The following is a 562,044-nucleotide window of genomic DNA, read 5'->3' as shown; positions in this document are numbered from 1 at the left end:
AGGCTGTTACCTTTCATCCTATCACTGGCACCTGGGAGAAGAAGTGGGCTTCTGAAGTGTTGGCTGATGATTTCTTCGCTATCAGCCTGATGATAGTTTTGGTGAGCTTCAAATAACCAGAAAGTGCACAGCAACAGCTAGTTGCTGTACTGCCTATAAACTCCTGGATAACACAGATTACAATATTACAAACTGTTGCAGTTTGAAGAACAAGCCCCATTCCCAGTACAGTCAAGGGGTAAAAATTGCATAGAACTCGTTACAAATTTCTTTTGGTCCTGTTCATGTAGGTTACATTGTTAGTAGAGGGTCGTATTTTAAACAAACCTACAGGAGACAGCACCACGGCTTCCAAACTCAGTAACTTTAACTTAAAAGATGCAGAAATAGATGCCTTAGGAAACCGAACTGGCAAGGAAATACTTCAGAGCACACTAATGCAATATTATTCACTGAAATCCTACACTGCCTCTTTCTAGAAGACTCTAATACGTGTTAGAGAATGTTTTTTTAGTGTTTCAGGGTGGCAGTATGAGTGGGTTACAACTAGGAACACTTGGTTCAGTATGGGTTCGAAATGAACTTGATTTGGTAGCAGTCCAAAACCTACAAAAATTCCTTTTTCTTCGTTATTTCTTTAGTTTTTAGCTTTATTCTATTTTTTTTTCTTTTTCCTTTTGAGTACATCAACATTAATGAACTACAGATTAAATTTAGGGAATTGGATGTTATACAGTGGCATGAACTGCTTAGAGCCATCAAGAATCATACTCACAGAAACATGCAGATTGGAAAACTTCCCTAAGATCACCGAGTCCAACCATCAACCCACCACTCACACACCCACTAAACAACCGCTTTATATTCCAAAAACAGATGGAAATTGATGGAAATGCAGGAGCTGGGTGTTAGCACTGCAGGCTGTTGGGTTCAGTAGTTACAATGAGGTTCTATGCCACTGTGAAGCTACAGAAATGGAACAGAGCCTTTCACAGATGATATAAGTGGAAACCAGTCTATCCAAAGGTGGGTCCTCAAACTCTAACTGCTTTCATGTCTCAAAGATTTTTGGTGAGAATGGAGAAAGAAAATACTGGTTTCTTTTCTCTCCTTTCAGATGTCTGCTAAATCACTAACAGAAGATATCTGCCAGGCAACTAACTCAGAACCTGAGAACTGCTGTCTCAGGAACCCAGAGATCCTCCTTGAGAAGCGCAACTGGGTACCTGAGAAAGTAAGTCATCCTGAGTACATATCAAGTGCAAAACAAAGGAACTGTGATAACTTATCAGCCTGGGAAAGCAGAAATCAGTCCAGCTATTAGTTGTTGCATGTGGGAAAAGAGAAGTTGCCTGGCTTTCTCACAATAAAAGGGAGTTGGAGCTGCAATGGCTCTGAAGCAACTTAGTTTTCACTTTTCATTTTTCCCTGGACAGCATGTGCTAAAAGAAAACTGTACGCTCATTCTGCACAAGCCCTATAATCTATAATTCCCATTCTCCTATTTGCAAGCTTCTGGAGCAGTGATAAAATAGTGTAGTGGAAATATCCTATGCATAATCCTTTCCATTTACAGTGCTGTCTGTTATCAAGAACTGGATCAGATTTACAACCGTAAAGATATGAGGAGCATGAACTTGAGAATATGGAGCTTCAGATTGTGCCTTGCTTTTGCAGAGCTCACATTTGAACCAGAACAAACCAGATGCTTTAAGATATCATTTCTGTTCCTCTCAGTCAAGAATCAAACAGCTGGGGATTACAGGTTGGTAATGCTATTCCTCCTTTCTAGCTTCTAGACACATATTTGCATTCTAAAGATTTTACTCTTACTTGTGTGGCTGGTCTACCGAATCAGTAATATAAAAGGATACGCTTCTGCCAATTATCATTCACCAATTTTAATGCTTGAAAAGTATTATTATTATTATTATTTTAATAAATGATGGCATTAAAAAAAAAAAAGTAAAATAAAATCTGAAGTTCATCCACAGCCTTCTGGCATCAAAATTCTCACATAGTGCTCTACAGAAATGGCATTTTCTGTGTTCCTAATGTCCTTCAAGAAGCAACAGGAGTCATCTCCATATGAGAAAACCAAGGCATTTAAGGTTATTATGTTTATCCCTAGCCAGCATTTCAGAGTTATAATTTCAGCACTTAAAAGATTTTAGTATGCATTTTCTGGTACTTCAAAACTATACTAAATTTGGCACTGGAAGTAAGAATGAAATCATAACCTAAACAGAGTGAAAGTATTATGGAAAGTGCATTAGAAAATATTATGGAAAAGAATTGTTTTAGTGACTTTATCAAGTCAACTTGGGCCTTGCACTTGGGGTGTTGTTTCTTGCTGATGTTTTTCAGTTATAGATGTAAAAAGCAATTTTAACCAAACTATTATAACTAATGCTATTTAACATTGAACCCGTTACAACTCCCTGTTCTGTCTCTCCTGTAGCAGTCTGTAAAATGCATCTTTATAACAATACAACAGTCGCTTGTCTAAATGTATTGTGTGACCTCAACAATAGCAATCAAATTATGTAAAATGCTACAAGAACATATTCAAGGGAAACAGCTAGCGATTTTGTTACATAGGACATCACTACCATTAACTCTGGCAGAGAACATATCTTGATTTTGCTCTAGGCAAAATTAGATTGACATTACAGAGCACCAAAGTCACCCTGAGGTGAATAGAGGGACAATGGGCAGCTACGTCTCTGAATCCTATGACCATGGGTATCACGGGACAAATAAGACTAATTACTAATTAATATCCCATAAAAGTCCCCAGAGCTGACAGCTGGAGGATCACGCCAATAAAAATCTTCACTGTGAATAAAGCAGCATAGTATGCCAGGTTATGACCAGGGCTTTACAGGGTGGTACCTTAAAGAAAGATAAATGTGAACTGCAGAAATAAAAGAATGGGGAGCAAGAACTGGAGGTAGGCTTGTGCATGACAAAGGAGATATAGGGGTCCAAGGTAGAGTTTAACACTGGACCTAGAAACCTGGGGAGCACAGTGCTCAGCTGTCCCAGTGCCTGATCTTGCACAGGTTATGCTTTCTACGGGTCCAGGCACGTCACAGAGCTAGGTTCTGTCATCGTGGATCATTATCTGCTTCCTCACACACCCCGCCACTGAAACAGGGAATCTCCAGGACATCCTTGCCCTGTGCCATCCTAGCCAGAGGAGATCGTAGAGTCATAGTGTCATTCAGGAGCAAAAAGACCACTAAGATCATTTAATCCAACCATTAACCCATCCCTACTGCCCAGTAACCAGAGTGGTAGTGAGCATCTCCATGGTTCTTGAATACCTCCAGAAACAGCAACTCTACCACCTCCCTGGGCAGTCTGCTCCAATGCCTCACCACTCTTTCTGAGAATAAATGTTTCCTATTATCCAACCTGAACTTTCCCTGGCACAACTTATGGCTCATTACGTCTCGTCCTATCACCATCTTCCATCTACCAGGTTAAATCACTCCTAAGGTGGATGGAAAACATGCCGCTGCCACATCCTAACACTAGGCTGGAGCTGGAGATGTGCTCCTTTTCCCCCCCCACTCTCCACAGAAAATAAAATCATCAGTTCTGCATTAGTGGTGGTGGAAACATAGCCCTGGGCATTGAAATGAGAGCTCGGCAAGAGAAGTCTGAATATCATCCCTGTCTAAAGGGTGGCTGGGACTGGCGATGAGCTCTTGCAGGTCTTTTTGCATTCCCCCTTCTTCTTGGTTGTCCTTTCATTTTCCCAGCTGCTTTTCTCATGGCATCTTTGTTTTCTGTGCAATGCAGACATCTAGTGGTTGGGCTGGTGACAGCAGCTGAAAAATTAGAAAAAGAGGGGAGGAAGAGGGAGAGGAGAGAGAAGGAAGGGACCTTCAAAGGTCATAGCATCCAAGTGCCTGACCATTTCACAGCTAACCAAAAGATAAAGCACATGATTAAAGGTATTATTAAGACCCCAAGCAAAAGCTCACATGAACGTTCTGACAATGTACTCATGTTTTTCTGTAAAAGAATTACAGAGTTACGGAGTTCAAAGAATCTTCACAGTTACCTCAGTCAGGACATTCTCTGTAACATACTTCTTGAAGTTCTAGATAACCACAATATAGTATTCTCAATTATCTAAAAGTTATCTTTAAAAAAAATTGTTAGAATAGACTCCAAAGTAGGAATAGTTAAGGAATTTGCCAGAAAATGACTATTCTCATAGGACTTACTACGATTTTGGGAGGTTAGAGATTTTTGGAATTTGGGGGGTTGGAGATTCATGATCCTTGAGGTCCTTTCCAACCTGGCCATTCTGTGATTCTGTGATTTTCTGTTTCTTTTCCACTGAGATTTTTCTTAGCAACCTCCCACGTTTTGTTTTACTAAATATGACTGTTGTTTTCAAAAGATTTCTGGAAGTAAATTTGATCTTTGATAAAGGAAGCGGTTAACATAATTGTGGTTACAAGAAGCAAAATATCAAGTCAGCTACCATAGTATATGGACAGAGAAGTCTAGAGCCAAGAAGGACAGCTGCTTCTTTAGAAGACAATTTTCTTAGCACACATTAATCAGAATGCATCTCAGCTGCAATTAATTTCACTGTTAATATCTTACTTAAAGATGTCTGAGGACAGCACCATAAAAAATGCCTTACGGAAGTTAATATGAAACCACGTCAGCAAAGAGCTCTGTTCCCTGTTACAGAAATTATTAGTGTCAGTTCCAAACTTTGTAATCAAACACAGTTCTTGGAATTTTCACACAAGAGAGGCAAACTGCGGTGTACCTTCTCACTGCTGAGCAATATTCACTTACGTTACTTCACATAAAGTTAACTTATGTGGAGAGGATGGCTGAGCAGTCCCAGAAAATAAAACACTCTCCTACTCCTTAAAAAAAGCTAAACAGAGCCAAAACTATGTGGATCTACCTAGAATTTTTTTCCCACATGTAAGGGATGAATTATCTTTCCTGGTTTCAGCTCTTAAGTTTTTTCTTGATGTTACACTCATCTTTTTTCAGTAAACTTACCACATAAATGTCACAACAGATCGTTCTGTGTGATTGATTTCAGTTAGTTGTACCTAAATTATCTGCTTCTTTATTGACAAATTGCTGCTGAGTAATAACTGTGCTGAGAAATGGCCCCAGTGGCATTAAGTAGATCAGTTACTAGATGGGGATAAGAGAGAAAGCCTTTCTGCACAGTTTTGATCATCTGTGCGAGATACGAAGATGATAAATAGAGCCATATTTCAGAACAAAGTTAGAGAACCTTCAACTTCATATACTGTTGTGCCTATCCTCTTCTCATCTCAAACATTCACAACACAGAATATTTCTATGGAAACGGGATTTTATCAGAGCTGCAGTCAGACCTCACTGGACTTTCATACAGCAATAACACCCTTCCCTTTCCCTGATTAGAGCAGTGTGCTGCTCTGGGCCAGTGACAGTCCTGTTTTCCTTTGTCCAGCTTCAGAAAAGCCATTTCTCCAGTTCTTTCCACCACTGCAGCCTAGTTTGCAGCTGGGAAGAACAGGGCAGACAGTATAAGGCAAAAATGTGACTGTCTCTGACTAATATGGAAAAATGAAAGCTGTGTCAACTTCGGAAAATACAAGGGCTTCCACTTGGTGATCTCATTTGCCTCAGAAGATATCTGTGCTGCTCTTAAAATCCAAGTTTCCACTCCAAGTTTCTGACACTTTTCATTCTCTTCATATTTCATTCTTTTTCTCCACTAATGTAATCTATCCTATCCAGGCTCTCTAAGCAGCAAGATTCTCAGGGATAAGTAAATACAGTAGAATCAGGAATAATTGATCAGAACTAGAATAAATTCCTACATAATTTATGTCTAGGAAGCCTAGTGTAACATACGTTGTCTCAAATTAGCTCTGCCTGTTTTGAGGCTGCAGTGCCTGCCATGGGAACCAAGGACCTAAGCATGCATCCTCCTCATCAGGCACACATTTTCATCGAGCGTCACATTGTTCCTCAAATCTCACACTGCTAAACTGCTTTTTGACAGTGGATGACAGCTCAGTGAAATTATTTAGCTCTCAGTATGGAATTATCTGGATTAGAGACATGCTAGGCAGGAGTACTTTCAGCAATTCCAAATGCTTGTATAAAAACTGATAGAAGATTCCAAATTGTTATTACTATTATCATCTGATTTTTTTTTTTTAACTGTTGTATTATCGGGTCACTTTTACTAGAATTTCACATGCTGTTATTATGTCCTTTCAATCAATAGATCACTCTGCTTATTCCCATGTATGAGCATAGGTTCTGTGTCAGCAGCACATACATGTCAAACAACTAACTTTACTTGCGTGCATTTCTTTTCAATACTACTTACGCTAATTATCTCAGGAAAGGGACGCTAACCAATCTCCTATCATATCCTCTTTTCTCTTATTCCATGACTTGTCCTTATGTTCTTCTTTTTCTCTTATTTCTCTAACTCATTTGACAGAAAATGAAAACCAGAGCCAGCTGGGGAGGAGGTGTAAGTGAAATGAGGGACATGTTCTCAGCCGTAATTATTTCTGTCTTTCTACCAACCTCTCCTAAAAGCAGTTCTCTTAAACTAAAACACGGCAAATGAAAATATGCATGTTTTCATACTTTCACTCAATTTTGAGAAAGACGGCAGAAATAAAATGTGGGAGATAGCCCAGTTCTGAAAGACATCGCCAAGAGAAGATCAGCGTTCCCTGAGAAACAGTAAGGTCCTGATGCAGCTGCAATTTTAGCAATTGATAGATCATTTCCTGCAAGTGGAACCAATCTCTTTATTTGACAACAATATGTGCTTCTTTGGACTTTCTTGCCCACATCATTCACTGTTCTCAGCCATCTGCCTTCAGGTTTCAACCACAGCTCTTTCTGATCGTCCCTTGTATGCATTTTCTCTCAGGAAAAAAAAACAATAAAAAGCAGTGAAGCACTCAGCATCTAAATGCTATTGTTATCACTTAAGAATAACATCTCCTTCCAACCTTTGGACTTCATAGAACAGGGGAGAGTAGTAGTACTGAAGCAGAAATCTTGCAGGGTATGCACTTGTCCTGTAAAGAAACATCCTTAAGGGTCACGTTACAGCTGAAATTTTCTATTAGAGACAACATAAACTTATTCCAGAAGGACTTAACACAGCATGGTAGAATCGTGGCAAAGTGGTCTGTTGGGGCCAACAATGCACTTTCTGGCAAACTCACACTTCACATCTGGCAGTTTGGAGTCTGTAACGTGTTAAGTAGAAGGTTAACAATAGCAGCATGGTAAATAGGCTGGTTCCCTTGAAAATCCTTATCAGCCATGTTTTCAAGCTGAAAAGTAGCTGGTGACACAAGACCCAGAGACCATAAAATACAGTGTAGGGTATGGCTTCTTGGTAGAAGTCAGCCATCTGGACCTGGCTGATGACTAAAACACTTCTCAGCAGAAATACCACCAGATGCCCACCAGAGGTCCCGCTGCACACTAATACAAAATTACCACTGTAAGCACCAGGGACCAGTACTCAATACAAAAAGTGTCTTGGAAGATGAACAACAGCTTGCCTACTGCTATTTGACAGAAAATGCTTTTTAGAAAGACTGCATACAAACTCCCCTCCCCCCCTTCTCCCACACAAAGAAATCACTTGGATATAGAACTTCTTGCTTGCTGTGTTGGAGGTAATGTCTTTAAGCAGGCTTTGGCATGTTATTGCATACAACTGAAAATTCTTTTTATGATTTTGCCATGGAGCCGTACCTAAGTCGGAGAAATGGGAAATATTTGAGTAACAGGAACAGGCATTGCTCTTGTGGGCACAGCTAGATACCTTGACTCTTTTGAATAGATGGTTTAAACAGATCTTAAGAACCCCAGTTTCTGTCTCTTTTTGCACTATGGAAAGAAAGAAATCCAGGTCATTTCTGAGTCATTTGAGAGGGCAGACTTTGATTTTTCTGTCCCTGTTAAGTACTGAGCATCTATCAGCACTGTACAGGGATTTTAAATACTGACTGAACACTCAATCCATAGGGTTAATGAGTCATTTTAACATCTCATTTCTGAGAGTTTGCAGCATTGTTTCCTTTAGAAGCTGGATATCTACACAAAGGTCATTTTCTCTCTCATTTGCTGCAGATAAGTGCTATTGCCTGTTTCCAAATCAATGGTTCAAAAACATAACAGAATCTTGGGATGTTCAAAACTGAAGAATAATAGAACAGAGGCTGCACAGACCCTATCCCAAAATACAACACACAGAGCCCATGCTCTAGTGGATGCTGCTTAATGCTATTTCTCCTTTAGGGTTGTAGAGAGAAAGGCTGGATAGCCCTCACCTGATGAAAGCTGGGGTACAAATGTGTGAACTGAAGAAGCAGACTTCTTTCAAAAAGTTGGCCTCTTCTTCCTCCTCCACCCTAACGCACCAAATAGGAGGGCACTTCCATAGCTGGTGCTTACAGAACATGCAGTTTATCAATTTCCAGCACCTTGTACTAGCAGACAGACAGTAGGTAAGGTCAGTATGCATTCCTGCTGATGAAGACTACTACAGCACATTCTTAAAGAATTCAGAAGTTAATACCTGCCTGAAAAGGGATAGACAGAATACTGACTTAAACATCAGCCTTACCTGAAAACAGATGCAGTGCAACAAATAGATATCTTTATTCTTTTTCTTAATAACAGTGGTAGGATAATTGCAAATACCTGTTTTGCCAAGTACTGCTTATACTTAGTGATTTCGCATCCAGGGTGATCTACAGCTACAATTTCTTTCCCCCCCTTGGTTTTTCCTAGCATAAATAGAGTGGCTACGTATTCAGAGCTACTACAAACTTATTAGGTGTGTAACACAGTGAATTACTTCACAGAACAGTAACCCATAAAGCAAACAAGACTGCTTTGTTCACAGATGTACTTGGGAAGAAGCCTTGTTGGTTTTTTTGTTTCTTCTTTTTTTTTTGCATCTTGCTAACTCCATCAAATTGGATTCCATTGTTATCCTTCCAAAAAATGCAATTATAAAAATGACTTAAAAACATACTTTCATATGTCAACATAGTTTGTACATCTGTTTCTCAGAGACCATTCTAGAAAAGTCAGATTGTTCGACCTAATATAAGAAGGCCAAATATGGAAAATTAGAGTAACAAATCTGTATAGTAAAAACAAGAATGTCTGTAGCATGTAGTGGTTAGTTGTAAACAACTGAAAGAAAGAAAAAACCTCTCTGTAAGTTGTAAAATAGTCCACGCTACATAGCTACTGCATTTTTTTAGCAGGTGTTTGTTCTACCACAGTCTTAATTTTTAATACTTAACATATTTTTTAATAACTTATGATGAGTTTGCCTGCCAGCAGCCAACTCAAAAACATAATGGAAAAAGAAAATAGCCACCGTTACAGTGGTGGAGAGAAACTTTCCCCAGCAGCCAATTTGTTGTGTCCAGTCCTTTCCCTTGTTGGCAGTCCTGACCAGAGTTCCTGGCTATCTTCAGCTTATCAGGAAGTCAATGCGGACCTGGGTTTCCACTGTAAGTACAGTGATTTTTTTTTCTCTTCTATAACATCATATCAGCTCTGCAGAGTCCCCGTAGCAGCTAGTTCCAGCATGAAGAAGGGAAAAAATATTCCATCCAGGTGTGGAATGATTCACGGGCGGCATCTGAGCTCTTCAAAGGTTTCTGTCAGTGCTGTCCTCAATCAATACTGAAGTTGAGAGTGGGCTGTGATTTAATCTCATCTGTCTGGTACGAGAAGCTGCCTGTTTGTTCTTGAGTTAACTTGTTTCATCTTTGTTGACAAGTTATCTCAACTGACTGCACAGTTTTCATTCATCACATTGAATGCCACTCGGTGCACAAAAACATAAACTACACCATGCCCCTTGGTGAGAACAGCATTAGAAGCAGCAGCCATCCCATGCATTAGACTCTGCCCAGAAGCGTTGATCTGAAAAGAAGAGGGAAACGTGAACAAAACAGCCATTAGAATGATGTAAATCTCCTCAGATAGTTTCAGAGTGCCTCAGATAAGGATCCTGTGAAACTGAGGTTGACGTTATTACAGATCTGCTAGCCCACAGACTTTCTCTGTCCACCTCGCCTCTGTGTGGAATGCACACACTATTTAATTCTATGTCTCTACCTATGCACGTGATCAGTTTTCTCTGCTTCCAGGAGTAAACCCCCAAAAAAAAAAAAAAAAGCCAATTGACAAAGAAGAAGCTAAAACAGTGCCATAACAGTTCTCGTACCTTTCTGAAATTAGTAAAATGAGAGAGTTGACTCATCTATGTTCAGCCAGCAGTGGAAGGAAAGCTAGTAGTTGATTCAACTTATTTTTCCCAGACTAGACTCTAAATCATTACCTGGTTTTGTGAATACATTTGACTCAGGATCATCTTTGTGATCTCTGAAAAACTAGGTGCAGAAAGGGATACAGTATCTCCAGAAAGGGCTGCCTGAAAACCAGAATTCTCTAAGCTCAGAAAGTACTTTTTCTACACTGAGTAGTGTAAGAAATTAAGATACTCAGTTTCTTCTCTTGATTCCCATCCTCTTAAGGGAAAGAAGCTTTGAGAAGGCTACAGATGAAAACTGTGCTCATTTTTCCAAGAGTTCCGGAGCGAAAGGGTGATTTTATGCTGATGCTGAGACCCATCTGTTCAAACGCATAGTGTGCCATTTGGTTTTAACTGTTAGATGCTAGCTCCAGATCCTATTCTCTTTATTTATTGATGTGAGTAACCTTTGACACAAACCTCAGAGTCTTCCATCTGTCCTTCTCAACGTGATTCTCAGGACTTTCACTCTCATAGGAAGCCAAGTAAAGTGCTGCAATCACAAGCAAATACAATACATTAAGTCTACTGGCATTTAAAAATCTGCTCGCCCTGGAAAATGGATAGAAGTTGGAAGTTAAATGAAGCAGGCTTACATTACCCATCCCTCAGATTAGGGCTACAGAATCCCATCATAAAGTACAACATTGCTTATAATTACATCCAGACAATACTAACAAAAAGTGTAGAACAAAGACTGCCCTGAAGGGGAAAAAAAAAAAAAACAAAAACAAAAACAACAACCCAAAAAGCCAGTCTGAACTGAAAAGCATGAGAGGAAGAAAACATTCAAAAGGCAAAATTGAGCCTAGGGCCATGGTGCTTCATAAGAAACCATCCAAGTTCCAATTTCCTTTCTCAAGCAGCACCCTTTTAAGTGTCCTGAAAGTCCATATAAATAAAGTTCAAATGATATTTACAGAGTCTGTATATCAAATCAAGTATTTTCATTCCATTTCAAAGAAAAGGTCACAGTCAATTTTCACAGACCATGTGTACTTAAAAAGAAAAACCTTATTTTCTCTCTTATTTGTAAGGGAGAAGCATTTTTTAAACTTTCCAGACAGAGATGTTTCAGGTCAAATTCTTTCTAAGAGGAAGCAATGGCCTAACAAGGATAGAGACAAAACAATAGCCTGTGACACTGGATCTGTAGGAATTCCAGGGCTCCTTACCATCATCACTGAAGACTGGGACAGTGAGCAAATACTGCAGAATCTTCCGATCCCTTTCAAATGGACACTCCACTTGCTTCCATGACATAAATTCACTGACTTGTTTTGCCAATTCCCAAAACTTCTGCCAGAGTAGAACAGGATATGAAGATGTCATATACAGGAGGGTATTATTTACCTGAACATATTTTAAAGAGTGAAGAGATCCCAGTTTCAAGTCCAAGGCTTGGGAGCTTGCTAAATTTTATACATGACTTAACCGAACAACTCTTGTGTTTCTATTTCAACCTGGAATGACTTCCCAATTCTCAGCTCTGGTGAAATTGTTGTTGTTTATGAATATAAATAGCACATCATGATCTGCACTCAATTTCCTTTCACATAGCTGATAACTTCTACACTCAACTTCCACATTTGATGATACTCATTGTTTGCCTGTTGCACAGTGAAGTATTTAGTAATTTTCACATCAAGTGCTTCACACTGACATTTGGAAATCCAGATGTTCCATTTCAAGTTAATCAACATGAAACACTCCATTTTCTTGTTGCAAATCGATGCCAAAAATAAAAATTCTCCAGTGGTGCGTTGATGTCACTCACTGATAAGCTCTTTCAATTAAGGTTTAGCATGCCTCAAGGGTATTTATACTATGTGAAAAAAGACATTCCAGACCACCAAGCCATCTAACTTTAGAACCAGGCTAATTGAGGCTGACTACAAGAAGTGAAATCAGTGTAATTTTGTGTGAGTGACCCAGGCGTCTTTAGAACAGATAGCACTAGGAAAAAAACAAATCATGGGAGAATCCACAGATAAGAAATATGAAAGTAAAGACAAAAGAATTACTGAAATGGACTAAAAACTCCTTCATTGCTCTTATATCACACAGTTCTGTGACTCACACATAAAAACACCACATGTGTATCTTACAAGGATGAACTTGCCTTTTACTTTGGAGTTCTAAAAAAGACCAAAAATACTAATTTCTAAGATTATTGGTTGACCATAAACAAATGTATGAGTTGAAATATTTAGATAAATTTGAGTACTGGACAGAAGTTCTGAGTTTTCTAACTAAAAACCTATGACTACTGAATTGGTTTCTATAAATATTCAAACTCCACCATAACTGCACTTTCCTCACTCCCGTGAGAAGAAACAGATGTACTCCAATTATACACTAGAATCCAGTGGAAGCTGAATCAAGATCTGCCTTGAGTTTGCCGCTGAAGTGGTTGATGGTATACAAAAACCCCACTCGGTGCCACAGTGGTCTACTTACTTCAAAATTGACATGACCATTTGGAAGACGATTGGCACAACCCTCGTTGAGGAAGTAAATATCTTTGATCAAGAGGCTGAAGAATGGTATCACGATCTAAGGAAAGAACAAAATTACTCCCAGACCGGTGCTGACTAGAAATATACTGCTCTGCAGAGAACATTCAAAAGAAGTCAGGTGGTACAAAAGCTAAGCAAAATACCATAAAATAAGATCTGCACTATTTCTCTCTCCTTTCACTGAACAAAAATTCTGCATGCGCTACATTTTATAATGCGTAAAGTTCTTCTATGAAGAAAGTTCTCCCTTGGATGGTAAGCTAGACCATGTAGTGTCCTTTCCAGCTTTGTGTCAAACTACTTCTTCCATTATCTTCAAGTTTTCTTGGCATGTGGTTCTCTCAAGGTCAGAACCAAAGCACTTGTTGGCACTCGATTGTTTGCTCACTGCAGCTATGAGGTGTGCTTAGAAAAACAGTAAATGACTTTTGAACTACAATTCCCTAAGTTCAAGCAAGTCTTGGCACCGACTGGCTCAAGCACAGACCACAACTGAACAAACCAAACTATTTGTCTCTGGAGAACATTGTAACATTCTTACGTCCTTCAAATGACTGTATTTTAATTTGCACACAAAAATTTGCATAGCTGTACATCCTTACAGCAACTGGAAGTAAAACAAATGTCACCGTATCTACCTCCAAGCAAGACTTTGCTGCAACATTTCATGATGTGTGAGCTTTCTCTGAAGTCTTAAAACTCATCTTACTCTCAAAAAAAGTATCTGATGAACAAAACTGCTTCTATGGGTGGCAGCTAAGAATGGGTGGCTCCTTTTCACAAGAGCTACAAACGCAATTCTGGATTCATGTGCAATGAAATCCACTTTACTTATCAAAAGCTAATTTATTTTGAAGAACAAAGAAACAAAGCCACCCCTGTTAATGCATAATTTGCAGCAAATCCAAAAATCAGTGAGGGGGCATTTTAACTCGCTGTTTCCCACTAATAACCGATTCAGTTCACCTTCTCGAGTAAGAAACTCTAGAGTTTATTTAATGCTCATCTAACACTGTACAGGAAAGGGACTCCAAGGAATCTAGATTGAAGATTTGTCTATATTTCAGTTATTGAATGTCTTTCTTTCCTTAGTAGATTGTAAAGCAATTTAAAACCGAAAGATGCCCAGTTGTGTCTCTTTGAAACCACTGGTTATTCTTCCTGTGTCTAGTTTGTCCTCATCAGCACTTCTCCTTATCCTTCCTTCAGCAATTATCAGCACCTCTGAACATCAGAATCCGCAGAGAAAAGCTTACCATGCAACTTAACGAGCTTATTTAATCTCTGCCCATTGTCAAGTCATTTGTGAACATACCTTCTCTCTGTTGCTATGAGCTGTCAAAGATCTTTGGGTGGCTCCACGCAGAGCAGTCCGGTAATTATAAAAATTGCTAGAAGGGTCCATCTGATGCTACAAAGCATGAAGAAATGTAAATAATGAGCTTCAGAGAGCCAGTGTCATCACCAGACACAACATCTTTTCACTTGAGCAACTGTTTCAAAAAGCGAGAGCTTTTAAAGAAGTGGGGCATCTCTTCATTTGTTCCTTCAATCAGAAGAGAAGCATGATTTAAAAAAAAAAAAAAACATTCACTCAGCACAAGAAGGGATTGAATACAAGTTGGCAGCAAGGAAACAAAGGCAGGCATCATAGACCTTTTATTTTCTTCTCCACCAAGAAGTTGGCTCATCTTTAACTCAAAAGCCAAAGTTGTGAACTAATATAACAGCGGGTCTTAGCAGTAATATTCTGCTTTTCCTAAGTATGCAGATTTCTCAGAGCTGACTCAGCTGCAATGGCAGAGGAAGATCAGGTAGCTAAACCTGATAGTGGTCAGGATGACTGTACAGATCACAAAGCATGTTCTTAACCAGCAGAACCCAGCCCGCGTAATATGTTTGAATGAAGTAGGACTGTGACAATAAGAGCTGATTAAGAGCTTTGACACAAAAAAGGCCATCTCCCACCCAAGGATGCAGGAAGTAAGAGTGCTTCCCGTGAAGTTTTAATCCATTGTCAGAGCACAAGTCAAATCTCTTGATACTAATAAACACCTCGTGCTTGTGTCATGAACATTACACTGCCTCTGTATCACTTATAGAGTGAGTTAAACAATTGCTATATAGACCAAGCTAATTAACCTGTAAATTATTTCCTGAGTATGTCACAAATTCATATATTGCTGGCCCTACACAATCTTTGCCAAAGGTCTCTACTACCTGAAATTAATTGGCAATCAATCAAGATCAATTTCTCTGAATGGACAAAGCAGCTGTCTGACAGCTAAACTTCATTTTCAGAGAAAGTGCATTAGGTGAATCAACGCCAACCTTCCCTTATATATTTGCCTTTCAAGAGTTTATCTATTTTAATTATGAAACTGCCATTTAGAAGGTGGGTTTTGGAAGTAGATAGACAATTACTTCCTTTTACTCTTTTCATGTTGAAAAAGCACAGGACAGCTGAGAGATTCTTATTACACTCTCTGGAATTTCCATTAATCATAGAATCACAGAATCGTTAAGGTTGGAAAAGATCTCAAAGATTATCTAATCCTACCACCAACGTTGCCCACTAAACCAAGTTCCTTAGACCACATCAACACATTTCTTAAGCAACTCTAGTGAAGATGACTCCAACAACGCCCTGGGCAGCCTTTCGAGCCTGATCACCCTTTTGGAGAGGGTGATTTTTTCCTAATATTCAACCTGAGCCTCCCCTGATGCAACTTCAGGCCATTTGTCCTATCACTAGTTAACCCAGAAGAGGCTGACCCCAACCTCATCACAACCTCCCTTCAGGTAGTTCGTAGAGGGTGATAAGGTCTCTCCTGAGTCTTCAGACTAAACAATTCCAGTTTCCTCAGCCACTCTTCATAAGACTTGTGCTCCAGATCCCTCAGCAACTTCACTGCCCTCCTCTGGACACACTTCAGAGCCTCCATGTCTTTCTTGGACTAAGGGCCCAAAACTGAACACATTTCTCAAGATGCGATCTCACCAGAGCTGAGTACAGCAGGATAGTCATCTCCCTGCTCCTGTTGCTTACACTATTGTGAACAAATATATACTAAATCAGACTTGTCAAAAAGCAGCCAAACTTTCACTTCAGAGCAGTTGAAAGTAGCATGCTAACAACAGCCACGCGTCCAAGTATTGGCTGAACTTACCTCAAGAATATCAAATTTGGCAGTCTTCACTTTTGCCCATGTTTTCTTTAATCGAGAGACAGGACTCATGTTCATGCCAGCTGGATGTAAGAAAAATTGTTTGAACATTTTAAAATCTTGGAGATTATTTAAGACTGTTAAGTATTTCTAATATAGAGGAGCTATTAACAATAATACATATTTTTAGAAGTCAGATTATTTTGTTAAAAGTCCAGAGATAAAAGCACATCGTAAACAAAGATCAGCATATTTTGCAGAAAAAAAGGTCTAACAAAATATTATGACGCTATTTCACATGGTCTTGTTAAACATGAATATGCAGTAAAAAGCCAAATTGTCTCAACTCTACCTTTTACAAATTTAATGGAAAATTCCATGTACCTGGGAAGTTTTCCCATTTCAACAAATACTCCCAATAGCTTCCTATCAGATATAAAGGTCTGTAATTTTCAAACCACTTGGAGATTGTGGTGCTGTAGAAACTATGGAAGACATCAATATTCCATATTACAGGAGTTTCTATTTCAACTTAGCATTAAAGTCTGGTTCAAAAAGTGGAGATCTAAGAGTTACGATGAAAACTACTCTGTGATATACACTAAAAAGTAAATAATTTCTTACAGAGGTAATACTACAATACCATTTAGCAGTTCGCTGCCACTTCCCCTCCCAACTGCATGCTAAGTAGCAGACTTCTGTAGAAAGTATCACACTTCATTTACTCAGATTGAAACAGGGACAACATGTCTGAGGATGCATACTTACAAATAATAGCCATTAAGGAGTTAAAGTTCCCAATGTTAAAACATTCCCGTGCCACATCAATGAAATACTCTATCACTCTTGCTCTGTGCTTCTTTTTCACAGGCTGCAAGAAACGCATGTGCTTGTGATTCTTTAGCAGGAAACAGCACTAACACAGCCCCAAAAGAAACAACACCCATTCCCATCCCAAGAAGACATCACCACAGCAAAAAAGACTCCACAGTTCTGATGATTAAACAAAACATTTTAGCAGAAGTCCTTGCTCACCATACAGATTTCTGTTGCAACCAGGTAACTGAGTCTGTTAAACCATTCCACATATGCTTCCAGGTTACGGCTCTTCTTTCGATCTCCGTAGCAGCTCTGAAGAGGAAAAACATCAGTTTTTACTACAATACTCACCAAGAGGGACCTTTCAGCTTTTTGTCTTGCCATCTTAAGACAAAACTTAGAGGGAAAGCAGAATTGACAGTATCACTTCTCAAGTATGATACATACTTCTGAGTATGTATCACTTCTCAAGCTGTTGACCCAGTGAGGCACTCAAGGGTACTCCCACCAGCATGCTTTGAGGTATCAGGATAGACATAAGCAAACAATGATAAGTATCTGTTTAATATTAAATTAAATAAATTAAAGTAACTTTGAGATACCATCTCACAGAAAAACAAAATATAAGCTTGAGTCATAGAATTTTATAACAGTTTGGGTTGGAAGGGACATGTAAGATCATCTAGTTCCAACCCCCTGCTATAGGCATGGACACCTTCCTCTAGACCAGGTTGCTCAAAGCCCCATCCAGCCTGGCCTTGAATGCTTCCAGGGAGGGGGCATTCACAGCATTGTTGGGCAACCTGTTCCAATGAGTCATCCTATTCTGTTGGTGAATTTTAGGCTGGATGGTAATTCTAGCATTAGCTGACTCCCTTTTGTACAATTGAAGGAGCATAAATAATCTTGATGACAGTACCCAAAGAGATAAAACTAGCAGTTACCTAAAAATATTCATCTTTGTTCTTCATCTTATTCTGACCTAAAGCTCCCCGCTTGCTTTTTTCAATGGCTGCTCTACCTTCAGTTTAGTAAAAGGAAGAGCAGGTGTTCAAAGTGAGTAATGTAAAAGCTAAAGTTAAACTCAGCTTTGTGCTGTAGAACACAAAGGTCTCTGGAAGAAAACATTCACAGGATTAAGTTTTCCCTTAGTCTAAATAAACAAACAAACAAACAAACAAAAAAACAGCGAATGAGTTAGACTGATGCAATTTGTGTGCTGGGTTCTGGAGCGCCTGGAGATGTGCTCCAGGAAGAAAAAACATTGATGAAACAAAATTGTTAAGACAAATACTAAAGCATTTTTGTTTTAAAGCCTGCTTCTGTTTGTCCTCACTTGCAGTTCACAAGGCATTTCAATTTAGGATGTTAAATGTCACATTTCAGAGCTGCTCCAGATCTCCAAATTACCTTGTCATTATCCAAAGGATCCTTTTGCACAAACGCCTGGACAAATTCTTCTGGTCCAATATAATTAAGTCTCTCCTAAATAAAGCACATAAGCAATAAGTCAGATCCTCCGTTAACTTGTATTTCAAAAGGAGAAGGATAAAACCACACTGGAAAAAAATAAAACTCACAAGCTCTATGTGTGTCAGCTGCTGAGCTAATGTGTAGGGATCATTGCAGACAGTGATTATGTCCCTCTGGATGGACTGTGGCTTGGTCTTTAAGACTGTGAGGCGATCTGTGGACGTTGCATTGATTTTTGCAAGTACTTCCTCATACTGGCTAACAGTCGCGAGCTTTCGAAGCAAGTTCTGGAGGAGCTGCTGGACGTTCTTCCGATACATCTGTGACATGAAACAATCGAAAGACGTTCTCAAGACAGAAGAGGACAGTATTAAAGTCTGCATGACACCAAAGCAGATTGATGCTCTGTAACAGACCCCCAGTGGCCCCTCTTCCAAATTCCAGACACCAGCCTACAGCTACTGATGGAAAATATAAGTAGTTGAAAAAATGAGCATCCAAAACCTACTAGCAGCAAAATACTGTGTGATCAAACACATGAACTTCTCTCATATTCTAATGAATTCAACCTTCTCTCCAAAGCTGCTATAAGTATTTCCAAATTTAACCAAATAAGCAGCACTATTTTGGGTCAAATTCATTCTTGAGGTCAGTGGTATTCAACCAAGGTTGAATTTGGATTGTACTGTGGTAAATAATTGCATTCTGGTGTCTATGTGTTTTGATTTTCTATAGACAAATGTGCCTCACTGGCCTTTTTCCTTTCCCATTTTTTTGAAGCATGATCTAAGAGAACTTTATGAAGTGTGTTCTTGTTCAACTGGTAAGTGACTGAGACCAAAAATGCATCTGAAACTCTTCAGATGAACATTGGCTTGTTGTGGAAACCACCTAACAATCAGTGGGTTAATCTTCAAATGAAATCAATAAACCTAATATGAATTTTGTGGTTTATGCCAACCCAGAACTGATAACCAAACTAGGGAGACAACTGGTGAATTTCTGAAGCTGAACTACCTGAATTCTTGTGTGGCGTGACCACACAAAAACAAGGCAACTTGAAGTCTTAGCCTGCAGTATCCTGTTCCTTAAACTCGTAATTGAACCCAAAACATTACACACTCCTCTTTCCTGGTAGATGATACTTAAACAAGTTTACCTTGCAGTTTATTTGGACACCTTCTGACTAACTTGTCTCTTAGCTCCTACAGTGATGCAGCAACAAGAGTTGTGAAATTAGGAAGATTTAATGATGATAATCCTAAACTCAAGTCTATTTTATTTTATTTAAATTTAAGTTCTTTTTTTAAAAGAACACCACTTTCCATTTGCACCATACCTAACAAGTCTTGTACCTGCTAATAAAAGGAACAACGCTGATATTTAGTTATATTTTAAAACTTCTGAGAACTGAAAAGCACAGGAGTGGCTTTGATGTGGCTTTGCATCTACCTATCAAGTGTTTTTACAGAAAAAGACACTGAGCAGCATTTTCATGGAACTGATCAGGCAACTGGAGGCAATGGTTGATGTGAAAAGCTCCGTAAGGCCTAACTTGAAAAAAAGGTCAGTTAAGCAATGAAAGGGACTAAAACAATATCTGGAAATATTTCATGTGCATGACCACTCAGGACAGTGAGAGGAAATGTGGCAGGAATGGCAAGAAATATAGAGATTTAAAAAGACATATTAAGAAATCAATAATAATGTTTCAATATCCTATAGATTTTCTTGGTGGAGCAATATCTTCATATGGTGAATGGTTTTAGCTGGATTCTCGGTGATAGCTCTTAGCACTGGAGCACAATAATTCAGAAGTGGAATAGGAGGCTACAAAGTAGGTGAACTGGAACAGGCTGTTTCAAATTAATAACTCCCAAAACTAAATCCAAGCAATCTGCAGAAAAGCAGGACCAAGGAAGTTGCTGTTTGCAACTTGTGAACATGCAGTTCACAATAATGCAAGTCAATTTACTGCAACGCTTGTTTTCCCTTTATTGTTCTAAGGGAAAACTTGAAGACACATGGATGTGCAGCATGGAAGGTAGGCAAAGTTGTAGCTCCTTGTCAGAGTAAGACTGCTGCCCACAGATCATTTTCTAATAGCTTGTCCGGCTTCTGCCTTTCTTTTCAGTAGATGATTTTCCATCTTACTGCTTCTCCTCAATCTGAACATCAGTTCCTTATCTTCCTATTAAAAGAATATCAACAAACAAAGCAACACTATGGGAAAGGTACCTCCATGGCAAAAGCAAACCTGCTCTGTCCACAGTCCAAAGTCCCCTTTAGAGATATCTAAAGCAACTCTAAACTTGTGTTTGCTCTTTTTCATTTATACTCCATACTGCATCTCAGTCCCCTTACCTCTCTTCTTTGTTCCTCCTCTCCTTCACATATGGAATTTCAGATACAGAAATGTATCTCAGCTTCCAAATAACTTTACGTTTGTTCTTTTCCATCCTTAGTGGAAGTCTCTCAAGGTCTTTTCAGGCTTTGGCAGCATTCACAACTCCTCCCAGTAGAGCTTACCTATTGAAGCTTGTTAACAGGCTGTTTGCTGCTTGTCCATATCATTATTTAACAGCTTATGTATGTAACATTAAGCTGAGGAAGGCTAGAAACATGATGCCATTTAGCAATTGCTCTTTGTGTTTATAGCTCTTCCAAATGCCACTCCAATGTCTTTTGCAATCTTGAAGTTGTGCCAGCTACAAGAGATGCTTGTCGAAACCTTGTTAACTGCCTTTCCACTAAGTGAAAATAAGCCTTGAATTTAGTTGAGTTTATTTCAGTACTTAAAAGACAAGTATCAATTAAACGACAGAGCATTGCATAAGACCTCCATGAAACTACTTTGGCCTGAGAACCAGCACTTAGTAAAAGATGAAGTGATTTTCTCATGTGCTGCTTTCAGAAGAAGGAATACAACAGACTGAATCCAGATCCAATCCTTTAAACACGAGATGATTCTTTTTGATCCAGTTTTTCTTTTAAAACTTTTTCCCAAGCCTGCAATAACTATTCCACTGACATAAAGATCAGAGGCCTGATTCCAGCAAATGTTACTCGCACCACACAGGTAGGGATTTCCCAACGTCCAAAAATTCCCAATACTCTATCTGGCTTCTTCCAAGCAAAATAATTAAAAATGAAAAATATAAACCTCCACAAAATTGTGCTTGTCTGCACACTGTGTGATTGTTTCACGGTTTTAGGGATGGGGAGAACCCTGTCTCTGCTTTGAAGAGGATCTGCTTTTGTTATAAAGTTTCTTCTTAGACTAGGTACGGGAAAGCACTTTTTGCCTTCAAGAACCATCATAACAAGTTAGCTTAATCTCCCAGAGCCATACCATGTTATTAACAATAACAAATGCACAGTATCAAAGCATTTTATCCAATAACTCTGTTCACAGGCAACTTACCTCATCACCACTGGTTATTCTTTGTGCCAACTCCTTTAAGTTTCTCATCATTCTTTCATCTCGAAAATCATAAGGAAATGTCTCTGTCCATTCCGTCAAGAGCTGCAGGATTTTGGGAGCAATTTTTCGTATTCGGTTCTAGTTGAAAATACAAAGGAGAAGCATTATGAGAAAGAACAATACACAACACAGCTAACCCAAAAGAAATAGAATTCCTTTCTGCAGAATACAACGGAGCGTAAGGGTATGAAGGTCAGTTAATTTTTTAAGCTTAACTTAAATCTTCATTGAATTACAGGCCAGAGTCAATACCCATTAAGGCCAATGAAAAGCTTAAGTGGGCTGGAAATTATGTCCCAGGTAACTAGAAAATCTTAGAATATCTATATCCATATGCTTTCCCTTCATTATTAGAATGAACACAGAAAAAGACGTACATTAGTGGTTCCGTAATTTATGACTATCAACTATCAAAGTGGTAAGCATCATTCACCACTTATGTATGTATGTACAGTACATCGCAGGGAAAAACTGGGGCAAGGATTCAAGTATCTTAATTTGTGTTATTTTCTGCTGGCAAGGCTCTATTACAACATCCACATTCTGTTTCCTTTTCAATATATATTGTATGAATGCACAGGGAAAAAAAAAAAAAGCAGTCCCACGTAAGTGGCCAGCAAGATAAGTCACTCCACAAAGACTGAAACAAGAATGCACACATCAGTGAAACGTTTCCAACATTTTGACATTACACATTAATACATTAGGAACACTGAAACACAGAAGCAAACATTGCAGAATGTGCCATTAATAACCATCACTTTTATTTCTGTCCCTCGTATTGGTAAAATGAAAACTGTAGCAGCAGCAATGCACACTGTGGACACTTCTCACAAATGTTAGTGACTAAAGGTCAGATTCTCAGAGTGAGTGATTATTACCTTGTCCTGGCCAGGCTCGCTCAGTCTCTGTTGCTCAATGCACAGATGGCAAACTTTGGCCATAAGTTCATAGGGATGCATGAACAAGCGTGAACTGAGAAGGAAGGTGAAGATGTACGTCCTCTGCAAAAAAGAGAAAGACAGACCAAGGGGTAAGTCACCACCATTTTATATTTTCTCTAAATCTGCTCCTGACAAATCATTTTAGTATCTGCAGAACAAAACTGCATTTGGCTGTAAGGAGTGCTATTACTACAGCAATAATCACTTAATTGAACACTTGTCATTGCTCCTACTCAGTGCTGTACCATCATGCTTGAGCCAAATTAGGCAAGATTAAACCAAAACAAGGCAGGACTGGGCTGGTTTAACTCTGCTTTTATACACTAGTAAGTGTTCTTACAAGACTAGTACTTGAAATTACCCAGAATCTCAGCTCATCTCCCTTGCTCTACAGTACATCTCTGCAAGAGCCAGTGCCCTATGGCATAACTCTTTCTAGCCCAACAAGAGAATAAGATTAATGCTGCCAGTCCAATCTACGTTGACTATCAACACAGATATTCTTTGTTCCCATGCTTCTCTAGATAAAGCAATCAGTCCTCACACAAAGTTTAATTTTACAGAACAAATAGTAACTCATTCTGGGACTAAAAGAAAAGGTTCCTTATTTTGCCTCAGCTTTCTACATATAATTACTTGAACTCACTGTGAGACGTATATTCGAATTATTCAATCCACTCCCATGACATCTACCACAAAATCTACAATGTTCCAGTTCTCAGAGCTTGAAACATACAGTGTTCGACTAATCAGTACATAAATAGCTTCGTTTTTAAATTTTACACTGAGCATTAGTAGATAACCAAGAGCTTAAGGACAGTTCTGTCTTGGAGCTGTAAGGGTCCTGTCTCAGAATTGTAAATTCATCTATGAAATCAAGCAGAGTTATGTCTTCAGCCAGAGATTTTCAACAAAAAGTGACATAGTTCATCCCTTAGCCATCCTGTCCCCAAGACTTTTTGGTATCATTCTTCTTTTCTAAAAGATATATTAAAAAACCTCAAGGCACACATGCCTCTGGACAGGCCAAAGACTCTCAAATGACAGTTGTTCTCATGTCCAGTTTCTGCTGATTCTGAACAATGTGGTGCCAGTGCAACATCTCATACTTACATCAGGATAATAATCTACACTGGGCACTAAGTGCTGGATCAGAGCTTCCAGAGACCCTGATAAGAGGTTGTTATCGTGGTAGTAGAGTCCTCCACAGCCATCCTCTTTTGACTGATACAGGTTCCTGTTGTAGCCGCTGCTGTCAAACATTGCTGCAAAGGGAGGCGTCTGTGGCATCCTTTCCTGGAGAGAGACGCACACGGAAGAGAGAATTATTAGAAGGTGTGTTAGTGTTCTACACTCAAAAGATGGGATCATTCTAAAAAAAATAAAATAAAAAAAAAAAAGGGGAAACAAAACAAAAAACAGAATCACATCCTGGGTCAATTGCACACAGAAGTAGAGATAATTCCTACAGAGTGCGTCTGAGAAAAGCTGTAGTGCCCCTAAGCCACCATTGTGAGTGCAGATGCTGTTGCTTTTCTCTCCATTGTACCAAATCCTATTTGTGGAAAAGGTTCTCTAAAGCTGCAGACCTCAGCAAACCTCACTCTGTAAAGGCACCCAATTCTGAGAATAACCCCAATGTGACAGCCTGAAGATAAGCAGCACTCTGCCATCTGTGCGCTCCCAGCTTACAACAAAGCACTTTGCAGAGAGAGCTGGGTAGGGACGAGAAGCTATTAAGTTATTAGCTGGATTCCTGGAGACCTGAGAGCCAAAGCTTCCCTGCTGCTGGCAGCGTGGCTGCACAACTGAGGCATTCAAAACAGCACAAGACCAAGGGATTCGCTGAGTAAACAATAAGGGAAAGCCAAACTCTGCTGCAAGGACAGAGAGAGGGATGGGAGCAGAGCTCCTGCCCTGCATGACCCATACTAATCCCCTTCGCAAGATGCCAACAGAGATTTGCATCAAAATCGGAGAGTGTGTCTGAAAAGTCACATTAGTCACTGTGTGCAGCTGTTCAGCCAGGGAATTCAGTTCCTGCCAGCCTGATGAACTGGGGAGAAGTAAATCATAGGAAGGAAATATAAAGGAAATACACATGCTACAGTGTAAGAGTGCAAGGTGCAGGACTGACCAGGAAAGGGACTCTTCAGAAGGGTTTGCTGTGATGAGACAAGGGGAAATAGTTTCAAACTAGAAGAGGAGAGATTTAGATTGGATATAAGGAAGAAACAGTGGCGAGGCACTGAAACTGTCTGCCCAGAGATGTGGTCGAAGCCCCATCCCTAGAGGCACTCAAGGTCAGGCTGGATGGGCTCTGAGCACCTGATGGAGCTGTAGGAGTCCCTGTCCATTGCAGGGGAGATGGGCTAGGTGGTCTTTAAGAGTCCCTTCCAACTCAAACGATTCTGTGGTTGTATGATTTTATATAACCATCACCAACATGCATAGAGTTTGGTAGTATCTGACTTCATCAAAGGCTGAGGTGATAAAGCGGTTGGGGAAAAGCCCCCATTTCCGCCATATCACTAATTTCCACCATGATAAAAACCCAAACAAGTGAGAATCACAGAAATGTCTTCTCTAACTTTTTGTCTACATGTACAGTATATATGACTCCTCATTAAAATACCAGGTTTTCTGCATAAAATCAGTAGGCAGTGCCTAATTCTAATAACTAACTCCAGAAGGGATGAGATCTTTTTGAAGCTTGCAGTCCTCTAGCTCTTAGTACAACAATTACTCCCAGAACCATACAGATCTTTATCTTTTTTCCAGATAAAACTACCCTGCACATACAGGCACAGAGAGCCTCCCAGTGCCTGAATCAAGAGAAAAGAAAAATATCCTTACGTCATTTATAGATATCCTGATTCATAACACTAAAATAAAATTCCAAAAAGATGGCCCTGCAAGGCACTTATTAGCTTACTTGTTTGCTGTCTATTTCTGGAAGCTGCTGGATGGAGACAGTTCAGTTCTGTTTCAGTGAGATGCCAGGCTGCACAAGGGAAGAGATGTTCTGTATGTCCCAGGTTTGGACTCTGAGCATTTCACTTGTAAGTGAACAAGAGCCAGGATACGTTCTCCATGTGATGAAAAGGGATGATATCAAAGTGTGACAGAAACAAATATAGCACAGCCAACGGGATGATTCATACAACACATGTGGTTGTCCGGCAGGGTTCCTCAAGTACCCAGACCCTTTTGCTGTCTCTCAAAGGGAGGTGAAAATACAAAGCAGCATTGCTTAATTCTAAGAAGATCAGGAGCTAAATCCATAGCACCAACTCTGCCCTCAGAGTAGTTTGTATGGAATTGAAATAGCAGTCAGGGCACAGAATCTGGTCCAGAAAGTCTTGGTGTATACAGCAGATATATCTTAGTACCTGAAAAGATTAGTAAACCACAACAGTACACTATTTGACAATCAGAAAGAAAAGATGATTTGAATGAAAAACATCTTGAGAGTTAAAACGGGAACTTCTTACCAGAGATAGCATTTGGCTACGCAAAACACTTATTTTTCACCTCTCTTTTTAAAAAGGAAAGAAGTGTTGTTTTTTAAAGTTATTATTAAATTCCAATTTGATCTAACTTGAAGGAAAGAACAGTGGAATAATTTCCTGGCTAAGCAATGCTCTTCTGTGACAGAGAGCAGTCAGTAACCATGCACTGTGGAAAGAGAAATAAAACTTTTGTTTCCACAGCTGATATCATAACAGAGAACTTGAGATCTTGGGCATTAAGGAAAGTCAAGATCGCTCTGACTTCAAACAGCATTTGTAATGTGATTGAAGCACACCTCCTTATACACGCAGTGCTAACCTCAAACGTGCAATCACATCCCCACAGAGCAGCTTTGTCGTACACGTCAGAAACCCCAAACCACACATACAGAAGGATTACACTCCCCCAACTGTTCATAAAGGAGGCCGTTATAAACTTGGTCTACGGCAAAGGATGATGAATCTTAACAGTCTGCACTAAGATGGGAAAGCACGAGCAAGAAGCAATGTCCCTTGGTGCAAGATATAGGAATGAAGTACGGTTTAGGAGTTCAGCAATAACACTCAGTCTTAAGTATTTCTACAATGTTAGTGAAAATTGCACTGCTTTTTATGCACTGACTCCAGGATCCCCAGAACAAAGCATACCACACACAGAGGCTAACCTTTGCATTCCACAGATCCTGGGTGTGTTTGCTCTGTTTACAAAGCATATGAAAGGTGAAGTGAAATCCTACAGCTCAAACTGTTACAAAGATAAGAACTCTGAAAACTCCTCGATCAGCGTTTCATACACCTTACTCACAGAAACCACCATAGAATGGTTCTTGCTCAAACTTTGTTTCCTGCAATTCTTCCCTGACGTATCTTTGGTTTGTTGTACAATTCTGACTTCAACTTACAGTTCCTTCATTGTTTTTCTCTCAACAAATATTTCAGAAACACTTCTGATTAGCTTTATCTTGTATGCAGAGAGGATGGCAGAAGAAACCAGGTTGAGCTTTGAGCCCCTTATTCATCTTCACTGGAACTGCAGAGGGCGAACAATTTCGTAAAGCTCTCAAAATAACTGCCCAGGCAACAGTAGGCTGCAAATGAAAAACGTCAGTAAGCAAGAAAACAGACCAGGAAGTGGATTGCAATAAAAGGCATTTTCCTCCTGAATGCGGAAAGGAATGCTTTCTTCATTCTTTTTAAAAATAGAGCCAGCTGATATGTGGGAAGGTCAGATGCACTGCTGCTGACTGATAGCTCATGTATGAGAACTTTGGCACAGTAACCAGCCAGAGCCTGAATCACTCGAAACTGAAGTTCCAGGATCCTAGGAGCATTAAGCCTTCTTTGAATTTCTCAGTCTGCAAGGACAGGAAATGGAAGATAACCAAGAAGCTCATCCTGATACTGATGTGCTGAAGATCCACACCTCAAGGACCAGCCCCTCTTCCACCCTTTACCTGTGCTCTGCTTTCATAGGGCAGAAAAATCAATGTGAGCCCTTTTAACATTTTTCTTCAATTTTAGCTCATGACAAAACAGATCCTTCCATTAATGTGCTTGTTTCAATCTGTAAATCCCTTTGATAACCCCACATTCTGCTTTTTTTCCTATGTCAGAGGAGAGATTTAAAACACGAGCCACCCAAGTACCTGTTATCAGCATTACGATGGATTTGCACAGCAGAAACTATAAGTCACAAGCCTCTAAAGAGTCTAGAAAAGTTCAGTCTGCTGCACACTCCATGGTTATTCTGCACAGCTCAAGTGATTCACAGAGTGAATTAAATGGAAAAGCACGTGCAAAGGCATCAGACCAGCCAAAGCATGCAGTGAAATACCACCCATCTTTAGCAACAGACAACACACGAAGCTACTCCTTCCTATCCAAATTTATGAGCAAACAGCTGGACTTAAAGCAAAGAAGTTTCAGTACACAACCAATGCTGGGATCATGTTATTAAAAAAAAAAACACTTTTTTTTTTTTTTAATGTCCTAGGATGTATTTCCTTCAGAAAAAATCATTAATGGACTTTGCTCCAAGCACTTTCTTTAAAACCAAACCAACGCACAAGCTGAGTATGCCTCAGTCCTAAGAGTTATATTTAATTCAGTCACATATCATCAAGCAAAACAGACAGTTTATTGGCTGTCCAACAGAGAGCATTAAGAAATCAGCTGGAAATGCTGATGGCAAAATTCAGAGCTTTGAAATAAGAGCACAAGCATACTTAATGCAAAGAAAACGCAAGCATGCTACTCCTGCTTTCTTGTACTTGCTGAAACTGAGTGAGGTTTTCAGAGGCGCATTAATTGCACCCAGAGACATACAGAAGAGCATTGCCATATGTTCTATTTAGACTCTTGTAAAGCTCTAAACACCAAGGAGAAGAAGCTCACCCATGAATCCCACCTCTGCATGCAGGCAGCTGCACACCAGCTCCGTCAAGCTCCCTCCACCAGCTCCCTACAGCTCTATGGGTTGGAGCAGCTATCCATCAGCTGAGCTGCTCCCCATCAGCTGATGAACTCGTGCAGCTTGCAGTCAGGAGTTTTAAGGCGAACCAACAGCAGCGATGATTTCCTTCAAAACATCACGTTGGAAACAGTGATTCAGCAGGTGATTCACAGTGTCTCAGCTGTCAAGGAACGGAGAAGTGGGGTGGGGTGGCCAGCTGAGAGCTGATGCCATCCGTGCTATGCCATCCCCACCAGTGAATCAGAGCTCCAACTCTCCATCATTTCCATACCACGCTTTGTGCCTCCCACAAGCTTCCAACTCAGACTCTGCTCTGTTCCTCATGTAAGTGAAGAAACAGAAAATTGATGCTGTTGATGGAGTTGGGAGTGGCTTTCCCAACAGCCTTGAAAGATACAATCCATTTTATGCAATGAGCACATGAGCCTCCATAAGCTTAACCCACCTCAGATGACCGAGGCCAAAAAACCAGACTTTTATCTGCAAAGATCAGTGGTTAAGAGTGGACCTGAACCAGCTGACAGTGATAATGAGCTTCCTAACTGTTTACACGTGTCCACAGTCAACCACAAAAAGCATCATTTCAATGCCCAGACCTGGCAGCTGAGAGTCTGGATCTCCTGACTCTGCTAAAAACCCCTCACGTGGCTTTACTAGAGTCCCTCAGTTTCTCATTACCACATTCCTCTCCTTGACAGGGAGGGATTAGTGTGGGGTTACCTCCTTTAATTAAGTTTCAAGATCTTTTTTCAAAAGGGCACAGAAGGTGCATCACACCACTTTAATGCCAGGAGCATAGTTCTATCCATGAGCATGAAGCTCTCTTGACATGGTTCCTTCTTCAACCTCATCAAAACATCACAGAATCATGGAATCATTAAGGTTTGAAAAGACTACTAAGATCATCTAGTCAAACCCATTACCACGACATATTTTGAATTCAAAAGCTGTTTGCAGACATCCAGGCTTAGTCTTATGGCAAAACCTACAGCATGCCTAAGAAGAGAACATCATCCCTTTTCATAATTGTAACAGACAGACAGATTGTAATTTACAACAAGCTCTAATCATGTTAAATAACAGTACACATTAGTTTATTTAACTGGTTCTACCTAAAACCTCATCATCAAACATCGCTTTTCCATTTGGATGCTGGTTTGAGGCAAGAGATTCAAGTAATCTCTGGTTTTGCATTTAATGAAAACTGGTGTTTCCATGAATGGTACAGAATTTTTACCAGCAGTAACAGATCTACAGTTGGTTGAAGCAATCTGCGTAGAGTTTCTGCAGGTTACAAAGACAAACAAGCGAACTAAACGTAGGCTTAAGATAAAAAGGGCTAGTCCTATTCTGGCAGTTAAGGGCAAACACAGTTGTTCATCAAGCCAGTGGTACTTGCCTGATACCTCTGTATCTTAGCTGGATATCAATCAGATTTCTAAAGCAGAGATGAGTCACAGTGGAAGGAGGACCCTTGGGCTCTGCAACCAATCTGCTGCCTTGCCTTTGAAAGGTCTGCACCTTTCAGGTCAACACACAACAGATACGGCATTTAGCAAACACACACCAGCTTATGTTGTGAAAGGATGCTCGTAAACACTGGTAAAGAGCATTTCAATCTCTGAAGGATGTATAAGGGAAGATCAACTCACAGCCCCCTTATGGGCAGGTACCATCAGGTCAGCTTATTGCTTTCAAGCAGAAAGCACCTGGCCTGGTACCTGGTGAGAGCAATTATCTCCAGAAATATTCCACTCCCCAACCTGATTCAAGCATATTTATCCTCTGTCTTATTGGTTATGAATCTCAACACCTCAATGCAGAGAATTACGCCAACTCATAGCAACCTGGGCTCCTCTCTCCATTGGTGTGCGACCTGGTATTTCTGGCCCTATTGTCAAATGTGACAAGGTATAAGCAGAACACCTAGCCACATGGGAGGGGCAGGTGACACAGGGAACATTTTACTCTGGAGAGAAGATGTGTTTCAATGAATCAAAACCAAAGTATTCTGAGCACGTGGATCTGAGTCATGTTCTGCTATTTTAGGGCCACCTAGGGAAACTGAGCTCTATTGTTTCTGTGAGTCTATCAGCACATCAAGTGCAACCTACACGTGTTTCTAAAAGTAGGGATTTGGACTCTTTAATGCTTTTTCTCACAGCAGCTGTAATAGAGGAGAAATTAACGTTAGCTTTTGGCTGGAGACAGTCGTGGCCTCCTGATTGTCAATCACAGAATCATTAAGAGTGGAAAAGACCTCTAAGATCATCCACTCCAACCACCAACCCATCCCCACTATGCCCACTAGCCATGTCATGTCCCTCTGTGCCACGTCTCCAGGCTTTTGAACATCTCCACGGACAGTGACTCCGCGGCCTCCCTGGGCAGCCTGTGCCAATACTTTACCACACTTTTGGAAAAGAAACACTTCCTCATTCAGAGATTCCCAGAATCATTAAGGTAGGAAAAGACCTCCAAGATCATTTAGTCCAACTGTCAACCCATCATCACCATGCCCACCAAATCACAGATTTTCTCATGCAGCTGCAAAATGCACTCCGGAACTTCTGCTAGCAAGGTCTTTTTGCAGCCAAGTGTTTTTTAGGTGCTGTGGCTCAGTCCCACAAAACCACACCAAGCAAAGAATGCACGTCAGTGCACGCAGAGTACACCTGCATACCCGCCAACATTTTGGAAAGAATTCTGAAGTAGGAGCAAATGAAAGTTCTGTCTCTGTCATTGAAACACATCTGCTCCGTTACAGCAGAGAACATTTTTTGTGTACTGTCCATATGAACAGCAAAAAAAACAGTAGAGTGAAGAAAATAGAAACATGCTGAGTTAGACAGAATTAGTTTTTCATTTAAGAACACTGCATGAAGATACAAATAAACAGCTTAGATCATCTTTACCTCCAAAAGCCAATGGCTGTCTTGTCAAGATTGTACTTTAAACTAAATCTCCTCTGACAGCTCAGAGCTGAAGCTCTGACACTAATCTCTCCAAATGGGTGAGAAGGATCACAACAAATGAAAGGAGCTCTACAAAATGAACAAGGATGCAGTGGGAAGAACACACCCACGCTAAGACTGTGCCACCACAAACTTGCCTGTTTGTAAGTCACTGCACAGAACTCCTACCACATTTCATACCCGTGATGACTCTGTTAAAATCAGAACAGCTCAAAGGAACACTGCTCCAGCATTGCAGCACAAACTGACTGCAAACTCATGATGGTTCGGCGGTTGGACTAAATGATCTTGCAAAGGCCCTTTTCAACCATAATGACTCTATGATCCTAAAGAAAGAAGAAAACTTCAAAGCCCTTCAATTCAGAAAGGAAAAGCTCTGCAGCACGAACCATGCTTCTTATGCCTCTCCTCTCTGCGACACCTAGCGCTCGGTGCTCAGGAAAGCTGAGAGCCACAAAGCTTCCCTGCTATCAGCAGAGACGAGCATCTTCAGCCCCGAATGCCACAGAACTCTTTCACAGCTGATCAGAGGGCACCAGTTCTACTGAGTTTTAAGCATGAAGCCTGGTAGCAACTTTTCCAAATGGAACATCAAAACCGAAGAGCCCAGGTAGTAAAACGCAGCTGGAAGGACCCACCTGCTTGATACCGTCAGCTCTAAAATCGTAAGATGACACACAGCATAAACTGACAACGTAATCCATGCGCAACTCCTTCCTGCCTTCACCACCAGTTAAACAAGCACGTGAAAAGAAACTTCCAGGTTTTCAGCACACATTTCTCTCTGATGGGACTCCAGCCCCTGATCCATCAACACTTTCTATTTGTTTTCACAAAGATCTGGGTCTCACCTCCAGCCCTCACCTACCGCAGCACCGTGTCCCACCCGTACCACAACGGCACACATACACGCAGCCCCCAGACCCACCTGCAGCCGTCCGCCGGCACTCCGGCCGCACTGCGCCGCTGCCTCTGGCAGACACCGCTCTCCAGCGGCAGCGGGGCCGGCGGGAGGCGGAGCGCCGGAGGCGGAGCGGCGCAGACCTCGCCCCGGCGTCTCCGGGCGGAGCGCAGTCCGGCGGTGCGGAGGGAGGGCCGAGGGGGAGCGATGCTGCAGCGCCTTGGCTGCCGCGCTGGACGCTGCCCTGATCCTCCCGCTGTCCCCACGGCCTGAGCGGATTGGGCTTGCCCAGCATCTTCCAGGCGAGTAGCATAAGCTGGATCGAGCTGACCGTTTACGTGTGAAACTACGTACGAGCATCAAATCCCTCATTAATTGAAGAAAAACTGTCCCAAGGAGTTAAATGCTTGCAGACAGGTGCCTCTGGCTGCTATTTCTGTACGCAATAGCATCATCCAGAGCTCCTTCAGCCAGGTCTGTGTTGAAGGCAGTCACGCAGCCCTGTCTCCTGTACCTTCTTTTCTTTAGAATCGTAGAATGATTAAGGTTGGAAAAGACATCTAAGATCTAGTCCAACCACCAACCCATCCCCACTCGTACCCTATGACCACATCCCTCAGTGCCACATCCCTCCACAGCTCTTGAACACCTCCAGGAACACTCCACCACCTCTCTGGGCAGCCTATGCAAACACCTCACCACTCTGAGAATAAATTTTTTCCTAATATCCAACTTGAACCTCCTCTGGTGCAACTTAAAGCTGTTACCCCTTTTCCAGTGGTCCCACCAGCAGTCCAGCCCCTCTCGGAAGATGTTTAATTACAACCACGTTCTCAGGTTTGTTAAATGTAGCAAATAGAGTACACTTCCACTTCTGGTAAATTTATTCTCTAGAAGGAAATACTTTAAAAGTCAGTTTTTAAAATAATTGAGCTGGCAAGCTAACGGATAGTAAAGGGACCCTGTACCAATCTCCTTTTGAGACTGGGTCTTGGCAGATATGCTTGCAGCTTCCCAGAGCATTCAAGAAATGACGTGCACATCCTGAACTTCAGGATTTGCACCAACACCCATCCTGACCCTCTGCTCAACATCACCATGTGATACAACAAAATGACAGTAGAGGGTAATTTCTGCAGAAGATGACACAAGGCCAAGTCAGAGGCCCCAGCAGTCACACACACAGCTTTGTCCTTTTCCCAGTTTGACAAATGTTAGAGGATGGCGCCACATATCCTCACTGGGCTAGAGCAGAACCCAGTAATGGTCCCAGCTCCATTCCCTGTCTGTAACAAGCTTCCCAATGCAGTGCACTATTTAATCTTCTTGCTTCAGAAATCTCTTCACCAGCCAGCACTTATTAGCACACATACAAGAAATTTCTGAGAAAAAAGATCTAGATTTTACACAGATAAAGGATTTCCCATTTCTCGTTTTTGCCTCATCCATAAACGACACATTGATTTTCTCCTCCCCTCTTCTCCTTTTTAAGACACAACCTTTGATTTTAAGCAGAAATACTCTTCTGAGGTAGAGTATGGGCTTGCCAGTAGAGAAGGCTGCCCAAGTGGAGGTGTAAGGAGCCAATGCAGTGCCAATGAACCAATACTGCTGCAAAATTGGCAAATGCTACAGCGTTGGGCAAGCAAGGTAGTTTGTTTGCTGGCCTCACTGCAGCAGTGCTGGCAGTTATGAATAACTTGGCAAGAGTTCAGAGGAGGTCACAAATTGCAGGAGGTGAGAGAAACACAATTACGAGTCAACATGCCAAGCACAGGACATGCCCAGTCTGGATTGCTCTAATGCTGTACTTATTTATGCTTACTATTTTTATAGGGTTTTATAAGGTACTGGTCACAGTGGCAAGGCATTAAGGAAATCAATCTCAAACAAAAACTAAAAAAAAAAAAACCCTAAATGGGAGCGAATTAAATTAGATCAATGCACGCTAAATACAATTACTGTGCAATGTTTTCCTGCAACACAGACTTGAGTCCACAGTTGGATCTGCAGGCATCAAAGCTGGCATTTATACTGGGCTCTAATGTAGACTCTTCCACTGTTGTGGAAATACACCACAAAATCAAATTGCAAATCCAGCCTCTTCTTTGTGCATGGGCTTATGAAGGACCCAATCCAAAATCTCGTCTTATATCACTGTTAGTATTACTGTAAAAATATATTTTTCAAGGAAATGTGACGACTGTATGTGAAAAGTGAATCTTTTGCTTCAAAACTACTGCCATTTTAGGAGAGAAGAAATTCTTGTATCGAATAGCCATTGGTAATCCCTGAGACAACAAATGCATGCAAAACTTCCATTCAGGCCAATGATAACCAGGCTCCTGCTCCATTCCAGAAAGTGGGTTGAACCACCATTGCTGATAACAACTGCTGAAGAAGGTGGAGTCTAACTCCCAAAATTTCAGCGCTTGCATAGAACGGAAATGTGTTTTTTCAAGATAATTTAGCTTACTTTTCTGATGACTGGCAGTTCAGCTGATAAGCCTCATATCAACTTATTCTGTGAAACTATCTAGTGTTTCTTCAAGGCATAAGAATTAAACAGCACAGAGAACAGGGGAAAAAAAAATGAATAAAATCTAATAGTAATTTCATGATATTGTATGATGTGAGGAAATGAAACTTCAGAAAAATCACCATGCCTGGAAACATGATAGTAAATACTGAGGTGTTCTAAATCTATGCAATTTCTGTTGTAGACTAACTTCCACTGTGTGCACGATCAGCTCAGCTAGCTGCTGGCTGCCTGCTTCAGCTCCAAGGGAACCATCAAAGAATGAAGAGAAAATAGTTGATGTCCATTCTTTTTCTATTTTAAAGCTTGCTGTTGTGTAAATCTCTCAATCTCTGCCCTGTGGTTTGCAGCACTTCCCTGCATGAAGCAGGAAGACATCAGGTTTCATTTAAGCCATGTGTTTACTCATATTGAACTTGAACTAGGATCATATTAAAAACAGATTACCAATCATTTAATAGCTATTAACACTTGCCAAAACTAACCTGTGGTTTTAAATGAGAGGAAGGTCAAAGTAAATGAAAAGTAGCATTTAACTCACTGCAGAGAAGCCAGTGCATAATATACATTTGACAATTTAAAAATACTCAGCAGAATCCCATACACAGCATATTCTTGATTCAGACTGATGAAAAGATTTAGAGTTTGAATTCATTTATCTCAAATTCAAAAGTAAGCACCAATCTGGCAATATCAGCACATGCATTTAAATCTGTGCACAGAACTCCTGCTGAAGGAGTTAAGATATCTGTACCAGTGGAAAGCATTTGCAGAATCTGATACCAAACCTCTCATTTTGATTTACAAAAAACTGCTTTAGGTTTAAGGTGTACATTTTTGCCTTGGGGGGGAGGAGACTAAGCTCAGCTGATCACTTAAACCTTGCCTTCAAAACTGAAATTAAGCATATGCTTCAATGGTATGACAAAGGAGGATTCAAACAGTGCCTTACCTGCTAGTTCTATGCCCTCTTTTTTATGATTTAAAGAAAAATATATTTTTTAAAATTTCTTAAGTATGTACATTAACTATATTATATATTTCATGACAACAGGCTTCAGGAGCCAAGTTGGACCAGGTAGATTCTCAAACCTATCATTAATGAATCTCCATGCTGCTTGGAAAGGCTCTGCCTGGATGACAAAAGCAGAGCACAAACATATTGAATTCTGTGCTATGTTGGATGTTAGTACAGTGAGAAGCCACTAGTTGCTATGAAAAACGAGAAGAGTTAACTCATTTTTAAAATATAGGAGGAGAAAATGGCTCAATCTTCTTTCAAGTGAGCATAACTCTGTCAGGACTGTTAGGGGTGCTTGACAAGTCTGAAACCATCAAAAAGAGTACAGCACAATGCAGGATATTTCATAAGTTCCTGATATCCTCTGTACGTTGGGAAACAGGAGGCAGGTAAAGGTGATCCCAGCTTTGTCTGGCTTAGAAATGATTTGTTACCTCCTAAGCAAGTTGTTGATTCACTGCTGCCACTTGCATTATTTATGGCTTGCATTTGACTGAACCCAAGTGAATAAATGGTCCAGAGCAAATTAGATTTCCTGTTTATTTGGATAAAACTTCCCCAAAGTCTTACAAATAAGTCTTTTCCTCTAGCTGCAAATTTGACTGGTATTCTACTTTGTCTGAAAGATCAAGAAACTTTTTCTAAGAGCAATTATTAGATTTTTAAGCCTTGGGAAATAGCTCTTCTCTAGGACATTATCTGATGGTACACAGATGAAGTAAGAATACAGAAGAAGCTGGAATACAAATGTGATCTGAATCCAGCCCTTGATGGATAACTACAAATGATTTTTTGTCACTGTCACACACCTTGGTTTTGAAAGCCCTAAGCCCTTCCTTTACTAGCATTGTTTCAAAGCTGGATGTTAGGATCTTTTTTTTTGTTTAGTACTGATTTAGGGTTGCTGTTGCTGGAGGCTTTCCTTGACTCACCAGACAAGGAGCATTTCCATCCTCACCCTCTCTTGCCTCCACCCCTTTCTTCTTTCAGCTGCCATCCTCTCCATCCCACCTGACAGCCTGCAGCCATCACCCTGTGAATAGTAAGTCATTTCCTCACTGACAGCCTCCCATTTACTCTGACATCTGTCAGCCCTCCCTGACACTTGAATAAGCATCAAGACATTAACAGTCTGGCACAGGTTTAGGGTTAGAATAATAATAAACCATCCCTTCTTCTGCATTTTTCTAACGTTCATAAACCCTGCCTGGAATGGTGAGCTGGAGTAGAGCCTCATGCTGCAAATGGAGTGGGAACAAAACAGTATCGATTTTAAAGGATTATCAGAATGAGGAAATGATCCAGCCTCGTTTATTTAAAGCACATGGTCTCCTGTGCGTTGATTTCTCTGCTATTCAGATTCTGACTGACGCAGCAGTGTCCCCCAGCTCAAAAGTCGCTCTCTTCCATTGCTTCCAACCACACCAAACGTGCCAGACTCCCTTGCACAGGGAATTGGTCCTTTTAGCCTGCAGCAGAGTGGCTCTCAGACAGACCTCAAAGCACGACTTCTGAGCAGCTTCTGCACCAGATGACTTCCAGGAAAGCTGATGTGCGTTGCAGATGTTCAGTAAACATGACAGTGCCCTCTACATGTCTTTGGATGGAGTTCAGACATCTCTACCCACAATCAGCGCACGCAAAGGATTCAAAGGCTTCCCACGCCACAACTTTTGTTTTCAAGTAGGATTAAAACACACACTTGCATTTCCCTCTGCTTGCTATTTTGTGAAGAGAGCTAGAATGTTTTTTTTTTTTAACCACTGTAGGCTTACAGTTTAGCAGAAAAGAGAAATTAAATGATGTCAAAAAAAACTAAGAAAGCATTACTAGTACTTTTAAGGTGTTACTTCAATTATATCAGTGAGGAAAAAGAAAAAAGGAAGATTTATTACAGATGAAAGCAGCTTGATAGCCTGTGTTAAAGGCATTCAGTGAGTGACTTCTGCCAAGTTCCAGGGAACACATCCGCATTTTTATAACTGTCACCACGGAATCCAGCAGCTGCAAGGGGAATAGCTTTCCTAACACATGATTGTTTGTAGGAAACTGAAAATCCCTGAAAAGTTTATTTTTTTTTTTTCCTCTAAAGACTACACTTTCTTCTCTTAGCAGTTCCCTCATTTGTAAATTTGCCTGGGCAAGACAGAAAGCAGTCATTGGCACATTTCCCCCCATCTCCACTGAACTGAAAGCTGCCTGCTGTGTCTCCAGCTGTCCCCTGCAGCTTCCAGGGGTGAGGAGAATCACAAAGCCCTGCAGAATAAAACTGTCCAGGAGCTGCCTCCCCTTCCCCCAGCACAAACAACAGCAAAAAGCAAGATGGCAAACTGGCTTTCAGTCTCCAACCCCCTTTGTAGCATGGTCTCTGTATCCCTTACCTGATGTAAGCATAAGCTTGTCATCCATTTAACTCCTTACTGTTTTGTTTTATTAAATAATGTTCATTTGAAAACAGTTTAAATGTCAATTACCAGAGAAAAAATGAATTCAAACCAGTAACTCTTGCAATGCAAGGAAGAGTGCATGCTCAAAAAGCTTGTCTAAATATGGCTTAGCAGGCGTATTTTTACACTCACGATAGGCTGCAGCTCGTCTGCTGTGTCAGTTCACCAGCTTTCAATGGCAGCTTGCTTCTTTTTTACCCCCTTATACATAGTATACTAAAACCTACAGGCACTTTGCCAGAAACCAAGATTCAAATTCTGCAGGCTGCTATGCACACGCTTACATTAACAGGAACTGACCCGGGAGAGACTCATTAAACATTTACACACTTCAGTCTGAGCACACGAATGTAGGTATGTAGGGCAAGACTGAAAGGAAGGGGATTTGCACTGAAGGGTGGTGTCCTCCTTCTGTTCACAGTGAGGTTTAAAATTCATCACTGTATTGCTGTCACTGACCTAGGACAGATGTACTATTCTATCATAGACAATACATACATTTTTTTAATAGTAATTTTAATTTCACATTTCAAACTAAGTACAATATTTTCCACAGAATAACTTAATTTCACTTCCAGCTACAGAATTTCATCAGAAAACTGTTTTTGTTTTTTTTTTAACCATTAGTCAAGTAGTTACCTGCTATCTTTGCTCTATTTACTTCTGAGGAATAAGCATCAACTGCTGTACTAAGAGCTTGTTCTGCACCTTCCTTTATCCATCCAGGGGAGAACTCAGCTAAATCCAGATTAAGAAATAAAAACAGACTGCTTGGGATAATTGATGTAAGAGAATTTTCTACTGCAAAATTAATAACTATTCTTTGAGAAATGCCAGATGAGCAGGTGCATCCTATGTAGTCACACAGAAGTTTCAGCTTCTTTCAGCACACAAAAGCACGCAATGGAAGCCCAAAAGGGTTTTTGCTTTTGCTGTCAGTCGATGCTGACTTCCACGATCTCCTTCAGTTCTCTTTCTCTGCCTCATCTCACATTATTTGCTTATACAGATCAATGTTATCCTTAAATGTATTCTCCTGCAACAAAAAGCTTTAAGTAGTATTACACTTTGGAATAAACAAGAATGGACTAGATAAAATGAACTTCAGCCTCAAAAGCAACAACAGAACTGCAGACTGCAGTGGATAATTAGGGGGGGGCTGCAGCTCCTAAGAAGAAATCAGAGGTCATTACGTGCAGTTTTCACTAATCCATTTCATTACTGTTTAAGCTCTATACAGCTGGGCTGCAATCACACGATAAAAACCAGCAAGAAACACTGAAAATACATCTAGAGCTGCGTGTGTTCACAAAAATAGAGCCAGAAATACAAAATACACCCCCAATCCAGTTTTCAGCAGTTAGCAATGTTTATGAGCACCACTTATAATTGCAAACCCCAAGACTACAGAGCAACAGGCCAAGCTATACCAGGACACAGCCTCTTGAAAAAAAATAGTGATAACAAGGAGAAGTGAAGGTAATACCACCAGGAGGTGATCATTCGATCATTCCTCAATTTTATTATATAACCTGATTGGAGAAGGACCCTCTCTGGATTCTGATGTTCTAGAAGTCCATAAAGTTTGTGGTGAACACTCGAAATGTTATGGAGAAGACTTTGCTGAACTCATCTGCACTACGTAACTTGTAGCTTTCCCTTCATGAGTCTTGAAGGTGCACAGATGAAGTATTGCCTCAATGAATTCACGTGGGCTCACAAGGCATATAAATATCAGATAATTGCTGGTCCAACTCCTGAGACAGTCCTTCCTCCAAGAACTCTTGCTGATGCTCACTTCAGAGAAGCCATGTACGTGAAGAATTCAGATAGCCCCAAATCCAGAACCAATAACAGGTTGGAGAGGAATTCAACTGATGTTAAAACTAGCATTACAAACTGAGTCCTGGGAAATGAAAGAACATCCCTTCTTCTCCTCCTTTCAATATTTCTTCTACTTACTATTATCACCCTGAGTGGAAGAGAAACTGCAAATGAGGAAACATTGACAATCAAAAGAGCTTTTTGTTGTTGGGACCAGTAGCTTTAAATTGCAGCCTCTGCTACAACAAATCACTCATTTGAGTCCATATTATAAAAATTACTTCAGAGAGCAGACGGAGACTAAAGGCATTGTTTAATATGGCTGCCAGAAAGCCCTTCATAAAAATTCATGACTGCAGCAGCTGGTTTTAGTTACTCTGAGACTTCTTGTGTGTTCTTCTATGAAAAGCAGAGAAACCATGTTTTGTGTTTATCAGAAGAGCTGCACTTGATTTCACTGTGGTGCACAGGGCAAGGCTCTCATTACCAACTATTTCAGGGCTGGCTTTTCTATCAGCAGTGGCTTAGGAACATCATTCTAGTCTGTTTTTCTGACCTTGTTTCCTTTCTTGTTGAAGCCCTTCAACAATTCCTTTCCACATACCTCCCTAAGAAGCAACACAAAGATCTGCTTCAAACAGGAGATGAAAATATCAGTGTGAAGCAGAGGACTACTGCTTCCCAAAGCACACTACTCAAAAAAGGGAAATAGGTAATGAAGATGAATTCAATTGGTCCCAGACCACACACACTACCCAGCCCATCTCTACAAACACTCTTTGGAAATGAACACCAACTATTAACTCAGTCAGAAATTTATCATGGGGGAATGAATCCTGCAGCTCCCACGTTCTTCCTGGGGCCTAACTAAAAATGAAGGCTATGAGTTTCTATACCACCTGGTAATAGATAGCATATTGCCTACAAGAGATAGACAGAAGCTCCTGGTAATTTTATTTCTTCAAGCATTTATGTGCATTTCCAGATCTGGTCTGCATCCAGAAAGCAAGTTCACCATGCTGCCTTAGATAACCTGATTCTCTCAACATCCTTCCCCAGATTCCTTCATTCTTTCCTAAACATACATTGTTACATCTACAGATGTGTTAAACTTCCTGACATTCTCTTTTTTTTTTCCAATTGGAAAACATGGCTGACGCAGGAAGAAAAATGAGGCAACAACATTCATAAATTCAGTGGTTGGCAAGCCAAAATATTGGTTTAGATCAGTCATGGTTTCCTAGCTGAGAGCAGGTCAGAAAGACCAAAATGGCTCAGTTTTGCCCTCTTAAGTTACCTTTTTTTTTTAATTTATTCTCATGTGCCCTTTTAATAGGGGAGATTTGTAACCCATGAAGAACAATTTACTTCTGTTTATGCCAGCATTAAAATTCAAATAGGCAGATCTTTTCAGAAGAAGTTTGCTATAATTATGAGATTGCTTTCTCCCACCTCTAGTTTGTGGCATTGCTGTAACAATGGCTATTCCTCCGAATACTGGGAAACTGGAAATTTCTCATCTCTTAAAGTGCTTTCAACTGATGTAACACTAATTTAAAGAATTTACCATACTGGGACTCAGGAAACAACACTGAAAAATAAAGCGTACTTTAAAAAAAAAAGAAAAACATTTTGCCTGTTAAGCCTAAGATAGCTATACTGCTGAGAGATCCAGCTTAATATTAACGATTATTATTCTACTGACATCACGGTGTTTCTTATTTTTAGGACATTAGTGGTTGTTGAGCTACTATTTCAGAAACAAGAGAAATCTCGTTATTTTCCAGAAAATATACAGAACTACATGGGATGGACTTCCTCTAGAGTTATTTGCATTTAAACATTATATCTAATTCACAGGTGATTTCTTAAAAATAATTTGTTCACAGGTATTTTTCAAAGCTTGACTGAATTTGGTCTATTTATAAGCATTTCCATTCATAGTAATTGTTTTTTGTGAAAAATAATGAAATATCAAGTCACATGGATATTTCTGACTTTAAAAGTAATAAATTTTACAAGCTGCCCAAGACCATTCCTCTTCACTCAGTGCAGTCCAGGGAAACCCAAATGTTGGACACCAATGGAAGGACCATATGAAGGCAGAGTAGCATCTCCCAGGGAGATGAAGATAATTCCCATTCTGAGATGAAGCTCTGTGATCATACACACTGCATCCCCCGGTGCTGCAGCTCAATCTGCTCATATTTGAGCTGGTTATGTCTTTCCCTCATGCTTTGTTGTGACATGTGGATCCAATCAACATCCTAATCCCTTCTGGATATCACATAGTTGCCTTGCTCAGGTTTTACCACCCCACTGCACACTTCCTTTTCATTACTGACTTCCTTTGGTTTAATAACTCCCTCCTCTCTGTCTGCATTTGGGGCACAAAGGGAAAGTTTTATGTCTGCAACTCAGACTGAGCAGTGCATGCTCTTCAAAGCTGCACATTTGGCTCCTAGGATGTGAGCTGTGGTGGAGCTCCAAAAGTTGTCCTTAATGCTTTCAGTACCATAGGCATCAGCCTCAGGCATGAATTCTTCAGCTAATGCTAGTTTGTTCTGCAGTGCCAAAGGGCTGATCTGGACATGCGGGAAAAAGAACATGATGTGGAGATGGATATGCTTCTGTAGAAATAATGCCTCAGAGCTGTTCTGCTCTATCTCAGCCCTGCTTGGTGCAGGACATGAAAACTGCTTTTCTAATGACAGTGCACATAAACTGTATCTCTGAGCAGCTCAATTTTTCTCCAGTCTCCGATCACCAGTTGTCCCCAGAATCACCCGGGAAAGTCCCATGTCATCTGCCCTCACCACAATAACTGCTGCAGCTATTCATGATACAAAGAGGCACCAATGAAATAACAGATGGGTTATGAAATAGATTTGGTCCATTGAAAGACAAAAAAATTTGCTAGACAGCACAGAAGCAGCTTTCAAAATTTTCCCTGACAAAGCACATTGCTGCCCAACATCCTCATTTTCCTCCACGTTTAAAGATCCAGCTGCCAAAATACAAGCTGGATACAGATCAACAGATGTAAGCTTAAGGTACACTCAGAAATCTTAATCCTATCTTTGCATCAAGAACTATAGACTCACTGAAGTTGGACAAAACCTGTAAGATCAACTAGCCGAACCACAACCCATCGCTACCATGCCCACTGACTGTGTTTCTCTGTGCTACATTTCCACAGTTCTTGAACACCTCCAGGGATGGTGACTCCACCACATCCCTGGGCACCTTGTTCCAATGCATCATGACCCTCTCAGAGAAGAAATTCAGAAATCTTCCAAGGTATTGATTCAAAATAGGAAATGCCAACCCAAAGAGTGAAACTCATATCTACAGATCATCTGATCCTGTCAGATCCACCTGACTCACAAGCATGTGAATCCAAACCAAAGTTACCTAGCCTGGATAGCATATTCTTTTAGTTTTCACTCTTACTACACTTAGTGGTTCCCTGGATCTTTGCATTTCATTGCATTACTACTATAATCACAGAACTTTTCTATCTACACAGTCCCTTGCTGCTCATATTTTTCTGCCAGTGTAGGTCCAGATCTCTCCAAGCATCAGCAGGTTTACCAGAGTTCACCCCTGGACTTTCAACTGCAGAAGCCCTGGATGAGTCTCCTAAGCTGGAAACCATTCTTCATTTTACATCATCTGTGGTGTATTCTATTGAGCAATCATGTAAAAGGCAATACTGAAGAACCATTATTTCATATCACCAGTTACAAACTGGGAGTAAAATGTATTACTCGTAAGGTCAAAAGGCATGTAAGCAACAAGAACTTCCCAAGAAAAGAGTCACCATGGGCTGTGTTCATGTTACTTGCACTCATATTACCTGCATGGTCTCATCTGCTGAAATTCCAGTAAGCAATAGGAGACTAATAAACTTCTACCACAGCATCTTCAAGAGCACTTACTAGTGGCCCATCTTCATATAGACAAAGCCAGTGAGAGCATAACTATAGGAAAGATAACAAACCGCCCTTTGCGGTTTGCAACTTCCTTTCTATATAAATCCAAATGTGAAGTAGTTTCATATAATCCATCACTTCTTCCAATCTTTGTCCCCATGTAGCTGAACTGGGAGTCAGAACAGCTGGAAGACATGGAGAGGAGGGTGTCAGTGAAGTTACTCTGACTACTTTACACTGTAAATAGATATGGAGACAAAAAAAATGAATGCATGTCAAACTGCTTGCAATTCTGACATTGAAAACTAACAAAGACAACAATTTGAGGAAGTCCTAGAGAAGATTAGCACATGAAAAAGCAGATGTTCTCCTTTACTTCTCTTTGAATTTGGTTTATGTTGCAAGTCACTTTCCTCCATAACCACTAGGCTCAATGCTGATAGCAGGGAAATCTCTTCACATTTTTAGAACTCTGGAAATGGTTTATTCACAGTTCTGACACTTAAACACCAAGAGAAGTTACCTTGCTGATTTAATGATAGTTTTCTCTTTTAGTGCACTACCCACTTAGAATCCCTCACAGGACTATCAGAATACTCACTACTAATTTTTTTTAATAACTTTTTTTATCATCTTGTCCAAGCACATACATCGGCAGGCACCTCTGCACTGGTTGGAATGAGTAAGTGCATCTCAACAGTACCCATGCTTCCACACATTTGCCTCTGAGCTTTTATGGACTGGGGCCACGATACAAACTCCTACTTCTGCATTTCAAAGGAAAGCTAACTGCTTACTAGAAAGTTCAAATCAGTTTAAAATTTGATATAATCCAAGACAGAATAGCTACAAATAAAGAGATACTACCAATCTTCTGATTTAGAAAACAAAACAGTTTCTCAGGGAAAATGAGACTTCTTTTTTTAAAAAATTTTTAGGGAGCTTCTTCCATGGGCACTTTTAGATGATTAATCACATCTTTTTAAAGCTGATAATAAGAACTGTTGTGGACAAAATGAAGTCTGCTAATGGATTACACAATCATTTGTTGAAGGATAACATTGGTGAAAACCAGCAGGAAGAAAGCTCTCAGCACAAAGGCAACAACTGAGCCCATTTTCCTTCTCAATAATTTTCCAAAATACAGTTTAAGTGGAAATAATTCCTGCTGCTCCAAAGCAACACTTTGTTTTTGAAAGAAGAAATTGGGAGAGCAAAGGAGAATATTTATCAAAATACAAATATCTATTGGGAAAAAACACCCACCATTTTATCTTCTGTCCAAATGATAAGAAAAGCAGTACTGAGGCTGGAGGATGAGACAGATCAATGAAATAAATTTCTTGCAATAAACTTTTCTGATAAAGGAAAGTTATACAGCAGCGTATGCTTCCTAACAAATTTTAACTAGTTATTTCATATCTGCTTTTCTCTGCAAAGAGAATTTGGTAAAACACTTTGATTTTGAGCTTGAAATTATACCATCACTAGGAACTTGGCTAGGGCACCTGAGATTTGCTAGAGACTGGGCTTAGAGAACCCTGTTACTGATGGTTGATAAAAGGAACAAGAGGAAGTTATCTGGTATTTCAGGAAGAAATACAACTCATAAGGTTGCTTTTAGCTGTGAACTACACATACTTAACCAGCATTCAGAGAGGGATGACCTGCACAGAACCATGCTCAATCAATTTGACAACTACTAAATACACCTGCACTTAAAGTTAAGTTACAAACTGCAATTTGCTTTTCCATCACAGATAACAATTTCACAACTTAATCAGTTTCTGATTAGCACTAGTAAGAAAAGCTTGACCTATAGAAATATGAAATGTTCAAAGATGTAGTGAAGGTTTTTTCCAAGGCTGGCAATGTTTAGCACCATCTACTTTCAAAACACAGTAGAAATATTCTTGCAGGAGAACTGTCAAGAAGAGCAGTCATTGTGAGGTCTAAATTTGTTGAAAAATGACAACTCCCCTGCAGCTCATGTTCTGTCTTAATTTAGCTCAGCAGCAAAAAGTTTCTAAAATGGATGTCAAGCTGCACCAGCATCCACTATACCACAAGCAACACTGTCTTGCTGCAAAGACAAAACCCGTCATTTCAGATGCATTGATACAACTATTGAACCAAACACTGACTCATTCTGAATTTTTACTACAGCAACTTTCTAAATATACAACAGATTGATTTACAACAGCTACTTCCAGCATTTGGTGTCTTAGCTAAGTGAAGTCAAGTTTCGTTTTTCAGCTGTTGAGCCAAATCTTCAGGTACATGGAAGTCAATAGAATGATGCTGGTTACTATACCATAGATGAGAATTACCAAACTGCAAGCTACTCAGCAAGTTTATTCATAAATCAAACCATGACTACTTGCACCCTTCACCTTGCATCTCAGCTTTCCCAGCAATCTCTCACCGCCTTCTCCCCCGGCCACAAACACACACTTGGCTCTCAGCTTCTCCAGATGCTTTGGAAAGAGAAGTCTTTCAGTAAGTTTCCTAATTATTTCCGCAAAGCAACTATGCATGTCTTCTGAGAAATCAGCAAGGAATTGGGAGAAATGAAAACTGAAAGGAAGAGCAGAGCATCACATGATGAAACTTGTGAGACTCTGTCTGTGAAAAAACAATGCCAGTTCTTGAGAGAGAGAGAGAGAGAGAGAGAGAGAGAGACAGAGAGACAGAGAGAGAGAGAGAGAGAGAACTAAAACCAGCTGAAGTGTTCCTCACTACAAGAAAGCTAAGAATCAAACAACTCCACCATTAGACAGCTTCCCAGGATGTGGAAACCAGAGCCCAGTGGAAAACCACCTCTTTTTTCCTTACTAGTCTAGTCACCTTTGTGATTTGGAAGCCTTGCAGCTAATACTATGGGGTGTTATCATATCTTTCAGCAGTGCTCTCAGGAAGAGAAGTGCTCCATGCCCCAGCCCATTGCTCTGCTCTGGTGTCAGAACAAACACATAGTATGAAGTTACTACTGATTATAACATCAGAATCAACACATAGCATCATAAAAAGGAACCAGGCAAGACTCTTACTGAGACTTTTCTTGCCTGGCCTCAGGTACGCAAAGCTCACACAAAGGTAAACTCACACCACATGATAGAGGACTTATGTGACACCACCACCAGAACATGGACAGGAGGGTGTCAGCTAACAGGAACTAACACAGAACTGCACCCACTTTAAGCCCCATGGCCTTGCTCTGAATCAACCCAGGCACTGTTAACTTGTCAGCTTTCAGTAACCGTGTGTGGGTGTTGGGGAAAAATATCACACACTGCTTTTATCCAGAAAACACAGTGTATAAACATTCTGAGAGTGGGAAAATGCACATCTCTGCTCCATATCCTTCTCTCCTTAATTTCACCAATAAAAGCTGTCTTTCTTCTTGGCAGGCAAATTGTTTTTATGCTTTGAAGTCTGTCTTTGTTTCAAAGGCAAGGATTTTCTTCAACAACATGCAAGAGATGCAAACAGACTGACAAAACAGAGGGCTCACTAGGGCTGATGCTGAAATAACCTTTCAAATGAACTTCTTAGTGTTGCTTTACCCTCTGAAGCAGGAAATTTAATTCTATTTCTCATACAACGTGTTTTTGGGCCACAAAACAAATCCTGATTCCTTAGTGTAATTGCACTAATTTTAACCACAAGCAGCTTGCAGTCATTGCAATACCTTCTGCCTACGACTATTAGAGCACTTGACAGTGATGCACTGAGTGATGAGGTGCATCATTAGTGGGAGATGTTCCACCTCATCACCATTAAATCTTCCTGACAGTCAATGTCACATTTCCTACGGCTGTTTGATCACTCACTCACACCAGGCCAAATCTGTACTAATTCACTTGAGGTCAGCAGGAGTCCTTCAGCATCAAAATGCTGCAGACAATGTAAGAAGCAACCTTCAAGCTGTGCATGTGCAGAAGATCCAGTGAAAACTTGCCTCAAAACTCAATGAAAGGAGCCAGGAACCTTGCTTCTCTGACACGGTACCTCATTAAATTCCCCCTGCATACAAGGCACTTAACTCCAGCAGCACAAGGATTTTCCTCCCAGAAGTATGACCTGTAGCATGAAGAACTGCTAAGTTTGTTATTACCAGGAAGAAAGTATGATTTGAGAAACTTTCCACGTCATGATTTGCTTTGAGGAAATAGCACAGTCAAGAAGTCTTTACAGGCAACTGCACTGCATGTGCTCTCTCAGGATGTGACACTTAGGAACATGGTTTAGCAGGCATGGCGGTGATGGGTTGATAGTTGGATTAGATATCCTAGTGGTCTTTCCCAACCTTAGTGACTGTGTGATTCTATGGCAGGCACAGTGATTCCTCAAGGAGAGGATTCAAGGCTGTTATCAACAGGTAGATGAAACATTCTGTTCATTTGTGCCCAGGGGAACTTTCAGATGTATGCACCAACTACCCCCTACAAGTTTTCTTCAGAAGTAATATGATAGCAGAAGCATGCATGTGACAGTAAACTGAAGGCACATTTGGGTCATATGAGCCTGATGTGAAGAGGGAAGCAGCAATGAGACAAGAGAAAGCATCCCTGAGCTATGTTTTACAGGATGCTGAGAAGATCAGTATAAACAGGACAGCCTTGACTGGCAGATCTTCTTTCTCTTCCCCAGTGTATATAAATAAAATGAACCAAAGTTTTATTCTCAAGTCAAGCAGCATTCAAGCTTCAACGCAGCCAAGGATATCCTTCTAACCCAAGAGTACAGTATCTGTCTGTAATGAAGTCTCTTGGGTGTTTTGTGCATTCCTGCAGTGTTTTGACAGATGGAGGCCAGAAAGCATCCAGCAGGACTGATCCTAACACAACCACTCCCAAGCTATCTCTCATTTTGCCTGCCCAGATGCATGAGCCTCTACAGCTTCATTAAGACCACCATACGCAGCAAAAAGTTAATTTATCCCATTCATTAACTCCTTGGGATAGCATCCTACAAGGGATTCTGAACAGTGTCAAACACCAGATAATTAAAATGCAGAACTACAGCACATTTTATGTCACAGAAACTTCCCCCTATAGTCAGAGAACAGCACAGCACCAGAGAAGAGAGGGCAGAAAAAAAAATACAGCATTTGTTACATGTCCTTGAGGAGCAAGGTTTTGATTTGCCCTTGGCTTCCCTTAGCTCAAGCTGATAGCACTATAATGACATTTCACTATTTCCTAGCACAGAAATCCTGGATGTCAAGTTCAATACCAAGGAGGTAGACGGGGAATTAACCAAAGCAGGTGTTTTCTAATAGTTACTGTAGTTCAGTTGTAACCTTGGAAGTCACTGTAGATCCCATGAAATCAAAATTCAAACATGATTCCAAATGTTTACTGAGTTTCAGATGAATTTCAGATTATTACTTTTGGCTGGAAATCATGGGAAATGTTAACTTCTCATAATCAGACCACAAAATGGAAAATGAGAAGTTTAATCTGTACTTTGTTTTGAAAGGTTTGATTTAATTCAAACTCAAAGCAAAGCCCAGCTTCTAGGAGTTCCCATCATGCAAAATCAGAAATAAACATAAACAAAGTTCTTGAGAAATGAAACCATGGTACTGTACCCTGAACTCCTACTTCCCTTTACATAATGAGTGAAAATTACACTTTTCCCCACTGGTTTCCATGCTTTTTTCCCAAGTTTGTGTTAAGACCCAGATTCATTCAAACACGTCTCACTGAGATCATGATATGCAAGCACTGGTTTGGCAATTATTTAATTCTTGCCTTCTTCTCCCCCCCCCCCCCCCCTTATATCTGGAAGAAAAAAAAGAGAAAAGAAACACCAGAGTTTGCTTCGCAATCAAGGGATGGGTTTGGCAAATTCTGTTAAAAATTGAACATGGAGGACCACATCATTCTGGTCTTCTTGTAACCAATATTTGTGATCATACTGAAGACAGAAAACAGTCTGTTTCCCAGCAGTTTTGTCTATAAGACAAGAAAAGCACATGGATGCCCACAATGCAAACAACACTACACTCGTGATATGCCAGAGCCACAATGAAAGGAGCTAATGATAGATCTACGAGCTTGAAAGAGCCCTCCAAAACAGACTATGCAGAGTGGCCCTTGCCCCCAAGTATGCCCTAACGCTTAGTTATTAGCGCATTAGACTGCATTCCAGTCCCAAAGAGCTACATGAATTAATTCTTGCTTTTAGATGTTTGCAGCTGGTTTTATAGGTGATATAAATATTGATACAAACGCAAAGATCAGTTCAAGACATGCTGTTTGTGTGTTCCCAAGAGAAGGTGTGAGGGGTGAAAGATAGGGGAGAGAGGGCTTTGTATTTTTTATGCTTTGAATAAATAACTTCTATTTTATCTAGTTTGACTTAAAATTTACTGCGAGGTCACTGATAACATCAACACATTACTTGAAGGCAAGGCCTTGAAGCACATTGCTGTGAGTTTGACTGGCTGAAAGCACTTCCATAGTACGCTACAGAACAACAGAAAATAGCAGGCAGTGGCACTGTGCCACGTTCTGAGCCCTGTGGGTAGCTAGTATTACTGAAGATGAGCTACAAGGAAACACTTTCACAGTGGACCTGGAAAGCAGGAGAGATCTCTGGAAAGTAACACAGGCTTCAGGGTGTGTTTACATCCCAAGAACAAAAGGAATTTTTGACAGTGTATCATCTGCTGTATGGAAAGTGCCTCTGGAGCTAAGCATGTCCTTTACTAGGATTCCAATGACTTGGACTCCTCCCTGCTTGCAAGCATGTCAAATGTTTCCTCAAAAATCATGTGATGGTAGTGTCTACAGAAGAGATCAGCTTAAATCACAGATGCCAAGCATGTTTCAGACCTGCTGTAAATTCCTACACAGACCCAGAGGTCTCCAGGACCTATTTCTGTAAGAAAGAAAAAAAACAACACTCAGAATATTATGGGTTCCTCTAAAAGATTAGAGGAGAAAGAATGCATCTTCAGTCACTGCCATGCGCTTGTGCAGTGTCTTTGAGATCCTGTTTTGGGGGGGCAGGGGGGTGAATGACAAAGCACTCTCACATCACAAGTTTCAAATGCACAACCATTAAAGTTCTACCCACTGTTTCCTTTTGTAATGAACGCACTTGGCTCTGCAAATACTCAGTGCCCAGAAATAACCTCTGGCTAATAATAAACCAACTGATACAGGCAGTGCACCAATAGACACAGGAACAGCGTGATGTTTGGAGAAATATACAAACCCTATACCGGTTACACTCATGCTTCCAGCTTCAGAATTGCTGCCGTGTGTGATCCTTCACTCAGCAGCCTCTGGGGATACTACAAACACAGCTTGTCAGAAAGACCCTTGCCCCTTCTGCTCCTCAAGGAATTATTTACAGATCCACTATGCTTCAGCTCTCCAGGTCAGAATGTACAAAGATCTTTCAGACAGAATAACACATGATAGAACTCAATTTAAATGGTGCTACTGAAATGGGAGGGGTGGAAAGGCCGTTCTGACATTTAATAATTTTTAAAACACTCAAGAGACTTCCAGCTCATTCTGTGTCATTATGTGCCTTCATTTCTGAACTAGGAAAGACCTCAGGAAGCTCAATTCTCTGGGGTATTATTACTGGTCAACTTGCTGTATATTTACCATAAACCAGCTCTCCTCACCAGAAAGCTCCCAGGCGGGTTGCTGTGTGCACACTGATAGTCCCTCAGTGGTCTGCTGGTGTAGGGCCCTATTCAAATCACAAAAGAACTTTTTACAACAACCTGAAATATTGGAGCTGGCACTTATCTCTTCTGCCTCAACAGACATGCTACACATTGCAACTCTATGCCAAAGGCCTTTGGATCATGGTGATTTAAGAGCTCCTTTAAAAAAAAGTTTTTTTTTTTTTTTGAGGCAGCTAATCATATGGCAGCCTCGTTTCTCCCATTCTAAAACAACAGATCTTACTGATAGTGGAGTGGCATTAACAGACTTCTCTGAAGGGTCTTCAGTTATTTTAGGCTGGTTTGCTTGCAGTGGATTGGAGGAGATCCAGGGAAGGAGAACCATATTTAGTTGAATAAGTGACTTTGTTGCAGATAGATCTTTTTACTGAAAAAAAGTGGGTCTCAATAGGCTTTTTCTCCCACCTCTGCTGAGTGGTTTTTCTGTTAATCAGTTCATCTCAGAGATCACAATATTCACGTGTAGGCTTCCATCCTACCACTCAAGACTTGCAGCTTTGCTTCTGACACCTCAGCAGTTGCTTTGGGCTGCAGCTTTTGCTTTTTGAGGATAGCAGCCTTCTCTCTGAAGACCAGATGCGTACCCTGACTTTTCAGGTCAGCTTTCTTACATGTAACTGCAACTGCACCACTACAGACCTGACGGGTAAGTATAGTCTGTCAAGCTGAACTAAATCTCTTTCTTATTCATTTCCATTTAGGTTCCTCTTTATGGTCACCATTCAGCATTCCTGCCACATGCAGCAGAAGCTCCTAATTTGTATGCCACAAATGCTGCCCCATTTCCACATCCTTCTCTATCACAATAAGCTGTGACAAATCTGTTATCATGCAGCTCCTTCCCACTTACAAAAACCCAAAGCTTGTTCCATTTTTCAGGCTGCAAATCCATTGGGCTGAGATACTTGCCTCCCAGTAATATGCTCTGTGGCAAGCAATCTACTCCATCAGGACGGTACAATTAAACTGCTACATAGCAGAGAACAAACTCCCTCCTGCTCTTCAGAATTATTCAGGTTATCATTAAAATTCAGTAAAAATGGCTCTGCTGGTATCACTGAGAATTCTGTTACTGATCTCCATAGGTAAAGGATCTCACTCAGGCTTTTTGTCTGAAGAGCTACAGCTGAGACACGGAATGGCATTTAAAGTCTCCCTCCTATGTGTGGGCCTGCAACTTAAGACTTTGAAGTGAATCCTCACTCAAGCTGCTCTCTTTCCACACCTGGGCAGTGCAACCTCCCTGTAGAACTATTACTTCTACAAAAGCTGTCCACGGTCCAGACAGATGCTTGGCATATGCTACGTTGTAAAACTAAGCTGTTGCATTCCTAGATGATGACTATCATGCATTCATTGTATGGCTCTAACAGCACAAGCTTAATCATGTACCAAAGATAAAGCGTGAAAGCACAAAACCAGTTAAACCAAAATATTTTTACTCTGATTTTAGGAGAATCATAGAATCATAACTAAATTGTTGAGTTGGAAGGGACCTTAAAGCCAACTTCCAGTTCCAACTTCCTGCCCTGGGCTTGTGTCCCCTCACCAGCTCAGGCTGCTCAGGGCCCTGATTGATAGCCCTTGAACACATCCAGGGATGAGGCATCCACAGCCTCTCTGGGCAGCAGTGTCAGGGCCTCACTGCCCTGTCAGTGAAAAATTATCCCCTAACACCTAACCTGGTTCCCAGGATCATGGCTTTTACAATTGCTGTTACACAAACTTATCCTTACTTCCCACTCTAGACAGTGTGGCTAACCAACAGGTAAAATGGAATTTCAAATTGACCTTTTTTTTTTGTTTTCTTGAAATATAGATGACTCATAGCCAGTTATCTCTTTCTGCCAGGATGCACATTCCTGCTAGGAAGGGAATGTAATAGTGAGGAAGCAGCTGCTGCATCTTTCCTTTCTACTACAACGTGATTGACAGTCACATGCCCAGTTTCTTCTACAAGTTTGACCAGACCCACAGAGAACACCGGATTTCCTTCTGATTCAGAGTCATAAATGTTGGAAACGATCTCTAAAATCACCAAGTCCAACCACAGACCCATCCCCACCATGTCCACTGACCATGTTTCTTACTGCCACATATCCACAGTTCTTAAACACCTCCAGGGATGGTGACTTTGCTACCTCCCTGGGCAGCCAATGCCTCGCCACTCTGAGAAGAAATACTTTCTAATATCCAACCTGAACTTCCCCTGGAGCAACTTGATCCTGTGGTTTTAATCACTTGACTCACCCTGATATAGGAGGGCTATGAGGTACATCTGGTCCTTTGTGCAAAACTGCTTTCTTTTAACTAAGTTCTCAGTCACACTCTTATCTACCTTAGTTATCCATCCTATTAGCAACTTACAGGTGAGAACAGAAAAAGACTAAGGCATATAATCAGCACTGTATTAGTAATAAAAGTTCACTTGCCTAAAAGCATTTCAGCATAAACAGAAGCATTCATCAGTTAATGTAAAAGCAGAATTTTAACTCTCCTGCTATTGAAAACCAAACCATATTGACCACACCCTGACAACAAGGTACATTCTGAGATTCTTTGTAGCAAAGATACTTTTATAGCATTCATCTGCAGGCAGCAGATGCTTCTTAGACTTGTTTACAGGGATGGTCCCTCCTTGCTCTTCGTACTCACCATTCTTCTCTATCTGGACAAGGTTACTCACCCATGCTTGCATAAACAGTCCTATTAAAAACAACAGGTACACTGTCAATGCATTGTGCATAAGCATCAAAAGATGGAGGACTCATTAACTTCTACTACATGAAGCATCTGGGACAGCATCATAGAAGCAGACATGCAGCCCAAAACTGTCAAAATAGGAATATTTGTCTTATCCCAGACTCTGTAATTTGAGCAAGTGACATCTAAGCTGCACCACCAAACTACTGAAAGGATTAGACTGTGCTTGGTTAACTACGTTCAGGAATTTTCCTGTAAGTTGCATTGTGCAGAAATCACAGCAGGTAAATTGACACAATTTGCATAACACCATAAGAAAAGAATCAAGTTGCTACTATTCACAGCCTAAAATAAAAATCGTTAAGGACAAATTGCTGCTGGCTACTTCAGTATCTTCTGCAGTTTTAACTATATTTTGCTTCTGAACATTCAGTAGAATGCAGTAACATATATGTTGTAACAGATGACCACATCCATCCCTTTCCTAACACAAGTGAAAACCAGCTATACAGCACTTGACTCTTTGATATTGTTCCAATAATGATATTTTAAAGCACAGTATGCAAGAAGTTTTTTTAAAAAAAAAAACAAAGCAAAAATTACAACATCCAAAAACTGAGTGTGCTTTTATTTGGCAGTTTTCCAGCGATGAAACATTTGTTCTGCAATTGGAAAATATTTCTCCGCTGACAACTCCTGCAAAATCCTACATGTCTGCACACAGTGTGGACACAGACCTCCCTCGCAGAACAGGCACATGCTCACCCAACATGGTAACGCAGTAGTGTGCAATACATGAACAAAGACACAAATCATACAACTCTATTCTTAGCCTCTGCTGCAGGCCAAGCAAATGGCCTTTTCCCCCCACCTCTTCTGGGATTCCATTTAATTATTTATCACAATCTTCCTCTGAAAGACATTTCTGTAGCATTTTTTTGAAAGCTCACTCCATATACCATTCAAGCCTCTGCTGCTTTTTCAGCTGGATTTCCTTTTATTGGATCCTTTGTATACCAAGATAAATTAAAGACAAAAAACATCTGCTGCAACATGAGCAGTATTTTCTTCTCCCTTGCTCTCTCAAAAAATTTCCAGATCCAGCTTACTCCTTTCCTCCATTAAGAGGACAGTGTTTTTCCTTTCACAGCGTGACTTATTACTTTAACTTTTGAAGTGTGTGCTAGCAGCACACTGATTTTCTAGGGTTTAATGCAGTCGTCTTGTGCTAATAATACATCTTCTCTACCACTCTGAATGACAGACAATGAAGCAAACAACAAAACATTATTATAATCATCTGAAAGTACAGAAATTCTCAAATGCCACTACCACATTCACCATTCCTCCCACACTGCCTTTTCTGTTCAGAATTAGCTAGTTAATTAAGGCAACCCATAGTATGGAATTCCATCTGTCTTGCCTATTTACAGCATTCCTTGCTAAGATTTTCAGAAGTAATCCTTAGCTTTTGAAAGTTGTTGCGTGGCATACCCCAAAAGATGGCCAGAAAGCACCTTCACCTCCATAAACACAAAACATGATCATTTGTCATCAAGCAGTTGCCTCAAGCCTCGAGAGAGCAGCCACAGCTTCAGCTTATATTTGGCCCAAAACACTACATTAAAAGACAAAAGTGATTTTTCATCAGAGCACAGCATACTCAAATCGCATAGCATTGTACTACACAATTACCTCTGAGAAAGCTACTCCTTAAAACTCAACTTTCCTAGGGGAAATGAAGTTTCCTGAATTACATGCCCTTTTTGTCGGTTTTAAGCAAGCTTACTCATCAAGAGCATAGTCTAGGCTTTTAAAAGTTAGAAGGACCCTGCTCTGAAATGAATGTTTAATTTATACTTCCATCATCAGATTTATAGCTGTCAGAACTGTTATCTTGGAGAGCTGAGTCATAAATGTTGTAGGAAGCTTTTAGTTACTTCCTTACTGACCACCTTTTTCTCTTGCTGATTAATATCCCTCATAAGCCGGAGTTTCAAAACAGAAGATCAGTAAAAGAAAGCTTCTGAAATCAGAAAAATCTCAAACCATGATAAACCGTGATTCTGCATCTTAAGATCATGTTAAAATCATAGAATCAAGGTTGGAAAAGTCGTCTAAGATCACCTAAGTCCAACCATCAACTCATCCCACCATGCCCACTAACCGCATCCCTCAGTGCCACACCTCCACAGTTTGTGAACACCTCCAAGAATGGTGACTGCACCACCTCCCTGGGCAGCCTGCATCACCGCTCTTTCTGAGAAGAAATTTCCCCTATTATTCACCCTGAACCTCCCCGACACTACTTGAGGCCATTCCTTCCCTCTCATCCCTTTCATATAGTGCCAGTAGGAAAAAAGCAACAGGATTCCTCCCACCTAAAAATAGACGCAGGCAATAAAATGTTTCAAACTGATCTTTGAAAGTCCCCCTGGCAGTCCAAGGAAACAAACAAACACTTCAGATGTGAATCACTTCCTTTGAAGGCAAACTTCTAAAATAGATCAGAGCGCACCTTGTAAGTGCCTGTTCACCAAACACTGAGGCAGTCTAGACACTAAGGTACAGATTGCTCCATTGTAGACACGTGATATAGGTAAAGTGATTTCCTGCCAAGCTGCTCCAGCATAAAATCAACAGTAATTGGTGCAACATTACTCACTTAAGACCCTGAACCTGTTTTGAGAAGTTCTTACAATTTTGATGAAGAAAGGGAACAAGGAGTCTCCAGTCCAGTCCCACAGAGATGGATTTTAGAAACTAATTCCTTAGGGAAAATTTTAATTCATTTTCTTAAACAAAACTTAAGTAAGTTTTTCAAACAAACTTGCCTTTCCTTTTCCGAATGCTTTTATTTATTCCCAGCCTGATACTTTCCTCTCTCCTCCTCCCTGCTCATCTGTTTCTTTCTCTTCAGCTACTTGCATTCTCCCTTTACACAAGTTCCAGCATTGGCTTACATTTATGTAGGAGAAATGGACATTGGTTTTCATCAGTATATTTGGAATAAGCATGTACACCCAGCTAATTTGCCAGCAAAAGTTTTGTTTGTATGCTGCCTCTTTCACATTCAATATTCAAATGATGTTTGTAAATTAGTGACCAACATCAGGAAACATCTTCAATGGGCATGCTCAAGAGCAACATGCATGATTCTTCCTGAAAATGCAGATTAAAAGCAGGAGTACAATTTTGGCAAAGAGAACTACATGGGAAATACTGGCTGTAGCTTTTTTTGGTATGGAGGAATGTGGTTCTTGTTGCCCTTGCTTTCTTATTCTGGAAAAAGAAAATAAAAAGAGTTTAAATGAAATCTAACAGAAATAGAAAGATCAAGCAATTTCTCACAGGGATCTACTGTTGAAACGCTGCTGAACCTATGCCAGAGAACGGCAAACAAAGGTTTCACGATAAATCTGATCCATAACATTCATATCCCACATTCCCTCTCAGCAGACACAGCTATGTACTACAACAGAAGGGAACAACCATAGCTGGGAGTGCTACACGCACACCTCATGTGGTGACTTCAGTACCAAGCATCTCATCAGAGAACCGTTAAGAACTATCACTGCACCCAATATATTCAAAGAAAAACAGGTCTGAAGAGTCCCATTGATGGTTGGACTAGACGATTTTTTCCAACCTTAATGATTCTATGATTCTTAGACCGTAGCACTGCAAGAATATGCCACCAGGAAAAGAGAGCTATATTTAGAATCCTTCTGTAAACAAAACCACAGATGGTGAAAATTGTTTTCTTGCTGAAGAGGCTGCCAGCACATTGTGTGCCCTTGGAAGGGCACAGTTCTTGACGCACACCAGCTCCAGCTGATCTGCTGCCCACACCACTCCATTTAAGCACTGCAAAGCACAGAGGAACAATGCCAAGGCATTGTCTGCCATTGCACATGGGGCACGCCAACAGCTCAATCACAGGACGAGAAGTTTAAAGAATAACCCAACCATGACTAGCAGATAGTTCTTTATATTTTAATTGTGAATGTCAATACATCTGGAGTAATGCCAAAAGCAAACCTTTAGAGAGATGCACTGACAGCATAAGCCAGTTTCAATCTGAGCTTTTTCAAGGTTTCAGGATTTTCAGAATCAAATTTAAACCCTCAGCCAGAATATATACTCAGAGGCAATAATCATGACAGCTTACAAAGCCTAACCCTTGAAATAGATGGATTGCCCCTTTGGGTTGGCAGAGTGCTGTCAAGCTCCTTTCCTACGTTGAGAGGAAACAGCAGAGAAAAAGCTCGAGCCATTTTGGAGTATACAGATACAAGCCAGCTACATAGCTATTAATACAATTCAAATACAAAACAAGGCCCTAAAATAAACCTGTACACCAGCCATCTAATTCACTTTAAAGATTTGTCTTGCTTTGTTCATCCCTCCACTGAAGAAACAGAAGACTAGTTACATTATACACTTATTTTCCTTGCAGGTTTTGGTGGATCTCCACAGCCAAGTTCTCTGCAACTGGATGAATACTGGAAAAGCAGATGGATATGGGTTTGGGAAGGGAAAAATTCCTTCTGTGACTTTCATTAAGCATCTTGTTATAAGATGATGCATTGCAGCATGTTTGTTTTAAATTGTTCGAAGCCTTTGGGTAAATTTAGACTACATAAAGCACCCATTAAGATTGTTTATTTATTTGTTGTAATCTGTTTACACTCAGGAAAAAAATATTTTCTCTATCAGATGGTTAACAAGAGAATGAGAGTCACACTCAGCAGGAAAACAGAAAATTCAAAGCTGTTCTTTAAAATAGAAACGCCTTTCTCTTTTGTCCAAAGCTTTCTTGGCATTCTAGCAAGCAGCAACAAGAAGAAATTACTGTAACTAATAGGCATAATAATCCTGAAAACAACCTAAAAAAGACAAGAAACTACAGATACTCATTCTGACAAAATAGAAGAACAGGAGCAATTTCACCATCCCACTTGAAATTAAACAATATAGATAAGACTTAAGCTGTTTTTGGAAAAATGCCACAAAGTGACTCCAGTGCAGATTAAAAACCACAAAGTGCTATCACGAAACGAATTGTTCCTGATCTGAATGTGTCAAGCATGTGTGCAGCTAAAAATGATCTGCCTTTCCCCCCTTCCATCTGTTGAGCACAGTTTGCTCTCACTAGACAATCCAGAAAACCAAACACTTTGAATCACTAAAACTTTGTCCTTCATTGCTATTACTACAGCTTTTAGCATCCAAGTTTAATTATTTTAACCACAAGTTTACCTGAAACTCACACCTACTGTGTTCCACGAGTGACAGTATTTCCATGCTGCAAGCATCTCTTTACTATTCCCCATCGTTCATGTACTCATACTACAGGGACAGTCATGCAGACTCGTTAGTTTTCATTTTGGTTGTTCAAAAAGAAAGAACACAAGTTAATTCTAGACTCTAATGGACAATGAAAAGCCATATGCAAGATGATTTAATGAATATGGGAAGTTGCTTCTGAGGAAGAAAACATGCTAACCAAAAGCTGGCTACCAAGAAGAACATGCTTTTATATGGTTAAGAATAACTTGGCTGGTCAGGGCTTGGCTTTGAAGTTAGCAGCAGTCCAAGTATTCATGAGTCAATGGGACCTTCCTTCAGAGCCAAGCTTGCCTGCTGACAGCTGAACAGAACAAAATAACTACAAAATCAATGACTAAACAACATTCAGCACAGTTGGAATTTCTAACTACAGTCAAACTGAACACAAGTTACTTAGAACCATGGAATCACAGAATGGTTTGGGCTGGAAGGGATCTTAAAGGTCTTCTCATTCCATCCTTCCTCCATAGGCAAGAACACCTCTCACAACATCAGGTTGTCCAAACCAACTTCTTTGTAAAAGTATCCATCAAATGATGATGCTTACTTATACAAGTTATTTGACCAAATAAAGCTACAGCCAGCCTGGATGTGGAATTAGCCCCTGTGATTTTCAGGTCCAAATCAAAAGAAACAGAATAAATACTAAGTGCAGAACAGTAATTATTATTTTTTTCCTTTATATTCTAAATTGGTGCCATCAGTAAGAAAATCATTTTGATTTAAGCCTTAGGGATGCTTGAAATATCTTTAACCCTGTTTTGATTTACTCTAGTTTGTTAAAAAAAAAAAACAACACCTTTCAGCAGCACAGTACTCCCCTATAAACACCTGCTGTAACTTCCTGTATACTTTTTAGTTGTGCTAGAGCTGCTTGCATGTTTCTTGTGCTGGCTTTAGTAGCTTGCAAATTTCTCCTTTGCTTTTCTGTAGCTCTGGTGAAAATCTCCCAACAGCAGAGTTGTAGAGAAATTACTATGCCTATGATCAGTAGTGTTCAGAACTGTTAAAAATAAACTACACCCTGCTCACCAGGAACATTTAAAAAAGCCAACTGAATTCAGCAGCTGTTAAGCGCATTTTATATCCCAACAAAAAACCCTTTGGTCTCTGCCCTTCCTCCTCCTGCTGTCACTGCTTCAGCTCTTCTTTTTTTTCCCTACCCTCATTAAACCAAACTGAGGTTTTTCGTCATTGTGGAGCATTTCAAGACTATCCCATGGTGCAGGCACTATTGTATTTGGGCAGGCAGTGAGCTAACGTTTACTATGTTGCAGACAGGTTTCTGCTTTCATTTCTCTGAGCAGAACCAACCCCTTGGTTCTTTTTTCTCTAAGCAATTCAAAAGAGCTAGCTTTATTTAGCTCTTTCTTCAGAGCAAAAGCAGAAAGAGCAGAAACTCTTTGTTTTCACTGACAACTTTGGGTCCCCTCATGCATCCTATGACAACACACACAGTCATCTTTGAATGTCATTTGCTCTTAAACTTCACAGTTATGTTCATCTGTCCAGTAAAAAGGAGTTTCAGGTCCCAGACACATTCAGTGACTGATTATAGGTCCAGCATAAGTCTGTGGCAGGTTTAGAAACTAAACCCATGTCTTTTCTACTCGTGTCTGTAAAAAACACCAAAAGAAAAACACAGAATTGGACAGTAGCTATGGAATGTATAATACACAAAGAAGCTTAGTTTTTAATTAAGATGAAAGCATTGGTCAGTACTTCTCTAGGGCAAAAACTTCTGGAAAGTTCCTTTTCACTACTGCTGAATCATCAATATTCCATATATACACAGCTTCACTATATCCAGTGTTTACAGGGAGGAACAGTGCCACGAGTGATCCACAGGAGAGGTTTGCATGCCCAAGAAGTGGTGAACAAATCCCTTCATACCACAGTTCACTTGGTGTGATAGAATCATTAATGTTTGAAAAGATTTCTAAGGTCATTAAATCCAACATTCAATCCATTCCCACCATGTCAGACAGGCCTTTCTTCTGCTGCCCAGTAAAAGCCAGATACCAATACCCACCAAGTACCTTCTGCTAAATTTAGTACAAATCTTCAGTGTTTTCAGGATTTAGCTCCAAGTTTAACTATTTTTGATTACTCCTGAGCATATGAACTTTCTTTCACGCCAGCAATATTTTTCATTAGGACAAGTCTAGAGCTAATGCTGTTTGTTCTAGAAATAGGGGTTACTTATTCTTTTTGGAATTTCAAACTATATTTATTCTACTAGAAAATGGAGCTCTCACCTACTCTGAGTCCAGCAATCTATCCAAGGTGACTGTCACCTGGAAAATCATAGAGTTTTTTTTTCAGCAGACAAAGGTCAGCATTTGTCTTTGTGTCTGGGTCAACTGCTGAAGTTCCATATCCTTGAAGCTCACTTTATCTCTTCTGGGGCCTGTTCCCAGAATGGAATATAAACAATTCAATGTGTCCCAGACAAACTGCTATGAGGAATCATTAAAAACCATCTCTACTGTAGTATCTACTGTGGACTGTAGTAAAATGTTATAACTTGATTTCTTGATGAGATTCATGGCGATTAGTATGTTCCACGCAGACTAAAAAGATTAAATTACACATGCTGTGATTTTTCTATGCATTTTCACACCTGTGAGAGCAATCCCACCAAAGGCAACAGAAGTAACAGATTATGCTCTTATATAATCAAAACTACAATATAAGATAAATCTCATACCTGTCACCTATGGACTATAATCAGTGGGATTTGCCCTTCAGAAATTTGAAATCTGTATATCATCCCACGCTGATCACAGCCTCAGTCTCAGAGATAACGCTCTGGCAGACCCTGCTGCAGTCCCTCTTTTTGACTGCAGATGTACACAGGCCTTGATCTCTTTCCCGAGTGCCTTGTGAAGAAGAAAACACATTCAGGAAGCACGCTTGAGAAAACAGAACAACTCCTCTCTCCTTTTACCTTGTTCCAGGGAGGTTCTGACCCATTTAACCACCACATTTCACTATGTGACACACAGTGACCCGTGTCCCACACTGCCAAGAAATCTGGGAATTATCATCCAGTTTTTATTTATGAATCTTAGGAAGAAGAAAAGAGCTCCAGCAGCAGCCAGCTGAGACAGTGGGGAACAGCAGCCTCTTTCCATATGATCCACCCCACCCACGCTCTCATTTAAGTGGCAGCATATCAGTTACAACATAAATTAACTGTCAGTGTGGGTTAGCAGATTATTAAGAACTGAGAAGCAGTCTAGCCTATAAAGTCAAGAGTAAAACCCAGAAGAAAAGGAGGAGAGAGAGCTGGGGCTGAGTTTACAATGTAACCCCTTGCATTGCCTGGGGGACACCTTCCTGCCTGGACCCACCAGGAAGCTGAGTCCTGCTGAACGGTGTTGCCCAGAAGTCACCAGGGCATAGTGAGGATGTGGTACAGTGATCAGGGAAACATCCGCACCAGCTGAGACAAAAAGCTACAAAAATACATGTCTGCTGCTCCTCTTGTATTCAAATGAGACTTGCTCTTGAGTCTAAAACAAGGATCAGTCCAAAAACAAGCTGCTGAGATACATGGCGAAGTCACCATCCCTGGAGATGTGGCACTGAGGGACATGGTCAGTGGGCATGGTGGAGATGGGTTAATGGTTAGAGCTGGTGATCTTAGAGGCCTTTTCCAACCTTAATGGTTCCACAGTTCTATGATATTTTTAGAACTCACTTGCAGTTATTGTACCTAGAAGTGATATTCTGTCTTACACCACTTCCAGTCACACCCTTAAGCTTCTAGCACAAGTTAAATTATTTTCATCTTAAGAGAGATTACAAAAGCCTACTGAATGTTGTGTCTACACACTAAGCCAAATTCAACTATAAAGTTTATCAGACAGACCAGTTAAAGACATCTCGACCCTGCAATAAGTGTCTCAGCTTGGTCCATTGTAACCCACATGTCTACAGCAAATGTAAGCACAGTTCAACTGAAACCAGTTCCAAGTAAGTTCCTGAGAATCTTATTACACAAAATTATCATGGAAGAAGGCACATCTGAAAAAATACGAAGTATAAAATTTGGAAAAGACATTTCAATTGTGATTTAATCCATAATGAAAAGTAGTAACAAGTCAGCAGAAGGTTCTCAACTGGTAAAAATCACCACATGCTTGAAAATAGTGGTTGAGGTAGGCTTCAAAAAAATACACCTTTGAAATATAATTCTTCATTAATTTTGTTCAACTTAAAGGATTAACTGCTTTTATGTTGGTTTAAAGTCTCTGTGTCTGGCTATTTCTCCAAAAGGCACCGAGATTTAACTGAACAAAGAGAATGAATGATCCCTCAAAAGATAACCGAAGTAAAGAAAACTTTTAGCATTGTTTGGAAGACAATAAAGTCAGAAACTTAATTCCCTAAAATCTTGGGAAGAGTGGAAGTTCAAGTACAATGTGTATAAGATCAATCAGACTCACAGGGCTCTAAATCTTGGCAGAAAGCATGAGCACGTACATCTCTGGAGAAAAGCAAGGCTATAACTAGGGATTAAGGCTGGCACTTAATGAAGGAAATAGAAACTGAGCAAATTTTCCATCATTCATACCCTCCTCTTGAATTCTGGCCCAGTCATTCAGCACATTCTTAAAAAATCTACAGAAAGATTTTATGAAAAAGACAAAGCAGAGACCCAGCAGGAAACTTCCTAGTGAACCAATAAAAGGAGTTCATATGGAAAAGATGGAGAAATCTTTAACTTAGAGCATCCATAAGCTCCAAGAGTAGTCATGTGGCCTGATGGCACTCCTACAGTTTTGCTGTTTTGATTCCACAACACAATTCTGCAGTGTGATGTAAACACTGACTGGGTCACAAAGTGCATGTATTTATGTTTCCTCCACACCTCCCAGCAAACTAAAGTGACATGTGGTAAGGCATGTTTACTCCAGCATGTACCATTAATTATACAGGGCTGCTAGCATCACATACTTAGGATTCAAGAATGCAGCAGGGATCAGAGAAAGAAATGAGATTTTTGGTCAATTCCTTCATAACGAACGTAGAATGAGGCTAAAACAGAAGGGAAGGCAGAACAAAGTTGTAACATTGTTTCCAATAAGAGCACATGCGTAAGTGTACATATGCATGCCTGGATCACAACCAATTAGTCTGTATTTCAGAACTTTCAGTTTCCAGGAAATGCTAAACTGAAAAATGTATTTTTGTAGACGCCCCATCCCTGGAGGCATTCAAGGCCAGGCTGGATGTGGGTCTGGGCAGCCTGGTCTGGGTTGGCAACTCTGCACATACAGAGGGGTTGCAACTAGATGATCACTGTCATCCTTTTCAACCCAGGCCGTTCTACGATTGTGATTTATTTTTCATTCAATCTGAGAACAGAATACTACTGAAAGCCGCTGAGGAACATCATTCATTCACTGACCCTGCACAAAATAAACAGATTTAAGCTCTTTTCCCTAGTAACTTAGTTCAGATGTCTTGAGATGTTCAAGCAAAATTCAAGGCATAAAGAATTGGTTAAAATTAATGGCAATTCCATAGAAAATGGGAGCAAATATAGCATCTTAGCAGGCACAACTGTCTCTGGGAACAGAGACTTCAGACATTGGAAACAATGTATTAAGAAGTTGCTGTCCTGAGAAGACTGATATTTATACAGCCCATTAAAGAGATCTGAGCACTGGGAAGTTTCCTTTCATGTCAATGGCAGCTGCCAGATGCACTGCACTTCTGAAAACAAGTCAGCACAATGCTTTGACCTCTGGCCATCTTCTCGAGTGGTCTGCTCTGTTAAAAACTGCTATTTCAGAGAGGGGGCCTTGCAGCTAAACAGCTCTTCAGGTTTTTAGGAGGATTTTGCAGACGAGACTATTGGCCAAGGAAGAAAAAGCAATTCATTTGTCAGGAACTACTGGGGCTATAGTAAGAAAAGTAGGACTACAGCAGTATAGGACTACAGCAGTACAGTGGGTGCCTGGATTTTTGAGCAACAGATGTACTTGGATTTTCTCCACAAAACTATGCGTTTCTTGATGTTGATGCATTCTTTTAACTTCTTTTTATCAACCTTCCAAGAGGTTATTTCCTCAAGTAGTAACAGTATCAGTGCTCCCCTACCTCTCTCCTTGGGACTAAAGCCCTCTGACTGAGGTTCAAACCAAAAATTTCACAGGAGAGGAACTCACCCACAGCTGAGGTAGAGCCATATAGAAGGAATATTTCCAAGACAGGGAAGTAGTATCACTTAAGCATGCTGTTGTTACCGCTCTCTAGGTGTTGACATATGGGGACTGTGTATTTGCTAATAAACTACAGCCATCTTGGGTCTGTGGACTTCCCCTATCTACCAAGAGATAGAATCAGATACCATGTTCTTCTTAACTGTTATTGAGTAGCTCTTTCCTATGCTTCCTTACAGCCAATACAGATTTACATAGGACAGAAGTCTGTGCTGGACAAATGCAAACGCACCAAATTACTCATAGAAGGGCTGTGGCAAGGTGTCACTACAAAGCACATGGTGACTAAGCCAGAGAAAGGCTATGATGATGTGTTGTCAAGTAGTGGGTTACACAAACAAAGCAAAACTTCAGAGCACAGTTTGCTCGTGTTCCCAAGAACAGAAATGTCATCTTGAAAGGCAATTTTCATGGTTCATGAATTGCCTGGTGGGCTGCCTCCTGCAGCACAACAGCTGTTCTTTTGCTTATGTGGAGAATGGGTAGGTGTGCCATAGTCTTTCCTAGCGATAACTGTTCAGGAAGGAGATTCTTTTCACAGTCTACACAGTGAGAGGGAGAAATAAACAGAGCTCACTGCCACAGAATAAGCAAATAAACAATTCCAGGTAGCTTGCCTTGGCTAAAGTCAAGGTACATTTACACAACACGTTTAAATATAATCACCCAACTTCCTATTTAACACAAAAATATGAAGTCAGGACATCTTGAGGAAAGAAAGGAGGGAAGAGTGCCTGAGGAATTAAGGAAGTGATGTTCCTTGCACGAATGAAAGACATCACGTATTAGGAGCCATAATATATTTGTTAAGGTAAGATTTGAGTACTGTGTTTACATTTTAATCTGAACTATATTCGTTCCCCTTGCTTATGCATTCAAATGGCTACAGCAAAAGCAAACATCCAAGGTTGCAACAGAGCATAACTCCAGCAGCTGATGCAGCTATCTGCCAAAAGGGAGCTGGAAAGTTCATTCTGAATGCAAAGTGGAAACCTGTACTGCATCGCTGTAAATCTTAACACACAATTTTGATTTTAAAAGTTCACAGTTGAAAAACAAATCCTCCAATAATTGATACAACAGCTGAAGTCAACATAGCAGGAACAAATATAACTTCCTCCCAACAGAGCTATACCACAGCAATGTGAAGCTTCTCAAGGGAAATAGATCAGACAGCAGCAAAACACCACGGCTTGGCAACGCAGATTCCCAAGCAAGCTGGGACTGCTCTTTAACCAATCTGCCTGCAGGGGAATGCATCAAAACAGTAAGATAAATCAGCAAGCACCTGACAACTCAGGACATCAGGAAGCTTCTTTCAGTCAAAGCTGCCTGTCTTTGAGAGGCTGCCAGCTAATAAAACCAGATGAATGGCACCCCAGGACATTAAGGTTTAACTGGAAATGCATTGTTTAGTAAAGACAACCAAATTGAATCCCCTTCAATGCAACTTTCTCATCTAATTCATCTCCTACCTCCACTTACAGAACAAAAAGCACTACAATTTCTCTGCTCTGAGTGTCATAAATATATTCCAAGACCACTCCTCTTGGGAAGTTCCATAACAATTTCATCCAGTGCAGAAAAATTTCAAAGAGATGCAGGTGTTTTAGAGAAATTATGAATCCAAAGCCACTGAGCTGCTGCTTACTGTCATGACTAGAAGGAAAAGTTGAAAATCAAATCAACAAGCCAGGCCAGCAACAGAAATTAGGATTCCCTCTCTTTCCTTTATCTCAGCCTTGCCCAGATCCTGGCTTACGTTATAATGTTGTTCCAATATTTAAATCTACACAGCTGTTTGAGGTCCTGCCAATGGAATGCAAACTTTTCTAGTTTTTGTTAACATGTTATTACGTGCCACTTGCAAATTCTGCCTTCTTGCTTTCTGTTCAATATAGTAACAGATAAACTCAGCAACTATTATTTATCTTCTGTATCTTAGGTCATACAAAGCCACTTTGAATTCAGATTTGCACCCTACTGCAACAGAACACAAGATAAACAGGAAAAACGTAGCACAGGCAGGAGCTCTGCCTTTCAATATTCAAATACTTAACGCTGAACAATTAAAGCAGTTTTTCCCCAAGCCAGCGCTCAGCTGACACGTTCTCATAGAGGTGGGTTTGAAAGAACCAAGAGCACGCTGTAATTAACACAGGGAAATGCAAAACAGCACTGCTTATAGGCATGAAATTGATGACCACCCAGAGCTTTCTCCTATTCAAGTCAACATTAGGCAGATTTATCCAAGACCATGCCAGTTAAGGTATTTTTCTTTATTAAAGTATTTGTAGTACTATTCCAGTACTATTTGGCCAAGCATTGGAACAAGCTGCCTGGGGAAGCGATAAGTGCCTCCACAGGCGGGGACTCTAAGAGATGTGTGAATATGGCACTAAGGGATATGGTTCACCCTTGGTAAGTCAGGTTGATAGTTGGACTATAGCTCAGAGGTGGTTCTATGATTCCTGGCTTAAAGAAAGCTCAAACTGCATTTTTTGTGTTGTCAGAATTAACCTAGATATCTCAAGTGATTCCGATAGAAAACACTTAAAGGCTACATGAGTGAAATCAAGAAACACATTTCACTGCTTTCAGAGGAGTCTCCCACTACTTTCTCAGAATGAGCTGTTAGAACATAGCAATCTATCTCCTCTGTTACTCACTCAAAAATCATTCTCTAAAGGTATGCCCTTTTAAAAAAAATCAGTAATAGCAGCATAAGCTCCGTCTGACTGTAGCAATTACCTGCATTTCTTCCCAGAAATGTAGAGTCATCTAGGAGGGAACGGGCTTCAGATAATATCTAAATCAGTTGGACCAGGGAAAAGCTTAACCTAAGCTACAGACTCAATAGATAATATTGAGAGCAATACCCTTTTGTTGTTGTTGTTCCTTCTACGGTGACTTATGTCTGCATTCCCCCTGTGGTAGTTTTGATCATCTGTTACAGTTAGCAGATCCGGAATTATGTATCCCGCTGTGCAGAGCTATATATAACCTGTAGGCCAGCTGCCAATGCTTCCTCCAAATGTGATCCAAACAGGATGTATACATAAACTGTTGGGCACAGTTTAAAGTCAGGTGATGAGTCTGCAATGGGCAGATTACCATGCTGGATACAAATCCTCAAGTCCAGACTTGTCAACACATTCATGCTTCTGCTCTATGGACTGAAATTTACTTAAATAATCACAGGACTTGCTCTCAAGACTGAAAAACAGTAGAACTAATAATGAAAGCAAGATTTTATACAACTTCAGCCAGAGCAAAACTAAACAGCATTATAATGTGTGCTACAATACCCATTTGCTGTGCAGTTAACATGATTAAAGCCTTCATTTTTTAAGAGCCTTTATTCTAAAAGATTTACAAGCTCAGACATTCCACAGTTTTCTGGTATACCATATGTCCCTTCAATACTGTTCTGTTACCAAAGACAAACAAGAGGTGACAACACAAATCCTATAAACAATAAAGTTAATAATATAATGCAGTCAGTACAGGTAACAACAGCTTCAGCAGTGTATCCCATTTTCTTAATTCAAACATGTTATACCAGCACACTGTCTTTCTTGAAAAGATAAAGATCTTTAAACATTCAGACTTTGAAGAGTTTTAGACAAGCAGTACTCTTTCTCCATACCAGAAAAAGCTTTTTATGATATATTTTTAAATTCTAATCTTCGTCTTACAGACACTGATTCAGAAGTCAATTTAACATGTATCACCATGAGCATGCCTTCCACAGATGTGGAAAGCAGATATTTTCTGCTACAGTCCTTCAGATACATGGCAGACAAACTTCTCCAGTGAGTCACATTTTCACAAGCATCAAATTCTTCTGTTGTGCTTGGAAATGAGGCAAAACAGTGGTGACCCCTGGCAGACTTCTCACTCCCACCCACACCCCATGAGCAATCCAGGGAGATGCAGCCAACCCAGGAGACAAGCTGTTTATTTACATGTGTCACAGCTGTATTTCATGCCCTGCCTTCTCTTACAACAAAACTTCATTCCCTCCAGAAAAGATTCTCTCTTCCATCTCAATTTCCCACCTGACAAGTGAAAAAAAAGTAATTCAAATTCACAGGCCTAAGGTCAGAGGAGCCCCAAGGTATCCAGAGCACTCTTTTTATATACTGCTACTTTGATCTGGTGACTTCACTGTTCATGAAGGGGTTTGATTTATTTTGAGCCATGAGCCTCAGAACCTTTGGAAAAGTACCTTGCATTGGACCAAGCCACATTTTCCTTTTAATACTTTGCTTCCAGTAACATCGAGTGGGAAGATTAGAAACAAAGAGCAGAGTATTAAAACACCAAGCGCTTAGAAAGTAGTTTATCCCCAGAGAGGCCCTGAAATTTACAGGATTCTCATCCAGCCTCAAATTGACTGTTTATGCTTTTTAACACCTATTGCACTAATACCACAAATCTCCCCACAAGTTAGTGACATAGAACGTCTTAGGTTAGAAGGGATCTTAAAGATCATCAAGCTCAAACACATTAATTTAGAAATTCTAACAATGACAGTCAGATACAACAGCATCTTGAGAAAACCTGTCCTTGTCTGGACACTTCAAAAGGAGGGTCTTAAGAGGTTAAACTGAATACTTTCATTAGCACTGTACTATACTACATCTTGAAAGTACAAACAAGACATTATTTTACCTGATTTTTTTTTTTATCATTTGCAACATTTTTCTTAAACATTTCCCCAGAAGTTGAAGCTTGGAGGTTCACTGTTATTTTCCTTGTTCATATACAGTTGGTACTGTGGATTTAAGAAAGTAATGAACTCTGTCCACAGAGCTAATGCCAACAAGAGGTAACTAAACTTTCAGAAGGGCAGATGCAGCACAGCTTCACTTGCTTTTTAACCATTTGACATAAACCTGAATTTCCAAGACTCTCAGAGGAAGATTTCTGGAAAATAAAGCTTTAGAAATACCTCAGGATTTCATAGCATATTTCCTCTGCAAGGGGGGAAAAATTTCATATACTGCATTAAAATATATTCTGATGCTTCCATTATTGGAGGCTAATTTGAAAGTACTATAACAAAGCTGATATTCAGCTGCTAACACAGAAGGGGAAAAAACCCACAAGCATCACAGAAACCTCTGTTCTTCCCAAATAAGATGAAACTCATTTGTCTTTCCATTCCAGAAAACTTAGTCAGTTCTTCCTGGAGTGGCTCCTTCTGGATAAGTGAAAGAAATGTCAGTGTCCACTGCTCTGCTCTACAGAACTGATATTTACAGTTTGCTTTACAGTTTTCTCTAGCCCAGATTTTAATGGCTCAAAACACTGAGGCTTCTACTTCTGTTCTCAAGAAATTACTCCACGCTTTTCTCCATCATGGGAACAAGTTACTCCTCTTGCTCAGTCTCATCCTGTTTTAACTCTTCCTATCAACAGGAGAATTCTTAGCTGTCTCTGCTCTTTGTGAAAACTGCACTATGCACTTCCCCATACAGGTACGTTATCTGATGGAATCATCACAGAATGGTTTGGGTTGGAAGAGAACTTAAAGCCCACCTGGCTTCAACCCCCAAGGGGCTGGTTGTCCCCACATCAGGGTACCTAGGACTCCACCCAACCTGGCCTCAAGAATCTCCAGAGATGGGGCACCCACAGCTTCTTTGGGCAGCCTGTGCCAGTGCCCCACAGCCCTTTAATTATGCTTAGCGTAAGACTGAGTGCTAAAATCATAATTCCAAACAAAGTCACCACTCCACACTGGCAGAAAAGACACTGTGAAACTTCGGTAAATTCATGAAATCATCTTTTCTTAGTTCAATGTCTAAAGTCTTGTTTAAAAGTACAACAAAAGTCAGAGTCTCAAACAAATCCTGTTTTTCCGTAAGTGAAGTTGACTGTCAGCACAGAGTGACACTGACAATTACTCACATCCCCCAGAATACAGCACTGTTAGCAATGTTGTGATCAGACAATTGACTTGGGAAAGGTACTAACAATCACTTGTTTAATGGAATCAACCCCTTATGCATTCCACCAGCTGAATTTTATCTTCTGCTTCCCACTGAGCAGGGTTGCTTTGTTTTGCTTTTTTTTTGTCTATGCTAGCCAAAGAAATACAAGAGCTCTAGGCTAAAATATGTCAACTCAACAAGCTGAATGGGGCTCAGACAGTAATTGCCAGCCCCTTGTGTCCTCCCCCTTCAGACCAGGAATATCTTATTTCCTCAGTCACAAAATTACACGTCACCAAACAGAAGGGGTAACATTGACAGGAATAGCCCATAGAAGGTGAGCTGGAATATAGCACCAGTTGGAAGTTCCTATTTGGTAGGTTGGAAAGCTCAACAAGATACTATCAAGCTGTAAGTAACAGCTTTGGAAAAGCATGTTGTTTCTATAGTTGAAAACACCAATTTCAGGATCTGGTAAAAAATTCTCTATGTCTTTGTTGCTCTGATGTCACTACTATAAAACATTAGGAAAAAGCTCCCTAACTTTGAGCTGGTGGGTCTCCTGGGTAACCAATAACCTCAGCACAGACTGCCCAAAACAAGAGGAGTGCATTCAGTTCCTGTGCTTTGCAATTGCACTGTCTGCAGACAAAAGCATTGAATGAATCCTCACTATTCGGTTCAGATCCTAAGGGTGCAATCTGTTGTCCAACACATGGTAATTCTGTAGCACAGCTGGCAAAATCTTAGGAGAAGTAGGAACCCATACCAACTCCAGCTCAAAATTCCTCCTCACCCACAGTGTCACCTTATGAACCTGTTCAGTAACAATGCTATAGCACCAATTTTCATTTTATTTCATATTTTTACCACCTTGGAGAAGTCCACAATGTATTTCTTCTGAAGGAGATTAAGGGCTCAAATATAAACTACTTCTTACAAGTATCTAAAGCTAATCTAGGATAACACCTGAGGCCAGTCTAACCATCTTTCCAGGTCTTCCAAGTTGCTCATACTTCAATTTCTGTCCCAACAGTACCTCAACAGCATCTTCAAGGTTATAATTTCATGCTTTCTATCAAGTGTAAACCCCCTGCTCTGCAAAGGCCAGTAAATGCAGGCTTAGTTTAATTTAGCTGAATAGTCCCACTGAGATTAATATGAAAAGGGAGCATATAGAATTAAATGCTTTGCTGAATTGAGGGCAAAGCCTCCCAAACCATTTTAACCACTGCAGACAAACAAGAGTCTCAAGCTTTTGCACTTTAGATTTACATCATATTACAGAGTCCACTGCTTCCAGACCCCTTCTTCTGAACTGGAGCCAAAAAGCAGATACAGGCTCACCCAGAAAACAAAGTTTACAACTTGTCCACGGTTTTCTCACTTCTTGTGCCATTTCATATCTCCTTTCCTTTTATCTATGTTCTACACCACTTCCTTATTGGAAAAAAAAATTAGGAAATCAACACCCTCCACCAGCATCAGCAACTCCCTCTACAACCAGACTTCCACATCAAGCTCAAGCCAACTGTAAATACTTTATCATTTTCTTCAGAGAAGCAATAGTCTGTAACATCAGTAATAGATTACCATTAGTTCCTCTAGAAACTCTGGATGGCACTCAGCCCCTTGGGTGTGCAGTCCACACCCCTTGGTATGGTATGGCAGCTCAGTGTCATACACAAACTTTTTGAAGGTGCACTCAGTCTCACTATTGATGTCATTGATGAAGACATTAAAGGACACTAGTCCCAGTTCTGACCCCACTGAGGGACACCATTTGTCACTGATCTCCATCGTGACATTGAACCATAAGGTAAGGAAAGATTCCCTCCAGTCATCATTTTAAGTGCTGGAATGAGCCACCTGAAACATGCTCAGCTTGCCTGAATTCATGAGCAGAGTTTGTTGCATAGCCTGGATGAGGTATTTAGGCAGGATGAGCACCACTATCTGAAATACTGCTGATCCCATGACTGACATTTATCTTCCAATCTGGGGAGCTGGGAGGAAACTGGAAGATTAATTAGAGCATAAGACAAGCAGGAATGGAGAACAAGACAAGACAAACAATGAGAACTTGACTCCTTTTTTGCTCATCTGTGGTTCAAATATGTTGCCCAAGAGAAGGGAAAGATATCTGAAGAGTTAATCCAATGAAGCAACAGATCCACTCCTATTTGAGTTCAGGATCACATCCCTGAAAATGAAGGCCCTTTTACAGTAACAGGTGAGGTTTATTATTTAAACCTTCTTACACAGAATTGAAAATACCTCTCTGGTGTCTTCACTGTGAAATCATGAAGTAGCAACATACTTTGTGCAACTCACATAGAAAGGAATAGGAGTAATCTCAGCCTCTTCAATTAATTCATCTTTGTACAACCTTTACAAAATGGAAAGTTCTGAAAGGCTGAATAGGAAATCCATCCCTAGGAATTTAAACTAATCTCTGGGATGCTGAAGTAGTATTATCTGTGTTAATTAACACTGATTTTTAAACTAATGCAAAAGGAGTTTAACAATTGTGAACTGTTAAGCTTATCTAACTTGGAGAATAATTTCATATTGATGCAAGTTCACTTTCTATTTCCCCACAACTTCTTACAGTGAGGAACCTCTCATAGCTGTTAACTCTCAGCAGACCATCACTGAAGTGCATAGAACAACTCAGCATCTGATAAGAGACCCTGAGATATCGCTTAGGTGCTATACAGAAATACTTACAAACTACAGTAAGTTAAGAACAAAGCCGCAAAGAGAAAGGCAAGCAAATCTGGACCTTTTCTGGTAACATTTAGAACTGAGTTTATTCTAAACTTATCTTTGAGTCTTACAATCTCATTGTGTCTTTCCTGCTGATTGTCATTCCTTATCTCTTTTGTTAGTCAATAACGCTCTTTGAAAGCACCACACTGATATGAGCAATCTATTTTCCAAACAAGAAAATGTGAACATCACAAGGACTTCAGATTTACTTCCTATATTCCTTTTTGTGGTGTAACATGTTTACAGTTCTTGATGCAGGTTGAGGAAAATACCATTATCTAGAGGTACACTACATCAACAAATTCCCCTGGGCAGACCTGCAATACTAGTTACTCATAGCAGTAAAAAAAGCTGAGCAATTGTTTTATTAAAAGATAGAGTAGTTACAGCAAAATAGTCATTAAAAACAGAGCCACATATTTTACTCTTCATAAATTTAAGCACCCAAGCCCTCACACTTGAGCCAGGAGATCAAAGATGTTCCTCAATTTGCCCAAGCTACTCATGTCCAAGTTTTGTCACTACTAATTTTATTTCTGAACTACAACATGCAAATCCCTGGGCCTAGACTTCACTAAATGTAAAATAGCACATCTTCAAAGTAAAGAAAGTTAGCTTTAACTAATAATTAGCTGGCACTCTAGCCCACTACTTTAATGGCTTCAGTCACTGAAGGGTTGAATTTGTCTCTACCTGCTGTGCTACATATGAGCACCAATAAAAAGAATAGCACTGACCGGATGCCCTGTAACAGGGTCTCAAAGTTTCCATGCCCCCTGCACCTGTGCAGCTCAGCCTCAGCATTAAGCACAAAACAAACTCCATTATTCTTCAGATATTTTCTCTCAAGCTATAGGAAGGACACTATTCTCCACACTAAAAAAAAAAATCAAGGTGGCATCATGATGGCTAACATCTAAAAGCTCAGAGAAAACATTTAATACAAACTAGAAAGGAAATATTCATTTATATCCAATTATTCTGATGAGTTTGAAATGCAAATTGTTGAAGTTCTTGGTGTAGGCATTGGTGCATATTCTATCCTGAACTAACAACCTGATACCTAGGAAAGAGTGTGACTGCATCTCCCAACATCTTTAGGCTAATCCTCTGCAAGGCAGGAGTTTCCTCACGTCTCATGCTCCAATCTATGATTGCAGTTTCCTCACATCTTTTTTTCCAGCTCTTCCATCTCTTGTCCAGAGCTACCACATAAACCCTTGGAGGGGAAGGATTTGCTAAGAGATGCCTCAGAACCAGGCAGGCTGATCATTTGCTTTTAACTGTCTCTTCCTCTCCTCCCAGCTTCAGTTTTTCCATTTTGCCTTTTAGGCTTGTCACATGTGAGCTTCGGGGATCATTGGCCAGCTTGAGACTCTAGCTTTGAAACCAGCAAAGCTAGTTCAGGAACTGGACCTACATGCAGTCAAGTCTGTCCTGTAATTAGCTTTAAATAAAGGTCCCTTCAACAGGAAATTAAATACCATGAGTCTTCAGTGATAATTAGTGCAGCAGACACGGTTTTCACTCTTGCCTCCAACACGGTCTCACAAAGCACAACACAAGCAGGATATTAAAGAACTATAAAAATGAACAAATTTACAAAAGCGTCCTCTTTAGTCTCTTAAAGATGCCATTTAAGAATGACACAACACACTTCCTCACGAATCAATTATTCCCAGGTGGAAAGCTGCATTAATTCTCCGCAGTCACAGCCGCAGACCAGAGAAAGCCATTAGCAACCCAACCACATGACAAAGCCTGAGGCACCCCAGCCCCCACACTCAGATCACTTTTCAGATGGATCGGGAGGCCAGATGCTGCTGCTGGCTGAGGGCTGCTCAGCTAGGCTCCCAGAGCAACAGGAGAGATGAAAGCAGACTAAATGCATTGCTCCCATTGCATCTACAGGGCATGAAGCAGCAGGAACCCCCAGGTCAAGCACCAACTCCACTTCCACCGGGGCTCACAAAAAGAGAGAGAGGCCTACTGCAGCTTCTTGACCTTTACAAGAAACTGAACCAATGAATTTTTTTCCATTCTATCGTTTCTGGGAATCACTGAAATGGATGGGAAGATTTCACTCACCTAGAAGAAAATTAGTATTCACAGAAAGCAAGGAAAAAAGTTTAAGCTTGTTTTCTTCAGAAGCTACCTATCCCAATGATGCTAAAAGAACCTCAAAATGCAGGCTGTCATTTCTGTGTATGTAGCTTAACAATTAGCTGAAGGTAATACAGCTTCTCCCTGCAATGAATCCCTCAGTTCATGTCTGTGTACTGAAATTTTCAGAGGCAAGAGTGCCACATTTTCCTCCAAAAAAAAAAAACCAACAAAAAACACACATACACACTTCTGGGTTTCATTTACCTCTGCCTTACAGCCTGAGAAAGTTGGAGCTAAAGCTGGCTCACTGCCTTCAGTCCCTGTTTTGGCATAGAGCTGAAAAATCAAAGCAAAGTCCCTAGTTGTCTATTGGAAAGAAAAATAGACAGGTCAGTCCATCCAATTTTGCTTCACTATACACTTGGAAAAAGAGTATTACCAAAGCACTTCTTAAACCTGATGGTCTCAGCTATACAAAGTTATGTTTGATGTGCCGCTCTTTGCAAGACACGCCACCACCATGACAAGCAATACTCAGAACAAACTGGAAAGTTACGAGCAAAGTTAAAAGAACTGAAAATTTTCATCAGTTTTTCTGTTGCTGCCTATAAGTAATCCGGATTCTGTTCCTGGCAATCCATAAGGAATTCTGTGCTGTGAGACTGATGGGGAAGTGGAGAGTACAACAGATGGAGCTGAAGACTTGGTGAGATTTAATACTTATTTGCAAGTGGGATTACAGATTGAAATAGACCACACTTTTCTCCTTCCCTCCTATAGCTGAGCTTACCAATGGCATTTCAAAACAGCACTGCAGTTTGTGCCTGAAAAGTATACATAGTAGAGTAATATTGCACAGCTGTATTCTACCCTTTTGACTTCAAGTTTACATATTTACACAGGTCATTGATAAAGAAATTATATCTGCAAAGATGCCTCATTAGGAAATGTATTTGGATTAAACAGTTTTGTGACCAGGCTGACTCCCAGAACTGTGACTGGAGATCTGCAGTCTCACAATTAACTATTTGCTTGTTTACTTTTGCAGACTACTTAGAAGACTAAGCAGCAGGTGTTCATAGGTACAGGACTAGATCTGCTTACAAGGTCAGTGTTTGAGGTAGAGCAGTGGTGCATTGTAACATGCTGCTAGCAGAGTTTGCTGTGCAGAATGCTGTCCAAACAAACAGTGCAAACACTACAGCTCATAAAAGCAAATGAAGGAAATTTCACAGCCATAAGGGCAGGGAGAATAAAAGAAGGCCATGTTCAACTTGGCTGACTTAATAGCTCAGAGTATCTGTAATCACTGACCTAAGCAGAACATCTACCATGAGACATTGCCACCCTCCCAGAACACCTCCATTGAGATGCAGATCTCACATTTCCAATATGGCTCTCTCAAGTTGCCACAACTGAATTAGCAGTTTCAACACCAATTTCAACTCCGTCAGTACCAGAATCCCACATGAATGCTTCCAAACTCTTTTTAAACAGTCATCTACTTGGTCAGTCAGGAAATCACTGACACCAGTGAGGCTGTGAGGGTCACTCAACCCCTGACCTTGCAAGTTAAAAGTAAATTGGGAGTTTTGAGCAACTCAGCATTTCCCCAACACTGCTGTGAAATGACAGGCAGTGACTAGAATCAGCATAGAATTTGGCCTACAGCATTGTTGCACCCTTGCAAAGTGAGGGAATTATATCCTGTCAGCCTCTTTTATCTGCAGGAGACAGCAGCAGCATGGTACTGAGAGCTGAGTCAGTCCATAAATGTAGAGCAGCGACGGAAATAGAACCCAGATATCCCGACTCTCTCTTCCACGCTTTCACCACAAAAACCACCCTAATGACAGCCACACTCTGATGACGGATGATCTGCAGTTCATTCTTCCTCTTTAAGAGCCCCCTCATTATCATTCTGAAAACCTGAAATAGCTCCAAGACCCATCATTCCAGGCTTCAATTTCATCTTGCTGTGCTCTTCTGTTTCCACCCCAAATCTAATAGATTAGATCTGCTAGACAGCTATCAAGTGCTATTCTAGTGTATGCCTTTCACTCAAAAGAACCTTCACTCTCAGCTCCGAAGCTATTAAGTTCACTTTCTGCCCCCTGTCCTGCATTCCTATGTCTGTAAACACAACTCTTGTTACATCCCTCTAGCTTTCTCCTTAATTTCAGGAGAATGTAAAAGACATTGTTCCTCGACCCTCCAGCCATGTTTCTCCCTTTCTGAAGATCCTTATTTCCTCATTTCAGTTTCTCCTCTCTTCAGTGGCCTGTCCTATCATGTCACTGGCTATTACACTGTGATGTGGGTATTACAACATGTGATGTGGTATTTCTTTAAATGGGTTGAAACATGAAGTGTTATACGATGCAGTAAGAGCAAGAATCAACTCCAGGATAAGCTCTCTCCACTTTAGGCATTTACTTAGGAATAACCTTCACTGTCTGTTATAGAACTGCACTAACTCTAAAGGGACCAAGACATTTGGCCAGAGCTTACACACCTGCAAGAGAACACCTTGATTAATGATTTATACTGTCACTTTTGGCAGTTGCACACCTCTCAGCCTCCTCACTATTCCACAACCAAGCTCTGTGCCACTGCACTGAACTGATCTGGTCAGAAATTTGATTTTACTTATGTCACTGAACTGCACAAATGAACCATCTTTGACTTACTGAAGGTCTTCCAATGGTAACAATTGCAATTCAATTTCTTTTAGAGCTGGGCATTCACTGTGACTTTTATGCCCAACGAAGAATTCTGGAAAGCTTATACAAGAGAGGAAGCATAACACGATTCAAACAGACAGAACATCAAATCAGAGCAAGTTATCTTCACTAAAAAGTGAAGGAGAAGTTCATGTAATTCAGAAAATGAAATATTTCAACATTGATTCAGTACTAAGCCTGAGTTTTTTCAGAATGTCTCATCAAAACTATGAAGTACAGGCTCATATCTCAAAGCAAGTCTCTCCACTTCATAATGCAAAACACTGAGCTCCATTGGGGGAGCCAAATACTACAGAATTGCATTCTGTTTTTTGCATTATTCTGCAAGTAGCAAAGGCTAGCAACTTTTCAATTATGTATCTAGCTTTCTAATATGCCTACAGCAGGACAAGCTGCAGAACACTTTGACAGCAAATATACAGTCTTAGGGATAGGATTTCTGATGTGCATCAGCATTTTCTTCGGCTTTAATTTCTCCAGAACAGCGAGTAAGCCTCAGAAATATTTTAGTATTTTCAACTTCAATTCCCCAGTTTTCTTTGGCAATACAAGCCAACACATTACAGCAACACATTCCAAGTCTTCAGGAAGCAAAGACCTTGCCTCCTTCACCCCGCTTTAATGCTTCTTTTCTTGAAGCTTCTTAAGGAAAACAGACTTGAATTATGGTTAGAAGTACAAGTCTCAAACTTTTCAGTATCAAATACTTGACAGTCAGATTTCATCATATATTGAGTACAAACCTTCAGAAGTTATTATTCTAAGAATATTTCTGCATCTTGTGTAGAACACCAATTAAAATAGTGTATATTATGTATTTATGTTGTGTATGACATTTATCAAAGGACAAGCTATCTTCACTCTAAAACAGTTTTTAGTTATGCCTAATTCAGATGTAATGTTAACACCACAAAACCAGAAAATATATTATCAGAACACAGAGAAAGCTTCAAGGAGTCATTTAGACTCATCCCCAGCCCATTTTCAGATTTTAGGCATCTCAATATAGTAATCTATCAATACTGTTTTCAGTTTCCCAGACTTTGCACACATAGCGCATATCTGTGATATATACGTATCTGAAGTCCTCCATCTCCCCCTCCTTTTTATGCCTTTTATGCCTTGCTTCATTTAACAACAGAACTGAGTAAGACAAAGTACTTGCTAAGTTTCAGGTAGGTAGAAACAGCACCAAAATCTAAGGTACTAACAATTGTTATACCTAGAAAAAAAGCACTCAGCTTGCTTTTGATTCACCAAGTTTCTTTTCTTCTGGACAGTTCAGCCTTAGAAAAATTCAGGTAACTGAATGCCACTTCCAAAATGCAGTGCTCAGAAAGATAAGTCCACATTATAGGCAACATGTTACTGTACAGACCACAAGATAGACTTATATACAGCTTAGTGGCATGATTGTGTTGGGTTGATGTTTGGAATTGATGGCCTTAGTGGTTTTTCCCAACCTGAAGAAAGAGCATCTTCAGACTAGGTGCAGACAGTTGCATTATTTGTGATAGCAAGATTAGTTCTGAACTATTATTTATATAATAGTTTTCATTGATCGAGAAAAGATAAGAAGTTATTGCTAACCAGACATTTTCCAGAATTCTTAGTTAAAAAAACCTGTGAAATATAGATATGCTTTAAGGCATTTTTCAGCTGGTAATCATCTCCACCTATGGAAATTGTGCAACCCTAATTTCACAGATTCAAGAGAAATTGTAGCTAGAGCTCAGATTAAGCAGCAAAGCTTTGGACTAAGGAGCATCAGGAAAGCATCTCTCCCCTAAAACATGGGGTGTTGTTGTATGAGAAAAATGCAGTAGTCTTTCCACAGCTGTTCCTTGCAGGGAAGCAGGAAAAATAAGAGAAGAAATCAATCATAGCTCCTTCAAAGAAATTTTCAAAGCCTTTTTCAAAGACTTTTCCAACACAACCCTTTTTCCAGCCTGCAGATTAAAAGTCAGTGATACTGTCAAAAGCAAACCTCCCACATTCAGTGACTAGGAGCATATGTAATGCAATCAACCAGTAAAGCTGGTCCTCCAAAATACGATGTTTTGTACTCTCAAATAGCAGCTCAGACTGATCTCAGAGTTCAGCAGTCACCTCTGGAAAAAAGCAAAGGAATCCCTTAATGCTACATATTACAGTGCACTGAGGAGTACCTAGTATAGTTCTTTCCTCTAGGTGACCTCATATACTTTCCCATTCAAAGAGGCTACTCTGATCACTGTCAGGCAGGAAGCTCTTGAAATCTTTATGTCAATGTTTGTGCTGTAATAAAATCAACTCCAGGAGGAATTAAACAAGAAAATCACCTTCAAGTGAATCGTAAGTTCATTAAGGTTGGAAAAGACCTCCAAGATCATGAAGTCCAGCTCCAACCTATCCCTGCTAAAGCATGCCCCTCAGTGCCATATTTCCACAGTTCTGAAGACCTCCAAGGATAGCGACTCCACCACCTCCCTGGGCAGCCTGTTCCAAGGCCTCACCACTCTTTTGAAGAAATTTTCCTTAACACCCAGTCTGAACCTCCCCAACAGCAACTTACGGCCATCACCTCTTGTCCTATTATGGTTACCCAGGAGAAAATGAAAATTCTAACTCACCATCCTTCGTTATCAACACAAGGCAACACTAGAAAGCAGAATTTGCCTTTTCGTGCCTCCATTCCCAGTGTCACAGATTTTAATAGCCACAGTTTTGTATATTCCCAGAAAAAACAAAATTGCATTTTTGATTTAATATTAATCTGATGTTGACGGCACGGCCTAACTTCACCTTCAAAGCATGTAAAATCATGAGTAGTAAATTGTACAAACGCAGTGTACAACAATCTTAAAAACACTTAAACTATTTTCTTTTAAAGAACTGGCATTATTTCCTCATTAGGTATGCTTTCAGAACTACCTGGAAATCTACAAAACCTGAACTTAAGTGTCCAAAAACAATCCCACCTCTTATACTAAACAACCAGCCTTAAGAAAAGGATCAAGGGGAAGAATTAAAACAGTATTCCCAGCACATGAACAGTTCCAGTCCTACTCCATCAGAGGCTACTGGTAAAATTCCCATTATATTTGATACTAAAATGCCTAAAGAAAATCTGGATTATGTTATTTGGGTGCAACACCATAATCTAAGGATATTCAAGAAATATAAATAGTGGGGGGAACTTTTAATTTTATAATTAGATTATTTCCTCAGCACTTGTTGATATTTGGGCAAATGTTATGCATTTCTACAAGTGCAATGACATGATAATGATGCCACAGATTTTGAGGGGGTCTGATGTTCACCCTGAAAGCAAGTTCCCAAACAGGAAGTATTTCATCTAGTGAGATTTCTTTTATCTTTTATCAAATATCCCTGGTTGTATTTTCTTCTATCTCCCTACCTCCTGTTCTACACATAAAGGGCCATGCCATGCTGCAACTATTCTCCATGCTAAATGCCTGCTGCATTTACAAAGCCTATTTCATCCTTCTACCACCCGAAGAACACAAAAATGATTTTCAAAATTATTTTAAAATATAGAAATTCCAGTGATCATAGAATCTCAGCTCTAAATTTTTTGGAAGCAGATGAAGAAAGCAAGGTTTTAATCATAACTAAATCCAAGTTATATCACAAGGAAGTGTTATAAGTTATATAAACTTGTGTACATGTCACAAGAAAATTACAACAACCAAGCCCTTGAGAAGGACAGAAACAAATAGCAATAAAATATTTATGATACCAGCTAATATGAGAACCTGAACAGTCTTTCAGAAGTAATTAGTACCTTGTGTATCAGTGAACCAGTAATTATGCTTTTGTTTGAAAAGCTGTATAAACTGAGACATGCACCCAAACAATGAAACACCCTGTGCTTTCCCCTCTGGTTAAGGCCAAGGTTGACATTTTGAGTAAAGGAAACGTGCATGGAAAGACATGCTGTTTTTGACATTCAGTGCTGAACCACTGACTAATATGGAAGTGGAAGGTTACTTGCATCTAGGATGGCTCCAGCTGTTGTTGTTGCTGTGCTAGGATAACAAATGCTCTTCCAAAGACAATGTTTTTCATGCTTATGAGGTTCCCTTCTCACAGAAGGCTTTAAAGTAATACTAATCAAAAAAGCAGAGTGAAATCCTGAAGCAGGCTTCATGGAACAGCAGCTCCTCTGCTCTCGGTACAATCAGAAATAGCAAGTTGTTTTTCACGTGCATGTAATAAAGATTTTTAAATAGAATCCTCCTCAACATGTTCCACTGAAGTTGCAGAAGACTGTCAGTTCTTGATAATCATATGGAGCCTCTCACCCCTATGAATTATCCACTTAAGATCCTTTAAAGACTAACGCCTGCTGGAAAAGGCTGATGATTCCATGAGCAAGCCTACCTATTGCTGATTAAATTAGAACACAGGGCATTTGCACAAAAGGTTGCCAGGTGACTTTTGAAAGGTAACTAGTCCTCTTCACTTGAGTCATCCCTCTGGTTTGTGACCTTTTCCCCGTCTCTAAATGTACTGCAAAGTGCTGGAACTCGCTACAGTCGTCTTGACATCAGAGAAGAGCCTTTGATTTCACACTGGTGGCACCAAAAGCTGAGGTTGACAAGCCACAATGCCTGCATATGCAGGTACGGCTATTTATATAGTACTCAAGTAATCTTCTCTAAAGAGTGCCATTTAACAGTTAACCACAACTGACAATTTCTCATTTTTAGAACACAAGAAGCCATTTCCACATTAAAAGCCTGAAGCTTTTCACAAGGATGTTAGTACTTTAGGACATAACATCTCAGCATAGATTCACTAACTTACAACAGAAAAAGGATGAAGAACCAGCCATTCAAATAACACTGTTGCGTCATTATTCATTATAAAATATTCGTTATAAAACCTTGCTAGTGGCTGACCACCAGCCTGTTGTAATCCAGTTGACTATAGTCCTTTGGGCCCCATCTATCAGCCGAGAACCTCAGGCCTACAGCATGATAAGAGGGAAATTTCTTGCACTTCAATCTCTAAATTGAGTACTCTGAAGAACTTAGCTGAGGTGTTGAAGATTTGCCTGATGTTATTGCCACCTGTGCAACCCAAGGAGAAAACAAGCAACACTCAGATGAAAGTGACATGCTATAATAGAAGCTCATCCTCTCAGCACAGACCACAGTATGTATGAAGGGCAGGGGAAGGAAAGGAGAAACTGCATACACTGAGCTGTTCCTTGTAGCAACAACTGGCCACATATAATACTGTGCTTCTGTTGCTACAGGAACAACTCCCTCTGGCAAGAGCAGAGAGGAGGGGATAGCATTGCTTTATACAATCAGCCACATTTGCTAGAAACAGCAAGTCATACTGCAGTTTTCTTCAGCAAAATACTAGAATTTAATATCATTAGTGATGCTGTCCCATTCCCTTTGCAAACACACATTCAGGTCAGCATACATTAATAGGAAAAGAGCAATATCCAAGCCTCCAGAAAACAGGTCCATTATTTAATGTACTGAGTAGACCATATTCAAAGACACTGTGACCTTTAGCCTATTTTGAAAGGCAGCATAACATTAACATTTCAGTGGCATCCAACTTGGAATTTCTTCCCTTACATAGCATATCCTATACTTTGCATGTCTATCTGCTTGACAAAGTGAACTGCAATAGCAGAGAAACACCTTTCACAGGAAGCTTAAAGGGAAGAGAATGTTGTTCTGAGAAATACAAGTCCTTTACCAGCAGAAGAGTTCTGACAGGATTAGCTATTGGAGCCAGTTTCCCTTATCAGCTTAGCTGTAAGGAGAAGCAGTCAGGGTCACTCTGCTTTTTTCAGTAATTTTTAGGTACTTAATGCACACAAAGGTCGGTGGTCACTGTGAAACATCAAAACACATTTCTATTGGTTGAAGCCAGCTATACCCGTTGAGCTAGGGCAGCAGTTGAGATGAGTAAACACGAAGTTCAGGAAAGTGAGGGACCAGATATGTATTCCAAACTTGTAAAAAAAAGTGAAAGCCAAGTGTTACAGCTGATTTCAGAGCATTGGAAATTAAAGACTACAAACTCCAATGTTTGTTTTTTTTTTTCTCCTCATCACCAAGGTCCTTTTGCCTCAAAAAAAACAAACTGGCACAACTGGTGGAGAAGCATTAAGGAAGCAAAATCTTGGAAAGGGGTATGATTTGAACAAGCCCTGAGCTGTCATTATGCCAAACATCAGCTCTGTTTCCAGTAAATAAAATATCAACAGATATTCAAAACTGCCATCTTCCCAAGGAAAACTTGGCAGGCACTTCTATTCTACTGCCCTCGTGGTACTGCTGCCCAAATAAGCTGGCCACCAACCAAGTTATGAGCTGAAATCAGCTGAAACGGCTGCAGTAGTTTCAAACTAAGCCCAGGCTGTCTGCAAACAGCCTGTTTTCTTTACTCAGAAGTACACTACCAGGTCACAGCTTCAGGTGTGTTTTACTATTAATTGTACATCTTAAGATGATTTGAAAAGTAAAGTAGTTGGTGAAACCTCTGTGCTAGCCAAGATATTGCTGAAGATATCCTGATAGGACATTTTCATTAAAGGAATGAGAATGTGCATAACAACTTATTTACCATTTAGCAGCCACACAGTGAGATTTTATTTAAGGCAAACCGATTCATTTCACTTCCTCTTCCAGAAATGTGACTGACCTAACAGTATTTTCTTCATGAAAACGCTGCTATAAGGGATGTGACAATTACCTAAAAGGCGTCAATCCCATACACTTAACATCGAGCATAAGCAGCAAAATAGCAAAACACAATTTTCACACACGAAACTCAATTAGCAGTAAAAGCAGAAACCTATTGTAGATAAATCAGTTTCAAGAACTCTTTCCAATCCAACACAAGATGGAAGAAAAGATGATATCATACGAGCACAAATGTCAAGCAAAGATATAGGATGCTGCAGAGACTGCACAGAACACCTTCATCCCTGTGTCCCAAAAAGTCTTGTGAGGAAGGCTCTCCTCGCTTTGAGAAAAAAAATCATCTGTTTTCTCTACCATAGCCCGTTAGCAATTTCCTCCTGTGAACAAAATTCAGGTTATCTGTATTTCTGCCAGGTTCATGCAGAAGTAGCTTGCAGTCCTCGTCCTGGCAGCAATCCCACTGTGGGACATTGCCACCTTGTGGGTTCTGCTAGTATGAAATAGGAAGATGAAGAACGAAGAAAGAATTCTCTAACAGTCCAGGAATAATGGTGAATCCCAATTCAGAAGCTTTCGTTCATGTTTAAATCAAATAGTATTTCTCTAAGAGAAATGAGTAAGACACAGACAAGATCAAAGAAAAAAAGAAAACGAAAACTTTCAAATGGAGCACTCACAAATTCTAGCAAAAAGTGACCCAGAACCTCCACTCCTGGGCCAGCTTCCGAAACAGAATGCAATAGTTGATCTTCCAAATCACCTAGTTGACACTCAGACCAAAACTCTCCTAATGTTCCGCAATAGTTTTTCTCCTGAACAAGTACCTGCAAGCATGTGGTTAAGTGGGAACTTAGCAGTTATTATGGGTGGAGAAAGTAGCATTTCACTTGCTAATATATAAATATACTGGGTTAATTGCCCTTCTACGCTTCAAGCATCAGCATCATTAGCACCTAATTTCACAGTCAAGTAGACTTGGCAAGACAAAAGCATTCTTCAAAGAAGCTTTAGATTTGTGTTTCTTGTCCTGTTAGGATTTCATTCTCATCAGGGAATTAAGTTACATTCACTTTAATGAAAGGCACAAGCAATTTAGTAGTCCTTTTCACAAAGGATGAGTTTGCCCTTATTTACCTTCAAGAAGGGAAGATATCTCAAACGCACTCCAAGCTGTGCTCATTTGCTTTTAATAATTTAGCAGAAATGACAAGTGTCATCTCATCTTTTTGCTAACAGGCCCATTCAAGGACACTAAGTGTGGTCAGTTTGAATGGCAGATGCATTTAATCAAAGCCATTACCCTCACTGATCACTAGAGCCAAGAACACAGGTTAAGGAAAGCTTAGAGAACTAAAATTCTTAGAGAACTAAAATTAGAACTGATGCAGTTTTAAGAACTTTAAAATTATCTTACCATTTCTGTCATGCAGAATTTAGTCCCATCATTATGAAGCTGTCATTACCTTCACTAATCTGCTAGTCTCTGAACACCCTCCAAGTGCACAAACCTGAGCAGCATCTCTATGATACAGAAATGATACTGTGCTACCCTGATTTCCTCCTGCAATTAATTTGGATTTCTAAAAACTGTCAGGAAACATTAATGGTATTTTACTGACTAAAAACAGCAGCCCTATTAGACTAAGGGCAAATCAAAAGCAGAACCAAGCCTCTTTCTCTTGCCATTAAAAAGCAGCACTACCTCAAATCCATAGGTACATCAGGACACCCACATTCCTCTTGTATTCAGGATACAAAAGAATAAGTGTTTACATGGAAATAATTCTTTTTTTTACTTTCATAATATTCCCAATTAAAACAATAAGAGTGTGATCTGAGCACACTATCCAGTTCTCTACTCCTAAGTCACAGAAGACTAGCAATGGCCAACAGCATGTTTTTCCCATATCTGTATGTTCCTTGTCTTGGGATTGACTTGACTGCACAGAGTCAGAAATTCCTTTTCCCCAGAGCTTGCACGAGCAGTGCCTATAACAAAAGAGCTAATAGTACAAGCTGCTCTTCATACAGAGCAGCAATTCTACACTGAGAAAACTGCCAGCAACATTTTGTACAACAGCACCATCTGGATACTCCTACCAGAAACCAGTCTTAGTAATTCTGTTGTTAATCTTTCAAGTGTGGATGGATTGTACAGTCATCATTGTGCTAAATACTCAGCATGAGTTGTGTCACTTTTAGTTCACAAGGTTGAATGATGAGGCAGATCACGATTTTCCTACTGCTTGCGCATCTCACTGAGAAAACAATGACAACTCAGGATCTTCCCCCCTCTCAAACATCCAAGGTGCTGTGCCTCCTACATCTTTTGTCTCTACCACCCAATAATTCAAATGGTTCAGTGGAAGAATGTAGCAACCTCCTATTATAGACCTACAATCTATAAGCATACTCATTTCAGTGGTGTCCACAAATACACCACGTTAACTTCATTATTAAGTGATCCTATTTCTGGGCCTGGCTTCCCATCTGTTCTTTGGCACAAGTAGGCCTGTAACACCCAGCTCAGGGCAACACCAATGGAAGAGCAACACTCCAACTCAAAGCCATCTGCACGATTGTAGCAAACATTTAAAATTACGTGGTCAAAGACAGGGTCCTGCAGCAATGCCATTTTGCTATAATGCATTGATACTGATCTTAAGCAGCTAGGAGAGAGAAGAAGAGGTAAGTCATGGCAATCTGTACAGTTCTGGTAATATAGTGATTTGGAGTTGCTGTAAGGACAACGTTTAAACATTTGGCCATAAAAATTTGTACTATAAATCACCGCAGATGCAAAATCAACCCTTGCTGGATCAGGCACATGGCTTAGTGGGCATGATGATGATGGGTCAACAGTTAGACTTGATGGTAGAGATCTTTTCCAACTTTAGTGAGTCTATAATTCTACAAAAGGTGGCTTGTTTTAATTTCTGATTATTAACAAGGACAGTCTTTATATTGTTACCACAAAAGCAGATGCATCATTTGTATTCACTCCACTCCCCCTTCCCTCTCCCAGTGTATTCAAGGAGACAGCTGATGAGTAGCCAAGGGCTGGCAGTACCAATGAAATATTAACACAGCCTTGCAGCAGCATCAGTGACAGCTACCTCCAGTTTCATGCCAACAGCAGCAGGTTGTGGAGCAGGGAGAGCCCGACACTATTCATTTTCTTCAAAGCCTGCCAGGCTTATCTTAAGTTGCAATGGAAAGTTGCAGAATCAAGAGGAAGAAAGGATTAATAAAGTAAGTCTACCACGACAATTTTAGTCTGGAGAGGTCTCCAGCATGTTTAGTATATTAAGCAGGTTCTTTTGAAAGAACACATCCACATAGGAAACTAAGCTGTAGTCAGGATGGCTAGAGCTATGCAGACACACAGATGGGATGCCTCTGAAGCCAGCTACATGCACAGAAGACTAAAACCTTCTCTTTTTCAGGATACTAACTCTGTATCACATATTATCCATTGTGAGATCGATGTAATCTTTCCCAATTAACATTTACAATAAGGCCTTTCCTGCAAGAAGCACAACTGCGGGTAGATTGGGAGACCACAGAAAACAGGCAAAACATCACAGAGCCCATCCCTTCTAGGTCACTGGTCCCAATTCACAGCAGATTAGAAGGGCACAAAGCATTACCATCTGCTCTGTCTCTGGCACATCACATAGAATGAGCTGAGTGATCTTAGTCCAGCTCCCAGTAAACAAGCATTCACAAAGACACTAGCATTAATTACATACTAACCAGTACATGACAGAGGTCTTCAGTGTTGCTGTCAAGTCCCACACTGGCAACAAAAGCAGGTGGCACTTACTCCTTCTGGTGGCTGCCTCTCAAGGTGGGCTCGGGAGCAGACAGGTCACATCAGCAGGCCTACAGACCTGCCTTATCTGAATTGACTACTACACTGCAATTCTAGATTAAATTGCCAGCACAAAGTAGTCAGAAAGGTGGTGTGTGCCAGATCATTTATCTCTGTTGCTTTCTTGTATTTCTCATAGAATCATCAAGGTTAGAAGAGACCACTAACATCACAAAGTTCAGCCATCAACCCATTCCCATCATACCTACTAACCACATCCCTCAGTGCCACACCGCACCTCTGCAGCTCTTGGAACACAAGATAAAGAACAAGCAGCCAAGAGCCCGGCTCGACCCTAGTGGAATTTGGTGGCTGTAAATAGTAGACAGCAGATGAACAGGGAAGGTTTATGCTGCAGTGAGAGGCACAGGCAAGAATGCTGATGTTTTAATATTGCAAGTAGAAAGACAACTGGGATATCTGGAATGTAGCTGAAGAAAACACATTTAGCCCTGATTATTAGTTACCACTGCAACCAGTAATGACCAAAACCTTAGAGAACTCCAATCTGCAAGCAAGTTAAAAAAAAAATATATATATATATATATTTTAGCTCATATGGCCAGTGAAAGTCTGCGGTTTCTTAAAAATATGTAGTATATCCTATCACTCAATCAGTGAAGATAATGAACAAACTTCTATCAGTAGAATATATAAAAGTTTATTTCTTGTAACTGACTGTTGTAATGTGAGCATCCAGAAGTTATGTACAAGTGAAGCATTTCTGACAGCCAAACATAAGAAATAGATGAGAAGCAGACAACCTCATTCTAAACTATAATTACCAGTGACACAGTGAATAGCATATTTTTTTAATGCCATTCTAAGGCAAAGACACTTATTAAGACAGACAATTTGTCCTGGAGTTTAACTAACACCATGCAGCAGAAAAAGAAAGCAAAGCTAGGAAAATCTCATCCAAACACCGGGGGAAAACAAAAACAGAAAAAACACCACCAGAAACAGCCGGAGGCCCTCTACAGTAAGTGCCAGAGGATTAAAAGGGAACTTGATTGGAGAAAGATGTAGCTGTATTTAAATGGAAGCACTCACCACTGCAGCAGGCTTTAGTATAGCACTAAATTCAGAAATAATTTGGTAGTTAAGCAACTGATCAACTCTAATTTAGCTATTTCACATTTAAACAGTGATTCTTTTATGTGTACACCTTAAAGTGGGTACCAAACAGTGAGCCCTATGCCCAGCACCTTCATTTTTTCATGCCGCACACACAGTATGACTCTTTGGGATGAAATACAGTTCCTTTCATAAAAATGTATGAACAGAAAACAACATATTTCAGTTAGACTGAATTATGGCCTAAGCTATTTCTTGTTTGAAAGACAGGATGGCTGCTTGTTCCCTCTAACATTTATTCTGGCTTTCACATTACCATATATGTGATTTAGAGCTTTGACACAGTTTAACCACACAACAACTCATGGAATGTTCCCTGGTCACTATGCCATATCAGAATAACTATATCATTTGTTGAAGTTAACAATTCAATAGACAAGGTTGCATAATTTTTCCATGCCCCATCCGCCTTTAAACCCCCCTCAACACAAAGCTTTCCTCAAGTGTTTATTTCACCAGCTCATTTGGTTAGAGATCCTTCAACTCCACTGGTGCTGCACATCCAAATCAATACATCAACTTTTCACTTCAACACAGGTCAGCTGCTGCTGTACCGTATATATGTGGCTTGCTGCTTCAAGACTTGAGCATGGTCAGCAGGCAGTGGGCAGACAGTAAGCTTAACAAGCTAAGAACAGACGATACAAAAATCCAAGTGAACAAGCTTCCCACCTTTCCCCACCAAAAAATCAAATCAAAAGAAAGTCAATTTCCATTTAATTCCAATAGTGCATGTACTACCAATATTGCCAATTGAGATTACCACTTCTAGAAACAAGGAATAAAACTTTTGAGGCACTGAGTGACATAGGTAGCAGGTATGATTGTGTTGGGTTGACAGTTGGACTCAACTGTAGATGATCTCAGTGGTGATCATATAGATTCTCATCTGAGAAGTCATGAAATTTGATCATTTCCCCAATTTTGACCCATTTTTACTGTATTAAGTTACACAGAGCCCTTATTAATATTAATTTTTACACTGGAAAGTATCTTCAATCTAAAAAACAGATAAGTTACAAAAGAAACCATTATTGACTAAAAAAAATAGAGTGCCAAGTAATTATGGTAACAATGGATAGTATTTTTAATAACAATGAAGTTTCTAACTGTTCAAGGTGAAATGAAACTGAAGTTACTTCAATCATAACTCAAGCTGCTTGTTTCTGCAAGAAGAATGCCATGGGATATTTGCTATTACTGTGCTCTATCAGCCTGAAAGACACGAAGTAGAACACAGAGGCAAAGAGTCTGCTGAACTTAGCCATAGTTAAACAAGCTACTTGCAGATCCAGTGATGGATTTGAGTTTGTACAGAAACTAAAAATTGAAACAAAATTTAAAGCAACAAGAAGGGGGACTATCAGTTCTAACAAGTGTATCTTCAAGACTGACTAACATTCAAAGGCGTTCTGCTCACGAAGATGTAAAATTGCTTCTGACAGATTCTTGGCAGTACCAGGCAAAGCATTCACAGGTAGGTCAAAGTCATATGCAGAAAGAGGTGTTGAACTCACCCAACCAATGAAGGGGCTCTCTGGCTATGCAGCACTCCTTTGCAGGAAGCAGCCTAAGTCCAAGAGAAATCATCCCTTTAGTGGCTGGCCCTTATATGAGCCCAGGGTGGATCCACACTGGGTCCAACCCATCTGGTCACATGGGGAGCACAGGTGCAAACTATTTGCTCACATTCCCTAGGCCAGCCAAACCCCTTCACCAGGTGATCCATCATCAGTTCAAGCCATGACCTAACAGTTCCCCTACAAAGGTTATCACTTAACATAAGTTTCAGTATGCTTTGAAAGAGACTAAGGATGAAAAAAGGAAGCTTAACCATGAGTGCTAAGACCTTGGGCTACTAGCCAGCAAATACTCAAATATGAATAGAAAAGCCAAGGAATTCCAACAGGATTAGGGAATTCCAACACAACTCCTCCACCAGAAAAACCTTCACTAAGTGCTGTTCCATGGAAGTTGCATCTGAAGACTTCACCTAGATTGCAGAGCTGCGAGCATTTACACCCCATGGAACTGCAGAACCAGTTTGGCCAACACTATGTACATCTCCCTAAGCTGTATTTGTTTTCAGAGCATTCATCTTAATCACATTTGAACCATATGATTATCTGCTTTGTTTATGGGCCTCCAGCAGAGTGCTGCAAAATAGACTTTCACATTGGAGGTGGCACATCATAGAACACTGGCAAACCTCAGATCTTCAAGCTTCTTCAGAAGTCTGAATTACAGACCACTCCAGAAAACTAGACAACCCTTTTGACAATCAGAGGCAATCCTGCACTGTAACTATTCCTAATGCAACCTTCAGGTTTTATTTTTTTATTTTTATTTTTTTGTGTGCCATTGTTTTGGAAGTCAAAGGATACACAAATATCACTTTCAGTATTTTTGGAAGTAACCTTAGAGTAAAACAAATGTTTATTTCTTTGCTGACCCTGCAAAGTTGCTTAAAATGTATCAGTTATATTTAAGATGATACATTCTAGCTAGATCTCAAGTTTCATCCTGATTGTGTTACTTCTGCTGTACTCAAAGTTTAATTGTTTGTCTTAAAAGGTAAAATGCTTAAAAGCAAGCTCATACAATCTCTTTTATAGACCTATGTAAAAACACTACACAACAGGTCTCTAGGAATAGGGCTCATTTGGTTTGTAGTATCCCACCAGCTGATTCAGAAATGTAACAAAAAAACTTGGCAGCATGTGATTTTACGACAGTTTTAAGACAGATTGACTAGGATCTGAAGAAGCGTTAGCTAAAGAAAGCTGGATTAATGCTTAATTTAACATCTCAATGACATCCATTCCAAATGGATCTATGTTCTGTTTCAGCACTTTTCCAGTTGAACAGTACTTTCTTGGAGATTAAAATGGCCTCGTGCAGGCACCAACTTCAACATTACACATAATGTAAATCCAGCAAAGGAAATGAATCCAATATTCTCTTTATTTTAACAAAAGCTTTGAGAAGGGAAGCAGCTGGCAACATGCCTATTATTTAGTACTAAATTAGATCAGTTGATAAACATCACACCACTCAATATCTTCGAGTGAAAGACAAACCTAAGCCTAGTAAATATTGATCAGCTAAATATTTCTGCATTTAATACTTGGAGAAGTTCCTTCTCCTGGGCAGTTATCCTTCTAACTCTCTCCTGTGCAAATAGATCCTCAATTTCTTGATCCTATGGTAGTAGTTTCTGAGCACACTGTGGGAACTGGGGTGAATCGCAACCCTTGGAACATGGCTATACCAAAAGCAGGCTCAAAATAAAGTATTTTGAAAAATCCAAGATTTGGAAAGCAATCAGGACTCGGAGCGCTCAAATAGGATCAAGTCCTACCTGTGCTGGTGGCCCCTCCTCTCTCCTGTAGCCCATTGCAAAAGAACTCACCTCTCATCCATGCCTCCACCAAAAGGCAGCTAAGAACCAAGCCCTGCCTTTGGTGTGGCAGTAGGTCTAACACACTTGACTCAAATTTCCGTTTGGAATATGCTACAGAAAAGCCTAACTGCAGAGCAGAGAGGGTTAAGGTTGAAAGAAGAATTTCAATCTCAAAGGAATTTTAAGCACTCTCATGAAAACAGTGTTGACAAAGGGTGATTATTAAAGAACTCAAGTCACAAGAATAGGAAACAAAAGGTTTCCCTCTGCATATTTTCAAAACATGCAAGGGCTGAATTAAACGGTAATTACAGTCTCATGACAGAAAATAAGCCTCTGCAGCATGTACCAGAACTTTCTAAAAAGAATAAGCCAAGGGCTTTATGTTGTGTAATACTCCTGCCATAGACTTCTAAACATTTCTTGCAGCACAATTTTGCTCCAACTCCAAACACTTTCTTAAATCAAGTACATCCTCCAATTTTCTTAATCATAATGAACTCAAAATGTATTCTGGAGACTGTAAGTTCAGAATAACTCAGAATTATGAATGGCTTTATCCTACAAGATGGCTGTCATTAAAAACAAGATTTAAAACAAGATTTTTACCCCACAAAGTGGACAAACTTCAGAAACAATTGTTGTACCTTTTTTTTGTTTTAATCTTAGCACTGAAGCCTGGGAATTTTTATACTTTTACTTATGTGTAAGATAGTCCTTTCCATTTTATATCATCATTAGTCACTCAAAAGCTGTGTGAAATCTGAAAATACATTACACATTAGGAAACTGTAGCATCTTCAAGTCTACGTGCTAGGATACAGATGATACCTCCTGGCTACACTGATCTAAGAGGAAAATGAAGTATTATCTGTAATCATGTTGTAAGTTCAATTTTACTGGTCATCATCAGTAGCAGAAATTAGCCTTATTGGTATTATTAAAATTGAAGATAGCATGTCATAGGGTAAAAAGCAAAAGTGAAAACTAGATTTGTGGAAATAAGAATTGATAACACATCCCTTCTCCTTGGTCCCCAGGAAATAACACATTACAACACAGTTCATCACAGACAGCCCTCTGGGGATTCTGTTTACTGAACTACAAAGCACTAAGATGAACTCCTGTACTTCAAGGTTCACCTCCATAGAAGTAAACATGACATTAAATATGGGCATAAGCAACACAAGTGCATGTCAGGGGAGACAAACCACTTAAGTTCCTTAGAGGCACACACAAATCACTGCTTTTTGCTGTCATCCCAAGCCAACCTGCACGTGCCAGTGCTGTGGCTCTATACATCTGTCAGAAAAGATGATCAGTTCTTTCAAATAGGGATCAAAGTGAATGTATTTTTGTCCTTTGCTGCTTCCACTGGAAATATGCTTAAGCAAAAATATGTACATGATGTAATCGTATTAGAATTTCTACATTATTTTTGGTCCTAAAAATGCCAACACAAATTCATACCTTTCCCACATCCACTTTTCCTGCCTGCTCCATTCTGACATTAGTTTGCCTTTTATAAGCACCACTATCAACCCTGGGCTTGAAAAACAGCTTCTATTCAGATTTAATATGTCTGCCAATCCCTATCTCCCCTTCCACCAATGTCTATACATAAAGATCTTATTAAAAGGGTGAAAGAGGAATTTTACATACCATACTCAGAACACATTGTTAAGTTTTATCTATCAAGTACAAAATTCACAAAATTTGCATGCCTCACCATAAAATAGAAGATTTTATACTAGCACATCCCTTCCCCTTTCTCTTTTTCACTCCGCTACTTCTTCCTGAGAGAGAGTTCTGGTTGGAAACAGAATTGACAACTGCTGTGAAAAGAGTTTAAGTGCAACAAGCGGACACACTGCCTCCAATGTGCATTCACAGCCTTTGAATTCATATTCTAAAGAGAATAAGCTGTGCTTACAGAACTACATTTTGTCCCATTAAAGCAAGACCCCAAGCGTGAGGGATCTCTCAACACTTTTCTAACTCAGGCTGTATCATCTGACAAAGCTTCCCAGCTTACTGATTTGCTCCTGAGATGCTCCAGCTTAGTCATCTCCTAATTGCACTTAAGGTTTCTGGATACAGCCTGTCCAGTTCAGACCTGTGTTTCTACTGCCTTTAGGCACCATGACTCATGATTTCATAACAGCTTCCACTCACATTCAAACAACACATTACAAAGATGATCTGAAATTAAGATAGCAGCAGCAGAAAATCACTGTTTGGAAACTTCAAGTTTCCAATGCACACATCAAAACAGTAAAGACTTTTCACATCCTAAGCCACAGCTAAGATACTAACCTGTATAAATGCACTTCCTGAATTGTGTTTGGTCACTTCTATCTCAGTTCAACAATAAATGGATAATAGTATATACATACAATACGTAAGCCACTCATATCACAATAACAAGACAAATCAGCTGGTTTTACATCAGTGAACTTATATTACTCTTTTAGCAATTTCAAAAGAGTATGCTTATAGCCCCCTCCCTCAACATTCCTCTGCCATTGTAATTAGAAACTCATTTCACACCTCAACTTTGATCTAACTTAGGTTATTATTCATCTTGAAGCACTCAACATTTTTATCTCACATTTCACCGTTTTTAATAAAATAATATCTACTGCTTCTAAATGATCTTGTTTGTCCAACTTATACTGCAGAACAATTAGCTGGACAAAACACCAAGGACCTTAAGTTATCATGAAGTCAAGAACCTGGGTACTGGTTTCATATGGGGATATGTGGTCTACTCAAATGACTGACACAAATATTGCTACCCAACTGAAAGGTTGATAACTAGGTCCAATTTTGAATAAATTCTGATTCAGTGTTGGATGAAGAAATGGAGAAAAGACAAATCAGGGAGGGGAAGCCAGTTCTGAGGAATTTGTCATATCTAGGAAAGATATCATTTTCCACAACACTATTCAGCATTATAACCTCTACATCTCAGTTAACAGAATCAAATATGCAATTGCCACATCTTCCATAAGCAGTTCTTCAGAAATATGACCTTGGAAATCAGAATTCTCATCTACATTCCACTTCCTGGCCGAGATTCTTCATAGTATATGACCAACAGAACAGCCAGAATCACTATTTTGAGTTGAATAAATATTTAAGTACTTTAAAGCAAGTACTTCACAGGGCACCAATAGCACCACAGCTCTTGCTCCCTCCAGCAAATGGAAAATTCAGTTAGTGCACAACAGCTGGAATATAACACCCTAGCAACTATGCTTTCAAACGTAGAAACAGCTAAGAGTGGGAATAGTCAGTTTAAGCACAATATCACCAATTCAGAAATCTATTCTGTCAACTTTAGCTGAAGTACACAAAAGCGGGAATAGTACCTAACATGAACAAATAGTCATTCAGCTGACAAGGAATTAATTTTACTTTGATTCAGGAAGTGTTAAACATCCTCAATTCCGGCCTTACTTAATACTGAAATAGTTTATTACAAAGGTTGTAAGTAAAACATCCTTTTAAATTTTAATAAGTTAAGACTTGAATGATGTTTTTGTAATCAGGCCATCAGTGACTTGAGCCCCAAGATACTGTTCATTAGAGGTGATTAGCACTGAAAAACACTTAATTCTGAAATTACTCTTTTGAGCATCTAAAGCCAATCTTAACTGGAAAATTAAAAATCATGATGATGCATCCGAAATAAACATTTGAGGTCAAAGATACTGCCTGACCTTAGGGGCTTTGAGTCACATCCCAGATACAATATAGTTCAGGTTGATTCAATGCTTTAGTCTTTTTAAGCAGAATAGCTATAAATCAGACTAGCTTCTCACTTCCCTTAAATTGTTCAGACAAGTTTGTTCAAACTAGATCAGATGCACTGAGAAATAAAATAAATTACACTCTTCAAGTCCTGTTTCCCACTTTCAAGTGTCAAAAGATCACTGTGCTGTGACCTTCACAACAGCCAGATTTACCCTCACAAGTCTAGTCCTCACAATTCTGAGGAATAAAAGTATGAAATCCTCACTTTTACCATATTTGAAAGCAAATCTGCAAAAAAAATTTCATGCGCATGTCTGCCACCTTTTAATGCTTCAAATTCTACAAACATTATCTTCTTTTTACCCAAGCTTTATGACATGAGATAACCAAAGGGTTATCTCCAGTGAATCACTGGATTTTGTTTCAGCATTCTGGCATATCCTCAAACAGTGAAGGCAACATGTACGTAAAATATACCATCGTTCTAAACAAATATACATAAGGTGGGGAGGATCACAAGTTGTCTTCACAGTCTCTTCAGTTACTTTTCCTTCTGGCCATCATTGCTGTGCACAGTCATTGAGATTTAAAAGTTCCTTATCATTAAGAAACGTAATAAAACTTGAATTTATGTAATTGTAAAGCTGCTACTTTACTGAAAGGCTGAGCAAGTTGAGAAGACAGAACATAATTATCCCTATTAGTAGATAACTACCAGGTATCTTATCTGATGTTTCTATAAGAAAATAACACTTAGATTGCTTTCTTGCAAAAAAGATCCCTAAAGCTGAAGTTAGTAACTCAAACACGAGGATGGCAGAGTGAACAATCCTTACATACAGGCATGCATGTATACTTAGATTCCTGTGGTGTCCATCATTCCCACATGACAAACATTGTTGGGGATCTTCCCTTCTTTTCTCCTCTTAAAATTAACCTCCACATATGTTTATAAGATATAACCTAAAGAATTTCAGAAATACAAGTAGTTGCTACTCCTCCAGTTGGCTTCTATTTGGAGAAGACTCCAGCATTAATTTATATAAGTACTACAGGTTTTTTTCCCCCGCAGTAACTATGAGTACAATATACCAATAGTATTAGCAAAAACTGCACCTTCATAACTTCAAGTCAGCAGCAAGCTGCATGCTCACTGACTTTTACAAATTGATAGGCAATTTGCACAAACTGATGGACTCTCTAAAATCTGATTCTTTTTTAAATTAAGGATACAGAAAATATCTTGCAGCCACTATGTATTTATTCCGTGTCCAGTTAAACCTCAGATCAAATAGATACATAAGCCAGCCCATTTAAAATAGTAAAAAAAGTCAGAAGTGATACAAACTTCTTTCCATAAGGTGCTAATTCTTTGTAAAAGGTGCTAATTTATAGCTCAGAAACCTTTCTAACTGAAGTTGGACAGAAACACACAACGCCTACGGTGAATTACAATCAAAATGCCTGTTAGGAAAATTTTTGCTCAAATAAGTTTGCTCAATTTTCTTTATCCCAAAGAGACAGAGGATAGTCTTTAGCTTTCATTATTCAACAGAAGGGAGTCCAATAGGACATACAACTGTTGGGTCTCTCAAAGTATTGGAATTTTATTTTAATATCCAAATCATGCTGTCCGTTCCTCTTTTCCTCATTGGCTGAAGTACTCAGATGTTTCAGACTTCCTAGCTCCCCAGCTACATGCTCCCCCTTCTATTTGACCTCCTAGGCCTGCACAGTAAGTCCAAAGTTCGTAAGTTCAAGTTGTCTAGGGACCTTTGTAACAATAACCTTATTTGATGAGTGTACAGACTGCATGGAAATGAATTTGCAAGCTTCCACATAACTTGTGAGCAAGGAAATCTTGTTTGCAAGCCTCTGCATAAATGATTTTACTTGCAAGTACATTTCAAGCTTCTTTCAACTAAATGCCTACTGCAAACCACAACCAAATTTCTACACAGGTGGATTCTACTCCATATCTCTAATCCACCGTGCTTCTCTCTTCCTCTTTTGCTACCAGAAAACAAGCAGCAAATAGGTGCCGCTATTTTGCCTGACACATTTGAAAAAAGTGCACACATGGGAAGGACAGCTTACCTGTTTGTGGGCAGGTAAGGACTTTACATGGGCTGATGTCCTGAAATGGACTGCCTGCAAAATAAAAAGACAGCAGATACATCAGTCCAGGCTAATACAGTCATGTTGGAATATCTTTCATTTATCAGAACATCTCTAAATATTAAAACAAGCAACTGCCGTAAAATAAAACAGTATATTGAAATCAAGATATGTATACTGCTTTTAAGCTCTTTGTTCTCTCAGCTAGATGATATGGACTAAAAATACTTTCCTAGATTTATGTTGTTTAACCTGCACTGAGAAGCTGTGGATGCCCCATCCCTTAAGGTGTTCAAAGCCAGGCTGGATAGGGCTTTGAGCAACCTGGTAAGTGGCATGCCTGCCCACGGTAGATGGGCTTGAATGAGATGGTCTTTAAAGGTTCCTTCCAAATCAAACTATTTTGTGATTCTATCAATATTTGATAGTGAAAGATATCACTTGGAAAAGAGATAGCACAAAGCTTAATTGCAGATTTATTTCATGCTGACTGCATGAAATTGTCCCCAAAATGTTGCTGATGCTTTACATACTGACACCAAAATGTCACCTTTCCATGAAAAAAAGAAAAGAAAAAAGCATTTTATCAAAGCCAAGAGTAAGAGAAATACATGACAAAGGCCAATATCTGGCAGTCTGTAACAGGTAAGGTTCTCCAGGCAGAGTAGCCCTTTAGAGCATAGCATCTCTAACACTTGAGCAAGTTGTCAAACTGGAAGACAGCTGCAAATTAAGTCCCATACTCAGTTCACTTGTTTGCAGGAGGGCCATTAAGTTCCAGCAAGCCATCAATGCTTCAGACATGAAATTAACATGCAGTGATCAAGGGCTTCATTTTATCTCCTTTTCAGAATGTGAAGCACTCCTGCACAACACAACAAGAACAGGAAGCACTCAACCATTTCAGCACAATGTATAGCATTTCTTACCCTCTCACTTATCAGCTTGGACTTGTACATAGCAAGGCATTCAAGCAACATTCAAATCTTTTATATAGAGTGTTATATTAAGAATGAGTAACTGAGCTGACAAATATGTTGCTCTTTCCCATAATCATTAACCCTACTCAAGTCACACATCAGCTTTATCTCCAGACAAAATGCAAGGCATATCTAATAGCTCACATAATAAAAACATATTTGCTAGTGACATAGCCTATAAGCTTGGAGTTCAAGGCAAGCTTAGCCTCTGAAACTAGAATTGATTTAAACATTTTTTAAATATGTCTAGCATTTGCACTCTTTAAGCAACCCTTTTCTTGGAGAGGCTGGACATGGGGCAACTACTCATTTGCAGACCACAATATGCATGAACACTGATCAGCATGGAAAAGGAAATTCTTATTGTTTGTTCACAGTAGAGTTTCACACACACTGGCAATAACAGGTGACTTGAAAGATTAGCTGCCACTGAAGCTGAATCCCCCATGTAGGCAAGGTTTCAGCAATAACTGATTTAACTTTACCCAACATAGAGGGAACCTTGTGTCAACTTATCTATAACAAATAGGGAAAAATCATTTATAAGTAGTCCACTTCTGCATAGCCACTGAGACTTTCTGTATGCAATGAAGTTCCTCAACATTAATTTTTCCTTTACTGTTGCAATTATCTTCCAGATTCCAGAGTAGCTGCCTTGCTCCCACAACCCTTGGATCCCACTATATTAGACTGCCCAAAGCTCTATCAGATTATAGGATTTCAAGACAGTAATCACATAGCAAGAACAAATGTACACACACTATATATAAATTTAAGACATATTTCAAGTGCAGAATGATAATTACACAAAAATAGCTATGCACTATGTATGAAGTTTCAATTTGCTCACGAGTTGCAACATGGCATTTAACAGCTGGGAACATGAAGCAATGGAATTCTCTTCAGTGGCCATAAAGCTCATCACCAGTTATTGGATTGCCCAACTATAAAGCAGCGTTTTACTCTGAGACATTTCTAAAACTCACAGATCAGTTCTTGTTCCACTCTCTGCATTTTCAGAGTTAGCAATTAAGAAAAAACAGCATAAAATTAGGAGGAAAAGCAAGTAGTACCCTGTAGCCACTGAAAAAATATAGGAATTCATAGCGTTATTTTTAGACTTCAGATCAACTACCTATCTTGTATATAGTTACTACACACAGCCTGCATTAAATGTGTAATACAGGCTGAGGAAATGGTCTTCTCCATTTCAACCTCTAAAGTCCAAAAGACATTCAGTCCAGAATTTTTTTTACCAGTAGATATAATGCAAAGAGTCTAAGCTCCAAGAACACTGAACGTAATCCAGATTTTTCAAAGAGTGCACAAAAATAAAGCTTGGGAAACAGCCCTGTGATGAAACACTGCCTTTGATGCATTCATCCGGAGATGCAAAGTAACAACTAGCAGCAAGTCTATTCACAGCAGAATGCCTTATTAAAATTCTCACAAATTAAGATCCATCTCATTAGAAGAATTACAGCTTTCATCAGAGCACTTATCCTTTTTTAGGAAGATCACCACTTAACATATATTTAAGGGAAACCATTTAAATACTCCCCAAATCCCCATGTATCTCAGGAAGCATGTTTAAATCAAGTACATTTGAAAGGGGTCTCTCCTTTTAATTGATAGCATATACAATATTTAGTTTTAAGCAAATCAACTGAATGGCATTTCTCGTCAACATGGATAAAGTGTCCTTTGTTTGGAAAAAAATTCCTACTTTCAGCCAGTGTCCATAAGGATTTTTGTGGAAGTAAGTTCCACCTAGCAGTAGAGACAACAGGCCAGAAGGATAAATTGTTTTTACTAGTCCAAGGCTAGCTGATAGGTTTTCTTTCCCTTTACTTCCCTAAATGCTAAACACAAGAACATGTACCAGAAATTCATAGAACACCTGACAGCTTCTCACAACAAAAGGATGAAATGTATTTCCAGCCTAACTTAATTTCCGTGACTTAGCCTAGGCAACTTGACCTTGAAGTGTTCAATTTATTTATTTATTTTTTTGAACCAAGAGTATAGGGACTGTTATTTTGAGGATGCAATTCACCTCTACAGTTTTCCCCACCTTCAAAAATCCCATACTCCCACTTGTTAGTTCACTGCATGTTTTTACCTATAAATATTCTATGTATCTTCATCCAGCACATAGAGAAGATAGAGCAACTTCTATAGACTGTACTCACTGGAGTAACCGTTTGATGATTGAGATGTGAACTAATAAGCCAGAATCTTGCTTTCTGCATAGCTACCACTTAAACTCTCCTCTCCCCACATCTTCTGAAAGGAAGCTCTTGTGTTCCACCCAGTACATCCCTTGTACCTCTTACAGGAATTTGACTCATGAAAAAGGAAATGCTATGATGCTAGCATCCCAAGTTGGTACCAGATTGAATATATTTTAACATATGAAGGCAAATTATGATTACTTTAATATTGCTTAGCTCTGAGAGCTCTGAATACAACTCAATCTTATTATTGTAAGAATCATGATTTCCAACAGCATATTCCTCAGAATCAGTTGCCTGACCTCTTCACTTCCAGAATGCGTATATCAGGAGAATGGTTTACCATTTAATTCCCCAATCAGTTCCACATTCAGTTTGATGCAAAATTCCTGTTAAATTCCTATTCCAAAAGAAAACATTTTTATACAAAACCCATTCATTTTCTTACAGTGACATTTCTTCAGAAACTTTAATACAAAGAGCTTTCTTCTCATGCATCTAGTCCTGTTTTAAAGTTCTAGAGTCCTTCACCATACAAGACTTCCATCCGTTCCCTAGCTCTACTTGTACAGAAGACTGCTCGACTATTTCCCTTTGGGGTACCTAATGCCTATTGAAAACAATGATCTGTATCTGAAATATCTGTTTCTATGACCTCACATAATCTCTTTCTGAGCAGGCAATAGGGTGAGCTGACTGCTGATCTCCATTTCCACTCTTTGAAGAACAATGCCCTTAGGCAAATCCCATCAACAACCCTATTTGTTTTCTAGCGCTACAATTGAGGAAACAAAAAGCTTACTGAGGTTACAGCTTGCATTGCACAGAGGAGGTAGAACAAGGTAAGGACATTATTTTTAACAGCCTGTGAAACTTAAAAGCACTTCTCAGAATTACAGAGCTTCAGAAGTAATTCTTTTGAAAACAGGCTTAAATATTTTGAGAGAAACTGAAATCTTTAAGTATGAAATACTACTAACTAGCATTAGAGCCTGATATACTGTATATAATGATGAACCATATGCTATCAATATTTTCTAATTAAGCAGTTCATTAACATATCCATGAAGCAAGAAGGGTCAGGGCTCAGAATTAAAATAAAAAATAAAATGAGAAAATACCTTCCCGGGGTGGTAAACAGAAAGTCTTTTTACCTCAGTTGCTAACACACCTTTGTGCTCTTCCTACTGTTCCATCTCCTTAAGCATTTCTACTTGAAGTCTTTTGGTCTTTCCAACCCAGGCTGGCTGAGTTGCTTGCTGTACTCTTCGCCATTACCTCAAGGCTCCCTAAACTCTGCTGCATTAAGTCCCCATTCTCTACTTACAGGTGTTCATTTTCTCCCACAGGATATCTAATCATAGAATCATTAGAATTGGAAAAGACATCTGAAATCACTAAGTCCAACGCCAACCTATGTCCACTAACCATGCCCTCAGTGCCACATCTCCATAGTTCTTGAAAACCTCCAGGGACTGTGACCCCACCACCTCCCTGGGCAGCCCATGCCACTGCATCACCACTCTTTTGGAGAGGTTTCCTGATTTCCAACCTGAATCTCCCCTAATTGCTTCTTCCCAATACCTCTGATTGGATTAAGATCTACTTGGTGCAACAGGACCCACTGCTATTAGCAGTGGACTGAAAAAAACAAGCCTTCTATAGATCTAGTTGGCTCACTGACAAGCTGGGATCACTCATTACAGTGGCCAATACTACAGTAAAGGAAAATAGGAAAGGCAAAAAAGACAACCACCTTCCTCTGTCTTGTCAAACTTGCTTCTCTGTAGCCTCTTCAATTAGGCCCTGCAGGCATGCCAGTATTATAAGCAAATAATGAAGCATCTGGGGAGTCTGCAGTGGGAGTACTCCAATGCCACAGCTTATCTCATTTTTGTGAGGCAGAGAGCATAGAAAGAACCAGCAAGTGCCAGGATTTGGAAATGAACTAAGGTGGTAAAATTAGTGGGCTAGGAAGGATGAAGAAAACCCAAAAGTCACAGAAATTAAGAAAACAATAAAGAAACACAACAAATAGTGGTGGTGGGGAAAGAACTGTGAAATTTAAGTCAAAAACTCTCATTAGAATGAAAATAGGTCTCACAGTAAGTTCCAGTTCCACCATTCTCTCCCTCTCCTGACAGTCACCTGACAGACTGCCAGCACTGCCTGTGGGTGACTCCAACAGTTCTCTTGTCCCTGGCACACTGATCCAAGACAGTCTCTGCACTTGCACATGATCCTCAACACTCTGAAGTGAAAGCATTAGAGGGAGTGACAGCCTTTTAACCTCAGCTTCGCATTAGATCACTCAAAGCTTTTATTTTTGCAATTACCTACAAACATACAATTACTAGAAGACACCTCATGCACCCTTGTGGCAATTTTCAGTTATTAATACAGGAAAAAAATACATTAATATGACTTAGATTCAGGAGTTAGTTTCTCTCAGGATAAGTTCATTTATTAACATTTGAAGCTGTTTCTCCACTGCACATTCATGGCCTTTTGTGGTTAGCTAACAGCTGCTTTTCGCCTCAAAAGGACAAGCTAGCAGAGTAAACCAATTCCCTGCATCCTGGAAAGTACACAGCTTGGAAAATACACATTAGAGAAGATGCACCCAAAATCCAGAAGTCTATGGAACAGATAGCATTTAGCAAGACAAATTGGCAAGATAATTGCTATATAGGATTGCAGGTTTAGGCTATGACCCAGTCTAAATCTCAATAGAGTAAACAGAACAATGCAAAAACTAATTTATCTTCACAAATCAGAAGTGAAAACAAACTCAAAGAGACTACAAACTCAAAGAGCAGTTACAAACTGCTCCAAAAATCAATAGGTCCATTAATAGAAAGCTTCAGATTACATCATTCCAAGCTTTCTGTATGTGACAAAAGTTAATTTGATCTAGATTAGTTAGTCATAATAGGGAACAAAGATTTGGAATCAAGTGTCTTCCACTTTAGTTATATTGCTTCTCAGCTCTACTCGTAGCTTGCAGAGCCTACAGTAAGAGCTTTGGCAATGTCCTGAATCAATAAATGCAGACTTCAACTGAACTGAGTACTCTGCAAAAGTTTGAATTGCAATCAAGTTTCATTGATTATGTGGGTATTAAGAGAAAAATCTGATGGATTCCAGTTTTATAAAAAAACACAAATGTAAATACCAAAATACTTGTTTTATAACCAGAACAGACTAGTTACTTCCACTACACCTGTCTGCCCTAAGTACAACAATACAGTCTGATGACAACATTAAATTGGATAATGCTAACAGTGTCCCAGCTGCATATAAGCAGATGGAAACTGAAAACAACTCCCTTAGGCTTTTTAGGTTGGTTCTTCTTTTATCTGCTTGATTCAGCAGGAAGACTGAGTAATCTACTCCCTTACCTTAATATTTCCATCATTCAATCTATAACAAGGACATACTCTGAAATTCAGTTTTGCTCAGTGTGTTTTCAAATAATGCACTGAGTCAGTGAACTAAGAAAAGGGGTTAACAACCCATACCATCACTCCTTAAGAAAAATCTCTTTGGACTGAGGTAACAATTGTAAAGAAACTTACTGCATATCTTTAGAAGTCCACTATGCCCAAATAGCTAACCACGGTATGTTCAGGTTTTTATACAGCACAGAAATGGATCCATTAAATACTCAGAAACATCTTCCAAGTAAAAAGGAGGAACACAAACACCAGTGTAAAACTGATATCTAGATTAAAAAACAAAGAAAGAAAGTAAAGTGAATTGAGCTGGAAGAAAAGGGTGAAACATACCAGAAACATCATTTAATGCTGCTTTTCTGGGTTCTTATCTGAGTGCTGTAGCAAGCCTCACATAAGGCAGAAGAAAAGCTTGTCCCAACAACACCCATGAGTTGTCTTCTCAAAGAGCCTCAAGTTCAGAGAATTTAATCAAAGGAAGAAGCTACCCAAGCAAATTTAGGCACATAATAAATCCAGGAGCTAGTAAAGGATAATTGTGTTATAACAATAAGTAAAATGCTTAATTGCACCATGTCTCCTCTCTGACTGAGCATTTAAATGCCCTGAGACCAAATCCTGAGGCTTAATGCTTTGGTCCTGCACAGGCCTGAAGTTCTCCCTAGCCTCAAGTTAAATGCACCCAAAGGCAGGATACGTAAGCAAATAAGACAGCTAATAACAGGTACCTTGATTCTGTCTTCACAAAGTTTGATTCAACGGGCATTTTATTGTACTCTGGCGAGCAATAAAACAACTGAAATAAAAGGCCTTCCAAATAAGATGCACCAAAAAGTTCTTATCCAAGCTCCTGGATATCCATGTACACTGAGCACTGAGCAAGGCAGACACGCTGTATAACCCTACAGGCAATGCCTATCAACAATATTCAGCTTGGAGTGCTCAGATTTCAAGAATACAGAACGAAAATCTCAATGCTTTTCCCTCAGTACATTTGTAGCCAAACCCATTTCTGCCTAAGAGAGCTCAGCTCAGCAAAATTATAGCATAGTAATTGAAAACATCAATCAGAACAGAAAGAATGCACACCGTTAATGCATTAGTGCTACTTTTCATTATTTTAAACTACTTCACTTCTGTTTCCTTATTAACACTTTCCTTATCAACAGTTTCAGCTGTAGACTCAAATGAAGGTATTTGTACAGAGGTAGTTTTGTAAACAACACTTAGCTGCAAGCAGAGAAGTATCCAATATTTAATAAATATTCCATATTTATTAATGGCTGCAGCAATTTGATCAATATAATGCTAAAGGTGTTACAACAGAGGCATGATGCCAGAAGCACTGGCACAATAGAAAGATGCTATAAAGAAAGGGAAGAAGATTGCTCACACGTATCAGAAGATTCTAGGTTCACAGGGGAAAAGCTTCACTAAAGAGGGATCTCCAGAAAGAGATCCTTCCTTGAAGGAAGTCAGCCCTTAAATGAGGTCTAAGAGGTGCAGCCAGGCTCCACCCCTTCCAGTCACACAGGTGACTTGTCCTCATCTATGCTCCCAGGGCTGACTGAGTCCTTTTCCCCAGGTGCTCAATCAGTGATTCAGGCCATGAGTCAGTTCCCACACAATGCACATTCATCTCTCCTTTGACAACATACTCTTCATATATTATCTCCACAGATGATTACATCTTATTAGCTTCAAAAATCACTTAAACACTAAATGCGTGCACTTCATTTACTCTTCAGTAAGAAAAAAAATGACTATTTAGTCTGTAGAAAGCTTTACTGGCTGAGTGTTCTATGTACTATCAAACAAAATACATGAAAGCTTATGTCTCAAGTCCTTTCTGAAGAAAATTTAACCTTAGCATTTGGCAATCCAAGTACCTAACCATTTATATGAGCAAGTAAACAAGGACTAACAAGAAATCTCCAGTGAGATTTCTTCAGTATCTTTGGTTTTCATGGTAGCACAGAAGTTTTACCTAATGAAAAATAATGTTTTCTGGGAACTGTATTGATTTTGAGAACCAGTAGACTTTCTACATCCTTTGATATTTCAGACCTTTAGAATTACTCTCCCTTCAATAGGCATTGATGAAACTTTAATTAGTTTCTACACCAGTGCTACTTGTCATATCTAGCTTCTCGTGGTAAATTTTTTACTACAGAGTAGTAAACATAAGAGGGAAAGAACAGACATTTCGTAGGCTTGCTGAAGCAGTCTCATATTAATAATTTGATAGCTTCTTTTTCAAATAAGAGGACATGGAGTATAAAACATAATCTACATTTAAAATGCAACATCACCCAAAAAGTCAGTCTTGCCCATATTGAACTTGCATTAATGTCAGTCACCTAAAGTTCTTCTAATCACAAACAAGGGCAATATATTCATACTTAACAAAAGCAACAACATCTGTTTCTTTCTTTCCCTTCCTATAGAAATATAATGAATCCTATCAACGAGTATACAGAAAACATAATTCTCATACATTTTCTAAATACTTCAGTTCAATGGATTCTAGTTGAAAATCTGATAAAATATACAGCTGAAAAGAAGACTGATACATTCTACTACTCTTCTTTACTATATGAAGTCTTGTCTTTGTGTACTGAAATGAGACATCTAAGTCGGCCTTAAACTTGGGCTAAAATTTTCAATAGATATTCAGAATTCAGCCAGAGAAAAGACAACAAAAAGTTAACTTTAACATTAGCATGCATGCTACTCAATAACAGCAGAAAATAAATTTAATATGCACACTCAAACACTGAATCATAGATTCTCTTAAATTTTACATAGAGCAAGCTTTTGCTCTATAATTCTCAAAGATAGTTTTTGTTGGAAGAAAGGAAGTTATTGGGCATGAGACTTCAGTCATTCCAGCATTTTTTCTTTATAACTGATAGTTATCCAGTGCATACTGTAGCCTCTGAAGAATACATTTCCTTTTAGATTTAAATCCCAATGTTTTAAGTAGTCTTCCATGGAGATGAAGTTTGTACTACTTTAAGAGTTGCAAAGGCTAATGGTGCAGAAAATGGAAAATGAAGTGTAAAAACCAGATGCAAAATTATATATATATACACACACACACGTAGAGAGAGCACACATCAGTTATTTCAGGCTGCTTGAAAAATGCAAGACAAGAACATTACTCAGTACAGCAAGTCAACTAGTCAAGCACCACCCAGTGAAGAGCATCTCAGGAGTCAAGTCCAGAAGATCAAATCGGCAACAGATCTGCAGTTTATCCTTAGAACACTTAGAACTAGAGCAGGATTTACAAAAGCATTAACACAAGTCAGCCTCTGACATCACTGCTATCTACATAAAGGGATTGCAAAACACTCTGAAAATCTTACTCTATCACTTCACAACACCACAAGCTCCACGTACATATCCCTCCTCAACCACAGGACATATCAAAACAAATTCAAATTTAGATTCAACAGGATCCATAAGCATCATGTTTTTCCTGTTTTACTCACAGCTGTCACCACATAGTCTGGTTTACAACCAGCTGTATATCTGCTTGCTTTCAGTCTAGCCAATCTAGTAGCCCCTTAGTGTCCTTCAAAGACCCATCTGTTATATGAGCAACTGAAGAACTACCAGATGAAGATAAGTGTCTGAGTGTAAGTAATTTTGAGCATTCACTGTAGATGAAGTGAAAAATACAGCTAAAGAAATGGAGTGACCGTCTCTTGAATAACTTCCAGAAAGCTTATTTCAACGACATGATGTCCAGCTCTGAGCAATCTAATTCCAGCACTGTTTTAGAAGAATGTCATGTTTAAAGCTAAGAAGGATTCAGGTGTAAAGAAGAGCAGTTGTGCTTGCTTGTAAATTACACTGAATATGTTAAATAATGTTGGAAGTCATGAACACAATTGCCTTGCCTCCTTTTTTGGTAGATTTGTAAAATGTAACTTAAAATTTACAATTGCAGATCTTGTACATACTTGTGATTTCTAACTCCCTTGCTACATTGTAAGGTTATATTTACGTGGGCACATAACAAATCTATTTTTTCTATTTTGAACTAACACTGATTACTAAACTTTGATAGTATGATTCTTAGGGCCTTCCAAGTACTTTTTGCCTCATTTTCCATCTGAACCCATGAAAGCATGTCAATTTTAAAGATGTGTATTCTAGTAAGAAAACAAGCTGTTTTTCTCTACGCATATCATTTACATTCAGCTCTCACTTCACAATCCTCCTTAGCAAGGTAACTAACCGTAACAGCTACTATGAATGTAAGACTCATATTTACTAAAGCTTCTAAGACTCAGCCATCTTTGCAATGAAACTACAGGACCATCTTCTGTTGAGAAGCAAAATAAAAATTGAGGTGAAAAGGAAGGATCTTAGCTAAGTACTCAACAAAATTGCTTACATTTACATGATTTTTAACAGAGTGAAAGTATATCCATTCAGAAGGTAAACTGTATGATTAAAGAGACCACTGAAACTAGCCAGCTAAAAACTGCTTTATTTGCAAGAACAGTTACCTAAGATCTGAAACGTACAGGTACCAGTATTTTGGACCAGGTTGAAAAGCCAATACTGGAAAGATGGAGAGCTTTATTCCTAATGGCTTTGGGAAAACATTTCTGGGCAATACTGTATAATAGTGAACTCCTCTGAACATGCTATTGAATTTCAGTCTTTTATACTACCTCTCTTATCAAACAAGAAAGTTGTTTTTAAACTACTGATTCTGGCACTCAAGATTCTCCCTCCTGGCAATATGACCTGACAGCTATGTATTAATGTGTCTGATAAGTCTATTCTTGAATTCACCACTCAGTACTAGTAACTACTATTCTTAATCCCCTCAAAGCCCAAACATCTATGCCTTCTTACTGTCTCAGTATTTTTCAAGCAAAAGCCATTTGAAGTAGTATCCAGATTACATTTTATTTGCATTCAGATTACAATTAAATCAAGAATAATAAAAAAAGCTTGTTACTCAGTGCAAGCAAGCCTAACTAGTAATACTGACATTGAACCACCATTCAACTATTTGATTTACATTAAGGTCTCAAGAGGAACTTTCCTTTGTGCAATTGCAAAGTGATTATGTATGAGCACCTGTAACATTCCCTTGCGGGTAAACTTCTCCGATCACATTTGCATGTAAATCACATAATTATCCAAGTAGCTCTCTAAGCTAGTTCTATGTCACCAGTGAGGGAAGATTGAACAACAGGAAAAACCCTCAGTGTGACTAAATCAGTACAGTCCTTTGACCAAATGTTTCTACAGAACCAGTTTCCCCATTCAGCATAACATTCTGTTGGACTTCTGCCGTAACTACAAGACCGAGGGACAAGCAGTGATTTTAGCTTGGGATTTCCCTTTGTACATGCATGTACTCAACTACAGAAACAAAATGCAACTCATTGGTTTCAAAATTAAGATAAATAGTTGGACAAATTATACTGATAGGTTCTTTGCATCCTACTCTATTCTTAGTCAGAAAATAAAATTTGTCAGCAGGTTACTGGGTTCAATCTCTCTCCATGACATTCTAGTATTACATATTAGAAATATGCATAATTCATATGCATTTTCTTTATTATCTGTTATAATTGCCTTTAAATTCTGCAAGGTTTATTTAGCATTCAAACCACATACTTTTATGATACTAATTCAACCTGAGATTACTGAAACCTGTATTTCTAGATAAAGCCTGCAGAAACTGAACTAACAAAAGTTAAGGAAAGCCATTATGCAGGGCATTATACCTGATAAAGGAAGATTCAATATTTTATTAGATAGTAGCAAAATTCTATGCGAAGAATGCAATTTAAACCCTCCTCTCTCCATGTATGTGCTTAGTAGCCAGTGGTACGAGAGAGAATTCCAGGAAGAAAACAGGCAGACTATTCTTCTGCTCCCTCATGAGTAATTATGCTGGAGCACTCTCCAGACCTAGAAATCTTTAATAGATTCATGTGTCACAGCTCATGATCTTATTCTATACCTTCATTGATAAAAAAAATTCCTTTGGTCATCTATGCCAGAATACTATTAACACGTGACCTTTATGTGAGAAAATTCAAATAAGTTAACCACCTCTACAACCATTTTGTTCAGTCATTCAATTTTTAAGAAAATAGAAATATTGTGTTCTGTATCCTAAGGTCTGGAGCCTCAAAGGAAATTTCAGCAATTAAAACTAAAGATAACATTGCACAACCCAGTAGTCCTTCATTAGTACTTAATTTCCTTCATTTAGGACTTGATGAAGGATAGGCTGTTCCTGCTATCCAGAGAGACCTAGACAGGCTCAACCAGTATGCCCAGGAGAAAGTCATGGCATTCAACAAATCTAAGTGCAAGGTGTTGCTCCTGAATTATGGCAACCCATTGTCAATACAAGCTGAAAGAAAAGGATTGAGCACAGCCCTACCAAAAAACGATTTTTACCTCCAGGTTCCTCTCCAACGAGGAGAGCTACAAAAATTGAGTAATTTCACAAAGATAACCACAAGCTTTAAGTGAAATCCCCTATCAAGTAATACAAATGCATGAAGCATAAGAAACGTGCTACGGGCTTGCTCAAAGCTAGCAGAATCGCATATTACCTGAGGCTCCTCCAGCTAGTTCAATCACTTTCTATCTTCTCAGTTAAGGAGGTTCTTTAGCCCAGCTTATTAGTCACTGATTAGCTTCTCTGACCATACACACCTGCAATTAACCTGTATATTCTGATGTTATCATAGAAGAATTTAGGTAGGACTTTGAATTTTCAGTACTTTAGGAACTTTAATCATTTTAATTTTGGTTTCAAACTAAATGTAAAAGGGGATGTGTTTTTAAATCAGAACATTTGTGTGCTTCTCTCAAAGATGAGATACAATAAGCTAAATCTAGATACCTACAAATCCCCTGGAGACTTGCAGCAACAGGCTTCAAAAATTGCACATTAGGAATTCATCACCTTTTTCAGTAGGAAAATATTTTCCCTCCTCACTCATTACACATCCTTTTTCTGCAGCACTGCTACCTAACTTGTTGCTGCCCACTTTATATTTGTCAAGTGTATGCTCCCACACAAGCCTCATAAATCTGCACTTAATCTTATTACCTTGCATTAGCTGGCTCTCTTGCTGAACCACTGGCTATGATCACTGACAGCTGGTTCAGGCTGCAATTACAGGCCTTCTATCCACTGCAGGCTTATCCTGAACAGGGTCATACTTCCTTTTGCATAGTATGCTCCAGGTTAGTACACCTAATCAATGTCTCAGAGGGCAGAGAACACAAACTTGCTTCCTCTGCCTTAGAGCACCGCATTTGGAAAAAAAATAATCAGGGAAGCTTCTATCAGAGACTCTATACTTCTCAGTGCTGTTCCCAGCTTCAGTCAGACAGATCTGAAAAAAATAAAAAAAGGAAACCCAGCCAGGCATATTACATTACTGCCCTGGAACTGATACCCTGAAGAACAAAATTCATAGAATCATAGAATCATTAAGGTTGGAAAAGATCTCTAAGATCAAGTTCATCTCCAATCCACTCCTGCCATGCCCACTAACCATGTTCCTCAGTGCCACATCTCCACAGTTCTTGAACACCATCAGGGATGGTGATGCTACCATCTCCCTAGGCAACATGCTCCAACACCTCACCACCCTGAGAAGAAGTTTTTCCTAATATTCAACCTGAACCTCCTTTGGTGCAACTCAAAGCCACCATCTTTTGTCCTATCACTGTTACTGGCTGATCCTCATCTCACCAAAACTTCCTTTCAGAAAGCTGTAGAGAGCCATAAGTTCACCTCTTCTACAGACCGAGCAACCTCAGTTCTCTCAGCTGTTCCCCGTAAGACTTGTGCTCCAGATCCTTTACCAGATTCCTTGTCCTTCTCTGTGCGTACTTCAAGGCTTCAACGTCTTTCTTGTGACCACAATGAAATCAACATGTGTAACTAAAGCAGAAGCAATTCCATACTGCCTGTTCCTCAAACATTCAGATATTCCACAAGCCAGCATAACCTCATGTTTAATGAGAATCCATGAAACAGAACACCAATCCTATTAAAGCAACATGAAGTGGCTGAACCACCAGATGCCAAAGCCCTGCAATACCATTAACAAGAAGCTATGGAACTCTCACACATGACCCTTTCTCCAGAAATAAGATTTTCACATTTCTAGCAAACTCAAGGAATGTTAAATCCACCTGGCAGCTCAGAAAAGAATGCGCAAGAGGCAATCTTTAAGCAGTTTCTTATTATGCACACAGCAGCTTCCTTAGTGTATACAAAAGAATTTGTGTACCCATAGAATTTACATAGGACCAAAATGAAGCTCTTATTTCTCAAGCCCCTGTTCTTCCCCTTAAACACATTTAATCTTTTGATTTCCTGAGCATCTTCAACTCCAAATTGTTAGTGGGGCTCTAAGTTCAGTCTAGTCAAGATAACACTGTATTAAACAGTGACTACTTAGAGCTTAATTTCCGTTAAGTCAAGTCACGCCAACTAAAGATAAGCATTTCATACTGCAGGGAATACACATTTGCCACTTGAAAATACAGTAAGTTTACATAATTTGCATCCATCTGGACATTTTAGTGTCTGAAAAGTGAGGTGAAGAATTCTTCTAAGTGACAAAATGAAACCTTAAAACAAACAGATAAAAAACAGCACCACCCAAATTCAAATACAATCAAAATTTTCCTGGAATGAAATGAACATTTTTAGTTTGTAAAAATTTGATGGGATGTCAAGACAAAGGCTAATGGTCCTGTTGGGCTCTATTGGAAAGTGCTTTGCTCAAGGGCAGACTTCCCTATTCTTGGTATTTCTCAACCACAGCTTGTACAATAACGGTTTGACACAGTCCCTAACAGAGAACTTGCTCAAGCCTAGGAAAGGATCCTCTTATTTGCCACCCTCTTGTGATTCAGAAGCACGTTACTTTTAAGAGCTAACATATCACTGGAGAGCTTCCTCACCTCCCCTCTTATAGTCTCACAGGGGTGGGGGGATTAGACAAACACAAAATCACATACTTCATTCAAAACTCTGCTAAACATCATGCACAGATGTCATGCTTAATCACTTTACATCCACTGTAATGATTGGTTATAGCCATCACCTAATTACAGCACAAAAAGTACACTAAGCAATTTGTTCACCTGGAACTAATTTTCAAAGCCATGCATCAAATATGCTATTTACAAGGAGAGGTGAGGGCAGAGAACAGTAAGCATGCATTCTTACATTGCCAGTGATCAAGATAGAGGATGATGCAAGCTGCGAACTTCTAAAATAAAAAACCAAGAACTATTTATATGATAACCTCATTTATACTGCTATCAGGAGCTTAATGTACACGCTATGTTTCACTGTATAAACAAAAGCAGCTGTTTGTCTGCTAGTAGTTGAGACATAAACACAAGTTCATGTGCACATACTGAGGGAGGCAATTAATGCCCTTCAACTCTACCTAAGCCAAACACTTTCCAGGTGAACTGGAAGTAGCAGCAGGCAATTAAGCACCAGCTCCTTGTCCACTAAGATGTGAAAAACAAAGTAAGACAGAAAAACAAGTCATCCTAGCTTCTGGAATGCCTGCCACACCCCTGGCATTTACTTCAATGCATAGTCATAGAATCATTAAGGTTGGAAACCTGTAAGATCAGAGTCCAACCACAGACCCATCCCCACCATGCCCACTGACTAGGTCTCTCAGTGCCACATCTCCACAATTCTTCATCACCTCCAGGGACAGCCTGTTCCACTGCATAACTGCTCTTCTGAAGAAGAAATGTTCTAGTAATCAACTGTCAATAATTAATATCCAACCTGAAGATGTAGAGGAAAGCAACACTCCATAGGCATCTCAAAAAGAAACAGATCACTGTAAACACAGGTCTAACAACATCACTGCAGCCACCTACCTGATACACAGAAGAGCTGCCCTTATCAGGCAATGCGCAGCCTAAGAGCTCTGCAAGAAACTTTGCCATATACGAACAGGGAGGAAGGGGTCTTCCTTGTCACTGTGCCAGGTAAATATCCATTAGCAAGGGGACAGCTCAGTGGAACATTTCTTCGTTGCCGTAAATCCAGGGCTGCTTTTGGGGTTTGCTATCCAGGCCATCTGGCAGCATCCTTTCACCGAGGCTGCACAAGTTCACTGGGGGGGTAGCTGTGATGGCTTACAAAAAACAAATCAAATAAACCAGCACAGTGCTGGGCTTCTCAGTGTTTGCTTCTCCCCTATTCCTATAGTAAAGGAAAGGGGCCCCGCAGAGGGGTGGTGAGAGGGACAACACTGCAGAACTGCAGGCAAACAGACTGAGGCAAGCACTGTAAATCACCTCAAGGTACAGCATTTATTCTGCGCACAGTCTCATTCCTGCTCACACACAACACACCCTCAAGCAGGATTCTATTTACATTCAGGAATACTTCAGTACTTTGAAGTCTGATAGCAAAGGAATAAAGTAGATTTATTTCCTGCCATGACTGTTAGTGAGTTGCATCCTTTATAGAGCATCTCCATTGCCATCAGAAAAGCAACTTGCCCCAACTGTCCACATCACCCCAAAATGTTGACTACTTCATTCCCCGCATCCCACCCCAGGATGCTGCAGTAGGCTTGGGCAACTGCCCAAGGTTTATGATCCAAGAAGCATACTGAAGTATAAGTTATGTATTGTGTAAAGGAAGAGCTCTCCTATTGAAACAAAGCCACCCAACCTCTAATTCCATCATCAGAAACAAAATAGCAACCTCAAGACAACAGCATGCTTCTACTCAATCCAATTGCCTCCCTTTCCAGCCAAGAGTACTAAACAAGCTGTAACTGCTCAGTCATCGCCCTGAGAGGCATAGTACAAAACCAATCCTGCCTGTCTTTGGGCTGAAGTTTATGGGAATTGATTTAACCCAGTGAAATGTAACCAAGTTATTATCAGCATTAAGTACCTGAAGCACAGCTTTGGTGGTTACTGAGATGGACTCTTCTGTTTTTTAGTGCTCTGACAGCAACGTGTCAGCCCAGGAAAATGCCCCTGTGCACATGACTCCTCTCAAATTTGCCTGCGTACCACAAGCACTGGCTAAGGAAATTCATAACACCAGCTTTATATCAAGTATCAAGGCTCTAATCTTCAGCAAAAAAAAAAGTCTAAGAATTCAAGTTCAGAAGAATTCAATTCTCTGCTAGCAGAAAAACAGGCATAACTGCTTGGCAGCAGCCAAAATAACACATGGTATCTCAATAGCACTAGAATTCAAGTACATGCTGTCACAGTCAGTATAGTATCCTTCTCTACCAGCGATCTTGTGATAAACTTGTATTTTCAAGCAGCCCTAGCATAGCTACAACAACTGATCCACTTTTCCTTGTGAGGATGAAGTTTTATTTGTTCTCCATACAACAAGTACAAATGGGTTATCAAAAAAAGTAAAAACAAATGGATTTGGATGCCATCAATGGCAAGGAACAGAGTATTAGCACTAAGACAACATTTTATTTGTACAGAATAAGTGAGCTGCCTAGATGCCCAGTGCAAGTCTCTTGTATGGTCAAGACAGAAGAAACTGCTTTGCACAAACTAGTTAAGAGAGTTTAAGTACTCTAGGCAATAAGAGGCATGCACCTGTTCTAATCAGCTTAGTCTTGTCCCCAGCCCACTCCCATCTACCTTATTTCCTGGACATTCCCCACTACATCCTTCTATTTCCAAATCAATCACTGCCTCACTAACAAACAGTAGGGATTTAAGAATCCTCTCATTCAGAGAAAGAGGGATTTTCTCATTTAATACCTGAGTTGGCTTTATGCTGCCTTGCCCCTGGCTAGGATGAAAGGAGTACAAAAGGAGGTGCTCTAGAGGTTTGATGCCTTCCTCAGCTCAGCTGTTCAAGGAACACCACCTGCTGTGGAGTGAGCCACTCAGTCAAATTTCACATTCAACACTTCATGTCATGAATAACAGCTATCCTGGGGGGATTATCTGAGGCCTTGGATGTTGTACGCTGTTTTAAGACATAATTCAAGGACATTAAATAATTTAAGTAAGGCCTTGTCTGATGATAAGTACTTTTTTTCTCATTAGACAGCTCTACATTCTTCACCAGCTGCACAACTTAGCTGTTTTGAAACCATCATAAATTTTGATGTGACTGACCCTTTGAAATCATTCCTAGCAGAAGTTGCAAGCCCAACATAGTCTGTTAAAGCCTTGGCTTCTCCTAGAATAACTTTATATCCTGCCACACTCAAAACATGACATTAAATCATGTTTGCAGTACATTAACAACAGACTGCACTAAGTGAATTGTGTCTCCATAGGCACCAAATTCTTGCATGCATCTTACACTAGGCATGAAGTTAAACAATCTGATAAACTTAGGTAGTCTCCAAAGTAAAGATACGACAAAAACGGAGAGCAACAAAATACAGAAAATATTTTGTGTTTTGGATGTTTTGACAGCAGTCTTTGATTCCAGTTATGTCTGCCCTGAAAGAAGATTCCATGTTCCCATATTTACAGGTTGAATCCTGTTTTGTTTAGGCAGCACACCTGCAAAAATTTGGCATCCATGGCACTACATCTGGCCTTATTCTAGCAAACTACAAAGATTGCTTCTTGCCCTGTATTTTTGCTAAACACGAATCAAACTAAAAGCGTCCCTAACTTGATGACTATGCCTTATTTCATTATGGAAAGCACACTTAGAAGCAACAAAGGGATGTTGAGTTCTGTACACAAAAATCCACTTCAGTTCAGTTAATGGTACCATATTTTTCTGTTGGGCACTTATTTCTCTTCTACGCAAAGCCACTCAGGAGGTTCCCTCTGCTTTGTACTATTTTTGTAATATGCAGGAAGGCACCAAAAGGAATTGAGAACCACAGAAATAAATTTTTTGACACATCACACTTGGAATGAGAACAGGTTGCTTCATTTGAAGTGTTGATATTACTTTAAATCAAGAGAACACATCAAGAGAAAATGTTATGTAGGAGAAGAGACTGTCTATTATGCTTCCTTGGTTACAAGTTACTTATTTATCAAAAACTAAGTAATAGAAAAAATAATTAAAACTATTTTTTGTACCATAGAAACATCACATGACAATCACAAAATAAATGCTAAGCCTGTAATAAGCTTAATATAGAGTTTCAGACACAAATGCAATACCTCCTGTTGTCTCGCCTTTTTTAAAAGGAGATTAAGATCCCAGACCAAGAGAAAAATAATAGCAAACAAGCCAGAAATTTTACGAGAAGTAAAATAAAAAGCCTTAAGTTTTTTTTTTTTAAACTTGTGTTCATACATCCTCATACCTCTATAACTGCATTTTATGGAAGCTAAGTATGACATAAAACAGAATAAATAATGGCTACAATAAAACCAAACTGCTTCTCAGCTTGCCATGCAGTTGTGCTGTACTAGCAGCACTTTTCCAAAATGAAGCAGTATTAACAGGTCCACTAGGAAAAAAAGTTCCTAGGAAACTGTAAAAAAATAAATTAGGGACAGGATGCAATCTTAAAACCCAGCCAACTACACCAGAAAAACAAAGTATATGTGTAAATGTAGCATAGATCTAAAATATGCCTCTCCTTCAACAAGCAGGATACCTGCCAGGAAGCCTTGCAGTGTTCCTGTCTATGGTTGACACTTTTCTCTGATTAAAATCAGAGCACGATTCATTATGAAGAACAACTAGTTGCAGTACAAGTTCTACCTCAGTTCTCTCCACACCAGAGAATTTCAGGGTGGTCTGAGCACGTTTCCATTCCAGCTGAGAAAATGTTGGAAGAAACACTGTTGCCCAAGTGTTGCACCAGGGGAGGTTCAGGTTGGGTGTTAGGGAACTTCTACTCTCAAAAAGAGGGGAGGTACATTGGCACAGGCTGCCCGGGGAGGTCACCGTCCTTGGAGGTGCTTGAGAACCACAGAGATGTGGCACTGAGGGACATGGTCAGTAGGCATGGTGGAGATAGCTTGGGTTAACTCTGTGATCTTAGAGGTCTTTTCCAGCCTTTATGGTTCAATGGATGCCTTGGCACAATGTTCTCCACACTGCAACAACCCTTGTGTCAGTCAGCACTAACAAGGACTGACTGGTTAGCAGTATGCTTATGCTTATCTTACAGCAGTTGTGGAAGCTGTGATATGTAAAAGTAATGCTTTCTTAAAAGCACGATGAACAGGATTACTGCTATCCTGCGATCTTAAATTTGGCCAAAAAATCAAGAGTAACACTTTTTTTTTTTTGCCAGTGACATTGAATAGCATAATAAAACACATCTGAAGTGCAAGAGAAAGAAAGGAAATGAAATAATTTCTATATTGCCTACTGAGGAAAAGCAGAAGATGCAATGAGTGGAGCTAGACCTGCCTTTGCAGATAGACCCTCCCCCTCATACCAGCAGAGCAGCAGTGGAGAGGGTGAGCCTGGCAGGGGCTCTGACAGATGCCAGACCTCAGTCTGGGAGGTCTGTGGGTCCTCTGGGAGGGAAGGGAAGCGGTTTCTTGACAAGTAGATGGACACTTTCCAAAGGAGCATCTGCAGTCAGAAGTATATGCACTAGGGATTTGTGTTGTGTGCCTCAAACTCTGTGCCAGTGACAGCAGTGGGTATTATAGCTTCCTGCATAAATAGTGTTACAACAGCTTGGGTGAAGAAACCTTTTCCTAGAAAGTGACAAAACTACAAAACGCTGAGTTGGGACATTAAAAACATTGATACAGATGCTTTGCTAAGCTGTGTGCTAATGCAAAGCTAGAACACAGTGCTAACAAATGGAGTATTGACTGCTAACCTGGAGAGAAACCTGAGTTCATTAAGGGATTCCGGAATGTTTCTTCAAGAATGAAGTTTAGAATCTCAGGTTTCGTAACTAAGAAGAAAAAACAAATCTAGTTATTTATCAGCCTAACTTCTAAGCATAGATTTATATGTAGATAAATATATCTACAGAAGGTACTTCCTACCCTATTAGCATAGCTACAGCCACGGTGCTGGGTAGACAAGGCAGTATTTTGCCATATGCTATCAGAATTTTTTAAACAGTTTGTGAAAGATGAATGCTCTTTAAGCACAAATGGGAAGCCGAGTAAACTATTTAATATTCTGCAGTGGTCCCATGATGAGCAGCTGGCATTCCCAAGTAATGGTTTAATTCCACTTTATTTCATGTGTGTTTTATTGCAGCACCTGCAGTGTGAACAGATTGGGGCCCCATGCAAATGCAGAATAAATCACAGTCCCTGTCCTAGAGAAAAGACAACATAAAAGACCTGGCATACGTGGTGACAAGACCAATAAAAGCTGACTCTGGTGGAAGACCAAGGGCATGAAGTAATGAAACTAGTTGTGTTGGCAACTAGTTGACAACTTACTGAATAGCCATTAATCTGTAAAGGCAGAGAGACCAAGTAGAGAAGGCTTTCCTGGAAATATTCAGAGTTAAGGCCTTATCTTTTACACTACCATCCATATGGGGAGTAGTAAGAAAAAAAAGCAGACTTCTCTATACCCTCCAGAGAAAGGTGGCCTTTGGAAATACAGCGTTTCTCCAGCAGACCTACAGACAGGGATTGTTTCCTGACCTCCAAGACATGATTCATTCTGCTTTTCTGATGCAAGAGAACAGAATAGAGAAGTGTTTCCTGCCTTAATGTCTTCTGATAATTTCCTATCAGTGACATATGTTCTATAATGAATAAGCAAAAATTGAACAAGTGGAAAAGTATAAGCAAATATTATGTTTTTGTAAAGTATAATTTCTCTCTTTCATTGGCAGAAAAGCCAACAAAAGCCAAAGTTGGAGCCAAGATGTCTGCCCCGTATCAGTGGCCCTTTCAGCAATACACTGATACATGGAAAACTAGTTTTATGACATTAATCTAGATTGCTGTAGACAGGTATCAGATGACTGCCATCTTTTCCTGCTTGTTTGGTTGCAATCAAGCATTGATTAACAAGATTCTTGCAGAGCAAAATAAGGCACACAAAACATACTGAAGTGCCCACTTCCATACATAATAAAACTCCTCTAGAACAGAGGGAAGGGCAGACAATTATACAAGCACTGAAAAATGTAGGCACACACAGGGAAAGAAAGCTTCTACTCTCCTTCAGTAAATCTGTCCACTATCTCTCCCGGAGACCACAGACTCACGAAGGCTGGAAAAGACCTCTAAGATCATAAATTCCAACTGCAACTCATCCCCACTATACCCACTAACCTCAGTGCCTTATCTACACATTTCTTGAATGCCTCAATGGATAGTGATGTCACTATCTCTTGTGGCTTCCAAAAGGATCACAAAACAAAAAAGAAAAGATTCCAGCACCAGATTGTAAGGTGGAAAATGGTAATATGTAATAAGGAGAACATAGTATGTACTCTTATTTCAGTTTCATTTCTTGCTCTCCTGCTCAGACAGGGGATCCCTTTCTCTGCATTAGTAGTTTTGGCAGAAGAAATGAAAAGTGAGAGTACAGGATAATAGGTCCAAGTTAGATGAAAGATGTAATGAGTAGGCATGAAAATCTTATCCCACAAACACTGCACCATTTGTCACTCTGTGCTACTTTAGAGATACCATTTTCTACATGTCTATTTCCAGACTTCAGTTCTTTTTGTATTAGAAGTCTTTTACAGAACAAGCCTCCATGTACCAATGTCCATGTGCCCAATATCACAAGCATCGCTCTAATGCCAAATAGAGGTGAAAAAGACATTTAGTTTCTGGGCAAAATGGTACTTTTGAGAGCCTATCTCTGTGTGACCTTTGCCCTGGAGCATAACAAGGTCCCTGATTTCAGCACCTCCAGCAAGGGTGCAAGGGTCTGCAGCCCATTTCATTTACTCCTGCCCATCTGGCTTATCTCTTCTTCCCACCACATAAAACACAATCCAAGCTTTCTTTTTTTTTTTTTAAAACCAAGATGATTCACTTTCCCTTTTGAAGCCAGAAACACAGCGTTTCTTTGTTTCAGAACCCCAGAAGCAGATGACTTTTCTGACTCCATTCTAAGACTGCATGTGAGAAGGTTGATGGAAAATGGGAAAAAGAGAAGGAAGGAATTAAAAAAATCTATTAAAAAATAGCATCATCATTCTGTCCAGAATCCCAAAAAACTTGTCTGTCCTTGTACTGTCAGATAACATGGATTCAACAGATACAGAAATGAGATCTGTATTTTATTAATAAAACTAATTCTCTTATTCTAGGTCAGTGTCACAAGTTCCTGGGTAGCATCTGACTCATTCTAAGCTCTTTAGGATTTCTTTTAGCTAATAAATTCATAGTAGTTTGATTGACATCTGAGAAATAAGCGCTTCAAGTAAATCCGCCCTTTCAACTACAACAAGAATGTGATACCAATAAACAGAGCCAAGTATCACACATAGGAAGTGGCACTGTTTTTTAAATCACGGGGCTTCAGATTGTTTCAGATTTCTTCATCAGCTCCTCTGTAACTGGAAGAAGTAATACTAAACATTAGTGACAGTTTTCACTTTCTACCTCAAAGTTGTCTTTCAACTCAGTGCAACAACAAAGGTTATGTCCAGTAATGCAGAATGTCCACATTCAGCAGACTGCCTTTCTTCCAGATAGTTTCTTCAGGTTACTTTGTCTGAGAAACTCTCCAGCTTACTCAGTCTTTAGACCTTTCAGGACAGCAACAGAGTTCCTCTTCTATATTCATGGAACTGTTCCTCTCCATCACTAAGTTCCAGAGAACCCAGCTACAAAGAGAAAAAGATGAAGAAGTTCCCAGACTGTGGTTTCCATTGCCATGCACGACTAACAGAGTGAAACCTAACAGAAAGGTAAAATACAAGTTACTTTCATTCACTGCATACACACATCTTGCCTAGCCCATACATTCACTTTCTAAAACTTTGCTGCTTCCATGTATCACAAGCCAACCAAATGCATTAGCTTCTCTGTGCTGAAGACGACTGCCGTTATGGATAATTACTCTGCCTTGGGAAAACAATTCTGGTAGACGGCTCTAGTGTAATTAAGAGCTACTAGACACAACTGTGCATAAGTGCAGAATGACATATAACTCAGATATGTCTGTTAATTTTGCCTTCTACAACAAAGTCGCTGCTTGCCCACAAAGAACCAATGCACCCCATGGCCGCACCTGCCATGTTCCCACCTCTCCTCCTTTTACCTCTTTTAAAAGTACACCTTTCACACTGTCAATAAATAATCCATACTCGTAAGAAATCATGAGAACAACACTTGCCCTTTTCTCCCCAGATCCCCACTAATACCATGTTTCCAAATTGATACACTCTAAGTATCCTGAAAAATACCATCAGGTAACTGCATTTAAAAAAAATGGCAACAGCGGTGCAGTCACAATTAAAATAGAATCAATCTATACCATTATCAGACAGATTTATACTTTATTCCCCTTCCGCCCCCCCAGTAACCCTACAAAGCAGAATCCTCTTATTTTTTATTGAACCATTTAAACAGGATGCCAAAACAGCACTCTTCATCTCTTGATGCCTCTGCAACCACAGACATAATGCACGTATGTATATTATACCCAGAATAACTCATTTTAGAGAAAACTAGCTCAAGTCAATAACAAGCATCAACATACCTGTCTAAAAATTCTCAAGGAATTCTGAGCTTATATAAGGGTATATAAGCACATCTGCTACACAATAATGGCATACCTAGGAATAATTCTAACAGACAACCAACCTGTTTATGTAATGCTGTAACCAAGACTAGTGGATTGTTCATTCTCCCTTTCCCAAATGAAAAATAAAAGAAAACTGTGAAAAGAATCATCACCAACACAGACTTACTCTGATCTATTTGTTGCATACTTAATCTTAATGTACTTGTCACCATCTAAAATCTAATTCACAATCTCATTATGTGGAAATCTCTTGTGAATTCTCCTCACATCATTAGCTGAAAGAAATTAAAGTAATCTACAATAATCACTCCCACTCAAGTACCAAGTAGTTTTAACTCAGAAATAAAGCAAAATCAGTAAGATAACCAGAAATTCAATAAAGTCAAAACATCAATATCTTCATTTAATTACCCAAAGAATGGTTCATCCAACTTCCCACAACATATATTAGCTAATCAGTGTTCCCACCATTGCCCCCATGACAGAAAGTTACCTTGCCCCTTGAACACACAGATGCTGGGCATATCAGCAGGCTCTGAGTACCCTGCTGATAGCCATCACTGCCTCCCCCTCTTCTAGAGGTTTAGCAGCCTACGTTCACAAGTGAGTAACCCTACGAAAAGGCATTTTTACCCATGGAATTCATGGAAATCAGGCCTGTTTTCTGCTATACAGCAGATTTTCCTCTAAATTAGCTTGCATTCAGCATCAGAATCTTGTGTTGTTATGGCACCAAGTCTCTTATACAGAATCCCTTTCTGGGCAAACAGTTACATCTTACCAGTAACAAGACTTCATGTCTCCTATCTCTGGGTTATCCTGTCAGTCTTTCCTCCAAAATCTGTTTTATTCCTTTTAAAATAGACAGCACTGTAACTTCCAATTTCTCATTTGAGCTTTCCAAATTTTATATTTAAATACCAGAAGTGAGACTGTGTATGTTTCTAAATCTTGTTCATATAGCCTTCAATATTCTGAGATGCTTTTGCAAGACTACCCTCAACGAGAAGCATGTGAGTGGAACTGTAATTTGCATTGACTAACTCTTAGTAAAAGATCACATCTCTTGAAACTGAGATGATATTCTGCAAAAAAAAATAAAATAAAATAAAAATAAAAAATGCTTTGCAATTCTGTTTCCTCCAGCCTACAGTTGTGCAAATTATTTCCCTCAACACACTTGGGCTCTGAGAGACACTCAACTGATACTTCATTTCAACCACCAACTGTTTTGGTCATGATTTGGAGATGTTCATTGCAAATAAATCCTGTAGGACAGCAGCTCTGAAGATACATGAGATAAGCTTAAGTTATTAGTCAGAGCCATTTCTTTATCCTCAGGTTTTTTCAGCTATATCTAAAAATACTATCAACCTTTCCCATTTTCAATTCCCCAAAGCTCTTCTCTTGCCCATTCACTTCACAATCATAGAATCAGTAAGGTTGGAGAAGACCACTGAAATAAAAATTTACATGTTATGCAGTATATGGATTTGCATCTCTTCCAGGATTTTTGCCTACGAATTTATCAGCTCACTTTGAAAATTCTGAGGACAAGCTGTCTTCATCCAAACTGGGGAAAAGTACCAGCCATAAGCAATTTCCCATCATACTTGCTTACAGCTGAACAGATGTAAATCTGCGAAATGCTCTGCAGACATTAGAGAGCTAAGATGTAAAGCATGCCTTTCAGACTGACTTAATTATATATTATTAAATTTGTCACACACTCAGCTCCTGTCCCTTTCCAAAACACATGCCAACTGTTAATTAAGAAAATGCAACAGCACCAGCTACGTCCAGCACAACCTAAATGACACTTAATTTGATGAGGAAGATCCGGAATTTTGTTCCTAACACATGCACAATGTCCTTTTCACTTCTTCTCAGTGAAAATTATACTACAGTTGCTTGTGCTCATATGTAACGGCCACTTAATTCCTCATTTACTGATGGCTAACTGCATAGAAGTTATGGGTTTAAAACCCAAAGCCTTCTTCCTTTTTATTTTAGTCTTGCTTGAGAAATCAGCAAGATTTTATGTATGGAAGTTGACAGCCCTCAGTAATGTGTTTTACTTCTTAAAGCACTGTGGCATCTCCACTATGATACAGTATTAAAAAATATAAGGTTCAGATTTGAAAGAGTTGATCATACTAACCCTCCCCTCCCTTTTTTTTTAATTATAATAGCTTCAGTAATGAAATAAAGTACATCAGCATTTCAGTCATACCAAGATATGCAAAACACAAGTTTCCTCAGTACAGCAATTAGATCAAAACAACAGGAAAGGGGCTACAACAAAGATGCAACAATGGAAGAACCAGCATGATAAAAAAAAAGTGCTATAAAGGAAAGAAACAGCCCTTAGATGATTACTCACCCATATCAGAAAACTCTAGGTTTGCAGAGGAAAACTTCACTAACAAAGGATCTACAGGAAGAGATCCTTTCTTGAAGGCAGTCACCCCTTAAATGGGGGTCTAAGAGAGCTGCAGCCAGGCTCCACCCCTTCCTATCACACAGCTGAATTGCCTTCACTTGTGCTCCCAGGGCTAACCAGGTCCTCTCCCCAGGTGCTCAATCAGTGGTTCAGGCTGTGACTCAACAGTTACCATATGCTCAGCCAGGTGACATTGGGTTTATAAACGAAGGTCTTTTATCTGGGAACTAATTGAAGGTACGAATATTATCAAACTACAGCAAAACAGCCCATACTGCTGGAAATAGTAATCAAGCCCTGGTACTTAAGACACTGAGCACAGGTTCAGTGTCTGCCCACGTAAGATGAATATGGCATCTATCAGAATTTTAAACATCAGGGAATTAATGTAAGGAATCTACAGAGAAACCTCTGCAACGCTGAACTGCTGACATTTTCATCACAAAACAAATACTTGGCTAATTGCGTGTGAAATACCAATGGGAGCTTTATGATATATGATGCTCTGAGTGTGGCTGAGAGATGATGGGATGGATGAGATGTACTACAGCTCCCCTAAGGGCTGTTTCAACAGAACACTGGGCAACCTGAAGAGCTGGCCAGCACCTGAGTGTAGCGTGGCTGTCATGTTTATTTTGGTGGAGTTTAGCAACAGACTAGCAAGACTGATGAAGAATGCATATTTTTTAGCTGAAGACAAAGCTCTGTAGACTGGTAAGTCAAGCAAGTAGAGGGAAAAAGGAAACTTCCAGTCACCAACCTCCAATTTACCCAAGGGAACAACTAACTCATGCTCTGGTTTGCAGCTGCACACAACTTTGTTCCCATTTCCCAGACACTGGTACAGAAAAATGAAGGGAATATCTGATAAGAAACTTTCAATGCATCTCAGTTCTGTTTTCCTCAGAACATATATTTCTTCTACATTTTTGTTCACAGATTAAAAAAAAAATAAAAATCACATGACATCTTCATCAAAACAGCCTTCTATGAAACCAAACTGAGAAAGCTGAACAAAGCTTCATCCACAACTGGTTCTCATTTAGTGTCCTCCTTGCAAGGAGGGGTGTGACCTATTGCAAGGTACCTGCTTTAGCAGGGGGTTTTGGTTCAATGATCTCTTGAGGTCCCTTTCCACCCCCGCAATTCCATGAGTGCTCTGAGGAGCAGCAGTGGTGGTAAGGCTTTTTGGTTATGTTTCCTATGATTGTTTGAATGACTAAAGTCAACTATTCTGAATTCCTTCTCCAAAGGATTGGTGAGGCATTGGCACAGGCTGCCCATGTGGGCAGTAGAGTCACTGTCTCTGGAGGTGTACAAGAACCATGGAGATGTGGCACTGTGGGACATGTTTAGTGGGCATGGTGGGGATGGTCTGACAGTTGGACTAGATGATCTTAGAGGTCTTTCCAACTTTAACAGTTCTGCAAATTCATGGCTTGTGCTTCATTCTTCCATTTTATGTTGCTCACTAAGCATCTTTCATCTAACAAGTGAGCACATTTTCATGGCCAAAGTGTTCTTTACTCTCCATATTAATTTTTGCATATGCCAGAATTGTGTATTAATTTCTCTAAAGGTTATCTGTTTATATAACTGTTCTATTAGAAAGTCCAGATTGCTGATTAGGTGGAAGCTTTAACTGAGCAGTTTGCTCGTCAACCTTCTATTTACAAAAGGCAAAGAAACAGAGCTATTTTGATTCTGAATAAGTTAATCAAACAAAGATTTCATCTTGAAGATTATAATGGCCCATTTCTGCTATAAATAAAGAAGTTATGTGCTGGAGGATAGGATTTTAAGAAACTGTTTAGAAAATTACCAGTCTCTGTGTTTAGGTTGCTCCACTGTGCAAGCAGTTTTTGATCCTGCGTATATACACAAGGCAACTCCTTTCTTAGGCAGACACAATTAACATGAAAGTCGCTCTATGAATAATGTTGCAGGTTATCTGTGGATATGCTAAATGGACACACAGGGTATTTACAATTCTAGAACAAAAACAAGGATACTGTGCAGATGAGAGCATTCCTTGACATAAAATAGTTTGTGCATGAGAGGAATACCTTGAGCAGCAGTGCCCTCTCCAGCCCACTTCCACAATACTAACACATGACACATCTGTTCGTAAGCAAACAAAATCAACTCCTTCGGCCTCTCCACGTGGGATTTTCAAACCAGAACTTTCATAGTTTTTGTGGACTGGATAAACAATGCTGTTGATCTTTCCTCCAGGAGAGGTTTCCAAAACTAGAGACAGTACTGCAGATGAATTACTATACTGGAAGAACTGAGAAGAAAAGAAACATGATTCTGTCCTACAAGGCATAGTTGTATTTAAACAGCTCTGCATGGGCTTTTCCTTTCTATCATCTAATAGGATAAGAGTGCTGATTAATTCAAGCAGAGAATAAATGCTTCAGAAAGCATGTGTTGTCCTAAAAATTGTTTTAATTTACTTAGGCTGCTTTGTCGTGCACAGGCTGTGGTGAATGGCTTAGAAGATATTGCCCAACGTAGATTTTTCTTTCTATAGAAACACCAGGAAACCTCACCAGTCTGGATCAAACCAAAAAAATGATGCCATGGGGTAACTTTCACACATGCGTTAGGAACTCAGAGTGACTGTTTTTGATATTCTTAGATGCATTCCTTAACATGGTTCTGTTTCTTGTTATGCCTGATTTACAAGATCACAGCATCTCAAAAATAATATTACCACTAAGTAGGGAGAAGTAGGACCTTGGAAGACAGAGATTTAGATTGTGCCTTGCTGCTGTAGGGATCATATTTTGAAGCAGAGCAGACTTGGTGGTATTAAATATGTTTCCTTGCAAGTAAATAGAAAATGAGGGAGAAAAATAGCCTTGCAATACTGAGTGATTACAGAAAACACCAATGAACCATTGTTTATTTCAGTGTGATGTGTGAATAGGGTTGTTACTTAAAAGAAGTGTTTATTTTGTTTCTCCTAATATTTAGACAACATAAGGACAAAAAACAACTCAAAACTTAGTAAGCTTCGTACCAGCCTTATTTTAGGCTTTTTCGTCCTCTGAAGAAAGCCTTTCCAACGTGTTATATTGACATCTTGCAATGCCACACAAACAATAATACAGATTAAGCATAGAATGTTTGCCATAATCCAAAAACACAAAAAAAATCCAAAGTTGAAAAAGCCTGGTAGGAAGCAGACAATTTCCCCTCCTCTATAGGTGAAGTATGTACTGCATTGATTGGAAACCCATTTCATGTTACTCTTCTTGGGGTCCCTACAATCTAAATTGACCTAATTTTTCTATATTTTTATATTAGTGCTAACAAATGGTTTCTGACAATGTAATTTACAGAGTGAGTGCCTTTCTTACTGGGACTGGGAACACGTTTTAGTGGGCATGGTGGCGATGGACTGATGGACTTGGTAATCTTAGAGGAGTTTTCCAACCTCAATGATTTTATGACCAGAGTACACCAGTATCTGGCACAATAACCTGCAGAAAGATGCACATGTACGTATCTATGGATGCATATATTTTAGACCAGAGCAGGCATGAAATTTCTGCTTTTCTTAGTTTTGCTTTGTCTTTCAGCTACTGTTTAGCAAATGGAGGATAAATGAACAGTGCCTTCAGCTTCACCCTGTTTGAGAAGCAGCACAATTGAAGGGTAGTAAGCTACTCAAAGAAGTGTTTTACAAACATCCATGTCCTGTATCTTGCAGAACGAGGCCTTGAGAACACAGGTCTGTGCTCTGATATGGACGTGACAGCTTGACCTCAAGTTTTGTAGTAGTGTTGTAGTAACCTTCCTCCCCATGTTTCTGCTCTATGGAATCAGAAAATTACATCTGAACATTATGAAAAACTGAAGTTTTTCCAACTTCAGCCTTTTTCTAGGTTTAACCTTTTTTTCAGTTAACCCCACCCAGAAACATCATAAGATCAGATTGGATATTAAAAAAAAATTATCTGGAAGAGCAGAGTCACCATCTCTGGAGATGAGAGATACTGACATACGTGGTCAATGGGCATGGTGGGGGCGGGTTGGGATCGGACTGGATGATCTTTAGAGATCTTCTGCAACTTTTATGATTCTATGATAAATGAATAATATAGGCTGAGAACATAACAGCATAAGTGAAAGCTATCAAAAGAAAGGTCAATTCCAAAGTAAATCGCACAGCTCTAAAAACTTGATTTATACATAGAAAAATACTTTTGGCTATACTGAGTAGTGCAGTGGCAACAGCTGAACTCCAAATCTGGCTGTGAGCAGTTTAATATGAGATTCAAAGAGATTATGTAATTTATATAAGATCATTTACCTTAAACTGTAACCTAGGCACATGTCATATGATCATTCTACTGCTTCTACTTCGAGAATATCCAGTATTGCAATAAAACAAACATTGCTAATCACAGTAAACCAGTTCTCAAATACATCCCTGCTACCTTCAGGCCAGTGCCAAATACTCTGCTCACATAGATCTGCCAGTAAACCTACTCACACAAAGACTCTGAGGATGACAATTCTCCACCCATGCAACAAGACATCTTCCAGCAATTATCCTGCTTTAGGAAGAAGCGAGTTGTCTTCTTTTTTCAAGACAATAATCTTAGAGAAGAAGCCTAGCCATGATTCCTTGGATGAAGCCCAGAAAACAGTCACCTCAGCAATCCTGATGTTTGCTACTATAGTCATTCGATAAGAAGAACTTTATGCTCAGGTGTAAGAAGTTGAGAAGTGAGCAGCAGTGACTCATGGTTTCAATGCAAGGGGCTCTTCCAGACAGGTTGGCTCTCACTTGCACCTCTTTGGCAACAGTACTGTAGATGTTTTCAATTAGGTGAAAAACAAAGCCTCCAGAGAGCATGCTTTTAGCCTGATAAAAATCTCCCTTGAGTATCAACTTTTTGTTTTCCTGCATCAGGAAAATAGTTGAGACAGCTGCTATACACAGGTGGTACTCCATATGCTGTGCTTTTATGGGTGGCTTGAGGCTCCAAGCCTCTGAACAATTAATTTTACCACTACAGCTTTGACCTATCAACACTTTTTATCACTGCAAGAACTCCTTATCAAATCTTCATATGCAGGTGCAACATAAACACCTTCAGGAGAATATAGGATCTGGAGCAGGTAAAGTTTGCTTGGGAGCAAACTATAGAAGAAAAAGGGGCTACAGAAATAGAAGCAGCAGACAAGAAAAAAATCACCTGATCTAAAGGAATATAATAAATAAAATAACCCCTACTGTGTTCAAAAACCTGCTTTAGCAGGAGGGGTGGACTAGGAGATCTCCAGAGGTCCATTCCAACCCTTAGGATTCTGCAAAAATGGAAAGAGGCAGATGTTGCTCAAAGAGTTTGCATACCAACAAGATAGTTTAGCAAACACCATCACATTTTGGATACAGAGGAAAAAAGCACTTTTACAAAATACTCAAAACATCAATGATTTTCACTTCCATGTTACAGCCATGAGCCTTATATGTCCTCAATTGCTAACGCATTTGTCCAAGGAAGCTGTTTCCAGTCTTATATTTCTTTCAATGAGAATTGGCCAAAGCCTCTAGACCCAGGTGTAGGTTTGAACTCCACAGGTGGTATGAAGAATATAAAAAACCACCAGCCTGTCCTAACTATGAAGGCATAATTTAAACACAATAGGAAAAAAAACCCAACAAGCAACACAGCAAGAGACATTCATGTTTTCATTGTCATAAGCAATTGTCGTAAGCAATGCTAACCAAAAAGCAGCACATTTTAAATGTTCATAAACTCATTATGATGTCTTTGCATCCATGTCCATCTCACGACTGCAGCATCGAATTCTGCCGAGCTTTCTGCTTGCTGCCCAACAGAAGGATTTCCTATTTCATCACCAGAGGGCACCCTTTGCCACACGACTGATGAAGTTACACTGCACTTCTTAAAACTAGATAACGCTCAGTTAAAAGAAGCTGGGAAGCATTTGAGAAGTTCATCATTGTTGAAGAACTGCTGACTATGAAAATATCTGTACTGGCCTTGACAAGGGAACGAGATAAAGGCACCTTTGCACAGTGGATTCCTCTTCCTTGAGGCTCACTGATAACTGAGTAATCGGGAAGAATGTAGCTGAATTGCTGAGGCTAATAATATTTGTTTAACAACTTGCATGCAAACTATTGACAGTCATCATGGCACTAGGTTACCTGGATTACTTGTTGATCAGAATTATTAAGTAATGGAAAAAGGAGGAAAAGTAATCATAGTGCACCAAACCTTTGAATTTATACACAAAGGAGTGTGGGGTAGATGTTTTAGCAGTGAGTAAAATTCTTGTTTTGAATGAGACAAAACAGCCAGCCTGACACACAGAGAACCTCAGTAATTTCATGCAGAAAGCTGTCATTAGCAAAGTGTGACTATGTTTCAGATACAACCCTCTCTCCATGATTGTTACTCAGATACTGGGACAGTGTGAGGAAATATTGCCCTCCTTGCTCCAAAGTTGGTCCTCGCTTTTCAAGACTAAGGTCACACCTTCATCTTGGAAAGGAAATGACCTGGGATTGATCTTTGTGTCCTTCAGCAGTGCCAATGGCATCCACAGGTTACTGAGGATGTCACAGGTTTCATTTGCAATGAAGAGCATCTGAGCTCCCTTCTCTCTCCACAATACTCATTAAGCTATCTCTGAACAGACACCTGTGGTTCCCAAGGACACAGTGATGGAGCAGGGAGAAGAATTTCTATCTTTACTTGACAAAGTCAGAGCTGAAGTCTTGAGAGATTTAAGCCCCGTGGTGATTTCTGAATTCCCTCTCTTGAGCTGTGCGTAGGTTTGAGCATAAACAACTCTGACAGTTCAACAATTTGACTTGAGATAATAGAAAATGTGAGAAAAGAGAGAAAATTTAAGCCAGTCTCCTCAGCTTCATAAACTCATCCTCTCTTCCCATTTTTCACAGGGTGGCACAACAATGGCCCCTTGTATCTCTGAGTCCTCTAGCTCATTTATTTTTCTTTCTGGCATGGATGGGAGCATTAGTGATCGAGCTCATACCTCATGAACGGGGGCTAAACCATGAGTTACAGATGCACTCACCTGAATGTGTCTACAGTGGAACACATGGTTTAATCTCTCACTGCTGAAGTGACCACACGCTCATGCTCCGATCAATGGTTTCAATGTCTGTGGTGCTTTTTAAGCGTGGGAGATCTTTTGAGATTAAAGGCCAAGGGAAATGAATTTACACCGCATTGCAATCAACATATTTTGTGTGTGGTAAAGTTTTAAGAGAGGGGAGGCACAACTAAAGACACAGTGTGAGCAAAATAAGAGAATTCCTCCTAGAGGTGAAAAGCAAAGGGGAGATTTTGCACAGAGCAGACATGATGGGGTGAAATTAATGACAAAAATTTCATGTTGTGTAAAGCTTAAAAAAAAGTGATTTAAAATTAGATCCAGCTCTCTGCTCACTATCACATTTCAAATTTCCTTGGAAATCCGGATAACCTGGGGCTCAATAAAAGGCTCGTTTATGAGAATGGGATTCTCTGATCTGTGTTGCAGTAAAGGAACCTCAAAGTGAAATATGATGCTGAAAAGAGGAAAACGTCTTTTCATAAAGACCTCATGAAAATTCCACATGGCAAAAAAAAAAAAAAAAAAAGCGATATTTTGTGCTTCATACATCAAAGTTCTAATTCTCTGCATCCTTTGAAACACACTTGTCTCCTCATGAGATCAAAAAAACTTTATGGGAAAAGATTGTGCCTCTTGAAAGTAAGCAGATAAAAAGTGTGAGCTTTGCTCAAAACGAGAATGCTGGAGTTTTTAAATGGAAAATTTGAGCGAAAATTGAAGTTCAGAGACAAATACTAATCCTTAAGGCTCTGAGCACCTGTATGTGCAGATGTGGGTTGTGACTTTTGGTACACTAGGACTTAGGGCTGGATGATGGGAGCTAGGACAGAGCTCCTGAAATAAGGTGAATACACAGAAGTCAATGATAAGCTGTGGCTGACTTCACATAGACAACATCTCACTGATGCACAGCAGCTGAGAAGTGGCAAATGTAACTTTAAAGCTTATCTGAGGTAGTTTTCAGCCATTACCTTTACTGAGCTGCAGGCCAGCAACATCAAAAATCAAAATGAATTAAATTAGCAGGCTACGAGCATGAGGCATAGCTGCTTAATTATCTAGTTAGCCCCTAGGGAAGTAAATCACAAAATCACAGCATGGCTTGAGTTGGAAGGGACCTTGAAGCCTACCAAGCACCAAACCCTTGCCATGGGCCAGGTTGCCCCCCATCAGCTCAGGCTGCCCTTGGGCACCTCCAGGGATGGGATACGCAGAGCTTTGCTGGGTAGCCTGCGTCATGGTCTCACCACTATCTGAGTAAAGAATTGCTTCTAATCTAAATCCTCCCCCTTTCAGTTTAAAACTATTAACCCTTGTCCTATCACTACATGAACTTGTAAAAAAAGTTCATTTCCAGGTAGATTGCTTGACATACTGCCCTGCTAAAGAGAAACTGGGAAAAAGAGCATAGATCCACCCCAAATAGACCCAAAAAAGCCCCCAGCAGTGTATGATTACATCTCTTTAGTGCCAAAAGCTTATGTTAGTGTTGTTTGTGAGTAGATTCCCATAGCCAAAAGGAAGAGCAACAGGAATGTGCCAGCACTTATCTTGAGCTATATCCTCCATGGAACGCGGCCAACAGAGGACAGACAACACTAACCCTCACCCACCACTCTTGTTCAGCCAGACGGGGGGAAGCCAGGGATGGATCCAGCTGGGACCTCCTAAGAACAGCATCTTCGGAAGCTTCCATTTCCTCCCTTGCTTTTCAGCACTGTGGTATGTGCAGTAATGCTAAAGCAATTACTTTTCTTCTTGGTTTTACTAGAACAAGCTTGGGTTTTGTCCACCAAGAAAGCAACTAAGCTGGCCTTGCTCTTGTGATAGATTGCAAGGTGTCAACACAGTTTATGCACTGCTTTTTTAGGCTAGAAGAGGCCACAAATACTTGGTAAAGACAATGTACAGAAACACACAAACATCTTTGGGCCTTGGATCAGATCCATCAGACCCAATGACCTTTGCGGCTTATTGCTGTTGTACTAGCTAACCTTTAACTAAGTCCACCGTACTCACTCCCCAGCCACTGTGTACTTTGCACTATAAACATAATCTCTGTTTGGACAGCTTCCAAATGAGCACCTGAGATGGATGCACATGAACACAGAAGCAATGAAAACTTCAAAATTCTTGGAAAGACCAGAATACAAGAGAACAACTGAGTTATCATGTAAAAAGTGATTTTATTTTATATTTTATCCAGAGTTCATAGTGAAAGTTTCCTGTTACTGAAAGGAAACAAATACAAACTAGGCAAGCTTATACATCAGTAGTGAAACGTGTCTTTCACAGTGCTGCTGTGATCTGTCCTTGCGAACCTGACCATGGTCTTCGCCTTTTCGACTTTGCAACAACAGTGACAATGGTATTGTTTAGAGAGCATTAAGAGGAAAATTGGAAAAGGACAAGATGGCCACAGATATAAAATAAATTAAAAGTATCTGTAAAAGTTTCTTCCCATATACAAAATAACTTTTTTTTTTTTTCTATTTTTCTTTAATTGACATTGTCTGTACAAACATTAGCTTTTAAAAAGAAACCATTTACAAAGGTTGTTTTTACAAGGAGGAATAGGTCTCTCAACAAAAAGTCCAAACTTTTGCAAACTTCCACGCATCTCCTCGGAGATGAACATCTAAAGCTTTTGGACCAGTCCTGCACCAGAGGAGAGCAATTCATGACCCCATAGGCATGTGGCACCTCACAAAACCTGCTCTGCCTCTGCATAAAAGTAAAGCCATAAAAATAATGCACAGGCATTAGATGCTATATAATTAGATGGGAAGCAGAGCCATTCATCAACTTACAGTATTTCAAAAAGCAGAATATGTGGCAAAAGCCCCTTATGCTGATTTAAGACTAGAATGCTGATTAATAACATTGGTTGCATGTTTTTTTTTGTTTTGTTTTGTTTTGTTTTTAAGTCCTTACTCATACAACGTTATATACAGAAATCATTGTTCATGTGATTAACATCTTACAGATTCTAAAAATGGCTTTATTTAGAAAGCTGCATGTAAAAAACACAGATACAAAAACAAGTCCTGTGCATAAATCGTCTCACACACAGAGTTAACACTCAGCAAAGAGCTGGAAGAAGAAGATCAGATTTTACTTGGAGGTTGCACCTGTTCTGCATTCCACAATTATTGACAAAGAGTGGGTGTATCCCAGTGACAGCCAAGCAGAACATCTTTGTGCTCCTTTTCGGCGATGCTGTTAAAGCCTTAGATTACTAACATACAGCAATTGGGTCTAATAGCTGTGCTAGTTACTCTTGCTTAATTGCAGCCAATAAGGTCTCAGGCTGCATTACTGGGATATTCTCCTCAAGCAGAATAATGGAAGGGCTATGAGCCTGACTTGCAGCTGGGACTAATTTTTGCTGTTACTTGTTTTCTTTCTCTTTTTTTTTTTTTTTTTTTTGTTTTGAAGTGAAGTGAAACTGCCATCAGCTTCCACTGAGACTTTGCGCAGTAAAAAATGATTGCTGAAAGGATCCTGGGTTATATGATCCATGTCCACACCTCTCACACCCATGCACATGACTCAGATTGGTAAACACGATAGCACCAGTGACCAAACACAAGAATCAATCATCAAGTGTTTAAATTACCTTCACATAGCTATGAAGCTGCAAGGAGGCATTCACATGGGAAAGCTGATCACCTTCAAAACACGGAAGAACCACTGACTCCAAAGTAGAGAACTGAACTCTCCTGACCATGGAGAATTAATTCATTCCTTATGAACATTTTCCCTTTAAGCACACTACAGTCAGTTATGTAGACAGTTTACCCAAAAGATAAATGTTTACTCTTAGCACAATCTAAAACATGGTTCTTGCCAGCCAGAAGTGCTTTAAGAAGCTTCACTCCCTATGGAGGATATCACTGGAAACTTAAAGCTTGAAGTGTTCCTCTGACATCCACTCAAAATGGAACCAACTTTTTGCAGAGGTGCCTACGATTCATTAGACTTCCTTCCCTGCTTTTAGTTTCTCACATTATTCTTTCCCATTGAAAGCATGTTTTGTATTTTTGTTGTGCAAAACTTGCTGGTAAGAAACCTTAAATTTAAGAATCTATGACAGCACAGGTACAACACATTTCCAGAGCAGAACCAATGAAAAAAAGAAAGGCTGCTATTTGATTAATGCAACATCAAAACTCACCAATCAGAGCTAATTCTGATAAAATAACTGTCATTAAGGTATACAGATAAGAGTTACGAACCGAATAATTTCATGTTAGGAATTAACTACCATAACTTACTCATAGGTTATTTGCAGATATGCTCTAGAATATCTCTTATGAACATATCACTAAATGCGACACTTTCATACCCTTTGCCTGCTGAGTTTCTGCAGTGGCATGGAAGAGAAGTCTTTCTGAGATACCACAATTTCCCATGCAGCAGAGATACGTTTTGCCTTCTTCAGCCAAGGGCAGTGACATCTTGCAAGCTGAGTTATGAAGAACATGTTATTGAAAATGAATGCATGCATGCAGTCAGTGATGTGTCATACCAAGGAAACAGATATCTGAATTGTGTTATCTAAGGCTCTTGGAATGTCAGATCTGTTTATTTATTTATTTATTTATTTATTTATTTCCTTGCTGCATTACTCAGTAAACTGAGTAAATGGAAAGGTTTAAAATGAATAAAAGTAGACTTCTAATCTCCCTTCCCATCAGTCACCAGAAGACTGGAGACAAAATTTGACAGCTACTGTTTCCAAAATCATGTACAAAAATAGATCAGTGTGTCCTTCTGACAGTCCCAAAAATGTCGAAGTCTTCTGTAAATTTCTGTTTCATCTCAGTTTCAACAGCAACAGTCAGTCCCCGTTGCCATGACTTAACGCCTCGATCAAATTTAAAGATGAATGAAGTTCATGTTCCCATCCCTTGGAATTGTGATTCAGAATCCATTTTCATCTTTTTTTGTTTGGATTTACTTCTTCCCCACCCCCCACCCCCGGAAGGAAATGCCTTGGCAGTGCAAACAAAAAGTAGAAATCATGAAAAGAACACTAATGAATAGCGAGTGATCACCTTAGTGCTTCTAAAGGGTCTTCTGAGACGTTATCTGCATGCGCAGGATTCCACTGTCATGTTGGGGTATACCTTGAGAACCACATTTTTATTTTCATCAAAGAATAAGATGCTGAGAGAAGACATTTTGTCAGGAACGCAACACGGCTCGGGAATTCCGGGGACAACACCGACAGCTCTCACTATGCTCTGGATGGTGGCATGGTTGGACGGCTTCAAGGCCTGCAAGAGCAAGATAAAGCAGAAAATAGAACTGCATAAATGTATATATGTACACTCTAGAATAAAATTTGTTTCCTGAGGAAAGGACCTGTGGATGATTGGTTGCAGAATCCAGCGTGCGCAACCATCTCCAGTTGTCACCATAGGTGGGAATGCAATTCCGGTTCTGCTGGCCACTGGATGTCACTGCTGCTCCACTGCTTTCAGCTGGAGCATCCCGCTGGGGACATGCCTTCCCAGGAGAATGCCCAGGCAGCAGACCTTGCACCAAGGTGCATCTACGGGTCAAGGCAATCTCTTCTGCTGTGAATTCAGTTTCAAGCGGGCTGCAATTTCATCATAAAACTTGAACAGCTAGGAGTGAGGCAATCAACATGCTAGCAGCACGATTCATTGGGAGAGCAAAATAAATATAACTTCTGTGCTGGGAAATTATTGTGAGTGCATCAAGAAAAGCAGAAGTGGATAGAACATATACAGTGGACAGTACAGAAATATGTTATGTCACGATGCTAACTGCTCCAGTTTTCTGTCTTCCAGGGCTGGGTTGTTTTGCTCATCTTTCCAAGCCAGATCACTGATATACATAGATCTGTAATATACATCAGCAACATTGCTGAATAACTGAGCCCCCAAAGCCCACGTCAGTTGTACCTCATCTTACAGTGACATTTTGCTCCAAAAGACAAAGCTTCCTGGATTAATACTCACGTAAATTGGAAAACATTGTTGGTTAATATACATGAAAAGTGATTCTGACTAGGGGGTTAAGTATCTTTGTTTAAAAAACAAACAAACAAAAAATCACACATCCAAAAAAAAAAAAAAAGAACCCCCCCCCCCCCCAGAATTTGAATATATTCATAAAATAAGAAGTCAATATATTCTGAAAAGTGAAAAATGAGTATTAAATTTTACCTCCCAAGCACTTTCAATTCCAAGTATCTGTAGTAACGACACGTGAGCATGAAACATACTTGAGACAGTTTTTAGCCAAAGACTTTTGTTTCTGTAGGAGTGAAATGTTAACGATGCACTTGAGAGTTCATCTTACACACATGCCTGGGAATCCCCTGGTTAAAAAATACGCTCAGTCAGATGTCACTGAGAAATACATGCAACAAGATCAGCTGGGCCACATTTTTAGTTTTGCTGGGATAAGAGATGATTTGCCTTGGGATCAGCATTGAGGTTCAGATATCTGCCTACCTCAGCCTCAAGTCCTGATGACCTTGTATGCAAAAAATATGGCTGTAGATATCCCAGCATGGTAACAAAGACATTACTCGCTCAACCTAGCCAGTAGATCTCACAAAAGGCATTTTTATTCATTTGTTGTCTTTTAATTCAAGAATACCAATATTCCTTAGCAGTATAAGGATTTTTAAAGTGTCTTAGGCCAGTACACAACTCAAATTTTTGTATAATTTCTTTTTGCAAAAAGATGTGAAAGCAGCCAGGCTCACTCTTTTAGTCAAGGCCAGTACAGCATTCTCCACAAAATCATTGGGAACCACACAAACACCCTAGGTGTGGTGATCAGATGCAAAGAAGTAAAATATCTAAATGAGTTTGAGATATTTCCCACTGTTAACGGTACTGGAATTAAAATCAAGTTTCAGTAAATGCCACGTTAAGGACTCATCAGAAACCATTCATTTCAGATAAGGAATCTATACCATCAAAAATGTTTTGGTTTCCTAAGGAGTGCACATTTTGGTTTTCCTTCTGGCTTTCTACTGGACAAGTCTGAAATTACCAGGCATAATTATAGGGTTCTGAGGAGGAGCATGATAATTCACTGGCTCATGGCACTACGCCCTTTGGTAGTGGCTTAGGTTTTGATGCGGATTATCAAACAATTCAACTCTGTGGGTGGAGTTTTAAATTCTTTCAATCTAGTCTTTTCAGGCTTGGCCCAAATACACGTTATATTCCAAGGCATTCTTCAGAGCAAGCGTGGTTCTTTTACATATAGAACTGACTTCAAGAATTGCCTAGACAGACTCAGATATCAGACTCAGATATCAGCCTGGATGCATTCAGCCACTGTATGATAAAAGAGCTAAGCAAGAAGTCTCTATCTGATACAGGTATATCTTACAGACAGGCAGAACATCCCCTGTGCTGACTTCACATCTGCCATGCACACTGCTCTTAGAATGCACTCCTGAACATAACCAGGTCTGGCACAACTCTCTTTCTGTCAACAGGGAATATAACAGCAACTGCAGGAAAACCCAAAGGCAAGTGCTTTTGGGAGAACTGAAATCCCCCTCTGGGTACTGAGGCATCACGTCCTACACCTGGAGAGGTGGCTGTGTCACTGCCTTCATGCTCTGTCCAGAACATGCTAATGAAAAGCAGAAAAGATTTTCTTGTAGGAGGTGAAGCCAAGAAGAGTAGTGGGAGGGAACAGCACTGAGTGGACTGCAAGCTGCCAAATCTGTGAATGAGTCCAGCTGTGGCCAGGGCTGCACCTGCTGAGCTGTGTGCATCCTTGCGAGACTTGCTGCCCTGTTGAGTTTCATTAGAGATATATTAGGAGTGGGGCAAATGATGTCAGTTATGGGCTTTCATTCCTGATTTGGGAGAAGATCTGCCTGGCTGTATGCTCTACAGTGCTCTGTAAGCCCAACACACATGAGTATAACAGCAGTCAAAACAGCTAATTGAAATCAGGGGAAAGGTAGGGCCAGAAAACTTGGAGGTGGAGAAGGAGGGAGGGGGACGAGGCACATCTGTTCCTAATTACCCAACAGGTTGTCAGCTTTAGGAGCTCGCCCTCAGCAAGGGAACATTATATACCCAGAGGCACAGATTAGTTTGTTATTGCCTGATGGTTAAGGTATCATTTTGCAAACACAGGCTTATGTGTAGCACCAGATATTATATGGCTCAGATATATATGGCTCAGGAATAACACATGGTTCCAGAAGACACTGGCTTTACCTTTACGTAGAACTCTGCTTTCCATTCTCCTTGGAAAACAAGGTTATTTTGTTTGATGTGGACAGAATCTCAGTATAGACAGATATCTTCCCATTGCTTGCAGGGTACCAGGCTCACCATAAGGTCTCAGTTCACCGCTCTCCTAACGAGCTATCTCTTTGCAGTACGTGGCAGCAAGTATTCATTTTCACAGCGCCTATGTAACTACAGTGCTCTAATTCTGTATTCCTCACTCAACCAAGTCTAGGCTATTATTTGCACAAAAATGATTTTGTTGTGATCAAGCATGCATGTGTGATGTACTGTTTTCTCCTAACTGGAATAACATTCTAATGGTTGGAATGAAGTTTTTATAACAAAACCTGCAATAGGAAATGCTAACCCATTCTTAAGTAGAAGGTCACAGTGGGTATTTGAATAATTTGTCTGCCCTTAAAGCTAGAATGAAAGAAGTCAGGCCCACTGCTTTTAAAATTTGTAACCTATTTGGTGTGTAGTGCATGTTTCCCATCAGCAATAAAAGCATAATGCAACTCATGTAAAGGTAAAGACTTTATCTCGTTATTCACTTTTTTTTCTTCCTTTGATCCAAAATTATGAAGCCTGACTGAGGGAGTCAGGCACATCACCTCCTTCCAAAAGAGATTCATCCCTTCTTCAGCTTGCTTTCTTTGGGATCCATCTCCTTTGGTACAATTCTTCACCTGTCGTTTTCAAAGGGTGACTCTCCTGAGTCCTTCAGCCTCAGTATGGCAGTAATGCCTCCTGAGATGCATTTTCCTAGTAGGTGCTCTATCAACTGACCCACTGTGGGTCTTGCAGCAAAGACTTCTTCATGGCATGACTACTACCACCTAATAAGCGATTTTCTGAGTCTGGCCTATATTATGTTTATTAAACAGGTTCATAACAAGTTCACACATCATTAGCACTATCCAGGAAATACTTTATGGTGATTTGGGCTCTGGACAAAAAAATTATATCATCATGTAATACTTTTTAAATTATCTTTACGAGCCTGTTTTTTTACTAGCTGTTTTAACCACTACTCTGTGCAGTACAAGACAAAGACACCACTTATTTACCATATCCCCACATATAATAGGTGACCAGCTGCATTTCACTGATGGAAGGAAAAAAAAGTGCATTGCTTACGGTAACAGTACAAAAAGATCAACAAACACAGTACCTTTGGAATTGGGAACTGACATTCCCCTGAGCAGTAATAGGCATCAAAGGATTTCGGGGAAATAATCCACTCACTCCAGCCAATGTCAGCAAAATCCACTTTGAGATAGCGTCGGGCACAATACCGGGGCTCGTTCCACTGCTTCCTCCTCGCCTTCTTCAAGGTCTGCTCATCAAACTGGAGAGTCTGGCTCTTCTGGTGGTGGTTCTTCCTCTGCTTTTTCTTACTCTTTGCCCTCTCTGCCAGACGAGGCTGGAAAGTTTTGTATGGTTTTCTGTCTTCCCACCTCTCGTCCTCATTGTACTGGTACTCGGCTCCTGGAAGCTCATTGTTCTGCAATGGCAACAGGACATTGGTGGAGCGTTTTCGCCGCCGCTTTCCAAAGCTGCTCCTCATGTTGTTTTCTGGCCTAGGGAAGACCCTTGCCAAAGGGTTGTGGTGCCCCTGCAAACTAGAAACAACACTCTCTGGCTCTGAAATGGCAGAGTCATTGGCGTATATCAGAATGTAGGGCTCATAGTGAAATAGTGCCCTTTTCCACAGGGGACGGCTGGTTGAATCGATTTTGACACCAAGCAGAAGTTCATTGCTCTGTTTTGCTTTGTGTAGGACCTGAGTGATATTTTTCCACTGCCAGGAAAGGACATCGCCATAAGAGCTGGTGATGTTTATTAAGAAATGGCCCAGACTCCGAGTCTGGTTCCCAACAGATGGAAAAGTCCACACCGAAAGATGTATTTGAATTTCAGGTTTCCTGTGCCCACGATGAGAACAGCCTCCGGACTGGGAACAATTCCAGTCAGAGTCCAGCAGATCACCGATATAATAATGCAACGAAGCTGACAAGATATTTTCTGACTTGGTAAGTGAAGTCAAGTTAAAAACATACAGCTCCTGACTTCCAGGGCTCCCTAGAAGAATAAATATTTAGATAAGAATACAGGCAATTCAAAATGTCACGGAAACCAAAAAGATCAAATGTATTGCTTTCTAGGTTATAAATTAAGTTTCTGAGAAACTTTCATGCAGTGCTGTGGGAACAGGTTTAGGTTACTAGTCAGAATCATGACGAACATGGTAAACTGGTGATTTTAAAATCACATATTTACTATCTGGTTTCCTCATAATGCATATCCCAGTCTAAAAAAAACTCATATACATTTGCTACCACTCCTGTGATTCCAGGAAACAAACTAGGTCATAGGAACACAGCTTGATAATAGATGCACTATAGACTGTATCTATAATCCAGAAACTTGTGTTTCATAGTAATGTTCTGAGCTTTCTCTCTTTTTTTTTTTTTCTTTCTTTAATTTTAAATACATTCACCCCTCTCCCAAATGTTCCTTGAGTAATCATGACTGCTCTGGCCTGCCAACAGGTTTGTTTCACTTTGTCCAAAATAAATGGGATATCAACAGCACTGAACCACATCCTAGTCCAGATACAGCTGATGCTGGAGTAAGGCTTCCGCTGGCTTCATCAGGCATTTGATTGTCTGTACACCTCCACCATACTGATGAGCCACAGGCCCCTTGTTAGAAATAAGGAAGTGAACCTTGTCCTAGTGATATCTCAAAAGCTGATTATTTGACATTTTTGTCTGGCTGAGGAATTTTACTCAAGGTTGATGCTTCACTTTAAGTTCCAGATGTCCTGCCTATCTCAGAAAAACAACCTTCCTGAGATGGGATGTTTCTCTTCAAACATCCAAGATGGCCATAAATAAGGAACAGCAAGACCAGACATCCTTGAGATGAGGCACAAGTCCAAAGAAGTAACCAATCAGAAAGGACTAGGCATCTTTGTGCCCAAATATGGATAAAGTGAGGAGTGGGACATCTCCCTAAATGACCACCAAAGACCATCAAACACCCCCATGCAAGCACAGCAAGTTCAAATATGTTATGTAACCGTGTACTTACATAATATGAATATGTAATAGATAGGTGTGGCTGATGTATTAGGCAGACATGAAGTCAAAGCATTTTGGATTACAAATAGAAGCCAGGGTAAATGATTTGGCATGCTTCATTTTGTGCAGAATAAATCAGTGTCTCCTCTCTGAACACTTGTCTTTTTGAATATGTTGCCACAGGCTTTAAAATATACTTTCACATATGCCATTTGACCTCTGATTGCCAGATTGTTTATTGCAAATATATCTAGCTGGTTCCTCTACACCCTTTGCTCTGCTCCTCTGTGATCTGGGCACCATCTACAAGATGGGGACTGTGGGGCCTGTGGGTGCAGCTTCTAAACCGTGAGTCTGTTAAACAGGGACTTGGATATATCAAATGTTGAATATATTTTTGTGTACTTGTCAGGATGCAAACTGGGCAAACAATAAAGAAAGCTCAGCGTACTTGTACTTCAAAAGCTAAACCAAAAGGAAAGCTGAAATCCTGTGTTAAAAAGGATGCCTCCTCTCAAGGTTTACAATTTCTCTGTTAGACTGAGATCAATTTAGTGGCTCCTCAAGTGCCCAGTTACCTTTGCATACACAAATTCATGACCCAGAACCCTTCACAACAGAAAGGGCAGAGTTGGGCATGGAACAAGTTGACAACAATCTTGCACATGAAGAAGGAATGTCCCTTGCCTTGAAAGACACGGGGAAGAGAAACATCAGGCTAAAATAATTGTTTAACAATATTTAAGGCTTGGATGTCAGCATTGGATAGACAATTCACCATTTGTAATGAACTAAAAACACACAAGCTTGTCTGACAGTCTTTTGGTAGGTCAGATACTAATCACAAAGGAAGTTTCCCTCTAGAGTAATCAGGACCAAGACTGCTTCAATTACACAGGATAAACTCACTCATTCTACCTAAAGCATTTCATCACGTTTCAAGACAGCCAGTTAGGAAGGATTTACTAATGCAGCTGGAGATAGGCAGATAGCACTAGAGCAATCCTAATATCCAAAAGAAAACACAAATGACCTTTTAGGGCAGCAAGAACGGGGACAGGTAGTGGCAAAATGCATCTATTTGCTTCTGTGCAGACAGAAATAAGTCAAGGAAGGACAATGTTTCTTCATGATCTGGATGCTGCTATATCAGTAGGAGGAATGTGGTGGAACACGAAGTTTCCACAGTTGTGAAATTAGAGAAGTCAACTTAACCACAGGTATCTTGCACAAACCCAGTGATGCACTCCTAACCCAGGCTGATCTGTAGGAACATTTGGCTAACTGTTAATCCCCTGCAGGTTGTGAGAGAAAGTCTCAGAGGTAAGACATAATTTTTGTTTTAAAACATCCTGGTTGAACTGCAGTTACACCTATCCTTTAAAATGGGAGAAACAGATCCAAATATTCAGGTGCTATTGAGAGCTGTAAATATATACATATATTGATAGTTTTATATTTTGAATAACATTCTAGGTGACATTCTGTGCTTTTGGATGCTGATGCTATAACTACTAATGCCATTCAGACCAAGTCAAACAAAAGACAAGATTCTCTCTCTGCCTTCCCATCTCAACCACCCAAACGACCTCTTTTTTTCTAAGAATATTTCTAATCAATGGTCTAAACAATATATTAAAAAAGGACAAATCAGCCTCACTAGAAAGACAGAGACCACCTCTCCAGTGTATCTCATGCATAGTTCAGGAAATTTGGGAATAAACAAACAAACAAAATCAATGAAACATAGACTTGTCTTGGTGAAATGGGGAAAAAGCAAAATCATTTATGGAAGATATTGCTGTTAACACATTCAGCCCAACTTGATGGTAAAACACATAAGGTCCTGGTAGGTATGTTCTCAATATCTGAAAACTAATGCACTAAACTCATCCAATTTCTAGCTATTAGTTATATCTGGGATCTTCCTTGATTTTGAACCTATTTTTAATTCCTGAAGGCTAAAACTGGCTACTCACTACCTTTGCAATAAGTACACGCTTCACCTGATCTCTGCTGGTTTGTAATCACTAATGTAATAAGGTTAATATGTAATTTGGCAGAGCACTGAGTACATCAGCCTTAGGAACCAGAATTTATGATGTCTCATGCATGCTTGTTAAAGAAGTTATTATTTGAATCACTGCTTTATGTCGAATGACAAGTTTTTCATTTTAATTCTTTAATAAGAATTCAATTTAACCAATGCTGCTGTTTCAGAAGTGGCATATTGTGGTAGAACACAAAATAAGCTGCTTTTGTTTGTAAGGAAACCCTAGCTGGCGTGAAGCAGACACAGGAGGAACATATACTTTTGATTAAAAGTAAAACCCAAGAAGTCACTCTCAGTACTTAACTCCACAGTAAAGCGTACTTGCAGTAGGTGGAGCTATTTTCTCACTGAACACCTTCTAAGCTCCCTAAGAGACTTCACCCACCCCTAAGAGACTTCATTCATTCACAAAATCACGTTCAAATAGATGACTGGCATCCAGCATAGATACCTGTGGCTCAGCCAGGTTCCAGCTCAGGAAAACCCAACTGTGTGCTTCCGTCACAGCTTAAAAACACTGTGTCACGCACATCCTCTGTGCGAGCAATACCTTCTAGTTCTTACTTGAAGGGAGTTTTGCCATCCTAGCTTTGCTCTTTTACAGTACAAAAGCCTTCTCAGCAACTAAGTCCATAAGGAGAAGATTTAAGAGGAAACCACCAAAGGAAAAACATACTGAAGGAAAAAATTTCCATGTAAGGAATATACTTCTACCTTCCACACAGAATCACAGAATTGTTTGAGTTGGAAGGGACCACTAAAGGTTATCTAGTCCAACTCCCCTGCAATGAACAGATGCTCTGAGGCCAGATTGTAATGGCATTTCTCACTCCCAGCAAAGGTACAACCATAGGAAGAGATCTGAAGACCAGGCTCTGCAGGACAGAGCTTTCTCGTCCTGCACTAGGTAAGACACGGCATTCATGCACTTTTCGCATTGCTTATGTGTACCATGTTGAGCTTTGGAACAGCAGCCATAAGCTGGGTAGTGAAGGTACTTCTAGGGAGAATGCTTTGCATTCATGTGGACGAGAGGTAATGGCATTATGTGTCACGGGAGGCTCAGGAACAGGCTGCCTAGGGAGGTGATGGAGTCACTGTCCTTGGAGGTGTTCAAGAACTGTGGAGATGTGACACTGAGGGATATGGTTTAGCAGGCATGGGCTGGTGGTTGGACTTGGTGATCTTAGAGGCCTTCTCCAACCCAAATGATTCTATGATTCAAAGGCAGAGTTCACTGTGGCAAGGCAAGGGTGGAGGTACAGCCTTTCCAGGCCCAAAGCTGAAATGTCTCAACAAGTCACCCACGTGGTTGTCACCAAGACACAAAGTTGGGATGTACTATCACTCACCAGTTGGGCTCTCAGGGCTGCCAATACATTTCCAGATAGCTCAGGCCAGCAAGCAGCCCAGCTCCAGCACCACAACTTAGGTTTGTACCCACTCAACCTTCACAGCACAGCCCGTGCTTCCTCACTTCCTGCAATAATGCACAGCTGTTTGTATTGCCTGTTCTAGCATTAAAAAGGCATTTCAAGAAAAAGTAGTACATCTGTGGAGACTGACATCACCAGCAGGAACGTATTTATGCTACAAGGGGCATTTCTAGGCATCAATAAGCTGGAACAACTCCACCAACATGTGGTGTGTTTACCTTTATGGAGGATGAACTGACATTTTTATGGACTGCCAAATCTATCCCATGGGTGAAAAAGGATGCAATAATGAGGGCTGTTTAGTTATACAGTCATCATTAGCCATCATTTAAATGAGATATTAAAGTGGTGCCCTTGTGCCAACGCACAGTTAAGAACATATCAGTGTTTCGGAGTTCACTGAGAGCTGGAAATGGGAACAAGTTTCAGAATAGGAACACAGATTTGGAAGCCAGATTTCTACTTTCCTCCCACCTTTGTTGTTACTTGATTGCACCTTCCCCCATTACTGATTTGAGTATTCTGCAAAGCAAAGTACAGGATCCTGCTCAGGTTCCTGTGCATGCGTGGGCATTTTGTACCGCAACAAAGGAAAGAAAAGCATTTTAAGGAGGAGGAGAGCATAGCTCTTAAACCACAGGAATTGGCCCAAGGGCAGGTGTAATGCCTAAAATTGCTTGAAATTCAGTCAATAAAAAAGAGTTTAAAGTAATTTCTCTCTGTATAGCTTTACTATAACATCATTAGAGAGACCCTCCAATTAAAGTCGTAGCTTTTTAAATGACTCATTTGCAAGACATGTTCCTTTAGCGATGCTACGATTAAAAGTACTTCCAAAAGCCAACTGCAAGCCTTGTGCTCTCACCTTTTATGTTTCCACCCTCTGCTATTTATCCCATATCGTGTCTTTTCCCCATGTCCAAAGCCTCAGCTACTGGAGGTCAGCAGCTTTCTATCAAGCTGAGGTCTGGTCATTCAGGGGTTTTGCTATCTGCCAGGATAAAAGATGATTTGTGTGCAGAAGTTGATGCAGAGGCGTGATCATAGAGTTCGATTACATCACAGGCATTAAAGTTATTTTTCCAAGTGACTCAAAGTGACCAGTGATGTTCTGAGATAACAGGAATAATGACAAACAAATTTGCCTGAATACAAGATCATGTGAGCAGTCATCAAAGTCAAAGGCCAAAAACCCCAGCCCCAAAACCAAAACACTAGTAATCCAGTGAAATCTGGTGCACAAAAGATTGTGGGGCAGCATAGGATGCTAACTCCAGAGGTGCTCACATCGGGTCAAAACTCCTGTCCTGTTCCCTCAGAAGATTGAGCCACAGAAAAGAAAGTTTGCATTTCACAGCTAAGATGCTTCTTATCATTAACCACATCTTCCATTTGCTCTTTGGCTGTTCACTACAAGACTGCAGCTGTCCTAGAATCAGAATCATTAAGGTTGGAAAAGACCTGTAAGATCACCTTGTCCAATCATTACCACCATGCCCACTAAGCCACGTCCCTCAGTGCCACATCTCCAGGTTTCTTGAAAAGCTCTAGGGACAGTGACTCTACCACCTCCTTGGGCAGCCATAGGCAACACTACTTTTTTAGACTAGAAACAGGGAAATGGTTCAACCAGAGCTATCTTATAGGCTCTGAAAATTGTTCCTGGTGGGTGAATGGGGACATATGGCAGAGGCTTTTCTCAGGCAGCCAAACAGCCAGAAGTCCTTTAGGGAAAGAGCATGGGACAGAATGGTTTCATAGCTGTATTTGAGATTTGTATTTGTTTCAGAGAAAGAAATTATCTCCTGAAAATGATTAAGCTACAAATGAAGCCATTAAAGATTTCCCTCAAAGTCTCTTGCTGTAGATGCAGGAGAAATCGGTGGGTTCTTAAGGGAGTACTACTCATTGCAGACAAAAAGCTGTCTTCAGAGAGGGTTAGCAATAGAGAAGATGTGTTGCTCTTACTCCTCCAACACATTACAACTGATTACCTTCACTGATTCAGCCCCATTAAGGATATGAGAAAGCCAGTAGAAAACAGACATTTGCAGCTGAGGAAACTAGCAGTCATACAATCATAAAGGTTGGAAAGACTTCTAAGATCATCTCATCCAACCATCAACCCATCACCACCTTGCTCACCAAGTCAATGCATTGGACCTGAAAGCAAACCACATGAAAAAGAAAATATTGTGTATGAGCTATTGGCGTGGCAGGACTGGCTAGGCAGCTGGACACAAGAAAAACTGCTTCATTTCGTGCCTACTACCCCCAAAGAACCTTTAATCTCAGTATGGATTTTGTTGTTGCCAGGTTTTTTTTGTTTTTGTTTTTTATGGAAATGCACCTGTATGCCATCAATAACCATACAAATGTGCTGCTGTTGCCTACAGGGAGAGAAAGACAACAGTCAATCGGTTAAATATTTTGCATAAATACTTATAGAAGCGTCAAAAACCTTATAACCACTTACAATTTATTGCTTTGGCACTTGAACTGTGAAAGTATCGAAGGAGGTGGAAAGGGTTTAGTGAACAGCGTATTTAGAGGACTGCTGCCACCCAAAGTCAAGTAAGAGTATAAATACAATCAGAAAGACCACAGAGATGGGATTTCAACCAAAGACCTTCTTGGTTTAGAACAACAAATATCTTTAATCAGATATGGTTAAATAGAGTGTTATTTTCTTCTTTGGATTATAGCTTCCCTGCTTCTTTATTTAGTTATTTATTATATCTTACCCTTTTTCAGCGAGTGCAATGCTTATTTCAGAGCAGAGGAATGTCTACTGGATCTATATTGCAAAGAACTGTTCACTTCAGAAAGACAGGAAAGCTCCTTCCACACACAGATTCTGTAGGAACAACAATTAGGGCGTCCCAGCTCTCCATCCAACCAAGCTATGTAAGCCTCTCACCTCTCAAACCTCTCTTGTGGACAGAAGCACTTGCAGTAACACACAATGAAGAGTGTTTGCAGCACAGAATCCTAACATGCCAAAGCCATTCAATTATTTGTAGTATTTGATCTCTGCGCAGAGCTATCCTATAATAGACATTGCTGCCTTTGAAGAATCAGCAGAAATGGCTCCGAAATAAACCTTAGTGAGGCCTGGCACTCAGCTTTCAGCTGGTTTTCTGAGAGAGAAAGGAATCAACGCAGACCAGCGAAACTCCTGGACAAAGCTGATTGTTACTGGTGGGTGCCTGTCTGTGTAAAAGCTCCTGGGTTAACTCACCACCATCATGGAAAAAAAAGGAAACTGCCACATTGGGGCTGCTCTGTACAGCAGAACAGTGTTCAAAAACAACAAAAAAAGCAAGTTTTCAGGATGCAGTGGATACAGGAAACTCAGTATAGTCAGGATCACACTGGAGTTGTGGCACTCCCATGTAGCCCTGACAGAGGTCAGGCACACAGCAGAGTGGAGCAAGGGAGTTCAGCTGAGGCAGTGCTGTCTTCCCTTTCTGCAGAGCACAATTCTTCTCAGATACTGCCATGCTAAATACTTAACCTGCTCCTTATAAATATCCTTTTAAGAAAAGCAACTTCATGTTGTCACATATATATACATATAGGTATGTATGTATGTCACACATATATACCTGCAAAGCAGTCTATAATCAGGACTGAGATCTAATAGCCGCTGCCAAAAATGATGAAACAGTGCTCACTGTGCACAAACCATCCATCAACACCACCCATTCCCCATTACTCCCAAAGTGGGGAGATTTAGATTGGATATAAGGAAGAAAGGTTTTTTTTTTTTTTTTTTTTTTTTTTTTTTTTTTTTACAATACAGGTGGAGAGGTGCTGGCACAGGTTGACCAGAGAGGTTGTGGATGCCCCATCCCTGGATACAGTCAAGGTCAGGATGGAGGGGCTCTGAGCACCTGATGTAGCTTTGGGTGTTTCTGTTCCTTGCAGAAGGATTGGACTGGATAGTCTTCAAGGGTCCCTTCCAACTCAAACAATTCTATGATTCAATCGCCACCACTCACTGTAACGAGTACCCCAACGTAACTGTGAGCAATCCAAAGGATTACCAGGGCACGTTACTGCTCCATCACATGCAAACCAACCATGATTCCAACAGAAGCAACACATGCACAGCACAGATAAAAGGAGACTGCGGAAAGGATATATTAATTACTCCACTTCCCTCATATGGCACTCAGATATCACCCAGGAGAGAGCTGCAGAGATAAAGCACCGCACACTACATCCCCAAGCACACAAGCGTCGCCGCAGGACACGTTACTTTCTTCATCTCCGCGTTCCCCGAGCACGGGGCAGCAGCGCCCATTCCATCCCTTCGCTCCCGCAGCCGCCGCTCACCTGCAGCCCTCGGGCGGAACCCTCGCACGGTGTTGCCGCGGCGGAGGTGCGGGGCGGGCGGCTCTCGGGGCGGCTCCGCAGGACCCGCGCTGTACTGCGCGTAAAGGCGCAGCATGTGCTCCGACACCTTGTCCCCCGGCTGCAGCCCGTGGTCACCTGCACTCGCCCGGCCGCCCCAAGCAGCCCTCCGCCGCAGCCCGGCCCAGCGCGCCCGCAGCACGTCCCCCGGAGTCAGGCACAGGCAGCCCAGGCACAGGCACAGCACCCAGCGGGCCGGAGCAGCCATCGTGTACCCCGGCACTCGAGACGCGGTGTGCGGGGAGCTCAGAGCCGCGGATTGCTCTTTTCGGGGGGTAACAAAAAAAAAAAAAAAAAAGAAAAGAAAAATGGAGAAGAAAAAAAAAAAACAAAAAAAAACAGCGGGACGGTAAAAAGCACCGCCCTGCAGAGCGCCTGTCCTTCCCAGTGCTGGCAGTAGTGAGGGTGTTTATTTCCCGTGGCGAGAGGTGGAGGTGTTGCTCGCTCCTCGCCCCGACTGCTGCAGGCGACCGGGGTGAGTTTTGGTGGGGTGTGAGCGGTGCGTGTGCAGCGTGAGCGCGACTCCTGGGGCCGTTCCGCGGCCAATCGCACCGCCTCCTCGCTTCTGGGCTCCGGCTGCGAGCGGGAGGCAAAGCGAAGGGGAAACCACCACCCAGAGAGAAAAGCGTACAGGGACGGAGGTGGCTCTGGAAATGCAATCACGGCGCTGAGTGCAGCTGGGGAGTCAGCAGGGCGGGGGGGCGTTCCCCTCCCACCTCCACCCAGCGCTTTCCAAAGGCGGTTATGCTTGGAATGAAACAGAAACCTTCAGTCAGAGTGCACCCAAGCATCTCCCCTCGAACATCTCAGCAGGTGGAAGGGTTGGTGGCCAGGTTTGCAGACCGCCTCCTGCCCTCAGGTCCCCTTTCCGGCACCAGAACCATTCTTCAGGATCAGGTTTTGCGTGCTGCCTTTCAGCACCAAAAGGACAGAGAACTCCCACCCTGCGCTAGCGGCACACAGCTCAGGTGTGCAGCGTTGATCCTTCTAAAATACGCTCTGCAACACAGATTGTCTTATCTTCTGCATCTGATGGGGGAAGGCACAGCAGGTGGAAGAGAAGCATCTCTGCCTTGTCATAATTTGTGAATATGCAGGTTCCATTAAGAAAAAGATCTCACCAAGTCCAACCACCAACCCATCCCCACCATGCCTACTGACCACGTCCCTCAGTGCCACATCTCCACAGTTTCTGAACACCTCCAAGGATGGTGTTTGCACCACCACCCTGGGCAGCCTGTGCCAATCCCTCACCACCTTTTCTAAGATGAAATTTTTCCTCGTATCCAACCTGGATGTTCCTGGGATACATGTGCTAATGGCAGAGCATTAAATGCTGGGTTTCATGAAGATGAGTTTGCACGCATCCATTGAATCCATTTGAATGCTTATAATCAAGAAATGAAACACTCATTTTCAGAGAGTTTTACGGCATCTGATTTGGCATATATATCTAAAATGTTTGTACCTATCTATACTCTCACACACAATTTCAACAGTGGTGTCAATAGAAAGACCAACTATACTTTTCATTTGTCTGTGTAAGAAATTTAGACCAGCGCTACATAAAAATTGTGCATTTGAGCAATACTTCACTAAAACAGCAAGGTATGGTTGGTTCCTTGGACACAAATGATAAAACCAATGCAGTTCTCTGCAGGAAGAAAACAAAATTATTTAAACTGCCGGCTAAGAAATTCAGCACAAATGGCAATCTTTGGTTAGTATCCATGTCCAAACCGTGAGCCTCAAGGAAAATCTTTAGGCTACTGAAATAACTGGAAGTGATATTTCAACTTCAGCCACGGGTGAGAGATGTGATTGGGAAAAAAATACCATCACACAAATCCAAATGAAGCCTACAGTGCCAAATAACTGGCCATTATTCATTATTAAATGAAGACTGTGACATGCTGCACAACCAACACATTTTCTGAACAGTGACCTTGGGACTGGACCACTGAAAATCAAGAAAGACTTTTGTCAGAAATACTCCAAGGCAACAGACAGCCAACTCACGCTCTACTCAAACAAAGGAGGATTTGATGATAACTTAATGAGGTGCAGCATGGAATGTCAAGCACCTCATGGCTGAGCTCACGATGCACATGTTGAGTTCCAAGCACTGCCTGCTTCATGGATTGTCCCAAGCGGTGGGACTTATGGTTCTGAAGCTCCCAAAGTTAAAAACAATGTCCTCAACTCAAACTGGACATGTGATTTTAAATACCAGAGCACTGTGTCTGCACAAACCAAACTGAACCAGTACAGGTAAGTAGTTACTCCTCATTAGTAAATAATGTCTGGCAAACCCTCAGACTTGACCTATGAGATAACACTGCTATGCACCTCTCCACTATTTCATTTCAGCATGAAAGTGCTGTGAATCACTTTTTTTCATTTTCATTTTCACTGCCAACATCACCAAGTGCCATGGAAACTACCTCTTCTTCAATGGATGCGCTGTTTCCAACCAGGAGGCATGCTGTGCTTTTTAGCTTAGGTAAAATCATCTTAAAGATCAAATTCAAGGGGCTATTGAGATAATGGTCATATTCCAGATGCTTTTACAACCCTTTAATAATGTGTTTGCATGTAGTATTTATGAAGTGGAAAGAAGTAATTCACGAGGGGATGGGGTCAGTGATGTAAGAGGAAGAAGATGTGCTATGACCAATGTACAGGCTGCCTGTTTTCACCCAGCACAGCTCTAAGGGCTCAGGTGATAGGACTGCAATTAGCACCACCACCAGCCACGGGCGTGACACTGCTGGCACGCCAATCTCAGCAGGAAAGACGGGGAAAAGGACTCAGCAGCAGTTAAAATAGACCAAGTGCATGAAGACTGCAACACAACTTCCAACTTAATCTTTCTTGAAATTCTCCGTTGATGAGTGATAGCTCAATGGCTTTTTACCTCTGTACTTCTCTGGGTGGGGATACTGTTATACTTGACTTTGCATCTCTCAGTTATGCACCACTCCCAACTTACTGCAAAGTAGCCCTGGATCAGTGTTAGCTTCTAAGGTCAGTATAAGCAGACTCCAAGCTTGTAAATCCACCATGCTGCCTCGTGTATGCTAAAATGACCCTATAATTCCACTAATAAAAAATATCAGTCTGACCATCTAATACTTTGGAAATGTAACATTCAAAACCAGGGATTACCGTGAATAGAAAGAGCTCTCTCTTTTGAGAATGATTTAATCTTCATGACCTTTCTTGCCTGTGAGTTTTCTGCTGTGACTGAGCAGCAAGAGATCAGCTAACTCCTACTGCTCTGGTCATGCTGTTGGTCTGACTGTTGCAGAACTGAGAACTGTCCTGGTCTTAACAAGACCATGTTCCTGTTTCTCATAGCACAATGCACTAGACATGTAAGCACTCAAAGAATGGTGTATACCTTGGAGATTAAGACATCTGACTACAGGTGTTCAGTCTAGCTGTATGTCTGTGTCCTTCCCCTCTAATCAATGTAGGGAGAGGAATAAGAAGAGCTATCCTAGCTCACTCAACAGTAGATGTTGCCCAGCCAGTTTGTGCCCATGCCAACCCAAAGACACTCTTGGAGTTGTTCCGCTGTGGTGTTCAGTTTTGAAGGTTGGAGCAATATTCCTGAGCTAGACCGTAAACCCCCAAAACGACCCTTCGTATTCAAGGGCAGCCATGTAAATCTTTGGAAAAGAGGATCTCCAGATTAGTGCCCACTTTTGAAAAATATAGATCTTGGCACACAAATAGCAATTTCTACATCTGAAGACAGCATTTGAATTTGCTGATTGAGGGGAGAAAATCTTTCATTAATTGACGAATATTCATTGTTGCTGGTTTGCACACTTACTGGCCTTTAATGAGTTGGCAGAAGCAACACTGCTGTCCTGTCAGCCATGGTTTGTTTTCTTTCCATCAGTGTTTATTGCTAAGATATGTATATATCAAAATATTGAGATGTAGGCAACGTGAGAAAATGGTTTCCTTCAAAATGAATATTTTTGTTTAAATAAATTGTGGTTTGTTAGTTTGGATTCTGGCTACCTCCATCTGAAACTCTCCATCTTTTCAGTTCAGTTTCTTAAATAACATTTTACAAACAGCAGTGAGGGCTATGGAAAGAACCTGTGGTTTGGTTTTCAGTAGATATTTTGACACTGGCACTACTTCCAGAATGGAAATGTAGTTCTGCACTTTTTCATACTATATTTTGTGGCCTGAGATTTGCTCCAAGTGAAGCAATGGATGCTCTAGCCTGGTTGCACTGATTGGCCAAGTTTCATAGGACCAATGTATTTAGTAATGCAATGAAGTCAGAATTTACCAATGTAGTGTATATATCTCCTTCTCTGACAAACAAACAAACAAACAAACACAAACAAAAAACAAAACTCATTTTTAATTGAGAGCAATTTCTTCTGCTTCCAGTTTAGCTCTTGGCTAAAAAAAATAAACTCATTAAATGTGTATCTTCCAAAAAGCAAATGGAGATCTCCTTGAAAGAGACATCTAGCTTTATTTCGGAAAGAAGAGAGTAGCAGGAAGGCCATGGTGTTGCTGTGACATTTTCATTTTTTCTATAAAAAAAGGCCAGAAGAAAAGGTCAGATCTGAATCTCTTCCCAGAAAAACGGTAAAGCCTAGACTCAGTTTCACCAACCATGACCTCTGAGAAGATCACCACATACTAGAAACTCTCTAACAGCTGAGCTGTGCTCTTGTATAAGAAAGTCAGGAGACTGCTGGGCACAGCAGTAAAAAGGCTCCTCTGGTGCATCTTGCCTAACCTACCTGAGTTCTTTGGACTTGATCAGGGGATGAACTTTATCTTGACTTTGCTCGTCTCTTATTATAATAACGTATTCCAATTAGGACAGTCCGAGCTAGGCAGGTAAAAAAACTGTTTGACTGATTGGGTTCAGAGGGTTGATGTGTTGGGACATGTAGCTGGAGGCCAATTATAGCTGGAGTACCACAGAAGTCCTCACTCTGCTCAGCTTTTCAGATGCCAGCAGGACTGATCCCAGTTATGCCCAGATGGAAACTCAGAGGAATGAAACATCTACATCTGTCTTTGAATCTTAGTCCATCCAGCCAATGGGCACCCTGATTAGCTCTCCACATTTCCTATTGGTAAAGACAAAAGAGGTCATCTGGAAGGATTAAGGGTTGGGCTTCAATGTTGATGCAAAAGCAGTAGAAATGATTAGTGTGAATGAGATACAGTCTGAGCTTCATACAGAAACACTCTACGTATTTCGCACTGTTAATGGAAATGACTAAATGTGGTGCTAATTTCTTATTTTTCTCCCTCCCTCCTTTTTCTGTCTTGGTTTGCCAAATGTAGCAGCTCAATGGAATAATCATCAAAGCAAGAGAGTGGAATGAAAGCCTACCTGCCTTCCAGTGTTTATAAAAACAAGGCAAACATTTCAGTATGATATACTGACAGGCTCCAAATCTCAAAACACTGTCCAGCTTCCTAAATCACTCCTTCTGGGATATCCAAATAAACTCATCTGCCTTTCTGCACAGAGCACAAATCATTTTGCTGCAAACGTACAAACCAGGTCTTAGTCTGGAAGGCTGATCTCTACACAAAACAGCTGCAGAGGCATGAAAAGCTACAAAATGAGCAGACAAGCCACATGGGACAAGTTCTGCACACACACTAGTGTGATGATGGAGTGACTCCATCTATTCAGAAGAACCACTCCTGACTTCCATCTGTGGGGCTGAGATGGGCATTTGAACTACTACAATCTAGTGCTTGTTTTTCCTTCCTTGCTCCCCACTCAGAAGAAAAGGCAGCTTCATTGTAAGAAACCTGGCCTCTATTCCTTAGCCCCAGGCACCTTGCAGGCCTCAATCTTAATTAACTTTATTACAATGATGAACAACTTTTGTGCCACTGTCAAGGTCAGCCTCACCACCTCCCTTTCAGCAGCCCTTCCAAAATTGCTATTTAAAACCTCCACCAAAACCTTCCAGGCTTCCACTTCTGCAGAGCTGGCCATGTAGCTCACATACCTGGGAATTGCTCAGTGATTTGTTCCCTCCATGAAGCATTCGGAAATCCTGCGGAAGAGGAAACCACAAAGACTCCTTCTGGGGGAAATGAAATAATTACGGATTTGCATAACAAAGTGATATGAGCAAAATCTGTGCAGCTCATGAAAGCCGATCCCCCCTACATCCCCTCCCTACACACGTTCCCATGTACAACACCATAAAGCTCATAACCTGCACGGGAGAACACTGAACAGCACATCAGCAATTGCTGCTTGGAGTTGCATTGCAAAAGGATGAGCTGTGTCTCTTCCTTTTATTGGGGAGCAAAGTGATGCTCCCTCTCATTAAATCTCCTGGACTGGAGATATGCACAGAATCTCATCTTTCTCTAGGCAGGGTCACTGGAAATAACCTCTAGCCAGGCTGCTCCCGTGCACAGTCGTATATGTACCCATGTTGCTCTGTTGTGCTCACCAGGTGGGGTGTTTGCTCAGGTGGCCAGCAGCAGCCCTCCCGTCGGAGATGCCTTCCCAGCATAATTTCTTCTCTAGGGCCCAGAGATCACATGTTTCTCTCATCACAGAGAACTTCTGCTGTGGGATTGGTAATAACTCTGCTTGGAGCCGAGCTGAAATAAAACATGCCTCCAGCGAACAATAGCCAAATAACAAAAATGATGTTTTTTCTTCTTGTAAAGAGCATGTACTGCACACAGGGCTAATCTGCATGGCTTCAGTATGTTCAACACCTGTGTTTTTGTTTTCTTTGCAGCGGGAACAGTGGCTTGGACTGTGTTGCTTGTCCCTGCCTGCCTTGCAGAGAATAGCCCAAAGGTTTTATTCATTTTTAATCTGATTTCTTTCCTGTACATGAAGAGTTGGAGGATTTTCCCCCTACATCGTCTTTCTCTTGTGGCCAAAAGGAGAATATCTGATGACCAAATGGTATGCTCCTTGGAGGTCTTGTTGTTGTTCACATGAGATAGGGGTCAGCTATTGAGGTGGTACTGCACCCTCTGCTTCCTTCTTCCAGCTGTGAAGAGACACCTGCGTTGGCACGGCTGCAGTTGGAACCATGAATTGGAGAGTTCAGGCAGAGCTGCTGCATTTTCTGAGCAGACACTTTACAGTGAGCTGTAAACTTCAAACGTGGGGCTCAGTTCCCTCTGCTGCGTGGGTTCTTTGTCCAGCTGGACTTCCATGAAACTGCTTTTGGTCTGGGAACGCAAAGGCTTTCATTTAAAACAGTGTTTCATGTAAAACAAACAAACAAAAAAATCTAACCGTGTCAAAGTTGTGATAGTTAAAGAACAAAGAATTTAGTTTAAAATGACTTTTTTTTTTTCCTTTTTTTTTTTCCTCAAAGCATTGTATTTTGTGCTTAATCAGAGCTCTTCTTGTGATTCTGCTTGTGGCTCAGGATGGAACTGTTCACCACCAATCTCATACTACTTGTTGGCTTCATTCTATTACCCAAATAACAACACCACGTTCTCTGAACCTGCAGGGAAGACCAAAGGCCCATACTTCACATAAAAGAGAACCAAACCACAATTTTAGCAATATGAAAGAATCTAAAACTTATACAGACCTATCATAACTGGTATCTGTAACTCATTTACGCAGTTTATTGAAAAAAAACAACAGTGGTACAAAAATGCAAGCCAAATTATCATAGTGTTTGGGGACAGATTTATTCTTACAGCAGAGGCCAGATTCCTTCCACTTGGAACTGGCAAAGGACTATGACAAAACTAATGATCTTTCATTTGTAATAACAGCCCAGAGTCCTTGATTTTGAATGTTAGAAAAGACATAACACTAGGAGATAAGCTCATGAGCAAGGGTGGCTTGTAAGGAGCCTCATCAATGCTGATTCCACATCAGAAGCTGCAGTCCACCTTTTGCCTCGAATAAGGTTTCTCTCTTCGGTCAGAAGTTGCACTGAATTACAATTCCAAAGCACCAGCTGTAAAAGATTAATATAACTTGACAGCTTTTCAGTTACCTGCCCTTAAAGATGTACAGTACATTGGTGTTTTCTCTGACCTGAAAATATACAAAGTCCGGCTGGCCCAAATTTCCTTCCATTTTCCTACAATTAGTATCATAGAACTGTAGATGTAGGCATAGCAGTCACTTATACTTCTAACTGTTTGTTAGGATCAAGACTATTGATCACCAAGGTGTTAAAAAAGGAAGCTGAATTTCTGAAGTTGAAAATTTATTTGTTCTAGGCTTTGCTTCACTTATTTTTTCCCTTATTTTCCTGATAATATTGCTACTACTCTGAGATGATGCTCTCCAACTCACCAACACAGGCTTTTTAACATTATGTTACAATCTGATCAGACTGAGAAAGAACTGCCAACAATTCATTTGTTGAAAAGAATGAAAAATAGAACTCATACCCATTTCACCAATTTTGCCTTCCACTTGCTTTCATCTTAGCACTTCTTTCTCTCCAGTGTTCAAGAGGCAAAACCAAACATTTTCAGAATGGGTGCTATGGGATAGAGCGCCCTGCATAAAATTGCGATGGTAAAAGGCTTTATTCTCTTTTGAAAATGGCAGAACTTCACAGTGTTGAAAGTTTTATGGGAAAGCAAACAGGGCTTCTGAGTCTCTCCCACATTATTGCAGCTTTGAAGTACCAACTTTCACTCTGTAATTGTTGGAACGCTCCCCCCGCTCACAGAAAATGGATCTTTAATGTGCCAACTGCTCAAACAGAGGCTCTCGCTGCCTTTGCAATGGGAACACACTTGCGATGAGGCCGGTAGATAAACCCCATGGTACGCCCAGCAGGTCTGCTTCCATCTTTTTCTCTTTTCTGAGCTCCCTCTCTTGTCCTTCTCAGAAAGTCACAGCACTAAGTCCAAGCCAGATCGTCAAAATCATCCAGTCACTTGAATAACAAGGTGCAGGGACTTGCATCTAGCTCTTTTCTGCCTTTATTTCCTCTGCTTTCACCTCCATACCTGTTCTGTTTTCTCTGTAGGTATTTCTTTTGTTTTCTGCAAGCTCTTTCTGCTGCTTAGCTTTGTACCATTCTCCAGCAAACAGACAGCTCCATTAATGCTCTACCAGATGGGTCATGAAAATACAGGTCCATATCCAAGCGCCCTGGGAACAGAGGAGTCTCTTGGGTCATTGCATGGCTGCCCAAACTTCTGGTGAGTTGCTACTAGAACAACAGCCAGAGTAGAAATGGAAGAAAAGAGTCCATACTTCTATCACAATGTTAGAGCAGGCCTGATGACCACACAAGGTCTAGACTTGTTTCTAGCTAAATGCAGCTAGAGACAACAACTGGACCATTGTCTGGTCAAAGAGAAAGCCTGACTACAAAGACCAGGCAGCTGATACTAAGTCTAGCCAAGTTGAAACTTAAGAGACAGAGAAATCCTTCTCCTACCAGTTTGACACATACTTCTCAAGGATTGTTCTGCATTTGCGAGTGTTACAGAAAAGCCAAAACCAAAAGGACTCCCAAAAGGATTCAGGCTCATACTCTGCAACCCATGGTGAGGGGACATGGTATACACACACAGACACTTCTTGGAGTGACTGCTGGCATGCAAGAGTCCTTCACATAGACAATAAGGAGCTGCTGATTTGTTACAGATGTTCTGCAGCTGCAGGAAGTTAGACTGGTAGCCCGCTTTCAATGCAACCAAACTTTTAGGTATGCATTTTTGAGTTTCTAACAAACCGACACACTTATTTTGAAATGCATATAATTTGATATTTTGTACTGTTACTATTCATACGCAACCATCTTTCATGGGAAGCACATCAAAGAAAACATCATCTTAGATCTGTTCTGCACAAACCCAAACAAATTATTGCCCAGCTTAGTTTATGTTGGTTTTGAGAGTAACCAAAGCCTGGGTGTGTTTGTCACATTCAATCTATAATCCAAAGAATTCAGCTGTGAAATGTAAAGAAGTGCAGCTAGCACCAAAGGAATACAGTGGGCTTCTCAGGGAAGAAAGCTGTCTGCAATGTTATTACCCATTCAGCTCTTAACAGAAAAGACAAAGTACACATGGCAATTTGATCAGCTTTTAACCAGGGTTGAAAATGAGATGTCTGGGTATGACACAAACACATGAGGGCATTTTATTTGTTTGAATTCAATGACTATGTAAATAAATGGTACAGACCAACCAACCTCAGCAATAGGAGTATTAGACTCCTTTATACGTGTAGGCAGTTGAAGACAATGTGCTATCAACAGCACATGATAGTCACACATTCATGCAGTATATAGCACAACTGAGGCACAAGTATTTTCCTTTTTTTAAAATTCAATTGTAAATTCTTCTGACAATCCACTTAATAGAATAAAATCCCATTCTGCATTCTATCCTGCCAGTAATTCCTGCAGTTTCTGGTTCTGGGTGGAAGGAAGGGCAGGGAAAAGGAGAATGTAGAAGAGAAATCTTGCTTTGGAGACCTTTCACTTCAATCAGTCAGTTCAATGTCTGATTTGTACCTGTACAAGGGAAAGGCCCAGACATGCTCAGTCGTAAACACAGTCAGCTAGGCTGATCCTGACAAGGACAAAAGCAGATGTGTTAACAAGGGGAATAGCACATCTGGAAAAAACTGAAACATTAGCTGTATATTGATACAGATGCTATTTGCAATCAGATGCAATAGTTTAGCAGTCAAACTTCATCACATGAAGGAAAATTAGAATGCTGCAAAAAAAGACATTTACATTGGAATTCACATCTGTTATTAACCCACTATGTTTATTCTTGAAGAGCACTTCTTCTTTAATCACTTTGTAATTTGGACTGGAATATGAGTGGGTGAAATTTTTATATCGGTTGTAAAAGCTGTGAAAATATGAAACAGAAATGCTCAATGGAAGTCATTTTTCCAGCTTAATGGGCAGATTCTTACCTCCCTGTTCATGTTCCTGACTCACAGGTTCATTGAGGAGTACAAGTTTACTCTATTAAAAAACCTGTCCTGATGTACCCTGCTATCTGATCTCTGACCTGGTTGTCTGAGGCGCCAGCTGTCTCCTCATCTGTTCAGTATGGGCGTTACCAAGAGATCCAATGCCTGGGTTATAACGAGTGGGAGGTGGTAGTGCTAGAGAACTACTACTGTGATGGAAACGGCTCTGGAGACCACCTGAAAGTGCTTCCCAGACCACCACCGATCTGCAGACTGGATGTGGGAGCTGACAGCTTCCCCTTTGGATCTCTCTGGAACTCTCCTATAGCCTTACCCTTTTCCTTTCTCTTGTTTTTAATGTAATTCTGCTGGTAAAAGGTTTCTGGATGTTTCCTTGTGGGCCAGATACAGAGGGAGGAGCTGAACTTCAGCTTCCCATGGCAAATCACAGCTCTCGGAGAGCTGTATATGTCAGTCTGAAACTAATGCTAGAGCAAACCATTCAGTCAGACCAACTGTGGACACCAATTTCCAAAACACAAAGTCAGAAGGAACCATCAGCTATATCAAATAGAAAATGGACACACGGAAGTTTCAGCAGCTCATCAGTCTTACTTCTACATTGAAGTGCTGGAATTTCATTCTCGTACTTTTGGGTGTTGACCTCTCAAACCTTTATTTATTTTATCTATCTCCTGACCTCAAACCTTCTGAGTTTTGTACTTGCCAAACAGCCAACGAACAGGCTTAGATTTGTTATTATTTGTTTAGAAACTGTTCAGCTCAGATGCACATAGCATAATGTGATGGCACCACTCCCATTCCTCGCTGAAATACTCACTTGATTCCTGAAATGGTACTCTGCATTTCAGCTACCGGTCAGATCAAAAGAGGGAAAGGGGAGGAAGTCAGATAATTATTCTTGATATAAGTAGGATTAGAGAAATTTAGAAAACACAATGCCTTTTATTTTTGTGCCTTCTGCAAGGATATTCCTTTCCAGCTAGATAGTTTTAAAAGTGCCTTGATTTCCTCCTCTCTTTGAAAGAGTGTGGAATCGCAGACTATGCTGTTACGTATAACACTCAGTCTTTTTACACTCTGAACACCTCTGATCGGAACATACCAATGTACAATGACGTAGAGAAGAATTTACAACACCCCTATGGAATTCATCCCAGCATCAGTGAAGTCAGAGTGTGATTTACCACTGAAGTTGATAGCCCTGGATTGCAGCCAGGTAATGTAAAATGGACTTAGAGGCGTGCTCAGCACAAAGGTATGTCCTTGAGAAAGCAGGTTAATGCAAGCAAGAGCTGCCCTCTGGAACTTCATGCAGCCCAACACTTGGATGTCTGCAGGAAATGAACACGAGGTAGGTGGACATAATTCATTCCGCTTTAACACAGTAATCAATCAAATTAGTTTGTTCTTTATATAATTATTTCTAAAGACCCCATGTGAAGTACTAAATGTAAGATTTTTACTTGCTGTTTAAGGTTCTGCAAAAATCTACATGCAATACACACATTCTTTTCATTCTACACACATCATCTCATCTATGCATCTGTCCCGTCCCCAGGACACAACTTGGTTAATGAGACACATCACACAAATGTAGACTGTTCTGCTGGAAAACCACCACCAGAGTAGGAAGGATTTGCTTGACGTTATCTCAGGAGCTGGGAGGGGGGGGGGAAATGTCTCTGCAAAGATTTCTCCACATTCATTAAAAATAAATCAAACATCTGAAAGAGGAAAAAGGCAATTAGCTACTGGATAATGACTTCCTGCATTTTGCCAAGGTTCCAAACCCACTCCTACAACACTTCCACATTTAAGTCATTGGGAACTTGAAATGTTCAGTGAAGACGAGATCAGGGCTCACATAAGTTTTGTGCTGAGAAACAAATGTTTATTACCAATAGCTCTTTTGAGGACTTTCTTGCTTGGTGATAAATTAGTTTCTGTCACATGCTTAGATGCTAGAGATGAATCCATAGGCCACTGGCAAAATAAAGTGAAAGTCAGGACCTAAGAGCATCATCTCATACCCATTTCTTGCTCTAGAATAAATACTAAACCAAACTTCAGCAGGACGTCCTATTTATGAGTTGCTCTAATCCCAATCTAACCAAACTGATTTTTATTAGCAGAACTACATGTGGCTTTAAATATTTATATTATCCTGAGATGAAAACATAGTATCAGATGAACAGAATTAAATGCCAAGGACAAAATTTGCAGTGCTCATTTTTTCTATTACTATTTTGTTTGATTCCATGTGTTTTGGAACAAATGAAGCAGTTTTCAGCACGGCACTTAAATATGTGGAAAGCATGAAAGACTTAACAGCGCCCACAGTCCAGCTGCAAGAAGAATGCATCTTGTTGGTTTTTGGTTTTATTTTAACAATGACTTGTCAGTGCAGTGGTATATAACAAGTAGCACACTGTTTGGGAATGCAAGCTGAAATATGCAAGGTGGTTTTTCTTCACTCATCAGCTAATTCTGATCTGAGCAGATTTTCATTCTGCAGGCAGGCAAATGCCCTCCCAGAACACAGGAATAAGAATACAGGTTATGGTATCCCTACAGTTTTGGACACCCAGATGGCAGCACATCAAACCACACAGCGCATATAGAACGTCTTTCATCCAAAAATCTTTGGGTCCTTTTATAAACATGCATTAAACTACTTGACATTCTTGCAAGATGTAAGACAGGCCCCATTACAGCCGACTTGTGGCTAGGAAAGCCAGGGCATGGAAAATGGCAGGCATTTTCATAGAATGATTAAGGTTGGAAAAGATCTCTAAGATCACCAGGTCCAACCATCAGCTCATCCCCACCACATTCAATATATCGTGCCACTCAGTACCACATCTACATGTTCCTTGAACACCTCCAGGGATGGTGACTCCACAGCCTCAATGGGCAGCCTGTTCCAATGCTTTACTACTCTTCCTGAGAAGAAATGTTTCTTAACATCACCAACTTGGATGTCCCTGGGATACGTGTGCAGTGATGAGTCCCACTTGCCAGCCCTAGTGGGGAGATGGGATACTTTGGTTGGAGCCCTTGGCTGCTTATGTTCAAGGAACTAGCTGGCTGTTTTCCCACATGCAAAATTTTGACAAGGTTACAAACTGGATTTTGACACCTGAGCATGATTGTTCTCTTTTTTTCCCCCTTATTCTGTAGTGGGAAAGTATCTGTGATGGAGAAGGGACTTGGATTACTCTAAGGGTGGAAATGAAATAAGGCCTGGACAGACTGGAGAAGGCTTCAGACACAGAACAAATCGAGGGCTGCCAATCATTGTCTGACCCAAAGAAAGAAGCTGTGTATCTCCAGGGTAAGTGTTTTGTTGTCCCAACAGGGTATTTACCAGTAAAATCAAGGAGAGAAAACACAGTGTAAGGGTGTTTATGTTTGTGCTGGCCACCTTTGATCCCATGGGATTGGGTTATGCTGCCCTATTCTTTCTTCCCCTCAGGATAAGGATTGGTTCCTTGATTCAGCTCTCTGCTTTTCTCTTCCCACCCACACATACACCAAGATAAAACCATTCCCTATAGCAGACTGGGACTTCAGTCAAAAACTAATTATAAACAATAACGGCTCAACAGCTTGTTTCAGTTTGTGGTTCTGTGAATTTGCGATGCAAACTCTGGCTTCAGCCCCCCTGCTGGTAACACACAGACCAGCTTCCTGAAGCAGGGCAGCAGCAGAAGGCTGCAGACAAGAGCAATAGGGGGATGCAGAATAATGAAGGAGAGCAGAAATGAAAATAAACTCCTTCAGTCTGTCATTGTCTTCCTCTCTGCCCTCCAGAAAGAGTATGCTGGTGATCTTTCTAACCAGGGGGAACCTGGCAATCTGCACATGCTTGCCAAAGTTACAACAAACATGGATGGGATTTGATCTGTCAGTCCTTCCACTGCTTTCTAGTGCAAACGAGGCCAACACCTCAGTAGGATATGATGCTGTGTAATGCAGCACATATGCCTGACTCCATGCCAGCTGTGGTTTCATAATAAGACACATGTCACGGACCTCTGGTTCCACAAGATCAAGCTACTTTTTCCACCTAAGAAACTTAAATATGCTGAATGTTGCTTTTCCTTTTAACCTCAAAGAAACTGGACCCAAACTAATAGTATTTTATCAAATGATTGCCAAGATGGGGTGAGATTCATTATAATACTTTGGGTAATCAAGGCTGTTTGGTTTGTCCACAGCTACTGTACACAGTAGCCATTTCTGATGATTCCTTTTTTTTTGCTTGCTCTCATATGCTATGTTGTCAGTGCCAGATTACAACCCAGTAACACCCAGCTAAACTCATAATTATCCTCCTTGTAAGTCAGGAGCAATGCCAATGAACTCTTACATAAAATTGGTAGAAATCAACATAAGACCAGTTCATGATCTTGCACTGAAAGGCATAGCAAGGAGGTGTATGCTAGTGGCAAGCTTCACCCCATTGCCTGGGAAATGTACACTCACAATGGACAAGAGAGAGCATCACACAAATCTCAGTCCTACCGGGTAGGCTGGATGCACCTCTGGATCTCAAGGAAAGGCAATTCAAGCTGTCCCACTGCAGACTGGTAGGTAAAGAGCTCACAAAAGCATTAGGCAAAAGTATTCAATAACAGAAGCCCAGTGTGGAACCCTTCAAAGCCGTGGGTTTTCTAGGCTTGAAATAACCAAAGCCCTGTGTGAGGTGATTCTGAGAAGCACGGGTTACATCCACCTCTTTACAAAAAAGGCAGACACTTTTGTGGAGGAAGTAAGAGGGAGAAAAGCTCTTCAAACACATTTGATTAGCAAAATAACTCATTTAAGATGGCACAACACAAGGAAGACTTGTAAAAGCAAATCTGTTACACAAAAGAATTGGATTTTCCACAGCCAAAAGATGCTATCATCCTGCAGTTCAGTTTTTCAGCCTTTTTCTTGACAGAATAATAAGAACCTCTAATTTTCTTTTAAAAAACAGAAAACACAATTATCTATGTTCTCAGCTACACTGGTACACATCTCTTCTGCCTATGCTTATTGGTAGTTGCTGTATAGTCCATAGACAGAGCACATTTACTCTTACCTACAAACACATTCTCTCAGCCCGGGTATCCTACAGGCAGCACTGCACTTTGCTTTCTGTCAATCAAAACCAAAGGACTTCGATTGGGACTCAAATTTCAGTCCTCAGTCTTCACCTCTGGGCACAAAGGTTCTTTATGGGACCTTAACAAATGCAAAGAAATGTTTCTAAACTCAGCAGGGATTGAAAGGACATTATGTTTACTTTCAGGACAGGGAGATAGAGATTTATGTAGTCATTGATCTAAGAGAGCATATCATTGCCTAAACACATCTTTGAGTGCAAAAAGTTTTCTTTGTTGAGTTTGGACCGAGAAGTACAAGTAGAAAATTAAGCAAGAAGATCACTAACTATGGTTGGACTAAATGAACTTAGTAGTTTTTTTCCAAACTTAAGGATTCTGTAATTCTAAGTTATAAAAATCCTTAAAAACTTTGCAGTCTTTTTGCAGTTCACCTTGACTCTCTGTCGCTTGTAGCATGGACTGTAGGCTATGAGCTCCAACATGTAGGTAGGTCCAGGTGCTGTTGCTCTCAGTGGCAGACATCCTCGGCACTGAAGCATTTAGAATTATTTCTGGTAGCCAAGTTGCTTTTCATGTAGCCTGCCCAGGCACTCAACACCGCTTGAACTTCAACTGCACACAGCATTTGCACTTTGGGATGAAGGCTAAGGTGAATAAGAAAAAGAGAAAAAAAAAAACAATAACAGGAGAAGAAATTTAAGTCCTCGGGGTTATAGGCTCAATCCCAAGAAATGAGGAAACTACTGTCAGGCTCCAGAAGCTTTGCAGTAATCACTCAGAATTTATTATCTTATTAGTTTTCTCTATCTTTAAAAGAATCAAACCACCCAACACATCAGGATTTATGGCCAAAGAAAAGAAAAAGCATTATCTTGAAGTTACAATGAAGAAGATAAAGAAGAGATGTGTAATTGTTGAAAGAACAACAGGATGAATCGTTTATACATATTGTGCAATTAATAATCATTGAAGGCCTGTTGGAAGTTGCATATAGTTGATAAATCAACATAAAAAACTGAGTTCTTGTTCTTCTGAGCATTACTCTGGTTGCATTAATAGCCAGCCAACAAAGAAAGTTTTTTTGTTTTTTTTTCCCTTACTTGCCCTTTTCAAAGCATATTGAAATGGGAACAACAACAAAAAACCCTATAGCAATACTGAACTATGGACTTACTGAAACCAGTTTCTTACCACAGTAGACAATGATCAGCAGTGAAACGGCAGAAAAGACAACTGAATCTTGCTCTGAAAATTTTCAAGTCTAAGGGAAAGGTTTGAACTGATTATCAGAGGTGAATTTCTATTAAAGGCTGACCTAGAATTGAGAAAGTGCCACAGCTGAGCATTTGTCTTGTTACCATGTAGGTTCACTGATTAGCTTTCATCTTCCATTAATGGAAAGCCAGAGACAGATGAAGAACTGGAGAGACAACTAATTGTGTCAGGTGCTGAAGATGGAGGGAAGTGCCAAGACCAATTCCCAAAGCCTCTTTATTTCTTGCCCAATGGTTTCTTGTAGTAGGTTGGGTGCACTGTAGAGTGCTTCCTCGGGTCTTGAAAATCCCCCTGGGCACCTATCTACTTTGGTGACACTTCTGAAACTGTCATTTTTAGATGTGTGCCCAAGTGGTGCTGAAAACAATGCTTAAGTTCTTTGTGGAAAGAGAATCATGATAGGAAGATCTGGAAGAATTCAATGGTGACTAGATGGAAGGTAAGTTAGAAAAGTAAAGGACAAAGTATTGCATGTCGGTTCACATACATGTACTAGTGGAGCTGGGCCAGCTACTCCAACATTTTCCCTTTTGAAGGAAGCAAAGTTAACACCCATAAATTAGCCTCTTGATCAAAGTTTGATCAAGCATCTGAGATGAAATGATGGATTTTTCTGAAAGCATGTATTGAAAGCATGCTTAATGTATGCATATATCTCTTCCTGTGGTTTCCTTCAAAGGGTCTTCTTCCTTTCCAACTGTAATCTCCTTAGGCAAAGAGCTGAGTGTAGAAACAATTCATCCATAAAACCATGTGCTAAAACTTCTAATTATCACTGAACTGCTGAAAAATAATACACTTATTAAAAAGCAACACTTTTTTTTGCCTCTAGTATTTTACTTTAGTAGTGTGAGGTAAAGCTGGGGGAGACGGCATAGCAAGTGTCACTTGTTCCAAACTTTGATAACTGTACATTTAAAGGCAAATCTTAAATATTCAGGCACATTTTTAAGATACCACTCTACAACTCCTTCCTGTTCTACAACCCTCCACCTTTCTGCAATTATCCACAGTATTTTATCTATATCACAGAGATCTCAACTTTTAAATATACAGGAGGTCTTAAAATGTGTCCATTATTTAAATCTTAACCAACATACTTTCCCTTCAAGTGACAAAAATCTTAACCAACATACCTTCCCTTCAGCTTTATAGGAAAGGCAAACCTACCTTGAGGAAAGAGGTCTTCAAAAGAGCCACTCCTAAGCTGATGAGTTCCAAAGAGCTGTTACGAAACAGTCTCAGGAAAGGTCTGGGCTACAAACTATGCATTCAGGATGCAAAAATTACACACAATGCACAATGAGACTTTTGCATGGCAGCATCTAGGTTAGCAATGTCAGTAAGAGATGTGTTTTGCTAGGATTCAGTGTGACCAGATCATCCTGCTAAATGGATAAATCTGCTAAACCTGAAGAGAGTTACTAACAGCCAGTAACGTAAAAACAACATCTTGAAAAGCACTACCTTTAGTTTTAGTTAGTTAGTTTTGATTCAGGCACCATATCTTGCAAACATTTGCCTGTGTACAATCAGATATTTCCTTAAAAATGAATATTCAATACAGGAAAAGGCACTGCCTGGTCTTTTTGCTACTAAAATTTTGATATAACCCATTATTAAACATAGTTCAACTATTGCTGTGATAGTCTGAATGACTCAAATCAATGTAACTATTGGAAACAGATTGTTTTTGTCTTCAAATCCTGATCTAGGAAACTAACACCTTTAATTTAAATATATAATTAGCAACGGAGAGAAGAGATGACAGCGTCAGGCAGGCAACTTTCCTATTTTGATCCATACAAGGCAGCAGAGCAGTGTTATTAATAGAGCACAATAGCATACATGCTATTCACATTCCTTATCTCTTCTCTACAATAGAGTCATAGCTTGCAATCTGACTGCAAAACTCAAGAGACACACATGAAGAATGACATAGTCAAACATTGTCATCTACTTGAATGTTAAAATGAGAAACAATCTGTAACCAGAACATCTTTGAAATCTGGGGGGATAAAAAGAATTGGAGGCCACTGTTCCCCAAACTGTATTAACTGCGCACATGCGTGGGTCAGAGAAAACACTTCAGGAAGAGGCCAAATGAACTGGAAGAGGTTGTACATGTTAAAGTAGGGGGAGAAGCAGGAAAAGGAGACAGATGATGAAGGAGAACTTCCTATGGCTGAAGGCTGTTGAGTACATGAAGAAACAGGACAGGCAGTTTGGAAGCATCCGTTGTGTTTTGCAGGTGAGGACACAGATCACAGAGCTGATGAGATAAAGGGAAGAAGCCAATGAAGAGTCACAAAGAGAGTGAGTTGGCCAATGGGGATTGCTACTCATACTAGCTGCAAACCTGAGGTTATCTGAATCACAGGAATGAAACAAAGAAGTGGATTTCCTCACAAAAGATGAAACCAATCCTTACAAATACAGAGGCTGTACTTTTAAAATCTGTTTCAAAAAAGACAATTTAGATAAACAGCTGACAGCATGATCATTAGAAGTTGTTTTATGCTTTGAGGAATCAGATCTCCAGAAGGTATATGCTTAATAGGGCAGTTTCAAAGACTGCATAATCCATACCTCTTTCATGAACAGGCCTTTTGAGCTGCAACAGCAGTGCAGTTTTAGACCGAATCCCTTCACTGATGTGAAGAGGATATTACTGCACACTACAGGTAGAATAAAACCATAACAAACTTCCTCAGAAAGCTACAATTTGGAAGCAGTGTTTTTATTACTTTCATTCATGAATCTTTTATTCTTACTACTCACAGACCATATATATCCATCAAAATGTCCTCATATATAATGAAAATCTGAAACTACTAAAATCATCCAATCCTAAAAAAGAAACATAGGCATGAAATTGCTGAGATGTCTGTCATACACAGCTTTAAATGGACCTTGCTCTGTGACTTTTATTTTCTGTCAAAATTTTACACTGCTTAATTTCACTAATGTGCTGATGGAGTATCAGTTTGGAAACCTGAAAATTCACATCTTTTCAATGAAATATTCACCCCAGGACATAATATCAGAAGATGGTTGGAAATAGTTGGGAGTGGGAACTGGCTTTAAGGTCCCTTTCAACCAAAGACATTCTATAATTCTATAAGATAATCACAAGTAATATCAAACAAATCAGCTTTGCATTTTATGATCTGCTTCAATACCTGCTGAATCTGATGGCACCAAGTTGGCTCATGCTGAAGCCGTAAATCTGATCCTGCTAGAATCAAGAGGTCTTCTCCCAAGGCTGCTGTGCTGCACAGCTCCTCATTAAGGTCTGTCGTGGTTTCAAAAGATGATGGAAAGCTCTTTCACATATTGCTGGGATGCTTACAGTTTCTTGGAATATAAAAGTTTAACAGTATTTGTAAAAATATAGATCAGCAATAATTAGCATAGATGTTGACTAATGCTCAGGCAAATGATCAGAAGAGTTTAACTGATGGGCATGGATAATAAAATCCCAACATTTAATTAATGCTACAGCAATGGCAAATTGAGTCTGAGGCATCTAGCTGAGATACTGCTCAGCATCAGTATCAGGGCTGTCAGGCAAAAAGATTTGGTGGAGTTTGTATACAAGTGCAATGATCAAAAGCCAGAGATGGAAATAATACAGGTACAATAAACCCAGTTCTCCACAAGCATATTGATAATTTTCACAGGGTAGAAGACATCATTTTTGGTTACTTTGCAATGTAAGTGAGGAGCATCAAGTCAGTGGTTTGAACTTGCCCAAAATAGCAAGAAAAAATTAAGAAGTGATTAATAGGGAAAATATTAGCATAGCAGGAAGGAGAAAGGAAATGTCGTGTTAAGTCTGAAGTGTAGATGAATGTTTCCTGGACGCTAGCCAAGTTCACTCATCAGTTTGATAGTACAAAAAAAAGGATTGTTTTGAATTTTTTGTCACATATTTATCACTCTTCCATTTCATAAGATATATGCTAAAGAACAGAGTGGATTGGTTCCTCTAGGACCAAGATGCTTTGACTTCTAAATAAAGCAATGATGAAAAACAGCTTTCAAAGAATATTTCTCTTTGAAGACAGTATATGTGGGGGATACACAAGAAAAAAAAAAGATTAATTGCTCCCCCAAACACCGCAATAACACAATGGTTTAACAATGGAAAAGTTTGACTTGGAGCAGATTAATTACCTTCTAGCAGCTTTAAATTAAAATAGATAAGCTGTTCCTTCCCTAAAGTTTTGAGCTGGGTTCTCAAATGTTATGATTTATAACCGATCTAGTCATTGTTTTTCCTCATAGTCATTGTTTTTCCTCGTCTGCTCCATGTAGCTGAATGCTTTAAAGTACTGGAATTACTTTTGTGCTGTATACAAAGCAGAATATTGCCATATCCAATAGCAAGCAAAAGACTTATTATCAGTTGGTTCCCATGCCATTAGCTAGAATTATATTCTACCATTGCTTCTGCCTCCTATACACATTTTAAAAAATTTTCACCTGTCATATTCGAGACAAAATTTCACAAGTCCAGAACACAATACACATTGAAATTCGTGTTATCCTTTTTTTTTTTTTCTTGTAAAATTTTCTTTTTACTAAAAACACTGCGGCATACATCTCTTGACATCTCTTAATGGGTGTGCATTTCCAGGCATGTTTCCATATTTAAATGCAAATGTGAGCATAGTGGAAAATTACCATGGAATTAAAGATGGAATTCTACCAACACCCACCTGTTAAACACATGCAAATACTCTCTGGGGAAATGGCATGCACCCCACTGAATCACAGCCCATGGCAGCTCAGGGCCGTCTCCATTCCTTTGACCCACTGCTGAGGGTGGGGACTTCCACAGCAAAGGTCCCCTGTGAGCTCTGCCAGTATGCATGTGAGGGGTCACCGTAATGGTTGCACATGGAGGCCATGTCTTCCTCTCAAATACGTGGGTCTGAAGTCACACAGAAATCAGAGAACCATTAAGCTTGGGAAAGACCTCTAAGCTCATCTCATCCAACCACTAATCCATCCCCACCATGCCCACTAACCATGTCCCTCAGTACTACATCCACCCAGTTCTCGAATACCCCCAGGGATGGGGATGGTGACTGCACCGTCTCCCTGGGCAGCCTGTGACAATGCCTCACTACTCTTTCTGAGAATAAATGTTTCCCAGTATCCAACCTGAACCTCTTCTGGCACAATGTAAGGCCGTTCCATCCCATCCTATCACTGTTACCTGGGAAAAGAGTTCCAGCCTCACCACAACCTCCTTTCAGGCAGTTGTAGAGAACAATAAGGTCTCTGATGAGCTGCCTCTTCTCAAACTGAACTTGATTTCTCCCTATAAAACTTGCGTTCCAGACCTTTCACGTGTTTGTTGCTCTTCTCTGGACACACTCCAGGGCCTCAAAGTCTGTCCTGTAGTCATTTCAGATCAAAATTAGCATTCTCATTCTTTATCCCTGCTTCACGGTTCAACATAGTGTTATTAACACCAGGAATAGTGCTTTCATTATTGAAACATTTTTTGTTCACTTGTTTATTTTAGCAGACCTGAGAAGTCTGACTGATCAGTTGTGGGTTTTTTTGTATTAAGAATAAATTGGTGGGAAATTTCTAAATTTTCTACATCTGTTTTGGGCTGAAGGTGTTAGGATTGTAAGTTATACTATTGTATTACATGGGAGTGTACAGTGTGAGAAATCGTTTGAATGTTACACTGCAACAAAGCATGCCTTTTCTTACCTAACTAACTGCAATCAGTATTCTAAATGGTTCAATTAGCTGCTAAGAGCATGAAGAACAGAAGAATTACCTTTATTTCCCCACTGTAACTTCTTGCCCGCATTTCTCCCACTCCTTCTCCTGCTGTTCTTCAGGAAATATTTTCAGTGTGGTTACAACATGTGTGATCTGCCTGCATACAGAAAGCCGTAAATCCACATTTCCAAATGTTTATCTAAGCTTTTGAACATCACGGAGAGCATGGTATCAGCATCCCACAAACCTCAGGGCACAGCAGCGCAGGAGAAGGAGCTGGCCAGATCCTATATCATTCCAAAGAACATGTTGATCTGGGGATGTAATGAGAAGCAGGTCTGCAGGAAGGTTTCCTTGGTGGCAGTTCCAGCGCGCAGGTGCAGGTGCACTGCCCAGACAGTGCTGAACAATGCATTTCTGGCATAGCGAGGACTCCAGTTTGGCTCGATGCTTGCAGCATTCATGTCCAAACCCCGTTACTAGATCAGCCTGGAATGTCATTCCAAATCCGTGGTCTCCAGGCACTAATCAAGAGAGGGGGCCAGCAGGAGGGGACTGGCCTATTGAAAACTCAGAGCGAAGGAGAAACACAGCCTCCAAAAATACCATATCACTGAAAGGAATTAATACACTTTCCTTGCTTGTGGTCATTTTCAGAGACATAATAAATATAACCTGTGGGACCCATCCAGTACCTGCAGTTAAGTTGTCATCATGTACAGATGTATAATATCTTTACTATAGCAGTGCATTACATTATTTCCTTAAATTGGTCTCATACTTCAGTCTCTGGAAAAGCACCAGAAGAATTTACTGGAGCTAGGAGATTTGGATTGCACTAATGGTCCCCAGGGCTTCTTTGGAACATCATGGGAACTCCCTGCCACTTGCCCATGAGCCTTGGATAAAAGGAAAGTGAAGAGCTCTGAGAGCTCTGCTTTCTTTGTGTGTATTCTCTTTAAAGAAAGTTGCAGAAACAAAATAAAAATGACCACAACTGTACTGTCTTGGTTTAAATAGCATATTTTAGATATGACCATTGCAGACAGAAATGAAGATCCTGTGAAGTGTTCTTGATTTTTATGTAAATATTACCTTTTCACTGTTGAGATGTAAGGATGGACAGTATGATTGGAAGTAGAAGACCTTTCCACACACACACACAAAAATCATTGGTATCATGCAGGAGAAAAGACAGGTACATGGCATTTTGATAATCTAAAAATAGAGGACAACAGAGTGATATTGAACAACAACTTTAACTGGAAATACTTTTTGGTATGCAATAAAATTACTTGCAGATCTCGGCTGCAGCACAGGAGATAAGTAGGCTCAGTTTGGGGTACTGAGGAATTTTTCAACCAAATGTTTATTTCAATATCCTGATTGCTCAGACCTCACCAAGGATGTGGGAAATCCAGTTGCATCTTTCATTGGATATTTAATTATTGATATAGTTCAGATGGGAAAGCTAAAAAAAATGCAGCCACGAAAACCAATAATTATGGGGTTATTCTGAGCTTATTAGGGGTTGTTGCCAGTCTCTCTCTGCTCCTTTCCTCCTCTCTTCTCCCCTCCTGAACATTTTAAAGATAATAGGTCTTCTCCAAAAAGAAGCTTTAGGGCAGGTTTTTTTGTTTGTTTGTTTGTTTGTTTGTTTGTGAAATAGATCCCTCAACAGTTTTTCTGCTCAGTATTAATTTCAGTACCTGTAAGTTAACCATCAAGAAGCCACTTGTGGTCTCCTGAACTAGGCTCAGATATGGGCTGGGGCTGGGAGGGGCTGGGCTGAACATCTCTAGAAAGAGCAGTGAGGCAGTGGCATGGGCTACCAGGAAGGTGATGGAGTCACTGTCCCCATAGATGTTCAGCAACCACGGAGAAGTGGCACTTAGGGACATGGTTAGTGGGCATGGTGGGGATGATTAGTGGTTGGACTTGGTGATCTTGGAGGTCTTTTCCAAACTTAATGATTCTATGATTCTAATCATAATTAGCCAGCCAAGGTTCAACCATGCTAAGCAAAATCAAGATCAAACCCCTAGCCCGAACTAAAGATATGGTTGTGGATTCAGCAAAATTGTTTCAGTTTTGTTACGATAACCAGACATCATCTCAGACCTCACTTCTTCCTGTGTTGCCTGAACTCTTCTTCCTCTCCCTTCATACTTCATATACTCTTCTTCCTAGTGTAGTTTTTCAACAGGCAATGTAAGTAGTCCTAGCTCCTAGTGCCCAGCATTTTGACAGATATGCTGTTATTTTATGTGAAAACACATTCAGTAATTTAAGCCTCAATTCAGGAGCCTTATTCATTTTTCTTGCTTGTCCAAGAAGGTAAATTCATGCTCCAAGTGCTTTTCTAAATAAGGATGTATTGAAGTGAATGCCGAGCTATGTTCCCCACTTGGGACCTACCCCAATTAGCTGTTATTGTTCCTACCATTATTAATTACACTGCAGTCGTGCCAGGGAGCAGTAGTGGTGGGCACCTTGGAGGGGCAATCAACAGGGAGTGTAAAAGGGTTAGGAACGTGTTTTGTGCATGAGAAGTAGTCAGGTTTGTGGCATGTTGGCTGGCAGACCTTAAGCATACAGCTGAACAATTTAGAAGGGCTTGGTAAAAACCAGCCAGACAGCACAAGCGTATATCTATTACATCAGCATTGAAAGGATTAATTCAGTATCACTTCTAGTCCGCATCAAGGGAAAAATGAGGCTTGTGGAAAGATGCACGGCTGTCTGGTGAAGCAAGATATATAGCACTGGGCTTTGTGGCCTGCAGAGCTCCTTTTTTAATGAGTGAATGCACAGATGAGTGCGGAGAAATTGTTCCCTTTATTTTCAGAGAATCTGCAAGAGGAGAAGAGCTTGTGTTCAGATCTGATTTCCCATCTCCCTGTGCAGCATAACACTGTCTTGCAAGTAAAATACCATGAATCATTTCTGCTTCTTAAATTACACATAGAAGCTTTAACCCAAATCACCTTCCAAACAAGCACATAGCTAATTCATATTTTCTCAAAGGGTTTTCCTACTTTTCCCTTCTTTGAGGTGATAGTAAGACTGCACGAACACAAAGGGCAAGACAGCCTCCCCCCCAACACCAAAAGCTTCTCTCCTAGGATTTTATTAACTTGCAGTTTCTATTTCCTATTTCCAATGTATGGGTAGATTGCTTAAAGCAGTAAAAAGACAACCGTTCCCCTAGGAGACTTTATCTTTCTTAAGAGACTGAAGTTTGAATTGGAAAAAAAGAGAAAAATTAAAAGTGAAAGAAACAATATTTGCAGTATTTAAGTATAAGCCAGATGTGGAAATACACATCTCAAAATTAAACATTTACTGAGTTGGCAGCAATGGAATTTTCTTCTCACACACGTAAATGTCAGGCCTGCATGTAGACTAATTTCTACCTCCACATCTATCTGTTACTTGCTCTCTGTCGCTCTCATCCTTCCCTGGGTTCATTTTGATTTGGGATCCCTCATTTCCCCTCCTTTGCTATTCATTTTCTCATAGTATCAAGAACACCTGGTTCGGTATTATTGTGAAAGTGGTCAACTGACACAGAAAGCAGTTGTAATCATGTGGGCCTGTAAGTATCAAGATGTGGTGACAAAACTGAAAAAACACATCTCTGTTTTTTGTGAGGGACAAAACAAAAGGCTGCCCTCATGGAATTCTTGGAAACGAGTATCTCTTTTCTCAGAGGTCCAACATAAATTACTCTACCTTTCAGCAAAACCTTTACAAAAAAATTTAAAAAATAAAAAAGGAAAGGAATGTTGAAGACAGACTTTTTTTCGCCTCAACTCTGAATTATTTTACACTCTACTACTGTATGTAATGTGTGGAAATCTCTAAAATTAGGGGCTGAATTCTGTCTAATCCTTGCTGAGATTGGATATGGAAAATTTTGGAAACTCAGGACTTTTAACCTGTTTTCCTGAAACAATGCTTGATTTACAGGTCTTTACAGATGGTAAACATTGTACATGGTATCTTGGTATACCTGACAATAAAATGGGAGGGAATTCCAAACCCAGGTAATGAATGACTGCCAAACGCTACGCCCACTCACTGCCAAAACAGACCACAGTTAAGCTGCAAGAAAAGAAGGGCACGATCTGATGGGACGGATCTTGCCAATAGCAAAGAACAACATGCTGTTTCTGAAAGCACCTGTGTGTCATGGTGCATCACCACAAAGCCCTGAGTGCCGGACCTCCCATGCTCAGGCTGATGCAACAAGTTTCACTGCTGATGAGATAAGGAAATGATTTCAGACCATTACTTCAGAGAAAAACCTAGGACCCTTGCTCTACAGCAAAAGGCTTCTTATCTACATATGCTTTATGAAAGACTGTGCACTGTGCAGAAGAAATTAAAAATCTTCTGAAAGGCATTCATCTCATCCTCTTTCATAAGCAGAACTGAGAGCGATGCTCCATGTATAGCTGATCAGACAAAAGGAGCCCAAAATTTGCCTTTTGCTGGGCTTCACTCAGCAGGTTTTTTTGGTACTGTTCCATGGAATGAACATTCTCCATTTTCTTTGAACAAATTGTATTACACTTGTTTCTCATCAGATTACATAAATTAGCTGAAAGGGAATGGATTTGATTACAGTCCAGATTCCAGACCTCTTAAGAACTTGCAGCCTAACACATTCCTTTCATTTAATAAACTGAAACCAAATGAGGATTATATCATATAAATAATATTCCCTTGATAGGGCAATGCAATAAAATGTCAAAAATACTCAGAGGAACCATGTAGATCAAATACAAGATTCTCTGATATCACCCATTGGATTTAAAATATGAACCTCACATGAATGTAATTGTTCAATATTTTTATCCTGTACTGTGAGTAAGAACCTGATTCAGAGGACCTAGAGCCCAAATTTTAATATCTTCTGACAGCCTCAAACAGCTAATGAAAAAACGTATTGCAGCAAAGTATGGGTTTTCATATTTAAAAGATGATTTGATAGCTTTGCACAAGATCCTAACCTCTCCTGCAAAATCCAAGATTTGCATGTCAGTGTCTCGACTAAAAGTAAATAAAGCCTTTAAAAAAGGCTTCAAGAAAGCTCTGAGTGAGGCAGTTTTCTGAACCAAATAATTCTTTAAGAAGGCTGGTACCGTTTTGGAACAACTTAAATGGATACAATGAATTTTAGAAACAGTCATTCTTGACTGAAACACTCATCCATTGCTTGGGAAGAATTTTTGACACATTTTGGAGAAGTTGGGTAGACAATAAAGAGGCAGAGGAACAAGGCTGCTGGGACAAGGGATAACTATAAAATGCACAAGTAGCTGTAAGAAAATTCTTTGTAGATCACTGAAAAATGGCTAAAGACAGTTTTGATGATAGCTTATGTAGTCACAGCTCATCTAATCCTAAAGTTGTATTTAATCTGGCATGCAAATGCTAATCCACAATCCAGCATGTGAAATTCAAATTTAGACTCAAAGCAAGAAGCAAGACATATTTGCCCATTCAGTATGAAGGTTTACGGGGACATGGTAAATCCTCTGCCAACAGCAGTTTTAAATCAGAACTGTATACCTTTACAAACTATTTGTCAGTTACCCCAGACATGTGCTCTATTCAAGACTTCAGGAAATTTATGGTGTACCTTCTGCAGGATACCAGCTGAGGTGGTCCCTGTAGTTCCTCCTGGGATTAAAATCTAGAACCCTCAGCCTGTTCCTTTCAGTTTGCATTACACCTCCAGACAAGCTGTCCATGAAATGACTCTTGCAATAGGCATACTTCGAATCAGCAAGAGAACTTGCATTGGTGGCCAGGGAAGGCAACCTCTTGTTATGTTCTCTTCTACCTGCTTGTGACATTCCTGGGTTTGTGAACCCAAGTACTGTTCTCACATGCATGTCCAACTCTAACAGGCCAATGAAACACATGAAGGGCTTGCAAATGTCTTTGATGAAAGCTTTGTGCTCATTACTTGAGTTTACAACAATTCACTGGGGAATGGTTGCTTAAACTTCTACAGAACTAGCCAGACCTCTCATTTGGGGCTTCTTCATACCTGTCTTCTGTCTGCCCAATACGATTCTCAGTGTCAATAATGAAAGACATGGCAGGAAGAAACAATGCTGTTCTAGATGCCCAACCAATGCATAATTGGACATGCAAGAACTCCAGTGAGCCACAACTTCAATGGACTTCATAAATGAATCACTGCTAGAAATGCTCCATGATGTACGGGACTTTATGAAAAGCCATGCTTGAGACACATGAAGAACCATATCACTTAACCACAAAGTGAAGGCTTTTTCTTTAGCCAGGGTATGAACATGGCAAGACTGCAAGGCTTCATGATATGCAAGTATATGTATTAATACACATATTATCTGTATATGAATCTCATTAACTATACTACAGACATTCATATACATATACAAAAAGCACTGCACATGCTTTATCTGAACTTCTGAGCTTACCAGCTGAACTTAGAGATATGTTCTACCTCCTTCTTTGCCTCTTTCTTTTTTAAACAAAGAAGCAAAAGGAAGACATATGCTACAATTAGATGGAATGAACATACAAAATTGTCTATGATGCTTGAATTTGCCCCAGTGTTGACACAGGGGAAGAAAGCTGAGGTTGAAGCTTACATTAATTTAGACTTTTTCAATACAAGAGAAGCAGGAACTTCAGTTTCATCTCTTATTGCATATGACAACAATGACTTAATAGACTTCTCTGCAAGTCTCAAATGAGATCCAAATGTGTAGAAAGGACATAATATGCAAAGCAGACACAATATTATGTTTACTCCTGCTCTTAATTCAGTCATAAATAGCAACTGTCAACTTCTACCGTGACATTAGGAATTCTGATTCTCAAAGCTGAGATATTCAGGTGTTTTTTTTTTTTTCCCTCATTACTGACATCTACTGTTCTGTAAATGTACAACACCAAACCTCAGCAATTTGCCCCCTCCAACACCCTGTGCTTTTTCTAATGCGTACTGGAGTTTGACTAAGCAGGATTCACAGTGATTTGCACAGCTTCCAGATAATTGATTTCAATTACAGAAAATCACTTGGAGAAAATAGAGAAAATGCAGTGTTTCCTTCACACAGGACACCTTTTCAGTGAGAGATGAGTAATGGCAGGTGACATGGCAACTATCTGATTGTAGGTCTTACTTTCTAACACCTGGGAAGAGAAGCCTTCCATAGTAATCCACAACATCAGCCCACTGAAAATTTCACCATTTCTTGCCTCGTTTCCAATGGTACCCATTTGCTGCATCACATATGGCTTCCATGATGCTCAAGAGTGAATAAATATGAAAGGATCCTTCTGTAATCTGAAACCTGTTTTCTGTAATCAATTCTGATCCAATACAAAACAGTTTCACAAGTTATCTTCCCACTTAAGAACATACGTATAAATCTCTCTATCTCTTGCCTAAAAGCAAACAAGTAAAAAAAATTAAAAAAAAAAATCAGTATAAATACCTCAGGTCTTTTAAATACGTCAGGTTCTTATTACGAGGGAGAAGTCTCTTACTCCCATTCGTTTAGGCTTAAAAATCATTGGTTGTCATTCTGTGTGCATGGCCAGTGTCAGTAGATATCTCCTGGCCATGAGAATTGTAGCAACAAATATAGAGTAAGGACCAGAAGATACAAACAAGACGACAAACATGTGAGTACAAATTTCTGCATGAAAACAGCTTTAGAAATTACATGTTTTCGACTTCACCGGGTCCAGGTGTCTTTCAGACTATAAGGGAATTATGGGTATTATGGCATATTATTAAGAGAAGCTTGGCAGAACTGAAGTGAGAATAAACATAGATGCAACATCACAAAACATGCCCTTGAATATTCCCCATGCCTCAGCCACCACCTTGAAAGGATATAGATTTTCCATAGATTCTGGGCCATATCTGGGCCCAATGCAGATGACTCTAACACAGCTGATCAATGCAACTGGCCATGCATTAATCATGGGATCAAAGTAGGTGGAGTGAGAATGTTCTTTATTTTGAGATGTGTCTCTACATCCAAAGCAAATCTTATTCAACTCAATATTCACAACAGATTTGTAGCTTTCCAGAAAGATGACAGACTGAAAACTAGTTCCCATATATTTTCCCATACATTTTCATTTCTGACAGCTGATGATTACCAGAGCAAAAATCTTGTAATTCAAATACTAGCAAACAAAGAGAGCAACAAAGCCTGTGTCTAGAAATAAAGCTGACCAAAGGAGAATGGCTATAAGTAGGCCAATTCCAATGAGAGAATCACCAATCAGAAATTTCAGACCACGTTCTTCATGTCTCTATAAGTTGCCCAATGAACTTTTTCACATACATATGTCAGTGCCATCTTGAAGGTGACAATAGGATACCTGGAAGACAGCTGTGCATTTAGCAGTGGTTCTGATTTTAGGAGATCACCTTCTGTGTTAGGATCACAGCACCTGGAAGAATATGGTACACCAGCTCTTGTGCTGCTGCTGAGATGCATTTATGGACAAAAGCATTGATGGGATGGTTTTCTGTGCTATTCGTTGCTGGGAAACCTTGTTTTCCCTTTACTCTGCTCTTTTACCTTTTACTTACATTATTTTCCAATGGAACAGAAAACAGGTTGGTAGATGGTAATTCTTCACACGCCTCCACAGCATAAAAAGCAAAGATTGGTAGGATAAGTGTGAACTTGCAAGACAGAAGAGTTCTCACATCTTCAGACCCAGTTAAGAAAAAGCAAATACTCAGAGGTTATTAGGTAGGTCAGTTACAGAAGTATCTTCTAGCTCTAGACACGTTTGGCTTTACTCAGCTGAAATCAGGTGATACTTATTTTTCAAATACAGGGGAAATGGAAACAATACCACTTGGAACTCTTTCCAAAAGCATTCTTTATTTAAACAGCAGCAGATTTTTAGAGTGTAATGGACTATCTGGCAAACCAGTGTTGTACTAAGACATGCTCTTTTCCAATTTCATGTTTAATTCCATCAAAACACATGAAAACACATGTTACTCATTTTGCAATTTCGTACTATCAATGTCATTGCTACAAAGGGGCAGAAGAATCTCCAGCAGTATGTCTGAGCATCTTAAAACATGTGTCCTACCTATTCCCAGTATATCCCATGCTGAACAACTAATTATTGTATCTACATAGACAGGTAAAGCAGAGACAGGGCACTGAGAATAAAAGACCCTGCTGAGCACAAAGTAAGGCAACCACACACCACATCCATTCTTCAATGACAAGAAATTTATGCCATTCAACTAAAAATGACTCACCTTCTGTCAGCAAAGTTAGTTCTAAAGAAATAACTTCACTCTCAGAGTATGATCTAATCATTTTAAGAACTGACAGATGTTACTCTATTGTTTGTAACGCTAAACAGAGTTATCTTTACAGGCCCTTCTGCTTATAAAATTCATCTCCTGAAGTAATATTCATATATTATCAGCTATAAATCAACACTGAACTGCAGGCAAGTACACAGACTATCATCAAAATTGCTTTATGAATTATGAATTCTAAAAAACCAACCAAAATATCTAAACAGAAGTGTTTTATGTTACAGGCATGCTTTTGAGGCCTCTTTTCTCAGAACTAAAAGGCTTTGATCCTTCTCATCCGTCAACATAGTTTCTCCTCTTTCCTCATCCATGATTCACTTCTAACCTCCTATAAGCATTCGTTCATTAAAGTATGAATCAGCTTAAACTTCCTCAAGATATTCTGAATTTTTTGTGTCTCACTTTTTTGCCCAGAGAAGACTTGTATAAATTCACTTATTTCTCCCAAAATGATAGATCTTGATTTAAAAATAATTTTAAGAGAATGTGAAAACAACATAAAACCCATGAACAGGAAAATCTTCTCCTTCCAATTATTATTCTGATTTGTCTCTAACATAAAAAGCCCTAGTAACTGTGTTTATTTATTATACTTTATATATTTATACAAATATTTATCTCCCTATGGTGGAGGTTGAGCAGGTGGATGAAGTACAGGGTGGGAAAACTATGATTTGCAGCAGAAAAGGATTCTATATTTTTCTGCTTATCCTTCTTCCTTCACCTTCAGTGGTGTGTTTGTACAATAAACAAATATTCTAGGATGTTCTGATTATTTAAAAACCTTTTTGTATCTGCTGCTTCCGATAAAGAAAAGTCCAAAATTTATAAGGAGCTGCACTTGACTGCACTAAATACTGGGGCATATTCATCAGGATCCCATGTATATGAACTTTGGGAAAGACTAATATCAACTGTCATATTTCGAACCAGTTTAAAAACAAACAAACCCCACATACAGAAACTAACCACTACATAGAGCAAAATCTCAATATTTGCTGATTTTTTAACTACACAGAACATTGTTCCGATTCTATTGACACCAGTGTTTGCCTTTTAATAGGCAGCCCTACCAGGATATTCCAAAAAGTGCACTTCTCTCACCCAGATAAAATCAAAATTAATTCATAATTTGTATTGACCTCCCTCATTCTAAAATCAGGCCCTGTACTGACAGTTAGTAGGATTGCAAGGACAAAACTGGTAGATGGGGATAAGCAAGCAATAAAGATCACCCTCTGGGTACTTGAAGTACAGATAGAATTTCAAGGTAAAACAGGCTGTCTCTTCAAGGTGCATACCTGATTGTTCACAAGGACTCATTTCAGTTTCCTCCACACACTTAGAACCACTAAGGCTGGAAAAGATCATTTACTCCAACTGTCAACTCATCTCCACCATACTTACCACCATTCCACTGCTCATTGGAATAGCACACTACTGGTAATTTCATCAAACAGATGCAAAAAATGTGCATGATCTCTGTGCCATGCTCCAGAACTATGAAAGAAAGAGTAGAAATGGAAGTGCTGTCCAGATAAGAAAAATAAAAACTCAGCTTTCCTTTGTCCATCAGTACAGTAAATGCTAGGGACTGGATTCTCATGTTTACTAATGCGATGATATACTGTCAGAAAGTATAAAAGCATTTCAGAAGAGGCAAAAACTACGTTGACCTCTTGCTTACATTTTACTTATCCTTTGCAGCAAGGTGAAATATTGAGAAAATATTGTCTACATTGGGGTCTAGTTCCATTAGTGAGCTTTCAAGTTATAAGACAAAAAAGTTCTAAGAATAAAAACAAACAAAAGCCAACCACCTGCCAATGATTCATTTCTATAAACGTTACTTCACGCACTGAGACATGTTTCCTAAAACTGGTTTTGATTCCCAGCAAGACCTCACCACAGACACCAAGATGCCAGGACTTGCCCATTATTTGGGGTATATTTACATGCAATGGGAGACAGGTTCAGCAGTCATCAGAGGCAGCACACCTGCTCCCACCGACATCTCCAGGCGCTGATCAGACTTGCAGGGTCTGAAGAGAAGTTGTTTGCATTTTTTCCTATCTTGTTAACACTGCCAGTAGGAATTACATTCCTCAGATAAAGCTCAGTCTGGCTTCTTAAAATGTTCCAGACCTGAAGGATCATTTCTGCCTGGCCCTGCCAAGCACATCCCTTCTCCATACCTCGCTCCTCTCTGCAAGGCACCTCTGCGTGTCTGCCCCTGGCTGCCATAGAATCATGGAATCATTAAGGTTGGAAAAGACCTCAAGTCCAGCCATCAACCAATCCCCCACCATGCCCGTTAGCCACGTCCCTCAGTGCCACAACTCCACATTTCTTGAATGCTTCCAGGGATAGTGACTCCATCACTTCCCTGCACAGCCTGTTCCAATGCCTCATCACTCTTTCTGAGAAGAAATTTTTCCTAATATCCAACCTTAACTTCCCCTGGTGTAACTTGAGGACACTGTGTTGTCCTATCACTGTTACCTGGGAGAAGACGCCACTACCCTCCTCACCACAACTTCCTTTCAGGTAGTTCTAGAGAGCCGTAAGGTATCACCAGAGCCTCCTCTTCTCAAAATGACAGTCCCAGTTCTCTCAGCCACTCCCCATAAGGTTTGCGCTTCAAACCTGGCACAGCTCCATTGCTCTTCTCTGGACACACTCCAGGGCCCCGATGTCTTTCTTACAGTGAGGGATCCTACATAGTACTTGAAGTATCACCAGAGCTGATTACAGCTGGACAGTCACCTCCCTGCTCCTTCTGGCTGCACAATTTCTGATACAAGCCAGGATGTAATTGGCTTTCTTGGCCACCTGGGCACACTGCTGGCTCATGTTTAGTCGTCTGTCAAACAACACCCCTGGGTCCTTCTCCTCCATTCTGCTCTCCATCTGCACTGCCCCAAGCCTGAAGTGATGCATGGGGTTGCTGTGACCAAAGGGCAACAAAGGGCAGGACCGGGCATTCAATCTCGTTGAAGCTCATACAATTGGAGGCAGCCCATTGATCCTGCATGTCTAGACCTCTCTGTAGGTCCTTCCTACCCTCGACACTTCCTCCCAACTTGGTGTGGACAGAGGAGCCTGAGTACAATTAGGTTGAAAGGGACAGACGTAAAACACATTACCAGTTAAAATATATTTTTAATGAGTAGCCATTTATTTTTGTGGCAAAGCATTTGGCCTTACTTGCCACCTGCAGATCATGTTACGCCTAATAGAAATACCAGTGGGCAACAGTAGTCAGTGGAAGGAGTTCACCTCTGTATCTGTAAAACAGATGCTGTCACCACTGCTGCTCCACAAGGCAGAATAAACTGCTGACCTGTTCAGCAGGGAGCAAAACTAGCATAAAACACAGGCCTGCAGGTTGGGATTTTACCCCTTGCGCAATTTGATTTGGATGAAGGGAAAGGGAGGGGGGTGAGAGCAGAGATTCTGAGCTAGCACCGCAGCAAGCCCAGAGTGTGCTTTGCACATATCCTCACGTTTTCAGCTGGGAATACCACCGTCTTACCAATGCTAATTTTGAAACACTTCTAGAATTTGTAAGATACATGTAATTATTTTAGTTTCCTCCTCTGACGCTCAAACACACCAAGCTGGCTGTTGCAAAGCACTCATCTCCTACCTACTTCTCACTGTCCAAAAGAAGGAATATTAAGGAGCTTCACAGCAGCCTTTAGCCTACTTTCCTCTCACCTACCCAAAATAAGTGCAATGTAGTCTAAAGGTAAAAGCAAATTAAAGAAAAAGTGATTTTAACACACACATGAACGCAATATTTATTTCCTCATTTTTTCCCCTCATTTGAAGTATCTGCAAGCTCTGACCACGAGTGAGATAAAATCTCTGCTCAGGACCTAAATGCTGGATTCCAGCCCCAAAGAGCACTGCCTGTTGCTAACCTGTGACAGCAGGGCAGGCAGAAGTACTCTTCAAGATTCTGTTTTGTTAGCAGAAACAACCAGACAATAAATTTTCCTCAATATATAAAGCGATGTGCACTCTACTCTGTGTCAAATGCCAAAAATGTGTGTCTCACAGTAACCCATTTCAAAGCAGTGCCACAGTAATAACCATCAGGTACTCAAGCCCAGACCCCACTCCAGCTCTGCTACACTGTACTATGTTTAAGAAATACAGACTCATGCACCAGGACGCTCACGCACCATAACCTAAACAACGTTTTTTGAACCTGAGCAGCAGTGCTTGTGGGAAGTACTGGCTGGCCAAGAAGCAGATGTTCCAGCTTTCAACTCTTCAGACAAAAAAAAAAAGAAAAATCTGGTTACCCTTCAGAAGAAGAAATGCTTGCTATGTATGTGGAACATGTGCTTCCCAGTCCTTATTGCTGTGTTCTCAGCAGCTGCTCCTGCTGGAAGGAGCTATGCGGGCTGTGAATTTGCTTATCGATGTAAACAAGGTGTTGCCTCAGTTTGAAAACAATATTCTGACTGAGAACAGGCTGCTAAGAGAGTGCGTTTAGATTAATTCTGTTAGCATAAACAAAATAGGAGCTTATTAAAACCATAAATGCATGCGGAGCCTAAAATTTGCTCAGAGAGTCACAAAATGCCAGCAAGGGAGAGGATGCACAGGAAAAGGAAGCATGGGAGCATGGACCATTTCCTAAGCCAACAGTTTATAGAACTGGGATATTAATTTTTATACATGAATCTTCTTTATGAACAGGAGGATGTGTGGCGCATCCAACAGAAGAAGCCACTGCAGGGGGCTGAGTATAATGCCAATGCCAAGTTTGCGAAAGTCTTCCTGGATTTCCCACTCACCCATGGTGTTGTAGAAAATGAACATGCAGAAGGAAACGTAGGAGTTCAGGTCACTTGTCCCACTTGATTCGCTGAAAAGACACATTTCTATTTATCTTGCTAAAATGTGTAAAAGCTGCGTAATTATTGTATGGGTAAAGCATGAGATAAATTAGCAAAAGATTCCAGCCTGGAAAGTATTTGAAAAGAAATGTAGCTCTTTTTCCAAGAATCTCAACTTTCAAAAGTCCATAAATATTGCTCAAGGGTTTAGGGTTTTTAGTTTTTTTTTTCTTCTTTTTCCTTTTAACACTCTCTCCTGTACCTGCTCCATCAGAAGAACATCCAAGTATTTTCACTGGCAAACACCTAATTAATGAATAAATAAGGGGTGAGGCATGAGAAACTGGAATAATAAGACTGATATAAGGGGTGCTCAAAGGCTGCCCAAATATCATATGGATGGCATTTCCAGGATTGAGCCTGTCTTCAAGACAACAGCAATGCTGCACAAGGGGCTCTTTTATTCCTCTGCTGGTCATCCTTGTTCTTCCTCTGGAAGAAAGAGATATGGTATAGTTTCTATGAATTGGCCAAGAAATTCTTTGGGGCCCTGGAGCTTTCTTGGTTGACTCCAGGACACTGCGTGCATCGTGCGGACGCCACACCAGTAGAGTTGTCCCATGGTGCAGGATGAACAATCCCCCAGTGTTTGGTGTGCTGCAGGTGTCTCAAAGTGCCAGCTGCCCTCTGTTTGTTATTGCTTTGCTGTGTGCAGGAAGGCAGGCCAGGCCATCAGCAACAACTCTGTGCAAACGGGTCAGGGAAATGAAAATAAAGCCTGTGCAGCAGGAACCTTTGGGGTTGGGGTTTGCTGGCCTCGTTCCTTGTTAGGTGCTACTTAAAAATTGCTGCTTGTTTGACTTGGAAGTGACTTCACATAGCTGGGCTGCGTGAGATCTGCGTGGCAGGAGAGCAGCTGGAGGCAGGTGTGCTGCTGTTTTATTCCACGTCGTACCAGAGGACTGCTTCCTCTGCCCAGTGCTGAGGGATTTGCTTTTTAGAAGTCTGTTTGTATAATTTGTTTTCCAGCAGAGAAAAATTACTGTAAAAATAGTAAAAGGGTTCATTTGCATAACTTTGAAGTTGGGGGGGTTGTTTTGATTTTTTGTTTTGGCTTGTTTTTCACGGAAAAAAAAAAGTGAGTGAAAGACCTCTTACAATCACATGAACAACTGCAAACAGATAACCTTCCAAGTTTACAGACTTGTCATCTTTTCCACTAGCCTAAAACATGAGCTATGCTGCTTATTCCCTGCTGATATTGGTTGAAGAATCTCTTCTGTTTGAATTTTCTTTTGCAGAGATTATGGGACCCACATGTAGGTCTGGGGTCAACCATATAGCCCACCCAGCAGCCAGGTGCCTGTAAGGCTATGATCTAGCCCGCAGGCATGACACTTGTAGGCCTTGGCTGCACTGGACTCTTCTGCTCTTTGGCTGCATCCACAGAGGGATTTGCGTTCAGACTCTGCTATAGAATCATAGAATTATTAAGATTGGAAAAAACCCACTAAAATCATTTAGGCCAATCATCAACTCATCCCCACCATGCCATGCCCAGTATGTCCCTCAGTGCCAGATCTCCACGGCACTTGAACACCTCGACAGATGGTGACTCCGCCACTTCCCTAGGCAGCCTGTGCCATTGCATCATCACTCTTTCTGAGAGGAAACATATCCAACCTGAACCTCCCCTCCACAGCTTAAGGCCATTCCTTCTTGTCCTATTGCTGTTACCTGGGAGAAGAGGCTGACATCCACCTCATCACAACCTCCTTTCAGGAAGATGTAAAGAGCCATAGGGTCTCTTCTGAACCTCTTCTTCTCAGAATGAATAATCTATGTTCCCTCAGCTGCTCCTCATTAGACTTGTGCTCCAGATCATGCACAGCTTAGCTGTCTTTCTCTGGACATCCTCCAGGGCCTCGATGTCTTTCTTGTAGTGAGGAGCCCAACACTGTACACAACACACAAATTGCAGCCTCACCAGATCTGGGTACAGAGGGACAATCACTTCCCTGCTCCTGCTGGTTGCACTACTTCTGACACAAGCAAGGATGCTATTGGCCTTCTTGGCTGCCAGGGCACGCTGCTGACTCATGTTTAGCCAGCTATCAACTAACACTCCCAGATCCTTTTCTCCTGTGCAGCTTTCCAGCCACTCTGCCTCAAGCCACTATTTATCTGCCTTCCCCTGAGGAAACACAAGTGCATGATTCCTTACTATACCAGAATGCCCTTGCATTGCACCAGACTACCTAGATATGTAGCTTAAGGAGGCAACAAGCTGCACAAGAATTAGCAGACTTCCCCTGAAACTGGTAGGCCTGAAACAAATACATCACCCCTCTACAACCCCTCAAACAGCTTGCCAAATGTTTGCAATGCAATCACATAATACACCTCAACTCTCCTGAGGTTATGAGGTCTGTCAGACAGAATAAGCATTCACTCAAGTTGGTTAAAGAACAGCTTTACATAGGTCTATCAAAACAAAGGTTTCTGAGGAGCTGCAGAGAACTTACAAAGCAACTCAAACATCCACAGAATTCCTGTTCTTGAGCCTACATAGAAGAACAGATGAAAAGTAACAACAAGAAAAATGATCAGGAAATGAAATGAAATCAAAGCAAAGAAAAGAAATAGTGTATAACTTTTAATGTAAGAAAGTTTGGAGGCTTTTGACCATAATGAAAACATGCTTAACCTTTCCTTTCACCAGGCGCAGAAGGCAGCTAGGCTGCTCATTTTGAAATGCTAATTAAAAAGGGTTTGATGCACATCTTCCCTATTGTCCCCAGTATGTTCAACATGTAAGACTTGCCCATGGTACCTCTCTGACTTTAATGCCTAGAGAAATGGTACACAGAACACCCTGCACAGTTTTCCTGTTCTTGAACAGAGCTATCAGATTCACTTTTACTACAAACTATTGTTGACAGATTCCGAGCAAGGCATCTGCAAGCACAGCTTACATTCTGCAAAGTTAATACTCTATAACTATTCCTGGTAATAAGATTTTAGTTGTGTAAAGCCTATTTCCATCAAGAAAAATACCTCAAGTACCTTCGACACTAGTGAAATTCACCTGCTTCAATCATGTGAGGAGGGAAACCAACTGACACATCCAAGCAAGCATTGGGAAACACCCAGAAAGGGGATTCCCTAGCAGAGACTGCAATCAGAGTATTTACATTCAACAAAAAGAGAAGACAGAACCAAGATTTTGAAAAAGTATCCTAGTCCGACCATCAAAACACACTAATCCCAAAAACTCATGTTGGAAACAAACAAACAATGACAACAACAACAAAAACACAAGAAAAAAAGCCTGAACAGAGTCCAGTTACTGACTGCAGAAGATGAAGATCTGGCTCCTGATCCTGCCCAAACTATACTCTCTGGATGCCACTGACCATATAGGTAGGACAATGTGGGACGCTATTTGGGAAATGGCATTAAAATTGCACCAGTCACATGCAAGTCTTTCCGTATGTTTCACTCAGCTCCCATCCCAGCCTTGCCGGTGAGAGCCACACATCCCTCCCAGCCACGCTCAGAAGAATATCCGTCAAGTCCAGCTACCAGCAAAATCACAAGACAGGGATCCCTTCCCACGTAATTACAGGGTGGTGCCACCGGGCAGATGGCTCATGCAAAGCTTCAGCAGCCCACAATTAACCAGAAGAATCCTGCAGCAAATGTGGTTGGAAAGAGGAAAAAAAAAGATAGACAAGTTTATCCAAAATTTGACAGATCTGTCTATAAATAGCTATAGAGCCCTGTCAAGCACATCTCTGCTGCAATCTCCTAAAATATCATTTCAGTTAGATTCAGTCTCATGTGTATATTTCCTATCGGAAAATAGCCTCACTAATGCATCTTAAAGCTGTCTCAATGCTCTCTTCCTAGCATCTGGAAGGTATGCACATGGATTTATAAGGCTTATGTGAAGCATAAGGCAGCGGTTAATCCAGCTGACTGTAAATCATGTGACTATGTACTGCGACCACATTAAAACCTTGCCATGAATAAAAAAAGGGGAAAACTCAGCTAACCTACAATTTTGGTTGACTGAATCAAGTCTATTCCATGGACTCACACACATTTACTCCTAGATCTGTCATATAAAGGAGATGCTTGACAGTCACATCTCTAATGGCTTACATGTGTAGCTCCTGGGCTGATGGGCTGGTGACATTTTCCCCCTCGACTGTTATTTATTTGACTAAGGAAAAATAGGCAAAACTGAGCACTGACATTTTGCAGAGTGTCGAGGTGGAGACGTGGTCTGGATCATGGTTGCAATCTTAGGCAAATGGCAGGGCAGGAAATGAGGATAAGGCTTAATATCCTTGGCAAGACTTCTAGTGACTTCATGCCCAAAAGAAGAACCAACATTATATTGATGGCAAACTTCAAGCAAACACTTTGGTTTACTACTTTGTCTCCCCCTAGAAACTAAAGCTGTTGTATCAATCTCACATGGCCACAAACTATTTGCTTTCAGGTATCCTGTCCCAGCCTGAGTTTCATCACTCCATCTCCCCAGAACATCAATTTTCAGACAAGTAATGATCAAAAACTGCAGCATGTGTTGTGCTGCCAACTGATTTTACTGCAGAAATGCAAAGTGAATTTCTATCTGGAAGGAAGGCGAGGAAGGTAATGGAAAGTCCACTCCAGAGGACTTGGTTCTGAGGGTTTCCCCTTCACATCTCAGTGATTTCCTCAGAGGTTCTTCCAAGGACAGTAGAGCTCCAACATCAAAGCTGGAGAAAGACACACTGCTGTGCCTCTGTTTGACTCTGTTATCAGAGCAGTGGAGTACTGCAGAATGCTCAAAGGCTGGTGTTAATTAAACATCAGTGTCAGTAGGATAGAAAACATTTCCTCTGATTCTACTTATGGAAATCCTCTTAGTTATTGCTTGAAAAACTGCATGTCTGGAGAAGCAAGAAAAAAGAGAAAGAGAGAAGGAATGATAGATGTTACCTTGCATTAGTTATTTAAATACACATAAATAAAGTCTCACTATCAAACGTCTGACCTCTATCAGCTGAGAAGAAGCTTCTTAGATGGAAACAGGCTTTCCAATATTCAAAAAAACACCCACATTATTCCTCTTACAAATTCCACTATAGCCTTCCTTCCTTACAAAATCCCTTTTATGATCCAGTCAAGTATATCTTTTTTTCCCCCCAAATTCAATTAATAGTCATCATATACACAGCTGTTCTGCATGAGTATGAAACAACGACAGCCCATGTCGTATTAGGCTTTGCGTATATATACAGTGGCAGAAAATAACTATTCTCTGGTGATTTCTTCCAAGTTGATCTCCTGATGTGACTCCCTTCCATTCTTCCGCCACTTTCTCCCCTCCCCTTCTTCTGAGCCATGTTTCCCTTCCTCTGCTGGTAGCTTGTATTTGCATTTCCTACTTAGCCAAGAGTACAGGAAATTGGATTGTAGCCCAACAGTGATACTTGTGTAGCATTGTTCTCATTTTCTGACTTCTCCAATTTTATGAATATTTCTAGCTCTTTTTACGGTCCACTGGAGACCAGGAAGGAGATGCCCTGATGCCAAATTTCACAATTTTGCAGTGAGGCCTGTGGTACTTCGTGTTGCCCCAGTGCCTGAAGCAATGATTAATAAGGCTCTCAGATTTCATACAAAGAAACTAATCTCCTTTGGCCCTGGATAGGACAGCTCAGAAACTTGAATTAATTTTAGGGGCTCAGCAGTGAACAACTAAATTATGATTAGAAAATATCTCAGCACTTTTAAGTCAGCCTTGGGATTTATGAATATTTGGGATTGGCAATTTCACTAATTCTCTGACATCAGAAGTCATGGCTCAAATTCTGAAGGGAGGTATATGCGAAGCAGAAATGTGCTTATTAGCTGTGACAAGCAGCCTGCACACATACCAGCAGCATCCCTGCCCATGATTAGGGCCCTGGTGCCATCCACAACCACATCCCTCAGTCACAAGAGGAACGTCTGATTGAGGTGGTTGGTGGTGAGAAAAAAAAATAATTTTTCCACACAAAGGAGCTTCATGACTGTGGCCTTTAACTCCTCACAGAGGAAAGAATCCATAGCAACCGAAATCCAAAACATTCACCTGCCTCTGAATTTACCTTGCTAGACAAACCTGTCCTCATGAAGATCTATCAGTGTACCGCATTTCTAGCTGTTGGCATGAAATACTGCATTCAGCCTGTGCCAGCTCCACTCACTTGACATCATCCTAAGTTCTTCTGGGTGCTCTATCATTTTCCATTTTCCATTACATGGAAAAGAAGCTTAAGCAGACCAGAAATCTTTCAGATAAAATTATCTACCTACACTACTAATGAAATCCAACTGATAACCCCCACAGAAGTCTCCCTGTCACCAGGTCAGCCAAAACACACCCACCCTGCTTGCTTCTATCTATAGCTTCTATCTATAGTCATGAAATTTGGCATGAAACAAAGCTTAAAATAAATAAATAAATAAAACATTTGAAAAGACAAGCAGACAAAAGATATCCTAATTCTTCTAAGCTCCAGTTGAAAAAGTAGTGATCTAATAAAAATGTTTCCAAATACTCAACAGCTTATAGAAAAATATCTGAAACCACATTGTTCACTTTCTGTCCTTCCTTTCCTCTCATGTCATTAGCACTGTTGTTGATGGATTCAGACCCTGAGCACCTCTCACAAACTGCCTTATTTAGGTAAATTTTTTCTTAAACAAAGAAGCCACTGAATTCTTTATTTTTCTTAAGTTATCAAAACTAGGGTAGCACGACTTCTGATCACTTCAAAATTTGCCCTGTGTTGATCCTAACAGATTTACTCAGAGAAGCTGTTGCCTGATCTCAGTCTTCTTTGTTATAAGAGCTTAATTAGTGCATTAATTGCTATACCTGACAGTCACTCCCAACAGTACAATAGATGATGTGCAGTTTTGAAGAGTAACAGTGGGAAAATGCCTACTGCGGAATTACACATCGTGATGTTCTTGATGATGTTCTCTGATAATGTCCTGGCACAATCCAAATAAGTGTTCACATCAAAGAATCACTAATATAAACATACCCTGTTTACACCACTCCTCAATAATCGTTGTTTAACATCTTCTAAACACCTATAAATCACTGATTGAGCCAAGTTCTACAACTGCTAAACCATTCTGATTCCAGGCTCAAAACACACACTCTGATTCTACTTAAATAACTGACTCTTAAATCATTGTAATGCTGTGCACCACGTGACAAACTGCTAAAGCTTTGAAAGGATTGTAGTGAGCAAAATACCAGGCATTTTGTCAGTCTTAAGAATTCTGTCGAGTAGAACTAGATTAAATAGCCCTCCAGCTCTAAAAGACATCTGCACAACCTAGCTGTATTTGTAAGAAATCTGACTGGTGACTAACTCACTTATCAAGAAAAAGCAGAAAAGCACTGCAATACAACTTGGGTAGGAACACATGCAACTTTGTGAAACACACACGCACACACACACACACACAAAAAAAAAAAGGAAATGAAGTCAATATCCATGCTCTCAGCTTACCATAGCTACTATCTTTGTAGCCCATGCACCTTGGTCCAATATTGCCTTGTACTCAAGTATCTTTAAGAGAGAGTTTTCTCAGCTCTACTGATTGCTTTGATGCTGCAGTTCATAAAATCATTGCATTATTAAGGCTGGAAAAGACCGCTAAAATAATCTAATCCAACCATTATCCTCTCACCACCATGCCTCACAGTGTCAGACCTCCATGTTTCTTGAACACCTCTGGGGACAGTGAATCTGCCACTTCCCTGGGCAGCCTGTTCTGATACCTCACTACTCTTTCTGAGAATAAATGCTTCCCAATATCCAACCTGAAACTCCCCTGGAGCAACTTGAGGCCATCTTGTCAAAATGCAAAATCCTTTCATACTCATCTGCTAGAGGAGTTCTTGTTAAGCTCCCCCTTTCTATCAATTTCTCCTTTGCTAAATAATCTCTTTAAAATATTGAATGCAATAAAAGCAGAAGACATCAAGAAGAGATTCAGCCAGATCTCACTGGCAAATATTTTTAATGACAAAATTAAGAACGAACCCATTACAAAACCACTTATTCCGATAAAGTGAACAGAAACACTGAAAACTAAGAAAATGAAGAGAGGTCCCACCAACTGCTCAGCTGGCCTCTTTCCTGCCAGCCAGCCAATTTTAGACAAGTAGACAAATGCTTTTGGGAAATATTTTTGATCCAAATCTAAATAGAGAGTCTTTATCTGGTTCATCTATAGTATAAATTCCATATTCCTGTTGTAATAAGTGATTCACATAAGTAGTATAATAGGTAAGCTAAGTGCTATGTATAGTTGAGTGATTACCCTCAAATTCATGAAAGCATAAACACTGACAGATGGATTACTTCTTTCCCCTCATCATTTAACTTTGAAGTGAAGTCTTGATCAAGAACACACTTGTACACCTGAGCATACATGTGCATGGGACCAAAGGAAATGTTAAGCACATTTCAAATGGAAGCATCGGGATCTCCTTTTAGCCTACTCTCTTACCCATGCTCACTTTTTTCAGGACTGATTTTCCTGAAAAGTCAAAATTATGAGGTTGTCAGTAAGTATCAAATCTACTCTTCAGGTAGCAAGTTTAATGGAAAATTGCACTTTGAGTTTCAATCAAAAATCTTCTTAAAAATAAACAAAGGGCAGAAGAAGAGACAGTGTAAGGAAAGAGGGACATGGTTAGTGAGCATGGTAGTGTTGGGTCGATGGTTGGACTTGGTGATCTGAGTGGTCTTTTCCAACCTTAGTGATTCTATGAGAACAGGAGTCTAAAAATCCATCAGTGAGGAATGCATAGCCCACATCATGGAGACATGCCTGTGGATTCTGAAATTTGGGTATTTTTCCATTTCTTTGCCCTACTTTTCTTAGTTGAACCCTAACATGTTTCTTAGGATCAAAATAGAAACAGTGCATAATTTTCATTTGAAGACAGCAAATGGGAATCAAACCTAAATGCACAGAGGCGAAATGGAGAATATTGGTCTGATGCCTGAGAAGGACTGAAGCTCAGTTTCTAGTAAAGCAAAACCAGTGCTGAAGTAGTTATCTTGAAAAACGTTCTCTCTGAAATTTCCTTCAGCCAATTGAACCCAATCTTGTAACCTCAAGAAGCAGCAGCACGTGTCAGTATTTCCTGCTCCCCTTCATCATCAGCTGAAATTTGCCTCATCAAAACTTCATTATCTCTTTGGATGTTTGTGAGCTGCTGTACCCAATCATGCATATCAGCATGACAGAGAGGTGTAATCTTTTAAACAATATCAGAATATACTTGCAGGAGAATTAAACACAGTAATTTCTTTTGATGATACTCTGCCATAAGATAGGATCCATCTTCACATCAAAGAAATCATACTCATTTCTCATATACAGACCACTCGTGCAGACAAGTCCTAAGCCTCATTTGCAAAACCATTACTGACCTTGAAACTAGGGATTCACTGAAAAGATGTGCATGTCCAAACTGCTTTTCAAAATGAAAAGTGGGTTCCTCAGTTTTTTTGCTAACTGATGTAGTAATCTCGATAAGCAGTATTTGCCAAGTAATTACACACAGAATACAAATGTTAATAAAAATAGCAAATAAGATGGTTCCTAGGATAGTTCCATCATGCAAAGGCTGAGATTCAAATAAAAGCTTCTGGAATTCAGCAGTGGAACACACACACACACACACACACACACACACACACACACACACACACACACCAAAAAAAAAAAAAAAACAAACTTGAACGTACTTCACAGCTGAGCTAAATCAAAGCAAATCTTATTTCCCTGAAGCCTGATCCAGTGTCAGTTGATGTAAATGAGTATTAGCGGAATGAGTAAATACCTAAGTGCATTCAGTCTCAGTGCCAAATTCACGCATGGCATAACTTGTTGATGAATTTGCCTATATGGGTCATGAAAGAAATATTTTACAAGAATAACAGAAGTTATTCATCTCCAGAGAAAAGTTATCTATTAAACAAAGATAGCTACTCTACAGAATTTAACTCCCTTTAATTTTCCTTGTCCTGACACACGCGGGTCACTGTTAGACAAAAGATCTGGCACAAAAGATTTACTGGGAGAGGCTGTCACTTATTAAGGTGAAAAATCACACCCCTATTCAAACTTCATCATAAGGAACATCCTTTATTCCCTTTGAACTGACGTAGGCTCAAACTTTTATTTCGACAGCCCTCTACAGAAAGGTGATTTTTGGCCACCTTGATACACTCAAACTTTCCTTTAACCCATATTCAGGGAAGTGTGTCTCTTTTCAGTATTCCCTCAAACTTGTTGAACAAGCCAAAGTTTTCCAAGAGACCCCAAATGCATACACTTTTCAGTGTACTGGAGATAACTAACAACTTCTTTGCTTTTAATGGGAAAATCTTGCCTCTGCAGCATGGAAATCATAGAATAATAGAGTCATTAGTGTTGGAAAAAACCACTAACATCATCAAGTCCAACAATTAACCCACCCCCACATGCCCCTCAGTGCCACATCTCCACAGTTCCCAAAAACCCCCAGGGACAGTGACTCAGTGACTCCACCACCTCTGTAGAGCTTGAGCTTGTGCTGCTGACATGCACTAATCATGTACATGGGGGGCAGAGGGAACTGAGCAGCATAGCATCGAGCCTGAGGACAGCCTGGGCTTTGCTCTCTATCTCTTCACCTTCCAACCCTTCTGCAGACGAGACGTTCTGTTGCAGCCCTCCACTCCCACCCAGGGAAAACAGGCAAGAACCAGCAAGTCACGAGTGCCCTGCCCAAAAGATAAGTCCAGAAGACTGAGGCATCCCTTTGGTATGCTTTGAGCAAGAAGGAAAGAGTTTGTGTTTGAAAACCCAGCACAGTGAGAAGTCTCCCTCTCGTCTTTCCTGTCCTTGTGTTTTTCCACGTGCCAGCTCAACTTGGCTTTAACTAAGCTCGGTGTGTTTGTATATTTTCATTGTGCGGCCCATGTAGCTGCAAGCTCCCTCCTTAAATCTCTCGAGGAGGGACATTTTGGGGTTCTGTTTATATGTTAAAGGAACGGCAGAAAGATGGGGTTAAGGATGAATTGTTCCCTGCTTCCACTGCCCCATCTATCCTCAGCCCACCAACCATAATAGTGATCTTGCCACACCAAATCTATAACATTAAGATCTGCAACACCTCCCCACCCAGTGAATGTATGTGCCAAATAACCGTCAGTTCCTTCCTTTATAACCCCAGTAAAGATTCTGAAAATAGCTTAGACCTCCCCCCCCCCCAGTTAAGATGAGAATATTCCATTAACCACTGCTATATCCCTGACCCAAACAAACACAAAAGCCCTTTTTGCCTTTGCCGGCTCTGTCACAGCTACAGACCATGTGTTCCCCCATTTTAAACATTTCAAAACATTTCTGTGATGGACTTGACAACCTTCCAGTAAAAAGCAGCTGTCAAAATGTATCATACAATATAGTAGAAGATCTCCTCCACACTGCTGCTATAATTAGGTGGATTTTTTTATTATTTTTTTTTCTTTAAAGCAGCTTTACAGAGAACATAATTTTCGGCTCAGCTAAATAAAATGTTCAGAACACATCAAGTCCATAATTATATTTTAATTTGAGAAGAATGTGTTCTGCCTGAAAGAAAGTAAGCATCAGTGTTGGTATTAATTTATTTCGTCTTTCAGAGCTTCTGAAATCCAAACTCTCAGAGTAACTACAGATCACAAAGTATGGAGGAATTTGGGACCTCCGTCCAAAGAGAGCTCTGCATTCTCACATCCGTTTTACAGCATTATTTTATAAGGTGCAGTCTCTAAAATTTCCATCCTCCATCTTCCTTCTGATGCTCTCTTGAGTACAGTGGTCAACTCATCTCCCCAGTTCCTGCACTCCTTTTCCCCCTTTTTCTCCTATGTTCTCTTGTTTCTCTCATGTTCACTCGTTAATATGTATCTGGCAATACACTGGAATCTTTCTGTTGCCTGCTCATAGTCTCACATTTTGAAACATGAAACAAACTGAAAATCACTGGCCTTGTTAAATTCAAAAAATAACTTTTCCCCCATTAACTTTTTTTTTTTTTTAAATCACTCTGCTTTTCTTTTTTGAGGTTTTTCATGCAAACCTCTGAAGAATTTCATTTGCAAAGCCAACCTCCTATAATCATTTATCAGAAAGAAAAGGACCATGATGAGGACTGGCAGTACTGCCTTTCTCTATCCATTCTCTATTTGTCTCTTCCTCCATCAACTCAGACCACTTTCAGCTTAATCTATCATCATTTCTTAGTTGTACCATTTCTTTTATATTCTTTTGGTCTGTTTTTCACTAGGTATTTTCCCAGCAGCAGAACTGTTCAAGTCCCTAACTCTTCTCCCTGGTACCAAGCCTCCAGGCAACATCTGCCAGTAAGGAGCAAACAAGTCAGTGTAAAATCACCCCAAACTGCAGTGCCTAACTGCCCACCCCACAACATCAGTGAGCTCCTCACTTCCTTCAGACAGAGCCTGTCATTTGCTGAATGATCTCAGTTGCAGTTACTATATATACTTCCTCGGATAACTTAAGTTGCTCAGCAAAGGATTCAGGATTTACATTTGCTTAATGTCATTAATCAGAAGTGCATGAACAGAACATCAAGAGATATATCACAGATATGAAATGGCTTCTATACAAGGAGAACGTGAGCAAACTCCACAACCTCTTGGGCAGCCATTCCAGTGCTCTGTCACTGACATAAATAAGTTCATCCTTGTGTTAGTATGGAATTTTCTGTGTTCTGGTTCCAGCCCATTGCCCCTTGTTCTTTCTATTGCTGCATGCCACTGATAAGAGTCTGCCCCCATCCACTTGACCCCCACACTTTAGATATTTGTAAACATTGTCTTGAATACCTCCTTGAACAGTGACTCCATCACTTTCCTGGGCAGCCTGTTCCAATGCATTTCCAACCTTGGAGAAGAAATTTTTCCTAATATCCAACCTGAACCTCTCCTCACACAACTTAAGGCATGATGTGGAATAACTTTGTAGGACTATCTGTAGGGATTTACTTTTCATTGCTTCAAGGAGGAACAAGTGGCCATGAAAGGAAGTTGTGAAATTTAGAGCTGGCAAAGGCAGTGGATCCTCAGCAAGAGCAGAGGGACGTAGAGTGGTGCCCATCACCACATGTGGACACCAGAATGTCACACACATTGCAAGTATGGAGTTACAGAACCCCCTTGGGCCTCCAGAAGCCTCTGTTTTGGTATTCAGATAAAAATGGTGTCAGGCAGCAAGAAATAAATGAGTTCTCTCAAAATCTATCACCTAGCTGCTCATACCAGGCATGAGTAGCAAGAGAAAAGAGTGGGCAGTGAAAGTCTGTCTACAGTTTGAAAAAGCCAGCACCAAATAACCCATACTGCTTCATGTTTTTCTTAGCTCATTTATTCAAGCAACCTACCTAAAACACTGAATAATCTCAATAATATATACAAGGGTCTATCCAGAACACAGCACATAAACATATTAAAGCAGCCCACAACCAGTCTTAGACTCAGCTTATATCAGCCCTGTACATAGTATAATTCTCTGATCTTGCCATTCTAGAGCTGTATTTCCATGCTGACAAATCACCCCCTATAATCCTTCCTTTGAACTTAATAGAACGGATTTTTTTTATTTATTTCTCCATTTCAGTTTGCATTCTGCATAAAAATGTACCTTACATTCATGCATCTCCTCCTCTGCACTATTCTTATAACACTTTGTGGAAGCAAAATGGAAGCTCAGTGATACATGAAGAGAGCCTGCTGTACACCATTACATTTCTTGAGCATGCTAAAAACACATTACTGAGTTCAGTTTCACACAGGATGTGTTTGGACAACTCAACTGTGGCCAGTCACCTTCCTGATTTTACTTTTAACATATAAACATATTCCATGATCTATAACCAAACAACAAAATACACCTTCACAGCTCTCCTTTAAACTGGTCTACTTCAGCAATGATACTTAAGAGCAAGAAATGACACCATTTTCATTGCAGAGATTTTTCCCAGGGCTCCATAAAGAAGCAGCCCGTGTTCTGTGTGCAGCCTGACAGTTAGGGACACTGTACTTCTATCACTACACATGAACTTCTGCTTTCAACTCTAAGTTTTCTTTAGAAGAAATACTTGCTTGCTGCTATGAGTAAGGAGAGAAAAACGGCAGTGGCTTCCCATTGAATATTAATCCAGCAAAGGGGAAACCATTTATTAGGTGGATTTACACACCTGGTATACTCCTGAAAGCTTTGATAAACGGACTGGAGTCTCATGGCTACATTACTGCTACACATGTAGTTTAGAAATTATTAAAACTTTAGTAGTCAATCCTTAGTAAAGTTCCACTGAACCTAGCAAGAAGTTTACTTGAATGAGGATGGAGTCCAATTGCTTCAGTACAGATTTCAGCAGGGAAGTGGTGATCACCATCCCTGGAGGTGCTCAAGAAATGTGGAGATGTGGCACTGAGGGATGTGGTCAGTAGGCATGGTGGGGATGGGTCAGTTGTTGGACTAGATGATCTTAAAGGTCTTTTCCGATCATAATGATTCTATTATTCTACAAACTGCTGCTCCACACTCCCTCCATCATGGCAGATCTTCTATCTCTGGGCTTTGAAGTTGACTCAGCAGACTGAATGCAACAGGCTCTGTTTGGATACAGGATGGTCTTGCATACTGGGATCAGCTGTTGTTTTTAGAGATGTTTAGGATTTAAGTGGCTTGAGAATCTGCAATTGCTGAGCATGAAATCAGATTTTTATGCTTAGACTATTACAAGGATTCCAGTCGGCTTCCAGGAAGGAAATACTGGAAATGTAGGACTGGTTGTGAGGAGATTCACATGCCATTTGTAGGGCCAAATGCACCCTTGTTATCATTCCAGTGACTTTGCTGTAGATGACTCAGGTTCAGTGCATTCCACAGATGCATGAAATAAAAACATTTTTAGGCAAATGATGGCAATCATGTCCTATATCTGACTCTGGGCATTTTCCAGTTCCAAGAGGCCGGGAACATATAGCAGTCTGCAAGTAGCGTTGCAAATCGTGCATGTAGCAGAACACCTTGCCAGCTCAAATTTGCCCAGAGAGAGAGCAGAAACAGAGCTGGAAAGCTCAAAACAGGGGGCAACTGAGGCTGTGGGGAAATGGCTTCCTTCTGGTTGCCATTTTGGCTTGGTAAAGAGGAGGAAAATTACATGTCCTCTGCAGGGAGGTATTCTTTTTCTGCAAAAAGTGTTGATATTATCTGGAGCGAGGAAAACATTTGAAATATAAATTAAATCAAAATCCCTCACACCACAATCTGAGTGGATATTTTCTTGCCTATTAATCCACTTCCAAACCCTTTCTTTCTCTTCATATCTGCTTCTGACTCACCGTTATCCTTTTGCTTTTGTAACATTTTATTATTCCCTGAAAGTTTTCTCTTTACTGTTTTCCTTCAATTGTTTAGTTCTTTGAAGAGCAGCATCTCTTTACCCTTGTTCTTGTTAGTGAACAAGTCTTTTTCATTCAAAAAGACCACTATCAGATATGATTTTTGAAATGCTCAGGCCTCAGTCCCAGATATTTTTCAGCACTTCCCATTACTTTGAAGTTCTAATATATTGTCACAGAATATTATGGTTGGAAAAAGTAAGTTGGGGCTGACAGAAATGGTCTCAACATTCATAACTTAAGAAAAGTATCTCCAGCCAGAACGATCATCTACGTCTACAAAATACAAATTCTTTCATAGAGTGCCAATACACTCAAAGAGTAAAAACTGTAGTATTTGTTCTGTTGATTCAGCGTGTTCATAAACTCACAGTCAATTCACTTACTGGAATACTTTGGTGTGTTCCAATAATAAAACTGTACATTCAAGCCTTCTTTTGCTCTCCTGTACTTATTTACAAATAAGTTATTCCTGCAAGTACGCTTCATTATGAGGAGCAGACACGAGGATTGCCCATAGCTTCTACCCCTGCTTATGGAGCAAGCCAATCTCTCTCTTGTAGATTGTGGTGCCAAATCATTAGGCGTCTGGAAGAAAAGGGAAACGAGGCAATTTCCTCATCAGCTAACTGACCAGAGCTCTTCAGAGTCCTGATTCGGAACAACTTGCTTATACGCTTTGCACTAATTTCAGAAGTCCTCTTAGCTCAAATGGAGTGCATCTATTTAACCTTAGAGGAACTGCCTCCTTACTCTGTAGCCTATTTGAAAATATAGATATATTTTCAAGGGACATCTGTTCTGAGACCGGAGGGCTGTTTCTGGAAGCTGGCAGACTTGACAGGAACCTTTTTCAATGAGTTATGTGTAAACATACAAGACAATTTTTAAACTTTGGTCTAATCTGGAGGAGACACCAATAAAATGGGCAGCTGCTATTTTGAAATGTCTCGAAAAAGAGAGAAATGTACAGTGATTTCCTGGAGGCAAAAGAAGAAAACTTAGAGCTTACTGATGTATTTGTGTCCTGATAATCATGACCAGAGAACTGTTTTTATGAGAACAGTTTAAATAAATATTTGATTTAGACCTGGTTTCTAAAACCCGATCAGACTAAGGAATATCCCAGACCAGGGATAAAACGCAGGTGCTTTTTGGTCTTGCAGACTGGCATGGAAACTGGAAAGGAGGAGACTGCAAAGAAAGAGGAATGGCAGAAATACCTCTTATGTGGCTACATGGAGGCAAGAAAGAAAAAAGAGAGCAATACCTTCTTGGACACCTTCTTTACTGACAAGGGAAAAATGATCGAGTTCAGACAACCTTTGTTTCAAATGACTGCATCTATATGAAAGAAACAGAAGCCAGATTTGATGTGTCAAGGTGAAGTTTTGCTTACCTGTCCCTTCGTTTTCTTCAAGAATGGATATCTCACAGTACACCAGATAATGCCATTTTTCAGATGTGCTATAGAATTGCCAGGAATGAACTTATCTGTGGTCTCTTCTTCACCAGGCTAATAAAGAAAAGGCTTCTATTTTTTGCTTTGTTTTTTGTCTTTTGAAAACCGGATCGAATCTTAGCTAGCGTAAATCTCCTTACCAAAAGAAATTTAATATCACCTTAAACAGGGTGAGCATGTGCTTCTGTTCTCAGAAAGGAGTCAAGAATCATCTTTGTTATTACTGCAAAGGTGCTTGTTTATCAAGGCATCTTTCTCACATTATGCTTTCTATGCTCTCCTAAGGACACAGGATTATTTTTCCCCCACTGGAAACAAAGCTCATGAAAACCCTGATACCAGACTTCAAAAAGGAAACCCCTCCAGGTGGTTATTGTCTTCTGGTTTGGAAAGGGGCAATGGAGATAAACACTTTCTTGACTCAAAACAAATAAAAATAAAACCGAAAGAACAAAACAGCTCCTGGCTTGCAGGTTTTTTTTTTCTTTTTTTCCATAAAAAGTTCATTTTTCCTCCACAAACTGAATTCTTCTCCCACTTAAAAACCTTCTCACTTTTATAGATTCAAGCTAGCATCCAGGAGGTTGGCACAAATGCTATCTCTACAGCCTGTGACACAGCTGCTTGGCAGGAGCATCTATTATTGATCAGAAGGTAGTTTGCATGTAGGAGTAGCTATACTCCACAATAATTTATATTCCTAACTTCCTAACTATCTGGTGTACAGTCAGATCCTGTGGATGCCTGCACTTACTGTATATGCACGGTACATGACAGCCATGTCCTCTGGGAGAGATGAAGGAGTAACTGTTGAAAGATGACATCAAAAGGAAAGTGTTTCCTATCTTCCCAACAGGAGCAGATGGAGAGAAGCACTTCAGCAGATCCCTTCCATAAGGAAGTCAGTGCTGAGCGAGGCCTCAGATCATACACACACAGCAAAAGTAACAATGCACATCTGCTGTCAAGGGCAGAGGTCTAACACTAACCCCTTTTTTTCCCCCAGGCTGAACTCATTTGGGACAGAGCAGTATAGCAGCTGCAGTGAAGTTTTGCCTCCTTACAGACATTGTGTCATTCAGTCTGTGGCAGCAGGATAGGGAAGAAAACATGTAGTATAAAAATAGACTTGGTTAATATCTGCAATTAGGTAAAGCCTTAACCTCAAAGATAAGGAAGAAGTGAACTGAAATCATGTCCTTCAGTGAGATGATTGCATTAGGTATACTGAAAGCTGCAAACTGTGCATAAGACCAAATATATCTGGCTCTCTTAAACCTGGAAGAAGAATGCAGCAGTGATGTAGCCCCTGCAGCCATTCCTCCAGCTCACCATGTTTTTGGGAGCCAACCACATCCCAAAGCAGGGGAGCACCTCTAAGGAATGGATTGGACCTGGCTGGGTCCACCTTGGAGATTCAGAATGGTGAAACCAAACATGGAGAAGGGCGCTCACACCACAGGGGTCCGAGTGGCTGGCAAACCCAGACTGGGGAGGACTTATCAGCACCGGTGCTATTTCAGACCCAGATGGTGAATGCTATCATGCAATGTGGTTTGGCCAACTTCACCCACCAACTTTTAGGCAGGTTGGACTGCAGTGAAGCAGACGTGCAGGGACTATTAAGAGTGAAAGACTTCCTTAAGGTTGCTATCAATTTCCTTTCAGTGTTAAACCATATCCCAAGTTGTCACTGTAACAACAAAACCATTTTCTCCTGCCAACCACAGGAAGAGATGGATGAGTGCAGTGAGATAGCATAAATGCCTTCACTGAAAACATAATTCTGTTGTATTTTCATTTATATCAGAGCTAGCACTCTATACCCTGAGAACGGCCATTAGTACAGTGACCACCCAGAAGTGAAGGACTGAAATCCAAGAGGCTGTGGGGGAAACACAGCTTAGTTACACACGTGTTCTTGTTTATATAATTCTTTAGAAAAATCAAATTGAGCTTTAGGAAAATAAAATTAAGCATTGATGTCAACAAAATGCAAATTTCTGGAACATCTGTGTTGGAGAAATATAATTATGCTCATCAGGCACTGGATTAAGCTACAATTATAATAGTCAGTTTTAAACAGAAAGGAGAATTCAATATATATTTTTTTCAGATGGAAAGCCCTGTAAAACACATTGCAGGAAGAAATAAAAATTGATTTTAAGTAAGGCAAAACCACAGAGCAGTCTGATCTCATGGCAGCAGTCTAATGAGAATTATCATTACTGCATTGAAGAAAACAGGTTTACTCTGCATTTCTACTGGAACATCTGAGTGCAGAATAGTTATTCCCTATGTTTATACTGTGGTTGTATATTGAGAAGACTTCCTATACACAGACGTTTGTAAAATTTCATGGCACAACTGAAAAGGTGAATATAACTCATCTCTTTTCATAGACAAAAGTAGTAACCCATAAGACTACAATACCCATAAACAGGTGCAAATCTGATGACTTAAATGCAATGCTTTCAAACTGAAAAACTTGAAATCACCTAAGGTTAGAAACTAATGACTGAGAGCGGCTAGCTAGTGGTGAGGCGATTCATTTAGAGATCAAGACATTTTTCATTCCTAATTTGGTCCACTGTGTCTTTAATTGCAGAAATATTTTCACAATGCCCAAACTTTTATCTGCCAATCCCTTAGCTAAATAAAGCACAGCTCTTGAGGGCACCAACCCCTGATAGGCTGGCACACTCATACATACAAAGAAGAACCAAGACACCAGCATTACAGATGCTAACTAGAAACTCAACCTGAGACACTCTGTTTCAGTGTCAGCAAATGTGCCATTTGCCCAAGAAAGGTCACTGACATTGTGACACAACTTGGGAAGCTCTTTGTATAGCAGCAGAAGGTTGTTCCTATAACAGCTCATCCTATATTGCTGAAATGCTGAAATACACAATGTACACCTCCTCACTGACGCTGCGAGCCGAAAACAGGATGATGTTCTAATCTCACATTCAAGCAATATTCCCATTGACATCAAACATAAACACTGGAGAGTTCAGCAGTGTAAGTCTTCTGCAGTGTTGGAAACAAGTATATTTTCAGCAGTTAAATGCTTGGCACATCCTTAAAGGAAGTTCAGTTGAAGTCTACAAGGCCAGTCCTTCCAACTAAGAATGTCTAGCTGAGCAGTAATCCTGTTGAGATCAATACCTAGAGTATTTTTAGGTAAAGGCCCACTAGGATCATACTGGGCATGCAGTTCTTTTTCCATTCAGCTGTGGCATCACAGCTCTTAGATCTGTGGCACATAGAGGGGTAGGAATTATATATAAAGTCACTACAGGTTTGGTGGCAGAAGACTGGAGCATCACCCAGTGTGTGATCCTATGTGCTACACAGAAGACATTGCAGGCTTCCCTTCTGCTGATTGCTCCAGTACATATTTCCACATGTCAAAGAAATGCAGCCACGAACACACTGCACATCTGTCATGTTCCCCTGTACATTACAGAACATTGCAGAACTTCTAGGCTCGGGCAAATCCATCGTGCATCATCACATCACAAGCTCTGCATGTACATGAGCATGCTTGGAACAAAGCTTGAGTAAGAACTGGTATGGATTGTCAACAGAGCATTCTTGTAAAAGCTCATTTTATTTTCTACTTTCCCTTCTGCCTCTCAGTTTGTGGGGCTAAAATCCTGAGAAGGACCAATTCCATGACAGCCACAATCTCTGCAGTGGGGCACACACACTCCTGTGGCCATGGCAAAGCCCAGCCTCCTTCCCTGGTGCAGTGCAAGCAGCGGTAGGATGACATGCCTGCTCCAGCCAGGGTAGTTTATATTTATTAGTGCAGAAGTGTAAAAATATTTGGTGGTAAAACGAAACCAGCGGATGTTTTTGCTGGCAGGAGTCTCACAGTGACAACTGTACTACTCATTGTGAAAGAGTAACAGCTGAGCATGTGGTGGAGTTCTGCATTGACACAGAGACATCCAGTGCTCTGTGATTAATTGGATTATAGCAGCTTTCCACTTCCCACCCAGATCAATTGGCATTTTAAGTTTTTCACTTATCACCCTGGAGGATGGATATTTGAAACAAGTAACTGGGCCTTTCACAAGAGCTTAAAAGACATTTTCCCTCCATCCTCCTGCTCATTTCTTTACTGCTTTGCTCCATTTTCACTGCTCTCAACTACAGCACAACTTTTTCTTCCTTGGAAGAACAATCACTTAAAGTGACACAAAATAAAACATTTATACAAAACCTTTTACAACAGCAACAACAACAAAAGCAATGATAAAACAAAAAAATTTAAACTTTGGTGTATGTGAAATCAGAAGGAATACATCCCGAAGAATTTCCAATCTAACTCTGGGTAGCAGCATTTCCTCTGCACAAGTACCTCCATCCAACAGAAAGGAGCCTGCCTGGACAGATGCTATTTCACCACTGCTGCAACACTTCTTACACTTCTTATACATCTTGAAACTCATAGCAAATGAGTTTTCACCTTTCTTTGCTTTGCTTTTTGCTAGAACCTTGTGATGATTTTTGATCAATTCATTTCCTTGTAACTCCTTGACCCAGAAATTACAGTGCGGTGCATATGTTCTTATATGAGAGGATTGAGATCCCAGGTTTATCCCTGGCGTCAGGAAGATTTTTCCCAAGAAGACCTGGGAGGGAAAGACTACACAAGAAAGACTACTCTCTGCTTTCACATTTCCCTTTCTAAATACAAATGAGGTATAAAAACAACACAAGGTTCACTTCCCCTTCCCCCATAAATAGGAAAGAAGTGTGAGAATAAAGGGGCACCACGGGATCAACACAGGAAATGAAGTGCCTGGTACTAAAATCTTCATCAAGGAGACAAATGATGCTCTATGTATCTTACAGCATACAAGATTTCTGTCTTAAAACTGTAAAATGTGCAGGGTCATTAAGGCACTAGCGATAAAAACAGCAATAAAACAGACTGAGTGAACAGTAGCTGCTATACTGAGAGGTCATGAAACTTCATAGCTTAATTGTATGTGTCCTTTGTTATAACAATTTTCAGAAAACATAATGTATAGGATAAGCTCATCTTGACAAATACTGTCATTCCAGTATGCCAGGGAGTCAATGTTTGACATGACAGCGTTGACAATCTGCTCTCTTTCATACTGCCAGTATGATCAAAGCAGTGTTTTACTGCTTGATCAATGTTTGGCATTTCATACAAGGCTGGTGCACAACCCTGTGCTGTCAGCACGCACAAGGCATCTATCATCACTGTATCTGAAGAGTTAGTTGTAGTGAAGCTATTGTTGAGACATCCTCTCTGTTTTCTCCGACCTCCTAGTACTGCGCCGGCACCACTTGGCTCCAGTAAGTGATGAAACCATAACCTCTAGCCCATATCATTCACAGAGTCTCAGCGATGTAACATGACCAAACAAATCGCAGCAAAGCAGCAAGTCAGCTAGATTAGGCTTAACAGTTCCAAACCCACAGAGCACAGAACAAAAGATATAATTAATGCTTACTCAGGTTCTTGAATCACACAGCGCAGGTGCTCCCCTTCACACTCCTTCTAATGGTGGCAGGATGCCAAGCACACAAAGCCACAGGTGAAATCTATCTAATCCATAGCTTACAAATCTTAGTAACTGGATCGCTGTTCTGTTAATGTGATCTGACTGGAGATACAGTCATCCATCTCCAGCTGAATGCTGCACCACTGACTGCGTGGAGCTAAGTGATGCCAGAGGCACACACTGCCTACCCAAGCTCTGAAGAAGTTCCATTGTGATCTGGAATTTTTTTCTGTGTGCAGCTAATTCTGCAAAAGCCTGGGGCTGTCTGCATGGACTTTCCCTTAACTCAGCTGCAAGCAAAGCATGAGGCTTTGAGGCCACAGCCCAAAGTTCATTCCAGCACAGCTCACGAATACCAACACTCAATTACCAACACTCAATTACCAGCTCTTCTTCGCATGGTTTTGTAATCATTTAGGAGAAATGACAGAAACACCCACTTGCCCCCCACTTCTCACAATCTTGGGAACACAGAGAGATTTCCAAGTGCAGAACCATCTATGCTCTCCAAAGACTCCACAACGTATGACCTTGAAATCTTGCTCCAATTTCATAGAATCACAGCATCATTACGGTTGAAAGAGACCTCCATGGATAATCAAGTCCAACCATCAATCCTATCAGGATAACATGCCCTTTTCCCTGTTCTGTAACTGGCTGTGTACTTGCCTCATTTTCCATAAAGAGCCTGTGGTCTCTAGTCATACAGCTATTTCCCTGAACATTACATCAAGAAACCATATAGAAATCATTCTGAAAAATCAAAATCAATTACTTGTTCTGATTCAACTTCATCTACAACTCCATTAACCATTTATGAGGCATGATTTTTCACTAGAAGCAGCCATCTGAAGCTGATCCACGTGGAAATAGTTAAACAAATATATATATATTGTTCTACACTTGGTTAGAGCTGTGTTTATTTCTTGCACATAGCTGAATGGTGTGCAACTTACGGATTTTCTGTCTCATGGGTCAAATAAGCCTTGAATAAGTCTGCAAACAAATGTACTTGTTCTTTGCTTGTTCTTCTACATATGGACCTTCTAATATACTCATATTTTAATTTATCTACATAACCCTGAGATAGTTCTATCATTCAGACTTGTACTAGAGAAACAAAATTCTCATAGGGGACTGATCCTCATCAGACAAATTCCCATTGGTTTACTGGAAGTGTTGGTTCCTCATGAGGATAGATGCTTAATTTGATTTACCGAACTGACATTTTTGAGTCATACACGAGCAGGGTGGGACTTTAATTAACTTGAGCTTCTCACCACTGCAAGTTTACACAAGCTTTGATATAGCAGCCAAGCACTGGAAGCCTAATTGTGGAAATTTCTTCTACTTTCTTGATCACCTAAATATCCTTGAATGTTCCTCTATGACCACTACATTCCTAAGGAACAATATTGGACAGTTCAAAAATGCCAACACACACGATACTCTGTAAAAATTATATCATCCCGTGTCACCTGTTAATATTTCAAATCCATCCTGCAGAAATGCAGACTACCACAGACAGAAGTACTCAGAGCGGTGGCTCCTCGATATGTTGTCATTAGTTTGTGTTGCAAGATGATGGTTAAGAAAGAAGATATCTAGCCACTGCAGAAGTAAACAGCTGAGTAAATGAATTATGACAGCATATGTATTAGGATCATTAAGATTTTTTCCATTGAGGAAAAGCAATACTGTTCTGGCATGCCTGCAGCATTTAATTCTACCACAAAGTAAGTTCATTAATGCTGTATAAATATAAACTTATTTTTGCATTAGGGATTTCAAAGATGAATCCCATCCAAATAATTACTTATTTATTTAGAAATTATTTTTAAGTCAACTTTAATTGTTTTAAGTAATATTTGGAAACCCATTATTATTGGCTTCTTATTTGTTCTTACATTATATTGAGTAAAATAATTTAATGTTTTGTATAAATTATATGAATGGAACACACACTACAGCAGTAATTAATAATTTTTTTTCCTATATAACTAAATACTTATTATGCATCCACAGTTTTGAAGATACATTTCTACAATGCTTCGCATAATGGAAATCTGGTCTCTAGATTTCACTACAGTTGTTCCTAAAAACACATGAGTTGCCATACTGGATGAACCCAGCAATCCTAATGCAGAATTTCCTCCCCCAACATACATCAAATTGTGAGACATTGCCTGTAAAGTTACATCTCAAGATACTGATTGCTTTTCCTCCACAACTATGAAACCTCACTAGACAAGCAATATTGACTTCTTAGGACACACAGTGAAAGCTCATAACAAGGTCTGAATGTAGAACTGCAAAGTAAAGAAATCACAGATGAGATTTATCCCCTGCAGTAAAGCGAAAAGTTGCAGAACTGCAGGATGAGGGAGAGACGTTTGGACAGTTGGGAATACCATCATGTGACAGTGCCTCCCTGGAGAAGCACCACACTGGGTATGGAGAGGACATGGCACAGACGGATCAGACCTTTCTGAGCTTATTGTACTCAAATCTGAAATGCGATGGTAGCTCTTGCTACTTCTGAGAATTGAGTAGTATGAAACCTCTGCCCTGTTGATGAGCCTCCCCGGGGCTGCGCTGCCTGCATTCATTGGCTGCTGTAAGTCTCTAACAGCTCCAAAACGCCAACAGTTTTTCATCTCAACCATCAGTTCCCTTGTGAACCTGAGAATTTTTTTCAGCAAATTTGCTCAATACTTGTAAAACACTTTGGTTCCAACAAATGGCACTTGTTCACAGCAAAAAGTGTTGTCACCTTTTTTTTGCACTGGGCTCTAGTGATTGGGGAAACTGTTAGGGTGAATGGACAAAGAGCTCTATATTAAGAATGCCATTGTGATATTACTTTCAAGAATAGAACCATAAGGGTTATCAAAGACCTCTAAGATCACTAAGTCCAACCACCAACCCATCTTCACCGTGGTTACTAATCATGTCCTTCAATGCCACATCTCCACACTTCTTCAGCACCTCCAAGGAAAGAAGAAAGTACAGTCTTTAATCTTTGAACTGCAAGTTCATCTTCTGCAGATATTTTTGAGAAGCTGTTTAACGCAGCCGAGACCTCTGCTGCTTCTCACAGCAAATTACTGAAAGAACATGACATTGCATGTTGCCAAGATGGGCTGTACTCTACACTGCGTTGAAAATCATCACCTAAGGAGTAACATTTTTGTCACACCTACTAACAGTTAAAGCAAGGTTAAATGCTTTCCTTTCTATGATATGAAGAAAAAATTTCTTACTGTTCTGTTATTATAAGCTATTATTTGCTGCACTGCGTAAAAGAAACAATAATCTTGCATAGGAAGGACCTGAAAATTTATATGGAAATCCATAGCTTGCAGCTAAGTAAATATTTCACCACTTCATTGGGTTGCTCAGTTGTTTATAAAAAAAATATTCTTTGTTTTGTCATCAAAAGTTGTATTACTAGAAATCTGACAGCCATAAAACAGAAACCACAGTTCATTACCTATCCTTGTATTTTACCCAGTACTAAGAAATGAGAAAGGTTATGGCAGCACGTGATCTGGCAGTTCCCTTCCATCTGTGTCACTAGGCTTTACTCTGTCATACATTCAGCAAATATCATCTATCCTCTGGTGTAATTGTTGGGAATGGAATGTCTGGGACAGCCAGGGCAGCTGGAGAAGCTACGTGTCCCAAGTCCTCACTTTAGGAAGCAAATCCGTCATTCCAGATTTCATAAGGACATGGCTTACAGTTAAAGTAATTTCTCTACATATAAAAATTATAGTATCCCCTTTCTGAAAAAAAGAAAAAAAAAAAAAAGCCTAATAAGAAAATTCTGAAAAATAGACAAACTCTCAAAGTAACACTTGTGCAGGTATTACAAATCAAAATCTTTGACAAGTATTCATATCAAGCCATAAACTTTATGGAATGCAAAGTCCTTCTTAGTAATCATTACAATAGGCAAATCATTTGCTACAAACCTACTCTACTCTACAGTTCACACCAGGCACCATCTTTGTTTGTTATTGCAGAATTTAATATAGTATTGATAATATGTAACTTGTACAGATGATAAGGACATGATAACATAGTGTTTGCTTTGCCATCTCTTTGGCAGGAGACATAGGAAACTTTACAGATATCTCACATGCTTCTATTATCTGAGTGTGTCAGAATCTTCCTTTGACATGACCATAGAATTAAAGAATCCTTAGTTGGAAGGGACTTTTGAGGCCCATCTAGTCCAACTCCCCTGCAAGAAACAGGGACCACAGCTAGATCAGGTTGTCCAGGGCCTTATCCAGACTCGCCTTGAAAATCTCCAGGGACAGGGCATCAACCACAACACTAGGTAAACTGTTCCAGTGCCTCATCAGCCTCACTGTAAAAGACATTTTCCTTATATCCAACCTAAATCTACCCTCTTTGAACTTGAAGTCATTTACCCTTCTTCTACCACCACAGAGCATGCTAAAGAGTCTGTCCCCTTCTTTCCTGTATCTCCCCTTTAGATTCTCAAAGGCCGCTATAAGGCCACAATGTTTGTAATGTAAGGGTGTGAGGCTGGGGACATTTCACAGACAGCACAGGGATGCTCAGAGGCACAGTGTACTTTCCCTAGGCAGTGCTACAAGTCTGCAGTACTCACCTCTTTCCTATTTCCCCTTCTGACAGTCTCTATATCTGCTTATTTCCCAGCAAGAACTTGAATTTTAAAACATTAAAAAAAGCCAACAAAACATGCCACAAGAACAAACACAGATTTCTTATCAAGGATAGTATCACAGTTTCACAAATGAAGCTGCTCCTGGCAATTGCAAAGCTTAACTCCTTTAAGCCATGAACAAAATGTCCTAGTTAACAAGTGTGACTGTTGAGCTCTCAACATGACCATTTAACTGCGAACCATTTAAATGCTTGGCAATTGTCATCCACCTGAAACATTGAAGAACTGCTTGTTTTTCAGCCCCACTAAGGGATGAATGCGGGGATGCCTCTCTGCAAGATACACATAATGGTATGGCAAAGGTGTCCTGTTCTTACATCACATCCTCTGAGTACTTGTGGCACCTCTCAAAAAAAACAGCATGAAGATTTATGAGTGAAAACCATGAAACCAAATCATTTCCTCCAAGTCTTCTGCCTGTTTTGGCCCTATTCCAGTCAGATCAGTCTGCTTCACAACTTCCTGCTCTGAGCATCTGCACCACACACCAGAGACGCGTGCAGGGCTCGAACAGCCTGACATGGCGACATTCCTGTGTAATCAAAGCCTTCTAATGAGGGTGTTACAAGAAAGAAACATGAGGTGAGGGCTCTTTGTGATAAATATAGCAAGATGTCTGCAAATGGGAGATTTAGACATGTAATAAAGGAGCAAAATCAATCAGATGTTATCAATTGCACACACATCACCCAAAAGGATGTTGGCTTGCAGACAGAAATATGGTTGTCAGCCCTGAAAAAGAAATTAAAAAAATAATACAGAAATGCTAGATGGAGAACACAGAAACTTCTGCTCACTTGAGTCTTTTGAATTACTATGCACATGAATCTAAAAATACAGCACTATGACCTATCACCATTTCCTTATTGTGGATCAAGTGACGGTTCAATCACAGCAGCTGTGAAAAGAATGGGAGAATGAGGCCAAGCAGATGAAGAGTGTTAGCACAGGGAAAAGCCAGTACCCAGTCTTCATGTCTAATAAAATACACAAAAAACCTTAAACCTGAAAACTTGAGAGATAGTCAGCTACTGATCAGATGAGAGATAGTGGCCTTAAGTTGTGCCAAGGGAAGATCAGGTTGGTTATTAGGAAACGTTTCTTTTCAGAAAGAGCAGTGAGGCATTGGCACAAGCTGCCCAGAGAGGTGGTGGAGTCACCGTCCCTGGGGGTGTTCAAGAACTGTGGAGATGTGGCACTGAGGGACATGGTTAGTGTGGATGGGTTGATGATCAGACTGGATGGCCTTAAAGGTGTTCTTGATCCATAATGATTCTATGATTCTAAGTTTGGAAGTTGACAAATAGATACAGGTTACTCAACCAGGATCACTGGAGTTAGAGAACCATATTTAAAAGCCACCATCGTACAGGTCTTAACCATGCCTGTATGACCTAGTGCACATTCAAGGGCCAGCAAACATTCAGTTTGTTTACTTTGTTCTTGTTTACATTTGTAATAATTTGTATTAGTCATGTTAATTTCATCAGCTGCCTTAATTGCATTTCACTGTGTGACACACATTTTTACAACAGACCTATTAAATATCACTTAAAGTACTGAACAGTAAACAGAGTTTAATTATTAAACAAGGGAGTACAACAAACACTGATTTTCATGAGCAAAGTAATTCAGGTATTTTTCCACAAATACAAAACTGAGTGCATCTCTTTAAAGAGAAAACATAGCTGTGGGGAAAGACTGGCAAACAGCTTGGTCAAATTTTGACCTTACAACGACAAAAAGAGAAAGAAATTATGAAAGTGCAATGCAATTCTGAAGGCTAGTGGCTGAAATAAATATTTTAGTTAACCTCATAGAGGACATTTTCCATAAGGGAACACATTTTTCACGTTGAACATGATTGATAGCATTATTTCTGCTGATGCTGTAAAATCAGAATCACAGAATGGTTGGATTGGAAAGGACCTTAAAGCTCACTCAGTTTCAACAACCTGCTGTGTTGTTGACACACCAGATCAGGCTGCCTAGGGCCTCATCCAACCTGACCTTTAACAACTCAGAGGTGGAGCGTCTACAGCTTCTCTGAGGAACCTGTGCAAGAGCCTCATACCCCCCTCTGAGTAAAGAATTTCAAACATCTAATATAAATCTCCCCTCTTTTAATTTAAAACCATCCTCTTTTGTCCTGTCGCCTATCTACTTGTGTAAAAAGTTATTTTTCCTCTTGTTTATAAACTATTCTCAAGTACTGGATGGCAACAGTGAGATATCCCCAGAGCCCTCTCTTCTCCAGACTGAACAAGAAATAGCATCTTAGAAAAGATGCTCTGGTCCTCTGAGCAGCTTTGTGGCCTCCTCCAGACCCACCCCACGAGCTCCGAGTCTAGCCCACTACAAGCATGAGAAGAGCCAGGTCCAATGTTTACCAAAACATCTACATTAAAGAGAAATGTTAACAGTTTGAGTGAATGCGTACCCCTCTTTAACTCAGCAGTCTAGCAGAGGAGGCCAGGAGGCTCCAAGAAAAAGACTTACAGCACCAAAAATTGCTAGGCTAACAAGAAAAACAAACAGACACAAATCTACAAGTACTTCAAGGTCGCTTATCACTTCTACAGTAACACAAAATATTTTTGAGTAGAGGGGATTCATAGAATCGTGAAATCATTAAGGTTGGAAAAGACCATTAATATCATCCAGTCCAACCATCAACCTACCACCACCATGCCCAAGGTTACATTCTCTTGGGGGATTTCCCAAAGTCCAGATGAAACTGTTGCTTGCCTTCATCTCCATGAAGTGTGGCTACAGCCCTCCATGTTAAAGACATTCTCCTGGGTGCCTGATCCCTGTTAGCAATGAAGTTGAACAGAATGTGGCATGCCATCAGTGAACCACAATTCTATGGAGTACAAACAGAAATGGTTACTGCTTTTTAACTGTAGAGGCCAACTGCTTTCACAGCATTTCAGTGATAAGTAACAGAGTCAACCTCAAAAATACTTAGGTGAAGTCCAAAAGGAAATATGAGGCTGGTCAGATATGCAGCAGAAACTGTGTGCTAACTGTTAGACTCAGAGACAGAGTCTCCAAGGTAGAACCCAGGCCATTTCCTTTGGTTTTAGTAATTTTCCTCAATTAGTTAATTTATCTCCCATCCTTTCTAGTATTCATTCATTCATGGTACCCAACTGAACTGTAGCTTGATTTAAAGCAGATGAAATGGTACCCTTTATTTTTCTGGCACTTGCTTCTCCAGCTTTGTAAAGACAAGATTCAAACCCTATTAATCCCACCCAACAAATCATAGTAACCACACAAATGGCACATTGCAAGAGCAACAGCCTCAGAGACATCCATCATTCTGTCTGACAGACAAGTAGTCAAGGTAATACAAGGTAAGACAAGTAAGTAATACATCTGTATTACTTGCAAGAGCAGAACCACATCTCAGCCAATCCTCTTTGCCCGTGCTCCTTTCTGATGTCAGCTAGCTACCTCCATGCTTGGATCAACACATCCACTTGCATTTAGGCTGTGTGAACTATCCCAAGGTCTGGGCTCAAGACCAAAGACAACTGAAGAAGAGTAATATTCCACAACATGAAGACAGCCATAAAAAATGTCTGGGTTGGTCAGAAGAAAGCCACCAGGAGACAACCTTCATGAAGTGAAGATCTTCTTAATCTGAAGGATTTACAATCCAGTTGCAAGATTACTGTATCTATAGGAAATGCTCAGCCAACTCCATTGTATCTCCTTAAAGTGCTTCCTCACACCTAAACTAAAATGTTTACAGCTATTTTGAAAGATAGAAATTGCTTTGATGCTTCCTGATGCTAACGCTGAGTGATGATGCCTACAGATTCTCAGGCATTCCTATATCATCTATATTCCGCTTCTATGTTTACAAGGGTTGTGAGGGAAGAGGGGCTCTTTTTTCCATCTTCTTGAGTGCAGAAGAATCTTTAACACAGTACAGCTTTATTTTAAGTAAATACATGAAATATGACCCAAGTAGTGAGAATAAGCATTTGGAGACAGAGAGGAAGGAACCCACAAAAAATCTCTCATTTCTGGAGGCTCTTCAAGACTATGCTGATACTGATAATACAAAGACATTTATGGGATCTTCAATAAAAATGAAAGTTTGAGGTGAGCTCTGAATAAGTCACTTGAAAGCACACACATTAGGACACATATTAGTCTCAAGCAACAAGAAAATCAGAAGGAGCTGATGTTTCTGTCATCTTTACAGAAACTTTTAAAAAGCTATATTGCCCTCTGCAAAGGACAAACCCTCATCATCTTTAGGCTAAAGTCACTCAAAATTAAGGTAAACAACAGCACCACTATGTTCAGTTTTCAGCAGCAACGTATAGATTTCACTGAAAAGATCAAGGGAGAAGGCAAATAGTTTTTTGGGTTTTTTTTTAGTTCTTTTTTTTTTTTTTAATAGTCAGCTGAAACAAAGCTGTTCATTAACAGGCAGTATTTCATGCTTCCTTGTGCTGAACTATCTAACCAGTTAAAGTAGCCTGGTTTCAAGGATGCCATATCTATGTAATAGGTTAAAACACACATGTCCCAAGCTTGGCTGATCAGGACATCTTCAAAACATCTGCAAATTTTGGTGCAGTGCCCAGGAACCATAACAATTTCTGAAGAGTAGAAACTGAGGTTTATTGAGTCAGACAGGACAATACCTGGAAAATTATGAGTCTTAGGAAAGATATGCTATTGGTAATAGCATTTCAAAACTTGATGAGGTTCAGCGCTGTGGAATGGTAAACTCCAGGCATATTTTTAATGGTGTTCGTGATTACCCCCTATTTCAAAGAATCAGCTGTCAACACTGATCATTTCCTTTTGTATAATTCATAAAGTGGTTAATTTCAGAAGCAAAAATATTATGGGTTTGAGTAATTGGCTGTTGAAGCACAGTAGGTACAGGATCTCCACATCTGGTGCCTGGGAGCATGTGCTCAGCCTTCTGCATGCTTGCTCCAAAGTGTACTGCGAGAAGGAAAGTCTTCTCCACACTGCTTCTGCCTGAAGCTGTGGTAGAAGAAAAACTCTTTAGAGAAGAGAGGACCTTACAATAAACCTATTGCTCCATGTACAGTGAGAATGATGAATCCCTGCTTCTCTAGAGGCAATATTTCTGCTGAAGTTTAGAGCATGATGCTCAAGGAGGTTGTCTATAGTGAACCAAACCATATACGGGTTTCAGCACTAAAGGTTTTTATGCACAGTGGTCCTGTATCATGCCACCCAAATGCATTAATTCTCTGCCAGGAGTGTGAATCAGCCCCAGATTACAGAATTAATGCTGTTAAAAATTTCCAGATCGTAGATGTGTGGTCTCTGAGGCACTCAGTTTCAACTTTTTCTGTTTCTGAGCAACTAAAGATTTTCCAGAGGAGGTGGAAAATTCACACTCGCAAACTGGCTTCCGTTCTCACTACATGGTTTGCAGATGTCACCCTGAGGTCTTTACAGCCACGATGATTAAGATGAACAGCACCATGCAAGTTCTTCTAGCACAGGCTGTCCAGAGAAGCTGTGAATGCCCCATCCCTGGAAGTGCTCAAGGCCAGGTTCGATGGGGCCCTAGGAAATCTGAAATGGTGGGTGGTAACCTTGCCCACAGCAGGGAAGTTGAGGCTCAATGATCTTTAAAGTCACTTCTAACCTAAGCTATTCTATGATGATTCCCGATTTCTGTAGGTAGGGCTCAAACCCAAATCCCAGTAGCTGAATTGAAAGCATGGCAACCAGGAGGCTTCCAGCCTTTTCATCTTAGAGCCAGAGTCTTGCCTTTGCCAACAGCCAGAAGAGATATCCTTAGGACAAGCCTCCTGTTAACAATACCTCAATTAATGCTGTTAAAACATACCCAAATACTGATTCTTGGCGTTTACCAAAATATGTTTAATAAAAGCTTTGATTACTGTGGCTGAGGCAGTTAATATTCCTGCCAAAGACTTATACTACGCTTTACTTTTGCATACAGTTCTAAGTACCTTGAACTCAAGCTGTAGATGATAACAGCAGTACAAACAGAGGACCATAATTGCACAGAAGACAAGTTTGCCAGAGATGCCCATGAAACAAACAGATAAGGATATGAGTAACTTCTAATTACACTTTGTGATTATTTGTTTGGAAATTGGCTTTTATAATCACAGTTATTTGATAAATAAAGTTGGAATGTGATTATTTGTGGATTTTCTATTTATATATTTATTGCACCATAAAGAGAAATATGAGTAAATTCTACACACACAAAGAATAACTACAGTTAAATGAGTATCATCTCTCCTATATAATTCTTTTTTAAGTTAAAAAAAACAAAAACAATGACACTTCAAGAATATAATTTTTTGAATACAAATATCGCAGAAAGGACTGTACTGAATCTCTACCTGCTAATTAATATTAGAGGAAAAAAATTAGTAAGAACAGCAAATACAGTCTATTGTAGCAGAGGATCTGACATCTTTGAAGGGAGTTTTTGTTCTCACATGCAAGAGTTTCCATTTTTCAGCGGGTTCTTGTAAAACAAGCATGTTTTCTAATAGCCTGCCCATGTCTGGTAGGATCTGGAAATCAAATTGTGCCTTTTTCATTGCTCACCAACAACAAGAATCGATACAGCAAACATTGCTCTGTGCAATTTCAGCTGCTTTCAGTTGAGGGCTGTGATGGAGAACAGAAGCTGGCCTTCTAGGTGCAATGTAGTGAACAGTTCAGCTGGAGATAGAAGACATGGAATATTATCCTCATCGTTTTTCACACAATGCCTTTGAAGGATTACAAATAAATGCTATTTGAAATTTGCTGTAGTTATGACATGAAACAGATGGAACCCTGCGTCCCTTCTTCTGAACTATAAAAAGAGATTTTGCTCTTTTTAGAGCACTTCAAGAACTCAAACATTTTATTTGATGATCTCTGGATTTAGTTAGGTTCCTCACATAGACTTCAGATATTATTATTATTTTTATTTCTCCTTAATATTATTTTATTTTTTGGTACTGAGCAGGTAAAAACTGATTGAAATTACTTACAAATATCTTATCAGTCCTTGCACCTGCCCATCCTGGTTTTTGTGGATAAACCACAAATCTGCAGACCTTTCATTCTGTCACATCTCAAAATCCAACAACTAGAAAAATACCCAACAAAACAGCAGAGAAGTAGTTTCTGATGCCAAGTGGAATGTGCAATGACATGATGGGGAGTTTTCTGCACAGAAACACATTATCTAGGTTAGTCCCTGAATCTTTCACTGAAAGGAGATACAAGGCTGTTGGCCTACTTGCTCATCTTTTCATAAACTGGTGGTTCAAATCACTTCTAAAAATGCAGCCTTTGCTGGCAAGCTTTCCTTCTAAATGTGCACCCATTGCTAATACTTTCTCAGCATTTTCCCACCTGAAGTACAATTTGCAGAACAAAGTCCATTACTACAGCCTCAGGACCTCCACCTGCCACATCAAAGGAGTGACCCAGAGAGAGAAACAGTGAATGCGAAGTAGCAAAGTGGCACATGGAATCATTAAGGCTGGAAAACTTTAATGGCTACTGAGATGACTAAGTCCAATCATTGATACATTGCCACTTTGCCCACTAAACTGCGTCCCTCAGCACATCCAAGAGCTGTAAGTAACAGAGTAGTTTTAGCTATAATGCTTTTCCTACAACTGGAAAGAGAGATAACATTACTACCCTCCTTGCACTGAATGTAAAATACTCTCTTAGCAAGATTGTTCATAAAACTAAGCAAGAATTTCTAAAATTTATATGTTCTGAGTGTCTGAATTTAAAGAAAAAATGACCTCAATTTCCATGTGCACATGACAAGAATGCACACACTAACATGGTGGCAACAACATTATTGTTGGTTAAAAGAAAGTCTCCAAAATTGTTTAGAACCTTTGGAGAACATTGCATGAAACACCAAGTGTTGGCAATCCCTACAGTGTTTTGTTAACTGATGATGACATTTTTCCTAACAACCAAAAGCCAGGGCAGAGGCTTGATAGAAACACGAATATTCTTTAGTAAGAACTGTCTATTTGGCGCCAAGCTGGGCTTATTTCTGAGCACTAAGAACATACATAGCTGCAACACAGGGCATTCCTAAGCACCTCTTCCAGTTGCAAACCTTTGGTCTAATAAGACACAGTGAAAGAGAGATTAACACTGCATATTCAAACAGGTGTCAAAATTCTGTGACGAGCGAAAATATGGATATGCATGAATGGGGAGAAACAGGATGAGAAGTAATTGCTTTGTGCCAGGCTGAATGTTAGGAAACGTTTCTTCTCAGAAAGAGTAGTGATGCAGTGGCACAGGCTGTCCAGGGTTGTGGTGAAGTCACTGTCCGTGAAGGTGTTCAGGAACCACAGAGATGTGACACTGAAGGACATGGTTAGTGGGCATGGTGGGGATGAGTTGTTGGTTGGACTAGATGATCTTAGTGGTCTTTTCTAACCTTAACAATTCTATGACTATGAAATGAAGGAAAGCCCCACTCCACCCTTCTGAGATGATTCTTATCCCTCAACATTTTGAGCCCTGTTTCTGTTGGACTGCCTCCCACTACACTCAGCATTACTGCAGAGCAGGAGTTGCTGATGGTACTGAGCCAATGGGATAGTTCTGAAAGGAACAGCAGGGAAGCACACATGCTTCTTCAGGAATCATTTTGAATTGCACTGCTCTAAGATATTCAAACCTGCATCAAAACAACATGTGAAAAATATTTGAACATTTCACTTTACTAAGCCAAGGGTGATTCACACGAATGTCTATGCTTTCGGGGCAAAATGAGGTGGCAAAAAAAAAATCTAAGGTTTTCAGTCAAGTAAGTCAACAAAGAGGATGCAGCTTGAAGAAGAGTATGCACGCATTAAAGTCCATGCTGCCTCTGCCATGAATTGCAATAATTCATCTGTCAGAGTAACACTTCAAGTTGTCAGCAAGAGCGAGAGAAGAGGAAACCATCCCATTAAAAAAAAAAAAAAAAATGCACTACAACACAAAACAATTCTTATTGTACAATGGTTCTCAGTGGAGAGAGAAAGAAAAAAAAAAAAGAGCTCTGAACAAGTACAGTTTCCAGCAGGGCCCCAACAGCTTTTCAAAGAGTTGTCACTCACTCTGCTAAACTCCTGATCTAGCTTCCTATTGGGTCATAAAGAAGTGGATTCCCCTTCTGCAGGTGCAACAGTGCATCTAATAAATGAATTCCAGATGCAAAAAGAGTATTTCTCAATTGCCATAATGCAAACCTACAGCTGACTGACGTTTGCTTGCTGAAATTCCCACCTGCAGTTCAAGTGTGGGTTAAAAATGGGTGGGGAGCCCTCTTTTGAAAATCTGTACCAATCTATCTTTGTGTATCCCATTGTCACATATACTGTGATACACTAACACATAAAAAAACAACAACAACAACAACAAAAAAAAAAAACCATCTTGACCTTACACAGACTACTTTAGGCATGTTATTCATATATGCCAATTATTTGTGGTAGATGGAAATATTTTTTCAATTAGAAACTAGAAGGAAAGAAAAACATCTGGAAAGGCCTTTTGTGTACTGGTAAAAATGGAACTTTGAGAATGTATGAAGTCTTTAGGGATGCCAAACTGTTTTAAATTCTTAATAAATCATATTTCCAATTACATTTTTTTTCCTTGTAGGCACGCTGTTGGAATCTGAGAAAAGCTCAAGATACAAAACTTCTGCAGAAGTCATCGATGGCACAGATGGCTCTAAAACAATCTAGCAAGCTACTGAGGTTTTTGCCTAGGATCACATCAGATAGTTTAATTTTCCAGGAATCACAGAATCATTAAGACCTCTAAGATCATCAAGTCCAACCATCCACCCATCACCACCATGCCCACTAAATCTCATCCTCACATTTTCTATGTTTACATAATTACCAACCTACCAAAACTTTCTGAATTGATGCTTCATTGTGAGGAGCAGGATCCAAGTGTGATGGCACAACAAGCGCATATCTTTGACACAGAAGGCTACCAAGAAGCCAGGTAAATCACTACAAAAAGGGCTTTTATTTGACACTGTCTAAAAATGGCACTTGGCCTCAATAGCATCCTCCTTCAACTCAGGAAGCCTCACCAAGCATACCCTCTCCAGTGCTTCAGCCCAGTTGTTGTTGGGAGTAGAAACAGTCATTAGTGTCAGCTCTGCAGAAAAGGAGCACCACAGCTTCATGCACCATATCTCCACTCCAAGTTTGCTACATAAACACGCCAGCACACGCAGCAAGCCAAAGAGGCAGCTTGTACATCACCAGTTCTGCTCTACAATGGGATCTCAGCTCTCATACATGCTAATGGTGGTCATCAGAACACTATGCAACTAGAGAACAGAGAATCTGTAGGGAAACAGAAACTGTCCATGTGTAGAGAAACTTGAAGGCTTGCTTCCCTATGTCAGTGGCTACTGGGGACACCAACTCACAGCCTGATTCCTAAACACTAATTGAGACAGCAGCATTCACACTGCACCATTTACTGCCACTATACAGGCTTGAAGAAGTTGCAAACCGGGCTTGGGGCACTGGGACTTCATGCATCCTTCCCACATCAACATAGCCTTGCCAAAAAGGGGGTGCTGATTGGAATTACAGAAGCTTTCAAGCCCACCAACACACTGCTCCAAAGAAGAGGTTTCTGCTAACAATTACTCACTCCATTAACCATATTATTTATTGTGGACAAAAGGAAGCCATATCAGCAAATCTCATGCTTCCTGGCTTAATTCTTTATCAATCCAGCTGGGAGAAGGGAGGAGAAGGTGGCTGTTCCCAGCAGCAGATGATCTCCCACCCATGCAAACAAGTCCACAACGGTGAGCAGCCATACCTCACGCTCCAAGCAAGGCTGCTGGGGCTCAGGGACTGGAAATGCAAAGTCCAACACTAATACAATTCATACTCATACAAGAGTATGTTGAAAACTCCCTGACCCAAACACTTTTGTCTTCAATGTCTGGGGCTGAAGTGAAAGCTCCCACTTAGAAAAGCACACCTACATTCTTCCCAAAGTGCATCTAGCCAATTAAAGCAATTTTTCAAACATTTCCTAGGCCTATTTCTGATAAAAAGAAAAGTTCAATGTGGAAACCCAACCTCCAGTTGACTTTAATAGGATCAAGATGAATCCTTGAAGTGCTGCAATCAGTGACAGCAGAGCTGAAGCCCACATGCACCACAAGTCAATTATCAACTCTCAATTACAGAGAGTTCTTAAAATATACAGCAGATTTGCAAGCTTTGAAGGATGCAAATCAGGAATAACAACCCTCTCTCTTTAGATAAGGAAAGAGAGAGCAGCATTAGATGAAAGCCAACATTCGAAAGCTGGGTGATTATTTTTAATAGTTTGTAACTCCAAAATAGCATGAACATTTTCAGACGTATAATTTGCTTTAAGTGTAGCAATTTTCACGCCAAATCAATTTTTCAAGCTGAAGCTCTCAAAATGTTGACTGGGGGCACCTTCAGTTTGAAACAACTACTACAAACATCTGATTTCAGTGATGCTGGTCACTTTGCTTATGGTCTTTGGTTCAAAAAAAAAAAAAAAAAAAAAGAACATGACATAGCTGTCCCTGTTTTCTTACAAACTGCCCCTACTTCTTGTAGAAAGTGCACGTTTTCTATCAAGTTTTCCCTAGACATGCATTTAAATCAACACTGGCAGATGTCTCAGACAAAATCTGTCAACAAAATCTCTCTCAAATAGTAGATTTCAATGGGACTCTCTCATCACTCCATAACACCAATGCTGAAAAACAGCCTTGAGCTTCAAACTATGTTGAAGACAGTGCTGGTGTCACACACAGAGCACTGTTGTGGGCTGAAGGGAAGGGTTACTTTTTTCCCCTGCATCTTCATACAATGAGCACCAAGAGTACCAGTGGACAAGGTCAAGCTCAGACCACTTCTGTACATGGAGCAAGTTATAGGAGTTGGATTCAATGATCCATATGGGTCCCTATTTGCAATAGCCTGTGGATTCTATGATAAACATGCTGCCACTGGAACCAAAGGGAACAAAACGATCACTGGGGGATTTTTAAGGATGGGAGAGAGACATATGAACAGGAACAGATATTAAATCACATAGGAACAGTTTTACATATCAATACTTTCTCAGAAACATGGTACAATGCCAGTTTTTCCATAAAGCTGTCATTGAGTGAAGCTCCATTACCAACAGTTCCCTGATTCCTGTAATTCTGTCAATTAGGAGCACCCAAGATAGTAAGCAAGCCTTGTGACAGAACAGGAAAACCAGATCGGAACTCTTAAGTCTCGAGATGCTAACACATCCCTCCTGTCCTCCTGCCTGCAGCTTCCAGATGTCACCCTGCAGAGCAGCCAGATGTTCAAACCACAGCAGGCTTCACCACAGCCAACCTGCTGGGATAATTGCTCAATTACAATACAGAGTTTCATTTGATTTGAGGCTGTGGATGCAAGCACAGTCTGTGTTTGATTGTACTTTTTTTTTTTTTGTATGAGTTGCATGATGTGTAAACAGTGTAGTTTTCAGGCACATTCCTTAAACAATTGTATAAATTATGTCTTTCCAACAGTAAACACAATTAAATCTGATAGCACCTGCTTCTTGCAGCAGCACTTTATATACTACTTCGAAAAAAAAGGACTTCACGGGGCAGTTTTTCGGCAGCTGGAAGTTAACTGCAGCTTCCATATGCACCTACAGGTCCCTCAGCTTGAACCTTTCCAGAATAAATAAAGCTTCAAAAGCAGGAGTCAGCAGAAACACAATGCGCATCCTGATGAACACACTACAACTGAAGATTAGAGTACAACTCACACCCAAATTCACACCCGAGAGAATCTTACTCCAGGTGTGCAAACACATCAATGACTACACAGCAACCGTTCTCCCCTACCCTTCAAACCCTAATGAAAAAATCCTTATGAGCTGCCCAGAAATGACGTTAAGCTATGTAGTGTGGTCAGCATGTCCAAGGGGCAGGATGCCATCCAGAGAGACCTAGACAGGCTCAAGCAGTAGGCCAAGGTGGACCTCATGACATTCAACAAAGCTAAGTGCAAAGTCTTGCATCTGGTTTGTGGCAACTCTCACTGTCAGTACAAGTTGGGGGATGTAAGGATAGAGTACAGCCCTGATGAAAAGGACCTGGGGGTACTGGTGGATGGCAAGCTGGACATGAGCCAGCAATATGCCCTCATAGCCCAGAAAGCCAACTGCATCCTGGGCTGCATTAAAGAAGTATGGCCTGCAGATCAAGCATGGTGATCCTGTCCTTCTACTCTGTGCTGGTGAGACCTCACCTAGAGTACTACATCCAAATGTGGATTTGTTAGAGAGCATCCAGAGGAGGGCCATTAAGATGATCCAAGACATTGAAGACTTCCCCTACGAGGACAGACTGAGAGAGCTGGGGCTGTTCAGTCAGTAGAAGAGAGGGCATTGGCTGTCCAAAAGAGGTGTAGAAGCTCCGTCCCTGGAGACATTCAAGACAGGCTGAACAGGACTCAGAGCAACCTGATCTAGCTGTAGTTGTCCCTGTTCACTGCAGGGGAGTTGGGCCAGATGGCCTTTAAATGCCCTTCCAAATCAGAGGATTCTGTGATGCTATGAAACAGCACATCCTACACAGGACTCGATGTTACATAGATCTCCTGGCTCCAAGGACACTGAGCTCTGCTATTGTTGGATGAGCTCTTTATCCCTTTCCCTGCTCAGCAGATACAAAACAGAGAGATCACCTGCTGGAGGAGAAGTCTGGTGAGCTGCAGGAGAGGGTTGCAGATGGGCTGGAGGAGCACTGGACTTCATGCAACTCACAGTGCAATGTCCCAGAAGTGAAGCTGCACATCAGCCCTGCCCTGCAGGTGGAGAGCATTTCACACTCTTAGGAAGAATTCACTCTGCTTTCAGTGCATTTCACTGCTTCTCTGGGTTCCTATGTGAGTGACACAGCTGTGCAGCCCAGGCCCTTCTTCACTTACAGCTGATGGCAGCCACCGTGCTTGAAATTCATTTTGTTTCTCACTCCTCCTCAGCCAGGAATTTCAGCATAAGCAACTTTTAAACCTGTAGTTTTTACTTTCTTTTAAATAATTTAGCATTTGATGAAATACTATGCTATGTAAACAAAAGCATTATCCCCAGCTATTAAACATAAAGTCCCTTGCCAAGCACAAAGTCCCTGGATACGGCTGCAGGATATCCAAAGTGATTAACCCCTGTGTCAGACTTCCCTGACCTCCAGAAAGGATCAGCCACACTTCATACAAGCATTTCTTCAGATGTTCTGGCACTGCTCATGGTCTGCACTTACCTGCACCAGTCCTGTGTCTGCTCTGGGACAGGCACATGAAGGTTAGAAACCAGGATAACAATTTGCCCTTCAGACTTAGGAAAATCGTTCACTTGTCTCATTGCTACCCACCTGCTAGAGACAGGAGTACTGACTACATTGATTTTACAGGCAACTTTTTAAGATAGCTTAGATGCAAACCCTGCCTGCAGTTCCCTGTCTATCTCCCAGCACAGTCATTCTGACGTGTTGCATGTAAAAGGGATTACTTAGGAAACCTGGAAGAGCCCTCAGAAATGAGCATAAAGACTCCAGTTCCTTCTAAAATACAAACACTGCAGAGCATGTGAGAAAAATCCTGGAGTTTTCCTCTGGATAGAGAATCACTGAAAATTGTATAAATTCCATTTCTGATGGGGGAAAAACTTATACTACTCTGAAGCATGAGATAGCAGCAATGCCTTCAGGCTAAGAAAATTAAATCTAAATCTCAAATCTTGGCAGATAACAAGATGAGGAGCACCACACCCTCAGACTATAGAAATCAACACAGCTTCTAGGCTACAGCCTCCAGGTTTCAAACATATCTGCAGGTTTTAACCCTTATTTCCTTCTTTGTGGCTGAAAAATGAACACAATCTCAACTCCAAAACCACATGTTGCTAGCCTGACTCTTAATTATTCTCAGAAAGCATCAGTAGACCTGGAAGACCTTGATGACCTGGAAGAGCAATTGTACTTCTGGTATGTGGCAAAAGGAGACATCCTAAAGGATTTCAGAAAGAAATAGGCTTCAAAGGTAATTTCAGAAAGAAAATAAAATAGGACTGAAACAAATTCTTTTTTCCAGCCCAAACTGCAACTGTTTCTATGGTTGCTCAGCCTGAGCTTTGTAGCTCAGAATGTGTCCCACAGTGTGCAAACCATCTGCTGTACGATGCAGTATAACAACGTCATCGAGTACCATAAAAATCTCCTCACCAGCCATGAATGCCAGTCCAGACTGTGAATCTGCATGGCTCTCCTTACAATGCTCCACATTGTTGGGATCATCACTGAAAACAATAGAAATGCATGTAGGGAATCATAGAAAAAAAAAAATCAATACAGGGAAATAAATCATTCTCCTATCAGACTGCAATGACTTCAGAATTCTGAGCTCTGCCAAACAACTTTTTTTCCATGTTAATGAACTCTTTGCTCTTCATGACCATGAAACTCTCTTTGTTTATGGGTGTTAAACTTGAGATATTCAGCAAGCCTTAAGAAAAGCAAAAGGCTGAAAGCTACATCACAAGAGTGAGTAGCAAACAGGATAGCATGGAGGCAGTAAGGAAAGTATAATCTACCCCTTCTGATCTGCTTGCAGCTAAGGAATGCTCTTCTGGTAGACCAGCGACAGCAGCCCACCCATCAGAGAATGTTCACCATGGCCTCTTGCCTTACCCATTTACATGCATTTGACCTGTTTGGAAGCAGTGATTTTGAGATGCCTTCCACAATACCAGTGAGCAGGAGGTGCAATTTCACATTCAAATTTTGGCAACATATCCTGACTAGTACAAATGTCTGGGCTCCATGAGAACAATGTGGAAAAAAAAAGTTTGGCTCCCAAATCAGACTTCAGCTCAGCAGTAGTCGTATCATATAAGCCGCACAAGGCTCTGCAGCCAAGACCATGGAAATCTGGCTTTTGTGTCTGCTCAGACTTCTAAATTAAAAAATGTATTTGCAGAGCAGCCGTGGTCAAAATGCAAAAGGAGGGTCTTTCACCCGCACAGTAACTTCTCCTCAAGAAGAGTAGAAAAACATTGAGAGCAAGTGTGTGAGCCCATGTGCAAGAGTTAGAGAGCTGTAGGAAAAAACTTAGGAAGGTTTGGAAAATATCTCTCTGAAACAGTTTGTTTCTAATCATTCCGGGCAGATGAGAATAACTTCCAAGGAAGGCAAGATCTCCAGTAGTCTACAGAAAGGAGCTGCCAACCTAGCTGCTAAGAGCTGAAGCTTGAGCATTTTCTGTTGGCCATTTCTATCTTAAAATATCAATTAAATATTACTCTCACTTTGCAAAGAATAATTTACTCTCTCCCAGCCAGCAAGCAGAAACTGGCAACTATGTTGTACACCTGTTATTATGCATTACAATGAAATTAAAATATTTAGAGAATTTGGCAAGTCTGCTCCACTAGAACTATGCTGGTAGTTGTAACAGTGAACTGCGTAGAAGAATACTGTTCCTACTTGCTAGAAAAATATTGCTGCACAGAAAACTACTGGTGGCCAGCAGCTGGCCTTTCAAGATAAGTACCAAAAACATGCACTGTGTGACATTTGATCATGGCACGAGTGCCGAGGCTCTTGTTGTTCAGCAGGAGCAGTAGGGAATGAGCTGAAGAATGCTCCCCTTGCAAGCCACGTGCAGTGACCTCAATGGGTGAAGTGCAGAGCTCTATTTATTCAGGTGCAATAATACAAATCTTTGTGGGTTGTTCTGTAATGATAAAACAAAGAGGATTCCAAAGAATGCGCTCCATGTGTGACTTTCCTAGCTCCACTGTAAGCACGCTGTATTTGCAATATCAAGTGACAGCCAGAAGCAAAATTATTGTCGTTTGGGGCCACTGAGCATAGAATTCGAGCAGCTTTTCAAAATGGAGAAGTTTTATGGAGCTGCAGAATATAATTGGGATGTGGGGGATAGTGTAGGGACCCAGTGGAGATTGACTTTTTCTCCCCCAAGGATTTATTTCAGCTGTCCCTGCTTTTTCGTGTCAAAATAAATGGTGCAAGCCAGTAATAAAAGACAATTTATGTGCATTACTTTTGTCTCCATGAACTGGTCAGACTATTATATGGGGAACCGCCTGCAACGAAGTGCAGCCAGTGACCATAGCTTTAGTAATTAATTACTGGTTTTGATTAAAATCACAGGATTTATGCTCAGTATGGAGAACCACAAGCATAAGTGGGAGTTAAAATTCCAGGAATTTGAGGAAATGCATTTCTCATCACAAACAGTAGAAAGAATGCAGTTGCTTCAGCATCAGTGATCCTACAGTAGAGGACCCGTCATCAGAGCACACCAGCATTTCTGCAATGCCTGGACAATTCCCCTACTTCCACAGCTATGTGTATAAAACTACCCAGGATTCACACTAACAGTAAATGCTAACAGTGATATTTCCTGATTCTCGTGGTTTTGGATGCCACCTGCTGCTTGGCAGTTAGTTATAGCCCCAAAATGCTGCTGGCAACACCTGACTCCTCCAGAGCACAGTTGCTCCCACAGAGCCAAACATATCCAGATGAGCTTGTCTCCTTTTGACTCCTTCCCTACAGGACCCTTGTCCTCCACCAAGCACAAGACTGCTGCCACACCAGTTTCAGTGGTAGCTCGGCTCTTGTCCTCAATACTCCTCACCTGCTTTTGGTATCTTTGTGCACACTTCTCAGTCACAGGATGTACCTAAAATGAGCAAGAAAAACTCATTCTGAGCCGAAGATGTGAATGTTTCTGAAAGTTATGAACTGCTTACAGAGAGAAAAGGGGAACATCACTTTTCACTCTCTATTTCTCTCCATGCACGCACAACATAACCCAGAGGTCTCTTTGCTTATTTCCTCTGACCAATCACACTACGCAGAAGCAATACTGAAATCTCAGCTCCAAGTAGCCAATTCTTTACAAGCCTGATAATAATAAGACACAAAAACATCCTCAGATGAAGAGAAGAACAGAAGAGCATTTGCTCAAAGTAAGAAAAAGAGAAGCTGAACTGGATTAGAAACAAGTGCTTGTGCTTCTCAAAACTGAGGATCAGAGGAGGAACAACAGTTGAACTTCTGCTCTCAGTGCCTCATTCAGTAGAAAGAGAAATTCAAAGAATCATAGAATGGTTTGAATTGGGCTGTAGGCATCCTAAGGTAGCATTTGGCCAGAGTAGATTCCTTAAATGGAGAAATATTCACCTATTTTCAACTGTAATGAATACTGGTTAACTATCTATCTGGGTAATGGACCATTATTTTGGAGAACAAGTAGTTCTGAAAAAGAAAAATTCTTAACTTTTCTTGTTCTGCTTTACAGGGATTCTGTTTTTATCTAAGCAAGAAATCTGCAAAACAGTAAAATATTTCTCAAGACCGCAGAATCACTTGGCCCATTTGAGTTTAACTAAGCCCAACCAGCATCCAAGAGAACAGCTTCATGAGCCAGCTCTGACTGAATGCACAAGCACAGCATCAGCTCTCCCAACTGGAGAGCTATGGACCAAGTGCTACTTGACCAAACATGTTTTTCTAGTAATACTATGGCATAAACCAGCAAGTAATGCACACCTTTGTTCTGCTATATTTAGCAAGAAATTTCAACTCATTTTTTCACATCTCCTTTTTTTTTGGCCTTTCCAGGCTCTGGTTGTGTTTTCTCCATGCAGAAAATACAACAGAATACTGTTTGTCTTGCAATTCCATTTCAAATTCAAGGTACAAGAACATAAAAAGATATAATCTCATAGCAATATTTTTTTCATTAGTTGCTTAAAACTTTAGCAAAAATGAAAATGAATATCAATGCTATTAAGTTAGTTTTTTTCATCCACAGAAATTGCTAGGAACAGGACAACATTGTGAGCACAATCACAGAATCATGAGGGTTGGAAAAGACCAACAAGATCATTTAGTCCAGCCATCAATCCATCACTAACATGCCCACTAAACCACATCCCTCAAATGTAGAATGATCTTTGGGTTACATGTTAATTAAGGATTGTACTGAGATCACTACATTCCACTTAGAAAGACTACTGCAACTGATGATTTTATAAAAACTCTCAATCTTCTGAGCAGTCCTCTGAAGGAGAGGTATCAGCACTCCACATCTACATACTTGCCAAATTGAACAGTCTTTGATACCCAAGAAAGCATCATCAATGTCATTGTAAGTGAAGACCACACACCCCATTTTCAGAGCTGTGGAAGATGTTGGCATAGGTGGGGCTTCCCCATCCACAGATTTAGAAACAAATGCCAAATACGAAATATCTGTGATGTTTTCATAACATCTACTCCTATTTTGGCAATAGTTCAGAGTCTTCTTATAAACAATTTGCTTGTACTGAGATATCTCAGGAAAACATGCATTGGATGGCAGAGGACAACACTGGTTGCTGGCTGTCCCTGTCTACCCATGCAAGCAGAGTGAGAACCATGAAGGTCAGGACAAGGGCTTTTTCCTTTTCATTTTAAAAAAGGGAAAAAAAAGTGTAGCAGCATAATTAGCTTCAGGAATTTCAAAGGCAGATATTTCTTGAGTAGGATCCTGAACATACATGCATGAGCTATACCAACATCAAGGCAAGCTGCCATTCTGAGGAAAAGAAGAAACAGAAAATGGAATAAAACCTATGCACAAATACTGTGAAAGACAGAGTCGTTTAGGTTAGAAAAGACCACTAAGATTATCTAGTGTAACCATCAGCATTTTCCCATTTGGCTACGTCAATACCCCTTTGTCACTCAGCAATAAATCTAATGCATTTCTGAGTCACAGTGGAATTTGGATGCATCCATATATCAAAACTGCAGAGACATCTGACACAGAAGGACACTGATACGTTCTTGAAATGGAGCTTGTGGAAAAACTGTCAGCTGAGTTGGTTGTTCCTTTGTCAAAGTTGAGAAGATTCAGGACCAGGAACAGATGTTCCCAACTGCAACCTCTTAAGAAAATTTAAGCTTTCTCCTGCCTCGTTGTCTTGATGGCTGTCAGAGGTAAGGAAGTTTGAAGAAAAGCACAAAGGATTGCTCTGCTCATATCTAATTTGAGGAATTTGTCAAGGAATGAAAGTGTTCCTTTCCACTGGAAAGCGTTCTCATTTTGCTTCCTCCACTACCAATCCAGGTCATGAATACCCATGTGGGTAAGAGCTACCAGGATGTGGCCTGACACGTACCATTCTGTGGTGTTCTCATGAACAAGAATGGTATGGAAAATTACACCCATTCTGTTCCTTCTTAACTCTGAATTAAGCCATCAAATTACGCATCCTTGTTCCAGAGATTAAAACAGGAAAGAAGTAACAAGGGACTGATAAAGCAAGTTTCAAAATGCACATGAATCTCAACAGATTTCAATGAAGTTCTTCTCAGATAAGAAGGTATAACTTGAAAACACAGCTCAAATATTTATATGTTTTTTTTCACTGGAAAATATGTGACAAAAGCCCGAATGCCAATAGTGTTAAAAAGAAAAAAGTGAAATAAATCTGAAATATATTTATTTAAATTACAAGGAATGGTTAACTGTATTATCAAACCATGTTCATTATCAAACCACTGTTTAGACACCAGATACATATATAAGCACCAGATGTGTATACACACCTGAGAATGCTCACCAAGATAAATTTTGCTGAAAATTCCCACAACAAAGTAAGCTCTGAAAGAGAAGAAGTTGTATACAACTCTCTGTGTAAATCATACCAGTGTTGTGAAAAGACGATGAGAGTCATTTGTCAGGAATCCAAGACACAGACATTTCAATGGTAGGTTGGTGAAAGCTTACCTGACCTGCTACATGAATGTTTTGACGCTATTTCCCCAAACTATAATGCATTTGTAAGGGAAAATGTAGTGATCAAGAAAGCACTGTAGGTGGCAGAATTCAAGAACTGGATATTACAAGCTCATTACTACACATTATTGGCCTGTGAGGAAGGTGCTTTCTCTACATCTGAGTATATGAAATCACAAAGATAAAATCCTGTGCCATGGATGGCTTGAATAAGTGCAACCAGTGGCAACCTGAACACATATTCTATCTTCATTAAGCTCATTGGTCTACATAGAAGTAACCAATTACAGTAAATTAAAAGCACTTGCATTGCAGGATCTCACCTCATCACTCAACTTTTAGTTATTTTAATAGCCACACTGAGTGTGTTTGACAGAAACAAACCGAGAGATTCCACCCTCTCAAGAGTATATTCTTTTGCCAATGGAAATAACAACTACTTATAAAAGAGCAAGGTTCTTGTAGCAGAGCAACATTTACCGCTATCCTTTTCTTCTTTCTCATGACTGTGGATGGAAAGTCTGATTCTGAGTAACTTAGAAGAACACAATTTGCATTTCAAGCTCATTGTGTCATATATATCCCTTTGTGACTGGCACATCCTGGAAAGTGATTCAAAATTCTCTTGGATAATAGGATATTAATTGGAATTTCAATGCTTCTTCTATCTATTCTTATACAAAAAAAAAAAAAAAAAAAAGCGCCTAAACTGTATCAGTCTTACAGGAATGATTTTTTGACATTCTGCTGCTGAAGTCTTCAATTTTGATCACTGTCCAATGCATTCATGTCTGCTAAGATTTATTTTAACTTGAACCAATCTAATGCATGCTTCTAAGGATGCACTTTCTGGCTATTCTGCATTTCAACCAGTAGCTCAAATTTTATGATTTTCTCTTATTATCACAGGAGGGCTACTGTTATCTCTTGGTGAAATTGATTTTCATACCATATAACAAAACACACCTACTCTCACAATTCTTTTGTGAACATCTATGACATTGCAGAATGGGTGAATTATACTTCAGTTCCAAACTGTGCTAATTGCTGCAATTCAGCTGATTTGATGAGGTTAGACCCATTTTGGAAAGTAACGTTTCCATGATGCCAAACACTACTGCTGACTCCTAAATGATCATTGAAAAGGGACAAAAATGTCTTGTGCATGCAATATTGAAATTTCTAGTATAGCTGCTGCAGCAATGAAACATCCATAGAAAGGAGGAAAAAGAGATGAACAGAAATCAAAGAGAGGCAAAACAGGGAGCAAGAGCTGTTTCAGCCAAAAAACCTGCCACTCCTTCAGCACCACATCAGACCCTCCCATAAGTGTTTTCTCCAGTAAAACAAAAGACTTCTGATGGATGGAGGAAATAGAGGAAAATATTTGTCAAGCTACACAAAAATAAAAGAATACAAGCATTATAATCATACGTCTACCTTAATGTACTGAAAAATAAAGATTAATCTAAAACTAATCCTTCCTGCCCCCTAGAAGCGCAGTCTTCATTTCATTGTAGCATAACAAATTTTGGTGTTAGCCTCATGTGCATATGGTTCCAATTAGCACCTGCATACCTCAGTTATTAAATAAAAAAACAGCTCTCTCCATGACCTGCAGAGCTCTTGTATACATGAACTTATCCAACAGCATTATGTCTTCCCTTATCAGATGTGTGTGGTATGACATAATGGATGTAGCACTGCAGCACAGTTGGCGCTAGTTCAATTCCCAAGCATTGGGTCACATTTCCCATTGCACTGCTTTACAGCAGACGGCATGGGCTAGCTGGCTAACGGATGGAGCCCCGGAATGTTACCTCAGATCCTTCAAATTTAACCTCAGTCTGATGTACAGAATGGAGCCCCTAGGGAAAAATGTATCTGTCAAAACCACCACTCACAGTTGAACTGAGAGGCCTGCACCAGCAATTTGTAGCTTGATTTGTTGCCCATAAATGAAGGTGTCTCCTACATGAGCAGGATTTCAAATGAAATGTTGCTGTTCTCAGTGCTTTTCCAAAACAGTGCTTGGGGATTTGGAGAGTAGAAAACAAATTGTCTTGCTGTTAAAGCACACATCTTGGTGTTAAAAACCATCAACCCATCCCCACTAACCATGCCCCTCAGTGCCACATTCACACAGCTCTTGAACACCTCCAGGGACTCCACCACCTCCCTGGGCAGCCTGTGCCAATGCCACACCACTCTTTCTGAGAATAAATGTTTACCAATATCCAACCTGATCCTCCTGTGGCACAACTTAAAGTCATTGTCTCCCATCCTATCGTTGTTACCTGGGAGAAGTTGACCTTGACCTCACTTCAACCTCCTTACAGGGAGTTGTAGAGAGCAATAAGGTCTCTCCCGAGCCTTCTTTTCCACAAACTGAATAACCCCAGTTCCCTCAGCAAGAGAGACCCAGTTTCTATTTCTGACTCTACCAAGAATGCCATGTGAGCAACATCACCGGTTCTTACTCTTACTCTGACATGGTGATGCTCACCAAAACAATGGCCTGCACCAGCTGATGACAACTGTTGTTTTTCTGCTGCTGTTTCATTAAGCAGACCTTTGCTTAGAAACACAACTATATTCACTCCCACCTGCCAATAGATTTGAGAACTTGGGACATCCTTCAGGCTCAGCACTCATCAGAGCTTTGAGACTCTTGATGCTGCAGCCCCAATTATGAGTCAAAATGAAGCATTCCACAGGAGGAGGAAGGGTCTGTAAAAAGGTGAAACTAGAGGAAAAACAAGAGAGGGAAGAATGTATTTGACCATCACTTTTTAAATACAGCAGAAATCTTAGAGACAGTGATGTTTGGGATTGCTGCATGGTATATTTATTCTTTGTATATTTATTCTTTTAGTTGCCTATTAAAGTATTCTTAGTTGGTCCTTTCAACAATCGTAAATTCTCATCTATTTCTCTCATCTTTCAATAGGCTGCTGAGGGCTACTCTGGACATTCTTCCCCAAATATCAAGCCTACTTCTCAAAACAGTGCCGAAGAAGTATGACCCTCTCCTCCTGAGGATCATACATGGGAACAAGATACAGCAATATTTCTCCAAACAAGAAATAGAGCAGAATAAAAGAAACAAAGGAACAAAGACCATCAGTACTAATTCAGTGGCCCAAGGTTCAGATGGCACAAGCCAGACCCAGAATTCCATGATGAGCTGTGAGCTTCTACCCCAAACTGAGCTTCCTTCATGCTTCCAGTTATCAGAATTAACCCAATATAAAAACTTTGGATCAAGTTTTCAAACATTACATGGGTAACATGTAACAAGTTGAAGCAGTCAAGCACTTAACTCACAGATCTGCATTACCTTGGATACTGCTTAGATTTTTACTTGTGCAATTCTGAATGATGATTTTTTTCCTTACTCTAGCCTACAGCAAACAGCTCTGTAAAATATGCCTCAAGAGCTCCCCAGCAATAATCATTCTCAAAAGGTCAGTCAGTGTCAAACTGTGACATTAATTTGTTCTGCACTTGCTCAAAGACTGTATAAAACAAAACTTTCAAGTGCAAACACTGAGCCATCCAGGACGATTAGATGAAGTGTCTCCTGTTTCATCTCAGCTGAATGCAGGCCAGTAAATACTCCAAATGGTGTTGGACAACGCTGTGCAGCTGTTCATTACAGCGGTCAAGAGGAAATTATTAAAGACAGAACCTTGCAACCGCTCAACTTCCAGACCAAAATAGAAGAAGCGATGGGTACAGGTCTACAACCCGATTTGTACGCTCACTGATAACTGCCAAGCACAGCCTTTGCCTTGTAACACAAACCAGGATTTCTCTACAGTGTAATTGAGAGCTTTCCAGCTCTGTTCTCCCAGGCTCCATGCTTACAAATCCAGTAGCTGGAATTTACATAACTGCAATTTTGCTTTGCAAATATTGTCAGGCCCTTTTTACACCTGATTTTCAGAACAGCTGCTTCTTGAAGCTGAAGCCTTTGCTAATTATTTCAAACATTCAATGGAAAAATGCAAACCATGTTCAAGACAATTATTATTAAAAAAAAAAATGGAGGGGAAGAAATTCTCATGGTTTGGACAAGGGGAACAAAGTTTTTGGTGTTGTTTTTCCGCCATTTCTTTCTCCTTTTCTCTTTAAGAACAGCATATGCAAAACATTTGTGAAGCCAAAGCAGCTGCAGGGCCGCTCAGCAGACCAGTGCTGTCTGCTTGGTATCCTTTCTAGCTTTTTATAGATACGAGTTAAAAACACCATGAAATTTATTTCCTGTAATAATGATCCCCAAATATTTTCTTTAAAAGTCAGTGTTTCAGCAAAACTCTCCCAAGAATGTGGAGTTATGCACTGACATTGTGTTAACCTGGCCCTTCCCCTCCCTGCTTCCTTTGCTGCTGCCACATTTGGGTGATCCATGGCCAGTGGGCACCAACATCTCCATCTGTAGCTACCAAGAGTAGCCACATCACATACCTGACTAAGGGCACCGCTTCATAGGAAGAATACACACTGGGTTCAGAGGCTCTTGTCACTATTTTTTCCTCTTTCCCCACTACAAACTCATCACTCATTTTCCCCTTTATTTTCTTCAGGCTCTTGAATTCGCTCCTTTTTAGCTCCTGGTCTCCATCCTCTACATTTTTGATGCCTCACCCAACCTCAGGAAGGACCTCCAGAAGCTGTGATAATGTCAATATTATTATTTTAAACTAATAAATATAAGATCTCCTAGCCTGGATACCCAATCCATTCTAACACAGTGATATAATTTCCTCAGGTAGCACTTGTTCTACAGACCTCCTTCCACAAGCAACTCCCTCTTAGGGGAGAAGATACATGCAACATCCACCACTTCTTCAGGCAGTCTGAAGACCCTTTGACCTTACTTACAGCCATGTTCACAACAGCAAAACAGCTCTGGAATTTGATACAGAGAAATCAGCACGATGAATATGCCACAAAACAGCAGAAGGGAGAACAGTTTGCATGCCTGAAAGCTCACTCGTTTATTTTAAATATATCATTCAGTCTAATAAAACAAATTCTATATTTCCACACTGAGATCCTTCCTCCACAGGGGTTATAAAAACAGCAGAAAAAAAGAAGAAGAAATAAAAGAAATACTCCCTCCCACACAAAGTCAAAGTAATATATAATGGTTGCTCTCAGACTGTCCTTTACAAAGCCTTTTACAGTGAGGGTGGTGAGGCACTGGCACAAGCTGCCCAGAGATGTGGTGGATGCCGCATCCCTAGAAACCTCCTAGGTCATGCTGGATCAGGCTCCACACAACCTGATCATTGCTATGATTATGTACGCACTCAGTGTTACTGTACCATCTTCGCATATAAAAGTTTACAGTAACACTAACATATCTTTGCAATCTCAATAAAGCTAGAACAGGCTGTGGAGGTGAAGGCCCATCCAGTGATTTGCTTCACCCACAGATACTCAGGATCTGCAGTGTGAGGTAATTTATCATTGTGATCTGCCCATTTCTCTATTCTTACCCCAGTTAGTTCCCATTCTATGAAATGGTTGTAATAAATTTGTTCTGCATACTTTGGTGTGACAGTAATGTTAATACCTGTGATATGTAAAAAAGAATCCTGGCAAGTTTTACAATGTACTGCAGAGCTGGAATATGAAAATGGATATCTAAGTGTGTCCTCTCATTACTCTCCCATCTATTGGCACCTTCCAAGGAATCTTGTGCAAAAATACATCATGAAGCTTGAGGTGACAGAAATATTTTCTGAGTAGAACAAGCAAATCTTAGCACCCAAGACTTCATGTTGATTGTCACTGCTTATACCATAGAGCTGTGCTTTGAACCACACAGCAACCAGCTATGTTCAGGCAGTGTTTATAGGCTAAACTACCCTGGGTATTGAGCTATCACGATGCATCACATTGACATTCTACAACATGGGAGTCCTGATCAAGGCTGTGCTTCCCATCAGCAATCCTCCTAAAGCACTGCTCATTTTTGACTCAATGGGATTCTGTGAAGTATCTGAACTGAATCTGTCCTCCTAAATGCTAGATATGTGAAATGCTGAATAGAAAAGAAAGCAATAGAGCACACAGGGTGTCAAGGAGGAAGCATATTCTAATTCAAGAGACAAAGCCTGATGGTCTTTGCTTAACAACTGAGTCAGTACAATAACTTATTGCCCAATACTTGGGAGTAACTACTCATTGGGTTTATAACTTTGCTATGTTCCAGCTTGGTCAAAGCCAAAAAAAAGGAAAAAATAAAAATGAAAAAGGAATCAGCCAATGTAATGAAAAAATGAGTGACCCAAGAAATATAACAACAGATTTTTTTGTGTGTGTCAAATGACAGATAAAAATGAGGTTTATTTCATTCCACTTTGTTTTGACAGCTCTAGCTATCTACACAGGCTCAGTGCAACACGATAAATGCTATTTTTGTATTGATTGCCTGCAAGTGCCAGCTGATGGAAAATGCATCTTAAAACTGTTGCAGTTCTGTAAGCAAAAGAGAAGTTGCTTCGTTTGCAGTCGTATCCTTTCACCAATTATAATCTTCAAAAGCAAGAGTCAGTTCCCAACACATTCAGAATTGACATTCAGAATGGTCGGTGATTCCCATTTCAGTTAACAGTAATGAACTAGGGTGAGAGTAGAGTAAGTCCCAACTAATCACCAATTTAAATGGAACACAGGTGGCCAGGAATAGAACACTGCAACCATGGTGGAAGCATTTCCAAGCTGATCAAATATCCCATCTGTATAAAGCACATCCAGTCTTTTATTTCACAAATACTGCACTAGAGAAGGAATGTCAGGGCTGAACACTCCAGTACAGATGTAGAACACATGCATTTGCGTCAGCTTAGAGAAAGATTACAGACACTGGAAAGCAGTTGTGGTTTGGCACTTAAAATCTTCCATTTTAATTAACTACAGTCCAAATGATTTCTAGAAAGTCTTCCTCACATTGCAGGAGGAGAAATACTTCTATCATGGCAGGTTTAGCAAACAAATTTTCAAGGGAGAAAACTATGAGATGTAATTGCTTCAATTCAACTAACTCAGTATTGGACCACAATCTAACTCAGAAAGAGTGAGCTGAGCAAGTTATGTCACAGGTTATGCCAGCAATAACCACACAACTCATTGCGTGACTGAAGCCCACAGAATATTACCCACCACAGGCAGACCACAGGCAGGTGTGCTTCAAGAGGATCTTTCCATACCCTCACATTTTCCTGATTTTTCTCCTATGCTTTTTGTGCATTTCTTGCTAGCTCAACTTGAGAAGAATGGAGGTGGGATCAGCTCAGGTAATGGACAACTGATCCATTAATTCTCACACTGATATTATCAGCAGCCCATAGGAAATATTTGAATGTAGAACTACTTGGGTACAGAAAAGAAAATCAACTAAAATTTAAGAGTCATAAGATTGAATTCTTGAAGGTCTAAAATTATTCATCCTTAAAATCAACTCCATTACTATGCCTTCAGATAAAGGACCACACAAAGTCCCATTTATTGCTTCACATTAACAAAAGCTGATAATCAGCCACATTAAAATTAATTGTGTTACTGTGCTGAACTTTGTGGTAAGCTTTGACTACTGAGAAAGTAGAATAATTCATATTTCTTAAGTCTCCCGTTACCAATAAACCTCTATTCTCAACATTTCTCTCTGCATATTAACATTTCCACACCACAAAAATTGAATACTGACTTAACAAGCAGAGTTTTATATAGGTGATATGTTGCTCCATTCCTTATTAGAAGAACAAACAATACTAAAGAGTCAAGTAAGAAATACAGAACTATCCTGCAGTTAAAGATGACATTTCTCTTCTTGGTGGTAGAATTTGTGCTTACATACTGCAGAAAGGTGATGTGATTGATGGATTTAATTTTGAAACTTTCTGTTTCTGAAGATATTAACTACTCTAATGACGTAAAAACAGAAGTAGGATTTCAAACATGACACATGCAATCAAATTTTATATCTCAGAATAAGTAGTGCGAAACAAAGCACTATTTTTGAAACTGTTTAAAAATGATTATATACTAAATGCTGTATCTTTTTCTTAAGACATTTATCCATTTAATGCTATTTATAAATAATAATAGCATGAAATATATTAAAATTATTGCAGCTAGATCTATAGCATTTCTTCCTTCAAAGTGCATGCAAACTTCTGATTTCTTGATGCCTTATGATGAATAATATATGCAAGAAACATAGCGCTATGGAAAGGTTGTAAGGAGGATCCAGTGAACTACAGGTCTGCCTGGAACTGAGGTCAGCCCGACCTCAGTGCCAGAGAAAGTTATGGAGCAGATTGTCTTGAGGGAAACCACATGGCATGTGTGGGACACCATGAGGCCTAGCCAGCATGGTTTCACGAAGGGCAGGTCCTGCTTGAACAACCTGATCTCCTTCTATGATCTAGTGACCTGCCTGGTGGATGAGGGAAAGCCTGTTGATGTGTTCTATCTTGACTTCAGCAAAGCCTTTGACACAGTCTCCCACAGTATTCTCCTGCAGAAGCTAGCAGCCCACAGCTTGGACAGATATGCTCTTTGCTGGGTAAAGAGCTAGATGAAGAGCTAGACCTAGACTGCGATGTTGAACGGAGCTAAATCCAGCTGGACACCTACCACACATGGTGTTCCGCAGGTGTCAGTACTGGAGCCTGTTCCCTTCAATATTTTTATTGATGACCTGGATGAGGGCATTGAGTACACTCTCAGTAGGTTTACAGATGACACCAAGTTGGCTGGAAATATTTATCTGCCTGGGGGTAGCAAGGCCCTGCAGAGGGATCTGGACAGGGTGGATTGCTGAGCTGAAGCCAAAGAGATGAGGTTCAACAAGACCAAGTGCTTGGTCCTGCACTTTGGCCAACGTGACCCCAGACAGCATTAAAGCCAGAGTAGCTGGAAGACTGTGTAGAGGAAACAGATCTGGAGATATTGGTCGATGCTCAGCTGAACATGAGCCAGCAGTGTGCCCAGGTGGCCAAGAAGGCCAATGGCATCCTGGTTTGTGTCAGAAATAGTGTTGCCAGTAGGAGCAGGGAAGTGATTGTCCCACTGTATTCAGCACGGGGGAGGCCACACCTCAAGTACTCTGTTCAGTTTTGGGACCCTTGCTGCAAGACACTGAGGTCCTGAAGTGCGTCCAGAGAAGAGCAACAATGCTGGTGAGGGGTCTGGAACACAGGTCTTATGAGGAGCGGCAGAGGGAGCTGGGATTGTTCAGTCTGGAGAAGTGGAGGCTCAGGGGAGACCTTACTGCTGCCTATTACTACCTGAATGGAGGTTGTTGGCCTCTTCTTTCATGTAACTAGTGATAGCACTATAGGGAATGGCCTCAAGTTGTGCCAGGCACAACATTAGGAAATACTACTTTTCTGAAAGAGTGGTCGGGCACTGGAATGGGCTGCCCAAGGGGGTGGTGGAGTTACCAACCCTGGAGGTGTTCAAGGAATGTGTAGACTTTGTGTTGAGGGACATGGTTTAGTGAGAATTACTGGTGATAGGTATTGGACTGGATGATCTTGTAGGTTTTTTCCAACGTTGGTGACTCTGAAAAAAAAAAATCCATTCTACCAATCTATTCTTTATAAGTCTTAGAATGGATCCATTCAAAGAACCATTTGAAAAGTTCATTTTTGGAAAAACGAACTGCTTATAAAGAAATTTTTGTAAAGCTATCAGAAATGCTGATCCCGCTGGAGCTCACAAATACTGTTCTTAGAGCCAGGGAGGGTTCATATTACCTGCTCCTTTCTCAGTAAGGTAATGAGAAATAGCAAAATCTGCCTGAGCCATAAATTCACTCTTAAATGAGGGTGAGAATTTCAAGAGTTCTTGACTAGGGTTATGCACTCAAACTGCCACTAAAAAAAAAATCAGCTGTTTTCCAACATATGACATCCATCGAACAATACAAATCCCAGGTCAGCATGTGCAGAGTCAGAGATCACTTAATGTAAACACACTGACATGTGGCATGGGGCTGGGATATGGACACTCTGTGTCTTATTGCCCCTGCTCCCACCTCAGTTGATAACTAGAGTTAGAAAATCGCTGCTGGGATAAAGCAAATATTCAAATATAGCAAGCAACTTCTAGATGATGCCAGGCAACCTCTGAAAGAAATGTAATTCAATGACATCAGCTCTTCCATAAACACAAAGAAGTGCTAAGAATACCCTCAAAACCATATAGTTCTGAATTTTTGCAAGATTTAGATTAATGCATCTCCTATCTCAGCCACAGAGATACAACCGCAAGACAGAGATATGTGAGGTTATTACGAGCTTGATGGAAAACACATATTACATTTAAATCACATCACTGCATAACACCGTAAGTTCATTTCAGCACACTGCCATGGCCTGGTAACAGGTTCCATGCACTGCAATGAGATGATTCAGTCTGCAATTTTGGGTCTTCCATTCCCTTGCATTAAGTGAGGCTCAGTGCAGCCATGAGCAGTGTAGAGCGTTCCTGCCCCCTCTTGTCACAGCTCCATTACTACCACACTGTGTTTCCATTTGCAAAGGGAACTTCTCCACCAAGTGATATTTTGTCAGTTTTACCCCAGAAGCATTCACTGTTCAGCTCTCTGAGCATTCTCAGGGGTACACCTCTCCCTAAAATATCCCACATGTAATTGCAGGATTGAAGGTGTCCCTTCCTTGGCAAATGTGAAAGACTTCTATTCCACAGATACAGGTATAGATCACACTGTTCTTTATATTTAGCCTTTTTTTTTTTTTTTTTTTTTATTTGAATTCATAATATCACGCATTACAAGAATGACCTGAGAGATACCTCCCAATTTTACTTTTACCCCCTGTGCATACTTTCCATGATTCCACTGTGTTGTGCCTGCTGTACTTTGTATGTGACATTTTCAGTACATTTCCCTTTGCAACAGGGAATACCCTCTGTTCATTGACCAAAAGAGAAGAACACAGACTGACAGTATGATTTTCCAAAAAAGCAGGTGGGGCCATGGCACAAGACCTTAGCCCTTCCAGGAATATTTCCCAGGCATAGTGGTGCTTGAGCTCTCACAATGTACTGGATACTAAGACTCAGTGTACCTCCAGTAAAACTGAACCAAATTCAAGCTCACTGCAAACACAGAGCCTGAGAATTTCACTAAAATGATGGCTCAGGTATATTCTAAGAACTCTGTTCTACATCCATTGTGATTAAAGAAAAAGTTATTATTTACTTATTTGACTTCAAAGGGATCCAAATCAAGATATAAAAGCTATGCCCTTTCTTTTGCCTGAGATCATAGAATCATTAAGTTTGGAAAAGATAATCTAGCCCATTACCACCTTCTCCACTAGACCATGTCCTCGAATTGCACATCTTCATGTTTCTTGAACAATTCCAGGGACAGCAACTCTACCATTTCCCCAGGCAGCCCGTGCCAATGCCTCATCACTGTTTCTGAGAAGAAATTTTTCCTAATATTCAACCTGAGATGTTGCGACAAAATCCACCACCCAATATAAGGTCAAGATGAGCCTTGTCCTCCACCCCACCCACCTGTACAACCAGCAACAAGCTCTCACTCAAAATGAGATTCTGCTTCAGAATTCTAAGAAGGAAAATACAAATTTCAGAGAGAGAAGTTAAAAAACATCTCTCAAGAAACTACAGCAGTGTCCAAAATGCTCTATAAACCTATCTTCTGGTGATAACATGAGAGCTTTTAGCACTGAAAAAGATTTTAAAATTTCATAAAAGAATCAAGATTCAGAATGAAAATTTGAAAAGAAAAACAGGAAGATTGGATGAAGGATCAGATACTTAGTGATGTGACACTGAGTGCTGGGTGACCCAAGAGGTGGATCTACTTTCTGTTTCCCAGTTACTTTACAAGAATTAAAATAGAGCACACGGTGCTTCCCTTTGGGTTCTGCTGCTCATAACAAGGGCAAATGGCTGCGCGGTGGGCTGGAACACAGTACTGCTGGGATTTTTTTTTTTTTCTTTTTTTTTTTTTCTCTCTTCTCCTTTAAACTTGATCTTTCATCTGCATGGCTGACCAGGTTATTGCCTCTGCCCAACACCAAATGTCCTGGGTCTACAAATCAGAGACAAACACTGCCATTGTGCGGTGCATCAAGGAAATGGAGAGGCATTGACAACTATTGGTTTCCAAAGTCAGGGAAAGAAAATGCTTGTCCATCAATTCTGCTTGTTACTGTACATTATACTGTATCTATTACCAACTGCTGACAATGACTTTTTAACATACCCAGTTTGATTAGTTGAAGTAAAAAGGCAGTAAGAATACTTTTTTATTCTCCTGATGTCTGCTGTGGTATTCTTGTCCTGAAAAGCACAAGACTTCTTTCCCTTATCACTGCTTTTCTGAGACTCAGTTTTTCATTTTACCATCCATCCATTGCAACATCTCCTAATTCTGCGCAGAAATAGAACTTTGTCCTATCCAGCTGCCTTCTCCCTGAAGTATAGACCTAACTGATTTATCTCAGCTGACTCCTGCTAACACCCAATCTCTCAGTACAAATCTACTCCCCACATTCTCTCTGCCCATCCTGTCATGCCCTTTTACACCTTTATGGGCTGTGCAGCACATGTCAGCATGCTATCGCAACTCTTCTTGTCCCTGAAGAGGTGTGGGACATGACACAATGGTAAGCCCTACTCTCTTATTCCACATGCAATGCAATCTGGATATCTCAGAGCAGTTATATCCCCCTTTTCTCCTCTGGGCAAGTTCTTGAGTGAGGCCAAAGCCTGGTCTTACGGTGCTACAACCAATGGAAATATATTTTCCTATTCATTAAAGGAATTACTATTACCACCCAAAAGAAAAATTGTTGTTCCCTGATAAAGTTAATTCCCTCCTTTGGTCTCATTAGTATGCAGATTGTGAATAAGTGACTGTTCTAAGGAACACACAGAATTCTTGCACAAGCAGAAACTTGTTCTTAATTACAGAGAGAGGAAATGCAGGAAGGAAAGAATCGATATGCCCGATTGTATCTCTCCACGTATTAAACTCAAAAGCCCATGACATTTCCTGTATCACACCCTCAGCATCAGTCCTCAGTAGCAGAAGTTTGCTCAGAATTAAACATCAATCAGCAACACTTCTGTAGGAAAACAACAAAGAGGAAAATATTCCTTCGTTAAAAGTGAGGATAAGAAACAGCATAGATAAAATGTTTATATTTCTTTCAAGATTTAAGACTGTAGTCTTAGAGTGAGAAATCACATGAAATCAAATTGGAGAAATTGAAGCGACCTGAGCACAGTTAATTCACTACACAAGTACCTCACAACCCTCAGTAAGAGCTATGCTCACCAGAATCCCCAATCCCAGTGCCAATTAAAAAAAAAAAAAAAAAAAAACTGGAACATCTCTTGGACACTACAAAAAGAGATTTCTAAGAGGAAGAGAGGTCACAGCATAGGCCCCAAGTTCTGTGAGCATGAACTATAAGCAAGGGCTACTCCTTAAATTACTACCTATCAATAAACAACAAAAAGCAGTTGTCTATGGACATTTTTGTCCATTATTTAAATGATAACCTTTGACTGGGGTTGCTCACTGGATCACTTATGGCAATTGTTGAGTCATTCCTTGAGCACAGAGGACGCAGAGAAACCACAGTCAGAGCATCTGAAGAGAAGGTAAACCTCAGCACTGCAGCAAAGTGCCTACAGCACATTAAGAAATCATTTTCTCTTGAGAGACAAATGCATCCCCCTCCCCTTATTCATTTACAAGATGCTGGCCAGAAGTCATTACGACATCCTCTAACTGTGCAATAACTGGTGCAAAGGGTTTCTGGTTGGGTACTGCATTGCTATTTTAAGAGTAGGTATCACAGTTTTATACATTGAAATTTAGGTTTGTTTCCTTTTGAAGTCTCTTCCTGAAGCTTAGAATTGTTATATTTCTCCTGGTTTTCTTGCAGATAGATTATTGCATTAAAATATTACACAAAGCTTGCATAGTGGTGGAACAAGCAGGCTCCACTACCTGGAGAGATTTGCACTTCCAACGAGTTCTCAACAGCTATTTTCTAACTTTATCACCTTTGAGATGCTTACATCTAAAGAGCCAAAATAGCATTATTTATCTGCAGGCAACAAAAAAAGTTTTCCTTCAAAACAAACACAGATCAAAACAAACTTCTCAGTGACTGACAAATGCTGATCTCTCTGTCTCTTCTTTGCTCGCAGATTAAATACTTGGTACTCTCCCAAGTTAACAAAGGGAAAGTATTTAATTTTCACCCAGTAGCGTCCTACTTGCCAGAGAGAAGAGCTGCATAGTACAGTCTGAACTCTCACACTGAAAGCAAGTTCTCATGTGATTGTCACATATATCAGAGAGAAAGAAAAAAAAAACTAATGGGGGCGACCCCTTTTGCCTAATTAAGTTCAGTGTACATGTGAATAAACAGTAATGTTGTTTTTTCGTTTTTTTTGTGATCTAGGAACAACAACAAACATTGAAGCTACAGAGTGAATAACTTAGAGGTGGATTTTTGCATACACTGAGAACAGGAGCATAAGCTACAGGCCAGGTTTCTTTCTGTGGGAGCACCCTTTAATCCTTTTGGAAAGCCAGTTCTACTGAAGGGTCCTACCTCTCGAGAAAGGCAGACCATACTTCCCAAAGCTATTACTTCTCAACTATTCTGCTGAAATCATATCAGCATAATTTCCACATAAAACTGAACACTTCCCACATATTGCAGTGTTCCTATATTTCAGGTTCCTGTGAGGTACAACCCATATATGTTGTAGTTTTCACTCAAGAGGGTTTCGATCGATGCGTGGTGGCTGATCGCAATTGTTTTAAAGGTCTAAAAGGAACAATTTGCAGACCCATAGTACACAAGTTTTGGGGTCATTTATTACCCTGAATTTCAAAGAGGATATATCATCATGGGAGCAAGTGTTGTATTGACTGGTTCTAGGATGGTCTAAATTAAGAGGTCACTGAGCACTTTGTAAGACTCCTTATGATGATCTGATGATTTATCGACTCGAAGTCATCGACACAAAGTCATCATTCAGTCTCAGTGCATCAGCTTGTCAATAAGCAACCATTTCCCCTTTTAACAAACCCTGTTTCCACTGAGGCCCACGAGTGTATACAAAGTACAGCTATAACGTTGTTCACATTAACAGGTGCTGTGGTCAAGAATATCACTCACAAGCTAAGAAAATATTCTGAAATATTTTGTGCAGTACACAGAAATCCCTTGAAGCCTATTAGTTCTCATTCCAGCTGTCATATTATGCTTCTGCCAGTGAAGCTTTGAATGTCTTTTCTTACAGCTGGCTTTCACCGAGTCTCACTTATCAGGCCATTATTTAATTTGAGGACATGAAACGACCTGATGACAGAAGGGCTGCTTATTTCATTCATTTTTACCAGAAGTTTCCATGCATCACCACTTTCCACCTTCCCCCCATTACTTCTTTTCAAGATAATCATTTACATTGTGAAAGTCATTGTGTTTGGTAACATTAGTCAGTCAGATAGTGGGGTTCAAGAGTAGAAAATAACAATAAATACATGTAGGTGCTAGTGACTGAAAAAAAGCCAGTGACAAAAACAGAAATTAAACTGATTTTTGAAAAACAAACAAACAAATAAAAACAAACAAAAACAAGCCAACGACTTTTTCTTATATCAGCACTATTCTGTTTCACTGAGCTTGCCCAGATTCCTTTTTATTCCCCTGCTTATTTGTTTTATGCTGCCTTATAAAGTAAACTCTATGTGAAATGTGATGTCTGACTGCAAACACTGAAAGGCTCTTAAAACACATGCATGCTGTCAGAAAATACTTTCCATTGAATTGCCTGTTATTATTTATAAGAAGCATTTAACATTAAGTGATTCTTTTTGGATATTTTTCTTTGGATTAGAGAAGAAAAAAAAAAAAAGAAAAACAGTGGATTTAAGAGCTACCTTAGTGTGCTGAGTCACATTTAAAAATAGCATCCAGTATTTGATCATTGTGAGAGTGAATACAACAGAAGCACGCAGGCAGTTGTTCCCAAGAGCTGTTGAATTTCAGAGAGCACTGGATCCAGTAGCGGCATTTTTAAGTGTTCCAGTTGGTTCTATACTCTGTGACACCTGTCCCCAATCATGGACCAGCATATACTACACAAACAGTAGCAGAGAATTATGACAATGATTTCTGAAACTGTAAAGAAAAAACAGCTCTGCTTGTCATCTATGCAATAATTCTCAGCAAGGAGCATGGTTTCCATTCATCTTCACCCCTTCTAGAAGACTAGAAAGGCACACAAGGCAAAATGAAGATCACATCCATACCCAGAAAGAAAATTTCATTTTCACCACACTTTTCCCAATTAGATGTGATTTGATGTGTATTTTATGTTCCAAATGCAGAATTGATTTGTTTGTGATGAGGTTACAATGTGACTCATGCACTATCCATAGGGACTCATTAAACATACAAGCTGACTTAATTAAAAGTGAAATACACATTCATTTAATACTCTCTCCCATCAGGAAATCCTCCCTAGATGTTTGGAAACAGCAAAGGGAACAAGACCTTGTCAGTATATTACGGTCACTTGGTCAGAACCAACTTCCATTCTACTACAGTATAGTAGCTCACAGGACTGAGAACAAGGATATCTATTTGATTATTACTTGTTGAGATTTTTTTGCTATTGACAGAACGGGAAGGAAGGATGAGTTCTCTTCTTTCCATTGTCCCTATTTTCCATGAATACGTTCCACCTAATTAATTGATGCTGACACCAATGTCCGCAAGAACATAATAGCAACTCTTTCTGATATCTGTGACCCAAACCCACGCTCACAGGACACAGATCTCCTTGTGCAGGTGTAGTCTCCCTCTTTGTCCCATCATCCCATGTCTATCCCAGAAGATCAGGAAGATCAGCCACAGGTTATCTCAAACAGTAAGACTTGCTCCAGGGCACAATAATAAGAGTCCCTAGATATTGTACCATTTCCTGAATTGCAAAAAGATGTCACTATGACTTCCATGCCTTTTATCATCCTTAAAAAAGGAGCAACACTGAATGCACACCAGAGTATATAGGTGAAGGTGAGATAGAGTGAACACACACTTACTTACAAAACCCACCAGGAATCAATTGGTACCTTACTCTGTAGAGCTTACTCATTTTTAAAAAGTGATACAAAAAGAGTCACAAAACTCACATTTATGCAGCTTCTGAGAAGTAATTTTTAAAGTCGCCTTCTTCTCTTTTCAGCTCCCATTCCTCCAGCAAGACTGAAGTCTAGCTCTGAAGCAAATTATCCCACAAGACAGGATTAAATCCTGCTGTGCTGAGGTCAACAGCAATCATGGTCAATGTCCTCCTTCTGGCAATTCAATCACATGCAGGTGGTGAGTTTTGAGGTAGAACACAAAATCTTTTGCAGCCCAATCTGAATGACTTGAGAAAAGTTAGGATTGCATTGAGGTGGTTTCTGTAAAGAAACTCAAGTATTTAATGAAATTGCTCATTAGCTCAGACAAAGTCTGGCTGCTTTTGCCACAGGGTCCCATCTAAAAAAGTGACAAAATCCTAGAATTTAGGTTGAAAAGGACCTTAATAGTAATTGAGCTCCAGTTCCTTGCTGTGGGCTAGTTGCTACCTACCAGATCAAGCTGCCCAGGACCCCATCCAATCTAGCCTCAAATACCTTCAGAGATGCCCCATCTCTCCATGTAGCCTGTGTCAAGAGCCATTCGACAACTTCTTGCTGTGCCCTTACCTTTGAAACATGCAAGTCTCATACAATGAGAAATAGAAAAACAAGCATCAAATAGATAAAAGCACTGAATGTTGATTTCTACAGAGTTCTTAGGCCAACTCGAAGTCCTTCTGCATTTACCGTAGGCACAGTCCTCGCTTCTTCATGCTTTGTGCAGATGAGGAGAAAGCAGACACTTCCAAGGTTCTGCAGTGAAAGAAACTTTCATCCCCTTAATGTTCTCTTGAGCAACCAAAGGGAAAACACTTCTGAGTTCAGCACAGATCTACCTCAGAGAGGAAAGATTACAACCTCCCCCTGCTATCTTCAAGTGAATAATTCAATAAAATGCCACAGCATCCCTCAATCCTAGAGAATACAGCATCAAGAAAGATCTTTGGTTAAGTTTTAAGTATAGTCATGCATGGTAATGTCCTTTAGTGGAGGAAAAAAAAAAAACAACAGCTTTGGTTAAGTCTGTCAAACAGTGTGGTTGAAAGGTCATGCAGAAGAGAAATTTGGAAAAATGCAGCCATTGGAGAAAGCTGAACATCTGTTCTGGCATCACGCCATGAGTACCTCCGCCAGTACTGTTGTTACTTTGCATCACAGAAAGGTAACAAAATAACTGCAAGAGAAAAACAGTTCCCCCCTTTTTTGCCATTGGGAGGGAAAAAAAAAAAAAAAAAAAAAAAAAAAAAAGTAAAAAAAAAGTGCACATCTAGGAGACTTTTTACTGCCATAGCTGAATGATGACTGGAGAAATTAAGCCAAATTTTTTTGGCCCCATGTGCTCAGCTGTCTCTCCAACCAACAACTCCTGTAAAACTCACACAAAATGGTTCAGCAAGCAGGATTAGAGTAAGACACAGCAACCCACTGTAAAAATGAGAGAAAAGTTCTCTCTGACTCTTTGTGGTAGTAATAAGACCATAAAGAATGATGTCAGAGATGCACCAAAATTTGCTCTAACTTAATGTTTACTTTTCCTTTTTACCAATAAGCTGGCCTTAAAATACATAACGAATGAGTAACACAAACATAATAATCACAGAATCATTAAGGTTGGAAAAGACCTCTAAGATCATCAAATCCAACCATCAACCCATCCCCACTGGCCACGTCCCTCAGTGCCACATTTCCAAGTTTCTTGAACACCTACAGGAATGGTGACTGCTGCACAGCATCTTATAGAATGACCTCATCAATCAGGAGAATGATACTTGCAAATGCAAAGAACTACCTGTCTTTCCAAAGAAAACCAAAACTTACATAGCACTGCAGCATTTTAGAACTTTTCAGCTTCAACCATGTCAAAAATAAATTCTCAGAAGTTCTTGTACTGTATGCACAAGATGTACTGCTATACTTACGTATTTATCACTTCTGGTCACACAAGAACTTTAATTCATTATGAAGAAAATAAAGCAACTGTAATTGTTAAGCTTCTTTATTGCACCTGACTACCATTTTTGGCAACCCTAAAGAACTTGGAATCTGGATGCTATTAATAATGGATAAATTTCTGTATGGTGATAAAGATGCCTATCAAGATCTGAAGGCATTCAATGGAGAGGCCAACAAATCATATAAAGCCAGATGATTTAACTGTCCTGAACCATGAAAAAATGAGCCCTGAATTTGCAAGCCTTAGACATATGTTTTACTTCCAATTCAGAGAAACATCCACTTGTTAGTCCAAGCCTCTGTTTCTAACTGGGAAAACTGGAACACTAAGAGCTATGTCAAGCAGCAGGAGACAGATGGCACTAGAGCAGCAGCCACTGGATTCCTAACTTGCATGTACCACTCTTCTTGATGGTGGCAGTGCCTTCTACAGCAAAGGAGAGCTCCTGGGACACATGCAGGCATAGGAAGAATAGCTACTTCGGTGCACAGATGAGTCAGGGTCAGAGCAGTCCAGATACATCATTTTCCAAGAAGAAATAGCATTTTATATTGATTTAATGTGAATACATAAATGTCAGTATACATATTGGAGTATTGAACTTCTGATATAGTGATCAATAGTCTCACCTCCACAGATTAACAAGACAAGTTACCACCTTACATGAAAAATAAGAACAACAACAATAAAAGTAAACATGGAGTTCCAAAGGAATATAAACCTGACTCTCTAGTTTGGTGAAAGCAAAATCTTTTGAAGAGACATCATGAAGATTGTGCCAAGACACTAATAAAAAGGCTTTGGAGAAAGTCAGAAAGCACCTGGATAAAATAATGTGCTATAAACAGCATGTTTACTGTAAGTGAGGGAGCACAGGACAACTCACTGAATACTCACTACAGCTCTAAATGGGCAGCTATAAACAAAGCATCTGGTACTAGGACTGAGCTAGGATGGAGATATTTTTGATAGCTGATACTTACTCCTTTAGCTCCCTAGTTTTCTCTGAGCTTTAGTAAATAAATCCTTCAGTTCTGGAAGAATTCTCACCTATGAACAACCAATATGTTGCCTCAGTTTCCACCTACATACATTTGGCTGTCGATCTGACGGTCAAGAGACTCCTCAAGGTCCAGTGATGGAGAACATGAAGAAGATACCTCTGGAGAAGGGAGAAAGAGGCCAGCTTAATGTAAGCCTTTGTTAGCACAAGAGAGCACCTCGCAATGAGACAAGGCAGAGTACCAACCAAGTGCTGTGAACACTACACAGGACTTTCCTTATGTGCAGATTGCAGTTTCTATTGCTTTGAACAATTTCATTTTGCTGGAGCTTGTGTTTGCTCATCCTAAGGCCACCTGCTTCTAAAAGCAGGTTTCTTTCCTGTCTGCTTCCTGAAAGCATGCTGTTGCACACATAGAATTTTCTAAAATAACTGACAAAATTGTGTTTACTTACGTAGAAGTTTTATATGTTTCAATCCAGTGGGATGTGCAAATTAACTGTAGGGTTTTAACTAATTGAGAACACATTAGCTATTTTTGCTTCCACACCTCACAAGCATTAGCATGTCATTTTTTTTTCCTGTAGCGTGCTGTGTTACTAGTTCTTTATATGGTGAAAGATCCAGGTGGCCTGGTTATGCTGCTCTAACCTGAAATAAAACGAAAGTGAGAGCAGAAATCTTGCCTTCAGTTACCAACCACCAGCAGCTTCCATGCCCAAAGCAAAATGCATTACTTTGCTGTGGTTAAAACACCCTTTGTTTCAGCCCCATGTAATTCCACTCTGGCTCAAGTGCCAACATCAAAAAGTCCCTCCGGGTCAGCACTGAGATATCTTTGATAGCAACAATTGAGGAAATGAAAAGCATTATGTACAAGACAATATTTTCATTTAAGTCTGTTCTGCAGCAGAATGTGAGCAGTGAGCAAATGCTGACCACACTACATACACTGATTTTAAAACCTAAATAGGGAGTTATCTTTTGGCAATGCTTGGATTTAAAGCTTGATGGGTATTTAGAATGAGATTTTGCATGTTTTTAGTTTATCTCTGGATTTGATCACTGTAACCCTGTACTTCTGCCACCTAATTTCTCCAATCCACCAACACCATAAGAAATTTGTCTCATTATGGAAAACAATCAGAAGGTAGAGAATCTCCTTCCTACCACTCAAAATAATTTGCTACTTGGAAACCGGTTTTATTCCAAAGTGGCATAATAAATATCTGATCTTGGAATAGAAACATACATATTTGCTAACTGTCTAACCAAACAATCAGTTAGTTGGCATTAATTGGCCTTCAAACATTCCAATGATGTGTGCATTAGAATTTGAGATTAATAAACAAACAATTCCTGGATTACTGGCTGATAAAGGGCTGAAATAAATTAAGAGCACAACACTATCTGAACAGCAATTACGAAATCAATTAGTTAATGAAGAATTGGGTGTGTGGTTTTTTCCAAGACCATGACTTTACCTATTTGTGCTGGACCAATGCCCGTTCTTGGCAGCGTACTGGTGGTGCATTTTCATTCTGAATTTCAGTATCACCAGACCACAATTAGTTCTGAGCGAAGTTATGTCATACTGCTGAAAGGCATTTCTTTCCATGGTCACTCACCATGAAAATAGATGAAGGGTTTTTGAAGTTTCCAAATAAGTCTGTTACAATTTTTAATCTAAGTCCTTTGAAACAAGTTTCTCCTTTGCTTTTCACAAGTAAATAAGTATTTGGGTAAATGCACTCCTTTTTTTTTTTTTTTTTTTTTTTTTGCTTTTTTTTTTCCCCTGTGTATTTTAAAGTAAGGTGGAGTTGAAATCAAGAAATACATATGAAGACTTACTGAAATTTGGAAAACACAAAAGAGAGAAAAGATTTATTTGAAGGTGAAATAATTACATTTTTTCAGGCAGGCTTATGCTGCAAACCCCTATCTGTTAATGCATTGAGTTCAGGCCATAGAGATTTCCAACTATGTAATTTATCAGATGTCTGTACAGCTCAAAGTATATGACTATAAAGGCTCCACATCTCAATTGGAGTCACCAATGCAACGCAAGGAGTGAACTCTGACCCTGTAGTGTGAGCACTGGTTCAGAATGCAGTTCATCAGCTCATAAATAATTGAAGGAACATTTAATTCTATGTGGAATAGTATTAATAACATTCCTTAAAGAAGTACTGCTGCAGATCCTAATATCAGTAAATCAGAGATGCAGCACTCTAAATATTTGGGAGGAAATGAAAAAATAAAGCTGCTGCTTCCAGTACAGTTTGTTCCACTCTTTGTGTAGCTGTGGGTTAAAAGGAGTAGATCCAACACCAGATCACTCCAACCTCCAACAGCACAATGAGCACTAACACAGACACCACAGACTGCAAATGTTTGTGGTGATGTCTCCTTGACACTGCCACATCTCAAACCAATGCCATCATAAGGTTGAAACGTAGCACCCACAGGCAGAATTCTGATCTGAAACTCAGAGAAGAAATGGTCCTCCTTGGAATGGGCCAAGGATCAGAAGAAATATTGCCTGAGCATAACAAGCTAGTATTTCACTGACAGCTCCCACCATCAATGACACTGTCAGGTGCAATTTAAGTTATGGAAGGTAACCGCCTGGACACTAAGAAGTCAGTTATCCTCTTTACAAAAAATATTCTTGATTTCCACATCAACAAAGATTCTTTCCAGACTCCTGTCAGCAAGATGCAATGCTCTGAAGTGTATTGGTGCCCGCTCACCTACAAACAAAGCTTGTGCTCATCTGCCACGTGCCCTATACATGACTATGGGGATCCAATGACAATGGCAGCCTCACAGAGCACCCATACAAAGTGCAAACTCCCAGTCAGACATCAGGGGAAGACTGTGGTGCTGCTGTATGAAACAGCTACAGTCACCATTATGAACTGCTGAGTGTCACGGGCTGATGTGCACCCACCAAGCACAGAGGGAACCCATTGTTATCAGCAATGTAATGTTCAGATTGCAGGCATGCAGAAAGGCAGTAAGAAGCCAGTGTCCATTCAGTTTGTAGAGGAGGAAGCACTGAATACAAAAGAGCTTTGGGATGTCCTCAGAATATCAACATCTGCATCTTTCCAGCAGCAGTGCTCTGAGCAGAAGGATAGAAGAAAATTCCAGAGCACAGGTCCTATACACAGGTCATGTGCTAGGAAACATCACCTCCCTCAGTGCACTTCCTGAAGGGATTAGACCAGTCAGAGCTCAGGGGCACACACAACACTGATATGTGAGTACAGAGCCCTTGCAGCACTGCTGCAGCAGAATGCAGTCAGCCTGTGTATGGAGCTGTGTTACCTCTAACAGTAAATGCTTGAAGGTGGTCTCTCTCTACAGGGCCCCACAGCTACAAGGGGCCAGAAGCAGAAAATGGGAACCAGCAAAAACCTGCAACAGCCAGAGCAGAGGGGATCCAAAAAACACTTGTCTCACAGAACTGTTCTGCTGCAAATACAAAAAGACAGCAAAAACAGTGGTATGTGAAAAACTGCATGTCAGACATTCAGTGTTCATGGCAGTGAAAACTTACAGCAAATCACCAGCGCAGAGCAAACATCATTCCTCACTGCTGCATCTCCCCAGCACCACCCCACAGCAACACCAGTTATTTTAATGCGAAGCATTTAGCTGTATTTGTAACAGGCACATCGATACTTTCCTGTTGGAAAGACACAAATTTCCTTCCATGAAGCTGAGGCCTCAAATGTCCAAAGACACACTACAGTGTGGTGCATAAATGGAGAAAAGAATCTCTGCACTTACTGAGAAGGAGATTCCATGTTCCTGGGCTTAAAGCATCACTCAGAGTAATAATCACTAAATCTAATAGTCAAAACAACACATTTGCAGGCAGGAGATGCACATGAAAATAACATAGTTTAGCATTAGAAAGGATTTCATGTTGTTGGTAATTCTGGTACAATGTTTCAGGCAAAAAGATAAAGTCTTCTCAATATGTGTTCAATCCGATTCTTTTTCTAAGCAGAAAGAGTGGCAAAATGCCCAATTCTCCTTTCTAATTTCTTCTCTTTTTACTTAATTATTTCCTCCTAGTAAAAGATTGGGAAAAAGTTAAAAAGGAAAAGTGTCATTTTATGGGGTGTTATTTTTCACTTTTTAAAAGTCCCTTTTCACCTTTAGGTGTTAACTGAGCACTTGGAAGCTAAATGAATAAAATGTTTGAGTGGGAATGAGAATTTAATATTTTTACATTGCCTTTAAGTTTCTAGGAAGGACAGAGCACAATCTCTGATGAAGTGAGGCCATTAAGGGATCACACCACCATGCCAACAGCTGGATTTACACACAGTATTCATGGGATCTGCCCAGCTCTGAAGATTAGCCACCACCAGAAGTCAAACCCAAGACACCTGGCCATAAAGCACAAGCGCAAACCTCTTGAAATCCAAATATTCCATCTTTGTCTCCAAATAAATACAACAGAAAAAGCTTAAAGAATGTGCAACTATCTTTTGGTCTTCAGAGACCAGTACTGTGAAATTTCTGGAGGAAAGGCTTTGTTTTCTGAAGTTTGTGTGGCCGTAATGCGTCCCTTTGCGTCACCAGGTAGTTACGTGCACAGTGTGAAATACAGTGGAATTGGCTAAGGTACATCCTCGGTGTAAGCTAGAGGTTACTAAACAGCTCCCTCAAGTTGAGAAGCAAAATAGAAGAGCTGAACACTACGGTGTGACCAAGACAGTCATGCATTTGACATGATCACCCAAGGGTTTTGGGTGACAATCAGCAGTCACAGCATAATGATATCATCTGTATTACTTTCTTTCAAAAAGCACATGTCAGAAAGTAAGTGCTGCACACCAATCATAGAATTGTTAAGATTGGAATAGACCTTTAAGATTACCTAGTGTCCTCACAGCTGTGCTGCATGCTATAACCAACTCTCTAAAACACTGCCAAAACCCCAGGATAACCCACTGACTGTACCTTATACCCACTGATGCCTGCATTCACCCTTTGTTTCTCTCTTACCTGCCTTCCTTTCTCACTACATCACTCAGCTGTTGCTGGTTCTCACCTTAGCAGGACCACTTCACCCCTTTGGGAGGTTTGGATGCATATTTTCATTATCCTTACGCACTGTCAACACTATTCTGAGCCAATAAAACCCTTTTGGACTAGTTCTAGCCCAAAAGAATCCTGTGTACCGGTGCCACACTGAGCAGATTTTATTTCTGTCAGTGAGAGCCGCGTTTCTAATTCCCCACATAAACCAGGAAAAATATTATCAAGCAGAGGAGGTGGGTGAGAACAGGGTGCAGAGAAAAGAACAAGGTGGCAAAAGTAATGGTTGAACAAACAAAAGCTGCTTGGTGTCTCTCGTTGTTCAGCTTGGAGTATGAGTTACCAGAGCTTCAAACAAAACAATTAAAACCCATCTGAGAAGCATTACAGAATGCTGCTCCTCACACGATTACATCCGCAGCAAAACTTGGGGATGATGTGCTGCAATGCACCGCTCAGACCAAACACTTCCTTTCCTGAGATAGAAGATAATCCAGGAATGTAATTTGTGAACACCCAGGTGGCTGCCTTCCACACTGTGCGTGCCTGAGGGCAAAAGAATCCTTTCATTTTTTTGCACCCTTGGGTGAATGTTCCAGACACGTTCCATGAGGAGTTCCCCTTCATATAACCACATCACACAAGCAAGAATTTTTCTCTGAAGCCCAAATTAAGGTTTTTTACTAAAAGTTACCTAAATGCGTTATTCTATCAGTATTTCACTCGCATTTTGTGCTCTTTCAATTTTTTCTGACTAAATCTGAAAAAGTAAAATGAGTGAATTTGCTATCCATGCATACAGAATCGGCAGATCTCCAGCTGGTGGGGATATTTGTTGGTTCTGTGTTCAGTTTTTTTTTTTTGTTTCCCCTCCCAGTGTTCTGAGTGCAGCCCTTTCATTCTTCCCTGATATTGCCAGCGTGCCTAAACTTCTGGTTTTCAAACACCCACACGTCCTTTCAAAATATATACCAAACAAGAAAGCTGTTCCGCTGTTCATATGGAAGACTCCTCCCCAGATAGTTTTTAATCCTCTATCTTTGACATCTTGCAGCTCCAGAAAAAGGAAGATGTCTAACATTTTCTGTCTGAATAAAATGCACGCATTAGAATGTCAACAGATTCCATAGGAATAGAAAAACAGCTACAGCTCAGAAGAAGCACTCTGTTTCAAATGCCTCAAGATGAACCTTTATGCTAGAAGATGAACTTTACTGAATCTATCACATTTGTAGCTCTCCAAGCGCAAAATGCCAGCTGACACAAAAACACCTTTGGACCATGATAACACAGTGTGCACTTATTTCTTTCTAACAACTCCTCCCCCATAGGAGGACCCAAAAGCTGTCAACTCAACAACAAATGCAACAGTAGTTCTGAATGTTTTCTTTCTTATCTTGTGAAAATGTCACTGAAATAGCAATAAACAAAGTGCATTTTTTCCCATGAAACTGCAGTTTCATAAAGAAAAGAAACCAAAACAAAACCAAAGAGCTAAAAATCTACAGTGATCATCAATTTTCCTTTGTTTTGATTTTTTGTTTTTCTGGGGGGTTGTTTTTTTTTTTTTCAGTAAAAGTAATGCTTTTTATTAGACAAACTAAAGTGCTAGCTTGAAATTTTTCCCTCCTCTCTGCAGGAGCATTGATCCAATGAATTATATTGTTTCTCTCTTTGAGTCATACACTCTCAGATCTTTACAGGCATTTGGCACAAGCAATACAAACTCTTCTTCACAATACAAGGTTTCAACACAGTGACTCACACCTCAGTAAATGAGAGCAGTTTCTCATCAAGTCTTCTATGTGCAGCTAAGACTTAAGTGTAGTCAGAATTTGAAGCTGGAAAAGACTAACAGACCGCATGCATTAATTAGAGTGTAAAGTGGCCAGTTCCAACTTCAAAACCACTTAATGTTTAGTCCATGTTTGTAAAACCTCCAGCTTCCTATTGCTCAAGGGTTGATCAAGAAAGATTGGGTAACACAATGTCAGAATTCAGTCTATATCATGATTCTGAAAACATGAAAGACCAAAACTTATCTTGGGTGATTACAACTGAACTTTAGGAAGACAGAAAAAAGAAACTATGCAGAACCTGCTATTCATTCCATGAATGCAGTTTGTCAAGCAGTATTGCTTTATTTCTTTCAAATCACCAAGCATCCTGAATAACTCCAATTATTCAGTTACCCTGAATAAGTTCAAGTCCATTTTGCATGGCTTTCTCCTGACTAAAGGCAAATAACAAAGTTCTTGGCATCACATATTAATTGTTTCAACAAACCTTTGTCTCTACCACTTTCTTAATTCTGACAGTATATTTCTGTATCTCATTTTTATAGCTCTGTAGCCTCAATGTAGAGATATGGAAACTATTCTTGAGAACAGATAAGAAGTACCTAGGTTCCTTAGAAGGGTCCTCAGACCTGTTGGTTTTAATCTTAAATGTTTCAAACTCCAACATGGAAGATCTCCATTAATCTTTTTGAACAAAAAATTATTGTGTCTATTGACATAAGAACAACTCAGATATTAAGAAAAAACAAAGCCTTTTTCCATTTCAAGTTGCAAATAGAATGTATTCAGAAAATAAAATGACAACCCTCTAGTCTGGTGGGGTATCATATTTGAAGCCAATCTTTCATTCCGAGTCTGAGCACAAAGCTCTTCTGGTAGAAGAACTAACTTAAAAAGAGAACTGCCCTACATCTTAATAACTACGTGGAAATGATGAAGTTTCCAATGCAAACCCCAGAATACAAGCGAGATACCCCTGTGAGATGATGCCCTTTCTGCACTTCAGCTTATAAGCATCCCCTATGGACCAAAGATTTTGCCTCAGTTCAGGTGCAATATTTGATTTCATTTAGGAAAATAAAAATCTGTTTCTTTCCTTCTATCTTTCCAGTTAGGAGAGGGGATGGGAGAGTTTGATATTGCTGTTCCCATTCAACCTTCAAACAAATTGCAAGTACCAAGCAAGTACCCAAGCGGTGTTTTCAGGTTCAAATTCAAAGAAAGTTATTTCAAGATAATATCTGCTAGCTCTTTTCAACCCTGCTTATAACATTAAGCTCTTCTTTACATGTGCTTACTTAAATTAGAATCTTTAAATTATGAAAGGGATACTTTCTTTCTATTAAACAGAATGAGCCAACATCCTGAAAGGAAAAAAACAATGGAAAACGCTAAGAAGTCATACCCTGAAAAGTAATTCAAACCAAATCCATTAATAGTTTGTCAGGACATGAAGTTTAGAATCTGTAGTTAGGAAAAAAAGTAGGAAGAGATGACAAAACTTATCATCATGTTCTTAGAAATATATGCAGAGCCCTTTTCGTACCAAAAAAAGTTTAGGAAGTATTAACATTTCTCAGTATCCCCTCAGGCTTTCCTAGGCACTCAACTCTACAAATCCACCTGAGAATAAGTTATCTGCAGCACAAGGACATAGCCATGTCTACAAACTTTATCTGAAACCACAAACTCTCACAAACCCCTGAGTTACCACGCTGAAAGAGATGTGTAAAAAACTTGGCAGAAATCTACTGCAAGTGTTTGCTTTTGATTCATCTGATGACAAGATTAAAGTAAATAAATGTACTGAAGATCCTTAGGGGAAAGATTTTTAGGGGAGAATGTAGAAATTCTGGTGATTCACCTTTATACACGTTCAGAAAATGCAAATTTTTCACGAATCCTAGAGAGGAATCCTTGTGAAGAATTGGCTCCTGCCATTGACAACAATAGGAAAAGTCATTTGAAAAATAAACAAAAAATAAAATAAAATAAAATAAAGTTCATAAAGGACAAACAAATACACGAGCACTTCAAAATCCACTACACAACCAAACTGGGAAAGAGTGTCATTTACTGCTTTATCTTAAAATATTTACGTTATCATAGAAAAGCAAAGGCCAACAAAAGGAAATCCACTGAAGACACAGCTAAGACTTTCCAAATGCTAGATACAGAAGTTTCAGTAAAAAGTATATATTCCTGCATTGATGCCCATCACAGTTCACTTTGGTACATACTCTTACTCCTATTCATCTCTTACATTCCACTTTCTACAACTCTTTCCAGGACTTTGCACCTACTGCTATTTCCCTATCACAGTGCTACCAAATCACAACACATCAAGGTTTTGGCATGAACTCAGAGTATCACTCACTATACCTATAAAATAAAGTGCAGCTTCAAAGCAGCTTCCTGGCTTTGGGTGCAAAGTCTGTCCAAGCAGAGTATGGTTGTGCCTAGGAATAAAACACAGATGTACAGACAATTGTCAGCTTGTACTTGTGGCACAATATCAGTACAGCAATAAATAAAATAAAATAAAATAAAAAAAAAGGACCTGAAGACCTCAATAAAGGAGAGTAAAATCTATTTAACACTATTTCTTAGAGTCTTTATGTCATTATTTAATGATGTGGCTCAAATAAAAAACAAAAATGATAAAGCTCATAGATGAAAGGTTTGTGGTCTTGTGGGATTTGTTGCTGGGGTTTTGTTTTGTTGTTGTCTTTTTTTACAAATAAACACAAACCAAACAAGGAACAACTGTCTGAAATGTTTCTGTAATTCACATGATTTGGATGTGCTGGCTTCTTTGGAAAATGAAACAAGCAATTCTGTGTTCCATGATGTAATGAGAAGGATATTAAAGCAATGAGATCATTTCCAGGACAGGTTTCAGAGAGAAAATCAGAAAAAAAAAAAATCTTATAAGATCTATTTTTTTTTTTCAGAAGTATTTTAATTAGTTTTAACAATGATAAAGGAACGAGTCAAAACCAAATATCCTTTAATCTATTTGCAAATAATAACCCCACACCTTCATGCTGACAACATACGGATATGGTTCTCCCATTAGACAACTCCCCAATTTTTGTTAAAATCACTCCAACTTTTAATGTGGTATACCTTCTGTGATTTCCTTCTAAGTAGAAAAACCACACAGGTAAAATGCTGTGAAAGGTAAGAAAACACACTGAAGGTCTGAAGCTCTAAACAAAGGGCTAAGATCCAGAAGGCCACTCGCAATGCTTTAATCTTTCACACATTAGCCAGCAATGTCTCACAGTGTAGGCATCCTTTTCCAACAAGTTGTTCACATCCCCTTCCCAAATCTGCCATGCTTTCCCCTAGGTGTGCGAACACCACATCAGCACATTTGAGCCATGAAGATAAACAAGGTGTTCCAAGAACTGCAGATAATAGAATCACAGAATCATGAAAATTAGAAAAGATCACTAAGATCACCAAGTCCAATCCCAACACATCTCTACCATGCCCACTGCCCAAGTCCCAAGTGCCACATCTCCATGGTTCTTGAACACCCTCAGGGACGGTGACTCTACCACCTCCCTGGGCAGCCTGTGAACTCATGCACTAAACCCACTTACTAAAATGAGGAAGAGCTGAGTCACTCTCTGATGCTGAGATCTATCTGTAACCGTGCTTCAAGCATCTCCAACATCTGCAGACCTGGGATGACAGTCAAGTTGGCTTAAGAAGTGTTTGTACCCTTCTGTGGTATTTGCCCTAAGAAAGTGATTTATTTACAGCTACGTCAGCACTGAGTCAGTTCCTTCATTCTTTTCCTTGGCGCCCTCTATTTACAGTCAGAATCTTTTGTGAGCACAGGTGTATGAATAGCATAGCTCCAGTTAATTGCAGGGTAGCCCACAGTGCTGCTCTGATCAGTCACCGCTGCGCACCTGCAGTAATAAAATACCAAGAGAGATAATGCATTGAATTTTAATCACATGTTGCCATGTTACACATTAGATGGCTTAAAAATATTTCCTTTATTCCTGGGTTGTTTGTAACAGGGTGTTAGCAATTAAGCACCAACAGCCTGGCAAGTGATGTTACAGCACAGGCTGTAACTGCTGGTTAGAGTGACTAAGTGGACTCCAGCTGGGTAGCAGGAGTGCTCTTCTTAAATGGATCACATGATTATGGATGTTTTTTTCCACTCTCTGTGAAGAGAGGAAAGGAAGCTTTAGCAGTTTACAAATTCTTCCCATGCTGTAATGTGATGTTTGTGAGACTAGTATTCAATACAGTGCAGCCAAATTGTACAAGAAGCAGTATCCTCTTCAGCTGCAAAGGCCAAGTAGTCCTCGTGTCTCACATTGTCCTTCCTCCATTAACATATAACTGGTAAATGTGATCTTTGTCCTAAACCTACAACAGTTGGATAACTCTGAAAGAGCTTTCCTTTCAATAACCGCAGTGATAAAGGCAAAAATAAAACAGTTGTTCAATCAGAACAATATGCTTGGGCAACAACTCCTGAGCCAAGGAAGGCTCCCTGCAAAGCATATGAACAAGGAGGCACAGTCACAGCCATGTGCTTCTATGTGATGTGGGGACAGAGGACTGAGTGACCACACTCTTTGTCTTCTGCCAAGATGAAAGGCTTTCTTACACCTCGAGCTTTATAAGATATTTTGATGCATACCAAGATAGTTACTTATTTAACAACCCAGTGGACAATTACTGCTGAAGACATTTGGAAAGCTTAAGTATTTTTTTTGTCAGACCACATCTTACCTTTCCCTCTTAGCAGTGCATTTAAAGAGCAGCAAGAGATGAATCAAACCCATATTTTCCACTGCCAAAACCATCTCATCACGATCTTCCAGGTGTTTTGGTTTTTATTCTGTGATCAGTTACATGCATTCCAATGCAAACACTCACTAATCAGCAGTTCTCTGAGCCTCCCTTAAAGCGTTTCTACAAAAATGCAGTATTTGCAATTCTTCATGAAGGCAGGATAGAAACAGTGTTAATGATGGTTACTTCATTACTGACTGCTCTTCAGCTCTGGAGAGCATAGGGATTGGGCTTGATACTGTTTGTTGAGTAACTTTTGTCAATTGTTTCCAGCATATTTTTCACACTGGGCATTGGGAAGCTCCCAACATATTCAGGAATTCCAGATCTGGGAGCACTGTTATCTAAGATACAGCCAAAAGCAGCTCAACTCATTTCATGAAATCAAACATATTCCCCATGGAAGTACCCAGCACTTTGACAGCATCTTAGCAGTCCTCAGATGCCAACCACTGACATTGTGACTAAAGGAGATACAGAACTCACTGGGCCCGTGAACTTACAGACCAGAGGCAGGAAGGTACAAAGATTCATTTTCCTCTCATACGCTACTATGCACTGAAAAGTATGAACTAAAAATGGAAACAGTAGACCTACATCATTTGTATTAAAAATTCTCTTCGTCTCATTAGGTGATTATTTAACAGACGAGTCCCATGAGTGCTATCAGAAAAGTTGCCTCTAGTAAGATGCTTGGCAATAAGCCTGGAGACAGATGTTCCTGTTCCATAACGAGTGATCAAAGGCAACTATTAATAAGCTGCTCTCCCTGGGAATAAAAAAGGAAAAACAGAATTTAAAGAGAGGTCTCCTACAGGCTGAGAAGCAGAAGAAATTTCAAGTTAACACATACTTTCCTGAGTTTTGAAAATCTACCTAAGCCAAAGAGAAGCACACAAAGTGCTTTTAGAAACCTTACTCTTTTAAAATCAGCACTGGTGGACACAGCAATGAAGTTGACTAATGGCGAGCATTTACAGCCAAGTGCCACAGCACAAAGAAGATGGTGAAGATCTCCAGTGAAAAGCTGGAACATACTCATTTACTTAGCCACAAATTCTTTCTTTTCTAATCTATTTGAAAAGGGTCAATGCAACTTCTGTAAGGGGAATCCTGCCATGCAAACCTTAAGAGGGCTCTTAAGTGGTCAGTGTGCACACACAAAGATGATCTGGTGGACAAGGTCTACTTGGATTTCTCAAAACCAATTGCTGAAGGCTTTATAAGAAAACAAATTAGTAGTAGAGTAAGAATAAAAGGCCATTTCTGGGATATATGTTACAAAAATTGACCACTTACTTCTATATTTAATTTTCCATCTTTTAGACAAAGGGACACCAGCAAAGTGTTGGCTGGAGATGTGCTGTTAAGTCTGGGGAAAACAGAAAGAGCAATCAGAAGAAAAACTTGAAGATGATGGGAAATTGATCAGTCTAAGGATGAGCGGACACCTTAAAAAGCTATAAAATGATCTACTGAGGTTTTGCAAATGGACAGTAATAAGCCAAAGAACAGCTGGCGCAGAAAAATTAACAGATGCCTATGGAGGAAAAATTACAACCGTACCTACAGAGATGAAATGATGAGCCTTGAGAAGATGATTCTCATCTGGAAGTGAGACCTCCAGATTATGGTACAGTCGGAACAGTTGCAACCACTTCCAAATCAGTTCTATTTGTTTAACTGTTCTCATGCAAGTTTGGAATTGTTATTTCAGAGCCAATTTAGAGCAAAGAACTTGTGAGCTGCTACGGAGCAGTACTCCATCCTTAAAAATCTGAAGAATGTTCAACTCAGTGATTGACAAATGTATTATCCTGATGTAATTCTGGCATTCCTAGCCCATTAGTTTCCAGTTTCAAAGTGAATCATAATCTTTCAAAAAGTACAATTTTAGCATGCAGATCCCATTATTAAAACAATCATTATGGATGCAGTTGAAATAACAAGGTAAAAACCTTATCTTTTGCGATGCAGTTCCAAATATATACATACATACATACATATATATGTATTACACAGAATAAAGGTTTCTATCCTAAATCCCAAAGGCTTAACTCCTTTCAGTACTTCATCTATTCATTGGGAAAGCTGCTTGGGATTTTCACGTACCTAACTCATCACCACACAGAAATTATTTTTGAAATGCAATTCTCACCTGGATTAAAAGGAAAAAAAAAAGAGGACAACAATAGTGACAAGGAAATTGAAAGCAACATGATGAGGCAAAACTCAGTTGAAGTTTTTAATAGCTCATCCTAATACTTTATTTTCTCAGTTGAAGGTCAGTTCCTAGCTTAAAGGTAAGAATCCACATGCTAGTGCCAAACATGGTGTTTGCTTAAAAAGGGGCTTAACCACAGCTGAATCTTGGACACGCAGACAGTATTAACACATGTCCTTTAGAAGTTAGCAAGTGAATTTTGTAGGAATTTGGTACGTTTTTCACAACTTGCTATTTGCTGTGTTGGAGGTGGCCAGGAAGAAAATTCAGTCCAGTCCTCAGTGTGGGCCTGTGTTTCTCCTCTTACTTTGCTGCAGAGGAATATTTTAGCTCTGCATTGTGGTGCTGCAAAAGATTGCAACCCTTGATACACTTCAGAGGAGGAAATTTTCCTTGTTTTTCAGTCGATACAGAGAGGCTGAATTTCATCTCTTTGAAGATACACATTCATGTGACAGTGGGACGAAGCTGGAAGAAGATGCAGACATTTGAGCATCCCTACCTTAGGCAAAGTTATGCCTGAAAGGAAACAGATATCAAACTCATTGTGAATTATTTCTCTTTTCTACATAGTTAGCTCATCTTAACCAGAGTTCATGCTTGTTCTACTATCTATCTTGCCTGAAAGAAATCTGAAGCAGCAGGCTATGAACTGCAGGAATCCACTGGCAAATCCATTTCCTGGACTCCGGTTTCCTTTGCCTAAAGATTACTCATAAAATAATAAACTTCCCCTCTGAAAAGGAAATATTTTCCAGCACCTACTTAAACACATTTCATTTATTTATTCCAAAACTTTTCCCCAAACTGTCCACAATTTATAAAGAAAAAAAAAAAAAAAAGGCTTAATTTATTCTTAAACAAAGAACGCTGATTATTGCAACATACTGCCAGGTGAAAAAACATTTCTGTTAGTGTAACAAATTCGCTGCCTGGAATAGAAAGCTACCCAAACACACCTGGGCCTCTTCACAAAGCATTTAATATTGTGTTAAGGGCATCGAGAATGGAACACTTGGCACTATCAGAAACTGTGTGCAACTTGGGGGGGACAGCTCTCACGCACTGTGAACCAAACAGCCCTCAGGTATTAATCTATACCAGTAAAAATGTATGTCAGATATATGTTCAGCTACTTTTCTTTTTCAGAAACATGTATCATAGCCTTTTTAATGTCTCTTAGTCCCACTCCCAAGAAAGGAAATGATTCCAAAGCTGTGTGCCGAAGGCATCCACGTGGCACACTGATTTTCAATAGCATTAGGCACACAAGCAGAAGTAGAAAGAAACTGGTCACTGAACTGGTCTCTACAGTCTCAACTGACTTTTATTTATTTTTCATTTGAGTATGTAGACATCAAAAGTTTGGTGAAAGCCCAGAAAGAACAACCAGAGCTAATTTAAAAGTCTACTTGTGTTGGTGGAATGCCCAAAAAGCTCACTGAGATCTGCCCTGTCCTACTCAATCCAGGGCTAAGTAAACAAAACCAAGGACCATCAATAAAGCACTGACATTTGTCTCCTTCCTTCATTAGTCTGAGAAAATGCTGCTTCATACGAAATGGTTAAGAAAAGGATGTTGCTGTAATCACAGTATAACGAGAAATAAGAAATTGAAGAAGAGAAAGACCGGGTCCCCATCCTGCTATTAGGTTTAGAGTCCGGAACAGGCCATCATCCCCTTCTCAATAAGGAACTAATTTAAAAAACTCAAAAGGAGGGAGTAGAGAAGGAGGGGAAGAATTGTGGAGAGAGTAGAAAGACATCAAAAAAAAATCTGTTTTCCTGGGCCAAAAGGGCCACCATGAAATATTCATAAGGCTTTTCCAGTTTGCTCTGTTTATCCATTCCTAAAATATTGACACACGCAAGCTTCAAAAAAATCAGCTCCCAGAAACTGTTCCAATACCAGTGTCAGTCTAAATGTTATCTCCGCATTATGGGCTTATTAAAAAGGGGAAGAAGAGAAAAGCTCTGAGATACGCCTGCCATGGATTTCACTGCATGTTCTCCAGTTCTTACTCAGTTTGACTGAGCCAAAAAGCAAAAGGTCAGCTACAGGATGAAAGCTGTCCACCTTCTGGTCCCAGCAAGCACTGAAAGCACAGAGGCATGTCAAAGTGAAATATAATTAACCATACCTCTTCCATCAGATCACAGAAAAAATAGCTATTGGAGCTCAGTAATGGCTCTGAGGGAGCTTAGTAGGGGACAAAAGATGAAGTAGTTCTATTGCACTGCAAGGCCTGGGATCTGCAAAGCCTTGGAGGAAGTTCCATGGTTAATTTCAACAAGGAACTTCAAGAAATAGATTTGCATTTAATATCTGAGACTCTTGTCAGCAGTTGCAATAGAGTCCGTGAGGCTTCCTTTGGGTCCAGAGTTGCTCTAGTGCAAGAACAAGAGAGAAAACTCCGATTATGAAGGCTAAGAAGATTCATCTTCTGTCTTTCCATATGCAAAAAAAGCCTTTAGAATGTATGCACATGCGTGGAAGCTCCTAACTAATGATTTTACTTTATGTCACACTGAATGTTATACACACATGATTACTTTAGTATTTGGCATTTTCTTTATTGCCAGTCACTGAACTACAAGAAAAGACTGATGCTAGCATTGTGTCTAAAAGGAGGCTATAGGAAAGAAGGGGACAGACAGACAGTGGGGTCTGTTCTGACAGGACAAGGAGAAAGTGTTTCAAACTAAAAGATGGGAAATATAGATTGGATATAAGGAAGTTCTTTACACTAAGGGTGGTGAGGCATTGGCACTGATTGCCCAGAGAGGTGTTGGAAGCTCCATCCATAGAGAACCAAAGGTCAAGCTGGAGTTGCCCTGAGCACCTGGTGTAGCTGTAGGCGTTCCCTGCTCACTGAGGGGGATTTGGACTGGGTGGCCTTTAAGGATTCCTTCCAACTCAAACAAATCTGTGGTTCTGTGATTAAGTGCAGAAACAGCCCAAAACCAGCTATCTATATATACCCTCCTGCTTTATTTTCTGCTTCCTATGATAAATGTGGGTTCTTTAAATTATCTCTCAAACCAGAAGTTTTTCCAGTTGTCTGCCGGTTGATTGTTTCCGCGCCTTGTCAGCTACATCGTTTGTGGAGCTCCAGTGCTGCAAATCTTAGGTGGAGGGAGGCCCCTGGTGGTCACACCGAGTAAGGCACCAGAATCCTGAACGGGGGATGTAACACTGCTATCCTGAGTATTTCCCAGCTAGTTCTATGACATAATTTAGGCACTCATCGCTAAAACAGCACTGCTTTCTTCTAACAGCAGTGTCAGAGAAGTTAAAGGAAGCTTTTGAGTAACGAGATTTTTCCCATTTCTGTCATTCTGGGCAACAGAAAGAAATGCTGAGAAATTTGCATGCATCTATAAATAGACTAATAAAAAATACTTGAAAAAAAAAAATCTCCAGTAACAACACACACACACACACACACACACACAAAGATTAGGGCTCAACCATCTTCATTTCAGGAACAGATCGTTCACAATCCATTTTCTCTTGAACTTCAGATGAGATGTTAAAGACAATAAGAGTATGACTGCTTCACAACAGTCCAGAAGACAAAAGCTATCCACAGCCTCCAGCCAATCCAAATCCATTTTCTGCAATATGTATGTGACTTCTTTTTATCACTTCTAACAGAAGTCCTACCATTCCTCTAAGCACATGCCTCAGCTCATACAGCCACTTAGGTAAGAAGGAGACTATTGGAAAGCAGAGGTAAAGATTCAGAGGAAAATGGACCTGAGGAAAAACATTGCCTCTTCTGATCAGGACCGCTTTGCAATACATCATAACACATAGTTGCAATAAAGATGCTTTTCCTGCTGTGACCAAGACATAACTATAGCTCTTGAGCAAGCCCTTACCATTACCTTCAAGCAAAAATCACAAGAACAGAGGAGCATCCTGAGAATGACTTTCTCTTTCTGCTTCCCTTGAGTACTGCCCTAAACCATCTGCTGACCTTGCCCTTGCTGATTTGTTGCTATTGTTAGAGCTTACCAATCTGTGCCTGTATCTACTTAATTTCCAAGAAACACTAATTTTCTATCACTGTTCAGCAATGCAGTTGCAGCACTAGGAGGTGTGACAGTAAAAGTTTGTGACCATAGAGAAAGGAACCTTTAAGATAAAGTGGGTATTGTGGAATATGCATTCTTATAGTGGTATTTAATGTCTTATAGCAAAGCACCAAAAACAGAAGCTCGTTGCGGAGGGTGAATGTTCCCTTTGTGTTTTGTTTTATTCTCCCCCCACCCTTCTCCCCCCGTCCCCCCCCACACACACACACTCTTTAGGAAGTAACCAGATGTGGAAACCAGAAAAGCAAGTAGCCACATGTGTTAAAAGTTTGCAGGCTGAGTGGCTGAAGAAACAGAGTGGAGAAGAAAGTAGAGGGGGAACCGGGCAGAAGATACGATGAGGCTGTGCTGCTTAGTAGTGAATTCTCTATGCAATTTGAGTTTTCTTGGAAAACCCACGCTGTAACTATCCACATCACAACAAGTGGGAGATAGCAAAAACCAGAACATGCACTGCATGAGGTCCCTTGGTCAGGAGTTCTAGAGACTACATCCACTCTCTCCTCAAGGGTTTCTGGGAATGAAACTAAAATGGTCACATAAAAGAGAGGACATTGTGTAACTACACCCAGTGAGACCATCATTCTGAGACATCTCAGATTCTTCACAAGTGCCAGTTCTCATCAACCATGGTGTGATTTGTCTCAGCTACTATACCTTAGGATGGTCTCACAACAGCCTGCCTCCCTGACCTCAGGGAAATGTCAACACAGACCCACAGCTCGCTGACATACTGCTGCCACCAGGACAGGAACTGCACACTGTGTGACTCAATGAACTCAGTCCTCAGAGCTCAGAAAAGAAAGGAAAATTCCTTTCTCATACACCACCCCTTTTCCATCCTGTTCCTGTGTCCTGTAAACACTAATCCCAGAAGTCTGAGTCCTGAGAAAATATGTTTTTAGTTCCAAAAGGGAGATCCACCTATTGAAGCATATCACTTTGTTCTTGGGTAGAAATATTTTAGTATCTCAAACACATCTACCATTTCAGAACTGCAGAATATCCACTGTTGGAAGGGACCCATGAGGATTATCAAGTCCAACTCCTAAGCAACACAACTGCCCCATTCCTCTTACACATTCCTGACTGGTATTTGGAGTGAAGAAAACAACCAGCAACCCCTCCCACAGGACAGAAGGAGGCTGACATAGTGCTCATTGCTTTGTGGGAAGCACTCTGGGAAAAGTCGAAAAGCATTTTCTATCTCACACACAAGAGGCAGAGGGCACTGGGAACTGTCACCATTACCTTTATCAAACATTGTGTTCCATGGGAACAAAGAGATGTAAATACAACACACGCCTTTTCTCTCCTGACAGGGCATCTGATGTTCTGTTTCAGGGCAGCCCAGGAGAGGACACCACATGGACATCTATTAAATCCAATCTGTATGTTCATGTGGTCATCTATGACCTCATTGTCAGAAGGACCTAAAGTCCCAATCTGTGTGGCTGTTCTCTCAGTGACTTCTTATGCTAGTTTGAAATACCTTAGAAGAAAATAGAAGTTTAAGTGGGTTCAAAAGAAAATAAACAGATTTCCCCATAAGCAAATACACTCCAGGTAGCAATAGTGCATTTTGCCTGCGGACCCCCAAAGCAGCAGTCAGTGTGCTGTGAAGATTGTGGAATCATTTGAGTCAGAAGAGACTCTTAAAGGTCATCAGTTCAACTCCTCTGCAATGAGCAGAGATGCCTACAGCTACATCAAATGCTCAGAGCTCCTCCAACCTGACTTTGAACATCTTCAAGGATGGGGCAACCAGCATCTCTTTGGGCAGCCTGTGCCAGTGCCTCATCACCCATATTGTAAAAAACTTCTTCCTTACATCCAATCTAAATATCGCCTTTTTTAGTTTGAAACCATTTCCCTGTGTCCTAACAAAACAGACCCTGCTAAAGAGTCTGTCCTCTTCTTTCTTATAGTTCCCATTTAGATATTGAAAGGCCACTCTCAGGTCTTCCCAGAGCCTTCTCCAGGCTGAACAGCCCCAGCTCCCTCAGCACATCCTCATAGGAAGGGTGCTCTGTCCTTCAGATCATTTTTGTGGCCCTCCTCTGGATACACTCTAACAGGTCTACATCTCTCCTGCACTGAGAACTCCACATCCAGATAGAGTACTCCAGGTGAGGTCTCACCAGCACAGAGCAGAGGGGCAGGATCACCTCCCTCTCCCTGCCGACCACGCTTCTTTTGTGCCCATGATGTTGTTGGCTTTCTGGGCTGTGAGGGCACATTGCTGACTCACGAACAGCTTGCCATCCACCAGTACCCTCAAGTCCTTTTTGGCAGGGCTGTACTCTATCCCTACATCCTCCAGCTTGTACTGATAGTGAGGATTGCCACAACCCAGGTGCAGTACCTGGCACTTAGCTTTATTGAACCCCATGAGGTTCACCTGGGCTCACTGCTTGAGCCTGTCCATATCTCTCTGGATGGCATTCTCTCCCTTAGGCTTGTCAAAACTGCACCACACAGCTTGGATTCACTTGTAAACTTGCTGAGTGCAATTGATCCAAAGAAAATCCATAAATACTCTTCTGATTGGGCTGAGAAAGATCCTCCTGGAGGGGTCTCATCTTCCAGACCTGCAGGCACCACATGCGCTGCTCAGCTTTCTCCATGCTGGAGGTATGGTATCCATAAGGCAGGGCACGTTCAAGGACACTAGGATTGGATTGAAGGAAAGAAGAAAGATATATCAAATGGGAGAAGGGAAACTTTCAGAATCATATTGAAGTGTTGCAGAAAAAGTGTAGTCTTGACCATAGAGAACAAAATAGAGCATAACAGACTACAGCAAAGGATAATATTGGCTTGAAAGAATATGAACTTGCTGATTTCCGACCTACATGAAGAAAACATAACATAGCAAATCATACTGACAGCTCAAATGTGGATTATTATCTCTATGGATGATTCAGCCCAAGTGAGGTAAATGGGGTGTCAGAAGGAAAGGAGGAGGACTGAGGTTCCGAGAGGAAAACACCTCACATCCATGTCCCATCCTTTGAAAACAAGGACTGTCACAATGCTATTGTACACATTGCAGCCTGTACTCAAATTAGGGGACCTTTAAGCAACAAAAATCTTACCTTCTGGCATTGCCAAAGTTCCACATTGGTGTTATCTGCAGCCCCAGTGGTGGCACCCAGAGCCCTGCTCTTTCTCAGCAAGTCCACACATGGTGTCAGTGCACAAAGTGCACCATCTCCAAAAACTTGGGCTTTTTTTCCTCCTCTTCCCTTTGCTTTCTGCAGCTTTTGCAGATATAAAGAGGCTTCAGCCATTCACTGGGCAAAGCAGCGTGTGGGGAGCAGTGAGCAGCACTGGATGTGGCAGCAGCTGATGGGACAGCACTGGATACAGCAGCAGTTGATGCTGCAACAGCCCCAAACCCATGCTCCATTAGCACAAGGCACAGTTCAATCCTCTTCCCCATTCTGGTTCAGCACAGGGCCAACACATCTCTTCTGCAGTCAACAGAAGAATAGAATGGATTTCCTCTGGGAATCTTCACAGCAAAGGGACTGCTGCTTTGGGATCTGCAGACAAAACACACTCCAGGCAGCTAGAGGGCATTACTCCATGAGCTCCTCAGCCAAAAGGGACGCAGTCAGGATAAATATTCCTGTGCAGAATAAGAACAGGAGCTTTCTCCACAAGGCTGTTTCCATGCCTTCCCATTAAAATTTAAAATAATCCCTGTGGAGGAAACCTGGATTTTTTTTTGTTTGGTTTGTTTTTTGTTTTGCATACTCAAAAACAAAACAAAAAAAACCTTCTCATATTACTTTCTGATCATCAGTGATACCTCACTCTGGGTGCCTAAGAAAAGCTCTTAAAGCCTGGTGAAATCTGTCTGGGCTGAACAAGGAGCCCCATGTTGTCACTTATGAGGAGGGTGGTGAGGCACTAGCACAGGTTGCCCAGAGAGGTGGTGGAAGCCCCATCCCTGGAGACACTCAAGCTGGAGGTGCTTTGAGCACCTGATGTCGCTGTAGGTTCCTCAATCATTGCAGGAGAGTTGAGACAGATAGCCTTTAAAGGTCCTTCCCAACTTAAACAATTCTATGGTTCTACAATTTAAGTTACTGCTATGACTTCAGTGTTACTTCGCTTGATCCTCATATTAACTTAGAACCTTACTCAAAAGAAAAAAGTTTACTGATGATTTCCCCTTAAGTAGGTTGCAGTGTTTTGCAGCACACGGGTCTGTTTTCTCCTTGGACATGCCTCCAAAGCCAATGGCTGCTTCCATCACCCATAATTCCCTCTTGTGATCCATTCTCTATTTATTTGTAACACTTTCCTAACAGTTACCATAGAGCAGTGAAAAAATTGAGAGCACATTTTGTGAAATTGGGCAAAATGGTGTCACCCAGAAGAATGTTGTGAATTGTGCTATCGTAATGCTACTAATTGAAACTTAACATCAGTAAGCCAAGGAAGTAAGCTTAACTTTAACAGCATACTCAGTCACAACTTGGTCAAGTGTCTGAGGGGCAGCCACGTGCCAGGAGCAGACCGAGAACACACCAAAACAGAAGCAGTGTGAACATTGTAGCTCTCTTCTGGCTGTATTGTTTTTCTCTCACCCAGAACTCTGAGGGATTATGAAGGCTTCTGTAAGCATCAAAGTTGATGTCAGTGTTCAACGCAACATAAAGCTCTGCACAGCTCCCGTGTTCACATGGGACTTATTGAGCAAAGTCACATCCTACATGGAACAGCAGTGGTACTCCTAGGTAGAAATAAATACATTTATGCCACTTCACATGTTCATCGAGGCAGCGGTGTGGGATTTCTTCTCATTATTTAGACATTGTTTTGTTCCTATTAGTTCTGATAGCAGCTCTTCTACTCAAAATAACGTGGCTGTAAAGTTAAAGCCAGTGACAGCAAAGAATACCTCATGGATGTCATGGCTGTGTTAGGCTGCATTTCCCTGCAGGCCTCATCTCCAACATGGAAGGCTGCAATCTGAATTCAGTATCTGTAAATGTTAAGAATTAACACAAGATATCACCTCTCTCAGATTGAGTTCATAAGATGTCCATCCAGCAGCAGCCAAAGTTCCGTTCGCATGGCGAACTCAGGATGCAATGAGAGATGGTTCAGAGGGAAAACTTGGAAGGAACTGTATGACCTCTGACAGTCCAGGTTTTTTGTGAACTTCTAGTGTGTTCTACATCTTGTTGCTCATATATACAAATACACGTGGAAGACATGTGAGGAGAGCTGAGGTCCCGTGGTTTGCTCAGCCCAAAGGACTGTCACGATGGCATTGTGACAACTCAACGCTCAGCCAGCTCCTGACAGGAGAGGGAAGGTGTCACGGTCCCGTGGAGGTTCCACAGCAAAATACCATCAGCAGCTGAACTGTGGGTCCCATCTCTGCCAACAGACGTCCTTCTCACGTCCATCCCAGCATCACCTTACCCAGCAGCCCTTCAGTGTCCCGAGGAGCCACTACCCAAAGCGGAACTTTAGCCGGTAGCGGCCGGGACCGGGGCTGTGCCGTGACGTGGCCATCTTCTTGGGCGGCGGTGGTGGTGGGGGTGGCTTCTTCTCAGGGCGGGCGACGGTGAAAGCCAGCTGGGATGGAGGGGGCTGCCGGAAGCGGGGCAAGAAGTGTGTGGAGACGTGCTGGGGACGGGCACGAGGACTGCAGCCCCTCTTGGCCTTGCCCCGCTTGTTGAGGGCCACGTACCACTGGCGGCCGGAGCGCTGCCCACGGTGCACGGCCGAGGCATAGGTGTTGTAGCTGTTCTCCTGGAAGCGCTCACGGAACTGGCACTCAGCAGTGAAGCGCGCCTGCAGGCAGAGACAGAAGTTAGCTGGGGGGCTGTCCCCACCCAGACTCCTCCTGCCCATAGCACAGTGCTTGTTCTCCCAAACTGTTGCTCTGAAACTGGTGAGGGATGCACGGAGAGCATCCTGGAGTCCAGTAAACCTCCACCATTCTTAATACCTCCCCTGTGGGACTCCACAGGAAAATCCTTTCCCAGAATTGGGATCATGTTGCAATATACTTTCCCAGTAGATTTTTCCCTGTGTAATACCTGGAATAAAATCTTTTAGTCTCTGCCTGGAAGACAAACCGTCCCACTGATTTCCTTGTGCTTTCCTGACTTTTTTTTTTTTTTTTTTTTTTTAAATGCACCTGAAGTGCTGCATCTCCAGGTGCAACCCCTATGCTCACCTCCCTGCCCCATGGCACCCTCACTGCTAGGTTTAGGGCTGACCAAGGTTCCTGGAAAGCTGTAAACCCACAGAGTTACTCTCAGAGCAGCTCCAGGCCTGCAGGCACGGCTGTACCACAGTGCAGCACTGTGGCACCGCAGCGGCTCCGCATCAAAGCATGGCTGTGAGTGACGGGCACAGAGCTTGCTTTGTGCATTGGGCCATGAAATAACTTTATCCCACCAAGGCCAGGAGGAACAACAGATGCAGGCTTTGCATTATCGGTGTTATCAGCCCAGCCATCCTCAGGCGTTTGGGTCAAGTTTCTACAAATTGATGGCTTTCATCAGAGGAAGGCACCATGTCTCTCTCCAAGGATGCTCCTGCAACATGGATTTGACACACACAGACTGAGGCCGAGTTCCTTGCTGCATTTTCACAGAAGCATAGAATGATTCGAACTGGAAGGGATCCTTAAAGAGTATCCAGTCCAACTCCCCTGCAGTGAGCAGGGATCCCCAACAGCTACATCAGATACCCAGAGCCCCTCCAGACTGACCTTCAATGTCTCCAGGGTTGGGGCTTCCACCACTTTTCTGGGCAACCTGTGCCAGTGCCTCACCACCCATATTGTAAAAGACTTCTTACGTCCAATTTAAGACTTTCCTCTTTTAGTTTGAAATCATTTCCCCTTGTCTTATCACAAGAGACCTTGCTAAAGAGTCTACCCCCTTTCTCCTCATAGCCACCTTTTAGATACTGAAAGGCCACTGTTTTGTCCACTCCTGCTCTGCCCATTTTCCATATTTCTCCCCCACACAGCCATCGTTGCTCTCCCAGATCCACCCTGCTTAGATGCAGCAAAGCACTCACCTTCTGGACATCCCCAGGAGACATGTCCCCATAGAACTCAGTGCAGAGCAGCACTGAGAGTGAGTGAACCTCACTCGATGGCACCCTGTGGGCTTGGGTAGCCCCAGTGCATCACCAACACTCGTGTTGCAGCATCACCAACACATGGCAGGCACCTACATGCCCCAAGCACTAGTGTGTGCACGCAGTTGTTGCAGCACCGGTACTGTGCTGGACGCACTGGGAATACTCACACTTGCGTGGAGTTTTCCTTTCTTTGACATAGCTAGAAATTTGTTGCTGAAAACTCCTCGGATTCCAACGATCCCCTGAGAGACAGCAAAGATTTCCAGAACGCCTAGGACGACAGAAAGCTCAGAATAAATCACATTTCTTTTTGCATCAGCGTGACAAAAATAAAGCAGAAGTCTCACGGCTGCATTTCTCCAGCAAAAGGCCCCGCTCCTCAGCAACCGCCTCTGCGCGGCTCTGCTCCTCCTGTGTCCCCAGCAAGCAGCATGACGCTGCGGCTGTGGGGTTTGGCTTATTCCACTCCTTATTTCCCAGCCGGTTCCCCGAGCCCGCGGGGGACAAGCTGGGGGCCGAGGATGCTCTTATGCACGGCTTGGGCCAGTGCCGACAGATCGCAGGTTCGGGAAGCCCCATTTCTCTCCGAATTTCTCACCTGTTCTCAAGCAGGTTTGTCCCCACCCCAGCCCCGGGAGCCGCGGTTCAGAGGATGGTTTGGGACAGAGAGAGCTCCCACCCGGAGAAACCTTTCTGCTTCCGTACGGCCAGCTGCCACGGCCCCGACCTCCAAAACGCGGGCAGGAAGGGGCCCCGGCCCCGGCACTCACTGAGCGGGCTGGCGGCGTGCGCGCCGTCCACGCGGCCGTCGGGGTGCAGCTGCAGGTGGAAGCCGATGCCCACCCGGCAGTACAGCCGGCCCCGCCGCCGGCCCGGGCCCGCCGCCGTCAGGGAAGAGGGAGAGGAGGACGAGGAGGAGGAAGGCGCGGAGTGCCCCCCGCCGGGCACCCGCTCCCTCCGGCCGCGAGCGGGCAGGGCGAGGAGGAGGAGGAGGAAGAGGAAGGCCGGGCGCATGCCGCCGGCGGGAGGAGGAGAAGGAGGAGGAGGAGGAAGGGCGGGAGGAGGGCTCGGCATCCCGCTCGGCCACCCGGCACCGGCGGGAGGGGGCCGCCCCCGCCGCTGGCAGCCCGGGGGGGCCGCACCTGTGCTGGGCCGAGCAGCTCCCGGCGGTGCGGGGCGCGGCGCTGCCTCGGGTTACGGCGGGGCCCCCCCAGGGCCGCCGGGCCGGCAGAGATTGGGTTGCAGCCTCGCCGGGAGATGACAGCCGGCAGCTGCGGGGAAGGAGCCGGGGCCGACCCCTCCCGTGTGGGGCCCCGGGGCTGAACACGGAGCCGGGGGTGGGGGGGCAGCGGCAGCATCCCTCATCCCCAGTGGCCCCGAATGCCATCCCACCTCTTACCCCTACTCCTGCTTCATCGCTGCCCCACACCCCGTGGGGACGGTCTCCCCAAACGCACCCCCCATTCCTCCACCCCCTATCCTCCCTCTACACCCCTAAAGCTTCTGGAAAAGCCCTCCCCTTCATTCATCCCATACCCTTCCGTTTGCCCAACAGCACTAGAAAATCCCACTGCAGGGCCATCAGGGGGGCGGGGGGTCCCAGGGGTCAGGTTCACAGGAAGCACCGTAGGTGACCTTCAGCTGTGAGGAAGAGGAAGATCACTGGAGGAGGGGGGGAGGCAGGACAACACATGCTTGAGGGTGGCACGCATAGTCCTGCATCCGTATCTCTATATATACTTGTGTCTATAAATAGAATCATAAATATATATACACATACACATAAATATATAAGCAGGCAGACACACAGATACACATGTTGCATCCATTTCAATATGTATAGAAGTAGAACTGCCCCTATACTTAGAGGCCATACCTGCAGGAGGGTTGGAGTGCTCAGAATACTCTTCCTTTTTTGCTGTTGCAGCACTCAGCCCAGTGAGACCCATTTGTTCCTCTCATCCACAATGGGATGTGGAGCTGTTGGGAATTGGTGCATCCTCACGGAGCATCCATGGCCTGGAGGATGATTTACCCTTGTGAGGTCCATGCAGCAGGGAAGGGGGGAAAAAAAATAAAAAAAAGATAGAAGAAGGCGGCTTGATTCTAAATAAATAACAAACCCTAATAGCCCACTTCCTGCAATAATCCAATTTAATTGCCTGTGGCAGTTGCAGCCCTTACACACACACACAGCAGCGGCCTCTGAAGGCTGCAGCTGAAGTGCTGCTGCTGCCTGAATTATTCAGAGCTTGGTTACAGAGCAAACTGCCAGTAGACAGAAAGATCTTTATGGACCCAATCCCTGTGTGTCCCATTCCTGAGGGCTCCGTACCTGTGGACTCTATCTTTGCCTCTCCCATCCCTAGAGGTCCCATCTCTAACCCATTCTTGGTCATCCAATTCTCATAAGTCCCAGTCCTAATGCACTGGGAGCACTGAGGAGCAGCACCGCTTGTGCATTCTACAGCTATGCCACCATCAGGACTTCAACGAGGCACAGTGACCCCAATGAACACAGACAAGGACAAAGACCCGAACAAACCCAGAGCAGTCCTTACATAAAGAAATAAACGTTCCAGAAGTCCTAAAGGTGTAAAGAAGCCCCTGTTGCACACTAGACATATTTTCCAGCTGCTGTCAGAGCATCACAGTGATTGACAGAAGCTCTGCAGGGATCGCCCCCTCTGCAAGTGAGGCTCTGTGATTTCGGCCACGAAACAGAGAAACTAGAAATGACGGGGTAGGGAGGACGAGAACAAAACGCAACACGTAAAGTGGAGAGCACTGCACCTTCACCTGCAAAGCCGTCTCTCCCTCTATAACCTCTCCGGTAGCGGCTCCGCCTGAGCTCCAGGGGATGCCCGGGGCTGAGCCGCCGCAGCCCCGCTAGGTGGCAGTGCGCGCCCGTGCACGGGCTCTAACAGAGCCTAAAGCATTAACCTCACCCATCCTCCTTTCCCCCCCAAATATCCCTACACCATCCCTCAAAATCCCTTAAATTCCCCCCAGATCATGCCCTAAAATCTGCCCTAAAATCCCCCGAGCATTAGGAGCGCCCTCAGTCTGGGCGGAGCTGCTCTCATTGGGATGCAATGAAGCGCAGGTGGTGATTAAAGTGTAATGAAGTGCAGGTGTGGGTGTGTGGCGGGGGGGGGGGGGAAGTTTGGGGGACAGCTCTTTGAGAGGTTTCCATTGCGAAGTGCTGCGCTGGGGGATGCGAGGGAGTGGGGCAATGGGTTAGAGCAGCTTTGTGCGGGGGGAGTGGAGGATGGAGGCGATGGGAATATGGAACGGACTGTGCGGAGAGGGAAAGAGGAAAAAGAAAAAAGAGGGGGAAAAAAAGGGGGGTGGGGGTGGGGGGGGGGAGAGGGAACAAATGAAGAAAAAAAGAAGACAAAGAAAGAAGGAGAAAGAAAATACAGTCTGGGGAAGAAAAATAAAAGTGGGGGAAATAAACAAATAAAGGAGTACTCAGAGCCCCAAAAGCAGTGCGCTGCAGAACGCTGGGTGCAAACGGGACTCCCCTCGCCGGATGCGCAGTGCCCAGCATTGCTCCCAGCATCGTGGGAGCTCTACGGCAGCGCCCACCTCTCACTCACGTCTCCCTTACAGAACTCGCCCCCACCCTCCCCCCCACGGACGAGCGCTTCTCAGGGCTGGTGATAGGGGTACGGTGTGGGTCCCAGCCTCCCCCCTTCCCGTAGAGACGCGGGCACGGCCGCACCCGGGGGCTGAGCCCCAGCGCCACTCGAACCGTGCGTGGGACCGGGAGCGCTGCGGGGCTTCAGGTGGCATCGGCCGGGGAGTGGCACTGTGCCGGGAATGGGGTATGGTGAGGGGGAAGGGGGAGAGGGAAAGGGGAATGGGAAAAGAGAAGGGAAAATTGAAAAAAGGAAAGGGGAATGGGGAAAACAAACAAACAAACAAAAACAACAAATGGAATAGGTAAAGGGGTGAAGGGAATGGGAAAAAGAAATGGGAGAAGGGAATGAGAAAAGAAATGGAATAGGTAAAGGGGGAGAAGGAATGGGAAAAGGAAATGGGAGAAGGGAATGGAAAAGGCAAGTGGGAAAGAATAGGAAAAATGAATGGGAAAAGGAAATGGGGAAAACGAAAAAAAAAAAGGATAATGGGGTGGGAAAAGGGAATGGGAAAAGGGAAAGAAAAGGAAAATGGGAAAATGGAATAGGAAAACCGGGGGGGGGGGGAGGAAAATTGAATGGAAAAAGGCAATGAGAAAAGCGAAAAAGAAAGAAAATTGAATGGGAAAAGGGAATGGGAAAAGTGGAAAAAAAGGGGGGGAAATTGAACGGGAGAAGTGGGGGAAAAGGGAAGGGGGAATGGAAGGGGGAAAATACAGTGGGAAAATGGGAAAGGGACATGGGGGAACAGAAAGGAAAAAGGAAAAGGAGAAAGGGAAAGGAAAAAGAAGAAAGTGGAAAACGGGAAGAAGTAATAAGGAGAATGGGGAAAAAGGAGAAACATGGAAACATGGAAAAGGAAAAGGGAAAAGGAAGGGAGCGTAAAGAGCTAAAAAGGAGTGGGGGAACAGAGTAGGAAAGACTGAAAAGGGAAAGGAAAATAAAAGAGAAAGAAAGAACGAGGAAGAAAAGAGGGAGGGAAGAGAGGGCAAAAAAAGAAAGGGAGGAAGGAGAAAAGGGAAAGGGCCGGAGGTGCGGAGGGGCGCGGAGCGAGGCGGGGGGCGCGGAGGGACCGTCCCCGCGGCCCCACGGAGTAACTGCGGCTGCGTTGCAGAAAATAAATCATTTATTGTCAAAGCACCCAGCGCACCCAGATAGACTATAAAGTTTAATAAATCTTTTCGGGGGGTTGGGCGGGCCGGGTCGGGCGGGGGCATGAAAAGAAACACGAAACTACCGAGACTCCATCATTCACGGGCACATGTCACACGCGGGCGGGCGGCGGGGACGGGGCGGGCGGGGACGGGGCGCGGAGACCCCAGCGCGGAGCTCGGAGCCCCGGAGCGGAGAGGGTTGGGGGGGGTCCCGTCCGCCGTCCGCCGTCCGCCGCCGCCGCAGCCCCGCCCGGAGCTCCGTATCTAAAATAAAACCTTTACCCTGACATAGAATTATTCTTACATCTAAACCATAAGTGCTTCATAATTTAAGTAGAAACGTATGACAAATGCATCAATATGTTGCAATATATGACATTTCAAAAAATGTACTTTAAGTCATTTGCTTTCCTTTTTTTTTTTTTTCTTTTCCCGTTTTTTTTCCCCTTTTTTTGTTCGCCTTTTTCTTTTTTCTTTTCCTTCTTCTCCTCTTTTGCCGTTTTTCTTTTTTCCCTCTTTATGCTCGTCGCCCTCTTTTTGCCTTTTGAGTCCATTTTTCTCATTTTTTTCTCCATTTTCCCTTTTTCTCAGTTTTTCTCAATTTCCTCAAATTCTCTAATTTCCTCCATTTCCTTGGGTTTTTTTCTCATTTTTTCTTTCTTTTCACTTACGTCCATTTTTCTTCGTTATTTCCTTTTCCTTTATATTCTCCCCTTTTCTTCTATTTTTCTCCATTTTCTCAATTTTCTGCATTTTTTCCCAATCTTTTATCCGTTTCTCTCCATTTTTTTCCATTCTTCCCATTTTCTCAGTTTTTCTCTATTTTCTCAATTCCTCCCCGTTTTCCCAATTTTCCTCCGTTTTCTCACTTCTCTCAACTCTATCCCTTTGGTCCATTTTCTCACTCTTGTCCATTTCTCTCTCTCTCTCTCTCTCTCTCTTTTTTTTTTTAATCCATGTTTTCAAATTCTCCCAAATTTCTCATTTCTCCATTTTTGTCCGTATTTTCCCCAATTTTCTCAATCTTTTCCTTTTCTCCATTTTCTCCGTTTTCTCCATTTTTCTTATTTTTTCTCCATTTTTCTCCATTTTTCCTTCTCAGATTCTCTCCGTTCTCTTCCTTTTCTCCATTTCTCTCCAATTTCTCCCCCCTTCCCCTTGCCCCCTTCCCCCCTTGCCGCCCCGCCGCTAGTTGTGCGAGGTCATGTGGCGGGAGAGGTGGTGCCGCTCGCGGAAGGACTCGTTGCAGATGGGGCACTTGAGCTTCTCCTCGCGACGCCGCTTCACCAGCGGCTCCAGCGCGTACTCCTTCTTGTGGTGCGAGCGCATGTGGTACACCAGGTCCGACGTCATGCGGAACGACGCGTTGCACTTGGCGCACCAGTTCTGCGCCGGGAGGCACAGCGACGCGAACGACGGCGGCAGCAGCGTCAGCGCCGACGGCAGCTGCAGCTGGAGGGGCCCCACCGCGGCCGCGGAGCTCTTGGGCCAGAAGGCGGTAGCGTAGAGGAAGGGACTCTGCTTGGCTCCCGCCCCGCCGCCCGCTCCCTCCTTGGCGGCCAGCTCTGCGGCGTAGAGGCGGCCGGCGGAGGGGCCGTCGGGGCACGGCTCTCCCAGCGCGCCCAGCTTGGGGCCGAGCGGCAGCGGCGGGAAGCAGCGGGCGGGCTGCGAGAACGCGCTCTTCCTCTCCTCCGCCCCGACGGCTCCCGCCGCCCCGAGCTGCGGCACCGAGCTGAACGCGCTGCCCCGCGTCGCCGCCCCGTTTCCACCGCCTCCTCCGGAGCGGGGACACAGCGCCGGCTCCCCCCCGCCGCCCGCCGTCGGGGCCGCGGGCGAGGAGCGCTCGGGGCCGTCCTCGGGGGCTGCGTCGGGCTCGGGGCCGCGCGCCGCCTTCTTCACCTCGACGAAGGCGCTGCGCTTTGCCTCGCCCGTCTCGGGGCTGGGGGGCGCGAAGAGGCGACCGCTTTCCTCGGGGCCGCAGTAGGAACCGGCGGCGCGGAACTGCTGCTGCGGGGCGCACACCGGCTCCTCCTTGGGGGCCGCCGGCAGCCCCGGGCGCTCCGTCGGGAAGCGGCCCCGCGCCTCCTCTTCCGGGTACCGTCGCTTGGTCCCTCCGCCAGCACCCTCGGGGGGAACGTCGGGGCGGCGCGGGGGATTCTCCAGCTCCCGGGCCAGGTTGTGGAAGTCCGTGGAGGGCTTGGCCGCCCCCCCAGCGCCGCCGTCCGGGAAGGGGTGAGGGAGCGGCTTGGCGAACTTGGCGGGCTCCGGCTCCTTGGCGGCTGCCTCCTTGCCGTCGGGGGGACCGCCGTTGGTTCCGTGCAGCCGCTTGGGGCAGCGGAAGCGCAGGTGGGCGGCGAAGGGCAGCTCGAACTGGAAGCGCTGTCCGCACTCGGGGCAGGAGAACGGCGGCGACCCTGTGCGGGACACGGGGAAGGGGACGCGCGCTCAGTCCCGGGCCGCTCGGAGCCGCCGTCGGGGAAGGGCACCCCGCACCCCCCGCCCGGCCTCTTCCCCTTTTTTGGGGGGGGATTTTTGGGGGGCACCCACCGTCGGGACCCCGCGCGGGGCCGAGTAGCAGCAGCTCGGCGAGCTCCTTGCCGTACCACACCAGCAGCTCCTCGTCCTTGGCGATGCGGCGCAGGGAGCGGTAGAAGAGTTGCCCGCTCTTCACGTAGGCCTCCAGGTTCTGCTCCTGCCGCTCGCGGGCCGCCTGTACCAGCCGCAGCCACATCAGCCCCTCCGCAGAGCCGTTGGCCGCCGACGTGTCCACCTGCAAAGGGCCGAGTGTCCGTCGGGGGTTCCCCAGGGGCCGTGGGGCCGCTCCGCCCGCCTCGTCGGCGGCTCTTACCCGGAAGATGTAGGGCACGGTGCGCTTGTCGGTGGATTTGAGGGCGATGAAGGCGATGCTGTCGTAGAGAGACGTGTGGCTCAGCACGCACGGCCCGAAGATGGCATTCTCCGGGATGTCGCAGGTGGTGTAGACGCTGGTGAAAATGTCCGTCAGGCACTGCTGCACCGCTTTGGCCTCCCCGTCCCACGGCCCCCGCGGGGCGTCCTCCATGGCTGCGGGAGGGGGGAGGAAGGGGGGGGAACAAACACACACAGAAAAAAAGCCACAAAAAAAAAAAAAAAAGAAATTATAGATATTTATAGAAGTAGAAATCAGAAGGAAAAATGCGAGTCATCACGCTGCGAAAAAAAATAAAAATCAAATAAAAATCACAAAAAAATGAAATGATGGATGTTTACAGAGATGTAAATCAGAAGGAAAAATGCGAGAAAAAGTCATCGCGGTGGGGAAAAAAAGGGCTCCGCGCAGGGGATGCGGCCGCCGCCGCAGCCGCCGGGATTGTGCGGGTTCGGGTGGGGAGCGTGGCCCGGCCCAGAGGGTTCGGAGAGTGGCATTGTGGCTGACGGCAGCCACCTCCCGCTCCGAGAGGGAGCGTCTGGCTGCGCATTACCATAATCCAGCACTTTCCCTCCGAGATGTAATTCAAAGCAGAGAACGGAGGTAATTCTTTTTACCCCGACACGCGCTCCGCAGAGCAGCTCCGCTGCCCGCGCGAGATCGGGTGGTGCGGGATCCCACTCTGCGCTGCGCTCCCGCGGAGCCCCCTTCCTCTCGCCCCGCTCCTCTGAATTCCGCCCTCCCCACCTCCACCGAACGGATCCCCGCGAACCGCCCGCTCCGGAGCCGCGGGACCCGGCCCCGCTTCCCGGGGACACCGCGGCCACGTCCCCCCGCTGAGCGGCGGAGGGTGCCCGTCCCTCCGCGGGATCGGGGACCGGGAGGGGGCCGCTCCCGGTGCCCCCCCTCCTCCGCCGTCGTTGCGGCGCTGCCCGGCCCCATCGCGCCGACCTCCGCAAACGAAAGCTGCGGCTGCGGGCGGCCTCCGCCGAACTTTCCCCCCGCCGCCTTCCGCTCTCCCCCGGCCCCGCGCAGCCCCCGGCTCCCCGCGGCCGCCCTTTGTCCGGGGCCGGCTCCGGGCATTGTTCCCTCCGCCACTCACCGGGGGCGGCGGGGCCGCGCTCCACGCCCGGCGCTGGCACAAAGGCGGCCGCCGGCTCCGTGCCCCCCGCTCAGCGCCGCTCCATGGCCCGGCCGAGTGCGCTCCGCGCCGCGCAGATGGACGCGGCGCAGTGAGTGAGTGGCAAGCAGACACACACTTTTTGTTTGCCGCACATAATCTGCCCAATGACGCGTGACAGCCCACGTCCCCTCCCTTTAACCCCTTCGGGGGACGCCCGCTCGCCACCCGTCCGCCCGCACGGCCCTCACCTGGCAGCGCGCTGGGACCCCCCGAAGCTTCGGGACCCGACGGTCGCCCCCGGAGGGCAGCGGGGCCGCCACCGCGGGGACGGAACCACCGCCGCGACAGAGTCGCTGCGGGGACGGAGCCACAGCCGCGGGGACGGAGCCACCGCCGGGGCGGCCCCGACGGCGCTGCTGCCCCCGCGCACCGGGATTAAGGACGGATGGGGGATGAGGGATGGATGCGGGATGAGGGATGAGGGATGGATGAGGTATGAGGGATGCATGCGGGATGCGGCCGCTCCGTGCCTGAGGAAGGGTTCTCCCTCATGGAGAGCTTTCTCCGCTCCAGTCCTTACCGCCGTCATTTCGGACCCGCGATGGATTTAAAAAATAAAAAGTAAAAATGGAAATAAAAAGGCGAAAGTAAACAAAAGGCGGCACAAAGCCCCTTCCAGAGGGGAGCGGAGCGCTGGGTGCAATCAGAGAGTGGCGGGTGCGGGGCTTTCACATTCACTTATCCGCCGCGTAATTACGATTTTCCCTGCATTAGGATTAAGGGCTGCCCGTAATGTGCTTTCAACATTTATCTTATTAATTCCACAAACCCAACGGCTCCTCAACGGGGATTGCTATAACATTGCCGATACGCGGCAATTCGGAGCTGTTTCGGAGGTGCGCGGTTTTTGCGTTATATATTTTTCTTCTCTTTTTTTTTTTTTTATTTTTTTTTTTCCCTTTCCTTTAGCCCCCTCTGCTTGGCACGCAGCGCCCGACCCGCTGCCATGCACCGGGGAGCAGAGAACCGAATCATCCTTTTCCTTTGCCACAGTTCGAAGGGGCACCGCAGAAGGAGCAGTGCCCGAACCGCTGCGACGTCGCCACGGCCGCCACCAGCCCCGGGCTCGGCGCAGAACTGCGCGGAATTTTGGGGTGTTTGGGGGCATTTCGAGGCATCTTCGCCCTCCCCCACTGCTTTTGGGTCCTGTGTGCTGCGGAAGGTATCTTTGGGAATACTTCTCTACAGCGTCACCCGAGAGCCCCATGCGCTATCCACGGGAAAATTTCTGCGTGCAGAGCCGCGGCCCCGACGGGGCGGCCCGACCCACCCTCCGAGCGGTGGTGAGGCCAAAAGCAAAGAGTGGAACAAGCTCTGAGCTCCGCGTTCCCGTGTCTTCGACCCGGAGCTGCCACCACGACACTGGCACCCCCGGAATCACTGACAAATATTCACGTCTGCACTCAGCACTGCGGGTTTTTCTCCTCTGTCAGCACTGAGCTGAAGGATGAAGGGTGCACGCAGTCCCCCCCTAGCCCTCACCGTTCTACAGCTCAGCTCCCTGCCCTCTATTCATGCCCCCTGGTTTCGGCTTCCCACAAGTGCACGGGGCAAAGACGTGGGGCCCAGGGCCGCACCACGTTTTCACTGCAATGTGCCAACCCCAGCACCCAGGAGCTCCCCTTTTCCTCTGGGGGTGAAGACAGAGGGGCAACAGAGGGATGGACAGAGTGATGTGGAGGATTCCAGCAGGGATGGAGCCCGCAACTCCCCAAGATTGATTTCCCTCTGTCATAAATCTCAGCCCGCTGTCCCCCTGCCCACCCAAGCATGATGAAGCCCTTTTCCATCGAGTATTCAGCACCGGAGCAGCACAGCCCGCCCGGCCCGCAGCCATCTGCTGCTCCGGGAGCGGAGAACAGCGGCCACAGAGAAAGGGCCGCGCTGTCCGGACCGCTCCGGGACAAACGACAGCGCTGAATAGCGGCCACAGCCTCTGCCTCGCTCCGTGCCTATGGAGACGGAGGAAGAAAAGGAGCATTATAGCGATGCGACAATTGTAACACGAGCAAAAGAAGAGGCACCCAAAGGGCAGCGCTGCGGCGACGGAGGGCCCCGGGTGGAAGGGTACTGCCGGGTTTATAGAGACTTTCACTGCTTTTCGATCGGGAGCCAAAGAGTCGGGGGACAACCCCCGAGCAGCGGCCGCGGGACGCAGGTGACGACTTTTCGGGCTTTGCGGCATTTCTCCCCAATTCCTCCCCCCCGTCCCGGCCGCAGCAACCTGCAGGGTGAGCGCTCGCTTCCTCCGATGGAGGGCAGGAGAGGAGAGCCGACGGCTGCGGCCGCGGCTCAAGGGGACCTCAGCACCTCCCACCCGCAGCCACCCACCGCTGTGATGTCCTCTCCCCCTCCCCCCCCCCGCCCTCTGCTCGGGGTTGTGGCACAGCGCTGCCCCTTCCTCGTGTTCCCCGACGTGCTGCTGCTGCTTTCGTGGGCATCAGCCATGTGCGTGGCTCATCCCCATTCCCGATACCAGCGTTCCTTCCTTTTCTTTTGCCCCCCAAGTTTGCTTTTCCTCAACGTATTACACGCGTGGCTCCGCGCTGCTTGCACAATGTTTTGCGTGATCTAATATTCTTTGTTCCAAACTGCAAAAAAAATCTAAATAAAGACTATAGTGTGTCGCATCGGTATAGGCATCAGCTCGCGCTTCCCGCGGCATATGGTACTTCAGAAGCCATATGTACCACTGTTTAGTGATTCTGGCAAAGAGGCGCAGAATGGTGAAATCCAACTGCCAGGATTTCTGAAAACAAATATGTAAATGCTCCAGTGCTTTTGTTATTCATAACATACCTCTAACACAGCACATACAATATGCTGTTCATTCTGTAACTAGTGTACTACTCAGCTATATTTGCTTCAGACCTCAGTTTTAAAGATTTTTTTTCTGCTCTGTATGATTCCTCCATGCTTTCCATCTACATCCATTTAAATTGGCACTTGGAAAAGGGGATTTTTCCTTTTTTTGGGGAGGGTGTGGGGGGTAAGAGGCGTGCATATCTATACAGGCATCTAATAGTGGAACAAAGAGCCATGCAATTGCAGCATCCCCTTGGCACAAACGGTGGAAGGAAGCAGGGGAAAGGCACTGCTTGCAGGTCAGCAGCTGGAGCGGGGCAAGCATCCCAAGGAAGGTGATGCTGAACCTTTGGGGAACACCAGGAAATGAAGGGGATTTGGGACACCAATCCCACAGAGCATCCCATCTGATCCCACAGAGTATCCCTACTTGTCTTTTGTGTTTGTTCTTTACAATAATGGGGTGACACACTTAACAGCAGGCACTGTTGTCATACTATGCAAGCAGAGGTCCCAGAGTATCCTTATGCCATCATCCCTCTGCACCTGGACACACATTCCAGGTCCAGCATCTCTGTGAAGAGCTTGTGCTGTGAGATGTAAGCCCTCAGCTGCTCAGCCATTTGCACACCCCGTGCGAGCGCGTGGAATTTGTATTTGTTGGTATTCACCTTAGTAGGAGAATGCATACCTTAGATCGATGTCATCACAGTTTATGGAGATCATCTGTGACACGGTAGCAGCTCAGGACTTCAGTTCCAGAGCCTTGCAAGTGCCACTGCCCTCCCACATGCATGAGTGGGGCTGTGAAGGGGTGGGACACCTGGCACGGGTCCTGGGGCTGAGTCCCACCCTGACTACCTTTCCAAACCTAGAGAGCAACTTCCACCATACATAAACTCCAGCATTTTGGAAAAAAAACATCCCCAAATCTTGACCATCCACATGGCAGAAAGCTTCCTATTTTTCATTGTGTTGGTTCTTACTCTCAACCAACATCTGCCACTATGATTATGGTCTCTAATGAGCTTCTAAATCACATCACAGCATTCTGTGCTGATGAGCTGCAGTCAGTAACTAAGTGTTTCACATCTTGCAGGAGGAAACATTTCCTACAAAATGCTGAGTGCTCGCAATTCTCCCAACACAAAAGGTGAGAAACTGTTTTTTTAGCATGTCTTATTTGGGGAAACCCAGGAACTGAGTGATACGTAGAGAGATTTGAGCCTGCCTGCTTCACATATAGCACAGGTAGAAAACAACACAGAAACACACCCCCAAAAGAAGACAGCAGTTTCAGGGACTGTCCTTAGCTGTTGACCTCCTTAGAGCAGGCAAGGGAATCCAGAGAGACCCATGGACAGCCAACTGACCCACAGGGATGCAAGGCAGCTTTCTGGTGTCAAATGAATGCATCACAGCTCCTTCCTAGACTCTCTTCTAGCACACAACCAGAACCCAGCTTGTGTGGCACCACCTCAGCATGGGCTGAACTGGGTATGGCATGTACATCCAGTCCTGTCTCAGGAGACCTGGGATGCAAGAACATAAATTTATTCATCTTTTTACAGGATGTATATGATTTCTCATCAGGTCGGTTATGATGTGATGACTCCTCATGGGTGACTCAGGCTTTGTCTTCCCCTTCTGCTCCAGCAGCTCATGGAAAGAGAAGTGAGGAGGGCTTGGTTTATAGCATGATTTTACAGAGATACTCCTTACTTCCTGCAGATAAGGATGCAAGCCAATCCATCCATAAGCTGACACCTGCTTTCAGTTGGGCACAAAGCATCAGTCTTCCCCTCCTCCCCACCACCCAGGAAGACCATTCAGGACATGTCCAGTTCAGCAAGACAATGCTATCCTGCACAAATAGGGATGCAGGATTCCTCTCTACCAGCCAAATCCGAGAGAAATGATGATCCACCCACACAGTTTTTGTCTTAGGAAGCGGTTGAGTGCTAGAAAGATAGCAAGGAAGGTGTTGAAAAGATGTTCTTCCATTTCTTCTGTACTGCAGGCACCCAAAACCCAAGTCCATAAAATGGCCCTGGAACTGCAACCATCTCCAAGATTTCTTGGAAGTTTGGGAGCAGGAAATCCCAACGGGCAAGCAAAAGAGCAAGGCAGTACTTCCAAGTATGCAGGAGCAGGAAGCAGACAGGACACACACACCATGGTGTGTCTGTGCTATGAGGCATCTTGGCTGACAGCCGGGTGAGGTGCCTGTGAGGTGACTCAGCACTGTCCCTGGCACAGGATGTGAGTTCCAGGTGAGCTAATCTCTGCCTTGTTTGCACAGCGTCTATGGGAGTAACACACCTCCCAGCCTTGGCTCGGCTCACCTATGGCAGGAGGAAGAATTCAACACAAGTGCTAGAACATTGCCGTATCTGAAGGGCGTGTAATACTCTAGGTCTTTTTTTGCAGTCATCACTATATACCAGTTTTAGATATTTACCCAATCTGTTGCTACTTGTGCCACACCCAGCCAAGATGACAGATTCCTGCTGGCCTTGGTAAACAGGGTAGCGGCTGCCAAAGCACCATAAACATGAAATGTGGATCCAGCTGCTTCACTTGCTGATCTCTGGGTGAAGACCTCTGCCCTTCCTGCCTGTTACAGATAATTGCATTTACTGATCTGCCAACATCACCACTCAGAATGAAGCCTAGACTCCCAGGCAACACTGCTCCGCTCCCACATGTAGTAACCACACAGTTATAGAAAGAAAAACCCATAACTTCTTCAATTATAGAAGATAGCGTATGTCAGGACTGCCTACTGCATTGCACAAGCTGACTTTTCTGAAGCTGAGAATCTGAGGAAGAGGTAGTTTAGAGTCACCAAAAAAAAAAAAAAAAAAAAAAAAGTAGAACCCAACCTAAACACCAGTTAAAATGATCACAACCACCTCCCTTTCATCCATCAACAAACTCTTAACCTTTGGCAGACAGGAGCTGCTACAGGTGCAGGATTGATGCACACCTGGGCACTGGTGCTGCCCACTTGGCCACGGCCTGATCTTATGCAGTCTAGACAAGCCACCTGCTCAACATATAATAAATAATCAATTCATATTCAAACTCTGGACTTCAATATGCTAAGCCTCAAATGCCTCCCAAGGTACCAACTGCACGACCTTCCCACCCTGTCTCTGCCAAGGAAGTTGCTTCAAGATCTCCGTGCCACAGTGCTTCTCTCTTCTCTATCAGGTCAATACTCCCTACTTGGAGATTTGGACCAGAAAACAGAGCAGGAGCTCACACTGCAGACCCCACTCCTCATCCTCCATGCCACTGGACTCTAGCTTTTACCTGTGAGTAGCAATTCACAAAACCTCCACAAAACAACCCTACACAACCCTATCATACCTGCCTGCCTCCTCCAGCTGCCCATTGCCTTGGCCACTGCAGGTTCACAGTTGCTCCATGAGAGACACGTAGAGCTTTCCTTGCACAGCCCAAGTCTCTCCAACAACACCCTCACCCCCTGCAGGAGCAGCCAAACTCATTGAGCCAAGCCCCAGGAGTTCTGTCCCACAGCTGCACTGCATTCCCAGCAAAAAAGAAAGGGGACTTAGGTGTTGCCTCTTATAATCACAGACCCACCACCAGCTGCTGTGGGCTACACCCTATCAACAAAAAAACCCCACAAAACTCTCTTTCAGGCCTTCAAACTCCAATCAAAGCAAGGTGTTTCAGTATGCCCTGTCACAACACTGAGCTGTGGGGCAGCATATGCAATGCTGCTCTCCGTGACTGTGGCTTGCTGGTGATCGTACGCCGGAAGAGTGTTGCACAGATGACTTCACGAAACAAAATTAAGAGTCATGCATCAGAGAGGACATTGCCACAGCTCTGGCGTAATTAGGAGCCATCATCATCAAGCACAGGAAATTGGCACATCTGCTTTTTCAGGCTGTCGGGCACGCTGTCAGGGGGAGCTGTGCTGCATCTCTGAGCCTTGCAAAGCACAAACATTTATGCAGGCTCCCCCAGAACAGTGGTGTATGCAGTTTTTCATCATTTATCCTCCCAGTGGTTATGTTCCCTTTCTATCCCTAGTCCCTGCAGGGAGCACTGATACGACAGCGCCATATTCTTTCTTTCCTCCATCCCCAAAGAGCTTTGGCTTTAAACCAGCATAACTCCACAGAACAAAAGTTACATTTCTGTTTAATGCACCCGAGATGGGTTTGCTTCTTCCCCTTAGAGCAAGCAGCAAAGCCCCAGCAAGTTCCCATGCCTTGGGTGGATGCAGGCTTGCAGTATGAAGACACACCACTTTTTCTTTCTATTCTTTTTCCCTTTGGGTGCCCACTCAGAGATGCATTGTTCCCTTGATGGGATATGCTGAACTGCTGCCTGCTGTGGCCATGCGTTGTTTCCCAAGAAGACCAAACAGGGTCACTGCAGCCCCAGAGTTGTGCAAAAATCCCATCTGGAGTCATCCGTTCCTCAGTGCTGCTCCCAGCCAGCAGCCGCTTCTGGCATAAGACTTGATTTTTCCATCATGCTTTTTTTTTTTTTTTTCCCCTCTCCCAGGCCAAGGCTGATTTAGCTGCACGCTGTGAGGTTTGCACTGGGATAGCACACACCTTCATCTTCCTTTTCAGTCTCTCTGCTCATGTGGGAAACAGTGCTGCGTGTCCCTGTGCAGACTTTGTGTTTAAAAATCAGGAACCTTCTCTGCTTTGCTGAGACTAGGAATAGTACCACTCATCACTGACAGCAACTAAAGGCCCATTGTGCACAGCTCACTAACACATCTCCATATTCTCATGTGGAAGCAAACACAGTGCTGACATTCAGGTTTCCTAGTTCTTGGACTTGAGAGTTGGCTTTCTACCTCTGTGTTTTTGGCTATGTATTTCCAGTGGGTATCACAAACTGTTTTGGTCTGTTGGAAAGCGGTGACTATTCAGGAATTCTGAGCTTGCATAATTCCCAGATTTGTCTGGACAGATATTTTCCATCTGGATGATATATGCAGCAGTACACGGACATGAGTTCCTGTGTTATTTAACGCTATCCATTTTACTTATTCATTTATACACTGATGTGCAGAATGCAGGCAGACCATGGGCTACATCTGTAAGGCAGAGGAAGGATTTGTTTGGATAATCCTCCAGCGTACAGCTCCTTGATGATGGCTACACACTGTACAATTCCTGGACTCACTGTGTCTGCTCTTCTTCTTTGCAAAGGGTGAGAGTCGGTGTTGACAGCCCAAGTTGAGTTGCCTTGAGTCACAGAATCATTAAGGCTGGAAAAGACCTCCAAGATCACCAAGTCCAGCTCCACCCCATCCCCACCATGCTCAATGACCATGTCCCCCAGTGCCACACCTCCAAGGTTCTTGAATACCACCAGTGACGGTGACTCTCCCACCTCCCTGGACAGCCTGTGCCACTGTATCACTGGTCCTGTAAGACAGAACTTGGCAGCGAAGTTGTACTGGTCTCTGCATACATCTTCCCTGTCAAAAGTTCTTGCTGCAGTTGCGGGAGCACTGCCCAAAATGCTCCCACAGGCAGCTGATTCACTGTCAGACAGAGGTCTCCTGGTGCAGGCAAGGGCAGCAGGAACCCCTCCTTCTGCTTCAGGGACCCCTTCTGCTGCCGCTCTTCGTTAGCCTTTGTTCATCCCTGCAGCAATGGAGGAGGCAGGGAAAGAGGTGGGAGAGAGAATGGTCTGATGGGTTCTGAGAACTAGGCAAGGAAGATGCTTAAACACAGCCAGAGCCAAATCCATGTAAATATCCACAAACTACTGCCATGTGCTTTCCGGTCCATCTCTGCTTCATCTCACCCCCCCCCCCCCCAGTAAAGCAGGCTCATGTTATCCGCTGCTTCAGCAGAAACCACAGAGTGAGAGAGGAATTTATACACACTTGGAACCTGGGAAGGAGCAGCTTCCGGCTGTCACAGACCTCGGACTGGCAAGGTTGGATCTCTGCAAGCAGCTGAAGCAGTCTCCAACAGCTGGATGATGTGACATATCCTCACAAGGCTTGGGAGGGCTCTGCAGACTGAGCTCAGCTATGTGTTGAGGACCCTCTGCTGGGCCTGCAGAGAGAGAGAGGTCAGTGCTGCTCTGCAGTCCTTAAATGCAGTGGATTTACAGCCTTTGCTTTTGCCACATCTTTGCGGGTGCTCAGCTCTTAATCTTCTGTGTTTTGAACACCCACAGGGACTGTAAAATGCAGCTCACTTGCCCTTTAGCCTTGCTAGCTCACAAATACAAAGAATTTCATGCGCCAGATCCTTGGTGGATGTAAATTGTGCTTGTGTGGATGAAGCTTTCAGCCATTAAGTTACAGAAGTGCGATACAGGAAGGATTGAATTTCAGGTGCCTTTCTCTTTTCCTTTCGTATTGCTGAGCACATTATATGGCATGGAGCATCTCTTTGGTGACCACAGGTATTCCCCCACCCAACTTCTGCTGTCCTTGCGCTATTTCTGTAAGGGATAGTATTTATTTACAGATCGAGGTTATTTATAAGTATGCAGTAGGGAAACAGAAAGTAATTGTTTGATGTTATTATAGGGGAACTATGTTGTGATTCAATGTAGCAAGAAAATACTTCAAATTTTGTGTGGAGTCCTGTGTTTCCAATAACCAATGCAGTGTATGAAACCTGTCTGCTGGAAGTGAGAAGACTAATGTCAGAGATACCAGCTTTGCCAGCTCATCATAGCTGTGGCTGACGCAGGGTCCTTCCCCTATCTTGTCACATGAATGATGTTGACTCAGAGATGGAGGGTGCATGAGGATAACAAACTGAACTATGCCTTGTCTTTCCCCTGATGGACAACCCCATCGATTCACTGCTTCCGTGATGGATGCCATGGTGGAATGCAAGCTGGGGTAGAGCTGAAAGCTCCAGCACATTATTTTGTTAGGAGAACGTAATGCATCCTGAGACCAGGGGAACGTCAGGCTGAGTGTTAGGAAAAGGTTTTTCACTAGGGGGCTGTGGGCATGGAATAGTTCCCCCAGGGCAGATCATGGCATTGAGCTTGCCAGAACACAAGAAGTGTCTGGACAAAGTTCTTAGTAATATGGTCTGATTTTTGAGTGGTGCTGTGTGGAACCAGGAATTTGACCCAGTGACCTTTATGTGTACCTTCCAACTTGGAATATTCTGTGATTCTATGATTTCATGAGACAGAATGCTGAGCTGAGCCCCAACCAGAAAAGTACTGAGGACTGAGGAGCTGGAGAGCTATACACCTTTGGCTCTCCACCATTGGAGCTTGGAATGCAGTCCACTAAAAGCCAAAGCTGCCTGGATTAAAGGCTATTGAAACAAAACAGTGAACAAAAGAATAACCCTTTTTAATTCCAATCCCATTGGTTGCTTGTCACATCGTGCTTGTGGCAAAAACTCTGCAAAAGAAACAAAGAAATAGTGGATAGACAATTATTTTTAACTTGGGAGATAATTTTGGTTTATGCAGCTTGTGGCTGGAGCTTTTCATCAGAGAAAACTTGCGCATCTTTTTAGCCCTCAGAAAATATTTTAAGATTATAAAGCATATTTGAACTTCCTGTGAAAACCTGAAGGCCCAGATGGCAAAATCCGAAGGATAATATTCTTGCAATGCTTTCTGCAGTGCCTCATGCTCACTGCGAAGGATCCGGCTTATGCTTCAGACCAAATGCTCACTCTATATTTAGCTTTGCACAGTCTATTGTGAAGCAATGTATTTCAGAGACAACCACATTGAAATGGAGAGAAATTGGTCAACATGCATGGTTGGAACATGGCTGGTGTTTTGTGGGTTCAAGTGTTGGACTCAATGATCTGTGTGGGTCCATCCAACACAGGGCGTTGTGTAGGTCTGTGTCTATGACTTGAACATTCAGCGATTCCATGGTTCTGACTTGGATATTCTGTGAATCTATGGTTCTAGAACATGGATATTGTAGAATCACAGAATCATTACGGTTGGAAAAGACTTCCAAGATCACTAAGCTCAACCACCAACCCACCCTCACCATGCCCACTAATCATATCCCTCAGTGCCACATCCCCACAGTTCTTGAGGGATGATGACTCTACCATCTTCCTGGGCAGCCTGTTCCAATGCCTCACCATTCTTTCTGAGAATAATTTTTTTCCTAATATCCAATCAGAACTTCCCCTGGCACAGCTTAAGGCCATTCCCTCTTTTCCTATCACTGTTAGCTGCCTTTTAGGCACCTGTAGTGAGCAATAAGGTCTCCCATGAGCCGTCCCTTCTCAAACTGAGCAATCTGAGTTCCTTCTGCTGCTCCTCATAAAATTTGTGCTCTTGACCCTGTTAATCTCTGTTGCCTTCCTCTGGACATGCTCCAGAGCCTCGATGTCTTTCTTACAGTGAGAGTCCCAACGCAGTATTCAAAGTGCAGCCTCATTAGAGCTGAGTACAGAGCGATGACCACCTCCCTGCTGCTGTTGGCTGTACCATTTCTGACTTGAGCCATGATGCTGTTGGCCTTCTTGGCCACCTAGGCGCACTACTGGCTTGTGTTCACACGGCTGTCAATCAATGCCCCCAGGTCCTTTTCCTCTGTGTTGCTCTCCAGCCTCTCTTCCCCAAGCCTGTAGCAATGCTTGGGGCTGCTGTGACCAAAGGGCAGGACCCAGCACTCAGACTTGTTAAAGCTCGTACAATTGGCCTCTGCCCAGCTATCCAGACTGTCCAGATCCCTCTATAGGGTCTTCCTATCCTCAGGCAGATTCCCCCAAACTTTGTGTTGCTTGCAAACTTACTGAGGGTGCACTCAATCTTCCCTTCCAGATCATCAATAAAGATACTGAACAGGGCTGCCCCCAGTACTGACCTATAGGGAACACCGTTCATGACTGGGTTTAACACCATTCACCACCACTTTCCATGCCCAGCCCTCCAGCTGGTTTTGTACACTGAGAGGAATAAACCTGCCCGAGCCATAGACAGCCAGCTTCAGTGATTGTTCTGTGATTCCATGGCTCTATGAGTCGGAAGAGCCTTATGTGTGGAGACAAGTTGATGGCTCAGCAGCCCTGGCAAAGGATGGGAACTCACAAGGGATGTAATAAAAATCATAAAAACAATACAGTGTCAGTACGTTCTGCGTGAGGTCCCTGGTTCAGCGGTGGCACGCTCCATGTCCGGGTGCGGGCTGAGTCCCAGCGATGGGGCAGCTCCGCGGGCTGTCAGAGGGCAATGCCAGACGCTCGGGCTCCGATTTAACCGGAGTTTCCGTGGTTACTACGGAACAGAGCGCTCCCAGCCCCGGGGACCGGCGGGGAGGAGGCGCCGGAGGCGGTGGCGGCGGCGGGCGGAAGGCGGGCGGAGGGCCGCAGAGGGGCGCGCCGAGCCCGCCCGGCCCCGGCCCCCGCCTCGGGCGACGAGGGGAGGAGAGGGCGGGGGAGGGCCGGACGGGGGGCGGCCCTTCAGCAGCGCCGAGCGGAGCACGGCCGCGCCGGGCCGCGTCCCCTCACCGCCGCCCCGAGGCCCCATGGCGCGGCCCGCGCTGCCGCTCCTCATCCTCCTCCCGCTGCTGGTCCCCTCCGCCAGCCCGGCCCCGGCCGACGAGCAGCCGTCGTGCCACGGCGCCTTCGACATGTACTTCGTGCTGGACAAGTAAGTCTGCGCGGGGCCGCTTTGTCTGCCGGCGGACACCGGGTGCAGGCGGGGGGCGAGCAAGGGGGGTTCGGCTCTGGGGGTGATGCCCCCACTCGCTGCTCGCGGGAGGGAGTTTGAGTGCAAAACGCGTTTTCCGAAGGGAAAAAATCCGTTTTTCGGGCAGCATCTGCTGCCCCTCCCCCGCGGCAGCTGTTGGTGCGGGAAGTTTGTGCCGAGAGAGGAGGCACCGCGGCGTGGAGCGAAGCGAAGGGCCCCGCGCGGTCCGAATCCCTCCCAGAAACGGCCCCTCTGCCCTTTGTCCGTAAGGCTGCTCTGGTTTTCTCTGCAGATCCGGGAGTGTGGCGCAGAACTGGCACGAGATCTTCGACTTCGTGAACCAGCTGACGGAGCGGTTTGTGAGGTGCGTTTCAGTCCTTCTAACATCTGTAAGCTCTGTAGATGTGTTGCACAGACACGCTGAGAGGCTGGCTTCCGTGCCCAGATTGCTAGAAAACAGTGCAAACTTTCACTCATCTCCTCGTGTTTGGGACTGGATGAAAAGGTGATAGCATGCACCTCTGGACACTTCGTCTCTCAAATGTCTTACAGATGCCATTGGGCATTTTTATTGTTTGTTTGTTTTTCTCTTTGTGAGCCACACGGTTTATTTCTGATAGAATATTTCTTGAAGATTGCATTCAGAGCTGTAGGTAAAGCAGGCTACCTGGTTATGGGTCTGTCTGTGTGTGAATGTGTGGTGCAGGTGATAAGGAGCAACCTTTAAGTGGATGGGGCGAGGCTCTTTGCTGTGGTGTGCAGTGACAGGACAAGGGGCACAAACTGGAACATAAGAAGTTCTTTACAAACATGTGGAATAACTTTCCTATGAGGGTAACAGAGCACTGGAACAGCTGCCCGGAGAGGCTGTGGAATCTCCTTCTCTGGAGACTTTCAGTACTTGCCTGGATCCTTTCCCGTATGAGCTGCTGCAGGGAACTGCTTTAGGAGGGTTGGGCTGGGGGATCTCCAGAGGATCTCCAGAGCTCTCTTCTAATCCCTATGATTCTGTGATTCAGGCCTGGACAAATTCCCAGGAAGTTTGTGCCATAGTGACTGTTCATGTTGTACAGACGTGTAATCAGCTCTGTGTGTAGCTGGCAAGCGTGGGTGCTGCAGGAATGCTGTGCAAACAGTGCTAGCTACAACTGAATGCAACCAGATGAGGGTGACTGTGCAGTAGCATCTCCTTAAAAGAAAATTAAAATGATTGAAACAAATAGCCCCCAGCACACACACATCAGTGTGGCAGTTTCTGGTAAGCCAAAGACGTGAGTGGGCACTTATAATCTAATAACAGGATACAGATAGGGCTGTGTAATTTAATACATTCCACATCCATTATCTGCAAACCAAACCTTGCCTAGAGCAAGTGGATGACCTGAAGTGCTGGAAGTTTTATAAGCTTTAAAAGAAAAAAAGAAAGCCTGAGGAGATCATAGCACCACTTTTTTTGCAGTGAGTGATTCTTGTCCCACTAAAAGTGGTGTTTGGCCAGTATGAATCGCAGTTCCTCACCTTGTACAGCCAAACTGCTCCTTGCAGTGGTTGTGGAGAGGAGCTCTGGCTGCCATTTTTAAACTGAAGGGAGTAACTGTGGGCAGAACCACAGAGAAACACTTGGTAACAGTTTTCTTCAGCAAAAGCTTTCACTGATGAATTTATTCTGAGCTGTGTGCCCTGTGTCCATCTGCTTGCCATTCTGGCTTGTCTGCAAAACAGTGTTTGTTGTGACAGTGTTGTGTGCTGGGCATCTTGGTTCTGAAGGGCAGGGTTGCTTCATACTCATATGATGCTCCTCCATCACCTGAGTGCTGGGAACGCAAACTGAAATGGAATTTCTTATGAAGAGGACAGTTTCCTGAAGTTAGTTAAGTTCTAACTTTGAGGTTTTGGTCAGCAGAGAGTTGCGTCTCAAAGAGGGAAGTCTCACACTGCTTGGGCTGGCTGCTGAGGTAATCCACAGAGATGGGGATTTTGGTTGTTTGTTATTGAGCAACTGCTTACAGCATCTAACACAGCTGATAACACGCAGCCTGGGTTATAATTACATACACATATATATATTAATATATATTGAAATAGGCATGAATAAAAATTGAAGGCAAGCTGGACAGGTGTCGTTACGACCTACCTTAGGAAAGTTATTATCTTGGCCTTCTGGAATATAAGATCCTAAGGAATGCATTTTCCAGTAATGGCTGGAGGTAATTCTTGTTAATCTTGCTGGAAGAGACAGGTAGGTTTCTCCAAAAAAGACTTAATTCCTAGTAAAAATAATTTCATACAATGCTTTTCACAGTGCCATTTCCTTTGATCCTTTTATGGAGGTTGATCTTAAGTTACACAACTCTGTGTCACTGATGAAACACTCTCATTCTGAAAGAGTTTATGTAGAAGTGTCTGAAAAACTTTTCTAGAGAGGAAAGGGACAAAGAGTACTACTTCTTTCATTCTGGTGATTCTATGATGCAAATCTACACTTTGTAAATTACTCTGTGATGGGATCAAACTTTACAAAGCAGTAATTAGCTTTTGCATGTGTCCATATGTAATACACAAGAGCAAGAGTGTGCCCTGAGCGTATGGCTCCAACTTATCTTTACACCAATGACCTTGAAAACATATTTTTTATACGTAGATCACGACCCATGGATTTCACGTTCTGTTGGGTCACATAACTTTCTAATTCTTAAGTTCAGCACCTGTTGATTTGGATTTCAGTCAGGCAGGAAAGAGTAATATTTCTGCTACTTTGTTCTCAATGTAGATCTGGAAGAGAGATGGACATAAAAGCACATTAATTCCTTTCTCATTCTTGGTATAGTTGTTTGAAAGTGTGTTCTTCTGAAGTTAGAGGATAAAGACAATAATAATAAAGCATGAGTACATGAATGGAATATGTGCATCTGTTCTTTTTGTTTGATTAAAATTAATTTTTTTTCTTATCCCTCTTTTAAAAGCCCCAAGATGAGATTATCGTTCATCGTGTTTTCCTCCCAGGCACAAGTCATTATGCCATTAACTGGAGACAGGTTAGTGCACTGCGTTTTTAATTTCCCTCTCTCCCTCTCCTCACCAAGGACTCTTATTAAATCAGAGGAACAGATAATGCACAATAACTGATACCTGTAGGTGGTGGTCAGTCATGAGGCCTTCATGCAGATCTGGATTTAACTTTGTAAAGCAAAGTCTGTAAATAAAAGCCTTCAGTGTTACTTAATGTCTATAGGTAAAGCACACAGTGATACATTAATGCTTCCTGTAATTTCAGATAAGGTAGGTATTTTCTAATTGTAATTTTCTACTTCAGGGTAGGCTTTAGACAGTGGAGTTTGTGTCATTTGAAAGGTGAGAGGTCTTTCTGACATGAAGACCATGGACATCTTGATGTGCCTGATCCCTTCCACGACTGATACTTTCAAGTGCAGTGGAAGGCAAGGCTACTTGCACTGATTTCACAGGAACAGGAAACCATTTTGTAGAAAATGTCTCAAACCACCTGGGTCCTGGAGAAATCTCTTCAAACCTATCAGAATATGTCCTCACTGTCTCTTTTCTGTTCAGAAACCAGACACACTTCACAACTTTGTGGATTTGGAGCATCTGGATAAATCACGTAGGAATCATTAATGGACTGTGTCAAAGTGAAAGGGAGGTAGTTCTTCCTTTCTGTTCCTTTCAGTAGAGTCAAGCTAAAGCATGATCTCTCCTATTTGTTCAGGTTACTGTGTAGTTTTTTAATAATTCATAATAGCAAGTACAACACTTACTGAAGAGAACTCATTGGCAACAAGCAGTCTGGTGCCCTAAAAGCAGGCTGTCCAATGATACAGTTCCCCTCCTGTTTAGCATTTCAAAAAGTGGTCTGACTTGAGACCAGCCAAGTGTCTCCCCCACCCGCACTCCAGTGCCAGATCTGCTCTCTGCAGGGACAGACAAGGTTATAAGCCATTTTTCCAGATGGCTTGAGAGAGGTCATGAGAGGACATTTAAGCCCATTCCAAGGACTGTTCAAGTCAATGAGATCCTTTCTCTCCATTTCAATGGGCCCTTAATCCCTGCCAGTAGCCTGCTCCTTATCAAATTGGTTGATAGCACACAGACCACTCTGAATGCTTGGGCAGAACTCTGGAATCGTGCCATGGAAACACAAGTGCCTTTCTCACTGCATTTCAGTTGCACTCTTCGGGCTGTGGAAACCTACTTTAAAGCATGGGAAGAACCCATTTAGTTGCTGTGAGTTCCTCTGTCCAACTTTTCTTCATTGCAAGGTTTGCTTCTGTGGATCCCTGCATGGGTAAAAAACCCTTATTGCTTAGGAAAAATCAGAAGGAAGATGAAGAAGGGGGCAGGAGTGACTGCAACCCTATGCAGATCAGCAAGAAGGGATGGGTACAGCTGGAACAGTTGTCACTTAAATACAGAAAGTCAACAGTTAAAAATTGTTTGGAATTCCACACTCTAGTTGTTCTGAACAGGAGATGAGGATGTGAAGTGCAGTGCAGTATCAGGGATGTGAAACTGCACTGTGTGCAATGATGAGATGATGCAGCCGTGTTAGTTTATGTGCATTTTGGCTGTGCTGAGATATTTTCCCCCTCACTCACTTGCTAATTCACAAATGCCAGGAAACCACAATTTATTCCCAGCAGTCAGCTCAAAGCTGGGAGGTCTTTTTTGTTTTAAAAGCCATAGGATTCCAATTGTTTGCATACAGTCACTGCTGTTTTTTACTGCATTATGAAGCTGTGGATATAAAGAAAGCCACACTATAGTGGTTAAGGTCCCAGATTACCAAACATTTTGTGACTGCAAACAGCTCTGTGTGGATAACTCTGCAAACAGAAGTCATTGTTAACCTCAATATACACAGTGCTATGATAAATACATAGAAAAAAACACTGGAATGGAAAAGACTTCTCATACTGTTTATGTGCTGTTGTAGAGATGCACATTTCCCCTGTGAAATTTGACTGGATACTATAAGCAAATGGTCAACAAAAATTTGTGCATTCACATGTGGGTCTCAGCTGTGCTGCTAGTTTTAAAAAGCAAGTTGCTTGGAAAAGCAGTTACACTTAGGAACACCTCCTGCAGTCTCCTTGGGCCAGCTATATGCTGGCTAGCAGAATTTCAGGTTTTTCATGGTGCCTATCTTTCTCCTATCCAGAGCCCATGTAGGAGGTTTAACATTTTAAGCAGAATAAGTATTATTGTACATAGCCCTCTATACTATTTGAGAGTTGTAGAAACCCAGAAGCTCCTCCAAATCATGCATCAAGCTGATGCGCAGAGTTAACTCTCACTGGTGGGCAAGCTGTGTTTTCTGGGGGTGCAGCCATCCTTCCTGTTCTTAAAGAGCACTGTTCCTTTGTTTCCCAAACTGGTACCTAAGAAAGAACAATGATTTGGATAGCTTTTAAGCTTCTGTCTACAAGCACGCTTTGCTTTCTAGCAAGGGTAAATCCTGTCTCTTTGTACATGTCCCAAATGCAACATATCAGCAACATCAGCAGTCAGACCACTGGGCTGCTGACAGCACTCTTATTAGCATTGTGCCAATGAAACTTTAGAAAAGCAATAGGTAGTGCCCTTACCTTGAGACACCTAGACAACATAGCTGCAGCCTTTGGCCCAAGCAGGGAGTAGTGTTTGCAGACAGGCCCACACGCTTCCCGAAGGAGTTGGCACAGCTTCCACACAGCCAACAAGCTCTCTCCAGCTGGAGTGAGTAATGCTGGCATGAGGTCCTGCTCTCTGAGATGGAGCATGGCAGGGTTCCTCTAAGGGCACTGCAGAGGCCGCTGCTATCTCCTCTTTTTTTTTTTAGCCACAGTGGGTCTGTGCCTGCAGCCCCTCTTGGCAGAACTTCATTAAGGAACCAAAAAGAAACCCCAGAGCAAATTGGCAAAGGACACGTTGCTCCCTGCCTGCTACTGGAAGATTTATTGGAAGTAGCTGCAAAGTTTCTAAGAGACAGGGTAGCTGTTACAAACTGTGCCTTTTCTCAAAGACAGAGGTGTGACATACAATGAATGTGCGCATATACAATGAATGAGGAAGAGTTAGTAAGTCTGTGCTCATTCAGCTCAGTGACAGAGAAACTCTTAAGTTACTGATATTGCTTTGTTTTCCATTTCTCTCCCGCATCTGACTTAAACCACGAAGCCAAAGGCAATCCAGCCTGTATTACCATTATTGAATTGTGCTGCAGTTGTGTCCAGACACCCAGACTGAGGTCATGGCTTTGTTATTTATTTCAGTTCAGACGAGTTTCATGTAAAACCAGATCATCTCTGCAGTGTTCTGTGGCTACAAAAGATCATTACAGAAACCAGGGAGGGGAGAGTTTAGAAAGATTCAGGCAGACACAGTGTCCTGCGTCCGCCCTTCAAGTCTCCTGGGTACAAGTTGTAGAGCGCCTCAGCCAACCCCCCTCTTGCTGTCTTTGCGACTTGTCTGCTCGGGCCTTGGGTTTCTGCATTGGCCTCATGACAGTCACACCGGGACTGACTCCTACCTGACAAGCTCAGAGCATCTGGCTGGGCTGATCTGCAACACGTGCCCTAAGAGAAAGGGGCGGTGACTGATAGAGTTGCAGCTAAAAAAGCTGTTGCTGCCAAAGATTTTCCTGGAAGCTCTTGTAGGCAGAGGCCTGGAAACACCAGAGATTTTAGTGTGCCTGGGTCACAAGACATTTCAGATAAATAAAGCCCAACTGATTGTACAAAAGTTATTTTTGCAGAATGAAATCTGTTTCAGAAAACTGGGACTTCGGTTGCTGCTTATTTCTTGGCAGCAGAACACTAACGCCTGTGATGTGCTGCCACTCATCCTGGCAAGCACTGAGTATGTGGTTTATAATCTGCCTTCGTACATAATCAGTTTCAAGTTGTTTCTATAGATGCTGAATATAAAATATTTGGATCAAACAGATTGTATTATCTTACATAACTTGCTTTCCATATATTCATGCTATTTTTTTATTTTATTTTATTTTATTTTTAAGTTTCAAATTCTATCAGTTGATCCTGTGATTGGGAGCTTACTACATCAATGGATTGTACTTAGGAACAAAGCTTCTACACATAGAAAAACCCCATCCATGGAACAAATGACTTGTGGGTGGCATTCAGGCAGAGCAGCATATGCATTCCTTCTCTGTCTTTTATTTTTTTGTGTGTGTGTGTGTGTCTCTCTTAGGAAAACCTTTCATAAATCCTGCAATGCATTTTCCCTCCATCTCTTTGCTCTTGCTCATTTCCTGATTTTTCCCTATATTTATTCTATCCCAGATTTCCTGTCTTTACTTAGTTTTGTTTTGTTCAGTTAACCCAGCCTCTTGCAGTCAGTGATGGATTTATTCAAAGGCCCATGAGAAATAATGGCACAAGCTTATTATTTTAAATGTAAGTGAGCTGCAGCCTTTGCAAGTATGGCATCTTGTCAAAGCTCATGCAGAAAAGCCATGAGAGCTTTGGATAAAAGGTCTCTTGCAGGTGCTGCAAGATACTTGCTTTTAAATTATTGCAATTTTTTCCTACCTCATACCTGTATATTGATCTGGATGATATGACTAGAAACAGAACTGCTACCTTAGGGGATTTTCCTTTTCTAACTGCAATGTGACTGGAAATGAAGTCACTTTAATCGAGCAAATTGAAGTGAATATAACAGAATTACCATTGAGATGTTCTAATGCTGAGGCATGGCCACTTCTTTGCAGCATCTCCTCCATCTGAAGGATTTTACTTGAGTATGGGCCTTTGACTCATCAAGGCATCCTGTATTATTGAGATCTAAAATAACTGTTACCACAGACATTTTTGTGATGAATAGACAATCTGCCTCCACATTATATCTCACCTACGTGCTGTATTTCACAGATTTTTATTTCAGACCTCATTTATTACAAATACTACTTTTCCACTGATAAACTAATGCCTTTGCCTACTGTAAGTTGATGCTAAGTCTTTTACCTTTTTTTTTTTTTTCCAGAGAGAAAATCAAGGAAGGTCTCAAGAATTTGTCAGAAGTAAAACCAGCAGGTGACACGTACATACATGAAGGGTTAAAACAGGTGAGTTTTGCACATCATTTTGCAATCAAAATATCCACTGTTCTCACCCCATGGGTAGAAACTCATTTTTTTCCTTTAATACCCGTAGAGCCAAGATTGTAATTACAATCTGTGGGCTGAGCAGCTCAACAAACAAAAGACTGTTGCTATTTAAAAGAAAAACAAAAGCAACTGTAACATTAAGCCATTATCCTTATATCTTGGAACCTACTGACTGACATTTAAAATCCATGGATAGCAAAGAAAATCTTATGGTGGATTTAAAGAGCTGTGAAGGTATAGGTTTTTTTTTTTCCACGAATAGGTCAATTAATGACCCCAATACTTCAGAGATGAACTCACTGCTGACTGGAATGTAGTGATGAATGATTTTCTTGTTAGTAATTTTAAGAGGATTGTCTGAAGAGATTGGTATAAAGATGAGACAGAGTTGTACAGATGAGACACTTTGTTTACTTACAATCAACGTCCTAGTTAAAAGTTAAGGTATAATTTTAAGTGCAATAAATATTTTTCATTTTCAGGCTAATTTGCAGATTGAGAAGCAGGGAGCATCGAGGTTTTCTAGTATCATCATTGCGCTGACAGATGGCAAGCTAGATGGTCAGATTCCTTTGTATGCAGAAAAAGAGGTGAGCACTAGTTGAAAACACATATTCTAAGAGTTTGTAATGACCACTGAATGAAAAAATACTTATTCCTCTCTATTCTGGGACAGGCGAAGACATCCAGACAGCTGGGAGCTAGAGTTTACTGTGTTGGTGTCCTTGATTTTGTACAAGCACAGGTAAGAATGTTACTATTTCAGATTACTAGATTGTACCACGTTGCAGGGTTTTATATAGTTCATGTTAAGTATTATATATTAGGCTGTACTGTACCTTCACTGCATCAGAAGGCAGACACTCCCATGTGTTTACAGGCACAAGTAGAATGTGTGTGTCACTTTTACTGTAGAAAAGACCTGCAGGCTATATCCTTGCTAACTTGTAGCTGCCTGTAGTAAAAGTAAAACTCTTCCAGTAAGACAGTTACCAGAGTAGGCAACAATGTATATATGACATAGCTACCTCTACTGTGTAGCTACAGACAACCTAAGCAGAGCGTGTAGCAGCTAAAGGAAATGGAAAAAAAGATAAAATGAAAATAAACTAAGGATCCATGATCCCTGTCTTCATTGTTTAGAAGTTCTTCCAGAGCTTCTATTCTCTGGCAGAACTGTCCTAATAGCCACTGGAGCTACTCTTGTCAGGTAAAAGAGTGCAAGAGATATTTTACTACTGTAAAGGCACATAGAAAGGCTTTTTAGTGTAAGGCAGAGCAAACAGGGAAGGTAACTCTGGAAAGACATTCAGAATTACCACCAAAATATGAGCTCTAAAAGGTTCCTTTATTGTGTTTCTTTGATGTGATGGATAGCTACTATAGAATTTTGTTTGCTGCAATACATTCTGGCAAATCCTCCCATTTAGAAAAGTTAGAGGTAGCTTCTATACCTGAGAGGAACTCAAAACTTTCCTTCTTTTTGCAGGGGTGCTAAAAAGTGTGTTTTTTTTCTTTTTTTTTTTTCCTCATCCTTTTATATTTTAATGCTGAAAAGTCATATGAAGTTTTTAATTTGCCAAATGATTCACATGCTTGCTTGTGTTCTCTCCAAAGCTTGAAAGAATTGCTGACACAAAAGAACAAGTCTTCCCTGTCACTGGAGGATTCCAAGCACTTAAAGGGATAATCAATTCTGTGAGTACTAGGCAAGAAGTTTAACATTTCCTAAAGATTATAGCATACTCTCCACTCCCACTTACTTTTCCAGGCAGAATTGGTTCCTAAATCTGTAATTCCAATGCATTATGCTCTCTCCTCCATATCTTAGAGATGCAGTTCTGTAAATAAGCACTGCCTACCACTTCTGCAAGTATTCATGCTCAGACCTTGTATAGAGATGACTCCAAGCTCTGTTAAGTGAGTTTGAGGAGAATACATTGAGGTATGGCTGTTACAGACTTCATCTAGAATAAATTGAGACCATTACTGCAGGAAAGTTGAGAATAACTGGTTGAAATCATTAGAAATGAGTGAAAAATATATATTGCACAAATCTTTGTATTCAGAGAAGTGTTCTAAATATGTACTAGACCTTAACCACTTGTTTTTATTCTAAGGAATGAGACTTTCAGTTGTTTTTTTTCTTTCCCCAAATATGCATTGAGAGACTGTCATTAGTGAGAGGGGACTCTTCAAATGATTACTCTGAATTGCAAGCAGAGATCAAAGCAAGAGGAACATTATGTTTGTGGTCAGTGGCTGGACAGTATTGTAGCTGTCCTTAAAGCAGATGTGTTTGATTGTAAGGACCTAATTTATTTACTTTATGTTCAACTGAAGGCCGTGTGCTTTGTTCAAGGTTTAGACTACTGCTGCTGTGTCTAAGCAGCAAAAAGGAACTAAGCTTACTGTCAACTTAAAACCAAGAATGAAATCCTTTTTCTGAAAGTGATGTCATTATAATTCATTTCCTTTTTTTTTTTTTTTTTTTTAAATAAAGGATATCACTCACATACAGGATATTACGCAGTCATCAATTTATCACTTCCTTTCAATAGTCTGTGTTTTTTGTTTTTTTTTTGTGGAAGTTAAAAGCATAATGAGGCAACTTTTTTTTCCTTATCATTGCTTAAAATAAATGTAATTTGAGAAGCTTCCTTGCATATTCTAAAGAGTGGTAATCAACCTTTTCATAGAGTGACATTTGTTTTCCTGAAATGATATACAGCCCATGTGGTACTCCTTTTTTAATCTCTGTTCTTGCCATTTAAAATACTTACAAAATCAGTTCTTCTGCTAGTGCAAAGAAACGCAACATTGAAGCCACCAGAGGAAGACTTACGAAAGCTAAATATTTAGTCCCACTTGGTTAGGCTACTGAATTTCCACAGATACTGCATTTCAAAATATATATATCAAGGCAGAGTTAGGTAAAGAAAGAAATGTTTGTGTTTGGAGTATCTTCTCAAACAGAAGTCACTGACCTGCAGATTGGACCCTTTCCAGGAATTGGATTTCTCCACTCTTGGGCTCTCTGAGGAAACAGCAGGAGAATGATCCCTTGAGGATTCTGAAGAGTTCAGCTTGAGAATTCTGTAATTAAAATATACAGAAAGTTAGTATAACTTGTAGGCTGTCCCCTTAGCCTCCATTTTTGGGCGAGGTGTTTTTGGGCAGTCTCTGGCTAGCAGCCATGTCAGTTTCTCCCTTATTCCTTCTAGAAAGAATTTTAAGCACCTTCATTGTTTGTGTGTGTGTGCGTGTGTGTGTATGTGTAGACAGAGTCAGCTTAGCAGATGGTGCTTGCACAAGCCTCAATCTAGCTTCTTTTGGCACCTGTGAAAAGACCAAGTACAGAAGTAGCAGATGTGTGCATATTGTATCTGTACAGCAAGAAAAGATGCACCTAACAGCAGCACCTCATTGTTAAAGGACCAGTTTAAGATCGACAGGAACTGTACAGAAAAAGAACACTTGGAGTAAACTGTTCTACAGCTTCAACATTATCTGCTCCTTTAAGCTGTGCCTGAACTCATGAGTTGTTGAGGTTTTTGTTTAGCAGGCTGTAGCTGGAATAGATCATTCAACATTTGGATCACTGTATATTTCTGTCCATAAAAAGACTGTGTGTTGTGGCTATCTGGGCCTAAAGAAAACGTTTTCTATGACAACAAAAGAGCATGAGAAAGCTTTTCTGCCAGGAAACAAAACATATCAATGTACCTCTGTCTTCTCCTCATTGGTCTTATTTGTTGGGTTAAGTGATTAAACAAAGCCAGGCTAATTATTTGATGGCTCCTGAGAACTTTTAGAGATTGGAAAATTGTCCCCGACTTCCTGAAAAGCACTGAATTTCACTGTAGTTTCGTTTTGCTATCATGGCATCTAAGACTATCCTCTCTCCTTTAGTAAAGCACTTTAAATGTCTTTATTGGAAGCAGATGGTTAACAACATGCTATCATTGTCCTTGTTTTTAACTATATGGTGTAGATGGAAGTATCCATAAATAGTTTTTATTTTTCCTATATATATATATATATATATATATATATTTTAAAATGCATGTGTTTTAACATGATTGGTATGCTGTAGTTATAAATTAACTAGCATTGAAGGGATTTTGACTGTGACAATTCACTCTCATCACATTGTAAAATTGGTAAGCGAGATCTAATCAAATATGAAATAGTAACAGTTTTCCTTTTATTCACAATTATAAATCCATTTCAGTTTGCAAATGCACTAGAGAATACAGACTCAAAGAGGCACTCTGTCATAAAAGGGAAGTATAATTTCAAAAGAGGAAAAGGAAATACCCAAGTCACAAACACGCAAAAGCATAGCTTGAAGTGCAATGCTAAAGGTTCAGTTGTGAAACCTTCCATTAAAATTGTTGAATATTTCTTGTTTAATAAAATATACACTTTACAGAAATAGCAGTGACCCAAGAATTGAAACCCCTCCAGCAAAACTGCAACACAAAATTGTTCAGTACAAATGGTAGGAGAAGCTGCTCCTTTATTCTATTGTATTTGCCTCTACCAAACTTTAAGCTGTAAATTTTTTTTTGGCTGCTTTGTTATACCTGCAGTAAATTGAAGGAATCTTGAGCATTTGTTGATGGAGAAAAAAGTGATAAGCTTTATCTTAAGAGTATCTGTTTCTACCTACTTCTGCAGTTGTTAGAGATCTAAGCAATTATGACAATTTATTTTCTTTGGATAGTTATATGAAATCACAGCGAGGTGGTTGGAACTTCATAATCATGAAGATCCCTTCCAACCTAGGCCATTCTATGACTATGAAATACATTTAATGATGGCCATGGATTAATGTTCAACACAGCTGGTGATCAGCATTTAGAGAAAAACAAGTTCAGATCTTGAAAGCTTGTATTGAAATTAGGCTTTCCTACTTCAGATAAAAAGCCCAATGAAGCTTGGAAGAATTGAAGTGCCTCCATAGTGCCATTTATTTATTTATTTATTTTAAATAATGCTACCTAATAATTAAAAACTATGCACGGACTTATGTGAAGAGGCGACTGTTTTTTGAAGTTTCCAGCTCTTCTGACATCACTAATATCTAACTTTACCAAGTAGTAAGTGAACAGCATTGTCAGAGTAAATAAATCCAAGGGGAAATCTAGAGCTTAGAAGAAAAATGCTGAGGGCAACTTATTATGCTATCAGGAGCAGTTTACTGATTCAGTTTGGCTGATAATTACATGGACTATGGCCTTCTGAGCAAGCCAGAGCAGTGTGGCTTTTTGGAGTGCACAATTTATATAAGCATGTGGCAATTTAGTACTATATGAGAAAATGGAATTGTTCTTTTTTTTTCCCCTCTCACATAAATGATTTAGATTAAATATATATGTATATATGTATTAACTTTAATCACATATATATGTATTTAATTTAATGATGAGCCATTTGGGAGTTTATCATTTTCATAGACGCATGGAATGGCTTGGGTTGAAAGGGACCCAAAGGATCATCAAGTTCCAAGTTTCATTGTTAAGACTAAGTCCATCTGTCATAACCAAAATACTGCCTTCCTAGATGGCTTTGTGAGACTGCTGCGGCAGCACTTGTCCTAACAATCAGACACGTGGGTATGGAACATCTTAAGGAGAGGATGTTTAGGGTTAGGACTGGTCTGACTGCTAACTCACATGCATCTAGCTTGGTATGGTGATGAACCAGCGCCTTCACTTGGAGAAATGCTGTGGATTCATTGTTCTTACTAAATAGCTACTAACTATTAATAATACTAACTAATAAGTACGAACTCAGAATTTCCTTGTGGAGGTCAGATTCCACAAGATGACTAAAGGCTGTGGGGCTGACAGCCTGGAGAAATTTGGGAGACATATCACTTACCAGATAAGCTTCTCTGTAATGCAAAAACAGTGCTGGACTCTGTCAAGGGAGCAGAGTATGTCTGCAATCATAGAAGCAGGAAACATTGCAGTTCTGAACACTGTCGTTTTAACTATTTTGGTCAATTATGAAACAACAGTTGTAGGAACAGTGAGAACAAGTGATTAAGTAAAGGATCTGGGAACAAAGATGCTAGTGCCATTTGAATCAAACACTGGAGTCTTTACATGAGACCATACATCTACTCCATTGCTGGACAGCTCCATGTGTTTTTCTAGCACCCTGACTGCCTGTCTGCCCTACCCCATCTGGAATTGTTTGCTGCCTGTTTGAGTGCAGGGGTAGTCTTTGGTAGAATCACCCTTCCCTACTTCTATTGGGTACATTGTACCTGATGTCCGGCAGCTGTCATCTTTGGTAGATTGTTATTCTGTTTTGTTTTTCCCCAGTAAGGCTGAAGTTTCTGTACTGTCTCCGTAAAACTCCACCATAAGACAGTATGAAATTTTATTTCCAATTGTTTTTGCAATATTTTCACATTTTACTTGCATTTGTGATACATTTCTGTGCCTGTGGCTTGCAAAACTCAGCAAGTGAGACTGTATCGCATTCTAAAAGCAAAATGAGATAGGAATCTCTGCTTCCTCTTCCATTTATGCAAACACAAGCCCTACTGATCGGAGAGTGAAAGTTGTCTAGTTGTCTCTGCGGGCAGAGCTGGGCAAGGCTTGTGCCTGTAGAAGTTAAATTAGTGGAGCTTATTTTAAGAATGTTATTAGAGTTTGCGGCAGTTGTAAGTAGACTTCAAAACATTTTTATACTAATGTGAGTTGGCACCACTTAATACTCAAAGTTAAAATATATTTCATACTTCAGAAATCTCCACAAAGCAGTGTCAGATAAAACTATAGGAACTTGACTCATGTAGAACTAAAGAGGAAGTCATTGGCTTAAAAAAAAAACAAAACCATTCTAGACAGAACTGGGTTTATCTTGTATTGTTACAGAAGTTCATAAGAATTCTACATGCAAGGGATTAGAAATGAGCACTCATCTTTTTGCTCATTTTGTGGGAGCTCAGTTTTGAACTGGGCACTTCAAGTGGGAAAATCACTCTTAATCATAGGGGAAAAAAATCTGATCAAGAGATATAAGCTGGGAAGTTGCATTACGCAGTACATATTTTACTTGTATTTTTGAAGTTGTTTTCACATTGGCAAAGACCATGATGGGAAAAAGACCCACACCCTTAGAATAAAGTTTATCTTCATAAAAAAAAATCTCCACAAATATTCAGTTGCAAATTTACAGTTAGTATTTCAACCCTAGGTCTTGAACTTCAGTATAAGTGTGCAGAAAGGCACTAAATTATCTAGACAGCTCTCCTGCAACTATACATTTACTACTGCATCTAGTTCTACAAATCTCTTTACTGAAACGATATTAACAAAAATAGGAAGAAGATTTGCTAGCAGTATAGCTGATGGCAAAAACGGACAGAACCGCAGGAAAGAATGATTCTTGGAAGAACAGAGTAATACATATCAGTAGCTCTTAATGCTGAGTGCTTTTTTTTATGGAAATGCCTGTGCTGAAATTAGTAGCACCACTTGCTGCCAGGTGCCTTAACCCCCCTGTGATTGAGATTCCTCTCTGGCCAAGTTGCAAGCAATTTAGTTTTTGAGTAGTCATCAGGAGCTAAATTATTTCCCTTTTGCCCTGAGACAGCTCAGCTCACTAGGGCTGAAATCCATCCCTGGTCTACTTGCTTGGAATATGCTAAGACAGCTCCCCACTTTTTCCTTAAATGATGTCCCTGAGCTGCAGATAAGGGGAGAAGGGCCAGCAAACCAACTGCAAGCTGTTAAGATTTTTCAAGAGCAAAATGAGCTTAAACAGTTCATTATCAATTATAAATGAATGTAATTGGATCATTTCCTGTAGGAAGAAAATATGCTCAGTTTATGCCCTGGGAATCCAGGAAGTGAACTATTAAACATTAAAGGAGGTGGGGAGGGGGGAGGGAAGAAGAAATGCAACAAGTTATCATTAAAAGAATTATTGTTATTAAATCAGTCATCTTCTTTAATCCACTTGGATGGTCTAATATTCGAGCTGCACTGAGTGCAAGGTTTAGAGCTAATGCTGTGCTATGTTTTCCATGTGATCGAGACCGAGTAGATAGTTTTGGGAATTACTGCATGTAGATGTTAAAGGGACTCAATGGCCTGGAATAGAACGCTTTCTGCTCTATCCTTCACTGCTGTGCAGCCCTTAATTTGACGTTCTCTGACATATTACAAACCAGATAATGTTCTCCTGGAGAACAGAGAGCTTGATAAGCCGGTAACGTAACTGACATGGCTCCAGTTTTCACGAGCACACATGTGCCTTGTGATTTGGATACAACTTGTCAGCTCTCCTCACATGGCTATCGGTTCTGTTACATAAGGACAAGCGTAAATCTTGCTCAAAATGAGGCACTTACAAGTCTAACTGAGATCTAGTGTTTCCTTAGCGATAAGTTGTTTTGAGACAGATTTTACTTACTAATTAAAAAAAAAAAAAAAAAAAAGCCAGCACTTTTTTTTCTGCTATTGAAAGTAGCAGTTTATCTAGATTCTTATTTACATTACTTGCTAAGTACTGGGCTTAGAGTTGTTTTTAGTAATGTGAGGGTAAAGGTTCTGATGCTGTTAAAATCCGCATCTCTTCCGACCTGCAGTTTTGTCATCTACATTTGGTTCACTCGGCGACTGCAAATGAGGCAGTGCTTTGACATCGTATAATTAGAATATTCCCACTAACCTGACACTGCAGCAGGCTTCTCTCTGATGGTTATTTTATGCAAGACCATATGTCTCAGGGATTTTTTTTCATTTTGATGGGGGACAGGATAGCAGCCCTCCTCCACCCCCTTTCCTGTTGCACTTTGTCTAAGGCGGGGCTGAGCAGTGTCAGGAAGTAGGCTGAAATTGGCAGCGAGCTGTACTTAAGAGCACAGATGTTTGGCACCAGACAGAAGTATATCCCCATTATGCACATAACTGCTACGGTTGCTTTGCCATTGCTTTGTTGGACAGAAGCATCAAAATCGTGTTTCCTATGAAAGCATTTGTTTCGTTTCTAGTTATCTCAAATAGATTGCCTTCCATCTAGGGTGAGGTGGTACCAGTGCCTGGTGGCTTTTGTCAAAAACCTGCACTGAGAGAGAAAAAAAGGGGGAACATATGGTTTGTTTCAACACAGTACCAATACGAGATGCGGCGCAGTCCTATAGATTATGGTTTGGGAATTTCATTTTGCATATGGATCTTACAGGAGGAATTGTGGATGTCCCATCCCTGGAGATGTTCCTGGGGCCATGAGCAGCCTATCTAGTGGGGGTAACTGCCTATGGCAGGGGGTTGGAAACAGATAAACGTTGAGGTCCCTTCCAACCCAACTATTCTATGATTCTATGGCCATTGTTTAACTCTCTTTTTAAAAATTTAATTCAGACTGCGAAGACATGGGGCCACTTAACACTATCTGAAACAATTCCAGGTTTAACATTGGAGAAAAGGCAGTGGACTTCAAGGAGCAAATGTGCATGGAGAGGCTGGCCTGCCTAAGAGCAGGAAATGCATGGAACTTCATGGGTGCTTCTGACCTATAGATCTTGAACATGATTAAAGTTACTCGTATGGAATCACTGCAGTCAAAGGATCTGCATATATTCATTTGCTCTCATGACCTACTCCAGGCCTTTAGTTATAAAGTCTAACTACATAACAGTATAAAGGGGCAACAACAATTACTCAGTTAAAAAGAATAACAACCTGTAGATGAGAGGGAAATTTATAACACCACCTGCAAACATACAGCCTGAGCTTTCATTACCTTGATTCACTTCTGCACACTGTAAGACCCAATTAGCATGGCATGGCAATTACTGAGCTATGAACAGTCAGAATTTCAATCTTCAGAAGAAAAATAGCAAGCACTTAAGTACCTCCTGCTTAACTTTCAGTTCATTTTCACTGCCTCAACAGTAGTGGAAAAATGTTTTAGGGGCACAGGAGAGAAAAAAAAATTTCCAATGAGACATTTAAATGACTCATATAAAAATAAAAACACATGGAAACATGGGATAGGCGCAGTCTTAGTACACCAATCAGAACAAACAAAGCAAGAGCATTTTAGGAACTGAACTGACCACTTCTGTGAACTCCATGTTAATTGGCTCTCCTTGACTTACTTTGGCCAGACTTTAGCCTGGCCTAGCTGGAAATGACTAAACCAAACAATAGTACAACACTGTTTGCATTACAAATTCTCCTAAGGCTTTTTTTACAGCTCTGAACTGGGATGACACTCAAGAAGATATTAACTTACCCAAGAAGGAGTAACTCAAGTACAGTGAGTGCTCTGCAGTCCTAGGCAGTTCACACAGCTGTAACCCAGCATTTCTAAACCTTGTTTTTGCACACTCTTACACTAAATGATGCCTGCCTGCTAACTGCTTTTTTCTTGCATACTGCTCCTGGAGCTGCTCTCCAAGCACCAGGTGTATGGCACTCCCTAATTAACATTTAATGGGAAACAAAAGGTACAGGCATTAATTGGCAAGCGACCATCACAACTTGAGTGTTACAGCTGATGACCAAAAGCTTTGCCTGCCTGCCTAAATCCCACTGAGACCAGTAATGTTACAGTTAGTTTTCAATGCTATTTTGTTTTCATGGCTCCTCGCAGATGCTGTTTGCAAGTTTTTTTCTGCAGCATCCTCCTTCCTCACCTGTCTCCATTTTTTTCAGAATATTTTATGTAATTCTCTTTGTTCTGCAGTAAAACAGTGACAGGGTGGCGGGTGGTTGACTAGCATTGTGTATTTCTTGCTCTATCTTGGATGAGGGTGGAAGTGAGAGAGGTGCAGCTCTTCCTGATGTAGGTGTCACAGTTAACTGAGAGATGTACTTGGTGCATTCTATGAAGAAAAGCACATATGCTCTGTGTCAAGCTCTGAGCATGGCTTTCCAAGTTTGAATTCTGCTTGCAGTCTGCCATGGTCCTAGAGCTGCTTTTCTCCCTATTGGTTCTATTTTGCCCACTGTGCATTGTGTTTTCTAGCGAAAATGGTGTAAAAGAGAGAGGAAAGTAGAGGGGTGATAACATCAAGAAAAGCTACTATTTTGAATTTGCTGGCATTCAAAGTTCTTTTTAGTGCTCCTTTGCCATCTTTCTGCTTTGTGCAGCACATGTTTTGCAATGAGACTGGCTGTCAGGATAGCAACAGGCAGTGTTCTAGGCTCCAAGCTTGAAATGCAATGAGCAGGAGCAGTAGAGTTTTGCACACTGATTGTGGAAGTGATTATATTGCACTGTCAGCATATATTTCACATGACTTGCCCTACGTGAGTTTAGCAAATGGAATTGCTTTTAAAAGGTGAATGTTTTCTCTCTTCAAAACTTAACTCTGGAAAAGAAAATTAGATGCATGTGTTTTATTACAGCACATGCAGTTTGCATAACTGCATTGCTTTCCCTCAAGGGGAGCCAAGCCAAACTGACTGAGGGTTGGGATCCAGAGAGCAATGATGTAAATAAAAAAAATGCATGTTTGATGTGGAATTGTAGGCAGTGAAGGACACTGGTGACTTTGGTAGTCCTTTGTTCAAGGTAATTAGTCTCCTGAGTGTGATCAAAATTGTCAAAAAACTCTTCCTCCAACAGTTCATGGCCATACTTCCTGGTCTTCTAACCAGGAAGCTGTAACTTGTATGTCTGTATATGTATATACACACCATTATCTGGTTTCAGAACAGTAACTAGACTTGAAAACTGTTACGGTGGTCCAATAAAACATCCAGCTGTGCTGTTGACTTGCCCCAGTTCCTAACCTCCACCTCCAGTTCTAGGGAGGAACAGATGCCACAAGACTTATGATTTATGGTGCTGCTCGCTGCCAAAAACTTTTGAACTGCAGACTGGGGCTAAGTAAAACGGAATGATACTGTGAAAAGAATTGACACTTAGCATATTTTATTAATTGTCAATGTTGGGTTGCTCATGGCTTGTTACTAGTGCATTGTTTTCACAATTTCTTGGAACGTGAAATTCATTAAAGTGCTGGAAGGGAAAGTTGTAGCCTGCTTGTAACACTGTGCCGCATGGTACAGCTCTGTTCTGCAGTATGTTCCCAGTGCATGGTAGGCAAAATACTTACAGAGTTGCAGGAGCTGTACAGTTTAAATTCTCAGAACTTTCAGAGGCAGCAGTGAGGGTGAGAAGTGAGCAGAAGCAGAGCCCAGCATGTGACACGTTAAAGAGACTAAGGAAGGTGCAGAAGGCAGGCTTTCTATGGGAATAAATGTTGCATAAAGCAGAGGCAAGATCTATGGCAAAGCAAAAATTATAAACAGAGATGGAATCTGCAAAGCCTGTAAGCACTGGTGAGACTTATTCCACCTCATTGCTTGGCTGCCTCTTTATAATTTATTGTAGGGATGTATGCTTTTTCTATGCTAAAGTAATGATTTGTTAGATGTATTTTTTTGACAGCTTAAATAATTCTAACAAAACACGATTCTCTATTTTGATTGGACACGTACAGGTCGGAAACTGACAGCATTTCTGTAAAGCATCTCTAAATGAATCAAGTGCTAAACCACTTCTTTATAAGGTGCAGTTGATGTGAGCCTTCAGGAACCTTCTAGAGGGGAATGCACAGGAACCAGGCACCCACACAGATTGATACAGATTTTGAGCACTGATTAACACTCAACTTGCTCGGATGGCAATTTGTTAGGTGAAAATTGGTCCCAATCTGAGAAGTGGATAAAGGAGCTGGGCTTTCTAGAACTGTTTGGAGAAACATTCACACGTATGCTAGGTTGTACCTGAAAAAAACTGAACTTTCCCTGAACACAAAGCTGTGGCATCTAAACCTCTGGTTCATCTAAACCGCTGGTTCAGGAGCTGAACAGTTCATTTAGCTGTGCCCTTATCTGCAGTTAGTAAGGAAACAGGATGTGAGAGCAAGATCGGAGCTCCTCTGAAGGACAAAGCTCTTACAGCTGCATGCATGCAGATACTGAGGCACCAGTGTAGAAGGAAGCTCATTTTCTGCATGGGACATGAAAGCCTTTGTTCAGTAAGCAACTCTCTATGCATTAGCAGGATCTCATTCCCACTGCATTCAGTTGAACACTCATGTGCCTGAAGGTACAGGTGCAGTTAAAGAGCATGAGAGCTGGCTCACAGGTAGAATTGAGCAGTCTGGCAACTGATTTACAAGTGACCCTTTCAAAAGAGAAATTTTTTTATTTTTTTTTTTTAATTTTATTTTAAAGCCAAATTGAATCCTGGAGTTTATCCATGAATTTACATCAAGGATGCTTTTGAGCGTTGTGGGTTGTCTCAAAAGCCTTTATTCTGATAACTTCAGCTCTTAGAAATATTCTGAAATGATTTACTTGCATTACTGACAAATGCTATGCAAACTGTACAGCATCCATTCACCTAATGGCCATCAGATGTGATTTCACTGAAAGCCTGAAAGGCTCTTTTGCTTCCAGCTAACCCTCAGAAGCTGTGCGGGACAGCATTTGCAGCACTGAACAGTGTTCACACTGCTTGCTGTTGTGGCAGCTTTTATCATAACTGTTCATAGAAAATATAGTATAACTTACCTTTTTTTTTTTTTTAAGTTATCATTAAGATGCTTAGTTGCTCTGATATAACATGCTACATGCAGAGGAATTACAGAATAAGGTGTCCTCAACAGTCTGCTTTTTGTTACTGCTAAGAAAGGAAACATCAGTGATTTGAATTTCACATCTCATTTTCTTGAAGCACAGGTGACTGTCTCTTGAAGAGTAGCACTGCTACCTTCTTTCACCAACAGCCACACCTGGTTCCAAATGAGCATTAAAATTAAAAGCCTACAGCTGTGATTTTGACACCATCCTCTCATTTGGATAAGCTCCTGTGTATTTTGAGCTATAACCCACTCTGCATACCTTGTTATGTCTCAGACTTGCAAGAAGCATTCTGTAGTTCCTCCACAGCGTTTCATGCTCTAATTTGAATTTACTGTACGTCAGCAGAGTGCTTAAGTATCCCACACAAAGATAGCCTTAAGTAGTCATTATTTCAACTGTGGGCAGTTTCTAATTAATGAATTTGCAATACCAAATCCTTCCTTTTGATTGTCATGATTCAGAGAAGAGGGAGCACTGTAAAGATTTGTGAAGAGTTCTTCTCAGTCTTGCTGACTTTCCACAGCAAGATAGGTTAAAGCTATTTTAGAATAGAAAAAAAAATCTGAAAATAAGCAAACACCAAACCCACAAAGTTCTCTAAATCCTGTTACATGTGAAGGAAGTGTTGATTACCACATTTAAAAACATTTTCAGGTTCTCCATTGTAATAGCTGCGAGCCAAACCTTTCCAAACTAATTAGACATGGTAAAATTAATAGGATTTTCATGAATTACGTTTCAGATTCACTTTATCCATCTTGTCCAAATTTTGCTTTGAGGGAGCATTTGGAAGAACCTATAAAGGAAAGCCCTAGGAAAAAGCTATCTATATACTTTTGGGTTGGCTACATCTGATTCACCTCTCTGCATTTCTTTCATTTCTGCTTCTTAAGATTACTTAAGACTGCCACTGAAGGAAGGTTTTCTGAGATAAAGGGTCAGATTTTAATAGCAACTTTCCTATCATGTATGGGCCATTAAGACAAGCAGCTCTTTGAATAACTCAGAAAAAGAAAACTCAGTGTCTTCATGCAGTTGTCTTCCTCATATGAGCTTTGTTTGGAACACAACAATGTTAGATTATTAACCTTGCTAAGAGATTGAAAGTGTTTTAGCACAGTCTTCTCAGGACAAGTGAGAGCAATGAATGAAAATTGCTTAAATGAGGAAAATCAACACCAAAGCAATTGTATATTTTTTAAGAAAAGCATTGAAAAACCTATTTTCTTGTTTTTATCACAAACATCATATCTATATGTAACAACTGAAATGTCATGGTACTATGGGGAAATGTATGCGTTCTGAATTATTCCCTTTTGCTAATGAATTTTGTTAGTGAATTCTAAGCCATATTTTATGTCAGATGCAGTTTTTATTTTTCACTGTTTATTCCTAAGTTCAGGTGGAGTTAAACATGCCCAAATTGATTGTTTGCCTGCTTTGTGTCACATCTGGAAATAGTGTTGGAAAATCACTATAAATATGTTGGGGTTACAATAGCACTTCCCAAGGAAAAACAGATGAAGTGTCATTGTTTCAGTCCCCCCTCCTCCTTCATCAGGCACTGAGCAAATGGGGACAAGATCACTTCAAAAGTTTGTTCCTGTGAATCTAATGCTACTCTGAAGTGTAAAAAAAAAAAAAAAAAAAAAATTTCTTTGAGCCTTGATATTGCCTATGGCTGGATATTCATATTAAATCCAAAAACTCATTGACTTAAATGGGACTGTTCACGTGGCTCAATCTTCAGAGAAATACCAGAACATGTTTTTACAATGAAGGAATAAAATGCTTTATTCTTTCTTCATTTTGTTCTGCACAAAGCACTTTTTTTTTTTTTTTTTTTCCTTCTCTCTAAAATAAGCCTGCTCTCTACACTGAAATAACAATCAAAAAGTGAAGTCCTTTTTTGGAAGCAAAAGTTGAGACCTTTAGTTAATATAAACTGCTGGAGCTGCACTGAACTCTGAGTCGCATTCTTTCCAAAGATCTCTATTGCTGCATCTCATCCAAATGCATGTGCCTGTGAGGTCTCTCTTTGCAGATTTTTAGATATAACTTAATGTTTATAAATGGTTATTGAAAACACTACAAAAAGAATTTGTGCACAACAGTTTGGGGGGAGACAGGAGACAGGGAAAGTGTTAAATGGGACAGGCACCTTTTTGCTTGGAACCTGGCATTGCTGTTCCACTATGCACATTGACAAATGTGCTATTATTTCTGCTGGGACTGGATATGTAGCAGCAGAAATCATGAGCAAACGAGAGTGAAGTAAAAAAGGCAACGTTTGAAGGGAGGAAAAAGGAGCTAAGAGTAGGACAGTCACATTTACTGACAGCTTGTTCCTGGTTCTGAGCCAGCCTCTGAGAGCAAGTGAAGGTACAGAAGGGACAGGACATTATGCTACAAACAGGTCCTGACCTTGAATCAGTTCCATGTAGTATTATATATATATATGTGTGTGTGTATGCCTGCTAAAAATATCATATACTACAGGCCAAGCTATTTAAATTCTACACAGAACTTTTATTAAAGGAAATTAATAGCCTTTTAGAAAAATCACACATCATCATGTGTAGGAAGAAGACAGTAAAAACATGTATTGTTTTCACTTGTTTAACCCTACAAGTTTCAAGTGGCTTTTCCCACCTGTACCACAGGGAATATGCTGCTATGACTTTTACACATTATGAATTAACTTAAAATTAAGAACAGTGTCCAAGACCACCTTTTGAAGTACTAATCATTCCATTTTGTCCTTTTTCTTATAATCCTAGACTCCTTAAGGTTGGAAAAGATTGCTAAGATCATCTAGTCCAACAGTCAACCCATCACCACCACTCCCACAAGTGCCATACATTCCATCCACTGTATTTCTGCGTTATCTGTAGGAGTATTTTTTGCTCCTGCCCATTGGAAGGCTACTCCCTAACTGGTTAGGCCGCCTCCTTTGCTTCTCTAATACAGCAGTTAAAGAAAATCATTCCACAGAGCTCTGTTCAGTCAGGAAAATCATGCATTCCTGCTCTGCTGTACATAGAGCAGGGTGCCAGCACTTGGAATAACGTGCACTTGGCCTGACCCACAGCTTGTTGGAAGACTCCTTTTGATTGGGCTGGATTCTGGATCAGGCTCCCTGTGACTAACTTCTGGCATAATACTTAGGATTAGGTTCCATGGAAAATTAAGTTAGGAAACTGGATAGAAAATTTGAGGCCAAAAATCAGACATTACTGTTGTTTTGAAGAGTATTCCAGGTTCAACAAACTGATCCAAGTCTTATGAACTCTTAGTGGATCTGACTGTGCAAACATGCAAAAATTTTACATGGTTCAAGGAAATGTCCTACAAAGTCAGGCACATGCAAACCAAATCTGTAGTTGTGTACTAGCATCTTCTAGGTACAAACATTTGATTTAAAATAACCTGTTTCCTCACTGAAACAGCATTCTGAAACCTATTATTGTTTCCTCTATTGTAACAGGTGTTGAAGCAGTCATGCACTGAGATTTTATATTTGGAACCATCCAGTGTCTGTGTGGGAGGTAAGTTCTCAAAAAAAAATTATTATAGGACTGATATCCACATTTTACCCAAAGGGAAACCACCAGGTCATCTAGAAAAAGAACATCCCTCCTGAAATTCCTCGAGGACTTTTTAAGACAAAAATCAGATCCTTTTGTTGGCTCTTCTTTCTCAGGGACTGTCTACTGAGGGCTGCTCCTATAACTTAAGTCATACATAGGAACAGCATTGAGACACCTATTTTCCATTGTATGATGTGTACAATTAATCATGCTTTGCACTTCTGATATTAAAGCAGTGATACATTTGTGACACTCCTATTCTTAACCTATGGTCACCAGGTGGTGAATTCTGATAACATAAGTCCATATAAATGCCTGAGAATATTTATAGTGCCCTGAATGTGTTAGTGTGAGCAGTAAAGCATTTGACTGTTCTGATGCAATAAGATGACATTCCTCATGTAGAAGACCTACACAAAATTATATGTGCTTTTCTTCTTCCCAGTTTCACAATTCACACACTCTGAAAACAATCAAAATTAGGTGGTTGCAAAATCTGTCTATTTGGATGTCTTTTAGAAACATGGATCATCTCAATGAAATCAGTTGCTTCAGTAAACAAAGTTGTCCCTTCTCCTCTGCAAGATTTCATGCTCACAAATAGCATGGCTCTTACGCAACTCCCAGAGAAGCATTTCTGTGTAGAAATGTTCTCTTTTGGAGCTTCAAACAAGCCCAGTCAAAATCTGGAGTTTCTTGCAAATAAATACCCGATTTCTTTTCTCATGTGCAACTGAGACATGGGGAACTTACTAACACAGGTCCTGCTGTTAGCCAGAATCAACTGAGGGAACAATTATTTATCTTTCCCATAATGACTTAACTATGTAGTTAAGTACCAGGAATTAATTAGTAATGTTTCAAACTTAAGATACCTTCCTATGCTGAGCATCATTTATTGCTAACCATATTTAAATTATCTTCTAAGTTGCAGTGCACTGAATAGCTGTGTTTGTTGTTTTTTTTTTTTCCCTGCAGAGGAGTTTCAAGTTGTTCTTAGAGGAAGTGGCTTAACCCTTGGTGGGAGAACTGATGGTGTTACTTGCACCTATCAAGTGAATGGAACTACCATTCGTAAGTATTGGAGTTAGTAGGAAATATAAAGGCAGATCATTTCTAAGTGATTTTTTTTCCTCCTTCTTTTTGCCTCATTTAAAGAAAATCTAAACAAAGGCATGGAAGGAAGGAAGGAAAATAAGAAAGCTCTGAGGATTCACAAGAGGATGTGTGTTGTTCACATCTTGCTCAGTGATTTGAATTTGCTACCAGTTACCATTAGCTGTGACCAGCAGTTATGTGGAATAAGGTGTAGGTAGCCATCTAGCTGCTAATGTACCCATGAAAAAACACAGCCACAAAACATGCTGACCATATGTCCCTTCTTGTAAGATGACCATGGTCAAGAAAGGTCCTTGTGATCATTCCAGAAGTCAATGTTACTCAAGGCACACTTAGCTTGTTCAGAATCATCTCCAACCACACTGTCCAGTGTACAAGAGGTATAGCTGATGGAATGTCACAGGAATTTAGCAGGGCATTGGTGCCACTTCATGACACAGAATCCTCTTCCTGGAACAACTTCTACAATTGGTAGTGTTTTTCCCTATACTGGGACATCTTCATCTGCTTAGTACCTTGAGCAGGAGTCTCCTCCGGGAAAGCACAGCCAGATTCCCAGATAGATAGTAGTTTCCTGGTATGTGGAATGGAATTGAGTTTCAGACAAAGTGACCATGGCATCTTTTATAGGCACTTTCCCTGTAGTTTTTTGGAAATGATTGCTACTCAGTGTTTTTTCTGTCGTATTTACTATTGACCTTTAGTCAGATTTTGTAATCCTTAGCTCTTCCTCTGTTGAAATATTGTCACTGGGGAAATTTTTTTCTGTGTAGGGCTCCAAAAGCTCTTAAAAAAAAAAAAAGACAGAATGAGAAGCATTTTCTTATCTGATTAAGAATATTTTTGGAGATCTCCTTTGTAGGGAAAATTTTTAGGCATTGGTCCTGTGTTATTCAATGCATTAACTTTTGATGATGCAGAAAAACTGTCAGGGCAAAGGATATGTTAGGCCAGAGTCTGGATTAGTCCTATTCTGCTCCTCGTTCCTATAACTAGCAACAGGGAGATGGTGGTGAAAAAGCACCAATAACAAAACCTTTGCCATTTTTTATATCCAGAAACTAGAATGGACAGCTAGTGAAATTACATTCAAGCAGTGTGCCTTAGAAGCAAGCCAGACTGGAAAAAGTGATTAAAAAATGCATCTGTAGAAAAAAACATAACATATTCTCCCCCTACCTGATGTCTGATTTTTGTATTAGCTTGTCTTAAATTCTTGTCTCATTCAGCATGCGTTTGCAGTGCATTTTCTTCCAATCTCTCCTGCCTGTTAAAGACCTTCTATAGGAATAAGAAAATAGCACAGTTCTGGATAAAGGCAATCTGCGTAAATCAATTCTGCTTTTATAAATTTCTCTTCAGTTTCAATTAAAACTGTTACCTTTGTTCCCTGTATTAAAGTAAGGCTTGCATATTGACATTTTTTTTTCATATTAGCTTTATAGAACTGTAATTTGAAATGTGACAAAATTGGTTCAGTTGTGTATTTGTTATCCTAGCGCACCTTTCCTACTTGGAGAAGTGGGAAACAGGCTTAGTTCTAGGTGAAGAAAATTAATTTCATGCTCTTTAGAATCAGCAGGTGAGACATCAGTAACACAACCTCAAGATAATTACAACTTACACTCAATTTAGGTGGCTGGTTTGCAAGTCTTCAGGACTCCCTCATTTCTATTTCTGGCTTTCTTCTGACTTGTATTCAGCCACAAGCAGTTCATTTTTCTACAACTCCAGTCTGTCCAAAACAATAGCACATACCTTAATTTTTTTTAATTTTTTCTTATTTTTATTTTTTTTAGTACTAGATAGTACTGTGGGCTCTCCAAATCCACTGAGAAAAGAATAAGAAACATTAGGCTTAAAACTCATAGGTGATCTAGTGTAGGTGTTACTAGGTCAGTGAGGAACATTTACAGTGAGAGTCAGTTTCTGGAATAGCTTATCTTTTTAACAGCTTAGATGAATGCCACTGACATATATTATGCACACTGCCTTCTTTAAGTGACCTTTTCAAGTGTTTCCCGACTTTAATTTCTCTGATTGCCTTATCATGTAGTCATTTATAGCAATGCAACATGTGCATGTCTGCTTTGCCATAGTAGGAATAGCTATGCTTGAACAGGATGAAGCTCCCAAATACTTGCTAGCATTTCCTGTGATGATTTCCAACTAGATCTTCAGGCTGCTTTTCCTTTCCTGAAGTTAAGAAAAGGGTGTGCTGACACCCATGAAAAGAGGGGAATAGGCATAGTGATGTATTATGTGTTGCAGCATAAAACAACCTACGACATGGGGTACTGCCAAAGGCCTGCCATAACACACCCAGCTTCTTGTCTTCAGCAATGGACAACAGCAAATGTTTACAGAACAGTATAGGAAGAAAATAAGATTGATGTGCTTCTTCCTTTGATACACAAGCTCTCTCTACGGGCTCCAAGCTTTTTTGTCTCAAAAGAGACTGAAGGAGACAAAATGGTAGGAAGGGCTCTGAGCACTACTAGGAGGTGGTCCCAAGAAAAGGGAAGTTATTCTCATGTTGTGTTCTCCTGTTTGGAAAAACAGATGTGCACTCAGTGGAGTCCTCACCATTTGAGGTCACAATTGAGGACATACTTGCAAGTTCCTCTTACTGGTAGCCTGGGTTCTACTTTGAGACTAGCCTCAGAGCAAACCCTTATTTTGTCAGTTCTTCATGTTTTAAAAGATACATTTGGCAAGTTTCTCTTTCTGCATTTATAAAGAACCGTTACCAAATGCTGGAAAGGAAACCTGCCAAATGTAGCTGTCGGGTAGAAAAATAATCTATGAAACATACCATTAAGACAAAAACATATGGCAATGTGCTAATCCCTCTTCCCCACCTCACAACCAGCCCCAGATCTAGGCCAAGCAGTCAGTGCAGATTATGGTACATGAGAAATTCTCAATTATGCTACCAGCTCCTCCTTTAGCTGCCCTTGAACTGCTTGCATGTCTGCCTCGTCCTTACATGCAGGACAGAGTCATCTCTACATTCATCTCACAGATCATTCATCTCCCCTCTTCCCCTAGATCAGGAAATAGTCCATGCTTAGACATACAGTTCCAATATAAAAATTATCAGTCCTACCATAAGAAGTTGGGAGGATGGTTCTCTGGGCAGGAATGGATTTTTTCCCCAGTTTACCAAATACTGGAAGTACAGGAGCTCCCTTTAACAAATACCACATTCACCGTGTGCAGTTTTTTTTTTTTTTTTTTTCTGTTTGACTCTCTTGTCACCTTTTGGTGCACTTTAACGTATGAAGGACACCCCGAAGGCTCACTGCTGTCTTCTGCCACCCAACTGCAGGGACAGTGTTCCTTTTTCTCCTTTCCTTTTCATGGTTGCAGGAAAAGAATGCTGTGTTGGACACACTGTTTTATGAGTAGATGCTTTTGTAAGTATGACAACATTTGCAGATGCTGAGACCTCCCAAAAACATGAGAAGCACTGGAGAAAAAGAATACAACCACAGCTGATGGAACAATCATTGACTGCCACGCACAGGATTTATGTTAATTGGAAGCAAACATTCACTTTCCAAATATTGGGAAATCCTAAATTATGTTCTTATTCTTATTAAATAAAAAAAAAGGCCTTGAAAATCATTGAAAATTGAAAATGGAAAACATCTCTAAAAGAGCATGAGCTGACATACATCAGGCAACCAATGTAATATGGGCACACAAGCTGGGCACTGGTTTGGACTTCATAGCACATGTACGCAACACTGTCTTGTTTTAACAGTGAAGTAAATCAACTTCATGTGATTTGTTTTGCAGATGAAAAACCAAAAAAGGTGGAATCAGAGTTTCTGCTTTGCCCCGCACCAATCCTGTATAGAAGTGGCCAGTGAGTACTTGAAACAAATGGCATCCTGTTTCCCTAGAATTAGACCCATTATTGCTGATGTTAATCATGTGGGCATTTAGCTAGAGGCAGTCTTTTGTTGTTTTTATGGGGGATGGTTTGTTGTCGTGTAGGTTTTTTTGTGTTCTCATGTTATTTCCCTGGTGTATTTGCCAGCTTTGGAATGGGCTTTAAATAGTCATCTGTGACCAAACCAATTTGGACAGTGCCTTAAAAATGAATATTCAGCCAGTTTATTAAACACTGAAAAGGTCCGGCTTGTCACAAGTTTTATGCAGATTAGCTGTTTTAACAGGGCATAATATGCTCTCTTCTGGATAATCTTTAGGCTCATTGTTAAACAGATTACATTATCACTGACACTTACAAGCTATTATTAAAATTATGTGTCAAGATCTGTATCACTGCTCAACATGTAATGATAAAGCGAGGCACTAATTTAACAACGGTGGCAATCTCATAACGGCACTGTGGCTAAACTGCAGCTCCAGCCTTATTCTAAGTGTCACTGGCCATGGCTCCTGATTACTTCTGGCCCTTTGAGAACTAATTCTCCCCTTCTCCTCTCAAATTCAGATGTGCCTAAGGCTTTTAGAACTGCTTCAACTTCATTGTTCAGATTTATGAGATAGCAGCATGAAATAAAGATTCTTTAAGCTCATCGTAAGTCAGAAAACTATGTGTCAGATCTTAGCCCCATGGGAGGGAAAAGGCCATTTTCTTTCCCAGTTTTGCAAGTAGATCCTCTCAATTGTTTGTAAAGAGGTTTTAGTATTTTTGATGCAGGTCTGCATTGCCTTTATTTGTGACGATTCTTAACAGTATAAGGACTAGCATATTGTATAGATTGTGCAATTAGTTTTCTGAGCTAAGCAGTAATCGACAAGTTCAGTTGTAAGACTATATAACAAAACCCTAAATGCACATCTGTTTTGTGCATCAAATGACAACTGGGAGGAGAAAAGTTGGAAAGCATTAGAAGACCTCAGTGGAAGAGAGCAGTGTGAATCACTGCAAAGAGCTTCATTGCAGCCTCTGCAACAGCCAAAGCTCATCAGCAATGCAGGAAATAAGCATGGAGGAGAGCTGTTGAAGAACAGAAAAAGGGGATGAGTTTTTAATTTTGTATGCCTTCAGATTGCTAAGGTTGCCTCTCACATAGCTAGGACAAGATCAGTATTTTGCATTTATCTAGCAGGAGTTTTAGTACTATTTGCTGTTCCATTACACTGTGCAGTTGCACTGTGTTTGATTGAGCTGGGCTGCATGCGGTTGTGTGCCAGCTGTCCAACAGAACAGCTGTAACAAACTGCTCTGCTAGCTAAAATAAACCAGCACCACATGCAGCTGTGAGACCCAATTTCATCATGAGGAAGATACAACACAGTCATTTTAGGAACACTTCCTTTCTACATCGGGTGGAGTTGCATGACCTTACAACTGTAAGTTAGTCCCCATTTATTAAACACTCCAAAGCCTGAAGATTTCAATGCTTTTCCTCATACAGTGACCAAAAGTGTGTCAAGACACATGGTGTGTAAATAGCTAAAGACATGTAAAAAAAGCATGGAATCTCTATAGAAATTAAAACACAGTAGAAGTTACTTGGAAATGCCGCATTTCCTTCTCTGTGAAGCATTACTAAATAGACAACCCACCATAATGCAGCTGCACTCTAGAGGAAGCACCTAGTTATGGCATACTTCCTATCAGCGTATTTTAAGAAAGAATGCCTGAACACCACATATGGCCTTGTGCAGGTTCAGAGAAAGCCATTCTCAACAGTTACTATGTAAAACATAGTTCCACGATCCTTTCCTGAAGTAGTTAAGCTTTGGCCCAGAGATAAACAATTTACTCTGAAGAAGAGTGACAGCTATGAAAGATCTGTACATACTTGAACTCCTGACTTTTCATTGGCACAGCTCAAACTATTGCTGGATAACTCCCAGTAATTCCTCATGCAGCAGAGCTAATATTAGTTGCTAATGTAGCAACAACCAGTCTGCTCTTTTTCTAGTGCTCTTTTCAGTGGAGTTAAGTACAACACAAGAAAAGTTAGCTTTGCAATTTTTAAACCTGTAGCTCTGCTTCTTTGCAGACGGGAGAGGCTCTTACAAAAATACACTCAGATGTTTTATATTTTGAAACACTCTTAGTGATGAACTAACAGTTTTTAAATACAGAACAATAAAGTCTATGGAGAACGGGTAAGGTCTCTAGGCTGCTGCCATTGTGCATTTCTGTTTTGTTTCCAGCTGCTGGATGCAGTTAGTTGTGAGTCTCCAAGATACTAGTTGTAGATTTAGATTTCTCTAACTGTTTTCAGAGTACCACGTAGGAGGCTGCTGCGGTATTCTTGCATTATGTGACAAAGTGACTGTGCTGTTTGTGCTATTTAAAATATCTTCTTGACATGCCACTTCCAAGACAGAGAAGTACATAGCTCACTTATAAGATTAGCTTTTCTAAAAGATCGGTGATTAACTAGTAGACAACAATTACATGGATTTTTACATGACCAAGCCATTATTATAAAATAAAGTATTAAATACTCCAAAATGGAAGAGACCCCTGTACACCATGGAAAGAATAGGATGAACCCAAGAAAATGTAATTTCTGTTTCATGTACTTTGAGAAATCTCATATGTTGTTAGCGCAGTTGTGTTACTAGAACCAAAATAGCATGCAAGAATGACTCATTCTCCACTAGTGACCACTGAAGACTTAGAAAATTTGAGGAAAAATTTATCAACTCCCCTTTATAGCTCAAGTTGGACAGCCATGGCTTCAAAGGAATCAAATCAGATCAGGTTGGGTTTTTTTTTCCCCCTAGCTCAATTACTTTAGAGGTTCCTGTCACTGTAGAGTCACTGTTCTTCAGAAAGAAACGCTCATCTCTTTGCAGCACTAGTACACAAAAAGCTTACACTGCCATTCTTTTCATTCTACAGCTTTTGCTCGGAGTTCTTTGAGTTTGTACTCTGAAATTGTATCCATAGAATTTGCTTCGCTATCAGTCTGCTTCTGTTCCTGTAAGCCAGTGGTAAAATCCCTTCCTTCAGTGCCAAGTGATTAGGACAAAACATTTATCTTAATTCCTAAACTTTTGCAAATCCACTAATCTAGTGTGCAGATGACCACAATTAAAGTGTTTAAACTATCACACTAAAACAACATTTCTCTGAAATATATGTAGTAAATATTTACATAATATATTTACTCCTACCCTCATGCATCCTTGTGCTTGGATTCTTTTGAAACATTGGCTTTAAGATTAGCTGATAAAAATACAGCGAGCATTTACCTCCAACCCCAAGATAAATAATCTTCTTGTAATTTAAAACAATCTCTATGTTGGAACTGATGCTCAAAAAGTTGTATCTGTTTCAAAGCACCAACAGAATAGGAACCACTGGGTCAAGTGGGATCACCGCTGTCATTTGAGTATCATCTAGTTTCCATTAATTTCCATTTCTGAATTGACATCCTTCAAGCAAATAGCCCTTCACCCTATATAAGCTGAAGTGTGTCCCAGAACAGGAAGAATCACAAATGGAGAAGGACAGCAACACCATCAGTCTTTCCAGCCTTTCCGGCCCTCTGTTCAAATCACCTTGGCTTCTGTTCATGTATATGCTTTCCTATATCCTGTCCAAAATGAGCAGCTAACATTGTGAAGACTAAAAAGGTTATTTTGTATGGCGTGAAGAAAAAATTTAGTGCTCACATCCCCAGGTTCTTAGATGATTCCAGTTTCACATTATCTGACTTCAGTGTTCAGTATGCAGTTTCCTCAAAACAAAGTACACAAATGTGCAGGAGAGAGTCTATTGGTGATTATCAGTTTGATTTTTACATCCTGTGAGTAGTCAAAGCTCTAGGAAGAAGCACAAGTTTACAAGTTTCGCAGTAGTGTTGAACGTACTTTAAGTGTACATAAGTGTATCAGATTCCAGTAAGGAGTCACTGGGGCAAATCATAATATAATTGGGCAAGTCTTCTGAGAATCTAAATGGAATTGGACAATAAATAGCTCAGGCTCTTACAATGGTAAGAAAAGTTCTGTCCTAGAAAGACAGCATAGGGCAAACTGATCTCAAGGACCAAGCACATGGATTTATGTTTGAGCTGCAGATGCCACCTTGGAACATGCTTTCAGTTGGCTGTTAACCAGATTTCTCACAGGAGGAGCCTGGGTCACTCTAGCCTTTGTTTTTCCTGGTGACAACAGCTGCTTGGCTCATTTGGCACTCAGTTGTGAATGGGATGGCAGCTTGGAGGGAGCTCAGACAGACAATATTGTGCTATTTCTGCACTGTTAGTTCTAAAACCTTTAGATTTTAATATTTTTGGGTTTTGGTTTATCACTTCTTTACTTTCAATCCTGTCTTTACCATTGGAATGTTTTCCCTTAGTATTCCTTTGGAATAAAACGATTAGAGAGCAAAGAATCTATTTTATGTAGTACCTTCATCCTTCAGGTAACAGATTTCTTGAACTAGTTGCACTGCTCTCTGTACCTGAGTCTTCCTATTCAGAACTTTTAGATGATTTAGATAAAAACACTCAGTATTTTTTATTCATGTTTCATTCTTAAAAAAATCAACTGCTTTCTTCCCCCCTCTCCCCCACTACAAAAATTCCTATAATATCAAGTAATATTCTGCTTACATATTTGTACTGGACAGTTCACATTACCTGCCCTCAGTCTTATTTTCATTTGGGATATTACTAAAACAAGCTCAGTTTGTTTTAAATCCTTTTTTTCCTATAGCTTGTACTTGTCTGAATGCATGTAAGATCCTCTTGCTGCCCAAATTTTGTTAGTATGATAATCTCTGAAGCACAGATTTAGGGCAGAACAAGCTGCTCTGCTTGTTGCTGTAGATCACATGCTGGGCTGAGGACAATGGGAACTAACCACAAGCTCCAAGTTAAATATGGCTTTGGAAACATCTCTTCATAGAGCCCTAAGGGAAGCCACAGTTATGCTCTGAAAGAGCTTGCAGCCCCATGCAGTTGAAGGAGTAGACTTCAAATCCAGCACTTCTTCTGACAAATTCATATAAGATGACTTTAAAGTAAAACAAATTCCAAAGGAGTCTGTTTACTGTGTGGTTTGTAGGAAGTCACTGCTCACTGCATTAGGACCTCAAATATTATTTATTGCAGCAATGCAGGAGAGAATTAAACTAGCTGGAAGCCCAGGAACTTGTGCCTAGCTGGCAAAGATTGTCCTGCATTTGGTCTTGCCTTACAGGAGGCTCTCTCCCCATGCAAAGACAAAGCACTGCTTCATATTTACATTTGGATGCATGAGTTAAAGAAGTTTCCATTAATATAGAAAATATCTTCATTTTCCACTTTAAAAGGGTCATTTTTATTAATTCCAGAACCAAATTTAAGATGAAGAGCATAGGAACAAAAGCAGACACTGTGAAGAAGTGGATTGTGGTGCTCTGTCCTGTAAATTACCTCATTTGTTTTCAGACAGCTGCTCTCATTCAGGAGCAGCTGAAAGGTGTTCTATGCAATGGTTGTCATGGCAGGCTGTTAACAAAGGATCCCAACTAGTTTTTCCTCCCCTTGAAACAAGTCATGCCTTGACTCCACCCACTTCTGCTTGTGTCATGAACCTGAGAGTCATCTTAAAAATGGCTTTTGAATTTTCTCTTGGGGAATGGAACATTTTTCCATTGGCCAGCAATGTTTCTAAGCTCATTACAGAAGCAGAATGCCACGTGACTGTCTGCATCTTCAGGGATATGTAGAAATACACAAAGCAGTGAAGCCATCCTTCAAGTTTTTCAAGTTGATCCTTTTTCTTAGAAAAACTTACTGCACTTAATTTCCTTTTCTGCTTCAACACCTGTAGGTGCTAAGCAAAACCTACTTGCTTCCCATGTACTAGGATACTTGTAATATTTTCCACATAGTTAAGTCAATTCCCCAAAGCATTGCCTTTGATGCACAGATTTCATAATTTTATATTTTTACCACTGCTCCTTTATTGATTGTTCTCTTCCCACCTTTTTCTGTAGCTGATAATGGCTCTAGAGAAGTTAAAGTGATGCTGTGTAGGATGACTGATGTTTAATATATTTGCCTAATTAACTTCTGGCTAATAATTCTAACCCATTAAGTAGCTAGTTAGTATTTGTTTCAAATAAACACATCTGGTCCTGCACTGACTGGAGGTTCTGCCTGTGTGTGGGTGACAGATGTGATGGTAGTTTCCCCAGCACTCCCCTTTAAATAATTAACACACACTGGTGAAGTCGCATTAGACAGGCAGCCCCAAAGCCAGCTGCATGGTCTCAGAGCTGGATCTATGGACATGTGCCTCATCTCATTAGTCTGCTCCATCTATTTCATTCCCTCCTCTTTGAAAGCTAAGCATAGCTTTAAGAAACATCCCTTTAAATAACTTTAGATTTCTGGCTTCTGTTCTGAAAGACAGAAGAGAAGAAATAATGCTCCGGCCACCCAAGGGACAAATAGATTTGAATTCACCAGCCCTGCAGATTGATCTCTTACAAACAAAGAGCATTTGAACAGCCCCACCCTGGTGTTTCAGGGCTTGGAGTTGCTAGGCTGGGCTTGCAAACAACCTTCTTTGGAAGGAAACATCATCTTGTGGCAGTCCATTTCTTTGTATGGTCCATAACTCCTTGGATTGGAACAGCTGGAAATTCTTAACAGTATCAAAAGCATCATTCAGGCATAATGCCTCTCAACTCACTGTCATTTCATTTTTCAGATTTTTTTTTTTTGATGGGGATGGGGTAAAAATCCACCCCCCCTCTTGACAGTGGAAGAATGTCATTAACAGCACTATATTTGGCAAGAGTCTAACTTGCACATAAGTTAATTCTTAAAACTTGAGTTCCTGCTTCCCAAAAGGCAAGGTAAGATTTATTCCTACTTTAGAGGGTCCTTGAACCCTCATAATTCTATGTCTGTCCCATAATGGGTGACATGCAGCAGTCATTAGTTCTAGTGCTACAGGCTCAGCCTGTGACCTTTGTTTTGTAAGGCAACAACAATAGCACAGCTGCCCCTGCATAGCTGAGATCTCAAACCTGCAATTTGGCAGGAGGAACAGAACAAATTGGATAAATATACATAAACACATTGTGAGGGAAGGGAAAACAGAACAGAGTGAACCAGAGCATCATCCTACAACTTGTTTGATAAGGATGATTTAAAGAGGCATATGGTATAATTTAATGTGCTTTCAAAAACATTGGCCTGATTCTTCAAGCAAATAAGAAATAAATATCTAAATTGAAAGAGCTAATATAGTATCATGAGTTCTCTCAAAGGAGGCATATGAGTGCCTTTGGAAATGCATGCAAGTGGGGGCTGGGCGTGAATGATGCACAGATTTACATTCCCCCACAAAATTATCGTTAACTTATTGTTAAGATTACACATTCCTACTTCCTTATAACACTGCAATCATAAAAAAAAAAAGCTGCAATGAGCTAATATTTGTGCCTAACCCAGCACCCATTTCACATCTTACCAGTTTACTCTTGTCATGACACCCCACCCTCCCACTGTAATACTTCTCAAAACTGTTTCCATCCAACACCACACTGCCTACAACGCACATACTCAAGAACTAGAAATCACTGCTGTGCTCATCCTACACTACGACCTTTCAGTGCAGCTTTATTTAGTAACTCTGTAACAATCGTAAGTTTAAAATTAGCCTTTGTCTTTCAGCATTCCTTTTTACCAGATGGAATGAAAATATGAAGTAGGCAGCACATTCAGAAATGCTTAGCTTGTTGCAAAGAAAGAAGTATTTAAATGATGCTTGTCTCAACTCAGTTCAGGTAGAACTCCCACATCAGCTGTATGCAAACTGAGACTCACAAATTGAAGTTATTTCCAGATCATACAGATAGACCTATGAAGTTACCTGCGTCTTTTTAAATTTATTTTTGGAAAACCTGTAGCTTTATCAAGTTCATTGAGTAGAATGTTCATTTGATTGCCTTAAAAAGCATTGAGAAAAGTTGTGTGTAGCTTAACTGAGGTGTTTCTGTTGTGTTTTTTTTTTTCTTTACCACATGAATATCCAAATTCATGTGCTAAATGAAGTAATTACTGATCTTTCCACAGACATGGGTGAAACTGCTATTTAAAGCAATATTTACCCATATACAGTCAACAAATGTACAGTTGAAAGAGTAGAGCAGTTAAGACGGTACTTTACAGGTGTTATAGTCAGAAAGATTATCACAGTGGAAAAAAGACAATCAAAAAGAAATGCTCACCCTTACCCTAGGATCTAGGCTCACAGTGGAAAACTCCAAAAAGGAGGGATGTCCAGAAAGTCCTTCCCCTGTGGTAGTTAACCCTTAAACAGGGGTCCGCTCACACAGGTGAATTGCCTTCACCTGTGCTCCCACAGCTGACCCAGTCCTTGCCTCAGGTGATCAATTAGTGGTTCAGGCATGACTCAGTTCTCATACAATAATTAACCCCCTTTTTGGCTACGAAGGGTGAAATTTTGAAAAATGTGTTTCAAACACAGAGAGCAAGTACCAAAGAATGGAAATAATAGGTCAAACCTCCATATTTGACTTGTGTATTTGTCAGTCATTTAAGAAGGAATGAATATTTACAGTGGCATAATTAAACACCTTCTATTCTGTTTCAAATTAATAAGCTACATATTTACTTATTTATGTAAATACAGATTATGAGCTGTTCACCACTTGCAGGAGGTTCAGCATGCATTTAAAAACATATATTGGCAGTTTGGGCCCCAGTCTATATGGGCTATTACAAATCCACATAGTTTGAACAACACTTGGCCAGAAGAAAAGAGGAACAAATAACACAAGGATTAAGTAAGCTTTCTCAATTACCTCAATTAAAAGACTAAGATGCTTCATATTCAAGACAACACTAGCCAGTGCTGTACAAAAATAGGAACTCAAGAACCCACAAGCCATTCCCTTTCAGGAACTAGTTACATACCTTAGGAAGCACTTGAGGAAGACCCTGCAGTCTATCACTCTAAAAAGAGGTCCCAGGCACCAGGATGAAAGCAGAGCTTCTTCACTTAGCTTACTAGTAACCCTTTTACTTTTCCATTACCACAATAACCAACAGTTCACTAACACTACATCAATAATAACAGCAAATACCAAAGGGAAGGCTTGCTTCCTTTTTATTTCCCTGGGATTCTCATCAACTACTTGACTTTATTGTGCTCTCTGATTGGTAAGCTTCCATCTCCAAATTACCTAAGCTTTTATCACCTGTTTTCATTTCAGAGCCTCTGTGCTCAGGTGATCGCAGTTCTTCTCCAGCATGGATGTACTCATGGCTAATGAGGCCCATTGTTTTGGTATGAACATTATCTGTCAGCATCAACAACTCTTCTTCTGGTCTTTTCTTAAGCAAGGAGGGCTGATGTGCATCCTTTCCCACCCAGAATTGATTTATTTCTTTGCAGACACTGAGACTTGGCATTTGTTTTCAGCAGCAGCACTTTAACTACTTCTGTGTGGTCATCCTGCTCTGACAAAATTCAGAAAGAGTATGGTTGTCAATCACCGATTCCTCACATAGTACAGTCACCAGACTCTGCTCCTCAATGACAAAGAAAATAGTCAGAGGAATGCATTCAGGTAGGAGAAAAGCTGAAGTTTGGCTAGATTAGGCCTAATGTCTGTTATAAATATTAACTTCCAAAAATATTTTAGAAATACATTTAGTTTGACACAATTAGACTATAATGGGAACTATTCACAGATGGAAACATCCTCAATGAATTGTATAGGCTAACTGGCTCCTAAGACATATGGGTCCGATGTTAAGATCGGTTGTAATTTCTGACGCAGTCCTTCACGTTCCTCAATAGGGCACATAGTGTTCCCAGAGCATTAAGAAAGACTGCGTGAGCAGAACTAAGTGCTTAATATTATGCAGTGGACATAGTATCCTGAGCTGAATTAATAGACTCATTTAACATAATAATGACATTTCATACCCAGTTACTGCAGGTTCCCATGATTCCATGAGATCGCATTGAGTACATTGCTGGCTTCCTGCTCTTTCAAATTCACAAGCACTTCCCAGTGGTGAAATACTTGTGTTCCTCTGCAGTCTATACCATGGGAAGCCAAACCCAAGCAGGCAGTGTACTGAACACCATGCTGAGAGAGCTAAGCAGCTGTGGGGGGATAAGAGGGGATTCTAAGACAACTATCCGTAACTTGAGTAAGGTACACTGAGGAAGGAATGAGAGGAAAAAAAGGAGCTCATACTAATTCTTATTATTAAAACAAAACAAAAAACCCAACTCTTTAAAGATTTGCATACAGTGCAGGTCTTTATATTCTTGGGAAAAAAATAAATAATTCACTTTCATGCCTGTGTGGTTGGTGGGAGGAGAACAACTCCTAGAATGTGTCATAACCCAGCTGTCTTTGGTAGAATTCCTGCTGACTGGATAAAACTGTTTTCTATGCTTCCCAGGCATATCCACCCTTAGTGGAAATGCAGTGAATATTTGGCAAGCAAGGTCTGTAACCCTGCTCCAAGGGACTTTTCTATGTCCTTATGCAGCTGGGGTTTTGGATTTAGGAAGAGCAGCAAAAGCATGGGTTGGAAGAACTTTCGTTCCTGGCTTAGTGCTGCCCCCTCCTACAGCAGGACTGTGTCCCTGGACTCAGTGAGTCTGGTTTGTAGTCCTGGAGTCTGTTAATCAATAACTGGTGGAAGGATGTGCTGCTAAAGGATATTCCCCAGCAAATAATGGTAGAAGGAGGTTCAGTTCACCTACAGATGTAGGTCAGGATTGGCTGGCAATGGAACTGTTCCTTTAAGCTCTAAAACACAAAATACTGAATGAGGATGTGCATTTGGTCACTCAGTGAAAACTGATGAAGGGTAAAACACCCATGCTGTTGTCAGTCACAGTGTGTTCCAGTCACCTCATTTTTCAGGAGACCAAAGTATAGTTATTGTAGCATCCCTTTGTGAATGTTGTGTAGATTACGAAACACATGGAAGTGATGGGAGTACAAAAAATGATCCTCACATCAGTTGCTCTGCCAAAGCCTCTTCCCACCACTGTTACTGATTTTTCTGTGTGTGATCTCTGCATATGTACATACATGTGTATGTACATATATGTATATATATATGTATTTATGGGGGGGTTGGACTCAGTATCTCTTGAGGTCCCTTCCAACCCCTGCAATTCTGTAATTCTGTGTCTAGATACATTTATACAATTGTAAATAGTAAGTCAATAATAGTGGTGTACCAACATTACTATTGGCTTACCAATTATTACAACATTAACAGTAATAAGACTGTCTGCAATTCATGGGAAAAGTTGTTTTAAAAGAAGGCACCCTTTTAAGTGCACCTTTTTTTTTTCTTTCTTGTATGTACAGCATTTTAGCTATTTTAATGCTACCACTTGATTCTAAAATACCTTTAGTCACCATAATTTTAATAACTTTTTGAGCAGTTGCCAGTTTAATTTTCAGTGTGTGAAAATTGGAGGTAAATTATTTATTACTTCCAGCAAATGTCTTTCACAATTTTATTTAATTTTTTTTCATCTTTTTTAATGGGTCATAAAATGGCAGCCTTTTATTGGATGCTCATAAAGTAAGGAGCAAATGAATACTTTGCAAATAGGTGACTGTGTATTGAAATGTCAGTTGTATTTCATAGGGTTTGAAAGTCTTCAGACCAGAGCTGGAGTGACATATGGCGATGGGCCACGTTCCTCTTTTGTAACAGTAAAACAGCCATGTACATAAAGGAAAGAAAGAACTGCAATTGTTGGGGCTTCTCAAGTTACATTTTTGCTAAATTGTGGATAAGAACAGCCAGTGGTCCATGATGGATGCAATTCAAAGTTGCAAGAGTCTGCTGGTTAACTTGGGTCATAAAGAAGAACATTTTTTTTAAACTCTACTAGATGAAGTTTTCCAGGATTAATTCTCATCTAAAAAGTGATACTTTCTGACAAAAGACAGGAAAATCCTTCCCATGCTCAGCAAGGGTTATGAGCTGCAAATAGGTGTTTTTTCCTACTATAAGAAAACAGGTCTAAAAGTATGGCAAATTATACATTAGACTCATGTTACATAAAAACAATCAAACTCATGAATATCTGCACATGTTAATTATACACGGTTATTAACTCAAGTTTGCCATCTCTTTGGTTCTACTTTACTCAAGCACCAATTGCTAGAATCTCTAACAGTCATGCTCAGGGTCTGCTTCCCCTCCCCATGTAACAGAAATCCACGCCCAAACCACACTTGACACAGCAGAGGTGAGGTTTTTGTTTGGGTTGCCACAGCAACACCAACATTGATACTTTCTGGTTCTTTGTGGGTTTTCTTCAGGGTTGACCTGAGAAGATGCTCTGTTTTGCAGCAGCTTTCATAGCAGAGTTCAGCATTTGTTTGCATTTTGTGCTGGTACAGAACTAGTGTCATTCCAGCCTTTCCATGCAAAAATACAGCTGTGCCAAAAACTCCATGTTACTACAGGGAAAAAGTGCCCTTGTGCGTGTCATTGTGCTGTTAGAGTGTGCTCACCCTTACAGTGACTTAAGCACAGTGAGGATCCAAATGCTGGCCTCATAGTACTTCTTACACACCTGGGCTGTGACACTGACACCCCTCTCCTGTAGTCTCACTCTCAACAGACATCAGTGGAAGGAGGGACGATCCTTCTTGGGCATTTGGAAAGCAGTGAGAATACTGTGGCTAGCCATATAAATCACATAAATAATTGATGGCAGCCACAAAGACTTACAAATGAGGCACTCACTGCCTGCTGAGACATTTAAAAAAGTATTTCTGATCATTTCCACCATAGTCTTACAGCTAGCTGACCAAAATCCGCTGCTCCTTCCCTTGGGGTCTAAGTCTACTATGCAAAATCTCTTCTGTCTCATAAGCTATACTGCTTTGGTCTACAGCTGACGTTGTTTCTGCTTTTAGCTGCCTTGAGCTTCATTGGGACCTTATTAAAGAATGCGATTCTCACAAAATACTAACAATCAGCCATTAGAAATGATGGTTCCCCAAACCAATTGTCACTTCTGCATGTCATTTTGTTTTCAGAATGTTTTAAGTTTGTGCAGTGCTGAGCTAAATGCCTTGCATAAGGTTAGTTTACAGTAAATATGTTATATTTATATACAGGGCTTTCCTTAGACATTTGCAAATATGCACACAGAAGAAACGGGGTTCTTATTTTGTTGAGCTCCTAGGAAACAGAAGTACACACAGGTAGATGCTGAACAAATGAGAAAACTGCCCTCCTTATACCCTACAGACATGACAGTCTCAGGAAGGAAGTGGTTTTGCATGTTGACAGGTTCATCCTTTTGAAGATGAGATAATTATCTGTATGAGTTCACTCTGTAGCTTCTAGAACTGAACGAATATGATCAACTCCTATGACAGACTCCAATAGCTCATCCCTGCAGCTGTGTATCAAAATGGAAGCTGGTACAGAAATAGGTTGTTCCTACTGCATGGTATCTGCACTGAGAGCTGATGTGTTCAGTGATCTTGCTGCCTGAGATGATATTTATCAGAAATCTGGCAGTGAAAGTGTATTGTGAAGCGTGGTGGTAGCATATAGGCACTCAACTATTGGTAAACTCCCTATTTTAATCCATTCATCTAGGCTATCTTAGCTATTATGCAGCATTTTTCATAGATTGTTGAAAGCTGCACGGTACCTGGGTAGTGCTCCTTTCCTTTAGTGTGGCTGAAGATAATTTTCAGTGCAGTTTTATCAAAAGCCTTTGAGTTTCCTGCTTCGTTTGCCAGTGAAGAACATAAAGAAAAACAGCTTCATTTCCTGTTCACTGAATGATACAAGCCCTGCATGTTTCAGCCTAGACCCATCAAGCTCCCAGGGACAAATAGGGCAGCTATGAAGCACTGCTAGAGAACAGCAAGTAGAGATGCTCTCTACAGTGGCAAGAAAGAACCGGTCACAGAAACTGAAGAAAATAGCCTATGTTGCAGCAGGAGTATGATGCATGGCATGAGGAGTGAAGAGAAAAAAAAGTGACTTCTTTTGCTTCAAGCACTAATGTGTAAGAGAGAAATGATATGGGAAGTTTAACAGGGTTGATGACTAGTTTTGAAAGCTGGAACTTTTCTGGGGAATACAAAATAACCCAATACTCAAGTCACATGTCCAGGAATTCCCAGCTAGTGCTGGCAATGGCAGTCAGTCACTGATGTACCTTCCTTTGCAACCATGTTCATTTGGGACTGGTAGCAGCATGTCAAACAGCTCAACAGAGTGCCAGAGGGTAAAAACATTGTGAAATGATATTGGAAAATATTAAAATATTCCTGACCAAAAAAACCACGAGTCAGGAGGAAGGATGATTTTGCCAAGAAGCAGAGGGAACTGATTGGATAGCAGAAGAAAATCCATAGGAAATCAAGGAGTAATGTTCACTTTTTTATTTTTGTTTGTTTGTTTGTTTGTTTCTAATGAAATGGGGAAGGCATCTGAAAGCAGTTTGGAAATTGGATCCCAATTGCTTCAAGTAACTGTAGTCAGATGTTCCTGGCCAAAACCAGAAGTTCTTCACCAATGCATAGGCAGCTGTTGTTGATCTCAGTGGAGTTTTGCACAACAAAAGACTAGAGAAATGGTTCCAAGCAAGGATGAAAGAGATGAGCAAAAGCAAAAATGTATTTAGACAATTAAAGTATTATGGGAAATTTTAAAAAAATTAATCCCTGCACAAAGTATGCAGGGATTTAGATTCACAGACTTCAAGAACATGATATGGTAATTTAAAAATCAAAATTACATGGTGTACTACAGCTGGATATAGCATAGTTGGAAGGGTGACCAGAATTCACACTAAGCAACACAATCCCAATTATAGCATCTGTCACCATTACTTAGGAAAGTTCAGAAAAAGTATGAATAGCTTTTGTACTTCGGAAACATGACCACAATGAATGCCTTTTTTTGGGTATACCCAAGTCCAAAATTTGGTGTGGAGCCTATGGCACGTTATTCTCTGACTAATGCTTTAAAAAGACAAGGCTGAAGGGGGGGAAATGAAGTATGTATGAGAACAATCTCTTCTCTCTGGATTTGGACTTAACTGAAATGTTGCAGTCAAAAATACTCTCTGTGCTGTGATTTCTTCTGTATTTCTGGGCTGAGTTCAGCTTTCAGTTATACCTGTAGAGCCCTAGTTAGAGCAGTGATGTGACAAAAGTGATGATGCAAAAAGATGCGACTCTGTAATGCTGGAAAGTTTACTGGGATGTAGGTCAGTGACTTGGTCAGAAAACCAGTGTGCTGTGTTTACAATGTGCAAATCTTCAAAATATTGAAGAGTTGAAACATACACATTTCTTCTCCGTTAAACAAAAGGGATGGAGTGAAATCCTCTTGCACTGCACTGAAGTCAGTAGGATTGTTTTGCCAGTTACACTCAAGCAGAATTGTTATGTTAAAGTTTCCCGTAGCATTTCTCACTGAAATGGCAAAGTGAGAAATTGAAAATAAAATAAATAAATAAATAAAAAGCACAGCATCTGAAATTCCATGACAAACCGAAGTTTTTTTGCAGTTTGCTTTATTTAGTTGGGAGAGAATTTAATTAATTTTTTATTTTATCTGTTCTGATTCACTCACTCCTGAAGTAATTAGAAGTAAATTATTCTTTCCGTTAGATCAATTATTCATAACATAGACCATTAAAAAATGAGTTTAGTGGAAGCAAGTTACTTCATTTTTACTTAAATTGAAAAAGAGATTAGCCAAATTAGTTAAAATAGCTCTGAACTCCATATTGACTAAAGTGTTTGTGCCAGAATAAAAATTGATGACATCTAAGAAGAACGCTATAAGTGATTAATCATTTTAGTTCATGGATATCTATATTTTTATTTAATTACAACTACACATAACATAAACTGTTTGAATCTTGGGAATGAAAGCCAGAGATGCTGAAGAGTCCTCTTCTGTTTAACATTCGCCATGTGTTGTTTTCTTCTAGGGTTAATTTGTAAAATGTAAACCACATACTATTTGCATGCAGTGTTTATGTACTATTTATAGAAAGTCTTGACCATTTATAATTATTCGACATTTTTATCCACAATGTCTGTGTATGACTAAAGAGATGGCTATGGACTAGACAAAACAATGCTATTTTTACAGTTGATGCACAATTTATTTTATGTGGAACATTTGGGGGTGTTTTATGTTGCGTGGAATACAGAAGGGGTGTTCTCAGCTCTCTATTGAGAAGACTGAAATTATTTTGCCATGTCCAGAGAAACATGGCAAGTGATTGTATTCAGTTTTAAGTAGCGTGAACTGAAGAAAGCTCAATTGGAAATGAGCAAGGATTGGTTTCTGAGGACACCTGTCTGAGAACACCCACTCTGTTGAATGGAGTCTGTACGTCCCAGCGCCTCCGTAGTGTGTATGTGCCTTTACTGACTGCTTTATGGCTGCTGATTGTTTTTTCTTTTCATTCCAGAACTATAGAAGTTTTGGTGAGTTTGAACGAAGGGCAATCTTTCATGTCCAGCTCTTTGACTATCACCGCTTCAGAGTGTGTAAGTAAACAGAATCACAGAATCGTAGAATCATTTCAATTGGAAGGGACCCTTAAAGGTCATCTAGTCCAACTCCCCTGCAATGACATGCACAGCTACGTCAAGTTGCTCAGAGCCTCATCTTGAATGTCTCCAAGGACGGGGCTTCCACCGCTTCTGTCAAAAAATAGCTCATATCATTCCACGTAAAATGCAGAAATGGAGTTTCTGTTCCTGTTTGATCACTGCATTTCTCCCAGAGCAGAGAACCTCAGTGCATGGCAAGTCTCTCAGGTGTTTGTAATGCACAAAACCACCTTACTAGAAACACACTTGTGCAGACAAATACAGAATATAGAGAATTTAACAATGAATGATTTTGAAGAATAAGAGAATCATGCATATATATGTTTTCTAAGTAATTTTCTCCATATTTCAAGACATCCTTAGAATCTGTTTTATAACACTAGAGCACTCCACAGTAGGCTTCAGATGCTTTGAATTCTTTGATAAAATGAGTGATGAGGGCTACCGGTTCTCCTTCAACTGCTGCCTCAAGATCCATGCAGTGTCTGTGTGTTTCTTCTTTGTGTGGGGCTTATGTTTTTCTATAGCCTGCAAATTGTGTTTTGCTAAATTTATTACACCAAATTACATTACTGAAGTGTGCAGCTGTGGCTTTCAAATATTGGGAAGTGTCCATGCCACTGGAGATCTGCTCACTGTAAGCATACTACGAGCCAGGCGTGACACAGTCACCTGGGGTCCATCCCAGAACATCTCTACTTCGGAAGATCCATGGGAGCAGATTGAAGCTGAGGAGTGTGACTTCTGTGCAGCTTTCCCATCAGGCACAGAAGCACATAGAACAGTGCCTTCTGCTCATCAGCATGTATTTTTCCAACAGTATTTTCATCACTCCTAGGTAATTAACCTAAAAGAGAAAAAATAGAATTTTTTTTCTGTTCATTTTAGAACTAAACACTTGCATAGCTGAAGAAGTCAAAGTTATCTCGGTTCAGCCCTTATGTTTCAGGAAGAAAGACTGAATGAATTCAGAGCTGAGGAGACACATGCTATACAAACTGTCTTTCTCTGTTTAAGGGCCGATTCATCATTGCAATCTTACACCAATACACTATGAGCAGCCTTTCAGCATGATAATGTAAGGAGAGTGCAATCACTGGAGAATGCTGAAACTACCAGTGGGTTGCTTTTCTCTTTAGCTGAGTCTTTTCAGAAAGATCAGTACACAATGAGTTTATTTCCATGCCCCCTTAAAAGCTGCTGAGGTGGCTGACATAGGTAAAAATAAAGCATTCCTGCAAAGCAGATCATGCCAAATTGCTGGCAAAAGCAAAATGACTTTTCCCTCTGCCTATATTGCTTCTCTTTGGTCAAAAGTTCTAACTTATGACACACAGAATCAGTGCAGATGTGCAGCGATAGAAAAAAACAGTAGAACTTTTGATGATCCCTCCCCCCCCCCTTTTTTTTTTGTCTTTCATACATATTGCAGCAAAGAAAGCTCCATACACAGAGAAGTGCTGTTTCCATAGTAGCAGATGGGCAACTGCAAGAAATGGGTCACTGATAGAATTGTTCCACTAATTCTGATGGCTGAGCAGCTGATGGCTAGTTGGTGTCTGAGAGTTACAAGTTGCAGCCTCCTCTGCAAACATGCAGTGCTGCACAGGAAACAAACAAAAAAATGCACTGCACATAGGCACTGAGGCATGCATTTATGTATTTCTTGTAAACACAGCTTCTTTTTAGTTGTAGCAGTCAGTAGGAAACTGTTTTGGGCCAAGTGGGAAAAGCAGGCAGGAATTCTTTGCGACATTTCCCTGATATGCTGTCCTTCTGCTTTCTCCACAGTCCAGTGGCATAGCAGCACTTATTGCTGTGCTTGTGCTGTTACTTCTGGCGGCGTTGGGGCTGCTCTGGTGGTTCTGGCCCCTCTGTTGCAAAGTGGTGAGTAAAGGCTCTTAAAAAAAGTCACCAGGTTTGTGACTCACGACCATAACTCAAAATGTGTTGGAAAATACAGATAGGGCAGGAAATAGGTTAAGTATCAGGGGAGTTCCATGTGACAGAAGCCATCTGTTGAGGCACTTTTCTTTCATTAGTGATACGCAAGAAGAGATCAGGTTAGATGTTGTGGTCTGTGCCCCTAGCAGTACTCCTGGCATTTGAAGAGACCTGCACACCATGAGGCAGTTTCAGCAGGCTGCTGTGCTGCTTGTTGGTTTCTGCAGAGTGAGCAGATGTGGTATATTTCTGTGAAATCTCTGAAAAAAGCCTGTTCTCTTTATTTTGAAAGTTGTTGGCCATAATGGCACACAGATGTTATTCTGAAATCAAGGACCATTTTAAAAGTACTATAGCTAAAATTGGTATTTGTAGTCCATTATGGGCTCTTGAGTTTGAAATCCCTTATTGTCTTAATAATCTCTTGCAAAAAATTAAATTTTCATCTTGCACACATTACATCTCTTTTCATCTGAGTAATGAACGCTCTTTATCCTTCCAGCAGCAATCAGCAATGCTGCTCCACTAACACTCCTTCCATCTCCTGGCATGCCCCAGCTTTTAAATTGGTGAAGTTTAGTATTGATCCATGTCAATGACAGCACTGAGGACTAGAGAATTGGAGATTGCTCCCACGCTGTTACTGCACTTTTTCTTATCTCAGGTTTGTAGAAGCAGTGGTATCAGAAAAGGTGGACTTCTCCTGGTCCAGAGACAGCCAAAGTAATCAAAAGTTTCGTCTGTTTGTGGTCTCTGTTATACCCCATAGAAGAAGTTTTCAACCCCTGGTTCTTTCCTCATGGTTTTTGAATCAAAAGCTACAAAATCTGCTCTGATAAAAGCACACTTCTGTCTCATTCTCCATATTAGAGTCCCATAAGAAATCTAGGTAGGCTGTTAGTTGTTTTCCTTCAACAATAATTTATATCATGAACCTTTCCATGGAACAGGAGAAATCAAAATTACAAAGAAGAAAGCTTTCCATTTTCTTTTTTTAAAATAATTGTCTCACCTTAATTCCTAATTCCCACTGTATGGCAAATCTTCATATACTGCACATCATATTTCTCCCATTACAGTAAATAGTGACTAGTGCCTCAGTCCCTTGAGAGCAAGAATTCTTGACAGCAGTGTGATGATGCTGTAAAGACAATTAGAAAGTGCTTTCTGGATTTTTACATCGAAGTCCTACATTAAAAAAAAAAAATAAAGCTCTGTAACTGAAATTAATTAAAATAGCTGCACTGTATAATGAACTGCAGAGCAAAAACCTCGGGTGCACACAGATGCACTGTGACATTAAAGCAAGTTTCTGTCTGATCTCATCTCCTTTGTGGAGCTCACCTGGGCATCTCCACAAAGAGCTTCAGTAAGATGTAAGGAGACGTCCCTCAATTCTAATTCACCTTGTGATTAAAGATGTTGCATCCTGAGGTTTACTCTGAGGAACTGTAACTTACCTTGAGTATCTTCTCTGGATATATGTTTGGTATGTAATTGGCTATTGCTAGGGAAGCCTTTGGCTATATATTCACAGATTGTTACTAAGAAGCAGCCTAACTTTTGTGGGAGCAGTAAGATCACAGCACTTTAAATGTTCAGGCCCTGTTGTTTCCCCCACCTCTCATGGGTATTATCTGCTTCCTTAAAAATAAAAGGTCTTTTTAGGTCATTGTTTGCTAAATCATTACTGAAATCCAAAACCACAGACTCTTACACTGAACCTATTACCACATTCTGACTTGTTCATTTATTGTCGTTTTGATGTCTGTTTCCTCAGATCATTATCCTGTGTGTGGTTCTTTTCTTTTCCTTCTATTCTGCCTCTGAAGCTCTCACATTACATGTTATTACCACTTCTGGATTAAGTACATTTGGGCTTTGGTGCCTGTGTGTTTGAGAAGACAGTAGCACATCAGGGCAGCCCTTCCTCTGAGGCCTGGTGCAGTGGAGTGTCTGCTTTCATGGACAAAGACCAGGAGCAAGGATGAAAGCAGCAGCTCTCAACTCTTCTGTCCCATGCTTCAGAACCAAATGGAAAAGAGAGAAGGGAAAGGTGTTACTGACAGAACAGAATGGGTGTCCAGAGCCACACGTGTGTGTGAATCTCTATCGCTTGCAGACAGCATTGTGAGCTTCAGGAGGTTTGGGCACTCTGCTTTATCCTTGATATAAAGTTCATGTCGAGGTGGGGGACTCCTTTTTCTTCTTTCTTTTTTTCCCTTTTCTTCCACTCCCTCCCCCCTTCTTTTAAAGGCAGTTCACTGTTGACAGTTCTTTCACTCTTCCCTCAATATCAGAACATATGATCACATCAAGCTGGCTTCAGGCTCTGGTGCTGACATTTCCTAATGCCCACATCACGCGAACATTTGATAAGTGTTAATGAGCAGATCAAAGGGACTGTTGCCTGAAGCAACTAACTTTTTTTTTTTTTTTTTTTTTTTGGAAGAAATCGGCTTTCCTCCAAGCTCAAGTCTTCCTTCTTTGCAACTAAATAAAAGAGATGCAGACTTGCCTGGTGACAATGACGATAAAACAAAACAAAACAGAATTAGGAAGTAATCCATCTCTACATGTGGATAACAAGACAGCAACCTTATCCAGAGTCTTTGTTACTTATCCAATCTGAATCAAGTTCAGGGAAAGTGAATTTAGCAATATTACGATACTCAGTAACTTCAGCTTCGTGCTACATTTGCATTGTTTTCTGCCAAAACTGCATGGATTCTTTGCATTTCCTTTTTTGTTGAAATAGCTTTCTACTCATTTCACTTGAAATATCAGACAGGACTGAGAATATTCTTTGTGTGTGTGTGAATGTGTGCGAGGAGCCTGTGGAAACATAAGGATGCAGGCATTTACATTCCACTTCTGTCAGCAGGGTGAGTATCTGCTACTCAAAGCAGATTATTTTCTCACACCACTGTCACATTTAAAACAAGTTTCATTTTCTAAAGCTATTAGAAATAGCAGCTAATTAATATATTGGTTAGTTTCAAATCAGGTCTACTCTATAACTTCAGGGAATGTAGCAGCTGCCATAGGATTTGATCAGGGAGTCAAACAGAAACTGTCATTGACTCATGACTTTTGAAGTCCAGTGAGGTCAATAGAGTTTGTGTTGATTCATTGGGGAAGAAATTCTGATTCCATCAAAACCAATGGGTGAAGGGCCCAAGAACTGTAGCATGTGCCATAAAGAAGGTTCCTATGTGAAGCTGTCTTTGCTCAGGAGAGATTGCAGAACCTAAGAATCTTACAGCCGTAGAAAGTGCAGTGGTAATACTGTTTAACATGTATATATATCTACCTATGTATCAATATATCTACTGTTTAACATACATCTATCTGCAACTAGCTTGGTCTTTTTGTCCTGGACAGCTAGCTGTCTTGGCAAGAAAACTGGTGTTTTGGGGGTAATGGTTAGAAAGAGGCAAAAGAGAAAGAAAAATGACAATTAAATAAAGGAGAGAATGTGAACCTTAGTACACTGAAAGTAGTATTTTACTGTTTACTGTTTTAATGCTGTGGAAAATCTTGCTCAGCACCTAAGTATCCCTCAGAATCGGCCCATGATCACTCTGTGTTCTTCTTTCTCTCAAGTTGGGACAGTAATTGCAATCTGGCTTTCAGGAATGTCTGACCAACCAAATAGCTGATTTCTGTGAAGTAGTCTTAGAATTCCCGATGGCTGGTGGGAAAAAATAGTCAGAAATGCTTAAGGAAAAACAATTGCTTGGCATCTTTTTGCAACATCTTACAACAAAGGAATGTCTTGTTAAAATTCATGACCGACTTCCCAATCCACAGGAAGCATCATAAACAAGTTAGTATCTTAAACCAAAAGTACTGTGGAAGCATGTTTCCAAGGGGGGCATCACTTTTTTGTCTTATTTGATAGAATTTCTGCATCCACTGCTAAAAATACACATCTTGTTTGGGTAATTAAATTCTTGGTGTGACTATGACTTGAACTGTAATCTAAGAAGGAAAACTTTTGATTATTGGTCAAGTAAAAGAATGTTCTTTTATGTATGATGCTATCTATCCATGCAATTACAGATTATCTGTAGGCAGTGGTAGAGTCAATGAAAACACTATAATAATGCAGAGTGAAGAAAATAATACATATTTTAATTAAGGTAAAGTATATAGTTGCCATTGTGGACAGTTTTTGATGGGCTACAGTATAGCAAAAATAGACTTCTTTAGATTCATATTTTTTAATTATTTCCATATGATATTCAAGCACAAAAAAAATGCCTTGATGTCACGGAAGTACTTCTTTTTTAGCTTGACTAGCCTGCTTTTCCTGCTAGGGAAGGATGGATGCCTGTACTTCCAGTTTTCACCTTCACCACTTAAGCAACTTGCTCCCTTCCTTTTCCCTCTGTTCACTGTTTGGTGGTTTCCTGTCAATGCCAGGGAACTCCCTGAGATTTACAGTACGTATGTGAGAAAGAGAACAGCAAGAAACTGTAGGTAGAGGTTTAAAAATAGGTGTAAGTGAATTACCATCTGAGTGATCCTTAACCAGTCACAGTTTTAAGAAGCCTTGCAAACCTAACTCCCACTTGCAGGCACTCTATGCTGAGCAGTTAAGGAGCTACATGCTTCAATTATTAGATCTGAAATGTGAGATCTGCGGAAATGATCTAGACGTCGAGAGGTGAAGCCTGAGCTACCAGAAGGCATTTCACACTTGTCATTGGGCCAGAAATTATCCATCAGCATGGCATGGCACAAAGAAGCAGGCATCTTGGCCCAACATTATGCAAGACCTCACATAGACCTACGGCTGCTTTTCCTCCCAGGCTTGCTAATTAACTCCATAGGATTTCATCACTGCCTATTACTTAGAATGACTGAGTCTTATCCGGTCAGGAAGCAAAGTGGCAGACACGTCTGCCCAAAGAGTGTCTGCCAGTCAATTGATTTTATTTTCTATCAGGCGGATGGTGTTAATTTCCAGAAGGCCTTGATAATCAATACCCAAGAGATGTAGCAGTAGTGGTTGCCAGTTTATGAACAGATGTGGGGGACTCAGACGGAAACCGTTCACTCTTAAAAAATCTTCTGCATGCTTTTTAATGGTGCCAGTGCAATTCCTTATGTTTTTATGTTTTTTTTTTTTTTTTTTTTCCCTTTCTGCCTTTTTAGGTCATCAAAGATCCCCCTCCACCTCCACCACCTCCAAAAGAGGTAGAGTATAATACTGCACCACACACCATGCTGGGTGATGATACTATTCCTCTGTACTCATTTGTGTTCTGCAAATCTGGCTCCTTTTGTATTCTTTTGTAAATATCTGCTGAACAAGAAAGAACTACCCTGTGAGAAGCCTTAGGCTGAGAGTGGCCAAAGTCCACTTTTCTACTCTTTCTCAGGCATCTCATTGCAGTATGAATTAAGTCATTTAAGCTCATATTCATATAACTGTTTAGTAGCTTTACCTCAAGACAATTTAACATTTTCTCATTCTTCACTGAAAGCAGGAAGACTGAGTTGTCCGTACTTGACAATCCAAAGATTCATCATAAACTTAAAACTGTGTGTTCCCACAGCTTTGGCATTTGAGACAGTGAGAGTCCTTTATAAAGGAACTTATTTTCCTCTTATCAGTAATAACATAGTAGAGGCTTTTCTGATGTCTTCAGTATTTTTGCCTCTTGGTGTTGACTTAGCTAATTGCTTGAGCATATTCAAGCGTGTTCTGACAGCGAAGGCCATGATAAGGTACTTCACTGAACAGAGGCAGCCAAGAGCAAGTTTGACATCGGTTGGCTTAGAAAACTGTGATTGGCTGTGTAACCTTTACTGCAGATCCACTGAATGCTGTCAGCTGAATCCCAGTGACTGGGGCTGATAATCTGGCTCTTTGCAGGCATTACATTTTCAGTTGAGGAAGGTACCACTGATCCTTTTCTTTTTTATTTGTGTGTTTTGCCTGTTTTTATTAATGCAAACAAAAAAGACAGGGCAAATGTATACTGATACCCATACGCAGTGGGATTCCCCATTTGGACTTTCCTAATGGATGCTGCCAATGCTTTTCTCACACAAACCCCTAAGAGAGTATTTCCAAACATGACCAGATTTTGCTTGGAAATGAGTGAACATTTGAAGAACCTAAAAATCTGGTCCTTCACATCTAAGATAGGAAAACATTTTGTCTGTGTACTCTAATAAAAGATACTAGAAAGACACCTACTAAATAAATAAGTAAATAAATAAATATCTTTTAAAAGCAAATGTGTTTGAATTTATTGACAGGAAGAGGAACAAGAACCCTTACCTACCAAGAAATGGCCCACAGTGGATGCTTCCTACTATGGTGGACGAGGAGTCGGAGGAATTAAAAGGATGGAGGTTTGTACAATATAAAGATGATAACTCACTGAAATACAAGGTCTCTGAGGCTGCTAGTGGTGGAAACAAAGACTTTGAAAGTGTACTGGAAATACAATGGTATAATGGTTGCTTCTTTCCCAATGACATAAGCCTTATAACATTTTTACCCTATCAAATAATTTTGACCCTACTTATGAAAGAACAGCTTTCTGTAGTTCCATTTGACTGGAACTTTAAATAGCTGCTTGAAGACATGCTCTTTCCATCAAGCTAATGAGAAGGAGAGAGTGAGAGCCTTTTCTGAATGTTTTGGAAGAAATTACAGTGAAACATAAGTCCTCCAACTGTGGGCCAGCCAAATGCGTTGACAATGGTGACGCTAAGGAGAGGCTTGATCCCAAAGGAACTCACAGCGACAACAGTGCCTGTCTTTGAAGAGACATGATAGCATCATGTTAATTAAAACAGAATGAAAATGTGCATCCTTATGGGCACGTCCTTATGTCAGATTTTACAGTCAAGTCAGCCTTTATGGAATTTGCAAAGCAGTTTTCTGTCTTTAAGTTTAATCTAGGAAACTGTCTCTGAAATTCCCACCTAGGCCATATAGTTATGTCTTGATCAAACTATAAGTGTATCAGCCTAAGAAATGGCTTTGCCTGAGTTCTTTTGAAATGCAGCAGAAGAATGTGCAAGTTTAAAGTTCTATTGTTTATACGTGTTTCCTTCAGCAATTCAGAACTGCTAATTTAGAAGAGTCTTAGCTTTCAAAAACAGAAACCATTTTGTATAGTGCTTTCCAACATAAAGAGTAACAAGCCTGGACTTTTTTAAAGGAGCCATAATGAGCCATAGGAAGAGTTTCAGGATTTATATTGTTATAGTTTGTACAGAGGATCTTGTCAAATGAAACAGAAATCTGATATATATTCAGTGAACACAAATAATATCTCTAGCATTAAGAAATGCGTTCTTATCACATGGCAAATATACGGTATTTTCTTTTCAAAGAAAAGAGGATAAAGTAATAATTAAGTTAGAAAGCGTTATTATCTGTAGTAGGAACAAAGATGTATAGATGTAAGTCAACTTAAACTGCTAATAGCACAGACTCTTGAAAGATCCCTTATTCTGTGGAGCTGTGTCTCTGTTCTTCTCTGGAACCTTTGGGTACTCAGCTGGTCACCTCACCTTAAATGTCACAGCGCTTAAATATGAAGCTTCCTCTGTTCTATGGAACCTACAGTAACGGGGCTGAGGGAAATGCTGGCTTAACTGCCAGTTTCCAGCTGTTCGCACCTTGCACTTATCACTGTCTTAGAGCATGATGAAAGTAAGCAGATCTAAGAGAGGTTATTCCTTACCTGACAATGAGAGGGCAGCGGATTCTGTGGCCAATGAAAAATTGGATGGTCTAGTCGTTACATTTTCCTCAGTGTTTTCAGTTCATACAGCAATTCAATTATGTGATTTTTTTTCTTGCCTCTATGCATTCTGTTCTTCTGCCATTCTCCTGACAGCTTGACTTTTGGGCAGTTTCCTTAGACAGAGAAAAGTAGAGAACAAACTGTTACATGTCCACTTAGCAGTCCTTCCCTACTTCTCTGTGATTACTCTTCTCATTCCTTCCTTCCCCACTACTTTTGCTCCTCTGCAATAGACCATGATAATGTAGCCAGGGTGTTCACTCTTCCTAGATTTGTCTTCTGACACTGCTTCAAAGTTTTAAGATATCATTTCAGGATCTTACTCATTACAGACAATTGGTTTTAATTTCAAAGTTGTGTTGTCAGAATCTACAAATTTTGGTTTCTTCTGGTGAAGCCATTTAAATCTGAAGGAGAAGGTCATTCCATCAGTAAGGAATCTACCATGTATCTCTAAATGGCTTTAACAGTGTTTAAAATACATTTTAACAACCTCATAAAAAACACTGTAAAAGTACCATTGATCACAGTGAAAGATACAGATGCATTTTAATGACTCAGCAGGGTCTACTTGGACATGAAAGCCCATTCTAATATTGTAGAGACAAGACTCCCCTGTGAAAAAAGGATATCACTAAGCAAGCCAAGTGGCGAAGTTCAAAATAACAGTAATGTTCAAAACAATAACCCTTCTAGGAAATTATGGGGTTTTTTTTACACAGGTGACATGTAGCATTATGGTCCAAATCAAGCTCTGTCGTACTTTGCTGCTCTCATTCTCTACACTGAGATTACAGTGTTAACAGACTCTTTGTGATGGTGATAAAATTTTCTTCCAGGTTGTTTTGTATGTTTGAAAGAGGGTAGACTATGGCTTGCCTGTATATTTCCCTCACTTTCTTTATCAGCATGTTTTGCATATGGAACTGAGGATGACAAAGAAAGCAAGCTGCTGCCTTCTCTCATCCCATTGCATAGTGATCTCAGTACAGTATGGTGTCCCTAGCAAGACCTGGAGCAGTCTCCTTTCTCTATCCAGGCAGCAGAAAGAAAACTCAGGCTTATTTTTTTTTACAAAACAATCTTGTACCCCTTTGCAGTGGGAGATTTATTGCATCCCACTGTTTTTCCTGCCCTTTATAAAAGTGTTTGAATCGACAAGCAGCAAGATAGAAATGGCATATACCTACCAAGCAGTTGCAGTGATGCTCTTAATTTTTTCCCTGAGGGGAAGGGTGAGTATTCTTCAATTATTCTTATTTTGATTCATCTCTTTTCATGCCTGGCATATCTAGTTAGGAGATCCCCGGGGGGGGGGAAAGTGTGTAGGTGGAGTTTTGTAAGAATAGTTTGCTTTTTTCAGTCAGCAATTTCATGACTCACCAGCATAAACATCACATTTATGCAAGTCCTACTGTCAAAACTTAATTTGCTGCCTTTTGATTTATCACATCCTCCTTATACTCTAGTTTGAAAGAGGAAGCAGGATGCAGAAAGTCTTGCACTGAACATAATTGGGGCCATTTTTACCAAGAACTTTTAAACTGCAGCCATAACTTTTATATACTCTTTTGGGATGAGAAATTAAGAGTCTTCCCTAGGCTTGTTTGCTTGTAGGATACAGCAAAAATAATTGCTGCACCATGTTTCCAATTACAGTAAGAAATAACATTACCATAGCAAAAATCATCTCTCTTGGAAGAAAGATGTTTTTCTGTACTTTCTCTATATAGCCTGGTAATTAGAACCTTCTAGGGAAGTGGAAATAGGCATTTGTCTCATCAACAGCAATACTCCGGGTTTCCATCCCCTTCCAATTATTTGTGTATGTTTTGCGCTCTTAATGCAGTGATATAGATACTTACAGTTAGTTACATGTTACACATTTACTTATGCAGGTGACTGCTTCATCTATATTTTCTCCAGTATGGAGAACTACTTAAAAGTCTCTGAATAACACCACTGAGTTTCTGTTCAGTAGTGCTGAAGTAACACCTTCCATCTAAACTGGGATTCTCAGGAAGCACACTGTGTTAGTAAATCTGGGGTGGCTGAAATTGAGGCTTTCTTCAGTGTCACGTGAAGGTATAGGATAAATCAGATTTCCTGTCTGCTTTGCGGTCTGTGTGGTGTATGATATGATTTTCTTTCAGTATTTCTCTTAATTATTTGCCTTTGCGAGATGGAAAATCACACTTACATAAGTAAGATGCTTGTTGTCAAAAAGGAGGAGTGAACATTTTCTATTCTCCTGTTAATTCAGAATTTCTTCCAAATTTAAACTTTTTCAGCCATAGTTTCCTGGTCATTTGCCTGCATTGCATTTACATCTAAACTCTGGCTTTATTTAGGTTCGCTGGGGTGACAAAGGATCCACTGAAGAAGGGGCTCGATTAGAAAAAGCAAAAAATGCTGTGGTGAAACTCCCAGAAGAACCAGAAGAACCTTTTCATCCAAAACCACCTAAACCAAAGCCTACCTCACCAGTCATTCAGGAGAAGTGGTACACACCAATTAAGGTAAGCTTTTTAGTCTTCAGTACAGTGTAGTTTTGTACTAAAGTTGGACTTTGTGTGCCTTACTCATCTTGCACAGCTGAACTGAATATACTGAAATAAATGAGATTTTGTTGGTTTTATCATACTCAGAGTCCTGTTGCTCTGTTGCCACAGGGTCGACTTGATGCACTGTGGGCACTGTTACGAAGACAGTACGACAGAGTCTCTTTGATGCGACCACAACAAGGAGATGAGGTTTGTGCAGCGCGAATGTATCAACTGTGGTGGGCAAAAAAGGGGGATGTTACAGCCAGGGTATATCAGCTGTTGAACACTGGTAATTCCATGGCCTTAATGAAAGAAAGCAGAGCAACAAAAAGAATGGCACAACAGAAAAAAATAATGCATTGGTAAAAAATGTACACTGAAAGATGTGCATTCCTGTGTGTGACACACATTTGAAGAGCTATAGGAGCAAACTATTTCCTCTAAGTGAGATGGCAACTTCTTCTCAACACACTGCCCCACCAACAGATGGGCATGGCAGATCAGATTCTCAGTTACCTTAAAGCAACAGTATGTGAGATTTGCTATTTTTGCAACATATCCCATAAAGGCGACATAAGAATTAGAGATGTTAAAGGGAAGGAGTTACTTCTGAGGGAAAGAGAGGTAATCACTCATTAGGTTATCTGCCTGATAATAGGGATGATGTTTGGTAATAGGGATGATGTTTGGTGCTGTTCTCACATAAGAAAAAGCTTTATCTAGGGATTTACGTAGGACAAGGGCATGCATTGGAAGTTGCAGAATGACAAATCACAGAGCTGGAGATAGGAAGCATACTCTTTGTATGGCTATCAGATACTGGTGTTAGCGTTCTGGTTGTTATGTCTGCATGTTGTTTACTGCTTGAATGGATTATTCATGTTACATACGGAATAATGAACAGTAGTAATTTTTCATGCAAAATATACAGTACTTTATAATACTTTAACAAGTAAATTCAGTGTAAATAGAAACACTGATGCCTGATCTGGCCTTTCCTGAACAGACTACAATTGTCAGTCAGGCTCTGTTTTGAGGATTTCTGGCCATAAGGATGGCAACTGTTGGAAAATTGGCCTACCAGGGAAGTCATTTTTGGCCCAGTAAGAAATCAGGCATCCGTCCTCTCTGGATTTGACAGAATGACATTGACCAACATCATGGCTTATGAAAAACAGAGAAGTATCTCACTAACCTTCAGTATCCTTACTGGAAAGGGAATAGAATTTCTATGAATGAATTGAGGCCAAAATAACGATCATTTAGGTGTGACTTGTAGTACTGTAGGAATGCTTTCTCAGAAGAAAAAAAAATACACCTCCCTTGTTCATGATTTGCTGGCTGCAGATCCTATGCTGTTCCCCTGGTGAGTTGAAGTCAGTATGATGAGCAGCCACATGTGTGTGAAATACACATGTGCATGCACTTAACTGGGAAACGTTACGGCAAACAGCAGCAAAGCAGCTCTTTCATTTTCTTCCTTTTACTGCCTAGGAATTTGGTAGTTCCCAAAAGAATTCACTGCTGAATTCAGTTCCTTGATCAAGTAATTGAAATTTAAGCATGAAGTATCAAAGCAAATCTTCCTCCTCCCCCGTCTCCCACTCTTCCATGTTGCCAGCTAATGCTGAGGGTGGCCTGGTCAGAGGCTGCATGCAGCTGAGTGAAGGAGCTTTGATTGCAGACGGCAGTCCTTGGAGCCATGCATTTTTCAGCCAGCAATGGTGAGGCTGGGGACACCAGTACAGGTGTGAGCTAGCAGGTTGTCGATGACATCTGCACAGGTCCTCGGCAGCCTGCAGCGAGGCGGCTGGATTGTCAGCAGATGTAGTTGAGAGTGGCAGAACAGTTTTGGTCTCCCATTTGCTGCCTGGGGGCTGAAACACTAAAGGTAGATTGGGGGTGGACACAGCTGCGCTCCCAAACATGCCTCGGGCACAAATAAAGAGATCTAATATAGTTTGACTCTGTTGTGGTGGGGAGATGAGGACGGAGAGCCACTTCAGAGACAACTTAGCGCTGCAACATCTGCCGCCGAGTTCCCCGGGAGTGACAGGGGACAGCAGGTACGGATCGAAGTCCCCACACAAACAGCCTCCATTAAGCCATGGATCTTTTGAAGGGCTCCCATCAAACATAGTGGAGTCTGCGGCAGGAGATTATTTTGTTTTCAAAGCAATGTTTTGTTTTCTTTGCTAACAAGATAATTTATAAATGATTCATTATCCCATGTTCCTACTCATATTTATGCTTTCTTTTCTTTGTGTAAGGGGTAAAAAATAAGGAATCACTGTAGTTCTAGTGTAGCTTGTTAAACCACTTAACTGACCAAGAGTTTTAGGCAGCCTTCAGCTCATAATGTTATTTTCAATGTTATTTTGAATGCATGCATGGGGAGCATCTGCTATTGTTTCCATACTGGAACACCTCTGACATAGAGTTTGTATGAGAAAGAAACTTGGCAGTGGTTTGCAATGTGAGCATTAGGGGCCTGTTCTCTTATAAAAATTCTTCAGTTTATTTTATTTTCTGATTTATGGTTTAGCACCTAGAGGTTGTCATTAGAGTTCCTCAAATACTTAGTATAACCTTATAGCTTGCTGTAATTTGTACAAAATTCTTTTAAGTCTATAAATGGCCCGTGGCAGTCATACTTAAGATTTTGCACAGTCAGAATGTGAACATATGTGGCTGGGAAAAGGAAAAAAAATCCACAGCTCATTCAACAAGTTTCTATAGTAGAACTACAGGGCATTTCCAGCTTTTTTGATGTTACCAAAAAACCTAAGAAAAGGTATATATATACACACACACACATATATATAATTTTAAACCTGTTAGTGTTTACATGCTTCAAAGATGAATATGTAGTAATGGCTGCAAAGTTCATAGGAACATCTGTTCAATGTAATGTTAATTTGTGAGCGTCTCTACGTTATGCAAAAGAATCATATTTTGTGTTGTAATTCTGTTAGCATCATAAATTCACAGTTCAAAAGACTTTGACAGTATGATATTCTCTGAGATGAGACCCATGTCGCTATTCCCTTTGTGTTTGTTCAGTAGTTTCTACGCTGGGCACAGGCAGAAAACATCAAATCATTCGTTCAGTCTGTCAATTAGAGAGTATAAAAGGAACTGTTAGAAGGCTGAGGCTGGTAGTCCCTTCACTGAGAGTGAGCTCACTGTTTTAAATCAGAGACCAACTGCAGTGCCTAGGAGAACCCCAACTTTCAGTTCTACACCATGTTTTAACAGGTACCAATGAAGAGTTCAACTGTTTGCACCTAGCAGCAATTTGATTACCATGGGATACTGTTCACTTGAGCTCTTAATTCAGTGATAATATGGAACGATGTAGAAGCAATGATACCAAAGAAAACATTGGCTAAGAATTTTAAAATAAACCCAAGAATTCATAAAATAATGCTTATCTTTATCTGGGATCTCTTGAATGGCTGAAGTGGTTGGAAGATGTAAAAGTGGTTATAAAGTGAGATGAGAAAAGAGGTAAAGAGCACCTCTTCTTCTTAAATGTTTTCTTCTTTCTGCCATTTCTCCAAGCAAGAATTTGTGCAGACGGAAACTGGAGCCAGTGTTTTTCCTAAACTTCCAGAATAAGATTACTGGTAAATTATTAAGTTCACTTTCTGAACTTAAGTTCAGTTTAAGTTAAAGAAAATGGAAGGGAACATTTTAAGAGCAGTAATTTCAAACTGCCCCATTCAGACTGAATCCAGATGTTGGTCTCCAATAGAACGCAATGCATCCTTGTGAGTGAAGCACTGAATGAGATTTCAGAAAAAGCAGTAGCAGTCATGTTTATGAAAAGACAATGATGTCCCAGTATTGTGAAAAATAAGAATATTTTCCCATAGGTGTAGGCAGTCACTTTGGTACTCCCTGCCTTTGTGTAGATGAGAGCTGTTGCTTTTTTTAAAATGAGCCTTCAGAACTCAATAGTATAAGTACGAACACTTCTATGAATGAAGTAAGTGCCTACGTGGTTCCCATTGCTGCAAGTAAACAGCAGCTGTACAGGCGGGTGACGGTCCTGATGGAAGCAGTACCATACCAAAGTATAGCATGCATCTCTGGTGATGTCACGACAGGTTAACAGAACATTCTAAAAAGTGGAGCTGCCCCCATAGTGTGTGCAGCCAGAGGAATTCCTGCTGGTTTTAGTAGTTTAGAAACAGCTGAGTGTGTTAGGCCTTCTAAGATGCACCCTACCAGGCATTGCTGTAACTCGAGCTGTGCTGACAGCACAGAGGGAGTGCCTGTTAAGAGAGGGAAAGTCATGTGAATTCGCTACAGCTGTCAAACACCGTCTCCAGCAGCCCAAAGAGCATTACCATTCTTTCCACCCCTGACCCCCTCCATGCTGTATTAAGAAGAAAACATTTCATTTGGCAGCTCAGTGTCCCTCACCATTTGTTTCATTCTGCACCGTTCGAAGGGGGGAAGATGGTTTCCTTAATTCCTCAACACAACCTCTTATGGAGCAGATTGCAGTAAAAAGTTATATTTGATTACTGCCTGGCTTCCAGCAAAGAGAATGCTGTGTGTATTCAACCAAACTCAGACATAAAACAACACCCAGCTCGGACACAGCCTTTACAGGGAGGGAATGTGAATTTTAGTTTATGTGAATGTTGAGTGTCTCATTAGTGCAGCTTACTAAAGACTGATCACCTTCACAATGCAGCAGGAAGAAAGACGACAGGTTAATTCAGTCACTGCCATCCAGAAGAGACGTGACAGCTTTAACTGTCTTGTGCACCCAGATTTATGAACTAGTCCCATGCTCTTAACCAGATTAGTTCCTTTTCCATTAACTGCTGAAAGTAGGGCAGCTGTCCGAGCGGCTGGTTGTAAATTCGATAATGTCTGCTCTGTTAATCTGTAGGCTTTTCAGATGGAGAAGGCAGCAGATAACAGGATTAAAGTTTCACGACCCAGGGTTTTCACAGCCCGATATGCGGGCGCAGGGGGATAGAGAGTGACTTCTGTCATTAATCTTAATTGATTGCCAAGAGGTTTTAATCTGGGTTATTAATTAGGAAGATCCTTAACATACTGTCTACACATCAACATCAGATGCTCTTTTGGGACTTTTGGGACATATGGCATATCTTATATTTACATTCACACAATTTACACATACGTATATTTCTGTATGAAGTGCAGATATATATGTATGGATGTATACAAATAGCAGTAAGAAACATTTGGATGCAGAGGCATCACATGCTCTCTGGCAATATTTGATGAAAATCAAAAAACACGGTGCACACAGGTTACATTTCCACATAATAAACAGGTACACCTCTACATTCATATGTCTTTGTAGCCATTTTCATTATATATGCCATTTAACTAGACTATTTTGCAAATGGATATATCTGATATGCAGATTTGCATAAGATTGGTGTTTAACAAATGTGCAGCACGTGTTGTTGTGTGCCTCTGGCCATGAAGACACCTACAGATCTCAAACAGAAACATAACCATTTCTATCTTTCACAGTTTCCTGGAGCTTAGGTTCATGCCTTCACTCTTTCCTTTTTTATTTTTAAACAAGTTACTGCTAGACAGTCAGAATGAATAGAGGTGTAACTCCCCATAGCTGCAGCTATGTAACTATGTGATAAATCCCATAACACTGCTTTGATGTTTACCAAAATACCGTATGCAGGAGGAAGTATTAAATTATGGATTGAGCATATAAACTAGGCAAGAAGAGAAAACACCATGACAGAGACCTGGCACTTGAATTTTGTGTAGATGCAAACTGCACTGTACATTTCTGTAGCTCGTAAATGGATGATTGTTATATCATTAATCACATATATCATTATATCATTCATCGCATACACAAAAATAGAGCTAAGGGGCTGAAAGTTCTTTCATCATGCCCATGCTGAGTATTGTGTTACCACTTTAAACGGTTAGTCACAACTTTTGCTCGTTTCCCATACTAAATTGATCCAGTCTTCCTTTAATAGTGATGTATTACCTATTGCACTACCACAAAGGGGCATCCCATAAATGCACCCAACTTCCAAGGATTCACTGTGGCTTTCTGCTTCGACCTGAATTTCATTGGAATTAACTGGTGACCAATTCCAGCGTATTTAAAAAGGAATAGATTTTGACTAATTGCTCAGTTATTTTCCTAGCAAGGTCCCATTTGTGGAAGATTTACGGCTTTCATCTTCCATTTTCTTGCTCTTGCAAGATCTTCCTCCTCTTCAGCAACCTCTCTAACTCCACTTGGACTACTGGGACTTGTGAGCATTAGTGCTGCTTTGTATTAGTCATTCAGCAGTCAGTTGAGCTGATCTGTAAATTTTCACTTAGCATCTGAGATGCTTCTGCTGAGCAGGAACAGCACAGTAACAGTGGACTTCCCAAGAGGGTGCCTCACTTATCTGGCATATAATCCATTGCTGTGATGCCTTGAGAGTTTGTCAACAAGCTGGGAATGATTCTTGTTAGCAGACTGAAGAAGAGATCAGAATTTGATTTCAAACAGTGGCACCAATTCTTCCACCTCATCACAATTTTGAAATCCAAGGATGAAATGACTTTAACGACTGTGTTTCCTCGACATAGCTCTGGGTTTGCTTTTCCGGAGGGTCACAGTTAAGGAGAAGGAACTAAAACAATTTGAAACCATGTTGTAGGCAATATAAACACTACACGTGGATGAAAAGGCATCCAACTGGCTTATGCACATTCAATGAAGAATTTCCCATAGTTGTGTCCTTACTCCTTTACTTTTCATTTTTTGACAACATCTAAATGAAAAGAGTTTATTTGGAGCAGAAATAATGCTTTTCTCATTCTAGCCCTCATGCTCACAATGATTGTTAGCAGTGGTAGAGTTCATTGGAGATGGGATTCTCCATAGCTGTAGAAATGGAAGGTTTCAGAACTTCCCAGCGGTGGTCTGGCATGTTTAACAAGATTCAGACTGTGACTTCATTGCCATTTGGAGAAAATCAGTACAAATACTTCATATCAACAAAGACAACTAATGATGGAAATCAACCAATCAGGTGTGAGAGGGGATCCGGGATAGGAAACCTGAGGTCAGAGTGAGGTGGGAGGCTTAAACTATTACTGAGAGAAGAAATAGGCTACCTTTGCCTTTGACATTATGAGTTCTAATTCTCTAAGGAAAAGGAAAGCTTGAGAAAACATCTTGAAAAGAGCATTTTTAGAAACTGAGTCACTATGTATCACTTTGAAGTGCTACCTGCAGGTATGTGTGGCAGCCTGGACCTCAGAGTTGTCTATTCACTTAAAATGAGATTATTATGAAGTTGTGCTCGGTTATTGCTATTTGAGGACCAAGTGTGCATAAGCAGCTCCACCCAGATACTGTCATTGCATCATAACAACAGTGGCACTAAGCCTGAAAACAGCTGCATATCCTAATAATTTCATGTGTGTAAATCCTCTCATTAGTTTTAATATAACATTATCAAAAAGAAGGCAGGGTGATGGAGCTGCTCCATAATCTTGACACTGATTGCATAAAAAAAGTTTGGAAGGACTTCTGCTAAATGTGAGTGTTAGAAGCGGGTAGTGCAGAAAAAGAAGATTTTTTTTTTTCGTTTTTTTTGCTTCTGATATTTTTACTGCATTCTCAGAATTAAATAACATTTTTCTTTTTAAATTAATCTTTGTATTTCTGAAGTCCACAGTGAAGTACAGATCCATTTAGAATTAAAAAAAAGCTTTTGAGTTGTAAGCAAAAGCTGTAATATTTTCTACTGAGCTTTAAAATCTTCACAGAATGCCTTCAACTAACATATGCCTCTGATCTTCATCTGCATGTTTTGTCTCAAGAGGAAATTTCTACCTACTAAAAGAAGCAAGCGTGCCATACGTTGCCAAAGTCCATTACACTTAAAAGTTCAGGCTGACATCCATCCATAAATTAGAATGTCTTGATACATTTGAGTTTTGTCCCCCAGAAGTGTGACATAATGGCATGCCCTCAGCCTTAACATTTAATTTTAATATTGAATGTGCTGCTTTTTGATGGCTTGTGTCACAGCCTTCATGTAATTTAAATGCAGCTTAAAAAAATTAATTCAACTATGAGCAGTGGAGTTATTAATGCTGCTTCGTGTCACTAAATATATATGGATACATACGATTCTGTTCCTTTTAAGTCACTCTGAAATTAATTTTGCAACTTCTTATAACCGTGGTGGACAAATGCTAAATGAAAATCAATCACTTCAATTTAAATGAGCTAAGCTTGCTGTCTTTCTTAAGCAGCCTCTGTCGGACAGCTAACCAGATGATAAGTAACAGTTTCACTGACCTATAGCCTCTGAATGTTTAACATAACCCACTAAGGACAGCACTTCAATTACCACTGCATTGCTTTTACTCTAGGGCTCTGCATTGATCATTCATATATAAGGATTACTTTCTTTCTGATGCACATTTCTATCTCTAGTTTTCTTCCACACTGTTGCTCTCTTTTTTTTTTTTTACTGCACCTAACAATTCAAACTCTCCAATAGGAATCAGTTTGATAAAATTAAAGAGGATTGGATTTTCATTATTACATTTTTTCCAATGGAAACAACAGAAATCCTTTGATGGTCCAAAATACAAAATTTCTTACAGCATGCAAAACATTACTGTATGATCAGAGAAGGTAGATGCAGATGGAAAGTACATGTCAGCTGGTAGAGCATTTCATATCTTTCTGTGCCCAAGTCAATGGGTGATATTTTATGCTATAAAACCTGCTAACATTTGGAGTGGTTGTAAAACGATGGACAGGTATCTTTAGGAAGTTGTAGAAAATGATCCCAGAAAAAAAAAAATCAGTTGTTCAGGGCTTAACATTTTCAGAAGAACCGAAAGTCTCTTAGGATGTTACTCAGTTCCAAGGAAGGACTTTTCCAGCAAACCTCACATCCTCTCATCTTAACAAACTGTAGTGCATCTCTAAATCATATAAATGCTGTACATTGCCAGTAAGAAACAACTGCTTACCCCAGGAAAGAGGTATTGCATTTTAGGGCACGTCCTTCTGTCCATGCTACTTCCTCTCCTCTTCCAGCACTGCCTTGTGGCCTTGTTCTTGGCTTAATTCCCCACCTGTGTGGGCTGTTGCATTTGTCCTCACTTCTGCAGAACTTTGGTCACTTATCTTGAATTTTGAGTGCCTACCACAACTGAATCTCAAGTAGTTGGAGGTCATGCATATAATTTTATTAATAAAATAAAAATGGCTACAAACAAAGGCTTCTGCCCTCTCACAGCCACTTTGAGGCTCAGGCAGCTGATAGGAATGACCTTTTATTTCTGCAGTCGTTTTCATAATTATATTCAGGGTCAGGCCCAACAACCAATCTGCCATGCATTAGTAGACATCAGTTCCCTTTGGTAATATGAGATAGATGTACCCCAAGCAGATGGTCAGAGATCATAGGTGGCTAATGAACTTGGTGAAGCATTTTATTAAGATTACGATGGCAACAAAATATGTTTTTCCCCTCTGATAACAGCATTGGTAACAAAAAGAAAAGAAGGGCATGTAGAAGATTAGGAAGATGCAGTGTGTTTCGGTTGGATCTAGAAAACTGTGAAATCTGGATTTAATTTCTCAAATTGAATTGCATTAAAAGTGCAGTATGGTTGGCAGAGTAAAAAAAACCAAAAACTACTGGTTTCTGTTGGTGTTAACTAGAGAAGAAGTGACAATGTTACCTCCATCCTGATATTTGTTACTGACTCTAACTTTTGAATGATCCTATGTGTCATGTATATTAAAACTATCCTTAGTTAAATTATTAAAGTATCCTCTACACTCTGGTGGAGATAAAGAAAATCCAAGAAAGAACAAATTTCACTAAGATTGGCCTTGCAAATGCATATCAGGGACTTGCACACATGGTGCCATGGATTTGCACCCCCTTTAAATCACAGCACATTAAAGAGTCATGCTTTTTTTCCTTGGAAGCCCTTCCTACTCCTAGCATTTGTTTTTTGGGGGTAGACGCATGGTTCAGATCTACTGAACCAAGATCTTGTTCATCCTTTTTTTTTCCTGCTAAACTGTATGCCTTCATGTCTCTGTGGAACTGACCCTGCGAGTATCAAGGCCAACTGCATCTGTCTAGCACTTCTCCTAGTCAGGGCCAAATCAATCAACAGCACAAAGCCACTGAGCTTTGGAGAGTGCTTTATAGAATTTCACGTGCTTAATTCTTGCCAAGTATAACATATTTTTCCTGAATAAAAGCCAGTTCTGTCTGCTAGATAAGCACTACAACAGTGGCTCAAACTGCAAGCAGAAATTTTAATTTTGTCTTTTAAAGATTTGAGAGGTCTGCGTCACAAGTATTTGAGAAGCCCAATGATCTACTAGCATAGTACTCTGGTTCAGCTCATCCAGCCTGTCCACATTCAGCCTGCACTGAGTGATGCTAGTTGGAAATTCCCCTCAATGGCCAATCCCTAGTGATGGCATTTGCCTCCTGTTTTTAATTTCTAAAATACAGAATCATAGAATAATTATGGTTGGAAAAGACCTCTAAGATCATCTAGTCCAACCATTAATGCACCACCACTGTGGCCACTAAAACCATGTCATGAAGTGCCGCATCTCCACATTTCAGTTGTTTTCAGTATGGATTTCAAAGTTTTTTCCAAGGCTTATATGAAGAGTAGTAAATAGCTGGTCTTCATTACATCCAGTTCATAAGGTGGTCCACATGTTAAAAGACAAGATAATATTGCATGCTGCTTTGATAACAACTTGTAACTGTAGTACTGAGAAATACCTTTGATTTAGAATTTTCACAATTCAGTTTTAACACATTTCAATAGTTTAAGGAGGATAAGCAGAAAGAAACCTTTCAATTATCACTAAGATGGTTACTGTGAGTGGAGTAACTGTGAGCTCTCTTCTCTGGAGTATTATAGCATTTTGGGTTGGTTTTTTTTTTTAATATTCTGCCTAGTTAAGTGGAACATACTTCTTGATCTTGTAAGAAGAAATACTAGGGAAGAAGGTTACTACAAGAGAGTAGCACAAGGATGAGAGCTGTCTTAACACATATCACGCACACAAGACCAGCAGGGATGTATGCACCCATGGATGTGTCGTGATGCTTCTAGCAGTGAGTGCAGTGGCTCTCTCTAGGAGATGCTCCCAACTGGACTATGCACATTTTTACCAAGAGCATGAGGACAATTCACAGTATCTAAAGGTCTGCCCGCCCTCCTTTTCTTTCCCAGCCAGGATGGTGGGGGTTTGCACAGACTGAAAACAGCTGACACCTCTTTTAGGCTGCTTCCCAGACTGCTGTCTCCACCGAGATTACAGCAGAGACATAAATGCTGTTGATGGGAGTGAAGCTATGGATTAGACTGTGAACAAAAGTAGGAGGAAGGTACAAGAGAAACAGAAAACATATCTTCCAACTGGCTAATTCTTGATTTCCACTCAAAAGTTAAGTGGCCTAGCAACTGGGCCACTGCCTCACATTGGAATTGCAGGCTTGCTAAAGGCAGGCTGCTCTGACCAAAGCAGCAGGGCTTCCTCCGAGTGACAGGGGTGGTAATTAAGACACAAGAGAAAGGCCATCAGGTTTCTAAGGGTTACAGTGTCTGAGGAGGACGATGTAATAAAGAATGAGGCCAGTGATGGTATCTGACAATTTTTAGGAGATGATGTGAACACCAACTAATGAAGGCAAAAGCATTTACACGATGGGGGAAGCAGAGATGCCTCTAGTGAGCCCTGTGAACAACAGCCAGAAAAAGAAGGGTAAATGATGTGGGTAGAAATGTTCACATTCCATTGCTAGAGGCTGAAAATGCCTCAATTCTCAAAGCAGAGACCAAGCACATTTTGCCCAAGAGAAGAGCAACATAAATAGTTTTGTTTCCATAGCTCCATCAAGTGCAGGTAAATAGCATTCAGTGTAACATTTCCTTGGTGTTACTTTCCATTACCAGGAGCCCTACTGCAGTATCAGGGTCAACTCTTCACTAGAAAACAGAATCAGGTGCCATTTTTAAATGCTGGCATTTCTTCTACACAAGTGCAGTGCCACACTGGTACATGGAAAAGTCTAATCAATAAAAAACATTTTTCACGGAGCTTAAGGGACAGAGATTTTACCCTACGCATAGCACAAAAATAAAATTAAGTTAAAACATATGCCAGACTAGGCTGACCTATACAGAGCCATATGTATTTATAAAAGACATCGGCTGTCTAGTGTCAGAATATTGTGGCTTGTGGCGCTGTCTGCTTATGACTGCTCTGAACAACAATTAGCATTATTCCTATCTCCTTTACTCACTCTATGAGGCCTACATCACATGCCTCCAAGGCTCCTTGGAGAAAGGTGATGGCACCATCGGTCAGCCCACTTGGGAGAGGGCCAGCTGCTAGAGCTGACTGCAGCCCTTGTCAGCCTTAATGACCTGCAGTTGACACCTCCTCCCAGCCACCTTCCTTCAGTGTACAAGTACTACATTGGAATAATTACAGCTTGTCATCCTCTGTTTCACACACACTCCTCTTAGCCTAGACTAACAATGGACATTTGACTAGATGCTCAACTAATGTTGACTCTGTGTCTAGGCTTCTGTGTGTACACATGTGCATAATTTACATGCATGTAAATATTCAGTGCTCAGTAGCAGTGTCAAAGGGTAAGTTATGCCAGTGAGAGTCAGATTGCCCCACTGTCCCTCCTGGTCCCTGTCAGATATAACTCAGCAGGAAGGTGTAAGGGCTTCAGCCTTCTGCAGAGCCCAAGTATCATAGAACTATAGAATGGCTTGGGTTGAAAAGGACCTCAAAGACTGTCTAGCTTCAATCCCCTTGCCACGGGCAGGGTTGCCAACCAACTAAACCATGCTGCCCAGAGCCACATTCAGCCTGGCCATGAACGCATCCATGTTTATCTGGTCCTGTCACTGGTGCCAGAGGGATTAGCATCTGCCACTCCACTCCTCATTGATGTCCCTAGCACGCACACGGTTTTCACTAAATCATGAAATAAATGACTTTCAAAATTGTTTTAGTGGAAGATTGTTAAGCAGTTTGGAATAGATGACTCATATCTCCTTCGCACAGTTTTTCCATTCCTGCTTTTACTCCTTGGGCATCCATACCCGAGGACCACACATATCTTTGAGTGGATTGGATCCTATGGGATTGAGGGGTCAACTGTATGGAGACAAAGGCACTCAAGGTAGGACAGGCATGGCCAGCGCGAGTGCCCCATCTTTGCAGTGTTATGTGAAGTACCCTGGCAGCTATGAATGAACTTTTAGTCTGACTGCTGGACCAGCTGCAAGAGCTACAAGATATGTGTTGAGTAGATAAACCTACATAGACCAGAAGAAATCAAATCCAATAAAAAGCTGCCATGAAGATTCAGCCTCGGATTATCTCATCTTCACTACTTAGTCTTACTGGAGATGGCATGCTTCTTCCTCTCCCCTCTAAAGGACCAACTTGGGATAGGGACCCAAGATATCAAGGCTTCTGTGATCTAAAACCTATCTCTGGTCAATGAATTTCATTCTCCCTCTGACAGCACTCAATATAGATCTCATCCATATGAAAGATACCATTATTTTCAGTACGTGCTTGGAGATAGTTGACAAAAACAGACAAAAAACTATTTCTTTAACTAGACATCACCTAACAAAATGAGGTTGGCAGCTATAAAACAAGTTGTAGAAGAGAACACAACAGCAACCACAGGAAACCATGTTCTATATTCACCAGAATGTTTGGCTTAGGGTATGTCCCTCTGGTTATGATTCACTGTCTGTCCTGCAGAGTGTCCAGTAAGAGACATCTTCCTGAGTAGGTGGCTATCATCGTGCTATTATTACTGCAGAACCTCTACATGCAATAATGTAAGCAACAGGAGGTATTTCTATCTTGCTATTAATGGCAGATTCTATTACATGTATTTGGATGTCGGTGTTCTCAGGCAAGTAGTAAGATAATAATGACTGGTGAGAGAGGAAGTGCTGAATTACCTTCTGCTGTAAGTGGATACAGATCTGTTTATGTTAGTGGTGAATTCAGTCCTATGTATTTTAAGTTGTTGAGGTTGATTTTTTCCAGACCTACTACTCAAATCTTTAAGGATTCTTCAAGCTGTAAGCTAGTGATGAGCCTGCTTTACTTTCAAAGCTCTGCTTTGGGAAGGGACTATCAGCAGATATTAATTATTGAACCTTCTGGAAAAGTTGTTTCATCTCTGGAAAGTGACCTTGCTAGAAGAATGAGAGGGAAAGAGAGACATAGAGTGCCTCCTGAGATCAAGTGGAGTGATGCGTATCAAGAGAAGACACTAAAGATTTATTGTCCGTGGCAAAAGAAACACAGATCTCTGCTTGTGCAATAAGTATTTTTGACATCATACAATTATAAAGAATGACTAGATAGTGTAGTTTAAAAATGTTTCACTCAAGGAAATAATACACATTTTCACAGGGCTGCTTATATGAAGAGGTCTGACCGCTTTGCTGTTTAGCCTTGTTGCTCCTGAGAATTTTGTGGCGTCTCTGTTGAGTTAGTTTCTTGTTAAAAGGCAGCTGAATAATCATAAGAGAATTTATCTGAGACAGAGAGCAGAACTGCACTGTTACTCCTGCAGTTTGACCAAGAGCCTCACTAATGCCTGTGCCAGCAAAAGAACGAGTGTGGCTCCCACACTGTTCTCCTCATCTGTCTTGCAGAATATCTGCAACCACCTCATTTTCACATACATTGGAGCAAAATGGTTACATACAGTTCATGCAAATTAAAGTTTTACTTTTTGCTTTCTGGGTTGACCAGAATGTCAAAACTTGGCTAAATTAAAATCAACCCCAAAACCAACTTTTCTGAATACTGAGAGACTAAAACATGTGAATTGCAAGCATGGCTTTCTACAGAAGGCAGCTTTCTTTAGACTTTATCAGTGAAGTAACAAACTTTAAAAATTTTAACTATTAACTTTATCCAAACCTTTCTTCTGGCATTTCTGCTTTCTTTTCAGATCAGTTTGTACAGCACTACACTCATCTTACAGTGAAATTGCTATTGCTTAGTCAGCTTGATCATTTCCAGGAAGGACTTAAGGTCCTAATGGGTGAAAAACTTCACGAGCAAGCCCAACAAGAGTCCTGGGCTGCATCAACAGAAGAGTGGACAGCAGGGCACGTGGGAGGGGATTGCTCCTCTCTACAATGCCCTCAAATTCATCTCTCAGTTTTACGAATGTCTCTGTTGTATCAGAGAGCTAGGCATTCTGGTCACAGAGCTTTTAGATAAATCATAATTAGATACATGTGCAAATACACCAGCGAGGCCTGGGTGCACAATTAGGCACCTAATTATGTTGAAAATACAATTGCACACTTATCTAAAATGGCTATGCTTCTTCTGAGGCTACCCAGTTGTTTCTGTGTCATCCTCCAGTAAGTCTCCAGGCCCACCTGTTGAAAATGCCACTATCTGTGCAATTAATGAATATACTGATGCTATGGTATAGCAGTGTACAATTAACAAATATACAGATATTAAGGTATAACAGAGAGCTTGGCTATGATATTATTACACTAAAGCAGGAAACAGAAATGATAAGTACACTCACCCGTAACCTGGGCTTGCATGAGAAACTCCATTGGAGTGGACCTCCAGAAGAGATCCTTCCCCAGTGGTCGTCAGCTCTTAAATGGGTCTAGGAGAGGTGGAGCCTGGCTCCACCTCTTCCGACAGCACAGGTGAATTGCGTTCACCTGTGCTCCCGTGGCTGACTCATTGCTCACCTCAGGTGATCAATCAGAGGTTCAGGCCATGATTCAGTAGTCCCCATATGTTGTCTTAAGAAGCATTCACTATCCTGTCTTTCATTCAGCACCAGCCCTTTTGAAGCACAAGTGACTCCTGGTCAAGGTTTTTACAAAGAGTTTTTGTTGCACTCTGCCCAAAAGCATCCCATATCTTAGCCTGGTTTGCTACTTGAAGTCAACAGTGCTGCACAGGGTTGAAGGGGACAGGCTGCAGCATGGTGTGCTGGCTGCTGGTCATCATGAGTCAGTGTTTTACTGCAAAGTAGGTTTCAGAGAGATTGTACTTTCCAAGTTTCATGAAAGAGATAGCCAGGTGGGTAGAAGATGACGTAGTGGTGTTTCTTCAGAAGGAGAGGCTGTATCACAGGCCGAGTGTTCATGACAGAGTTCCAGAAGTGTCTGGACAACACTCTCAGACATACAGTCTGATTTCTGTGTGGTTTTATGTGAAGCCAGGAGTTGGATACGATGATCCATATAAGTCCCTTCCAGCTTGGATATTCTATGATACTGTAGTCCTATGGTGTGCAGGCAGGGCATCAGTGTGCAGGGAAGCAGGCAGTGCTGAACTGGTTTCTTGTGGAGCTGCTTGTTTTTGAGGAAATGAAAGTAGTGTCATCAGAGGGTAGTTCCCATCTCTGGCATCAGACCAGCCTTGGCTTTTATTTAGCTATTTTTTCTCTTTCTGCTGTTGCTTCTTTTTCTTCCGTTAAACAAGGAAAAGAGGGGAAAAACCCGGCCAACTGTGATTTGTGATTCAACTGACAGACAGCGTGTGATGGAAATTGCAGCTCGGCTGATTCTTAAGAAAAAATGTGGTTTAAAATAGCATTGTCACAATTTGGGGACAACACTTTCATTGCTGAATTATCTGAGAACATTGTCAATATCACAGTGGTCCAGGATTGTAATTTTTTATCCACTGCTTGGTTTGAACTGACTTCTGATCAGCAAGGATCATGTGCAAGAATTAATATTTTAAAAGCAAGACAGATGAACTAGAAGGTAAAATTGACAGCTGGGGGAGAAAAGCTTTATCCTTCTCTTTTAATACTGGCTGGATGATGCAGTTTGGAAAGTTAAAAAAAAATTAAAAATCTGGGTGTTTATAATTCTAAATGTTTGTACACATGCACACACTTGCCTTTAAGGTAGGAAAAGGATGAGTGCACTGCTTAGAGGTCAGAGTCCCCAACGGGGCCCCAGAGCCCAGCCAGGAGCAGGAGAGACTGCAGTGGCAATTGGAAGACATGAAAGGTTTTGCCAGCAGTGGTGGATATGCTTAATGTGGTTAAGAGCTTAACGGCCTATTGAAGTTAAATTGCAAATGCATCCCGTATTGTGCCGACGTCTTCTGTCTGCCCGCAGCCCTGTGAACTGCCTTTTTAAGCCACCAGTCTGCCTGCCCTTCGTGGTACTCACTCAAGTACAGACCTGGCCTTTAGTTCTCTGACCATGATATTTTAAAACTTGCCATTTACTGGAGAAAATGATGTGGGAGATGAGTGAGGGTGGAGATGATTTTGTCTCTGCTCTATATATTTTTTCTCCTTTCTAGTCCTTGAAATGCAATATTGTAAATTCAGAACTTTTTTTCTTCTACCGCTGAATTTTTTAATGTTCAAGTATAATTATTTTTAATAATATTACCAGGAGAAATGATTCTTGCATACTGCTCAATATATTAAGCATCCTGCATAAGAAAAAAGTGGCCATTAAAATAAAGCAGTCACACTTCTCCTTTTAAACACCATGCTAATTCCTCTGAAGAAGGATGTGGAACTGAAAACTTCATGTGGAAATCTACTTCAGATCTTAACTGGCTTGAGTTGAATCTGGAAAAATAAGCATTTCTAAAAAGATTCTGCAGGGCAGTTTGGTTGCCTTTGCTTAATTTTCATCCCTCTTGTAATGGTTGAGCCATACAGCTGAGAAGAATTTACCTTTCATTCTTGTCATTATAACCATTGCTAAACACTGAGGAAAGCTTGGGAAAAAAAAAAATCCAAGGTGTCACATTTTCTCTGTTTCATGCCATATTTCCAAAGAATGTCTCTATGTTCCAAAAACCCATCAAAAATTCCAACAGTTCTTCTGGATCTCATTAGCACTATAGTTAGGAATCCCTAATTCTATTTGAGAAAGCCAGGTTTTCTGCACTTGGATCCAGATTCTGTAGGTGGAAATGAGAGGGTAAGTGAATTAGAGAAGCATCGGGACCTTAAAGTGCCAGTCAGAAATAAATACTTCAGCTTTTGTTGGCTTGAGAGAGGGATGATAAAACTTGAGTAAAATACTTGCCCTATGCTACCAGAACAAGCTGAGTACTGCTGTTAGGCAATGGGGCAGAAGCTCTTGCATTTTTTTCTATTCTCCAGATTTCCTCATTTGTTATTATTTCTATTATAGAGGAGGAATAGACACTGTATTTTCTTATTATCACTACCAGGTCTGTAGTGATTTATTCTCGTACTTTGTAACTGAATTAAAATCTTAATTAAGCTTATGCCACTTTTTTCTTCTTTTTAATTAGGTATAGCCAAATCACTTGTCTGTGGGAGGAGGAAGCAAGGGATAAAGAGCAGAACTATTTTTTTCCTGATCTGTAGTACTGAAGTCTTGATGAGAATATCTTCTCAAACAGATACCAAAATATTTTTATTCTTCTTTATTAACATTAAGAATTTATTCCCTCAGAAGTCTTGAGCTTGCTGTCCAGCTATGTCTCATGTCTTCTATCCAGGGAATTCCTGATCAAGAATATTGGGAAGTCACTCCCAACGTAACATCTCTGGCTATTCTGACGCAAAGGCTTGTAACAAATTGGGATGGTTCTTGGAGAAGAAGCTTCACAGGCAGCTGAAAATTCAGTTGCTATCCTTCTAGCTGATGGATTCTAACTGAATTGGGATGCATTGTGCTGAGCTTTGTACATCAGCCCAACAAGCTCCATCATTGGCTTCATAGCCAGGCTCTTACCATCACACAGTAACACATCAGAGGGAGTGTTGTGGTACATGAAACCTCAGTACTTCACAGAAATCTTATTTTGGAGTATTTCCTGGTATTATCTGTTCACTCAGCTTCTACAGTTCTTTCTTACTTTGGTTCAGGCCTGGAGATGACCCATTTCAGCACTGAGTCTTTGATGCCTATAATAAGCAGCGCTTTCATATGGAACGATAAATCACAGTAAAACAATGGAGCAGTGGAGGATGCCTGCATGAGGCTGTTTTGTCTGCAGTATGCTGCAGATGTCTGTCCTTGCTTGGCAATGCAACTGAAATCCAAGCAGGTTAAACCAAAATGGGAAGCTCAGCTATATCTCCCAGTATGCTTCCCTCAAATTTATCACAAGCTTCTCCATCCTGCTTGTGTTTCAGCAACACAAATGGTAAGGCAATTACAGAGTTTTCCATGAGCAAATTAGAAGTTTGGAGTAAGCTCTCCTAAAATAACAAATGCTACTGTCAGTGAAGTGTAAATCCCTATCTTTTAGCAGTGAATGGATTTGTTTGGTCTTCCCTTAAGCCTTACCCATTTATTTTACATCCCTTCCAAGGCTGCAGTTTGGTGTCAGTAGGGTGAGCTGGCTCTTTTCTGAGAGACCACAACTGAGTTAATGCACTCCTCCAAAGGGCGGAATCTCCTGGCAAGCACTGGCAGCCGTTGGTCTGGTTTCAGCCAAAGCTTTTTGTCAGATCTGCAGCTATAGTGGGGATAGGATTTCTGATATACCTTAAATTCTCAATTTTCCTCTGTAATGCAGCTTCACAACTGCTACTTCTTACGAACATCAGCTTCTACTGTTTTCTTAAGTGTGTATACAATACCTTATTAATGAAACCTTTATTAAGGAGTCTTAGGGAGAAACTCTCAGTCGCTCGTAAGTGGATGTTCCACGCCTCTCCCTCTCTCCCTGGAAACATGAGGTACTCCTTTTGCTTGAATCAGCTGTTAACCGAGAAGCTTTTTTTAAAAAGCCTGTCTCCTGTGGTCCTAACTAAAACCACTTCTTTCCACATTAACCTCATCATTTGAGTTTAATCTGTTCTATCTGTAGAGAGAGAAGGAGCTCTGGCATGTGATTGTTCCGATGTCCAAGTGGCAGACTTTCAAACATGTAAGCCTGTCTCTGCTATGACAGCTCACTCCAATTAAGGCTGACACTCTGTCCTTAGCTCATCCTCCTGTGCAGAGGTATTGCAGCACATATGGTAACGTAACATCATGTGCTGATCTGAGACCTCTGCTGAACCTCGGCAGGAAAGGAAGAGAGGTGAGAACGTGTCTGGTCCTCCTCCAATGTGTGATGTTGGGTCAGCATGCATGCCCCATGCTCAGCGGACATGTGTGGGTGGAAAAGAGATTGTCCATATCCATAAATTCAGTCCAGTCTGAAGGAGAGTGCACTTCTACCAGCAAATCTGACTGTGTTAAAGCAATAGGATAGGACTGAGATGTCCTAAGGGGCTTATGGGATGTAAAGCGTTTCAGTGGGACTTGGAGACCTTAACTTCTTCTGTAAATCTTAACATTGTGTGTTGACGTTTTCTACTTAAGGGGCCTTTTGGCATCTTTTGCATTAATTTATAATGCTGTGTTGGTTGATTTGAAAGCACTGATGGAACACTGCTTATTTTAAAAAGACACTGCTTTGGAATAATTACATCTTTTGGGTTTGTTTTTTTGGGGTTGTTTTGATAGAATTTGGATTGTTTTGATAGAATTCATGGATGCATTTCCTAACAAAATTTTCCTGTGTTCTTAATTTTTTCCATGTTATAATGGAACATCACAAGATACTGACAACATTTTGTACATGGGGAACCTCATCTTCCTCTGTTTAATGGCATCATAATGGAGCCCTGTTGATTTTAACAGGATTAGTTCAAGAAAAGAAATATATCATTGGTGGCAGCTTTCATTCTGTTTAGCTAAAGTGTTTGTTTCTCTCAGTTTACAGCCTTACAGATTAAGGGAGCAAAAAGCCTGAGTTACTAATTTGTTCAAGACAGCAAATAATATGCCAGTATTCAAGTACAGACAAAGCTATAGAGTTTGAAACCAGAAAGCAGTACATCTTCTTAATTCAGGCTCAAGTGACAACAACATATTGACGATGGTCTCCTACTTTTTATACTGCATTCTGTATGTAACTAACAAACTCTGAAGCCTCAGTCAGTCTGCAAACATACAATTAGAAGCAAGAGTTTTTAGGCTAACAAAGTGGGGCTTAATCGGGCCATTTATTTCAGTAAGGACTTACACAAACAATAGACTGGCTTGACTAAATTATATTAAAACTAGTACTCAACCCTTCAAACATGCCTGCATCATTTTAAATTTTTAAAAATCATTTAGCTGAAATCTGCCCCTTACTGACGGCAGCTGAATAGATGTGAGCCATTTTAAGAATATTCATGCAGCTATCTTCACTCATTTAACTACATTTGTTTGAAAACATAATTTGAAATGTATCATCGTACTAATTGAACCTGGATTTTATTTTTCAAGACTATTTCTGTTTACAAGTTTATAATTTAACACTTCACGGTTTTATTTTATTGTGGTTTCAACAACAAATAGTTTTCATCCTCATCAGTGGCAGGATTTAAAAAGGCACCGATTTACCTGTATTGTAATTAAATTCATGCCTAAGTATGTGTGTGTCTCCAGCTTTAGAAGATAATTGTGCACACCTCATTGCTTTTTACTTCTGGATGATGCTGTGGTCATTTGCCAGGTAATTTCAGAAGGCAAGTTCTAAATTACCAGCAATTTCATAAAGTTTAAAATATTCATACCTAGCTGGGGGATGGCTGGGCATTTCCTTCACCCTCCCAAACAGCAGCAAATTAAACATTCATAAAAATTACCTGAAACAATGAGGGAAAAGTACATACTTTGAAGCGCTCTCAAGCAGCAAATTTTCAGTTTACTCCACTGTGTAACAAACAAGTAGTCACCATAGTAACAGCCATATAACTTGGTTTTTATATAACAAATGACAAAACCTCATTTCCTTTCCAAAATTTGCCCAATGAATTTATTGAAGATTTTTCCTAATCTTACTCGATATACATGCACTTTACCATTTCCCCAGACTTAAATAAGGGCCTTTTTGAGATTACTCTGAGTTTTCTTTTTATTAATTAAAAAACTAGACCCAGCAATCTGAAATAGAATGTAGGATGACTGTCATTTTTTTTCAAATTCCTTTAGGCTTTTTTTCCTCCTCCTCTGGGAGATAATTCTAAGTATCTTTTCATGCTGTTGATTGCAATGGCGCAATGCCACTGCATGCTCCCAGTATCATAGAATCATGGAACTGCAGATTTGTTTGAATTGGAAGGGACCCTTTAAGGACATCTGGTCCAACTCCCTTGCAATGAACAGGGACACCTACAGCTACATCAGGGTGCTCAGAGCCTCATCCAGCCATCTGGATGGGACATCTACTGCCTCTCCGTGCAACCCTTTCCAGAGTTTTCTCTTCTCCAGGAAGAACAGCCCCAGGTCTCTCGCCTTATCCTTGTGGGGGAGAATCCATCCCTTGGATCACTTTTGTGGCCTTCCTCTGGATATGCTCCAATAGGTCCACATCTCTCCTGTACTGAGGACTCCATATCTGGACACAGTCCTGCACATGAGGTCTCATCAGCATAGAGTAGATGGACAGGATAACTTCCCTTGACATGTTAACCATGCTTCTTTTGATGCAGCCCAGGATACTGTTGGCTTTCTGGGGGTATACACTGCTGGCTCATGTCCAGCTTGCCATCCATCAGTACCCCCAGGTCCTTTTTGGCAGCGCTGTACTCTATCCTTACACCCCCCCAGATTGTACTGATAGTGAGGGTTGCCAGGATCAAGGTGCAAGACTTTGTGTTTGGCTTTGTGGAACCTCATGAGGTTCACCTGTGCCCACTTCTTGAGCCTGTCTATGTATCTCTGGACAGTAGGGTCAGCCTCTTCTTCATCAAGTGTTAAATGAAGGAAATTGAGCACTAATGGAGGGCTACTGGCTGACTGTCACCAGCTAACCAAGCTGCAGAGCTGCAAGTCTACAGGCAGCTGGCCGAGAGTGGGGCCATGGCTTTGTATAGATGCTGTTCTGGCTCATGATGGAGTTGTTGCCCCTCCTACTCTTCCCTGACAAACCAAATCCAGAGACTGACTTTATAGAAAATAGTGGTGTTTGGTGGCATGATCTTGCACGTTTGAGTACTGCAGATCGCCCACAACTGGCTATGCAATGTGTATACCCAGCATTTAGCTATGTAGAAGATAAGTAACAAAACACTGAGTGATCATAAACAAATTAGCAAAGAAGGTCTTTCAGGTCAGAAGGTGGGAATCTACATGCACATCAGTCTGTCTATTTTAAATGTGTGACAGAGTGACAGATTTTTATTGATAGTACATGTGTTCAACTTGTATATGGTGTTCTGGATATCTTGGAAGTAGAGGAGAGGGTAAAGGTCTTAGGCTATACCATGGAAGGTTCAGGATATTAGGAAAAATTTATTCTCAGAAAGAGTGGTCAGGCTGCCCAAGGAGATGGTGCAGTCACTGTCCCTGGAGGTGTTCAAAACCATGGAGATGTGTACTGAGGAACATGGTTAGCAGGCATGGTGGAGATGGACTGTGGTTGGACTAGGTGAGCTTGGAGGTCTTTTCTGAACTAATGATTTTATGATTATGTTGTTTTCCAATAGAGGCCGATTAAAACACTACTCAAATGTCTGAAGTTTGGATTTCTACAATAATTAGAAAGGATTCTTTCATTTCAGAACAGATGACTGGATCACCAGTTCTACAAGTAATATACAGCTTTAAGCTCTAACAAGCCTTATATATGCTGCAAGTAAAGAACCAGATGTTCACTCTCTCAGAGCTCTTAAAAGTTAGTTTCACATACTGAAATTGTCCTTAAGGGTGTTTTCCCCCATGTGTTAAAAAAAAAGATACCAAAACCCAGAAGCTTTTGATAATGAAGCAAACATATTTTTATGGTGTGGGCTATTTTTTTTTTTTCAGTCTGCTGCTAGTTTTTAAATATAAAGTATAGCATATGTTTAACACAGAACATATGGAAAGAAAAAGCAAATCTTGAATTCCAAACATCATATTCTTAGTAGAAAAGATTCCACAGTATGAAAGTGGTCATTCAGAACAAAAAGGAAAAAAATGTATTACATATAAATATTCATAAAATCAACTCTAGTTCTTCTTTAGATATCATTATGCAAATCTGAAATAGAGTGCTCAGTATAGCCCAAAGTGTAAAGAACAGAGTGCCCACAAAGATTTTGTGCATGATGGTGTTGGGTTCATGGTTGGACTTGATGACCCTAGTGGTCTCTTTGAACCTTAATGATTCTATGATGCTATGATTTTTAGGAAGATCAGTTCAGTATGCTGGTAAGAGCCTGCCTGAAAAACTGGCTGTGGTGTTGCAGACCACAATGAACTGCTGATGCTTTTATACCTTTTGTGTCATTAGCCATGCTCCCCAAGCAGCTCCCTCCAGGAATGGGTCCAGAAACACAAGGTGGGCCTTTGCTTCCCTTCCTCAGGCTTGCCCCTCCTATATGAATGGATTGTGCATCAAAGCATGTTCAGGCAAAACTGCTGATATTCCCACATCTGCTCTTGCTCAGAGGGGCTACTGATGCCACCAAAATTCCAGGAAATGGTGACACTGCATGCAGAAAAGAGAGGCTGATAGGTTTGGCAGTGTCCATACAAACACAAAATGAGTCCTGCCTTTGTGTACAACATTGAATTTGTCAGTCTCAGTAGGATTAGTGCTCAGCTCAGAGGTGGCTTCTTATCACTCTGCCAGGGACTCGTGTACTCACTCTTTATCCAGTGGATGTTGAGTGATACAAGGCATATGCTTTTTATTGACAGACATTGCACTGATTTAATTACAAGCATTTTTAAGCCACATAATTATATTTTAAATTCTTAGCAGTCGGGTGTTAGGAATTTAGGAATCCCTTCATTTGAGTTAATCTGTTCTTAGAGTTTTGTACCCACCTACTTAGCACAGACCGATATCAACTGCTGTGAATTAAGAGTGTGGCTAAAATTCTTTCTCTCGTGTTCAATGAAACTTCTTTGAAACCACAAAGATAGGAAAATGAGGACTGTGGATGATGTCTGTCAATCCACATGCAGACAGGCACAGACAGGCTTGAACCATTATGGATCTCTGGCTTTGTGCTAGTACCAGGCCTCTCCAGTCTCTTGGATACTCAGAGATACAGGATTCAAAGGCCCTTCTTTTGAAACCTGCTGTGGGGACAGGGCTGGAGGTGCAACCTGACTATGCTCTGTGCCTGGCGAGGAAAGTGAGGCACCATGCGCTGCTCACTGTGCAAAGCAGGCAGCAACAGGGCTCTGGACCGTGCAAATTGCTGTGGTTTCTCAGGAGTACTGGTTGGAGGTTGTGGTGTGGCTGTTTGTCAGTTCTCTTTGAAAAAGGAAAAAAAATTGTTCATAGTTACAAGCAAGAAGCCAGACATTTAAAAACTAGTTGGAGAAGAAAGTGCTCACTTCTCCCTGTATTTACAGAACAGACACAATAAAAGGCTATTTCACATTTACATGTTTTTGACCAACAGATGACAGCACGGAGAGCAAAATGATAGATCCAGCTGACATCTGCATCCCTCTATGCAGTGAATATTGTAAATAACCTTGAGTACTAAGTGACAGATAAAAGGCAGCACTCAGTACAAGCTCTCCAACCAAATGGAGACAGGGCGCAATGCAGCAAAACCATCCCCAGTTTGAAACCAGACCTCAGTTTGAGCAGTTTGTTTCTTTTAAGTCTCACCAGTGTATGTTTCTTTAGAACATGAAGGTAGGCAGAATTTGTCTGAATACTACAAGAGAACTAAGACTCAGAAAGGACATAGCAGATTTCATCAGCAGCTGAAGTGAAGGCGTCAGTGCAGGTGTTTGCATTCACTGGTGTGTCTTCCTCCCTTAGATCCATTAGTGCCAACAGCAAGCATAATGCTTAGGCACCACTCTTAGCTTCTCTTTTCCCTTTTCCTCCTTCTCTCCCTCCCCCTCCTTTTTTTTCCCTCTCTCTCTCCCTCTTTTTTTTTTTTTTAGTGCACTTCCAGATAAATGCCAGTCATTTGGCCAGGGCCAACTCACAGAAGGTACAGCAGGCACAGATGGTACTAATGCATAAATGTAATCTAGTAAAAGGATGCCAACACCAACCCAGAAAAGGTTCCAAATAACTGCAGTGCACTTACAGGAATACAGTGATTGGCAAGGTGAAAGCTGAGATTTGCAAGAGCTTACTGTTCCCAAATCAACAATAGAAATTCTACAACAAATGAGCATATTTATTTATTAATTTATAAAATGCACTTAATACCAAGATCTCTGGGCATACGTATAACAAAAACTCACCAAACCCCCAAACTCATTATACATATTACATTGATTAAAATCATACAGTAGAATATCCAATGTTGAAAGGGACCCATTATGATCATTGAATCCAAATAAAATAAGGGAAAAGGGGAAAGGAGGATGCTAAAAACCAAAAGCAAGCATTATGTACTCATTACCCAATGTTTATCAGGAGAAATCCTAAAAGGAAGGTTGCACAGCACTGTGATGCCTCACAGTGAAGGGATCCAGAAAGTGCCTGGGCAGTGATAATGTGCCTGTGGGCATATATCCTACGTGGGCAGCTCTGTAGACCAAATAATCCTATTCGCTCAGGATTCGGGATGTAGAGACCTGCACCAAATCCTTTTTTCCAGCACCAGCCATTGATACACACTTAAGAGAAATACAGCAAAGAGGATAAACGCTGTTTGAGTGTCCCCACAGGACACTTCTCACTGCCTCCAGAGAACATCAGCAGCTCCACTTAGCACATCTGTGGTGTCTCACGAGGAAGGAATATTTCTAACAGTATGGAGCTCACCCAGACAGCCCAGAGCACAAGAAGGAAGGAAAATGGTGCAGCTGCTGAAGGACTTGAGTGATTCCTGCTTGCAGTGCACCTGTCCTAGCAGCTGCCAACACAACCGTGGTGGGCCAGTTAGTGGGTAAGGAGTCAGACATGCAGCCCTTGTGTGTAACAGTTTGTGTCCCTGGATAGAGGCACCATGTCTTAACTTAAAAATTGCAGTGGAAATGAGTATTGCGATTTCATCTTTGTCTCCATTTATTAGCATCCAAAAGAAGCAATGGGCACAGTAATGGACCAGTGATGGCGGTCTCTTCTTCTGGGCTTTCTGAGCTCAGAGCGCAGTGAATCGCGGGTCAATGATGAGGGCTTCAACCAGCAGTAATACTCGCGACAATAGCAATAAATTAGCCCAGGTTCAAAATATGCCTGACATACAATTAATAGACATCTTTGCAAGTGAAGAGCAAGGCAGACTGACAGAGATGTGTAAGAACATAAATCAGACAGCTTTATAAATTCTCTTCTTTCATAATCCAGAAGGTCTAAATCAGACATGGCACAGGACACAGGAAAAAATACATTCTGTGGTCATTTTAATTACGGTGTCATGTGAGGATTTGGCTTTCGGGAAGAATTTGGGCCTTGGCTCAAGGCAGAGGATTCTGGAGCTGCCATTTCCATACTGCCCTGAACAGAGAAGGTTTGGGGGGATCAGAAGCGGTGTCCAAATATCTGCGAAATTCATGAGTAGTAATCCACGTGAATTAAAACAAAGCCTAATGATGTGCTGTGGGGTTTTGTCTGTGGGAAGGAAGGAGAGCTGACTCGTTGACATGCACTCGTTGTATCAGGGAAGCTGACATGGACTGAGGGGTTGAAACAGCTTGGCGTTCACACTCCTTACTGGGCCCAGTGGTCAATGTCATTAGTGCTGCATTCGTTATCGCGGCAAAGGATCCAGCTATCAGCACTGTAAAGGCTTTGGTTGGTGAAGTGACAGCTGGATCACAGTGGCATCTAGAGGGCTGTTACATGCAGTGTGTGTGCAGCATTCACGAGGTTCCTGCTGTGGCTTTGCTTGGCTTTGCTTCCCCACCCACAGAGCCATCTCCAGCTGGGCATTCACAGCCAACAGGTGCACCCTCTGGTTGTGCTGGGAGATGCCCAGTCTCCTCAAAAACAGAATCCACCTAAGCCCTACCTACAACTTCCAACAGATTCACATTTTTCAAAGAATTTCTCAAGTGGAATTTCCTTCCATGGTAACTGTGTGGTGATTATTAAAAAGAAAAAAGAAATTACATACTGTCCTAAATGTTTATCCTGCTCTGTAATTGGGGTGACTTCTCTCTTTACAAGTAATTATCATATGCAAGTAATTATCATGATTTTACACTGTAAAATCAAAGGGGCCAGGCTTTTAGCTGTGGTATGAAGATCATACTATTGCTGTGTTTGAGCTGAGAATGTGAACCCTGAAGGACTTCCATACATTGCAGTTTTAGGGCACCTGCTTCTTACTTATGTGAGCTGTTTGAAGATGGTGCTATCTATTCAGAAAAGGTTGGGTTAAATAAATAAAGACTGGGAAAGATCATAAAGAAAAGAGATTTTAGGAGAGGCCTGAAAGGGACTTTGCTGAGTTGCGGTCATGACCGTGGAGGGAAGGTGGTGGAAGAGAATGGTTCTTATGACAGTTATGGTTTATCTGTCATCAATGACAGAGAAAGATAAATTGCATTCTTCCCACTTGGAGTAGTTGCACACAGGGAAGGAAGGAAGAATAATGGAGATGTTTGACTTTTGTGTTAGAGACACCATCTCTGTGAAGTGTAAATTTCTGATATTCTTTGCCTTTTTTGATGAAAAAGACCCAGCAAATGCCAGGTTTTGATGTTTGTTGGTTTTAGTGGCCTTAAAATTGGGCACTTCTGATTTTACAAGGCTTGAAATTTTATGCATTATAGTAGCATATAGCTCTCTTTCTTTCCTTCCTATAAAAAGATGTGGAACACTTGAGGGATTCTTTGTGATGCCAAGGGCCATTTGGCGCTACTGTTCAGGTCTGCCGTCAGATTGGCTGCAGTCCCCCTATAACATTAACAAAGCCCCCCAGTAATACTCCTGATGAGGATTTATCCCAGGATATTTCAGAGTTCAAAGAGGAAAAGCACTTCCCAGTGAAAACAGCTCAACCCACAGAACCCCTACTCCACCTCCCTGCAGTCCTGCCACAACAATCCCACACAACGATACGTGGTGCCCCCCAGAAATCCAGAAATTAAGGAAGAACTCTTGAAGCTTCACCCAGAAAGACAGAAAGACAATCTCACAATGCCACCCCATAGCTTTCTCACCACGGGAGAGGGAACTGCCCCACTGACAGCTCAGCATGTGGCTCTGGGCATGATGAGAACCGTGCTGGCCCAAGTGGGTGAGTGTCGGCACTGGGTAGGTGTGCACTGGGCTGCCCGCCAGGACAGGGATCACTTTCCCTCTGGCAGTGAGAACAAGCTCAGCCTGCGTAATTAGATCTGAAGGAGCAGAGCCCTCCATTGGCAGGCGCTGCAATGGGAAAACAATAACACGTCCTTCAGGGAAGCGGGGTCAAACCTTGCCAGGCCATGGTGCATTTCCATGGAGGCAGAAGTGCTACAGGCGAGGGAGGCTTCTTGCCAAGGGTCAGATGGAGAGAGTCAGGGCTTTACTGCACATCAGACGGGGACTCTGCAGGCCATTTCCACATCCTTTCCTTTTGCATAAGCAATGCTTGCCTCGACAGAGGAAAACAACAAACTCCTGCCCTCTAGAGACAGGAGACCTCCAGCTCTGCTGAATAAAATATTTGCCACAACCTCCTTTTGAAGCAGATGCTACAAATGCATACAGTTTTATTCTCCCCTAAGGCCCCCACAGCCAGCTCAGCAGCTCGTCGTCCTCTCTTCTCCCAGACCTGGAAGGCCAACTCGCAGGAGAAGCAGCTTGTCACAACCACTCTTTTTCAAGGCAGTGGACTATTTGGAGAACTGCTGAATAAAGCAGTCACAGAAAGCTTGGCAATAAGGGAAGATAAATCCCTCCCTTCTTCATTACTAAAACCTGTCAGGGTAAGCCAGCAAATGCTAATGCTAACTGAGTACTTCTTTCCTTTAACTTCTCTGACTGCCTGCATTCCTCTGGTCAGGCTGAGAGCTGTCCCCCTACACTCCAAGTATGGGGTGACTGCACTAAGAGACACAAGCAGGGCACAGACCTAGACAGGCTTGAGCAGTGGGCTCAGGCAAACCTCATGAGCTTCCACAAAGCCAAGTGCAAGATCTTGCACCTGGGTCGTGGCAGTCCTCACTGTCAATTCAAGTTGTGGAGCATAAGGATAGAACACAGCCCTACCAAATAGAACCTGGTGGTACTGATGGATGGTCAGGCTGGACAGGGCTCTGAGCACTCTGATGTAGTTGTAGGTATCCCTATTCATTGCAGGACAGTTGGATGAGATGGCCCTTAAGCGTCCCTTCCAACTCAAACAAATCTATGGTTCCCTGATTCTGAGCAACCTCTGGAGCACACCTCTGTGCAGATGCGGATCTGTGGCTGCATGGTGCACGTGCTCTTTGTGTTCAACCTTGGTACCAGGAGCTCCACATTGATTAAGCTTTAAGGGTTCTGCCCAAGTTTTTACTTGAAATTTCAAAGATGGGAAAATAGCATTTAAAGACTGCACCTGAATCTCTTCTACAAAATCTTCTTGGTTCTGGTTTCCACAAGGTTACACCACTGATAAACACATACTTCAAAGATTTTTAGTCACTGTAGCAACTGTGAGGAAATGTCCATATGTCCAGTTACAAAATAAGCGTTATTAGTGGGGTGAAAAGCTGTTCATAATAGCATTTTCCCAAAGCCGCCAGCATACTAAAAATACAACAGATAATACCCCCGATTCCCTACTGCACCAAGCATGTGTGATACATCTGAGCAAAGTGTGCACGAAGTGGATACTGTGCCCTGATAGATTACAACATCAGCATTTTGTACATGTGCAACTTTTTCTGGACCACTGAAGGTTTGCTCCAAAGAACAACCCATGCCAGCATGGAATTTACCAAAACATGCTGATGTCACAGGCATTTGCAAAAACGAACAAACCAAGAGACCAGGTTGTAGCAACTTTACTGAACTGCTCATTCAGGACCATGTCACCTGTAACAAGTAAATGAGTTTAAGATACTCTCCACAAATTAATATTTATATTAAGGTAACAGTTTGAGGCAGATGACTACATGTGAGCTGTGTATTTTTCAGCAAGAAATATTTTTCTTTCACAACAGCTTCTACACCCAGCCATTCACTGTGCACTGTATATATCAGCAGCATCTTTAAAATACCTATTTTGAATCTGTTATTGACAAAAGAGTATTTATTTGGTGCAGAAAAAAAAAGGGGACTATCTTCTAAAAAAATTCATGTTGTCCTCTTTTCCTGCACCTTATTTTGCTTTCATTTTCCTCTCCCGCACCTAAAGCAGGTCTGAGGGATGAGAGGTGGGCACTAAGTCAACCTCAGCTTCTGAGGTGTCCATAATTGTGCTGGCACATTCCCCTCAAAGCAGTCAGATGCTGCCAGCTTTCATCCTGAAACGACTGTTGTTTCAATCCAGGTATGTGATTTCTGAAAACTGACCTGCATGACTGCTACACTGCTTGGAAAGATCGGGAGGTTCATGCATACATACTAAGGAGGCTCAAATACATAGATATGAGAATAATAAACAAGTTATATGACATTTCACTTATCTCAAGTTATGAGAAGAAATACGACAGTGAAAAAAAAATTCCTCCTTAGGGCAAAAATATGTAGCACCATTCATCTGTAGTTGTTCGGTTTTACTGCTGCTCCTCGAGGTGAATTTTTGAGTGCGTCCAGTGTCACTGTTGGAGTTCAGAGCTTACCTCACCTGGGTCAGTGGCAATCCAGCAATCAATTAAGGAATTTTGGGGAGAAAGCCAACGTGGGCAGCTCTAGAAATGCTCCTAATGTCTGTATCACTAATAACATTTTCTGTCGTAATAATGCCGGCTCCTTGAAGAGATTAGTTGCCGATTTATTCTGTGAAAAATGACACTTCTCACAATGTACAGCAACACAAGCCATCTTTCCCCAGGTGTTCATTATCCACCACACAGTGCAGCTCATGGCTGCCCATGGGACTCCTGCACACACAATGTGGCTCTGCATTAGGATGGCACTCAGGGAGCGCGTGGCCACTGAGATGTGGTAGTCATGCAACACGTGCAAGGATGGGAAGATAACGACGTAAAGTGATTTTGCTTTCTAGAAGGCAAATATATAAAATAAACATGCTGGTAGCAATGCACATCTGCATTGAAACGAGGTTTTAGCACTAAGAGCTTGGCAACGGAACATACAGCTAATTCTAGTAATGTTCTGAGTTTCACAGCTCTGGGATGGGGGTTGACCTGATGGCTGGGGCAGAGAGAAAGAGAGGTCCATGTGTGCCTCTGACCGCTGCTTCAGGCTGCTCAGGACAGGGTGCCCAGCAGCCCTCTGCAAAATAAACATATCAATCAGGCATCTTTAAAAAAGAGATCTATATAAACTTAACTTCAGTTGTGTGCTCCAGCTTGTCAACGGATATTTATGAGGCGAGAGTAATATTATAACAGTTATAGCAGTGAAATACATCCCAAGCGGGGAGCTAGTAAAGGAGCACACGGATGTTAATGCCAGTAGAATGTTAATGCCCAGGAGATGGGGGCAAGGTGACACGAGCTGCAGTTAATGCTGCTTTAGTGATTCCAAAGAGATTTGGAAAGCAGGGAATTGCCCGTTCGCTTCTATTGCAGCAAAGCAGAAATGGTGTATGTAGTCCAGTCCTTTATTGGAAGGGCTATGGGAAAGGACCTTGTACTCTCAACTTCAACTTCTAGAGGGCAAGGTGCAGGGAAAGTAAGCCAAAGGGGAAAATGAATCAGGTACAGCAGATTCTCATTTGATGATCCCCATGGCATCAGCAGTCTCAGCAGACTGAGCTGTCGTGAGATGACAGCTTTTGGGGGAGCAATGGAGTGAGCTTACAGGGAGGCACTGAGCACAGAGGAGAAGGATGCTCTGTAAGGATAGGGCCAACACCAATTACATCACTAAATACTTGTCTGAGGAATGCCGTTATTCCAAATCCCTCTTCTCCCTCACAGCTCTGCAGGCATTGAATAACTATGCTGGAGAGCACACTGCTTATGTGTGCCGTAGAAAAGACAAATCTCCAAAGGGTATGTTCCCTTTTTGGAGACTGCAGCCTGGGGAGAAGCACACAGCCTCTGCCAATATGTCACTGACGGGAGCTTGAGGATCTTGATCCTCCATGAGCAAAATGAGCCAGTCTTTTAAGAACTCACATGTTACAGAGGGCAGTACAACTATTCTAGATTGAAGACGTCGTTAAGTGCTTTGAGAGCTAATATGATAAAGGCAGCCTTTCAAGATATATGATCACCAGAGCAGCCAGCTATTTCAATGGTTAGCAAAGGATTTCCTGTTCTGCTCTGAGTTGAGGATATTTCTTCCCTTCAAGTTTTCACGTTAAACTGCTTGCAGCTCTCAGGTGACCTCAGTCTGTCTGCTGGTAGGATGTCTGATGAAGGACCCCCAGTCTCTAAGGAGGCCACGTCTCACTAAGACCTGTTACAGCACAGAGCAGTTGGCACTGGTAGTGATCCTGACCTCCTTTAATTACATCTTTTTTAGCAATTACACAAAGGAGAACAAAGCAGAAATCTTAAAGCATTTGTTATCTGCCTATAAAATCATTACTCCCTTTGGAAGGAGTGAGTCTTTCCACACAGTGAGTCCTGGTAGTTCATAAAGCAATGATTGCTATGTCTTGAGCAGTGCAAAAACCTTATTGCACTGGAAAAGAGAGGAGAGTTTCTTCTTGAATTTCAACCTTAGAGGTAGTACTTTGAAGATGGTTGTTAACTGTTTTGGCAAACACAACACACGTTTGAGATACAAAGAAAAGAGCCCATATATCCATATCTGTGCATTTGTATCTTCTCTGCATTTATGTCATATACTAAAAAAGATGCTTCTCAAAAAGCTCTTTGCACTCCAGATGGTACTTAATAATAGACAAAATTATGCTCTGACATAACTCAAAGCAAGAAAACGTCGCCCATCCCATCGGGCAGCTAAGGAGCTGCCATCCAGCTGCTCCCCAGGACTACCCCAAGGTGCCTTTCCAGCCCAAACAGGAGGAAAAAAACAAACAAACAATCAAACCAAAAATACCCCTAAACCCAATGGCCTTTTTTATATTTTTGTCTTGGACATAAAGTTTTACGTGTGTACATCTTGCAAGGGGTAAGTTTGTACTTAGTTTGAAAGAATGCAGGAGAGGGACAGAACCTCTCTGATTCCCTTGATTACACAGGAGCTCAGCTGTGAATATCCGTGCAATGTTGTGAATGCAGAAGGCCAGCCCTGGCAGTGCAGGATGTGGGCACAGCTCCAAGGAGCCTGCAGAGTTCCCCCACTTCCTCCAGCGGAGAGCCCAGTGTTAGGTTACGGACGGTTGGAATGCGACACATGTTTGCTCCTGCATTCACACATACAAATTAAAGTGCTTCTCATACCTATTTAGCCAACATCAACAGATGAGTTCCAGGCTCAGAACACAGTGCAATCCAGGAGGTATCCTCCTCCAAATGCTGAGTGTGCTGTTCCAGAAGAGCTGCACAGAAGGTCACAATGCAGGAGGAACAGAGCCTTCCTGCAAACATCTCTTGGACTTTTTGTTTTGCTTTTGCACGTGAGGAGCTATCCTACAGTCTAACAGGAGCCTCCTCTTCCTTTGAAATCGTGTGCCCTGCAAGGACTTTATCTTGGTTACCCAGAAAGTTAAATTCAGTAAGATAATCAACCATGTAATAAATGACTTCACAGTAACATAAAAATATTCCTTCTTAGATAAAACTGTAGCTGTAGATCTCTCTCTCTTAAAAAACAAAACAAAACAAAAAAACAACCTGCCATATTCTACTCCCATAGTACCTGCAGTGCATCTTCAAGCAGGTCGTAAGCAGGGGCTTTTCCTCTGAGACAAATCCCAGATTCCACATGTAGATCACAAAATGCTTGCGTAACTCATTTTTTAATTACTCTATCCCAAAAGTACTAAATTAGTTCAATTTTATACTGATGACATGTTGGTATTGTTAAGGTTTATGATCCAGTGATTTACAATGCATGATATATGTGAATTCAAATGGCTTGTATTGATTGTTTAATGGAGTACAGGGACGTGAGTGTGACATTAGGTCACCAAACTGGCTGATCGTGGTAATGCTGCTAGGATGGTCATTCACAGGTTGCATTAGTTACATAGTACAAGTGCGTTTTAATTCTGGAGGACAAAACTGGACAGATGGGTCTAAATAGCACTTCTAGTGGAGTAAATCATCCTCTTCATAAAGTTCAGATTGATCAGAATAGAAATGCAATATTCTTTTACTAAAAGCTGAGATAGATACTGCTGCATAGGAAGTTCTGAATTCGTTTAGAGAAACACACAACTATGGATCTTTTTCCCAAAACCAACTTGCACAGAGACAGTGATGCTGGTTATATCACATACACTCAGATCTGCAGCTGATGAAAACCTGCAGTTCGTATTGGCTTGGAGTGACAAATCCTTAGCAGAACTGAAGGTAATAAATCGGTTATGGGGCATCACAGAAAATTAGCTGAGTTGTAGCAAGAAAGGGAGAGCAAGGGAGAGGGTTGTTGATAGACATTTCTCTATTTTTCCTGAGAAATAATAATATCAAAGCAATATATGGTGATTGTATTAAATTGCCAGCACAACGAGAGCTCAAAGCCCTTTACACTGGTTTGAATGCTACTTCCTAATGTATTTCATGTGCAGGTATTGTGAAGCCACGCACCTTGTCACATCCCATTACCTAAATGTGAAAGCTGCTCTCTCCTATGCCAGCCTGCAATATTTCCTGTTCTGTAAATGACACTACAGTGGTCCTGACCTTCTCATTAATTAGTGCTTCTAGTGTGTTTCCCACAAAATCCTGATTTCAGCTCTGTCTGTTGTGAGCATCACATTGAATGCAGAAAAATATGTACAGTACACAGGCCCTTTTTTTTCTGGAAAGCTCTCATCCTTCACTTCTCCTACATAAGAGCAGGGAACCAAAGCTGACAGTGCAGGCACTCCCACCTGCAATAACAATCTGATTGTAAACCACATACTTACTTCAGACTGGCAGCGATTCTACTCCAGGTAGGAAAAACAAACAAACAAACACAACACAACAGAAGTTTCTTCCAAAAACCTCCTTCCCCTGGCTGTAAGCTGGCACACAACACGTGTTTACAAGCAAGACAGTGTCACAAGATTCCAGGTTGCAAGTTCTCTCCAATTTTCTGTGATTCTTCAACTGGAAATCCTTCCTGTAGTCACAGGACATGGTCATCCCTAGAATTAAGGGGTTAGTTTGCCCCTTTAATCATGCGTAGTTCATTAACAGCATTTTAAAGAGCTAAAAACCCACACAGCCCCTTAACACACCACAATGAATCAATGCACACAGCCAGGCCTTGAAAAACATATTTTTAATTCAGTGATTAATTTAGATCTCAGGTAAACTATTGAGCTACTCAGATGGCTTCCAAACAAAAGCTGTATGCAAACACCAACATGATTAATAGTCAAATCATTTGCTCAGCATTCATATAAATGGATGCATGGGTAACTATCTGTAAAGAATTGTGAGAAAGTTACAAATGAAAGCAGAATGGGTAAACTGCAGTGTCCATTTACACCGCTGGAGAAATACTGCAGCTCCTCTACTACCTGCTCTCTACTGATAATTTGCCATGTTTTGCTTTTGCAATACAGCATCAACATCTACAGCCAGAAGTTACCATCATGACCCAATCCAGCTATCCACCAGTTCTCTATTTATTATAGAGTTGATAGGAAGTAGAATCACTAGAGAAGCATTAGGTAAAAGATCCCTTGATGCACTGTGCATTCAGTCCTGTAGCTGATCTGGGAAACACTGTCCCTTTCATGCTAGTCAATGGTGGGTGCCTATGAGAGCAACCTACCACCACTCTGTGTCTCATTGCTGTCCATGGTTACTAGTAAAACCACTAGCTCAAAATAAGAAAATGAAAGTAATAGGAAATTCAGGCCTTATTTTGTTTATTTATGGCATTATCTCCTGCATTTAAGCCCACCAGAGACTTTGCAATTAATTGTGAACCTTGGGAGAAAACATTCCATAGGTGTTCATTAACCTTACTGCACACGTTTTCAAACAGCACTTAACACCTCCATGTGATGCCTTGGAGAATGGCTTGCTCTGCCCAGAGAAGGCTCAATCGATGTCAGTTGTTCTGTGCCACTGCAGAAGGAAATGTATTGTTGCTGTGCACAGGAGAGCTGTTCAGAGCGAGGAGCTATTCTGTTGAGGGCAACACTCAACTTCAAAATCCGATGATCATTGTGGAGCTTTCACCTTTACCCAAGCTCTGAAAAATGGGTCTTTTTCAGCGCTTGTCCCAAGTCAATAAAAAGAGCTTAATATTTTTACTGGTGGATTTGTCTCTCATTTGGCTATACCAAAAGCTGTCAAAATTCATCTGAACCCACTTATGGGAAAAGGGCACTTACTCAGATGCAACACCACAAGAAACCACTTTTGTTTTTGGAACACAGCAATTCTAAGCACATCAGAACACAGCTTGTGGATGCAGGGCTGGGTTTTTGCTAATAAAATACAATTTCAAATCAGCAGTATTTCTGCTAACAGTCACGTTGATCTGCACTGTGGTGCAGAAGGATTTGGCTCGGTGGAGCATCTGCCTTTGCTGTGATCTCCCTTTACCGAGTGCTTAGATAAGTTTGAGTTTGCTCCCAACAGTTAGTGAGAATTTCACATTTGTATATTATCCTCATAGAAGAACTCAAGAGTGTTCAAAGTGTGTCTTCAGTGTCATCACTGCTTCCCTACTATCCTAAATTTGTAAGTCAAATGCAGTTCCTTACTCTGGGTAATTTCCATTAATTCTTAAAATGTTTGCCATGGGTATGTTATTTTCACAAACATCTGAATTTAAATTACAGGCTTCCTCTAGCATGTAATATTCAACGTTTGAAAGTCTTGGTTGCATTCATTACTTCATCAACCAATAAAACCTTCTCTCTTTTCCCCCCTCAGGGCCGATGTATTAACTTCACCCGAGTTCAGTCTCAGTAGAGGAGGAGAAGAGGATACAAGGAGGAAATACAGCCACATTGCCACCTTCCAACCAAGCAGAGAGAACCAAGCACTTCCCCATGTTTCTTGGAGCACCTTCAGCCCGAACTCAGAAGGTTTCTGCATTCTCCCTAAGGATCCAGCATCGCTGCACCAAGCTCTCATGTTCCACCACCACACATTCCTACTCCATGACTTGCAACAGTGACAAGAAGCATTGACTCCTATGCCTCTGCTTTATAGAACATAAAAGGGAGAGCACAGACAACCAAAGATAATAATGTTTTTCTATTTTCATTACTTTTTTAAGGACTGCGAATTCTCAGGACATAATGTGCTTTTAGGGGAGATGCAGAGTTTCTCAGATGCAAAGATGGCACGTGTTATGTAAATAGGGACTGTTTGCCATGGGCGGAGGATAAAGCTTCCCACCAGGCTCAGCAAACGCAAGAGTTCACTGCCTTACAGCGATGTCAGATCACAAAATCCTTCCGAGTCTCCCATCGCATTGTGCCTTACGGGAACCTTCTGACTGGAAATCTTGTCATTCTAACACTGAAAAGTGCACACGCATGACAAAATGTAGACAGGATGCCTCAAGGTATTGGTAGCGAGCAAGACTTTGCCCTTTAGTTTTTGAAGACACCTTTCTTTCATTATGCACCCGGGACAGGAAGAAAATTAATAGAGCGTTATTGCACAGGAAGACAGCCTGTAACCAGAGATCTTGAGCAGAGTTTGAGGGACTGATGCTTCAAGACCTTGACACTGTGGCTGGTGGTTTTTCCCCCTTCCTGCATTCAAAGTTCAGTAGCGCATAAAACATCATCATCTATAAACATACCTAGCAGTAGTAGGCTTATGTATTATTTTTTTTTTAGATGAAAAAAGCAGTAGCCACTAAGCTGGTATCTCAGGGTTTTTTTCCCCCCCGAATCTCCAAGGGCTCTTCAGCGTCACAAGCCAGCAACTCTCTTTGCATGAGAATTTCAAAGTTTAATTAATATAATTAAAGGCAACAGCAAGCAGCAGCCTGTGAAGATTTTGCTCATCTTTTTTATGCTTTTTGACATTGAATGACCTATTACTGTATGTGCATTACTCGGTTTTCAAGGGGGCACCGAGCATTGGTTCAGATTCAGCAATGGAAAAAGACCTCCTTCCATCAATTTAGAAATTAAATTTACGGGAGCGCCGGCCATCATAAAACATCGACAATGTATGTATTATAATTTTTTAGAAAAACCAGTGTCGTGTCACGTCGATGATGCCAAATTATGTTAGCGTGAGCGGAAACACTGTGGGGGAGGAAGGAGGGAGCAGCTGAAGAAAAAGGCTCAAATGATCCAGTCACTTTCGATACTGTACTTCAGATGCAAAATGGATATTCGAGTCGAAACCTGACAAAGCGCGCCTGCTTTGATGGGAACTGGTATAGACAATGACCAGTGGCTGGGTCAGTGGGATGTCTCTCTGCGAGCAGGGAGGCTTATCAAATGACACTAAAAATAAGTTCAACAACCATCACGTTTGAGGGGAAAAGGCGAACATTTCACATTTGGTGGGCATGAATGTGTGCAAGATGGAAAGAGCAATGCGAAGCATCCTGGTCTAATTATCTCCTTTGTGCTCTTCATTGAAATCATAAGGGACATAAATAATTCTTTTGGTCGATGTCCAAATTCGTGGCACTGCCCAAAGAAGCCTTCATGTATATCCACTCGCTTACATCTTTTGCTTGAGTTTATTTATGTCACTGGTAGCCTCATCATCAACAACCATGTGTGCACATTATGCAATAAATAAAGTAATTACCTAATTCTGTGAGCATTTCTTCTTCTTCCCCCCATCATGCATTCTCTACACAAGAGCCAACTTCACCTGGCCAGCCATGCAGCCACCAACTTTGGCAGACAAACCATCTATTTGTGGTGGTCTACCTGTGGCATCGCATGGTGTGCTAGAAAAACTGGCCGCAGCCCAACTCAAGGGCTTCCAATTGTCCCACGGTTCTGTACAACACGTCAGACTCTGGTAATACAGTACGCACCATCAGAAGTCCACACACAGCCAGGAGGTGCCTGCAGTGCTGGGTCTCCACCACTGTACCCAGTGTAATTGCAACTTTGACACAAATGGCCCATAGTTGGGCACGGCCAGTGCAGAAGCTTATGAAAGCTGATCTTACCCATGGAGCCCAACCACTAACAAGCCTTTGGCTTATTTCAAACTATTGACTAAGCCTCTGGGTGTCCTGCAGCCGAACATGAGATGGAGAACCCAAGCTAAAGTAGGCTTGCTAAGACACAAGAGGCTCAGCACTTTTACTCACAATGCTGGAGCAGCCTGGGCTGAAACACAGATCTCGTCAGATGAAATTAAAAACAACTTTTCTCACTTTTACTTCTTTTCCCTCCATTTTTAATGTAAACACTACACTTCTTTTGAGTTATCTCTGGAATTGTCAGCTTGCATTCTGAGCAGTGTGTTGCATAATAGAAAAACATGCAGATGAAGAGGATTTTTTCCTCACATGTTTCTGCTGTCTCTCAAAGAATATTTATAAAAAAACAGCCACAGATATGTAAGTCCACTCATAATCTTTCTCTCTATAACTATCTGTATTCATTAGAAACTGCGGAATGCTCAATTTTTCACTGAGCGGCTGATACCGAGCAAAAACGTATTTCAGGTATCTACATTGATTTTCCCTTCTAATTGGCATGATATTACTCTATGTTACACTTTTCATTTAGCTGAAGAGAACACCCTAAGAGTTTCATTATTATACAGTGTGGAATATCTGTCACAAATAATTTGGGGGGCAAGAGGCACAAGGTAATCATGGTTTAAAATCCACCGATTCAAAATGACACAGGGTAAGACTTACTCAGCACGATAGCTCAAAATGTTTGAGAGAAACATCATTGGTGGGCTTAATGCAGTATTTCATACATTCCACTGTTCCGTAAATTGGATATCTCCTAATGAAAAGATGCTTGTTGGATCTCTTTGAGCCTGCCCAACCAAACCTAATCGTATCTTGAAAAAATTAGAGCGACCCAGGAAACTTTCTACTTAGAAGCAACATCCCCAGTATGAATAGATGCTGTAAGAAGATGCCTCCTCTTACTTCAGTATCTTGTTTTTGTGTCAAGGCAAACCTTAAAATACACATGGACCACAGGCAGAGGTTGGTGCAACCCTTCCTGGTTTAGGAGACTTCAGGTCTCTCAAAAAATGACGGGAGAAAGAGCTTATGTTCGGAGAGAGTGTCCCTTCCCAGTAAGGTGTGCTGCTTTCGATGAACATGAGCTCTGGGTTCCCATCCCAGATAAGATGAGCCCGACTCTCAGACTATCACACTGATGACAGACTGTACAGATGCATGCACACTGGCTGTGGTGTGCTGTGCTATGGTTTGGTAACCAGAGCCTGGGACATCCCGGCTTGGTCTCTGCAGAGAACAGGAGGGTACAAAACATGCAATTTCCCATGCAAAGCATGGCACGCTTGGCTACTTTATGTTGTAAACACGAAGATTAACATACAGCAAAGAATATATCGCTAAAAAAAAAAAATCCTGTTCGGTGGCAATTCAAAAAAGGCCTGAGAGATGCCTTTGGAAAAAGTTTCCAAGTGAGCAGTATGTTATTTCACGTACCTTGTACTGCACAGACCTGAATTACAAAGTCCGATGTACTGGGAGAGCCACAGCAATCAGGGAGCATCAATTCCAGAGGATGAGAAATAAAAACTAAGTGGATTCTCATAGAGATTCCATCAGCTACATCGAAATATGTTTCAGATGCAGGATGAGGGAGTAGAAAAGTCTGAAATATGAGGAAAATGGAAAGTTGGTCCTGCTGTCCTTATGCTAGATTCCCCAGTAACGCTCACTGTCTGCAAGTGCTGCTCACAGGCGAGCTGCTGAAACAGAACTGCGTCTGCACGAGGTACAAGCAGCACTTTGTAACAATCGCTGATTTTTTAAGGGATTTACTGATGCTTCTTCTACTTGACCATGCTAGGAAGCAGAACACACACCTCCCCATGTATCAGAATGTCTGCAACAAGCACTGCACGTTGATGAAACACTTCCTCCTGAAGAGCAATGTGCAAAACGCATAGAAATAGCACCAGGCAGCCTTTGAGAGCTCAGTTACAACAAAGATAAAGCAGGATTTATATCAATGGAAACAGTACTGTGGACAGCAGAATAGCCTAAATAAGACAAGGCTATTTTTATTAAATACATATTGATAATAGGGCAATTTAATTGGCTGGAGTTAATAGGAAATAAAAGGAAAATGATTTTTTAAGTGTTTCCTTTCAGTGAGTTTTTAATTTAACAGGAACTATGGCTTTCATCAAACATTAATCCACTGGGCTTAAACAAAGGGAGGCACGTCAGGCTGATATTCCTAAGGTAGAAAGTAAGGAATTTTCTTCAGTGCAATAATGCAGGTTTGTTCAGAGTCAGAAACAGCACAAGAACCCGGGCTGCCTGCTCTCCATTCACATGACTGTTTTTCCTTTAGGAAATCACCACGCCACATTTATCCTTGTTTCATCGTCCTTAATGCGTCATCACAACTCTGTAATTCACATACTGATATTTACTCAGCATCAACATATTCAGATGTTATAATGCACACGTTGTGGTTGCAATCCTGGGTCTTTTTTTTTTTTTTTTTTTTTTTACTTTTTTTTATTTTTTATTTAAGGCTGAATAGACACCATCATATTTATTGGTCTTGGTGAGAGGCACCTCATGCAAGTCATGTGTACGTCTCTTACCCGTAATTTTGAAGGACTATGAATACACAGTTATCCGGTCTCTACGAAATTAGTGGTGACATCGGACTGCACTGCTCATTGTTTTCACTTTTAAGCATGTCTTTACAATTCAGATCACGTTGACATATTAAAAAAACAAGAGGAAGGCACCAGTAGCGAGGTTGCACCTCTTGCTTATTCTCCCTGCACGTGGAAAGGGAGCGGAGGATTTTGTGTTCTGTCACTTTGGACCAAATGCAGTCGTCCTGCAGCTGGCTGAGTCTCTCTTTTATTCACCACAATTCCATCTGTTGGGATGGGTAAGAAACTGAGCACTATCAGTGACATTTTTCCAGGTAGGGAAAATACACATTTTTTCTTCACTTATTGACTGCTACCTCAGGACTAAAATAACATTGGTCTTCTGCAGAATGGTTTTCTTTTTTTCTAGCTCATTGGGAAGCAATGAAGGTGCCATCACCATCTGTCTTCAGTTTTTAGCTCACTAGAACTTCTTGCTCATGAGAGGAATAGGATTTGGGTAGCTAAAAGCCACAATGCAGGGAAGTAGGGCTTGACTCTGCCCTTCCTGCCCGTGCTTCTTCCATGCTGCTGAATGTGCCCCCTCCCCTGAGCAGCTGTCAGGATGTCCTGCAGCAAGCACATGCCTACAGAAGCTAGTTCAGAGAAAACAAGGAATTGGGAGAATGAACACAATGGTAGCAGAAGGAGACAAAACTTTTGGACTGTTGTACACCATCAGCAGAATGAGAATAAGTAATGGGGTCATTGCATTGCAGTAGAAGGCAAGCTTCAGTATTATTTCTACTCATGAGACTGCTTAAGGAGGTCGGTGGGTCTTGTTGTTGTCTCCAGCAAGGAGAAAAGGACCCAGACCAAAGAGCTGAATGTAAAAATGGTATCATTATAATAGGAAACATCAGATGTCACAAGGAGGTGGAAAAACTATACCAAGAGGGGAAAAAATTAAAGCAGGTAGGAACATACCTATCAAAAACTGAAGAGATGACAGTAAGCAGGAGAAGTAAACGTTAAACTTGCTAATGAGCATTTTTTAAATACCTCTTGAGCTGTTACAAAATTACTTTATGTCAAAATTTCTAGTAAAAGCCTTATTAGACCTGGCATGTACTATTTTATTTCACAAATCTGTTTCACATTGGCTCAATTAAAATTGTTATATATTTTTGGGTCTTGTGTAGGTGCCATCTGTTTAACAGTACAAGTGGGTCCTGTGATGCACTTGTAAATTTTCTGCTGCAATAATTTTTTAATATAATGAGGGACTTTGGATACAAGAAACCGCCTCTATTTGATGATTTTTTAGATTTTGGCAGTAAACTTACAGTGATTCTTAATGCATTACAAGGATGGCTCTGTGTCCTATGGAAAAGCAAACGGTTGATCTACATGTTTGCACCAAAGTCATATTATTTAATTCACACTTTTTTTTTTTTTTTTTTTTTCCCCCACTTGTTTTTTTCTGCCTTATTTCATAAATGAACTGATTTTCCCCACATGGAATCCATGGGGGTGAGCTCGGTTGGTTTGGTATGGCTGTAGCTGCTGCCTTCCATGTAGCTGCTGGGATTTGTTGAAGTCTACCTCAGCAAAGTAGGTTCACAGGTTTGTGCCAGATTGCCTTAAGCTGTCTTAAGTTGATGCTTCTTTCAGCATAAATTTGCCTATTATTGAACTTCTGGCTAATGGAGAAACCAAACATATTTGGCAATGATGAGCCGCCAACAGCAACCACCAAGCCCAGGAGCTCTGCAGTGGTTCCTCACCTCACAAACACGTCCATGTGGACTGACCAGCCCTGTCCTTCCAGTACTGCTGCAACCGACATGAGCTACACATGATACACAACATCTAATGAAGATGGCTGGTAAAGAGAATGCACCTTTTTGAGGTAAAATGCCATTTGCACAAAAATGGTTTCACAACACACTCTCCAGCAGATAACAACCTATGGGAAAATCTAGAAGAACTAAAATTTTTTTATACTTTGGGCCTACCAACATTATTTTTCACTATTACATCACAAGTGCTGAAATGCAGATCCCAAATCACAACAAAACCTGAAGCCCAACCTATTGACTGGTTTCCCTTTAAAAAATATGCTTTCTAATTCTTCTGCTCAAATCTCCATTCTATTTCAGGAGAGCAGCACTCGTAGTGGTGATAGTATTGCGGCTTATTCTGAAACACCAACCCACTCCCACCATGCCCACTGACCACATCCCTCAGTGCTACATCTCCATGGTTCGTGAACATCTCCAGGGACAGTGACTCCACCACCTCCCTGGGCAGCCTGTGCCAATGCCTCATCACTCTTTCTGAGAAGAAGTATTTCCTAATATCCAAACTTACAGGTTTCTGACAGTCCAGGTGAATCTGTCTGGTCTATCTACAGTGCTACAGCAAAGCATTTTATTAGCAGTGGAACAAAATACTAAAGTAATGAACATGCATCACTAAGGCATCCAGAAAGCATCTCATCCGGCATCCCATAGCGCCTTTACTCCTTCCAAAAACCTCTCAGTATTATCCATGCTCTCAACAATTCCTCAGTACTCGAGACAGCTGCTCAGGGTATTGTCAACACCCTGAATGTTTTGTATCTATTGACAGAACTGCAAAATGCTGATTAAATTATGTGCTTTAGCCAACCTGCGTAGGGAAAATTAATTGAACTGCAAAACGGATGGGTTCAGTGTTACCTTGTTGGAACGGGGAGGCTGGGCTATGTAATGCTTGATCTCCTTTTATTTGATTAGGCAAATTAGGAAACAACAGTGTGAAATGCATTATTGTACTAATATGATGCCCAAAATGCGAATCTCATTAGAGTCCTGGCCTTGATGGTTTTTGTTTTGATTCTCTGTAAGGCAAGGAAGAAGTAGTAGGCCAGAGATATATATTTTTCAAATTACAGTGGAAATGCCCATAATAAACACTGTATTCTGTGCAGGCTTTTGCCTGTGGAACACCTCCTTATAAAAGCTGCCGGGGAAATTTAGTGCAAAATGTACTTGAAATGCAGGAGCCACACTAGGTGGATGAGAACAGAGCCAGGGAGTGTTATGGCTCAGTGTAGGCTCACATAGAGGTGGATGCTTTGCTGAGAAATAAAGCTCTGTGGAGGAAAACACCTGTGGTAGTAGCAGCACCACAAACATCATGGCAAAGATGCAGGATATGATTGCTCTAGGAGAAGGAAGGAAGAAAGAAGTAAGGAAAAAGGACTCTCTGATAGATGGGCTCAGAGGACAGCCCACCGCCGTGCCAAAAGACCAATGGAAGCTGGGGTTTGGTGAGGCAAGAGTTGCACCATGGCGAAGGCCGAGACAATATCTGACTCTTCCAGGCAAGGTTTGGATTCAAGGTCACTCCATAATGGTAGGGGAGAATAAACATATGGTATAAAAGTAAAACAACACTACATTTCATCTGCAAGAGGGTTTTATGAGAAGTGCCAGTTCAGATAGAAGTTGGTAAAGGGTCACTTCACAATATAGCCCTTTCAAATTGCAGTTCAAACTCAGAATTAATTATCCTTTCACTGTCTTGGGTTTTCTTTTCTTCTTTGCTTCACATTAACTGCAGCAAAAATTATTTTAAAGCAATGATCTTGAACGTCATGTCCTTCAGCTGGCCCTGAAAATCCATTTTCTATGGAAAGCCTCCTTTCTTTTTCAAGATTTCTGCTAGTCTATAAAGCTCATCAAGGCTCTGGTTCTCTGGGGGTGTCAGATGCTCGGATAATACCCAGGTGTCTGCTGGCTGGACCACTTCCAAGGCTCTTTATTAGCATGAATAGGCCTATCTGAAAGTGGTTTAACTCCTTCGGCTTTCAGGGATACAGAGAGAGTCCCGCAGCAGCACGCTTTGTGCGCGTCCATGGCTACAGATACAAATTCTGAGTCGCTGAGTCACAAGATAAAAACAGAACATCAAGGTTACTAAGAATAGGCTGAGAGACACCAATTCTTTTTTTTTTCTTCTTTTTTTTTTCCATGCAATACTACCTGTAGAGAAGGTAAGTTTATGGCCAGAGCTACTCCCTACACTTGAGGAAATGCCATTTTCACCTCCTGCATTAGCTCTGGGCACAGCAAAGAGGTGGATTTCCCACATGAAATGGTGCATCAGAGCTGCTTCTTCCGAGTGGCCCCAGAGGCCTGGCCCAGGGGCTCACTGCAGGATGGGGTACAATCTGGGGGACAAGCCAACCTCTGGCTGTGCTGACACAGCCCACGGCCAAGAGGCTCTGTCCTAGTGTTACTCCGGCCAAGGAGAAAACTTGCTGGCACGAGCATCACTGCAATACATTAGGTGCAGTTGCTGACGGCGAATGTTACGCTGTCTTGTCACTAGGATTTTTTCTGAGTGCTGGCACAGGTGTATGATTGGTGGTGTATGAAACTTGTTATGGGTAGTGAAAAGCCAACATATGAGCAGCTGGGTGAAATTAAGGGCCTGGAAAATACAGCTTAGATGTCAAGGCTAGTTTTTAGTGTGGATTCAGGAGACAGAGAAGAGGAATCAGAGACCAAAGTGTACTACTCAACACTTGGGGATGAGTTCATCCTAGAACAAAAGCACAAATCCTCTGGCAAAAAAATGGCCTATGTGATGCCACTGCCACCCTCACATCAAACACACAAGTATAGCAGGAGCACACTGGCTTTTCAGGAGAGACATTGTCAAGAAAGCAGGGCAAGGTGGGGCTGTGTCCCTGATTGAAGGAAGCAACCATAGAATCAGAAAGAGTAACCAAGCATGTGAAGATCCTGTCATCATGCGCTTAAAATTAGAATGGTGAGCAGATGCCCATGGCTTCCCAGGGACTAGAGGAAACTTCAGCCTCCTGCTTGGAGCTCCAGCAATTTGCCTTAGAAATAAATGAATGAGAAGGGGTTCCGGGTCCAAGAGCTGACAGGTTGCTGGCCACAGTTGACACTTAATATCACTATCTGTGTCACATTTTAACCAGATGTGGTTTCCCCTAAATGCTAGTCACAAGATATTTTGTGTTTTGCTAGGTCAAAAACTGGAAAGGAGGTGACGAGTACTCTGTGAAGCAGGAGAAGAGAAAGTCCAGAGACTTTCCACTCCACCACCCTTGATGGTCAAAACTAGTGATTGACCTGGACAATAACTGGACAAAGCTTCTCTTTGATGCTCATTTCAAACCACATCAGTTTAGCTATTTAATGGCAATTAACAGTGGCTTCCTGATGGTCAATTTTGCTATTAGAAACCCTGCAGGACAGATTCCTGATGATTTGTTCTTTCCATTACCTACCTGCCCCTTGCTGCCTTGGTACTACGCAGGGAAAGTTGGTGCAGAGCCTGATGGCAACCGAGGGTCACTGCACTCACTGTGAAGCATTTCGGATTTCAGTAATCAGTTTTTAAGGAGAACACAGTGGGCAAAGCGTATCGCAAATCCCATCCAAGCTCTGTTGCTATTTTTTCTGTCTGCAAGAAGTAGGTCAGAAAATCCTGTTCTTTGCTTCAGCTTCTCCTTGGTCCTTCCCAGAACAGCCCACAGTTCTGCCCTGGCTGCACTTGCCAATCCATGCAAAGTTTGCTTTCTCCTTTGATGGGTATGGTTTGAAAAACTCCACATTAGCACATAAAATACTGCTGTGCACAGAATAACCCAGTCAGTAGCATACTGCTACAGCTTTTTCCTTGTGCCAGTCAGAGCATCCTTGCTTTAATAGATGGAGCCTAAATTTGAGACATTCTCCTGTTCCAATCTACCCGACGCGTGCATCAAGCCCCTCTGTTTTCTGCAGGAAAAGCAGAGGCAGGTGCTGAGCTGAGCCCCTTCTAGGTGGAGCATATTTCTGTGTTCATGATATAAAAAGATCACGCTAAGCGCCCCCAGTTCCTCTAAACCAAGCTATATGGTAATTCTCCACAAAGTGACAAACATATGGACTGCAGGACTTCTCTGAAACTAGCCACTAACATTTCTTTATCTGTAACTAAATCAAACCAGCTGATGGAGTGGCTTTGCTACTTCAAATAATTTCCTCTGAGCAGACCATCTGGTAACCACCAAAAGTTCCTTTTTAAAAATTTATTTCATTTTGCAGGGTGATATTATTTGACACACAATGTTTGTGTCCAATCCAGCCCGCATAAGTCAGCTGAAAGGCTGATTTCTCTGGCTCTGCAATTTGCTTTTCAAGCTTTAGAACCGCAGAGGTGAAAGCTTCTCTTCAGAAAGGAAAACAGTACTTCTGCATTTTCTCGTGCATAAAAAAATGACATAGAACTATTTTTTCAGGCCATTTTGTTTTCATTACTCGAGAAATGCCTTTTTCTTCCAATCACCACCAAATGCCTTATCTCCTTTGTTCCCTTCAATCTGAGAGCTGAACATTTCCCTGCAGCTTCAGCTGCTCCCAGTGAAGCCTATGAAGCAGCCACAGTTTTCAGGTCTGCCCTATACCATCACTGCACCCTGCACAGCCCCTGGAAAACATCTGACACTGCCAAAGCATTGTGTAGTGCTGCAGCATTAGGAAAGAGCTGGAGAGCGAGAGGTCTCCTGGAGCCCAAACATGCAGAGGAAATATTTGGGATGAGGGAAAGGAAGTTCATGATCTCTGCAGGATGAGAACCTGATCCCAAGGTGAGTATAGGGGAAGAGAGAAGAGCCACCACCCATGAGCCTAAGCTGAAGAGAAAGGTAAGAGATGGAAGGATAAATTATAGAACAATTAAGGTTGGAAAAGAATACCATGGTCACCAAGTTCAACCCCCACCCACCCCCACCAAGCCCACTTGACCATGTCTCTCAGTGCCACATCTCCACGGTTCTTAACACTCCAGGAATGGTGACCCCACCACTCCCAGACTGTGACAGTGCCTTCCTGCTCTTTCTGAGAAGATACGTTTCCTAATATCCAACCTGAACCCCCCCCTGACTAAACTTGAGGCCATTCCCTCTCATCAGGGTCACTAAGATCAGTCCCAAATTGGACTCTGCTTCCCTATCCCTTGGGGATGAGTCCATGCCCTCTGATGTATGCCGATCTAGAAGAACCTGATCACCTGTATAGAGACAACTTTTGCAAGTGGCCAACGGGTCACCCTGTCTAGTTACATCAGGGAACAGCTTCCTCTCCTGGCTGCAAACGCACTTGTAAGAACAGCACCCACTGACAAAATGCCTGTGGGACAATGAGACCACTTTTATTTCTATTTGTTTCTCGTTACGTAGCTGCTTCAACCCACAGCTGAAGTTAAATAGGACCGACTTAAATGGTAAACATTTCTCACAGCTTTCTCATCAACTACATTAAATACAGTCATAAAAAAGCCCCACAATATTTTCTGTATTTGCTGAAGGATGACGTCCCTCCTTGCCTTAAGCGTGTGCCAGATTACTCATAAACCTGGACCATATGCCACTGCAATTTACTGATGGGCCCAAGCTGTTTTGGTAGATACAAAATCCGAGGGGATTAGAGAGGCTCGATCCATGCTGAAAACAGAGCAACAGCGGTGGGGCAGCTGCTTGCTCTCTTTGCTCGGTCTCAATTTAGGTCAGTTGCCAACAGCCCGCCCAAAAGGTGATGCTGGAGCAGGGCTGGGCTGCAGCGGGGCACTCGCTGCAGAAGACAGCTTGAGCAAATCTCCCTCCTGTCAGCCCTTGCTGGGGGCCCATGTGCACCACAGCCAGAATTCAATGGGTTACCATAGCTCTGTTTTTGTTTTTCCCCTCCTAGCAAGGGGGCTGCTATGCAAGAAGGGGAGGGCAGAGCTCAGCTGAAAGCGCTGCCTGAAGCGCTGCCCAGGACGATAGCAAGCTGCAGGCTGAGCACGGACACTCTGTGCTTCTCCACCCAGCTGAGCAGCACTCCAGTGCACAGCTGCTGCCTGTGGGATCTCCAAGTGGAATAATCTGAATCTTGCTTGCAAATGTTCCTCCATCAGCTGTGAATTGGGACTGTAACTTCTCTCCACTCTCAAGACCCTTGCGACCAACAGATTTGCCAGTTGTTGGAGCTAGCAGAGTGCTTATCCAACAGAGTGGTTTTGTAACCACGCAAAGATCAATTGCACCTACAGATCTCACTGTTTGGTACAAGTAGATCTGACTGCAGCCCTTATTAAGAGATCTCAATTTTAACTCCATGTTTTCCACCATGACCATTATCTTGTGTCTTGTCTGCTCTAATGAATATTGGCTCTCAATTGTCATTTCTGCTCAAATCCTTTTCTGTCAGTCTGGCAAAGTAAGGAGTCTCCATAGCTTTGTGGAAATGAGCCCCACGCATCCTGCAACAGGTTGCCAAGAGTTGAGGACTGATTGGAAAAACGTTTATGTGTTTTCCTACGGATTTGTCCTCCTTAAGGTTATTTGTCACTGCTGCGTCCCAAAGCAACCCCAACACACGCATGCCTTCTCTTCTGGGCCAGGGTAGTGGAGATGAACTACTGTTATTCATTGCTTCCTATGCCCAGATGCGCAATGCAGATGGGGTTTGCAGAAAGGGACAAGGTCTGGTTGGTCATCATCATTTACAACTTTTATTAAACCCATTTTCCTTTCTAATTATTATAATAGTTCCTGAAAATATCATCTGTGGACTTTAAGTATCTCATTATTGTGTGTTTTAATGAAAACTGTGGAGTTATCTTGTGCTCAGTGCCACATGGCCCCATATAGCAATGACAATGCTAAATAATTTTAAAAAATTTATAGTTTACAAGATGTATTTCCCATCTGTGGCAATACAGTAGCTCCCAAACGCATTAAATTTCATTACATTAACAACACCTCTTAAAAACAATTGGCTTAACTCCACAGGATGGTTTTATAATGACTCAAAGTGTGTTATAGTGTATACACATGTTGAAAATTAACAGCATCTGAGTGCCACCAAAGCAACTAAACTCCACATCCAAACCAAGTGCTTTTATCCTTCAAATTAATGCATTGCTGTTCGAAGAACTAATCCCATTAAGACAAAGAAAAAGGTTCCTATTGGCTCCTTGTGAAAGCACAGCCCGACAACTGAAGCTACGATAGCAACAAAAACCTGTAGCTTTTAAAGTGCGATGTCTATGAAAGTGATTAATCCCTGGGGTGAGATCAGTAGGAACTTCTTCCCTTCTCTCCCCAGAGACATCCTCTGTTACAAGGCAAAAATACACGAACTGTGCTCAACTTAAAAATTGATTTTGGGATGTAAGCCAGACCAGATGGTTAGAAAAGCTAAATACCGTTGATTTATTTCTTACCCTTTACGAAGCAATATTAGAGACAATGGACCTTATCAGAACAAATGAGAATAAACATGGGGATGCAGACTCAATAGAGAATTAACAACCATATCTACCAGCTTCTATTATGCTATGATTAATTCTGAATTGGTGCAAGTATTATCAGCAAAAAATGCCTAGGTTTATCTAACGAAAACAGTGCCAAATGAGACAACCTTTTAGTCAATACTCTTCAGTTTGCAAGACACTTTAAGAAAAAAAAACGTACAGAAGATGCCAGGCTTTGTGCTGTAAATTCAGCTAGAAAATGAGCTTAAACACCACCCTGCTCCCAAACCTCAGAAAAGACACAAAATAGCTGAGATGGAAAACACCACAAACACCACAAACCTCTCAGATACAACCACAAGGCTGGCACCCTTTCTCTCCCATTCCCACCCTGCATGCCTCAGTTTCCCTGTCCTGAGTTCACCAGGACCCACCCACTGGTGCTGCAGCATAGGAGATGTTGCCATTACAGAGCTCCCTGTTCTCTGACAGCAGCAAAAGATGCTATATTTCCTACATTGAGACTACTGGGTACTCCTTGTAAACAGGTTATATTAATTGCTTAACGAAAGTTTACTGCTGTCCTGTATCACACTCAGATTCTGCCATCTCTGCAGAGAGAATATTCAGTGCGGCTTAACTGCAGTTGGCAAGAAGAGGAAATAGACTTTGTGATGAAAACGTTCAAGGCCCGTTATTTGTGAGATGTGGCTGAGATGGGACATAATGAATTTAGCCCAGTTTCACTTCATTTACCATAGCTAACATATACCATAAAAGTTTAGTTTATACTCTGGAGCTGCCATGCATGAATATCTCATTATCACTGCAAAGACTTTTTATTTTTACTGGGACCTGTAACAGCATTGTGGTATGTTAATTATCAACGATGTAACAAAAATATAGCAAGCTTTTCTCCTTCCTTCCTTCTCCATGGGCATAATGAAAACAGAGGGGGCCTGACGTGGGCTGGCATTTAAGCTGGCATGCTTTATGCTGCTGCTCAGAGGGAACTAGGTGCAGAGCTGGAGCAGGACAAGGAGGTCACTTTGCCATGGCATGCAGCCACATCCCCACCATGTGCATAGCTTCCTGTATCCCAGATGATTCCTAACATGCCTGGAGAAGCACTCAGGGCACAATTTGGTGAGGACAGGTCCTTTTGGGGAAAAAGAGAAGTAAGACACGGCTTGCTGGTCACAATCTCAGCAGACACATGCACCAGAAAGTCAGCAACTGTGATCAGATCTATTTTAGGATATCCTGGTCTGCAGAACATCCTGAGGATCGAGTAAGCTGCAGTCCCACATGCCAGACTCATCAGTGGTGAGACCACAAAGGTGATGTCAGTCCTAAAATGCAGCAAGCAGGAAGAAAGCAAGCAGCAAGTTATCATCTCCTGCCTTTGAAAGACATAGCTTCCTCCAGTACTTGACCACTTTCCTGCAGTGCCATGAAGGCCACGTGCTATTGGCTTGATGACAATTTCTGTGGGTTGTTGCATCTTAGGAGAGGAGGAAACCAGCACCTTATTTAAAGCTAAGAGTTGCTCTGTGTTCATCTCTAGGCATGGAAACAAACTGTTTGCTGACTCTGCACAAAAGAACTTCTTGGAAGACAGCTTATCTGCTCATAGATTCAATTAGGTCATATTTCCCAACCCTTCCACGCCATTTCCAAAGCACAGCCAAAGGGAAAGGAGCATCTGGGAGGAGGTGGAGGATTTTTAAGGAGTCCATGCAGAGGATACACTTAAACTTCTGGCAAGCCACAGCTCACTAAGAAGGAGGCGACAGTGAAGGCACACAGGAAGAAAGTCCAAATGAAAGAAAGGAGCCACTGCTTAGCCAGCACATGTAGTGAAATACCAGCCCACAAAAGACTGAGATCTGCATTAGGTAACGCAAGCCTTCAAACCAGATGTCCTTTACAAAACCAAATCCTTAAAAACATTGAATGTCTCTTTTTTTCCTTTCACTAACATTAATATTCTGGAAAACAACACGTTGGGTGCTGCTCCAACTGCTAACGCTCCAAGGGCTGAGGCTGTGGTGAGTCACTCTGCTACATACCCTGACCTTTTGAAAACCCTGTGCAGAACTGAGCAATCAGCTGCAATCAGAAAAGCAACAAATTTGCAAACTGCTCTTTCTTCGGGGCTCCTTCCCAGTGTCAGGCTGAGCTCCGATCTGATGCAAACAGGTGCACAGCTCCTGGCAGTGGTAACTTCGGGCTTCAGAAGTAGTTCTGCCAATTTTTTGCCTGCATGAGAGAAGTGTTTCTGGTCCTGTGAAAGGATTCCGCATGGCAAGGTATACAAAATCCATCCATTTTACTCCAGAGAGGTTCATACAAAGGTTTGATTGGTGACCACAGTCCTTGATGAGTTTTCCTTTCAGTCTGAGAGGACTGAAAGGAAAACCTCAAAATGCTTTAAAAAAAGCAACTAAACCTTGATCACTGGCTTCAGACTTGTAAGTCCATGGCTACCAGATGTAGAAATCTAAACACAAATTTGGCCAGATAAAGCATTATTAGATAGTGGTTTTTTTGACCTCAAGACAACAGCAAGGGGATGACTTCACTACATTCCTGTGCCAGCAGACCTGAAGGTTTTTTTTCAGTTACCTCTGGATTTTAGTAGGCAATTTGGTGGACTGCGCTTTGCACCACCCATCAGGTTATATGTGGATGGCAATAAAACCTTCCTGTTCCACTGGTGCCACAGTTTTCCAGGGCACTGTGGAGACATGACCCATTGAAAAAACATTTTGATAGACCTGCTTGCTTTGCAGGAAGTGTTAGAGAGCTGCAGATGAAGACTGCATGCTCACTCGGCCAAAAATCAAGTAGAATAATATTGAAGGATTGACAACTTTGCAGTAATGGAGCAAGCAAGCTGCCAGCTGGATGTGGAAAGGTTTGAAATCCTTCCTTCTTCTCTCACTGAAGATGTACTAAGTGTCATCCAGGCTTTTTATTGCTGTTCATTCCAGAGGCTGTGACTTGCAACCATGCCACGCTGCTAATCATTTTCTCCATTCTGGCTCCTTTAACAGATTTCTCCACCAAAAACCGAACACAGTCTGAGCTGCAATACTTCCCATTCTCTTCTTTCCTTCTTCAGTTTCAGGAACTTCATTCGATCAGGAGGGCTTTCTAACCTTCCTCCTCATCCCAGGCTATGAGTGGTGGTGTGGTGGGATGGTCAAAATGCACTGATCCACCTCCTTGGCTCTGGTGGCCAGAGTGGCCCAGGCCCAAGAGATCATCCCACTCAGATCACCTGAGGAATATCACGTTAGCAGTGGGAAAAAAAAACACCTTTGGCAAACACATTTTTCACTAGGGAGGAAACCTGATTTCTCATGGCTTTCTGGAGCTTAAACTGTGAAGTAGAGATGCAGTACTTTGAAGTACTGCACTAATTCATGTGTAAAGTCAAGACTGCAATAGCTTGGCACTGGTAGACCCTCATGCATTACAGTTTTGTTTGATTTTATCTTTTCAGTGCTTCCAATTCAGACTGGTCTGGTTAGCAAGTCTAACTGATTCCTTTATGCTTATCCAGGTCTAGCATGGAATGTCCTCAATTTTCTCCCATTTCATTTATAAGAATTTGGCTCCAAGTTTGAATCTACCTATGGCTACATCCACATGAGTTTGTGGTCAGATTTGATGCTTGCATCTTTGATCTAACCAGAGAGCCAGATAGCTCCCGACACATACATTCTGTACTTGATTCTATATAGCAGCTACTTTGTCTAAGGTCTGCTCTAATCTACACTCAGAAACTTGCCTTTCGACTCGCATTTTAAGCTTGTAGTGTACGAATAACTTGACAAGGGATAGGAACACCTGCTTTTGGGATCTGTGGTCAGAAAGGCTCAGGAGAAACAGATCTGGCAATACATACTTTTGGCATGAGCGCAGGTGGTTCAAAAGTTCAGGGGTTTTGACTCATCAAAGGGAGAGCACAGCTCTTAAAACTGTACATGTAAAAATGGAAGGGAATAGAATTGCTCCCAACAGCCTTTAGCAAAAAACAAATCTAATTCATACCATATGAAAGTTGCTGCTCTTACAATAAAGTTGCTGCCAAGTTGCTGTGAAATGGTGATGGGAGACGTACTCTGAGAACCGCTGCAAAGGACGTTTTGAACTGGAGGCAAACGTGTTTAGAAAGGAAACTGTCAATAAAATAGAAAGCAGTTGTGGTTCTTCGCTTTCCAAAATACCCATTTCCATAGTAATTGCTGTAGTGCCCCACTGGTACACCGCTGGCTGCATTCACAGCTTCCGGCTGATGTCTGCAGGGAGGACTCCCAGGTACAGATGTCTCAGATCCAAGAACTCATCTGAGCTCAAGAAGCATGGCCCAGGTCTGGGAGATGTCAGCAGGATTGTGTGGCCATCACACAGGGGGCTGGTCTGTCTCCAAGCTTGCTCTCTGCCCTAGGCTCCAGTTTTCCCTTATCTTGCCTAAATATCTTTACTCATCAGAAAAGCAGAATAACTATTTGTTAGTATAATATCAGGGAGACTTTTTGTCCCTCCTTGGGAGGAAGCATTTGCAGAGGAAAATGGGATACAACATCTTCCTGCATCTGCTGCTTGATGTGGAGTGACTATATGGAACTGATGCAACATAGTTGGAACAACCTTGCATGGGCAGGTCTCCTGGAGAAGGGGTGGATGGCCCTGTTGCTCAAACACTTCCACTTGTTTTCTTTCAGTGAGCATCCTCCCCTCCGTGGGAGTGGGGTGGACATGACATATGCTGAGAGAGCAGAACACCGCACATGTTTGAATTTGGCAGGTGACTGCATGTTGCTTTGGCCCTGACAACACACTGATGTTCAGGTTCTCTCGTTTCCAAGAGTTTGTGCAATGAAAGCTGCCCTCTGAAAACTGATACATGATTACAAATGGAAGGAAGGTACTGAATCAAAGCTCTGCTCAACAAGAGAAAAACTTCTGAAAAAACAACCCACATTTTAGTGTCCATTCAGTAAACAAACTTCCTGAAGTCTTCCTGCATGGGTTTGATGGGGATTCTACATCAGTCCTCTCAACTTCTCAAAACAAAGTGATGACAGTTATAATTTACCACCCTGCTGCCATACATAGCATTAACACAGCACAGACCAGAAGCAAGAATGGAGATTAGCACCAAATAATACAGAAACTCTAATTATATCCAGAGATGTATCATTCAGGTAGTTTGCAAGTCTTTTCTCTGGCTCTCCTTTTATACAGAGTTCTCTAACCAATTTCTTACCTTGAGTACATTTGGATATTAAAATAAATAACATAAATGTAGCTCTGCTGTATGCTTTGAAAGATTCCCTGATAACTGTTGAAACTGATGTGAAGTTTGTATTCCTCTTAAAAATATATCCTTTTTAATTTCTGCTTACATGATTGGGTCTTGAAGCACAGATACATTCAATCATCACCTTGGAGTACATCATAAATCTCTGCTCGGTATTACAGTAACAACAGAAAACCTAAAATGCTTCAGGCAAAACATTCAACGAGAATGTTCTAAGTAATGCTGTGTGTTGAGCGAGGTTCTGTGCGGGTGAATGAAAATCAATTTCATTCCAGTTTATGTCAAATATAGCTTAAATTGCCAAGGGACCAGGTTAAGCTCAAGCAGTACAAGACAGGTTCAAAATAAGTATCTGCAAGAGTTCCTCTAAGCAATGCAGTGAAATAGCTCACAAGTTCACACCTGTACTACTTGGCCTGAATCACAGCTTTTAGACTGGCACTTGTACTACTGAAAGAAGTTTATTACTGAACTGAGGGGGAATGCTCAGAATCTGGATCTACTAACTTCATGCCAGGGTTACCACACCAGGAGCACTGTGCTATGCTTTTCTCTTACCTAAAACCCTTATCTCATTTGAAGGTTTAGGGGGCATAAAATCATAGAAACATTAAGGTTGGAAAAGACTTCTAAGATCACGAAGTCCAACCCCAACCCATGTCCACCATGCCCACTGATCATGTGTCATGTCTCCATGGCTTGTGAACACCTCCAGGGATGGTCACTGCACCACCTCCCTGGACAGCCTGTGCCAATGCTGCACCAGTCTTTCTGAGAAGAAATGTGTCCCAAAATCACTCTTTATCCACCACACTTCCTCCCAATCCTCCACACAGCCTGAACAGACAACAGCTTCAAAAGATGGCCCAAGCCACTAACACGCATCATGTCTGTATCAAATTTTGGACCTCTTGGTCTTTACGGATATGACAGTGTTTGCTTCGGATTATTCATCAAAGGACATACATCTCCTACTCTGGAGCTGGGAAACTAAACATCTATTTGGAATAGCAAACAACTAAGAAAATATGACTAATTCAGGCAAAGCAGAGGCCTGTGGCACACAAAGGTGACATTTGTGCACCACGCTCTTGGACAAAGCAAGAAAGTGCTGTAGGCACTGAGTAGGTGAAATATCTTTCTTCCACTTTTCAATCTTCCTATGTTGAGAGGAGTACCAGGCATGAATCTCACAGCACTGCTGGCAGCAAAAATTAAGCAGTTTGGAGGTGTTCTAGGGATCACGGCACATTGATGGTGGTTTTGAATAGGAGCTGTGGGATAAGGATGCCTGGTAGCTCGCAAGAAATGGTTTCATTTGACAACAGTCCTCTCCTAAAATGCTTGGGAGGTGTTAAGTGAAGCAGAAGGAACTTGTGGGCAAAAACACAGTGTGTAACAGTTTGACTCCAAAGGAAAACTACCTTTTGGATTTATTAGAAGACTGCACGTGTTTTCAGCTTTTGAAAACATGCATGTGTGGACTTTGCTTAGTGAAAACACTGAATATTAGCCCTAAATATTAACCAGAATCAAACCTCCACTTATGAATGAACATCTAACTCTTTCCAATTGAGTCAGCACTGGAACCACGAGATTCCTAAAGAACAACAGAAACACAAACCTTTCATCAAATAATTAAAAACCTAAAAGGAGCTATTTTAAAAACTTCTCCACACAATTAGGCACTGGGCTGGAGGCAGTTTCTGATAAGAGGAGCCTGTTCTTTCCTCATCCATACACAACATTTCTTCCTTCACCTCTGCCTTGTATGTTTTCCCATCTCAATTTCTGTAATGCTGCTGAACACTGTGTTCTCACTGAAAAGCGGGTCTCAAAGTCTGACAATACAACAGGCACACACATCTGTAAGAGAAAGGTCTAAACCCCTGCCAAGATGCCTTTCACGTAGCAAACTGTTTTCCAATGTGACACTGCAACTTAGCTATGTTTTCCCAATGAGGTATCTCACCATTGTGTTTATTTCTAATTAGTGACTAGGCAACCCAGCTTCACATAGCAGTCGCTCTGCAATCACTTTACAACAACACTCATCTCAAAGATGAGGGTGGGAAGGCTACAGAAAAGTTTGCAGCACAGGAGGGGGGGCATCAGGGAAACAGCGAGGAGGGCTCCTCTCCTGTTCTCTTGGCAGGTTCACAGAGATATGCTGGTCTAGATATTGCATTTTTCATTATTAGCTGAATGCTAAAGTGGAACACAGTATTTTCAAGCTTGCTTTTACAGTATGCTACCAACAAAGCACATTTATTACAAGATGTATCTAAGGTACATAAAAATTAGATTAAGGGGGAAGGATGACAGTGGAGTTATCTAAGTAGTCCATTATTCTCTGTTTTCTTTATGTTAAAGAATAATATCAGACACATACCGAGATAAAGAAAACAGAGCCTCCAGGTAAGTGCAAAATCAATGCCAGCTTTTCAGTAATGTACTCCCAGATCACATCACTTTGCATCCTGCAAAACCCAACTTCATGCTCATGAAGGCTGATGCTCATTTGCCCGCAGTTACTGTGAGGGTGAAGGAAGAAGCAGAGGAGGGATGGCCTATGAAACTGTTCTGTGAAGCTGGTTAGACTTGAGTTTAAAACTGCTGACCTACAGCAGAGGTGGCTAGGGGCCTTCCAAGAGCCATCTTGCTCCTTTGAGTTGCTACTCTGGCAAGAGGGTTAAGATAAAATTGTGCCAAGGGAGGTTCAGGTTGGATATTAGGAAACATTTCTTCTCAAAAAGAGTGGTGGGGCATTGGCACAGGCTGCCCAGGAAGGTGGTGCAGTCACCATCCCTGGATGTGTTGAAGAACTGTGGAGATGTGGCACTGAGGGACATGGTCAGTGAGCATAACAGGGGTGAATTGGGGTTGGGCTTTATGATCTTAGTGGTCTTTCCAACCTTAATGATTCTATGATTCTATGATTTTACCCTCTCAAGATAGGAAGAAGCATTTCCTAAGGCAGCCAAGCCTGACCATCTGTAGTATCTTCACCCTTGTACCTAGCCCCCAGATCATTGTGTGCTTACAGTTGAGTACCTGCCCTTGCTGAACTTGTCTTGGTAGCACGCGGTTCAGTCTGGAACTGGAGGTGGCGAGCAGCAGGGCTAGTGCAGCCATCCACACCAGAGCATGCTGAGCTGGCTCCCACCTCACAACAGCTGAGCTCGGCTGGCTTCCATGCATCACTGACGGCTCTGCAAGAGCACAAGTGCCGGTGGTGGGGCCTGAGGTGCAACAAGCAGAGAATCACAGCTTTTCCAAGCGGTGCTTCACACCCCAGTGAATGCAAATGCTCGCCGCTCTGGCGCTTGGGCTATGGACATGTCAGTGACCGCATCAGGACACTGCAGAGCTGTATTTGCAGAGACTCCCCGTGGAGCAGACTGCTCCTGTTGTACCACCATGCATGCATGGCCAGTGATCTGTGGGTCTGCTGGCAGCTCCTAAAGGTCCAGGGCTTGGCAGGCATCACTCCCACCCCTTCTGTGCTGGCAGAGGTAGTGCCAAGCAGGCCCATCATTGGATGCATTTCAGAAGGCGATGGGAAGGAGAGGGCTGGACTGCAGCACAGCTTGTGAGCCGCCACTATGCCCTTCTACAAATTAAAAGGGCCGTCAGCTTGTTCTGTACTGCTTATTCAGCAGCACCAAGGTTAGAATACCTTCTCAGCCATCCAATAGCCATGTTTTCAACTAGGGATTGGCAGCAGAATATAGAGAAGTTTACACTCACCCAACCCTCAGGTTTTACCCCATCCTACCAGCAGTTTTGGGCTTCTGCAAAGTTTGCTCGTTGCATTTTGCGTGCAACAAGAAGGGGACCACGGCAATGTGGGTGTGAGAGCTGCAGAAGCAGCACTGTCACATTCAGCTTAGTCACGGTTACAGATTTTGTGTGTGCTTAAACTTGTCACATTTTGAAGGGGAAAAAAATAAAACCCTTCAGTAGCTTAAAGAAAAAAACGTATTTTCCTTCATCTTGTTCTACTGAGGGGAGAGGCGGTTGAACTCTACTCCCTCGAAGATGTCAATTTCTGTCTGAAAAGTGATGATGCTTACAATCTCTTAACCATTTCTCTTGAAGTGTCGGCTCTGAATGTGAATAAAAATTATCAAAAAGAGAAGCTATTCATTTATAGAAATTATTCCAAGAAACTTATTTTCATACACTGAGAAGTCATGTAAAGATAGATCATCATTACGCATACACATAATGAAAATAACATCAGTTTTTGCATCCAATTCCACTTTTCCATGTGTAATTGAATGGATCAATATCATCTGTCTGTGTCACAACCCAAATTAAATACCCTTCAACTCATAAGCTTAGGGGCATGGCGGCTGTTCATGGTCTCACAAGTTGGCATTTGTATCCCTATGCTCAGGTTCACATGGATTGCATCTGATTCTATCCTATTGGTAAGATGTAGTTTGATATTTTTGACATTCCTTTCATGAGAACTACTCTTAGATCTAAGTTAAAGTATCTAGGCTCAAAGACAGTGAATGCTAAAATCAACACAGACAAATGGAGAACACCAACTCTTGAGCAAAGAACAAAGAGAATTAGTAGTTGCTAAAGTGAATAAATGCAGTAAGATTTAGGCAAGAAAGAGGCTTCTGAAGCATGGAGAAGATTTCCCCGAGCTACCAACACACAGGGAATCTCCACAGCAAACAAGCAAAGCTCCTCTGAGTTGCTAAGCTAAACAAAAGGACAAGGGGAGATGGAGTTCTGCACAGAGCTCTCAGTACCCTTTGGCAATATGAACCACACTGCGAGGCACTGGCTGCGAGACATACGTGAGAATGGGAAGGGATGGAAATACAACAGGTGTGATTTATTAAAACTAGAGAGCACCTCCATGAAATAAGGAAATGAGCACAATTGTCTTCCTAATCATCCAGAAACTCAGGCTTTCACTTTCAGTACAGTACAGAGTCTTTCGCTTTTAATTGTATTTTTTCTTGGCTTTGCCATCACCACCTGCTATTCCATTTGACAGCTTTGCCTAACAATAGGCTGTGCATAAATGTGCTAATTTTGCAGGCTTTAAAAAAAATCAAAATCAAATCCACACTTACTGCAATGGGACTCTCTGTTAAGTGGACGCTGGGTCTAGCATCTTCTCCCCTGTGGCCATCAGTGAAAGACTTTTGCATTACTGCAGGAAACAACTGGTCATATATTTCAGCAACTCTCCTCCTCAAAACTGCTGAAGACACATTGTACTCTGGAGGGGAGTCTTAAAGATCCTACATCCTAATTAAACAAATTGCTAGTCTAAAACCAGAATGGAGACAGAGTGGGTTTTTTTTTTTTTTTTGTTTTGTTTTGTTTTTGTTTCAGCAATGTGCTTTGTAAAAAAAGCATCAAGATGAAAGAAGCTGGCTCTGCCATCAGAAACTCTTATTTTAATCTGATCAAATGCAGAACAGGGGTCGCTGGTGCAGGCATGCAAGCTGGGCTCCTTAAAACAACATGGATCACTCAGTGCATGTTACTGCCAACGTTATTGCCATCCAGATATAAATATGTACGTGGACTATCATTTTCTTGTAACAAATGGTAAAAGATATCCCGGTGACAGAGAGGCAGTCATGGAGAAAGGATTACTTTATCACCTACCTATGACTATGTTTCCCAAGCAACGTTCTCGCCAATCAGATGCCCTGGGTGATCATTAGTTCTTGCACATGGCAGCAATGAAATTGTCCCTTAAAGTAAATCATTCAAGGATTTTTATAATCTGAAATAAAATTTTCTAATATTTTTTTCCTAAGTTTTCCAGGTTTAGGGTTTTAATCTTTTATTATTTATTGTACAGCAGTTGTGAAGGGCATGATGAGAAGCTCAGTGTAAATAGTTGACACGGAGGGATCAGCACACTACAATGCTGCATTTAAGACATTAATGTTTTTCTCTTTTCTCTTATAATCTCAGTGCTCTTTCTGAGGGTGTTCAAATTAAACAAAACCCAATAATAGTAAAACAAACTAATGCGACCCTTTAGCTTTTGTGTATTTTCCTGCCTTCTGGCTAAAGCTGCTGATAAATATTCTTTATAAATTGTACCAAAGGAGGAGAATGGAACATATATATTCTTTTTTTTTTTACACTTAAAGTATCGAATTCAAACGAACACAATTCTTGACTATCTGAGGTAGAGTATTCCTCTATCTTTGTACTCCCGAGGATTTATTGGTCTTTTTAACTATGACCAACACAATTTAACCTTTGCTACCTTCACCTCCGGTAATTTTTTCTGTCCCACCAGAGCCTGAATTACATGCTAATCATAGCAAAATACTGGACATTCTCTTAACTGTGGGCTTAAAAGTAATCCTCTTTCAATAGAAAAAGACATAAAATATCTCATTAGACCAATAGCACTACCAGGCACAATCCATTCTGTGGTACAAAAAAATCTATGCCATGCATTACTTCTTCCTATCTACATTATCCAGACACTTGGAACTCAGAGACTGAGTGAGCCCCTATTGCTAAATGGAAAGTAGATGCCATATCCTTACTTGGCCTATTTGTACTTGATTTTAAAAAACAGCTATATTGTATTTGGAGCACAATAACATAAAAAACCTACAATAATAACTGATTGACATGAAGTCAAGCTCTGAAGTCAATATGTGCTTACAGGATCTGGTTTTCAGCAGCTTTTAAATCCTTCAAAACCATGCTCCATCCTTGAAAGAAGGCAGCTGAGGCTCTCCTAGCACTACAAACTGTTCTGTGTCCTTCACAGCTTTTTTTATCTGATTGACTGTATGTCCTACGTTAGGACCACATCCATACACTACTAAGGACATATAATTCATCCCAAATGATCAAGGATAATTATATGCTTAAAGAGCAATATGCAAAGGTTCTCCTACAGATAATTAAGGAGAAAACTCACAGCTCACCCATGTGGGAAGTTAGCCAGGAAGTGCAGACATACTTTGGGAATTCATCCATTATTTATAATCTGCAGTGTCTTGTCAAAAACCTAAATGAAAAGTTAAAGCTTTAACACATTCTCTAGCATACTGCTGGGCCATCACCTCCCATTAGTTTTAAAGTAACACTCCCATTGGGTCAGATTCATCAGAAGGTTTCCTGGCACCTGCTTAAGCCCTCTGGATCTCCCTGAAGAGTCAAAGCTCAAGGAAGCTCCTGATCAGCCACAGTCACTGCCCTCACCCTGGGGTTCTGCCAGATGCACACAAATGCAGATTCACATCCAGATGTGAGCCTAGTGGTCAGCCTTGAATGAACACACCTCAGACATCCAGACAGTTCTTTCCCCATCAGCTCTCACAGCATGCTCATACAAGTGCTCTAGGTCTTACCCTTGCGATAAGTTTTCCACCAGTGTGCATGGATCATGTTAAATGTGATCACAACCTGAATGCCAGAACTAAGCAACAGTGTTACATACCCATGTCCTAGTGGTGACAAAACAGCACCATTGTTGGCACCATTAACACTGCTGGTTTTTTCCCATAGTAAACAATTACCCATTCAATTTTCCTTTTCCATTAAAAACAAAAACAAGCACACACACACACACAAAAAAAAAACACACAAGGTTATCATTTCCACTGTAGAATGACCCTACAGTATTTCAATTAAAATAACTCATCTTTAGACTCATTTTTTTTTTTCTCCCGGACACCCCTACACTTCTATTCACAGCTGAGGCACAAAACTCAATTAGTTATTAATTGAGGCATGTTAAAATTCATTAACTCTGTGTGTGAAGCTTAAGCTATAATTAACTGTCTTCCTAGGCTTTTGTTCTTTAATCTCCAGGTAGAAGGTCCCATTGTTAATAAGAAAGATAACGCGTAATCCTACAATCTCTCTTGTGAGTAGATGACTCAGTTCTGGTGGTGGCAATGTGACATTAACCCCAGCAGGGACTTCTCATGTTAATGGTGTTCTGTCAGATACTGTGTGCCATTGCATGCTGTGTGTGAATTTGAGCATATTTTGAAAGAACAGAGGCATAACCAATAAAAAAACTAAAATTCAAAAGGTCATTTGCAACAAGCTTAACGTCCTGCTACAGGACATGTATACCAGCCTCATTACTACATGCACATCTTTCCTTCCAGCTTTGCCTCTGCAAGAATTTTCATTTTAAAGAGCTACTAAAAAAGCAGCTCAAGGCAAATTCTTGTTTCACATATGGAACAGCATGAAGCCAGCCCTTATTTTAAAGCAAAATGAACACAGAAATTAACTTACATGTCAAGTTCCAAGGCTTCCATTGCAGCATTCGCTCTGGAATTTTCATGCATTTCTGTACTTCTCAACTCACTATATGGTTGCGCAAGCTTGGAAGGAAGCAAGTCAAACCAAAACTACATTAACACATGCCTCTTCCCAAATGGAGCTGCCTTTAGGATGGAATTTCACAAGTGATTCAGGGGCAGCAGTTTCCTGCTTCTATTCTAGGCACCATCTCGGGCAGAAAGAACATCCTAGCTTTAAATCTGAAGATGGAGAATGAATATAATCAATAGACAATATCAGTAAAAGAAGAACATGAGAAACTGGAATAACTGACAAGGAAAAGGGGATATCTTTCGCTTGATCTTTGGTTTAGATGCTGACCTATGAGCCATGGTAACACAGTATATAAACTACAGGTGAAGTGAAAAGATGAGGAGAAAAAAAAAACAACAGTCGCTTTGGGAGATGGACAGCTTTTCATGCTCAGCCATCTCTTCTTTGTTTCACATAGGCTTTTTGCAGTAATAATCCAGATACTGTGTGCATTGGAAGGACTGCTCCCAAGAGGCACAACAAGCAGGCAGGGACAGTGACTGTATTCAGTGAGACAGGGAATCCCTGCCTTGAGGTGCAGGCCTGCAGCATTTCTCCATATGTAGGAGGTGAGCTCTAAATGCATTTTCAAAAAGTCAGAAGTTTTCACTCGGAAGGTCAGTGAGTTGGCTGACATTAGGGCATCCCTGCAATGCTTACAGTGCCTGGTATGGCAGACAAGACTGGGGAGAAAATATGAGCAACGCTGCTCTGAGGTCCATCCTCCTGTCAAGCCCTGGGGTGATGAGGGCAGAGCCCTAGCACCAGCCTTGTGCTGCCATAAACAGAGGATTTGCTTCACCAAAAGCAAAGGTTCCCATGGAGGGCTGGACAGCCAGGGCAGGTCAGAGCAAGGAGTGATGGAGCCAGGACTCTGTTTCTACTCTTTCCTCCCGCCCCCTCATTTCTGCGAAGTGCCAGCCTACACATTGGAGCTGGCACAGAGGGAAGGCAATCTGTGCCAGAAAACAAGTCTGGTGCAGATTATTTCCCTGCTGGAGCAATGAGGAAGCCATAGAGACTTTGGGAGTCGCAATATGGTTGCTAACCCCTTTCCTGCTGCAATGCAATTCTGTGTTTCTTCCAATGGGAGCTCCAGCAGGAGCAATCCAGGTCCCAACCCCAAGACATCTGGGGGTAGGATTGTTTTCCACTTGGAGCTGGAAGAAGCAGCAGCAAAGGAAAATGAAACTGGAAATCAGAATGCACGTCAAGACAATCCAATTTTTGCAGTACCTTGTATGTGTGCTACAAGTTGTTCAACTGTGTGGCTTCACATAATGTGCAGACACCACGTGCCCATCCACGCATTTGACCAGCTGACCTGCAGCTCTGTCTTGCTACAGCATCAAACATCCCAAATCTGCTTTTGAGGTCTTCTGCCCACATGTCCATGACATCACATGGTCAGCTTGGTCGGACACAGACTCACACACCCGTTACTCCCTTCTTTCTTCCTGACAAGGCTGTGTCATGGACCTACGGATCCCAGAGCGTTGAAACTCAAACAGCTGCTTCAGGTTTTGAGTCAGCTTCAAAAAAGTAATAAAGGATTCATTATTTCTCTGCATTGAGGAGTCAGAGAAGCAAACAGGAAAAAAAAATGGCTGCGACCTTGCACAATTTGTCACATGCCTCTGTATCAATCACACATGTCCTATCCTCATAAGCTGGAAAAATAGCACTAATACCAATATTGATGACGTTGTCAAGCCTTCACAATAGGTGCCTGACAGCAGTATGTAAGCCAGAGATATGTATCTGGCAATCAATAGCTTGGAAAGTCTTATGTAGAAGCAGCCACTCAGTGCAAAAGCAGAAGACACAATGCAAAATGCCTACCTTGCTTTTTTTTTTCTTTTTTCTTTTTTTTCCTAATATTGGAGATTAATGCTTAAGGGAATTACCTACCTCAAAATCTGCTAGAAATATGTGAAGACCCAAACAATTAAGCTATCATTCTGCCAACGAGCATCTGGGGTTGAGAATTAGCAGGTCTGCGTTATGAGAAGAAGCTGAACAGAAAGCAGAGAATGGTAACAATCTTATTACACTTCCAGTCCAAAGCACTGGGAATACTATGCTGAATTTGATTGTCACTTCTGGGTTTTCCTCATGCCCTAGCCCTCTAAACTAACAGATCACCTTATCAAGAAGCCTGTTTCTGCTCCAAATCCAGGTGGCTTCATTACTCTATCAAAATATGAATAGTGATGTTATAAGATCAACATTTGTTTTGCCAAGAGCAATGAATAATCAAATAGTACCGCCTAAAATCATTATTATTTTATTTAAATCAGAGGGAGAGAGCCACCCTCTGATCCTGTGCCAAAACTAGAAGAAAATGAAGTGCGTTTAGAGCTGGTGAAAGGTAATGGATACAAAGGCACAGAGAATGAACAGCGTAATTTATCAACAGAATGCAGAAAGTCAGCAGCCATACCAGATTCCCCAGTCTGCGCAATACGCCATTTTTAAATTTCCTTTCACCTTCAGAGCCCGTGTACTCCAGCAGATGAAGAATGCTCGTTTCTAGAAGAAAGAAGTTTTTTGGTTTCCTTCTTCCCAAAAGCAGTGACCCAAAAACTCTATCATTAGTAACAATAATTAAAAGGTGCCATAAGAGAGAGTGTATGGATGATTGCCACTAAAAGGAACATTCTCATTAATTTATTACAGATTTTTAACTTGGCTTCATTAGGACACGTCTGATGAAGGCCGTTTAGGACTCTGGGGATATTTGTGTACTTCACTGGCTCCCTTGGCGTTGTCATGAGGTAGGAAGGTAAGAAAGATCTGTTGACTAATGCACAGTTTTGCATGTGTAACCAGGGAATTTATCAGCTTGTCAGTCTTCTAATCAAGCAGAAGTGCCCTCTTGAAAGTGAGGATCTAATTGCTTCTATTGCTATTCAAACATGAGCATTGAACACTGCTTTCTTCAATACAAGGAAAACTGTTATCTTTCCAAACCTGCCAGCCTTTGAATGGCCACAGAAAGACAGGGATATTTGAAACAAGGTGCTATATCCAGCCTGCCTACAGTCGTCTTCTGCTCACCAAGCACGTAGCAGCTGAAGAAAGCCACACCCAAACCCTTCAGCACAGACTTTCTGCATGCCTGATTTTAGGATGAGCCTCTCCAAAGCACAAGTGGTCTTTCTATCCTTCCTAGTCTCACAAAGACCCTACCCTACTGTGCTCCTAAAGAGTGCCAGCAGATTGGCTATCTCAACTGCAACCGTCCTTCAGTGGCATTTGAGCGCTGTATTCTGTTCAGTTTCTTAGGAGAAACTAGCTTTCCTTGATAGAAGATAGATTTCTATGATAGAAATCTCTAAACTTTGCCCTTAAATTCTGGAGGCTTTAAATTCAGGAGGTTTTCAAGAAAAGGGTAGATGTGGCACTGAGGGACAAGTGTTAGTGAGCATGATGAGTTGGGTTGACAGTTGGACTAGATGACCTTTGTGGTCTTTTCTAACCTTAATGGTTCTATGATTCTATAAATACAGCTTTTAATTTGAGGCACTTAAAAGACACCACAGCTCTACAAATGACAAATAATGATGAGCACTTGGGAGAAGTTCCCTTGCTAGTCAATATCCATAAAGCAGAGTTAACTAATGATTAACAAACCTAGCAGATACTAAGTATGCAGGCCTCTCTAATGGAGCAGAAGACAGGGAAATATTAAAGAAGTGCTAACAGCTGGCTTGTTAATACCCTGAGAGCCAATTTCCTACATAGGACACAAATGGGAAGGCAGAATTGTAATTAAGTCTATTTTAAGATAAACAGGGAAAAAAAAAGCCACCTAATGAATCATATCTTTTATTATACATGTGCTTGGCAACTGTTGGGCATCCAGATTTCCCCAGTTGCCTCTGTGGACTGGGACAGAAGTGCCCTGGGCTTGCTTCTGAGTTTCTGCAAGGGGCTTTCAGCAGCGGGAAATTAAATTAAGAGGAAAGGGGCCTCAGAAAGTTTTTCAGCAGATGTGAGCTGTTGACTCTCCATATGAGGCAAACCACGAACAGAATATTCCTTTGCCATTTTCACAAAGCCCAGTAGCTGAATGTAGAGCAACCACTTCACAACCACAGAGCAGCATGGCAGGTGCTTGGGAGTGAGAATTAAGGCTACATCCTGCAAAGGCAGGACTTGGGCCACCAAGCCCAAGCATCTGGCGTGACTTCCAGTCTTGCTGCTGTCAATGGAGGAATGGACTTTAGGATATTCTAGCACCATCAAGTTAGAAAAAATACTTTCACATCAGCAGAGTTTTCAACTAAGTTGTTCTTGCTTGTTAGGTTCCCTCAAGAGAGCTTTGAGACTGCAAAGGAAACTTTCTAGGACTTATTTCACAAAAGAGAACAAATCAAAAATCATACAAATCTACGAATTGCTTCTGGTTTCATTTTTGTAAGTGGTAGAACTCATTCCCATTTATACTTCTAATTGGAGGCAGAAAGAAAAGACTCAGGCCTTTCATCAGATACCATCCGGAGTGAGTTATCAGGGTTAATTCCATGCTGAATGGTAAAAGCAAATTAATCTAGGCTGATAAAGCGTGAGCATTTAGTTGCCAGGAATCCGCTAAAGCCCCAATCTGCAGAGATTTTCTCCTGCACTTCATTTCAAGAACACAGCCAGCCTGCCTTCCTCCAATCCAGCACAACTTCACTTTATACACTCATATATTTATTTTCTCAAGTGAAGTGTAAAGAAAGAACTTTTTACATGCTGATGTCACGTTATGCCTGCATCTAAGAAGCACATACCGAAATGATTCTTTAATTAGCTTACAACGGCGCTGAATCCATGCATTCATGTTTCACCAAAGTAAAATCAAAAGTGCCACCAGTCCGTAAGGTAAATGTAAATTATGAGTGTTTTACATAGAAAAGTAAACCCAACAAAGATGAGTTGCATACTTTACACCACTGCACATTTGGAATACTGTACTGCATCCAGAAAAAACACCAGTCCATTTCAACTTTGAGGTGATTCTTTCCAAACCCAGAGATTTTTTATTTTTTTTTTATCCCCAGTCTGACAGTGTTGGGTGAGTAAGAAAGGTGAGCTGAGACTTTGGGAAAGTAAGCTGATTGCTCTATCAGTGGCTTAATGGAGTCCATTTTACACTACCATCTACTCACAAGCGTCCACAAGTCATTACCATGAGTGAACCATTTCACAGAATCAGAATTATTTGAGTTGGAAGGGACCTTTAGAGGCCACCTGGTCCAACTCACCTGCAGTGAACAGGGACACCAACAGCAACATCAGTGTACTCAGAGCCCCATCCACACTAATCTTGAATATCTCCAGGGACGGGGCATCCATTGCACATCTAGACAACTTGTGCCAGTGCTTTATTGCTGGCTCATGAACAAGTTGCTATCCACCAGTACCCCCAAGTCCTTTTCAGCAGGTCTGTGCTCTATTCTTATATCTCTAAGCTTGTACTGACAGTTGGGGGTTGCCACGACTTGGATTTATTGAACCTCATGAGGTTCACTTGGCCCATTGCTCAAGCCAGTCTGAGTCTCTCTGGATGGCATCCCATCCCTTAGGCATGTTGACTGCCTCCTATAGCTTGGAGTCTTCTGCAAACTTGCTGAGGATGCACTCAATCCCACTATCAATGTCACGGATGAAGATATTAAAGAGCAATAGTCCAGTATTGACCCCTGAGGGACACCACTCGTTACTGATCTCCATCTGGACATTGCACCATTGATCACTGTTTTCTGGGTATGATCTTGCAATCAGTTCCTCATCCATCAAATAGTCCACCCATTTAATCCGTACATTTCCGAACTGGAGAGAAGGATGTTGTGGGGTACCACATCAAAGGCCTTACTGAAGTCCAGATAGATTACATCAATGTCTCAAAAGGCCACAAGGTTTGTCAGGCAGAACCTGCCCAATTAAGGAAGTATTTTCAGATTAAAGCTTTTAGGAATGCCAAGCTGCCTCACCGGTAGGAGTGCTGCTGGTGAGGGTTTGCGAGGATCTGGCAATCAGTGGCGCAAGGGGCTGGGCTGAGGTCTGGTCCAGCTCTAAGCAGGTCGAGATGGCTGCCCAGCCCGCAGTGTGAGGCAGTGGGACACCTGCCATGTCACAGCCAGGGGGAAGAGACGGGGGTTTATGACTACCATCTAAACAAATTTTATTGAGAACTTTTATGCCTGTAGGTTTGAGTAGTTTTTATAGAGAGGAGTTCTGAAAACTGCCATAAAATTTTGCCTTGGGGGTTATGATTACATTTGTATCTTTCCCAAACTTATATAAATAAAGACGACAGTTTTTACTGTAGAAGCTTAAAAGGTTAGAGAGGTATTTGGATCTGTGATGAACCTTTTATAGATGTGATGTTGTAAGAATTTATTCTTAAATATCAATAAAAAAATATATAACTTTACATTTCTTGATAAAGCAACGGCCATTAGAAAAAGAGCTATCTATGTCAAAGAGGTGGCTGCATTGCTACTGAATTCCCTTCTGTTAAAATAATACTTGGTTACATTTTTGCTAACTGGAAACAATTAACTAATTTGCATCCTATCAAACTAGCAATGTTTTGTTTTCTGAGAACAGAACTTTGTAGTTTCCTAGTGTCAGATGCAAGATTCACATCAGAAGCGATTTTTATGTTATGGTTACATCATTTGGTTATGCAGGACTGGCACCACATATAATTAAACCTTTTAAACTATGTCTTGTGATTTTTGTACAAGTGAATGAGAAAGAATACCAGGTTAGCAAGGCTAAAAACAAAGGACTCTGCTGTTGGGCTCACTACAGTTTCCTCTTCCGTGCTTCTGCTGCTTGATGGCCTATGTTCTCCTGCGGTAGATCTCTCTCCCTCTCTTTCCCTCTCCCACACATCCACACGTTTGTGCCCAGAACCAATTGCTCTCCAAAGCCTGGCAGTGACAGGAGCACAAAAGCAAATGCTCCCAGTTCCAGAAGCAGTTTGTACAGGTTAAAACAGACACTGTAACTTGTCTCAGGGAGGCAAGGAAAAACCCAGCAATGGGGCTCTTTATCAAGATTACTACACTTAGTCTGCAAACACAGAACAAATTGTAAAGCGAACACTTGAATACTGGAAATGAGGACTATTGAACCCACTCTCTCCTCTCAAACAGAATCACAGTAGGATTTTAAATTTCAATGAAACAAATGACAGTCTTACTTGTTGCATATAGGATGACTGATTACTGAGGAAAACTCCTTCAAAGCATTCACTGTAAGCAGTTCTCAGTTTGAAGGCAGCGCATGGCACAGCGGGGCTCTGAGCACTACACTGGTGCAGAAATACCTTCTTCATCTCAGCACCGAGTGTGCATGCTCCAAAGGAGGAATGCTAATTAAATCTTTATGAAGTTACGCAGTCCAAACCATACTCCTGAATGAAACTTTTTGCCCACAAGTACCTTAAAATAAAACCACACAAACTGGAACACCTTCATTCAAAAACATACATTTTAAGTATTCATAATGAGTTACCACACTTCGTAATTAGCAATAGACACAAATGAAAATGAAAATTGGGTTTCCAAACAGAACTATAACATCACAATTATATGAAGAGGTGGGGGGGGACAGGGGGGAATGCCAAAAAAACAGCCCCTTTTTATTTCTTACTTATTGTTTAAAAACTCTCTTCTCACTAACCTTGATTTCTTCTCAATCAGATGCTGCTTAAAACAGAATCATATGCTTCAGTCACAGAAAAACACGGATTTCACAGCATGCCAATGGGAATCATAATATTTACATCTCTTTGTGATACTTTATTCAGAGTTACAGGCGTTTTTACTAACTAACTTTTCATACCACACAGAGCTCTCTGCTAAGATTTGAATATCCCTTACCTTACAGACTTCATCTATTCTGTTGCCTCACAATCATACATTTGAACCATACATGTACAGGGTTGCTAAAGATACAGTTGTACAGCAGCATCCAATGATGAGAAGAAACCTGGTGCATGAGGCACTGCAATAGAAAAAGAAATGTGCAGGTTTGAATCATGCCACAGAAAAATGTTTTAACATTTTGTAATCAAGAATATTCCACATTTGGATTTTAACCTTGTGCATTTGAAGCCTTTGGGGACAGTATGAAAACTTTATTTCCAATGTTCCTGTGGTAACCTCTCTTTCACCTTAATATTCACATTCTACAAAACATTCCAACATACATTCGAGTTCAAGAATCTAAGTTCAACATTTGCTGAAGCACTTTGTCAAATAATAAAGATAACTGTTGCTTGTATTCATCAGTAAACTCAATAGAGACAGGCAGTGGACAGGTACTCTTTTAAGTTATCTGGAAACTGGGTCACTTAACAGTAACTCAAAATGAAGAGAGCTTTTAATAGCAAAAACATCATTATCAATTTCCCCTCTTTCTCTCAGAAGAAACCAAGGTCTGGGTAAAGCTGAGTGACTACAGTGAGTTACGATACAGTTGTCTGAGAAACAGAAAGGCTGCTGACACTTATTATCTGAGCTTTCCTCTCAAAGTAGTTTCTTTCCTCTCTTTCAAACAGCAGGATTTGCTTCCAAGAAGACATTTGTCTTGTTTCTAAATCTTGAATCAGCAATAGTAGCATGGGAATTTAGGTTAACAATCATTGTGCACAGAGCTAATGTTGGCATCTAAAAGCTCATGAGAATTAATGACTGAAAACGATTCACATAAAGTATTACTTAGGGAATTAGAGAGAGATTTGTTAATACCTTCACCTGTTTTTCTGTATTTTGTGATGAAATTTAAATCATCATAATTTTGTTATTGTCTCTTTAGGTCTTGCTACAGTTATGAATTTCTAATTGTTTGACTGTAATCAAGCTTAAAATATCACTGACTGACACAAAATTTAATTCCAGGCAAAAATAGCATTAAGAAGAAATGTAGTCCTAGTAATTAAAAATATATAATTATTCTTATTTATTTTTTTAAAGTTGGTTGCTATCATTTTGATTACATAAAATTTACTTGTAATGAAATGCACGTGGGAATCTTCTGCTAAGCCAAGACTTTATAAGGATTTCTTTTCCAGTCCTCTGGTATCTAATCATCCCAAAGCAGAGGCACAAAACTTGGAGAAGATGGGGAGAGAGTGCTAAACTGAAACCCTCGAACTCTGGATCTGAAAACATTCCTTTCAAAAGAAGAAGGCTCCCTTGCCCTTGTTCTCTACCCCACCAAAACCAAGGACACAAAACTTCACTGAATAGCCTTCCAATAAACTCTTCCAGGTAACTGGAACAACATATTTCACATATATTGACTGGCCTCAAAGGACTGCAGCAGCTAAATATTGCCCAAGGGTAAGAAGAGATTCAGAGAGAGCGAAATATTGCCGGGAGGTGGAAGCTAAAGGCAATATGCACAATCAAAGGAGCGATTGTTACCTCAGGCCATTTTCCTGCCACTGTCTCCAGGGGTAACCAGAGTTTGTTTATCGCCCTTAAAGTGTTTCTCTGGAAGCTGAAGAGTTTCTGCGGCAAGGACTTAGTATATGAACACCACAAATCTGCAAGGAAACTTGCTGCTTGGAAGCCTTGGGAGGTGGCAGTGGGCTCTTTGAGCTGCTGCACTGGGATTCAGTCTCCAAAGTTGAACTCACGAGTGTTCAAGCACATGGTGAGCCTGAATTTATTTGTTAGTGGTTGAGCCACTCCATCTGACACCCCCACTGAATGAGGTATGTAGGCACTGTGGGCTGTGGTTAAATTGGCCGTAACACTACTATGTCTCTGCCTTGGCAGGGTAATGGGATTGCCCAATGGCCGAAGAGCAGACCATAGCAGAGGGAGAGCTGAATGGAGAGACCTCAGGTAGCTGCTGTAATCTGGGCTGCTGCAAACATGCTTTTGGGCTCCAGAGACAGAAAGAGCTTCCTAAAGACAAGAATTCTGCCACCGTTCACTGGTGGAGTCACCATCCCTGAAGGTTTTCAAGAACAGTGGAGATGTGGAAATAAGGGACATAATTAAGTGGGCATGTTGGTGATGGGGTGATGGTCAGACTTGGTGATCTTAGAGGTCTTTTCCAGTCTTAATGATTCTATGATTCTATGGTTCATTCAGCTCATTTTTAAGCATTTGAAACATCTCCACCCCCCCATGAATACATTATTCAATCTGCAAAATCCTGATTATTATTCTTTTTTTTTTCCAATTTGATGAAATCTAGAATTCTTGCATTAACAGTTTGAATATCAGATCCTTCTCATTCAATTACACAGGCCGCATACTTGGAAAGAGCTGCTGTTTCCCCTTCTGGGAACTGTTCTATTTAGAATATAGAGCTATCAAGTCCTAGAAGGGCAAACCTGAACACTAGCCAGCAAAGTTTAATACTGATGGTGTCTTCTCTCAGTTTATTACACATTTTAATAAGGCCTGACTGCTAGAGCACTCAGTAACCTTCATAACTCAGCCCTAAATGAAAGCCGGCAAACATCAGCCCTACATGGGTGCTTAATGGGAGAAAACTGATTTGTGCTTTGTTACAAATGCACCATGGGCATTGTGTCACACTAGCAGAAGGGGTGTTTTAGTTAACCTTTAGGTTTTCCTCATTAAACTGAGTAGCTGCCACTTAAAAAAAAAAAAAAAAAAAACTTCCTGTCTTTTGAATTGATTGTGACATGACAAAGAGCTTAATGCAGATTTACTATGTGGCACAGAACCCACAGTCCAGGAAGAATCAATTTTTATAGGCTTGTTTGTTTGCCTAGATCCCTCTTGATTAGCACTGTCACGTAAAAACATCCAAAATATGCAGGATAATGATAGAAAGTCATGCTGCATTTTTACCCTAGAGACACCAGCAAGTGCAGGGCAAACCAGGTAGACATGATACTGTCCCAACCAGGAAACCGAGGAGAGACTCCAGCTTCATGGCCTGAATGCAAGCTGGGGGACACTAGGCAAAGCAAATGTCACTGTGCTACCGGGGCACATCCAGAACCAACACAACTGGGAAATGGCAAATAACACAAGTAGCAGCCAAAACAGAATTTTTTCAGAATGCCTTCATACAGTTTTGAGTTGTTTCTTTCTATTTATTTGATTCTTAGCTGTTTGATTCAGGCTTGCTTACAGCATTTTCTTGTGCTATGAGAACACAGATCTCCAAGAATTGAACCAGCAGAATGTGATTTTGCACATCTCCAGATCTACTCTTGGGCGGTAGAATGAAATGCCAATGCTGGGAAGTCAGACCGGGTGACACTTCCAGAGGACCAAAATAGCGCTTGCCCCATAGTATCGTTTGGAGGGATTTGAACAACATCAGCCTAATTTCTTGCCATTTTAGCTGCTCTGAGCAGGAAGGAAGCAGAGGAATGTCCCAGAGGAATGGAGAGGTTCATGCAACCCCCTACTCCCTATCCCTGCTGGCTTCTAAGTTATTTTGCTCCCTATGCTCACCAACAAGCAGTGCCAGATGTCTGAGACTGCCCAAGGGGCACCATCATGTGGCTGTTACCACAACAACAAGTAGAATCATAAATCATTAAGGTTGGAAGAGACTTCTAAGATCACTAAGTCCAACCACCAACCCATCTCCACCATTCCCACTAACCACGTCCCTCAGTGCCACATCTCCACGATTGTTGAACACCTCCAGAGACAGTGAGTCCACCAGCTCTCTGGACAGCCTGTGCCAGTGCCTCTCTGCTCTTTCTGAATGGAAATGTTTCCTAATTTCCAACCTGAACCTCCCCTGGCACAACATAAAGACATTACCTCTCATTCTATTGCTTCACCTGAGAGAAGAGACTACAACCTACCTCACTACAACCTCCTTTCAAGGGTTGTAGTGAGCAGTGAGATCTCCCTTGATCATTCTCTTCCCCAGACTGAACAGTCCCTGTTCCCTCAGATGCTGCCCTTAAAACTTATGTTCCAGACCCTTCACCAGCTTCCTTGCCCTGAAGCAACAGTGCAGCAGTGCCAGTGTCTCCTCCAGGTCCTCTGACCTGTCGATTCCCCATGAAAGGTGTACAAACAAGATGATGAAGACTTTGGAGAGGAATTTTTGCCAGCATGTATCTTTCTATTATTGTTACAGGTTGGCATCTCTAAAGAGCAAGGAGTGGGTGCCAAGTTTATTACTACTCAAGTTTCATAATTTACAACCTGCACAACGGAAGGCTGAAAACACAGCAGTTTTGCAGGGTAATTCTGGGAAGTAACTATCCTACAGCACCAATTATTAAAACCACTTGCACACATTAAAGCTATAAAGATTAAAAATATAGCACATTTGTCATTAAATATGTATGAAATCATGTAATATGTATTATATACCAATGCCATGGCCAGCCGCATGTGCTTCAGCACAGCCCCATGGAAGAACTGCAAACCCCAAGTCCCAAATCAGCATGCATTTTGTCAAAGCCGAGGAACAAGTTTGTCATGCAAAATAAACACAGATGTTCCAAGCACTGACTGTAGCTTTCAGGCAATGGCTAGGAAAAGAAAGTGCTTTAGGAAAATATGCCTCTCAGTGCAAGTCTACCGTCTCTGCACATACTGTACTTCGGCATCAGCTGAGGCTGGATGAGTCATTTAAAGGACATATCCTGTTGTTGTTTTTAATTTGGTTTGCTGTTCATTGTATTTTTTCCTCAATGCTCTGTCTTGAAATGTATTCAAATGGCTCCCCATCCTGATGTGCCTGGCACGCTCTGGTGACACAGGCACTCTTTTGCATGTTGCTTACTAAATCTGCTTCTCGTTTTAGAAAGGCTAGAGTTTATTAGCACCTCAGGCCTTGCTTTGCTTTTTTATTGTAATTGTTTTCCTCTTCTCCCTCATTCAATTCCCCTGAGGAATGAATCATTTTCTATTGTGCTACACACAGGAACATCTTTCCACTTTTCTAACTACTGCATGTGATGCTCATGGTCTAGGTACATAAATGCATGTACAAACCATAGAAGTGTAGAAAACTTTAAGGTTGGAAAAGATCTCTGAGGTCATCCAGTCCAACCGTCAGCCCATCACCACATGCCCAATAAACAGTGCCACATCTACATGCGCCCATATGCACATGTGTGCAGACACTCAATGGCATCAATCAACATTCAGACCAGTGCTCATCTTGAGATAAAAGTACAGTCAGTGTTTCCAGGTAGAAATAATATTTATTTTGGCCAGAAAATAAGGTTCAACTGAAGTTACACATACATATATATATTTTAATTTTGATCATGCCTTTAAAGCATTTCTAAAATGAATCTCCTCATCTGCACTGAGCAATGCAATGGGCTGCCTAACTTAGAGCACTAAGTTCCTTAGCCTTAGGGAAGGGCGAGATGCTCTGACTACATGAGAAGGATCTCCACATGAAGATCCATTCTTCCCCTAGCCACATGGTCCCATGGGCTTTTTTATTCACTGCCTTAGTTACTCCGAATGGTAATATCATGAAGATGACAATTCATATGCAGTTGCAGACAATTCATATACAAACTACCATTGCTGAAGCTCACAAATACACAAACTACTCTCAAAGTTAACATCATCTTGGGGACCAACGCACCAAAAGGAGAACACCTGCGCTCCTATCTGCTGGCCCTCTCACCTCCCTGAGACAATGGGAGACTTTTTACTCCAAAATTTGACACTTTTGACACGAAAATTCAACACACTGGTTGAAGGACAAGGGGTTGATTCTGCCGGAGAATCAAATTGGTGACACAACCCCACAGTACTTTCCTGTATTGTTACAGTCCTGCTGGTATCAGTCTCATGACAAAATCAATCTGATAATCAACAGCATGCCAACTGCACATCTATACCTATTTAAAAGCTCATTCAGTACTTTGCATAAAACCAAGATGATGAAAAGTAGCTGTTAGAGGAAAGCCACAGCCAATCTCTCATCAATTCATACCTGTAAGCTTTGCAACATTCTTCATTTGTGGCCCTTATCTCCCTTCCTTGCTATCCCGTTGAAAAAGTAAAATCAAATTGCCACCACTCCTTACCATATACAGCAGAGCATTTAAGAACCCGTGAAACACCTTTTCTAAGAAAAACATCATTATATTCATGGCTGTATCATTGTTTTCATTTTGGAAAGCATCTCCCAGAGATTCTGTTTCTCATCCTTACCACCTGATGCTCTTTTCAACATCTTCTTTCTTTGACTTCAGCTCAGCATACAATATTAGGAGCTACACTGACCAAAAGTGAATGAGTGTTTGAGCCTTCTGACCCTGCTGAGAGGCATGGGAAGAGAGGGAACAACTCCATCTGCCACAGCCTGACTTAGCAGATGTCCAGACTGCACAACCAAAACTAATGAGGAAGCTTCCACGTTCCTTTAACTCACTGCAAGAGATAAACCTGTTCCAAATTTAAGACAAATCTGCACTGAAAAATGCTCTTCTAGCTTAGAAGTGTTAAGTCCAAAAACCACCACCACCAACAACAAAAGACCCCACTGAACTTCAAAAGATTGTTAAACAGCTGCCCCTGCTCTGGTTGAATTCTAGTCGTCAGTCCTGACTGTGGTACCATACTAGCAGTGCATTAGGCAAACAGTGAGTTCATATATATGATAAGCTTGGTCTCTTCATAACCATCCTAATTCCAAAAGGCCCAATAGTGTAACTGCAGCAGTGAGCAATGCTATTTTCAGCAGCATAGTAATGCCTGTGAAAGCCCTCGCAGGGCTGCTGTGTTGTCAGGCACTTTACATCAATGTAATTTAATTCAGTTCCCTGCCCTGAATAAGCTTTTCTGGCACATGCAAGTGTATGTTGGTAAAGCTGTCTGCACAAGGGAGATTTTTCGTCCCATTGTAATTATGCCACAGATTCAGTGGCAGACCTGCAATGGGGAAACAAACCACTTGCTGCAGAACTTAACCAACTAAACAAAACTATGCAACACAGCATGCATTTCTGGCATCAAATAGTAAATTTGCCTGGAACTTTGAATAGAATTAGCAACAGATGAGAGAAATAGGAACAAATTAAACACTGAGAAACTTCGTAACATCAACGGGTGCAGGAAGCCTGAGATACTTGCAGAGATCTACTGTGAATAGAGAAAGAGGTTAAATTTGTCAAGCAAATGACTTGCAGAGCATTCTTCTCCCAGCTCTAGCTAGCAGAAGTGAGCCTGACACAATGGGCAATTCATTACCCACACATCTCTGTCTGAGCGGGGCAACAGAAGTCATTTGGCGTCTGTAGACCTAATTAGGTGTCATTAAATGGGCCGATGCTCATTTTCCTGCTGCACGATTGAAAAAGCAATTTGTGTGATGCAGTTGCAGAGGTAGAAGCTCTAAAATCTGCTTCAACTTTGTGTGATGTTTGCAGCCAGAGCAGCAGCAAACTTGGGAAGCAGGGAAACACAACTGAGCAGGTTATGTACACAGGACACTGTATGCAAGTATGCACAGCTGCTGATATTCATTTTGCTATTGAAAGCAGCATGCTTCCACAACATACACTGGAGGGAAGGAAGCATAAAATCCCAACATCTGGAGAGCAACCTCCATAAGGAGATATTTTACATCTTTTTGTGTTTTACGCACTGCTTCTCATTACAAGAAAAGAGCGTAAGCCACAGTCTGTTGGGGTCAAGGCAGCATTTCCTGGAGAGTCATTCAAGTGCTTCAACATAGGTGTTCAGTGCCTTTCTGCACAGCCTGGAGGCATCCAAATGGAACGTGATGCTCAACGCCTCTGCTCAGGCACGCGAACTGCTGATGGTGTGGTTTCAGCAGGCTCTGCCTATGCTCCCCATGGCCTCCACAGTCAATAAGAAGAAGTTCATGACACTCCTGCTTTCCTGCCCAGGAGTGCCTTTTTTACTGAACATTTGAACCAGAGCCCTAAAAAACAACCCAGCATTCTGGAGCTGCTCCAATACACAGAGTGCTCAGATTAGATTCTGCTAAACCCAGCTTCATAGAAAAGACCTTTTTGTGGTTTGGGGAGGCACCCTAAAATGCAGGTACATACATATTTTTCTATCCCTAGAACAATTTCCTGTTTGCTTTTCTTTGTACTTCAAGTATTTACCGAAGCACTGGAATAACTGATGTTGTTGCCTCAATGCGCACTTCTTTCCTGAGGGGTAATGCAAATGTTTTAGATATGATGTAGGGATATTTTGGAGGCAGACCCAGCTTTTAATTTGGAGGAAGGAATATCATGTGATGGTTCTTAGACGAGTTAGTGCTAGAGGCACAGAGCAACCAACATCTTCAGAATCACAGCTAGCTGAAGTGCCACATCAGATCCATGAACACTACAGCTGATCACATTGAACCTAATTGAATGTAGTTTAGAAAACTTACTTTCATGTGTCAGAGCTAAAATGCCCCTGAAATTACACATCATTTCCATAGTGAAACAGCATGTGATGAAATGATCCATATTTCATTGAGGTAGCAGCCTCCAGATTTTTACAGTGCAGAAGTTGCTGGGTTCATGCAGTAGCAACTACAGGAAAAAAGTGCTGCAACGTATAGCCAGTGCGACCCACATTGTGCTGGCCTCTCAGTGCTGCAACGAGAGCACGAATGATATTCTTAAATCATTTCTTGAGATTGCCTTTGAAACTTGCTTCTTTCAGTAATTTGTTTGTGATGACAAGTGTTTCCAGTCTGGAAGGCAGCCACGGTTCACTAGTCTGAAGGCAGAGAGATACAAGTACAAAACCTGGAGATTTTATCCACTCTTATCCAGAATTTTCCAATTCCACAGGCAGAAAAGAACCTCAGTCACACACCAAGAGGAACCCAATGCTCCACAAATGATCTGTGGTGAACCAAAAGAGCTCCCCAACTAGCAAACCAAGAAAAAAGACATGGCCATGGCTGCCAGCCCAGGACGCTACAGTTGTTCAAGAAACGTTAATCATCAGCATCAAATTCAGGCAGAAAGGCATTATACAGCAAAGTGGTATCATGACATCACAGAAGTCCCAACAAGTCACAGAATCACAGAACCACTAAGGTTGGAAAAGACCTTTACGATCACCCAGTCCAACTGCCAACTAATCTCTACCATGCCCACTAACCACGTCTCCTGTCTTCTCGAACACCTCCAGGGACAGTGACTTCACCACCTCCCTGGGCAGACTGTGCAAATGCACCACTGCTTTTCCTAAGAAGAAATTCTTCCTAATACCTAACTGGAAAGTCTATAAGGCTCTACCTCAACCAAGAAACAGCAGTCTTTTTTTCTGAGATTCTTTGTACTGTTTTGTCAGAAATCAGCACTGAAACCATTGCTAGTATCGTTTCATTCACCAATAAAAGAGAAAACAAACCCAAACATTTTCTTGCAGAAAACCTGTTTGTGTTTATGTTTTCATCAAGACACTATTTCAAACATGACCTTGATAAAAATAGTCACCATCAGCCCTTAAAATATGTCTACAGTAAAGTAGGAGGTGGGAAAAGGAAGAAAGGATTTCAGTTTGTGTATACGCAAAGGAAACAACATGAATGCTTTTTAAATACAATTTCTCCTTTTTAAATTTATCTTGTAACTGAGTCTTATAAAGTAAATCCCTTCCTGCAGTTCTCATCAAGTGGGAAGGTATGAAGTGGTTTATAGGGAATGCTTCATCAGGAGAGGCAGACACATGTTCACACTGTGATGCTGCCTTACAAGTGAAGACAATTTTCTCTTGAACTAAAACTGAACCACACCATATCAAAATATGAAAAACATGCACAGTCACTGCAAATTGCATTTATGATAGTGGTGGTGATTATTTCTTCAGTAGGGATACGGTTAAGGCTCTTGTTCTATGTGGTGGAAACTTTAAAAAAATAATTGCCTTTGCCATGAAAGTCCAACTTTAGAAACAACGCTCTGGTTGCTACACATCTGCATTATCCTCCAAACAGCATTACTGCTGCAACCACAAATGTATTTTGCTAATTGCTACTCACAAAGACACTACAGAAATAACACAAGAAGCATCAAAAACGTCTGGATTTATCTGTTTTCTGGGTAGCCCTTCATTGCACAGCCCTGTCCTTTATATTATCGCATGTGCTCCAGCCTCACTGCAGCACAGTGCACACTGCAGCACTGCTCACTGCTATCTCACACCTTGTCTCAGTGTTGCAACCAGTGTACTGCTTCTTTCTTTATTTGCTGAATCTTTATTGAAAGCTTTCCAAGATTTGGAGCTTCAGGCTTTCCCAGATGCTCTATTATATCTCTTGAACAAACCCACACTTCTTTCTTACTCACTTCACTGGAATGGTATGGGCTCCTATTAGGCTTTGGTCTCTAGAGAAAGGGATTTGAAGCAAAGAGAAGTTATAGTGAAGATACCAATTAATTTTAAGTACCTAATCCAAGATGCCAAAAAAGTCTTTTTTTTTTTTTTTTTTTTTTTTTTACACACACAGCTCCCCTCGAATTCTGACAGACTTTAAGTTAGCATTATTTAGCTGAGAAGAAAGTTCCCCTGCACAGGTATTTTTCCAGGCTATTCAAAAGGCTGAAGACACACTCACTCATTAATTAACTATTAATTGTAAGTGACTTCAAGGAATGTATGAACCATGAACCACTCCCTCCAGTTCCTCTCAGACACTAGGTGGCTTGTGACTTTGTCACAATGACGGGGTTTTTTAGTGAAGTACTGGACAATCAATATATCTTGGAATGGAAAGGGAAGAGAACGTGAAAGGCATTGCTTGACAGTGCTATAAAATCTTTATCAGGCCAGATTCTCAGCTGGGGTGCTCCTCAGTTAATAAACTGAGCTGTGGCGAGCTGTTTTACACCAGCTGCTAATGTGGCTTCTCAGTCTTCATATTTAATTTCCAGCTACACATAATTCTACAAATGTGTACTTTGGACTCATCTCTCCTAATCCCTTAAGCTGAGCAATGGCCAAGGGAAGGAGAAAGGGAAGAGCCTCCACATTCCCTCCAAAAACTTCTGCTACTTTTGGGAAGTGGAAGACAGCTTCCAGTTTCTCCTAGCAGAGGAGAGTGCAGCCAACGGCTTGGTCTGTAGCCAGGACATGCAGACAGAAGAAATGGGGTCACCTCCCATTCTCAGGAAGACACTGCTTGTGCACAGCTGCTTGAGCTGAACTGATCCCAGCCACAATGGACCTGCAGGCTGCCAATGGATCTTTAAGCTAGAGAAGGAAGAGAAAGGGAAAAGGAAAAAAATGGGACCACAATAATATTGCCAGTCCTTCAAAGCACAGAAATCTGGAACCCACAGTGTTAACATGTATAAGCTGCTTCGACGAGGGAATATATACTGTTAAATCTTGGGAGTTATTTAAAATGCCAGTGAGTATAATAGCAGTGCTCTGAAATAACCATTTCATCTGCCTACATTACTCTAAAATTAATGAATAATGAAGCGATGCCCTTCACATTCTCTTCCCTTTCCATTCCAAGATATATTGATCAGATGACATTTATTTAAGTTTGGGATAATGTATTAATTTCAAGATAATTATTCAATATACTTTTGTCACTGTTGATATGCTTCAATGTCATAGCGGGGCCAGGGGATGAATAAACTGTTATCTGACATTGCTGGACAGGGTACTAGAAATAAATGCAATTTTTCTCCTTGAGAATCACTGCCTTAGTTTTTCCTTCTCTTTTTTTTTCTGCTTTGGTGGGGAGGGAGCACTACGGAGGGTGTTTGTATGGAGCAGAGCCAAGCAAGGGGGGGGTAGAAAGGAAAAACACGGAGAGCACTGTGGGTTGAATTGCTCTTTCGTTGTCACTGGGGTCAGCCTGATGCTTAGCAAAGCTGACAGAGCCCATCCTTAGTGGATGCCACTGCAATATTAACACTCATTTGGAGCAGATGTGGCTAAAAGCATGAAACATTGAACAAACAGCTGCCACGGATCCAGTGCCATTGCATGAGCACTTATGTTCTATTAATGCTCTGCTTTCCCAGGGCCAGGAGGGCAGCCTCTATTCCCTTGGTTCCCTGGCAGATGGGTCAAGCAGCAGCACCATGGCAATGCATCACATTGGCCTTGCTGTGCCCAGCCCTACGCACTGCACGCTTTGGCTGCTCACTCCACACAGCAGCAGCATTTCTCTCCAGATTTATGTGGACTAAGAAATAACTTTTTTTTTTTTATTTTTAATCTTGAGTCTTTATGTGGTCCCCCACATATCACCACTAGAGACAGGCAGCAAAACGGGACAGTAAAGATTCAAAAATCTCAGCTCAGCTCCTGGAGATCTTCAGTGTAAATCTGGAGTAAAACTGTTGACCCTCATGGACTTATTTCCCATTTCAACTGGTGTGACCAAGAGAACAATTTTAGCTATCATGTATGCAGAGAAGACTATCAGCAGGAAAACCTGCCTGCACAAGGAATGAGTTCAAGTCAATGTTGAATAGCATTCTAACATTGGAGATTTTGGGGAAGGCAGTTTTCATTTTTCCCATACTGACACGCCACATTGTTTGCAAGGACATCACAGGGTGCCTCCAATTCACCAGTGCCAGTGGCTGGCCATTAGCAGCTAGATGATGCCTCCTGACAACAGAAAGCCATGCACTGGGGACAAGGCCATGCATGCTGGGCCCAATTACAGGGCTAGCAAAATATAAGCATCCCTGAAAGCTGAGGGACACCTACCAACAGCAATGTGAAACACATGCATCCATCACCACCTCCTCCTCAATACATATCTTGTAAGAAACAGGAGTTCCAGCCATATAACCTTGGGCCAGCAGAGGAAGACAGCAAGGCCACCATGCTGACGCTGCAGGGGAGACCTCATTATGGCCTTTCAATACTTGAAGGGAGCATATAAACAGGAGGGGGAATGGCTGTTTACAAGTGTGGATAGTGATAAGACAAGGGGGAATGGCTTTAAACTGGGACAGGGGAGATTTAGGTTAGATATTAGGAAGAAGTTTTTCACACAGAGGGAGGGTGGTGATATACTGGAACAGGTTGCCCAAGGAGGCTGTGGATGCCCCATCCCTGGACACATTCTGGGCAGCCTGGTCTGGTGGTTGGTGACTCTGCACATAGCACATAGCAGAGGGTTGAAACTAGATTATCATTATGGTCCTTTTCAACCCCGACCATTCTATGATTCTATGTTCTAAGAGGACATTTCTATGTCTGCATATTTCTAGCAGCTTAACTGATAAGACATTTGTTATCACTACTTTTTTGCAAGTAAATCAGAAGCAGTATCTGCCCTCCCAGAAGCAGGTATTTCCTATTTCAGGTGTGACCTGAGAGCCAAGTTGCAGAGAGAGATTCATGACTCAGGTTTGTGACACAGCATGCCACAGTGCAATGCAAACCTTCCCATAGGTGCAGTAAATCACACTCGATTTTGCAGACCCTGCTACTTGCCCACGTTTTTCCTACTGCTTGCCCCAGTTCACTGAGGGCACTTCTACTTTTGCCGGAGCAGAAGTGCCAGCAGGGTGCAGCAGGCTGCACTGACACAACCCAAGAGCATTTCCTCCCTCCCTCAGCATCAAGCAGGGGACACAACAGCAGCATAATGAAGTATCATTGCCATCATTAGTGACATGAAGGACTGCCCTCCATTAATTTTCCTGATGGCCAGGTCTGCCCTCTGTTCGCTTCCTTCCACCTTTCAAGCATGCTCCTAAGCCTCAGCCTTCAAGTAGCATAGTCTATAAATCAAACCATCAGCAGTTCTTCAAAATGAGCAAAACCGTGCACTTAACCTCCTTCTTCCTATGTCTGTCATCTTCCTGTGCAGTAAATCAGGATCTGATACACATTTGTTAACTTCCTGACAGAGCAGAGATGAGCCAGCATCAGCAACTCCTCAAAGAATCTAAAATTCACACAAGTGACAATTCTTGTATTTCTAATTCACAAGGAGTTTTTGCAAACATTCATATGGATATATAGGGCTAATTTAAAAATATATTAGGCAGACAAGCATACATATACATTTCACATCTGTCATCCACAAAGCATCACAAGGAAAAAACCGGCAAACCTCTACTCAGTTTATTTTGCATTCCCATAGGAGACAGCCACCTACTCCTTAAGACTTCTGCAGAAGTTCCTGCACGTTTCTAGTTTTAAGGGTCTATATTGGCACTGCAAGCAGCCCAAATCAGCAGCTGCACCAAGCTCCGTGTATGCACAGTGCCACAGAGCCTGCAGGATCACACTACTGCACACCCTCCATCCTCTGCAGAAAGGCTTCATTCCTTCATGCATTTCCCTTCAGCATTTCATTGCAAAAGAGAGGAGGGGAAAAAAATAAAAAAAAAACAAAAAAAAAACAGCAAAACCACAACCAATGCCTGCAGTAAAGAGTATAGCTTTCATAGTCATTTCTTTCAAGAGTTTGTCTTTAGCCTTTGAATGAAGTAAGAAAAAAAATCTGTATGATAAGCAAGGTTATTCTGATTGCATCTGACAGCTTTAAAGTGCACCCCTTTCTCCTCAAGAGACTTTGATCCTCTGGCTAACAGGACTTGTAGTTGCAGAAAATTACCTTGTCATCTGCAACACAGTGTTACAGGCTGGTATTGACAGTGCAAAGTGTCAGTAACTGATGCACGGACCAGCAGGGCAAAATAATTAATAATGCAAACCTGCTCTCATCTTCCTCTCCACAAGCAGACTTAGACTGAGCTGACTGCTCTCCAGGATCCCTCAAATGCCGCTTCCTCATCTTGCCCTGGCTAAACTACCTTAACACTTAGGAGAAAGACTTGCCAGGATGAAAGGTAAATGTTTTTACGATAAGGATGGTGAGACGTTGGCATAGTTGCCTAGAGAGGTGGTGGAAGCCCTGCGCCTAGAGACATTCAAGGTCAGGTTGAATGGGGCTCTGAGCACCTGATGTAGCTGTGGATGTCACTGTTCATTGCAGAGGAGTTGAACTAGGGGGCCTTAAAGGGTCCATTCCAATGCAAATAATCCTGTGATTCTATGATAGGCCATCAAGAAAAAGCAGCAATCCAAAAAAGGGCATTTGGGTATTCTGGAGAAATTTGTCAGCTACTCTGTTCATCAGAAGAGCAAAAAACAAGTTTCTGTATTTCTGTTTTGCACAAAGGCTAAATCAAAGAGAAATCCCAAGTAAAAGGTCAATGGCTAATCCACTGAGCTGCCACAAAGTGTATCACTTACTCCACCTTGTAATAACACGTAGATACACAGGGGAAAATCAGACAGAAAATCCATCCTGGTAGAAATAACACCTCTTGCTGCTGGGTATCAAAAGTGCATTTATAAAAGCTATTTCAAGGATCAAGATGAAGCAGAGAAGACAAAAGAAAGCTGCACCATCTGAAGGATAAAGGCATGAGGTGAATCAGACAGGTGAGGGCAAAAGCATCACATTTCTAGGTTCTGTTGCCTGCAGGTTAACAAGGCCCAACTTCCTTTAATATCTAGCAGAATATCTCCACGGACCAGCTCAGACTCTTCACCTGTTGCAAAGGCCAAGAAGGATGGAAAATAGATAAGAGATAGGTGCAGAAGGCGAGGATTTAAGGAGATTGTTCTCCTAGCTTCATGGGCTGCCTCTTCTGTTTCTCTGCTTACTGTAACTAGAATCAGCAATCCATTTTGCCTCGATAGCCAAAGTTCACCTGATCACAGAATCACAGAGTCATACAATCATTAAGGTTGGAAAAAAACACTAGGATCTACTCCAACTATCAACCCATCAGTCCAGCCATCAACCCATCAACAAACTGTTCAAACTGCACTATGACAGCCTGCTGCCTTTTGATTTTGTTTGTATTAGAGAGCACAGCCTTTGCTCACTGTTAGGGGCAGGTGTTGCTGAAGTGCTGCTCTGCTTCTTCTGCCTTCAACAGAGGTTTATCCTATTGTATCTTTAACACAAACCCTGCACTTTGAGCACATTTCAGATCAAACACAAATATCAAAGCCAAAGCAATTTGCATCCATCAGCTACAATCAAGATCACTGGCAATGTTGCTGTGGCATTCTAGGCTTCACCTGCCCTGCGAGTTCAAAGGCTACAGCAATAACCATTAGCATATTTCCACAGACAGGGCAAGCAAATGAGTGAATATTTAAACAGTGCCAAAATATCACAACGGTCCTCCTCTGCCTCAGAATTGGATTTGTCAGCTCCTAAATTGTGTGTATTTCCTAGCAATGCAACACACTATCTGAAAAGCCATCACATAGTCCCCATTTCTATAGCAAATTGCTTCATAAATGTTAAGCTAAAGGATAGCATTATGTTTCCCGTTGCAATTAGACAGTGCCTCCTGACAGACAGAAATAATGTGTTCTATATACAGTTTGTTATTTACCGGAGAGAAAACTGGAAAGATCACAAACCAAATGTGGGGGAAGCCAGAGGATATTTTTACCTGCTCTATTCCCAGGCTCATGCTCCATTTCTGAACTGGTTTCAATAACCAAAGGACCATGAGTACATTGTGTATGTGCCTTCCCAGACAAATAGGAAAAGTAGAATTAAGAAAAGTAAACACACTGCAGCTAGGAGCCAGCAACATGTGCTGTACGAAGGAGTCATGCTGAGATATCACGTAGGGTGGGTCACTGTGACCCGTGACAGATTCTACAGATGGCTCTGTGCTGCCCAGTTCTCCAGGAGATAGCAGTTGCTGGTTGAGATGCAAGACAAAGCTGGAATCAAGCCAGCCTAGACGTTTGCTTCCTTATAACTGTGGGTTTACCCAAAGTTCTTTCTTGAAGAAATAATGTGGAAGTAGAAAGCTGTGACAGTTCTATTAGAACTTCTGGGAGCCTTTTATTTAAGAGGTCATGCTACAGTACCTAAGGTAGAAGGTATCCCTGTAATGGTAGGGGAAAACATTATACTTCTAACTGGGTAAAGATTAAATAGCAAGAAGGCACTCAAGAAGTCAAAGACATTAAGGAATGTCTTAAGTCATCAAGGACTTTAAATTCAGAAAATTTTACCCTGCCAAGGCACCAAAGCATCGCACCCCAGAACAGCGTTTCCAACCAAACAGCTTCAAAGTTTCACTACTAAACTCTCTCTGTCTCCAACCCCCCTGCCAACACACACAGAAGTTCCTTCACTGCAAAGAAAATAAGCTTCAGCACCAGCCCTGCTTTTAATTGCAAGGATTGAGAAGTAACAGATGGTAGAGAGAGCAAGAAGAGCATCTACTGACCCAGCAGGTGATGTGTCTGCAAAGCACTACATGTGTGCTGAGGCCCTTCACTGGCCAGGACTGGGGTTTAAGCATATTATTACATGAGCTGCAGATGCGATAGCCAGGATCAGCTTTCCCACTTAAGAAAGAATTCACTCATTTTCTGCCCGAAGCTGTAAGTGATTCAAACATCTCAGCAGACTTCCTGGGCTTCTAACCTGCTTACAGATAGATGGACAATGTGATCACTTCTGATCTTGCCCTTTGAATAAGAATGATTTAGTGGATAGTTTCCAAGAGTACTTTTGCAGCAGTGCCTTGCATGCTGACTCTACACCAGCTGAAGAGAACAACCATTATCCTGCCAGCCCAGTGATACAGGATCATACCCTCCCTTACACTGCACCACAGGGAGGGATGGTATCTACTCCTTGTACACGTTGACATGAAAGTTTTTCAGTGAGGTAACTGTGATTAGATCTGACTGAAATCCAACTTAATTTCTCAACCAGACTGTGATCTTTATTTACCTGGATGCTGTGCCACTGCTGTCAAGTGGAATAATTCCACGCTGGGCTTTTCTCAGTCATCCGCTAGAGGAATCTGTAAGGGGACCCTGCCCAGGAGATGAATGATAGCACTGAGAAACAGCTCCATGAACTGTTCTAGCACCAAGCTTGGGAATTTTATCATCATGAATTCTCAAACTGCATTTAGTTGTGCTGTGAATCCAATTTATTCATATCGATTATTCAGTAATGCTCAAAAAAGGATTTTGTTTAACTGTCTCATACCCCCAAAATACAGATCTGATGTCTAGGGGAACTGTTCATCAACAGGAAGAGTAAACATCAATAACAAATGCCATCAGGACAAAGCACTCAGCTGGTGCCCACAGATCCAATCTCACCAGTTTCCAGGTATGAGGCTGCCTGGCACTGGTGTTCAGTTGGTAGCAATGTAAGTGGGAGAAAATAGGGGCTTCCTGCAGATTCACCTCACCCTGTGTGGTGCAAAGGGCACAAGGGATGCAGTCTGCAGAAATGCTTGTCAATGAACAAACCATTGAGCATTTAATGAACAAAAGGTCAAGTCATTTTAGCATGTCATCACAATCCGACACATGCGAAATAATGATGGAGACATACAATTTGGCTGTGTGTAAAGCTTGATTCCTATTTTCCTTCTGCATTACATTTTAAACAGGCTAAACAACACTCCTTTCTGCTTCTGCTAGCCAATTTTTAAGGAAATCTTCAGCTCTTCTGAGTTATTCCTGCACGTTTGTTTTTTTTTCAGAGTTTTAATACTTCACAAGAAAGGCTGAGTAAAGTGTGATAAGTGTTGAAGTGCTGCCTGAACAAAGGTGAAGTCCAAGAAAAAAAACGACAAGGCACTTGCCAAAATTATTTGTACAAGTTGCAAAGATGAATTCAACATTCCTTAGCAGGGACATAAGCAGAACTGAGTATGCATAAGGCTTTTTGTTGGTGGTTTGGTTTTGTACTTTTTTAAGGAGACATCTTTAAAGCCAGCAGAAAGATTGTCTCCAGTTTCAGTGGGAACAGTTTTAAGAATTCTTGAGTATTTTCATGGGGAAGCAATGGATAAATGATCATAGAATTTTTTGAGTTGGAAGCGACCTTTAAAGGTCATCTGTCTAATCCAACTCTTCTGCAATGTACAGGGACACCTACAGTGACAGAGACCCTACTGTAGCAGAAAGCTACAATATGTGAGACAGTTGTGCACAAAGGACTATATCAGGCCAAGTACATTTAAAAATTTTTTTTTTAACCTCACACCACACCATTTCATGGTGTCTCTCCTTTTACAAGGAAGGCATACACTGCCTGCACCCAGATGGGTGCTGTGAAAAAAACCACTTCTTCCATGTCAGATGTGTCTAGGCTCAAGCATTTCCCTTCCAGCAGAGTTCTCCCATGTGCCAAAATGAGAAATATCATAGAACCACAGAATCCTGAGCTGGAAGGGATGTGGATCATGGTGTCCAACTCTTGACTTCAAACAGGACCACCCAAAATCCAAACCCTGTGTCTGAGAGCCCAAAGGCTCTTGAGCTCTGGCAGCTTGGGGTCATGACCACTGACTGCCATGGGGAGCCTGTTCCATGCCTACCACCTTCAGGTGAAGAACCTTTTCCTAACACTCAGCCATAGGAGGGTCAGATTGGCTATTAGGAAACATTTATTTGCAGAAAGATTGGTGAGACACTGGCACAGGCCACCCAGGCAGGTGGTGCAGTAACATTCCCTGGGAGTGCTCAACAACCATGAAGGTGTGGCTCTGAGGGACGTGGTTAGTGAGCGTGGTAGGGATACGTTGGGGTTGGACTTCTTGATCTTAGAGGCCTTTTCCAAACTCAATTTTCATGATTTTTTGAGGAAAGTCAGGCTCTGAGACACTTGTGTGGTGCAGGGGACTGGGAAAAAGCACAGATGAGAAGGGGTCTATCAGGTCAGCCCAGAGGCTGCATCTGATAATGATGACCAGCAGCCACCGAAGGATGACTGTACCAACAGTATCAACACAGAACGATATCTTCTCAGGAATATTTCCTTAGTCCCTGCAAAAATCTTCTAAAGGATCCTGTTTATAGGCATTAGGGGCCCTGAGAATTCAGCCTGAAGACAGAACACTCCCTCCCTGCAGGGGACTACAAATCATGGCAATTTGAAAGGCAAGAAGCTTACTTAGTTTTTGTCTTAGTCTATCTGGCTGCCTATCGGACTGAGAGGAGTCAGGTCTTGTCATTATTCTGCCCTGTACAATTAAGGTTTTATAGCCTGATTTAAAAAGGAGATCTTTTCCCTGAGTGACCTGGGGCGGGCTGAGCATGGCTCAGTGCCAGGCAGGCACGTTTTTTATGTGATAAATAATCAGTTGTGCACCCAGTGTGTGATTCTTGTTAAAATCCAGGCGCTGGAACAGCTCCCGAATCGCGCTGCTACCACCTCCACCAATCTCTTTTGCATCTCATTGGCATTTGAGAACATTAATTGACTCATTATTTCAATTCATATTCAGGGAAGGAAGTTGATTAAGGCAGGCAGATGCAGAATCTCCAGACGCATTTGTAGCTGCGTTGTTTGTCCCGGCAGTTTACTCGAGTTATTAGAATACTTAGGATGTAATAGCCAGGAGAACAGGGAACAAATCCTGGGAAGAGTGGCCCCTTGCAGAATTCATCTTCTAGCCCACCATAACACAGCCTTACCCTTCATCAGACCTTGCCCTGACAAAGCTCAAAGAGAGAAAGCTCTACCTGGACACTGGAAACTAAGCAAAAACTGCTCCAAAATATCAAGAAGCTCCCAGCAAAGTTCCACTGGTGGTTTGCTTTGGGATTGAGGCTGATGTGGAGAGTCTTCTACAGATACCATCTGGCAATATTATGTTATCTAACCTCCATTCCCAATCCCATTTGAAGGCATAATTACACCCAAGACAGCAGCTTTGTGTCAATGTAAGTCGGGACACAAATTTGCCTGAGATCATTTTGCCTCTTCTCACAAAAAGTAACTGCGCTCGCATTGAAGCTCTGACCTGGAGAGTGAGGTGAATAAATAAATAACTATATCAGTTAGTTTTCATCTGATCTTAATCTAGGCAAATCATCCAGTAGGACATGATGGTAACCACACTGCAACTTATGTTATTCTTGCACCACATTCAGTTAATCTCAAACTAAATTCAAGCTGTAGGATGTGTTTAAAGAAAACAGAAATGCAGATATTCCATAGACATGAATCCAGCTTCTCCCTGCTGAAATGCAGCATCATAACTACTGTAAAGATGAGCCTACTTTGTCACTCCTAGTCTCCTTCCTTTCAGATGCACACACACCATCTTGAACAAGGAAAATATCCCTTATGGAAGTGTATTAGGAAGGCAACAGTAGAAAGAAATGGGTCCTTCAGAGCTGTTATGATCTGTCATGTAAATACATAATTAAGGACTTCTTAAAATGCAGATTATGTAAATACATACTAAGGGTCTTCTTAAAATGCAGATTTTCGACCCTCTGGAACTGAATGATTCCTCTGGAGTTGTTCATAAATACATATTTACATTCTGAAGTGCAGATTACCAAACCAATAGTCTAGCAGCTTCTCCTTCAGCGACCTTTTAAATTTATCTATATGAAGATATGCTTACCAATAAATAAATAAATAAATAAATAAAATCTGGACAATTACCATCTCTACAGAGGACTTCTTAGCAGAGTTAGTCTTTAAAAAAAATCTGTAAGAAAACTGCTCAGTGCTTCTTCCCAACTGATGCTAAGTTAGTAAACCCTGAATGTGCACACATGCTTTTCCCCCACAGTGCTTAAAAGCAGCAACTCAACGTTGTACATTTGGATCAACATTTTGTGCTTTAAAAGGTAGTTAGCCAATGAAGTCAGATGGGTAAAAATAAAACGAAATATGAAATGTCAAACGCACGTCCACATAGAAAATGCAATGGGCAAATAAACCCACCAGCACGTTAGTTGTCTGTCGGACTTGTCACTTGTTCCCAGTGCATAAATTTTGAAGAATGTGATATGGTAAGTTGCTGGGTAGAACTATGAAAATAAGCATTGGGAACAAGCTGGCTTTTTCAGCTATCCTATACGCTGGTAGAGTTGCACCTTGCTAGACTAACTAAGATTTTGGCTTCCGGAATGCTTCAGCAGAAGCATTCTCAGGGTTGCATTATCCCACATTCCAGATGGACTGGACAACTCCACCAGGGAGTCTGCTTGCTAAAGAAACCATTCTTTTGTGACTTGTAGCAGGTTAATTCTATCAAAAACTAACACACACACACACACACACACACAAACCCACCTAAATAATAATTAAAAAAAAGCAAGCTAACAATTATTCTAAAATCCAGATTGCACATGGAGCCTTCTCAGAACCTGACAGAAATGCAAGATTTCCATGGAAACTCACCACTCACAGCATAACACACACTTGTTAAACCAGAAGAACTTCAAATCTGCCAAGGTAGATTTTGCCCACCAGGAGGGAGAGTAAAGCACTGAAAAGAAAACCAACAAAAAAACAACCAAACCCTAAGCCCACAGCTTGTTCCTTTCTTTCCCTTATAGATCCAGCCAACACTTTAACCCATAGTGTTGATTAACCAACATACATAGGAGCAACTTAGTTTATCTGCCTGAAACTACTATCACTAAATATTTGCCAATAATAGAAACAGAAAGAGTACAAGCTGGGTTGAAGTTGCTACCATTGTCCAAAACAGACTTCCAACAATACTACTTCAGGAGACTACACACTCAGTGCTCAAATAATCACTTCTCAATTAATGTCAACAGAATGCTTAGATCTATCAGGTGACTTGAGAAAGGGGAAGATAGAGCTGATTTTTAAAGACGAAAAAATACTGTCAATGATCAAGAATTTGAGTCGAAGCAGACTGCTAAAACACAGTATACTGTGTCTTAGGAAAGAGGATAAGCACCTGGTCTAAAGTGGTAAGAAACACAAAATCTACCTGGTTCTTCAATATTCTGAGGTGCTTGACTTGTAATAATTTTCACTTCGGGTAGCTTAAGTCCAAGGTTATACCCCATCATATTATACGGCTGATAACACAAACTCCTCAGGCAACTTTCATGCTCACATCCACTTTTAACTTCTCTTACCTCTGAGATTTTTCCCTGAGAAGTTGTCTAGCATGAAATGCTACAGTGCTCGTATGGAGTATCCACAGAGTCCACACACTGATATTTGGCTTGCTTTGAGCTTACTGATCTTGTCTCTGTTTTGCTGTTAACATCATCAAATTCCAAATTCTGAGAGCTAAAAGGATCATATTAAAACACCCCTCTTTTAAATAATGTTTTAAATGGCATTAGAAACAAGAGCATAGCCTCTGTGTCTCTCTGCTTGCCAAACAAAGCCACAGAAACACCTCCAGAACATTCCAATCCTTAAAAATACTTCAATATATTGAGCAGCTGAAGTTAAAATCAGTTATTTACTAGACTAATTGGACACCATGAGACAGAACTATCAGAGTCGCCTGCCACTCAGGTTGTGTAAATTACCTCCGCAAAGGAGTTCCTGTACCACAATACACTGCACACTTCACAGTTTGCTTTACCTTCTGTATCACAGCACCTGTTCCAAACATAATGTCACAGTGTGAAATTCAGAAGCGCTCTTGGATGTCCCTGCTCGTATGAGCCCTTGATTCACAGCCCTGTGAAGTAGGTGCCTTTGATCAGTGTCATCAGATACAGAGTTCACTGTCAGTCTCTGTCAGGAGACACCACAGACAGTGCTGGAAGAAAATAGCCATACCAGGAACCAACCTGAATCTGTGCCAAATAGGAATAAACAAACATATTTAGACTTAAGGAATGGTAAACATAAGTGACAGGTGATAGAGCACTGGCTGATGCTACTGCAGCGTGGTGAGTGACCTCCTGACGCCTCTCAGTCCTTGGTGGGAAAGAAAGGGAGTCCTTCATCTCTCCTGGAAGCATTTTAGGGATTAAGGAGGGTTGTGCAGGGGAGAAACACTGGGAGATCTACTAGTGTAATTTTACTCCTGCTAGAAAGATGCTAGGAGTAGAAGAGGAGAAATATTGTTAAATGCAATATATATTTAAAAATGGGCAGATAAGAGTGGTGCTGGGAAGATTCAGATAAGCTTTTTCTCATAGCTAAGTATTTTTTTTCCCCTGGAAGTTAACAGTAACTTGATATATTGAATGAAGATCTTTGAGGTTTGGTGCTTAAGTTGCACCGGAGAAGGTTCAGGTCGGATATTAGGGGAGATTTGTTCTCAGAAAGAGTGGTGATGCATTGGCACAGGCTGCCCAGAGAGGTGGTGCAGTGACAATCCCTGGGAATACTCAACAACCATGGAGATGCGGCACTGAGAGACGTGATTAGTGGGCACCGTGGAGATGGATTGGGGTTGGACTTGGTGATCTTAGAGGTCTTTCCCAGCCTTAATGGGTCTATGATTCTAAGATGGGAATGAGCTCCTCCATGGCTGTGAGACACAGCACTTGCTGCCAACCACTGGAAAACTTGACCTCAGATTTTTGGAAAAAGTGGTTTATGGAAATCAGTGAGATCTTTTTGGATTTGCCCAGTTTCAGGATGTTAGTAGAGCTGGTCAGAAATATTCTGACAGAATACCTTCCTGTCACAAAGCAGTAACTTATAAAAGCTGAAATGTTTAGCATGTTTTGACAATATATCACTTCTCAAAATGACAAAAGGATCAAGCAAATTCATTTCACTATGTCTTTCATTTTTATTCTCCCTGTTGAAATGAGTTCCACCCCATACTGGTGATGATAACATTTTTCAGAAACAAGGGCAGGTTCTTTTTTCAGATTCTCTCTGGGCTGCCAAAACCTGACTCTTCACCCTACCCTATGCACTATCTCTGCTTCTATTACAAGAATGCAGCCCAGCATCACACAGAGCACAAGCTCCAGCAGCATCCAGCACACCAGCAGGCTTCAGGGAGAGTTGCCTTTCCTCAGTTTCAGGAGAGGCAGGAAGAGCATGAGTTAAATGCAAGTAGCTGCATCCCAAAGTGCTTTAGGGAGAATAAAAGCCATTCTAAAAGAAAAGCTGGCTTCCTGACAAACACGTTCCAGCAAATATGATTCTCTTTAAGGTCTGCTGCTTTACCAGTAGTAACTAATAATAACAGACCGCCCTGCATGCGACACTGGGTGTCTGAAGATTGAATATTCACTGTAAAAAACTCTTATTTACTTGCTCTCTCTAATTACCAGTTTAATGTATAATTTGTCAAGTGCTGCCATGTGTCTGGCGTTGCATGAACCAGAGGATGGACAGTTCCTTACAGTTTAACGATGGCATTGTCCTTCGTCATTTCCATTTGTGGCATGAAGGGGCAGAGAACTTGCTTCCCACTGCATATCTTTACACCCCTGCTTGCTACTGAGCACAGAGGACCAACTGCTGCCTGCTTGCCATTCTGCCCAGCGCTGACGCTGATGAGCTGGGAAATCGCTTCCTGGGCTCCAGTCCCATGCAAATGGACTGGTTCAGCAGTGCCAAACCAGCCCACAGCCTGGAGCCCGGGGTGGCTGATCTGACAAGGCAGAGCAGCAGAGAGCACCGCAGCATCCTCAGCTTCTGGGCAGCACTAAGCAAAAAGGTTTTGCTTCAATCCATGACAAACTTTGATTGTGCTGTTCAGAATATGACAGAACAAAGAAAACAAAGATTTTCCTATACTTTTTCCCCACATATTGTCCAGGTATACTATTGTAGCTTCTTCTAGAACAAGGGACTTTGCAAAACTAAAAACAAATAAACAAACACACCCAATCTTCTCAGCTTTTGTCAAAACTACTTGGAAGAAAAGGAAAAGCAGTGCACCATTCAGGAAACAAAGCAACTCCAAGCTTCCTAGGCATCCCAGTCCTCAGCAGATAATGGCTGTTTTAAAACCGGGAGGCACAGAATTGTCATACTATTCTATATCATGCAGCTACTGCTTCTAATAATCTATGATCATTTGTGTTATTCATAATGGTTTATTCTTATTTTCATGGATCTTGCTCACCTCACAAAACACAGCATGCACCACGCTGGGATTAAGGTTTGTGTATCGGGAGGGAGAAGCTCTTCCCCACAACCAAGGTGCTGGGGGTGGGATCTCACATTGCGGAGGAGATCCCAAACCTTATCATGTCAGTAGAAGGATACAGGCTTTGGCTATTTGCTGCATTTACTGCAGAGCTGTTTTGTTTATAGAGAACAAACAAGCTGACAGCATCATTTGGACCCAGTATTCTGCACTGCTGAGAAAAGACACTGTCATTAAATGGGACATTTGAAGGAAAAGTCAGATATTGGCCTTAATTACTGCTTTTGACTGCAGTGTCCAGAGACTAAGATCCCTCCTTTCTTTTCCAGTGGAGCTGGGGATATTAGTGTAGGTTTTCCTTCTGTTTTCAATTCTTTGTCCGTGACAGATTTCACAGCAGGAAACAGTTCTGTGGCATATGGCCACTAAATTACAGAAACTTCAGAAACTTCTGTCCATGAGTTAATTTTAAAACTAAAGAAACAGTGTTTGGTTTTTGCTGTTGTTGTTGTTGTTTGTTTGTTTTTTGTTTTTTAAGGAAAAAAAAATTAATCTAGGGAGCAGAAAATCCTTTCTCTCTTTACCTACCCTTGAACACACTGTCTTCAGCCTGGTTTGCAAAACCAGCTCCGCCATGGCTGTCTGACCACTATTCTACAATTCAGAAGAATGATAACTGTGACTCTAGGTGAGGAACCTCACTTACCAGCAATAAGGCATGGCATCAGCCACTAATGGGCTTGTTAGAATGATAGAAGCATTAAAGTTGGAAAAGACCTCTAAGATCACCAAGTCCAACCCCAACCGTCCCCACCCTGCCCACCAACCACGTCACTCAGTGCCACATCTCCATGGTTCTTGAATACATCCAGGGACAGTGTCTGGACCATCTCCCTGGGCAGCCTATTCAATGCCTCACCACGTTTTCTGCAGGGAAATCTTCCCTAATATCCAACTTGAACCTCCCCTGACACAACTTAAGGTCATTAGCCATTGCAGCAGATTGACATGTGCAGGAACTATTGCTTCACTTAGACACTAACTGCTTTATGGAACAGCTGAATCCAGTGTATACAGTAGTGGAAAGTGGCTTTGGCTTGGGCCTTGGTAGCTACAAGCAGAAAGGTAAAATACTGTGCCAACAGCAGAACTGGCTGAAAGGGTAACACACACAAACCAGCAGTGGGTTTTCATCATGCAAAAAGTGGAACGAGACTTTTGTGGTATGCTGTAGGTGAGAAAATGCTCTCCAGTAGAGTGTGAAGTGGCATGAAATCCTGTAGATGCATGAATAATGGAAACAAACAAACAAACAAACACAAAAGACAAAACTATCAGAATAGGGATCTCGAGGAACTTACAACCAAAAACTACAAAGAAAGAACCACGTAGGAAACCAGAAAAACTAAACTCACATTTTCCACATTTTTATCTCTCACCTTCACCCCATGTCTGGATATATTCTCTTTGTCTAGGACTAGACAATTAGCTTCTGAAGGACATGGGAACTGAGAATGCACAAGTAAATTCTCTCATACCTCTAGCCAAAATGCTATGCAAAGATTAGCTGTACTTGACTGTACTCTGATCAGAAAACAACAAAAACAACACAATTGCTAAAAGCAAACCCAAACCTGCAGTTTTGCACCGGCACGCATTTATCACAGCAAGACCCAGCCTCTCTTTTAATGATGCCATCCCTACAATCTCAGTGAGTTATTATACCGTAAAGCAAGAAGATTAATACTGCCGTACAAGCAGTCTGATTGGATCTGGCACAATCAAGGTTTCTTAGTGAGAAAATGTACAGTTTCCTAATGCAGCTGACAGAAAGCCACACTCAGACCTTTTCAAAGGCTTTCAGGAGTTATTATCACAGATTAGCTATGGCGTGAGCAAAAAGGTTTAAAGTCTTGTTTGTAGCTCGCCCATGGCTCTAAATTAGCAGCTTCTCTCTTAAATGATCAATTGAGTCATAGGTGTTAATGAGTGAAGTTTAGCCAGAAGGGGTGAGGAAGAAGGGAGAAAGATCTCGAGCCACTGTTCTGCAAAAAGGCAGTAAGAAAAATCTCAGTAATTCCTAAAGTCAAGATGTATTTTAATCAGTGCCTCCCAAATAAGATGAAGAAGCCACACTGTGACTTTCCCAGCTGTAAAAAATGGAAGTCTGGTTTCACATTTGCATGATTTTGAAGGTCAAATGCCTGCTATCCAAGTCTTACTGATCCATATGGACTAGAAATGCCACAATATGCAATCATCACGAAGGCAGATTGTCTCCTGTAAATCTGTCCTTTTTGTAACACATTCAAAATGTACCGTATTGGATGGATTATAAATCCATTCAGGAAATACAAGCAATATTGTGCTGAGCGCCTCTGCTTTATGAAAACCCCTGTGTATGGGCGAGCACACACGTGTGTGCACGCGGCTGTGCGCGTTCCCATAGGAGAAGCAGAGACAGATGGCCCAGTGCTGCCCTCGCTGAAGTCAATGGGAGTTTTGCTATTCACTTCAGAAGATGAAAGCATCGAATTGGGCATAAAGAGACGTGTATTAGCACAATGCTTATTCTAACCGGGTTTAGAAATGAAAAACTTGTGCCGGAAGAAAAAATGGGATGGATTGTTGGGGAATTTCCCCTGAAGGAAGAATGCTGCTTTGTGCCTCGTCCCTCATTCTTGCTGAAGTGGTCTGGATGAGGTGATAACCAGACTACCTTGTCTCTTGCATTCCTCAGTCCAGAAGAAAACAGGGGAACTCAGCTTCACACACCAAAGCAGTACTAATTATTCTCCTGCTAGAGACTTTGGCACAAATCCTTCAAAGTTCTCTTTTAAGGACAGGACTGGAAGGTCACTGCTCTCCAGCGCAGAGCAGCATAGCATTTTCATTTTTACAATTTTAACAAATCGCTTTACACATTGCCACTTTTTTCTTCCAGCACATGGAATTGAAAAGAGACATATGGAGACCAGCATGCAAACCCTGCAAACATTTCAGCATAGCTTCAAAACTAATGCTAATCAATTTTTTGAAACTTCTTTTCCCCTCCCTTTCTTTTGACTCTAGAGTAATTTCTCAGGAATCCAAGGTGGTTCTGAAGAACAGCATAGCAGCACCCTGTAAGGGACAGGGAGCCTCCTCACCAGCCCTTCTTCCTCTCATCATGTTTTCCTTTTGGATCCCATGAACACAGGGTTACCCACAACATCCACACAAATGTCTTTGAAAACTCAGAGCAACCCATCTGGGAAAGCACTGACCAACAACTATACAGCACCAGTTGCATCTGACTTCCATTCCCCTCTTTTTTCCCAAGGAAAAAAAAAATCATAATACAGTCTATCAAAAATCTCCTTCTGCATGAATGTGCTGAGCATTACCTGAGAACAAGGAAGGCACAAGATGAACAGACCTTTACAACAGAATGTGCATCTGCCAAGACAAAAATACCCAGCGAGCTTCTGGTGCTGGCACTGTGACAATATAAGCAAGCTGTCTTTGCAATGATTTTGCAAATGATCCATTACAAGATTGGAGTATGAATTCTGCAAAGGCCGTAAGGCCCCAAGGGCAACACATTCTATATACCACCACCTAAGCATTCACCAGATAGACAGGGCTACGGGCTAAAAAGAAATCCTTCCAAGACTTTTTGTACAAATGCTTTGCAACAGACTTGTGAGTTGTTTTTTCCTCCCTCTCCCTCTCTCTCGTTTTGTTCAGTTGCCTGGCATTTGCTAACCCACAAGCTGCTGTTTCCATTTCCAAAGAAGCTCTGATGGGTGGAGGGCCAGGAAAAATTAGCCCAACTGATGAATGCAATCTCGACAGAAAATATGTTTTTTATCAGCGACCACATGTTGCCAACAGCAATTAAAGTAAAACTGGGAGATTTCATCGGATATAAGCCTGCATAAAAGAAAAAAAAAAAAAAAAATCACAACACAACAAATCCAAAAAGAATCAAGCACCACAGACTCTATTCTCAGGTACCCATGAATTCAAATGAATTCTTCACAAGCTCTCAGGTGCAGAGGAAGAAAAGGAAGACCATCCCACGATCAATGGCAGGAGGAACATGAGTGTATTCTGGGCCTCTGCTTTCCACCCTTGCAGTACAAATATGAAACACAATCCCTGATCTCACATGTCCGTGGCGGACCAAAACCTTGCTCTTTGTACAAGTGATTCAACCTGGAGTTATTTTCTTCATAGAGCCTTACTATGCACTTGAAGCAAAAAGTAGAAATGACAAAGACAGCATCCAAACTCCAACAGATAAGGATTTTAGCTCATCAATACTATTATTTTTTTTTTTATTTTATTTTTTAAAAGAATCATTGAGGCTGGAAAAGCCCTCTAAGATCACAAAGTCCCACCACTAACCCATTCTCTCCATGCCCACAGACCACGTCCCTCAGTGCCAAATCTTCACAGTTCCTGAACATCTCCAGGGATGGTGTTTCCACCATCTCTCCAGGCAGCCTGTTCCATATATGTTCCATTGATCTTCAGGTTGAGAGTAGGAGCTCTAGCCATTAAAGGAACTGAATAAATCGTGAAAATTGGTATTTTGGTACAGAAATGACAGGAAGCTTCATAAGGTTTGCGAATCTCTTTCCTAGCTATCCATGCCAGGCAGAAAATTTACTATGATTATTTAAAAAAAATGTGAAAATATCTGGTAAATGTTATCCAACATTGTCTATTACTCTTGATTTCAAATGACTACAGTATAATTATACACTTAAAAAGTCACCGTGCTACAGAATATCACTTAGCATCCTCTCTACAGTACCTGTCTGCAAGGTCATTGCAAGCTATATAGAAATAACAACTACAGTACTCATCTAAATGGATGTGTCATGTAATGTAGGCAACTCTCAAAAGTTTTTGGTGTAGAGTGAGGGACTGCACCATGAAAAGAATACTCTCAGTATTACTACAGACTATGCAAAATACAGCCACCCTGCCTGAGGTCTGCTAAGGACAGCTTGAGCCTTTCATCCAGATTTGCAGAATCTGATCAAATTTCTACAACAGCAAAGGATTGGATTATTTTTCTTAGTGGTATTCACAGTGTTTGCCAGTTGTCATCCTTTAGTCTTACTGTACTATTCACTGTGGTTAAAGATGAAGTGAATTTCTTGATTTTCTTTTCTCAGTTGTTCAGAAATGCAAATCCAGGTGCTGTGAGAATCTGTACACATCTGAAATCAAGGCATTCCCACAGTGAGGGCAACACACCAAGACTGGATCCAGAAAGGAAAGGGCATCAAGGAGGAAAAAAAGGACAAGGGGCTAACACAGCAGGCAAACGACAAGAAAGTATGGCAGGAAGATGGGAAAATGCAAGCCATTCACAGCTCCAAAAAAGCAGCAACACAACAGGAGGCTAGGGCTGCCGGGAGCCTTTACAAATATCTCTGCACACTGCCACCACGAGCGCGTGGTGCTGACTCCAAAGTGTCACCAGCTAAGCAGTGAAGGACAGTTTTCTATCTGCCACACGTGCTGACAATGATTGCCTGTGTTATTAAAATATATATATATTTCACTAAAAAAATAACCCTAACATGCTCTCAAGTTATGTACTTTTGCGAGTTTAGTAACTAGCATAAGAACTTTGAAAAGCATGACAGAAGGCAAATGGGATTCTACTGTTAAGAAAACAATCCCACAGACTTGAATAAGCAAACTTTTAACAACAACAATTAAAAAAAAAACAACAGTAAAAGTAAAGATGTTCTTTTATGAGAATAAAGGCTGTGATGTGAGGCAGTGTTGGTCATTCATTGCCTTGTGCAGTCAGCTCTGCACAGCACCAGCAGCCTAACTGGGGCTCCTCTTTCCAACAGCAGCATTTATAGAAGGGGTAAATTGCCCCAAGGATACAAAGCAATGGCCAACGTTAACAAACCATTGCTGACCACGTAGAGACAGAGGGTATCAGCTGAGTATGTATTCCCTCCTATCATCTCCAAGATCAATTCCTTAATGAAAGAGGATTCCATCCTCATTTGTTGACTACCAAACATAGCTTTGTAAAATAAGTGATGGTCATATTTTACAAAGCACAAAGAGCCTTTTAAAGAAAACAACAACAACAGATAGTGAATTTCCCTCTACAGTTAAAGCAACAGTTACACTAACAGCATTTTGAAAACAAGGAACTAAAATATTTAGGCAACATTCTCTTTAGAACCTAACATCCCATCACATCTGCATGTCTGCTTCTGCTACATGATAACACACAGAGTGAGTGTGAAGGTTGAGAGTACATATCCAGCTCTCTATTTCTGTGAATCAAACATTGATTTTAGCCCTGGAAGTGTAGATGTTGCAATGACTCAGAGGAAGACAACTTGGGGCTCCTGGACAGCATCTTGACTTTGACACTACAGATTTCTGTCTAGTGGCCTCCACCTGACCAGTAGCACCAGTAGTTAAGCCAGAAAAGAGTATCCTTCAACACTTAAATACACATAAGAAAATAACATATATTGATATCTCTCTATATATTCATGCATGCATATCTTCATATCTATTCTTGTACACAGATAAACACAAAATTATAGAATCATAGAATCATTAAGTTTGGAAAAGACCACTAAGACCATCTAGTCCGAACATCAAATTTAACATACTAGTGGCTGTAGCAAGCTTTGATATTTTGGACATCGACATCTATTGGGAACAGTTTCTACACAAGCCCATCCCTCCAGTGCAGGAACACAACAGTGCAGTGACAACTTCCTCATGCTCACATGCTCAGTACCTCCAGAAAAGCCACTGTTCTTGATTACTGCCTAAGAGCAGCACTGACTCTATCTCGAAAGTTTTGGAGCTGCACTGGCAGCTAATCAGCATGCTGTGAAACAACTGCTTGAATCTTCCTCTACAAATAATTCTCAGCAATGAGTTTGGGCGGGCATAATCCCACTGCACAGGCACTGATGGATACCTCCAAAGCATCAAGCTCATATTCACTGGAAGGCACAAGAGCTTGTGCTTCATCTTCCACGTTTGACTTTCTACCGCAGGATATCCTGCTCAGAAAAGTTTCTCTCTCCATCTGTCCAAGCATATCTTTGCATGTTCTTCATTCCTCTTCTGAGCTTGCCTCCTCTATTTTCATGCATGTGCTGGTAGCTTTCAATCCCACACCGCATTACTGTAGGCATCAGTAACAACTTTATCAAAGCTTGGATGTGTTTCAGGCTGCACCTCATGGCCAGTTGGTTTTGTTTGGTTTCCTTTTGTTTTTACTCCCAACTGTTATCCTCTGAGGCTGAACATCACTTCTGACAGCAATCTTACTCAGGATCTAGATGGTGTTTTTGCTCTTCTGCAGATACTGATGTTCCCTCTGCTACTACCTCACCCCATGTTTGCTTCAGTGCAGGATTTACAGGCAGCAGACAAACGTATCTGGCAGTCTCAGTTACCGAGCCCACTGCCAGTCACAACTCCACAGGGCCACATTCAAGCAATCTGTTTTTCCTGCCCAAATCTCCTGATGTCCATCTTTGCTGTTTTCTCTCACTCAAGCTTATAAGCTTGGAGCAATGTTACTGCATTTATTTCTGAGCTTGGGTCTAATTTTTTGTTTCAATACTAAACGGAAAATCTGGTTTCGTCACACTAACCATGTCATTAGAAGAGGAAAGGGTGGCGGCTATTTTTTTCTTTTGGTCTGATCAGTAAGTTAGAACAAAAGCCAAATGATGTCTTCACAGTTAATTCAAATAAGCTACTCTCCAACAGATATTGTTGCTTTTCTTTAAAACCAGCAATAATGCTTATTAAGGGTCACAAGCTTCTATACTGTACATGTGAATCCAGTTCTGTGTAGACAGCTGTACTCTCAGTGTTGAATGGCATTTGCACACCTCAGGAAAAGCACAGATCCACCAACGTGCTCAAATTCAGACAAGACAGAAAAAGATGGAGATGAGAAGAACTATCAAACTCCATGTGTATTAACCATTTTACCAACAGAAAATTATATTACGTTGCATCTAAGCAAAAGCAATTCCACTGGTTTCACCAGTGTTTTCCTGCTTGTGCCATCTAAACTTTATCAGCTCCCTCAGATACATAGAATCATCAAGGTTGGTAAGACCTCTAAGATCAAGTCCAACCATCAACCCATCCCCGCCATGCCCATTAACCATGTTCCTCAGTGCCAAATCTACCCTTTTCATGAGCACCTCCAGGAATGGTGACTCCACCACTTTCCTGAGCAGCCTGTTCCTGTTGCCTTACCATTCTTTCAGAGAATAAATTTTTCCTAATATCCAATCTGAACTTTTCCTAATATCCAACAGGTGAATAGTCCTGATATAATGTACCTTTAGTACCTCATTCAAAAACCTCCAAAAATAGAACATGACAATAAATGAGTGATTGTGAGAGATCAAATAGAAGAAGTGAACTAGCCATTGCAAGATTTCAGAACCTCCTGCTCTTTGTGCAGGTTTGTGCAGGACACAGTTGTTCCTGTTTGCTCATGAAAAAGATCATAATGTCCTGAGTAGTCATCTGCTACAGAAGACCACCAGCTGTACAGTACGCTTTCATTTACTATATATTGCTATACACATAGCTAGATTCATCAGATTTTAAGTTGTGTATCAAACTTGTACTACATAAGCCGCAATAGAAGCTTTGCAAGCTCATGGTATCTCATTTCCTCATATATAGGAACAACCTGACATGAATTGTTTACAGTCCAAAGGGCTTAACTGACAAAGCTGGAGTCATCTTCAGACATATCACGGGGATTGAGACTGGGTCATTGAGCACTGTCACCCTCCAAAGACATTCTGCATACATCATTAGAAGCTTACGTGCCTGGCTCTGTTCTGGGTGGTGGGAAATTGCTCAGTACTGTTACCGAACATCACATTATCTCTTATCACTATTTTAGCCACATCCTGGCATAGCCATTCCCAGGCTTGCCATGTTGTTGAGCACACAACTGGCTCCAACAGCAGGCACTGTGTATGCAGCACTTGGCCAGCCTCCCCTCTGTCCAGCTGGTTTACTCACGTATGGATGACTTTAAGCACCTGGAATGCCCACACACCCAAACACAGAATTGCATTATTGCAAGGCCGTATTGAGTACTAAGAAATCCTTGAAGTGCAAAAGGGGGAATAAAGCACTAATGAGACAACCCAGAAATTCCCAGTTTCCTGTTATTTTCATTTATGTCTTAACTGAATACTTATTAAAAAATAAATGCAATTAAAGACTTATTTGACATAAGCAAAGCAGTTTCAGTAATTCTAAGGCAACAGTCTAAGAGCCAGGCTGGGGCTGCCTACAGCCCTGTCCAGTTGACAAGAAACTTGCAATGCTCTTACAAAACAGGGGATAAGCAGAGAGCCACTAGTACTGCGAATCCTTTAACCTTCAGGAGCACAGTTGGATTTTTATGTATGACAAAAAAATACCCTTATTTCCATCTCAGTGTTTTGCTGATCCATGACCACTTCTGTCAAAAGCAATGACTTCAAACTCTGCTAGCAGTATGTGATTTCCTATGCACGTGGAAAAACCTGTGCTCTAAACAAGGAGTGCTCTCAAAGCCACATTTGTTCCCTTCTAACAATCACTTCAAGTGACATTTGCATTTGGCCCATAAGCAGAGAAGTTTACCTGACACAGGGTGGCCCAATTAATGTTAAAGACCTTGTCTCTCTGATCCTATGGTCACACTGGATTCCAATACAGCTCCCATTTAAGAATATTACTGAGGAATCAATCACTTGTCCAAAGGGAGCAGCACACGGAGCTTTGCTGTCGGCAGAGGTTGCTTCTCTGCAAGCAGCACATCAGGTTCTGCTGGGGAGACTCGAAGTGACAAAGAGCCAGCCTCTGTTGGCCATCAATTACAGCTAGCAAGTGTGGCAGAGGGAGGCAGGGCAAGGCAGCAAGGAGCTGGCTTGCATACTACTTGGGGCAGCTGAGCTGGGACTGCTGGGCAAGAAGACCTTCTCCAGGAGAGAAAACTGACGAGCTTTTGAGGGTTGTGTGCAGGAGGAACACAAAAAGACTCCTGTTCGCTCTGCAGCAAATACAGTGCCATCTAAGCCAGTGTAGGTCACAGTGGCGGAACCTGGGTTGTGGAGAAAAGTGAGTGGAAAATGCCATCACATTTTGAAGATTCAAATCTGAATAGTAAAAAGGAAGGAAGGAAAGAGGGAACCACCTCTTTTGTCCTAAAATAACAAGGTTCTTGATAGAAATTGACTTGCTTGGAACCCAGAGCCTGGTATTGTCAAGCGTATGGATTATTTCTTCTTTAACACATAAAAGCAGCAAAAAGAGGTGGAGTGATAGCGGCACTGGCTTATAAAGGATTGCTCCCTTGTGCCCTTCAAAATAGTCAGAAAACAAAGAAGTGGTGCAGACACAGCATTATTTAGTATTTGTGGAGGCTGAAAATAGCAAAAGGGTTTGTTTTAAAAAAAGTTTTAAAAAAGAAGATCTCCGTATGGTCAAATCTAATTTAACGTCTTGAGTGATGATCTAGAAGGACAAGTGAAAGTAAATTAGCAGCACTTGCAAAAAAATACTGCAATTGACCATAGTAATGGGGATAAGATACCAATATCCTGACACAAATATTAGAATAGTTAATAATGTATGATAAAATAAAAAGATGGAGCAACACAGAGAAAATAATTTTTAGCTATCATACCAATGAATGGTACCACCTGAAGTCACAGCCATGGCTGCATGTTCTCTAGGCAACTACACTTACAGTCCCAGCTCTATAACCATCAGAAACACGGTCCCTGTAGGTATGTGCAACCATAAATCTCATCTGCACAAGAAAGAAACAAGGAATGATGCAGAAGCAGTAAGTAACATTAAGAGTAAGTAAATCTGCTATCATAGAATGGCTTGGGTTGGAAGGGATCTTTGAAACCACCTACTTCCAGACTCCTGGATCAGGAAGTAAATATTTGCCATAGATGGGTCTTGAATCTAGTAAGCCTTAATGTGACCCAGTGTTTGAAACCAAAAGGTAGAAAATGTGAGGCTAAATGTAAAGCCCAAATTTTAAAACATGAGATTGTAACCAAAGAACCATGTTATATAAGGGACAGGAACTCTGAAGGGACACAACATCCTCGTGCATATACATCAGACCATCAGCATTGAGATTAATGTTGCTACGCTCACTTACATTGAAAGATGTTTTGGGCTGTATTTTCTGCATATGACAACTTCTATTTTAAATATTTTCTCAAAGGAAAGACTGTGGAAACAGTCACCACCCATGATGCTTTCTTCCTAACAAGAGCAATGACACTGGATATTACTCCAAAGAACTGTGTCCACTACACACAACAAAATGTTCAAGTTAGGGTATTAGGAATAGCCTCAATTATTTCCTAAACATGCTTCTATACCACAAAGAAGGTGAATCTTGCTGAAGAAAGTCAGCATCATTTGCTGGACCAGCTTAACAGTTAGGAGAAGAATATCTTTCATATCTACCTTAAAGTTTACTTTTCCTCCAGCTAAATCTCTTGTTTTTATTAAGCATCTATTACACATGCTGGACTATTAGCTTCTGCTGAAATGTAAAGCATCAAATTCCATTTTATTTTTCTCATCAATTTTGTCTGTGCTCTTTTCATTATAGCTTTGAGTTTAGTCCAATTTTAAGCATATGAGATAAAATGAAACATCTTTAAGATGAACTGGAGGTTGCTACGTTACCATGACAGTAGGTTTGTGTTGTAGCTGGTGATGGTTTGTGCTTGCTTGGATGGTAATTACTGTCAAAATGCAAAGGGTTAGCAAACAGGGCCCATGGGAAAGGGCAGGATGACAGTCCATGCAAGACATCCTGCTAATAGGTCTGAGAGCAATTACTGTATGGTTTATGATCACAATACTTAACCCTCTGCCTCTCAGATTTACAAATGTCTTTGCTTTCTGCATTTGTGTCCCACTGTAAACTACACTTGCTACAACCTTATGGGATGGTCACTGATTCTCTCAAACCACAAAGTTCTTCTGAACAATTTTTCCAAGATTAAGTTGTTCTTCCTAGTACAAAGCTGCGCTGAGGATGCAGACATCCTGAAACAAACGCTGAAAATCCTGTAACACAACTTAGCTATCACAGAAACCAACAACGACCATTAAAAGATCATTTTATTACTATTTAAACAAAACAACTACAGGCATCACCAACTACCAGCCTTATTTCATAATACCCATCCATAGGAAATCGGGAAGAATAATTTAGGGATCTTAAAGCTCATCCAGCCCCAGTGCCCTTCCCTGGGCTGGTTGCTACCCAACAGGTCAGGCTGCCCAGGACCCTATCCAACCTGGCCTTGAATATCTCCAGGGATGGGGCAACCACAGTTTCTGTGGGCAACCTGAGAAATACATTAAAGTATTTCTCACAAGTGTCTGATTTAATTAAAGGTGTTGGGAATACTTGCAGAGCTCCCTTTCCAGGAGTCAGGTCTTGCTCAACATCTTCATCAATGACCTGGATGAAGGGATAGAGTCCACTCTCAGCAAGTTTGCTGATGACAGAAAGCTGGGAGGGTTGGCAGACACACCTGAAAGCTGTGCTACCATTCAACAAGACCTGGACACACTGGAGAGTTGGGCAGGGAGGAACTTGATGAGGTTTAACAAGAACAAGTGTAGAGTCTTGCACCTGAGGAGGAATGGATGCATCAGTACAGGTTGGGGGCTGACCTGCTGGAAAGGACCTCTGTGGAGAAGGACCCGGGGATCCTGGTGGACAACAGTTTGGCCATGAGCCAGTAGTGTGCCCTTGTAGCCAAGAAGGCCAATGGTATCCCAGGGTGCATTAAAAATAGTGCTGCCAGCAGGGTGATGGAGGTTATTCTTCCCCTCTACTCTGTCTTGATGAGTCCATACTTAGACCAGTTTTGGGCTTCCCTGTTCAAAAAAGGCAGAGATCTAGAAGGAGTCCTGTGAAGGGCCACAAAGACGATAAAGGGCCTGGAGCATCTCCCTTAGAGGAAAGGCTGAGTGACCTGGGCCTGTTCAGTCTGGGGAAAAGAAGATTGAGAGGGGACATGATAAATGTTTATAAATATCTAAAAGAAGGTGGAAGGCAAGTGGATGAGGCCAAGCTCTTCTTGGTGGTATGTAGTGATAGGACAAGGAGAAATGACCTAAAACTTGAACATAGGAAGTTCCATACAAACATGCATAAGAACTTGTTTGCTGTATGTGATGGAGCACTGGAACAGGTTGCCCAGAGAGATTATGGGGTCTCCTTCTATGGAGATATTCAAGACGTGGCTGGAAACTTATCTGTGCAACATATTGTAGGGAACCTGCTTTAGCGGGGGCCTTGGATTCAATCTCTCAAAGTTCCTTCCTACCCCTGCCGATTATTTGATTCTGTTATTGTTTCTGCCTCATTTATCCAGCTCCAATCAAAGGATACACCTGAGGAAATTCAGGAGAGCTCACAGCAATGCTGTCTGTGTATAGCTACTCATGAACTTGGGAAGCTGTTTTTGTGGAGTCATGAGGGACTTCCAGTCCCAGAAAAACACCTAATACTCACTCTGGCCTGTTAATTCAGCATCTTTCCTTACAGTTATACTCTGTCAGCCTCTGCACAGGATCATTCCTCTGTACTGCACAACTCCAATTATAATCTCATTCCAATTAACAATGTCTTGATGGCAATTTCATTACTAAAAAAGTAACATTTATTAGCCTATTGTAATGTATTGTGATTGTAACTCTAATGCTGATAGGAAGAAGTTTAACCTCATTTCACTTTGAGTTAAAAATCTTGTAACAGTGTTCATAAATCAGGGTTTCAAACATCTTAAAAGCAAAGTTGCAGCTATACACTGTGGGTGTCTTTTACACATCTTTGCATTTCATATTAGTCTGGGATCCAGTCTTTTGGCACTCTCCTTACAACCCACATTTTATTTAGATTATCATTATGAAGGCTGAAAACCCCCTCTTCTTGGGTATAATTTGCATAATTTAGGTAGATTGTGTTTTCAGTTACATTAATAACCCAAAATGAGGCATTCTGATGAGAACTCTTTCACTCACTTAAAATTAATGTTTTCATTAGTGATTCTTTCAAAGATGCCCCTCCTTCCTCTAGCACGCACATCTAGGATGTTAGATTTTAGAAAGGAAATGCACTGTAAATTTGATCTCAATGTATTCTGTTCTCACTGCAAATCACAAACTGCATAAAAAACCCTACAGAAAGTAAGGCTGTTTGAGGTGAAGAATAGCATTCTTTACCTGAAACTCTCATTTTTCAGGAAGATCATGTGAGCTTTTCTGTGACTTCTTTTTTTATGATGCTTATTAGAAAAAAAAAAAAGTACTAAGATACATTATTAACAAAAACACAGTAGATAGAGATTCTGGGTTCCTTCACTGAGCCTTTGGCTTCCTGCTTCCACCCAAGTAACCCCACAAATTATAACAATTCCATTTCCCACAGATGATTGCTGATTATTTCAAGCAGTTCAGTTTTCACCTGACAACAACAGGAATATCAGTTCTGGTCTAAACAGGAGTAACAGCCAAGCAGCTCCTGCTTTATTCATGTTACATCTAACCCAGGTTTTCCATTTCTAAGCTCTCAGCAGCTCTCTACGTTCACATTTGTGTCGCCGTACTTTTGATAAGGACTTACTTTTGAAGATGAATAGCAAAGCTCCTGTCACTGTCACCATCTAGGCCACGAAATGGATGTGTAAGCATTATCTGTTGTAAGAAAAGCAGGATTGCCTCTGAAATCTACTGCACTGCTAGAGGCATTTTAGAGTGGCTGATCACCAACCATTCTGTAGTCAAGTACTGCACTAAACCTTCCAAGTGAGTTTGGTGTTTTCCACTGGTTCTCAAAATAAGCTGCAAGATAGAAAAGCTAGCATCCTGTGTACACCTGTCAGTCACTGTATTCTTTTCCCATACATTCCAAGTTTGTGCAATTCCCCAAAATACCTGTAAGCATGAGTAGTATGCTTTTATTGCTGTTACAGATAAATGCCAGCTACAGATCTGGGAAATGTAAAGGGCAGACGACATTGTAGAAGTCTGACTATGTTTCAGGTCCTCTTTCCAACACTGATTATGACTAACCATTAATCTATGTCTCCAGCACACTGCACTGTAGACGATTCTGCCCTTCAAGCAGGACCTGCTGGTCTGAGGGAGAAACTGCTTTTTGAAAGCTACCATTTGGCACAGGCTTCTCAGGGAAGTGGTGAAGTCACTGTTCCTGAAGGTGTTCAAGCACATGATTAGTGGGCATGGTGGGGATGGATTAATCGTCTTAGAGGTTTTTTCCAACCTCAAAGATTCTATGATTATATCTGAGAGGCTTTTTATCTCTTGCAAGCCTCTTTTAATGATAGTTGTCTTTCAAATCTGCAGAATTGATTAGGGATATGATGAAACAGAACTGTGTTCTGGTCTTCGTCATGTATGGCTATGATGTGACGGGGGCTAGGCTCAGAGGCCTGTGGAAGAGACCACCAGCCTGAAGAGCCACCCTGGTTCCTACAACCCTATCATGTCCTTTTCACTGTGTCAAAAGGGAGTAACGTCAGTCTTTAAATATTTAAATTCTAGGGAGCAGTAGAGAAGCACAGCAAAGAGAGAGTGCCTCAGATACACAGTATTATCAAATGTGTATCCTGGCACGCTTTCCCACAAAATGCGTGATGGGTTCAAGCCTGAGGCAAAATCTATGCCCAGCCCCCATGGCAGCTGTTTATCTGTTCCGTAGACATTGGAGGATTTCTATTCCTTCCTACAGAATCCTCTGCTCCAAGACCAAAAGGAGCCCTTCCTGGGAATTAGACTCAAAAATACATGCCCCAGAAACCCAACGGCATCTGTTTCTGCACCGGAAAAAAAGATTTAAGAGAGCAGGGACCTCCCACCCGTCCTGTCGAATTCAGACATTATGTCTCCTTTCTGCATCCCTCCCTCCTCGGGAAGCACCCCCGGGACCCCATCTTGCCTCCACCGCACGCAGGCAGAGATGCTGCAACATCTGATTTCCAAACAGACTGCTCTGCACCAAAGCACTATTTCCCAGAGTCTTCCACACTCCTATGATCATCTCTGCTGCTCCCCTTAGTACACACACAGAGCCATTGCATGCCTCGAAAAGAATAATCCAGCAAGCTGGCCTGCTGGGCAAGAGCACATGATTCCCCTGAGGACCACCACAGCGGTGAAGGATGGACAGATTTCCAGGCCCTGAAGATTACTGCTGATGCATCAGATTGCAGGCCATCTCAGCAACACGGTGCATACACAGTATCAGACAGGCATGCCTGGGTTATATGTGTCTGCTCGTAGTGCTCACTGCTTGTATCACAAACACCTCTCCAAGGACTAATTACATCTGACTCCTGCTATGGGAGTCCCAAATCTATTGAGAAACAGGGTTATGGGCTCAGAGGAAACAGCACAACAAGCAGCAACAGATGCAGGCATCTTGGTAACAACATGTCAACACGCTAAGAACTAACGTCACTACTTCTCTACAACACATACAAAATTACTTTGGTATCTCAGAACACAAGATTGCAATGACTTGCATTACGTATCAGCTTCCAGATCTATGGCCAAGTTCTCCTTTTACTAGAGTTTGCTTGGAAAAAATGTGATACATTCAGAAGCCTTAAAGCATTTGTCCTCGTAGGTAGCTGTACCATACAGCTGGAGTATCACAGCACAGTAATGAAGCACACATCTCATCCTGCATAGATGGGCAAGTTCTACACACAGATCGATGGTGTGCAGGAACAGCTGGCAAATCCCCACTTGTCAGAAAATGTTCACCCTTCACAGCACAAAAAATAAAACGGAGACAAATACCACGAGTCTGACTCACTGGGTAGAATAAAAGCTGCTTTTCTTGGGCATGGTAGTGACCTCAGTGTGACCTAGTACATTATTGATGAAAAATATGTGTTCTTTGCAAGGAGACGGGTCATGGAAAATGTGGGGGAGAAGCAAGAGAATAAGGATGGGTATAAAATTGAGGATTTCACTTGAATTGTTGGTTGTTTTGGCACAAGTGCAATTTCCCCTGCTCTCCTACAAGCAAAAGGAAAGCTCTGCAGCAGACAGCACAGACCAAGCTGGTAGCTTGATGGAAAGAAATGCTAAAAGTTCCCGTGAAAAACAGAGATGCCCCCATTTCCTAAAACAGAAAGGCTACTATCAACACTCCTACCTCGGTTGCATCAAAAGAGGTACTAGTTTATTTGAAAGATTAATATTTTTTCAGATGGATGGAATCTATGGCTGAGTTTAAGTTTCCGTCTAATTATTACCCCTCAAGGGCCACTGAGCATAGGAGAAAGCTGAGCTTTCTGAAGAAAATAACATTTCTGAGAAGGAAGAACTATAACATGTGTATTTTTTCATCAGGAAAAAAATGCACAAGTCTCAAAGGAGGGATAAAAGCTGTGTGAATACCTTGGGGAAGGCGATGCTACATTTTCTTCCCCTAAGCAGCAATAGCATCAGATGTGGCAAACCTCCTGTGTAGCTTTCCCCCTTTCTCTTCACTAGCAACAACACATGAAGAACCTGCTGAAATGCAAAAATTTCACTGTGCAGGCAAGTTCAAGTTACACCACTGCTGTTCGTGGCTTAGAGAAAGCTATAATTCTCTTGCATGCTTTCCTATATTACTTAGGCATAATTACACTTCATACCCAACTGGAAATTGAGCCCAGCTCCAAACATAGGCTCAGAGCTGTATTCTCAACCCACATCTGTACATATTATTTTATACCCCATCAGATCTCTGAGAAACCCTCTCACTTATAAAGCAATCACCAGTGTTTAGTGACCTCCTGTAACAATAGTTCCATGTGCTGAATAGTGAAATACATTTTTCACACTTTAGCTTATTAGCAGTGATCTCATCCATTGCCTCACTGCCCAACATGTTAGCAACAAGAAGCTGTAGAGTTTAAAGGCATCAGATGTTGCTTCATGAGGAATACTGGCATGCATCAGTAATACCGGAATAAGCTCTATACCTTCTGCTATAAAATAAATCCATTTCTGTGTGCTGTTATTGTGGTGAGCACCCCAGTAAGAGTTCAGCTGCCATATGTAATTCTGCTTTCACAAAATTGGTCAAGTATAGGCAAGATGAGACAGTTCTGGAAAGTTACAGGTGCTATAAAACAGTAAAGGAAAAGCATTCCTATGAAAGGAACCAGCAGAAATGCAGTTTTGGCAGTCCATCGAAATCCTTCTCTATCAGTTTTCATCATCTGAGACTTGGCTCTGCCTATCTAGTGATAGGATATTTGGAGTATTTTCTCCACTCTTATTCTCGAAGTCTTCACCCACGTACCTAAACCAAGACATCCCTGACAAAGTATGACATGCTGAACACAATTCTACTCATACAGAAATAGACACTGTCTTGAAATGTTCTTTGACAGTGGTCACCTCAGACAGATTTGCTAGCAACTGACAGTTTGTGAGGATACTGCAAATAAATATTGCTGTGAATAGAAAAAAAAAAACAACAGAAACTTTGTTCTGTTTGTGCTGACTAAACAAATTCTTCCAGATTAGATAAAGCAGACAGGAAAAGCACTGTGACATCCGCCTACAAATATTCTTGAGATGACAAGCACAGAGGTGCACTAAAAAATTTCAGGGACCCTAGGCAACTGTGAAAATGTCTGAGTTCTTATTAAGATACTATAGCTACCCTCTTTCCCTCCTTCATATGCAGCAGATGTAGACTGAAATGACCTCAACACTATTTCTCCATAGGAAACAGATAAGACAGCTTTCCTTCAAGAGAACCCTTCTAGGAAGAAAATATGGCTAGAGTCACTCTTTCTTCTGGTAAGAAAATCACAGAATCACAGAATCACAAAATTGTAGGGGCTGGAAGGAATCTCTAGAGATCATTGAGCCCAATCCCCCTGCAAAACAGGCCCCCTACAGCAGGCTGCACAGGTAGGCATCCAGATGGATCTTGAATATCTCCAGAGGAGAATCTACAACCTTCCTGGACAGCTCTTCCAGTGCTCTGTCACCCTTACTGTCAAGAAGTTCCTTTGCATATTGGTATGGAACTTCCTATGCTCAAGTTTATGGTCGTTTCCCCCTGTAAAAAAACAAAAAACAAAAACAAAACTATCATTCTTACCTTTAGCCCCTTGCCCTCAGTTCTGTGACCACAGTTATTTGATTCATTCTACTCTGAAAGTACCTTCCTGTAAAATGAACAGTGCACAAGATTGGGCTGACTTTTATCCTTTTTTGGTATTTTAGCTCATCTTCTACTCACTGCATGCATCTGTTTACGCTGTAAGACAAGCATCCCTTACAAATATTTCTTTTGGTGGGAGGAAGGGAAGAGAGAAAGAAAACACACTGTGGTACTGCTGAGCCTCTTTGGAGGTGCTGAGACCTAGCTAACGCCTCGATATACTTCATTATCTCATCAGTAGAGGGCTCCCTCGCCTATGGCAGCCCTATATATCGTGTGCGGTGTATTCCGCCTTCTCTCACGCACTTGCATTCACCGAAGATCCAAATGCATGAAGCTGTCATTTCTCATTGTTCTCAAATCCATTCTAATATCAGATGATACAAAAACACAAGGGCTTGGAGGATTTAAATCCACTCAGAAGAAAGACTGGCGTCCAAACACGGCATGCTTATGGATATTTCACACCTAGGAAAGTCACAGCCTCGAACATTTCTCCTCCTTGCATAACTATTTAGCAACTTTTGGACTTTATCTCCAGTCACTTCCATTCTTCATTCACATCCCCATATAGCAGCTACTTCTAACCCATAACTAAAACTAGATTTAATGAAAAGCGGAAACCAAAGTTCAGCATATCCTTGAATCAAGACTCTAGAAATAGTGATGGTTCAGATAAAAATAAACAGTGCAGTAAATTCCCTCCTCACAAATCCTTGCCAGTGAGTCTAGTCAGCTTCTAATTAAAAGGCTTGAGGGAATATAGCATCACACTCACAAATACAATTAATAAACCCCCAAAGTAGCTATTCCATCACAGGCACAGCTAATGGGGTAATGCTATCCTTAGCACAACTCTTAGCTTGTCCATTTAAGGGGATGGGACTGAAAACCTGCAAGCACCTGATGGTGATGAGGATCAGGCCTCCACTAACTGTACTGCTGATACATAGAAGCTGGGTTCTGAGAAGAGCTCAGACATAGTCTGATTTTTGGGTGGTCCTCTGTGGAGTCGGGAGCTGGACTCGATCCTTATGGGTCCCTTTAAACTCAGGATATTCAATGACTGTAAATCCAGGGAGGCCATGGTGATGATCACTGCAACTGGCCCAACACTTGCATTTAGGTCAGGAGATAAGGTGAGCTCAGTTTGCCCCTATGAACATTACCTTCAGATATCAGTCTGCTTCAAGGCACACCTTGATAAACAGGATAGTAAATTCATTTCCATCAAACGAAATTCACTGCAGTTTTTTGTTTCTTGCTGTAAAACAATGAACCAAGTGCTCTTTCTAGAAAATAGCTTTTACAAATACTAAAAATGCAACTAATTTTTGTCAGTTATCCCTACCTTTGGATAGGAGACCAACCCCAGCAAATGCATACGCTGTCAGTAAGATCATTATTTTTCTATTAAGTACTTATAAGCCCTTTCCCACGTTTCCTCCATTGCTTCTGTTGTTTTTCCTTCCCTCCAACCCACAGGTTCTCCACTACTTTGCCTTCCATCCCTATCAGTTTCCATATCTGCAGCTTCCAGCCAGCCTCAGCATTGCCTCTTTGATAGTCTGTCATTCACTGCAAGAGAAACTGAAGAGAAAGCAAACTTCATTTCACAAAAGACAGCATAGACATATCAAATAAGGACACCTACAGCCTATAATAAGATGGGAGCAGATGGTATAAGGAAGCCCATATAAGTCAAACTAAAAAACAGAAAAAGAAGAGTGCTATCCTTTACCATCATTTCCCATCTAATCTATTATCTTCTCTAGAACAAATTAAGATGTACGAGAAGATTCAGATCTTCCCATGGAACATTATATCTTTTTCCTTGATCAGCCTACTATACAATTCATGCTGAAAGTGTTTGTTTATTTGCAGAAAAGACAGTCGTTTCCATTGTCTGACAGCAGCACAACCACATGCAAGTTCAGATCACAGTTATTTATTTGACTGTGAGTGAAAAAAATCAATCCTCAGCCAGCACTACTTGGCACAGATCCAACTCATGATGAAAAAAGCTTATTAACAGCCACAGTGTTCACAATCATTCCAACTTTCACCTTAAGAAGACATTTTCCACATACATCCTTTTGCACTTACCGAAGGAGGGAGTTGAGAAGTTTACCATTAATGTCAGTAGCTCAAAGTTTGGAGTTAACTAGTTTCTATGCAATTCAATGTAACTCACTATATTTTCACCGAAGCACAGATATTTACCTCTGCTCCACACTCTGCGACTGCAAAAAGGGTTTACAATCTCTCCCACTTTCTCACTACAGGAGATATCTACCCCATGATTCCCAGGGACATCCCACTCCTGCAAAGTACTGATTCAGAAACAGGATTTTTGAACAAGATTGTTATTCCTCTTCAAGTAAGAGCCTACACATGATATTAGAGTGCTACTGCCTCAGTCCAAAGGTCTAGCTCCTCTAATTACCTACTCTCCAACCATAAGAACAGCTAGCAACCAGGCAGAGCAAGCTGAGGGGAAGGCATCTGTAACCATTCCCTCCCACCACACTTCCAGACTAATTTTAGAATAGGCTATTTACCAGGTTTGACCTTGCTTGTTTAGCCTGCAACATTTCTCTTGATAATGCTTGTTCAGTGCTCCCCAAGCTCCTGTAAAAACTTCATGTACATTTCCTGAATGTTTTCACAGAATTTTGTGTAAATATAAATAATATACAAATACATAAATAACAGAACAATCATTACTTCATAATAATATCTTTTTAAAAGCACTTTCTTTGCAAAAATAGCTACTGCCTGGTTTTGAAAACCCAAGTGGGACAGTACATCTGGATTTTTCCATTCTTACTTTCCTTGCCTGGCTGAGAGAAATGTATACTTTATGCATTAAAAAAGGAACAGGCATTAAGCCTGCCCTGTGTGGTTTTATCCAGACTGAAAAAATACTTACATGATGGGACAGAATCTGAAGTCGGAAGTTTTGTATAGAAAACATTCAATACTGCAAGATAGGCCTCAGAAAAACTATGCTGCCCTTCAGCAAGACCTGCAAAGTCCCTTCCCATTTCAATGTGCTACATACAAATTCCAGTAAAAGACATGAAAGAAGTGAAATCTAGATTTAAACCCTAGAGTGAAGACTCAAGTTATACGTAAGCTCAGCAAAAGTTTGGAACAGGTTCCCTTCCCCATCTACTAAACACGCTATTCACTCCACACTGCTTTTCCAGAAACATGATCCTCTTCATACAATCAGTTTATAAAGTCTTCTGGGAAGGTATTTCAGAAGCAGCATTGGCAGGTATCAAAAATAAGACAACATCAAATTGCATCAGAAAAACAGATTTTAGAACAAGTTATTAACTTCAACAGCAATGCATTACTGAAGTGAGCAATAAGAAGTGCAGCAGGAACCTAGGAAGTTGCCGAGTTGCTGACAAGGAAGATCAAAATTATATACTGTACTAAAGAACTGGAGGGAAGCCAACACCATCCCTAAGACTGTAATGGCAGTAGGGGTGAGATCAAATTCTGAAGGCCAATGAACCTTACCATAATGGCTGGTAAATCAGAAGGAATTGTACTATGTTTATTGAGCGCTCCCATTCTTATATCTCTGACTTACTAGGATTAGATGAGAGAATTCAGCACGTTAAAGCAGAAGAATGAACAGCCAAGCAAAGAAAAGATTTCTCAAACCAATGCCATTATGTCAAATGTGACTCCAATTTGTAATTAACCTCTGAGAATAAACTCTGTCAATCTTCATTTCTTCATCTGGCTATGAGTGTTCAAGTTAGACGCTTGTGTAGATCTTGCCAGAAGCTCCCTAAGAAAGGGACTGGATTTCTGGTGAGTACATAACATCATAGACTTCTCCCTCTATCAGCCACAAATCCTTTTTCTCATTTTAAAAAATGTGACAATGGGCAAGATGTCAGCATCTTCACATAATGTGAAGGCATAAAATATATTCATCGCAGTGCTCAAAGTGGTACAGAACTTCAGGATGTAATCAATCCCTTGAGGATGTTGAAGAAAACTTAATTATGCTCTCACTGAAATATGGAAAGAGAGCTGTTCAAAATCCTATTAACAATTTATCAATTTTGGCTTTTGAAAACCACATCGCTCTTCAAGGCTTTATGACAACCAGGTACAAAGTTGTTTTTCACCAGGCAAGTGAATGCAAGGAAGAACTTTCCCTAAAGAATACAATTAAGAGACAAAAAGATTAGGGTTTTGATCTTTTTTTCTTTAAGGTTTTTAGAGTGAGCAGCAAAAAAAAAAAAAGATAGTAAAAAGCTAACTTTGCAAGAAGCACCAAAGAACCTTTCCTAATGTGCAAGTGACAAGAGGAAAGAGAATCTGACCATGGAGATACAAGCCAGCCCCAACAAGTGCTTGTCCTGCAGGAACCGCTTGTCCCCTGTAAGACTCCATGCAACGTGGGAGCTCAGCACTTCTTAAGGTTCCAATGAGTATTGTACGGCCACTGAAACTCAGGGAATACTGCAGTTGGCAGATAGACCCACTGCAACTGCTCTGAACTGGTGACCTGCTCCTCTACATGGCAATATGTAGGTGCCTGAACTAAAACTTCTGATAAATTTTGCAAGAATTTGCTTTCTGAGCCTTAGCTTCCTGGAAAAAGGTTCTTCTTACACTTTCTGTTGCCTTGTCTTACATTCTTTTACTGAGATCAGATCTGATACTTATGAACCGTGCAGGTAGTGTTTAAAAAAGAATGAGAAAAAGAAAAAAAAACCTTTTCAAGCATCACATAGGAAACTGCTCTTTCACCTCAAGCATTTTAAGCCTGGACTTCCTTTCACTTCATTTAACCTGGCCAAGATTCTTCATTACCTTGAGGTCAAATGACAACACAGTCATTTTCTTTCCTGCAGCTGATAACCCCAGGCCTTTCTTACACCTCTTCACTCAGTGATGCCTCCCATATTAAATCCCCCTCAGCATCGGGATAGCATTTCCTTTACTTGCCCATGGCTGTGATGTAGGATAGGCAACATCATTCAGTCTTGCAAAGTCACCCTTCATTCTGCTGTAAAAGGATGTGACAGCCCGATAGCAAACACTATCTCTATGTAGGCTGAAAATGTCAGCTCTGGGACAGTATCTGGAGTATCTGGACAGAATTCGTTTAGCTCCTTCACTGTTGATCGACATTGAGTCTTCCTGGATGGCAAGTGAGAGCTGCTACCGCCTACATTCAACTGCTCCAGTCCAAAACTGGAAAAAATTCGAAGGCTTTCATCTCTCTCTTAGTTATGGTTAACTGTTGATGCACACTGAGTAACTGTTGTACAAAATATCACTTTTCATCCAGTATTTAAAATGTAGGGTCAGAAATCTTTCAGTAGACTATTATCAAAAAGAAAAAAACATTTACTACAGGTAAGCGTACACCAAAAAACTAAGACAGGAAACCCACATACTGCAGTTTCAGGGATCTCTGCAGAGCCCTGCTGGTGTCTACAATATAACCAGTCACCTGGCTCTTTTGACATGCTACCATGACTTTAGAATAGCCACTCCACTGCCTAATGGAAATATGAATGAGTTATTTTCAGGAAAAAAAAAATTATCTAATATTTGGAACAAAGACACACAAAAAAGGATTCAAGACCAAGACAGAGTGTGAGATTGGCTTCTCCCTCTACTCCTCTTTATCACATAAAATAATCTGGATAGCATACAAGCTGCATTAGATTGTGCTCTACGTACCCTGAAGTTTCTGACAAACTCATTCCTCGTGAAATATCAGAAAACAACCAGCTATCTTTTCATTTTATTTTTTAAAGTAAAAGTAATATTAGAGTGTATAATGCTGACTTTGAAATATATTTCTCTTTCCACTTGCAGGCCAAAACCGCTGACAGTGACATATCAGAGAGGACTGGATGTTGAGTCCATCACAGAAGATACGGGAAGCAACTGCCTTGATGCTTTTCTCTTCCCTTGTTAGGTAAATCGGTTCCTTTTCATTTGCACCACAGTCTTTTGTAGTTCTGCTCAGAAACAAGCTGTCCCAAGAGCCTAGGTCCAAGTCTTCCCAGATGCCTGGAAGCATAAGCATCATTTTGGCATGCGCATGCCATTGTGGGATCCTATGCAGGGAGCAAGATCCAAATTCCAAAAGCAGAAACTGAAATAAAGATCAGAAACACACTCAGTATATCTCACCCACTGCAAATGTTTTGGGCCAGGTTCCCAAATGACATCACCTACTAGCTCATCTGACCGCAGGTGCAGTATACCAGTTGGTACCAGCTGAAGTTCTGGCTTCATTATTCTCCTATGTTCGGGATTTTATCTGCTTGTCTTGACAGTATTGTGTCCTTCCACTGCTGAGACTCAGCTATCTGATTTCCTCCATCAGACAGAATCCTGCAGATTCCCATTATTTTTCCCAAGAAACTCCCATTAGGCTTCTCAGAGCTGCATGATTGTGGTTGAACATTTGCATAATAAAGTAAAAAAGGTGTCAAAAATTCTAGTGCTATAAAAAGGAGGTGAAAATACTATAAACTGTAATGTACAGCAGATGAGAAGCACAAAAAACCTGCTCAAAATATAACCACTTGACAATTGCATTAAATTGAATTGCCTCCTTCCTAACAAAAGAGTGTCAGTAAATTCCCTTTGTCCTTGAGAGTGAACATCAGAAGTGAAAAAATCTTGAAAGAAGTTATTTCCCAAGTTCACAGTTAATATTTCTTTCTTCTTCATGGGAATCCTTGGGGATAGGACTGTACCAAGGGAACCAGGGCAGAACGAAACAAAGATGAGGCCTTCAGCGCCCAGTTGCTCTGTTTTGGTCAGGGGCCACTGGGAAACAACATGTTTTGTCCTCATCATGTACAAATATATTGACTCCAACACTGACAGGAAAACGTGGACATGGCAAGAAGTAAAGGTCTGCACCATCTTGTCACCCACTAAATGGGAGAAGCGCAGTTAACAGCACTAGAGAAATGTTTCCTACTTGATTTTATTAACTGATTGACATGAATTAATGCATTGGGATATTTGATTGTGTCATAAAATGTGTATATGAACATCATGATTCAATTTAATGTACCCATTACTGCTTGATGTGCCATTATATTAGACTAAATTAAAAGAATTTTATGGAAAAAAAATTACAATTAAAGACTCAAAATTGATTACATTCATAACTTAGAGGATATCCACTTCTATTCATGTTTTGAATAATGACAATAAAAGAACTAGAAAACAACACTGACTGTGTAAAGAAGGATAAAACAAAGCTTGTCAAGGATCAGCTGCACTACCAAAATGAGGGGTCCATAAAGTCCCAACTTGCCTTGGCAGCATCTCAGAACGAAAATACCAGTTCACAATGAGTGGCTGCAATTTATAGCTTTTTTTTTTTCTTTTTTTTTTTTTTTTTCCCTGACATCCACTGCAGCAGACCACATTGCAGAAATGTACCAGACAATACTCTTTCCCCAGCTGAGTAACTGCTGGTCTGCCTCTTTTTCTACTTTTGAATGTTGCCCACTGCAGGTATTTCAGTCTTGGACCACAGCCAGAGTTCTGTTCTTAGTCCTGTACAGGAAAGTCAGACCTAGGTTTTGATTCAGCTGGTGATTTTCCAAGGCTGAATACTGCTCTGTATCCACTGAAATCAGTCAAATCAGTGCTGCAAAATCAGCAGCTGTATGTTTGCACTGCTGCTCATCCAAAGCTTTCCCATGAAAATCCAGTCACTTCAACAATGATGATCAGCAAAAGGGCCTCCTCCTCTGCTTCACACTGCTGGAGAGGAATGCTGAGAGCTAATTTCCCTGAGCATCAATACATGCCATGCAAGCAGTGTTTTGAAATAAGTTATAGGAAGAAACACAAGGGGAAGATGGGAGGAAATGACATGAACTAAACTGACAATTTTACATGAATTAAGCACAGCTTACAATTTCTAGTGGAAGAAAAACAGAAAGAAAACGAGTGCATGCACACGCAGGAAGCTTAAGATACTTTAAGTTCATTCGTAACATCCCCAAGAGAGTGGCATTTACATTTTCTAAAAACCCCTCTAATTACCACTTAGAAGCTCCCAAGTGGCTCTGCCCAGTACCTAACCATCTTTACAGTTACAAACTATTTTATTATTTTCCCCCTCAATCTTCATCTGAACTAATCACATGAAGGTTATAGAATGAAACCAGAAAATTGTCCGGGACTCATTAGAGATCCCTTTCAGATCCCATTGATGATGGTTATTAATTAGATAGTGAAGGAGTGCTAAAGGACTGCAAGTTTACAAGTTGACCTCATCAGTAAATTTTCTTGTCCTGCTATAAGACCCTCTTCAGATTGAATTATCTGAGACAAAAGATCATGTTTCATAGATTAATTCAGCTTAATATCTGGGAAAGCATCTATGGACTTGAATACATTATTACATCCAAAAACCTGAGAATTTACATTTTCTCTGATCTGACACACACTCCCAACGTTTCTTCTTTGGGAATGTGAGAGAGCAAAGAAATGGCTGTGGTCTTCACTACTTTTGGTTTCCTCTGGTATGCAAGTTTCCATTCCACAAAAAAAAAAAAAACCCAAGAACATTTATAATTCCATTTTCTTCCATATCTGGTATGTTACCCAAATACAATTTTTTCTTACTTAGTCAATAAAAGTAATGGTTCAAATAGAAAAAAAAAAATGATTGAAAGATTTAAATGTACAACAATCTGTTGTACAGGAACAACCAACCTGATTCAAAATGTGATAAAGAACAGCTTTGTTGTCGCAGAGCTCTCATCACAACTATGTCCTATATCTTCTAAGAATGCTGTTAATGTGGCCCCTTAACTAGGCTATGCATTTTCCAGAGTTCTCTGCACAAAAATGTCTTGTCCTAATGGCTTTTACAGCAGGCAAGATTTTGTCATTAGGTGAGGCAATTCAGCATCTACATTTTGCTAACTTGAAATGGCACTCACTTAATGAGAACCTTGTCTAATGTTGAAAGAATTGCTATTTATTTCTAAGAAAAAGCATCGGGGAGATGAGATTTGATCCAGGTTTTTCAGGTATGTCCTTTTACCCGTGTTTTGCTTAAATATTTGTTCTGGTACAAACATCCCGTGTGCTCTTTCAGGTTAATACCCATGGCATCACGGAGCCTCTTTGACCCAACCTGTAGAGCTGTCTTTTAGAGGAAAAAAAACTAAAATCTCCTAATTCGTCTTGAAAGTGAAAATTTATATAAGAATCACTACATTTCACTTTAACGTCTTGATAAGAAAATATTTCTTAGCCTGAAGTATGCTTATGCCCAATATGAATTTGATGCCTAGTCAAGCAATAGATTTTTACCACCATTTGCGAGAAGCTAGGAACTTGCACCAGGGCTACAGAATTGAGAACTAAAGGAGATCGTAAGTTCCATCCACACCGATGTGAAACGAGAAAACTCTCGCTGGAGCCAGAATTAGCAAAGTCAAGCAAGCATGGTGCTGTACCACCAGCTTTAAACTGCAAATAATAGCTTCTAGTCCTGGTATGTCCCCAGCTACTGCTAGCTTCTTCCTCTCTTGTCTATGTAACCTGAAGGGCAGGTAGCACAGCAAGGTAGTGCAGTGCCCTGCTTTTCTTAAACCCAGCTGGTCTAAGTGGGTCATCAAACATTGTAAGCTTTTGCTGGAACATGCTAAAAATGTACTCACCCAGGCAGGATGCACCTTGACAACCCACAGCTTACGCACTCCCCCTTCTCTTCCATCAGCTGGCCTGGCACTGGCAGCTAGAAAGGAAGGGCAATGTCCTGATCTTGCACTAAAATGTAGTACTTGCCTGGCCTGCTGCGAAGGAAATCAACTCAGATCATGCAAACCTACTTACTCAATTTCACGCGCAGCACGAAGCCAAGGTAATACTTCCATTCAGGAACCTAACACTATCCTATGGGTCTGAAAGATGGAAGAAGGGGCAGGAATTTGCAGAAACAGGGACACAAGAGAAAATTAAGAAGAATGAAAACATCAAAATGCACAAGGTAAAAAGATCAATGGAAAGCAAGAGCCTGCGGGCAGATGGGAACCAAACAAATAGAAGAGGCAGTTCTTAGGTTTTAAGCAAAGCAGTTGAGATTGCACAAACACTGAATCTCACTGACATCCACAGGGGTTTGCTCATTGGATTAGGCTAAATCCATAACAAAAGTCTCTGCCAGAGAACAAATAGAAGTAATGTGTAATTCTGGATGCTTGTTATATATTTTTCTTGGAAGAGCATGTTACTGATAAATCCTGGAGGATTTTTTCAGCACATACAGACACAACTCTTAAGCAGAGTTTTTTGGACACCATCCAAACAAGTAATTCTGATGACATGAGTATGCCTGAAGGTTGGCCTGAGACATGCCCCACTTTCTGGAGATGGGAGATACTGAACAAGAACTTGACATGTCCCTTATCTGCAAGAAAGTTTGAAAACAACCAAACAAAACCCCACCAGACACATGCCATCAAGAAGCTTATGCTCATGTCTTAGGCATAAATCCCTGCTCATCTCCCAAGAGCTGGTCTCTGCTAACGTATAGCACTTTGAAATGCACTTCAAATTTCAATCAGACACAGTTTGTCTCTTCTTTATCCAACAGACACCAGGGGAAGGAAACCACTCCTCTTTCCTATGGAGAAATCCACTCTTATTTGCAGGTTCTTCCAGTTATTTATAGAGATATCTTATCCTGCTTATGGGTGTACTCAAGCCTTTTGTCCATATCTGACATGTAGAAGCTGCTACAGAAACAAAGAGAAAAGGTAACAGAGTGATTGATATCAGACCCTTGAGAGGTCAGCAGCTCTCCTGACTCACAGCAGTGTGGATTATCAACACATTGCAGGAACGATCCTACATACAGTAAGCTCAATATATTCTAGAAGGCAACAATTAATAAAAAAGCCTTGAAAGTACCTAACAATAACAAAAAATCTTACATCAGCATGTATTGGGACTCTGTAGTCTGACTGCGTGCACTTAAAGCAAAACAGACAACTAGGCAATAAAAACAGCATTTGGGGACCACAAACATCTATGGAGAAAGTATAACAGAAGAGTTGGCACTGTGGGATCTGTTTTGAGATCTTATCTCCATTACAAACTCATTTCATGGCTATGAAAAACAAACATAAGGGCATGTTTTCACTCTTCCTTTGCAGGCCTGCTTTATCTATTCTGGGTGTTTCAGCTGACACTCCTGACTTGGTATCTCAGTGAAGCAGTTTCCAAAAAGCAGTTATCTAATTCCGCTAACATCCAGCTCAGATTCAGACGAATACCTGCTCTTCGCAGACAAGATCTGCATTCTCAGTTATCTTGGGGAATTCACCTATTTCAGGCATGGTTCCTTCACCATGTTTCATGTCTTTCTGAACTAGCACTGCTATTTGATATCTTCAATGATTTTCTTACTTTTTTACGCCATTCAGTATTATATGTACACCAATGAACAGCATTTAAGGTACAGCAGAGACAAATACAGTACAACCCCAGAGAAGGTTGAAAGCTCAGGTCAAAGCAGTACTGATAGAACAACAATTAGAAAATATCTGCTCAAGACCCTCAGAAGTCATTAATGATTTTGGGTATTGCCATTTTTAGGGTGTTTTCTTTCTAGGAAGCTTTTAAATGCATCTAAGTTTTCCAGTAACTACTCTGGAGTATCCCAGAACACAACTAACATTTTAAGAATCATGGCTGTTACTGTCATGGCTTCCTCCTGGCCCTTTCAGTCTAGGCACCAGAATCAAGTTGATTTCTGAAAGACAGAAGTCGGATGCAGCAAGATATTTGAAGGAGGACGTGGTAATGGCCTTGTGGAATACCCTCTTGAAGAGATGCCAACAAGTAAATTGTTGAAGAAAAAAGTACAATGCATGTCAGATTTTTAATTACATGTCTATTTCCCCAACAAAGAAGTGTAATTAAAGTTAATCATTTCTATTATATTACACAATGGCTCCATTACTAATGGAATCAGGAATGCATGAAAGAAATGCACATTAATACATAAACACTCCTTTCATACAGATGAATATTTTGTACTCCAAACATTCAAACAGAGCACTGCTCAATTATGCATCGCTCGCTTTAGTACATAACTACATTGAATTCCTTTGGGGGTGGAGGAAGACGAGACAGTGAGACTGTCTTACAAACTTCAGAGTCCCCATAGATGTTCATTTGCCCTTACGTCCTGAAAGCATCCAGAACAGCATCCCCCAGCTGTCTCTGACAGCTGTCACCCCAGCATACTTATGCATAAACCAATGTGCCATTCCACCTTCCTCTGAGCCCAACTGCAGCACTGCACAGCTCACCTATGGGAGTTTCAATACACTGTGTAGTCTGAATAACAACAGAGAAGACCAGAGCCTCAGAAAAACTAAACAATCCAGCACAATCTATCCTAACTTGAGGTACACCCTGATACTAGGTTAGATTTTGCTTTCTGATAGAAAAACAGAGTTGCACAACTGAAAATAGTGTAATCAGGAGTAGAATTTGACATTCTTTCTTCCAATAACTATGCAAATAGTAATATTATATATATATATATATATATAATAGACTACTAAATCTCAAGTCACTGTCAAATTCTATCCCTACTTATGCCTGGCACATAAAAGAACTCACCACTTTGGACCGAGGAGGAATCTCTAAAAATCAAGAGAAGAGTTTGTTGCCTTGGACCTGAAGCAGTGGTTGTTCTTAACAGCATCCGTGGGCAGCTTCCAAACCCATAAGGCTGAATTCAGTCCACAAAGGCCAGGACAGACATTAAAGCAGGGAGCCCAGAACCTCACAAAGTTCAACAAGGCCAAGTGTAAGGTCCTGCACATGGGTTGGGGTAATACCAAGCACAGATTCAGGTTGGGTAGAGAATGGTTAGAGAGCAGACCTGAGGAGGATTCAGAGCAGAGCTGGGGCTTTTGAACCTAGAGAAGACTCCAGAGGGACCTTGCAGTGGCCCTCCAGTACCTGACAAGGGCCTTACAGGAAGGCTGGGGAGGGACTTTTTATAAGGGCAGGTAGCAACAAGAGGAGGGGAAATGGTCTTAAATTGGAAGAAGGTAGTATTAAACTAGATATTAGGAATAAATTCTTTACTGTGAGGGTGGTTAGACACTGGAACAGGTTGCCCAGCAAGGTTGTGGATGCCCCCTCCCTGGATTCATTCAAGGCCAAGCTGGATGGGGCTTTGAGCAACCTGGTCTAGAGGGAGGTATCACTGCCTATAACAGGGAAGCTGGAACTAGACGAAGCTCCCTTCCAACTCAAACCATTCTATAAGCCTAAGTCACAGGCAGTCAAGTAGCTTCCAATGGCTACAGCCCGTAACAAGCTCTTGGATCCATTATTTCCTTCATTTATTCCCATTATTCTCTCTTTTTTCCCCCCATTCATTCCTTCCATTCTTTCCCATTTTTCCCCCATTTGCACTGATCCATGTCTTTCTTTAGGGCTGAGAGTTCTTCATGGGTTCCTGTGCCATAGCACATGGTATCAGCCCTCAGGACAACACTATCCTCAATGTGTTATTGATGGATGAATTATCAGATACTGAATAAAAGAAAATTATATGTGTATGAATAAAACATGTTAAAGAAAGAGGAATCACACCAAAACCAATATACAGAAAGTACAGTTTTGCAAAGCCCTGCAAAGCGCTTGCAAAGCAACTTGCATCAAAGTTTCCATCAAGTAATTAAAGTAACTTAGTTTCTACATTTTCCTTTTGACTTTCTGCCAATAAAGACAATTAGCAAGAAACTTTATGTCCTGCTGCATTTCTCTTTGAGGATGTTATAACAAAGTACATTCAAATGGAGTACTGACAGCTTTAACTGCTTTCACTGTAGTGCTGAACCATTTTAGAAAAAAAAAAACCTGAAAGACACAAATAACTTATGGAGGAAAAACATTGTTTAATTTCAGGAAAGTTGTACAAGCCAATAACCAGTATGGGACATCATTATCAATGCTGTCTGAAATTAATTTATTCCTCTAGAAATAGCAATTCCTAAAAAAAAAAAAAAAAAAAAAAAAAAAAAAAAAAAAAAAAAAAGTATGTTGTACCAAAGTACAGATAAGAGATGAATCCAAAATAGGTTATCTTTTTTAGTGAGCACCTCCATCTGTAATTGTACTCTCTTATTCAATCGAAAATGTACTTTTAAACTTTATGCATTGAATTTTTAAAATTTAAATTGAACACAGGACAAGAAGCTCAAAGAAAAGCATTCAATTACAGCAGAACTAAACCATTTCTACATTTTCTTGCCACTTAAGACCTACTGTTTCCTACTCCCCTCACATGCAGCCAAGCCATTTCTTCCTCCAGCAGTACCAAGACAGGCACCTTGCTCTATGAGGCAAACATCAATCTATCAATTCCACATGGAATCAAAATGGACTATCTTGTCCAGTCTGCCCAGGAACAGACTAGTAAACACTTCACAAGACAGTAAAGGTAAAACAGAACTATGTTCTGAAGCAGAAGAACCAGAACCTCCGTGGTAGAAGCATGAATGGGAAGGTGGTTAATTCCCTTCCTTTAAATGAAGGCCCTGTAGCTGACAGTGACAGCCGTGGAAATGAGGAGAAGCATCTACCTGAAAAGAGATTTCTTGAGAAGAAAGACAGCCTTGGAAGTAGAATTGAACAAAGAGCTGTTATTACATTCAAATACTGCAAGTCCTCAGAAGTGTGCTTCATTCCATTACAAATGTACATGACTTATCTGAAAACATCATTTTAAATTCAAAATGCAGAATGCTGAGTGTTATTGAAGAAGAAATGAAGTCTTCCATGAGACTGCTTTCAAAAATGATCAAAAGACCATGAAAGAGAAAGCAAACAAGTTTTCAGTTAGCAACTGCTTTAAAAAAGCAATATTCAAAATGAAAGAAAATGGTCCTGAAGTGGTTACATTTGTAATGCATTTGTAACCTATGCATTTCAGCTTACAGGAATCAACCATTTACAACTACGCAATCTGGTTACAATATATAAACATTTCTACTCATATTGCATACTATCAAACTAAGTTGCTAGCACTGAGCAGAAAGTTAAGTATTCTTTTGCATAAATTGAAAACAGAATAATTTAGCCTGGGATTCTGCATAGTATCAGAAACTAATGACCCAATTATGTCCCACTTGGTTTAAATTAAGTCAGAAAAATAAATGTACAAATCCAAAAGCCTTTAGAATCCAAGAAGTTCCGATGAATTCAAATTGGAGAAGCACTGCACATGATTTTCCTGATGATCTTATTAAGCTGATAAGTTTATTTGTTGAAGACGTTACAGAACACCTGCCAACGTCTTTAAAGGACACAAAACCTGAGCAGTGGCATTCTCTGGCAGAGACAAGATTCTGTTCATTGCAGATGGTGCTTCTGATGTTGAAGGAATATGAAAGCAGATATTTCAACAATCTTACCCTAGCCATCTGAAACCCTTCCAAAGCCAAGACCTCTAACTCTTCCACGTGTTGACAAATGGAAGATTTGAACAGTCTTGAAATTTTAATTTTGAAAAAATCTTCCTGTTCAGCAGTAAGTTACAGACAGCCCCTAATCCAGAAAAAAACCATGAAGCGTAGGAATAATCACAGAGCACTTGCTACGGTTATCATTAAACATACAGTAACATTTAACACTCTTTTGAGTCATCATTCTGACAAAAATGATAAAGATACTAAAAAAGCAAGTTTTGTAACAGAATTGACCTTCCTGGTTTTCTTAGCCATTAGCTGGAAATCAGACCTCATGATAAATCAGTTTTCCATGGTTCACTTTTGTGGTACAATACCTACCAGCACTCACTAGAAGGGTGATAGCAGGGATAAGTTAGTTTGAAAACAGCTCAACTCCTACCTTGTCAAAAACAAGAGCTTGGAACTCACCTGTGGGTTTACTTATCTTCTCCAAAGCTCCTGCTTATATGCCCCTGCCTTCACCCTTTCAAAGCTTATTTAGAGTTTCATCAGGTGGGTCTCCAAGAAGCACCTCTGCAGTGTAGACACCCCCATGCCTTCAGAGCCTGCTGAAAATCCATAGGCAGAGATCTTGCTGCTATCAGATATTGTTCCTCTCTTCCCTGTCCTTGCCCATCTTGATCTGCTGTTGTTTAAATTCATTTGTTTTCTAACTTGCCTCTGGGCTTTTAATTACAATTACTGCAAACACAACACAGACAATGTTTATGGGTGTGAAGCAATGATTCACCGAGAATTATTTGTTTACAGTGTAGGTGTAAGGCATGCTGCTTTCTCACAGCCAGCCAAGGAAGAGGCACAGCTCCAAAACACAGCCACACAATGACACCCTGCCTGAAATGCATCCTGCAGTGCCAGGATACAAAGCCACTATGATAAACTTCCCAGCCCACAGCGGTGAAATTTAAACACTTTCCTGCTTGTGAAAATGTGATGCAGTAGTTTCACCAGAGAACAGCACGGGTCCTTTTCTCCTTTTGCTACATTGCCATCTCAGCCAGAAAAGTGGACGGTTCAAGCCTTCAGTGAAAGCAGCCAATATATACATCCCACATCAGAACGAGCTATTAGACAATGAATCCAGAACTGCTCTATCCTGCTGCCTTCACTGTTCATTCTCTTCCTGTCACTGACACACACAGCAGTGCTGATTTTGCCAGCAACTACAGAAATGCTGACAATTAGTAACAATCAATTGCAAGCAGGGTACCAGCAGAGGCCACAAAACTTTGTGACTCAATGGCTGCTTATGCTGAGGATGCTTTTAGTCTAGGAAAATTGTCCTCTGCTCTGAAGGAAAGTAAGTACTACCTTGTTGGAAGCATATATGTTTTCCCCAAAGCCATTCTTTCTTGAGGCCCTTGGTGCTGCACGCTCAGCTCCTGCAGGTGAAGATGGCAGGGCCAGACACACAGCTTGCAACCAGCTACATGAAGTCACAATGGAGCCTCTTCTCAGTCCTTCCTTCTACTGGTCCCCTCCACGGATTTATTAAGGATTCATCAAAGTTGATGGCCAATTCTCCTTAGGAATTAAGAAAGCTTCATATGTTGTCTTGTAGGATCTAACACCGTCAAGAATATAAAATCATACTAAAACACAATACGCAAGCCAAAAACCAAACACATGATTCTACAACCTGCAGTGAGATTGAAGAGTGATTTTGTTTGTGTAACAACCAAAGTGCCAGAGGAGGCCCGCTATGAGAAGACACGCATCTGGTCAATCTTTTCATGCAGCTGTCCAGCGAGTCTCAAGTTTTCTACCAGACTTTAACAGCTTCCTTTAACAATTTTTAAAATTATTTTCACAAGTAAGGGGAAAAAAGCCACAAACAAAAACCTTCTCTTCTGCCTAAATTGCGTTAGATGAAATTTGGGGAATCAAACAGCATGTACTGTTTCTAAGCACATGTAGCAGCATGTGATCTAAAGAAAGATCATTAGAAAATCTGAAGAACCTCTACTCAGGCTCTCAGATCTTGAAATAAGTTTAATTTCACTGGATTTAAGACTGAATATATGATAATCTACATTTACCTCACTACCAAATGCAAAAGAAACAGGTAAGCAAAAGTAAAAGACACCAACATAAAGAGCTGTTGAAAGCCTACTGAACACAACAGCAGAGCAAAAGGAAGTAATTGTAATAGTAAACAGAGAAAATTAAGTTTTCTAACTGCGCTTCATAATGTTTTTTGCTGATAAGTAACAGTGGAAGAGGTGGCTAGGTGCTTGTCAGCTGCTAAAAAGTGGAAGAATTTCAGAACAATTTCTACTTGCTTATTTAAAAGCTCCCTGAAGTAAAAATAATAATAAAAATAAAAACTCTATGGATCAGGTTAGAACTAGTAGAACTCCATCGGGGTTGGAGGAAAGGGCTAAAAATGAAATGATAAATCATCCAAACGTAAGCATTATTTACTTAAAGCCTAAAGGATACACACAATTTAAGGAAACACATAAATCATGACCGTGTTCTAGATCACATTATATCTGAATTAAGACCTGACAAAGATTGGGATTTCTGAATAATATAAGGTGCTGTTTTGGAAAAGGAAATGAGAAAAAAGGAAGTGTTGTAGGTATGTGAAGGATAAGGCAATCATACACAGCCAACGCACAGTCCATTTCTCTAATATCCACCTGATCACCCGCCAACCTGTGCATCCAGTTTGTACCAATATCTATACAGTCTATGGTTATTACTGTTAAGAATTGGCAATAACTGGGCACCTAATGCTTATCTTACCTAGAAGGATTGCTTGTTTTTTTTCCAGAATGCCTTAAGTACATCTAATTTAAGTAGGTAGGACTTGAGTGCTAGGTGAAGGTACCAGCTCATGCTGCACAGCAGTTCTACCTGAAGCGCACCCAACCTCTCGGCACTCAAGCATCCTACTGCATCACAACCAGGAGCGGCTACTGAACACGGGATGTGCCATTATTTACATAAGCAGATTACAACATCATGGTCTCATCAGTTCAGCTATTGTGTCTTGTTAGCCTAACTAAATTTCAAACTCCGTAAGGAACAGTATTTCCCCCTGAAGTTATTAAAGGGTAGATTTCTTTTAATTAAACTCATTTACATGACTAAATTAGATTTAATTACTCCCATTCATTTCACTAATACCTCTCTTTGATTGGAGAAAGGCAACTTTTCTAATTGCTTAAAACAGGACTCAGTGGGTCTTTCCTAGTACAAGCTGGCAAGAGGAAGCTATAGTTCTATGACTGAAGTTAAAAAGATTAGTGCATGTTTTGGGGCGTTACTCATGCTGCACAGTTTTTTCTATTAGACATCTGAGCTGTTGCACAGGCTGCACACTAACAGGCCAAGAGATGGGCAGAATTTTTTTCTTTACAACCTAACATCTGTAACATTTATGGTTTGAATAAAATTCAGAGAAAATTCACTAGGAATCACTGTCAAGTATCTTAGAAGACCTGAATCAAGAAAATCACCACTAGGAGAGACAAATTAAACTTATTTATTTTGCTTTTGAAATTTGGGAAAATTTTGAGAATTTTTAAATTTGAAGGCCCACTATGTTTTTCTTGAAGTCTCCTCTTTTCTTCAGTCTCCTCCTCTATTAGCTAGGAGATTCATTGACTTAATTTTGAATTTCCACAGTTGCAACTTCCAATAATTCTGAATTTTCAAAATTTTCAAATTAGAAATTTCCATCCAAGAGGCTTGTGTGACCTTCTTTTCCTCCTCAATCAAACCTGAGTGGGACCAAAAGCAGCCTCCACACTGCTGCACCTCTCCGCCACCAAGATCTCATGATGTCTGACATTAGTAAGAACAGCAGATGCAAGAAGACATAGTTGACCAGTTTTGTGCAGGAACAACAAATAGGATTAATGCAGATAGGAAAACTGCATGCTCTGGACTCTGTTAATACAACAACCATTGCCAGACTACATTAGATCACTTTGCTAGGGTCTTGTACATATGGTCTTACGCATGGCACTTGTCCTCCTTTTACCCAGATACCAACCTGGTAAGTTATCCATGAAACCAAAGAGTCTATGACGTGCCACACCACAGAGAGAAATCTTTTTAAACTCAGTGGGACTGCTTGGATCCATAGCTCAAAGAAACACACACAGTTTCACTCCACTCAACATTCAGCAACTTGTACACTGGAACGTAAAGACAGGAGACTATTCTCTAGTGCTCTGTGGACTTGAAAAAGAAAAATAATTATGTGACCAAGTTAAACAAAATACATCTTGCTGAAGTAACAAAGCATACAGAAATTATTAGCAAAAAAATACTGGGCAGAACTCTAGGGTTTGAAATGGAACAAATAGTGGGAGTCTGGGCTGTACCAACTCTCCTGCATGGTGGGTTACCACCAGAATAAACACAAATCCTTACCTTCTTTCCATATATTATATGTACATCTCTATGAAACTCATAATCCACATTTTCAGTCTACTGTAACAATAATGACTTTAGCTCATCATTAAAAATAGCATACATCTGTACAATATACAGAGACTTTGCATTTCTGACTATCAGTAAAAATGCTGTTTGCAAAACAGCCTGTGTTTCATAAATAGATTTAACAAAATATTCACAAAATGCAGAATCACAGTGTTATTTCTTCAGATGTACTGAGATGCAGAACACAAGCAGGTTTCTAGGAATGCATTTTGTAAGATATCTAAGTTGAGGTGAATAAATTTGATTTCAGTAAGAAAAATAGAAATCTCTCTACTATTTGGCTCTGGTTCCTTTCATTAGATATAATGCTTCTGCCCCCTTTCTCAATGTGTAAATAGTATTTATCCAACGACACATGATGTGTGGCCTAATTATCACTCTAATATTTTTCAGGAAAAGAAAGTGTAATTAACAAGGAAATAAGAAACGAGGACCTCTGCCCTACGTATTTTTAAATGTTATTATTATTAAATCATTATTTAATTATTTTATTATTATTAAATCAGGTTCGGTAGTAATCACAGCGGTTGGAAATAAAGTGGTACTGATTTTTTGCCAGCTTGTAATAGATTTTGCAATTCATGAAATCTTTCACAACAACAATCTTAGAATTTTCTGGATACTTTTCTCCTCACGCTGCTCCCGTCCCAACTACTCTTAAGATCTTTTTGATTCATCCAGAGAAAAAGATTTTTATTAAACAGTTTCATCAAGAAATCAAGATAAACTATATACTTTTCGTAAGGGAAACAATCTGAAACAAGCATGCTGAGTATCTAATCCAGGCCAGCAGGAAAGAGTTTTTTTGATGGGCACAGAAGGTGATGCAAAGATTCAGGTATGCAGACCTAGACAGAAAGCCAGCAGAAGTCAATGCAGAGGCAATAGCTTCAGTAGATTTAGAATCAGATCAAGGGTTTATACTGCTATTAAAAGTGTATGGAATATAATTGGCCCAACCTATGCACATTCCTTAAGGAATACTTTAGCACTGCGTGTGCGTGCACACACACAAATATATATACATATATAAATACGTATGTATATACATGCGTACATATATATATATATTTTTTTTTTCATTCATCTCTATTTATAATCATCAATTATTTCAGTTTGGATTTCAGATGAAAGAGTCTCAAAGTGAATTGCAAATGCAGTAGAAAAATTATGAGACTCTCCTGAAACATACTGCAACCAGACTTAACAACTGAAACTCCAGACTCTACGGCTTTCCTCAGTACTGTCTCTAGGCTTCTTCCTTGTCTTACAGTTCATTTTTGTCTGAGTTTTGAGTCAATGACCAAAACCAAAAACAACCACAGATTGAGATTATATTACACAGTTCCATAACCACAACTTATCATCACGGCTCATAGTGCTGTTCACTTTTGCACTGCTCTGACTACTCCTTGACCAAATCTGAAGATTTGAGGAGACATTTCAACTGCTACAGATTGACCTCAGCAGTACAGAACCCACAGCAGGTTCAAATAGGGCAGAAGAAACACCTGCGGTTGAGCTGGTACAGCTGGATTCCTGTCCCAGAGGTGCCCCATGAACCCAACTTAAGTATTGCATGAAGTGCAGCCCCTCCCACCCCTACCACATCCTTAAGCCAACATTTTGCAACTTGTTTTTAAGCCACAGTGAAGGTTTGCACTCTTCCTTCCCACCACTATGAAAACACAGCAACAGAGCTACCAAGATGAGGGCCTTATACTTTTCATCTGCTAAGTAACATTTTGCATCAACATTTTAGAGCTTTGTTGTAAGCATTTGTTACTGAAAATAATTTACATGATGTTGACCATATCTGACTGAGCTTTTTGTTTTCTGAATTGGCGGAAGGCTGCCTCACTCATCCTAAGCATCACTTTCTTCCCTGCATAGCATTGCCATCCTTACATTAATACAACGAAGTAAAAATACTATGTCAGGCAGGAGATGAAGTCTCCACATAAGAAGTGCTAACTCCTGGCAGGAACAAGAATCATTTGTCACTAACAAAAGTAGTGGGCTGTTCCCTCTGTTTGGCGCTACTACGGGTTTACTAAGCAGTTCTGAAGTGATTTCATCTTTCATCAGATGCCACCATGGAACTCCTATTTCAAGGATTTCTGAAGAAGAATAAAGCTGTAATTTTCTGCTTACGCCAAGTTTTACAGTCACACTTAGGAATTTAATAGAGAACACGGTTACTTTGGTTTCAGGAATACTATTCCTTCATTTTTTAAATCCTATGTGGGAAAAACAAACAAACAAACAAACAAACAAACAAACACCAAACAGTTTTCCTTCTATTTTGACATCAAAAATTTTACACGTCTATCCAATGAGGTTTTCCCCACTTGTACAAGAATTGAAGTATATTGCATCAGGCTCAAGGTCTGGGTCTGTTCTTAAGGCAATGAAGCTAATGCAATTCCTCTAGTCCTAACCAAAAACACATGTAAGCATCCAATTGTTTCAGAAAGCAAAAAGATTTTGGGCTTTGTTTCTGTTTTCATGTTTTGTGTTGGTTTTAAACATTAAATAAATATCTCAGCTTTGTCTGTCAAGAAATACCTGAATGACTTGCATGTCATTTGTCATACACTTCGTGGGCAAGCTCCATCTTTCTGAATTTGGTAAGCATAAATGTCTATGAGACTGGAGCATGTCTTGAAAACATCGATCTAATCATGCCCCCTAACAAATGCTTTTGCTGTCGAGTAAGAGAAGAAAAAAAATAGAAAAGAAAAAAGTGCTGTTTAAAATGTTTGATAATCTGACAAGGCCATAAGGCTTAATGGAATCAATGATTACACACAGATGGATGATTAACTCTCGAGGTTTAATGTTAAAAAAAAAGTGCTGGATTGCTACTTAATGGAATTACGCTGCCCATATGGAAAAGAACTATACCCTGACTATACCCAGAATTATAGAACAGGTGGTAGATCTGGGCAGGACTGCTTGGAATGCACAAAAGCATTCTGAACTTGTAAGTGCCAGAAAAAAAAAAAGAAGAAAAAAAAGAAAAAAAAAGAAAAAAAAAAGTCTTCCAAACTGTGTTAACTTTTCAAGACTGAGAATTTTAAGTGGTGAAAATTAACAAAGTAATCCTCAAATTTTCTTGTTTTAAAGAACAATCTTAGCAGTAATCTTCGCCTGCATGCAGCAGCCCCATAGCTGCTGAAAATATCCATGTATGGTTAAAGATCGTTATTCAACCTGCACATGACAATAAGCCCTGATTCGAAGTCTTACATGAATGCTTGAATGCTGGTAACAATTATGCTACACCTACATGTACACTTGCCCCACTGCCTCTCTGAAAAGCTCCAAAACACAAACCAGCTCCAGCATGGTGGTTATGAAGAGCATGATCTGCTGCCATCTGAGTACACTCTGTTCTTCCCTACGAATAAAGACTGCAAAGTCTGCTGCCATAGGACAATTTAGTGTGGTGTCACATGAGATAATGTCTTCTTTCTGAAAAGAATATTTTGAATTGGGAACGAGATCTGGACTTGGAGTGCTAGCTTCTAGAACAGAGACAGAAGAGAGACTTATATGAGAAGCAAAGAGTAACGTTCCAAGACCCACTCCAAAAGGAAATTTAGTACCTAGATATCCAGAGTCTTGCCAGACTCACTGAGCTTCACTGGTACATTTACATAACAAGCACATAATTCAAATGGTATAACTATCCAGAAGGATGTACTTTACACTAAGAATAGCTTGCTTGTTTAGTTGAAACAATTTCCAAGATGACATCAATTAGATTGGAAAGAAAATATTTTTAAGCAAAAACACAACTATCCACATAACAACGTTTTTGGGGAGGAAGCATTTCAGATTGACACCTCATTCTGATAAACAGCTCCACATGAAAATGTCTGACATCACACTTGGGCTTTGCAAGACCAGTTAGTAGTGAGTTTGGAAAAGACCCAAATTAGGCTTTGGACTTGACCTCCGAATTGGAGACCATCACAAGCAGAAGTTAGCTTAGTTGATATTTGTGGTGCGACAATACTGCCCGTGGCTGCTCCTGCTGCCCCTGAGCCCCAGGCCAACAGCAGGGTCAGCTGTAAGTCCCAGTGAAGATCCATCAGAACCTGAAAACTCAAAGATAGCTCACCCGGAGTCAGTCTGCTCAGCACAGTATGTTTCCATGCCTTTCACAGAGTAGATTCAGCCCAGTCTCAGAAAGGATTAGCTTCTGCTCATTCGTTCTACTGTAAAACACTACAGGGACAGTTGTCACAAATGACCACTCAGAACATACCAAGGGCTTTTTTGATATAATTTATTCATGTACTTCTGTAACCAAGGAAACAGAAAGGATTTTTTCTCGCACATAATGTTTGCTCCTAAGGTTGTGGTTTTGTTCCTTGTTTTTTTCTTTTGTTTTGTTTTTGTTTTTTCTTTCTTTTTTTTTTTCTAATCTGTAGTGTCTAATACTTGTTGAAAACTGAATGTCAAATTATATCCAAAGCATCTCAGCATTTCAGATGCTGAACCAGGATGTGCTCTCAGCTCTCTCACTACTTCTATCCCTAAGGCTCCCAGCACCAGGACTTCTCTCTCCTATCTCAAGCATTTCAAGTACAAGCTCTTCTAGCAACTACTGCCCCTCATTTCACGTTGGTCCTGAGCACAAGAAAGTACCTGCCTCTAATAAGCTATCAGTTTAACCCAAAGAGGAGAGTGAAGAGATGAGATTGCTCAGGAACTGCCATTAACTGGGTGTCTGGTAATCACTGTCCAAGTTATAGATTCATAGAATTATTAAGGTTGAAAAAGACCTATAAGATCATCTAGTCCAATCATCAACCCATCCCTGCCATGCCTACTCAGTGCCACATCTCCACGAATCTTGAATCCCTCCAGGGATGGTCACTCTACCACCTTCCCTGGGCAGCCTATTTCAATGCCTCACCACTCTTTCTGATAATGAAGTCTTCTTAATATCAAACCTGAACCTCTCCTGGCACAGCTTGAGGCTATTATGCCACCTGTCCATTATTGACAACTGTACCATTATTTCAGAAGGGTGCTCTCTCTTTAAATGCAATTCTGCACAGCTGTAACAAAGAGATTCCGGCAAATTCAGAGAGAACACAGCAGGAGAGTCCCAGCCTAACCATGCTTCTCATGCCAAGCAACATAACTCTGACCTACTGAACTGAATCAGCCCATGCCCCTTCTGCCCTAGCTGTTCTTTTGTCAGAAGCTTCAGTAAGGAAAAGCAGGTGTGGGCCAAATCCCGAGAGGTAATTAGGGGTCAGAACAGAGATCACTGCTGTCACTGAAGTCTGTCACATCCCCAGCAATAAGGCCTGCAACACCTTCTCATTTTTACTATTTCTCCAACTGCAGGGTGGGGCTGAAATCCTGACCAGAAACTCTCCTCATTCCCTTCCTCTTCTCTGTGACCTTTGGGAAGGAGCACTTTGTTACTGAGGTGAAACAAAGACCAGAGAGCTGAATGCCTTTCCTAGCACTCCATGCATCCTCCCATTCACAAAACAAAGCAAACCCAACTGTTGTTCCCCATGGTGATGACAGCTACCAACTCTAGCAGCAGATGTACTACTGCCTAGGCTTAATTACTCCACTGCTGTGGAAAAATGGAACAAAAACCAGTATGTACAGGAGAAACCAAGTGTCATAAGCAGAATTTGAGCTTGAAGTACCACAGTATTTAAATGTGCAAAATACAGACCAGTGGAGGCAGTAACTCATTTGTTTCTTACTATTCAGCAATTCTAACGGCAGTTACTGGCAGCAGAATTACTGTACAATGTCATCCTTACAGAACATAGGGTACTCTCAAATTAAATTGATACTGCTTCTGCATCGCCATTAGGATGACTTATTTGTTTCTGATTAATTAGATTTCAGCCTCTTCCTTTTTGGCATTATATTTTCCTCCTGTTCAGTCTATCTGGACAGTCTAGGTCTGTGCTGGCACAAATCAGACACTGTAATTCTGGATCAGAAATCTGTGGCTTTGATGAACCTGGCTTCTGGTTTCTGTCAATCTATTGCAAAGTGTCACAAGGCACCCAGACATAGAGTCACAGGCACACAAACTATGCGAAATCTCTGAAAAAAAAAAAAAAAAAAAAAAAAAAAAAAAAAAGGCAGCCGTGACAAGGTTGGCTTTTTTGGAACCAGACATAGGTGCCAACTAAAGGTCCTAGCAGCTTGTCTGCCAAAGCTTCAAAAAGCTACAACAAACATTTGTCTCTTTGCTCATTTGAAGGCCTCGTCAACACCGGAGAGCTGGATTACTAGAGAAAAAGGCTGGAAGCAAAGACCAAGCTCTACTCACACAAAGTGCTGCTAAACCCCTGAAGCCAACAGAGTTAGAGCAGTCAAGAATGTGACCATCAGTGTTTTTGGCAAACTTGTCCAAGCTTACATTGCTGCTAAATTGCTATACTGACGTTGCTCTTACATAGCAAGAGAGAACAACAACTGAGGAATTAGAACTGGTGGAGTTTTAACCATTTAAGCACGTGGAAAAGCCGAGGTATTTCATATCATTCCATGTGAAATTATATAATACTTTGAAATGGTGCTCTTTTTTTTTGGCATACAATACATGGGGTCTCCAATGCGCAGATGGAAGAGCAGCTTATATTTAATAAAATAAAATTTGACATTCATGGCACATTATCATATACAGTCATACATTATGTATGATATAGACTTGGTATAGTTTACACACAGCCTAAACGTTTATCCTACAGATGGACAGGGAATTAGAGGGATACACAATCATCGACATTATAAAAATGCTCCAAATGTGTGCTTTTCCAAATACAAGTTAGTAGAAAATCGATTAGAAGTAGAAGACAAAGTATATTATTTTTTGTGATTTTATTTTCACATGCTCCATTGAGAAACAATCCCAGGAAACTCAAGCTGTTCTAGACAAAACAGGAGTCACGAACTTTTAAATTCTGGGAGAATGAAAAGATTCTACTTGCAGTATTTCCAGCAACCTTCTTGATTTTTACCCATCTTGACAGAGAAACAAAAGAGGACAGTTAGCACTGATCATTTCTTAAGCAAGCATATGCAAAAGAAAAGACTGAAGTCAGGGTGCTAAGCTACTGCTTGGATCACATAGCACTACCTGCTTCCACCCTCACCTACATTTTCAAAGAGTTCCTCTTCACACATTTGGGGAATATTTACTTAAAACGCCTGTTACTGTTGTGCCAGGAAGTTGAGCTTACCACACACTGCCCAAATACAAATTTATTGGTTTCCAACTACAGTTTGCAATAAAAAACTAACATGCCTTTTTTTTTTAACATAAAAATATCTACTGTTAGAAGTGCCTGAGGCAGAAACATATCTTGATGCATAGAAGCTGAAAACACTGGGTTACCTGGCTCTTTAAAGCCATATGTCTATGCACAGCACTCAACTGAAAATTTTACAAACAAAATATACACCTACTATTCTTTTTAAATACACTGCTTATCTTAAATGCACATCTATTCACATATATTTATTTGGATATATACATGTGATTTTTTTTCAATAACATATATTGAAGAGTGTACATTGACACTCTGAAGGGCAACTTACTGTGCAAAGCTTTCTGAACACGTCTTATATAGAGCTCTTCATTCACATTCTCTCCACTAAGGTAGACCACAGAGTCAGCGTTTGTAGACAAGAATCAGCTGGGAATCTCACTGGTGACAGGTGAAGGGAAAATGGCCACAAGTTGTGCCAAGGTAAGTTTAGGTTGGATATCAGGAAAAACTTCTTTACAGTAAGGGTTGTTAAGCACTGGAATAGGCTGCCCAGGGAGGTGGTTGAGTCGCCATCCCTGGATGTGTTTAAAAACTGTTTGGACGTGATGCTCAGGGACATGATTTAGCGGAAGCTTGTTAGAGTTGGTTAGGTTGTGATTGGACTTGATCTTTGAGGTCTTTTCACCAGAGTGACTCTATGATTCTATTTAGCCAAAGAAGCACAGAGCAACTTCTTAGTTTAAACTTCAGTTAGTTCTTACTAGTTATTAATAGTTCTAACTATTGCTAAGCAATACAGCATTTTCAAAATAGAAAAGCCCTATGGTCACATGATGAATTCAAGATTAGTGTACAAATGCTGTGGGATCTTACAGAAGGCAACTCTCTCAGCTGCTAAAATGACACCATAAAACCTTCAAATACTTCTCAAATATAAAAACTGTTGGCAGCAACAGTAGAAACCCTCAACTGAATTCCTGTGAGCAAATATTTTTGTCCCTCCAAATTCTGCTTAGTAATAGCAAGTCAGCAGTGGGCTCAACCACTAAGACGTAGACTGAAACCCAGAGCAACCTGCAGATATCCAGCAAAATTAGCAGCACTCACAGAGAGAGGCTCTTTTTGTTGTTTGCTTTTTTATTTTATGCCATAGTATCCCGTGGCAAGACATACAACTGAGTCAAGTACTGAGTAATAAAGAACTGGTGCTCACGGAGCAGTGTAACAACACCAGAAGCTACTTCTGCCAATGCTATCCCTGAATTCCAGTTCCAAGACTGTTATAATGAATTTAGTAATAAAGACGACAAAGTTACAGTATTTAACAAGTCTTCAGCAGCAATATTCAAGGTAATAGCTCTCCATAATGATTTGCCATGCAATTTTAGACTTAAATTAGACTCAATATTAAGTAAAATCACAAAAAAAAATCATGCTGTTAAAACACACATTATAAACAAATGATGCTCTCAAGTAACTTAAAGCCTGGGAAATGATTGATAAGCCTGAAGTGCTCACTAATAATGGCAAAAACAACAAGTAAAGTGATCACAGAATGATCACGTAAGACTAACCACCACAAGAAATAAAATGTTCAAGCAGGGACCCACTAGATCACAAACTGTATATATAGACCATATCCTTTTCTGACTATCAGTGCTGGTGTTCTTCAATGGCATTTCTAGAAGATGCTTTCATCAGTCACAATAGCCAGGTAGTTTTTTATTTATTTTTTATTTATTTAAAGTTCACCAGAAAAAGGAAGCAAACACCCATGGTTGGAGTCAACTCTCAGTCCACAGACTGACATACGAATAACAAGATCTTGTCCAGACAACATCTCTTCCCATTACCTTAATTTGTGCTTATTATCATGGTATCTCTGAACTGACATTTCCTTAAATTCCACAAGTTCAACACAAATTTCAAAACTAATTAATGAACAACATACAACATCAATAAATTAGAAATGTCCGCTGTCTAATATTTGCCTAGATATTGTCTAGCAGACACTGTAGAAGGAAAACACTTTTTCAAGCAAGCACAGCATAGTAACACCAAATATGTGCTTATGCTGTGGGATTGGAATAGCAAAGTTAATCATAACTTAACTCTGCAGTACTTAATAAAACCCACTGAGAAATAATGCAATTGAAACCAGACAGAGTAAGACATTAATACTGTGCATTTTAATCAATGTGAGAGAGATAATTATTATCTCTACGCAACTAGAAAAGCTGAAATGTTCTAATGGGGAAAAAAATAACATCTGTTTACTCTAATTTATTAAATGAGTGTTTTAGGACAATGTCAGCCCCTTAAAGCCTATAACAATTTTGGTCTTAAATGAAGATGCAAATTGATTAAATCCGAACATATTTTGCCACATACAAACAGTTGAATCAAAACATCATTTAACAAAGTAATAACACCTGCTGCCATACATAATGAAGAAAACCGGAAAATATTTTCCAATTCCTGAATTTGGAGATGGGAGAATCATCAGTGGGTTTCCACTATTTGAAGTTTAAGAAAGCCACTACACCCTCTTTTTTTTTTTTTCTTTTTTTTTCTTCCAGCAATCCTAAACCCTGGTTCATTTACCTACATCTCAGTGTGGGAAACTGAAGCCAAACATCCCTTGTTGGCACTCCTGTAGTGCTGAGGATTTCCCATCCTTTGTGATTTGCACGTCGCTGACTGTATTTTTAACAGCTCGATCCAAGCCTCTGGGGGGGGCTGACAGAGCACTAGAGTAATAAAATACTGCTTTCCTTTCCCCACTGAGATGTTATTTTAGTTGCTGACTAAACTGTTTTTCCCCTTCTTACTAACATTTGTTGGAATACAGTCAGGGTACAGTCCAGCTTCCTGAGGATATCTCAAGTTCCACTGCAAACAGAAGCATCCTTCATTTCCAGTTTGCATGATACACCATGAAGATAATCAAGACTGAGCCTTATAATTAAGGTCTATAAGTCTGAGTTTATTCCCTACCTACTGTTCATGACTGAACCCACTTACATCTTCCTTCCTCATCTGTAGAAATAAGGAAAAGACTTACCTCCTTATGTGATTTGCCCACAGCTGTCAAGTAAAATATTATGTGTTTTGTGGGGATTTTTTTTTCCCAAGTAGCTTTGGCAGAGAGAAGCCCTTTGATGTCTTGACCTCGTAGCCTGCTACATGTGTAAACACAGGTTTCTGTACTGCAGAATATTTAAACACTAGAAGGAGTAGATATAAGAAGCTGGAGAAACACCTGAGAGCACCACAATCAGGTTAACTCACCTTGGAGAAGGCAGCAGGCCAGCCAGGAATGTAGTGCAGATCTCCTCGTGAGAACTCATGTGCTCTGTCCGAAGCTCCACAAATGTCTTTTTGACCAACTCTGCTTTTCTGAGGAACTTCTGGGATTCTCAGTGTTTTTCTGAAACCAATAATAAAATGTTAACGTGCTTTCAAATACCAAAAATATTCATTCTACTATTTTGTACAGTGTACTCAAAAATTTACATTTAAGTAACACATAATTTGTGGTGATCTACGTATAAAAGCCTTCTATATTTTCCCTTTTGCTATCATTGCTGGATATTCTTCTCTCTCTAAGTAATCAACTATGTGTATCTATTTTATTAATGTTTAAGATATACATTGCATAGCATCCATTATGAACTAAATGCCTAAATGATTTTGCCTTTATTCTGAAGGGCTTACAGGTCTTACTGTATATAGACTACTCATAAGAACATCTCCAATGAGGACTAAAACCCTATTGATTGAGCCCAGCAGCTCTGCTTCTATTCTGGAAGAGAACTGAGAAATCAAAGCAGAGGACCAGGAAGACAGCTGGAAGCAGAGGGCTCCAGCTATTGTCTGCATGATCAGACAATAATCTCAGCAGTATTATGCCCGTCATTTAGTAGGCATGGTGGCAATGGGTTGATGGTTGGATCTTAGTGGGCTTTTCCAACCTTAATGATTCTATTTCATCAAGTCTAGAGATGAGAACTTGTATCTATCAGATTATACCAGATCCCAATTTCATTTATACTTGAAGACTCTGTCATGATCCAAATGACATCACAAAGCACAAGTCCCACTCATGTGGGTCACACATTACTCCCTTCTCAAGGCAGGAGAAGATCTGACCTCCAGAGCTGACAGAATCCCAAGCACCCCTATTTCAACTTCTTTATCCTGGCGAATGGAGGAAAGGAACTTCTCTGGGAAGCACAAGGTTGTGCAGCAAGACTTTTTTCCCTCCTCCTGTAAATAGTCCTGACTTGCATGAGATGAGACCTTACTCCTCAGTCTTCTCCCACCTCATTCACCTGACAACCTCCTCCACAACAGACATCTTATCAGACGTGACTGATTGCTGTAATCTGTACTCTGGGCAGCCATTAAGCAAATTACCTGAATCATTGCAAGGATTAGTCTCATTAACACATGATTAGCATCAAATTAAAATAATGAGTGTTTAACTTCTGATGTCTTCCAGTTGTTTGAACAGCTTGATCAGCCTCAGCAGGCTGGCAGGGAGGTGGTGGGTGTCAAAGAGTCAGCAAGAATAAAAGGAAAAGCAAGAAAAAGGTAAGCTGTACCAACGAGACAGAGTGCAGCTGACTTGCAGAACAAAGCACAGCCACTCTCAGAGCAAGCTCGGAAAGTTCCCTGCTAGCAAAGAGCAGAGGCAGCCCTCACTTGCACTCTGTTAAATGTGACACTAGCTCTGCTCTTCAGAAGCAATGTGTCACTGCTAATAGTGTGTCACTTGCCTCTCTACCCATAGCTGTGGCTTTCTGAAAGCACTTACAGTGACAGCAAGACATATTAAGCAGCAGGGATGCCAGTGCCTGTGATTTCAAGGCAGCCACTAAAACAATAGACTGGGGTGAGCTGATAGGTTCATTCTGGGATGCTTCTTGGCAGGTTGTATTTTTAAAACAAACCCAAAGCTCAGCAAAGCTGGAATAGCCCTCAGTTTGTACCACTTTGTGTTCAATTCTTAGGCACACTCCAAGCACTGCTCTCATCAGCCTTCTGCACCAGCTCCTGTTCTGTGAATTGCAGGTCTCCTCCTCCAGGGACTGCAGATCTGACTGCACAGGTTGATGCAATAAATCAGACTGGTGCTAGTGAACACCCCAACATCTCTTCCCTGGCTGGTCATTAACTGTTTCCTGCTTTGCAAAACCTTGATTCAGCTGCATGCAGTCCCTACAAGAGAAGATCCTAACCAGCAGAGGCTGACTAGACATCCATTTTTTGCTGCCTATCCACACTCCTCAATAGCCCCAGCCACCAGTCAGCCTACACACAATCACTAGCTATGAAACAGCATGCTACAGGCAGGAGAACAAGAGCCTTCCCATGCCCACCAGCCAGGGTGCAACCACAAGCAGCAAAGGCCTTGAAGAAATCTCTTCCTTGTCATTTGAGATGGGCTGCGAAACTGTTTCCCAGCTAGAGATTTTCAAACGGACGAGCAAGATTGCCCCCAGAGTGGCATTCTTCCTTTAGCAGTTTTACAGCAGTAAATATTTGGAAGACAAGTTTTTACTCAAAATGAATTGCTTGTACTTCTCCCCTCCTGCAGCTGGTAGTGGAGCAGAGCCTCTTCCAAATCTCAATTCTCTCTAACCTGCTGCAGCTTATCTGGTTTCCTCTGTGCATAGATTTAACTCAATTCCTACTGCTTCTGATCCTCCTGCCAGTCTGTAGAGCTGAAAATGAAACCTTGCTTTTGCTTGCCTTCAAAACCTCCCCTGAGACATTCTGGGCTGTTTCCAGTTCAGCTCATTCACATCAATGACAGGCTGAAGCTCTCCCTCCGGTACATCCTCCCATACCTCCAAAGGTGGTGTGAAATCTGAATATGCAGAACTACAGGATCTGAACCTGAATCTACGCTCAAAAAAACGTTTCTCTCTCAACTAAGGAGTTGACAGAACATGTGCAGCAGCCAATGTTTAAGCCTCAACATCTTGGTTATTTATTCTTTGAAATGCCACAAACCATAAGTACATATTATAGACAAATCACTTGTCAAAACTCTTTCTTAATTTAATTAAAGCCATTTTTTATTCATAGAAGTGCAAAGAAGCAACTTAAACAGATAACATTTTTCACACTTGCATAAAATGAAAATAGCCAAACTGAATTTTGGCAAAGTATGTAACAACAAAAGATGCAAGCAAAGACTATATATGTGCCAACTTTCATCTCTGCTGAGACGTTAGTTAGTACTGAGTTAAACTCTCAGTCTCCTAGTTGAATTTCTTATGGACTCCTGACCACACAGGCACTAAGAACACACCTAAGATTCCCACACTGTGGCCTTCAAGTCCTTTCAAACAACAAAAATGAGGCAAAGGGACAGAAGAATTCCCTTCCCTTGCTGCAAGACTATGAACACAGACAATTTTTGCTGACAAAATAATGCAACAACTTCATTCTAAAGGCAGCACAAGGGGAATTCTGGGTCTTGCATACTACCCAACAAGATTTTTTCTTGCTCAAATCCCAACATGAACAATTTAATGCAAATTAGTAGGCATCACTACTGTCCATCCAGAGTAAAAAAAAAAAAAAAAGAAGAAAAAAAAAAGCCTAATTCAGTTAGCTTTGTACCCACCTGCTCGAGTAAACAGAAATCATTCATCAATTTACCTTCAAAGTTAAAGTTTGCTGTTGTGCAATCCCTTACAGTGTTCAGAGATTTCATGATTTAAGCGATACACTCAGACTCCATCTGCTGCATATTATTGACCATATTATGTAAACTACGTTTTAGCAATTCACACTCGCTTGATTCTGCGGTACCTGTGGGTGCCAAACATATGTTTCCTATTCTACTTGCCTCTCCTGGGCCATATGCAATCCACTCGAACCATCAGCTTTCTTATATATGCTACTTGCTGGTTGGTAGGCTTTTTTAACAAACAAATCAAACTGTGCCAAGTGTACGAACTGATTTGAGCAGAAGATTTTGTGGTATTAAATCAGCTCTTCTGACTTACCCCAAGCGCAATCAGAAGCCCCGTACTGATCTAAAGGCAAAACTGGGAAGTCAGCATGCCCCAAAACCAACAGGACTTGAAGTATGTGGTGTTAGGAAATGAGATATTGCTTTGTTGCTAGGCAAAATTTCAGGCTTTTTTTTTTTTTTTCTTCTCATCATCATTTTGGAAAAGCCTCTGCTCCCTTCTTGAGGGGCAGAGCTGAATTTCATATTGTCACTAATGCAAAATTAGAATGACAGCATGCAGACCTGCTTCTTATTCCAAGGCATGTCTCCAGCCTGTTCCCTTTTGGAAGTAACACCATGTACTTACAAAGTATTTCACAAGGAAAAAAAAACCAATCACTCCACTGCTGCAGCAAGATGATGTCAGGGGCTTTGCTTTTGTTTTTTACAGTTTGCACTGGAAGAAGGAATAAAAAGACGGAAACTTCAGCAGATTCCATGTGCAAAATAAACAGTTTTAAGTGAATGAGAAAATGAGTCCAGCCCATTAATGGGAAAAAGGAACGGCTGTCTAGAAGCCCATCAATTTGTTGGTCTTCCTCTCAAATATCTGTCACTGTTGAATATACACTGGGATACATTGCTCTTTTGTTCAAAACTCTGGTATTTTATATCATCAAGAGAGAGTTCAAATACTCAAACAGATCAACAGGAATCTTCTCATAATGCCAAAGCCTGAGACAACATACATGTGCTCTTAGCGTGTAAAAGGAGACACAGCATTGCCATTTAGAGCAGACAACTGATCCTTACAGACCTCAATTCTCAGGGCAGCAGACATTGAGAAGAGTCAAGAAGGTGACCTGATGGTATTATTTTGTTCACAAGCACTGCAGGAACCTCTGCCTGGACTGAAGCTCTGGCAAAAACTGATACACAAGAAGATACCCTATTTATCCCCACTGCAAGATGAGCTTGTAACCTATAGAGAATAAGGCATCTCCCAAGGCTGCCACCTGCTTTAGCAAATACTGACTCACTTATTCCCAAAGCACTCTTGTCAATCTAAATTCTTGGATTGCATACCATACTTGTGTATGGTGTTTTCTGTTCCTGTGTAAGCATTCACGGGGCCCTCATGGTTGCTTCACCAAAGCAGCAATTCACTGCTGGTCTGTCTTCAGTGAATGATGATGTCCCAGACATCTAGTGTGCCTGTGCTAGCACATAGGGACAGGAACACTGACTTCCCAATAACAATAAATTATCTCTTACTTCTGTTCACCTAGGCTTTGGGAGCAGGGAATCAAATAACAGGAAAGGGTGCGTTTACTGTACAGTTCAAGTTGCATCCTCAATAATTAAACCGATAACTCAGCCTAAGTATTTGTAATTTCCTAAAATGGCATTTGTTAGTGATGCATCTGGATCTCAATAACCATTACCTTCTGCTACCTACAGGTAGAGATAATTATCCACAAGTAAACGATTACCTACACTATAAATTACCTTCAAAAATTTGGGCTGGGTTTTTGCCAATCACTATTCCAATTAATTAACCAAAATTGACTAGCTGGCGTTAGACCAAGTATTTCCTCATCAGTATTCAATGCTAGTGCCTACAGGATGAAGGAGGACAAAAAGAGAAATCCTATGAAGATTAAAATGCTGAAAGCAAGACAAACAATTTCTAACAGTCTAGGCGTTTACAGAGAAAGCTTGCTGATTCTGCATGTGATGTTACAGAAGTACAGCTGATCATGTTCTGGCTAGATAGTCACCATCAGCACACCTAGAGCCACAGTCAACACAGAACAGGGTCACCAGCATCAGCAGGAACACAGAAAGCTGAGTCCTGGTATGTTGTAGTACTGGGCACATTTCCAAGGGTTGTCACAGCAAGCTGGGGACATAATCAAATCCATAGTACAACGTACTACCAAAAAAAAAACAAAAAAAAACCAGTATCATCACTATACTTGAGCAATGCTTCAAAAGGAATTCTTGGTTTCCTCCATTTTGGAGGAGCTAGTTTAATATGCCCAGAAAACTTTTGGTTTTCAATAGGAAGTGACAGCAGAATTTCACCCCCACAAAAATAAGGCTCTAAACTCACGGTCCTATATGTCTTGAGAACAACAATTTTATTTTTAAAAATTTTATGTCCAGATACACAAAATATTAATTTTTGAATTGAATAATCACTATATCCTGTTACATGCAGAGTCTTTTTGCATGTTAGCATGGCCTACAAACATTCATGATGGCAGAGATTGCCAACATGAATAACAACATTAACTACAGGCACACTACCTCTGGCTCAGAACCATAAGGATGGATATCCAATGAATGTTTCTGATTAAAAAAATGCACCTGCAAATAGGTCATCAAGTAAAATTAATAGCAAATTTCCCCCACTGGGTATGTGTTTAGTATCAGGGCCTGTTAAATGCACTCTGGTGCTGATCCTGTAGGTCACTCCAAAAGTAATGCTTTCTATTTATTCCCATGGAAACTATAACAGATACAAAGAGCACAGTAATACTATTCGATAGAGCAAATTCTCAGCTACAAAACACTGTTTTTCAATGTAGCCACCACCTTCAGCTATGTATTTTCATTACTGATGAATAAGAGCCTGTATGCTGCACTTGTAAATATCTGCACCAGTGGAGATGACCTATTGTTTCACAGCTGTTCTAATAGTGTCATTGCTAGGAAAACACCCATGCAACATCAATTCAAATAGATGGAAGTCAGATGGTGCCAAATCAGGACTGTACAGTGGGTGTGGCAGGACACCACAGCCAAGACTGGAAATGTGCTTCATGATCTTCTATCTGGTACAGGACCTACTGTTAATGTGCTGCAAGACAAAGATTCTTTTCTTCTCTGGCCTGACTCAAGAAGTTTGAACCTTCAGCTTAGTCAGCATTACAATGTAGCAATCAGTTCATGGTTTGTTCAGGTTCCTTCTATCCCAGAAGACAGCACATATCGCTTTACCCACTGAGGGTTGTGTCTTGAACATTTTCTTCATTGGGAGAATTCACATCACTACTCCATGGACTGCCATTTTGACTCCATCCCATAGAGGTGACGCTACATCTTGTCACCAAGCAATTATGTGATACAGGAAACTGTCACCTTCAGCCTCATATTTGTTCAATAGGTCCTGACAAACTTGTGTACGGTGGTCTGTGTGAGCATTCACGAAGCCCTCATGGAGCAAACTTTGTGATATTCCAGCATTGCCGGCATTGTTTCCAATGCAGTGAGGCTCATATTCAGCTCTGCACACAGTTCCTTATTTATAACTTGCCAATTTGTGGGGATGAGCTGATCAAGCCACTCATTATTTTGTGGTGCAATAGCTGTGCATGGCTGTCCAGAATGTGACTTGTCTTTCATGTTGCTGTCATAATTGCTGAAACACACCACACTGCCTCACTGTGCTCACATTCACTGTTTGGTCTCCATAAACTTTCAGCAAGTGTGAACAAATGTCAATGGGTTGCATTTTTCCCACATAGAGGAATTCAGTGACACGCCCTTGGCCTTCATGCACCCTTCCATGTCAGACTGTCCTTCTGCTGCCACCTGTCACACAGCAACAAAAATGTAAAAGGTGGTGGAAAGGTTCAGCTATAACACCAACATCTATCTCTGATGTCATCTGGGTCGGATGATGAAATAGAAGGCATTATTTTCAGAATACCTCTTGTAAGAGCAAAAGGTATCATAAATACATATTTGCACTATGGTGTAACAAATCAATTTTTATGTTTAAGCCAAGCTAAGCTTAGTCAAGTATGTCCCCACACAACCAGCATAACTTCACAGAGTGACACGATGTAATTGCGAGAACTACTTAACAGTTCAACATACTTTCCTTGCAAACACTTGTGCCACTTCCAATGAAAGCCAACATTGTAGGTCTAGTCGAGGAAGTTCATACAAACCACAGAGGGAAGGTCTCCGGCTACAGGGAAAAAAGTGGATGTACAGACAGCTTCCAGTTCATCATGCTGTACTGGTCTTAAGCTTACAACTAGGTCTTAACTCAGCCTTACAGCTGCAGGATTCTGAACGAACCTTCCAATCCAGGACTCATGCACTGACTGTACTAGAGCCCTGAACAAACACTACTGAAGTAACATTGCTCAGCAAAATGAACCCTTTAAGAGCACAAATTTAAGCTAGATTTCTGAAATACTTTTTAACTCAAAACAAATGTTCTTTCTCAAACAGAAAGGTACATTTAGTTGAAATAGGATATACATTTACTAGTTATTTGAGTACCAGTTCTTACAAAAAGTAGGACATCTCACAGACCATAAGAGACATATAACACAATAAGTGTTGACAAAAGCAGTCACTAGCAGCCAGTATGGACTACTCTGGAGAACTCATCACAGAACCTACTTCAAACAATCTGCAAAGAAAAATCACTAATAAGGATAATCTAGTGTCTTCCACTTCACCTCAAACATCATTTTAAAGACACTTTTCCAGTATCACCTCCAGTTATTGATTTATTAAAAAGCAACACAATATTTCATCATATAAAATAAGATTTTTATTTATTTATGCAGGCCTGTCAGTGTCGATAAAATAGTGTGGATGCTAGCTATTACTTGCCTTCCGTATAATTAACTGAAAGACTAGACCTCTGCAGACAGAAGCACTTAACAGAACTCTGACCAGGCAAAGAAGATAATGAACAGTGGACAAGTGCTGCATTTCTCTGTCTCATGGCTTGCACAGCACAGACCTATCCCTCCCCAAAGCTGTTCCAGGTCAGTTCCAGTGGAGCCAGATGGGAGATGCAAGGGAAAAAACCTACCATCAGCCAGCAACTTGCCAAGGTCATCACATCAAGGATGTCAGAAAGAATGTCAAACATTTGCACTGAACTCACCAAGCTGCTAAGCAGCCTTCTAGGAACGGATGCAGGTACATATTTCCCAACCAGGTACAAACAGTGCACGGCTGTACAAACTAGAAGGCAGTGATGGATGTGGAAAATCTGGATTTTGAGCTGCATTTATGTACATGTGACAAGGAAGACGTCCTGCTTCTCACAGGATTATTCTCATCTACCATTCATTCAAATATTTGTTAATGAACAGTAAATCTTCAGAGTAGTTAGAGTTACTCTATTTAATGAGCTGCATGCATTTCATCAACATGATTCAAAACTCACACTCTGTTATGAGAAAATCCATGTCAGTCTGAAAGAAAAATGTATTCAACTTCCGCAGAGGTTTTGGCAGCACAACTCAGGTTCAGACTTTCTGAAGAATTCAAGACCACTTTTGCTTGTGCAAGACTATGTGGAATTCCACATTTGGGGCATGTTCCAAAGTCACTTGGCTGCAGAAGCTCCTGCTGAGGCACAGCACTTTGCCAAATCAGCCACTCTCAGAAGACAAGGGAGTGGACTATAGGCCAGGTGTTCACTTCAAAAGAGAATTCAGGGAACAACTCCAGGTATCTGGCAGATTCTGGAACAACTCACTGAGGAAGAGCATGAGAAACATCTACTTTTACTCCAAACCATCATTCTAAAAGGCTCCTACAGAATTCTGGGTACCATCCTATGTGCTGAGCTTAGCCCACGTTGCTCACCTGACCCTTACCACTTGGCATTGACAGAGAATTCTCTTTTTGATGTAGATTAATCCAAATTACAAATCCTGGCAGATTTGCACAGCCAATGGCAGGAACTTAATAAACTGCATCTTTGATGTGCTTTTTTCAATAGTAGAACTGTCACGATCACCAGATTCCCCTCTAAATAACTCACATTACTGCTGCAGCAGAACTAGAGTCTGATTCCATGCTGCACCACCAGATCACAGCACCTGAAATAAACCTCAACAAGAAAAGGAAAACTTGGAACCAATGGCTCAGCCCTGCAAAATCCCTTTTCCAAGGCTCCTAACACTGCATTTGTGCCAGGCTGACTGGTGGCATCCCACCGAAGCCACAGGGGACATGTGCAGATGGAGTCCCATCAGAAGCATCCTGCTGCCTGGTGGCAACCCAGCATTGTGCTAACTTCACTCTTCAGTTATTCTCAAGGTCGTTTCTTGTTTGTTTCACCATCCATTGTGTTTGCAGTTTGACAGGTCTCCTAATCCTCAGGCTACTTGCTTAACTTTAAATTAGTTCCCAGTAAAGCAGGGTTTGTTCCTCACAGGAAAAAAAAGCATTGTTTTTAACACACTTGTAACTGATGCTGCCGGTCCTTGGGGAGGTTCAAAGGACCTCAAAGGCAATAGTTCTCTGCCCAGGAGCAAAGAAGCCATTACAGCTTGTACTAGAAGATTTAATAGGTGTCATAATTTATCATGTAAACCGAAAAGTGTTTCTTAATTAAGTGCGTACGTTAATGAATTTTTTAATTTGATCCCTGTAAGTACCTTGCTATACTAATTGCAATATTCTACACATTAGTCATCCGCTGTTGCCCTTGGCTATTTTCTACCCTGAGAGGGAGAGATAGAGGTTTTCAGTTAAAGTTCATTTAACTCTTTCCACCCAACAAATTAAATTTCCTGTTATTCACACCAGAGAGTGACAGCTGTATGTCAGTCCCAAGGCACTTGAAGGAAAGCATTTCCATACATATCAGCTTAGGTCTCAGCATGGTCTCCCACGCAGAGAGGATGAGACACATGAGAATGTAATCCACAGGAAAAAATGTCACTTTCCCAGAAGACGAGGGATTTTCTCCTGACACGGAGGACAGATGCAGTAGAGAAATATTGCAAGATGATGGGCATCCCCTAGTCCTATTTCAAATGCAGTGTTTGGGGTTCGTTTCCTTATCAGCAGCCTTCAGTGACAAACATTTCACAGCCCACAGATTGTCCCACATCCCAACATGTGTTTGGGTGAGGTCTCAGCTTTTCAGTAGCTTTTCACTTGCACCAAAAACGTAAGAGATGAAGAGGGTGGGAAACTTGCCACTGCACTTCCAGACAGCAGAAGGGAAGTGAAGGAAAAGCTGAAGGTACAGTGTGTTGCTCATCCACTTCACAAGCTAACCAGTTTAGGAATTGAGTCTCCAGTTTGTCTAGACAGCTGCAGCGACATGAAGGAATATTGATGTAGTTGACAGTGAAGATGCACATCTCAGAAATCCACACCAGACCTAGTTTCTGATACCTGGATAGATTAAGAAGTTTTACAAGCCTCTGATGTATTTATTATAGACTACAAATTCATCTCTTCTTTCTGCTGGAATAATATTGTTTGTCAGTCGGAAGAGACACCGCTACCTGAAAACTCCCAGTCTCTTTGAGGATACTTAGCCAATATAGTCAATAAAGTAGTCAGCCTGTCTTAAGACGGGGTTTGGACAACAGAAAACAAGACGGTTACACAAATGACCAGATATGATGTTGGTGCAGATCAAGCCACCCAGTTTCCTTCATAGCTGTATTTTTTTAAACATTTTAACTTGATCCTGCTTCTGGAATTTGAATAAAGGACTTCAATAAAGAATTTTAATAAAGGTTTTCAAGAACTGTAGAGACGTGGCACTGAGGGACACGGTTAGTGGGCATGGTGGGGATGAGTTTGTGGTTGGACTCGATTATCTGAGTTAACTGCTCCTAGCTTAGTGATTCTATGATTTCAAAATCTGAGCCCAGGAGCAACTCTAAGGGAGAATTTTACATTTTTAAAAGAAAATCATTACTCTTCTTTGAAAAAATAGCTCTTTTTTGTCCTGGTGCCCACAGAAAGGCATAGTGTGGATAATGAAAACCCTTCAGCTCCCAGCGTTTGCTTCTGTGGCACAGGTGAAACAGACACAGCAGTCACCTGCTGAAGTATGTCAGCCCTCAGTCAGTACCCCCAACGTGATGACAAAAAACATATGGCTTCTCTTCCTGTATGTTTCTCAGCTGGCCTATCAGATGGCATTCACAATGAAGTCTTCATCACACATAAAATGCTCTCCACAGCCAAGAGGTTTGAACCCTGGGAGGTTCTGGGCTATAAATGAGAAGGAACAGCATTTACAACTTCCGCTGTTATGACAGCATGCATTTCCTGCTGCTACACAACCATGTCCCCAGTTACACACAGGCCCAACATACTATAATAAGATACAAGACATACATTACGTATTTATGCTATGTGACCTTCCCTCTACTGATATCCTTAGCTTTGCCTATGCAATGCAACATTGGCCTTTCATGCATACGAGTAAAAAACTTTCGTACTAAGGAAAAAAACAATTCCAATTTCGTAAAAGCTGAAAATTTGCAGAAACACCTTTTGTATGCAGCCAGTCAAATGCCTGGTTCAGCATGGCAATACACAGTATTTTAAGATAACTGAGTTCTCAAAGCCCTGGGAAATTTAATATGAATTAGGAGCTTAACTTCACTATGCCTAGTCCACCAAAGACACAGGACTGGTCCCAAAAGTGGCTGCCTGAATGTGACCTCCAGCACTAAAAGGGATGCTGGCTGTTGTTTCATCTCATGTGCTCCCCAGCCTACAGCTCAGCATTCCAGCCCCGTTTCACCTGCTGTCAGCCTCACCTGACCCATTCTATATTAAGATTCTGCAGCAACTGCTCCAGCCAGTGACTTGGAATGAAAGCTGCCTCTGAACACTAAATCAGCGCAGAGTGCTGCAGCTGTTCCCCCCACCACTTCTCTGAGCACATTATGGGTTTGCTTTTGCTCAAGTTCTCCTGACAAGCTTACACATGCAATTAAGTGGATTACACAGAATATGTTTAAATAGCCTAGGAACTTCTTAGGCCAAGGCAGCTTTGTATAACAGCACTGCATATCATTCATTTCCCCACTCGTAAGCAGAGCTTATGAAATTAATAGCAGCACAGCATCACACACTCCAAGGAAGTGAGACTCTTTCTATGGGTGGCTGTCACCTGCTTTTCAACAAATTTCAAACAGCCTTGCCTACAGCATCCTGCTGTATTAGATAAAATGCATCCTGACACCTTTCTTACTCTATTACGCTTGACTGCTAAAATATTGAGATGCAGACCTCCCTGCTAATTTTTTTATTTATTTTTTAAAGAAAACACTGCCCAGTAATTGCCAGAGGTTAGATCTTTTGGTTGATAGCACATCCTGTCCACACAGTCAAGCTGTACTATATCAAGCTTGCTGATAGCAACAATTCTAAGAAATGCTTCTCAGGTATCTGACAACTGATACAGTTATTTCTGCTTCAAGACGTGCTGCCCACTATCAGTTATTTCCAAGTTAGATCTCTGGCAAGCATAGCTCCACGCAGACACAGCCAACATCCCTGACCTGCCCTTACAGCAAAGTGACTTCTCACCTCCCAGCCCAGCACAGTGATGTCTCAATCATCAAATTAAGAGAAAAGTGATTCCCTCTATTATAGCGAGCCATATCCTGATTCGATGGTATTAATTTAATTCTCACAGCTTTAGCAGAATTATGAAGAGGAATTTCACTTTGGGGGTGGGGGGAGGATTGGGCCAACCACATGCAGATGATCACTTGCTACCAAAGTTACCTCACTCTTCTAGTCCCATGATTTGAATCAAATAAAAGTTATAGGAATTGTATTCATCTTTCAGAGTACTCTGAACAGAATAAAACCAAATAATTCCCACTGATTTTTGACAAGTTATTGAGCCACACCTGTCAAAAGCTACCTCCATAACTACACTGATGCCTATGAAGACACACATTATACAAACATTTTCCTGTGTGGGAATTGACATGAGAACATCCAACAGAACTGACCAAGTTTGTCACTCAAGCGCTCACTGTCTGTATATTCCTGTTTATGCTCTCCTGTTGATGTTATTCCCACTATAAATCATTTTCCCCTTTTGTATGCAAGGTGCTTTCACTGTAATTATCTACAAGCGTGAACAGAAAGAAGACACAGCAGTATGAATTCATGCTCCAAGTCAGACACCCCAGGAATAAATTTTTCTACTGCATAGCTATCTTTGGAAAAAGTAGATGGGCTTTGCTCTCAAGTGCTTTGCACTTTTTGTGCATCTACATCTGTATGAATCTCCATTTTGATCTTGTACCAATTTTCACAGGTGTGAAATCATTACATAAAGTGCAATGCAATAGAAAAGCAGGCTCATGATATTTCTCTCATCAAGACCATCTGGACCATATTTTGAGTTGATGTAAATTAGCAAAAACCACCGACTTTAGTATGAAGATGCCACTTTTACACCAGGTAAAACAATTCGTCCCTCTTTTCTCTCATGTATGACCCACTACATTTGCTATCAGACCACAGCGCTGATGGAACTTGCAGGATTAAGTGACAGCAAGCTTCATTTACACATGTATTTCCCTTTCGATGGGAAGATTTGGTATCTGTTTGCTCAGGTTTCCAAAAAAGCTTCGGGAAAGCTTAGGGACACTCAAGCACAAAAACCAGCTGCCTAGATTTTGACCCATTTTCACAGTCATCATCCTGCCTTCTGCCAGGCCTTCTCTATTCTACTGATTGTCTGCTGTTGTCCCAGAAGCCCACATCCCATAAGGATGTGGGAATATTGTATGCAGGTTAAGCTCTAAAATGTGGTCAGCAGTTCTTCTCTCGACCATTGTTTCACTAAGATTATCTCTGCATGATTCCTTATAGTTTGTTCCTACCTATTCTTTGTAGAGCTGCAGGCAGACATACATTCCAGGTGAGCTTTCTAAGCAAAGCACTGTCAAATTCATTGTGACCTGAATGAAATATACCAATATACCTGAACAGAAATATACCATCTTCAAAAGGATCAAGGAAGCACTTTCCTCATTAATACTACTTTACTTTCCCCTATTCCCTTTGCCTTTTTTTTCTGACATTGGATTAACAGTGAAATAATAGTGTAGGGAGAAATATTAATTAATAATCATATTGGTTAGTTAAACCAAAACTGAACCTCATCCTTTTCAAACGACACCCTTTTCTGTCACCGTAATACAAGTCAAATCTCAGTGTCCATTAATTCTACAAACACCTTGACTTTTCTACAAGTTATGGGTAGATGTATGTTAACATATAAGGGTAGATAAAAGCTAACACTCTTTGCTTACCAGTCCCTTTAAGGTCACTGCTAGTCAGAGACCAAAGCTCCAGGCACCTGGTCTTGCTGAGTAGTATTTCATGCAAAAGACATCTGATCTGCTGCTGAAAGCAGCATTAAGTGGTTTGATCAGGAATGACATCTGAGCCAAATGAACTAATTAGTTTACAGGATTTCCTCTTTCCCCTCTTAACAACAAGAGTAGATTTGTGTTTTCCCCTCAGCTGAAGGTCTCACAATGGGGTGCCATCCTACTGTGGAAACTACTGCCTGACACTTTGGGAAAAGATGAAACGCATGTGTTGGCAATTCAGCCAAAGCAGGCACATCTGCTGCTGATAAACGCTGTCATTTCTTTGTCAGGGGAAACACAGTATCCCTGACTCAAAATAAATAAATAAATAAATAAAATCTGAAATATAAATAAATAAATAAATAAATAAAGACCATAGTAGAAAACAGAGGAGTAGCTTCCATTTAAGTGGGAAGTTAGCACTTGCAAACTGGGACAAGGGATGTCCATCTTTGTTTCCCTCAGCTATTGAGCCCTTGAAATTTACAGATTATTACAGATTAGTTACCAAAATCTGAAAGCGTCCTTGAATTGCTTCCTATTCCTACTGTGCCTACTGGTGCAAGCTCCATGTTTGTCATATCTGCTGTTGCAAATACATCTACCACATCCAACCTTAAAACAGTCTCTGGAATCCCAGGGAATCCCCACATCAGCCCAGATGACAAAACTTCCATTTTCCTGATGCTGTGGGCAAGAACCAGCAAGACCCTTGGAGGCCAGCAGCCCCTGAGACACTGACAAGAGAGAAGTACAGTGGGACAGTGGACAGAAAGGATGCTTGTGTTATCCCCAAACTTTGTTTTAAGGGGGAGCACAGCTTGTCGCTCCCTTCATCCAACCCTTTCAGTACCAAGCACCGTTCTGACTGCTATTCCTCCAAGTCTTCAGGAAATCACAAATCTTGTGGTGCAGCAGTGACACCATTGGCAAAATAAAAGAAGTGCAGTGACTACTAGTTTCACGGAGAGTGCAGTAGTATTGAACTACTGGGACATTTCCAGAGCACACATCACAGAGTTTGTTTTGCTTTATGCAGAAGACACACCAGCACACTGGCTGAGCTGTCCGGGAGCACTCGGGTAGGCTCCAAGTGACTTTCAAGGACTGTTGGACTTTCTACCCAATTCCAGGGGCTGATCTTCATTACTGCTTTAAATAATTAGCACTGATTAATGCAATTTTAATATCGAATATTAGACCATTTAATGCGTGATTTAAGTACAAGTTTTAATATATCTTACAAGAGCTGTTAACCTGAATAGGACGGATGACAGTTGTGCACCCTTTCCAGCAGAGAAAGAGCAGAATTGGGGCTAATTCATAGGTCATAGAATCGTTCAGGTTAGAAAAAGACCTGTAAGATCATTCAGCGCAACCATTAACCCATTACCTCCATGCCCACTAAATCATGTCCCTCTGTGCCACATCTCCGTGCTCATACCACATTAAAACTTTTTACTAAATGTAGAACAGTAGATGCAAATAATTGGATCACAAAGGGAAGGCATTAGAGGACATATATGAACTTTAATCACCCTTACCTCAAATTGCAATCATACCTCATTGAAAGCCTCATAGGTGCTGTGGTTTCAGCAGTATTAGAACAGAATATTCCCACACAGCACAAAATGTGGCCAACACACCCCCAGTCTGTATATGGGCTCTGAACACAGAGGTCCACCTCTTTGCTGTGCCACCAGTATGCTGAGTAGCTCTGAATGAATCTCTGTCTCCTGTGCCTCACTTTGCTCTGCTGTGTACAACTGGTAGCCTGATCCTCGCATCCTCCATTCCAAACTGCAGGAACGGTGATGAGAAATTGTGTATGACAGTAAGAAGTATTCATAGCTACTATCACCATTAGTATTACTATTAGATAGTGAGTAGCACTTAAGAAAGATATCTGTCCTTTGGAGAAATTCACTCACCAGAGCATCCCAGAAGCGGGATCTCCTCCAGCCTCCTGCACCTGTATGGGGCACTGTTGTCCTATTGCTACCATCACAATGAGCTCTGACTTGACAGGATGATGCAGAGTGCTCAACTTTTACCCCAGTCCTTCCCATCTCTTTCACACGTTCTGTACATATGACCGAGCAGAGCACTCAGTATGAAAAGCATTTTGTCCACAGTCAGCTGCTTCTCTGGGACAGCACATTCCTCTTATATAAAAGAACCACTGAAGGACAGTGCCATAGACCACTTTCTGTAAACAAGGATCTACCTGACAATATTTGGCTTTTGAGATTATTCAACTTCTAACCTCACCTCTCGGACCATTTTTAGTCTGTGATGACCTTATTCTTCTGCAGTTATGGTGTGGTGAGGAAGTCTGAGACAACCCAGTGATGTGAATGGCAACAGGACCCATTTTGCCATGGCTTCACACCCATCCACCCACTAGTGCAAGCACAGAAGCCAGAAGACATGAGGACTTGACTGCATGCTCCTGAGGAAAAAAACAGGTGGGTTCAGGAGTGTTTCTGTCTTGCTATCCCCAAGAGGAAGTTAGGGAACCGGGCATACAAAAGACAGAAGGGATCCCAATGTACCCTTAATCTATAAATATTTAAGTAGTCCCTCCTCCCCCTCTTCTCAACAACATATGCCAGTGTCTCCTTCAGCTCATAAAAGCCAATTCCCTCCTGCTGTTTCCGAGCACCAGAAGTCTCTGAGTGGTGATTAGTGGATTACGTGCATCACAAGGACTGACTCCAATCACTTTCCCCTTGCAAATTGCTCAACTTCAATGCAGCAGCACAGAGCTGAGGGGGCTTTGTCACCGAGGCCTGGTCCTCATTATGGCCAGGAGACTTCAGGAGTTTGTTTACACGGCTGGAACACCATCCTCCTGGGCAGCTAATCAGCCTTTCCCCAGGGTTTCTGCTCTTGAATACTTAAGGGTAATCACCACCAGCTATCTACACCGAGAGCAGCATCTAAGCAATTTCACCAAGTCAACTGACAACAGCTTGAGGTAATATTAGCCCCCTTATATGAAGACAAGTGCTCTCCACACAAGGATGCTGGAGCTTAGCACCACTCAATAAATCAGAGCAACATCCTGGAAAGCTTGCCATTAGTTCTGAGCCATTAATTTTTGCTGGGTCTTTGACACAACTGTTTGAGAGCACTGTAACCTGCTCTCTGAAAGTTAAATTATAAAGAGCAACTTCCCTGAAGGTGCTAGTCTAACCCATTTAAGTCCTTGGCTAAACATCTAAAATAAATCACCAGAGAGCTGTGAGGCAGAAGGTTCCCTACCGTGCAGGATGTGAGAAAAAGCCTTTCCCTCTCCAAACAAAACCCAGCTGGGAAACTTTTGGCCCTAAGCAATACCTTTGCAACGTAATCTGTGCAGTTCCATACCTGCCAACTGATATATTATATTTTACTGTATGTACTTCCACTTAGTGACATTTCCCACTCAAGTCCTTTCTGATCAGCTTCCTTCACAGCAATTGAATTACAAAAAGAAGAAAAATAGTAGAAGACAAATAATAATGGCCAGTTTCCTGTCCTGTTATCATTGTACCACTGAAGACAATAACGGTCATCTCAAAAATTCCCCCTAAGACCACCCTCCTTAAAAGATTCATTAGCTACAAGTGTAGCTTTGCCACAAAAAAAAAAAAATTCCAATCCATCATTCTTTAGAGTATCCCCAAAATCAGCTGGCAGGTGTAAGGAGGAGACTGCCTACCCCTGACTGATGCTGATCAGCAGGAATTCATTTCCTCACTCAAGTAAACCAGTGCCTACAACTTAGCAGTTGTTCGTTCTTTATTTTACAGTAGCCCCTAAAATCCTGCCTCACTTTATTGGGAAGCAAACACCTATTACACAGTAAGCTAAAACCTGAAAGACATTTAGTAGAAGGTACAAGATAAGAAACTACACCTCTGTAGTGGCCTCAGCCTTGCTGTCATGCTCTAAGGTGAACCAGAGAGCATCTGCACTACAGCAGTTTTATAAGCACAGCTCTGGACCCATCTACCCACTGCATAACATTACTCAGAGTTTTCAGCACTCTGCTTCTGCATGAGGCTGTAATAGGAAATCCTAATTAAGGGCACAGAAGAAAAAAAGCCTTCCAGACAATTAATAATCAACCTAGCGTTAGGTTAAAACCGTGTTTTAATTGGACTGTAATGAGGCAACAATGTATCTCTGATTCCATTCAGAACTAAAAAGGCTGCTTCAGGTAAATGAAACCAATGTGTTCATAAAGATGGGCAGTTATCAACCTCATTCCATATGGCACCATAAATTATAAAGAGCAGGTAATGAAGCAGTGCCAAAAAGTAAATACTTCATAATCCCTGTTTCCTTAGATCTCTCAGTGGGAGTGGATTCTCACTGTGATGACCATGAAAGCACCCCAGAAAAACTAATAGTTCAGACCACCTACATTTTATCAAAATATGGCAAGCAGAATTTTTGTTGTTGGTGGTTTTTTTTTCCCTAGAAAAATCTTAGCAAGGATTTTACTATCCTGCAGAAGGACAGGAAAATCCATGGGAGAGCTGTCCTATGAGTCAGGTCTCCTGACACCAACCTAGTTCTGCTCACAGGCTCACTCTCTTGAGCACAGTTTCACCATGGTCCTGCTGGCAACCGATCCCAAGGATACCTAAGATAGGATGAAAAGGCAACAGCACAATTCTGTTGGAAACATGTATGTCAGGTGAAATAGCTGGAAACTAGGCCGAATCTGTACAAGTAGTAGTGATGTATGACAGGGACCCAAGCACCACCAGGAGCTACACCAAAGAGATCCTATAGTCACTGTTGTTGTTACTTATCACCTTTGGAAAAACCTGTCTCTGGAGGCAGCACTGCTTCAAACAAATACATGCAGATCTTTCACTTCAGTTCCTTATTCCTCTCCGAGTTCTCTGTTGCTTAACACAAACATCTCGAACAAAGCTCCCCTGGCATGTAAGACACACCCACCACCCAAACCAAACCAATGTATATACACAGGTGCTGTTCTTTTTTCTCTAAATGGACACTGAAGTGCAATAAAAACCTTTTTCATGGCTACACTTAGTCGCAAACATTGTTTTAAAGAGGAATGAGCAATTGTATTGCTTTTATTTTTCCAACGCTCCTCCTTTTTCACATCCAAGCCTGAGTTTCAAAATCACTAACCTTAGCAAACAGGAATAACCCATACGTAGATAGATCATGTCCATATACTGATACAGACTGAAAAATAGGATCTTCAACAACAAAAACTGAAATACCTCCTTACCATGTTGAAGGCATTTATAAACATCCTCCAGTCCTTCCAAATAGAAAAATACATCTTATTCATCACCCTCTATCTTATCATGCATCTTCTCTAGCTTAACTGCTGTCTCATCATGTTTGCAACTACAGTCAATTTTCCAACTATAAATATGGTCACTAATTTCATTAGTCAGTAAAGTAACATAAGAAAGCATAGTATCTCTTGTGCTAATCAGATTCTCATTACCACTTCATGCTGTTCAAACTAAGCAGTCACATTGTTTATGCCAATGAAATTAATGATGGTTTGCTGAACTGGTGGGACAAAATGTGTGGCACAGAAACAAAGCAAGTTGCTGCTCCTGTTCCTGATCTAGAAGCTTCTGCCAGAGAGAAATTTTGAAAAGCACCACTTCCAAAAGATCTTATGGGCTATCGATTTTCATATCAGATATTGGTAGGAGCTAGATCAGTCTAACTTGCCACCTGAGGCACAAGACATTCTGCATGGACGAAGACAAGATGTATTGGCCTTAATTTGCATCAGGCAAGGTTCAGGTTGGATATTAGGAAAAAGTTCTTCTCAGAAATAGTATTGATGCAGTGGCACAGGCTGCCATGGAGGTGGTGCAGTCACCATCCCTGAAAGTGCTCAAGAACTGTGGAGATGTGGCACTGAGGGACATGGTCAATGGACATGGTGGGGATGGGTAGAGGTTGGACTTGATGATCTTAGAGCTCTTTTTCAACCTTAATGTTTCCATGATTTCTATACCTTAACTTATTAGTGATGCTGTATCATGTTTTATTTGAGAAACAAGGGTTAGGAAAGCAGATGGTCAGCACAAACCTTATCTACTCTATCAGCAACTATGCGCTGGGCAGTAAATAAGTCTCCTTTCTCCTGTCTGAGCATAGGTACAAATTCCTGCTCTCTGTACACGAGCAGACGGCAGATCAGTAGAGAAGCAGTACAGGCTGAGTTTCAGGCAGGCAAGAGCTGAATAACTCATCTCAGAAAGCTCCTTTACAGCAAATGTGAATATAAGTGAGAACGTTTTTATTATTACTGTTATTATTCACAGGCTTAACTAAATCATCATTTATATAACATATTGAAAGGTAAACCACCACCTGCTCCTGCCAGATGTTCTGCCAATCTTTAGTACCACTTTGAGCATGCTACAATACTGAATGAAATGCAAGATTGGACCTCAAAGGTATTTATCTCCCCAGCCTCCTGCTGTGTTATAAAGGGATTGCTATTACAGAGACACATCAAAATAGTATGGACCACACCTCGGTCAGTTATATGATGAGAGCATACAATAAATAGCACACTCCTCTTATTAGTACCAGGATCTAGAGGTGTATAAACATGATGGGGATGTGTATGAAGATGCTTCCTTGGAACTCCATTTCAGTGCTTCTTCAAAGGGTTCAGTTTCTGCTACTGCAGTATTTTGAAGAGAAATAGAAACATCCTCTGCCTCTAAAATGTGCAGAACTCCTGTAACTGTGAATGCAACTATGCTTTAATATCCCTAGTCATTCACAATAGTCATTCACAACATTCTGCAGCACTCCAACTGAAGCAAAGTCCTAAGACTGTCTTATTGAAACCTCAAGAAGGTGCTAAGGTGGTTTTTTGTGTTTTGTTTCTTCCCATGTGTATGGGAACTACTGAATCACAGCCTGAACATCTGATTGATCACCTGAGGTGAGCAATGAGTCAGCTACGGAGCACAGGTGAAGGCAATTCACCTGTGCTGTCGGAAGGGGTGGAGCCTGGCTCCACCTCTCCTAGACCTATTTAACAGCTGACTACCAGTGGGGAAGGATCTCTTCTAGAGATCCACTCCACTGGAATTTTGTAAGCGATCCCATCGTACGGGTAGGCTTTCTATCTATTCTCTTTTGTTATTATAATCTGCTTTGCCTAACTCTCTTGTTTATTTCATAATTATAACATCTTAATATTCATTGATTATACACCATGTCGTTGGGTTTCTTTAAGCTTCCCAATGCAGCCAATAACCTGATCCCCACACACTGCAGTGAATGGAACTTGCAGGTTACATTAATCATAAGAGTCACAAATCACTTTTTCTGAGTTTCTATCAGCTGGAAGGAGTTAGCTTCCTACCTGCTGGTAAACAGATGGGACACCTCTGCACTCCCTTGCAGCAGAAGGATGTCTGTAGGTATAAAAAGATAAAGACAAGTGGAGAAAGACTACCAGCGACCAAGGGAATAGAAGACTGGCATCCATCACATAGCACAGTTGTACACAGGTACTACAGTGAGCACTGCAGTGTTCCCTGAGTATATGTCAAAATGCCACCCCCACATTTTGACAATGTCCCTTTTCTCTCTGGGAAGTTGGGCACTGCCGATTCACTGGCCACTCGTTAGAATACCTTGGTGCTCACCAAGTGCTTTTAGTCTCTGTGGGTCCCCTAGGCTTTGTGATGAATGGCAGAGGGCTGGGAGTACTGGGAAGTTCTGAAGCTGTGCTCCTGTCCCCTCAGGCTGACTGTACAGCCCATCTGCCTCCCATTGCCACAGCTGCAGAGAGGTCCATCGTGTACAAAATGAGCTAACTCAAACTAGAAAGGCTTGTCAGAACACACACAAAAAAACTTGTTGATATACACAGCTTTTTCTCCACAAGTAATATTTTACTTGCAAAATGAACTGTCAGTGGCCAAATTTTCTGGTCTTTGGCTGATTTTTATTTTAGTCCAAGCAATTCACTTTCTCCACAAAGTAAAGTTGCCTACTCTAGAGCTTTCAAGAGGAAGAACAGCCTTAAAGTAGGGCCACAGCATAGATTATTGATTAGATTAGACAATGAAATCTAGCTGCCAGTTATTTTTTCCCCTACTGAAAACATCCCTTAGTTGCTTTCTTATGAAGATCTCAAACAATGACAAATTGAGCCTTCCTTCTAACGTGAAAACTTGCAACTGTAAGTATAAAATTGTTTCATCTTCAGCTTCCACTTCCAAACAGTCTCTTGCTATACAATCCTCTCACAGCAAACTTATGCCTTTACTGAAGAGGTTTGTATTACCCAAGTCCCAGTTCTCCTTGCCTCTGCTTGGCACTTGCCTTGTTTTTTTTCCCTCTTTAGCTTCAATGAAGTCTATGTCAACCTTTCCCAGGAAAGACCTCTCTCAACTTTCCAGTCTTAAAAATAGTTGTACTATAATTTCCTGAGACTGCTACAACAGCTGGCCCCAGAACCACACACTTCCTTAAAAAGACAGTCACGAGGCTATTTGAATATAACCTTTTGGCTATGCATTTCTGAGTGCCTTTCAAGGTCTGTGATCTCATCTGTAGCTGTAGCATTGCTCATATCTGAGTGTTTTGTCACTGTGACTCCAGGTTCTTTCTTTCTTCCCATTATGAAATCCATATGGGTCCGTATCAGCAAGCAGCCCTCTACAATGCTGAATGCCTTAAACGTCTTCATGTCATCACTAGGAGCCACAGTGTATTTTCCTCTGTCACTAACAGAATAATGAGGTGTAACAGTGCGAACTAAAAAGCTATTCCTGTAGGAAATCATTAGAGTCATACCTGCTCAGCAATGCTTTGGTTGCATTTTAAGACTTCAGTTAGCAAATTCTTATTCAATTTAATAATGTGTTGTGTGATGATTTTGCATCCTTTCAGTTCCTTAATCAAAATACCATTCAGTACCTAGAGAACTCTATCAGCTAAACTCATAATCTCATCACAAAAGATATCAAGTTCATTTGACAAGACCTGTTTTCCATAAGGCTAGGCTGATTGACATTAATTATATTCAATACTTGTTTCTGCCCCAGACTGCCTGCACATGGGTGTTGCTTGTTCTTTCCAGGCTTCCATCTTCATCTTTTTAAATGAACGTATCACCACATCCCACTTCATGGGAGGTTGTGAGGACGTGTCTATTAGCGCTTGGGAAACCTTCTGCAGAAAGCAAAGCTACAGGGCTCTTGACAACACTGCAAGGGGAGCATTAAAGGAAAGTAGAAAGGCCATGTCAAAAGGTGTTCAGCTAATCCAGTATACTATCTTAAAACTTTAGGGAAAACAGGTGATTCAAAAACAGCTGGAATAATCATTGCAAAAGGCAGCAAGGAAAAGGTTGCACTGCTTCTTAGATCAACTACTTGCAGATCTACAACCTCTGCAAAGTGGAAAGCTCCATGAAACAGCCCTGAGTATTCCTGATCAAGTATTTCTTACCTCCTTCACAGCACAGGCACTCTGGATTACTTGCACAAACATACTGTGGATAATTTTTCAAATGCTATTAAAGATCTCCACTACAATATGAAGCACGTTTCCCAAGGGAAGAAACAACACAGTATCATGAAAATCTTAATTCATGAATTGCTGGGTATACTGCTGGGTGAAATCTTGTGGGGATGGACAGGAAACAACAGAGTCAACTTTCTCATGGCTTCCCCCCTCTTTTTTTTTTTTTTTAAAGTAAAAAAAAAAAAAAAAAAAAAACAGCTAGCCCAAGATAGTGAAGAGGAATCAGAAATCATATGGACATGCATATAAACTATTGCCCTGATTCTATTTCATATGGATAGTTCTAAAACATAGATAAGTATTTTCTTTCCTTTCATATAAAACACTACTTTTTTTGGCTATAGTGTCCTGTGTGGAGGTATCTGCATAATTACTTGGCGACATGGGTTACATGTGAGAAATAACTCATTTCCAATGTTTGCAAAAAAACCCTACAGTGAAATTAGTCTGGTTGTCTTTTTTTGTTTGTTTGTTTTACTGATGACAATAAAGCCATATGCATAAATCACGAGGAAAAAAAGCTTAATACATATCTAAAATGATCCTATCTCCTCTGAGAAGCCTCCATTGAGCTACAAGGACTTCTCCAAGAAGAAAAAGATTCTGCCAGCTTCTTTAATCTTCTATGTATCTCTGGATCTCACTGGAGTAGCTAAAGAACACTTAAATCCCTGATTTATGACCCAATGCCATTAATTTTGTCTTTTTTCTTCACTTACACACTGTAAGGCTGTCACTGATAACTGTTATAATTGTATACATTCTCAATTCTCATTACAGTCTGAAAACAGAAGTGACATGGGTTGGAGAGGCCCCTGTAAAATCGTCTTTTATTATAAACAATACACAAGAGAGAGCAAACCACCCTCATGCTCAGATTTTGTGGAGTTTCTGCAGAGAGGACTTAAAAACCCAGAACTTTTCAATGTGATCCACTTGAAACTCAAACAGTGCATACAAATTTGACAAATCAGGCACAGAGTAGAAGAACACTATAAAGTAAGCTTTTAGTGACACTCCTACAAATAAAGAAGCAGGCTTCCTTGTTGCACCTTGTTTCAGATCTTCATTTTCTTTGACTTGAATGGGTTCTAACACAGAATTTGGCCAGTTCTGTGCCTCTCACATCTGTTAGGTCAGTTTTCTGCAGTTGGGCATAAGTCGACTGACTTTGGTATAGGAAAAGGGAAAAACAAGCTTCACAATTTTCTGACTTAATGGGCATGCATGCCTCTCTAATGAAACAGACGTTAAATGCAGCTGTGACCAAAATGAAAGAGCATGCAGCAGAAATGACTTTGGCACTACAATGCTAACTCAATGCTAATTCAAGTAAAAAGAAAGCTGCCCAGATACTTCAGTAGCCGTCAGAACTGACCTCCAGCCCCTGATGGAAATACCTGCTTCAAGACTCCTCCATTTTTCCAGGCTTTTCATTCTCCTTCCTTCCATTGGACCTCTGAGTACATCTTTTCAATACCTTAATATGCTTGCTTGGCACTAAGGAAAGAAGGATGGATAGAAACAGCAGATTAAAGGGCATGGGCAAAAGAGGGACTCTAAAGCCATTCACGCTCCCCAAGGAGATGACACTTATCTGCTCACACAAGCAGAGACAAATGACGGGGTTCTGACTTCCACACAAAAAGTACATATCTCAGTATGAAGATGTGAGCAAGCACATCTTCCACACCACACTTTTTCTGAGGAAGCATCCAATGCAGCTTGCCATGATAACTAAATTTATTATTAACTGTGTATTTCATGATGTTAGTGACAATATGTTAATGTGATTTTTCACGTCCTCCTGCAGTGAACAGATGGCTCCTTTTACTTTACTTTCCACATCAAGTGTGATTATTTCTTGGTGCCAAAAGCCACCTGCCGCTCCCTGGTCTCCAGTCTAATTTTTTATGTTGGTAAAACACAGCAGGACTTGTTATCAGTTGGATGGCATCTTAATAAAAGGAGACATGCCAACATATTGACATCATGTTCAAGGGGAAATTTTAGCCTCATCCTGGCCCCTCCCCCAGTTCATAAAAAATAATAAAATGAAAAGACAAAAAACAGCCAAGAAGCCCCCCTTGCCTCCCCAGACTCCACCAGCTCCAAGATGCTCAGTCACAATTTTCAGGCCCCATGCCAAGAAGCAGAGTTGGCCTCCTTTTGTTCCCATACCAAGCACCTCAGTCAGGGCTCTGATCTCTCATCCTGTGTAATGATAATTAGCCATAACATATTCAGAAGTCAAATGTAAGCAGGAATACATTAACATTGAGATCAGTGCGGGGGTAATTTTCATTGGGAAAATGACAAAGAAGGACACAAAAATAGAAATCCAGGATGCAGAGATTTTCAGTATCACTTTCAAATAGATGAAGGGTAAACTCATTTGTTTGTCAGTCACGAGCCAGCACTCAACAGACAGCTGTGGTTTACAATAAATAAACAATATGATTCTGATAAGCTATTGTGGCCCATCTCAATTTCTCTACACACTCATGGAAACAAAGAAGCATCTGATTCCATTGAAGATATTCAAAACTCAAAGCACAGAAATGTAGTAAGTCCACTCTCAGACATCTGTACAAACAGATAGTCCAGTTTTCTATAAAGTATATCACTGACTTCTTTAGGAAAAGCAAAGAACTGGCCACTTTGCAGTTTGGAATGATAATTTCAACAACAGCTGGGATCCTTAAGTTATCCTTTAAGTCAGAGGTACCTGTACTGCCAGGTAGGGGGGGAACTTCTTTACTATGAGAGTGGTCAGGTGCTGGAACAGGCTGCCCAGAGAAGTTGTGGATGCCTTGTCCCTGGACGTGTTCAAGGCCAGGTTGGATGGGGCCCTGGGCAGCCTAGTCTGGTATTGAATGTGGAGGTTGGTGGCCCTGCCTGCAGCCAGGGGGACTTGGAGCTTGATGATCCTTGAGGTCCCTTTCAACCCGGGCCATTCTGTGATTCTATAATTCTACGTAGAGCAGTCATTCCTGAACCCATCACAAATGCCCTGGCAAGGACATACTGCAGTAAGTTGAGGCAATTAGCATACAAAACAGTTGGGACAGGTTTAGACACCATTAGTGCATTTTCTTCAATATTTGTGTTCATGTGTTGTACAGGAATAGTAAGTTCTCTGTAGTACACCTTTATTTCCAATTTTATGAAAAACCGTGGAGCTGGATCCAAAAGCAGCTCAGGTAAGCTGCAATGATGAAAACACTTAGACATCTTAATAAAAACAGTAAGGATAACAACAGTCATCTAGGAGTTCACAAGCCTGCAAAGAGGTCACTATCCTGCTTAAAAACAGCATACTCCTAGGTGCAGATCATAGCTCTATCTAGCCCGGTAACAGCCTGACTGTTTATCCAGCACTTTTTAAATACAAAAACAATCAAATTATTTCCTATTATCTGCTCACCTCCCAAAATACACAAATTGCATTTGGTAACAGACTCACTGTAACTTCCATTAAGCTGCCCATAATTATTCATGAATAATTACTACCTATTATGCCAGCAACTGTGTGCAACTATCACGCAATCAACATGAAGGATATAGAACACTCCAACTGATAGCTAGCTTATCTCTTACAGATCTCAAAGCCAAAGTTGGACAGAATATGGGAGAGAAAAATATTCTAGAGATCAAGACGTTGTAGGAAAAAGTCTGCTCCATTTGAAAAAAAGCAGCCACAAAACTTTCCCATGAAATATGCCCTTTAATTTCAGTGTGTAAAATGCAAGGTACTTTTATAAATCCATATAGCAGTGCAGAATAAACATGGATGCAAATCAGTAGTTGAATGCAAAGAATTATTTTTTTCTTTTTTTTTCCCCCCACAAATAATCATCCTTCTAGGCATCAGGAAGGGGCTACCACTGAAAGAACGGCAACAGGATAAGAGACATTAATGCCCATCAGTTACTTTGTTGACAATAACATCTGCTATACAGTACATATTCCATCTTCTTCCATTTCCTGAAACAGCTTGGAAACATCATCAGAAACTTTCAACAGAGACACATTTTATACTGAAAAATCTGAGTAGCCCTCCCATCTCATTCTGTTTATTTTGACCACTCTCAAAGGAACATTTCCTGCTTTGGTTTTTTATCTCAAATCCTTAAGACAGAACTGAAAGCTTAATCTCCAACCTAGTCCATGCCACACTTACAGCTTCCTCCCTGAAAGTCATGTACATTAAGAGGGCAGATGAGACTCATCTGCCTCTGAGCTATAGAAATTGGTGAAGGGGAGCACTCAAACTTATACTGCCCCTATTAGTGAGCAAGTGTTTAAAAGGAAAAAGAGGCTTCAGAGTCCCTACTTGCGTCACCTGCAATTTGGGATGTTTCTGTTTTGTCTTCATTTTAGAATATTACACATCACACAGCTTGAAAGAAACTTTCAAAAAGGACAAAAATAAAAATCTTTTGTGAAATCTCCTTAATCCTTACTCTTCTCAGAAGTATCTAAGAGCTCATCACTTTGGCCAGGAAATGCCAGCTCTCCTCGAAAGAACATTCAGAATCATTATCCAGAAAAAAAGACAGTTTTCACTCCAAGTGTTTGAGAAGTAATGACACATCCCACTCCATCCTTTCATAAGCTACCTGAAAAAACAGTTCCTCTAATTGCAATCTCCATACTGCTTTCAGTGATGCATTGTCCTCTTTGGCCAAATGTCTCCCCCATATTTGCTGAAAATTCTCATCAAGTCATCTAGTTGGGTTTTACTCTATCATAACACTTCTCTTCAAGATATTGACTCAATTACACCTTTAAGAAACACCAGTGCAAAAGTGAAGCTCTTAAAAGCATCACAATTTCTCACAGTGCTCCACGAAGGTTAATTCATATCAATTGTTCTGAATCCACTGCTTAGGTGCTTTCATTCTTTCCTTTTATGTGCTCCCTCTCGGTATGAATGAAGGAATTATATCAGGAGCTTTACTCACAAAATTTTGGTCCACTTTAACATCAGCAGCTTTTTGTTTATACTGTATGAAATTCAAGACAAAGGATTAGAAAATAATTTCATGAAGTGCAGCAACATTCATCTGAATTCACTCGTGTGCAGCTTTTCCTTCCAAGATGAGCAGCATTTTCAAGACTTACTGCAGTACAAGAGGGAATTTTTTAAACTAAAGGAGGGGAGATTTAGATTAGATGACATTAGAAGGTTTTTTGCTGAGGGAGTGAAGAGATGCCGGCACAGGCTGCCCAGGGAGGCTGTGGACACACTGTCCCTGGGGGTGTTTAAGGCCAGGTTTAATGGGTCCCTTGGCAATCTGATCCGGTACTTGATCTAGAAGTTGTCAGCCCTACCTGTGGCAAGGGGGTTAAAACCTGATGGCCCTCTGAGGTCCCTTCCAGCCTCAGAGTTGATTCACTTCAATCTGCATCTGAATAGCACATTCAATAGGACTACATCTAAGGACTCCTGAAAGCAGAGCAAGAATTTGTAGGAGATCGTGTATCAGAGAACCAGGTCCAGCCATCCTAAGCAGAGTCCACCTAACGAAGGATGCACACAGCTAAACACACCAAGCTAAAAGAACAGCTCCTGAAGCCACAGCTTTTCTCCATTCCATCACACAGATGAGTAAAGACTTCACGTTTCACTACAAAAATAGGTCAATTAATGGAAAGGAAGGCTCAAGCAGTACATCCAAAGTGAAGCAATGACTAAAAAGAACATTTTTACATTTGCTCTCTCGCAATACTACTTTGTGCATTGCTCTTCTAAGAGTAGGCTAATCCCAGCTTCTTAAATCACAAGAATGTTGAAGTTACCAAATTTGTCATAGCAATTTCAACTGATCTAATGCAGCAGTGAATTAGTAACGATTCATGAAAACAAACACATTCATTTTCTACTCTTTGATGGCACTGATTCAGCAAGGAAACTAAGCATGTATGGAGGTATGGAAGCAGTTCCTCAGAACTAAAAAATAGGACTGCATCTGGGCCTTCTGACATCACCCAAGCAGAAATCCTTCCTTCTGCTTTTTACAGGTGTTCCACCAGACTCCTAAACTCAAGCTAGCAAGTAAAGAATACATCAATATAAATGAGTAGCTCCCTGGGAGTCAACTTAAACTGCACCCACTTTATCTGTGGCTGAATATAGCACACAGCTATATCCTAACACACTGATATTCAAAGCTAAAACAGAAAGGAATCTGGATTTGTGGTGTTTTTAATTTGTGTTTTGCCCTCGCACGCACGCAGTAGCCCATTCTCAGAACTGCATGGCATTCAGCACATCTGTGTCTGATAGAGGGATTAAGCTTGTCATTAGGAATCATTCTGGTGGCTGAAAAAGCAGTCTCTCTCTTGATAATGTGTAGTATCATTTAAAACAAATTAATTTCTCATTTCTTGCTGCTGGTCATAATTCTCAGCATGGGACACATCACAAATGACCTTAGGATGGACATACAAAAGTCATTAGCAAATCAGAAAAACCAGCAAATAGAAAACAACTCAAAACCATTATAGCTGTATTTTTCCTCTTCATTCCTTGAAGCTCATTTTCATAATATAATTCATCCGATAGCGGCAAATTACAGCACTCTCATCCTCCTTTAGGCTACTAGATCGCCTCTGTATATTCTATTATGAAATTGGTTAATTAATAATTTCTCTATATTGCCACTAAGCAGAACTACACGGTTAAATTATGATGGTGCCTCATTACATGCACATTTTGAGACAGTAAGCCATCATTTACTGTCAGTGTGTATTGTGTGCATGCACACCTATCACTAGCAGGACCATGCACTTGCCTGTGACTCTTTCCAGGGCTCCTCTTTCATATTTTAAAGAGTCACACTCAGTGGATGAAGAGAGAAAGGTCATGGAGAGTAGGGTGAAAGATGAGGAATAATTAAAATCCAGGTTTTTGAATGCAGTCAGAGACCACAGCTTGTTAGTTTAACTCAAGGACAAGGTGTACTGCACGAATCTCATTAGGGATTTCTGCAGGAGCCTAGCTGGAGTCTTTGGTTTCACCTACAGGCACAGGCGATACAGCTGTTACAGCCTCTCTTTTCTTTCAAGAAGGCAAAGTTACAGCAAGATCAACCAAATAAATCAGCTCCTATGAGAATCAGGCTCTTTTATATCCTCCAGCTCTCTGAGCACAGCTCCAATGCTTGTGTTATCATTTTGATATTAATGCCCATAATCCGCTGGGAGTAAGCAATTGTTTGTCTCTAAGTAAGCCCATGTGTATGACTAAATGTTAAATTAAACTATCATCCATCTAGATGCAACATTATGCAGCTACTAGATGTGTTAGATATCGAAAATTTGTTGCCAGAGCTTTTCTTTTTCCTTTTTAAATCATGCAACCTAATAAGATCCCTATGAGTAATCTCTCTACTAAAGTCTAAAGTAAATACGATCACAAGTCGGTCAGTCACCCACTTTAACCTCCTGTTGAAATTACAGCCTCGCAAGCTTTTCTGATTGTTTCAATCAAAACAAAATGAATAAACCTAACCCGGGGGATATTTAAATATCCACTTGAGTTCCTAGTAAAACCTTTACCATGTGATTTATACAAATGCTGGAGAAACAGCCTGCAGCCTTTATGTTTAGCATACTTTGCAGTTCATAACTATCCCAGCAGTTCTGTATGCTGTCCCCACTCCTCCATGCACCCTCATCCCATCATATTTGACCTCTAAAGCAGTGTTGGCTACCAGCAGGTTGGAAAGCCTATCTTATTGAGTTGGTGAGGGCTAAGAATGATCAGGATGCATCCCTAAGCACATAAACATCCTAAGGTGCTGAGGGAAGATAGGCATGGCAGCTCCAATAGCTTTGCTCAAGCGCACTGCACCTTAACCAAGCTAGCTCCAAGTGTCACATGTCACCAGCCTCAGCTTCTACTTTGTTCTCACTACCATCGTGATGGGAAAATGATTCCTTCCCAGTCCTACATTTCTCATCTCCTTGCCTATGTAGCAATATGAAGCCACTTATGTCTCCTTCTGATAGGATGATAGGAAAAGGACCCACGTCCTTTTGATAGGATGAGAGATAATGGTTCAAGTTGGTGGTTGGCCTTGGTGATCTCAGAGGTCTTTTCCAACCTTAATCATTATAGGATTGTCACACCCCTGTTCTACTGTTTATAGAAGTTACATCTTAGGGCAGCAGCAGGAAAAATTGCAGGGCCCTAATTTTACTCTCCATTGAAACTATATCAAATTGAGAGTGTGAAGTTGTTTCTGGTGCAAGTTGTTATTAATACACATACTTCAGGCAGGACATAAACAATACAGAAAAGAAATTCCTCTGCTCACATCATTTCTAACTATCAGAGCTTCCCATCAAAAAGAAGGTCCACAGATTAACCTCAATATATTATATGACTAAAAACTATTTTCTGAACTTGCAAAAGAAAAAACTATTCAAGTAATACTATGCTATGTATTGAAACATAATTTGGTGTCTTTTGCTATAAAAAACATACACGTATCACATTGCAAATTGACTGTTAGTATACTACCTCCCCTAAATCTTACAGGGACACACAGGAAGGAAGGCAGCTTTCCAAAAGGCTCCAAGGAGTTCCTTTTGTCACAACACAGCCCAATTCCTGAAATGCCTTAGGAACAGCTTTATAAAGAAACATCAACTTGCATTATCATTCTAGTTTGTACAGTTCAACCTTCTCAGATGCAACAAGCACCCTAGAGAAACCAAACAGTTAGAAAGTGATCAGAAAGTCCTATTCCAAATGGTTGCCATCCCTCCCCCAAGTCTGCCAGTTCTGTACAGAGATGGTTACTGCTGGCTACTACTATGCAAAGGCATTGATGAGAAGAATCTATTGAACACTACTTAGACTCCATATGGAAAAAAGGTAAGGTATGGTCAGAGTAAGGGTGACAAAGCACCGGAACAGTTTGCCCAGAGAGGTTGTGGAGTCTCCTTCTCTGGAGAAGTTCAAGACCTGCCTGGATGCCTACCTGTACAACCTGGTCTAGGGAGCTTGCTTTCGCAGAGGGGTTGGATCTCTAGAGGTCCCCTCCAGCCCCTACAATTCTGTGATTCTGGGAAAAGGTGGCTCTGCCTGCCCCAGCCATCCAGCAGGGACTTCAAAAGCCCCCAGCACACATCCTCATGCCAGAAACAGTATTAGTTACCATACAAGCACCACAACAGCTTGACAAGTGCTTGATATAATATTTCCAAGTACTTTGTGTAATTTTATTCTTTATCATTCAGACAAGCACACTGAATATCATAGTCTCAGTGCTAGTCACAAGTCACTGCAATGTCTCCAGAACTTCTCAGGCTGATTGTGCTCTGAATGCCAAGCTGGTTGGAGGAGATCATCTTCATCTGAACTCAGCTTCTCACTTAGAGAAATCCTACCCAGTCTGTCAAGATGTAGCAGAGTTATTTTTTTCTCCACGAGATCACCTCTTTGAAGACCATCCTGGATAGAAGGAACACTAAAGAAAGTGAAGCTATAGGAATACTGGCCAGAGTTTTCTGGGCTAATATGGCCAACTTGAACTGTTCTGTTGTTCTCACTGAACAAGAGTGCCTTCCTTAGGGCCAATAAAAGCGGAATAAATTCAGTCAGAATTCAAAACATCTGTACTGGATTTCATATTCAGCAGCTATTTGCATTGATACTACTGTGATGAATATAGCACAAGTTTTTGGTAGTGGTCACTGATGATTTAAAAACTACAGTCTTCTATTCTCTCAGTGCAGAAAGTGCTTACTCCCTTTGAAAATCCAACTTTTCAAAGAAAAAGATCATTTTCCAAAAGCTGGGAATATCCTTAATGACTATTACACAATATACTTCACATACACACATGTATGCATTTGTTTCTTTTTTTTTTTTAAACATAATATTACTCTTCAGAAAATTCTTTTCAACTTCCTCCTAGACCAAACCTCCTAATTACAGTTGAAAAAATAAGAAATATTTCCATCTCCTGGCACAAAAAAATCTGACTATTAGCAGCAACCAAGAGACCACACCTTCACTAATGGCGATGCTATTCTTCCACAATTCTGCAAGAGGTCCAAAAATCTGTCTATCTTTGCTGTAGACTCTTTTTCATGCAGTAACCAAGTCAATTACATGATCCATTCTTTTTCCATAGGTGACTGTTATCCTTCCATCATCCACCATTCCCTTCAGTGAAATTAATCTTATTCTCAGTCATTACCCAAAGCCCTTAGAAATACTATTTTGCTTTAACTAGAGTCCTCTTGACTCCTCACATGCACACTGCACGACTTGAGACACAAATTTCCAAAGTATAGAGGTTTACATTTTAGCTAAAACTAACATTAAAACGCCTGCAGTCATTTGCATGTAGAACACAGTTCAATTATTACTAATACTGTACAGATGCTGAATATTTCTGTACTGATAGAAATACTGTACACATCTGAGTGCAAAAAGTTTTCTAGATTTTTATTTATTAATACTATCATCTAGTTTCTTGTTTGTTCCAAAAACCTGATTCAAAAAACTATGGCCATCTGATCAGCAAGCAGAAATATGTCACCTGATCTAAAAGCCCAGTAAAATTGACATATACCATAAAACAAACTGCAAATCTAATCTTCACAGACAATGACAGTACTTCTCTAGCCAAATACTTGAAAGTTGCTTTAAATACCACATCAAGGTATATCACAGGCCTGTCTCTGCAGTGGCCTCGCAGTAATAATGTGGATGAAATGCCCTCTTGTCCTCATCCGTTTAAGACAACTAAGTTCCTTCAGAGAGCTTTTAAAAATATTCTTCGAGCCCATAAGACCTTGATTGCAATTGGATTTTTAGGTCAGATTGTAAACTCTGCCTTTTAATACGGCAGTATCCTCAAAGGCAAAGGAGAGAAAATGAGCAAAACAGTGACATCCTTATGGGTAGTACTTCTAAGAGAAAAACAGCCACTGTTCTGCACAGCAGCTCGAGCTCACAAGTCCATGCTGTGCTGCTATTCGTTCCTTGTGAGCTAACCTGTCAGTTCAATACAAGAAGTGTGAAGTCTCCAAAAGAATGTGTTACAATGAAGAATAAAATACATTTTTAGTGGCCCAGCCATGTCACATTGGGTAACAGTGACAAGTCACCAGGATGTTGGGTTAGTGTTTAACCTCAGCTTTCAGCTCAGATAAATAAGTATAAGCTGATAACTCAACAGTAGCTCAGTGCTCCAGTTGCCTGGAGGATTTCCAATATAATTAACATGAGTCCACCCTAGGGCTGTTCAGGATTCTCTCTGCGTTTAGATGTTACATCCAGGCACGCTTACACATGAGAGCCTTTTAGAGAAATGCTGGCTGCACAGAGACAGCGTGGTAGAACTTAAAGCCACAGCACAGAGCACAGGGTTGAACTCCAGATTCTACCTTCTTAAGGGCAGTTCTCCAGTTCAGGCCACAACAGAAACAATTGAGCTACCTCAGGTACCAGCAGCCACTGGCTGAGTGCACTTTAAACCAGATAAAGGGTCAAAATATTGCCTACAATCATGTTCATCTTTGAAATGACTGAGTAAATACAGTTATATTTTGGGCTGTTGTATTGATCAGTTGGACACAAAACCCCACAACATCCAATGCAAATACAAAATAAAAAGCTGCTGCCTGCTTTGGCGAATTTACAGATAGAATAGCTAATACATAAACTACCAAAGGAACATTGAAGAAACTGGTTTCCTATTCAGTGATCTAACACAGGTAAATAGTTCAAATATATTCATCAATAGAACAGTCAGTCAGAATCATAGAATCATTTGAGTTGGGGAGGAGCCTTAAATGCCATCTATCCCAGCTCCTCTGCAATGAGCAGGGATACCTACATCTACATCAGGTACTCAGAGCCCCATCAAGCCTAACCAGCCTGTCTCCAGGGCTGACACATCCAGTGCCTCTCCGGGCAACCTGTGCCAGTGTCTCATTCACCCTTCTCATTAAAAAAAAAAAAAAAAAAAAAAAAAAAAAAAAAGCTTGCATGCATGAAGAATTCACTGCAGCTAGAAAATTCCAGACTTTTTTTTTTTCAGCTATTTGTGTTCAACACAAGCCAGCTCTTTTCCACTAATATCAAACAACGTGAGCAGTAAAAGAAATGGGTCATCGGAAAGTCTAACAATATCACCTTATAACTAATGCTGCTCAGACTTCAGGCGTTCTGACTCTTTTTTTAAGCACAGAGCATAATGCCAACCAAGCTGAGTAAAACCCAAGGTAACTACTCGTTAATAACAAGTGACTCTTTGCTATAACTGGAGTGTGATCACTCTCTGTGACCCCATCACTTCTGTAGGGTAAGAACATGACTGAAGGACATCTGGAAGTGACAGCACTCTGCCAGGGTGAAAGGAGCAGCACATCATGAGGAACTGTCATGTCAGGGTCCCAACTGAAAAAACCACAGGAATACCATTAACTGTACCTGTAACCTATCCCAATCGAAATATTTCATTTTCAGAGAAATTAAGTAGCAGGGAGATGGCTTAAGTACAAATGTGTATTTTCCAGGGATTATGCAAAAAATATTCAGTTGAAAAGGGAGCTTTTCACAAAACTGTTTTGTACAGTCAAACGCTTGCTCATCAACAATATTTTGAAAGAGTATTTTTAGCAGACTTTTAGATTACACATGGGCAGAGTACACTTTTCCATTCAGAGCAACAGCTCCTCTAGAGCTAGAGAGCTCCTTCCTAGCTTTCAGACCATTTCAGTGCTAGCTGCCTATGCTTGTCAAGAGTGAAATACAGCATCTAGGGCAACCAGGTCTCACCCACAGCCCAGCTTCTGCTCACAAAGCTCAAGTTTCCATTATTCAGTGTGACTGTTCTGGATTGTGGCCCTCTGATCACATCTTTCTAGAGAGATACCAAACCGGAAAGGACCACGTCATGCTGCAGGAACAAGCCACCCAATGACAGCATACCACAAGCACAAGGGGAATCTCCTCAAAAATGAGAGCAGAGAAAACACAAAAACACTTAGATACAGCCACATGTTTTCTAAACAGTGCAAAGCTTGGAGGATAACATCGCTTCTTTCCGCAATATTTTTCTTGTTTGTAAGTTTGAATAATTTCAAGTCCTATTTAGAATTCTCAATATATTCTCTTCTGTTGTGGTTTCCAGATCAGCTATACATTGCAAACAGAACAGACTAAACAACTTTTAGTGAATATAAAACCTGTTTTTCATATCAGTATCTCCTATGTGGTAAAACCAGAGATAAGCTTGGTGTATGCTGTAAACTCTAAGCATTCCCTGAGCATTTAGGGTTTCTCTACAGCAGAAAGAGAAATAGATAGACTATATGTTAGTTATTCACACTGATTTTTCATACATATTTTCAAATCTGCTTTTGTTTCATCTCTTTCAAGCAGTTTCCAGTTCAGCTTCAGGATAACATTTACTCTTTCCTTGTCCTGAGTGTTCCAAGTTCTGTTCTGTAAAACAATGCCACATTAATAGCATCAGAGGTGATGAATCCTCTGACATAAGCAACTTTGTCAAACTAGCTCTTGTTCTATAAAGACAGCAAACATGGGCTGAGCATTTAAGTCCTCACTAATGCAAAAATTAGCAGGCACACTGGGAATGGGTTGACAGTTGGACTAGATGATCACCTCGCTGGTCTTTCCAACCTTTGTGATTCCATGATTCATTGAAAAACTTTTAAATTCTTTGAGATTCTCCCCATCTGTACTTGACTCAAACAATTCAAGAAGCACAAGAATCTCCTGCAGCAATTCTTAAGTCAAACCACTGCTCACACAACTTCTTTCCTCCTTTCAAGATGCCGATCCAGTTGGCCAAAACAAAGGTTCATGGACGAACCTCAGCTCACCCTGCACTGGGCCTGGGTTGGCTTCAGCCACCAACAGGGCTGATGACAAATGAGAAGCCAGGCTTCCAGCTGAATTTCAGTTTAGTTATTTTTGTTTTAATGTATGTGTGAATCAATTAATCCTGTCATAGAAGGGCATCGTAAACTGTGTGCCAGAGTTAATGAGTCAGACATTATCACATCATTACACCAGCTGGCATAATGTAGCATGTGTTGTTTGTCATAATATACACTGCCATGCTTAACAACCATTAATTGTTTACACGAGCAGTCATATTTTTCTTCAAAGAACCTTCAGCGACTGGTTAATATTTTGAAAGCTTCTTAAGCAAGTAACTCTTACTAGTGGAAGACAATAAAAATAACCCTCTCCCTCACAAAGATGAACAAAAGGGATTTATACATAATGACAATTAAAGCTCCATCTCCTTCATTAAAAAATTGAAAAACAAACCCACTCTGATTCCAGCTAGTTCCATGAATTCAATCCCCACTGGTCAACACTGCTATGAATATTAATAGCCTGGGCATTGCAGGCCCCTCCATATTCCGCAGGGATGGAGGGCTCTCTTCATTTACCCATTCAAGGCACTGAGCACACAAGTCAGAGCCAATCCTACTTCCACTTCAGAGCGCACCTCAAGAAAATGGACAGAAGTTAAATGCGTCTGTGGCAGAAGAGAGACTGGTAAATACTAGAATCAGCTCTGAACAAGTTGAAAAAGATGCTGGTGGCTTTCTGCCACTCCCTGCATTCGTCACCTGTGTTTGTCAGGTGAAAACACAGCCATCAGTCCTACTTTATCATAGTAGTTGGCTGCTAGTATTTTTTTGGCTGACTAAAGACAACATTTGGACATACTCAGCAACAAATCCAGGTTTACCAGCTTTCTGTGAATTGGATTCAGACTGCTTCTGGCCAGATTTGTTGGCCATATGGCTTTCCAAAGCCAAAGGCTAATAACATGTTTAAGGCTGAAATTACTACAGCAGCCAGGAATGCAGAATTTGACCTGCAGGTACTGTGTACATCTACTCAGACAAGCAGACATGCACTTTTGTTATGCTACAGTTCTGCATTTAAAGAAACACCCATCCCCATGGGGAAGAGAGTAAGAAGAAACCATAGGAACTCACACAGTAACAAAAAAGAACAGCAGACAGAGGGATGCCTGAAAAACTACAAAGAAGGTCCTTTTTTCTTTTTCTTTTCTGAAAAAAGAAAAAATTAAAGAAAAATGGAAATATGGAGCATTAATACCTCAAACAACCTTAATGTACTGTTAGTTTGATTTAAGACTCTCGTGGTTCCAGGAAGTGCTAAAAACAACAGATGCTGCTCTTTTGATGGTAAACATATAATCCTGTTCATTCACCTTATGGAATCAATTGTCACTATCCACAGGAATTCTGCGTGCAAAAGGGAAGAGTGGTCCCACAGATGTAGATGGAATGACATTGTGTAGCAGCAAGGTCTCTCCCCTGTTTTAGGCCCCACGCGCAGTCAGCTCATGCCAATGGCTACAGAAAAACAGCTCAGAATGCTCCATCTTCCTGGATTCACACCTAAGTTTGCTCTGATTCAACAAAGCACCCAGGCATATGCTAATCTTTACGTAGCCCATTGAAGTCATATACTTGAAGAGAACCATGTGTTACCTTCTGTTTGTGTCATTATAGCCCGTAGCTAAAACACAATAATAGAGTTCACAATCCCTCTGTCTATACTATCTTTTTGTGTTTAACATCTTAATATTAAAAACCTCATCAGATTTTACATGAAGGTATTTCCTTTTTTGGTGAGCACCAGAAAGTGGCACACAAACACTGATTCACCTGCACATAGATAAGATCAGATTTCTCTGGACTCGTATCAGTATTTAGTATTCCATTCTATCAGTCAAGTAGGTCACACTGGGATCTTTCAATGATTGGTCAAATACAAGCCTTTCTCCAGGACACTTGTGTTGGCAAACCAAAGGCAACGAGTCCTATCAAGCCAGCTGTGATTCCTCCAAGGAATCAGAAGAAGAAAAGACACCCAAAACAGGCCACAATGACACAGAGAAACTTGTGTCAGAAGAGCTGAGCAAAGGGCTGGTTTACAACGTGCAAAGGTTTGTGGAAGGAAAGTTGTGTTAGGTATCTGCTTTACAAATGTTCTCACGGAAAAAAAACAACTTCACACTCATACACACTTTTTTTTTTTTTTTTAATTTCATGTGTTACCCTTCAGTGCTTCAGTTTGTCTGCCAGGAACAAAGCTATCTTCTTGGAGAACACTACTGATGTGCCCAAAAGAAATCCTGAGAAGACAACAGTCCTTTGGAGGCACAAGCCCATTCTTAGCATGTTCTTTTATAATTATACAATTATACAGAATTCCCATACTATCATTTTTCAAAAAGGAAGCAGGAGTGGGTCTATAGGTTTGGCCAGCAGCATTCTTCATGTGTTCTCATTTAATATTACCCAAGATTAACTGCCATCAGTAAATCACCATTCACACCACAAGTGGTACACCTCCATGTACACCACGTCACATGTGCCTACATTCAGGCATAAGAGCTGAGCACTTGTGCAACTCTAAGCCCTTGGAATCATGATCTCAGTATCTCTTTGCACAGCAGAGACATCTCTGCACAACTATTTGGAAGATCTGTCCAACACTTGCACGTCAATGCTGCATTAAGCAAGTGTAATCAATACACAGGTTGTCCTCCTTGTCGCTACCTCAGTTCTCCTGAGATTGTCCTTACAACTTCTTCCTATATTTGGCTTAAATCTTATTTGATAGATTACACAAAAAATGTTGAAGATATATTCTCTCCATCCCAAAAATAAAACAAAACATAAGAAAACCCTAATCCCATCTATTTCAGTTTCCAAAGGAAACCTTGGAATGTTTTCAGGATGAAGAAATATTTTCAATTACAGTATGAATAAACTCCCAGATTCAGTCTTCTTTTTTTGTGAGTAACTCAGTCACAATGCCATTAAGCATTTTCACTACACTTCAACTGACTATGAATTGCTAGTCCCTGTTCCAACAGCCACAGGAAAGCAGAAACTTGCAGCAAACAAGCAAGCATACTAGAAACTAGAAAGGGGAACATTGATCTGTGCATTTTTAAGTGCAGAGAAGGAGGATCGAACAGTTTATCACACCTGGTATGATTTACATCTGAGGATATATCAAATGCAAATGGCAACGAGGAAAGATTCTTATTTGCCTCATGAAACTGAAGCCTAGGGAAAGTCATGTCGGATCAGTATCCCCTCCTATTCCATATTGTAGAAATGATTCTACCTCTTAGTTAGACTTACGGTAATTGTATAAAGGCTTCCAATCTCTGGAAACTGTAATGAAATCTGTAATCCTGACCTGCTGGATATGAGCTATACAATTACTCAGAGTATATTTAGAGCAAATAATCCATTCCCACAAAGCTCCAAATATTCATAGCTTCTGATGCAGGATACTGTGCAAGGGTCTAAATTACAATTATTTCTGCAACAAGGTGGAAGGCCACATCTGACTTCTGCTAAGCCCTTTAACAGATCTCATCCTCTCCTTTTGACAATGTTTGAGACATGTTAAGTCTTTGCTTGATTCCATATCTATTGTATGGAAGCAGAATACAGGAAGATTAAAAAGAATCCATCCAAAGCAGCCCACCATTACCAACAAACACAGAATTACACATAGCCCACAGTCTGACAGGGAAACCAAATCCTCCAGTCTCTCTCATTTTTGTGAGCTAAACCTACAGAAAAAAAAGGTTCATAGAACAGTTGGTGAAAGCGGCTACTTCCACAGGAAGATTTTGGTAGCTATAGGCTCCTGTTTGTTTCTCCTTGGTTATCCCAGCTCTCTGAAAGAAGAAAGTTCCTGTGGAGTCAGGCACAGCTTTGAGTAACTCTTTAATTCTGCCTCAAGAATAGAGGTCCAGCAACAGAGGCACTCTTGAAATACAAAGGCCTCCCTTACAAACCAACACTGAGACAACACGGGAGGTACATCCACCAGTCTTGCTTAAATTGTTAAATGCCACTGAAATCACACAAGGTTTAATCTCACCCCCCTTAAGCTTCTAGGGTCTCTAAGGTGATTACTGAAACAGGGGGGTTGAAAAGAGGTGAGCTTTACTCAAGCATCTTTCTGAGGGACATAGTAGGCATGATGGGAGTGGTTGGGGTTGGACTTGATCTTAGTGGACTTTTCCAACCTGAACAATATGATGATTCTTAACCTGTATCATTGCAGTGAGCCATCATTTATCCAGGGGAATTGCTGGAGACATGGGAACAAGGAGAGCATCTCACTAACATCTTGGATTGCTCTCACTGTGCCAACTAACAGTTTCACTACACTGGTGAAGACATTTTATGCTGAACCAGACACCCATAAAATCCTCTCGCTCTCAAGTCAGCGCTAACATTGTCTGAGCAAGCTGCACAGTCATCTGATACATCAATAACCAAATCTCTGATTTTTCTGCACATAGATTGCACCTGTTAGAGCAGGGTACCCAGATCATCCTTCTGAGCAATTTGCAACCAAGTTGTCCAAATTTTCATCAATACTGTACACACAGGTGATACTCCCTATCCTGTTTGTGCCTCATCAGAAGCAGTCTCCCAGCCAGCCAGAGCCTAACTGCACCTGTGTATCATTTGACCACCGGATTTCTGATATTTAGTTCATCTCCTCTGGATATTTGTTTTCTTCTGCCTTAGATTCCATGCACAGAGTAAGCACAACAAGCTGTCTTATGAAACAAAACCATCTTCTTCTGGTTAAACATAATCATCCTCAGTTTCTCTGCTGGATCAGGGCCAGCATTTTTTGCCTGTTGCAAGATCAGGCCTTCCACCAAGATTCCAAGAGCTTGTTTTATAAAGCTTTACACTGCGACAGAGAACCGATATGCAACAGCAATCTACAGCAGTGAGCAAATGACTCCAGCTACCTAAATTGTACAGAACTCCCAAAGTTCCTGTGTTTGTAAGACGGGAACAGATTGCCAAAAAGGGTTAAAGCAGCTGTCCGCACGGCTCTCCTCAGCTCTCTGGAGTGTGGCAAAGTGTATTGTTTGGCGTAATCATGACACAGATCTGCATGTGTATGTCTTCAATAATTCATGTTGCAGCTTGTCTCACTGTGGGGACAGATGTCAGTGAAATCAGTGACAGCCGATCATGCTGATCCCTCACATAATCATGTGTGAGCTGATCCCGCAGTGACACTGAGCCCGGGGAGCACACCCAGCAGTGCTCCTACGAGGGTAAGAGGAGGTAGACATATACATACAGAGGTGCAATATCAAGGTGTTAACAGCAATGCAGCAGTACTGGTATGAGGGGTTTTTTGCATGTGTTTTGTGGTGGTTCGTACTCTGAAATGAACCAATCATTTCCCTCTGGTTTACAGCATGAGGGAAGTGCCTTGATTCTCAAGTAAGATACCATTTCCCTTTGCATCTTTAACATTTCTCATTATATTGGTCTTCTTAAATATTGCAGCAGACTAAAAAGACAAAGTTATACCATTACAAGGCTCATCAGATCTGATTTTTCAATAAGATAAAGTAACTCTGATAATCACAATCACTGGATTCTTTTATCTGGTTTAAAAAAACCCATTATTGCTGGACAAAATCCAAGTTATTCTCAGTATTAAGATAGGCTCTTGTCTGAATTCTTACATCTCCTTTGTTTTGATTTTTAGAAGATTGATTCTGATTTATTATCAAAGTGCTTCTTTGAAATACACAAAAACTCAGCTCAGTTTGGTTAGCTTTCTAACTAAGCATATTTATCTCTCCACACTTGATTGCTGCCTCCCTCTTTGGAGCAGTAATCGACAAAATTTACAGCCGATTTAATTGTGCATGTTATATCTTTCTAGCAGTGACAGAACTCAGTCACATAAATGTACACAAGTAAAATAAGAATCTAATGCAGGGTTCACATTCCCGCTTTTATGGAAGCATTTTAAAACTAACATTGAGTTCTTTGCCTTACCGCCGCATACCAGAGAGTATGGCACCTAAATACATACCTGCACGCATGTGGGATTTCTGACAAGCAACACAATACTTGGACCAAAAAAATTAAAACACTTATGAAATCCCACAAGGAAGGTCTGCACTACAAACTCCTATTTCTCAAGCAGGCCTCAGCAGTAACACAACCACTGGGAAGCTCTGACAAAGCTGGATTTATACCAATTTTATCTGCAGAGTTGTCTTTGAACAACTTCCTTCTGTTACTCACATGTGCAGAGTATTCTCCTCAGTAATGACAGCCCCAGCAGAAACCTCACAGAGGATCAGTGTATTTAAAAAAGAACATTAATTTCTCATTACACTGGGATCAGATTGTTTTCGAGGCAACGTCCTGACTGAGTCAAAGTATCTCATTATAGCTGCCATGCATACTGTTGTTTAACATCATATGCCATTTTTCCTTGGAAGGTGCATTTACATAAACATATCTAATCACAGTCCTGTAAAGAGACACAGTATAATAATTTATGACTTCTAGGTAATATGTCATATGAATCTTAACATATGGCATTACGCTGTATGATGGCAATCTTGGCTCTTCTAAGGGAACCTGGATAACATCCAGTGAGATGTGAACAAGCCAAATGCAATAGAAAACCGTATCAATGCTAATCCAGGTTTACACCTTTCATTCAGTGCTCCTAGCTTTCCACCAGATGGTTTTGCACAGAAGCATTAATGCTAGCAAATGCCAGAAATAATTGTGTAGACTCCTCCAGTTTTTAGACACACTATTTCTGAAGACCTGAACATGAAAACGATCTTAATAAACTGCAGAACTGATTCACAGATGCCAGGGATGGTTTTAATCCTTTAGAAGGAGCTACTGAAAAGTGATGTGAAAAACTTAATCAGTGCAGGTCACAACCATTTTGTTCACTCGAGAATTTGAGGCAGCTTCCTTACCTACTCTGAAGAACCCCTCTCGCCATCAATAGAAAACTTCATGGGAAGGGAAGAAAGTGCAGAAGGACTTGGTAAAGCACTCTGGCTGCTGCCGCACATCTCTGTCTGACAGCTACGGAGCAGCGCTGCTGAAGAAGTGCCACTGACACCAGGGCAGGACAGCTCTGCTGCTCCATATGCACTGAGATGAAACACTGGCTTTCAGAGGATAACTATCAGTTCTGAAATGGTGTTCTCATGCTCCACGGGAATCTCCTGAGATCACTGTACAATTGCCCTTTATAGATACCCACAAGGATTTCATCCACAAAGATTTCATCCCAAGTCCCTGACAAAACCAAACTAAGCAAAATACTGCATCTGAGTATCACACACCCAACAGAAGAAACTTAAGAATCCAGAAGCCAATATGAAACCGATGCCAAAACTCAATCATTATGGAAATGGTGCATGGAAGGTTTTTCGTACCGTCTTATAGATGCACAGACACCATGCGTAGAAATAACAGCTACGAAGGTGTTTGTTCAAGTGTGTTCATGGAGGTTCTCATTTCAACCTAGACAGATAAAGCAAGTAAAAGGTTGCTTCCAGAAGATATTTAATTCTAAAAGTAA

General features: G+C 41.1%; 5 protein-coding genes and 2 long non-coding RNA genes across 12 annotated transcripts; 2 read left to right on the top strand and 5 right to left on the bottom strand.

Annotated features, from left to right (window-relative positions):
* Window positions 1–8,670: 8,670 nt before the first annotated feature.
* RASGEF1B (RasGEF domain family member 1B) lies at window positions 8,671–32,816 on the bottom strand. Of its 6 annotated transcripts, none has more exons than XM_085222508.1 (15): window positions 32,667–32,745; window positions 28,685–28,868; window positions 23,892–24,074; window positions 22,716–22,838; window positions 21,775–21,912; window positions 18,458–18,670; window positions 18,288–18,362; window positions 17,094–17,189; window positions 16,827–16,929; window positions 16,062–16,141; window positions 14,207–14,302; window positions 12,833–12,928; window positions 11,548–11,671; window positions 10,793–10,865; window positions 8,671–9,981 (listed from the first exon to the last, which is right to left on the bottom strand). In XM_085222508.1, the coding sequence occupies exons 2-15, from the start codon at window positions 28,703–28,705 to the stop codon at window positions 9,957–9,959; spliced, it is 1,446 nt and encodes a 481-aa protein (XP_085078634.1). In that variant the 5' UTR covers window positions 28,706–28,868; window positions 32,667–32,745; the 3' UTR covers window positions 8,671–9,956. The 6 variants fall into 6 exon arrangements, with proteins under 6 accessions (XP_085078634.1, XP_085078635.1, XP_085078639.1 ...); XM_085222509.1 differs by having other exon boundaries at window positions 28,698–28,868; XM_085222513.1 differs by lacking the exon at window positions 28,685–28,868 and having other exon boundaries at window positions 32,667–32,816.
* A 106,455-nt stretch (window positions 32,817–139,271) lies between these two features.
* Window positions 139,272–155,779, bottom strand: BMP3 (bone morphogenetic protein 3). Its single transcript, XM_085222507.1, has 4 exons — window positions 155,045–155,779; window positions 145,300–146,210; window positions 140,937–141,158; window positions 139,272–140,344 (listed from the first exon to the last, which is right to left on the bottom strand). The coding sequence occupies exons 1-3, from the start codon at window positions 155,328–155,330 to the stop codon at window positions 140,967–140,969; spliced, it is 1,389 nt and encodes a 462-aa protein (XP_085078633.1). The 5' UTR covers window positions 155,331–155,779; the 3' UTR covers window positions 139,272–140,344; window positions 140,937–140,966.
* An 11,563-nt stretch (window positions 155,780–167,342) lies between these two features.
* LOC104910622 (uncharacterized) lies at window positions 167,343–172,891 on the top strand. The gene is made up of 3 exons (XR_004159519.2): window positions 167,343–167,415; window positions 169,245–169,398; window positions 172,793–172,891. It is a non-coding gene; the product is annotated as an uncharacterized LOC104910622 (long non-coding RNA).
* Window positions 172,892–281,942: 109,051 nt separating this feature from the next.
* On the bottom strand, window positions 281,943–286,995 carry FGF5 (fibroblast growth factor 5). Its single transcript, XM_085221913.1, has 3 exons — window positions 286,737–286,995; window positions 286,134–286,237; window positions 281,943–284,658 (listed from the first exon to the last, which is right to left on the bottom strand). Exons 1-3 carry the CDS (start codon window positions 286,978–286,980, stop codon window positions 284,314–284,316), a joined length of 693 nt encoding a protein of 230 aa, XP_085078039.1. The 5' UTR covers window positions 286,981–286,995; the 3' UTR covers window positions 281,943–284,313.
* Window positions 286,996–291,755: 4,760 nt separating this feature from the next.
* Window positions 291,756–294,912, bottom strand: PRDM8 (PR/SET domain 8). The gene is made up of 4 exons (XM_085222506.1): window positions 294,775–294,912; window positions 293,613–293,827; window positions 293,312–293,534; window positions 291,756–293,178 (listed from the first exon to the last, which is right to left on the bottom strand). The coding sequence occupies exons 2-4, from the start codon at window positions 293,823–293,825 to the stop codon at window positions 291,953–291,955; spliced, it is 1,662 nt and encodes a 553-aa protein (XP_085078632.1). The 5' UTR covers window positions 293,826–293,827; window positions 294,775–294,912; the 3' UTR covers window positions 291,756–291,952.
* A 12,014-nt stretch (window positions 294,913–306,926) lies between these two features.
* ANTXR2 (ANTXR cell adhesion molecule 2) lies at window positions 306,927–406,574 on the top strand. Its single transcript, XM_085222505.1, has 17 exons — window positions 306,927–307,281; window positions 307,613–307,684; window positions 310,284–310,355; window positions 315,322–315,403; window positions 315,928–316,035; window positions 316,122–316,190; window positions 317,063–317,143; window positions 332,567–332,627; window positions 333,648–333,743; window positions 337,593–337,662; window positions 354,228–354,306; window positions 356,164–356,259; window positions 361,480–361,521; window positions 362,593–362,688; window positions 366,449–366,616; window positions 366,770–366,850; window positions 404,717–406,574. Exons 1-17 carry the CDS (start codon window positions 307,157–307,159, stop codon window positions 404,753–404,755), a joined length of 1,437 nt encoding a protein of 478 aa, XP_085078631.1. The 5' UTR covers window positions 306,927–307,156; the 3' UTR covers window positions 404,756–406,574.
* LOC146544449 (uncharacterized) lies at window positions 364,043–516,318 on the bottom strand. Its single transcript, XR_014882932.1, has 3 exons — window positions 516,183–516,318; window positions 440,429–440,552; window positions 364,043–364,210 (listed from the first exon to the last, which is right to left on the bottom strand). It is a non-coding gene; the product is annotated as an uncharacterized LOC146544449 (long non-coding RNA).
* Window positions 516,319–562,044: the final 45,726 nt, after the last annotated feature.

The sequence above is a fragment of the Meleagris gallopavo genome, chromosome 4 (genome assembly GCF_905368555.1).
Source record: "Meleagris gallopavo chromosome 4, MGAL_WU_HG_1.1, whole genome shotgun sequence".
Classification (NCBI taxonomy): Eukaryota; Metazoa; Chordata; class Aves; order Galliformes; family Phasianidae; genus Meleagris; species Meleagris gallopavo.
Note: the sequence above shows the minus strand (reverse complement) of the source record. Positions and strands in the feature narration are given on the sequence as shown.

Excerpts from the sequence above, each read along its gene's own strand:
- RASGEF1B (XM_085222508.1), bottom strand. The coding sequence starts at position 28,705 with ATGCAGAGGTGGGATTCATGG. Across the intron at positions 21,913-22,715 it reads GCGAGCCTGGCCAGGACAAG|AACCGAATACGAAAAATTGC; the intron begins GTAATAATCACT and ends ATTTTCAACTAG. Across the intron at positions 17,190-18,287 it reads ATCCTTTGGATAATGACAAG|AGCTGCTACGGAGATCGAAA; the intron begins GTAATTTGGAGA and ends TTTCCTCTTCAG.
- BMP3 (XM_085222507.1), bottom strand. The coding sequence starts at position 155,330 with ATGGCTGCTCCGGCCCGCTGGGTGCTGTGCCTGTGCCTGGGCTGCCTG. Across the intron at positions 146,211-155,044 it reads GTTCCGCCCGAGGGCTGCAG|GGAGCCCTGGAAGTCAGGAG; the intron begins GTGAGCGGCGGC and ends TTATTCTTCTAG. Across the intron at positions 141,159-145,299 it reads GTCAGTTCCCAATTCCAAAG|GCCTTGAAGCCGTCCAACCA; the intron begins GTACTGTGTTTG and ends TTGCTCTTGCAG.
- FGF5 (XM_085221913.1), bottom strand. The coding sequence starts at position 286,980 with ATGCGCCCGGCCTTCCTCTTCCTCCTCCTCCTCCTCGCCCTGCCCGCT. Across the intron at positions 286,238-286,736 it reads GCACGCCGCCAGCCCGCTCA|GCGTTCTGGAAATCTTTGCT; the intron begins GTGAGTGCCGGG and ends CTGTCGTCCTAG. Across the intron at positions 284,659-286,133 it reads AAGGAAAACTCCACGCAAGT|GCGCGCTTCACTGCTGAGTG; the intron begins GTGAGTATTCCC and ends CTCTGCCTGCAG.
- PRDM8 (XM_085222506.1), bottom strand. The coding sequence starts at position 293,825 with ATGGAGGACGCCCCGCGGGGGCCGTGGGACGGGGAGGCCAAAGCGGTG. Across the intron at positions 293,535-293,612 it reads CCGTGCCCTACATCTTCCGG|GTGGACACGTCGGCGGCCAA; the intron begins GTAAGAGCCGCC and ends GGCCCTTTGCAG. Across the intron at positions 293,179-293,311 it reads CCCCGCGCGGGGTCCCGACG|GGTCGCCGCCGTTCTCCTGC; the intron begins GTGGGTGCCCCC and ends TGTCCCGCACAG.
- ANTXR2 (XM_085222505.1), top strand. The coding sequence starts at position 307,157 with ATGGCGCGGCCCGCGCTGCCGCTCCTCATCCTCCTCCCGCTGCTGGTC. Across the intron at positions 315,404-315,927 it reads TACATGAAGGGTTAAAACAG|GCTAATTTGCAGATTGAGAA; the intron begins GTGAGTTTTGCA and ends TTTCATTTTCAG. Across the intron at positions 361,522-362,592 it reads CTCCACCACCTCCAAAAGAG|GAAGAGGAACAAGAACCCTT; the intron begins GTAGAGTATAAT and ends ATTTATTGACAG.